The sequence below is a fragment of the Schistocerca nitens genome, chromosome 12 (genome assembly GCF_023898315.1).
Source record: "Schistocerca nitens isolate TAMUIC-IGC-003100 chromosome 12, iqSchNite1.1, whole genome shotgun sequence".
In the NCBI taxonomy this organism is placed as follows: domain Eukaryota; kingdom Metazoa; phylum Arthropoda; class Insecta; order Orthoptera; family Acrididae; genus Schistocerca; species Schistocerca nitens.
The window spans coordinates 175,883,931-176,393,254 of NC_064625.1; the positions used below are offsets into that span (position 1 = coordinate 175,883,931).

Sequence of the window (509,324 nt, forward strand, 5' to 3'; positions counted from 1 at the left end):
ATAATGGAGGTACTGTTGCTTGTTGGTGGGTTTGATGTGGACGGACGTGTGAAGCTGGCCATTGGACAGATGGAGGTCAACGTCAAGGAAAGTGGCATGGGATTTGGAGTAGGACCAGGTGAATCTGGTGGAACAAAAGGAGTTGTGGTTGGAGAGGAAATTCTGCAGTTCTTCTTCACTGTGAGTCCAGATCATGAAGATGTCATCAATAAATCTGTACCAAACTTTGGGTTGGCAGGCCTGGGTAACCAAGAAGGCTTCCTCTAAGCGACCCATGAATAGGTTGGCATACGAGGGGGCCATCCTGGTACCCATGGCTGTTCCCTTTAATTGTTGGTATGTCTGGCCTTCAAAAGTGAAGAAGTTGTGGGTCAGGATGAAACTGGCTAAGGTAATGAGGAAAGAGGTTTTAGGTAGGGTGGCAGGTGATCGGCGTGAAAGGAAGTGCTCCATCGCAGCGAGGCCCTGGACGTGCGGAATATTAGTGTATAAGGAAGTGGCACCATCAATGAAGGCCTGTGCTGTGATAGTGCCACGCAAAACAACAAGGGGTGCAAGTCCCCTCCACGAAAAACATGACCATACCATAACGCCATCGCCTCCGACTTTTACTGTTGGCACTACACACGCAGGCAGATGACGTTCAACGGGCACTCGCCATACCCACACCCTGCCATCGGATCGCCACAATGTGTACCGTGATTTGACACTCCACACAACATTTCTTCACTGTTCAATCATCCAATGTTTACGCTCCTTATACCGAGCGATGCATTACTGGCGTGATGAGCAGCCGCTCGACCGTGAAATCCAAGTTTTCTCACCTTCTGCCTAACTGTCGTAGTACTTGCAGAGGATCCTGATGCGGTTTGGAATTCCTGTGTGATGGCCTGGATAGATGTCACCTATTACACATTAGACTCTCTTCAACTGTTGGCGGTCTCAGTCAACAGACGAGGTTGGCCTTTTGTGCTGTACGTGTCCCTTCATGTTACCACTTCACTATTACATCAGAAACAATGGACCGAGGGATGTTGAGGATTGTGGAAATTTCGCGTACAGACGTATGAGACAAGTGACAACCTGTCACCCGACCACGTTCGAAGTCCGTGAGTTCTGCGGAGTGCCCCATTCTGCTCTCTCATGATGTCTAATTTTTATTGAGGTTGCTGATATGGAGTACCTGGGAGTACAGTACACCTAATATGAAAAACATATGTTTTTGCGGGTGTCTGGATACTTTTGGTCACACAGTGTATGTACTGTCTAACTGACTACACAGAATGAAATTCGCAAGGATTTTATAGCATGGTATCGATACGCCCCTTGCTAGCTGTGAGGTGAAACTGCACTGCAGTGTCCTAATTTCATCCACTGGTCACCAATGTATACATTTTTGCATTTTCCATTGATACTAGTGTGAATATCAACTTGTGACCAACTTGTGCAACTCCTTCATGGTGCTTTTATGTTGTTAAAAAAAAATGGTTCAAATGGCTCTGAGAACTATGGGACTTAACATCTATGGTCATCAGTCCCCTAGAACTTAGAACTACTTAAACCTAACTAACCTAAGGACATCACACAACACCCAGCCATCACGAGGCAGAGAAAATCCCTGACCCCGCCGGGAATCAAACCCGGGCGTGGGAAGCGAGAATGCTACCGCACGACCACGAGATTCGGGCTTATGTTGTTCCTCAGAGTGTATTCTGAAAATGAAACATGCAACGAGTATTGTCAAAAAAATTGTGAATTCAATTCGCTCACAAGCACAACACAGGACAAATTTAGAGAGTCCTATGGAGACATGCTACTGCATACCAAAGTTTGGTGGCTGAGTTGATGCGTGGTTCTAAACAGATTTAGAGAATTTCTGCTAGTGATAAAATCTTTTGTGGATGAAACAGAGGAACATTACGCACAACTGTATGATTTGAGGTTATTGCTGGATCTGGAATTTGTATCTGATATGACAGTTAAACACTGAATAAGTTAAACGAGGAACTCTAAGGAAAAAACTAAACAGTCATAACTCTTACGTCTTCTGTAAAGAATTTCATGTAAACCTGACTTTTGGATAGCACAGTTACAGAAATTAAATGCAAAACACTTTACTCTAATGCAGTCTGCACTCTTGTATCACCGAACACCATTGGATCCAGAAGCTGCAAATAAGTATGTGGCTAACCGCACAACATTAAAGACAGAGTTTGAAAACCGATTTTTAGATTGCAAGGCAAAGAAACCTGTTGTAACTTTCATGCCTCAACCTTTCCAAAAAGTGGACGTTGAAGATATTTCAAGTAAAATGGGTGCTTCCAGAATGAAGGTAGGAGACGAGGTACTGGCAGAAGTAAAGCTGTGAGGACGGGGCGTGAGCCTTGCTTGGGTAGTGTAGTGTTTCCTTTCCTCGGGGTTCTGCCGTGAAAATATAAAATAGAAAATCTGATTGGGTTTTGAATTTTGGTGGAATAAGTTACGGATAAGGCGGACTTCATATTACTGATTGAGATCGTGCTGTAATTTGACCGTGCATGGCAGACCGGGTCGGCAACACTACAAAAAGCGACTGTATGGAAATAGCATCAGAAACTGATTGAAATTTACCTTACAATCTTGTTAGAAACGCAGTACTAATTACAATATAGTCTTCATGGCTGTCCTCCTAATTTCTCTTGTAGGACAACCCATCTTTCACTTTTCTCCGTCTGTTGAAAACTTCTTCAAGTTGTCACTGTCATGATCAATTTACAAATTTGGCGATAATCACCTCGAATCACTATTGAAACAACCTCGCTTTGTAATATAATTTTAATTTCCACCCAAAAGCACATTCAACACAGCGCCGAAAAATACACGTCTTTCGTATGAAGATAAGAGAGAGAGTAATCAATTAGTTGTTAAAAAACAAACACCTACGCAAAAGTAAAAAAAAAGGAACAAAATTATTTATAAAAATCGGTCGCTGGCGCAGTGCTCTTCTGCATGCGCAATCGTGAATTATATCTTTGTATTGGCGGAGGCGCGGTAGTCAAAGTACCATTACAGTAGCTCAGATGGTAGAGCACTTGCCCGCGAAAGGCAAAGGCCCCGAGTTCGAGTCTCAGTCTGGCACACAGTTTTAATCTGCCAGGAAGTTTCTAAATGGGTGCTCTTTTCTCCTGTAGTGAGGTTGAACTAAAAGAGGAAATAATTCAGTTTCAAAATAGCATTTCCTTAAAGTCAGAATACAATGAAGATAACTTGTGGAATTTAGTATATGTAAAAACCTACCCTAACACTGTAAAGGTGTGCAGTGGCCCAGTGTAATGTTAAGCTCCCTCTATACAGCTTAAGCATTTTTGTGGACTTACTTGTTGAAGAATGCTGGTTCTGCTTTTTGCAGCGCCGATATCCTCTGCTAGCACCGGACACTCCTCCGAAGATTTCACTGCTAGGAAGGGGAAATTTTCACTCTCTCTTTCTTTTCTTATTTAAAAATACGCTACTCATGGAATATCATTCAATGTACCAGAACATATTTATTTCCACTTTGTACAACTAAACTTTATGACGTAAGCCCACACATTACCGGGCACCCAAGATCAATTAATTACACATTTTTGAACACAATTAATACATAAGCTTTTACCGTGGCTGACTATCCACGTCCAGTCCACGTACTCTCAACAGCAGTTCAACGTCTACTAAAACAGTCACTGTCTCGAGTCTCTCCATTTGTTTTTCAACAATACAAAGCAACATTACTCTTTGCAGTCGGCCACGGAGCTTCCGGGCCGTATCTGTTTCTCCCTTCCGGTTTCCCCTGCACAAACAATAAATGGGTGAAGTATCCCGTGCTCATCCTTAGGCCCTGCTTTAAAATAACACGTGTTCGAAACGGCTGGAACACAAGTGTCTCCAGACTTTTGTAAAATTCTGGGGGCACTACACGTGCCATCATATGTTTTATCATCTTTTGGATGAACGTATCTACGTGAGGTAGTGTTGTCAATAATGAGCTTGGTGAAATCTTAACTGTAAAAATAAATTGGCTGGTACTCATCTTCCAGACTGTGTAAGCAAACTATTCTGGGTATCCACATCTGTCAAAAGGCACAATATTAGGAAGAATTCCAGTAACAGCTGGTAAAATTGTTGTTTATTGAAATACATTCAGTTTTGTGGCCTAAAGCAGCATCGTCAGGTGCAACAGTGTTAAAATGTCTCTGGCGTACACATCGCTCCTAGTCAAAATTTACTGGCCAGTAAATATTGTCAAAACTATGGTAGATAAAAGGTAACAAAGACGTGCTCCATTCATTTAGGACAAACTGCTCCATCATTTGGGACAAATTGCTGTCTGAAATGAATGGAGTACGTCTTTGTTACTTTTCGTTTGCCACAGTATTAACGATATTTACTGAATAGCAAAATTGGACTTGGAGTGATGGGTATGCCAATGACCTTTTAACATTGTTGTATCTGATTTGGCCACAAAATTAGTTATGTTTCAATAAACAACAACTTTACCTGCTGTTAGTGGAATTCTCCCCAACGTAAAGATTGTGTAAGGTCAGATATGAGAAATTATTCACTAGATCGTAATTAACTTGCCAATGATATGTAAGTCAAGTATTTGAATAAACTTTTTTCAGCATTTTGATGGTGTATATTTCAATTTTTTGACATGGTTAATATATTGAAAATTAAGTTAAGCAACTTTTGATGAGAGAAAATTACCTTTTATGTATTTTGTGTGATTAAAATGATTAATTTTGGCTGCAGTGTTGTTTTGGGCTTAAACCTTCATGAATTTTTACTCAGTAGATTTCTGTCTAAACAGACTAAATTGCATGTAGAAGATCTTAAGCCCAGCAATGAAGAGCACCTCTGGTGTAGACTAACACCTGGTGCAGTGTGACTTTCTTCATTGGACATTATTAAGTAATCTTGAGAACATGATTTATCCTCCAGGTGTGGACTGGCCCAAGCAAGTTTCCAATTTTCCCTAACTACCAGAAAAGTAGATCTTGCCAAAATCTGTATATTTTATTTCTTGTTTCTCAGGAAGAAATTCGAGAAATTACGTCGGAACCAGTTTGATCCTACTCGACGGATTTTAGCCACTACGACTGCCAACGTGTTGGCATCGCCCAGTGAAATAAATATTATTCGGCCCAGTTTCAGTACTACTTTTCTTCTAGCACACTGTCAGAATCCAACACTGCAATTAAAAAAAAAAAAAAAAAAAAAAAAATGACAATCATCTTTCAATCTCGGAACATAGGCTCCTTCCCTCGCTCTGTGCAGTCCGATCAGTGTTTGCACGTCAGTGTGATTTCTGCTCGGCATCTGGAGCGTGAGGACACGTCTGTATCTCATTTGTGGCCACGACCGTGGAGGTCGAGCATAGCAAAATTACGAGGGCGATCAAAAAGATTCCGTTCAAAAGCCGTACAGTCCAGAACGGGTACGCCAATGGGGCAAAATCACTGCGAGCATCGAGGCAATCGTCCCACCGATGCACTAGGTCTGAGGCACTCTTTTGGTATAACACCGTGTCCTGCTGTGTTAAGAAGTCTGTAGCTGCCGCACACCCTCGTCGGACAGGAACAGTCGACACTTCGAGGCCTTTTTAAGGGACAGAAGATGTGACAACGGCACAGGGAGAGATCGGGACTATAAGGTGAGTGCTCGAGTGTCTCCCACTCGAGTCGGCATAACTTCTGCGTGACGACATTCCCGATACAGGGACGTACATTAGCGTGAAGCGGCAGCACCTGTCATCACACTTTTCCCAGAAGTTTTGCCTTAATTTCACACACATTCTCCATTCTATAACAGATGTCATCCGGTGTGTGTCCTTTGGCAGCCGAGAAAAGAACAACAGCACGTCAGTCCTGTTTGGACGCATTTGGTAATAATGACACCACAGTTCACGTTTCCGCATTTACCCGACGTGTGTCGAGAAAGACACAGTGCCGCACTAATCCCTTACCTGTGAGTCAGTGTTCGTATAACCACAATGGAGTCCCACTGTGTTGCAGCAACAGCCTCGAATGGAATATTTTAGATTGCCTCTTATATTAATTGAAATGTAGTTCTGGATCATTTCTGGTCACGTCGGCAATTGTACGAGCCAGTGAGAGCACTGCTTTTCCGTGTCCATTTCTTTCCTTGGCTGATAAGTGTATTTCCCCAGCTGAGATGAAACCTACAGAATTGGCTATCTTCCACACGTCTCTGTGTGGTGATTTCAACTGACCAGCCAGGTAACATAGTTTAAACTAATTTATCTGGAAATAAATAGTCTTTAATGCCTACATGGAGCTCTAATGGCCACGGTCGAGTGTGATACACTAATTGAAAACGAGTAATGAGGCACAAAACTAGTGCACGTCACAATCATTGCTTGTGACATCCATTACGAGACTTGTGTTTACTAGCGTGGATACCATTATAAAAACTTCCTGTTCAATCAAAAAGATTTACCTAACTTATCAAATTGCCAGGATCTCTGTTTTAGTGGAAATTTGTCACATTTTCACTCTTCGCAAAAAAAATGACCGAAGAAAAATTTTCATTTTCGATTATGATCTCGTCTTGCCCTCTCGTCTTCCACTGGGTCACTATACCGTGTAATAATCAGATAAATAATCTTCCACCATCACTCTACAGTTTCGCTAGGCGATTCAATACCCCGGCTGTAGTAGTCAGGAGTGAGAAAGGAAATCGTATGAAAAAAAGGCAATCTAGACACATTTTATGTCAGTTCAGTTTAATAATATCCTTCATGCTTAACAACAACAAAATGTGACCTCAATGTAGCAGCATATACATAAATATATATAAAACTTGAAATAACAATAAACTTTAAAAAAATGGAAAAAGAAATCTTATAGTTTTGATTCTCAAAAACTGTACCACATTTCATTATTAAGACGGCAAAAAATATATTGTTATAGTCTTTGGAAGAACAAAGTGTATTAAAGATACTAACAAAATTGCACTCCACATTGATATGTTTATAAGACTATCACAAAATGGCACTCCGAGCATACGGGAGAACTAGCTGCACAGTGACAGTCGTAGTGAGATTCACTTCATTCCTGGACTAATTAGAGGTTTCGGACTGTGGGCTCCAATGCAGTGCGCACCTGACAGCTCGGGACAGATCCGGCAACATTTCTACTTATGGTACTGTCGATCCTGTATAGAAACAGAAATCCTAAGAAATTGTCGCATTTTAATACCCTCTTCTCAGGCAAGACGTCCGCCACACAGGAGATATATTTTTTTAAAATCTTATCCAGTTTAGAAAAATATAAAATCCTTTTCAAACGAAAAAAAAATTAGGATCCGACACGGAGAGAATGTCGGCTGAATTATTTTCTGTGTTACTGTCCTGGCATACACATTAAATAATTTACAGGAACAGTAGAAACATATCTTTGGAAGACCTGACAGTGATTTAAACTGTCACTCTGTCAAGTGCGAGTCTGTCGTCTTACTGCTACACCAGTGTCTTCAACATCTCTCGCCTCAGAACAAAAAGTCACGTAACCAAACTATCAGTCTTAGAGATTCTCTACGCGGATGATGTATGCATGATGGCTAATTCTTGCGAAACTCTTCAGACTTACATAAATCTGCTAAATGCCTCCTGCAGAAGATTTGGCTTAGCCATTAGCATCACTAACATGCAAGTTCTCAAACAGCCACTTAGAGGTCTTAATGCAGATGACTCCAGTATTGAGATAAATAACAAACCCTTGCAAAATGTGTCAAATTTCAAATACCTGGGAAGCCAAATTAGAAGTGACAACAGCCTGACAACGGAAATCGCAGCGCGTATAGCCAGCGCAGCCTCAGCCTTCGGTAAGCTTAATGACCGAGTATGAAAATCACATGATCTCAAACTACAAACAAAAATTGCAGTCTACAAAGCAGTAGTATTATCCACCTTACTCTACGCCTCGGAAACCTGGTGCTGTTACAAAGCTGACATTAAGAAGCTAGATAAATTTCATCTTCGATGTCTGAGATCAATTCTGCGCATCAAATGGGAAGACTGTGTCCCAAACACGGAGATTTTGCGCCGCGTGAAACTGGCCGGTATTGAAGCTTTAATAATGAAACATCAACTGAGATGGAGTGGTCACATAGTACGCATGGATGACAGTAGGCTACCTAAAGCGGTGTTCTACTCGCAGCTCTCGTGCGGGAAGAGGAGGAAAGGTGGTCAACACCTGCGATATAAAGACACCATTAAACGCCACCTTGCAGCCTGTGGCATTCCAAGCAACCGTTGGGAGTAGCTAGCATTGCGCCGATCGGAGTGGCGATCAACTGTACATAAGAGCATCGAACAATTCGAGCAAAAGCGTCTAATGAACCTGGATGCTAAAAGAGAGCTCCGAAAATCTCAGCTCAAGCCTGTCTACACGTACACTTACAACTCTGCTGGTCAACTTCACTGTGCTTCATGCAACAGGATATTCAAAGCGAAATTCGGATTCGCGAGCCACATCCGAGCCTACCACAACAAGGACAGAGAAGACTGACGGAGTCGCTGTCGCCGGACACGGCGAGGAGGACATCTCTCTCTCACTTTGATCGGTAGTTTTGTTTTCGAGTGCTCCCACACAACGAGAAATGGAATTTACAGTTTTGTACAAAAATATGTTTACCCAACACCTGTATAACATAGATAGTCAATAAATTTACAGAACTTCCACCGCCACAAATTTATCATGGGACGACATCCTACGTTTCCAATAGAGGTGTCTCCATAGTCGATTTGCTACCGAACATTTGCTGTATTCCTTCGGCCACTGTAAATGTGTGTGAACAATTGCAGCATGACAATTTATGTTCGACAGATTGTGTCTCAATATGTGCTTGTGTAAACTTACATAGTACTCAGGAAATGAAATTATAAATCCCCAAACTTGTCATGCTCTAAGAAAAGAGTGAATGCAGTAGTTGTTATAGAGAAAGAGATTTTTCAGCAGTGAACCCAGAACCTGACCTTTGTCGAGGTGAAAAAAAATTTGAGTATTATTATTATTATTATTATTATTATTATTGGGTGGTTTTATGTTTCCTCTACTCGGTAGTGGTTGCATTGCAAGTTGCCATTAATCTTTTAACTCTGCCGTGGAATTCAGAAGTGGTCAATTCCTTCCTCACATTCCACACACAGAGGCTGCGGAAAATGTCCGACCCGTCCACAACAAAAATCAGTAGCAGTTAAGACAAGTGAAGCTGGCTCACACTTTCAGCTGCACCCACTTTTTGAACTATAGGCTTAATTTGAGGGAGAAATTTCTGAGAATGTACTTTTAGAGCTCAGCATTGTATGGCAGTGAGACATGGGCTGTGGGAAAACTGGAACAGAAGAGAACAGAAGTATTTGAGATGTGCTGTCACAGAAGAATGTTAAAATTAGGTGGAATGTAAGGTAAAAATAAGGAGGTTCTCCTCAGAATTGGCGAGGAAAGGTATATATGGAAAACACAGAGAAGAAGAAACAGAATGATAGGACATCTGTTAAGACGTCAAGGAATAACTTCCGTTGTACTAGAGGGAACTCTAGAGAGTGAAATCTGTAGAGGAAGACAGAGATTGGAATACATGCAGTAAATAAGTGAGGACATAGGTTGCCAGTGGTACTCTGATATGAAGAGGTTGGCACAGGAGAGGAATTTGTAGTGATAGAGAGAGAGAGAGAGAGAGAGAGAGAGAGAGAGAGAGAGAGAGAGAGAGGAAGGAGGAGAAGAAGAAGAAAAATTTGTGGTGAGGCTATTTAACTGTAACTGATGGTGACAAATGAAGATCAGACTGCTAAATTTGTGGAATGGAAACCAAAGAAGTGCTGGAGAGGATATTGTCCATGCATGCTGTCAGAAAGTCTCATGTACCTAAGAGTGGAAAAAGAAGATGAGTTTTAGCACACAATCTCACTGCATCTTGAAAGAAGAGGATTAAGTAGTGTGAGGATAGTGACTAGCACACTAAACTATTTACAATTACTTTAATGAATTTTAGTGGTGCACATTTTGCTTTAGCGTGTGAACACAAAGGGTAGGTAGACATATGTGCTATCTGGTGTGAAAAATGCTACAGCTACAGACAGCAGACTGCATAGCGATTAAAACCACAGGAGCCACGGTTAACTGTAGAAAAGATGCCACTGACCGACAACCCAAAATTCTGTTAAACAAATATGAAACCTGAATGAGAAGAAGAATTTGTAGTGTAGAATTGTATTAAATAAATACAGAAAACATTTCTCTCAAAATACTGGGTCAATATTCTCAAGGACACATGATAGAAAGTAAAGGTAAAATTTGTAAGCTCTACGTGTGTCAGTGAATAACTCCAGGTAAAAGTCAGGATCCACTATGGGTCTGCTTAAAAATGCTCAATCTGGTCGGGAACTGTGTTACAGACTCCACGGACACTTTTGTATGCTCACATAGTTCTAATAGCAGAATCTCTACCAAAAATTGGAGAAAATATTAATGCTCGGTGGACGGGTCTGTAACGTAGAGGACTTACGAGTGAGTACGGCCAAAATGGAGTACACGTACTGCAACTTCTCGAGAACTGTCACTGAGTCTCAACTGCAGCTACACCTATACAGTGCCCTCATAACAGCGACAGGTAACTTTGGGTACCTCGGGTCGGTAATAACACCCACAGCTTCCACAGATAGAGACATAAAAAATGGTATAAACACCAGGCAGTCAAAATGGAGGTCATTAAAAGGAGTGCTCTTCGACGCAAAAATGCCGATCCGAGTCGAGGGGAAATACGTAAAAATGATCGACAAGACCATCTCTGAGATGCGGTTCACATTGTCGGGCCATGCACAAATCGGACGAACAGAAGCTACGGGCTACAGGTAAGGGTGCTAGGACAGTATGGAGATATAGTATAAAACAGCATGTACGAAGTTCACTGAAGACAGCAAACATAGCAAAAATTATAATTGCATAGGGTTCTGCAGCCAGTGTCGGTTGTGACAAAAAAGTTTTCCGAGTACGGTACCACGTCACAGTGTAAGAAACTATACTGGGGAACCCGACATTTTGCCCACGGTTACAGTGGCCGTCTTTTCGACTGTAGTCCTAGACGGAGGCCACTGTAACCGTGGGCAAAATGTCGGGTTCCCCAGTATAGTTTCTTACACTGTGACGTGGTACCGTACTCGGAAAACTTTTACGTCAACGGTGGGAAAGCTTCGACAGGACTGCCTACACTAGAACGGTGTGTCGCGTACTATGACAAGACGGCACCTGTTAAAAAAGAAGAGAGTTCGCAGATACCTACAGAATAGAACGACCTGGTAATGACGAGAAATAGAACGACCTGGTATTGACGAGACTGCACCTCAAAATGACGCAAATACGTTCAGAGCGGTGTAACAGGACTGCAAAGGGAGTCGACCCCGAGAGACACGGAGAATAAGGCACAGAAAAACAGCACTTGAGAGCAAAGAGACACCAAAACTTTGTCGTAATGAATAAAACGTCATCTATAAGCAATGAAAGAAGCAGTAAAATAGATCACTGGAAGCAGGAACTTGCTCTTTCTAGAAATTTCACAAGTGTTATGCAAATGGCTGAACTTTACAGGATGCTGAGCCTCGTTACATCTATGAAACATTTAGTGACACGATGTAAGCATCTGCAGTGCAGCACTACCTAAACTGTTTAAGTTTATGGGTTTACTTGGTTAAAAGGAAAGTTTTGGAAAGTGATGTTTATATTCAGACACATGACATTGACAAGGGTTAAGTCATCTGGATAGGTGCAACACAATGGGACAGCCATAGTGTTATTTCTTCCTTTAGTACTCCTTGCCTGTTGCGGGGAGGGGGGGCAAAAAAATCTTAAATCCTCCTAATATAATAAGAGGGAACCAGGACAGGGTTGAATGTACTAAAGAGAAAGGCTCTCTGTGAAACTAGATGCAACTAAAATATGACAACCAAAGGTACCTACTGCAGCAGAACAGCTGCCCACTAAATGAGAAGAGGTTTTCAGCCAGAAGCCTTTTCAGTAATTTTATTCTACTCTCCCGTTCCTTTCATCTGTGGCACAGGTAGCGCACAACTGTCCCCGGAGCCCACAAGTCACCTTTTCGCTTGCACACTGGATGCGGAATGACACATTCCAGCCGTAATGATATATATTGAGGGTATAGAACATATAACAACATTGGACTTGGACCTGTTAAAAGTTGACACAGAACTTCCAAACAAAAGCTGCACCTATTCTGTGATTATCTCACTACTTTGTCTTAAAAAAACTCTCTCTCAAACACACACACACACACACACACACACACACACACACACACACACACACACACACACACACACACACACACACCCCCTCTGCACGTACTACACATTTAACAAAATGATACATGGAAGATCTGACAGAGACTGGCAGGCAGCACATGGAAGATTAGAGAGTATTGCTCATTGCTTACACACACACAGACACGTGAGCAGTCCTGTGGACATCGTCAGCTGTGTTATCTGGACTGTCCAGACAGAGAGACCTGGAGGGGCAGTGAGAACAGCTGTTCCCACGGCGGCCGCACCGCGTCCAGGAGGGCCGACACGACGGCCGCACTGCCCATCCGGAGCACCCAGCGGATTTCTCGTGCGGTGCCGGACGACTCGTCCAGGAAGACCGGTGTAACCGTCTCCCCGTCCACTTCCTGGTGTAACAGACGGCACAGATTTCGAACAGGTGTAGCTGCCAGTTAATAAATACACCCAGATATATGAACAGTATATCCGTCGTGCAGTTTTAAGGCTTTTCTGTTATGCTACACTTTGCTGAGACTCAGGTTTTCCGTCAGGTACAGCAGTGTAGTGGTTAATAAAAAAAGAAAAGAAAATGTGGGGAGAAATGGTGAATAAAAAGGGGTTTTTAAAATCGTTAATGACCGTGAAAAAGGGAAAGAATGAAATGCAAATCGGACTTCGAATTACAGAAAAGCTATCGGACTTCGTGATTCGGAAAAGCTATCGTTGGGGTGGTCCTTGTGGCGTTTCTGAGCAAAAGTCAAACCAATTTCCACCACAAAAATTATTTGAAAGAGAACAGAGAATAACAAAATGTGATTAACAGGGGAAATGGCGTAGATAAGAGTACATTCATTACCATGTTAATATGTCTTCTCTCGTGCTGCGTTCAGGTCTTGTTGTCCAACAGTCTCCTGCTTCATTTCTGCATGAAAAAGTCGTAGCTGCTCCAAAATCTTGCAGTAAATTTCATCGTCCAGGAATTACTAATGTCTACGAATGAATACCATCTTGATATTGAATGCAATGTATTTTACGGCTGCTTCCAGCCTCCAAATTTCATACAAACTTCCACAATACTATAAGTCTGCACATCAATAAGTTTTTACGTCTTAATCAGACCAAGACTAACGAATAAGTTTTTACGTCTGAATCGTACCAAGACTAGCGAATAAGTTAAATTAAAAGAAAACAAAAAGACTTACAATTTTTGTACCTTCATTTTCTTATAAATATTTTCTCTGCCGTCGAGCGTTCATACAGCTATGACGGTATAATTTATATCTGAGGGAAAGAGTGTAGCACGGCAAAATTCAAAGTCCCACTACAGCAGTGCTCAAAAGTATTCTGTAGTTGCAGTGTTATGTTGTCAGTACTGTTTGCATTCAGCTAGAACATAGCATTGCAAGTACCGTGTCACTCCGTTGAGAGCTCTGTGTCACTGTGATTACGTATCTAGTAAATAAGAGAGGTTGTACGATGACAACATAAGTACGTAGCCCTTTATCTCAAAACTATTTTGTAATTTGGTTCAGTGGAATGGTGTAGCCAAGTTACTGTCAGTTAGACATTCGGACAGTGTTTTTTCATTTGTAGAAACAACTAGATTCGTGGCAAAACAAAAAGAATACTCAGTTTGTGAGAGACGAGATGTTTTACATGTTTTCATGAAATGAGTCACAGTCTAGTGCTGCTAGATAGTTTGGCTTATCACGATGGCTAATAAATGTGTGTAGTTGGTGGCAAAACAGGAAGAACAGTAGCCAATAAGCAGAGGCCAATCTGTCCTCAAAAACGACAAGATGAGAAGCCAGAGTGATTTGTAAGCAGTCAGCTCCTGACCGAGGAAAATTGGTTTGACAAATCAGGCACAATACGGAGCAGCACCCTGGATTTAACCTGTGTCTGTCTACTGCAAAACATCACCTAGTAGATTGTACGCGAGCACCAAATCAACCACTCAAAAATTCAAAAAACCGGAAGGTGAGAACAGTGTTTGCAAAGAAACATCAAACTCTGAATGCTACAGATCAGTCTAACATGTTATGCAGTGAGTAAAATAAATTTAATGTATTTTCTTCTGATGGTGTGCAATATATATGTCTACAAAAAACCAAAGGCACAACAGCAGGTAGCAGGTACCGACCACAAAGCACGGTGGCAGTAGCATCACGGAGTGTGGAAGTTTTTCTACATGAGGGGTCGATCCTCTCATTGAAACAGAAGGTGAAATGGATTGTTTCCTGTACAGTGACATTTTAGAAACGAATACGGTTCTGGATGGGAGAAAGAATACGCCACGTAATTGGATATTACAGCACGATTAATGTTCAAAATACACCTCGAGGCTTTTAATCCTCGAGCAGGCACACCCGTGTGTAAAGTGCGCCGGACAAAAATAACGGTTACATTGTTGTTTCACAACTGCAAACTCGTACCTATTCCTTCATTATTGCTTCAGGTGAAACAGTGATAAATTATGTTCTCGTACATACAAGTGAGGAGCAGTAATATAAAATATATTACTGTAGGCGAGAAAAAATTTACAATCCGTGCAAAAAAATGACCCCGATTACAAACTAGCAACATAATCGTACATTGAGGCAGTTGTCTATGTGATAATTAGTGATCGAATAAGCGGCTGGTGGGGATCTGCTGCAACTGCACTGCTTAATGCTTCGAGTGGGTCATTCCTGTCTCTGTAACACATATCTTTGGCAACAGAGTGTTATAATAAAAATTTATTTCATTGTTGTTTAATAAAACAGTGGTTTAGCTCATATTATGTAAGTTTATTTTTTTGACGTTTGCATAAAGTAAGACTAAACTGTGATTTTGAGCATACACGTTTAGCTCAGAAACATAAAGACAGCTATTTTATACACGCGTGCAAAGTGCAACACGCGCCCACTCGTGTTACGATAAAAGGCGCGCCAGCTTGCGAGTAAATGCGCTTGTCTGCTACTACACACTGCCTATATAAGAAGTGAATAGCAATGTATATTAATTCATACTGAACTCTGAAAATGTGGTTATTGTTCAAAAATAAATGAAAAACAAACCAAAAGACATCCAATTCCAGCCAGAACCTAATTAATACGGGCTGGACAACATATAAAGTTGATCGTCGGTAAAGCAGATGCCAGACTGAGATTCATTGGAAGAATCCTAAGGAAATGCAATCCGAAAACAAAGGAAGTAGGTTACAGTAAGCTTGTTCGCCCACTGCTTGAATACTGCTCACCAGTGTGGGATCCGTACCAGATAGGATTGATAGAAGAGATAGAGAAGATCCAACGGAGAGCAGCGCGCTTCGTTACAGGACGATTTAGTAATCGCGAAAGCTTTATGGAGATCATAGATGGAAGACTCTGAAGGAGAGACGCTCAGAAGCTCGGTACGGGGTTTTGTCGAAGTTTTGAGAACATACCTTCACCGAGGAGTCAAGCAGTATATTGTTCCCTCCTACGTATATCTCGCGAAGAGACCGTGAGGATAAAATCAGAGAGATTAGAGCCCACACAGAGGCATACCGACAATCCTTCTTTCCACGAACAATACGAGACTGGAATGGAAGGAAGAACCGATAGAGGTACTCAAGGTACCCTCCGCCACACACCGTCAGGTGACTCGCGGAGTATGGATGTAGATGTGGAAGGAAGAACCGATAGAGGTACTCAAGGTACCCTCCGCCACACACCGTCAGGTGGCTTGCGGAGTATGGATGTACATGTAGAGCAAGGACAAGGGTGAAATAAACACGACACTGAAGGTAAGGGACAGGGGGGCACACAGGAAGGGGGGCGGGGAGGCGGGAGGGAGCACAGCCCAGAGAGAGACAGAGCGCCCAGCGCCAGCTGCCATCGTGCCGCACTCACCACTTCCACCAGGTTGCTGATGCTCTGTGCCGCCCAGAGCTCGGGCGGCTTCCCGGAGGACGGCAGCAACCAGAGCAGCGAGTCGGTCGACAGCGACAGCGCCGACTCGCCGATCGCCAGTGTCCCCGAGCCCAGGCTGACGGTCCCTGCGGACGGCACGAATGTGATAGTCTTACGATATACGGGCTAATTATAAAGTCTGTGAAACATTTTAAAAAATCGGTACGGTAAACGGGTAAATGTAACGTAACAAATGCTACGGTACTCTGAGATGAACTCAAAAGAACGAATTCGCAAATTGCCATTACGGTTCCGCGCCAGATGTAGAATACTTCGGAATGGATGAAAATTTACGCCGGACCGAGACTCGAACCCGGATTTTCGACTTGTCCCCGGGGGTCGCCTGGGCCGCTTAGGCTATCTGAGGGCTCGGTCTGTTCACGAAGAGTGGGAAACTCGAGTTCGAGTCCCGACCCGGCACGAACTTTCATTTGTTCTGAAATATTGCAAAAACGATGCAGAACCGTAATCACAAATTGTGCATTCGTTCTAAATCGGACAGGCTCGTCGACAGTCGGCACAGTTTCTCAAATACTGCACTGCGACAAACTCTCGAACATTTTTTCGAATGTGGTACTCGGCTAGGTAGTTTGTAGAAATACCGACGAGGGCACCGTCGGTCTTTTTCGGTGAAAACTGAGGTGAACAGGGCAGAGAATGCATTTGTGTGCTGCTATTGTGGCTCGTACAACAACTTGAACACTGACAGCAGAGATTTCATTTTCCAACAGGAGATTGTTCTCCAAGGTTTGCACAGCTGTGTGTGAGATAACAGGAACACTGTCAGACAGGCCGCATAGCCGTTGTCGACCCGTCACTTCTAGAATGACTGCTGTGGTTGACGGACTCGACGCCTCACAATTTTCCCTCGTCGGATATGTTCGGATACAGTGATTGCGTTCCACCTCTACCGTAGGATATATTACCTGTATTCGCAGTTGCAAATATGGATAACTTTCAGCTGTATAATGGAATGACAACAATGAAAATTTGTACAGGACAGGGACTCAAATGCAGATTTTCCGCTCGTTGTCACTTTACGATTTGGCTACCCAAACACAACTCACAGCCAGACCCACACTTCCGTATGTCGTCAACTGCGTGTCTACAACCTGCACTCGTAGATGCATTATGTATATTCCTATACAGGGGAGACATTTTACTTGAAAGTTGTTTGCCCGGTGTTGGCAGATGAATACGATACTACAGTGCCTGTGTGCAATTGCACTGTAGTGCAGTGACATGCAGGCATGCATCTCTGAAGAAACTTTGCATCATAATCTGGAATAACACGGGCACTGCAATATTGTATTGTATCTACCGCAGGATGACGATAACTCGTGACACTGTGCTCACGTAACATCACTCCCGATATGCCGGGTCGTTCACAGGCAGAACTGGACTACCGATTAGATGTGCACTGTGTGGCAGACAGTGGACAAGTGTGACATTTATATACCATACCGTTTGCTGCATTCTTCTTGGTCATCTACCTATACTGATTTTTTAAAGTGTTTTGTGGACTTTATAATTACACTGTATATTTTCTTACGTTATTAACACTAGCTTTCTGAGTAAATATTTCTCGTTCTGTCAAGAGAGAGAAAAAAGATAGAACTAAGCCAAAAATTATATATATATATATAAAAAGAAAGATGATGAGACTTACCAAACAAAAGCGCTGGCAGGTCGATAGACACACAAACAAACACAAATATACACACAAAATTCAAGCTTTCGCAACAAACTGTTGCCTCATCAGGAAAGAGGGGAAGGAGAGGGAAAGACGAAAGGATGTGGGTTTTAAGGGAGAGGGTAAGGAGTCATTCCAATCCCGGGAGCGGAAAGACTTACCTTAGGGGGAAAAAAGGACAGGTATACACTCGCACACACACACATATCCATCCACACATACAGACACAAGCAGACATGATGTCTGCTTGTGTCTGTATGTGTGGATGGATATGTGTGTGTGTGCGAGTGTATACCTGTCCTTTTTTCCCCCTAAGGTAAGTCTTTCCGCTCCCGGGATTGGAATGGCTCCTTACCCTCTCCCTTAAAACCCACATCCTTTCGTCTTTCCCTCTCCTTCCCCTCTTTCCTGATGAGGCAACAGTTTGTTGCGAAAGCTTGAATTTTGTGTGTATATTTGTGTTTGTTTGTGTGTCTATCGACCTGCCAGCGCTTTTGTTTGGTAAGTCTCATCATCTTTCTTTTTAGATATATTTTTTCCACGTGGAATGTTTCCCTCTGTTATATATATATATATATATATATATATATATATATATATATATATATATATATATATATATATATATTATTTAAACTGAAATTTATAATATCGAAAAAGATGGTGTAAAGCCACAGTACTCACCGGAGTCAGTGATGACACTGGCTGCCACGAAGAATGCCGCCACACGGACATCATCGTCTGGTCGGTCCGGAGTGGCCGCGAGACGCCTCACCGCATCCGTGTGCTGCTGCAGCGGCTCCCGCTCCACGCAGCACCCGTCCCCGAGACTGAGCCCTGTGACAGTCAGTACACCGACTTGACAAAAATATTACCACGGTGAAGGCGTAGCACTTTAAACACATTTAATAAATATTTTATTACTCCTGCTCCATTACAATGAAAGGCAAGCTATTTGTAATGGCCAGTTTTCCACCACTGAACCTGTGTCTATAATAGATACACTAGTCCAGAGCAAAGAAAACTAAGAAACCACTTGAGCTGCTTCCAGGTCTTCTTCAAATCCAAAGCATATCCAGTTTTCAGCCACAGCTAGCCATCTGAGGTCAGTGATAACAATATGCTGCACTCACTACGAGGCTCTCTTCTCCTGTGTGTTGTAACATAACTCCAACAGCATTCAGTATTCGTGAATAGAATACAAATGATAAATAATGCACAGAATACACAAATCCCACAGTGTAGTTTCGGTGGCCTGAGACTGCAGTCGTGTGCATGAGTTGCGTTCGCGTTTTTGTGTGTGTGTGTGTGTGTGTGTGTGTGTGTGTGTTGGCACCCTCTATTGTTGACAAAGGCGTTAATGGCCAAAAGCTTTATTTGTGACAGTCTTTTTGTTGTGCCTATCTGCGACTCAGCATCTCCGCTATATGGTGAGTAGCAGTTTTCCTTTTAATATTGTTAGAATACACAAACGTTTTATATTTGTAGTTAATCCTTTAATCCTTATTTTGATTTTTAGTTATACATTGTTATTTTCAATTTTGCTCTGTAATTTTTGCTTTTATTTATACTCTTTACTCATTAAATTCATAAACTAATAACGAAAACCAATAACAAGCATTCACATCACAGTGTATAATTAACGGTTACTTAATCCGTTTAATTTTCATAAAAGACATATGTCGTGTTAAAGTCTTGTTTATTCTAATTCTTGTGGGTAAATGTTAAAGCTCTTAATAAATAAGGAAAATGTTGATTCAAAAGAATTGTGAGATCAGAATGGGAGACACTGTAATTTGTGGGGGGAAAAGTCACGATCAAGACTTTTGATTTTAGACTATGAAATGTCACGTAATTTGTAATAAGAAGTCTGTCAGGAAAGTAATCAAACTGTAAGAATCTAAATATATCGTAATTTGAAAAAACCTAAAATGGAAGTCAACAGTCTAGGAAGTTGTATCAGCAAACGTGGATTTGATAGTTTTCCTCGTGTCAGTAACATGCTATATTTTGTACTGCATTGTAACAAAGAAGATCGGATTAAAATTAGCACGTTAACTGAAAACAACGATTACGGAAAACTGCAAACTTTGTTTATCGTACCTGGAATGAAAAAATTGCAGAAATACACAAATCCCAACTCGGTCATTGCATACGACTGAGGACCTCTGACACATTTCTTCAGTACAGACGATAAGTATCAATGTTACCACTTACGTAACAATATCCGTTTCATCACAGGAACATGTTAATACATACAATACTTACTAGAATGTTTTGCCAGTAAACTCAGTGGCCTAGTTAAAGTTTTTAGAATATTTAAAAATTCAGTTAAGTTTCTGATGAAACATTCGGCATTTATGTTCGAGTGTACACAGCGGACTCACAGCACTCCACTCGCCACCTAGATGTGGCACCCACAGTGCCCCCACTCTCGACACGCACTGGCGAACCGGGCACATGGATGACTCGATAAGCCGTCTACACGTATCCTGCTCACTGTTGTCAGAAGTAAAGTAAGTGGCAACTGTCGGGTTTCTGGTCGAGGGGAGGTGGGCAGTAATTTTGAAACGGTGACATTCCGTTCACGTGCCAACACAGTACGCACAAGTGAGTGATGTCAGAAACAAACTACAACAGTCGGCGAAACACTGCAGCCGAACAGCTCGCAGGCCGAGTGAGCAGGGGGGAGACGGACCGGACTCGCTCCTGCTGCGACGGCTCGGCAAACCCCGCCTCGCGCGGAGCTCCAGACCTCTAAAGTGGAGAGGTCCGCCTCCACCGATGCCCGCGATGCCGGTGCCGTACCGATGGACCAGACTTACACCTGTTCGGCAGTACCGAACCCGGAATGTCCCCGATCGGTAACGGGTGTCTTCCGATCCGGTCCGTTCCACGGGACAGGCACACGTCCGGTTGCACGACCTGCTACTAATGTCGGAGACCGAACACTGTGCCACGGCTGCCGAAAGCAGTGACCCGGTCTCGGAATCGTGACATTCTCTGAGGCAACCGGTAAACAATTTTTTTAAAGAATTGACCTTCAGTGCATAAAACAACTTTAAGTGTCTAATTACTTCATAAATGATTTAAAGTATTAAATATTTGCCTTTAAGCATCCAAGCAAGAAAAATTTTAGGAAAGGTTTGAAATTATGCTCGAAGTTTTTTGGGAGTCACTAAGTGCTCTCACTACCAAACTCTGGACGAATATAAACTGAGCAATTCTCAATCAGTTTTAAGCAAATGCAGGATTTCACACACCTCAATGTGTAAGACACCGTATCTCCCGAACAGCGTGTCATACGACGATAGAATTTTGCAGGTACGTAAAATCGCGCAGGGAAATACTGCCCCATCACCCGCAGACATTGCCGGGACCGAGTGGCTCGCGTGCCTCGACGGTACAGATAGCTGTACCGTAGCTACGACCGCAGTGGAGGCGTATCTGTGGAGAGGCCGGACGGACGTGCAGTTCCCAAAGAGCGGCAGCAGCCTTTTTGGTAGTGGCGAGGGAACAGCCTGGATGAGCCCCAGTGCGGGTCAGGGGTAAGAATAGGCCCGAGGTATTCCTACCTGTCGTAAGAGGCGACTAAAAGGAGTCCCTCCCCCTCGAGGGGGTAGTTTGCACCTGAGTCCGGAGACAGACGATTCGACGACTTACATTTGTGGTCATTTTGGTTTTTCGCTTATTCTGGTTACTTCCTTCCTTTGTTTGTTTCCTTTCTTTGTCCTTTTCCCCCTCTCAATGTCTTCCTTCCTTTTTACCTTGCCTTCTAGTCCACCCTACGGTCTCCGCTTCGGCATTTGAGACAGTCTGTCCTTTCTCTCCCCTTTTCTTTCCTCGCTGTGCATGCCGGAAGGCCGACCCACGCATTTGCACGCGTAGCCGGTGACGGGGTAAAGCTTAATTCCCCGCCCTGAGTAGACAAGTAGGGCCCGTCTGTACCCCCTGGTAAAGGCCAGGCCCGGGGAGGGGTGATTGCCCGAGCTGACACCTTCCGACCGTGCCGATTGGTCCCTCCGTCCGTTTGTCGGGAGGTGTGACCTGAGGTGTAAACATTCACCTAAGGCGGGAGTGCCCTCTGAGAGCATCCCCGTGAGGAAGGAGCGCACCATCAGAGACGCTGGAAATCGTGGGGGATTCATCCGCAATGGATCTCTCTTCTTCTCTCTCGACTTCTGCCCAAAAACGGAAACTTGACCAGCCACCAGTGACAAAAGTATTACTGTCTGCCCCAAAGTTCCTCGTAATTTCTAGATCTGAGGACGGAAAGGATTTTTCATCTGTCAACCCTTTCGTTATTCAGAAGGGCGTAGACGGCATAGCTGGACCTGTCAAGTCTTGTACCGGGACGCGTAACGGTACCTTGTTGTTGGAAACTGACTTCGTAATGTCAGCTGACGTGCCTCACTGTGCCGATATTGTGAATGGTTGAAAGTGAGGGAAAACTACAGCTGTTACTTTTCAAAATTTAACAATTTCAAATTTGTGGTGAGCTCCTACAGGAGCAAATATTACTTTTCCTGAGGACGCACAGCTCTACTGCCGAGTTATGACGGCATCTCTTGGGTAAAATATTCCAGAAGTAAAATGGTTTTCTATCTGATCTGTGGGCAGGGACTACTCGGGACAGTGTCGTCATCGGGAAAAACGAAATTGTGCCGATTTGAGTGTAGACTGTTAAATCTCCTTATAGGGCAGGTAGCTTACAGAGTTTGAAAAGGAGAAAGGACACACTAAAGTCAGATACGGTAGGGATTGGTGAAGCTTGGTGCCAGGAGAAATATAACTTATGTTCAGGTGAGTACAGAATTATAAACACAAAATCGAATAGAAGTAATGTAGAAATAAGCCTAACAATAGAGAACAAAACAACAATGCGGGTCAGCTACTATGAGCAGCACAATCAATGAAGTATTGCAGCCGAGATAGGAAGCTAACACCAACCACAGTAGTGCAAATTTATATGCCAAATAACCCCACAGATGACGAAGAGTAACGGTTGCCCAATACTGACACAAATTATTTACAAAAAAATGGAAGAACTGGTAGAAGCCGACCTTGGGGAAAATCATTTTGAATTCTGGAGAAATGTAGGTACATGTGAGGCAATACTAAGCCTATAACTTCTGTTAGAAGATAGGTTAAGAACAGGCAAACTTATGTCCACAGTAGATTTAGAGAAACCTTCTGACAATGTTGACTGGATTACACTCTTTAAATTTCTGAAGGAATCAGGGGTAAAAAATAAGTAGCGAAAGGCTATTTACAACTTGTAAAGAAAACAGATGGCAGTTATAAGGGTTGAAGGGTGTGAAAGGGAAGCAGTGCTCGAAAAGGAAGTGACACAGGATTGTAGCATATCCCTGATATTATCCGATCTGTAAGTTGAACAAGCTGTTAAGGAAACCAAAGAAAACTGGAGTAGGATTTAAACTTTAGGGAGAAGAAATAAAACTTTGAGGTTTGCTGATGACATTGTAATTCTGTCAGAGACAGAAAAGGATTTGGAAGTGCAGCTGAGCAGAATCATCAATCTTGAAAAGAGGGTATGAGAGAACAGCAAAAAAAGCAAAACAAGAGTAATGACATGTACCTGAATTAAATCAGGTAATGCAGAGGGAATTAGGCCAGGAATTGAAACACTATAGAGAAGATTTACTACACGGGCAGTAAAATAATGTACGACAGTCAAATTAGGGATGATATAAAGTGTAGAATGGCAATGGTAAGAAAAGAATTCCTGAGAAAGAAAAATTTGTTAACACCGAATATAAATTTTAAGTATTAAGAAGTTTTAGTGAATGCATTTGTCGGTACAGAAGTGATATGTGGACAATAAGCAGTTCAGACATGTAAACAATAGATGCTATCGAAATGTTTTCACACAAATAATAAGGATATGCTAAATAGAAGAAAAGAAATTTTGACACAAATTGAGAAATCGAAGTGACTGTCTAATAGGGCGCATTCTCAGACATCAGAAAGGGATCACCAATTTAGTACTGGAGGAAAGTGTGAGTGGAAGAGGGAGGGAGGGGGTGGGGGGAGGGGACAAAATGTCAGAGGAAGATCAAGAGATTAATGCAGGAAGCAGGTTTCGGCAGTTATTCAGAGATGAAAAAGCTTGCACACGAAAGAGTAGTGTGGAGAGCTGCCTCAAAACTGTCTTCAAGCAGAAGACCACGAGCACAAGAACAACAAAAACAACAACAAAAATACGTAGATATTGTATGCAAAGTGTATTGTGACTAGAACTAATAGTAAGGATAAAGAGGTAATAAATTAAAATATCATGCCCGATGCTGCCATCTTACTGTACAAACAGCAGAAATATAGTAAACCATGAAACATTCCCATCATTTCATGAGGGGTGTCAGCAAGAAAAAGTTTCCAAAAGGTTTGAAATTACGTATAAAGTTTGTCAGAAGTCGCTAAGTGCTTTCGACATCAAACACTGGGTGAATGAAGCTCCGTATTTGTGTGCTATCAGTTAGGAAGCCTCAATACAAACACACAGTTTGTAACTGTCATAACTAAGATTATTGTCTCTTAGTGAGTAGATTATGGCAACATTTTAAATTTGGTCAATACCTGTGGCAAATACAGAAAATCAATTTTTGCTGCCCCTATGCTGCAACTGGTGCCAGATTCTGGGACAGAACATTATTAATATAAATTAATCTACATACAAAGCAGTGTTCACTGATTTGGTTGCAAAACCTTCTCCCATTTTTTTCTGTTTACACGGGAACATTATACAGATCTTTGTCTGCTCATATGTTCGTTATACACAGTCCAGTCACATTAATGTGACCATTTGTCATGAAGCAAACTGGGATCTCTTTTCCTCCTCTCTTGTTCTACCTCCTTAAATTCATTTTATTTTCATTTTTGAGTAATTACTATTAATATACATGAGTATAATCTGCATTTTTATAAGACAGAAGGGTTGGCCCTCGGTCTTAAGAAATATACCACCAGATCTAATTTTGTGCTTAGTTTTGTGTATGTGATTAATTTCCTAATTAATTTTGACCATTCCTAGTTAATACTTTTGTTATAAGGTGAAATCAGTAATTGTTTTGTGATTTAAATTCTATTGTTGACATATGAACAAATATAAATTCTGTACTAATTATAAATATTTGTAAAAAGAACTGCCACGATTCTTAAAGTATTTATTTGGCTTTATTCAAAAACATAGCAAAGTCAGTCCTTAATTAATTCCACAATAATTACCAGGTTTGTTAGAAGTACTGCTTGCATAAGTATATCTGTTAATTTCATTATTTAAACAAATAATTCAGCATAGCCTTTGTGGTAGAAGAAACTGTTAAAAAGAGGGAATTTTTCTATATATTCAGTTAATTGACAAGTTATGTTTTAATTGTAATTTCTGTAAACTGAACATTGAACAACGTGTAGTTTCAGTGCCTAATACTGCGAGGATATATGAAGCCCTGATTTTGGTCCAAATACAGTCAGTCTACGGCCGATATTCAGCCGAGAAACCGGTATCGGTTAGATCGACAACAATTGCGTCAACTTAACCGTGAAATAAGTGTAACACAAATAGGCCGTGTGTTAAAACGACGACATTGTCCATTCGATAGGGTCACACGTACTGTATTATTCTGCAAGAGCTGTGTGGTTAGGTTTTTACTGCTCATAGATATTGAACAATAAACTATTTTAGCAGTATGCTGATGTTTGCCTGCAAACTAGTAATGAGGCTTATCAAAACTTAACCATCAGTGAACTGGCCATACCACTGTGGGGTTGTGAACAGTTAAAGTAAAGAACTGTGAAAAGCACCTGTGCAACTGTTGGCTACATCATTTACAATTGTCAGTGTCGAACTTACACCACCCATTCTTCAGCCAGTATAAAAATGCCATATGTTGACACCGAGGACATAAAACAGGCGAATTTTACACACTGTCTACACCCGATGTGAACTTGCAATAATCACTTACTGATGGCACGTGGCAGTACTAGCAGTGCAGGGTATACGAAGCGTGTCGGAGACTCGGGGGAAACTGCGCTCACTGTCGCAACGTGGCACGGAGCGATTTACCTGACAATCCGAATGAATGGTCCAATAAAAGTTAAGTTGGTTGTGTTGTGGGTTGGCAGGAGAGCCAACACCGGGTTACAAGAGGAAGCCGAAAGGCACGCGTTTTAGCTCACGCAGGCTGGCGTGAGGTCCGGAACAGGACAAGGAAATTAGAATTTAGAAAAAATGGACGTAGCTGGTGGAATACTTAACTTTAATCCATAAATGGTGAACGTCGCTCTTGACGGTACATGCATCACAAGATTAATAGCAAATGATAATGGCGCCTTGCTAGGTCGTAGCAAATGACGTAGCTGAAGGCTATGCTAACTATCATCTCGGCAAATGAGAGCGTATTTTGTCAGTGAACCATCGCTAGCAAAGTCGGCTGTACAACTGGGGCGAGTGCTAGGAAGTCTCTCTAGACCTGCCGTGTGGCGGCGCTCGGTCTGCAATCACTGATAGTGGCGACACGCGGGTCCGACGTATACTAACGGACCGCGGCCGATTTAAAGGCTACCACCTAGCAAGTGTGGTGTCTGGCGGTTACACCACAGGTTGCTTAAACATTTTTAAATATTTTAATTTTTTTTATTTGTGATTACCCTATAATTGAGAAGTTAAAACAGTTTTTTAAAAAAATTTCGTTTGTAAGCGCGCGACGATGTTTCAGTTTAGAGACGTTAACAAAAATATAAATATCTCTGCACAACACTGCAGTTGACATGACTGTTTTTAGAAAAGTGTCCACTAAAACATTATCTATTACAGAAAATAGCCTAAATTAAAATATAACCAGTCAAAATGACCTCCAAAGTTTGGTACCCAAATTTTCAAAAATCCACTTTTTAGGCCCAAAAATAACAAACAAGAAGTGAGTTATGAGAGTCTATTTTTTTTCTATAGTTACATATCATACACTACTAGCAACATATAGAGCAAGAACACTGACAAATGTCTCCTTATTTTTTTATGAATTTTTGAAATTTGAAAATTTTAATTTTTTGTAAAGTTTGGGGTTAGTTATCTCAGGTGGGACTGAATACAAAAATACGATTTTTGCACAGTTTTTACACCTATATGATAGCACCATACTGTGAAAATCTCAACATTGACGTTCGACAAGATATGAATTTTTGAAAATGAGGAGATAATTCACATTATTCTACAACTGATCTTACGGCTGTTGCCTATTATTCACGTGTGATATTGGCGGGATATAATCAATTGCCACTGAAGTAAGGTACTGAATTATATGTTTATATTATTTTGACATATTTAAAATAAATATTTTCAATTAACATCCTTCGAGATGCGACTGTTCGTAAACCTGGTGGTGAATGTTAAGAACACTTATTTCTTCAGACAGCTTATGTGACATAGAATAAGACATCCCAGTTGCTGTGGTAAGTTCGAGCACTGAAAGTTTCCTTAAAACATTTTTCATTGGTATCCAAACTTTGACACTAGTAGATATCTTTTTTTTTTTTTTTTTTTTTTTTTGTTATGGTTTTAGGGCGCAAAACTGTGACGGTCATTAGCGCCCGGTCCGTGACTTAGGAAAAGGTAAAAAAACCAAACTGGAAACCAGCAGCAGTGTTGGTATCTGTATTATTAAAGCATGATTCCAAGTCCTTTCTAATTTTGTCTGGAATTTGTTGTACCTTATTTTCAATAGCTGCTTTTCTTTTTCTGCTACTTAATTTTATTATATTCGAAGCAGGAGATACAAACAAGAACAAGCAAAATCCAATATGCTAACAGCTTCCTCATTAGGAATATAAATGTCATTAACAAGGTTACATGATTCTGGTTCTGGATTCATAACAAATATTTTTGAGTAACAATTTGGGCACAGGGAATTTCCAGGAATCACATTATGTTTCACTTGGGAAGCTGTTTCACATAACAAGGACGAATGTTCAAGTTTTATTTCCCTCAAACCTTTGTTAATAGGCTTTTTATCAACTTTAAGCGGATCACAGCACTTTCTTCCAAAAATTTGGGTGTAATTCAGGATATATTTCTTCTCATGATACTCACACACTGATGTTACAGAAAAACTTACTCGAAATTTAAACAAAGTTTGTCTCACTTCATCAAAGTTATTAACATTTTTCAAGTTTTTTGAAACTGAACCGTAAACTGTTTTGTGACACATTTCACTTGCTACATGTCCAACAGAGCACTGCTCATCCATGTTATTGCATTCCAGTTAATCTCTCAAAATTAATTACAAATTACACACAGACAAAGCACATAACAAATTCTACACTCTCGATGAAGTACGTACATCCACTCTAACAGAGGTTTCAGAACAGACTAACTACAACAATGCCACACCCAGCAATAATGTACTTCTTTACTGACAACAAACCTAAATGTAAATGGGCATTTTTATTACCACAGAACAATAGCGAAAGCTCCTATTGTTTAATAATATTGCATTATTAAAAATAATTAAACTAAATGAATATTGGGTGATAGTGTTGACTAAATAAATGTCACAATTAAATTTTATTACAATGAAACAATAAACCATTTAAATAGGCAACAGACATAAGATCAGTTGTAGAGTAATGTGAATTATTTCCCCATTTTCAAAAATTCATATCTTTGTTCATAGTCAGTTATCAATGTTGAAATTTTTACAGTACATTGCTATCATATAGGTGTACAAACTGCGCAAAAATCATATTTTTATATTCAGTCCCACCAGAGGTAACTAATACCAAACTATACAAAAAGTGAAAATTTTCAAATTTCAAAAATTCATTAGAAATTAAAGAAACATTTGTCAGTGTTTTTCCTCTATAAGAGGCTAGTGGTATATAATATCTAACTATAAGAAAAAATAGTTACTCATAAATCACTCATTTGGTATTTTTGGGCCTAAAACGTGGATTTTTGAAAATTTGGATACCAAACTTTGGAGGTCATTTTGACTGGTTATTTTTGAATTTGGGGTATTTTCTGTAATAGACAATGTTGTAGATGACACTTTTCTAAAAACAATCATGTCAACTGCAGTGTTGTTACTTAACCCAGTGCAGAGATATTCAAATTTTCGCTAATGTCCCCAGACCGATAAATCGTCGCGCGCCTACAAATAAAAATGGCCGTCATCCAGTAAAGGTGCAAGATAAATTATTTTAAAAAACTGTTTTAACTTCTCAAATATACGGCAGTCACAAATAAAAAATTTAAAATATTTAAAAATGGTCACTGGACCACTTCATACGGATCGACACAAAGGGCACCGCTCTCGGGCCGAGGCTCAAAGCATTTCCGAGACAACTAAGTACATAAACTGGCTGCACACCACTGTGGTCAAAATGCACCACACACGGTATAATGGTGCTATCCCAAACTGGTGCCGGGGCAACAGTGGTCCACCACGGACCACAGATGACAGAGGTAAACGCCGGCTGTGAAGATGTGCAACTGTCGAGCATCTGACTGCCCAGACCGACCGAGGGGCTACCGCCGTGTCTCCTCGATCATCTGTACAGATGTCTGCAGCAGGTGTGCAGTCCGTGCACCAGTGCCGTCTATCGTCCGTCGACGACAGAGGCCGGAATGCGCACACCTGTACCGCAGCTGGACGTCCACCGTGTGGTGACAGGTGGTCTTTTCAGACAAATCACATTTTATACTCGAGCAGACAGACGGCCACCATCTGAAGTCAAAGGGTCTAGGCCAGAGAGTGCAGCATCGAGCCCAGGTTACACGACGTGGGAGACTGCGCTACCGGCCGATGCGCACGCACCGTGCGTTTACGTTACTCGTCGGTGAAACTAAACACTTTCGGCGTGTTCCAAATTTGGCGACACGAGTTGCACAAGTTTTGAGGTTACAGACAAACTGAAATATGAAGTGGGGAACGGAAAATAATGTTCGCTTTTTGGATATCTGTGATTTTGTGGGAATTCAGTGATGCCGATTACAAAAATGAGCGACATATTGCTGCTCCTGAGACCGTCGAGTGCAATCGGAACACAGACAGTTTGACAATATCTGAGTTGCGGGGCAAAATTTATTGAATTAGGAGCACATATACAACTGAATTAAGAAAAATACGAGCAAATGTAATTCTAGCTGTGGAAACGCTGTCGTCTACGAGACGAAAATCCCGTCATTCGAGCTGGCCGACTCCTCGACCGACTGCCCAGGCACGGCTGACTGCGGCGCTGGAGTCGGTACCTTCCGGAACGGCACGGACTCTCTTCCCGATGTCTCGCCGAGGTCCGTGCTGCGAAAGGGGATTATTTGGGCTCTTGACAAGTGGTCGTATTAATTTAACAGGGCAGTGTATAATAATAACTGTATAAGTTTCTTCACATTCGAATCAACTCTTGACAGAATACGAGTTAACGATCGGAATCATTTCCTCCGTAGTCCTCGTTCGTCTGCAGCTTCGATGTCTCGGCAGTATATCTCGGGCCCGTCACCCGGTGTCCACCCGATCTTCTCACGGAGGATCCCTTCGTCTCCCGAGTTCATTTCCCAGCTTATGGCCCCAGTCATTTTTCTCCATTTGTCTAAATTCACTCCAATCCACGATTTTTGTCCTCCAATTTATTTAAGATCTTTATCACATTCTTGGAGTCGTCCTAATCTCTTTGCCTTCGGCCTTATAAAATTTCAGGTTTCCTCCGTTAGACAAACGTCGGTCATTCTGAAGATGCGGTCATTGAGCAGCTGTCTTTTCTTTTCAGTCAATGATATTACTGGTTCTGTCTTTCTGTACAGTTCCTCATCTGACCTCAAACGTAGTGCCAGTTAATTTGCCTGTTGCCTAAAATCTCCTTTAATATCCTGTGATCCTTTTTGACTAATATTTCAGTTAGTCCCCAGCTATTCAAATTCTTTGCAGCATATAACCCTTCTGGTTTGACAACCGTACTGTAGTTTATTAACTCGGCACCAATGTTTAGTGACTTCTATAACAAAAAGCTTTTCATCAAGTGGTATGCTCCATCCAATTTTCAGAGCCTGAGATTCATTGGTTCTGGTTCTAAAGCCATTCTGTTGGGTTATCTCACCTAGGTACCTAAATTGCTTCAGATGATGAATCATTCCTTTTATTACATTACAGTTCACTTCTACCGTAAACTTGTTTTTGAGTGTGCAGTATTTTAGTTTGATGTAAATTTTTGTAGTAACTTAACTAAATGTGATGAGTAAAATGGAAGTGCTATACCAGAGGGAGGGAGCAGATAATATATCAATAGTCGAAGAGCTGGAGAGAGAGAGAGAGAGAGAGAGAGAGAGAGAGAGAGAGAGACTGTGTGTGTGTGTGTGTGTGTGTGTGTGTGTGTGTGTGTGTGTGTGTGTGTTTGCAGAGAGAGTAGCAGGTGTGGTCTCCTGTCAGAAAGATGCTGAACACTAACACTCCAAATACTGTGTGGACTTAATATTGTCATGAACACTGATTCAAACAGTATGAGCCTTGTGCAATGGTACAGGCCACTCTGACAATTTGTACACGGGAAAGCCGTGACTGGTGCTTGACTAGACTGATTTCTCTGCTGTGATGCAAATTTCAGAAACTAATGTGTTTTATATTGTAAATAGTCTTCATGTGGAGACTATTTACAACACATCAGCCAGGAAAGGTTTTAATTGCAAGACAATAAATTTCATGTACATTACGACAAAAAATGATTATAAACCAAGTTAGATGGTTTTCTACACAAAAATGTTAACTGACAAACCGTGAGATCACGGTTGTGACACACGTGGCTCAAAAATGGACAAACGGTGTTTTCATATTTGGCCAGTTGATGTGATTCTGCACACTTTAAAAATGATCAACCTGACAGTAATAATTGTATCCTGTGGCGAAAGTGTTACTACAGTGCAAATGCAGACATAAAGAAATACACGAATGACATTAGATTTTTGTAATGCCAAAGAGCTCTCTGCCTGCATAGACTCTGAAGGCAGTTCAGGATCTTTGGTGTGACGTTATGTGTGCTGGACTGCTGTTGAAATTGCTCGTCAATATTTTATAAGGTTTTAGTCTTCAGTTACTTATTTTAAGTTTGTTTGTGTTAATATTTGCTGTAAAAGTAACTTTTTAGTGGATTTTCATTAGTCTCAGTCTTTCTTCCGGTGTTATTGGCTCGAGCGGTCTGTTATTCGTCAGTGTGCTTACATCGTTCGTCTCGACATAATGCCTCAGTAGTGTGCTTACATTTTGCGGCTAGCAGTGCGACTGTAGCAGTTATAAAGCTAAGTGACAAAGTTATTTGTGGGCTGTTATACAGTTATTAAATTTAATAGTTTTCAGCAGTGTTTTGTGCCGTTTATGGCGGAATAACGATTTAATAAACTTTTGGAAACGTTTGCTCGCTGTGTTTTTTAGAGTTTTCTGTGTGTTGAAGTCGTTTAGTAAATTAAGTGCTTTAGTTTTCAGCTCGTGATTCTTATTGTTTCTAGTGAAATATTTCAGTGAAATTTTCATTCAGTGTTTTAACTTCGTTGAGGGTTCCAGTGGCCATTTGGTTGGTTTTGGCTAGTAGTATTGTTGGTATTGGTATTAGCTGTGGTGTAGTAGACAGAGACTTTCGAGACTGTTATTGTTAATTCTCTAAATAGTTATACTGGTGTAACTGAACTTTGGTAATGTAGATGTATAGTTTTTTTTTTTCAGTAACTGTAAAATTTTACCACGAGTGAGAAGTGTGGGCTCTGTCGTAGGTTTGTGAGTAGTGTGTTACGGTGTGGGATTTGTTCAAAGCATTTTCATTGGGGGGAATGCAGTGGGGAAGCCAGTGGGCATTCTAGCATTCTACCTTCTAGGCATGGCCTGCACCTCTCCTGGGGAATGCAGAATCTGAAGTAGAAATAAGTTGATAGAGGAGCAGGAGTGTAAGATCTGTGCCCTTCAGGTGCAGTTACAACACGCAAAGGAGGAACTAGATGGGTTGAGGAGAGTGAGGAGTGGTAGGGAATGGGAACTGGCAGTTGGCAAGAAGGCAGTTAGGAAGAGGAGGTATTCAGACAGTTATACTTTGTGTATATGCAATAGATTTGACCAACTGTCAGAGTTGAGTGGAGAGGAACCTCGTGTAGCTGTAGATGCAGGGAACTCGCAGCAGCCCTCAGCAGTCGGACGGCCTAGGTCAGTTCAAAGTCTAACAGGAAGAAGAAGGTTCAGCTACTAAGTAGTTCGCGTGGTAGATGGACGATCAGGTAGTGATAGTGGGTGGAGCAGGGGACAGTCTTGACAGGGATGGGGAATATGATGTAGGTGGTGACCCGGTCAAGATAGCTATTCAAACTGGTGGCACTAATGTGGATTTCGTGCAACTGTGTCAGCATCTTGATCAGCCTCACTTTAATGCGGCTGTTAGGCGCGTTAACGTGGGGCTGGGGAGGGTGCTGATGGCAGAGGGAATGGGTCACATCTCAGTGGTGCCATTTGTGTCTATCAGTAGATCGGGATTGACTAAGAATGGCCTGCACCTCAATAGGTATGGGAAGGGGAGGCTGGCTAAGCTTATACGAGGGCCGTTCAGAAAGTAACCTCCGGTTGATTTAAAAAAATACACCAAGTTAAATAAAAATATTTTAATATACACATCTTACAACTACATCTTTGCACTATTTTTCTACATAGTCTCCATAGCGATTGAGGCACTTATTGTATCTCTTCACAAGCTTTGAAATTCCTTCTGCGTAAAAATCACCCGCTTGCGCCTGGAGCCAGCCTGTGACCGCATCTTTGAGCTCTTCGTCGTCATCAAACCGCTGTGACCCGAGCCATTTCTTCAAATGCATGAAGAGGTGATAATCACTTGGCGCCAGGTCTGGGCTGTAAGGTGGATGGTTGATAACGTCCCACTTGAAGGACTCAAGAAGGGCCGTTGTTCTGCGAGCAGAGTGAGGACGGGCGTTATCGTGGAGAAAAACGATACCGGAAGCATACCACGGCGTTTGTTCTGTACAGCCCGTCGTAACTTTTTTATTGTTTCACAGTACACGTCTTGATTAATGGTCGTACCACGTTCCATGAATTCAACCAACAACACCCCTTTGGCATCCCAAAACACCGTTGCCATCAGTTTTCTGGCAGAAAAATCTTGCGAGGCTTTTCTCGGTTTGGTAGGCGAATTTGAATGTGCCCACATCTTTGATTGTTCTTTTGTCTCAAGGTTCACGTACTTAATCCAGGTTTCGTCACCGGTCACGATTCTGTTTAACAATGGTTCTCCTTCGTCCTCATAACGTGACAGAAAGTCGAATGCAGAGGCCATTCTTTGAGTTTTGTGGTGGTCGGTAAGAATTTTGGGCACCCATCGTGCACAGAACTTACGGTAACCCAATCTTGCTGTCACTATCTCGTACAAGAGAGTCTTAGAAATCTGTGGAAAACCAGTAGACAACTCCGACATTGAGAAACGTCGATTTTCACGAACTTTTGCATCAACTGTCTGAACGAGTTCGTCAGTCACCAATGATGGTCTACCACTCCTCTCTTCATCACGAACGTTTTCTCGTCCACTTTTAAATAAACGTACCCATTCACAGACAACTCCTTCACTCATAACTCTCGGTCCGTACACGGCACAAAGCTCACGATGAATAGCTGCTGCAGAATATCCTTTGGCTGTAAAAAACCTTATGACAGCACGCACTTCACATTTGGCGGGGTTTTCTATTGCAGCACACATTTCAAACTGCAACAAAAACTAAACTAGCGCAGGTACGACGTTCACTCGACCACGGCTTGATGCCGACTGACCTGTCGAGTGCGTGAACGCACAGATGGCGTCGCTACTCCCCCCACAACCCGCACTGTGACCAATCGGAGGTTACTTTCTGAACCGCCCTTGTAGGTGACAGTGGGTGGTGGTGGGGGGGACACTCACGGAAAAATTCCTGTAGTAGTTGGTGTTAGAGCTGCACCTCTTTTAGATTGAAGTCAGTTGATAGGTATACCTGCTTAAAGGAAGTCCCTCTAACTAAGGGCTCACCTTCAGAGTATGTCTTGTTTCCAAGTAGAGAAGGAATTAGCATATTTCATCAAAATATAAGAGGTATTAGAGATAAAGTTAGTGAATTGCTTATAGATGTTGACTCTGAAAGTATTGGCATATCGGAGCACCACTTAAATAATTTGACAATTCAGAGGCTTCCTTTTGCCAGGATACAGATTAGCTGGCTGTTTTTCAAGGACTTCCTTGCGGGGTGGGGGAGTGGCTATGTATGTAAAAAACAGTATTCCATTCGAGTCCACAGACGTATCACGGCACTGCACTGAACAGATATTTGAATGTTGTGCAGGGGCAGTTGTACTTAGTGAAACTAAGCTTCTAATTGTTGTTTATAGGTCCCCTATCTCCGACTTCACAGTATTTATGCTCAAGCTAGAGAGGGTTCTTGATTCACTTCGTAGAAAGTGCCAGAAATTAGTTATATGTGATGACTTCAATATAAATTTTGTAAATGATGGTTCAAGAAAAAGGATAGTGGTAGATCTCATAAATTCATATAATCTGATGCAGACTGTGTTTGTTTGCAACAAGGGTGCATGGGAACAGTAGCACAGCCATAGACAATATTTTTATTCATTCTTCATTAATAGATGGGCATTCTGTTAGGAATAGGGTGAATGGCCTTTCAGACCATGATGCACAAATCTTAACACTAACAGGCTTTAGTACTCAAACAAATGTCACATTTAATTACAAACTATGGAGGAAAGTTAATGCAACAGCAACAGAGAGTTTTTTAAGCCTTGTCAAGGAACAAGAGTGGCACGATGTTTATAGTCCCGATAACATAGATGATAAATATAATGCCTTCCTTAACACATTTCTCGTGCTCTTTGAGATTTGCTTTCGATTAGAATGTTCTAAATGAGGTACTAGCAGTAATAGGAAGCCTGGGTGGCTGACTAGTGGGATAAGAATATCATGTAGAACTAAGTGGGAATTATATCCAAATGTTAGAAGTAGTTACAATTGAGCTACAGTAGCCCATTTCAAACAGTATTGTAATGTGCTTAAAAATGTTATTAGGAAGGCAAAGAGTGTGTGGTATGCAAATAGAGTAGCTAATTCACAGGATAAAATTAAAACCGTATGGTCAGTTGTGAAGGAAGTGTCTGGTCAGCAGCACAAGATCGATGACATAAAGTAAGTTCGCAGTAAAAATATTTCTGTTACTGATAAATCAGATATATGTACATTATTTAACAATCATTTTCTGAGCATTGTTGGTGAATTAAATAAAAAATTAGTTTCTACAGGGAATCATATAACTTTCTCGGCAAATGCCTTTCCGAGATTGACGTCTGAAATACTCCTCTTTGATACAGACAAGAGGCAGATTGAGTCAATAATTAAATCACTGAAGACTAAGGCTCTCATGGATATGATGGAATATCTAGCAGAGTATTAAAGTACTGTGCTGCACATGTTAGCCCTGTACTTAGCCATATTTGTAATTTTTCCTTTAGGGATGGCCAGTTTCTTGAATGATTGAAGTACTAAGTAGTAAAGCCACTTTATAAGAAGAGAGAAAGCAATAATGCAGACAATTTTAGACCTATTTCTATGCCATCAGTGTTTGCTAAAGTTATTGAAAAGGCTGTGTATGTAAGGATAATTGATCATTTTATAACACACGATTTGCTATCAAATGTACAGTTCGGCTTCAGAAGTTGTTCAACAACTGAAAATACTATATTCTCTTTCCTCTGTGAGGTACTAGGTGGGTTAAATAAAAGGTTTCGAATGCTAGGCATATTTTTTTTTAATTTAACTACGGCATTTCATTGTGTTGATCACAAAATATTGCTCCACAAGTTGGACCATTACGGAATATGGGGAGTAGGTCACAACTGGTTCACCTCTTACTTTAGCAACAGGCAGCAAAAGGTCACAATGTTGAGAAAGGCTGTGATGTGGGGTCTGAGTGGGGTACTGTCAAGTGCGTGGTGCCCCAGCGATCAGTGTTGGGGCCGCTCCGGTTCCTTATTTATATAAATGATATGCCCTCTAGTATTACAGGTAACTGTAAAATATTTCTGTTTGCTGATGACACTAACTTGGTAGTAAAGGATGTTGTGTGCAATATTGGCTCGGTTTCAAATCGTGCAGTTCATGACCTAAGTTCATGGCTTGTAGAAAATAAACCAACACTAAATCACAGTAAGACTCAGTTTTTACAGTTTCTAACACACAATTCAACAAAACCTGGCGTTTTAATTTCACAGAATGGGCATATGATTAGTGAAACTGAACTGTTCAAATTTCTAGGTGTTCAGATAGGTAATAAGCTGTCGTGGAAAGCCCACGTTCAGGATCTCGTTCAAAGACTTAATGCTGGCATTTTTACTATTCAAACGGTATCTGGAGTGAGTGATCGTTCAACACAAAAATTAGTCTACTTTGCTCATTTTCATTCGCTTATGTCATACGGTGCTGTATTTTGGGGTAACTCTTCCCATTCTAAAAGGATATTTTTGGCTCAGAAGTCCACGAAGCTCTTGTAGGCCCCTGTTCACGAGTCTGGGCATTTTGACATTGGCCTCTCAAGATATATATATATATATATATATATATTCCGTACTCTCATTTCTTGTTAACATTATTAGCTTATTCCCAAGAATAAGCAGCTTCCACTCAGTTAATACTGGCCAAGCAACTTCCATTAAGGATGCCTTTTGGAGGATGCTTGATGCAAAGACTGCTGAAGTGCCCCCAGAAGATTGCATCATCATTGCTGGTGATCTGAATGGGCACGTAGGGTGCAGAAAGGAAGAACACACTGCTCACGGTGGGCACGGATTCGGAGAAAAGAATGACGACGGTCAGCGTATCCTCGATTCCTCAGAAGCTCGTAACCTGGCAATTGTGAACACAAAAATGTGACACATATAATCACGTATTACAGCGGCACTAACACCACGCAGATCGACTACATCCTCGTGAGATGCCGTGATCTCAAAAGATGTGCTCGATGCAAAAGTCATCCCCCGTGAAACAGTTGCGACACAACACAATCTTTTGATCTGTAAACTACGAATCGGGTTGCCAACGAGCAACCACTTAAATCACGACCTGCGAGAATCAAATGGTGGAAATTCGAGGATAAGGAAACTGACATCATAGCCCGAATTACTTTGCCACCAATTACCACAGCTGAAGAAAGCTGGGAGAAAGTGAGAAAGTCTGCTCACGAAGCTGCACATGCAGTTCTTGGGACTACAAAATCAGGATGACAGAGGATCGATAGAGATGCACGGCTCTGGAATGACACCGTCAAAGACGCGGTACACAGAAAGAAACGATTGTATCACGAGTTTCTTGCCAATAAAACACCAGAATGACGGAATGCGTACAGAACAGCCCGAAGAGATGCAAAACAGTGTATAGCAGCAACCAAATCCTCACGTTATGCTGATCTGTACGCAAAACTTGACACACTTGAAGGAGAGCAGGACTTATGTCAACTGGGTAAAGCGAGACATCGCAATTCAGAAGATGTTCATTGGTTCTATAGAGTCAATGATGAGATGGGTAATCTGCTAGTTGACTGGATGGAGGCAGAGAATGATGGCACAGCTACTTCAAGGAGACCTCAACAGAAGAGTCTCCCCATCCGCCAATACCCACCAGCCATGCTGTTGAAGGGCTCGTAAGAGAAATTGCAGTCGAAGAGGTCAAGACTGCTTTGAGGAAAATGAAGCCCGGGAAAGCCAACCGCCCAGATGACCTTCCAGCATTGGAAGGCAGCCGAACGGTTAACGGAACTCTTCAACAAGATTGTGGACAAGGAACAAACACTAAATGATTGGCAGCAGAGCATCACCGTGCCTATCTTTAAGAAGAAGGGAAATCCCGCCAAGTGCACCAACTATCATCCAATTCGACTTCTCTGCCGTGACACGAAAATCTCTGAGCGTGAGCGTGTTCTGGACCAAAGGATCCGTGAGATCACACAGATTTCCAGAAACCGAGCTGGATGTGTGAAGAACTGTGGCACAGCTGATGCGATTTGTGCTGCAAGACTCTTAGTCGAGAAGCATCGTGAGAAAGCCATGCTGCTGCATCTAGCATTCCTGGATCTCAAAAAGGCCTCTGATCGGGTGCCACACAGTCTCACCCGGCTAGCACTTCAACAGCAATGATGTGCCGGAGCAACTTATTAACTGGGCGCAGTTACTTTGTGCACAGCCGAGAAGTTACATCCGTACAACCTCAGGACTATCTAAGGACTTCCCCACCACAGTCGGCATCCATCAAGGTTCCGAATACTCGGCAGAAATCAAACCTGCATTTGGATTGGACTTCCTTAAGTCTCGTGCAGAAAGGTGTGCAGTATACTGCTGCATCCATTTTCAATAAGCTACCACTCGAATTCAAGAATCTTAGCAGTGATCCGCGTGCTTTGAAATAAATGGACTTTTTTCAGGTTCATAACCATTTCTTTTTATCTGTTATTACTTTCATGTTGTAATTTCATGTGCTGACATGTTCCTTGGCCTTGGAGATTTGCTTCTAAATTTGGTCCTATGGAGCTTGACGTGTAAATAAAATAAAATAATTTATAATGTAATTTTACTTTCACTGGCTTTATCAGATACATGCTGAAATGCAACCGCTGTAGAACCTTTTTATTTCACAATTTGATTTATACTTTTAATGAGGAACCTGATACACTCATATATTTTGATCTCATTATCGGCAATAATATACACGGCGGTCATAAAATCTCAATACATTTCTAACAAACAATGAATGCTTTCCCATAATACACATTATGTTCATTGTTAAGTTAAGTAGGTATTTTCAATCCACTTCAACACGGCCTCCATCCATTTTGATGCATTACTTTCATTGCTCAAGAGCAGACCCCAATACCTTATCTCGTGAAACAGCTAACACTGCAGTCCGGTTATGAGCTTTTTGATCCTGTACATCTCTTACCTCAGTTTTGTACACCCTCAAATTTGTGTGTCCCCGAGTGAAGAAAACCAAGGGCATAAAATTGGGCTATGAGCAGTCTTGCTGAACCTCTGTCCATTCATCTGTCAGTGAATCTCTGATTTAGGTACCAGTTCTCTCTTCCTGTGACAGCAAAATATGGGGAAGCTGTGTGTTGGAACACAACAGAGTCAGCAATGCCTTCTTGCTGAAGTGTGGTACCAGGAACTGCTCCAGCATATTTAGGTAAATGTTTCCTATAGCTATCTTTTCCGCACTTCTCGTGAATCCACACCACAAGTTCACTTCTGGTGCAACTTTCTGCCTTTTAGTGGCAGTACAAGGTGGTTCGTAACCCCATATGTTGCAGTGAAGTCTGTTAACTTATATTCAGTGATTCGCGATGTGTTCGTCGTGTGCAGCTCCTATCGAATTGTTGCACTCAGCCTGGGAAACTGCATAATCTTTGTGGTCTACTCTGTGAAGCACTTGAATGTGGTATGCTTTTTTTCTTTAGTGTTAAGCGTAAAACTTTCAAAATTGTTGATCTTGGCATATCAACCTCGTTGCTTCAATTATGAATTGATACATTCGGACTTCTTTTATTTGCTTCTGTGATCCCCTGAACATTCTCTTGTGGTACAGGTGCCAGAGCAATATTCATTGACTATGTTTCCAGTTCTTTGGGGCTTTTTTAGAATTACGCGGATGTTTGCTCTTGGCGGTGCTGGCTTGTGAAATTTACTGAGTGAGCTCCTGCTGTACCTAAAGATAAGATAAACAACACAATCACCCACATAGTCTCTATTGTGGGCATTCTTGTACTTAAATGGGGGGTGGGGGGGAGGCGGGGGTGGGGGGAGGGTTGGGGGTTGTGGTGATAGTGGAAGAATATCTTCATGTTATCGGAGGAATAGATTATAATTATGTATTACGCAAATGTATCAGTTATTTCTTAGAAATGGATCAAGATTCTATGACCACCCTGGACAACTCCTGAGTAAACAATGAACTTTTTTGTTAATAATTTTGAATATTCTGTTTTGTTCTGAGTTAAAATATTGGTATTTATGTAACTTACAGTCAATAATAATAATAATAATAATGCTAAATAATACAAATTATGGATACAATATTACTGGAACATACCCACACAAAATCACACATTTGCTATACATGGATGATGTAAAACTACTGGCAGCAACAAATCAACAACTCAACCAATTACTAAAGATAACAGAAGTATTCAGCAATGATATAAATATGGCTTTTGGAACAGACAAATGTAAGAAAAATAGAATAGTCAAGGGAAAACACACTAAACAGGAAGATTACATATTGGATAACCACAGCGACTGCATAGAAGCGATGGAAAAAACAGATGCCTATAAATATCCAGGATACAGACAAAAAATAGGAATAGGTAATACAAATATTAAAGAAGAACTAAAAGAAGAATATAGACAAAGACCAACAAAAATACTGAAAACAGACAAAAACTATAAATACTTATGCTATACCAATATTGACCTACTCATTTGGAGTAGTGAAATGGAGTAACACAGACCTAGAAGCACTCAATACACTTACACGATTACAATGCCACAAATATAGAATACATCACATACATTCAGCAACAGAAAGATTCACATTAAGCAGAAAGGAAGGAGGAAGGGGATTTATCGACATAAAAAAACCTACATTATGGACAGGTAGACAATTTAAGAAAATTCTTTCTAGAACGAGCAGAAACTAGCAAAATACACAGATCAATCACTCATATAAATACATCGGCTACACCACTGCAATTTCATAACCACTTCTACAACCCTTCAGATCACATAACATCAACAGATACGAAGAAAGTAAATTGGAAAAAGAAAACACTACATCGCAAGCACCCGTACCATCTAACACAGCCACACATCGATCAAGACGCATCCAACACATGGCTAAGAAATGGCAATATATACAGTGAGACGGTAGGATTCATTTTTGCAATACAGGATCAAACAATAAACACCAGATATTACAGCAAGCATATTATTAAAGATACCAATACCACAACAGATAAATGCAGACTTTGCAAACAACAAATAGAAACAGTAGATCACATCACAAGCGGATGTACAATACTAGCAAATACAGAATATACCAGAAGATATGACAATGTAGCAAAAATAATACATCAACAGCTTGCCTTACAACACAAACTTATAAAACAACATGTTCCCACATACAAGTATGCACCACAAAATGTACAGGAGAATGATGAATACAAATTATACTGGAACAGAACCATTATAACAGATAAAACAATGCCACAGAACAAACCTGACATCATACTCACCAATAAAAAGAAGAAATTAACACAACTAAAAAATTGGAAAATACATCCAACTGGCTGAGAAAGTCAAGGACATGTGGCATCAGGATAAAGTTGACATTATACCAATTATACTATCAACTACAGGAGTCATACCACACAATATCCACCAGTACATCAATGCAATACAGCTACATCCAAACTTATATATACAACTACAGAAATCTGTAATTATTGATACATGTTCAATTACCCGAAAGTTCCTAAATGCAATATAACATATACTGTACAGTTAAAAGGAAGTCACGCTTGATCAAGGTCCGCGTCACTTTCCATTTTTGACCAGACATAACGTCTGAGAAAAGAAAGAAAGAATAATAATAATAATAATAATAATAATAATAATAACTGCCATATGGAAATGTGTGTCAGTCAGTATAAAACAGAGTTTCAATGATTGTAGGTAATTAATAATTACTGTATAGATGAAAGTATTACAGATGGTAAATTATATGAGAAACACCAAATGTTTATATTAGAAAACAAACTTAATAAGTTATGATCCACATCTGTTACTGAAGAAAGATGATCACGATCTGCACACTAAAATTTTGTTAAGTGGCTAATAAATGTGAATATGCATATTGTGCAAGAATTCGTTTATATTCACCATATAGCAGAGATGCTGAGTTGCGACAGGCACAACAAAAAGATTCACACAATTAAAGCTTTCGGCCATTAAGTCCTTTGTCAGCAGTAGACACACACACACACACACACACACACACACACACACACACACACACACACACACATTCACGTAAACGCAACTTGCACACTCATCTGCAATCTCAGAGAGCTGAAACGACACTGCGAACAGCAGCAGCAGTGCATGATGGGAGTGACAACTGCGTGGGGGAAGGAGGAGGCTGTGGTGTGGAGGGGGGGGGGATAGTATGGTGGGAGTGGCGGACAGTCAAGTGTTGCAGTTTAGATGGAGGGCAGGGGAGAAGGTGCAGAGGGGGGAGGGTGTAAGTAGCGGAAAGGAGAGAAATAAAAAGAAATTAAAAGACTGGGTGTGGCGGTGAAATGACGGCTGTGTAGTGCTGGAATGGGAACAGGGAGGGAGCTGGATGGGTGAGGACAGTGACTGACGAAGGTCGAGGCCAGGAGGGTTACGGGAATGTAGGATGTATTGCAGGGAAAGTTCCCACCGGCACAATTCAGAAAAACTGGTATTGGTGGGAAGGATCCGTATGGCACAGGCTGTGAACCGGTCGTTGAAATGAGGGGTATCACGTTTAGCAGCGTGTTCAGCTACAGGGTGGTCCACTCGTTTTTTGGCCAGTTTGTCGGTGGCCGTTCGTGCGGACAGACAGCTTGTCGGTTGTCGTGCCTAAATAGAATGCAGCACAGTGGTTGCAGCTTAGCTTGTATATCACATGACTGGTTTCACAGGTAGCCCTGCCTTTGATGGGATAGGTGATGTTAGTGACCAGACTGGAGTAGGTGGTGGTAGGAGGATGTATGGGTCAGGTCTTGCATCTAGGTCTATTACAGGGGTGTAAAGCTAGTTTGCGTCCGTAGTATAACACTACACGCGCACCCTGGGTAACGCTAAATGAACTAGCAAATACTGCCAGTCAGGTGGATGTATCTGACAGCTGACCGAGTCCTTCTGCCACGTAATCCTTGCAGTTCAAAACAACGGTGGTGGAGCCTTTGTCAACAAGTAGGATTATAAGATCGGGATGAGTTTTTAGATGGTGGACTGCGGTTCTGTCAGACACTTCCACCTACAAACCGTGCCACAGTGATCCCATTCCAGTAATCCAGCAGGATCACCAGTCACTACTCAACTCCTTAGGCCCATCCCAGAACCTCTCCCCAGAGTCCATCTCTCTACTTACCTCTACCACTCCCCACGCTCCCACCTTCTACGTGCTTCCTAAAGTCCATAAACCCAACCACCCGAGACGCCCCATTGTGGCCGGTTACTGTGCCCCCACTGACAGAATCTCTGCTCTCGAAGACCGACACCTTCAACCTATTACCCGGAACCTATATTCCTATATAAAAGATACCAACCATTTCCTCGACCGAATCTCCACAGTTCCTGTCCCTTTACCACACGGTGCCCTGCTTGTCACTATTGGTGCCACCTCCCTGTACACTAACATTCCTAATGCCCACGGTCTGCTATCGAACACTACCTTTCCAGACGCCCTACGGATTCCAAACTAATAACCTCCTTCCTAGTCTCCGTGACCAACTATATCCTCACCCACAATTACTTCTCCTTTGAAGGCATTACCTACAAACAAATCCGTGGTACGGCTATGGGCTCACATAGCACCATCCTATGCTAACCTATTCGTGGGCCATCTAGAGGAATCCTCCCTAAAAACCCAGAATCCTAAACCCCTTACCTGGTTCAATATTCATTTATGACATCTTTGCTATCTGGGTTGAAGGTGAGGACACCATATTCATATTCCTCCAGAACCTCAACAACTTTTCCCCCATTTGCTTCACTGGTCCTACTCAACCCTCAAGCCACCACCTTCCTAGATGTTGACCTCCACCTCAGAGATTGCTACATCAGTACCTCCAACCATATTAAACCTACAAACCACCAGCAATACCTCCACTTCGACAGCTGCCACCCATTCCATACCGAGAAGTCCCTTCCGTACAGTAGTGATGAGCAGTCCCTTACTAAATATACTGAGGGTCTCACTGAAGCCTTCACTGACCGTAATTATCCTCCCAAATACAAAACTCCCGTGCCTTATCTTCCCAGTCCCCCACCACCTCCCAAAGTCCCACAGTCCGGCCACAGAGGAGCATTCCCCTCATAACTCAGTACCATCCGGGACTGGAGCAACTGAATTACATTCTCTGCCAGGGTTTCGATTACCTCTCGTCGTGCCTTGAAATGAGAAATGTCCTGCCCACTATCCTTCCCACCCCTCCTACCGTGGTATTCTTCCATCCACCGAACCTACACAATATACTCGTCCATCCCCTTGCTCCCAATCCCTTACCTCATGGCTCGTACCCCTGTAATAGACCTAGATGCAAGACGTGCCCCATACATCCTCCTACCACCACCTACTCCAGTCTGGTCACTAACATTACCTATCACATCAAAGGCAGTGCTACCTGTGAAACCAGTCATGTGATTTACAAGCTAAGCTGCATTCTATGTTGGCACGACAACCGACAAGCTGTCTGTCCGCACGAACAGCCACCGACAAACTGTGGCCGAAAAATGAGTGGACCACCCTGTAGCTGAACACGCTGCCAAATATGATGTCCCTCATCCCAATGATTGCTTCAAAGCGTGTGCCATATTGATCCTTCTCACGGACACCAGCTTTTCTGAATTGCGCAGGTGGGAACTTTCCCTTTCCCGTAACCCTCCTGGCCTCAACCTTCGTTAATCACAGTCTTCACACATCCAACCCCCTCCCTGTTCCCATTCCAGCACTACACAGACACACCCAGTCTTTTAATTCCTTTTTATTTCTCTTTTTTCTGCTACTTACCCCCTCCCCCCTCCGCACCTTCTCTCCTGCCCCCCGTCTAAACTGCAACACTTCACTGTTCGCCACTCCCACCACACTATCCCCCCACCCCAGCCTCCCCCTTACCCACACCCAGTTGTCACTCCCATCATGCACTGCTGCTGCTGTTCGCAGTGTGATTTCAGCTCCATGAGACTGCAGACGTGTGTGCAAGTTGCGCTTGCATATGTGTGTGTGTGTGTGTGTGTGTGTGTGTCTACTGCTGACAAAGGCCTTAATGGCCGAAAGCTTGAATTGTGCGAATCTTTTTGCTGTGCCTATCGCGACTCAGCATCTCTGCTATATGGTGAGTAGCAACTTTCCTTCTCTGGTATTGTTACACTCCATCCTGGATTTTCCATTGTTTGATTTAATTCATTTATATTTGTATTTAAAGAAGACAAATATGTGATAACAGGGAAGAAATTAAGTACTTTTGTGCAGATAACTGAGAATAAATAAATGGGTAGTTCCTGACAATGGCATCAACAATTTGTATTGAGATGCAGCGCATAAACTAACTACGTGCACTGCCCACCCTCGAACCTCGAGAGAAGAATAATATGTTAGTCGAGAAACAGGTGTAACATATTTTTCGACAACATTTATTTTAAACAATGCAGATATAAATCCACCTGGGATGTCGGATAGAATTGTGCATCTAGTTCCAGCACCGACCACAACTGGCAACCACCTAACTACAACATCGCAGTTAACCTCACCCACTGAACTGGCTTCTTGCCGAGAACTCGATGTGACGAGAGCTGCATTTAAGCTTCGGTGAGCTGTGTGAGAACAAATTGAAAGTGATTTTATTGATTGAAGTTTCTTTTGTCGAGTTTATAGCACACTCTAAGTTACGTAGTGCCTGCAGCTGACTAAAAATTCAATACAGTTTAGTGCCGATAACACTGTATGCCAATATTAACATTTAAGATGGAGGAAGTGTTCGAGGCTACCGATGCTTTAAACACTGAAATTACACGTACGATAGATATTTCCTATGCTAGGCTAAGAACAGAACTAATTTCTAGTCTAAAAACAGAACAAAGTTCCACTCTGAGAATAGACCTGACTTCTAACCCACTAAAAAAAACTAACTTCTAGCCTAAAAACAGTACTAATTTCTAGCCTGCAAAACATCATAGCACCTTCAACTAGGGAGTTAGATATAGATGTAATACAACAGTGTGATTTGGTTTGGAACAAAGTTAAGGAGCAGTTCCAAGAAATAGATAATGATGTAAAATGAGTTAAAGATTTTGTGAAATATACAAATAAAATAATTGTAGATGGACTATTGTGAGCAAATATTTTAGAAAATGACACTGAAACAGAGGTACTGGCAACTGCTTTCAGAGATTTGAATTTGACAACTTTGGATTGATGAGTTACTGAAGGTTCATTAGCCAGTTAACACATCTCAATCCACAGAAGGGGATTTCTGCACACTGTGGCACGAGTAGTGAAAATGGAGGATCAACCGGCTAAGAGGAAGTTCTGTGAAAGTAACTGCCATCCGGCACAACATATTGAAGAACCAAATGTAGGAAATAGTATTAATTTGTCCAAAGTACAAACTTGAAGGGGATGTCCGTCCAACATATTTCTTAAGGTGCATTTATTCCCTGAGCCCAGGTGGTGGAGATGTTAATTCATACTGAGATGAACTGTTCCTCACGAACAACAGTAACAGAACTACCAAAGTACTTTTATAAATAAATAATGAAAGAAAGAAGAAAATACTATCATATTCGACTGGTAGATAAAAGTGAGAAATTACACTGCACGGTAGCTACTACACTGTGAAATACCAATAGATAAGCTTTAAGTGGGTAGTGACCATAAAATATGCTACGGCTAGACAAAGTATTACGGACAGCCAAACTACCAAAGAAAGGAAGTGAAGGAGTGAAAGCAATGATTAACACGTCAGTGGCAGACCGGGTTGCCTAAATACACCTAGAGAGCCAACCACGAGCACAGCTATGGAACAACATATGCGGGTACAATCTGAGTGCAGCATCAAACATTGTTACTGCAATTACAGTATAACATTGAGTTCGGAAATATAGCTAAGATAATGACAACTAAAAACCAATAAGAATATTGAACATAATACCTATTGTGCAAGTTCACACCACAAGTATGACAGAGAGGAGGAAAGAGAAAAATACTGTAGACACGAAAAGTACCGGTGTGCTAACAGCCAGAGCATTGGTACGTAGTACAAATAAGTATGAGGCATATGAACCGAATAAATGTGAGTATTAATTGTACAAGAGCTAACATAGAGGACTTTCTCGTTTTTTAGAAAAGGAAGGAGAAAATTTTTATCAAAGGTCAGTGCTCAGGTAACCCTCACCAAAGGGGAAATGGAGAGAAGTATTTCTGGGGGCACCATCATTGTAAAAAATTATATACTTGTCTGAAATTGTGTGCAACTTTCTGTCACGCCTATCGTGACTCAGCATCTTTGCTATAAGGTGAACAGCACCTTCCTTCTCTAATACTGATACTTGTCTAAAAGGCAGCCTTCGGTGGAAGGTGGTGTACCGGGTGGTTTTTACACTCGGGATACTGTCGTATTTTGGCGAGACTCGCTCAAAAGTTGCCAGGAAAAGGGACACGCCTGAGTGTTGTGGTTCAATTGTGTGTACCAAATACACAGTAAAGATGTAGTGGTCTGAGTTTTGTGAACTACTATTAGTCATAAGAGTAAGTAAGAAATACAGCACAAGAAGCGATGAAAGGCTGATGGCTACAATTGATCTGTAATGCCTTAAGTTAATAGCAGTAAAGAAAAGGAGCCAGACTGTCATCTTTAGACTCTATGGGGAAATTGGTGATAAGAGTACTACAATTAAATGGTACAGTTGGGATGGTTCGTAATTTTTAAAGTCAGTCAGTGTAACCTGGAATGGAGGATCAATAAAACAGATCACCACAACTTTCATAATTTAGAGTTATGATGCAAAAATAATAATATGTACAAGGTTTGTTCAGAAAGAAACTGAACTTTTGCTGTATAGGCTTTATTGCTTATTGTACAACGTTTTAAGTACTGTCCTCTTCAAAATGGTCCCCTCTACTGGGAATAGCCGGCCGAAGTGGCCGTGCGGTTAAAGGCACTGCAGTCTGGAACCGCAAGACCGCTACGGTCGCAGGTTCGAATCCTGCCTCGGGCATGGATGTTTGTGATATCCTTAGGTTAGTTAGGTTTAACTAGTTCTAAGTTCTAGGGGACTAATGACCTCAGCAGTTGAGTCCCATAGTGCTCAGAGCCATTTGAACCATTTTCTACTGGGAATACATTGTTCTCATTGGTTCTCCAAGCTTTGGAACGCCTCCTGGCACACGTTTTGTGGCATAACGTCTGGGTTTGTCCTCACATTGTCCTGTAGAGGAGATCTCTACCATTTGGAAGCGACGTCCTTTCAACATGTTTTTCAGTTTGGGAAACAGGAAAAAGTCTGGTGAGCCTAGGTCTGGAGAATACGTTGGGTGGGTCACAATGGGGATGTGGTGATTTGCTAGGAAGCTGCAGGTGCACTGTCACGATGCAACATCCACCTCTCATTTTCCTACAATTCGGGCCTTTTCCTGTATATCGCATCCCTCGTGCACACTACAATTCCCTGGTAGATTTCCTCGTTTACCGTCTGACCGTGTGGCACAAATTCTTGACGGATAATGCTTTTGCAGTCAAAAACACAACCGACATCACCTCGATTTTGATCGACTAGTGCGAGCTTTTATTGGACGAGCTGATCCTCTGCCTACCCACTGCGATGACTGCATCTTCGTTTCAGCACCGTAGCCATACACCTGAGTCTTGTTGCCTGTTACGACATTCTTAAGAAAGTTGTTACTCTCATTAAGAGCAGCAAGCAGTTCCTCGCACATTTCGACACGTGTCTGCTTCCGATCTTCGGCTGACAAATGCAGTACAAATTTTGCACTGAGATGATGCATCTCGACTCTTACACTCGATATCTGATGGCACGGTCTTATGCCGGTGTCCACCCCCTCGGCAACTTCCCAAACAGTTAAACGACGATTTCCGCGACTCACAGCGCGAACACTATCCACTGTCGATGTGGAAGGACGTCCAGATGTAGGGTCGTCACAGGCCGACATTCTGCGCTGTCGAAAATGTTTAAACGACATGTAGCACTGCGTGCGAGTCATACAGTCCTCCCCGTATGCTCGGCTACATACTCAAAATGTCTCTGTGAAAGTTTTGCTAAGTTTGTAGCAGAATTTCACACACACACACACACGTTGTTCTTCAAGCTCTTCCACTGCACTAATCCGACGTGCACGTTGTACACATACTTACTTCGACAGCTGCGGTTTGCTCGCTAATTGTCTGAGCGACATGAGAAAAATGGCAGTTTGTTGTGTAAACCTGTCACCAGGTGCGCTCATCACCCGATCTCTGCCAATTGACGCGCCATTTCAAAAGTTCGGTTTCTTTTTGAATGCACCTCGTACATGTATGCAGCCGCTGGAGTGAGTAGAGAAAGTGAACGAGTAAACCTCGAATGTACTATAGACTTAAAATGAGACAGAGACAAAATTTAAGTTTGCCGATTGCTTTATAAAACCATAAAGGCAAATCAGTTGATAGCGGGATTATTTTTAAGAAGACTATTATATCAAAATCTGAGCTCAATGATTATAAAAGTAGATAAAAGACTCCGAACAAGATAACAAGTGAATTTGTCCAGAATGTTGGGATATTATTTGTATTAACGGTGGTATTCAACCTTGAGACTAAAATGTTATGTAACTAACATTATGTAATTTATGCTATGCCTTGGTGGTTTCCATTTTACTTTTGAAGATAACAGAAAAGAAAATGTATTAGAGATAAGTTAGGGTTAAAGAAAGTAGATGTGGTGAAAGATGCCATTTGTGTCAATGTTGTTTACTTAGTTATTTTTTCTGAAGATAATGATGTCATTTGTCTAAAGTGGGGAATATGAGGTGTAATGTATCTTTTGATAAACGTGATAAGTTATGCCCCATATCTCTTAGTGACGAATGACCTTCAACATCTGCACGTGGAAATTTTGTTAAGCGACTAATAAGTAAGAATACGCATATTGTGCAAAAATTCATTTATATGTGCACGAAATTGTGAGGCCGAACATTGCATTTCGATAAGACAGACTGGCTATGACAGCTGTTTACCACCATTTGTCATCTTCTGGGTCCACAGTTGGTACACAGAGGTGCGCCCATTTGTGGAGACATGCGGTGCTCTGGAGAACCCTAAACTTGTGACAGTAAAAAAAAAAAAAAAAAAGAGTCACGAGGTCAGTGGAAGATTCATTCTGTCCCTATCCCATGAAATTGGAAGACTGCTCAATTAATGTAATGAACGTTAATGTTTATCAACAGAAATGTATTAAAAGAAGTGTATCCAGCTGTATTATTCAGTTAATATACAATGTCTTACGAAGAAGCTGTGGATTCGACAGGTTGTCCGGACTTACGTTTCGAGCCTCGAGATTTCAATCCGAGGAGATAAATATTGATGACAAGAATAAGCAAAAGGGATAGCAGCTGATCCTACTACTGTTCTTGTACTTTTCGTCTCTCACAGAACGTGGGTAACATTTCAGACTTTAAAAGAATTAGATGCCAATTATCACATATAATCTGCAGCTTAAGTATAATGAATTTATTTGTAAGATCAAAATTTAAAAAGCAGTTGTTAAAAGGTTACGAGTAAGATGGCAGCAGAGACTGTGTGGTTCAGTTTTGGCTCATTATTATCGTGGACCGGGTAATGGCTACGTTACGTCTCAGTTTTCACTCGTTAGTGTCACACTCTTAATGTGCTGTGATATGTGTTACTTAGTGTTCACTGCTCACGCAAGTTTTTTTTTGTAATAAATGTCAGAACTGAAGTGAACTAGAAATGTTTATATTTGCGCCTCCACTCGTGCACCGAGATCTCTGGACTGTATCTCATTCCCTACATCAGCTAAGTACATATTACTTTTTTATAATGTGCCAGTTGGCAAATTTTATTAATGTACTAAATTAGCAGTAAAGTTTGCTAAAAAGTGCTTGAGCTTAATATGAGAATACCTTTAGAGCAGAGTAGTTGCATTATATTACAGTATTTTTCCATAAATGTGGTTAGATAGAAACTAAATTCAAGTAGCTATCTTTGCATTTTAGCAGTAACACTTCCCCACCACCAACTGCAGAGTTAGCGCATCGCCACGTGTGTGTTCGGTGACATTATTAAGGAATATTACACAGTTCCGTGTCGTATTATGTAAAATGTGTGCAAGCTACGGTGTATGCCATTAGGTTTCTGGAATTAAGTTATTACTCAAACTCTAAATAAAGTGAGAATTTAATTCTGACAGTCATACAAAGACAGGAACTCACATTTACATTCTCGAACTCGTCATATTCGGATATTCTGATTCATTTGGCTCGCTTTACAAAGGCAATGTAGGATTTGTATTTACTGTTTTTCTCCTTACCAGTTGCTGAAGTCACTTTTCAGGGTGTATACGTGGACAAGGAAAAAAAAATTCCTGGATTTTTCCCGGATTTCCCAGTTAAAAATACACTTTCTCCCGGGTGAAAGTACACTTTTTCCGTGTTAAGTGACAGTATTCTCTTATTCGGCACTGTAAAACTCATCAATCCTTTGAATGTTAATGGTTTTATATGCCGGAGTAGAATTTCCTGGCACTTTAGAAAACGTAACTCGGGGGGGAGGGGGGACACATTTTGAAAGACCTTTGATGTGCAGCAACATGTATGCTGCATATTTTCGTATTACGAAGGTATAAATTAAAATTCGACCAAACACTGCATGTGAATTTCTGAAACATTGAAATCGAGATTGCGATGCGCTTTCGTAAGTCAGTCGTAGCTCATGTCACGTGATCTCGCCAGCTGATGACAGCATAGGACATGTCATGTAGTCAGCCAATAGCAAGATCACTCTTAAGTAGCGAGAACACACAAATAAGAAAAGTTAATGGTTTAAATTAATATACATACCATTCACCTATAATATTGGTCTCGCAGATTAATAAGCTGGAAGAGAAGCTAAGCTTCCACACATAATGTGGATCTTTTTTATCTTGTTACACTTTAAGATACGTCACACAAATGTGCCACGCTCATCAGAGGCAATTTGTTGTTACGAAGCATTGCATAGTCTTCCTAAAGCCTTTGACACACTTTGCTGTTGGCAGACGCTTGTATGAGCACTGTTTTGTTGTTGTATATGGCGCATTTCCTTTGAAACTTAAGTTTTATTTTCTATTTTTTTTTTTTCCTCCTGTTCATGTTTTGTTACTGCAGGATTATTCTACAGTAGCAGGACACAGTGATATCCTTTGTTAGAGTATTGGTTCTTACCAGTCAAAAACACAAAAATTTAACTAAAAACCAAAACAATGAAAAATTCCCAGAATTCTAAACAATTCCCGGAAAACAATGAAAAATTCCCAGAATTCTAAACAATTCCCGGGTTTTGTCCCGGATGAAAAAATTCCCGGGTTTTTCCCGGATCTCCCGGTTGTCCCGGGTCATATACACCCTGCTTTTACAGTGGCCTCAGAATCAAACAGGATTTTTCAGTACCAAATTGGTTAAATGTTACTTCTTCAGGGTCTCAAGTTAAATATTTAGGCACATTTATGACGAAAATGTAACGGTTTAGTTAGCATACAGTTTTATACTGACAGAATCCTACTAGGAGTATCGCTCCTCATAAAAAAGCTCAATTACATCCAAATCGATCCTGTAACACCTGTAACACGGCTCGCCGCACCGGAATGCGTCCGGAAGGGCACAGTCGAGACTACCGAGCTACCGGAGCGCCGAAATGGCTCGGCTCTCGACTCAACCGAATACATCTACATCTACATCCATACTCCAACTAGCCACCTGACGGTGTGTGGCGGAGGGTACCACGAGTACCTCTATCGGTTCTCCCTTCTATTCCAGTCTCCTATTGTTCGTGGAAAGAAGGATTGTCGGTATGCCTCTGTGTGGGCTCTAATCTCTCTGATTTTATCATCACGGTCTCTTCGCGAGATATACGTAGGAGGGAGCAATATACTGCTCGACTCCTCGGTTAAGGTATGTTCTGGAAACTTTAACAAAAGCCCGTACTGAGCTACTGAGCATCTCTCCTGCAGAGTCTTCCACTGTTTATCTATCATCTCCGTAACGCTTTTGCAATTACTAAATGATCCTGTAACGAAGCGCGCTGCTCTCCGTTGGATCTTCTCTATCTCTTCTATCAACCCTATCTGGTACGGATCCCACACTGCTGAGCAGTATTCAAGCAGTGGGCGAACAAGCGTACTGTAACCTACTTCCTTTGTTTTCGGATTGCATTTACTTAGGATTCTTCCAATGAATCTCAGTCTGGCATCTGCTTTGCCGACGATCAACATTATATGATCATTCCATTTTAAATCACTCCTAATGCGTACTCCCAGATAATTTATGGTATTAACTGCTTCCAGTTGCTGACCTGCTATTTTGTAGCTAAATGATAAGGGATCTATCTTTCTATGTATTCGCAGCACATTACACTTGTCTACATTGAGATTTAATTGTCATTCCCTGCACTATGCATCAATTCGCTGCAGATCCTCCTCCATTTCAGTACAATTTTCCATTGTTACAACCTCTCGATACACCACAGCATCATCTGCAAAAAGCCTCAGTGAACTTCCGATGTTATCCACAAGGTCATTTACGTATATTGTGAATAGCAACGATCCTACGACACTCCCCTGCGGCACACCTGAAATCACTCTTACTTCAGAAGGCTACTCTCTATTGAGAATGACATGCTGTGTTCTGTTATCTAGGAACTCTTCAATCCAATCAAACAATTGGTCTGATAGTCCATATGCTCTTACTTTGTTCATTAAACGACTGTGGGGAACTGTATCAAACGCCTTGCGGAAGTCAAGAAACACGGCATCTACCTGCGAACCTGTGTCTATGGCCCTCAGAGTCTCTTGGACGAATAGCGCGAGCTGGGTTTCACACGATTGTCCTTTTCGAAACCCGTGCTGATTCCTACAGATACGGTCACGAACCCTCCATCTGCTGCAGACGGCACAGCACACCGCAGTTGCAGAGAACCAGGCGACACCCCCCCCCCCCCCCAATACACACACCCCTCGGTGCAGATCGCAGTGGTGGGTACCTGCCAAGTGAGCGAGGAGGGCCGAGGTGTGGTCCGCGTCGTACAGGAGGAGCAGCAGCGCCGCCGCCGCCGCCGCCGCCGCCGCAGCCGGCGTCGAGCCGGTCGGGGAGAGCAGCAGCGACACGCCCTGCCCCCAGGGCAGCGCTCGCACCTCCCGCAGCTGCCGCAGCGGCCACGCGTCTGCCGGCACCAGCCACCGCCGCGGCTCGTCACTGCCGACACAAACCGAAAGCTGCAATGTAGCGCAGACCACTACAACTACAACTACGTAAGAGAGGGAAAGAGAGAGAGAGAGAGACTTCTCTGCTGAGGAAAGTGATACTGTGCATTATAACACAATAAGGTACAATACAATTCGTGTACAATGATGATTTTCACATCTATACTCGTATCTTAAATGATATTTACATTACATTCTCATACGTATAGTCAGGAGAAACAGAACACCTTGAAAAACTAGAGGTACTCTACCGTATCTTCCTTCTCCGTCGGCGTTGTCATTGTTGCCGTGAGGCGCTGTTATACCGAGTGGAAAGGTGCGTCGATCTTAGAGCTTGAGATATGGTAATCTTAAGTCATTGACAACACCCAACGGTCACGGTAGCACCTGATTCCAGAATAGATGCAGTAGTTAGGATCTACGAACTACCCCCTCTTGACCTGGTTGTAATGGTACTTTGACTACCACGCCTCCGCCAATACAAAGATATGATTTACGATTGTTGTGCCAGCACCGATTTTTATAAATAATTTTGATCTTTTTTTTTCTTTTGCGTATGTGTTTGTTTTTAACAACTAATGGATTACTCTCTTGTCTTCATACATTCAAGATGTGTATTTTTCGGCACCGTGTTAAATATGCTTTTAAGTGGAAATTAAAACTATATTATGAAACGAAGTTATTTCAGTAGTGATTCGAAATGGTTATCGCCAAATTTATAAATTAATCCTGACAGTGACAACTTAAAGAAATTTTCATCACATGGAGAACAAGAGGACCAGCAAACAATGATAAAAAGGACATCCAACAAGATAATTAAAAAGTATTCCAGACACAGCCACGAAGACTATATTATAATAAATACTATGTTTCTAACAGAATTATAAGGTAAATTTCAATTTATTTCTGATGCTATTTCCTTACAGTCGCTTTTTGTAGTGTTGCCGACCCGGTCTGCCATTCACGGTCAAATTACAGCACTATCTCAATCAGTAATACGAAGTCCGCCTTATCCGTAACTTATTCCATCAAAATTCACATTTTCTATTTTCTATTTTCACAGCAGAACCCCAAGGAAAGGAAACACTACAAGGTCCCCAAAACTTAACTCGTAACGAGATCCCTTCAAAGCAAATTGTCATAACGATCATCTATAAAGGCATCGTACAACGATAAGAAATGTTACAGTTTATGGAATAAAAACAGATACGACCAAACTGTCCTGTTTCTTCTGTTTTATTTAACATAACTTTGTTCACAGTTTTGTTTCGCATTCACCACTCATTTACACTCTGATGTGGAGTATATGAGAGTGCCTGAACCCTAACTCCCAAGTTCCATCGAAACCCTTTGATGAACAGTTTTGGTTGCTCAACACCAACAGTCAATGATAATGATACAGTATTTTGTAACTGACTCTTCTAGTTTAGCCACCGCCTCCACGAATGTATTAAGAGTTCACGTAAAAGTTTACGTTTTTCTCATTTTAATAAATTGGAGTCCGCTCTTCGCGATATTTAAAAAAAAAAAAAAAAAAAAAAAAAAAAAAAAAAAAAAAAAAAAAAAAAAAAAAAAAACGCGTCCATCGTGCGATGAGTATAGATTTATCCCAGAATTGACCGTAGGTGTACTCAAGTTAGTGCCCACACTTCGCTATCCGCGATTTCACGTAACTAAATGTTCTTTTGTTACTCTGATGGTATACCGTAGTTATTTAAAACTCGCCCCTATATTTTTTCACTACCCACAATTAGTACTTCTTTACATGTTTATTTCTAAGAGTAAACGGAAAAAATGATGCCGTATCATCGGCTTCGTCAATATAAAGCAAAACACCTCAATATGCCCAATTTTATCTCATCTTATAGGATCGGCTATCTTACTCATTAATTTACTACATATTATTTCCAATAACACTAAACAGGTATCGCCGTTATATTTTAATTGTATTCAAAAGCATGTTATTATTATTATGACCGAACAAATCGCGCGGCGTGCGTTTATAACGATAGCTTTACACTTGCCCAGCCTTTATTCATGCAATGTTATATATAAATATACAAAAGATCGATCTCTCTACCGTAACCAATAGAGGCAAATACGCTATTCAAGTTCCGTTACATCTATCTTGACTCGTATTGTTACAATACGACGTTTGTATTCACGGGACAATGATTTGCATTTCAGCTACGTCGGTTCGGCACGTGTCCTGTCGCTAGTAGGCACGATGTCTGCCGCGGGCCCCGGTAACTCGTTCCACACGTGACGGCACTGACGCGTATAAGCCGTGAATGGTGTCCCGTGGTATAGCTATCCGTGCTGCATTCACCCGGTTCCAAAGTTAAGCCCCGGTGATTGACCCCAGCACCACACGTGTCGTTCCGCCGTGGCCAACACAGTTTAGATCGGAACCGACTCTGGTGGTCTGGCAGGCCGGGGCAAAAGGCCGACATCCTGTGACACCGAGAAGGCACGTGTTCACGCGAGAGGTGGCTGCACACTGTCTCGCTGAAAAAAGGTGTCCGAGTATCGTGCAGGAAGGTCGTGGCTACGAGTCGCGGGATGCCATTCGCGTAGGTCGAACCGGTCACCGTGCGCTGGCCGTGCACCGACTGAGTTCGTACCCGACAGCACCCCACACTGTAGGGCCTCCAGTCGGTGCCGCACGGCTCGTGCAAATGCGGGCACTGCGGTGCCCCTCCCAGTCTGCGATGAACGTAAGTTGAAAAGAGAGGCTCGTGCCACGAAGGGAAGACGAGCAGAATTCACGTGACAGTTTTTCTTGCCACGAATGCAGATGCATCTGACAAACTCCCCCAGTTAGGACAGGAAAATTTAAGAAGCCAAGGTGTTCCAAAGGTGTAAAGACAAATCCTACAGAATACAAATCCTATAAAAATTCTTAGATGACTATGATTTCAATAGAACAGTGTTTCAAAAAAATGGGACATCAGAACAAACTGTACCAGCGTCTTAATGCCACTTGATTTGGGCATTATTGCAAATTTCCAAATGCTCTGGTTCAATATTTGATAGCACTGACTAATGTGGTACATGAAAATCTCTCCAACAACTGTTTCTGAAAAGCTGATGCCATGCTGCTGCTGCTGCTGCTGATGATGATGATGACGACAGTGGTGATGCTGAAGTCATGTCTGGTAATGAGCAACCTCTACTGGAGGGTGTGTCGTGTTACAGGATGAGGAGATTATTGCTGACACGGTTGACCAGCTTCGAGTGACAGTGACAGAGATGGAGATGACGACTTGCATCGTGAAACACCTAAAGTGAGTGAAGTGTTAAATGCAATCGACGTGTGCAGGAATTACACCAGTGCGAAACTTTATACTGAAAATGCTCTGAATTCATTAATAAGTTTGAGAAATGATGTGTGCCCACTTAAGGCACAAAAAGTGAAACAAGTGGAAGTATCAGACTTCGTTATGCAGGTTCAAGTTCAAAATGATTTCTCTTTTAATATTGTACTCTGTATTCATCATTTGTAAAGTTCACACATGTAGGCCCATTGTATGTGCCCCCCCCCCCCTCCCCCTTAAGTGAAACGTGAAAATATTATGTGTTGCTGCTCACCATATAGCAGAGATGCTGAATTGCAGATACGTGACTCAGTATCTCCGCTATATGGTGAGTAGCAGCTTTCCTTCTCATAATATTGTACATTTCATCCTGGATTTTCCATTGTTTGAAAATATGATATGTATTACTGTATTGATACCTGGCTTCTAAGTTACATGTAATCTTTTCTCTTCCTCTTGTTATACATGTAATTCAGGTTCAGCTGTACATTTAACTATCCACATGTCTTCTACTGTTCTGGCATAAGAATCAGTGCAGTTATGGAGTGGTCTAACAATCTCAAAACTATTAAAAATCTGAACTGAAATGTTTTGGGGGATTTGGAAGCAGAAAAAAAGATTTATTTACTGTTTGTAATAGGAAACCTCTTATACGTTAAACATTGGAATTTTTTTTTTTTATTTTTTCACTGAGTATTTATCTTATGCTGTTATGAATTAGTAAATTTCATTGATGTGGCTTACTTCAACAATGGTCTGTAATTTGTATTATTGCCATTTGGAATTAATTGGAGATAAACAGATTTGAAATTACTGTAATGTTGGGGAACTTACGTGCATTTTCAAAAATGCATTTAAATTTTTACGCAAATGAAATTCAGACTGAAAAAATGTTACTATAATCGGCTGGTGCAATGCCGAAACATCTAGTGTCTTAAAAAATGAAAAAAAGTTTAAGGACAATGAAAATGTAAGAATTTTGTAAGTCGTCTCAGTTCAATCATTACTGTAGTGTCATTGTGAGAAAAAGGTATAACAGAGCGGCACTTTCAAACCAATCCAAAGTAAATGGTTACATAAAATACATGAAAGATCAGTTATGGTGCAAAATTTATTTTTCTTGGTTTGAAACGCATGTTGCACTATTGTGGATAGAATAATTCAGACCAGTTTTTCTATTGACGGTATTTACACTGAGATGAAGTTTTACGAGTCACGACGATGAAGATTTACGATATTGTGAAGTATAACGATTCTGCGACGGCTGAGGTTTATGCTGTGATATATGTAAGGATTCCACAGCTATGGTGATGTTATTGTTATGGAAATGGAATGTTAGGGACTATCTGGTACTCTGTTTTGTAATGGAATGTACTTTTGTTTTGATGGCACGCTGTATAAGAGTCTAAGAAATGACTATAGGGAATTTTGGTAAATAGATGATGGTGAACATATTACTGAAATTATGAAGTATGATCTGGGTCTGGTCTGTTGGTAATATTTGAATCTTTATTAACAATGCTTTTGCCGACTATAAGGTATCTTACGAAAAGCAGATCTATCTGACTTTATAAAGGAATAGGATTGATTGCTACTAACCATAAAGATGACCCTTTCAGTTGCAGACAGGCACAACGAAAAGACTGATACAAGTGCAGCTATCGGCCAAAGCCTTCTTCGGCACAGAAAACATCACACGGTCACACGAGCAAGCGCACCTCACGCTTACTGGGCTGCCACCACCGAATGTGACTGCCCTACGAATAGCAATCGAGAGTGGGATGCCCCAAGTGTGTATCAGAAGAAAATATACCTCTAATTCCAATCTTTGATAAGAAAATTTTATTTTCAGTGAAGTTATTAAAACAGATATTAATGCTTCACCAATAGTCTCGAATGTCCAGCTCGTTAGGACGATATCAATAAGCAGTTCAGATTACGACTGTTGTTGTTGTTGTGGTCTTCAGTCCTGAGACTGGTTCGATGCAGCTCTCCATGATACTCTATCCTGTGCAAGCTTCTTCATCTCCCAGTACCTACTGCAGCCTACATCCTTCTGAATCTGTTTAGTGTATTCATCTCGTGGTCTCCCTCTACGATTTTTACCCTCCACGCTGCCCTCCAATACTAAATTTGTGATCCCTTGTTGCCTCAGAACATGTCCTACCAACCGGTCCCTTCTTCTTGTCAAGTTGTACCACAAACTCCTCTTCTCCCCAATTCTATTCAATAACTCCTCATTAGTTATGTGATCTACCCATCTAATCTTCAGCATTCTTCTGTAGCACCACATTTCAAAAGCTTCTATTCTCTTCTCGTCCAAACTATTTATCATCCATGTTTCACTTCCATACATGGCTACACTCCATACAAATACTTTCAGAAACGACTTCCTGACACTTAAATCTATACTCGATGTTAACAAATTTCTCTTCTTCAGAAATGCTTTCCTTGCCATTGCCAGTCTACATTTTATATCCTCTCTACTTCGACCACCGTCAGTTATTTTGCTCCCGAAATAGCAAAACTCCTTTACTTCTTTAAGTGTCTTATTTCCTAATCTAATTCCCTCAGAATCACCCGACTTAATTCGACTACATTCCATTATCCTCGTCTAGCTTTTGTTGATGTTCATCTCATACCCTCCTTTCAAGACACTGTCCATTCCGTTCAACTGCTCTTCCAAGTCCTTTGCTGTCTCTGACAGAATTACAATGTCATCAGCAAACCTCAAAGTTTTTTATTTCTTCTCCATGGATTTTAATACCTACTCCGAATTTTTCTTTTGTTTCCTTTACTGCTTGCTCAATAGAGAGATTGAATAACATCGGGGAGAGGCTACAACCCTGTCTCACTCCCTTCCCAACCACTGCTTCCCTTTCATGCCCCTTGACTCTTATAACTGCCATCTGGTTTCTGTACAAATTGTAAATAGCCTTTCACTGCCTGTATTTTACCCCTGCCACCTTTAGAATTTGAAAGAGAGTATTCCAGTCAACATTGTCAAAAGCTTTCTCAAAGTCTACAAATACTAGAAACGTAGGTTTGCCTTCCTTAATCTAGCTTCTAAGATAAGGCGTAAGGTCAGTATTGCCTCACGTATTCCAACATTTCTACGGAATCCAAACTGATCTTCCCCGAGATCGACTTCTACCAGTTTTTCCATTCGTCTGTAAAGAATTTGCATTAGTATTTTGCAGCTGTGACTTACTAAACTGATTGTTCGGTAATTTTCACATCTGTCAACACCTGCTTTCTTTGGGATTGGAATTATTAAATTCTTCTTGAAGTCTGATTACGACTGTTACTGAACGTTATGTTCCAAAGTTTCTCCCTTTCTACAAATTTATGTACGTTCGAATGAGCCAAACCTTTATAGTTACAAAAAGTTGAGAATGTACAATCAGAGATATCAAAAGCAACAGATACAAAGATTTGTACAATGTCTGACTGCTTTTTGCACTAAATCGACTCGTTAACTGAGTAAGTTACTTTTGGCCGCCTGTACGAAAAACACACTGTACCAAACGTATCGAGTATCGGACACATTTTATATTGTGCAAATTATTATATATTCGAGTTGCATTCGGTCAAAGTATCTTAAAAGTCCCCATATCACTACAAATGTCAAGTAATGCGAGGATAAAGATGCTGTGTATTGTATGTAAGAGAAAAATTACAAACACTAAAACCGCTCAGAATTTTACGGCAGGCTGAGCTTTAGTAGGAACTGAAATATCAAAGCGGCATTTGAACGTGTACCAGCTTTCGCGTGGGGCTACGAGTACCGACAGCAGCGCACTATAATGAGCTCACCGACGAATGCACTAAAAGAACCTGCTACAGGTGACCGAGCACACGTCGTGTGGTTATCAGTGATGTGAAAATACTTTACATAATGTCATTAATGTACAACCCTGTGGGGACGACTGCAAGCAATCTGTTTTGTTCCACATTTCGTATACTAAATTTTCTTTTTTCCTACTTGTGAGCCTGTAAGGATTGTTTCTGTGTGCCATACTGCGCATGCCACTAAAATGTCACATAGGTGAGAAATTTTTTTATATAATTTTTCTGAAGAAAGAGTCAAAAACAGTAGTTAGGTGTGATCTGTGTGTACAGAAATGAGGAATACGTGTCAGTTCCTAAATACCTCGACTGCCTTATTAGCACAATTACAGATTACGCTCCCGAGTCAGCTGCACTTTGCCGAAGATTTTGCGGCAGCTGGGCTGCATTAACTGAGTCGGGAGGAAGGTAAAGTATCGACAGTACTGAGGAAAATGGCCACCACTTTTAAGAATGCAGACTGGAATGTGCCAATCACCTGTCACGAGTCTCAATCCGACGGAGTTCGACATTTTATTCACAGACTGTCTGTGCCTGCAGTTACCACTGTAGCCAAAAATTATTAATGTCATATCAAAAACATTCTATTTCAGAAACAGTACATTCATTATCTTTGTCTAGCATTGCAGTGTTTTCACTCGTGTTCCATTTCTACGTGTTCTCGTACGATACACTTAATGCCGTGACTTCCAAAACCACAGATAGTATTGTGAAAGCATTACAACTTCGTCACGGCTGCCGACGTTTAGGACAGCCGATGATCACAGAGTGAGAAGCGACACCAACTTACCTCTCCTGTCTCGTAATGTAGAGGAGGTAGACCTTGTGCGTCGATAGGACCACGAGTGCAGGTTTCGGTTGTGTCAAGTTCTTGCAGAGCACGTGACCCTGAAACGTGAAGGGAATATCAAGTACGTGAAGTACATTGTGACAAGCAAACTGAGGTTGGCTCTGAAAGAGAAGAGTATTTGAGTGGCTCAGAGGTATCCACTCCTACAATGTAAGATTCTGATCCAGAATGAGCACGAAACGAGTCTTCACTCAAAAATCAGTGGAAAGTCTCAGTCGAATCAGTTTGTACATCTAAACGCAGCTCTCGCGTATCACCTCTTACACTTCGGAGTTGACTCTGCTTGCTTGTGGGTAATCTCATTTGCCCTCACTTAATACAGAGCTACCTTTGGATTTCTCTTTAACACTTTCACTATGTACTATAAAAGAATATTACTGATATAAATATAAATATAAAACAATATTAGCGATCCACGAGGAAGATTTCTGAATATAATTCATAAATATTTCATAGAAACTCTCTGACTTACGAAGAATTAAAGTGAAGTTGTGAAAAGGACCCTATCGCCACCTAGCAAACGGCCACAGTAACTCACAAAAGCTGCAGTTCCTTGAGAATTGAGGAAGTGAGGCCAGAGTCACACCCGATGAGGTGGTCCAGTAGCAGAGCTCGTGCTGGAGACCGAGAGGCTGCGAGATCAAATCCCAGCACAGTCACTTTCTCTCACTCTGGTTATCACTCTGGCATTCGCCTCTCAATTCAACAGTTTCCTGCTATTGTTTGAGCAAACTTGCGTAGCAAAAGAAAGCTGTGAACAATAAATATGGTGTTGCACATTTTATCCAACAGACACAATTCTTTGCGTGGTACAGTGAAGAAGTCTACCGTAAAGAGTCCACGACAAACAATTGCAGCCGTGAGTCTCGATACGGCATCACAGTGCGTACTAAGATTGACAAGGGGATTGTTGCGACACTAGCTAAGAATGTACATTGCACGCGTTTTTCTTGTGTGTTCTTTTACCGTGCCACCTCAGCCACTCTCCAACACTCTCTCTCTCTCTCTCTCTCTCTCTCTCTCTCTCTCTCTCTCTCCTAATTCAGAGCTGTTGAAAACATAGCACATAGCACTTATATCACAATGTGCTCCTGTTGTTGCTACAAGATGTCACTCCAAATGCCGATTCAATATGTAACACACAACATTTGTGCCTCTGGATAAATTTCCTGCCATTTGCTGCTTACACGGCATAGTTACGCGAAAGTGATGATACCGAGTTACTTAATGTTGTTATCTGAAATTTATTCGTAACTCTACGCAACAGTCCACAAACATAATAGACTGTTTCTGGATTGAAATTTTCATTCTACAGCAGAGTGTGCACTGATATGAAACTTACTGGCAGATTAAAACTGTGTGCCGGATAAAGACTCGAACTCGGGACCTTTGCCTTTCGTGGGCAAGTACTCTACCAACTGAGCTACCCAAGCACGACTCACGCCCCCGTGCTTCCAGGAGTGCCGGTTCTGCATGGTTCGCAGGAGAGCTTCTGCGAAGTTTGGAAGGTAGGAGACGAGGTACTGGCGGAATTAAAGCTTTGAAGACGGGGCGTGAGTCATGCTCGGGTAGCTCTGTCGGTAGAGCACTTGCCCGTGAAACGCAAAGGTCCCGAGTTCGAGTCTCGGTCCGGCACACAGTTTTAATCTGCCAGTAAGCTTCGTAATAGACTGTGCCGCACAATTCCTCTGGCCGTAGATACTCGACACTTCCCATCTGGAGCCGAGCCGGGTCGCTAGTCAGATTTTGTAATTGGCCGGCTCTGTCACAAGTTCTACACTAGTGTGTCAAAGATAAACTCTGCAGTATAAGTACATCCCCCTTAAAACAGTGAAAATTGTGGAGCACTGCAGGGCACACTTTCCGCACAAAGTAGCTAACGGCGATGTACGCCGTGCCGCATCGCGACCTCCACACTGTCGACCAGCTCTGTGACGTTCGATTACCGTTACTGTCGCGAGTGAGAGCACCCGACTTACTCCTCCGTACCTGGCTCGGCACCGGCTACGACCGGCCCGGCGGTACAGAACGGCGCCCTTTACGGACTCGGACACAGACACGCACCTTGACGATTGTGGTGAGCTCCTCGTCCCGCTGCTGGAAGACGCTGACGTAAAGGTGCAGCTTGATGCGGTGGTCTGCCCTGCTGAAGTCCACGTACGAGTACTGCGGCGCGTCCGACAGCGGGACGCCGGGCCGGGGCGTCGCGTCCGGCCGAGGCGCCGCTCGCCGTGGCGCACCTGCCAACGACAGAGCCGTGAGATCGGAGGAAAGTACTCGCTCTGTAAACTGAAAATAGCTCCACTATGTAAGAAGGGGGTGAAGTTATTTAGTTTAATCACACGAGATAGCTCGACAGGAAATGCTCGGGAGGTAAAATCTGTCTGTAACCTTGCAAGTGAGCTGCACTCGTGTTGTAGGAAGTTGCCTTTCCCAGAAGAACACTTTGACGGCTGTACGAGCTCGCTCAGAATCGATGTCCCCTATGTCGGTGTAGAACAGCGTGCAGAGATTTACGTGCATTCTGTTCTTATGTGATCCTTTAATTTGTATTACAAGCAACTCATATCTGTATACGACACACATTGTGTAAAATAAAGACCTCCTCCACTAGGAGTGTCTGTGTACTTCGTTGCCGGTAATTCGTAAGGCAAGTTTTGGAAGGGTCAGTATAACGTCGTAAAATAGCTCGTAGTTGCTCTCTGTGATGTAGAGTGTGTTGTCACAAGGCTTAGGCCTGTCCCACCCCTCATTAAATCAACCAAGACTTATACGAATAATTGTAAGAACAGTTATTATTATTATGTTCTTTAAGTTTGTTTTTGGGTTTTTAGAAATACTGTGGGAAGAAAGTTTATTTATGTTGCAGATAATGTGGAAGACGTCGCCCGACGATCACCACGAAAGTTCGACGTAGCAGCAAGTGGGCGAGGAATAAAACGAATGCTGCAAACTACCGCAAGCCATGGATGAGCCCAGGCCACGAGGGCGTCGAGTTTCCTAGGTCGTCGTCGGACGACGTCAAAAGAAGAGGTATTCTGCTTTCTCTATGTAAATACCAATAGTTTATCATTTATATACAGTTGCGGCGTCAGAACGAAAAGTGATACATCGCTCAGCAATGAAAAAGGACGTAAACAGCGGGCGTTGCGTGGTGAAAACAAATCAACTGATAAAATAGCAAGTCTGTAATTAAGCATAAAGCCACGTAACACTGCAAGTGGTAGAGAGATCGAGGAATAGCATGCTAGCTCTTCATTCCGGAGATATGTGAAGCCCAGAAGTGTACAACCACAATTATCTTGTCACTCTGTTACAACCTGAGAATACAATTTATCCCTTAATACAGTTCTACTGCTCTTAGATGTGGTACACCCATTTAATATTTGTTCTTAATCCACTTCCTTTAAGAATATACATCAATTTCATAACATTAAAACACTATTTTTAGCAATCTGAGATTTTTCTGTCCTTTCTAACACAGAAACTATTAGTTCTAGTGGAAAAATGAAGAGGGCCTTTTTTGTATGAAATTTAATGTAGCTTAATTTTGTACTGGAAATCATTTTCACTGGAAGTAACAGTTTTCGAGGTATTCAAGAAAAGCCTAAAAAACTGACCTTTACATGCCCCTCCCCCCTCACATACCCATCCCTACTGCCAAACCTGTTGTTGTGACACTACCCTCTACCACTCTATGAAAATTTGCAACTACACTAATTTGTTCCCCTAATACCCTTCATTGCCTAAACTACATTGGACAGGCAGAATGAGAGAGGAGAAATACGTTGACTGACATGGGCTGAAGAGACATTTGCATTCCTCGCACACTGTGGCTGCACATTTACTTCCTCAATGGCACAGAGCCACGGAGCTAAAAGCCTACAGCTATTGTTGTTGTAGTTGTGGTCTTCAGTCCTGAGACTGGTTTGATGCAGCTCTCCACGCTACTCTATCCTGTGCAAGCTCCTTCATCTCCCAGTACCTACTGCAGCCTACATCCTTCTGAATCTGCTTAGTGCATTCATCTCTTGTTCTCCCCCTACGATTTTTACCCTCCACGCTGCCCTCCAATGCTAATTTTGAGATCCCCTGATGCCTCAGAACATGTCCTACCAACTAGTCCCTTCTTCTTATCAAGTTGTGCCACAAACTCTTCTTCTCCCCAATTCTATTCAATACCTCGTCATTAGTTATGTGATCTACCCATCTAATCTTCAGCATTCTTCTGTAGCACCAAATTTCGAAAGCTTCTATTCTCTTCTTGTCTAAGCTATTTATCGTCCATTTTTCACTTCCATATATGGCTACACTCCATACAAATACTTTCAGAAATGACTTCCTGACATTTAAATCTATACTCGATGTTAACACATTTCTCTTCTTCAGAAACGCTTTCCTTGCCATTGGCAGTCTAAATTTTATATCCTCTCTACTTCGACCACCATCAGTTGTTTTGCTCCCCAAATAGCAAAACTCCTTTACTACTTCAAGTGTCTCATTTCCTAATCTATTTCCCTCAGCATCACCCGACTTCATTCGACTACATTCCATTATCCTCGTTTTGCTTTTGTTGATGTTCATCTTATACCCTCCTTTCAAGACACTGTCCATTCCATTCAAATGCTCTTCCAAGTCCTTTGCTGTCTCTGACAGTATAAACAATTAATGTACAAGTGCAGGTTGTAGAAGCGACATCTCGGTCGTAGTTCTCCGTATTGAGAATGTATTACCGGGCCCATTTTGAAAAGTAACCAACGTTCTAGTGCAGCGTCGGTATTTGTGCACACAGCACTGCTGCTGTTACACCTGCACATTCTCAGATTAAGTAAGCATCGAGCTGTGAAAGTACGTACCTCGTTCTTTTGCACATTCTCTCATTACGACCTTAAAACGTGCGTGCTGTAATAAAAAAATCCCACAAAATGTGTGCAGTGATAAAATTCATTTCCCTGTAAAAACATTTCGACAGAAGACGATTCTTATCAACTGTATAGATTCTATATATTATTAGTCAAGGTGTTGTGTGGCAATGGGTCCAATTTCTTAAAACTAATAGAACAAACATTCATGATAAAGAGAGGAATTGTAAACTTTCTGTTGTGGGTAACGATCTTGTTAGCAAAACCGATCAAACAGGTCGTGAATATCAAAGATTTGTCATCTCTGAACTGTGAAGAAACTTAAGCAAGCCATTTCAAACGAATGTGGTAGTATGCTGACAGCTGGTGTTGTGTTTTTGCACGCAACATTCATCCTCACTGTGCTTGAAAAACTCTAGAGAATTTAAAGCAGTTAAGGGGACATTTCTGTTGAAATATTGCAAAATGTCGTAGTTTTAAGGAGTATCTAACGACTTTTTTTTTTTCTATCCAAGTTGTTTGTTTACAACTCAACAGTGGTTACTTTCTGAACCACCGTTGCAAAGAGGATGAATGACAGATCTGGCATACAGAACTCTTACTGAGATACAATTTCAACAATATATGCACACTAACTGAGGAATTTATAGCAGGGAAGTTCAAGAAGCAGCTGAGATTTCTAAGAATGTATGTCATTTAAATACAGATGATGGCTACAGGCACCCAGCTGCACGGCTTCACACCATCAAGGAATAAATATGCAGTCAAAGTTTGTGAAGAATACAAACGATGGGGAAGCCGCCTCTGTGGCATGACAATAATATTTTGGTAAACATCGCTCTATCTCACCATGCCTGTTCTGCTGTCTATACAATGACGTCGTCCTACCAGTGTTGCTGTTGTTGTGGACTTCAGTCCAAGGACTGTTTTACGCAGCTCTTCATGCTATTCTGTCCCGTGCAAGCCTCTTCATCTCCGAGTAACTACTCCAACCATCTCTCTGAATCTGCTTACTGTAGTCATCTCTTGGTCTCCCTTTACGATTTTTACCCCCTTACTCTTTTCTCCAGTACTAAATTGGTGATCCCTTGATGCCTCAGAATGTGTCCTACCAACTGAACCCCTCTTTTAGTCAGGTTGTATCACAAATTTCTCTTCACCCCAAATCTATTCAGTACCTCCTCACTAGTCATGTAGTCTACCCATCTAATCTTCAGCATCCTTCTGTAGCACCACATTTCAAAACCTTCTATTCTCTTCCTGTCTAAAACATTTATCGCCCTTGTTTCACATCGATATATGGCTACACCACTCGAAACAAATACTTTCAGAAAGGACTTCCTGACACTTAAATCTATACTCGATGTTAACAAATTTCTCTTCTTCAGAAATGCTTTTCTTGCCATTGCCAGTCTACATTTTATATCCTCCCTACTCCAACCATCATGCTGCTCTTGCAAGTCCTTTGCTGCCTCTGACAGAATTACAATGTCACTGGCAAACCTCAAAGTTATTATTTCTTCTTCCTGGAATTTAACTCTTACTCCAAATTTTTCTTTTGTTTCCTTTACTACTTGCTCAATATACAGACTGAATAACGTTGGGGATAAGCTACAACCCTGTCTCACTTCCTTCTCAACCACTGTTTCCCTTTCGTGCACCTGATTTCTTATAACTACCATCTGGTTTCTGTACAAATGGTAAATAGCCTTTCGATCCCTGTATTTTACCCCTGTCACCTTTAGAATTTGAAAGAGAGTATCCCAGTCAACATTGTCAAAAGCTTTCTCTAAGTCTATAAATGCTATTACCTTAATTCGTCTTTCCTTAACCTGTCTCCTATGAGAAGTTGTACGGCCAGTATTGCCTCGCGTGTTCCTACATTTCTCCAGAATCCAAACTGATCATCCCCGAGGTTGGCCTCTACCAGTTTTTCCATTCTTCTGTAAAGGATTTGTGTTAGTGACTTATTAAACTGACAGTTCAGTAATTTTCACACCTGTCAGCACCTGTTTTCCCTGGAACTGGGATTATTATATGCTTCTTGAAGTCTGAGGGTATTTCGCTTGTCTTATACATCTTGCTCACCAAATGGAAGAATTTTGTCACGGCTGGCTCTCCCAAGGCTATCGGTAGTTCTAACAGAATGTTATCTACTCCTGGGGAGCTGTTTTGACTTTCAGTACTTAGTCAAATTCTTCACGCAATATCATATAGCCCCTTTCATCTTCCTCTACATCCTCTTCCCTTTCCATAATATTGCCCTCAAGTATATCTTCCTTGTACAGACCCTATATACACTCCTTCCAAGTTTCTAATTTCCCTTCTTTGCTTAGGACTGGTTTTCCATCTTTTCTCCACAGATGTCTTTCATTTTCATGTAGGCACTATGTATGTTACCCCTAGTGATACATGCTTCTACATCCTTACTTTTGTCTTCTACCCCTTCCTACTTAGCCATTTTGCATTTCCTGTCGATCTCATTTTTCGGATGTTTGTATTTCCTTTTGCCTGCTTCATTTATTGCATTTTTATATTTTCTCCTTTCATCAATTAAATTCAATACCTTTTGTGTTACCCAAGGACTTCTACTAGCCCTCGTCTTTTTACCTACTCGATCGTCTGCTGCCTTCACTATTTCATTTCTTAAAACTACCCATTCTTCTTCTACTGTATTTCTTTCTCCTGTTTTTGTCAATCGTTTCCTGATGCTCCCTCTGAAATCCTCTACAACCTCTGGTCCTTTCAGTTTATCCAGGTCCCATCTCTTTGAATTCCTACCTTTTTGCAGTTTCTTCAGTTTTAATCCTGAGTTCCTACGAATAGCAGCCAGAAAAATGTCACCCGATACTCTCAATTCCTTAAGACGAGCACAAGAAAGCTCTGTTTTATAAGTGAACGCGCCACCGGTTTTCGATGGCATCCAGCTACCCGAGAAGATCAGAAGATCACGGCAGAGATCCCAGAGAGAGGTCGAAACTCGGGTGGTGTGACAAGAAACTGAAGGAGGGCATCACGTGGCCACGAAAGTCTGTAGAGTTACACATAATTCCCATCACCGAGAGTGAAAATGGTCGGTCACAGTCTTCTTTGACTGGTAGAATGACAACGGGAGTGATTCCATTTTGTCACAGCAAAACCACATTATACGAGATTTGACAGGGTACATACTGTGTACACATCACACTAGTAGTGCGAGACACGCAAGCTCACTACGCGTGCGCACGAGACGAGTACTGGCGACAGACAGAGTTTCGAGAGGTGTCACTGTGGGCAGCCGGCGAAGGTGTGGGTATCCAGGAGTGTGGGGCATTCGGGTGTGGCAGTGGCCCAGTGTCAGATCGAAGGGAAACGTGAGGGAAATCAAATGTACCCTCGACATTTTATTCGGTAGAGTCTCACCGCACCTAGCGAGAAATGTGCTACCCGGTACTTGGCGTGTCGTAGCTCCCGGACACCTGCAGCTGCTGTCTGGGGGAGGCCGACTGTCTCTGACGACCTAGCCAGAGGCCAGGTTTCCAAATCACAATCCGGTGAGCGAACTGCTGTCGACACAACACGTATACCCATCTTTTCCAGAGTGGCGTCGCACCTGGGATGTGTGGACTGCTGACGAGGAGTGTCATGTCGTCACTTCTGACAGTGAATCTGATCTCTGTTCTGCACTACCTCAGGAATTGTTTAACATAATGTCATACTGTAAACTACGAAGAAAGATCCACGAGTGTACTGAATATCTTTTAACATATGCAAGTGGGTGGAATAATATTTTTTAAAATAACAGAACACAGTCGACTGTTCTGAGTGGCAAATGTTCATAAAGGATATGTACATTATCAGGACTGCATCAGACAAGTATGACAGGACTGCTCTCGTCCACTATATACGTAAATGATCTGGCAGATAGGGTGAGCAGGAATCTGTGGCTGTCTCCCGACGATGCCAGGGTGTCATCAAGTAACTGTAGCTAGACATGAGATGACATAAATAATACAGCAAAATTAAAGAGACCTTTGGAGAAAGGAGAACCACTTGTATGAATATGAAGAGCTCAGATGGAAACCCAGTTCTAAGCAAAGAAGGGAAAGCAGAAAGGTGGAAGGAGTATATAGAGGGTCTATACAAGGGCGATGTACTTGAGCACAATATTATGGAAATGGAAGACGATGTAGATGGAGATGAAATGGGAGATATGATACTGCATGAAGAGTTTGACAGAGCACTGAAAGACCTGAGTCGAAACAAGGCCACAGGAGTAGACAACATTCCATTACAACTACTGATGGCCTTGGGAGAGCCAGTCCTGACAAAACTCTACAATCTGGTAAGGAAGATGTACGAGAAAGGCGAAATACCCTCAGACTTCGAGAAGAATATAATAATTCCAATCCCGAAGAAAGCAGGTGTTGACAGATGTGAAAATTACCGAACTGTCAGTTTAATAAGTCACGGCTGCAAAATACTAACGCGAATTCTGTACAGACGAATGGAAAAACTGGTAGAAGCCGACCTCGGGGAAGATCAGTTTGGATTCCGTAGGAATATGGGAACACGTGAGGCAATACTGACCCTACAACTTATCTTAGAAGATAGATTAAGAAAAGGCAAACCTACATTTCTAGCATTTGTAGACTTGGAGAAAGCTTTTGACAATGTTGACTGGAATAATATCTTTCAAATTCTAAAGGTGGCAGGGGTAAAATACAGGGAGCGAAAGGCTATTTACAATTTGTACAGAAACCAGATGGCAGTTATAAGAGTCGAGGGGCATGAAAGGGAAGCAGTGGTTGGGAAAGGAGTGAGACAGGGTTGTAGCCTCTCCCCGATGTTATTCTATGTGTATATTGAGCAAGCAGTAAAGGAAACAAAAGAAAAATTCGGAGTAGGTATTAAAATTCATGGAGAAGAAGTAAAAACTTTGAGGATCGCCGATGACATTGTAATTCTGTCAGAGACAGCAAAGGACTTGGAAGAGCAGTTGAACGGAATGGACAGTGTCTTGAAAGGAGGATATAAGATTAACATCAACAAAAGCAAAATGAGGATAATGGAATGTAGTCAAATTAAATCGGGTGATGCTGAGGGGATTAGATTAGGAAATGAGACACTTAAAGTAGTAAAGGAGTTTTGCTTTCTAGGGAGTAAAATAACGGATGATGGCCGAAGTAGAGAGGATATAAAATGTAGACTGGCAATGGCAAGGAAATCGTTTCTGAAGAAGAGAAATTTGTTAACATCGAGTATAGATTTAAGTGTCAGGAAGTCGTTTCTGAAAGTATTTGTATGGAGTGTAGCCATGTATGGAAGTGAAACATGGACGATAACCAGTTTGGACAAGAAGAGAATAGAAGCTTTTGAAATGTGGTGCTACAGAAGACTGCTGAAGATTAGATGGGTAGATCACATAACTAATGAGGAGGTATTGAATAGAATTGGGGAGAAGAGGAGTTTGTGGCACAAGTTGACTAGAAGAACGGATCGGTTGGTAGGACATGTTCTGAGGCATCAAGGGATCACAAATTTAGCATTGGAGGGCAGCGTGGAGGGTAAAAATCGTAGACGGAGACCAAGAGATGAATACAGTAAGCAGATTCAGAAGGATGTAGGTTGCAGTAAGTACTGGGAGATGATGAAGCTTGCACAGGATAGAGTAGCATGGAGAGCTGCACCAAACCAGTCTCAGGAGTGAAGACCACAACAACAACAACAACAACAACAACAACAATTAAAATTTCTAGTTAGTGTAATGCGAGGTGGCTCGGTATAAATGCACAAAAATGTATGTTAATGTGGACGAGTAGGAAAAACAAAGCATAATATTTGACTGCAGTAACAGTGGTGTGCTGCGCGACACCGTATTCGTATCCATTAAACGTCTAGGCATAACGTGAAAGTGCACCACGAAATCGAATGAGCGAGTAACATCACTTGTCGGGAAGGTGAATGGTTGACTTTGCTTAACAGGGAAATTTTAAGGAAACTGTAGCTCACCTATAAGGCAGATCGCATACAGAATGCTAGACCAAATCTAGAGTCCCCGGGGAGTCATATTACAGGAAGATGTCGAAGCAATGTAGGGATGTGCTGCCAGATTTGTAACCGGTAGGTTCAGTCGACATGTGCGTGTTACACAAATGCTCTGTGAACTCACACGTGAATCACTGGAGGAAACGAGATATTCTTTTTGTGAAACACATACTAGAAATTTTCCAAAGACAGACAGCAGAACTATTCCAGTGCTACCGACATACACGTCACGTAAGAGCCTCAGAAACAGGATAAGGAATATCTGGACTCGTACAAATCATACAGACGAGTGGAACAGAAGTCACACGAGGTTTCCTCTGCTGTGCACAGTACAGGGACTTGTGGAGTACATACGACAGTATCGGAACACGTGTGCTCTCTACGTCCGTAGGTATACATAGTGCACACGTGTAATTTTTTTTACGCCACTGTGGAAACGGTCACCCGCCGACTAGCTGTCGATAAGTAAACACGTGTACACAGCAGAAGTTGGATTTTCTGTTGTCCACAGAATGACAGTAATAGTGAATAACGTTACTGCATCCGATTTGATTTGAAGCTCGGCGATTCTCAAGTTGAAACGACCCACAAGGTACGTCGAGTGTTTGGGGACGGAGCAATAAATACCACACAGATAAAGAAGTGGTACAACTGCTTCAAAAGTGGTCACTCGTCAGCAAAAGGTGAAGCACATTCAGGTAGGCTCTCGACATCCACAAATCAGGTTTTTATTCGTCTTGTACAGACTCTGGTGATGCAACATATATCAATCACAGAGAACTTGCACACGAGATTAAAATTAGCACCGGGTCCATTCGTTCCATTTTAACAGAACAGTTGAACCCCACAAAGATCTCAGCAAAATTTATGCCAAAGACGATAACAAATGAGGAGCAACTTCGTTCAGAGATCGCACAGGACGTGACGCGTACTGTGAAGAGTAATCTCAATTTTCCTAAAACGATGATTACTGGTGAAGAGTCCCAAGTTTACGAATACGATCCGGAAACAAAATTCCTGTCACTGCAGTGAAAGCACGCATTATCTCCGAGACCCGGGAAAACGGGGCAGGTCCCCGGCGACGTGACAGTCCCTCCGACGGCGTGGTCCGTCAGTACTACAGCCTGGACGGCATTAGTGTCAGTAAGGAATGCTACTGAGAAGTTCTGCGTAGCCCTCACGAAGTAGTGAGATGCAAACAGGTGGACTCGTGGGCAGTGGGCACCCTCACCACAGTAATGTACCATTCACTGTTATCAATTAATTCAGAGTTTTCTGGCCAAACACGACACGTTTGTGGTTTGTAGGCCTGCCCGTTCCCTGATCTACCACCGACTGACTTCTGGCTTTACCGTAAACCAAATGATACTCTGAAAAGGAACAAATTTTTGAACATAGAAGACACCGTGCAGAATTTCACGGAACAACAGTGAACCGCACCAAAATGGGCTTTCCGGAGACACTTCCGGCAGTGCCAGAAGCGTTGGGAAAGGTGTGTAGAAGCCGATGGTGACTACTTTGGAGGTGACTAGTGTCAAACAATTTTACCTGAATAAAGATTGATTTTATAAATAAAAGTTGGATGCTTTTTGAACAGCCCTCGTATATAGCTATGTGGACAACCTCTGACTGGAAGTGTCACATTACCGAGGGGAAAGGATACATTCTGCCAAAGTTTTAGAGGGACACGAGAGTTTTATCATCAGAGTTACTGTGTAGGGAGCCTTCACGTTGCCTCCAATACGTAACCGGAAACTTTGAGGACACAGCGGCACGTCACAGGCTACAAGTTGCCATATATTACACTGTTATCATCTTTGAATAGAGTACTAACTGACCTGACATTACACGTGTCTCTGTAAGCTGGCCATGTGGTTACGAGGTAATATATCAGATGGAAATACACGGTAACCTCTGCCTGACAGAGCTCGTGTGGAAGCAGCTCAGATATTGACTCCGGAACAGAGCCGATATACGTCGTACCGAGAGCCAGTTACGAGGATCGCCAGCTCACCTCAGTTTTAATCGCCGAAATTAAACGAGCCCCCACGGCTCGACGGGATCGGTGTCAGATTCTGTACACAATTTCCGGCCGAGTTAACTCCCATTTCGACTGTACTATACTGTAGATGCCTCGAACATAAAAATGTGCTCAGTGATAGATAAAAAGCAGAGGTCATACCTGTCTACAAAGAGAGGTACAGAAATGACCCACAAAACTACCATCCAATCCCGTCAATATCTGTCACGTGTAGAGTCCTAGAACGTATTCTGAGCTCCAACATCATGACAGATTTCGAACAAAAATACCTCCCCTGCGCTGACCTGCACATATTTCCGTCTCGTGAAACCCGACTCGCGTCATCGTCACACGACAATCGAAATACCTCAGACTGAGGCGATCGGGTAGGTACGTTATTACTCTGTAATATCTGGGGGAAGGAAAAGACTCGACTAATATTCAGAGTGAACTTGATAAAATTTAAAAGAATACAAAGATCTGCAACTTCCTTTTAATGCACAGAAATGTAAAACTGTGCACTCTGTAAAATTAAAAACAGTAGTGTCCTACAACTACAATGCGAACGAGTCGCAGTCGGAATCAGCGAGCTCGTACAAAAAGCCAGGTGTAGCATTTTGTAGGGATACGAAATGGGAACAATCACATCGGCCCAATTGCGGGTAGAGCAGATAGCAGACTCTGGTTCATCGGTAGAGTACCAGGGAAGTGCAACCACTATACAAAGGAGACCGGTTACAAACTATCGTAGAACACTTCTCAAGCGTGTGGGACCCACGCCACACAGGACTAACTCGAGATATCGCACAAATACGATGAAGAGTGCCGAGATACTCGTATAATTGTTCGACTAATGGGAGAGTGCCACCAAAATGTTGAAAAACTGCAATTGCAAACTCTGGAATGCAGCAGCGAGGAATACAACAGAGAAATGTACCACTCAAATATATATGAAAAATTTGATGAACCAGTATTTAATCTAGAGGTACTCTTCTTCTAGATGTACTCTTCAGTCCCACACTTATTACTCCTGCACTGCACACACGACTGGAATGCGAAGAAAGCGGTATCCTCGTACTGTCAATTTTATCGTTCACTGAACTCGATTTTGTAACGGCCAAAATAAAAGCACGCGAGCTCTCAATTCGAGAATTTTCATTTCACTTCCTCCTCTCCTTCTACGTGCCTAACTTTTTATCAGGAACTGTATTTTGAAATCAACCAAATAAAAGACTTTATAAAGCTGCAAAGACAGATGCCTCGCTTCACTATGCTGCTATTTGCACATTCATTCTCATTCTCTGCTCGAGTCATAAAAACTCACAATAGTCCCTAAGCAAAAGGAAGATGGCAAAATCTGCTCTTGTTGAGTAAAGTCAGTTCAGCACTGGACTGAACTGGTTGCTAAAGAGTTATGTGGAGTTCAAAATGTAGATGGGCAAGGAGTGAGAGAGAGATTGAGGGAAAAGGGGTAGGAGTAGGTGGGAGAGATTGGTGGATGGAAGAGGGGGGGGGAGGGGGATGACAGATGTGAGGTGGGAGGGAGGGAGGAGGAGGAAAGAGAGAGAGAGAGAGAGAGAGAGAGAGAGAGAGAGAGAGAGACCATGAGCTCCAGCTATGCATGGCAGGTGAGGATAATGGTGCATCGGGAAGGACAGTTTTTTACATATATCACTGAATCTACCTGCAAAATTATATCATTGTACGACACTAGGTTCAGGAGATATGATGTCACAAGGGTTGAAATGCATGAAAAACTGGCTTTTGTGTAAAATATTAATGAGACTATATTCATTCAGTGTTTCACAAAGAGAGTACTTAGCGGCTTCCGACAAACTGTAAGGATAATTTCAAACTGTTTGTAAACTTTTTCTCACTTACATACTTAATGTCAAATAGTTAACACATTAACTCACTTGTAAAGTAATCAGACATCTGAAGTTGTGTTGGACACGGGTGTTCTATTCTTTAAAGAATTAGGGGTTTACTCGTGTACACTAACACAACAATAAACACATAATGTTTTGATCTCTAGACAGACAGAAAGGTTTTGCCTGTTTGTGCACCAATTGTTTTGTTCATTTGTTTTGTTGCTACCGCACTCCCTCCCCACTCGCCTCATTATACGCTCGTCATTCCAAACAGAACATGCTCACATAATTAAAGTCGCAAGACAAACGTGCACTTCCGTGCATCGAGCTATGTAAAACACAAATGTGCAACATTAAAATGACACATCTGTTTCTTCGCTCTTGTTAATAATGCACTCCCTACTGCAGAAAACTAATGACATATGGTCTTAGAGATAAAGTTATTTGCTGACATTTTATTTTTATATTTTTTCGATACAGTCACACAAATATTTCTAATGCTCACACAATTGTGTCAAAATAATACAAAAACAAAAGTAGAAATAATATTTCATGCAATAACACTAACAAAAATCACAATACACAAGGCAGTGGGAGTGATTAGCAAAATGCTGTTTTTTAGAGTGTCATTTATGTGTAAATGCCACGATGGCTGAAATTGTCTTTTGACTGCAGCCTGAGCTACACATTTATACTTACTGCCTGTCTTTTATGTAACTTCAAGACAGCGGTGTAAGATATGATACGTAAAAAGTATAAATTATAATAATAATATTGGAGAAGTTGAAAAAATCAGCAAGCCAGCTGCAAGTGTTTGGCTCATTTTTTGAATCTCTTCAAGTTTACTGTCACACAGTTGCTGAACTTGCAGTCATGTTTAAAATTTTGTGTGTGTGTGGAGGCATCTTATGCCAGCTTTAATGTGATCTCATCTCAAAAAACAGAAAGTTTTGGCACGGCATTGGCAGATTGTGAGGAACAATAGATAACAAAGAGGATGTTTTATCAAATAGTACATCTTTTTTAAAGCACCATTTACAACATATAAACACAAAATGTCACACTGACAACCTGTAGTTTGTGTCCTGTGAAGCCGGAAGCCTCGAGTGTGCCTAAGAAGTTTGCACGTGCAGTTCTGGATGTGGCACAGACTACAGAGACTTTGTGACCACTGACACGGTAAATCTTACGAAGGAGGAGCAAAAGAAATGCGGACTGCTTTTAGGAGCGTCAGGGTTACCCACACCTCGGCACCCGTGCTGCACTCTTTCGACACCTACGAGAAGTGAAACTCTCCGCTCCGAGCATTCGAGATGTGAGACGAGGCCACCGCAGATCGATAACGTTACGGCGGAGAGGTTCAGTTATGCATCTTTGGCCCACAGAGATGCTGTGTACCGTGATACAGCAGCGGGCTGCGTGGCAGTCCCAGAGCTGGCATCTGCACACACACTGCTCTCACTCTCAGTACTACCCCCCCCCCCCCCAATTTTACGCACAGTACGGAATTTGCGCAATTTTCTAATGTTGCTGCCCCCCACCTACATAGTGACATCTGCATGCACATCTACATGACTACTCCACAGTGCACTCTTAGGCCAGTATTACACCATCATACTTCTTTGTTAAGTTGAAATGTCAAATATTTATGTCGAAAAAATTTGACGGTGTTGACAGGGAACCTTGTCAGATCTCGCCTGTCATTAAATAAAAATGGGTCAAATCTAGGCCCTTGCCGTAGTATTGATAGTAAGAGTCAATTGTCTTCTGTTCACTGCAATGTGAAATGTAACCACTTGGAGCACTGGCGTCGCTATAGCTATTTGATATCTCTGTAGTGTGTCTGTAAATATGGCTTCAAAGTTGGTGTGTTCAATTGACTCTTTTTTTTTATTTTTATCTTTTCAATAAACTTGCTTTGAGTTAGGTGGCGGGCACAGTGCATACTATTAATTGTGTGTTGACGGGCAGGTGGAATATGCTGGAGGTGACTTCACGTCCACAATCACAGCTACAGCCATACACCTATACATATGGAAACATCCTGGCAGCTTTTCAGCAAGCCAGAACAGAGGATGTGGTCACACTCTAAAATAAAAAATTCTTTCTCAGCTTTCCATTCTAGATTCTACATTGTCTATTTTTGAACTCTGGATGGCAAAAGTTAAGAAGCAGTTCTTTTGTTTTGTAGTTTTTATTAATTTTGCAGTTGTTGGAAAAATGTGAAAATTACCGAACTATCAGTTTAATAAGTCACAGCTGCAAAATACTAACACAAATTCTTTACAGACGAATGGAAAAACTAGTAGAAGCCAACCTCGGGGAAGATCAGTTTGGATTCCGTAGAAATATTGGAACACGTGAGGCAATACTGACCTTACGACTTATCTTAGAAGAAAGATTAAGGAAAGGCAAACCTACATTTCTAGCATTTGTAGACTTAGAGAAAGCTTTTGACAATGTTGACTGGAATACTCTCTTTCAAATTCTCAAGGTGGCAGGGGTAAAATACAGGGAGCGAAAGGCTATTTACAATTTGTACAGAAACCAGATGGCAGTTATTATTAGAGTCGAGGGACATGAAAGGGAAGCAGTGGTTGGGAAGGGAGTAAGACAGGGTTGTAGCCTCTCCCCGATGTTGTTCAATCTGTATACTGAGCAAGCAGTAAAGGAAACAAAAGAAAAATTCGGAGTAGGTATTAAAATTCATTGAGAAGAAATAAAAACTTTGAGGTTCGCCGATGACATTGTAATTCTGCCACAGACGGCAAAGAACTTGGAAGAGCAGTTGAATGGAATGGACAGTGTCTTGAAAGGAGGATATAAGATGAACATCAACAAAAGCAAAACAAGGATAATGGAATGTAGTCTAATGAAGTCGGGTGATGCTGAGGGAATTAGATTAGGTAATGAGACACTTAAAGAAGTAAAGGAGTTTTGCTATTTGGGGAGCAAAATAACTGATGATGGTCGAAGTAGAGAGGATATAAAATGCAGACTGGCAATGGCAAGGAAAGCATTTCTGAAGAAGAGAAATTTGTTAACATCGAGTATAGATTTAAGTGTCAGGAAGTCATTTCTGAAAGTATTTGTATAGAGTGTAGCCGTGTATGGAAGTGAAACATGGACGATAAATAGTTTGGACAAGAAGAGAATAGAAGCTTTTGAAATGTGGTGCTACAGAAGAATGCTGAAGATTAGATGGGTAGATCACATAACTAATGAGGAAGTATTGAATAGGATTGGGGAGAAGAGAAGTTTGTGGCACAACTTGACCAGAAGAAGGGATCGGTTGGTAGGACATGTTCTGAGGCATCAAGGGATCACCAATTTAGTACTGGAGGGCAGCGTGGAGGGTAAAAATCGTAGAGGGAGACCAAGAGATGAATACACTAAGCAGATTCAGAAGGATGTAGGCTGCAGTAGGTACTGGGAGATGATGAAGCTTACACAGGATAGAGTAGTATGGAGAGCCGCATCAAACCAGTCTCAGGACTGAAGACCACAACAACAACATTGCCCGTATAGTGTACTTATCATTTGTTTACCTTCACATATTCACCATTCGGTGCCTTATACATCGCTTCGCGCGTTTATGGAATTATTTTGGATAATGTGCTAATCATCATTAACAATAGGAAAGAATCTGTAACAGCAAATGCGAATGCGTTAGGCAAGGAAAGTTAAGATGTAGGTCTTAGGATAAGTGAAGACAAAACTAAATACCTGGTTACTACTAGAATGCCAGCAGCAGTAGATCAGGAAATGTTAAGAGTAGGAGACAAGCAGTTTGAAAAAGTGAACACATTTAAGTATCTAGGCGTGGACATCACTTCGAGAAATGAGATTGAATCCGAAGTGAAAAAGAGATTACGGGCGGGAAATGCGTGCTACTTCTCACTGAATAGATTACTTTCATCACAGATATTGTCTAGGAATTTAAAGATTAGAATATACAAAACTAATATTCTACCAGTTATGCTGTATGGGTGTGAGACTTGGTCTCTCACTGTGCAAAATGAAAAGCTGTTTCGAGTATTTGAAAATAAAATTTTGAGGAAAATTTTCGGAGCAAAAAGGGATGACATTAGCGGAGAGTGGCGAAAACTGCATAACGAAGAGATTCACGAACTCTATTCAAGCCCTGACATAATCAGTATTATTAAATCACGTAGGCTGCGATGGGCAGGTCACGTAGCTCGAATGGATGAGGGCAGGGCAGCGCGCAGAGTACTGGTAGGGCACCTACAGGGAAAACGTCCTGTGGGGAGATGAGGCGTAGATGGGAGGATAATGTGAAGGCTGATTTGAGGAGCCTAGGTATTGAAGGTGAATGGGAGGAAATAGCCCAAGACATGGACAGATGGCGAGAATATGTTGCTGCGGTAATGAACTCTCGAGTTTGGTATGACCAGTGAGTAAGTGAGTAAGTAAGTAAGTAAGTAAGTAATGTGCAAAGTGATGTTCGAGTGCTGTGTTGTAAACTACAGTAGCTTTCTCCTGTATCAAGAAACCACAGGGTCACAGTTTGCCTGTCTTCTGTGCATATAGCATTTCTCAAGAGAGTATTCTGTTTTGTAATACGAGAAGCCACTTTACTAAGGTAATACTGAAATACGCTTTCATCCATTCGTAAGTAATTTTGCCGAATGCTTTTACTATCTCGACGTAATACCTATAGCTTCATCTGAGTACGTTTCCTTTTTTCCCAAATACTAACACGATGCAACAAACTGTTGTCCACCATATTGAAATTTGACAAGAAATATGACGACAGTGTAATACCCATTTTAAGTGCTACGTCAAACAACTTCGTCAAAGAAATTTGATGAAAATTTGATTATATTTCTTTGTCAAAAAAATATGATAGTGTAGTACTGGCCTTAAGTCCTCATCAGACAGTTCACAGAACCACTTTCACACTACTTCTCTACGTTCCCACTTTCAAACACCTGAGCTCTGATTTCTCTTATTTTATTACGACAGTCGTTTCTCCCCAAGTAGCTTTGTGTCGACAAAATATTTTTGCATTCGTAATAGATAGTGGGTGAAGTCCTTGTTGCAAAGAGATTGCCTTTGTTTTAATTGCTGAGTCTCTAGCTCACTTATCATATCCGTGACACTGTCTCCCATATTTCCCAATAAAACAAATCGAGCTGCACTTCTATGAAGTTTTTCGATGTCCTAAGTCAGTCCCGTATGGTAAGGATCCTGCACTGCACAGCAGTCCTCCAGAAGAGGACATAAGAGCACAGTGTTGGCTTTCACCTCCTGAGTGTTCTGCCAATAAAACACAGTCTTTTGTTTATCTTCCCCACGCCATTTTATATACAGGGCTATTACAAATGATTGAAGCGATTTCATAAATTCACTGTAGCCCCATTCATTGACATATGGTGACGACACACTACAGATACGTAGAAAAACTCATAAAGTTTTCAGGTTTCTGCCGCCAGAGCGCTCGAGAGCGCAGTGAGACAAAATGGCGACAGGAGCCGAGAAAGCGTATGTCGTGCTTGAAATGCACTCACATCAGTCAGTCATAACAGTGCAATGACACTTCAGGACGAAGTTCAACAAAGATCCACCAACTGCTAACTCCATTCGGCGATGGTATGCGCAGTTTAAAGCTTCTGGATGCCTTTGTAAGGGGAAATCAATGGGTCGGCCTGCAGTGAGCGAAGAAACGGTTGAACGCGTGCGGGCAAGTTTCACATGTAGCCCACGGAAGTCGACGAATAAAGCAAGCAGGGAGCTAAACGTACCACAGCCGACAGTTTGGAAAATCTTACGGCAAGGGCTAAAGCAGAAGCCTTACCGTTTACAATTGCTACAAGCCCTGACACCCGATGACAAAGTCAAACGCTTTGAATTTTCGGCGCGGTTGCAACAGCTCACGGAAGAGGATGCGTTCAGTGCGAAACTTGTTTTCAGTGATGAAGCAACATTTTTTCTTAATGGTGAAGTGAACAGATACAATGTGCGAATCTGGGCAGTAGAGAATCCTCACGCATTCATACAGCAAATTCGCAATTCACCAAAAGTTAAAGTGTTTTGTGCAATCTCACGGTTTAAAGTTTACGGCCCCTTTTTCTTCTGCGAAAAAAACGTTACAGGACACGTGTATCTGGACATGCTGGAAAATTGGCTCATGCCACAACTGGAGACCGACAGCGCCGACTTCATCTTTCAACAGGATGGTGCTCCACCGCACTTCCATCACGATGTTCGGCATTTCTTAAACAGGAGATTGGAAAACCGATGCATCGGTCGTGGTGGAGATCACGATCAGCAATTCGTGTCACGGCCTCCACGCTCTCCCGACTTAACCCCATGCGATTTCTTTCTGTGGGGTTATGTGAAAGATTCAGTGTTTAAACCTCCTCTACCAAGAAACGTGCCAGAACTGCGAGCTCGCATCAACGATGCTTTCGAACTCATTGATGGGGACATGCTGCGCCGAGTGTGGGAGGAACTTGATTATCGGCTTGATGTCTGCTGAGTCACTAAAGGGGCACATATCGAACATTTGTGAATGCCTAAAAAAACCTTTTGAGGTTTTGTATGTGTGTGCAAAGCATTGTGAAAATATCTCAAATAATAAAGTTATTGTAGAGCTGTGAAATCGCTTCAATCATTTGTAATAACCCTGTATGTCAGTTTCAAATTAAGATGTTTGTAACTGTAGTCCCCACGTGTTTAGCTGAACTGACAACTTTCCAATTTGTGTGCTTCATTGGGTAACAGAAACAGATTGTTTTAGTAGTCGTGTAGATGACTTGACTCTTTTTATCACTTTGGGTCAACTGTCACTTTTTGCACCACGCAGATGTCTGGTCTAAACGATTTTGTAATTTGTTTCAATCTTCTGGCAATCTTATGAGACAGCAAACGAGAACATCGTCTGCAAATGATCTATGAGAGTTGCTCAGAACTGTCGTATAAACAGAGTGCCCGCAACCTTTCCTCGAGGAATGTCAGATATGCCTCCTGTTTCACTCGACGACATTCCATCAGTTACTATGAACTGCAACATTTCTGTCAAGAAATGACAAATCCAGTCACACAACTGGGATAGTACACTATAGATACTCACAGGTAAGGCTTACTTTATTTTAATTGTGAGAACTATGGATATGCCATTAGACCACACCACCTGAGAGCATCCGTAACAGTTGGTGATCACCTCACAGGATAGCTGCTCCTATCTTACCACCACATCCTACATTCAGCACTCACTGAACTGCTGCAAACAGCACCACCTGCCGCAAGTGGCAACCTCTTTTTGCAGCACAATTCAGTGTCCCTGTGCTAACACTGATTAACTTTCTGTTTTTGGGGAGAACAGGACACATCGAGCACGACAAGTTGCACGGTCAGCACATTTGCCCAATTTCGTGCTCTCGATTAAAAAAAAAAAAAAAAAAAAAAAAAAAAAAAATCCTCTTTCGGGATATGTCGAGGGCTTAGTACATTACACCCACTGAGACCACAGCACAGCCGATTGCCGAAAATTGATGCTACGTCTCGCTACACGAAATAGGGTTGTGGTGTGCTGATGGCAAGAGACGGTCACTGCTTTAGCAATATCGCGTACCTAATGTCAAACACGAGTGCGTCACAATATTACCTGATATAGCAGTTACTAATTTCAGAATCTAATGGGTGTCCCACCTGCAGAAGACATACATTGTGCACCGGAAAGAATAAATTCTTTAACAATAATGAAAGCCCGTGTGCGAACTACGGTTCGTCGGAGACAGAGACGACTGGCGAGATCTGGTAATGCCCTGTGCTGAAAAACAGCTGTCCCTCGGAAGTGACGTTTTGTGTTAACTGTAGTTATTCAATAAACTATCAACATATTTCTGACTTTCTAGTAGTCCTTTGACTTAAGGTGACAAATATGCCGTCGTATGACTCCCACAAACACTGTTTGGATTGTAGAGACTGAAGCTTGCTTCTTGTATTAAATTTACACAGACAAAAATTGCTACAGACAGTTCCACAAGCCTAGATTTTCACCAACGCTGAATGTAAGTACACAATGCTATTTAACAGAAGATTTCAAATTATAATGTCTGCTCGTAAACTGTTGGCAAGTGTGGCCTTAAGCCTGTCCTTGTAACAGGAAGCTGATAATTTATGATCTTCACATTTTATATCAAAATAGGCATTTATCTTGTACTGGTAAAAGAAGTATAATTAATTTAACCTCATATTGCAATGTATGTGTGAATTAAAGCTATGACATCTGAAAACTGATTGTTAAACAGCAAATACATAAATAAATGGTTAACAATTGCACTGTCAAAATCATAGCTATACTACTATTTTTATTGAAGGTAATCAATTTAAGTCCAACATTGGACCATATTTGAGTCTGCTGCACCGAAAGGAGAAAACCTGATAACAAGTATATACAATTCTAAGACATAACCATTATGTGTATACATATTATATGTACATCATTGTTCATTATTACAACAAGAGACTTAGAATAAGCAATAGTAACTGTAATAATGAATAATGGTCTATGCGTCACGTATATCCACGTGGTGATTTTGTATTAGAATTGTAGAAACTTGTTATCCGGTTTTCTCCTTTCGGTGCAACAGATCCAATGGTCGTCTGATGTTAGACTAAATGGCTCTAAGCACTATGGGACTTAACATCTGAGGTCATCAGCCCCTGGACTTAAAACTACTTAAACCTAACTAATCTAAGGACATTACACACATGCAAGCCCGAGGCAGGATTCGAACCTGCGACCGTAGCAGCAGCGCGGTTCCGGACCGAAGCGCCTAGAACTGCTCGGCCACAGTGGCCGGTGATGTTAGACCGAAATTGATTGTCTTTAATGAAAAGAGTAGTACAGCTGTGTATCTTACAGTGCAGCTCTTAACATTCTTATAAGCTGTTCTGCACCACCTAAACAAAATAAATAAATCAAAATAAATGTCAGCCCGAATGCAGACATCCGACAGTTGGCAAGCACTCTCGAGAGATTACGATGTGGTGCTGTTGGTGACTGTGGTAATTTGCCTTCTCACCTTGTGTAATATCCCCCCAGGTACAGAGGCGTAATATCTGTGCTCTGTGATATCACGCAGAAAGCAGTCGTGCACTGAGACATCCGGATGACCTAAAACTATTTCGATGTCCCAAAAAAATGTTAATTTTTGCCACCTAGGCCTACATACTGAGGCACACTACTACTCTTCTACCGTCAACTGAGGATCGACCGATGTTGTCCACGTACGAGTGTCTCACAATAGTTCGCCTGACAAATAAAAATGAGCCAAATGTACCATTCTGGAACAGTAGAAAAAATGTTTCTAGATTCAATCTCATTGGCAATTCCATGTTTCTCAGATCCCCTTATTCCGTTGTTATGACAATTAGGTTTAGAAGGTATATGGCATTAGTAATACTGATCTGTTCTGGCATATACTGTCTTTGTTGTTGTCCAAAAACAAGTTTGGTGCTACTCTATCCTGTGCAGCCTCTTCACCTCTGCAACAAACATACTTCTCAGTCTCTTTCTACAACTTTTACCTCCAACACTTGCCTCCGTAACTAGTGAATGATCCTCTCTTTTAGTCAATTTGTGCCACAAAAAATTTTTTTTCGCCCAGTTTGATACGTACTCACTCATTAGTCATGCAACCCACTCTTCTTATCTTCAGCATTCGTTTGTAGCATCACATTTCAAAATGCTTCTATTGTCTTTCGGTTCGGGCCGCTTTGGCGTGATGTTAAGCTCCGGATAAATACCTACGGGAAAGACTTCCCGACATTTAGACGTACATTCAATTTTGTTGACAGCCCTTTTAAAACTCCTTTCAATACTCTATCCATTCTGTTTGAGTCCTTTACCACCTCTGACAAAATTATAATGTCATTAGCCAAACAACACCTTTTTTTTGGAAATTTATCCTCGGTTTCCTTCAAAGATGCTGTCAAAGTGCAGACCGAATAAGATCGGGTATCAGCTACGACCCCCATACCACCGTATGACTCCCTTCTCGACCACTGCTCGCTTTACACATCCTTGTAACTGCCGTGTGGTTTCTATACGAATTCTGTGTAGCCTTTGACTCCCTGTATTTTATTCTTGCAACACCCAGAATTTCAAAGAATGCATTCGACTCAATATTGTCAAAATTCTTCTCTTGATCTACTGCCTTTCCATGTGATCTCTTAATATCCATACAAGCGCTTCTCTCTTCTTCAAAGGTGTCTTTTAAGTTTTTTCTAACAACAAATGCAACATTTACAGCTAAATGACACACATGCCATCAAATGAAAATATTCAATTTTCCCATTTGCACAGGGAGTAAGTTCACACATGTTTGTTCAGTCATAATGAAAATGTAGCCTCACGAAAACTGCAACAGTTTATAAGAAATCTTCATCAGTCACAAAATTATTTTAGCATATCAATAAACAGATGGAAATAGACAGACTCTCACGGAGAATTGCTCTGCCCTCTCCAATTTTATTTATACTTACATGAATCTGAAGGAAAGTGCTCATGCTTCAGCTTTCGGAGGGTATACGACACAATTTAAAAAAAAAAAAAAAAAAAAAAAAAAAAAAAAAAAAAAAAAAAAAAAAATCGTCTTTTCTGATTAGAAGGTTTAGGAGCACTAATAAGTGTAAAATGCTTATAACATATTAAGGCAGCTGTCGGTAGCTGAGTCTGCAGCACTGAAGTCTCGCAATCGTAAAGTCGTCAGTTTGATTCTCGCTAGTAGCGAGATTTTCTTTAATTTTATTTAAATTTTGTTTTTAATAACACCTGTAAATGTCAATTAATAAGTATTCAATTAATTTTTTTATTAAAAAGAGAAATTTTTATTTTTAATAGCTGGTTGTACAAAAATATAAGGGGAAATAAAAAAGTTTCCATTCAAAGACTGTGCTGTCCACAATCGGTACGCCAAACGGGAAAGTCACTGAGATCACTGAGGCAATGCATCTGGCTGAAGACACTCGTTTGGCAAATTACCGAAAGTGCCTGCTGTACATTCTCATCTGGCAGCAATCGCTGACCCTTCGAGTCCTTCTTTTTAAAGGAACCCGACGTGTGATAATCACACAGGGAGAGATCGGGACTACAGGGCAAGTGCTCGAGAGTCTCCCACTCGAGTCGGCATAACTTCTGGACGACAGCATTTGTGATACGGAGAAGTGCGTCATCGTGAAGCACCGCCACTCTCGTCACGCGCGATTCCACAGTGGTGGTTTTTGATGACGTTCAACCTCGTCCACATTCCTCATTCTCCGACGGATGTCACTGATGTCTGTTCTTCGGCAGCCGAGACGATAATAACAGCACATCGTTCTCTTCTGGATGCTTTCGGTAATAACGTCAACGTAGTTTGCACTTGCACATTTACTGTACTTATTTACTGTATTTACAGTGAAAAGACACGAACGTCCCACTAATCCCTCGCCCATGTCGGAGGTTTCATAATGGCACCGGCTTCGTGCTACGTTGCGTTCGTGCCGCGAAGTGCCCTCAAATGAAAATGCTTTGCTTGCCCCTTGTAACAAAAAATGTGACGGAAACAGCTAATTGCATATACGTACATCATTAATAGTGTTCAATTTCTGGGAAATACTTTTTGACATTTCGAATTTGAACACCAAATTTTAATTTACTGCCAATACTGGCAATTTCCTGCAATTAGTAATTAAAAATAAAAATGTGTTTTTTTATTATACATTATGACAACATTCTAGTTAACATTACTATTTGTTGATAAATACAGAATTTGGGAAAATTAAAGAACTGAACCGCAGGCTTTACATCACGACACTGCTACGCTAAACACTCAGGTACCGACAGTACATTAACAGGGCAGAGAACTGTCGACAAAGGTTTCTCGGGTCTCCAGCCGGGCGATAGCGTCGATATCTCGCAACATTTCGGGAAGTGTCATACTACCCATCTCCTGGTGAAGTCTTCACCACAAGACGGGTAGTACGACACTTCGCAAAATGTCGCGAGATATCAACACTGCCACCCACGTGGAGACCCGAAAAACCTCCGTCGACAGTTTACGCCGGGAAAGCCTACAGTCACAGGGCAGAGAACTGTTCTAACCTTCAAAGACAATTTTTTGAGAACTGCATCACATCACTTTAGAGAATTGATAGTTGGGCAATGACCTTCAAATCCAACAAGCATAAAAAAATTGGAGAGGGCAGAGAAGGGGAGGGAGGCAGAGAGAGAGAGAGAGAGAGAGAGAGAGAGAGAGAGAGAGAGAGAGCTGTATGTTAGGTGAAGTGAGAAGAAGCAGCCCCACAGTGGGACAGTAGTGCAGCACCTGTAGGGCTGGCCGCGGGCTCCGCCACCTGAGGACCGGGCCCGGTCTGTAGAGATGCAGTCAGGGCGGCAGCGGGGGCGGGCGCAGAGGCGGGGGTGCGGCCCTCGTAAGCAGTGCACACGCTGTCAGTCAGCGAATCTGCAGAACTCTGCCGTGTCTCTCAGCAGGCGAGCACGAGGTTTCACATTTACAACTGATTAGCATCACTACACTAATTAAAGCAACATGCATTTTATTTAACCTCATACGAGATCATCAGCCCAAAATGACTAATGATAGCTTGACTTATGTGTGTGGTGTGCAGTGGTGTGTGTGTATGTGTGTGTGTGTGTGTGTGTGTCTCTCTCTTCACCTGGTGAAGGACTTTGATACTTGAATAATATTTAACAGTGCACTTTCAAATGTGCCTTCTGCTACACAATACGTGGTCAATAGCACTCTGTCCTAATTGCATCCATTAAATTTCGGGCACACAGAAACGCAATTACTACTACCTCCACAGATATTTTGGCCCCCCACTGTCCAGCCGTCCTCAGAGTGAGTCGCGAAACTGACGATGAGCTGCCAAGAGTGGCCTCGTATAGCCTACTGCGGTATTAAACTTCCTGGCAGATTAAAACTGTGTGCCCGACCGAGACTCGAACTCGGGACATTTGCCTTTCGCGGGCAAGTGCTCTACCATCTGAGCTACCAAAGCACGACTCACGCCCGGTCCTCACAGCTTTACTTCTGTCAGTATCTCATCTCCTACCTTCCTTTCTTTCAGGAGTGCTGGTTCTGCAGGTTAGCAGGAGAGTTTCTGTAAAGTATGGAAGGTAGGAGACGAGATACTGGCAGAAGTAAAGCTGTGAGGACCGGGCGTGAGTCGTGCTTCGGTAGCTCAGTTGGTAGAGCACTTGCCCGCGAAAGGCAAATGTCCCGAGTTCGAGTCGCAGTCGGGCACACAGTTTTAATCTGCCAGGAAGTTTCATATCAGCGTACACTCCACTGCAGAGTGAAAATCTCATTCTACTGCGGTATTATTGCTTGTGCGGGTCACACGTGCCAGTCGGCGGTGAAGAGGTACACGTACACATGTGACACCTGTGGTGAAAATGTACAGACACACTATTCATTTATTGACATCCGTTCAGTGGCGATAGGACAATGACTTCCCTGCAATTTAATTAAATGACTTCTCTGCAATTTATTTAAATGACTTCTCTGCAATTTTATTACAATGAGAGTTGGATTCCTTATCCAAATCAAACCAGTTATCTCAATTTATTAAGTTATCGGTTAATTGAATCGGTACGGCTTCCTCGAATGTAGAACACCAAATGGAAGGGGAGGATGCTAAAATCTTCACGTCACTGTAGTTCAAAGAATGACCCGTACCTATACAATATTCAGCCAAAGCTGATTTGTCTGGTTGTACTAAGCATGTGTATCTTTGGTGTTCCACGCACCTCTCGTGAATGGTGCACAGTCTGACCTACAGGTGACGTATAACAATTTCTGCAAGGAATCTGATACACATTTGCCTTCACAGTACTCAATAAGGCTGTAAGCTCTGTAGGAGGCCGGAAGATCACCTCGACACGGCACCTGTCAACGGTACGGCTTTTCTGCACAGTAACAGAACCCACAAAAGGCAAAAATGCTCTCGATCTGAAGGTAACATTTTCTTCTTCCAGATCACGTCCTCGTCTCCTGGAATTCACATCGAATGCTCTGTGACTTTGGTGCTAGGAATATCCGTTCGCTCTAAAAATGCTTTCCAGATGTGTAATTAATTGTAGAGAAGTCACCGAGGTTCACCAAACGTACACCGATAGGCAAACTGAATGTGCGAACACTCTCAGGTGGCGCACTTGTAAGTGTACTCCTCTGCTGCCGACTAGCATCTGCGACCTGTACGTGCAGTAACACCACGGTAGACTATATAAGGCCGCGTTCGGCGCCTCACTGCCAGTCTCTCGACCCACTCCGAGGACGGCCAGACAGTACGCACCCAAAATATCAGTGGACGAAGTAGTATTTGCACGGCCGCATTCCCGAAATTTAATAGGTTACCGTAATTCAAATTCTTATTACATTGTCTCTCACATTACTTCCGAGTATACCACACATTTTACGTGAATGTGTACATTTGAAATAAAATGAAGGTACGTCATTTAAAATTCTGGAAATTTTGTTAAATTTATACAGAGATTGTCGTGCCAATGCAATTTAAATAAACACTCGAATTCGCTCGCCGTCAGTCGTGGGAATGACAACTGGACGCACGTGAGTGCGGGAGCTAGTGTGCTGACGCTACAACTGCTTGTGTCGTTTGCATTCTGTTAAGTGTGTGTTAGAGACATTAAACTCTTAGTGCAATGTTGTTTAAATTGTGCACACTAGGAAACAAACTATGCAAAACAGAAATTGTTATTCACATTAAAGTTACATTCAAATACTTTTAACACTCCACAGTATTAAAAATAGTATATAAGTGTTAGAACTCAAAACATTCCAAAATAACATGACACAGATGCATCCAGTCGTTACAGGAGAAACTGTTTCACGTTCAGGCAACTGCTACCACAGAGTGGGACCGGCCCCTACCGGAGCTGCTGCTCTCCGTCATCGGTGGCGGGAGGGTCGGCAGCAGTGGAGGCGCCGCCACCTGCGGGCCCGCCACCGCTGGGAACCCGTGGGCTGCCACCTGCCGCTCCTCCGAGGACCGCTTCCTGCCGGGCGTCCTGCGAGTGCACACAGTTGCCACGTTACAGCCCGTCCGGCAGTGTCACAGTTCTCAACTACTTAATGCTGCCAATCTTCTTACTGACTGACAATACCCATTGTAATGGTACTTGAATTACGTAACCATTACGGCACCTCAACTCAACCTCTCTATACCAGCAATATTCTACTGGGTTTCTGTAAAGTAGTTGACATATTTCTGAGACAACATTCAGATTTGATTTCATTAATGTAGAAGTACTTTGATACATCGATATGTTTATGTTGCAACGATATTATTCTTATGTGTATTCTTTCTTTTGTCACTATGATCTTTGTCGTACTTGAAACTCTGATTTTTGGGCGCGTAAGCGATTATTAGTCGGACCTTGAGAAGGTCAAGACTTGGACTTCATGTTGGAAAGACGCATATTGTCGTCAGCTTATAAAATGTGAACTTTAACAGTGAGGAAGATGCTTTCAAGTATGTTTTGTATTGTGAAGTGATGTTTTGTGTGTTACGTGATATTGCAGCAAAAGTAATAAAAAAGAAGTGTAACTTAAATTCAGAGCGCTGATTATTTTTTTACATCACCATTGTGCTAACTTTCAAAGGTTTAATCTTCAAGAATGGTTTGTGAAGCGCATCTACAAAACTTTTGAATATAGTGGAATAAAACCTAGACCTCTTTGCATCCGAGCTCGGAATCACCAACACCTAGATTTTCGACGACTGAGCCACGATTTTAGAACGAGACCAGCGTGGGAAACACGAAAAGATGAGTGCCTAGTTTATTCATTATTACATGAAATGACTTTATTAACTGTGCTCTGATGACACCTGCAACACAATAACTTTGTTGTTGCCCGAAAATGCAGTATTTAGCAGTGTGAGCAACACCAGACCTTTGTTGTGGTAGGGTTGTTAGACCGTGACAAAAAATTATTTGTGCGGTCAGAAAACAACAATATACATCTAGCATAAATATCCAGACACTGTGTGTCACGGCGTCAGTCGCGTCAACTGCCCGAAGGGAAGGAAGCGCCCGCTCGGTTGCGTCGGTGAGTACTCTGCGGGTCTCAGTCTTCTCCCGCAGATGTGCGGATGTCCTAAGAAAGTTGATGATGAGGATAGTGAAATAATGGTAGAAGCTGAAGAAATGAATTAAAATTTGTGCCTAGCAAGCAGGAGACCTGGACGCACATTCTACATCTACCTCTATATCCGTACTTCCGCAAGCCACCTGACAGTGTGTGGCGGAGGGTACCTCGAGTACCTCTATCAGTTCTCCCTTCTATTCCAGTCTCTTATTGTTTGTGGAAAGAAGGATTGTCGGTATGCCTCTGTGTGGGCTCTAATCTCTCTGATTTTATCCTCACGGTCTCTTCGCGAGATATACGTAGGAGGGAGCAATATACTGCTCGACTCCTCGGTGAAGGTATGTGCTCGAAACTTCAACAAAAGCCCGTACCGAGCTACTGAGCGTCTCTCTTGCAGAGTCTTCCACTGGAGTTTATCTATCATCTCCGTACTGCTTTCGCGATTACTAAATGATCCTGTAATGAAGCGCACTGCTCTCCGTTGGATCTTCTCTCTCTCTTCTATCAACCCTATCTGGTACGGATCCCACACTGCTGAGCAGTATTCGAGCAGTGGGCGAACAAGTGTACTGTAACCTACTTCCTTTGTTTTCGGATTGCATTTCCTTAGGATTCTTCCAATGAATCTCAGTCTGGCATCTGCTTTACCGACGATCAACTTTATATGATCATTCCATTTTAAATCACCCCTAATGCGTACTCCCAGATAATTAATGGAATTAACTGGTCCAGTTGCTGACCTGCTATACTGTAGCTAAATGATAAAGGATATTTCTTTCTATGTATTCGCAGCACATTACACTTGTCTACATTGAGATTCAATTGCCATTCCCGGCACCATGCGTCAATTCGCTGCAAATCCTCCTGCATTTCAGTACAATTTTCCATTGTTACAACATCTCGATATACCACAGCATCATCCGCAAAAAGCCTCAGTGAACTTCTGATGTCATCCACGAGGTCATTTATGTATATTGTGAATAGCATCGGTCCTACGACACTCCCCTGCGGCACACCTGAAATCACTCTTACTTCGGAAGACTTCTCTCCATTGAGAATGACATGCTGCGTTCTGTTATCTAGGAACTCTTCAATCCCATCACACAATTGGTCTGATAGTCCATATGCTCTTACTTTGTTCATTAAACGACTGTGGGGAACTGTATCGAACGCCTTGCGGAAGTCGAGAAACACAGCATCTACCTGGGAAGCCGTGTCTATGGCCCTCTGCGTCTCGTGGACGAATAGCGCGAGCTGGGTTTCACACTAACGTCTTTTTTGAAACCCGTGCTGATTCCTACAGAGTAGATTTCTAGTCTCCAGAAAAGTCATTATACTTGAACATAATATGTGTTCCAAAATTTCCGTCCATGGCACAAATTTTAATTCATTTCTTCAGCTTCTGTCATTTTCAAAGATAATGCCGAGACTCGTATGTGTCGGAGAAAATTTAATTCTGTCAGGATAATGAAATGCTGTAAAGAAACTTCTGAAAAGGAGTACAATCTCGTAATCTTAAGTATTAACGTGCCAGATTAGTTTGAGTTGTCGCACGTTTTAAGGATGGGAAAAGACGTCAAATGTCAACTTACAACTCGTAAGGAGATTTCACTCCTAAAATGCTGTGTAGAAGAGATCAGTTGGTTTCTTTAATTTAAAGTAATAATTACAACATGGGTGATGTAGACTGGAAGATGGATTTGGAAGGTATGTGGTCGACTATATTATTATTATGTTGGTGCCTAAGTTCTCAACCTTTTACGTAAGTCTGATGAATACATAACACAAACTTTATGTCATCAATAATATATTCTCTGGAGCAACTGAATTACATTCTCCACCAGGGTTTCGACTACCTCTCATCACGCCCTGAAATGAGAAATGTCCTGCCCACTATCCTTCCCACCCCTCCCACAGTGGTATTCCGCCATCCACCGAACCTACATAATATATCCAACCTCATCAACTCAACGACCATTTTAAAAATCTACAGCTAAAAACGGAAATGACCCAAAGACCAAGTACAAAGGTGTTCTTATTCATCCTGGGACGAATTCAATACAAAGCAGCAGTCAGCAAGAAATTGTAAGTGAGACGAGAAACATCATTTGTTCAGCCAAAGCATTGTACACAAACTCAAGACTGGTTATAAGTGGAATTCTGCACAGAAGGTCAGTAAGCAGTTCTTATACAAACAACATAAACAGTGCTATCAGGGAACAGTGCGACGAATTCGGCACAATATTCGTTGACCCCAACAAATTTTTAAGTGACAAATGCCCGGGAAAGGATGGCATGCATTTAAACAGACTAGGCTCACTGAATGTCAGTAAAATGATTACAGACATCTGTAAAATCATTAAGAACAAGGGAAACTGATACTGTGTGAAGGGGGTGAAAATTCAAACGTGAAAACTGAAAACAAAAAATGTCTTCAAGGCAGAATTTCCAATATAAATATAAGTACTACGGACAGTAAGTTCCAGAACTCGTGTTTAACTCCAAACCTGACGGTATTTCATCAGAATGTACAATCGCTGTCCAACAAAGTAAATGAATTTCATATTTTGTTAGAAAATGACATGAAAAATTCTTCTGTATTATGTTTTACTGAACACTGGCTTGACAAAGAGAAACTTCATATGGTAAGTAGTCCAAATTTTGTATTGGTTAGTTATTTTTGTCGAAAATTCTATAAAAATGGTGGTAGTTGCATTTATGTTAAAAATAGCATAAATTTTAACTATATGCCTTATGTAGAAAAATTATCCATAGAGAAAGATATTGAGGTAAATGGAATTGAAATCACGGATGAAGAAATTGCTATAATTTGTCTATATAGAATGCCAACTGGCGACATTAACATCATGTTAAAGAACCTTGAAACTAATACTAACAAAGAGATAGAGCAATTCGTATAATCACCAAGAGTGGCAGTAGGTCTCACTGCCTTGAACATTTACAAAAGCTGGAAATCCTAACTGTCCCCTGTGAATACATTTTTCGAAGTATTCTGTATGTAAAAAAAAAAAAAAAAAAAAAAAAAATTGACTGCTATGTTAAAAATTGTTTAGTACACAGCTATGAAACTAGAAACCAATAAAATCTGCACCTAGAGAGGAAAAATAAAGTTAAAACTCAGCAGAGCTTGTTGTACAATGCCGTTAAATTATATAATAAACTACCCCAAAATATAAAAGATATTGACACAATTGGAAAGTTCAAACAAAACTAAAAAAATTTTTATTAAATAAAAGTTATTACACAGTAATGGACTATCTGAATTAAAACACGTAGTGTAATTAAAGTAGCCTGCAATGTAACACACAAGGAAAAAATTATAATATGAAATCCAGAATTGATCAGTACTATAAAAAATTACATAAGGATATAAAACTAATGTAAGATACCTTAAAATGTGTGTAAATATCAATTTTATGTGTATAAATTGTAGTTATATTGTATTGCATTTGATTTTCTGACGAAAAAGTCCTGGAATTTCGAAAAATTCCTGAATTTTTACCAGATTTTGCTGTTGTCCTTGGCCGTATAACCCTGTACTAATGAGGAGGTATTGAACAGAATTGGGAGACATGAAACCTGTGGCAGAACATGACCAACAGACAGGTTCCGCTGACAGGACACACTTTGAGACATCAAGGGATTGTGTGTGTGTGTGGGGGGGGGGGGGGGGGGGATAGTAGAGAGATGCTAAGAGATGAATACAATGAGCAGATTCAGAAGGAGGTAGGTTGCAGTAGTTATTTGGGGATAAAGAGGCTCGGACAAAGTAGAGCATCATCGAGTGCTGCATCAGATAAGTCTTTGGACTGTAGACCACAACATCTTCATCATATGGTAATATAAAATGAAGTCATGATGTAATTTCTACTACGATAAGATGACAGTGTATTATTCATGGTTTTATACTCTGATGCTAACTATTTTATATTTTGCCTAAAACCAAATACTTATGAACCTGATGATTGTCAAACGACTGAAACTGATTGTATAAATAAACTATTTTAGCAGCAGCTTAAGGCGGTAATATGACATTTTTCAGAAAAATATTTTCACAGATACTGCCAAATATATTATCACTAAATGATCAGTAAGTAAGTAATTAGGATGTTTCGGTTCTTCAAGTGAAAGTAAGTAATCCTGTGCTCTACAGAGAATAGGCAACTAACACTCCAACAGAATTGTTAACTAACACCGCGTATTTGTGCGAAAAGCGCTCAAAAAGACTGTTAAGACAGATAAGACTTTTACCAAAAAATAGTCTCAGATAAGTAACGTTTCATCGAGTCTCCTAGAAATAAAGTGCCAACTTATGTACACTGCAAAAAGCACAGTCGCGGCCCCACCTGGCTCCGCTGCCATCCAGAACTTCGATGCTGCTCTGGCTGGGGTTGCTGATGATCTCGATGTCACTCTCGCAGCGCCGCGGACCCCCGCTGCCTGGACCCGAAGGCGTCGCACTTGCAGACGGCTCCCCCAGTGCGTCCAGTGAAGCCGCCGAACCTGCGAGGGTCGAGTGGTAAGCACTTAGTACTAAAGACTAGTGTAAAACTTATCTATCGGACACTGGAAAATCGGGACAGAATAATAGTGACTATATGTATTACAATAGTTCACCGGTATTTACTCGAATATAAGCTGCACTTCTTTTCCAGTTTTTGTAATCCAAAAAACTGCCTGCGGCTTAGAATCGACTGCAAAGTAAGTGGAAGTTCCGAAAAATGTTGGTAGGTGGCGCCACAACTAACGTCTGGCGTCGAATATATGTAGCGCTACAGAGGCATGCTTTGCAGGCCCAAAGTTAAATACTGGCACCATAACGTCAGCGTCAGTAAATAAATTTAAAAAAAAGGGGGGGGGGGGTGGAAGATAAGCTTTTTTCTCCGCCCCGAGTTTCGACCACTGCATTTTACCCAACGAAATCAATACAAATTCCGTATTGTTCATCTTCGAATGTAGCAGCCTTTCAATGTACTACGAAAATCCGACAGGCAAGACTGTTTGGGATGTTTGTCTGTCAATATGGCTAACTCTACGTTCTGAATTTTTTCCTATGTGTGACAAGAGGTGGTTGCTAATAGGAACTTTTATGAATTGTGAATCACACGCAGTATTCTCTTCACCATAACAATAATATGAATGTAAACATTTTGCCATGTATTCTTTCGTGTTTGCTGCTATCTCGTTGAAATGCTGTCTGCCTAATAAACTACAAAACTAAGAGTGAGACAACAGCAAACGCGGAAGAATATACATATCACATCATATTTATAATCGTATTATTCTTATCCTGAACAGTGATACAGTCAGAAATGAAGCACGGCAACTGACTAGATTTTTAAATCTAAGATGACTTTAATTTCTGTGCAGAATGTAATATACTAAAGAGGTGTCTGCAAATATTTTCAAATGGAGAAAGATTTTTGATAAACTCTCATTTAGAACATCTTTTATCATACGCAGTCTATTATTTGGTTCTTGTTTATCATTATCAAAGAAAGCAGCAATGTTAGTAACAACAAATTTTCAAACAGAGAAAATTTTTTGATTAACTCTCATTTAGAACATCTTCTATCATATGCAGTCTATTATTTGGTTCTTGTTTATCATTATCAAAGAAATCAGCAGTGTAAGTAACAACAAATAGCAGTCTCCTCCCATTGTTTCGCTAATGAGATGATTCCTCTCTTTTCTTTTAATTGTAAGCGGCGATAACGCGCACAAAAGCAAGCCGTGCCGCGAGCGGCGACATGTAGTAAACACTCATTATCAGAATGTGACAAACAATGCATGACAGTACAATAGTGGATTTTCAGCTTAGAGTGGCGTAAAAACCTATAACAAAGAAAACGGCGCTTATCAGATCAAAGAAAAATAAGCAATCAATTCAAACCAGATGAAGCACGTGAAAAAGGAAGGGTACCCATATAAATACGGATGGAGCGCCTGACGCATAGCAATGTCTGCCTGGTAAAGCTTAACTGCTAAGCTTACGACTCGAACCAAACTACTGTAGCTGTATCGTCATTCATTCGACCTAAATTGTGTCTCATATTACAATGGACCAACTTTGTTTTGATTTGGAGGTGTGGTCTAAAACTTTTCTCTCCCCTTGAATTTCGAGTCTCATTTTTCAGGTGCGGCTTAGATTCGAGTAAATACGGTACTTGCCAAGCAGAGGAGGTGTCGAGCAGGAGTCGCATTTCTACGTAGGCTCACACAAACGGCCACTGTCATCTCCGGACGTTGCGGTCCCGATACGCAGGTGGGCCAGTGGGATACGAGGCGTGTGCGAGGCCGGAGTGGGAGTCGGGTGCAGGGGATGGGGACTGGCAGAGGCGAGGGGACTACGACGCAGGGAGAGCTCCCACCTGTGCGATTCGGAGAAGCTGCACCAGCCGTCAAGTAGTCGTCTGAGACCTGCACGCGGTGTCACGTGACAATTGGGCAGTCTGACCATCTTTTGGCCACAGTTCGGTGTCAGCCCTCCAGTGACTGCAAACGTGCAGAATCGCAAGTGACAGATGTGGCCAAGTCGGTAGATCGTACGGCCGCTTTCACATATGGCCCTAACTTTGAAGGCTGTGACAGGAATGGACTAGTCTGTACTGGGAGGGTGCACAGGACAGGTCTACTGCAGGGGTACGTCACACTCACGAGCCCCACAATCTGGGCACCTTTCTCTGCTTGTGTGTGCATCTCCCACAATGGGATATTTTATATGACATCAAAATCAGTGAGTAAGAAGGAAAATGTAAACTCTAACAAACATTCAACTTAATGGAGAGGGGAAAAAGCAGCTACCAGAGCAAGACTACAAAAGTAAAAATCCGTGAGAAGTGCTAATTTTGGGACCGATAAAAGAAAAGAGAGAAATTGGGAAAAAGAGAAAAAAAAATTGTTGGGAAGATATTACAAAGCAGGACGTGAGTAGAAACATTTCAATCGAGATGCGACACAGAAATATAAGAGTGTGTAGGAAGAATGAATCCGAGCAAATAAAACAAAAAGTTATACAATGTTTTGAACAATTAAAATGGAAATCTGACCGATTCACAAAAGTGCGTGAAGATCTCCATGAAACTGGCACAAATAAGCCAGAAAATGGTGACGAAACTGGCAAAACAAAATTAAGTGGTGGGTAGGTCTCCAAGTCAAAATGGATCCAAGAAGAGAGGAAAGAAAAGTGACAGAGTTAAGTAGGAAACACAAACTCCAGGAGGAGGTGCACGGCTGAAGTTCTGGCCCGGTGACGGCGGCCGGTAAGAGAGAAACGGAAGAAGGGTGACAGAACTGACGTTAACAATTGTAGACAACTTTCCATTCTTCCTGTTGCGTACAGATTTCTAACTCGATGAGCTACGAACGAAACGTGACCTCGACTTACATTTGGCATTGGAGAATATCGGTCAGATTCTAGATCTGCAATACAAAACATTAACTTATTCACTATCTACTTTGTAGTTGAGAATCCTTTCTCTTTGCCCTATGTGATGTACAAACATTTCCAGTTCATCAATTAAATCCACTGTATGTGATTTTTGGAAGTTATGGAGAATCTTAAGATGTTCTTCTGTGTTTTTGAGTGGGTGTCCAATGCTTTTTATGTGTGTAGCTATTGCTGATTTTGTAAATTTGTTACACGTGCAACAGTTGATGCATTCATTGCATGTTGTTTGTAAGTTCCTGCCAGTTTGTCCTATGCAGCAGACATGTTAGTCTGTATAATACTGACAATATTTATCTTTTTTTATTATTTAAGGCGTAGACGAATTTCTGTTGTAGTTTGTTCACTTTATGTGACCTAAGTAGGTTTGCTAGTTTTTGGGAAAATGTTACCTACGTAAGTATGCTGCCCACACTGGTAGAGAACCAGGAATTTATTTTTTATTTCTGTCTGCAGTTTATTTGTCACTCAGCTGGGTAAGTCATTAGCCACATCTGATGTCTCATTTTTCTCGCTGATCTCTTTGTTCACTGGGATTTTGTTCGCTTTGTGCCCTGTCATTTTGTATGCAGCTTTCTTGTGTACATCTGAGTGATGTGATGTTCAGGGATTGTGTAGCTGGATGTTGTGTCTTTTCTGCATATCTTGAAATTGTGCCTGCTCTTTTGGCTTTCTATGCACAAATCTAGAAAATTAATGCTGTTTATTTGTACCCAGCTGTGAAATTTACTTTCATGTTTACATTATTAAATGATTTATGATGTTACTGGTGTCAATGGTATTTTCTATGACTAAAATTAAGGTATCATCTAGATATCTCTTGAAGTATACTGTGTAACAAATACTAACAAAAAGATAGAGGGGCTGGCCAGTACTTACCTCAGCTCAGAACAGCTGATAGATACACAAAACAGAACATAAAATTTACGTTCCTAGCTTTCAGAACTTTGTTCCTTCGTCAGGGAGGAGAGAGTGGGGAAAAAGGGAAGAAGGGAAAGTGGATTTAGTTACTCACAAACCAGGTTATGAAGCAACAGGGAAAGGTAAACAGGGGGGGGGGGGTAGCAAGGATGGAGGCACGGTTGTCAGAGGGAAGCCAAAGATATTCTACTGTTAAGTACTGTGCCAGCTTCAAACCAGAGAGGATGCAGACAGAAGTAAAGAGGTATATAGTATAAAGATAAACACAACTATGTAGGATGGAAAGACGCATGAATGGCTAAAGAGGAGAGGGGAAAAGAAGAAGTGTCCTGTCTGCTGAATATTTTCTGTTCTAGGTGGTATACGAAAAGTCCGCTATTGAGCCAGATGCATATGAGCCCACAGCTACGCCCTGTCATCACTGATAAACATTACCACTGAATGCAAAGTAATTGTAGCTGAGATTTAGTTCAATTAACTCTGTAAACTCAATAATTCAAACTGTGAACACTTTTGTTGCCAGGTTTGTGATATCTAGCAATATAAAATGGGCAGCATCTGAAGTGTTTATTTCTTTTATTTCAGTGACTAGTGAGTACTTGTTGTTTCATACATGAAGTACTTTTTAGGAACTGACTGAGTCTGTGAGATAAGTTTGTACGTGGGGCTGTTTGTACCGTTAACTAAACATCTCACTGTATATCCTTTCTCATGTACATTAGGTTCACATCTTAATATGGAGGCTTTAGGATTTGTACAGATGACATATTTCTTTTAACATTCTGTCAGTAAGAAATGTATTTGCTTTGACTACTTTGTTGGATCTCTGTTTGGCTGTATTATGTTGCTTTGCAAGAAGAATTTTAGAGGTATTTTTTTTAAAGACTTTGTGCACTATGTAACGTATGGCAGATTTTTCACTGTCATTTAGTTTTACAATGTCTGTCGTATTCTTCGTTGCCGTTACGAACTGTTTCCGTGTATCGTCTGACAGGTTTTCTTCTGCATTATATTTTAAACCTTTAACAGGTTTACCTCTCTGTCATTGAATGCAAATGTTGTTTACTACTCTGCTGTAGAATATAAGTGTGTTTTTAACACTGTTCACTTCTTTCTTATTCCGATATTGTTTGGATTTTACATTGTTTGGATTCTTAATGTGTGTATTAAAGTGAAATCAGTTCCTAAGAGTATTTCACATATGAAACATCATATATTGTAAAAAAACAATAAGATACTGGTCAGTGAAATAGCAGAAATTAACATTCCAGATTGTGCCCATTTTATATCAACAGATATCACAAACACACCAATGGCATTTTTTGGCATTGCTGCAAGGTTAGCACTGGTTCCCATCAGACCACCGGAGTTAAGTGCCATCGGGGTCAGATAGCATCTGGAAGGAATGCTGTCTGCTTCTGCCGAGTACTGTGCAGTGTGTACTCAGCCCTCTTGAAGCAAACAGAGAAACCACTTGATTGAGAAGTGGCAGCTCCGATCACAAAAGCTGCCAACGGCCGGGAGAGCAGTGTACTGATCACACACCGTTCCGTATCCACAGCCGGTGAAGACAACAGGAAAATGGAGGTTTATCAGTAGCATTGGGCCTTTGATGCCAGTTCAGATAGAGTTTAGTTCTCTACACCTACATCTACATGGATACTCTGCAAATCACATTTAAGTGTCTCGCAGAGGGTTCATCAAACCAACTTTACAATTCTCTATTATTCCAATCTCGTATAGTGCGCAGAAAAAAGGAACACCTACATCTTTCGGTACGAGCTCTGATTTCCCTTATTTTATTGTGGTGATCGTTTCTCCCTATGTAGGTCGCCGTCAACAAAATATTTTTGCATTCGGAGGAGAAAGTTCGTGAATGTCATGAGAATACTGCTGCGCAATGAAAAACACCTTTGTTTTAATGTCTGTCCCAAATCCTGTATCATTTCAGTGACAATTTCTTCCTTATTTTGAGATAATACAAAATGTGCTGCCCCTCTTTGAAGTTTTTCGATGTACTCTGTCAATTAAATCTGGTAAGGATCCCACACCGTGCAGCAGTATTCTAAGAGAAAACGGACAAGTGTAGTGTAGGCAGTCTCCTTAGCAGATCAGTTACATTTTCTAAGTGTCCTGCCAATAAAATTCAGTCTTTGGTTTCCCTTCCCCACAACATTTTCTGTGTGTTCCTTCCAATTTAAGTTGTTCGCAATTGTAATTCCTAGGTATTTAGTTGAATTTACAGACTTTAGATTTGACTGATTTATCGTGTAACTGAAGTTTAACGGATTCCTTTTAGCACACATGTGGATGACCTCACAATTTTCGTTACTTTGCCAATTTTCGCATCATACACATACCTTTTCTAAATCATTTTGCAATTTGTTTTGATCTTCTCATGACTTTTACTAGTCGATAAACAACAGCATCATCTGCAAACACCGAGCGAGGTGGCGCAGTGGTTAGCACACTGGACTCGCATTCGGGAGGACGACGGTTCAATCCCGTCTCCAGCCATCCTGATTTAGGTTTTCCGTGATTTCCCTAAATCGTTTCAGGCAAATGCCGGGATGGTTCCTTTGAAAGGGCACGGCCGATTTCCTTCCCAATCCTTCCCTAACCTGAGCTTGCACTCCGTTTCTAATGACCTCATTGTCGACGGGACGTTAAACACTAACCACCACCACCACCACCACCACCATCTGCAAACAACCTAACATGGCTGCTCACATTGTCTGCTACATCATTGATATTGATAAGGAACAGCAAAGGGCCTGTAATGCTGCCAGAAATCACTTCTGTTTTACTCGACGACTTTCTGTCAGTTACTATGAACTGTGACCTCTCTGACGAATCATGAATCCAGTCACACAAGTGAGATGATATTCCATAGGTATGCAATTTTACTACAACCCACTTGTGTGGTACAGTGTCAAAAGCCTTCCGGAAATAGAGAAACAGAATCAATTTGAAACCCCATGTCAATCGCACTCAACACTTCATGCAAGTAAAAAGCTAGTTGTGTTTCACAAGAACGAAGTTTTCTAAATCTGTGTTGACTGTGTGTTAATAGACTGTTCTCTTCTTCAAAGGAATACAATATATGTTCCAAATACACTATATTTTCCAAAATACTGCTCCTTCTCGATGTTAATGATACGGGCCTGTAATTTAGTGGATTACTCCTACTTCCTTCGTTGAATACTGGTTTGACCTGTGCAACTTTCCAGTCTTTGGGTAAGGATCTTTCGTAGAGCGAACGGTTGTAATATGACTGTTAAGTATGGAGCATATTCTGAAAGGATCCTAATTGGTATACAGTCTGGAGCAGAAGACTTGCTTTTATTTAGTGATTTAAGTTGTTTCACTACTCCGAGGATATGTACTTCTACATTACTCATGCTGGCAGCTATTCTTCATTCGAATTCTGGAATAGGCATTTCAGAAGGCTGTGTTTAGTAACTCGGCTTTGGCAGCTCTGTCTTCGATAGTATCTCCATTGCTATTAGTTTTAGACATAACAAACCTATATACCAATATTCTTCTAAAAAGCCATTTTAGTAATAAAGAACAACTTACTAGTGTTCACAAGCTGAAATTATTTAATTTACAGTTAGTTGACCTAATCCTCAACTACAATTACTCTGCTCAATGGTAATGTTTATCAACAACAACATGGACTAGTCATGAGCTCATTCACATCTGGCACGATAGCAGACATTTTCATATACCACCTAAAGCAGAAAATAAATTTCACAGCTGGAGAGAGAGAGAGAGAGAGAGAGAGAGAGAGAGAGAGAGAGAGAGAGAGAGAGAGAGAGAGAGGGAGGGAGGGAGGGAGGGAGGGAGGGAGGGAGGGAGGGAGGGAGAGGGAGAGAGAGGGGGGGGGGAAGCATTAATTTTATAGATTTGTTCACAAAACCAAAAGAGCAGGCACAATTTCAAGATATACACAAAAGAGACAACTTCCAGCTACACAGTCACTGCACATCACATCACCTAGATGCACACAAGAAAGCTGCCTGCAAAATGACGGTACACAGAGCGAACAAAATCCCAATGAACAAAGAGATCAGGGAGAAAAGTCAGACATCATTAAGCAAATTGCTGTGGCTAATGACTTCCCCAGCTCAGTGATAGATAAAATTCAGAAACAAATAAGAAATAAATTCCAGGTTCTTTACAAGGAACAAATAACACAATCAAATGTATGGCCACCATACTTTTAACATTTTCCGAAAGTACCAAATCCTCTTAGGTCACATATAGTGATGGCTCAAATGGCTCTGAGCACTATGCAACTTAACTTCTGACGTCATCAGTTGCCTAGAACTTAGAACTAATTAAAACTAACTAATCTAAGGACATCACACACATCCATGCCTGAGGCAGGATTCGAACGAGCAACCGTAGCGGTCGCTCGGTTCCAGACTGTAGCGCCAAGAACTGCACGGCCTCTCTGGCCAGCCACATATAGTGAACATACCTTTCTCCACAAACAACAAACTATAACAGAAATTAGTCCACACCTTTCTCAGACTCAGGAATAAACAAATTCTCATGTAAAACTTGCTCGATTTAGGACAAACTGGTCAAACTTTCAAATAAGATACAATGATCACATTAACTGTTACACACATAACAAATTTACAAAATCAGCAATAGCTACATGCATACAAAGCACTGGACACCCACTCAAAAACACAAAAGATTTTACGATTCTCCATTGCTTCCTAAAGTCACATATAGTGGATTTAAAGCAGGAACTGGGAATTTTTGTACAATATAAAAGCGAAATAGAAAAAATTCTCAACAACAAATTAGAAAGCGAATCACTTAATTTTTTTGAAATGTTTCGCGTGCATATGTCAACCGCAATAATTCACCATAAATATGTATATTACCCCGTAGACTCTACTCAACATCCACAATGAAATACAAACATAATTGATAATTCAACACTGAAACATGGTAAAATAAAATAAGTTTTATAATTGACAACTTTACATATACAATGTGATACTAATTGTTACATCTCTGACTATATGCAAACTCTTTGTGAAATGACACTGTTATATCACTCTTGCATGTTGTGATTACAAAAACAGACAGTGGAACTTGTGTGTGTGTGTGTGTGTGTGTGTGTGTGTGTGTGATATTCTGTGTAATGGATACTTCTAAGTAGACACATAAAAATACTATCTCTAACATTAGTGTCAACATACCAAGTTTCATCTGTCCAATTTTCCAACTACAGTATAACCTCAGAAAGAGAACTACAACCAAGGGAGGTGGAAAATGCAAACATCGCAAAAATATTTATGTATGAAAATATAGTTGAAACTGAGAATAAATTCTTGAAACATGTTGTGTTAAGCACGAAAAAAAGAAAGAAACAAACAAAAAGAACAAAATTAAGTACAACTAACATGAGGACACTGAAAGTAATGTATACAAGCTACTTTGCATCGGTTATTAGGTACGGTATAGTTTTTTGGGGTAACTCGACTAATGTAATGTGAACACTAAAGATACAGAAAAAAGTCATTCGAAATACATGCACTGTATATTGTACACAAACTTGTCACCCATAATGCAGAAAACTTTAAATATTCTCAGCCATCCTTATACATTTATGAAATTATCATCTTTTTGCATATCAAATGGAAATCGTTTCACGGGAACCATTTTGTTCACACACACGAGACAAGAAACAAAGGTGACTTTTTGCCTCCCATCCAGTGCCCCAAACTGGTGAAACTTTTCTATGTACATTTGTTCAGCTTCGTGCACGTTGTAATGGTACTTTGACTTCCGCGCCTCCGCCAATACAAAGTTATATTTTACGATCGCGCAAGCAGAAGAGCGCTGCGCCAGCGACCGATTTTATAAATAATTTTGTTCTTTTGCGTAGCTTTTTTTGTTTTTTAAGAACGAATGGATGTCTCTCTCTCTTGTCTTGATACGAAAGACGTGTATCTTCCCGCTGTGTTGAATGTGCTTTTGGTGAAAAATTAAAATTACATTACAAGGCGATGTTGTTTCAATAGATAATGAGAAGAAGATAATAAATATAAGGTAACACCACAATTGGCGACCGTGACAGGACTTGCAATCTTCGGATTTGATACAAGTGCAGTTCGGATTTGATACAAGTGCAGTTCGGATTTGATACAAGTGCAGTTTGGATTTGATACAGGTGCAGTTATTATAAATTTTGGTCATTTTATCTAATTTTAACCACTTAATAGCATCAGAAAATGAATTTGGACTAAGTCTCATTCATTTCAATTGTAATGTTACGTGCATGAAATTTACAACAATATTGTTTTCCCTGTTATTAATTTGTGTTAATTTTCATTTTCACGCTGAGGAAATTAATTTGGTAAAAAAAAAAAAAAAAAAAAAAAATAAAAAATGGGAAAAGGATAACGTTCCATAAAATAATTTGCACGGACGCGAAAGAAAAATTTTGGATTGAAAACTATATTTGATGCTACATTTGCAACATAAGACTGAAAAAAATTGGTGAGTACAGAAATTTACATTTTTCCAGTTTCAAGCAGCCATCTGTACTTCCTTTATTCCGATCCATTTATTTCGAAATTTTTTTTCAAATTGTAGTTACAATTGATTTAATACTATTATTGGAAATGGTGAGTGAAGAGCATATTCACAGTCATTTATTTGTGAGAGGGAAATTTCAGTACCAGTTTAATAATTCCATTTCTAATTAGAAATCATATACAAATATCCATTTCCATAAGAGAAATTTCAGATTTCAACATATCATATTTAAAAAAAATTTTTTTACCATTGGAAAATTTTATTTGCAATTAATTATGAAAATCGCAAGATGGACGCTAGACGCGTAGAAATTGTTTCCGCGGACGAGCTTAGTGAAAGTGACACATTGCAAAACATGTCCGACAGTCAAATGAATATTGAACTTAATAGGGAGGATGTTCAAGACATAATTTTACCGGATCGATTAAGACAACAACCCCTATATTTAAACAGATATACAGGCGAATGGAGAGTGAGTACTACGCGACAAAACGTGACATTGACAACATCAACTTCAGAACCAGACATCAATCAGGCACGAAAAAATGACGAAACTAAGACACAGGACTCTGACATGCTCAACCAGATCCTGAAGTTACTTGGTGACCAAAACAAAAAATTTGACACTTTAGACAAAAGCTTTGACACTAAATTCGATGAACTGACACGGGACATAAAACAAAATTTTGAAAAACAATCGAGACAAATTGCCGACTTGACAGAAACCACCAGTAGTCTTGGAAGGAAATTTACTGATTTATCAGACAAGGTTACGAGACAAGAAAAGGTATTTGTGGAATTCAGTGACGAGACAAAAACTGACTTACAACGATGTAATGAGAAATTGTTAACAGTAGTTTTTGAACAACAGAAAACCAGTACCCAAGTTGACGAATTACGACAGTCACACAATTCCGTAAAAACAAACCAAGAACACTTAGACCTGACGATTACAGACCTTTCAGACAGATTAAATGATGTAACATTGGAGCAGAAATCCTTACAGGAAAAGTTAGAAAAGCTTGAAGACAGAGCAGATGTAGCATCTTTAAAGAATGACACAACTCTAGCAGAAAAACTTGTACATGAATGCAAATTATGTGATGATTATTTAGATGAGAAGTTTGAGACAATGACACAGATCATTTTAGATAAGACAAAGGAACAAGTAAAGGGAGAAACAGATAATATTCAGAAAGAGGTACGTAAACTTAAAGAGAATGTAATACCAAGTTCGTCAGTGATACCAAAACCCATAACAGACAACCAAAACATAAATGAGAATCATAATAATCCTAGACCCAGCACACAGCCGAAAATAGAATTACCAATGAGTGACACAAATCCCAATGAACCATTTTCAATGCTACCACAAGATCAAAATTACTATCAGACATCACCACATACTATGCACAGTTTGACACAAAATACAGGACCCATAATACCATCGGGAGTAGTTGATGAAACATTAGTACGACATGGATACTTTCAGACATTTTCATGTGATGAGAAAGACAAAGTGCATCCGATTGTTTTCATCCGCTCTTTTGATGGTATTTTCCCGAGACATTGGTTGGAGGCCGACAAAATTCGATATGTTACAAATCTGTTACGTGGAAGAGCAGCTAAGTGGGGAGCAGCAATTAAAAGACAATGTTTAACATTTGAACAGTTTGAACAAGCATTTCTTGAGGAATTCTGGTCGATCACAGAACAGCAAAGTTTAAAACGAGAAGTATACAATCCAGAAATTTACAACCCGAAGAAAGAGACTTTACGACAATACTTTGAACGCTACCTAGACAAAACATTATATTGGACAAAACCAGCAGATTTACCAGACGTAATTAGAACACTTAAAAGCCACTTACCATTTCCTTACCGTGATAAATTAATAGGAGTGTCCGAGGACAACATAAAGAATTTTTTCAGTTATGTTGATGAGATAGATGTTGTTTACAGAGATGAGATCAGGAATTTCAATCAATTGTATCCAATCCATCCAAGCAATTCGCGTACGCACAACAGAAATGACAGAGGCTATTGGAATCCGCCTCCGACACCACAACAAAACACTCAAAGAAACAATTCGCACTACACTGGGACAAATCCATTCAATATTAGGAGAAACAACTCGCAGCATTGGCAAGGAAACAGTAATTATTACTATAATGGTTATCCGAACAGTAATTACAATCAGAACAATAACAGATATATTCAAAATAACAACAGAAGAACGAACCGAAATTATAGAGATCAAAGAAGAGACGATAACAGGTACCATCCAGGATATTTTCAGAGAAACAACATCCAACAACACCCAAACATGTATTGCAGGAATAACAGTAATGACAATACCAGTTACAGTCATGGGCGAAATAATGTATGGGGAAATCACAATGGACAACCGCCACGACACAGGCAATACAGCAACCCTCAATTTGTACCTAACGGAAGTCCCAATGCGACGCGGGGTAATGTCAACAACCAAACAGCTGATACTTGGGTGACGCGCGACAGAAATGTAAATATTATTGAGTTGGGCAATGAACCCAACCCGCAGCAACAACCGAATTTGCCGGAAAACGAACGACGACCGAGCTAAGCGCTCGAGTTACGGTCAATAGGGAGCAGAGCGCAACGGAACCGACGATTTGTTTTCTCCGATATGATGACAGTAAGAAAATAGAAAAAGAATTATATCAGGATGTAGATTTTAATAGTACCAGTAGAACAAAGAAGATTATTCAGGCTATAACACGAGTTATGATTGGTAGTTATGAAGTGGAAGTAATGTTAGATACAGGAGCAGCAGCAAGTGTCATTTCAATGTCCTTATATAATGAACTCAAACAAATAATGAACATACAAACATTGCCAGTACAGAATTGTCACATTATAAGTGCCACCGGTAACAAATCAAAGAATGTGAAATTTCAAGTGCTAATTAACTTCACATTTTCAAATATACCACTCAATTACAGTTTTCTGGTAGTAGACAAATTAGTTATGCATTGCATATTAGGAATTGACTTTTTGAATGAATATCAAGCAATCATAGATTTAGGGAAAGGGAAATGTCATTTAACCGTTAACCAACAACAACTGACAATAGAGTTAACACAGGGTAAAAACTTAAACAGTAAACAAGGTAAATTTGAACAGTTACATTTTCTGTATCCACCAGCAATAAACATATGTGATTTAACTTTTAATGAAGCTATATCTCAGGGAATTAAACCTAATAATTTATATGAGAAATGCACAGAATCTGAATATCTGACGAAGGAACAACTTGAATTACTTGAAGTTTTGCAGCAATTTGCTGAGGTATTTGTGGAGAAACCTGGAATTATTAGAGGCTATACTTATGAGATGGATGTTAAACCACACAAAACATACTGTAGAACATATTATAATATTCCTTGGTCAAAGAAAGCCGCAGTTTTGAAAGAGATTGAAAAAATGCAAGCTTGGGGTATCATTGAAAGGTCACATTCACCATATTGCAGTCCGATCCTAGCAGTTAATAAAGAGGATGGTAGTGTAAGGTTAGTGCTGGATGCACGAGAAATTAACAAAGTTATAATCCCAATCAACACACGACCTATTAATTTGGAAGAACAACTTTTAAAATTTCATAATGTACAGTATTTAACCAATATCGACCTCCGCTCATCATTTTGGCAGGTGAACCTCCATAAAAACAGTCGTAAATACACTGCATTTCTATGTGAGGGGCGTAGTTATCAATTTTGTGTTCTACCCTTTGGTCTACGAGTGAGTGCTGGAGTATTTATTGAAGCCTTAGATGCTGTTCTTGGACCACAATTGTTATCGCAAATCACAGTTTATGTTGACGACATTGTCATTGCCACCACTACTTGGGAAGAACATGTAAATCTTTTGAAGCAACTTCTGACTAAATTTTCTGACGCAGGTGTCACTATCAATTTATCAAAGACGAAATTAGGGTGGAGAGAAATCAAATTCCTTGGTCACATCATATCAACTGAAGGCATTTATCCAGACTCAAGAAAAATTGATGCAATAAAGAATTTTCCATCCCCACAGAATCGTAAACAACTCAAAGCCTTTCTTGGTCTATCTTCATTCTTCAGGAAATTTGTACCCTACCACCTTCTTAACAGTCCACATCTTCTATCTTTACTCAAAAGAAATAATATTTGGAAATGGACAGAGTTCTGTCAGACAGATTTTGAAGCGATTAAGAATGCTTTGGTTAATGCACCGTTGTTATGTCATCCTGACATGACGTCAGACTTTTGCCTAGTAACAGATGCAAGTTCCTATGGGCTCGGAGCATTTTTATTCCAAATTCATGTAGAAAATGAACAAACAGTCATCAAACCTATAAGTTTTGCTAGCCGCACGCTCACTGAATGCGAAAAGTCATATTCAGTGACCGAGCGCGAAACACTTGCCATAGTATGGGCGTTTCGCAAGTTTCGCTACTTTCTATGGGGAAAACGTACTAAGCTTTATACTGATCATCAAGCTCTTTCTTTCCTGCTATCATGTAAGTTATTACATCCACGTCTTGCACGCTGGTGTGCATCACTACAAGAATATGATTTTGATATTATATATATAAAAGGAGAATCCAACATTATAGCTGATGCTCTATCTTGTTTGCCACAAGGCCTACAAGAATTTTCAGATGTGACAGAACAAACATCAGATTTTAAAATTTTACTCATGTATGACGGTACATTTGCACCTTACTACAAAAACATGTGCAGGAAGTTAGCCATATTGCAGGACAATGATCCCAGGTGGATCCAGATAAAGAATAAATTACGTGCAGGAACAGACCCACATCTTGAAAAATATTACACGTTGCACAAAGAAGTATTATTCCACCGACGAAACCCTGAATCACAGCATTGGTGTGTTTGCTTACCTGAAGTTCATGTTGATGATTTTATTTTATTTACACACAGAACTTGGGGGCACTATGGTGTAACCAAATGTACAGATAAGATTATACAATATTGCTACTTTCCAAATTTAAGGCGAAGAGTATTGAATAATATTAGGAAATGCATCATATGTCAGAAAGCCAAATATTCTAATCGCACAAGCATGAATGAATTGCACCCAATCATACCTAAGAGGCCATTACAGCTAATTTCTTTAGATATTGCAGGACCCTATCCACAAGCACGTGGAGGAATGAAATACATCCTTGCTGTGTTAGATGTTTTCACAAAGTATTTAAAATTATATGCTTTACGTTCAGTTTCTACCACTGCTATTACCAGACGTCTATTAACAGATTATTTTGTAAGAATAGGAAAACCTGAAGTTATGATCACGGATAATGCAGCATATTTTACCAGTTTAAAATGGAAGACATTTATTGAAGAACAGAATGTTAAACATATTTTAATTTCAAGATTTCACGCAGCAGGAAACCCAGTAGAAAGAACATTTCGAGAATTTGGACAGTTTATGAGAACACACACACCAGAGAAGCACACAAAATGGGTAGAATACCTAGCACCATTTGAACAAATAGTGAACAATTTAACTCACATTTCTACTGGATACACACCAACTGAATTAATTATGGATAAAACAGAAAGAAATGAATGGACAGACCCTCTACCTAAACTTACAGCAACAACAAATCATGTTAGTTTAGAAGAAAAGGTAAGACAAGCTTACACAACATTATGTGACAAAGCTAAGGAAAGAAAGCAGAAATATGACAGAGGTGTCAGGAAAGCACAAACATTTCAAGTTGATGAGTTAGTTTTACTAAGAACACATCCTAAACCCACAAAACTGAAACATTTAAACAGGAAAAGGCAGATCTTATACTCTGGACCATACCGAATTGCAAATATTCCACACCCTGGCTGTTATTCATTAGAATATCCATTAACACATAAACCCAGAGGTCTACATCCACACAGACATTTGAAAAAATACATACAGTAAAATGTTAGCTAATGAGAAGAAGATAATTAATATGATATACAGTTATGATGAGCCTACATTTAAGTTATACAGATACTTACAATCTAATGAATGCAGGTAAGTCTAGAAAGCAATGTGAACCATCCAATAGCTAATAAGATATTTGGTTATAAGAGGAGTTGTTATTGAGGCATATACACATTAGAGGAGGCATATACACATTAGAGGAGGCATATACACATTAGAGGAGGCAGAGAACTGAACAGAATTATTTTCTTTAGGAGGCATGTGATAATAGTAATGTTGATATGAGTGATGTGAGTGACTGAATGAGATGAGTGAATGTAATTTTAGTTTAATAAGAGGATAAATAGTAATATGGAGAGAGGTAAAGTGGTGATGAATAAGAGGAAAATATATATATAATGCTGAGAAATAAGTATGTTATTTTGTGAAGAATGAATAACGGATAGGTGAGAATGTTATGAGTAATTGAGAATATGTTGAGAGGAGAGAAACTAGATTTGAACGCTATATCACATGTACTCTTGGAATACAGAATGAAAGTAGTGGAAAGAAAATTATTTACTGAAAGATTGGTATGCCTGAGATAATAACTTGTGATGTCTTATATATTCTTATAACTAAAGGTGAAAGTATAGATTTATGTGGAAAGAATTATTTACAGCAGCCACTGTTGGAAATATACCAGAAGATTTAAATCTATAACACTTTAACACTAATCTAATGGGAACTTGTAATGAAATTTTTGGAGTTATGTAGGCTTGACACTTCAGATTGGAAGAATTATTTAAGAGAACATATTTAGCAGTCATCTAGTGACATAATTAAAGCTCGTCTACTGAACTGAACTAATGCACCATTAAATAGAAAGGAGAATAAGGAGAAAACAAAACGTCAGTCCTCTGTTGCGGCTCAAACTCTCATCCCTCCCTTAGAAAAATTTATACATGTTGATAAAATATTTGACATTATATAATTCGTGATTATCTGACAGTATGGAGAGACATACACACACATTTATTTATGAATAGAATTTTACAGGTACCACAAGGTAAATACAGAATGGATATACAGCATGGAACGCAGCAGCAATTATCTAAGAAGATTTATTTATCTATTAAGTAAAACATTTATTTATATTACTTGATACTCATGAAAGGAAGGAGATGAACTACACAAACTTTATAGGAACATGATTGACTTGAAATATATATATATATATATATATATATATATATATATATATATATATATATATAGAAATGGTGATAGAGGGGTACCATTCTTAGAAACAGCAATAGTGGGGACACCACACTTAGAAACGGTATTAGGTATAGGAACTTTTACATTATATTAAGTTAACATGTATTTTATTTATCATATTTTATTTTGTGTAGTCCATTGTAGGGGATGACTTTACTAGTATTTATGAAGTAGTCAGCAACCATCCCATGAACCTATCCTCCTAGAGGGCTGTCTTGAAGCTTGAAATATGTGTAAATTTTATTCCAGGAGGCAAGATGAATTTTAAGTTGAATATTCTAGCGAGTTGCCACAATTATCTTCAAATGTTGCAAGTGTAATGGGGGGGGGGGGGGGGGGGGGAAGAAAAAAAAGAGCTAACAAATAAAATTAATATAATGTATATTGCAATCTGAATGTAATGTAATTCACATGCCAGCACAATGGTATTGAATGTAACGTAAAAAATTTACTATATTTTTCATTTAATTCTGTATATGTACTGTATGACAACAATGTATCTCATGTAATGATTAATTGTAAATATTTGTATATTTATGTACTTCCTATATCAAGAAATGTATTTTAAGGAGATGTTAATGAGCTGCAAAGGCCTTGTGCATGTAGCACATGATTCATATAAATGGAACTGCAAATGCAAAGAAGAAACCAACATGATGGAACCTTAGCCAGCTTCATCCTGACCCACAACTTCTTCACTTTTGAAGGCCAGACATACCAACAATTAAAGGGAACAGCCATGGGTACCAGGATGGCCCCCTCGTACGCCAACCTATTCATGGGTCGCTTAGAGGAAGCCTTCTTGGTTACCCAGGTCTGCCAACCCAAAGTTTGGTACAGATTTATTGATGACATCTTCATGATCTGGACTCACAGTGAAGAAGAACTCCAGAATTTCCTCTCCAACCTCAACTCCTTTGGTTCCATCAGATTCACCTGGTCCTACTCCAAATCCCATGCCACTTTCCTTGACGTTGACCTCCACCTGTCCAATGGCCAACTTCACACGTCCGTCCACATCAAACCCACCAACAAGCAACAGTACCTCCATTATGACAGCTGCCACCCATTCCACATCAAACGGTCCCTTCCCCACGGCCTAGGTCTTCGTGGCAAACGAATCTGCTCCAGTCCGGAATCCCTGAAACATTACACCAACAACCTGACAACAGCTTTCGCATCCCGCAACTACCCTCCCGGCCTGGTACAGAAGCAAATAACCAGAGCCACTTCATCCCCTCAAACGCAGAATCCCCCACAGAAGAACCACAAAAGTGCCCCACTTGTGACAGGATACTTTCCGGGACTGGACCAGACTCTGAATGTGGCTCTCCAGCAGGGATACGACTTCCTCAAATCCTGCCCTGAAATGAGATCCATCCTTCATGAAATCCTCCCCACTCCGCCAAGAGTGTCTTTCCGCCGTCCACCTAACCTTCGTAACCTGTTAGTTCATCCCTATGAAATCCCCAAACCACCTTCCCTACCCTCTGGCTCCTATCCTTGTAACCGCCCCCGGTGCAAAACCTGTCCCATGCACCCTCCCACCACCACCTACTCCAGTCCTGTAACCCGGAAGGTGTACACGATCAAAGGCAGAGCCACGTGTGAAAGCACCCACGTGATTTACCAACTGACCTGCGTACACTGTGATGCATTCTATGTGGGAATGACCAGCAACAAACTGTCCATTCGCATGAATGGACACAGGCAGACAGTGTTTGTTGGTAATGAGGATCACCCTGTGGCTAAACATGCCTTGGTGCACAGCCAGCACATCTTGGCACAGTGTTACACCGTCCGGGTTATCTGGATACTTCCCACCAACACCAACCTATCCGAACTCCGGAGATGGGAACTTGCCCTTTAGTATATCCTCTCTTCTCGTTATCCGCCAGGCCTCAATCTCCGCTAATTTCAAGTTGCCGCCACTCATACCTCACCTGTCTCTCAACAACTTCTTTGCCTCTACTCTTCCACCTCGACTGACATCTCTGCCCAAACTCTTTGTCTTTAAATATGTCTGCTTGTGTCTGTATGTGTGGATGGATATGTGTGTGTGTGCGAGTGTATACCTGTCCTTTTTTCCCCCTAAGGTAAGTCTTTCCGCTCCCGGGATTGGAATGACTCCTTACCCTCTCCCTTAAAACCCACATCCTTTCGTCTTTCCCTCTCCTTCCCTCTTTCCTGATGAGGCAACAGTTTGTTGCGAAAGCTTGAATTTTGTGTGTATATTTGTGTTTGTTTGTGTGTCTATCGACCTGCCAGCGCTTTTGTTTGGTAAGTCTCATCATCTTTCTTTTTAGATATATTTTTTCCATGTGGAATGTTTCCCTCTGTTATATTCATATCATTAATTTGAACCCAACAATGACGTTTGTTATTGTCACTGTTACATTTCGAAGTCTTTTCTGTCGTCTTATTTCCTCCTTCTGTTTTTGTCAGTAGTTTCCCTTTGTATTCACCTTCTCCTTTTTACCGTAATCCACTATACAATTTTATCCCGCCGATATATACTCAACAATACGTAATAATACGTAACCCACTTCCAAACCATAACCTAAAAATTCTTCCGCTACTGCTATAAAATCCACTGTTTCTAGTTCACAAACAGTTCCTTTCAGCTATTAAACAACCTTTTCGGCTAGTTTTAATAACTTTTGCTTTATTTCGATTTCCGTTTTTTCACATCACCGATCATTTTTAGCCGCTTCCCACAGGTTTTAACGTTATTATTTCTCCACCAGACAATTGTTAGCCTCATTTCCATAATCTGCCACCACCATACCACTACTTTTAATACATCCTCACGTAGTTTTTTCGAAATTTTCCCGAATTTCTCCACCCTTTAACGTGTTTTGGCGGCAACACAACCACCTAACCTTTATGCACATCGTTTTCTACCTACACTATTTCACCACAGGATCAACATAACCCAGCTCCAACCAACCCCTTTTCGCCTCTTTTCACACCAGATCTCCATTTGCTTTCTACTTCACCTTTATCTCTCCCCACATATTTTTATATTCATTTTCATTTCAGCCTCACGTTACACTTTCGACCTTCTAGTACCATGTCACCCGCACAACACCCCCACAACGACCCCATTAAGTTTTATTTACATTCCCTCCGCAGACATGCCTTCGCCCTAGCCAGATTACGCTCCCATATTCTATTTTCTCAGGCTTGTCTGACATTTGGCATTACCCCCAAAGGCCTCACACTTAAAGTTCCCATCTCTGGCTGCAACCCTTCCTTCCATCAGTCCCTATACCAGTTCCAAACTGAACAATCCATTGCCCTCACCCACCTAATCCTTCACCTACACATCAACTCAGCCAATGAACACACCCGTCAACTCCTATCCTTAATAAAAGTCCTTAATCTTTCCTCTCCCACATCCGCACCGGCTGTTCAGAGCATCCTCCTACAGGCCAACCGTAAATTAGAACAGCATGCCACCCTCCACCTCAAAAAACTATCCAATCTCCTGGTTTCCCACCTCCGGAAAGGCAACTCACTCACCCTTCACAACCTTTCCAGCAAACCTCAACCACCTCTCATTGCACACAAACCCAGTCTCTCACATCTACTCAATCTCCCACTTCCAGCTCCACTCCCTCCAAAACCTCAAAATTCCTTTCAACACAATCTGGAACCACAACACCCTAATTCAGTAGTTAACCTTTCCTCCAAACCTCTCTCCCAATCCGAAACCTCTGTCCTATCCAAAGGCCTCACCTTCAGCCCCACTCCCAGATTCAACCAAACAGCCCTCGTCAAAGATTTACTGTCCTACACCCGTACTCTCTGCTGGAAATATCACTTTGCCACGAAGAAAAATGATCCTAATCCTACTCCTAATGTTCCAACTCCCCAAGACACTATCCAAATTGAACCCTGCCTGGAACAGTTCCGTCCTCCGTCACAGCGGGACCCACCTCCTCTTCCTCAAAATCACCCTCTCCAAACCTTCCAGGAATTTCTGACTTCCAGCCTTGCATCTCAATCCTTCTTAAAAAACCTTAATCCTACACCCAACATCACCACTGCTGAAGCCCAGGCTATCCGTGATCTGAAGGCTGACCGATCCATCGTCATTCTTCCGGCGGCCAAGGGTTCCACGACCGTGGTACTTGATCGTCGGGAGTATGTGGCTGAGGGACTGCGTCAGCTTTCAGACAACACCACATACAAAGTTTGCCAAGGTAACCCCATTCCCGATGTACAGGCGGAGCTTTAAGGAATCCTCAGAACCTTAGGCCCCCTGCAAAACCTTTCACCTGACTCCATCAACCTCCTGACCCCACCGACACCCCGCACCCCAACCTTCTACCTTCTTCCTAAAATCCACAAACCCAATCATCCCGGCCGCCCCATTGTAGCTGGTTACCAAGCCCCCACAGAACGTATCTCTGCCTACGTAGATCAACACCTTCAACCCATTACATGCAGTCTCCATCCTTCATCAAAGACACCAACCACTTCCTTGAACGCCTGGAATCCTTACCCAATCTGTTACCCCCGGAAACCATCCTTGTAACCATTGATGCCACTTCCTTATACACAAATATTCCGCACGTCCAGGGCCTCGCTGCGATGGAGCATTTCCTTTCACGCCGATCACCTGCCACCCTACCTAAAACCTCTTTCCTCATTACCTTAGCCAGCTTCATCCTGACCCACAACTTCTTCACTTTTGAAGGCCAGACATACCAACAATTAAAGGGAACAGCCATGGGTACCAGGATGGCCCCCTCGTACGCCAACCTATTCATGGGTTGCTTAGAGGAAGCCTTCTTGGTTACCCAGGTCTGCCAACCCAAAGTTTGGTACAGATTTATTGATGACATCTTCATGATCTGGACTCACAGTGAAGAAGAACTCCAGAATTTCCTCTCCAACCTCAACTCCTTTGGTTCCATCAGATTCACCTGGTCCTACTCCAAATCCCATGCCACTTTCCTTGACGTTGACCTCCACCTGTCCAATGGCCAACTTCACACGTCCGTCCACATCAAACCCACCAACAAGCAACAGTACCTCCATTATGACAGCTGCCACCCATTCCACATCAAACGGTCCCTTCCCCACAGCCTAGGTCTTCGTGGCAAACGAATCTGCTCCAGTCCGGAATCCCTGAAACATTACACCAACAACCTGACAACAGCTTTCGCATCCCGCAACTACCCTCCCGGCCTGGTACAGAAGCAAATAACCAGAGCCACTTCCTCATCCCCTCAAACCCAGAATCCCCCACAGAAGAACCACAAAAGTGCCCCACTTGTGACAGGATACTTTCCGGGACTGGACCAGACTCTGAATGTGGCTCTCCAGCAGGGATACGACTTCCTCAAATCCTGCCCTGAAATGAGATCCATCCTTCATGAAATCCTCCCCACTCCGCCAAGAGTGTCTTTCCGCCGTCCACCTAACCTTCGTAACCTGTTAGTTCATCCCTATGAAATCCCCAAACCACCTTCCCTACCCTCTGGCTCCTATCCTTGTAACCGCCCCCGGTGCAAAACCTGTCCCATGCACCCTCCCACCACCACCTACTCCAGTCCTGTAACCCGGAAGGTGTACACGATCAAAGGCAGAGCCACGTGTGAAAGCACCCACGTGATTTACCAACTGACTTGCGTACACTGTGATGCATTCTATGTGGGAATGACCAGCAACAAACTGTCCATTCACATGAATGGACACAGGCAGACAGTGTTTGTTGGTAATGAGGATCACCCTGTGGCTAAACATGCCTTGGTGCACAGCCAGCACATCTTGGCACAGTGTTACACCGTCCGGGTTATCTGGATACTTCCCACCAACACCAACCTATCCGAACTCCGGAGATGGGAACTTGCCCTTTAGTATATCCTCTCTTCTCGTTATCCGCCAGGCCTCAATCTCCGCTAATTTCAAGTTGCCGCCACTCATACCTCACCTGTCTCTCAACAACTTCTTTGCCTCTACTCTTCCACCTCAACGGACATCTCTGCCCAAACTCTTTGTCTTTAAATATGTCTGCTTGTGTCTGTATGTGTGGATGGATATGTGTGTGTGCGCGCGAGTGTATACCCGTCCTTTTTTCCCCCTAAGGTAAGTCTTTCCGCTCCCGGGATTGGAATGACTCCTTACCTTCTCCCTTAAAACCCATATCCTTTCGTCTTTCCCTCTCCTTCCCTCTTTCCTGATGAGGCAACAGTTTGTTGCGAAAGCTTGAATTTTGTGTGTATGTTTGTGTGTCTGTCGACCTGCCAGCACTTTCATTTGGTAAGTCACATCATCTTTGTATATATATGGTTATAATAGAGGGAAACATTCCACGTAGGAAAAATATATCTAAAAACAAAGATGATGTGACTTACCAAATGAAAGTGCTGGCAGGTCTTTAAATATGTCTGCTTGTGTCTGTATATGTGTGGATGGATATGTGTGTGTGTGCGAGTGTATACCCGTCCTTTTTTCCCCCTAAGGTAAGTCCTTCTGCTCCCGGGATTGGAATGACTCCTTACCCTCTCCCTTAAAACCCACATCCTTTCGTCTTTCCCTCTCCTTCCCTCTTTCCTGATGAGGCAACAGTTTGTTGCGAAAGCTTGAATTTTGTGTGTATGTTTGTGTGTCTGTCGACCTGCCAGCACTTTCAGTTTTGGTAAGTCACATCATCTTTGTTTTTATATATATAGACACACACACTTACCACACTGATGTACATACTTGTAGGATCCTAAGATATTTAGAGGGGCACCACTCTCAGAAATGGTGATAGAGGGGTACCATTCTTAGAAACAGCAATAGTGGGGACACCACACTTAGAAACGGTATTAGGTATAGGAACTTTTACATTATATTAAGTTAACATGTATTTTATTTATCATATTTTATTTTGTGTAGTCCATTGTAGGGGATGACTTTACTAGTATTTATGAAGTAGTCAGCAACCATCCCATGAACCTATCCTCCTACAGAGGGCTGTCTTGAAGCTTGAAATATGTGTAAATTTTATTCCAGGAGGCAAGATGAATTTTAAGTTGAATATTCTAGCGAGTTGCCACAATTATCTTCAAATGTTGCAAGTGTAACGAAAAAAAAAAAAAATAAATAAATAAATAAATAAATAAATAAATAAAAAATAAAAAAAATGAGCTAACAAATAAAATAAATAAAATGTATATTGCAATCTGAATGTAATGTAATTCACATGTCAGCACAATGGTATTGAATGTAACGTAAAAATTTACTATATTTTTCATTTAATTCTGTATATGTACTGTATGACAACAATGTATCTCATGTAATGACTAATTGTAAATATTTGTATATTTATGTACTTCCTATATCAAGAAATGTATTTTAAGGAGATGTTAATGAGCTGCAAAGGACTTGTGCATGTAGCACATGATTCATATAAATGGAACTGCAAATGCAAAGAAGAAACCAACATGATGAAACACTGGTCAAGCAATATTTACGTAGTGTCAATATGCTTTGAAGTGTATGGTGTTGTGGAAGCCGGCAGGTCTTCAGGTTGGTGTAAAAGACAAGCTCATCACCTGTCGTAGGCAGTGAGGTGTTTCCTGTGCCCTCATTGACCATTTATACCCGGTAGACGCCACCAAAATTCGATTGCTGGAGATCACATTTTCGTGTTGACACATTGAACAAACTTTGGATTTTTTTTTTCAGTCACACGCAAGAGATCCAGGCAGTACACACACCCTCAGAATCCGATACTACGTTTAAAGACATTGGAGCAATATAATAGAAACATTTATTGTTCGAATTAATTCCATTGTAAACACGAATCATGTGAACTGAATTCAAACACTGTGCTAAGCAACGATAATACGCTGCAATTCAAAGACATTAATGTTACGACTCCTAAAGAAGGTACACACCAAAAAGACTGTATACAAAGACTGATATGCAAAGAACATTGTGCTCAGAAATATTTTTTTTGTAATATGTAAATTTCTTATTTTCTCATATATGTGTGTATCTATGTAAATTTTCTATACTGCCACGCTCGCTTGCGGAGCGTGTCAGTAGAGGAGGCATTGTAATGGTACTTTGACTTCCGCGCCTCCGCCAATACAAAGTTATATTTTACGATCGCGCAAGCAGAAGAGCGCTGCGCCAGCGACCGATTTTATAAATAATTTTGTTCTTTTGTGTAGCTTTTTTTGTTTTTTAAGAACGAATGGATGTCTCTCTCTCTTGTCTTGATACGAAAGACGTGTATTTTCCCGCTGTGTTGAATGTGCTTTTGGTGAAAAATTAAAATTACATTACAAGGCGATGTTGTTTCAATAGATAATGAGAAGAAGATAATAAATATAAGGTAACACCACAACGTATAGTTTACTAACTATTACAACAACTTCGATAAAAACAGACTCGTCTCCACAAATTACCAAACACCTCAAACGAGTAGAAATAGGACGTTCATATTCACAGGACAAGTGCATTAATATGTTTTGCAGAATTGATTAGCATTTGAATCACGTCAGCCCGCATGTTCAAGGTCAACATCAGTGTCGTGGTGCACTACCAGCTTCCGGTAAAATGTACCTGCAGCCCTTGTTGTCGCTATAAACCGAAGGTAACAGATCAGGGTAACTCGAGCAGATACGCAGGAAGCCTCGCAGACATATACGTGAACTGTAACGTCAAATCAGTGCGTTTGAAAGGGGGCGTATTATTGGCATGAGAGAATGTGATGCATCCACACTGGAAACTGCTGCTCGTGCGGAACAAAGTGTTGCGGCAGTGCAATGGGTGTGTGCAGAACGGTTCAAGTAAGACCGCAGAACACGACGAGATACGTCAGGTCACACCACCCGGACCACCCACTGATCGACACCTCGTGCAAATGGCAGGATAGATTACGACCTCCTCGGCTCTGGTGCAACAGCAGAACAGTGTAACACATCACAGTAGACTAGGGGTGACAGTCCGTCTTCGTTTATTACAGCAAGGGCTACGTGGGCGTCGTTCCGTTCTCCTAGATCTGACAAATGTGCAAAAAAATTTCAGACGATAGCGGTGTACGGAACGACGTCACTGGTGACAGGGATGGAATCAGATAGTGTTTTCACACGAATCCGTGTTCTGTCTGTCTGAAAATGACGGCTGCATTTTGGTGTGCCACAGATGGGGAGCAGCACCACAGTGACCGCATTCGCGCAAACACGTGCCTTCTCGGTGTCACAGGATGTCGGCCTTTTGCCCCGGCCCGCCAGACTTGTCGCCACTCGAAAATGTGTGGGATACGGTCAAATGACGGGTGCAGCGCCGTGAGCCAATGCCGACCACCACAGTCGAACTTTGGAATAGGGCGAATGCAGCACAGATTGCTATACCACAGGATGCCGTTCGTGCATTATAAGTGTCGAAGTCGTCACAAACAGAACAAGTTACGGGTGCCCGTGGCGGACCCTGCGCTCGCCGGGCAACAGGACACGTGCTAAAGTGAGTGACTGAAGTGCTAATCATTTCTGCAGAACATATTAATGTACACGTCCCGTGAATACGAACGTCTAATCTCTAGTCATTTGAGGTGTTCCGTTTTTTCTGAACACGAGTGTAGGTGCAGTCCGATCACAGCCATTAAAAAATTCTGATACTTGTAGCTGTGTGGTGAGTGTGTGTAATTTTTCATTTCGAGGGACGTAGAAAAATCGTCTGTACTAGCACTCTGGCTGCTTAGGAGATGTGACGTGAAGACGCATAATAAAGTCAACTAAAACACGTTTGGAAGACTGTTACAGCTTTCCAGTCAAACCCATTAATAACCCCACTCAAAGCAGAAAATGTCAATTCCCTTTGTACACAAGTCCAACTGCTAAATAGGACATCCCAATTATTTAATTGCCTAGTAAGAGAGACACCGTACACCGTTACTATCGTGCAATCCGAACAGTTGTACAGTCCCGTGTCTCGCCATCGAACCGCGAGTTTGGATTGACTACTCGACAGTGTGCTGCGACAGCAGCCTCACCTATGCTGGACTGCGAGGGAGAGTCGGCGAGGGGAGGGTCCTCCGGGGCCGGTGCGGTGGCAGCGATGGCAGCGCGGACGTCGGCCTGCTTGCGGGACGGCGGCGCCGCCACTGCAGCTCCGGTCGGCCGCGGCAGCGGCAGCGGCTGCGGCTGTGGGTCGGGCTGCGGCTCCTCCTCGGCCTGCACCACGACAGCGCTGCCGCAGTTCGGGCACCGGAGGGTCCCGTCCAGCCGGGGATCTGGTACATTTGCAAAATGCTTTTTGACCTGTTCTGGTGACACAGTTTCATAGAACTGCAGTGTAATTCCCTTTTCATACAGGAGAAGGATTCCAGCAATATACAGGGTTATTCTAAATAACGGACACATTTTCAAAACTTCGTATTTTTTCAAGTACAAATCCAAAATGAACAAGCTTTATATCAATGAAAATAGAAAGTTTCAAAGTTTTTTTCATAATGTTCAACACAAATTTAATAAATTTAATAATTTGTAATTAATTAGTTTTTAATAATTATTTAGGAATTAGAAATGTGATAAATGTTCAATGTGGCCACCATTGGCTGCACAGCAAACTTCGATGCGGTAGCCAAACGCGTCCGACACGCACGAAAGCGTATCTGCCGTTTCCCAGTGCATGGCAGCGGTGATCCGGTTCCGCAGATTGTTCGGATTGGTCGGTAGAGGCAGGACGTAAACTGCTTGCTTCACGAAAAACTTATAAGAAATAGTCGCAGGAGTGAGAGATCGGGAGATCTCGGTGGCTAGAAGTGGAGAGCCAGGTCCTCGGGTCCCCTGCGACTGATCTAGTGCTGAGGAAGGGAGTCATTCAAAAATCCTCGTACATCACGGTGCTGATGGGGGCGGAGCTCCATTCTGTTGGAAAATGAAGTCCTGGGAATCTTCCGTAAGTTGAGGGAACAGCACTGTTCCAACATGTCCAGGTATGTGATTCCCGTTGCAGTTCTTTCCGCAAAGAAAAGTGGTCCGTAAACCCTCGTGGTACAGAACACGTCGATATTTGGTGAGTCTCCTTCGTATTGAAAGGGATTTTCCAAACTCCATATGTGAACGCTGTGTCTGTCAACTTTTCCAGTGAGGTGGAACGTCGTTTCATCGCTAAAAATTACACACTGTAGAAATGTGTCACCTTCCACCTTTGCTAGCACATAACCACAAAGTGCGAGACGCTTCTCTTTGTCATCGGGGTTGAGAGCCTGCACAAGTTGTAATGGGTAGGGCTCGTAGAGCAAACGCCATCTCAAAACTTCCAGTACAGTCAGTCGGGGCATTCCAAGTTCTCGACTGGCCCTATCCGTAAACATACTGGGACTGCGCACAAAACGTTATCGAATCCGTCGGACACCATCCTCTGACGTGCGTGGTCAGCCTGTGCTTTTTACTTTGCACACTCCAAATCTGTTTAAACTGCTTAAACCTACATCTAATACTTTTGCGAGTTGGTGGTCAAATACTGAATTTGGTACAAAATGCTCACTGCACTCCAATTTGCGACTCACTTTTCACAAACTCAAAACGCAGAAAACCTCGTCCTCCACAGTCGCCATCTCACTCACAACTGACGGTGAAACGGAACGACGGCCCTATGGCCACACGAACTCTACCGGCCACTTCTGAAACCGTCACTGCCCACACACCGCCACCCGCCAAAAACTCTGAAACTTCCTCTTTTCATTGGTATAAAGCTTCTTTATTTTGGATTTGTACTCGAATACATATGAATTTTTTAAACTGCGTCCATCGTTTAGAATAACAACAACAACAACCTATTATTACTAGCATCTACTTTATGTCAGACAACTCTTCACCATTTACTATTACTACTGCTTCCACAGGAAGTCATTTTTTGGTGTTAACTGAATAAGGCAAGACCTGCTTATTGTGCACCACAGCAACAGTAGTCATTTACGAACTTCCTCTGAAGTGTTCACATTCAAACAAATAACATCTTCCCGTGTCACACCACAGTAATATGCCTGCTGTATTAATGGTAAGTTCAGGTAGACTTCCGTGCATAATAATTAAAACTACTAGGTAAAAGTACACTGCCTGGGAAGAAAGTGAAGCACCAAGAGACACGGTTGGATGTCAGTCTATCTTCGTGTGCCATACGTATCTCCAGAGTGCAAAGTTCCATATTTTGCAATATTATAAAAAGGAACTGTCTTTGGTCACCGAGGCCGGACTGCAAGCAACTGGGTACAGTGAGAGAAGCAGTCTGGTGGCAGGAATAATGAAGGTAGGGATAGCATGGCAGGGGGGGAGGACTTTTAAATGCTGTTTGTGGGAGCATATAGGACGAGGTGAAGAGGGGGTAGGGTGTAGTTGGGATGTTCTACATCTACATGATTACTCTGCAATTCACATTTAAGTGCTTGGCAGAGGGTTCATCGAACCACAATCATACTATCTACCATTCCACTCCCGAACAGCGCGCGGGAAAAACGAACACCTAAACCTTTCTGTTCGAGCTCTGATTTCTCTTATTTTATTTTGACGATCATTCCTACCTATGTAGGTTGGGCTCAACAAAATATTTTCGCATTCGGAAGAGAAAGTTGGTGACTGAAATTTCGTAAATAGATCTCGCCGCGACGAAAAACGTCTTTGCTTTAATGACTTCCATCCCAACTCGCGTATCATATCTGCCACACTCTCTCCCCTATTACGTGATAATACAAAACGAGCTGCCCTTTTTTGCACCCTTTCGATGTCCTCCGTCAATCCCACCTGGTAAGGATCCCACACCGCGCAGCAATATTCTAACAGAGGACGAACGAGTGTAGTGTAAGCTGTCTCTTTAGTGGACTTGTCGCATCTTCTAAGTGTCCTGCCAATGAAACGCAACCTTCGGCTCGCCTTTCCCACAATATTATCTATGTGGTCTTTCCAACTGAAGCTGTTCGTAATTTTAACACCCAGGTACTTAGTCGAATTGACAGCCTCGAGAATTGTACTATTTATCGAGTAATCGAAGTCCAACGGATTTCTTTTGGAACTCGTGTGGATCACCTCACACTTTTCGTTATTTAGCGTCAACTGCCAACTGCCACACCATACAGCAAACTTCTCTAAATTGCTTTGCGACTGATACCGGTCTTCGGATGACCTTACTAGACGGTAAATTACAGCATCATCTGCGAACAACCTAAGAGAACTGCTCAGATTGTCACCCAGGTCATTTATATAGACCAGGAACAGCAGAGGTCCCAGGACGCTTCCCTGGGGAACACCTGATATCACTTCAGTTTTACTTGATGATTTGCCGTCTATTACTACGAACTGCGACCTTCCTGACAGGAAATCACGAATCCAGTCGCACAACTGAGACGATACCCCATAGGCCCGCAGCTTGATTACAAGTCGCTTGTGAGGAACGGTGTCAAAAGCTTTCTGGAAATCTAGAAATACGGAATCAACTTGAGATCCCCTGTCGATAGCGGCCATTACTTCGTGCGAATAAAGAGCTAGCTATGTTGCACAAGAACGATGTTTTCTGAAACCATGCTGATTATGTATCAATAGATCGTTCCCTTCGAGGTGATTCATAATGTTTGAATACAATATATGCTCCAGAACCCTACCCTACTGCGAACTGACGTCAATGATATAGGTCTGTAGTTCGATGTTAGACAGAGGGTGGGGGGGAGGGGGAAGGGGGGGGGGGGGACAGAAAAGTTCATAAATCAATAAAAAAGGCTACGAGAGTGTTACTGCGAGATGGGACAGAAAAGCAGTTAGTAGCAACTCACTTATACAGTGTTTTGGCAGCACTTAGTACCAGTAAGATAGAAGTAGGGGAATTGTGGGCAACGTTTATGCAGATTGTAAAACGTGGTCTGGAGAATAGTGCGCCTAGTAAGTGTATCAGGGATGGAAAAGACTCATTACGGATTAATACCGAAATTTGGAGGATGCCGAGGAATCGGAGGCTGTTGCACCCGAAATGGAATGCACTAATGACGACAAGCAAGGATTAGTAGAGCCTCGTGTGTCTGTGAAAATATCTGTGCGTGAAGCGTACAACAACTACCACCATCATACCATAGCAAAACGTCTGGCAGAAAGCCCAAAAAAATTCTAGTCGTACGTGTCGCTAAGCAGGTCTAAGGCTTTAATTCAGTGAATTTGTTGACCGCTCTGGTGTGCCAGTTGAAGATAGCAAAACGAAAGCCGAAGTTTTAAATTTCATGTTCAGGAACTAATTCACGCAGGAGAATTGTATGAACGTACTGTCATTTGACCACTGGACCAGCTCCTGTACGGATAACACAGCAATATACATCCCTGTGGACGAGAAACAACTGAAAGATTTGAAAGCAAATAAATCACCAGGTTCGGATGGAATCCCAATTCGGTTTTACAAAAAGTACTCTATAGCATTGGCCCCTTACCTAGCTTGCACTTATTGTGGATCTCTCGCCCAGCAAAAAGCTCGAGTGACTGGAAAAAAGTGCAGGTGATTGCAGTATATAAAAGGGGTAAAAGAATGGACTCACAGAATTGTTGTTGTTGTTTTGGTCTTCAGTCCTGAGACTGGTTTGATGCAGCTCTCCATGCTACTCTATCCTGTGCAAGCTTCTTCATCTCCCAGTACCTACTGCAGGCTACATCCTTGTGAATCTGCTTAGTGTATTCATCTCTTGGTCTCCCTCTACAATTTTTACCCTCCACGCTGCCCTCCAATACTAAATAGGTTATCCCTTGATGCCTCAGAACATGTTCTACCAACCGATCCATTCTTCTAGTCAACTTCTGCCACAAACTTCTCTTCTCCCCAATCCTATTCAATACCTCCTCATTAGTTACGTGATCTACCCACCTTATCTTCAGCATTCTTCTGTAGCACCACATTTCGAAAGCTTCTATTCTCTTCTTGTCCAAACTAGTTATCGTCCATGTTTCACTTCCTTACATGGTTACACTCCATACAAATACTTTCAGAAACGACTTCCTGACATTAACTTATTAAACTGATAGTTGGCTAATTTTCACATCTGTCAACACCTGCTTTCTTTGGGATTGGAATTATTATATTCTTCTTCTACCAAGGCTGTCAGTAGTTCTAATGGAATGTTGTTTCGACTCAGGTCTTTCAGTGCTCTGTCAAACTCTTCGCGAAGTATCGCATCTCCCATTTCATCTTCATCTACATCCTCTTCCATTTCCATAATATTGTCCTCAAGAACATTGCCCCTATATAGGCCCTCTATATACTCCTTCCACCTTTCTGCTTTCCCTTCTTTGCTTAGAACTGGGTTTTCATCTGAGCTCTTGACATTCAGACAAGTGGTTCTCTTTTCTCCAAAGGTATCTTTAATTTTCCTGTGGGCAGTATCTTATCTTACCCCTAGTGAGACAAGCCTCTACATCATTACATTTGTCCTCTAGCGATCCCTGCTTAGCCATTTTGCACTTCCTGCCGACCTCACAGAATTACAGACCAATATCCCTAACTTTTGTTTGCTGCAGAATTGGTGAACATATTTTCAGTTCGAATATAATAAGCTTCGAGACTGAGAAGGTTATGTGCACGAATGAGCACAGTTTTAGAAAGGATCACTCGTGTAAAACTCCTAGCCCTTTTCTCACATAATATACTGTGAGCTATGGATGAAGGGCAATGGGCACGTTCCATATCTCTAGATTTGCGGAAAGCATTTGACACTGTGCCCCACTGTAGGCTGTTAATGAAGGTACGAGGATACAGAATAAGTTCAGAGATATCCGAGTGGCTCGAAGACTTCTTAAGTAATAGAACCCGGCACGTTGCCCTCGATGGTGAGTGTTTATTAGAGACGAGGGTATCGTCAGGAGTGCCCTAGGGATGTGTGACAAGACCGCTGTTTTTCTCTGTATACATAAATGATTTGGTGGATAGAGTGGCAGCAATCTGCCGTTGTAACAATACGAGTCGAGACAGATGTAACGGGACTTGAATAGCGGTTACGGTAGAGAGGTCGATCTTTCGGTCCTGTCTGTATATTTATATATAATATTGCGTGAATAAAGGCTGGGCGAGTGTAAAGCTGTCGTTAAAAACGCACGCCGGGCGATTTGTTACGATTAGGTTGGTCATAATAATAATAACGTGCTTTTGAATACAATTAAAATATAACAGCGATACCTGTTTAGTGTTATTGGAAATAATATGTAGTAAATTAATGAGTAAGGTAGCCGATCCTATAAGAAGAGGTAAAATTGGGCATATTGAGGTGTTTTGCTTTATATTGACGAAGCTGATGATATGGGGTCAATTTTTTCATTTACTCTTAGAAATAAACAAGTAAAGAAGTGCTAATTGCGGGTTGTAAAAAAATATAGGGGCAAGTTTTAAATAACTACCGTATACGATCAGAGTAACAAAAGGACATTTAGTTACACAAAATCGCAGATAGCGAAGTGTGGTCATTAAATTGAGTACACCTACAGGGCGGTCAATTCCGGGATAAATCTGTACGCATCTCATGAAGGACGCCGTATTGAGACCGTTCTTCTTCTTTTTTTTTTTTTTCCGCGGAGAGCGGGCTCCAATTTATGAAAAGGAGAAAAACGTTAACTTTTACGCGAACTCTTAATAACTGCAGATCAGAGAGAAAAGTGTGTAATTGTCTTCCGCCTAACAAACATTCGTGGAGGCGGTGGCTAAACTAGAAGAGTCAATTACAAAATACTGTATCATTATCAGTGACTGTTGGTGTTGAGCAACCAAAACTATTCATCGAAGGGTTTCGATGGAACTCGGGAATTGGGGTTCGGGCACTCCCATATACTCCACATCAGGTGTAAATGAGTGGTGAATGCGAAATAAAACTGTGAACAAAGTTACATTAAATAAAACAGAAGAAACAAGACACTTTGGTCGTACCTGTTATTATTCCATAAACTGTAACATTTCTTATCATTGTACGAAGCCTTTATAGACGATCGTTATGACAATTTGCTTCTAAGGGATCTCGTTACGAGTTAAGTTTTGGGGACCTGGTCAAGAGGGGGTAGTTTGTAGATCCTAACTACTGCAGCTATTCTGGAATCAGGTGCTACCGTGACCGTTGTGTGTTGTCAGAGACATAAGGTTACCATATCTCATGCTCTAAGATCGACACACCTTTCCACTTGGTATAACGGTGCCTCACGGCAACAAAGACAACACCGACAATGAAGGAAGATACGGTTGACCATGATGTGTGGTAAGGTGTTGAAGTTGAGTGACTGTAGAAAGATACAAAACGATTTAAATAAAATTTCCAGTTGGTGCAATGAATGGCAGCTAGCCCTAGATGTGGAAAAATGTCAGTTAACGCAGATGAGTAGGAAGATAAAACCTGTAATGTTTGGATAAGGTATTACCAGTATCCCACTTAAAAGGTCAAGTCGTTTAAATATGAGGGTGGAACATTGCAAAGCAGTAAGAGGTGGAACGATCGTGTCAGAACTGCGGTAGGGGACACAAATGGTCGATTCCAGTTTATTGGAAGAATTTTGCAAAAGTGTGGTTCACATTTGAAGGAGGCCGCAATAGGCCACCAGTGCAACCTATTCTCGAGTACTCCTCGAGTGCTCGGGATCCGCACCGGGTCAGATTAAGGGAAGACACAAAAGCAACCCGGAGGCGGGCTGCTAGATTTGTTACCGGTAGGTTCGAACAACACGTAAGTGTTACGAAGATGTTTCAGGAACTCAAATGGGAATTCCTGGAGGGCAGGCAACATTCGTTTAGAGAAACCCTATTAAAAGAATTTAGTGAACTGGCATTTGAAGCTGACTGCCAAACGATTCCACTGCGACCGACATACGTCGCTCGTGAGAACCACACAGATTAGATACGAGAAATTGGGGCTCGTGTGGAGGCATACAGACAGTCGTTTTTCTCTCACTCTATTTGCGAGTGGATCAGGAAACGAAATAACCGGTAGTGGTACAGGGTACCCTCCGCCACGCACCGTACCGTGGATCGCAGTGTATGTGTGTCGATGTAGATGTGGAATAGAAGGCTTGAGTGGGAACTGGGAAGGGGTAGGTGGGTGGAGGACAAAGACTAACGAAGGTCGAGGCCAGGGCGTATGGGAACATAGGTACCGGGTGATCAAAGAGTCAGTACAAATTTGAAAACTGAATCAATCACGGAATAATGTAGAAAGAGAGGTACAACTTGGCACACATGCTTGGAATGACATGGGGTTTTATTAGAACCAAAAAATACCAAAGTTCAAGAAATGTCCGACAGATGGCGCTTCACTGATCAGAATAGCAATAATTAGCATAACAAAGTAAGACAATGCAAAGATGATATTCTTTACAGGAAATGCTCAATATGTCCACTATCATTCCTCAACAATAGCTGTAGTCGAGGAATAATGTTGTGAACAGCACTGTAAAGCATGTCCGGAGTTACGGTGAGGCATTGGCGTCGGATGTTGTCTTTCAGCATCCGTAGAGATGTCGGTCGATCACGATACACTTGTGACTTCAGGTAACCCCAAAGCCAATAATCGCACGAACTGAGGTCTGGGGACCTGGGAGGCCAAGCGTCACGAAAGTGGCGGCTGAGCACACGATCATCACCAAATGACGCGCGCAAGAGATCTTTCACACCTCTAGCAAAAGTGTTTTTTTTCCCCCTAATAAAACCACATGTCATTCCAAGGATGTGTGTCAATTTTTACCTCTCTATCTACATTATTCCGTGGTTTATTAAGTTTTCAAATTTATACTGACTTTTTGATCACCCGGTATATTGAAGGGAGAATTCCTACCCGTGCAATTCAGAAAATCTCATGTCAGTAGGAAGGATCCAGGTGGCATAGGCTGTGACGTCGAGGAATGCGGTGAGCGACTGGGCGGTCCAGCTATCTGTCGGCCACAGTTTGTCGGTGGACACACAGCTCGTCGGTTGTGCCCACGTAGAATCCGGCACAGCGGTTGCAGCTCGGTTTGTAGGTCACACGACTGCTTTCACAGGTGGCTCTGTGTTTGACGGGATAGGTGATGCCTGTGACTGGACAGGAGCTGAGCTAAATGCCGTGTTCTACGCGGTCACAACAACCGAAGAGCATTATGTCCACACAAATGGCCGAGAGATAGACGGACCGTCGAGTTGCCGAGCGTGCTGCCCGACACGTCTTCGTCCATTTGTACGACTGCTTCAGAAACCGTGTCACCTGGATCCTCGTTTCCAACTCCACTTCTCCCTGCAATATATCCTACGTAACCATAACCCTCGTTAGTCACTGTCCTTCGTCCACCTATCCCTTCTTCCCTGTTGCCAGTCCAGCACTACACTGCCTTCTTTTCTACCCACGCACCCAAAGTCTTTTCCACCCCCTATAACCTCTCGTCTGCACCTACCGTATTTACTCGAATCTAAGCCGCACTCAAATGCAAGCCGCACCTGAAAAATGAGACTCGGAATCAAGGGAAAAAAACTTTCCCGAATCTAAGCCGCACCTGAAATTTGAGACTCGAAATTCAAGGGGAGAGAAAAGATTTAGACCACCCCACCAAATTGAAACAAAGTTGGTCCATTGTAACATGAGACATAATTGAGGTCGAATGAATGAAGATACACCTACAGTAGTTTGGTTCCAGTCGTAAGCTTAACAGTTAAGCTTTACCAGGTAGACATTGCTATGCGTCAGGCGCTCCGTCCATATTTATACGGGTACCCTTCCTTTTTCACGTCAGGTTTGAATCGAGTGCTTATTTTGGTTTGATCTGATAAGTGCCGTTCTCTTTGTTATAGGTGTTTACGTCACTCTAAGCTGAAAATGCACTATTGTACTGTCATGCATTGTTTGTCGCATTCTGATAATGAGTGTTTACGGCCTGTCGCCGCTCACAGCATGGCTTGCTTTTGTGCGCGCTACCGCCGCTTTTTAAAAAAAAAAAGGGATCGTCTCATTAGCGAAAGAATGGCAAGAGACTGGTATTTGGTGTTACTTACAATGCTGCTTTCTTTGATAATGATCAACAAGAACCAAATAATAGACTGTCTGTGATAGAAGATGTGAAGGAGAGTTTAGCGAAAATTTTTCTCCGTTTGAAAACTTTGCAGACGCCTCTTTAGTACATTACATTCTGCACAGAAATTATAGTCATCTTAGATTTAAAAATCTAGTCAGTTGTCGTGCGTCATTTCTGACTGTATCACTATTCGGCGTAAAAATAATACAAATATAAACATTGCATCATATGTATATTCTTCCGAATTTGCTGTGTTCTCAGTCAAGTTTCGTAGTTTATTAGGCAGACAGCATTTCAACGAGATAGCAGCAAACACGAAAGAATACATGTCAAAATGTTTATATTCGTATTATTCTTATTGTGAAGAGAATACTGCATGTGATTCACAATTCATAACAGTTCCTATTAGCAACCATTCTTGTCACAGGTAGGAAAAAATTCAGAACGTAGAGTTGGCCATATTGACAAACATCCCAAACAGTCTTGGCAGTCAGATTTTCGTAGTACATTGAAAGGCTGCTACATTCGAAGATGAACAATACGGAATTTGTATCTACTTCGTTGGATAATGTATGAAAATGCAGTGGTCAAAACTCGGGGCAGAGAAGAAAGCTCGTCTTCCACCTTTTTCGTGCCAGTATTTATCTTTGTGCATGCAAAGCACACCTGTCTAGCACTACATATATTCGATCGCAGAAGTTAGTTGTGGCGGCACCTACCAACATTTTTCGTAACTTCCACTTACTTTGCACTCGATTCTAAGCCGCAGGCAGGCAGTTTTTTGGATTACAAAAACCGGAAAAAAAGTGCAGCTTAGATTCGAGTAAATACCGTAGCTGCCATATCCACTCTTCACCTCATCTCTGCACGCTCCCACAGGCGGCAATTTTCTGTCCCTGACCCCTACTCTGCTATCCTCCCTCCCCACCCCACCATCATCTTTACCCCCACCACCCAGACTGCTTCTCTCGCCGCACGCAGTCGCTCGCAGTCCGGCCTCGGTGGTCAGGTGTGTGTGTGTGTGTGTGTGTGTGTGTGTGTGTGTGTGTGTGTGTGTGTGTGTGTGTGTCGTCTACTTTAGAAGAATGCCTTTAAGCCGAAAGCTTACACGTTTAGCAGTCTTTCTGTTGACTGAGCCTAACTATATATATACACTATGATGGTATCTGTTCTTTTGGACATGTCCGAAAGAACAGATACCATCGGTGACCATGCAGCTCGTTACACTTGACCATCTTCTTCTTCTGTGCGAATGCACAAACAGTGCCCGAACTCTTACGGGAATCGGCAACGCGCCGCGAGTAATGAGTATAATGGGCGGGGGCACTACGAATGTAGCGTGGGACAATACGTTGAGAATGTGGGTTTTGCGGGAGGCGTGCCAGAGATAAATCCCTGCAGCCGCGCTATCCTCTGTGTCCTCTGTGGCTCAGATGGATAGAGCGTCTGCCATGTAAGCAGGAGATCCCGGGTTCGAGTCCCGGTCAGGGCACACATTTTCATCTGTCCCCGTTGACATATGTCAATGACTGTAAGGAGCTAAGGGTGTTAATTTCATTGTAATTTCATTCTAAGGAGCTGCATGGTAACCGATGGTATCCGTTCTTTCGGACATGTCCGAAAGAACAGACACCATCTTAGTATATGTACTGTTGTTTGACCTTCGCACAGACTCCTGTAAGGACGATACAGTAATAAGCATCCCTGATGTAGAGAAACAACTGAAGGAGTTGAAAGCAAAAAGCTACCAAACGGAATCCCAATTTGGTCCCTTACTTTGCTCGCATTTATCGCAAATCTCTCGCTGGTCTCAAGCGATCGGAATAAAAGCACAGGTGACTCCCATGTATACGAAGTGTGAAAGAACAGACTCACAAAATTACAGACCGACATCCTAAACATTGGTTTACTGCTTAATTTGGGGAAATTTTCTCAGTTCAAACAGAGTAAATTTCCCCGAGACTAAATAAACCTACAAATCGGCACATTTTTAGAAATAATTACTTGCCCTTTTCTCATGTGATATATTGGGAACTAAAGATGAAGGGTACTAGACAGATTCCGTATTATTAGATTTCCGAATAACATTTAATGCGGTGCCCCACTGCAGACTGTCAAAAAAAGTATGAGCATACGGAATAAGTTCCCAGATACAGGAATGCCTCGAAGGCTTCTTAAGTAACAGAACCCGGTACGTGATGATCGACAGGAGTGCCCTAGGGAAGTGTGACACTATTACTTTCTCTTCACATTAATAATCCAGTGGACAGGGTGGGCAGCAATGTGCAGTCGTTTGGTGTCGGTGCTGTGGTGTACCGGAAGGGGTCGCCGTCGAGTGACTCTAGGACGACGAGAGACGAATGACAGCTAACTCTAAATGTAAAAAACGTAAGTTAATACAGACGAGTAAGAAGAACAAACCTGTTACGATCGAATATAGTACCGGTAGCGTTCTGCTCGACAGTCACGTCCGTCAAATGTCTGGGCGTAACATTACAAAGTGATGTAAAATTGAACGAGCACGTGAGGATTGTGGTAGAGAAGGTGAATGGTCGACTTAGGCTTATTGGAAGAATTTTGGGAAAGAACAGTCCGTACGTGAAGGAGGCTGCTTATAGAATGCTAGTGTGACCTACTCTCGAGTACTGCTCGAGTGTTTGGGATCTGATAAACAAAGTAAGAGCCTACGGAATATCAGACCAGCTGTGTGGCTGGATTGAAGAGTTTTTAGCAAACAGAACACAGCATGTTGTTCTCAATGGACAGACGTCTACAGACATTAAGGTAACCTCTGGCGTGCCACAGGGGAGCGTTATGGGACCATTGCTTTTCACAATATATATAAATGACCTAGTAGATAGTGTCGGAAGTTACGTGCGGCTTTTCGCAGATGATGCTGTAGTATACAGAGAAGTTGTAGCATTAGAAAATTGCAGCGAAATGCGGGAAGATCTGCAGCGGATAGGCACTTGGTGCAGGGAGTGGCAACTGACCCTTAACATAGACAAATGTAATGTATTGCGAATACATAGGAAGAAGGATCCTTTATTGTACGATTATATGATAGCGGAACAAACACTGGTAGCAGTTACTTCTGTAAAATATCTGGGAGTATGGGTGCGGAACGATTTGAAGAGGAATGATCGTATAAAATTAATTGTTGGTAAGGCGGGTACCAGGTTGAGATTCATTGGGAGAGTCCTTTGAAAATGTAGTCCATCAACAAAGGAGGTGGCTTACAAAACACTCGTTCGACCTATAATTGAGTATTGCTCGTCAGTGTGGGATCTGTACCAGGTCGGGTTGACGGAGGAGATAGAGAAGATCCAAAGAAGAGCGGCGTGTTTCGTCACAGGGTTATTTGGTAAGCGTGATAGCTTTATGGAGATGTTTAGCAAACTCGAGTGGCAGACTCTGTAAGGAAGGCGCTCTGCATCGTGGTGTAGCTTGCTGTCCAGGTTTCGAGAGGGTGCATTTCTGGATGAAGTATCGAATATATTGCTTCCCCCTACTTATACCTCCCGAGGAGATCACGAGTGTAAAATTAGAGAGATTCGAGTGCGCACGAAGGCTTTCTGGCAGTCGTTCTTACCGCGAACTGTACGCGACAGGAACAGGAAAGGGAGGTAATGACAGTGGCACGTAAAGCGCCCTCTGCCACACACCATTGGGTGGCTTGCGGAGTATAAATGTAGATGTAGATGTAGATCCAATTAAAAGAAGACGACGTAGCAATTCAGAGCTGGGTGCTAGATTTGTTACTGGCATATTTGAGCAACGAGCAAGCATTACAGAGATGCTTTGGGAACTCAAATGGAGACGCCTGGAGGGAAGGTGACACTCTTTCCGAGGAACACTACCGAGTAAATTTAGAGAACCGACATTTGATGCTGACCGCACAACAATTCTACTGCTGCCGACATACACATCGCGTACGGATCACGAAGCTTTTTCCCTCGCTCTATTTGTAGGTAGAACAGGGAAAGAAATGACTAGTAGGTGGTTGTAGGGGGTACCCTCTGTCATGTCCTCTAAGGTGGCTTGTGGAGCACGCATATAGCTGTACATGTGGATATACACGCTACTCATTGTGTTTCGAGTAAATTATTAGAGTTGCAGTTCTGTGACAGGCAGTATGGCCATCAATGAGCAATAGATTATTCATCTTTAGTGTTGTTATTTGGCCTGGAGGGGGGGGGGGGGGGGATATATAAGATGTGTCAACAGCACCAAAATGACACAAAAATGCCACATACTCGTGTGAGACTGTTTTATCGGCACCTCTCAGATTTGAAAGGACCCTCATTTTGAGTCTTCATTTGGCCAGCTGGTCAAACTGTGTAATATAAAAATTCGTGGTGCAGTCTTACGTGACAGTGGCCAATGTGGGACTGCACTGGAATGTGACGGCGGGCAGAATCGTCAACGACATTCCAAACGACTGTGTTTGACCACCACGAGGAAGGACCACTGTATTGTACACTGCACAGATCATAAGTTGTTCACATCTGCACCAGCCGTCTGAGAACAAGTAATGGTCTCCCTGCAAGATTCTGTCTCATTCGATACCGTCGGGAAGAGACGAGCAGCAGCCGAAATAGGAAATTACCGCCACACTAGTCGGCTCGTATTAACACCAGAACACAAACGATTGCTTTCGGAGAGCTACCGAGACCGGGAAGCACGGACGGCTGACAAATGTCACTGCACTGTGTTCGGAAACAAATCGCTGTTCTGCACTACCCTAGACGGCCGGTCAGCGAGTACGGCGGGGACCCGGGGATAGGTGCCATTCTTTGACGTTTCGGAGAGGCACGCTGCCGTTACTGCTCGCATCACTGTGTGGGGTCCGTCAAGTACGACTCGGGGTCACAGCTGCTAGTGATCGAGGGAACTCTGACGGCAGAGTGGAACGTCACAGGCGTCCCGCGTCCTCGAACGTTACCTCTCGTGTGACGGTACAGTGGTGCCATTTTTTGACGGGACCGTGCTCGTACGCACTGTCTGCACGACGTCGAGGTACGCCCGCAGCCGGTGAGATCCCAAGAAGTGTCTCCGACGGGGCGAACGCGAGACCAGCTCGGACATCTTCTCTGTCCAGGTGTCACTATTCGCAGTACTGGGGTTGTGTTACAGCAATTGTGGCCGGCTCGCCTCCGGAAAGTATACGACGGCTTTACGACACCCTTCCGACTGATATGGTGGAAATGTCAGGGTGAGAGGAGGTGTGACTGTATACTGGTAAGAAGACTATTTTGCCAATTTCTTCATAAATTTCACTCAGTTTCCTAATCACTGAAATAATATCACATACCCGCTCGATTTGTGAAGAATCGTTTAGTTTGCTGTCCTGTTCTGGGTGCTTCACAGTTTTTCTCAGGCAATGTAGATTTGTGCAGTTAAAGAAAAGGCTCATACTTACCAATGGAAAGACGGATTGTACACGTTCACGACTCTGCGATAGGTACTGTATAGGAAAGCTGTGTGACAAAACGCACAGAGTACCGGTTATCTTTGACGGAGAAATTAAAAAATAGCAGAAAACATTAAAATGATGCCTAAAAAGACTGTATTACGAGGAGTTAGGGGGGTGAGGGTGGAGCAGTAGAAGCGAGGTGTGGGCACGGCACGAGCCACAAGTACAGATCACGTGAACAGAGTGCTCTACCTACGGTCCAGCAGCATGTGGATATTACGAATCTGCATCTGCCTCTACCTCTCACCCTGTCCTCAGTCCTCACCACACCAGTGTACCGCCTTCCTCTGACCCCCCCCCCCCCCCTCCCCGCTCCCAGCCCTCTACAGGTGGCTCTTACTGGCTGGGTTTTCCAATATACCTTACTCTCCTCCCCCACAAGGAAGGAACGAGTAGTTCCATAAGCTTGGATAGTGTCACCATCGATCATCGATTAATAAAGTAAACGGCCAGTCAACTGCTGGAGGTTTATTTATTTACCATAGTATACCAGGTCAATTTTATTTATTTAAACTTCTGGCAACTGAATGACTGTTTACTATACGTGGTGTGTCTAAAAAGTTCGGTGAATGGTGTCAAATCTGAACGGCAACTTGGCACACGTTTGTGCGCACGTGCGCGGGTCTTCAGAGACTCGAGGAGAATCGATACGAGGCAAGCGCTGCACGTGTCTGGCTACGTAAACAGACTGTGACCAGTTGAATGTAGTCAGTATAAGAGAAAGTGTCACAGTGCAATGGAGCAACGTGTAAACATCAAGTTCTACTACAAATTGGGGAAGACTTCAACAGAGACACAGAATGTTGGTGCAGCTGCACGGGAGGGAAGCCGTGAGCAGAAAATGTGTTTACGAATGGTTTAAACGCTTCCGTGAAGGGAAGGAGAATCTGAGGACGAGCCGAGATCGATTGGGCCATCGAAAAGCAGTACCCCGGGAAAGACTGAGAAATTGTGACAAATGCCGGCACAAAATCGGTGAAGGACTCTCACACTGACTGCAGAGGAATAGGGTATTAGCAATGACACGGTGCACACCACTGCCAGCAACGATTTGGGTAAGCGGAAGACCTGCTCCTGATTTCTGCTGCACTACCTCACACTCGAGCAAAAAGCAAAGCAGGTGGAAACTTCTGGTGATTTCATTTCCACGTGTGACCAGGATCCGTTGCTTCCGAGCACCACCGTCACGAGAGATGAGACCAGGTGCTACCAGTTCGATTCGGAATCAAAACGGCGATCAGTGTCACGGTGTTCACCGCCCTCCCTGTGACCAAAAAAAAGCCGCCTGCAAAAATCTGAGGTGAAAACACTGTCGATTGCCTTCTTCGACAACAACGGCATCATCCACAAGAAATTTGTTCCAGCAGGTCAAACCATTAATGCTGCATTTTACCAGTCTCTCTTTAACTGAGTGCGACAGCATATCCGGTGCGCTCGGCCAGAGTTGCACAGGGCTGGAAAATGGATGCTCCTCTACAAAAATGCACCTGCACACTGCACGATCTGTGAGCACCAATTCCTGGAATGGAAGATGGCAACTGTTCTCGAATGCTCTCCGTACTCCCCTGATTTGCCTCCTCCGGACTTCTTCCCGTTTCCCCGCTTGAAGGCGATCACGAAAGGTGAATGTTGTGCAGACGTGAATGCCATCAAAGATCGTGTGACAGTCGTTCTGGGATCGATTCCACATGAGACCTTTGCTGATAGTTTCCAGAAGCTGTGCGAACACTGTCAAAAGTGAGTTGTAGCGGGTGGTGACTATCTCGCAGGGCAATAAAGAAGATTTGTTTCTATCTTTTGTTTTGTTTGTTGTCTGATAGCGTTCACTGAACTTTTTAGACACACCACATATTAATTTAAGCTTACTCACAGTTGCTGTTAACAGCCATGTCACTCTAACTACTACTTTTATTTGTGTGTATCACCAGCAGTAATGTTTTCCCTCCTGAAGGCAAGTATGTCTCATTCATTATTTTTTTCAACTGAATTTTCCTACAATCCTAAAAGCATTTAATTCACTTTCAAACAGTGTATTACCGCACAGGGACACGATATCATTCAAACTGGATGCAAGATTTTGGTGCTCCCGTATTTTACTCCATTCTGAGGATTGCGCTAGGAAGTTCTCGGAGGCACTCGGCACGTAATTCTGTGCGACACGTACTTTTTTTTGACATCGGTGAGTTGACCCAGACAACTATTCTGTCTCATAGGAATGAGTGGAAACGACCAAAATACAGAGACTGCGGGACACAGGTATGTCCAATATTGGAGGTCATCCTGACGGAAAATGCTGGCGAGTGCAGATCTTTAGAGATTTGATGGGTGTGTGGTGCCAATTGACCCAGTTAGCAATCAGGATGCCTGAGAATTTTGTAAAATGAACTCTTCGCATTGGCCAACCTCCGTGTGGAATAACGACATCTGGTGAGCTCCTGTTGTCGAGCAGATCCAAATGTAGTTTGTCTTGCCGAGTCTTAATGATGGTGGATTTATTGAGGACCAGTGCAGAGTATCTGGCAGTGACCAGTCAGCACGGGTCTCTACGATGACACGTATTTTTTTGTCGACTAAAGTGCTCGTATTGTGGGCAGATGTCGTGAAGTTGATAACACTGCTGGAGCAAGGAGATAGGTACATAACATAGACGAGAAACAGTAGAGGACCGGGTACATATTCTCGTCATCTTACGGCCCTGTACATCAAAAACTAGTCCACAAGAACGACCACAGCCACGTGTAAAACTTCTCACTCACACGTATAGCTGTCCAGCTTCTACACTACTCAATATCTCACAGTTCTAAGAAACTATATATTGGAGAAAGTACATATACAGAAGATGGAACTAACTTACAAGTAAGAATCCTTTGCCTTCCAATTCTGTAACAACAGCTGCATTTACAAAACATATTATAGGATTTATTTCCGTGTTTTTGCAAAAGACAACATTCTTCTTAAATTAGTTTCCTTATCCAAACACGTCTAAACACATCTGCACCACCATTTTACTGAGATCTACTAACTGAGGATATGTTATGATAATTTTCTTCCTTCTATTGTGATCTACATTACTTATTAGCCAGTTAAGCTCCACCACAAGTCCATTGTCGCATGTTTACACAGTCTGAAATCATGTTATTATCTAAAACTGATTTTGTTGAAACTTCAATTTGATGTACTCGAATTTACTGTCCAGCTCAGAGTTCGAAAGCCAACAGAGGAGTACCAAAATGCCCAGTCGTCATTCCCAGACAAGTCACGAAATAAGTTTGGTAATACCATATTTGAATTCCACAATATATTCCTCAATATAAAATTCTGCAATAGTCACTTTGATAATAATCTCCACAGTATAAAAATCTGCCAACAGTCCTACAAAACTCGCCTGACTCGTACTCGAGCCAAAATATCACAACAGACACAAATGCTTGAGCCCCATTTTCATTCGCAACACTGTCATATTCTACCGCATCTTCCTTCGTCGTCAGCATTGTCGTCGTTGCCGTGAGGCACTGTTATACCGAGTGGAAACGCGCGTCGATCTTAGAGCGTGAGATATGGTAACCTTAAGTCATTGACAACACACGACAGTCACGGTAGCACCTGATTCCAGAATAGCTGCAGTAGTTAGGATCTACGAACTACCCACTCTTGACCAGGTCCCCAAAACTGAACTCGTAACGAGATCCCTTAGAAGCAAATTGTCATAACGATCGTATATAAAGGCTTCGTACAACGGTAAGAAATGTTACATTTTATGGAATAATAACAGATACGACCAAACTGTCCTGTTTCTTCTGTTTCATTTAACGTAACTTTGTTCACAGTTTTATTTCGCATTCAGCACTCATTCACACTCTGATGTGGAGTATATGCGAGTGCCTGAACCCTAACTCCCGAGTTCCATCGAAACCCTCTGATGAACAGTTTTGGTTGCTCAACACCAACAGTCACTGATAATGATACAGTATTTTGTAATTGACTCTTCTAGTCTAGCCACCGCCTCCACGAATGTTTGTTAGGCGGAAGACAATTACACACTTTTCTCTCTGATCTGCAGTTATTAAGAGTTCGCGTAAAAGTTAACGTTTTTGTCCTTTTCATAAATTGGAGCCCGCTCTCCGCGGGGGGGGGGGGGGGGGGGGAAGGTCTCAATACCGCGGCCCTCGTGAGATGCGTACAGATTTATCCCGGAATTGACCGCCCTGTAGGTGTACTCAATTTAATGACCACACTTCGCTATCCGCGATTTCGTGTAACTAAATGTCCTTCTGTTACTCTGATTGTATACCATAGTTATTTAAAACTCGCCCCTATATTTAGGGGCTTTACACTCGCCCAGCCTTTATTCGTGCAATATTATATGTAAATATACAGACAGGACCGAAAGATCGATCTCTCTACCGTAACCGATAGAGGCAAATACGCTATTCAAGTTCCGTTACATCTATCTTGACTCGTATTGTTACAGTACGACATCTGGTACGCCAATAAAATCACAGTGCATCAGTGACAGTACAGAACGTGCAGTTACCTGCTCAGACAACAGAACTAATGTAAGAAGTATCTGTCTTTTGCAACAACGAGATGCAATCCAATCCTGTAAGATGTAAATCACATTTAACAACTCGGAGAGAGGAAACTAGCGTCCGGTGCGGAGCGGAAACTCACCGGGGACCAGGGGAGACTCTACTTCCTCAGAGAACTGCGACGAGCACTTCATGCAGCGGAAGACGCTCAGGTTGTTCGCCTGCAGCGGCCTCTTGTCCAGGATGGCCCTCAGGGTTTGTAGCAGGTGCTGAAAACAAAAAAAACAAATACTGAGTGGATGAGCTGTAACAGCACGTGAGAGCGAGGTGATATTTCTCTGCCTGGCTTAGAAGGGACACTGATATTGCCTCCTGACATTCTGTCAGTCCGGTCTCACAGGACAGCCTCCGGGGACACGGAACGAGTAGAGTTGTACACTGATGGCGAGGACAGCCGCTGCTGTAAAGCGTACTGACAAGAGCTACAGTGATACAAAGCTTGAAACCCAAAATGTCGGCTGGCATAGATGAGGTGCCTGTGTCAATCCTAACGAGGACAGCACCACAAATCGCAAAGCCCTTTGCACACGTAACCAATTTATCATTCACTGAAGAAGCTTTTCCAGAAAGGCTGAAAATTTCAAAAGTGAAGCCATTATTTAAAAACGGCGACAAGTATAAGGTAAAAAAACTATCGCCCAATATCTCTCCTCCCAGCATTTTTAAAAATATTAGAAAAACTGATGAAGCACTGAATCAACAAATATTTAAATGACCATAATTTACTAAACAGAAATCGGTACGGCTCCCAAGCACGTAAAAATACCGAAACAGCAGTAATGTGCTACACTGAACAAATAATCAAAAATCTAGAAAAAGATTATAGTGTAGTAGGAGTAAATTTAGACCTCTCCAAAGCTTTTGACACTGTGAAACAGGACATTCTTTTAGAAAAATTGGAAGCATTGGGTATACATGGGATAGGAATAAACAGAACACCTAAAAAACAGAACACAGGTTGTAGGACTGACATCAAATTACTCCAACCACAAAATAAATTCAGTATCAGAGGCAAAAAATGTAGAAATAGGAGTGCCACAAGGCAGCATCCTAGGGCCCATATTGTCTCTTGTCTATATATAAATGATTTTCACACCTCAGATGATGCAGCCAAAGCAATAATATTTGCAGATGATAGTAGTGTGATAATAAGTGCACCAAAGCAATTGCTACCAACAACTGCTGATAAAGTACTAAATTACATCCAGTCTTGGTTCAATGCAAACAGGTTGACATCGAATGTAAATAAAACAAATTATATGCAGTTTGGGAAAAGATGTCAAAATGTAAATCTCGATCTGGTGTGGGTTGACAAAGCCTTAGACAGAGTTAAATCCACAAAATTGCTGGGGATTCATGTGGATGAAAACTTAAATTTTAATGACCATGTAATAAAACTTGCACAGAAACTTAATTCAGCCTGTTTTGCCCTCAGAACTATTGCAAATGTTTGTACCTCACGTGGTGCCAGAATGGCATATTTCGGCTAATTTCAATCTCTTGCCACATATGGAATAATATTTTGGGGTTCCACATCAGGGCGCCTAATACAAATTTTTGTTGTTGCAGAAGAGGGCCATCCGAATAACAACTCACAGTCATCCACAGACACACTGCAAACCCATATTCAAAAAGCTTAGAATACTTACTATACCATCATTATACATATACAAATGTGTATTGTATGTCAGGACCCACATTGCAGATTTTCAGACAAATGCCGACTTTCGTAACTACAATACCCGTAATAGCGCAGCACTCTATACTCGGCGAACAAAAAGAACGAATACACAAAGGCATGTCAGCCATATCGGTGCAAAACTGTACAACACACTGCCAGCCAACATCAGGCAGTTAGAAGATGATAACAAATTTAAAACAGAATTTAAAAAATTTCTAGCAGAACAATGTTTTTATTCTGTAAATGATTATGTAGGTCAATAATTTTTTTCTGATGATATTTATAAAGGCAAAATGGAAAATATTCTATCTGTACCTAATCATTCATTACATTTACATACTTAAAGGACAGCTGTTGTGTGATGTAAATATATACTTAAGCAGTGTTGTGTATATAAGGACTTGCCGTTTAGGGAGGACAAAACTAAAGCCTTATGAAAAACAGACTATGCATTTAAAATAACAACCAGGGATGTATATAGGCTATATTAATTTCATTGCATTATTATTAACTTCATTGTATTATTTTGTTTTATACTTTTTTACGTATATATTGTTTGTCCCCCATTTCTTTGAAATGGATTTTATGTACCCTTGACAACATCCTTACAATATTTATTGTCAACAGATGGATAAATAAAATAAATAAATAACACACTCAAACTGGTAATTGTGCAAATGACTTCTAGATTATTTTTGTACGTTAGGAAATGATTGGCGTTTTGAAGGAGGGGAGACACTGTTCCTACTGTTGTTCTATTCAAATGTTGTTATCATCAAATTCTTAAAACAAAGCATTTTAACTTTACACAAAACAGTGTTAGCTGTCTACGTGGTGGCAGTCACATTCTATCTGACAGAAATATTAGAGTTAGACAGAATTTATATTCCAAAGCCCAAGTAAGCAGATATATTGTAGAAGATGTGGCTAATGAGTTATCTTTTTACTTTTTGTTTAAATATCTGGGAATCTTCAATTTCCTAACTCACCCTCACTGGCAACATGTTACAGATTTTTGCCCCAGAATATTGCACACTTCTGCAGAATAAACATTTTTTTTACCCTAGCTGAGCTGCCCTAGAAAATTATGCTGCACATCAGAATTTAGTAGTAGTAGCTTCATTCATCCGTAGATCTCTTTTTACAAGAATACACGACATGTCAAAGTATTTACAAGTTTAGATAAATTTAAAATAAGCTAATTCATATACAAATATATATACAGACTTCTAGTTAGAGACAATCATTAGATTTACTCCTTGTATACAATACTTTTGTTTACAAACAACTTATTAAATAATGTAATGCCACACTGTTCACTCACATCTCACTATCAGTCACTGAAAACAGTACACACACACACTGAGTGAAAATACACACAGTATACAATAGATTCACCTACAGGGGAATGCAATGACGCGGATGCCAATTGGTCTCTACTTCCAGTACATGTAAGCCATTTTTATTTCCTTGGAATTACAAAATATAGGTCTTTGCAAGGTTAAGGATTAACAGGGTTGCCACATTTTTCTCCAAGTTAAATTCCCTGATCTCCAGACAAATTTTAGCATTTGCTGGCTCTTTCCCAACAAAATGTTGTTAATACATTTCTTCCAATTGATAGGTCACATTTATACATTTCATTGCATATAACCTATACTGTGGCACACTCTACACGTTCCTACTTAGACACTTCAGATTCGACTCTTATTCCAGATATTAACAAATACTGTTACACATATTAACAATTTACCTGTACACATTTCTTGACACTATAAAATCTTACCGGGTTTCTCGCAGGATAAGGTCGCAGTGTGGGCATTTCTTGGAATGCCGGCTTTCTGTTTCCACCATCTGGCAAAGTACCGGCGTATCGCGTATCGCAGTCCGTCTCCTTTAACAAACGTAGGCAGCTGGCTTTTAAATCACGTGACAGTTGCTCGACAGCAGCCGGACTGCCCGTATACGTAGCTGGCGACTCACACCTCTCGTCCACCACTGCAGACCGCCGCTTCTCCCGTCTTATCGCTTCGGACACCGATTGCCGAGCTTCGCCGACAGCAAAAACCCTACGTCGATTAATGAGATTGGGGAACACTAGTATCTGGACTGCCTCCGTAATCAAATAGACGCCTGTCATCGGCTAAGCTAACAGTTTCCAGTACAGCACCACTAAGCAGACATCCGAGATACGACTGTCGACAAATCTCGTCAATACTGTTCTCAGTACGGCTCGGGCACCGGCCTCTCAAGCGATAAGACGGGACAAGAGGCAGTCTGCAGCGACGGACGGCAGAAGCGAGATGCCAGAGGCAGAGCCACTGTCGAACTGTCACCGAGTGGCCGTCACGAGATTCGAGAGCTCGCCAGCAATACTCGTACGAAGAGACCAACTGCGATACGCTGACACTTTGACACAAGATGGAAAGAGAAAGTGTTGTTGTTGTGGTCTTCAGTCCTGAGACTGGTTTGATGCAGCTCTCCATGGTACTCTATCCTGTGCAAGCTTCTTCATCTCCCAGTACTTACTGCAACCTACATCCTTACGAATCTGTTTAGTGTATTCATCTCTTGGTCTCCCTCTACGATTTTTACCCTCCACGCTGCCCTCCAATTCTAAATTGGTGATCCCTTCATGTCTCAGAACATGTCCTACCAACCGATCCCTGCTTCTAGTCAAGTTGTGCCACAAACCCCTCCCCAATACTATTCAGTACCTCCTCATTAGTTATGTGATCTACCCATCTAATCTTCAGCATTCTTCTCTAGCACCACATTTCAAAAGCTTCTATTCTCTTCTTGTCTAAACTATTTATCGTCCAGGTTTCACTTCCGTACATGGCTACACTCCATACAAATACTTTCAGAAACGACTTCCTGACACTTAAATCTATAATCGATGTTAGCAAATTTCTCTTCTTCACAAACGCTTTTCTTGCCATTGCCAGTCTACATTTTATATCCTCTCTACTTCGACCATCATCAGTTATTTTTCTCCCCAAATAGCAAAATTCCTTTACTACTTTATGCGTCTCATTTCCTAATCTAATTCCCTCAGCATCACCCGACTTAATTCGACTACATTCCATTATCCTCGTTTCGCTTTCGTTGATGTTCATCTTATACCCTCCTTTCAAGACACTGTCCATTCCGTTCAACTGCTCTTCTAAGTCCTTTGCTGTCTCTGACAGAATTACAATGTCATCGGCGAACCTAAAAGTTTTTATTTCTTCTCCGTGGATTTTAATACCTACACCGAATTTTTCTTTTGTTTCCTTCACTGCTTGCTCAATATACAGATTGAATAACATCGGGGAGAGGCTACAACCCTGTCTTACTCCCTTCCCAACCACTGCTTCCCTTTCATGTCCCTCGACTCTAATAATAACTGCCATCTGGTTTCTGTACAAATTGTAAATAGCCTTTCGCTCCCTGTATTTTACCCCTGCCACCTTCAGAATATGAAAGAGAGTATTCCAGTCAACATTGTCAAAAGCATTATCCAAGTCTACAAATGCTAGAAACGTAGATTTGCCTTTCCTTCATCTAGCTTCCAAGAGAAAGTATCCTTTCCAAAATGTCGCACACGCACCGCATTTTTGTGTGGCGAGATACCTGTGAAGATTATATTACAATTTACCTGTTAAGCTGCCATTATCTTTACTCACAGCAACATTTCTACATTTTCTACCGCAACTTAGGAACTACGATAGCTCACAAACCTACGTAATGCTCGTCAGTGGTGCCGGCAAAGCTCAAAATCATGCAAATAAAATACAGATTTTTTTATCGACCACCAATTTACCTGAGAGCTGGAGATGGAGAGAGTACTTTCGACAGCTGCTAAATTGTGATGAACCCGAAATGCAGTTTGATTTCCAGTACCCAATTACAGCCGATGCAGAGATGAGATAAAAACCAGGATCAGACACCTTAAACAGAATAAGAGTCCAGGTGAAGATGGAATACAGGCTGAAATGATCCTGGCAGGAGGAGAGAAACTTGCAGAAAAAATACACCGACTGACACAGGCAATATGGAGCAAAGAAGAACTACCAGGAGAATGGAAAACATCTCTGATTTGTCCAGTACATAAGAAGGGCGAGAAACTGAAATGTGACAACTATCGAGGAATCGCCCTGCTTAACGACTGCTACAAGATCCTGTCCAATTGCCTCATACATAGAATTCAGCCGGTGGCAGAATCGGTGGTTGGGGAGTACCAGGGAGGTTTCTGGCCAGGACGGTCAACAGTAGATCACATCTTCAGTCCGGCAGCTCACTGAGAAACTGGGTTAATATGGTAAAGATTTACTTATTTTATTCGTTGATTTTAAGAAGGTTTACGATTGCATACATCGCAAGATCCTGCTCAACTGTTTAAGGGAGTTTGGCATAGCAGAGAAACTCGTCAATCTGATGGAAATGGAAATGCTGTGTGGCTAGGGCCTCCCGTGGAGTAGACCGTTCGCCTGGTGCAAGTCTTTCGAGTTGACGCCAATCCGGCGACTTGCGTGTCGATGGGGATGAAATGATGATAAGGATCTGTCTGAACAAAACACATGCAAAGGTGAAGATGGGAAATCGCATAATTGAGGTGTTTGAAATTGTGACAGGGCTCAGGCAAGGAGATGGGTTGTCCCCTATCCTGTTCAACTTTGTCCTCGAGAAGATCGTACACGAGACCTTCCAAGAGAATGAAGGGATTGAAATCTAAGGAAAGAGACTGGCATACCTAGCCTATGCAGACGACATCTGTTTACTCTCTAGGTCAGAAGAGGAGTTGGAGCAAAGCACTAAAGGAGGCTGCCAGAAAATTTGGACTACACATAAACGAAGCCAAGGCAGAGTACCTCGTTATGACGCATGGTCAAAGCCAGACTGCTGCTCATCTACAATCACTGCAGGTTGGGGACCAGTCCTACAGGAGAGTGCAAGAATTCAAATACTTAGGGGCACTCTTCACTGAGAATTCGTCACGTGAAGCAGAGATCAATGCCAGAATACAAGCAGGAAACTGATCTTACCACAGCCTAGCACAACTGCTTATTAGGGAACCTCCCCATCACACCCCCCTCAGATTTAGTTATAAGTTGGCACAGTGGATAGGCCTTGAAAAACTGAACACAGATCAATCGAGAAAACAGGAAGAAGTTGTGTGGAACTATGAAAAAAATAATCAAAATATACAAACTAAGTAGTCCATGCGCAACATATGCAATATCAAGGATAGTGTGAGCTCAGGGGCGCCGTGGTCCCGTGGTTAGCGTGAGCAGCTGTCGAATGAGAGGTACTTGGTTCAAGTCTTCCCTTGAGTGAAAAGTTTATTTCTTTATTTTCGCGAAGTTATGATCTGTCCGTTTGTTCATTGACATCTCTGTTCACTGTAATAAATTTAGTGTCTGTGTTTCGCAACAGCACCGCAAAACCGTGCGATTAGTAGACGAAAGGACGTGCCTCTCCAATGGGAACCGAAAACATTTGTTCGCAAGGTCATAGGTCAATCGATTCCTCCACAGGGAAACACATCTGATATATTCTATACAACACTGGTGACAGCATGTGGGTCACATGAATGGAATATGTTGTTGACCCACCTAACTTGTACACTTGCTGAATGGGTAAAAAGATTCTTCTACCTTGCCCGATTTACCGTATTTACTCGAATCTAAGCCGCACTCGAATCTAAGCCGCACCTGAAAAATGAGACTCGAAATAAAGGGAAAAAAAATTTCACGAATCTAGGTCGCACCTGACATTGAGACTCAAAATTCAATGGGGGGGGAGAAAAGTTTTAGGCCGCACCTCCAAATCGAAACAAAGTTGGTCCATTGTCATATGAGACACAATTTACGTCGAATGAATGACGATACAGCTACAGTAGTTTGGTTCGAGTCGTAAGCTTAGCAGTTAAGCTTTATCAGGTAGCCATTGCTATGCGTCACGCGCTCCGTCCGTATTTATATGAGTACCCTTCCTTTTTCACTTGCTTCGTCTGGTCTGAATCGATTGCTGATTTTGCTTCGATCTGATAAGTGCCGTTTTCTTTGTTATAGGTGTATACGTCACTCTAAGCTGAAAATGCATTACTGTACTGTGTCATGCATTGTTCGTCCCATTCTGATAGTGCGTGTTTACGGCCTGTCGCCGCTAGCGGCATGGCTTGCTTTTGTATGCGCTACCACCGCTTAAAATAAAAAGAAAGAGAGGAATTGTCTCATTAGCGAAACAATGGCAAAAGACTGCTATTTGTTGTTACTTACACTGCTGCTTTCTTTGATAATGGTCAACAAGAACCAAATAATAGACTGCGTATGATAGAACATGTTCTGAACGAGAGTTAGGCGAAAATTTTTCTCCGTTTGAAAATCTTTGCGGCCGCTTCTTTAGTACATCAAATTCTGCACAGAAATTAGTCATCATCTTAAATTTATAAATCTAGCCAGTTGCCGTGCTTCATTTCTGACTGTATCACTACTAGGCATAAGAATAATACGAATATAAACATGACACAATACGTATATTCTTCCGCGTTTTCTGTTGTCTCACTCTAGTTTCGTAGTTTATTGGGCAGACAGGATTTAAATGAGATAGCAGCAAACACGAAAGAATACATGGCAAAATGTTTATATTCGTATTATTCTTATGGTGAAGAGAATACTGCATGTGATTCACATTTCATCAGGTTCCTACTAGGAACCACCTCTTCTCACAGGTAGGAAAAAATTCAGAACGTAGAGTTGGCCATATTGACAAACATCCCAAACAGTCTTGCCAGTCGGATTTTCGCAGTACATTGAAATTCTGCTACATTCAAAGATGAACAATACGGAATTTGTATTTACTTCGTTGGATAATGTATGAAAATGCAGTGGCCGAAACTCGGTGCGGAGAAAAAAAAGCTCGTCTTCCACCTTTTTTTTTTTTAATTTATTTACTGACGCAGAGGTTTTGGCGCCAGTATTTATCTTTGTGCCTACAAAGCATGCCTCTGTCGCGCTACATATATTCGACGGCAGAAGTTAGTTGTGGCGGCACCTACCAACATTTTTCAGAACTTCCACTTGCTTTGCACTCGATTCTAAGCCGCAGGCGGTTTTTCGGATTACAAAAAATGGAAAAAAAAGTGTGGCTTAGATTCGAGTAAATATGGTAGGTTTTCTTGTGGATGTGATAATCACTCCCAAAAAAGTGATGAAAACATAAGAGTTTTTCACATAAACTGCAACAAATGAATGCAACAGTTTCACAGTCGCACAGTTTTCCCTGTGCTCTGTCAAAACATATGTTTTTAACGTTTTCAAATTCTTCCGTGTGTAGACCGTCAAATCCTGCATATATCCAAGCAAATCTGAACATGTCCTGGAATTTTGGAGAGCGAAGTTGATTATATAAAAAATTAAAGTTTTCTCTCAAGGGAAGACTTGAACCAAGGATCTCTTGTTCCGCAGCAGCTCACGCTAACCACGGGACCAAGGCGCTCCTGAGCCCCCATTATCCTTGATGTTGCATGGACTACTCAGTTTGTATATTTTGCTTATTTTTTTCATAGTTCCACACAACGTCTTTCTGCTTTCTCGATCGATCTGTTTTCAGTTTTTCAAGGCCTATCCACTGTGCTGACTTATAATTAAATCTGAGGGGGGTGCGAAGGGGAGGTTCCCTTGTTGGGTCCAAATATCTCTCCAGACAGTTCAAGATTCGACTGTACAAAACCCTGATCCAGCCTGTTGTTCTATACGGCTGTGAGACATGGAGTATCCGGAAACAGGACTTCCATAAGCTCCTAGTTTTTGAGAGAAAAGTGCTTCGGAAGATCTTCGGTCCAGTTCTGGATGCAGATACAGCAGAATGGAGGATCAGATACAACCGAGAGCTCGAGGAACTATACCGGCAGCCCAACATAGCAGAAGCTGTCAAAGCCAAACGAATGCAGTGGGCCGGCCATGTGGCCCGGATGGAGGGTCACAGATGGCCTCGGAAGCTCCCGGATTTCACACCTACAGGAAAGAGACCGCCAGGGAGACCCGAGAAGCACTGGAGGGATGGACTCCGTGAAGATTTAAACCGAGTGTCAATAGATGTGGACGGATGGCGGATAGCAGCAATGGACAGAATACAGTGGAGGAGGGAACTTGTAGATGCGTGCGGTCCACTGGGCCTGATCACCTAGTAGTAGTAGTAGTACCAATTTACCTGAGCATCTTTGGCGTCTTCCACGAAGTAAGTCCTCTCGCGGCGGTCCGGCTTGACGGTGTCGAACGTGACACGGATGCGGGCCGGCTCCGCAGACAGCAGCTCGCAGCTCTGCAGGGCCTCGGCCTGCCAGCGGCAGAGCAGCCGGCCGGTCGCCGTGTCGCGCTCCTTCAGCTGCCTGTGGGCAGACGGACGAGTGGGCCACTCTAGGAACTCGCTTGCAACCTCTTGTCGACATCCTACAGTTTAACATTAGTAGTCTGAGACCGACTTTTCCTTCAACAGTTGTAGCCCACTAACATTCCTTCTTCTTTCCTTCTATTTTTTTCGAACATTTCTTCGGTTCTCGACTAGGAGGCATCTACAATTCCAGAAGTAAGAGAGTCAAAATCTAGCTTTCCAAATCTGCAGAACTGTCAGACCTGCTATTCCCAACTATATGCGAGGCTTTAAAGAAAGAGAGATCGAGAGAGCCATTCTTGTCATTGTATTTGCCAGTGAAAAACAGAGCTTTGCTGACGTTCGGGTGTCAATTGGAAGTACAGATAGGCAGGCTCCTAGCAGAAGTCAGAGGAAAAGCTACAATGTAGAGCTCCAAGAAAGGGAATATGTGGAAAAGTTTAGTATTGTATCAAAAGGAAAATTCATTTCAGAACACCATATAGAGGGTAATATGTTGTTGTTGTTGTGGACTTCAGTCCTGAAACTGGTTTGATGCAGCTCTCCATGCTACTCTATCCTGTGCAAGCTTCTTCATCTCCCAGTACCTACTGCAGCCTACATCCTTCTGAATTTGCTTAGTGTATTTATCTCTTGGTCTACCTCTACGATTTTTACCCTCCACACTGCCCTCCAATACTAAATTCATGATCCCTTGATGCCTCAGAACATGTCCTACCAACCGGTCCCTTCTTCTTGTCAAGTTGTGCCAAAAACCCCTCTTCTCCCCGATTCTATTCAATACCTCCTCATTAGTTATGTGATCTACCCACCTAATCTTCAGCATTCTTCTGTAGCACCACATTTCGAAAGCTTCTATTCTCTTCTTGTCCAAACTATTTATCACCTACGTTTCACTTTCATACACAGCTACACTCCATACAAATACTTTCAGAAACGACTTCCTGACACTTAAATCTATACTCGATTTTATCAAATTTCTCTTCTTCAGAAATGCTTCCCTTGCCATTGCCAGTCTACATTTTATATCCTCTCTACTTCGACCACCATCAGTTATTTTGCTCCCCAAATAGCAAAACTCCTTTACTACTTTAAATGTCTCATTTCCTAATCTAATTCCCTCAGCATCACCCGATTTAATTTGACTACATCCCATAACACCATATAGAAGATAATAAAGTTAACAAAATATTACAACAAAAAATCAATTTATGTAAATGACCGTTAAGAATGTAACAAACGATACAGTTTGTGAAAACTCTCAAAGCTTTTTTTCCACAGTTTATATTGTACGTTTTGTGTGTCCACACTTTGTCACACGACTGTACCCGGCCTGGCACACCACGAGTGACAGTATTGTGGCGACACTGAGTCGCCAGTCTTCGAGGTCCTACGGCAGAGGTGGAATGCGAACACTATCCTCGACGTAAGCCCGAGAAAAAACCTCGTGTCAAATCCAGCGACCCTGGCAGTCGCTAGAGTAGTGCAGGGTCGGTGGACGCGACTTTACCTACTGACGAGGAAGTGCCGTCTCGTTCGGGTAAACTGGAATGCGGTCGTAAGGACGTGACGGCATCACCTCGTCAAAAGGTGAAATCCCTACAGTCGGTTTCACGTCACAGAATGAGCCACTATTGGAGTTTGTCGAAACAGGAGATACAGGCAACAGTTGTTCCAGTGGAAAAGGAGGGACGTCCTATTTCACGTACCACTTTACTGTACTGTCGTAAAATGACGGCGTATTGCAAAATTCGTCAGAGAAAGCTCTTCACTCACTCTCCACCAATTGCCAACAGGAAAATTCTGGCACACAAAATGCTTTCTCTGACTCGCCCATTGCCGTTTGTGGCAAATATGGTCGGTGGCACCAGTGAAGGCAGTTTTCCAAACTGCCAGTACTGCATTTTTGAAAAGCTCAGAGAGTTTGTGTTTCTTATATTATATTATTTGTAAATATATATAAAAAACAAAGATGCTGTAACTTACCAAACGAAAGCATTGGTATGTTGATAGGAGACAATAAAAAACACACAAACACACACACAGATTTCAAGCTTGCAGAACCCAACGTTGCCTCATCAGGAAAGAGGAAGGAGCGGGAAAGATGAAAGGATGTGAGTTTTAAGGGAGAGGGCAAGGAGTCATTCCAATCCTGGGAGCGGAAAGACTTACCTTAGGGGGAAAAAAGGACAGGTATACACTCGCACACACACACATATCCATCCACACATACACAGACACAAGCAGACATATGTAAATGCAAAGAGGTTGGGCAGAGATGTCAGTCAAGGCAGAAGTGTCCAGTGTTACACCGTCCGGGTTATCTGGACACTTCCCACCAACACCAACCTATCAGAACTCCGGAGATGGGAACTTGCCCTTCAATATATTCTCTCTTCCCGTTACCCACCAGGCCTCAACGTCTGCTAATTTCAAGTTGCGGACCCTCGTACATCACCTGTCATTCAACAACATCTTTGCCTCTGTACTTCTGCCTCAACTGACATCTCTGCCCAACCTCTTTGCCTTTACATATGTCTGCTTGTGTCTGTATGTGTGCAGATAGATGTGTGTGTGTGTGTGTGCGAGACAGACACAAGCAGACATCTCACAAGCAGGTCATTAAATTGAGTACACCTACAGGGTGGTCAATAACGGGATAAATCTATACGCATCTCACGAGGGACGCGGTAATGAGACCGTCTTTTTTTTTTTAATTGTATCACGGAGAGTGGGCTCCAATTTACGAAAAGGAGAAAAACGTTAACTTTTACCTGAACTCTTAATAATTGCGGATTGGAGAGAAAAGTGTGTAATTGTCTTCCGCCTAACAAACATTCGTGGAGGCGATGGCTAAATTGGAAGAGTCAATTACAAAATACTGTATCATTTTCATTGACTGTTGGTGTCGAGCAACCAAAACTGTTCATCAAAGGGTTTCGATGGAACTCAGGAGTTAGGGTTCGGGCACTCGCATATACTCCACATCAAAGTGTGAATGAGTGGTGAATGCGAAATAAAACTGTGAACAAAGTTTGTTTTCTTGTTGTTGTCTTCAGTCCTGAGACTGGTTTGATGCAGCTCTCCATGCTACTCTATCCTGTGCAAGCCTCTTCATCTCCCAGTACCTACTGCAACCTACATCCTTCTGAATCTGCTTAGTGTATTCATCTCTTGGTCTCCCTCTACGATTTTTACCCTCCACGCTGCCCTCCAATTCTAAATTGGTGATCCCTTGATGCCTCAGAACATGTCCTACCAACCGATCCCTTCTTCTTGTCAAGTTGTGCCACAAACTCCTCTTCTCCCCAATCCTATTCAATACCTCCTCATTAGCTATGTGATCTACCAATCTAATCTTCAGCTTTCTTCTGCAGCATCACATTTCAAAAGCTTCTATTCTCTTCTTGTCCAAACTATTTATCGTCCATGTTTCACATCCATACCTCCATACAAATACTTTCAAAAACGGCTTCCTGACACTTAAATCTATACTCGATGTTAACAAATTTCTCTTCTTCAGAAACGCTTTTCTTGCCATTGCCAGTCTACATTTTCTATACTTTCTACTTCAACCACCATCAGTTATTTTGCTCCCCAAATAGCAAAACTCCTTTACTACTTTAAGTGTTTCATTTCCTAATCTAATTCCCTCAGCATCAACCGACTTAATCCGACTACATTCCATTATCCTTCTTTTGCTTTTGTTGATGTTCATCTTCTCCTTTCAAGACACTGTCCATTCTGTTCAACTGCTCTTCCAAGTCCTTTGCTGTCTCTGACAGAATTACAATGTCATTGGCGAACCTCAAAGTTTTTATTTCTTCTCCACGGATTTTAACACCTACTCCGAATTTTTCTTTTGTCACCTACTCCGAATTTTTCTTTTGTTTCCCTTACTGCTTGCTCAATACACACATTGAATACATCGGGGAGAGGGTACAACCCTGTCTCACTCCCTTCCCAACCACTGCTTCCCTTTCTTGTCCCTCAAATCTTATAACTGCCATCTGGTTTCTGTACAAATTGTAAATAGCCTTTCGCTCCCTGTATTTTACCCCTGCCACCTTTAGAATTTTAAAGAGAGTACTCCAGGCAACATTGTCAAAAGCTTTCTCTAAGTCTACAAATGCTATAAACGTAGGTTTGCCTTTCCTTCTTCTTTCTTTTAAGATAAGTCGTAAGGTCAGTATTGCCTCACACGTTCCAGTATTTCTACAGAATCCAAACTGATCTTCCCAGAGGTTGGCTTCTACTAGTTTTTCCATTCGTCTGTAAAGAATTCGTGTTAGTATTTTGCAGCTGTGACTTATTCTTCTTGAAGTCTGAGGGTATTTCGCCTGTCTCATACATCTTGCTCACCAGATGGTAGAGTTTTGTCAGGACTGGTTCTCCCAAGGCTGTCAGTAGTTCCAATGGAATGTTGTCTACTCCGGGGGCCTTGTTTCAACTCAGGTCTTTCAGTGCTCTGTCAAACTCTTCACGCAGTATCGTATCTCCCACTTCATCTTCATCTACATCCTCTTAAATTTCCATAATATTGTCCTCAAGTACATCGCCCTTGTATAGACCCTCTATATACTACTTCCACCTTTCTGCTTTCCCTTCTTTGCTTAGAACTGGGTTTCCATCTGAGCTCTTGATGTTCATACAAGTAGTTCTCTTTTCTCCAAAGGTCTCTTTAATTTTCATGTAGGCAGTATCTATCTTACCGCTCGTGAGATAAGCCTCTACATCCTTACATTTGTCCTCTAGCCATCCCTGCTTTGCCATTTTGCACTTCCTGTCGATCTCATTTTTGAGACGTTTGCATTCCTTTTTGCCTGCTTCATTTACTGCATTTTTATATTTTCTCCTTTCATCAATTACATTCAATATTTCTTCTGTTACCCAAGGATTTCTACTAGCCCTCGTCTTTTTACCTACTTGATCCTCTGCTGCCTTCACTACTTCATCCCTCAAAGCTACCCATTCTTCTTTTACTGTATTTCTTTCCCCCATTCCTGTCAATTGTTCCCTTATGCTCTCCCTGAAACTCTGTACAACCTCTGGTTCTTTCAGTTTATCCAGGTCCCATCTTCTTAAATTCCCACCTTTTTGCAGTTTCTTCAGTTTTAATCTACAGGTCATAACCAATAGATTGTGGTCAGAGTCCACATCTGCTCCTGGAAGTGTCTTACAATTTAAAACCTGGTTCCTAAATCTCTGTCTTACCATTATATAATCTATCTGATACCTTTTAGTATCTCCAGGTTTCTTCCATGTATACAACCTTCTTTCATGATTCTTAAACCAAGTGTTAGCTATGATTAAGTTGTGCTCTGCGCAAAATTCTACCAGGCGGCTTCCTCTTTCATTTCTTAGCTCCAATCCATATTCACCTACTATGTTTCCTTCTCTCCCTTTTCCTACTACCGAATTCCAGTCTCCCATGACTATTAAATTTTCGTCACCCTTCACTATCTGAATAATTTCTTTTATTTCATCATACATTTCTTCAACTTCTTCGTCATCTGCGGAGCTAGTGGCATATAAACTTGTACTACTGTAGTAGGTGTGGGCTTCGTGAACAAAGTTATGTGAAAGAAAACAGAAGAAACAAGACAGTTTGGTTGTATCTGTTATTTTTCCAGAAACTGTAACATTTCTTATCGTTTATACGAAACCTTTGGGGACCTGGTCAAGACGGGGTAGTTCGTAGATCCTAACTACTGCAGCTATTCTGGAATCAGGTGCTACCGTGACCGTTTTGTGTTGTCAATGACTTAAGGTTACCATATCTCAAGCTCTAAGCTCAACGCGCCTTTCCACTCGGTGTAACGGTGAACGGTGCCTCACAGCAACAACGACAACACCGACAACGAAGGAAGATACGGTAGAGAATGATGCGAAATTTGCTACTAGTTTTTCTTTAATGTAAAACTGCTACCCCCGCCCGTCTTCTTTGCAGTTTGCCATTTGTATGTTATTCCATTTACTTACGTTACTAAGTGTTGTCTGATGTGTAAAAGAAGTGAAAGAGTACTGAAGTGAGGAAGGGAGGGGTTTACATGGAAGTTTCCTCAAAAAGGGAGGAAGCATCTGCCTTTACTGTCTAGCAATACAGACAGCAAGTCAAATTGCAAACAGATATTACTGGCCATTGATGGTGTTTATATTTCAATATAATTAAACTCATTTGTCTACAAAAACTTGTGCTTTCTTGTAGTTGTAAAGACAGAATTGAAATAACCTCAGTTATTGTTTAGCAACAATAGGCGATACGATCACACAAATGAAGAATTCCACAATTCTGTCCAACCCCGTATGCCCACTGCGCACGGCACCTGGAGTTTATCAAATCCCTCACACGTGCAGATGAGTGCACACACGAACTACAAGAAAGTAGCAAAAGCACACTAGAGGAACACGACAGGAACCGTCATCTGCGAAACACAGGTAGATCGGTAGTAGCACGGCGTGCACTGGCAGCAGGGTAGTACAGTATTCGTCTCTCCGATACTAATCTTTTCTCGAGGTCCAATCACGACTGTACTAGGTCTCACAGAGAGGCCACAAAAAACTAAATGCACAAAAATCATTTTAACACAAGACAAAATGTACGGAAATTAGTCGGGTAGTGAGCCTCGGTGCAGAATACGGCGAGTGGCACCGACTACGAGCTCGCCGAGACAGACACAGTGTCGAGCGGGCTTCACGGTGTGACCGTCCTGCGGGTATGTACAAGCAGTTACACTCGCTGACCTCATTCGAGTTTCCGACTTTTATCAGAGACTTTACAGCTCGTGACGATGTCACTGGCATTGGGAGACAAATTGTCAGGCACAGGGACGACAGACATCACTGAGGATGCACTTGTGGTCCCTACAGTTAGTACTTGGCACTTCACTTCCTGGACGTGCATAATGGCCAGCCATTTTGTAGCTGGATCAGTACGTTTATTTGGGTGGTCATCTTGTGGAATAATACAGGGTGTCAAAAAAGTCTTTCCCTGATTACAGTAATTGATAACTCAGGCTAGAAGTAAGATACAAATATGAAACTGGTGTCTAATTGTTTAAAAACTATCAAAGTTTTTTTCACACATCAGTTAACTTCCACTTCCTTTGTTGCCCAATGACAGTACACATTGATATGATTTTGCAGTCGAAATGCTATCACGTATTGAGGACGATGACGGTTATCTCGGACGAATTGCCTTTTCCGACGACGCGACCTTTTTTGTGAGTGGAGTAGTGAATCGTCATAATGTACGCATTTGGAGTTCACAACCCCCTGGCGAGGTCACGGAGTGCACCAGAGGCAGTCCAAAGGTGAATGTATGGTGCGCACTATTGCACGATCGAATTATCAGGCCATTCTTCTTCGCTGAGGCTACCGTCACACCTGCAGTGTATCTGGACATGCTGAAACTGTATGCTGTTCCTCAGCTGCTTCAGTATCACCCCGATGTCTTGTTTCAGCAAGACGGTGCACCGCCTCATTGGGATTTGGACGTCTGTGCCTATCTCGATACGATCTTACCTGGGCGACGGATTGGTCGTGATCGGCCAACGGTTTGGCCTCCACGCACACCTGACATAACCCCATTAGACGTCTTTTTATGGGGTTATGTCGAGGACGAGGTCTACCAAACACGTGTACCAGATCTCGAAACCCTGCGGCAACGGATAACAACAGTCGTTGAATCGATCCCTGCAGTGATGTTGGCTAATGTGTGGACGGAAATTGAATATTGCCTAGATGTGCTACGTGCTACCGAGGGTGCTCATGTGGAAGTTTACTGATGTGCGAAAAAAACTTTGATAGTTTGTATACAATTACAGACCAGGTTCAAATTTGTATCTTACTTCTAGCCCGAGTTATCAATTTATGTAATCACAGAAAGACTTTTCGGACACCCTGTTGTAGTGCGTCTTTCAATTTCGTCGTGCTACACTCGTTCCCTCAGATATAAATTATACCGTCGCAGCTGTACGAGCGCTCGACGGCAGCGAAAATATATAAGAAAATGAAGGTACTAAAATTGTAACCCTTTTTGTTTTCTACCCGCTTTTGTCTTTGAGAGCGGAAGCTTAACTTACTTATTACCTAGTCTTGGTCAGATTAAGACGAAAAAACTCATTGATGTGCAGATGTATTGTGGAAGTTGGTATGAAATTCGGAGGATGGAAGTAGCAATGTAAAATAAATTGCATTCAATACCAAGATGGTTTTGATTTGTATACATCAGTATTTCCTGGACAACGAAATTTATTGGAAAATTTTGGAGTAGCTACGACTTTTCACGCAGAAATGAAGCAGGAGATTTTTGGAGAACAAGACCTGGACGGCGCACGAGAGAAGACAATGTTAACATGGTAAAGAATGAACTCTTATCTACACCATTTCCCCCTGTTAATCACATTTTGTTATTCTCTGTTCTCTTTCAAATAATTTTTGTAGTGAAAATTGTTTTGACTTTTGCTCAGAAACGCCACAAGGACCACCCCAACAATAGCTTTTCCGAATCACGAAGTTCGATAACTTTTCTGTAATACTAAGTCCGATTTGCATTTCATTCTTTCCCTTTTTCATAGTCATTAACGATTCTAAAACCCCCTTTTTACTCACCATTTCTTCCCACATTTTCAACCTTTTCTTTTTGTTTCTTCTCTTTTTTTTTTCTTTTTTATTAACCACTACACTGTATAATAAGTATTATTCTGCTTTTTCCGTGTGATGCGTATTGCACATTAAGAACATTTTTACCATTTTCACTTTATTGGTAAAGCAACTTCTGAACATTTTGAATACATAATTCTTATATGTATTTCAATTAACTATAATTTTGCAGGACCTCGGACGCTATTTCGCTACGGATCTGTGGAAGCAAAATTGGAACACTGAAATTCTACATCCAGTTCCGTCACAAAATCGATATTCTCGACAGTGTCCTCGTCGCACATGCACAAAACGTACTGCGTATCTTATCTAGTAGTTCTCTGCAGCATCGAGTCTGTAAATTAGCTACTCTTTACAAGAGACGGGCCCGACCGGGCGGAGAACGCGTACGGCGTCGACTCGACAGAAGGAGCGGACACGTGTCGGCGAGCACCGGAGTGCCCGTGCGGACATTTCCTACCTCTCTGTGACGGCCAGGAAGAGTTCCTGCTGCTGAATCTGCTGCTGCTGGTGCTGCTTCCCCACCACCGAGAGCAGCCGGCGCACTGCATACAGCTGCTGCTCACTCTCGTCTGCTTCCTCCTCTGAAACCAAAGCAGACAATCAACTGCTACACACGTCACATAACTGGTCAAACATAAAAATAAATTTCTCTCTTTCACACACACACACACACACACACACACACACACACACACACACACACACGGGTAAACACTGATTTCATACACCCTTCTTTTTGCCTATGGCCAGGTTATTTATAGCTACTCATTAAATGACCTGCAGTAACTAGCAACCAGCCCTAGCTTTACAGGGGTAGCACTAAGTATCTCTACAGCTGCACGACTTGTCTACATCTACATCTACATTGGTAGCTTCATCAGGAAAGAGGGAAGGAGAGGGAAAGACGAAAGGATGTGGTTTTTAAGGGAGAGGGTAAGGTGTCATTCCAATCCCGGGAGCGGAAAGACTTACCTTACGGGGAGAAAGGGACAGGTATACACTCGCGCACACACACACATATCCATCCGCATATATACAGACACAAGCAGTGTGTGTGTGTGTGTGTGTGTGTATATATATATATATATATAAACAAAGATGATGTGACTTACCAAATGAAAGTGCTGGCAGGTCGACAGAGACACAAACGAACACAAACATACACACAAAATTCAAGCTTTCGCAACAAACTGTTGCCTCATCAGGAAAGAGGGAAGGAGAGGGAAAGACGAAAGGATGTGGGTTTTAAGGGAGAGGGTAAGGACTCATTCCAATCCCGGGAGCGGAAAGACTTACCTTAGGGGGAAAAAAGGACAGGTATACACTCGCACATACACACACATATCCATCCACACATATACAGACCCAAGCAGACATATTTCTGTTTGCGAAAGCTTGAATTTTGTGTGTATGTTTGTGTTCGTTTGTGTCTCTGTCGACCTACAAAAGTGCCCCTCTTGTGACAGGATACTTTCCGGGACTGGATCAGATTCTGAATGTGGCTCTCCAGCAGGGATACGACTTCCTCAAATCCTGCCCCGAAATGAGATCCATCCTTCATGAAATCCTCCCCACTCCACCAAGAGTGTCTTTCCGCCGTCCACCTAACCTTCGTAACCTCTTAGTTCATCCCTATGAAATCCCCAAACCACCTTCCCTACCCTCTGGCTCCAACCCTTGTAACCACCCCCGGTGTAAAACCTGTCCCATGCACCCTCCCACCACCACCTACTCCAGTCCTGCAACCCGGAGGGTGTACATGATCAAAGGCAGAGCCACGTGTGAAAGCACCCACGTGATCTACCAACTGACCTGCCTACACTGTGATGCATTCTATGTGGGAATGACCAGCAACAAACTGTCCATTCGCATGAATGGACACAGGCAGACAGTGTTTGTTGGTAATGAGGATCACCCTGTGGCTAAACATGCCTTGGTGCACGGCCAGCACTTCTTGGCGCAGTGTTACACCGTCCGGGTTATCTGGATACTTCCCACTAACACCAACCTATCCGAGCTCCGGAGATGGGAACTTGCTCTTCAATATATCCTCTCTTCCCGTTATCCACCAGGCCTCAATCTCCGCTAATTTCAAGTTGCCGCCACTCATACCTCACCTGTCATTCAACAACATCTTTGCCTCTGCACTTCTGCCTCGACTGACATCTCTGCCCAAACTCATTGTCTTTAAATATGTCTGCTTGTGTCTATATATGTGTGGATGGATATGTGTGTGTGTGCGAGTGTATACCCGTCCTTTTTCCCCCTAAGGTAAGTCTTTCCGCTCCCGGGATTGGAATGACTCCTTACCCTCTCCCTTAAAACCCACATCCTTTCGTCTTTCCGTCTCCTTCCCTCTTTTCTGATGAGGCAACAGTTTGTTGCGAAAGCTTGAATTTTGTGTGCATGTTTGAGTTCGTTTGTGTGTCTGTCGACCTGCCAGCACTTTCATTTGGTAAGTCACATCATCTTTGTTTTTAGATACATCTTTGTTTTTAGATATATTTTTCCTATGTGGAATGTTTCCCTCTATTATAACCATATATATATATATATATATATCTGTGTGTGTGTGTGTGTACGCGAGTGTATACCTGTCCCTTTTTCCCCCTAAGGTAAGTCTTTCCGCTCCCAGGATTGGAATGACTCCTTACCCTCTCCCTTCAAAATCACGTCCTTTCGTCTTTCCCTCTCCTAATAATAATAATAATAATAATAATAATGTTGTGTGACGAGGGCCTCCCGTCGGGTAGACAACTCGCCTGGTGCAAGTCTTTCGATTTGACGCCACTTCGGCGACTTGCGCGTCGATGCAGATGAAATGATGATGATTGGGACAACACAACACCAAGTCCCTGAGCGGAGAAAATCTCCGACCCAGCCGGGAATCGAACCCGGGCGCTTGGGATTGGCAGCCTGTCGCGCTGACCACTCAGGTACCAGGGGCGGACTTCCCTCTCCTTCCCTCTTTCCTGATGAAGCAACCGTGGGTTGCAAAAACTTGAATTTTGTGTGTGTGTTTGCATTTGTCAGTGTCTCTATCAATATACCAACGCTTTCGTTTGGTAAGTTTCATCATCTTTGTTTTTAGATATATTTTTCCCACATGGAATGTTTCCCTCTATTATATCTACATCTATATCTACATTTATACTCCGCAAGGCACCCAACGGTGCGTGGTGGAGGGCACTTTACGTGCCACTGTCATTACCTCCCTTTTCTATTCCAGTTGCGTATGGTTCGCGGGAAGAACGACTGCCAGAAAGCCTCCGTGCGTGCTCGAATCTCTCTAATTTTACATTCGTGATCTCCTCGGGAGGTATAAGTAGAGGGAAACAATATATTCAATACCTCATCCAGAAATGCACCCTCTCGAAACCTGGACAGCAAGCTACACCGTGATGCAAAGCGCCTCTCTTGCAGAGTCTGCCACTTGAGCCTACTAAACATCTCCGTAACGCTATCACGCTATCTCAACCTGGTACCCGCCTTAACAACAATTAATTTTATACGATCATTCCACTTCAAATCGTTCCGCACGCATACTCCCAGATATTTTACAGAAGTAACTGCTACCAGTGTTTGTTCCGCTATCATATAATCATACAATAAAAGATCCTTCTTTCTATGTATTTGCAATACATTACATTTGTCTATGTTAAAGGTCAGTTGTCCAGTGTAGTGGTAACAGTTTGCAGGTGCTCTTGCCGACCCCAACTGTGGCACCAGTCTGGCGGGTCACAAGATTAGCCAAACATATACATAAAAGCCCTGATAGTGAGTTTTACTATTGTGGTGGTAACGTGTTGCTATTCCAGGTTGCAAAATTTCCCTTTTCCCTCCTATTGTGCCAACGAAAGATGGTCGTGTAGAAACTTCGATTTGCAGAAGTAGCGGTAGAAGACTGCATTCGGGGCGCAAATTTTTATTTTTATGGACAGATACGAAACACAAAATTTGTGTGGCTGTACAGTGCTTACTTTTAATGTACACACCAGACAGCTACAAGGTATGACTGAGGATGAGTGGTTTACCGGAGGGGAAGGAGCCAATGGTGTAACTCAGCAGTGCCGTGGACCTCAAAGCAGAAGAGGTCGGGACAACAGTGGCTGTTGTTCCGAAAAGAAAAACAAAAGAAAACTGTACAGAATTACATAATTAATTACTTACTTACTTCTCGGCTCTGCAATATCGACAATCTCTCTGTCGACGAGTTTGGTTATTGTCAGCTTAAATGTGAAAGTTTGATGTCTTGAAAGTGTTATGGGAACCATTAAATACAGAAGGATTTTGAAAAGAAGTGGTTACGTGATTTTGTACCTACTGGGTTGAAAAAACAGAATTTTCCACTATCGCAGTGCTTTCCTGCAGGTGGTGAAGTTCGATATATCTACGAGTGGTACTGCACTGCAGGACCACCACTTCGAGGAGCGACACGAGTGCAGAAAGAGAAGATATAAAGGTACAGGTAATTATGAACATACGACTGACCGATCACATTCGCAGAATTGGAACCCTGCTTAAGTATTCTCCAGCTGCGAATATCAGCATTTACATTCCAATATGTATGTATCGATACACTATGTGATCAAAAGTATCCGGACACCTGGCTGAAAATGACTTACAAGTTCGTGGCGCCCTCCATCGGTAATGCTGGAATTCAATATAGTGTCGGCCAACCCTTAGCCTCGATGGCAGCTTTAACTCTCAAAGGCATACTTTCGATCAGGTGCTGGAAGGTTTCTTGGAAAATGGCAGCCCATTTTTCACAGCGAGGTATTGATGTCAGTCTGTGAAGCCTGGCATGAAGTTGGTGTTCCAAAACACCCCGAAGGTGTTCTATAGGATTCAGGTTAGGACTCTGTGCAGGCCAGTCCAGTACATGGGCGTTATTGTCATGTAAACATTCTGCCACAGGCCGTGCATTATGAACAGGTGCTCAATCGTGTCGGAAGATGCAGTCGCCGTCATCAAATTGCTCTTCAACAGGGGGTATCAATAAGGTGTTTAAAATGTCAATGCAGACCTGTGCTGTGATACTGCCCCACAAAACAAGGGATCCAAGCCCCCTCCACGAAAAATACGATCACACCATAACACTACTGCCTCCGAATGTTACTGTCGGCACTAAACACACTTGCAGAGGACGTTCACCGGGCATTCGCCATACACACACCCTGCCATCGGATCGCCACATTGTGTACCGTGATTCGTCACACCACACAACATTTTTCCACTGTTCAATCGTCGAATGTTTACCCTCCTTACACTGAGCGAGGTGTCGTTCGGCATTTACCGGCCTGACGTGCGGCTTACGAGCAGTCGCTCGAGCGTGAAATCCAAGTTTTCTCACATCCCGATTAACTGTCACAGTACATGTAGTGGACCATGATGCAGTTTGCAATTCCTGTGTGACAGACTGTTTAGACGTCTACCTATTACATATTAGCACCCTCTTCAAGTGTCGGCGGTCTCTGTCAGTCAACAGATAAGGTCAGCCTGTTCACTTCCGTGCTGTACGTGTCCCTTCACGTTTCCACTTCACTATCACATCGGGAACAGTGGACCTAGGGATGTTTAGGAGTGTGAAAATATCACGCACAGGCATAGGACAAAAGTGACAACTAATCACCTGAACACGTTCGAAGTCCGCGAGTTCCACAGTGCACCCCATTCTGCTGTCTCACAATGTCTAATGACTACTTAGGTCACTGATATAGAGTACCTGTCAGTAGGTGGCAGCACAATGCACCTAATATGGAAAATGTATGTTTTTGGGGGTATCTGGATACTTTTAATCACATAGTGTAGATAAGATGGAAAATATAAGGGAAGATTTTAAGCTGATCATATCAGTAACAAGAACTGGAGGTGGTTGGCGTTCCAAGGAAACGACATTCGAAAACTGAAATAATTAAAATATATAGAACACATATGCAGTTTCAATGACTTAGGGTATAATTTATCTTACTATGAGAGAATGGACATGATCAATAGACAAGCAAATTTCAAGGAACATGTAGTACAATAGTACATTAAGATGGAAAAACATACGAGGGCAGTTCAATAAGTAATGCAACACATTTTTTTCTGAAACAGGGGTTGTTTTATTCAGCATTGAAATACACCAGGTTATTCCCCAATCTTTTAGCTACACAACACTATTTTTCAACGTAATCTCCATTCAATGCTACGGCCTTACGCCACCTTGAAATGAGGGCCTGTATGCCTGCACGGTACCATTCCACTGGTCGATGTCGGAGCCAACGTCGTACTGCATCAACAACTTCTTCATCATCCGCGTAGTGCCTCCCACGGATTGCGTCCTTCATTGGGCCAAACATATGGAAATCCGACGGTGCGAGATCGGGGCTGTAGGGTGCATGAGGAAGAACAGTCCACTGAAGTTTTGTGAGCTCCCCTCGGGTGCGAAGACTTGTGTGAGGTCTTGCGTTGTCATGAAGAAGGAGAAGTTCGTTCTGATTTTTGTGCCTACGAACACGCTGAAGTCGTTTCTTCAATTTCTGGAGAGTAGCACAATACACTTCAGAGTTGATCGTTTGACCACGGGGAAGGACATCGAACAGAATAACCCCTTCAGCGTCCCAGAAGACTGTAACCATGACTTTACCGGCTGAGGGTATGGCTTTAAACTTTTTCTTGGTAGGGGAGTGGGTGTGGCGCCACTCCATTGATTGCAGTTTTGTTTCAGGTTCGAAGTGATGAACCCATGTTTCATCGCCTGTAACAATCTTTGACAAGAAATTGTCACCCGCAGCCACATGACGAGCAAGCAATTCCGCACAGATGGTTCTCCTTTGCTCTTTATGGTGTTCGGTTAGACAACGAGGGACCCAGCAGGAACAAACCTTTGAATATCCCAACTGGTGAACAATTGTGACAGCACTACCAACAGAGATGTCAAGTTGAGCACTGAGTTGTTTGATGGTGATCCGTCGATCATCTCGAACGAGTGTGTTCGCACGCTCCGCCATTGCAGGAGTCACAGCTGTGCACGGCCGGCCTGCACGCGGGAGATCAGACAGTCTTGCTTGATCTTGCGGCGATGATGACACACGCTTTGCCCAACGACTCACCGTGCTTTTGTCCACTGCCAGATCACCGTAGACATTCTGCAAGCGCCTATGAATATCTGAGATGCCCTGGTTTTCCGCCAAAAGAAACTCGATCACTGCCCGTTGTTTGCAACGCACATCCGTTACAGACGCCATTTTAACAGCTCCGTACAGCGCTGCCACCTGTCGGAAGTCAATGAAACTATACGAGACGAAGCGGGAATGTTTGAAAATATTCCACAAGAAATTTCCGGTTTTTTCAACCAAAATTGGCCGAGAAAAAAAAATGTGTTGCATTACTTATTGAACTGCCCTCGTAGAAGTCACTTCGAAGTTCCACAAACCAATGGCGGCCTCCCGTATTGATGTACAGCGACAAGAAACGGACAACAAACCATATGGAGCAAAACAAAATTAGAAGCAGCCGAGAGGGCTCCCCTCACCCTGGGGCCTTACTCACTTGTCCTCCACCTAGTAAACTTCCCTGTCTCCTCCTAACAGTTACAAAAGCTACAACTGTCACACAGTTCTGTCGCAGTAAAAGTCTTTCTATTCAAGGTCGGCACCTGCCTGATGTTCTGTCTCACTGTTTTCTGAAAATGAGGTCAGTGGCAGGGTATTCGCTCCATGTCAAAAGAAAGAAGAGATGATACACAGAAGGTATCTTCAATATAAATGACAACACACAGGGCAGTAAACTAAAATGGAATGAGGGCATTGAACGAATGAACAACCACAGAATCCTAATCAGCATACAAGACAATTACTAAATGTGGAAGGAGAATATTGAAGAAATAGGAAACCACAGAATTGCAAACATTTTGTTGATGTATACTGCAATAGGATGAGAGAATGCAGGAAGATCTTTTGCCATATGGGACAATAATTTCATTTGAAGATTGAGCCTAAGCCTTACAAACATGAGCGCGTGCCCCCCCCCCCCCCCCCCCCCCCGCCTCCACACACACACACACACACACACACACACACACACACACACCCTGGTGGCGAAATAATTTGACATCTTGAGTGATGGTGTTTAACTGTTTGCTTCAATGGCTACTTACTGCTCGACACTTCCTTTATAACACACAACATGAGAGCAATACGTACACTGCTGGGACTACATAGGGCAAAACTGAACAATAACGGACAAATCACCACAGTACTTCCACGAAAGAAGATATGAAGTAAGTAAAATGTCACACATTGAGTACACGTAGAAGAAGTAACCCACAAGTGTACAATAAGTAGGCACGCAACAACATGCTTACCGATACGTTCTGAAATGCTGTGCATAGAAAAGATGTTTTCTGGTGCTCTTACTTCAGGTTCTGTTGGTGATAAGAAGGTGGGGTTGAGTGTTTTTGGATAGCCCTCGGGCCAGGGACCGTTTTCACAACTGACAGCAGGATCATCTTAGTGACACTATCCTACAGTAAGGTCAAAGTATGAATATTACACACTTCCTCCTGCTTAAGTAAATGTAGCAAATTGGTCAGTCCTCTTTGCATTCAGTGTGGTCTAAGGCTCGATGTGACTTACAGAGGCATCATTAGTTTGAGGGTGGTTTCTCGGAACCCCACCTCCCCATAAAAAAGTTCCCCCCCCCCACACACACACACTATACTTTTGCCGTCACCAGTGGACTGAAGCCCAGGACGGGATTCCGAGATGCCTATGCAGTGCAAATGGCTTAAATTTTTCATAAGATCCTGAGCTTGAACAACGTTGAATATTTTCTCGATTCGTTTATCCCTTTTGCTAGATACAGAACTTCAAAGTTACCTGCCTCATACAGGTTAAATATTCACATAAAAGTTAAATAGATAGATTGACAATGATTATGCCTGTGATTTAATGAAACCAATCGGTACCCCTGTGAATGAATGAATGAACGGAAAATGCATTTGCATAAATTCATGGGTGGATTCCTGAGGGGGGGGAGGGGGGGGGGGAGGGAGGGGGGGGGGGAGGGAGAGAGGGGGGGGAGGGAGAGAGGGGGGGGAGGGAGAGAGGGGGGGAGGGAGAGAGAGGGGGGAGGGAGGGGGGGGAGAGAGAGAGAGAGAGAGAGAGAGAGAGAGAGAGAGAGAGAGAGAGAGAGAGAGAGAGAGAGAGAGCATTTTTCACAGTCAGCAGCAGTCCAAACCCCAGCCACGGATTCCACTATGCCATAAATTCATCAAACTTTTATGACATATATATCTAAACCCCTACCTCAAACTAATTGACGATGATGGCTATATCTGTGTATACACAGCAGGACAAATATAAGGACGCAGAAGCATACGTCATTAGGGGAAAGATGGATAATGCCTACATGAAAATTAAAAAGAGACCTTTGGAGAAAAGAGAACTAGTTGTATAAATATCAAGAGATCAGACAGAAAACCAGTTCTAAACAAAGAAGGGAAAGCAGAAAGTGGAAGCAGTGTATGTTGTTGTGATCTTCACTCCTGAGACTGGTTTGATGCAGCTCTCCATGCTACTCTATCCCGTGCAAGCTTCTTCATCTCCCAGTACCTACCGCGGCCTACATCCTTCTGAATCTACTTAGTGTATTCATCTCTTGGTCTCATTCTACGATTTTTACCCTCCACACTGCCCTCCAATACTAAATCCCTTCTTCTTGTCAAGTTGTGCCACAAATTTCTCTTCTCTCCAATTCTATTCAATACCTCCTCATTAGTTACGTGATCTACTCACCTAATCTTCAGCATTCATTTGTAGCACCACATTTCGAAAGCTTCTACTCTCTTCTTGTCTAAACTATTTATTGTCAGTAGTATATAGAGGGTCTATACAAGGGCGATGTATTTGAGGACAATATTATGGAAATGGAAGAGGAAGTAGATGAAGATGAAATGGGAGATATGATACTGCGTGAAGAGTTCGACAGAGCACTGAAAGACCTAAGTGGAATCAAGGCCCCATGAGTAGACAACATTCCACCAGAACTGCTGATAAGCCAGCCCTGACAAAACTCTTCCATCTGGTGAGCAAGATGTATGAGAGAGGCAAAATACCCTCAGACTTTAAGAAGAATATAATAATTCCAATATGACAGAAACCAGGTGTTGACAGATGTGAAAATTACCGAACTATCAGTTTGATAAGTCATGGCTGCAAAATACTAACATAAATTCTTTAGACGAATGGAAAAACTGATAGAAGCTGACCTCAGGGAAGATCAGTTTGGATTCCGTAGAAATGTTGGAACACGTGAGGCAATACTGACTCTACCACTTATCTCAGCAGATAGATTAAGGAAAGGCAAACCTATGTTTCTATCATTTGTAGACTTAGAGAAAGCTTTTGACAATGTTGACTGGAATACTCTCTTTCTGATTCTGAAGGTGGCAGGGGTAAAATACAGGGAGCAAGAGGCTATTTACAATTTGTACAGAAACCAGATGGCAGTTATAAGAGTTGAGGGGCACGAAAGGGAAGCAGTGGTTGGGAAGGGAGTGAGACAGGGTTGTAGCCTCTCCCCGATGCTATTCAATCTGTATATTGAGCAAGCAATAAAGGAAACAAAAGAAAAATTCGGAGTAGGAATTAAAATCTGTGGAGAAAAATAAAAATTTTGAGGTTTGCCGATGACACTGTAATTCCGTCAGGGACAGCAAAGGACCTGGAAGAGCAGTTGAATGGAATGGACAGTGTCTTGAAAGGAGGATGTAAGATGATCATCAACAAAAGCAAAACAAGGATAATGGAATGTAGTCGAATTAAGCCTGGTGATGCTGAGGGAATTATATTAGGAAATGAGACACTTAAAGTAGTAAAGGAGTTTTGCTATTTGGGGAGCAAAATAACTGATGATGGTCGAAGTAAAGAAGATATAAAATGTAGACTGGCAATGGCAAGGAAAGCGTTTCTGAAGAAGAGAATTTTGTTAACATCGATTATAGATTTAAGTGTCAGGAAGTTGCTTCTGAAAGTATTTGTATGGAAGTGAAACATTGACGATAAATAGTTTGGAAAATAAGAGGATAGAAGCTTTCGAAATGTGGTGCTACAGAATAATGCTTAACTAATGAGGAGGTACTGAATAGAATTGGGGGGAAGAGAAATTTGTGGCACAACTTGACTAGAAGAAGGGGTCGGTTGGTAGGACATGTTCTGAGGCATCAAGCGATTACCAATTTAGTATTGGAGGGCAGGGTGAAGGGTAAAAATCGTAGACGGAGGCCAAGAGATGAATATACTATGCAGTTTCAGAAGGATGTAAGCTGCAGTAGGTAATGGGAGATGAAGAAGCTTTCACCACATAGAGTAGCATGGAGAGCTGCATCAAACCAGTCTCTGGACTGAAGACCGCAACAACAACAACAACAACAACAACACACGATGAACGAATGAATAACTGAATGATGCAGTGCGTAAGTTTTGTGGGTACAATTCGTCAAAATTTCAGGCTTAATAATTTTTTTTTTTTTTTTTTGTTAGCAGACCCCAGCCACAGATTTGAGACAACTATGCAAAATAAATGGCTGTAATTTTTAGAAAACATTCTTACAGTTCTAGTCTTGACCAATATTGAAAATTATCTTGATATCTTCATCCAGTTCCAAGATACATAGGTTCAAAGTTACCCTACTTATACTCGTAAAATGTAGCACGAGGCGAAAACGTATTTTATAAAGTGACATAACGTGGAGAAATACAGTGTCGAGTGTCTCCGGTGTCATCAGAAGGAGTACGTGAACACCACAATATAGTACTGAAACACGTGCGAAATTTTGTGCACGTAAAGTCTAGTCTGAGGTGTAAATTTAGTTCTGATCAAAATTTTACTGACCCATTAAGTTGTTTTCATACGAGTTGACATGCCCTGAAGTCTGTTGACATGCCCTGAAGTCTCAGGAAAAGGAATGGAAACAGCAGAAAAATGCTCCTATCACAGCAGAAAACAGGCAAATATGTTCCTCTTTATTCAAATCAAAGACTCTCACTATAAAGCTGCCTCATTTTACCTTCCTCAGCATGTTTTTATACACGTGCTGTTTTATGCTGAGAGAGAGAGAAAGAAGGAGAAGTAATATATACCGGAAGATAATAGACGGTTGTTGTGGTATAGAAAGAATGAAGGAGAAAATGGTAATGTGAGACAAAGGGAGAGACAGAGTGGAAGTGGAATACAGTAGACGGTGAGAGAACAGTGCTAGGAAACGAGTGAAGGAAACAGTGCCAGTGGGAAAGGAGTCCGGAGAAGGAGAAAGTCGAAGTGAGTAAGAACCAGTGATAACGAAAGACAGAGTGTGTGACAGTGACACTGAGGAAGAGACAGACAGTGACAGAGACAGCAGTATTGGAAGGAATGAATGAGATAGTGAGAGAGCAAGAGGAGATAGTAACAGGGAGAGAAGACAGCAGTTGAAACACAAGGCACAAAGTGGTAATGCCAATGAGTTGGGCTGAATGAATGGGTGAGTGGGAGTGGACAGGTACAAACAGCAGGAAAGTCAGATACCAGAGTTAGGTCCGTCGGAAGAATCTCGATGAAGTGTAATTCGACACTGCTTTATTGTTCTCTTCGAAAAACGGTGGGCCAATAATGTCAATTTTAGATAGTGCACACCAAACAGTCCCACATTCTGTATGCAGGGGCAGCTCACGAAGTTCTCAGAGGTTCGTGCCACTCCAATGCCGCTTTGTTTATTCACACAGCCAGACAAACGAAAATGTGCCTCAGTGCTGAAGGACAGTGAGGCATCACAAGAGAGCTCGTCGATCGAGGCTTCAGACACATTTTTTCGTGAAACAAAATCACGTGGACGAAGGTTGTGCACCTCTGACAGTTTATACAGATATTTCAACTATTGATGAAGAATTCACTGTGCATTCAGAAATTGCAAGGGCAGCTTCACATTTGCTTGTAGATCGCTCGGGGGAATTCAAAATCGACATCCTTACCCTCTCGATGTTTTCAGGTGTTTTGGTGGTTCTCAAAAGTCCCGGTTCCTTTTTCTGCACACTTTCAGTACCCATAAAGGTGTCTACTCACATAAGAATTGATTTCCCATCAGGAACACGACCTGCAGGGGCGACGTGGAACTGTCTCCCGAATGTCGGAACAGAAATTATCGTTTTGATCTGTTAGATAGTCTGAAATCTGCCTTCTATTACTCTTGCTGAACAGATAAACCTTCCTCCCTTTTTTTATATTCCTATTAACTTCCATATTCAGGGATGCTGTAGTGTCCGTCACTGGAGTTTGTAGAGCATCTCTGTAATACTCTTGGGCCGACGAAATGTGCAATCTTTGGAAGAGCTGTATCTCTTGTGTTAATCTGACCTGCTAAGGATCTCACACTGATGAGAAATATTCGAGTATCGATGAGAAATATTCGAGTATCGATCTTTCGTCGTCGCACGGTTCCAGTCTGTAGTGCCTAGAACCGCTCCGCCACTCCGGCCGGCAGCTGTGTGTCGTCAGTAGTGTAACCGGTGGAAAACTGCTCCTATCAGAGTACAAAAAAGGCAAGTATGCTCCTCTTTATTGAAAGATTCTGACTGAAAAGTGGCATACCGGGCTGCCCCGTTCTACAGGGTGCGGCGCAGAAAATTCCTTATTTGAAATGCGCTGCACACGGCAGCTGTTACTCGTAGTTGCACGGATTTCCGTGAAATCTAAATTGCCAGACTTCATGAGACCCAGAAAATATTAGATACAGGCTCCCATGTAGATGCCATTTTCCTCGACTTCCGGAAGGCGTTCGATACAGTTCCGCACTGGCACCTGATAAACAAAGTAAGAGCCTACGGAATATCAGACCAGCTGTGTGGCTGGATTGAAGAGTTTTTAGCCAACAGAACACAGCATGTTGTTCTCAATGGAGAGACGTCTACAGACGTTAAAGTAACCTCTGGCGTGCCACAGGGGAGTGTTATTGGACCATTACTTTTCACAATATATATATAAATGACCTAGTAGATAGTGTCAGAAGTTCCATGCGGCTTTTCGCGCATGATGCTGTAGTATACAGAGAAGTTGCAGCATTAGAAAATTGCAGCGAAATGCAGGAAGATCTGCAGCGGATAGGCACTTGGTGCAGGGAGTGGCAACTGACCCTTAACATAGACAAATGTAATGTATTGCGAATACATAGAAAGAAGGATCCTTTATTGTATGATTATATGATAGCGGAACAAACACTGGTTGCAGTTACTTCTGTAAAATATCTGGGAGTATGCGTGCGGAACGATTTGAAGTGGAATGATCATATAAAATTGTTGGTAAGGCGGGTACCAGGTTGAGATTCATTGGGAGAGTGCTTAGAAAATGTAGTCCATCAACAAAGGAGGTGGCTTACAAAACACTCGTTCGACCTATGCTGGAGTACTGCTCATCAGTGTGGGATCCCTACCAGGTCGGGTTGACAGAGGAGATAGAGAAGATCCAAAGAAGAGCGGTGCTTTATCGTCACAGGGTTATATGGTAAGCGTGATAGCGTTACGGAGACGTTTAGCAGACTCGAGTGGCAGACTCTGCAAGAGAGGCGCTCTGCATCGCGGTGTAGCTTGCTTGCGAAGTTTCGAGAGGGTGCGTTTCTGGATGAGGTATAAAATATATTGCTTCCCCCTACTTATACCTCCCGAGGAGATCACGAATGTAAAATTAGAGAGATTCGAGTGCGCACGGAGGCTTTCAGAGAGTCGTTCTTCCCGCGAACCGTACGCGACTGGAACAGGAAAGGGAGGTAATGACAGTGGCACGTAAAGTGCCCTCCACCACACACCGTTGGGTGGCTTGCGGAGTATAAATGTAGATGTAGATGTGTTCTGTTTCACGGAGAAGGTTTCTACCGAAATTTTCAGAGGGTACATTCTGAGAAGGGTAGGGCAACATATTACTCTCTCCCACATATGTTCTGAGAAATTGCCATAAAGAGAATATCTGAGAAATTAGGGCAAATGCACGGATTACCGACAATCGTTCTTCTCGCATAACAATGGCCAACACGACGGGGGAGAGGACGTCAGACAGTGGCACCGGAAGTACCCTCTGTGACACACTTTAAGGTTACTTGCAGAGTACTGATGTAGATGTAGATGAAACAGGTGAAGCGGTCACACGCAGAAGATAGATGACCGAATCCAAACAAAGTGGCGGAGTCCGACTGGTGTGTGCAAAACTGCGTCAGTTGCTAGCCGGTGTTAAGCGAGTGTCTTAAAATCGATTAATGTACTCAGATCCTATTGCCGCTTACAGTGCCGCCGACTTACGAGAGTGGAAGTTCGGGAATGTGAGACGTAACTTTTGCCTGCTGCCAGTGTTCCCAGACACCTAGAGTAGTCTGGGCTATAATAACTACCGCACAGCCTTTCTCTTATTACCGTCATCTGCCGGTGGAATTATTTCTTCCTCTTCTCGCTGTCCGTTCCCTTCTTCCGATGAGAGAGTGTGTTCACACGAGTCGTCAAATGTGTCGCTGTTTCCTTCCTTGAGCACTTCCACACTGTCTACCTGAAAAAGAAAATTTGACAATACTGAGAAAAAAAGAATAACTCACGAGTGAAATACAAATAATGGGAGGAGTGAAAGTCACCACTCAACACACAGTTTGTAGTGTTACAAATATGAACGGTAATACCGATGACATTGCGTAAATTTACATTTACGTGCAAAGTTTTTGCTCAGAATTTATTGCGACTGTTACCGATATTGAGCGAGAGAACAATTTTACTGTTACTGGTAACTGTCTGTTTATTTCCGTAACGTGTTTCGAAGGTTTAAATTTCCAAAAAACTGTGAGCCGTATACTGAAATAGTGTCAGTTTCCTCTTCCACGAAGTACCACGAGTTACTCCGAAGTTGTAACACGACACGTACGTGCCGTATTAATCCACTCAAATCCACCTGATGAACGATATTTAAAAGTATTAAACATATTTTGGAAATAAAGGAAAAGTGGCTGGTAATACTAAACTAAATGGAACAAACAGAAGTTGCCTTTACCAATATCCCAGATCACTCTAATGTAAGAATAAAAATAAGTCAACAGTTAAAGAATTTTTGTTCATATTTTAAATATAAAATGTACAGCCATACAAACAGCTTCAGCCCATTACAATCACTATAACTCTTATACATATACCTTTAGCTAAAATAAACAGAATCTGCTCTTGATAATACCCTGATCATGTTAACATAACAACAGAAATAAGTCAACAGTTCATCTGAAGATTTGTTATTTATTTAAATATAAAGGTCCTAGTCATACAGACAGCTGCATCTCACTACAGATACAATAACTCTGTATTATTGAGTCCTTGGTATTCATGTTAATGCCAAACATTAGGGTGACTGGTTGCAGTTCTGTAAAACTTATTTACATTCAATATACAGTCACGGTTCTGAAATATCCGTAATGGATAAGCATAATACTAAACTTGCTGTTTCATTTTACTTCAATGTATTTGCATTAGATTTATTTTCAAATATTTGCTCAGTTGTGTCCGTTTTCTGTTCGATGTGGAGTTCACGAGACCGTGGCAGCACAGCGTCACTCGTCCTCTACGTACGAGGCTACATTTCAACTGACAGCTGACACCCGCAAGAATATTAGATTCGTGCTGTCGAAAACCTTCTACTATTCATTACGATAATTAAAAAATAATAGAAATTTAAATCTTGGTAACTGACCTGGAAATTAATTTAATGAAATGTTTAGTATACATTCCGAGTCTGCTCTGGTACAGACATTCTCAGCTCGGCCTAAGACTCGATCCCCACAGCAAAGAGTGCACACAGACTTTGCAGGTCCGTTTTGGAACACTCGCTGGCTCACGGTGGTAGACTCTTTTAGCAACTTCCCATTTGTAGTGCCTACGAACTCGACCGTGTCACGTAGCACCTTTCGAGTGTTGTCCTTAATTTTTTGCATTGAAGGATTGCCTGAAATCACTGTTAAAGACAATGGACCTCAGTTAACATCACTCGACTCTGAAGAGCTTTGTGAACGAAATGGCATTTGTCGTCTAACAAGTGCTCCGTTCCACTCCCAGTCCAATAGAGAGGCAGAATGCTTCGTATGCACTTTGAAATGACAGACGATCAAGCTTCACTCCTCCCAGACACGGGAGCAGGTGCCGCACCTCTCACTCCGACTCACGCGACAGGGCGGAACTTCCGCACAGACACTGCCATTGGACACAGCTTCACTCACCGCTAATAAAAAAGAAAAACAGAAGAGAAGAAAAGAAAAGATTGAAAATGTGGGAAGAAATGGTGAATAAAAAGGGGTTTGAAAATCGTTAATGACCGTGAAAAAGGGAAAGAATGAAAAGCAAATCGGACTTTGTGATTCGGAAAAGCTACTGTTGGGGTGGTCCTTGTGGCGTTTCTGAGCAAAAGTCAAACCAATTTCCACTACAAAAATTATTTGAAAGAGAACAGAGAATAACAAAATGTGATAAACAGGGGGAAATCGCGTAGATAAGAGTTCGTCCTTTACCATGTTAACATGTCTTCTCTCGTGCGGCGTCCACGTCTTGTTCTCCAAAAATCTCCTGCTTCATTTCTGCGTGAAAAGCCGTAGCTGCTCCGAAATCTTGCAATAAAATTCATTGTCCAGCAATTACTAATGTATACAAATTAAAACCGTTTTGATATTGAATGCAATGTATTTTACGTTGCTGCTTCCATCCTCCAAATTTCATACAAACTTCCACAATACGTCTGCACATCAATAAGTTTCTTCGTCTTAATCTGACCGAGGCTAGCTAATAAGTAAGTTAAGCTCCCACTCTCAAGAGACAAAAGCGGATAGAAAACAAAAAGAGTTATAATTTTAGTACCTTCATTTTCTTATATATTTTCTGTGCTGTCGAGCGCTCGTACAGCTGCGACGGTATAATTTATATCTGAGGGAACGAGTGCAGCGCGGAGAAATTCAAAGTCCCACTACAGTAGTATCTGGCACCGCCGACAGTCCACGAGTATTGCTTTGCACCGAGTGCTTAACCGGGTTTTTGGCCGACGTCGGCACTGTTAGTGAGGCGAGATCCAGAAAGCATTGGCACATATATGTACCTAATTGCAGGACCCGACAGTTTGCAGCACCGTCACCAGAATCAAATTCGCATTTCTCGTCTGACCCGCGATTCTCCTGCTTTTTTTCCCTCAGATTCGTGGCCTCACGGGACAACGCAGCCTTCGCAGAAGCCCGCAGGTGCCGCCACGACACCCCGGGGCGAGCCGGCGGACGTCGAGTCCTCGCCTCTGCCGTCACCACTCTGCGACCCGACGGACCCGGACCCGGACCCGCCATCGCCATTACAGTCCTAGGAGACGGCTGGACGTTGTAACGTGCCGGGCTGTATCCTTAAATTAGTGCCACTTAAAGTTCACGTCACAACCGGATGTACTGGTATTGAAACATTTCCTCACCCAGTAGATAGTGCGCCGTGTTCCCAAGCTACCTCGCTTTGCTTATTCAATATTGTCTTCCCGGTAGCTGTGTCCGTCTCACCTAAATCACACTGAAATTAAGAAGCTAGGATCCTAGATGAAGTTTTCCAAAATCAAAAGTCAAGACCGTATTCATTGTTGAACATTTATGACAACCACAGTGTGATTTACTTCTTATCATTCACACGCACAATATTCTGTGACCAGGCCTCTTACACTTAATCGTCACATTAAGTAGGTCAAAAACTTCGTCTTTAACAATGTTTAAAATTACACTTTTTTGGTACCGATCGGAAAAATTAACCGACTTGCCACACTTTTGCTCTGTGAGAATCTGACCGAGAACTAACTGAGAACTGCACCAGCTCGTATCTTATACAGACGAGTGCTTGAATATTTGACTATTTCTGTTAATATATTATAGTTTATAATTTCCCAGGGTTAAAATGATCCTTTCTAATCAGTTTTGAAGTTAACTATTGGGTTTCATTACTGAAATAACACGAGTGAGCTGTATCAATTTAAATAGGCGGAACTAACTTATGCATCCACAGTGGGAATTCCCGACTTATAACTATGGCCGCCCTCTCGAACAATAATTTTTACTTATTCAGATTTACTTAATTCTTAATTAATGCACTTACAAAGTTGAGACCGGAGTCATTTTACGTAGAAAAATAAAGGTAGCAAAAGTATCGAAACAGATCTCGGAATTTTTTGGTAGTTTGGTCACAATTGGCACTGAAAGTCATACAGGCTACAGATTTTAAGTCTTAATATCTATTTAACTAATAGGCTTTAGGTTAATTTAAACACTTCGCTGGAATCAGTAAAATTTAGGCTTTCTTTTGGATGCAGTCTTATAGCTGAATTCGATCTATTAGCTCACTCGAATTTTACTTAATATGTATTGCACAATATACGTCATTGTTCATAACTTTTAATAGGATGCATTTCCAATAAAACTAACTAGCTCATTACTTTCAGAATAGACATTAGAATATACTGAAATAATAGATTTTACAACGGGAATTTTATTTAAACTTTTCTGAATTCTGTACTATGAGGCTGAAAGCCACAGAATCTGTAGTCTGAATCTGAGTAGTGAAAAAAAAAAAAAAAAAGTTGATTGCTTAACTACGTTACTGAAGGAGTGTAAAACCAAAACAGGATAGCAGTGGGCAACCCTGCTTCGTTACAGCGAGTATCCCGGGCTGTGTTTTTGGGAGGGCGATCCTCTGCTCTCACAAGCCAGAAGGCACGGTATGGCCGGGAGTACTGTGTCCCCCACAGCTACACCTCCCGGCTCATCTCTACGCACAGCTTTCTGCCTCTCCCACATTGTCATTCACATCCCCAGCACGAGATAATGGCGTGGCATTTTTCCGGGAAGGGAGGGGGAATGTGCTGGCGTGACCCTTCACCGGCACACGGGTCAGCACTAGGAAACATTGTATAGCAGGTACCGAACCAGGCACACCTACGACGATAGAAGACCGAGACGTGCCCCCAGGCTACGCGCCGATACGGTACGTCGCATCGGGAATCGGTTCACATTGCCCTCTCGTCACACTGTGTTGTGGTCTTCCACAGTGACGGTCGTCTCCTGGCACTTAAGATAGCTGTGAGGGAACATTAGTCATTGTATATACTTGTGATACGGCCACAGACAAGATTCAAGAATTAGTACACACATTTGATTGCTGTTAACTACAGTACTTCGGATTGGACATTACTCAAGTTAAATACTCAATTGGTTCCTGTAATAAAGTGTATCTTAACTGAGTGTGCATTTTGTGTTGTCGTGAGAGAGCCACAATAAAAGTGAATGCGGCTCGTTACAAGTCACTGTCAGCGGAAGTATCAGAACGTTTCCTATAAATCTTCGATATAAAATTTTTGTGGTATTCGTAGTAGTATGTCGAGCGTGTCGAAGTTCTGCACTGTAATACAGATATCGTGGCATTTAGATGAGATTTGCATACAAAATTATAAATATACTACAGAAAACTGAAACAAAAACCTGCGATATTTCATTAAGTCTGTATACAGATACACAATTAACCCTGGAATTATCCCTTTAGGGGGAAAAAAACTGTGCCAAGAAAAAGAGCAAAAACAAGAACATGTAGTAATGGCCAAACTCATTCTCAAGGTAAAAGAAAATATTGCGCGGACATAATGAAACAGAAGACACTTTTTAGATTTGCTATTTAAAAATATACTATAAAAAATGTGTAAGATTTTGAAACGGTAAACAAGAGAGAGATGTTGTACGGAAGTTCTTGTAGAGTGTAAATCCTTTTGGATTAAAGACGACCACCCACCAAAAAGCAGAGGCACTGAATTGCTGATAGGCACACACAAAAGAAAACACACACATTCACACACCTACGACCCTACTCTGTGCCGGCCGGACTAATAGTTCCAGTGCTGCAGTTTGGGACACGGATTCAGTGTCGTGGGGGTAGTATTCGGTGGGTCGGATTGAAGGAGGAGGAGGAGGAGGAGGAGGAGGAGATTAGTGTTTAACGTCCCGTCGACAATGAGGTCATTAGAGACGGAGCGCAAGCTCGGGGGAGGGAAGGATGGGGAAGCAAATCGGCCGTGCCCTTTCAAAGGAACCATCCCGGCATTTGCCTGAAGCGATTTAGGGAAATCACGGAAAACCTAAATCAGGATGGCCGGAGACGGGATTGAACCGTCGTCCTCCCGAATGCGAGTCCAGTGTGCTAACCACTGCGCCACCTCGCTCGGTCGGATTGAAGGAGGCAGAGGCAGGAAGTGGGGGGCGGGGATGGGGATCGGGAGTGGGGTGGGCAGCGTCCCGGAGGGAGACCTTTTTCCCATCTGGGAATGCGGGAGAGTCGGGCGATAGATATGCAGGCTAGGCACGTGACACACAACTGTAGTGGCCAGTGGAAAGTGGCACACCTTGAAAGTGACAGGTGGATGTCAATTGGCAGGAGCTGACAGAAAGGAGGAAAGGAAACTGTCGGGCGGAGGGTGCGAGGACAGTGAGTTACCGCTCATCGGTGCCGGGACAATTACGGGGAGCAGAGGATGTGTTGTAAGGTTAACTATCATCTACATGATTAATGGAAAATCTGATATAAAGATGTGAAACAAATACTAACAAAGAGATAGAGGGGCTGGCCAGTACTTACCTCAGCTCAGTACAGCCGATAGATACACAAAACAGAACAGAAAATTTACATTCCTAGCTTTCAGAACTTTGTACCTTCGTCAGGGAGGAGAGAGGGGAAAAAAGGGAAGAATGGAAAGTGGGTTCAGTTACTCACAACCCAGGTTATGAAGCAACAGGGAAAGGTAAACAGGGAGGGTAGTAAGGACGGAGGCACGGTCGTCAGAGGGAAGCCAAAGATATTCTACTGTAAGTACCGTGCCAGCTTCAAATCAAAGAGGATGCATACGGAAGTAGAGACGTATATAGTATAAAGATGAAGACAACTATGTAGGAAGAAAAGATGCCTGAATGGCTAAAGAGGAGAGGGAAAAAGGAGACGACTCAAGAGTAAATGGGAGTGAGGTCGGTTAACATAGTTGTGTTTCAAAGGAACAATAGTTGAGAGTCAGGTTATAGTCGGAAGGTCGGTAAACAGAAAAGTAACATCAACAGTGACGAGAAGGGACGCAGGGAAGGATCAAAATACCCCAAACTGTGAAGCGGCCATCGAAATTGAGCGTGTTTTGTTCAGTCGCATACCGTGCCACGGGTAGTCGACTCTGTTCTCGACAACAGTTTGGCGGTGGCCGTTCGTCCTAGTCGACAGCTGTTCGGTACCGATATTGACGTAAAAGGCCGTGTAATGTTTGCAGCAGAGCTGGTGTACGACACGGCAGCTCTCACAGGTAGCCCAGCCTCTCGTGGGGTAGGATAAACCTGAGACGGGACTGGTGTACTAGCTGCCGGGTGGGCGTATTGGGAAGATCTCGCACCTCAGGTGTGGGAGCGGCACAGAGCCGTACGGGTCCGGTGGGCGACAGAACGCCACTTCGGGACGGGTGGGTAGGATCTCTCGGGGCTCGAAGAGAAAGAATCGAAGCCGTGGTGGAGGGTGTGGCTCAGTTGTGCCAGTCCAGTGTGGTACTGAGTGATGAGGGGGGCACTCATTTGTACTCGAATCTTGGCTGTGGTGGGTGGATTCAGAGTGTATATGGGTACATTACGGAAAATCTGGTGGGTATTGCCTGTCTGTGAAGGCCTTCAGGGAGCCTTCGACATATCCGGCAAGAAAGTTCTCATCAGTACAGATACATCATCCACAGCTGCATAAAAAGGATTTTTTTTTTTTTTAAGGGAGGGATGACAGTTGTAAAAATGCAGGTACTGTTGCTGGTTAGTGGGTTTAATGTGAACATAAGTGTGGACAAAGCCATCAGAGACGAGGAAGTCAACATCCAGGAAGGTGGCGTGTTGGGCCTACAAGTACCGTGTGAAGCGGGTGGGAGAGAACGTTTTGAGATTGTGAAAGAATGCAGAAAGGGGATCTCGGTCCCGAGTCCACATCACGAATATATCGTCAATGAACCTCACAGTACCAGAGAAGCAACGTTGCTACTGACCGTATAGCGGCGATACTGAGTCGCGATAGGCACAACAAAAAGATTCACACAATTATAGCTTTCGGCCATTAAGGCCTTTCTCAGCACTAGACACACACAAACACACACACACACACACACACACACACACACACACACACACTCACGCAAATGCAACTTGCACACACGTCTGCAGTCTCAGAGAGCTGAAACCGCACTATCGAAACTCAGCATCTCCGCTATATGGTGAGTAGCAACTTTCCTTCTCTAGTATTTTTACATTCCATCCTGGATTTTCCATTGTTTGATCAATGAACCTGAACCAGACTAGGAGTTGGGAGTTTTGGGAGGCTAGGAATGTTTCCTCTAGACGACCCATAAACAGGTTGGGATAGGAGGGTGCTATTCAGGTGCTCCTGCTTGTGCCAGAAATTTGTTTGTATACCTTCCCTTCAAAGGAAAAATAGTCGAGAGTCAGGTTATAGTCGGAAGGTCGGTAAACAGGAAAGTAACGTCAACAGCGACGAGAAGGGATGCATCAGGTAAACGGGTCGCAGAGTCGGTGGAGGAAGCGGTTAGTGTCTTTGATGTGAGAGGATAGGCTTCAGGCAATTGGTTAAAGGTATTGTGATCAACACATCCAGGAGCAGGTATTTTTCAGTGGGAGCACTATAATTTGGCTCTGAGCACTATAGGACTTAACTTCTGAGGTCATCAGTCCCCTAGAACGTAGAACTACTTAAATCTAACTAACCCAAAGACGTCACACACATCCATCCCGAGGCAGGATTCGAACCTGCGACTGTAGCGGTAGTGCGGTTCCGGACTGTAGCGCCTAGAACTGCTCGGCCACTCTGGCCGGCGGGAGCACCATAACCAGCTACAATGGGGCATCTACGGTTGTTGGGTTTGTAGATTTTGGGGAGGATGTAGGAGGTGGGTATGTGGGGTGTTGTTAGGGTGAGGGAGGTAGACTTCAGGTAGAGGTTCTGGCCAGAGCTCACGAATTTCAGTTGTGACTGGAGGTTACATTGGACATCTGTGATGAGGTCACTCTGGCAGAGGTCGTAGGTGGAGCAGACAGCTGGTGGAGGCCTTCTATCAGGTATCCACTGCAACTCATTGCACCAGTGGTGGAACATTTGTTTGCAGGGAGGACGAATAGGTCAGAATGCGTTTTCACGATATGTCTAGCTGTCCTTTCTTCTGCTGAGAGGTTAGTGTTCTCAGGAAGGGACAGAACCTAGAGGAAAACTTCCTAGGTTACCACAACTCCTAATCCAGAGTTCGGTTCAAGTTTATCGACGATATTTTCACGATCTGGACTCGAGGGCGGGACACCCTATTTGCGTCCCTTCAGAACTTCGACACCTTCTCTTCCGGCCGCTTCACCCGGTCCTCCTGACCCCGGCGCGTCACCTTACCGGATGCCGACCTCCGTTCTCGGTCCGCACTTCTGTCCACATTAAACCCGTTAACTGCCCACAGTAACTGCATTTCGACAGCCGCCATCCCTTCCACGCTGTCCTGCTTACCCCGCCTAAAGTGGTGTTCCACTGCCCACCCGTCCTACACGATATCCCAGTCCACCACCGTGCCACTCCCATCACCGATCCCTTACGACGGGCACCGTATCCCTGCAGAAGACCCAGATGCGAGACTTGCCCGAACCTCACCCGTCACTTCCTACTCCAGTTCTGTCTCGGGCTTACCCTCCCCCGTCAGGGCTGGGCCACTAGTGAAAGAAGCCACGTCGTACACCACCTCTGTTGCAAATACTGCACAGCTTTTTACATCAGTACAAATACAAACCGGCTGTCCAATAGAATGAAACTGTTACCGAGAACAAAGCTGACCACCTAGTGGCACAACATTCAGCTGCGCATAACACCTTCAACCTCAATGGCGGCAGCCGGCCGAAGTGGCCGTGTGGTTCTAGGCGCTGCAGTCTGGAACCGCGAGACTGCTACAGTCGCAGGTTAGAATCCTGCCTCGGGCACGGATGTGTATGCTGTCCTTAGGTTAGTTAGGTTTAACTAGTTCTAAGTTCTAGGGGACCAATGACCTCAGAAGTTGAGTCCCATTGTACTCAGAGCCATTTCAATGCCGCATTCTTTCCTCCCATAAGTGTACTGGCCTAGTTTCTGGTAAACCACTGCCCCACACCCTCCACCAAACAGTTTTTCCTTCCTTTGCCCAGTCATCCAGAGCCAATTCACACCCCCATATCACCTTCAGCGTGTGGGACTCCCCACTGACCCCTACAATCATGCATTACATATCTAGCCTGCCTACCTGACATACCTTACCCCCCCCCCCCCCCCTGCCGAACATTTATAGCCTCCCTCTGAGCTGCTAGCCACCCACCCCTAATTTCTCTTTCTGCCTCCCCTTTTACCCACCCCATTCGACATTACCCACCTCAACCAGTTCACCTGAGGAGGGGAGGATATTAGCGTTCAACGTCCCGTCGACAACGAGGTCATTAGAGACGGAGTGCAAGCTCGGGTGAGGGAAGGAAATCGGCCGTGCCCTTTCAAAGGAACCATCCCGACATTTGCCTGAAGCGATTTAGGGAAATCATGGAAAACCTAAATCAGGATGGCCGGAGACGGGATAGACCATCGTCCTCCCGAATGCGAGTCCAGTTCACCTGACCTGCTGAAATGTGTGTGTGTGTGTGTGTGTGTGTGTGTGTGTGTGTGTGGGCGCGCTTGCGGGCAGCAAATTTTCTTTTCTGTGTGCCTGTCAAAACGAGTCAATGCTTCTGTGCTTCTGATTTTCAGTGAGCGGTCTCCATTAATTGAAAAAAAAGAGAGATAGGTTAGAAGAGCAGTGCAAGCCACACAATTTGTAAAGTTTCTGGTCAGCTAATTACCTCCGCAACAGCAGAGTCGACAACTGCAGGACTGGCCGGGGTGGCCGCGGGTGGGGTCCCACCGAGCAGGGCGGACGCAGTGGCGGCGGTGGGCGGCAGGCCGAGCACGTCCTGCAGGAACGTCCCACCCTGGCTGTGCAGCCAGTTGTCGTGGCCGAACATCTGCCGCAGGCTCTCCACCCTGCGCTTCGTCTCCAAGTGCTCCGCGTTCGAATCTGCGAGAAATGACAAATTGCGTTAGAGGTTCTGCAAACCGGCAGAACTGATCTGACACCTCCACCGGGTCATATTATTATTTATATACCGTATTTATTCGAATCTAAGCCGCACTTTTTTTCCGGTTTTTGTAATTCAAAAAACCGCCTGCGGCTCAGAATCGAGTGCAAAGTAAGCGAAATTTCTGAAAAATGTTGGTAGGTGCCACCACAAGTAACTTCTGCCGTCGAATATATGTAGTGCTACACAGGCATGCTTTCAGGCACAAAGATAAATACTGGTGCCAAAACCTCTGCATCAGTAAATAAATTTAAAAAAAGGTGGAAGACGAGCTTTTTTCTCCACCCCGAGTTTCGACCACTGCATTTTCGTACATTACCCGACGAAGTAAATACAAATTCCGTATTGTTCATCTTCAAATGTAGCAGCATTTCAATGTACCACGAAAATCCGACTGGCAAGACTGTTTGGGTTGTTTGTCAATATGGCCAGCTCTACATTCTGAATTTCTTCCTAGCTGTCAGAAGAGATGGTTGCTAGTAGGAAATTTTATGAATTGTGAATCACATGCAGTATTCTTGTCACCATAAGAATAATACGAATATAAACATTTTGCCATGTACTGTTTCATGTTTGCTGCTATCTCATTTAAATCCTGTCTGCCTAATAAACTACGAAACTACAGTGAGACAACAGCAAACGCGGAAGAATATACATATCCTGTCATGTTTATATTCATATTATTCTTATGCCTAATAGTGATACAGTCAGAAATGAAGCACGGCAATTGACTAGATTTATAAATTTAAGATGATGACTAATTTCTGTGCAGAATTTGATGTACTAAAGAAGCGGCCGCAAAGATTTTCAAACGGAGAAAAATTTTCGCCTAACTCTCGTTCAGAACATGTTCTATCATACGCAGTCTATTATTTGGTTCTTGTTGATCATTATCAAAGAAAGCAGCAGTGTAAGTAACAACAAATAGCAGTCTTTTGCCATTGTTTCGCTAATGAGACAATTCCTCTCTTTTTTGTATTGTAAGCGGCGGTAGCGCACACAAAAGCAAGCCATGCCGCGAGCAGTGACAGGCCATAAACACTCACTGTCAAAATGCGACAAACAATGCACGACACAGTACAGTAATGCATTTTCAGCTTAGAGTGACGTATACACCTATAACAAAGAAAACGGCACTTATCAGATCAAAGCAAAATCAGCAATCGATTCAAACCATACGAAGCAAGTGAAAAAGGAAGGGTAGCCGTATAAATATGGACGGAGTACCTGACGAATAGCAATGGCTACCTGGTAAACCTTAACTGCTAAGCTTACGACTCGAACCAAACTACTGTAGCTGTATTGTCATTGATTCGACCTAAATTGTGTCTCATATTACAATGGGCCAACTTTGTTTCGATTTGCAGGTGCGGCCTATAACCTTTGTCTCCCCTTGAATTTCGAGTCTCAAATTTCAGGTGCGGTTTAGATTCAGGAAATTTTTTTTTCCTCGATTTCGAGTCTCATTTTTCAGGTGCGGCTTAGATTCGAGTGTGGCTTAGATTCAAGTAAATACGGCTCCTTCTTGGTGTTGTAATTTTTTTTCTGGCAGTGTATAACATTTTAATATGCAAACTGCAGCAATTTTTTAGAACGTTGCCAATCTACAACACATCATACACTGCTCAGATAAGAGGGGAATAGTGTTCTCCTTAGTTTACGCTCTCGACACAAGAGCTGCTTCGGCCGCCCGTGAGGCTGCCTCTGACATTCTGTTAACTGGTACGCTCGTCTCTCAAACTGACCGGGTGGTGAGCTGCGGATCGACGTGACGCTGCCTGTCAGGGAGCCGTCATCTGTGGGGTCTGCAGCTTCCAGGTCCGATATGACGGCCTTCCGCACGTGACGCGACTTCCTCACGGGTGCAGTCTTGCTGCCGTCGCCGCCGCCTGCCGTCGACTGTCTCCTTCCTGTCACAACACACACACGTACACACATAGTATATAACAGCAGGTGATGTTGCTCATTAGGTAAAATGACAATGTATGTTTAATAGTGGCAACTACTTATTTACAGCCGATACAAGACAAATGCCCATTTAAAGGTTTTCCTGACCCTCAAAATAGTCCACACACTATGTATAAACCATTGATAACAATGAGGCGTTCTTTGGGTATCATTAGCCATGCCAGTTCAGTGTGCCTACAGATTTTCAGAGGATAAAATTCATAACATTTTCATTACCTCTTCAGTTACATTCATGACCTCTCAAAGACATGTGTGTCCCAATGATAAAAACACTTTCTTTAAGAACTTGATGGTGGTTGAAATGAAGTTCAGGATGCCTAAAGATGTACAGCAAATTCGTGACCTCTCAAAAATATGTGTGGCACCATGATAAAAACACTTTCTTTAAGAACCTGAACGGTGGTTGATATGACAGCTGAATGTAACAATTCTTATATCACTTAAGCTGTGTGTCAGGATGAATACTGTACCTATGTATGCCCTTCAGTATACCTCTCATAAAATGCTATGCTATGTTGTTGTTGTTGTTGTTGTTGTGGTCTTCAGTCCTGAAACTGGTTTGATGCAGCTCTCCATGCTACTCTATCCTGTGCAAGCTTCTTCATCTCCCAGTAACTACTGCAACCTACATCCTTCTGAATCTGCTTAGTGTATTTATCTCTTGGTCTCCCTCTACAATTTTCCTCCACACTTACCTCCAATACCAAATTCATGATCCCTTTATGCCTCAGAACGTACCCTACCAACTGATCCATTCTTCTAGTCAAGTTGTGCAACAAATTCCGTTCCTCCCCAGTTCTATTCAGTACCTCCTCATTAGTTACGCGATCTACCCATCTAATGTTCAGCATTCTTCTGTAGCACCACAATTTGAAAGCTTCTATTCCCTTTGAAATATTGTATCCCGGCTAAGACATAAGTTGAAAATATAGTCACTATTTTTTATTTACTTAAATTTGCCATATTTCGTGACAGTACCTTTTCCGTTAGACGTTTGCAAGGCGATATTAGTGTTGGCTTCAGTTGTCTAAGTATGATTCCACAATGCATCTTTGTCGGCTGCAGAAAAGACGTGGTTCAACGTGTTTGCCTCATTTTGGTGTTTCAAATACCTTTTCTTCAAATGTAGTTTATTTTTTTATGGTTAATACAAAAAAAAATAGTAACATAATTCAAAATTATTTATGACGGCGACCTTCACATTGTTCTTCCGTCAACACACACAAAGAGTTAGCTGCCGACTGACTATAGTCAAAGACGACTCCAGCGTCAAAGATATTTTACACAATACACAAGCTTCCACTTGTAATCAGTCTCTTTGCTATTCTTCGATACATTTACTAATAGTAATAAATATTCTTTCACTCTCAAAAATATAAGTAAATTAACATATAAGGCAAATTACAATAAATTCTGACAAAAAGTATAAAAAAAACATTTACAATTTGGTATCGACAAATACAGTAAAAAAAATAACATCTCCCAGATCCATTACACCTTCTCGTCTACACTGTGTATCGTCCACGTTTCACTTCCATACATGACTACACTCCATACAAATACTTTCAGAAAGAACTTCCTGACATTCTATACTTGATTTTAACAAATGCCTGTTCTTTAGAAATGCTTTCATTTTATATCCTCTCTACTTCCACCATTATCAGTTACTTTGCTCCCCAAATAGCAAAACTCATTTATTACACTAAATGCCTCATTTCCTACTTTAATTCCCTTGACATCACCTGATCTAATTCAACCACATTCCATTATCCTCGTTTTGCTTTTGCTGATGTTCGTCTTATATCCTCCTTTCAAGACACTGTCATCCCGTTCAACTGCTCTTCCAGCTCCTTTGCTGTCTCTAACATAATTACAATGTCATTGGCAAACCTCAAAGTTTTTATTTCTTCTCCGTGGATTTTAATTACTATTTCCAAATTTTTCTCTAGTTTCCTTTACTGCTGGCTCCATATACAGACTGAATAACATCAGGGATAGGCTACAATCCTGTCTCACTCCCTTCTCAATCACTGCTTTCCTTTCACGCCCCTTGACTCTTATAACTGCCATCCGGTTTCTGTACAAATTGTAAATAGCCTTTCGCTCCATGTATTTTACAACTGCCACCTTCAGAATTTGAAAGAGAGTGTTCCAGTCAACATTGTCAAAAGCTTTCTCTAAGTCTACAAATGCTAGAAATGTAGGTTTGCCTTACCTTAATCTATTTTCTAAGATAAGTCGTAGGGTCAGTATTGCCTCACGTGTTCCAACATTTCTACGGAATCCAAACTGATCTTCCCCGAGGTTGGTGTCTACCAGTTTTTCCATTCGTCTGTAAAGAATTCGCGTTAATATTTTGCAGCTGTGACTTATTAAACTGATAGTTCAGTAATTTTCACATTTGTCAACACCTGCTTTCTTTGGGATTGGAATTATTATATTCTTCTTGAAGTCTGAGGGTATTTCGCCTGTCTCGTACATCTTGATCACCAGATGGAAGAGTTTTGTCAGGACTGGCTCTCCCAAGGCTGTCAGTAGTTCTAATGGAATGTTGTCTACTCCCGGGGCCTTGTTTCGACTCAGGTCTTTCAGTGCTCTGTCAAACTCTTCACGCAGTATCGTATCTCCCATTTCATCTTCATCTACATCCTCTTCCATTTCCATAATATTGTCCTCAAGTACATCGCCCTTGTATACACCCTCTATATACTCCTTCCACCTTTCTGCTTTCCCTTCTTTGCTTAGAACTGGGTTTCCATCTGAGCTCTTGAAATTCATACAAGTGGTTCTCTTCTCTCCAAATGTCTCTCTACTTTTCCTGTAGGAAGTATCTATCTCACCCCTGGTGATATATGCCTCTACATCCTTACATTCGTCCTCTAGCCATCCCTGTTTAGCCATTTTGCACTTCCTGTCAATCTCATTTTTGAGATGTTTGTATTCCTTTTCGCCTGCTTCATTTACTGAATTTTTATATTTTCTTCTTTCACCAATTAAATTCAGTACCTATTCTGTCACCCAAGGATTTCTATGAACTCCCATCTTTTTACCTACTTGATCCTCTGCTGCCTTCACTATTTCATCTCTCAAAGCTACCCATTCTTCTTTTACTGTATTTCTTTCCCCTGTTCTTGACAATCGTCCCCTAATGCTCTCTCTGAAACACTCTACAACCTCTGATATTTTCAGTTTATCCAGGTCCCATCTTCTTAAATTCCCACCTTTTTGCAGTTTCTTCAGTTTTAGTCTACAGTTCGTAACCAATAGATTGTGGTCAGAGTCCACATCTGCCCCTGTAAATGTCTTACAATTTAAAACCTCGTTCTTAAATCTCTGTCTTACCATTATATAATCTATCTGAAACCTTGCAGTGTCTCCAGACCTCTTCTACATATACAATCTGTTATAACCGTGGCCGGAACGGTCGTGGGGTGGTCGAGAATGAAGCGAGGTGCGACCAAACGGAGGGCGACCCGCGAACAAACAAACAAACGGAAAGGACGGACACGAACAAGGACAGAAGACCGAGCGAGACCTTATGACAACAACATGCAAGAAGCAACGGGGCGACAGAGACAACCAAATTAATCCACAATGTCCACGCAGTAACGAAAACAAAGTACTGTAAATATGCTGTCTGTTGTCGGGAGTTCGATAGACTCCACGAAGTTCAGACTGCTTAGCTGAGCGAGATGCAGGCACTCATATACGGAATAAGGTACGCCGCTATTGGCTGCTGGGACCGTGTGCTCCTCACGTTATACACGAGCCAGGAATTTGCGCAGTTGCGGTTTATGGCGTGACGGCTGTAGAGAACTCTAGTGCCCTGATTGATAATATTCTATGAAAAAAGAAAATTAATAAAATTACACCACTTCTGCAAGCTGGCCAACAGCAATCACTCAATATTTTCAAAGCCTGTGCAAAATTCCAATGGCAACATTTCAGACAACCTTGCAAAAAAGTTAAAAATCTCACAACTATGACCGGCAGTTTATAATAACAATAATGTATCAAAGTTTTCATTCAATAGTAAAGACAAAATGACAGAGTGGTGCAAATAAATTCATTTGAAAAAATGTATACTGGTCAGTCAGGGAGAGAAGCTGGTGACTACGGAAGAAAGATTCGACCTTTGCTGGTCACCGTTTAGCAGAAAACTGTCCTAGGAAATCAAACACGTGACACAGAATACCAGGCCAGTATTAAAAGACTCAATATCCATTTTTTCCCCTGTTAAAATAAGTTTTTGTTTCAAATACTAAAGTCAAACTGTAAATTCATTTTATTTATCATCATTTGTTATATGTATCTCCACATAAAAAGCTTTGCTTACCACTAATTTAGTTACCATGATTATTATAATATTTTCCTATACAAACACTTTGTCAATTTTTTATCTTCTGTACGTACGACATCTGTGTAAGTTTCACATAACGTTTATCTCTGTTTGTGACATTCAGTTGTCACCTGAAGATGACCTGAGAAGCCAAAAGCTGGTTTGTGACCAAATAAATATAATTTTGCAGAACATTAGGAAGTGGTTCATTTTCAATATTAAAAGTTTTGAAATAAAAAAAGTCTAGGAATGATGTAAGTTGTTAAAATTTAATAATCGGGTGACCAGTTTCAATTGTGGTACGATCCCCATCAGACCGTTAAAACTCCGTGACGATGGCTCCAGAGGGTGGTGAGAAGCGACCTGCTACGTAGGGACAACTATCAGTGAGCAGTGTTTAGCGTTGCCACACAGCGGGCTGCTCCTCGACACTCTCTACAGCTGTCATCGAGCAGTTTTAATGGTCTGATGATGACTGTACTATGAGCAAAACCCTAGGTGTGACCCTAGACTGTTTTTAATTAAAAACTTTCTAATTTTTGATCACTATTTCATAGGAACAGTGTTGCAAAAGAAGTTCACGGATTAATACGGTTTATTTCCTATATAACCTTTCTCGAGAAATTTTCAGGTAAAACTATTTGTTGCAGGAAACAGTTAGTTCAGGCTCGTCCAAACTGTGCCCTCGGGGCGCTAGCGCCCGTGATCGCCCGTGATCGCCCGCGGCCAGCGCCCCGGGCGAATTCGTATGTTGCTGCAGTGGCCAAGACGTGCCGCTCAGCTGGCCGTGCGGACCACCCGAACGTCAGCCGATAGATGTATTTGTTCGCCCATTTTCCCTATGGGCATCGGACGTCTCACAAGTGCTTCGACAAGAACTGATTGACCTACAGTGCTGTATCCGCCTGAAGGACTGCTTTCTTATGTGTAAAACTTTTACAGCTATCTTCCACGAAAGAAATATTCTCTTTTGCACAAGCACGCGGCCAAAGTTCTCTCAATGTTTAGTTCCACGTATATTTGTGAGCGCTTTTTCTCTCTTTTAAAGCTTGCTAAAACTAAGAACCGTTCATTCCTCGGCAATAAAAATTTGACCAATTCTTTGAGGTTAGCAGTCTCACGGAATATTGTACCAAGCCTAGACAAAATCGTTTCCTCGAAAAAGAAAAACGTGTAAAATGTTAACTGACAAACTGCCTATTGGCTTCTGTCTCGGGTTCTTCGGCTGACGTTCATCTAATGATTTTTCTGACGTTTCGCCAGCACGAGTGGCTGGCATTGTCAAAGCTTCACCCTCCATTGCCGGTGGTGAACTAGAGCCGAGCTTGTGGCCGCAGACTATATGTACCTGGCGCGCCAACGTCCGAGGGCTTCTCCGCGGTCATTTCCGGTGCGGTTCTCCTCTTGCTACCTGCGACGGTCGTTCGCTGCAGTCGGCCGAAGAACCCGAGACAGAAGCCAATAGGCAGTTTGTCAACAAGTGGCCACGAAAGCCTCAACAATTTTGTAAAATGTTAATTGTCTTCTTTAACAATGTTGACTGTAAGAATTAAAGAGCTTTATAACCTTAATTCTATTTTAATAAGTTTTCAGACTTGGTCAGTTAAAATTATTATGTACAAAACAGCAAACTAAGGATCCGATTTCTAAACTACAAAAAATTGTAGCACTGAGTATAACAAAAAATACTTACTTGTAACTACTAACAGTAAGAATGAGACCCTATATCCCTTACATAAAATTAATTCTAAAATAGTATATTTTGTTTACGTTAGATCTGACCGTGCAGTCCAGTGCAGAACAATGCTGTGCGGTCTCACTCGCTCTGCAGCTCTCTCTCTCTCTCTCTCTCTCTCAATCCTATGCCGACACCAGCGACACACAGTCACGGACGGGGCACTGAACTACATTGTCTTGGACCCGCGGGGCGTGGGCGTGCCCTCCAGGCGCAATTCTTGGATGAGCCTAAGTTAGTTCTTTTGCTTATTATACTGCATTATATTATTTGTATAGAAAATAGACATATTACTTTTCTGTTGGAACAAATATTAAACAAACTGTTGAGAGTTTAACTTTCAAATTAAACAACTTCACCATTCTCATTATTACTTGTTTTCAAAATATTTCATCCTCTTATGTTTTCATAATTGTCATTAAAATTAACAGAACAGTACTTAATGTAATCTGACAGTCTTCAGCTAATACAAATATAATGAATGTGTCACACAACATTGCTTCTTCTTACTTACATCAATATTGTTTCTTCTTACTTACATCATTTGAGGCAATTTTTGTTTACGGTTAACAAGAAAAACAAATGGACAATGTTACCCAAACAGTTGTAGTAGACAATTGGAACAAAGGGAACATTTTGAGAGCGAGAGACAACTGTTCTCGTTCCAGTCTCGAGTGTTACCGACACGAGCCGGCGTACGACACAGGTCGGGGGGTCGCGTCTTCCGGCGTGGTACCCAAATACCCGACAGAGTTCTCCGGTACGGACCGGAACGACAACTCGTCAGTCCCCGACACTAACCTGGCGTCGCGCCGTCGGCGACGAGGGTCTTGTCCGAGGCGGTGGAGCTGCCGGTGGACAGGGAGTCCTCGGGCGGCGGCGGCAGCCTCTCTGCCGGCACGGGAGACGGTGGCTCCCGCTCGGCACTGGCCGAACTCGTCTGGCCGCCACGCGGCGCCTCCCGCCTCCCCGACAGACCCGCCGCGCGCTCCGACTGCGACAGGCGCTGCCCGTCCAGCACGAACTGCAAAACGTGATGTGCCCCGTTTAGAAATTGGCATCGAGTGCCGATCTCGTGCGAGGACACGTAACTCGAATGAAATAATTTTATTCCCGAAACTTGAAACTTCCTGGCGGATTAAAACTGTGTGCCGGACCGATACTCGAACTCAGGACCTTTGCCTTTCGCAGAAGTATGCTGTAAAAACACCGAACAACTGACACAGAATACAAAATGAACTCTTCGAGATCTAAAAAATTTGTTAAATAATAATGCTTACAAAAGTACAAACTGTACATTTCACAACCAAACAAACAGCTGAATACGTGTCACAGTTAAATTGTCGGGACAGGGAACTGATCAGTGTGGACAGTGTTACATTTCCCGGAGTTACTATAAACAGAAACTTGTCACAGACTGTTCGTGTGGATCGCTTAGTGAAGTGGTTAAACAGTGGTTATGCAATGTGCTTTCTAAATAAAGTAACTTACTTGTCTGTTAAGAAAATTGTTTATCACACGTATTTTATATCAGTTGTGAGACAAGACACATTTTTTTGGGGTGCTGAAAAAGCAAACTTCCTCAAATTTTTTAACCTACAGAAAAAAATTATGAGAGCTATCACAGGAACAAACAAAAGACAATCGTGCCAACCTCTGTTCGTAAGCCTCGACTTAATGATGATTTCTTCTATTTTTATAAACACTTTTTACATATATTGAAAGTAGAGGGTGTGGAAAGGAAAGGAAAGATGAGGAACTTACAATATTAGCCCCGTCGGGACTCTGTGCCGAATCGACGGTGACGGATCAAACTGCGTGCCGGACCGGGACTCCCGCTTACGAGGCAGTCGCATTAACCACCGTGCTATCCGGACACAGTGTCTATTGCAAATGTGCGGCCTATCTCGGCACGCTCCACGGCAGACTTCCGTTCCCACCTGGCGCCACCTGCCTGCAGTCCCCTGTACTCACTAATTTTAGATTCCCACCGGAGGTCGGACACAATCGTGCACCTGCGCCGAGGGTCGAAGATTCGTCGCCCGTCGCGGTGAATCGATTATACGAATGTGTGACGTCTGTTCTTTCGGTTCGGCACACATTTTCATCAGTCACTACCGATTCTGCATAAAGTTCTGATGCTCTCGATATTGTAAGTTCCTTCCCTTTCCTTTTCTTTCACCTTCCTCTATCTTCAATTTACATAATATGTACCACAGATGCGGATTATGCACGGTGTCTCTTCTTTCGGACATGTCCTAAAGAACAGACATTGTGAATTTGTATAATTTATTTACACTAATGAAAAATATTAGTTACAAAATTTTTTTAAAAAATGAAGAAATCGCAACACCAAGAAGAAGTTGTGCAACATTAATGAAAGTTAGTACGCATACTTCTACACATGAAGGATGATGACATTTAAAATTTCACATCAGTTGCATAAGAGCTTCTAGCAGCACCAAGTAGCATAAGAGGGTGCTAGCACCACTACGAAGATGCAAATCAGATCTGCTGTAGTGAGTCGATGTCAGTCGATAACACCTCTAAAGTGATATTGTTGTTGTGGTCTTCAGTCCTGAGACTGGTTTCATGCAGCTCTCCATGCTACTCTATCCTGTGCAAGCTTCTTCATCTCCCTGTACCTACTGCAACCTACATCCTTCTGAATCTGCTTAGTGTATTCATCTCTTGGTCTCCCTCTATGATTTTTACCCTCCACGCTGCTCTCCAATGCTAAATTTGTGATCCCTTCATGCCTCAGAACATGTCCTACCAACCGGTCCATTCTTCTTGTCAAGTTGTGCCACAAACTCCTCTTCTCCCCAATTCTATTCAATACCTCCTCATTAGTTATGTGATCTACCAATCTAATCTTCAGCATTCTTCTGTAGCACCACATTTCGAAACCTTCTATTCTCTTCTTGTCCAAACTATTTATCATCCATGTTTCACTTCCATACATGGCTACACTCCATACAAATACTTTCAGAAACGACTTCCTGACACTTAAATCTATACTCGATGTTAACAAATTTCTCTTCTTCAGAAACGATTTCCTTGCCATTGCCAGTCTACATTTTATATCCGCTCTACTTCGACCATCATCAGTTATTTTACTCCCTAAATAGCAAAACTCCTTTACTACTTTAAGTGTCTCATTTCCTAATCTAATTCCCTCAGCATCACCCGACTTAATTCGACTACATTCCATTATCCTGGTTTTCCTTTTGTTGATGTTCATGTTATACCCTCCTTTCAAGACACTGTCCATTCCGTTCAACTGTTCTTCCACGTCCTTTGCTCTCTCTGACAGAATTACAATGTCATCGGCGAACCTCAAAGTTTTTATTTCTTCCCCATGGATTTTAATACCTACTCCAAACTTTTCTTTTGTTTCCGTTACTGCTTGCTCAATATACAGATTGAATAGCATTGGGGACAGGCTACAATCCTGTCTCACTCCCTTCTCAATCACTGCTTTCCTTTCACGCCCCTTGACTCTTATAACTGCCATCTGGTTTCTGTACAAATTGTAAATAGCCTTTCGCTCCCTGTATTTTACAACTGCCACCTTCATAATTTGAAAGAGAGTATTCAAATCAATATTGTCAAAAGCTTTCTCTAAGTCTACAAATGCTAGAAACGTAGGTTTGCCTTTCCTTAATCTTTCTTCTAAAATAAGTCGTAGGGTCAGTATTGCCTCACGTGTTCCCATATTTCTACGGAATCCAAACTGATCTTCCCCAAGGTTGGTGTCTATCAGTTTTTCCATTCGTCTGTAAAGAATTCGCATTAGTATTTTGCAGCTGTGACTTATTAAACTGATAGTTCGGTAATTTTCACATCTGTCAACACCTGCTTTCTTTGGGATTGGAATTATTATATTTTTCTTGAAGCCTGAGGGTTTTTCACCTGTCTCATACATCTTGCTCACCAGATGGTAGAGTTTTGTCAGGACTGGCTCTCCCAAGGCTGTCAGTAGTTCCAATGGAATGTTGTCTACTCCGGGGACCTTGTTTCGACTCAGGTCTTTCAGTGCTCTGTCAAACTCTTCATGCAGTATCATATCTCCCATTTCATCTTGAGCCACTTGCATGAATATCAAGAGCTCAGATGGAAACCCAGTTCTAAGCAAAGAAGGGAAAGCAGAAAGGTGGAAGGAGTATATAGAGGGCCTATACAAGGGGCAATGTTCTTGAGGACAATATTATGGAAATGGAAGAGGATGTAGATGAAGATGAAATGGGAGATACGATACTGCGTGAAGAGTTTGATGGAGCACTAAGGTGATAAAGGTGCCATTATCGACACCTCACCGAGTTTGAACGGGATCACGTAATAGCGCTACGAGAAGCTGGCAGCGGTGGTCGCGAGAATGTAAGGTTGCGAGAAGATCGGGCTCCAGATTGTCGTGCAATTCTACCGAGAGGGAAGGCTATGGTGTTCGGTGTACGGCTCTGGTGCGTCGTACTGTCCTGCAGCAGCACTCTGAGCGGCGGTAGGCACCGCTGTCACACGATGAACTGTTAAAAATTGGTTACTTCGACAACAGCTCCAAGTCGGGCCATGTAGCGTGCATTCCACTGACCCCAAACCACCGGCATTTGTGACACCACTGGTGTCGAGCGAGAGCTCGGTGGAGGGCCAGGTGCACGTCTGTCGGTTCTGCCTCGGGGGCAGCGATGGCTGCGTGTCTGTTAGGAGTAGGCCATTTGAGGGGTCTGAAATTGACCTATCTGGCTGCTAGATACACTGGACGTACACCTGTAGTTACGGTCCGGGTTGCGATTTTGTACGACAGCAGGCGCCCTCTCGTAGTTATCCCACGTACCCTGACTGCAAATTTGTACGTCACTCTGTCGATTCGACCTGTCGTGCTACCGTTCGTGAACAGCATTCCGGGGAGTGTTTTCCGACAGAACGACATTCGCCCACGTACCGCTGTCGTAACCCGACACGCTGTACAGAGTGTCGACGTGTGGTGTCGACCTGCTCACTCACCAGATCTGTCTCCAGTCGAGCACATACAGGACATCGTCATCATTACCCGGCATTAACTGTGCGACTAAGTGCAAGATGCGTAGAACTCCGTCCCACTAACTGACATCGGCCAGCTGCATGACACAATGCGTGCATGTTTGGATGCTCGCATTCGACATTCTGGTTGCTACATCGGTTATTAATGTATGTGGTGTCACAAAACTTAAGCCTGTCCCACCCCTCATTAAATCGACCGAGACTTATACGAACAATTGTAAGAAAACTTATAATAATTATGTTCTTTAAGTTTGTTTTTGAGTTTCCACAGATACTGTGGGAATTAAGTTTAGTTATGTTGCAGATAACGTGGAAGACGTTGCCCGATGATCGCCACGAAAGTTCGACGTAGCGGCAAGTGGGCAAGGAATAAAATGAATGCTGCAAACTACCGCAAGCCACGGAAGAGCCCGGGCCGCGAAGGTGTCGAGCTTGCTAGGTCGTCGTCGGACGACGTCAAAGGAAGAGATATTCTGCTTTCTCTTTGTAAACAGATCGATCGAGTCTCGAAAGGTTCGTGTAAAACATATAGGCGGGTGACACATTAGGTGGGACCCGATGCCTGTAATACTTCCACAGTTATTAAAAAGTTGTTAAATGGCAAAACCAATAGTTCATCATTTATATAGATAGAAAGTAGTAAAGATATAGGAAAGGAAGATTTGCGGCGTCAGAATGAAAAGCGATACATCGCTCAGCAACGAAGAAGGACGTAAACAGCAGGCGTTACGTGGTGAAAACAAATCAACTGATAAAATAGTAAGTCTGTAATTGAGCATAAAGCCACGTAACACTGCATGTACCAGCTTTTCATATTTTCAATGGCTTTCCCGTGCTTACATTAACCTGTGATCTTGCAGCCTTAATCACTTACAAATATTACTCTACATTAATTACTTTTTGGTGTTGTGATTTTTTTTCCATCTTGAGCTAAATAACATGCATCATTTTCAAAGAAATTCTTTTACACATGTTTACGGTATGAAGCATAGATCGGACTAGATATTACCATAACACAGACTTAGCTTATTTGAAAATAACCCGTATTACAAGGCTTTGAAGCTTTGCAATAAAATATGGTCCAAAAACGAGGTCTGCAAGCTAGAAACCATAGAAGCCAACTTTGAAAAAAAATTTTTAAAGCAAATGTTATTACACTGTGGAAGATTTACAAATGAGGTACACAAGTAGCAGATATTAATTTCTGTTGTAAGAAATTTCTGGCAGAATGTAAATATCTTTGAGTCAAAATAGATTACTCACCAAAGAGCACGAGCACTGAGGAGGCGTACACAAAATAAAGAAACTTGCTAGCTTTCGGAGCTATCTTTTGATGAGCTAGAGTCAAAAACACACACACACTTTTGTGTGTGTGTGTGTGTGTGTGTGTGTGTGTGTGTGTGTGTGTTGTGTGTGTGGGGGGGTGGGGCGCGCGCGCGCGCGCGCTCTCTCTCTCTCTCTCTCTCTCTCTCTCTCTCTCTCCTGATGGATGTATATGTCCTATTATGTATGTCCATATTTATATACTACAGAAACAAAAAATGAAAAATATACGGTTATTATAAATGACTGAAGCGATTTCATAAATTCACTGTAGCTACATTAATTGACATACTGTTCCAAAACTCAAGTCTCATATACGAAAATTCAAAAACTTCAGATTTCTGACACGAGAGTGCAGCAGTAAGAAGTTAAGTAAGATGGTTACAAGTGCCAAGAAATCATACAATGTAACTGAAATGCATTTACATTAGTCTGCCGTAACAGTGCAAAGACTCTACAAAATGAAGTCTGACAGAGATCCACCGACTGCCAACTCCATTCCGCGACAGCATACACACTTTGAAGCTTCCGGATGCCTCTGCAGGGGGAAATGGATGAGTCGGCTTGCGACAAAATGAAAAATGGTTGACCGTGTGTGGACGAGTTTCGCAAGTCGCCCACAGAAGTTTGGCACTGTGATACCTCATTTCATTACTACCCCTGCAGTAGTCGCCCTCAAACCACAACAGAGACTGTGTATTCCGAAGATGTCCAAGAGTCAATTCTTCAAGACATACGAATATCCACCAAAAAGATAGCTGTGATGCCGGACATCTCTTTTGGGGGAGAGGCAGAGAGTAACAGTTCGATTACCACCACGATCGGTGACACACGCAAGCTTTCAGTGAAAAGGGTGCCGGAATGTTCGATCTGCAATCAGCAAAAGGTATGGTTTGAGATACCGAAAGCCATTTCAAAAGTTCAGAGCCCTTTTTGGTGAGGTTAATGACTGAGGTGGGAACTTTGCTTCACATTTGTGACCCCAAAACTGAGGAACAATCGAAACAGTGGAGCCACGTCGGGTCTGGACAGTGAAAGAAGTTCCCCACCCAGAAACTGGCCAAAAAAGTGATGATGTCTGTTTTCTGGGAAAAAGACTGCATTCTGTCAGTGGACATTTATCTCAAGGATCTACTATAACCAGACAACATTACGCTAATAAGCCGGAGCTGTCAAAGGAAGCAACTGAGAGCAAACGCCGATGAAAGATGTCCGACAGAATTCTTTTCTCGCACGATGACTCAACTGCGCACACGTCCGTCGCTGGGCGGCCAAATTGATGACCCCGGACTTCCGACTAGACGACCGTCCTCCCTACCCGCCAGACCTAGTCCCTTCGAACAGATTGCACAACTTTTATTCGTGCGGACTAGAAGTACTGACACGGTGATGTGCCGAGTGTCTCAGTCTCGGGGAAGAAGAAATTGAATAAATGAGTAATTTTAAACCTTCAGATTTATTCTTTCTAGGCAAAGGCATGAGCTCTTCAGCACCCACTCTTACCTTTGTTGACAACACTAGATTCATGACTAGTTACCAATGTTTGAAGCAAATGATTGTACATAACACGTCATGTGACAATAACGATGCACTTCCATTCTATGTACACCTTTGACAACTGCTCCACAGCCTGTGTCACCCGGATTCTTCCTACCAACAGCAGCTTTTCTGAACTGCACAGGTGGGAGCTCTCCTGCAAGCCAGACCCCCCACCCCCCACCTCAAGCTCGTCTAGTCCCCATCTCCACGCCTAGATCTCCCCTGTCCCCACACACCTTTTGCCTTCCCCAGCTCACTTACACAGTGCTTTGCCCTCCTTTCCCTTTCGCCCCCAGCACAGCCCGCCCCCAATGCGCACCAAGCTCCCCTACCCCGTCCTTCCTCACTCACGCACGTGTGCTGCAGCACCTCCCCCATCCCCACGCTGCTTTTCCTCCCCCTCCCCACCCCACACCTTCGACGTATTCCCAGTACCGGGGTGTATACATGGACAAGGAAAAAAAAAAATTCCCGGATTTTTCCTGTATTTCTCGGTTGAAAATACACTATCTCCCGGGTGAAAATACATTTTTCCCCGTGTTATGTGAGAGTATACTTTTCCTCGGCACTGTAAAACTTATCAGTCACTTGAATGTTTATGGTTTTATACGCCGACATAGAATTTCCCGGTACTTTAAGAAACGAAGCTCAGGGGTGGGGGGTTGGGGGTGGGCGAACACGTTTCGGGAAGATCTTTGATGCGCAGCAGCGACATGCATATTTTCGTGTTACGAAGATGTAAATTCGAATTCCACCAAACACCGCATTGATGTAGTCAGCCAATAGCAAGATCACTCTTAAGTAGCGCGAACACACAAATAAGAAAAGTTGATGGTTTAAATTAATATACATAGTGTTGCTACATCTACATGTACATCTAAATTTATACTCCGCAAGCCAACCAACGGTCTGTGGCGGAGGGCACTTTACGTGCCACTGTCATTACCTCCCTTTTCTGTTCCAGTCGTGTATTGTTCGCGGGAAGAACGACTGTCTGAAAGCATCCGTGCACGCTCGAATCTCTCTAATTTTACATTCGTGATCTCCTCGGGAGGTATAAGTGGGGGGAAGCAATATATTCGATACCTCATCCAGAAACGCACCCTCTCGAAACCTGGCGAGCAAGCTACACCGCGATGCAGAGCGCCTCTGTTGCAGAGTGTGCCACTTGAGTTTATTAAACATCTCCGTAACGCTATCACGGTTACCAAATAACTCTGTGACAAAACGCACCGCTCTTCTTTGGATCTTCTCTATCTCCTCCATCAACCCGATCTGGTACGGATCCCACATTGATGAGCAATACTAAAGTATAGGTCGAACGAGTGTTTTGTAAGCCACCTCCTTTGTTGATGGACTACATTTTCTAAGGACTCTCCCAATGAATCTCAACCTGGTACCGCCTTACCAACAATTAATTTTATATGATCATTCCACTTCAAATCGTCCCGCAAGCATACTCCCAGATATTTTACAGAAGTAACTGCTACCAGTGTTTGTTCCGCTATCATATAATCATACAATAAAGGATCCTTCTTTCTATGTATTTGCAATACAGTACATTTGTCTATGTTAAGGGTCAGTTGCCACTCCCTGCACCAAGTGCCTATCCGCTGCAGATCTTCCTGCATTTCGCTACAATTTTCTAATGCTACAACTTCTCTGCATACTACAGCATCATCCACGAAAAGCCGCATGGAACTTCCGACACTATCTACTAGGTCATTTATATATATTGTGAAAGAAAAACAGAGGTTTCACATATAATCGTAGTCTCAAAGATTAATAAGCTGCAAGAGAAGCTAAGCTTCCGCATATAATTTTGATCTTTTTTGGGCGTGTAACACTTTAAGATATATCACACAAATGTGCCAGTAAAATTTTTAATAACAACGTAAAGGCCGGATATGCTGGGCTCAAAATTCTTCTAGATGGTCGTTCTCAAAGAGTTGATTTTTAATTGAGAGTCAAACACTCTGTCATTTAAGAAATTTATCGTACATTCTCGAATATAGTTCATCTTGTGTAAAAGGATATTTACTTTGAAAGTAAAGCTTTTCAAACCACCATCCGCGATGTTCTCCCGTGACCTGTCAGAAGCTGATTCGTTTCAGCAGTTGCCAGAGAGCGCCAGATAACAGGCACCACCACTCTTGTGCAGCTACGATGACACAGGAAGCCCGTATGTTCGTACGTGTAAAACACAAAAGAAACAAGGCACGAGAGGACACTTCAAGGTCATCAGAATTTCATGAACCATACTAAACTGCATAATTCGGCTTAAAGTGCACATTTGTATGTCCAGATTCGGATGTAAATTTTCCTGTGTACCAGTACTGTATTATCTCATGTTTGGTTCTTTATTATGGCATAATGTCATGCGAGCTAGAAGATGGAAAACGTGAACTTGAAATGCAGCGAACAGTTGAAACTAGCCATCAGTGTGAAATTAAACACTTCCTTTCAAATAAATTGACTGCCTCAGCGCAAAAGATTATTAAAAGCCAAATCTCTTTAGCAAAGCGACAAAAATAACTTCACTGTTCTGCAATGTGATTAATGCTTGACTGTCAAAAGTAGAAATAAAATCTGAAAATAATAACATATTTTAGCCATCCGTAATTATGCGAACGATTTTAATTCATTTGATAGCTCTCGGCCACAGAAATCTGTTTTGTTTTAATTTGATGTGAGAGTAATAAATGAAGAGGAAACAGCAAAATCACAAAACGTAAACACAGGTCACGTGGAGACTAACTACCTCCCCACCACAACTCAGAATGCTCTGTGCATCGGCCTCGGATCTACGATATTTCCGGACCGGGGCAATACTAGATAGAGGCGCCCAGCCACACATCCGTAGCCAGAAGTGGGAGAAGGAACTACCCATACGCGACTCAACTGCACATGCACAAGAGCCTGCCCGCAACTGCTCCAACGAATCTAATGTCAACAGCTGTCACGTCACGCTCATCGGAGGCGATTTGTCGTTATTAATCACTGCATAGTCTTTCTAAAGCCTTTGACACACTTTGCTGTTGGCAGATGCTTGTATGAGCACTACGTTTTGTTGTTGTATATGGCGGATTTCCTTTGCGACTTAAGTTTTATTTTCGTTTTTTCTTCCTCTTGTTAATGTTTTTTGCTGCAGTATTATCCTGCAGATGCGGGATACACTAACATCCTTTGTTGGAGTATTGGTTCTTACCAGTCAAAATCACAAAAATTTAACTGAAAACTAAAACAATGAAACATTCCCGAAATTCTAATAAATTCTAGGGTTTTTCCCAGTTTTCTCCCGGATGAAAAAATTCCCGGGTTTTTCCCGGATCTCTCGGGTCATATACACCCCGCACTACGCACCCCGGCCAATATCATTGCTCGACAGTCTGGCCTCGGCGACGGGAGACGACGGTGACTGTGCATGTCCGAATCATACGTGTATCGACACTCGTGTGCTTTTCTAAACCCCAGCTTGTTCTACTTTTAAGTTGTCACCATTCTTCCAGTCTTCAGACCAATACCTCTCCGATACAGCTCTGTGAGCTATTCTGCCCCGTGCAACCCTCTCCATTTCCAAATAACTACCGTAACCTACGTCTGTTCGAATCTGCTTACCGAATTTGTGTCTCAGTCTCCCTCAACAAATTTCAACCCCCCAAACATCCTCTCTTTACCAAACTGATGATTCCTTGACGACTCGTGATGTGTCCTATCGACCGATTTCTTCTTTTAATCGAGTTGTCCTGTAAATTTATCTTTTCCCCATTTTGATTCAGTATCTGTTAGTTATTTCATCTATCCATATGTTTTCCAGCATTCTCCTGTAGGTCTCTAATTCAGAAACTTTATTCTCTTCATTCTGATATGCTTATTGTCCATATTTCACTTATATAAAGCTACACTCTGGTCAAATACCTTCAGAAAATATTTCCAAATATTTAAATTTATATTTCTTATTAGCAAGTTCTCATTTTTGACAAATGCTTTTCTCACTATTGCCAGTTTGTATTTTATATCTTCTCTACTTCAATTGTCAATGGTTATTTTAGTGCCCACATAGCCAAACTCCTCAACTATTTTTAGTATACAATTTCCTCATCTAATTCTATCAGCATCACTTATCTCAATTCTGTTCCTTTCCATTACCCTCATTTTACTTTTGTCAATGTTTGTCTGGTAACTTCTCTTCGACTCACTATCTGTTCTGTATGACTGCTCTTCCAAATCCCTTGCAGCCTGTAACAGATTTAGCTCGCTCAATGTACAGACTAGAGGTTACGGCACTGTCTCACTCCCTTCTCGACAACTGTTTCCCTTTCGATCCTTCGACTCTTACAGCTGCACTCTCATTTCTGTAGAAGTTAGATCAATTTTTGCTCCTAGCATTTTATCCCTATTATCTACAGGATTACACAGAGTGTATTTCAATAAACATTATCAAGAGCTTTATCTAAATCTACAAATATACTAGAATCATATGTTTGTAATTATTTAACCTGTCTTCTGAGATCAGTTGTAGGTACAGTATTGTGAACTAATCTACCCCGAGGTCAGCTTCTAACAATATTTCCATTCTTGTCAATAACTTATAGTGGTATTTTGCAATTGTGACTGATTATAAATGACAGTTCAGCAATATTCACTTGTGTAAATGTCTGCCTCCTTTGCAATAGCAATTATGACATTCTTGTTGAAGTTTGATGGTATTTCACATGTCTGAAACGTCACACATACCAGGTGGAATAATTTCGTCACAGCTGGATCTCCCAACGATCTCAGTAGTTCTGAAGGATTTCGTCTACTACAGGACCCTTGTTTTGATTTAGATCTTTCAGAGCTCTATATAAATCTTCTTGCAGTATCATATCTCTTATCTTGTCTTCACCTACTTCATTTCTCCTTGATATAATACTGTCCTCAAGTTTGCTTCCTTTATACAGATCCTTCCACTTACAGTTTTCCCTTCTTTGCTTAGAACTGCGTTGCCAACTGAGCTCTTGATACCAATACAGCAATTTGACTCTTCTCCAAAGGTCTCTCTTTAAATTTCCCATATGAAGAATCTTTTGCAGTCTATGACTCTCATTTTTTAGACATCTGGATTTCTTTTTTCCTCCTTCATTTATTGCTGTTTTCAGATGTCAATTAGGTTCAATATTTCATGTGTTATTCAAGGATATCTACTGGACCTTTTTTTGCCTAATTGATGCTCTGCTGCCTTCACTATTTCATCTTTCAAAGCTACCCACTCATCTTCATTTTATTCCTTTCCTCTGCCTCAGTCAATAGTTGGCTAATGTTCCCTCTAAAACACCCAGCAACCTCCAGTTCTTTTAACTTACCCATGCACCATTTCTTTTATTTCCAGGTTTCTGCAATTTCTTCCATTTTACTTACAGTTAATAATCGATAAATTACAGTCAGACCCCACAACTGCCTCTGGAAGTGTTTTGCAGTTCAATATCTGGTTTTGAAAGCTCCTTCTTACCACTACATAATCCATTTTTAACATTCTGTTGTTTCCAGGTCTCACCCACCTATAAAGCCTTCCTTCACGATCGTTAAACTAAGTACTAGCAATGTTTAAATTGTGCTCAGTGCCAAATTCTTCGAGGCAATTTCTTGCTTCATTCACGACTCCCAGCCCAGTTGGACACTAATTACCGCAGTTGTGAGAGCAAATGTTTCATGACAGACAGACACTATGTACTCAACTGAAACATAACAGCAGACATTCGCCCTGTACCCAGTTTTCCATGCATTATGCGGTGTACGACATTATAATTTCACAGATAGGTGATACATGTAACTACCGTATGGAAAATATGTTGTGAATACATTTCACAGTTAACAAGCAACAAATTGAAAGATCATGCACGATGCAGGAGTTTTACTGCACAAATAGTGAAAATTTAGTAAGCAATAAACTGTTTTCCTTTCATCATTTTGTGGGGGGTGTCAGGGAGAAAAATCTTCAAAAATGTTTGAAATAATGTGAACAGTTTGTCGGAAGTTGATACGTGCTTCCATTCTCAAATAATTGTGCGTTACACTGCCTGAGGGCAAACGTGCATTTGTAACTGTATTACTTGTCTTATTGTGTTGAACTTTCAACATAAGTTTATATCTCTTAATGAGTGGATTGTGACAGCAGTCTAAATATTTAAATTCAGTCAATAATTAAATAGGTTACATATTGAAAATTGAAGTTTTGTTGCCCCTACACTGCAACTGGTATTGGGTTTCCGGATTGTGTTTTAGTAATGTAGATTAGAAACATTTAATTTAAAAACTAACAGGTATATAAAAATATTATATTCAAAGAATGAATTCAAATGGACTGACAAGAAAAATTGTGTGGTTGTTTGAAAAATTGAAAGAGAAAAGGGAGGGGTGAGGAAAGTGAATTGAGAACTAAAACCAGTCAACATAAATTGAAGACGGAACAGATATCTCAGAAAGTTAATCTCTACACTGTTCGAACAACAAATTGTCAGTGTACTGCTTAATGCTATTCGTATTGTCAACACTTAATCTTAATCTGCATCTACATCTACATTTATACTCTGCAAGCCACCCAACGGTGTGTGGCGGAGGGCACTTTACGTGCCACTGTCATTACCTCCCTTTCCGGTTCCAGTCGCGTACGGTTCGCGGGAAGAACGACTGCCGGAAAGCCTCCGTGGACGCTCGAATCTCTCTAATTTTACATTCGTGATCTCCTCGGGCGGTATACGTAGGGGGAAGCAAGATATTCGATACCTCATCCAGAAACGCACCCTCTCGAAACCTGGCCAGCTAACTACACCGCGATGCAGAGCGCCTCTCTTGCAGAGTCTGCCACTCGAGTTTGCTAAACATCTCCGTAACGCTATCACGCTTACCAAATAACCCTGTGACGAAACGCGCCGCACTTCTTTGGATCTTCTCTATCTCCTCTGTCAACCCGACCTGGTACAGATCCCACACTGATGAGCAATACTCCAGTATAGGTCGAACAAATGTTTTGTAAGCCATCTCCTTTGTTGATGGACTACATTTTCTAAGGACTCTCCCAATGAATCTCAACCTGGTACCCGCCTTACCAACAATTAATTTTATATGATCATTCCACTTCAAATCGTTCCGTACGCATACTCCCAGATATTTTACAGAAGTAACTGCTTCCAGTGTTTGTTCCGCTATCATATAATCGTACAATAAAGGATCCTCCTTTCTATGTATTCGCAATATGTTACATTTGTCTACGTTAAGGGTCAGTTGCCACTCCCTGCACCAAGTGCCTATCCGCTGCAGATCTTCCTGCATTTCGCTACAATTTTCTAATGCTGCAACTTCTCTGTATACTACAGTTAGTTAGTACAAAAACTATTACTCTCGAAAAAAAAAGAAGAAAACTTCTAGCACCTCAGCTGGCCGGAGTGGCTGAGCGGTTCTAGGCGCTTCAGTCTGGAACCGCGCGACCGCTACGGTCGCAGGTTCAAATCCTGCCTCGGGTATGGATGTGTGTGATGCCCTTAGGTAGTTAGGTTTAAATAGTTCTAGGTTCTAGGGGACTGTTGACCTTAGCAGTTAAGTCCCATAATGCTCAGGACCATTTTTCTAGCACCTCAGTTTTACTACGTAGCTGATGTTCACCTTCTATTTGTCGCTTAACATTTACTCGATTACAACGGTATTCTTCAAATAAATTTATGTTCGCACCTATAAATACTGAATACTATTTACAGCACATCACTACTCGCAACGCAGCATTATAATGAACAAGGCTACTTGCCGCGTACCTAACAGTACTTTTCAATCCCAAATCTAGATATTTACATAATTTGTAGAAACAGTGGCTCGTGGCATACATTTTTAATTTTCTTTTGAGTCGGTAGAGAGTCCCAATTTCCTGTTCTACGTTAGGTGGGAGCCCGGTGAATATCCTACCACCGTAGCACATCACTCTGCTACGAACCACAGATGAGAAGATGAAGTCAACACAAATATTATTTCTCTCAACACGAATATTATTTTTGCGCCTATCTCACAGTTCAGTCGAAAATGATTTTTTATTACCAGAAGCAAAAATCATTAAGGTACGGATGTTTGGGAAGCAAGTGTCAGAATTCAAAGATCCTTAGAAAGTGTTCTGGAAACTGTGTGTTTATCTACTTTACACAATATCTCTACCACTCACTTCTGTCGAAGCGACACTTTACACAATTTATCTGCACATTCTGACAACATAATTCAGTAAAAGAGCAGGCAGTGAAAATATAGGGTGATCAAAAAGTCAGTATAAATCTGAAAAGTTAATAAACCACGGAATAATGTAGATAGAGAGGTATAAATTGACACACATACTTGGAATGACATGGGGTTTTAAAAGAAGGGAAAAATAAGAAGAAGAAGAAAAAAGTTCAGAAAATGTCTGACAGATGGCGCTGGACAGCAAAACATCAGTAACTGCTACCGTGACGGGTGAGAGGTACGTCGATATGTTACAGAATCACATCATCCCCAGCCTGCCTGATAAACACGTGCTGGAACGTACGATGTTTACGCAGGATGGCGCTCCACCCCATATTGCTAGACGCGTGAAAGATCTCTTGCGCGTGTCGTTTGGTGGTGATCGTGTGCTCAGCCACCTCTTTCGTCATGCTTGGCCTCTCAGGTCCCCAGACCTCAGTCCGTGCGATTATAGGCTTTGGGGTTACCTGAAGTCACAAGTGTATCGTGATCGACCGACATCTCTAGGGATGCTGAAAGACAACATCCGACGCCAATGCCTCACCATAACTCCGGACATGCTTTACAGTGCTGTTCACAACGTTATTCCTCGACTACAGCTATTGTTGAGGAATGATGGTGGACATATTGAGCATTTCCTGTAAGGAACATCATCTTTACTTTGTCTTACTTTGTTATGCTAATTATTGTTATTCTGATCAGATGAAGCGCCATCTGTCGGACATTTTTTGAACTTTTGTATCTTTTTGGTTCTAATAAAACCCCGTGTCACTCCAAGAATGTGTGTCAATTTGTACCTCTCTATCTACATTATTCCGTGATTTATTCAGTTTTCAAATTTATACTGACTTTTTGATCACCCGGTATATAAAATACGCTGATAATCTCAACTGGAGGAGCTCCCGAGGTCGCACCGTGCCGAACGGAGCACCTCGACTCTATTCCGACACTCCGTCGAGCCGGTCGCTCACCTCGCAGGTGAGGGCGGCGGAGTGCAGCTCGGCTGCAGCGAGGACGCGGTGGCGCGGGTGGAAGGCCAGTGGGTTGCCGCGCAGGTCGAGCCGGCGCAGCGCGGGCAGCCCAGACAGTGGTGCCAGGCAGCCGTGCGCCGCCAGGCAGTTGCCCGACAGGTCCAGCTCCACCAGGGACGCCAGCCGCAACACACCTGCGGTGGGAAACAGTCTGTCTGTACACATTACGTGTTTGGCGAGGTTAATAAATTTTGCTCAGATTTAGGAATCTCTGACCACTCCGCATTATTCATTGAACTACCAAAACTCTATAAACAAATTTCGCGTAACAAAAGCCACATGAATAGGAACTTCAATGAAAAAAACCTAACTGTATTTAGCAATAAGTTAAGTGAGGTCGAATGGCCTTATGACAGCTGGATCTCAAGTAGTACTAACTTTAACAAATTTCTTGGTAGCTTTCTTGAAATATTTAATTAAACTTTTCTACTTAAAACCAAATGTAACAAAACGGCTAGGAAGATTAAATGGATAACTCGGGGTATTAAAAATTTCTAGTGCCAGAAAGAGGCAACTACAAAATGAACTGAAATAAAACAAAAACAGGGATTTTGCTGTGTATGTAAACATTATAAAGCCATATTCAAAAAAGTTGTAAAGGCAGCATAACAAATGGCAAACAATAAGTTTATTTTACAACATAATAGTAAGTCAAAGGCAGTGTGGTCTGTTGTCAAATCAGAGTTAGGTGTTAAACTCAGTAGTAATGAAATAACTAAGATTAAAGTAGATGATAATGTTGTTGTAAACCCAGCTCAAATATCAGAATGTTTTAATGAATTCTTCATAAATGTAGCAAAGTCAGAAGTTGATGTAGCAGGATATCAGAGTAAAGTAAATCCCTTTGGACTCGACCAAGAAGCCGAGTATCTCACAGATTTGAAAAAAGTCACAATAAAGGATGTGAAAAATGTTATATTGTCATTAAAAAATAAAAATTCTGCTGGGTGGGATGGGACACCAAGTAAAGTGATTAAAGCAGTATACGACATAATAGCAACCCCTCTAGCTAAAATAATCAACCCATCTTTTGAACAGGGGTGCTTTCCTGATGTGTTAAAATATGCCGAAGAGAGACCTCTGTTCGAGAAAGGGTCGAGGGAAGATATGGGAAACTGAGAAACTGCCTACTGGCTTCTGTCTCGGGTTCTTCGGCCGACGTTCATCTAATGATTTTTCTGACGTTTCGCCAGCACGAGTGGCTGGCATTGTCAAAGCTTCACCCTCCATTGCCGGTGGAGGGTGGAGGGTGAAGCTTTGACAATGCCAGCCACTCGTGCTGGCGAAACGTCAGAAAAATCATTAGATGAACGTCGGCCGAAGAACCCGAGACAGAAGCCAGTAGGCAGTTTGTCAACAAGAGGCCACGAAAGCCTCAACAATTTTGTGTATGGGAAACTATCGCCCTATTTCTATTCTCCCAATCCTGTCAAAAGTGTTAGGGAAAGTAGCTGCAAATGAGATCAAAAATTTTATCGTAAAAAATGATATTATTGTAAGTAACCAATTTGGATTCTAACAAGGAAAAAACACACTGGATGCAGTAAGTAACTTTATTGAGAAGATATGCAAATCATTGGATCAGAGGAATAAAGTCGCAGGTATCTTCTGCTATCTTTCAAAAGCATTTGACTCGGTGAACCGACGTGCTTATCTACAAATTAAACAAATATGGTATTAAGGACAAAGCTCTGAAATGGCTCACATCATACTTGCACAACAGAAAGCAAAGGGTAAGTGTCACATCAAATGGAGTGAATTATTATTCTAAATGGAGTACAGTATCACAAAGTGTGCCTCAAGGCTCTATTTTGGGGCCAATCCTGTTCCTATTCTATGTAAATGACTTGCCCATAAATATAAATTCCCCGTCAGTTCTGTTTGCGGATGATACTTCTGTTTTAATTGAAGATGATGCAGAAAAAATTCAGAGCTCCATTGTGAGCACAATGGGTACTCTAGAAAACTGGTTCCAGTTAAATGGCTTGAAACTGAACATTGCAAAAACCAATATGGAACATTTCAAAACCAAACATTTGAAATGTGTGGATCTTAAAATACATCATCACAATCATTCTATGGAAGAAGTTAACACAGCCAAATTCCTAGGACTAAATGAGGACAACAACTTAAACTGGAGTACACATATTGAGTTCCTATCAAATAAACTAAGCAGCTTTGCATTTGCAATGCAAATATTAGCAAACTCTACTGACATGAGTACACGAAAAATAGCATATCATAGTTATTTTGAATCTGTCATTAGGTATGGTATTATTTTCTGAGGAAATTCAAGTAGTGTATCTCGAATACTGAAACTGCAAAAGAAAATTATACAATACATGTGTAGTGCACAACAAACAGAATCTTGTTGCCCATTATTTCGGAACTTGCAAATCCTAACAGTTCCCTCCGCATACATTTATGAAATTATAATCTTTGTACACAGCAGACAAAAATTATTCGAGGAAAATCATTTTAACCACACATACAAGACAAGAAATAAAAATAATTTTATGTTAGCCACACACCATTTGAAATTATATGCACGAACTCCACAGTATATGGAGATGACAATATATAACAAGCTAATGGGCAAAAATATATTTAATATGAAGCCAGAGAGTCTAAAAATAAGGCTACAGCAGATTCTGTGGAAGAAATGCTACTATTCATTAGAAGAATTCATAAAGGATGACAAGATAATTTGAGCAAGGGGTAATTAATTGTTAGTCTTTTATTGTATGTGTTACAAAATTGTATTATTATTATGATACCATTTGTTAAAATCATTTGTTGTAATTAATTGTTAGTTTTTTTATTGTATGTATATTTTTATATTGTATATCTAAAAACAAAGATGATGCGACTTACCAAACGAAAGCACTGGCACGTCGATAGACACACAAACAAACACAAACATACACACAAAATTCAAGCTTTCGCAACAAACTGTTGCCTCATCAGGAAAGAGGGAAGGAGAGGGAAAGACGAAAGGATGTGGGCTTTAAGGGAGAGGGTAAGGAGTCATTCCAATCCCGGGAGCGGAAAGACTTACCTTAGGGGGAAAAAAGGACGGGTATACACTCGCACACACACACATATCCATCCACACATATACAGACACAAGCAGACATATTTGGTCTTTAAATATGTCTGCTTGTGTCTGTATATGTGTGGATGGATATGTGTGTGTGTGTGCGAGTGTATACCCGTCCTTTTTTCCCCATAAGGTAAGTCTTTCCGCTCCCGGGATTGGAATGACTCCTTACCCTCTCCCTTAAAACCCACATCCTTTCGTCTTTCCCTCTCCTTCCCTCTTTCCTGATGAGGCAACAGTTTGTTGCGAAAGCTTGAATTTTGTGTGTATGTTTGTGTTTGTTTGTGTGTCTATCGACGTGCCAGCGCTTTCGTTTGGTAAGTCGCATCATCTTTGTTTTTAGATATATTTTTCCCACGTGGAATGTTTCCCTCTATTAATTTTTATATTGTATAATAGTTATTGTAACATTTGTTAAAATCAGGTATTGTACGTATACGGTAAAACTTTACCAAAATTTTGACATGTCTCCTTTAACTGAATCAAATGATTTAGATTATGTATGTTATGAGACTAATAAACCACAATTCACAAAAAATTCACAATTCACACTCCGTCTCCCGACGAGCGTGTCGCAAAAGGGAGTCGTCGAGACGTGGAAAGAGTTGAGAACAAACTGCACGCTGACAGCCGGGAATGGCCAGTGCTGCAAAGTGTCCTCACTCATTCACTTCTAGGTTACAACATATGCCAAAATCACCAATGTGCAAAAATGGAGATTTTCACTAACAAGCATTGGTGCTTTTCATTATTTAAGTTCTCTGTTACCGTATGATCACAGACAAGGTGAGTCGGTAGTGGAGGACAAAATTTGGGGTCCGTTACTGGGAAAGCAAAAACGAGCACAATTTATAACACCGAATCTGGCTCGTTCGTGATTTTGGTGCTCTGTTACTGATCTTCAGTGCACTGTTAAAACATGAATGTTCTAAGTACACAGTTTGATATCCTTAAAAAGTTGCTTGCGTCTGATTACAGAGACAAATTTCTGTGTAGCAATGTGACTGATTACACTTCAGCTCTTCATTCAAAGTTCAGATCAATATACAAAGGATTAGTGTACAACTAAACTATATTTCAAAAGTGTAACACGAAATAAGACTGCATAACAGGTGCACAAAACATTGCGAGGATACTGAGAAACAAAATAACCGTGGGAGAGACAAGGTAGATAATCAACTACCAGAGAGTGACAATAATCGTGTTGGGGAGCGAAAGGCTATTTACAATTTGTACAGAATCTACATGGCAGTTATAAGAGTCGAAGGGCGTGAAAGGAAAGCAGTGGTCGAGAAGGAAGTGAGACAGGGTTGTAGCCTATCCCCGATGTTATTCAACCTGTATATTGAGCAAGCAGTAAAGGAAACAAGAGAAAAATTTGGAGTAGTAATTAAAATCCATGGAGAGGAAATAAAAGCTTTGAGGTTTGCCGATTACACTGTAATTCTGTCAGAGACAGCAAAGCACCTGGAAAAGCAGCTGAATAGAATGTACAATGTCTTGAAAGGAGGACATAAGATGAACATCAACAAAGCAAAACGAGGATAATGGAATGTAGTCAAATTAAACCAGGCAATGTTCATCTACATCTACATTTATACTCCGCTAGCCACCCACCGTTGTGTGGCGGAGGGCACTTTACATGCCACTGTCATTACCTCCCTTTCCTGTTCCAGTTGCGTGTGGTTCGCTGGAAGAACGACTGCCGAAAAGCCTCCGTGCGTGCTCGAATCTCTCTAATTTTACATTCGTGATCTCCTCGGGAGGTATGAGTAGGGGGAAGCAATATATTTGATACCTCATCCAGAAACACACCCTCTCGAAACTTGGACAGCAAGCTACACCGTGACGCAGAGCGCCTCTCTTGCAGAGTCTGTCACTCGAGTTTGCTACACATCTCCGTAACGCTATCACGCTTACCAAATAACCCTGTGACGAAAAGCACCGCTCTTCTTTGGATCTTCTCTATCTCCTCTGTCAACCCGACCTGGTAGGGATCCCACACTGATGAGCAATACTCAAGCATAGGTCAAACGAGTGTTTTGTAAGCCACCTCCTTTGTTGACGGACTACATTTTCTAAGGACTCTCCCAATGAATCTCAACCTGGTACCCGCCTTACCAACAATTAATTTTATATGATCATTCCACTTCAAATCGTTCCGCACGCATACTCCCAGATATTTTACACAAGTAACTGCTACCAGTGTTTGTTCTGCTATTATATAATCATACAATAAAGGATCCTTCTTTCTATGTATTCGCAATACATTACTTTTGTCTATGTTAAGGGTAAGTTGCCACTCCCTGCACCAAGTGGCTATCTGCTGCAGATCTTCCTGCATTTCGCTGCAATTTTCTAATGCTGCAACTTCTCTGTATACTACAGCATCATCCGCCAAAAGCTGCATAGAACTTCCGACACCATCTACTAGGTCATTTATATACATTGTTAAAAGCAATGGTCCCATAACACTCCCCTATGGCATGCCAGAGGTTACTTTTACGTCTGTAGATGTCTCTCCACTGAGAACAACATGCGGAACCGTATCGAACGCCTTCCGGAAGTCAAGGAAAATGGCATCTACCTGGGAGCCTGTATCTAATATTTTCTGGGTCTCATGAACAAATAAAGCGAGTTGGGTTTCACATGATCGCTGTTTCCAGATATAAGATTACAAAATGAGACACTTAAAGTAGTAAATGAGTTTTTCTATTTGGGGAGCAAAATAACTGATGATGGTCAAATTAGAGAGGATATAGAATGTAGACTGGATATGGCATGGAAAGCGTTTCTGAGGAAGAGAAATTTTTTAACACTGAGTATGAATTCAAGTGCCAGGAAGTGAAATATGGATGATAAACAGTTTAGACAAGAAGAGAATATAAGTTTTCGAAATGCGGTGCTACGGAAGAATGCTGAAGACTAGATGGGTAGATCATGTAACTAATGAGGGGGTAATGAATAGAATTGGGGAGAAGAGAAATTTGTGGCACAACTTGACTAGAAGAAGGGATCGGTTAGTAGGACACGTTCTGCGGCGTCAAGGGATCACCAGTTTAGTACTGGAGGGGAAAAGTGTGGGGTAAAATCGTAGAGGGAGACCAAGAGATAAATATGATAAGCAGATTCAGAAGGATGTAGGCTGCAGTAGGTACTGGGAGATGAAGAAGCTTGCACAGGATAGAGTAGCATGGAGAGCTGCATCAAACCAGCCTCTGGACTGAGGACCACAATAATAACAATGTATCTGAAAATTCAAACACCTCACTTTCTCTAAGGTAGAAACAATGGTTACAAAGAAGTTGGCAGCCCTGCAGCCAGGCGACTAGCGCGAGTTTTGGTGTTCTCGTAAAGGTAAGTCATTTTAGATTATAAAACATATAGTTTCGTACTGATTACATGGTAAATAGGTGTATTAGTGTGCCTTTTAAGTGTACCATTAAAGGTTTCATTATTCTTTACGTAATACAGCAGAAAACGCGAAGAGATCGTACAGTCGTATTTTCTGTTTACGTTTTGAAGCAGCAAATCTGTAGAATTTTATTTAGTTGTTCTTTGCTCTCTCCAGCAATTTAACTTAGCGTACCTCTTCATTATTTAACTAGCATTTCCAGAAAGTAGCGTGAAGTTTAAGCTGTTGTTTCAGAAACTTTGCACTGTTGTTTTTGTTTACACACAGTTGCATATAGGCCAAATTTGTGGAACCATATTTTCATGTTTATCTGTAATGTGACTGACTTACGTTTGTAACAGTACTTTGACTACCGCGCCTCCACCAGTGCAAAGATATGATTTACGACCGCGCATGCAGAAGAGCGCTGTGCCAGTGACAGATTTTTATAAGTAATTTTGATTTTCTTTCTTTCTTTTTTTTTTTTTACTTTTGTGTAAGTGCTTGTTTTTAACAACTAGTTTATTACTCTCTTGTCTTCATACGTTCAAGACCTGTATTTTTTGGCACTGTGTTAAAGAATGATTTTAAAAGTGGAAATTAAAACTATATTACGAAACGAACACATGGCATCTTCAAGTTATTTCTGTAGTGATTCGCAATGGTTATCGCTAAATTTATAAATTAATCCTGATAGTGACAACAAGAGATCCAGTGAACAATGAAAAAAAGGACATCCTAGAATAAAATTAAGAAGTATTCCAGACGCAGCCACGAAGACTATATTATAATAAATACTACATTTCTGACAGAAATATAAGGTAAATTTCAACTTATTTCTGAGGCTATTTTCTTACTGTCAGTTTTTGTAGTGTTGCGACCCGGTCTGCCATTCACGGTCAAATTACAGCACTATCTCAATCAGTAATACAAAGTCTGCCTTATCCGTAACTTATTCCATCAAAATTCAAAACCCAATCAGATTTTCTATTTTGTATTTTCACGGCAGAACCCCGAGGAAACACTACACGTTTATCACGAGTGAAAAGTGCTTGACTTGCCGTAGAATTGTTAGGTTGGGGCTTTTCTGTGACAGGTGCTGTAGTTTTTTCCATGTGGGTGACTGTAGTGGCATGGGAATAGGGGAAGTAAATGAGATTCATCAGTGGTTTTGTAGGATTTGCAGTAGAGATAGGAAGATGCTAGAACAGGAGGGGAAAATTGCCGCCCTTCAGGCTGAGTTGGACAAGGCCAGGGGAGATCTTGACAGGTTAAGGATGGAGAAGGGCAAAGAGAGGTGGGAAGTGGCAACAGGAGGAACAGGCCTAGAACTTTGTCTGACAGCTTCGTGGTGAATGTGGAAAATAGACTTGAGCTGTTGCTTCAGTAAGAAGCTGGTGAGCCTCAAGCAGTTGCAGGTGTAGACAGGGCACAACAAACTTTCAGCAGCAAATTGAAAAGTAAGAATGTAGGGAAATCAGTAAAGAGAAAGAAAGTGTTGTTGTTAGGTAGTTCCCATGAAAGAGTTGTTGGCCAAATTTTGCAGGATGAACTAGGATCAGAATACCAGGCCACCAATTTTTTTTAAATCTAGTGCTCGTCTGGAGCAGGTGACACAGGACTTAGGATCACTTTGCAAAGATTTCACTAAGGAAGACACCGTGGTTATAGTGGGTGGGGCAGAGATCCAGGGTACAGTATAGAGTGTGACCTGGTAAAGATTGCATCAGCATCGAAGCATACTAGAGTTGGGTTTGTATCTGTTCTCGGGCGCCATGATCGACCTCATTTGAATTCTTCTGTCAAGAGAGTTAATTGGGAGCTGGAACGGCTGCTTATGTCAGGTGCAGGGTCACACACTGGTGTGGTTCCTGTTGATTCTCTCAGTAGGTGGGATTATACTAGGCATGGCCTTCACCTCAACAGGAAGGGGAAGGGTAAATTGGCTGGGGAAATAGCAGGAAAGTTAAAGGGGGGAGGCACTGTCACGAGTGGTAAAATACCAGTGGTTATAGGGTTCAGAAAAGACTCTTTTTTAGGGTATGGAGGAAAGAAAGAAACCAAATTGTAAGAGAGGTTAGAACTGAGACAAATCTTCAGTTTGAGAAAGAAATCAAAAAACATAATTCCAGCTTATTACATCAGCATAAACAGCCATTGGTTAAGAATTTTCAACTGTCAGCAGATATTTTAACTCCACCCAATTTTAACTCAGTCAATGAGAAATGTCAGCTATCTTTATTGCATCAAAATATTCGAGGACTGAGAAATAAAATTAATGAATTAACTATCTGCATAGATGAATCAGAGTCTTCAAACCCAGCTGACATAATCTGCCTCTCTGAACATCATGTGACCACTGGTATAGAACTTTTAAGTGTTACAGGGTTTAGGTTAGCATCTCACTTTTGTAGATCAGAAATGGAGAAAGGAGGAGTTGCCACATTCATCAGGAACTGTCATAAATTTAAGAACATAGACATTCATAAATTTTGCCTAGAACAGCATATGGAAGCATGTGCAACAGAAGTAGAATTTCACAAAAAATCCTTCATAATATTAAGTGTATATCGAGCACCTGCAGGTAACTTAAATCTGTTCGTAAACCACCTTGAAGCTGTACTGGCCCATTTAACAACCAAAAACAAAGAAATAGTGGTTGCTGGTGATTTCAATGTAGATTTCCTTAAAGACTCTCCCAATAAGAACTTATTTGAGTTAGTAACACTATCATTCAACTTAATTCCCACTGTAAAGTTCCCCACTAGGATAGCCACTTGCTCACAAACAGCCATTAATAATATCTTTAAAAGTCCAATGAACAAAATTACATTACAAAACCAATAGTCTGTGGCCTCTCAGACCATCACATGCAGTTCCTTCTGTTAAATGTTAATACTGAATAGGATATAAAATCTGTTGAATCTGAGCTCAAGAGGGTAATCAATAAGCCAAAAATTTATTATTTTAGGACACTCCTCAGAGACATTCACTGAACTGATGTTTACAGTGCTCATGGCATGAATGAAAAATATAACACTTTTGCTAATAAAGTGCTTCCCTTATTCGAACACTGTTTTCCCCCAAAACTTACCAAGGTTAGAGCAACAAAGAAGCCTACTGATTTCTCAGGATCTATGCACCCAAATTGCGTGAAAATTTCATCACATGTCAGTTCTAGTATATTTGTCCAAGGAATACCCATTTATCATCTGCATTTCTTTTTGGTGTAGCAATTTTAATGGCCAGTAGTGTATATATCTGTGTGTGTGTGTGTGTGTGTGTGTGTGTGTGTGTGTGTGTAAGTACAATCTATCTTCTGCACCATATCAGTGCAGTAATGTGTTCATTGTAAATAAGTATTATAGTAGTTGTTTTCATTTTAAATTCAGTGCATTAGTATTTGTAAAATGACTCTTTCATATAGTGTTAATTAAAAAATGATGATCATTCCACTTGGGACCTGTGGAATGAGACATTAGCTTATTTGTTTTAGTTGTAAATATTTGTCATGTATTGTTGTTTTTCTGACATGTTATATATCCTGGAGGGCCTCCTCACTACGGATCAATCGGACTGAAAGTAAAATAAATCAAGCAATCAATCAAATCTTATGTCTTAACATTTGTCAATGTGATAACAATTAATTGGATGCAAATCGGTTTCTTAAACTACCGTGAAACATTCCATCATCTGTATCTCAAAAGTAGTAGAGTGTAGATTCATTGTTTTGGCATAAAGAGGACGATAGGTACGTTCGATACGACACAGTACTCCTCCTTTTGCACCAGTCACCTACTAACATCATCCGATACTTCGAAGAATTTTAATTTTGCACAGACTACTGTCTACGCAGCGGCAAAGTCAGGGTCTACCTGATGTAAATATCAGAATAGGACAGAATTTGTAAGTTTTAAGCTGTATTGTAGGAGGTAATGGGGTAGACTTTTACTCTGTATTTTCAATTTCCTGACTGATATCCACTGGCCCAGGATATAAAACTCCACCCTGACGCTCAGAGGAGGATGCATTTCGGTACAGAAATAATTTATACTTCTGGTACTACTGTTGCGAATTGTCGAGTTCATCGTAAAATCATTCTCACTACTGACCAGAAATACAATTAGCAAAAATACATATCGTGAAGTAAGTGTGTCACCGGGACCTCGAAGACACTTCTACGAGTTACCGACTTTATACAACTGCACACATCTGTAGAATAAATATTGCAGGAAAGAGCTGCCACCCGTCCCCAAATGCCTCTCTCTGAGCCACTCGCCACCCACCCCCAATCCCTCTCCCAGCTCTCTCCGTGTCTCCCTCTACCCACCCCACCCGACACGGTCCCCACCACAACCAGTCCACCTGCTGCAGTACTCCATGGGCACTGTCAGTCCAGGCGGTGCTGTGTACAGGCACAGGTGTGTGTGTGTTTTTTCATATATTTTACTGTAGCTGTACTGCACTGTAACACGTGAGGCAATACTGACCCTACGACTTATCTTAGAAGAAAGATTAAGGAAAGGCAAACCTACGTTTCTAGCATTTGTAGACTTAGAGAAAGCTTTTGACAATATTGACTGGAATACTCTCTTTCAAATTCTGTAGGTGGCAGGGGTAAAACACAGGGAGCAAAAGGCTATTTAAAATTTGTACAGAAACCAGACGGTAGTTATAAGAGTCGAGGGGCATGAAAGGGAAGCAGTGGTTGGGAAGGGAGTGAGACAGGGTTGTAGCCTCTCCCCGATGCAATTAAATCTGTATATTGAGCAAGCAGTAAAGGAAACAAAAGAAAAGTTCGGAGTAGGTATTAAAATCCATGGAGAAGAAATAAAAACTTTCAGTTTCACCGATGACATTGTAATTCTGCCAGAGACAGCATAGGACTTGGAAGAGCAATTGAACGGAATGGACAGTGTCTTGAAAGGAGGATATAAGATGAACATCAACAAAAGCAAAATGAGGATAATGGGACTGTAGTTGAGTTAACTTGGGTGATGCTGAGGGAATTAGATTAGGAAATGACACAATTAAAGTAGTAAATGAGTTTTGGAAGCAAAATAACTCATGGTGGTCAAAGTAGAGAGGATATAAAATGTAGACTGGAAATGGCAAGGAAAGCGTTTCTGAAGAAGAGAAATTTGTTAACATCGAGTATAGGTTTAAATGTCAGGAAGTCGTTTCTGAAAGTATTCGTATGGAGTGTAGCCACATATGGAAGTGAAATGTGGATAATAAATAGTTTAGACAAGAAGAGAATAGAAGCTTTTGAAATGTGGTGCTACAGAAGAATGTTGATGATTAGATGGGTAGATCACATAACTAATGAGGAGGTATTGAATGGAATTGGAGAGAAAAGAAATTTGTGGCACAACTTGACTAGAAGAAGGGATCGGTTGGTAGGACACTTTCTGAGGCATCGAGGGATCACCAATTTAGTAACGGAGGGCAGCGTGGAGGGTAAAAATCTTAGAGGGAGACCAAGAGATGAATACACTAAACGGATTCAGAAGGAGATGAAGAACCTGGCACAGGATAGAGTAGCATGGAGAGCTGCATCAAACCAGTTGCATGACTGAAGACCACAACAAGAACAACAACAACAACAACAACAACAACAACTGTAGCTCGAAAAAGGAAATTTAATAAAATACAGCAGAAGGAATTACAGTTAAGACCGAAGAAATAAAAACTGTGAGGTTTGCCGATGACATTGTAATTGCGCCAGAGCCAGTAAAGAACTCGGGAGAGCAGACAGACGGAATGGAGAATGCCTCAAAAGGGGATATAACTAGAATGTCGACAAACGCGAGACGAGAGTAATGGAATGCAGTAGAATAAATCTGGCAGCGTTGGAGGAATCAGATTAGGAAATGAGACTCTACAAGGAATAGACAGGGTTTGCTATTTGCGCAATAAAATAACTGACAATCACTTACGTATGGAGGATATAAAAGGCATATTAAAAAAAAGGGGTCCAACAGCTGACCAGGTCCAATCATTCCACCAGGAAGGAGGTACATGGCTTGTGTTGCCTGTAGTTCAACCATGCCTAGGCACTCAGTACCACGGTTCAATCACATCTGCATTGTTACTTTATGCCAGGAAGGGCTCTCCACAAGGGAAGTGTCCAGTCGTCTCGGTGTGAACCAAAGTGGCGTTGTTTGGATATGGAGGAGATACAGAGGGACAGGAACTGTCGATGCCACTACCTATGGGTGACCGCTACCTACGGATTATGGCTCGGAGGAACCCTTAGAGCAATGCCACTATATTGAATAATGCTTTTCGTGCAGCCACAGGACGTCGCGTTACGACTGAAACTGTGCGCAATGACGTCCATGGTGAGGTCCATCTTTGCAACCACTACACTATGCAACGCAGTACAGAAGGGCCCAACAACACGCCAAATGGACCGCTCAGGATTGGCATCACGTTCTCTTCACCGATGAGTGTTGCATATACCTTGAACCACATAATCGTCAGAGATGAGTTTGGAGGCAACCTGGTCAGGCTGAATGCCTTAGACACACCGCCCAACTAGTGCAGCAAGGTGGAGGTTCCCTGCTGTTTTGGGGTGGCATTATATGGAGCCGACATATGCCGCCGGTGGTCACGGAAGGTGCCGTAACAACTGAACGATATGAGAATGCCATCCTCTGACCGATAGTGCAACCATATCGGCAGCGTATTGGCGAGGCATTCGTGTTCATAGACAACAATTCACGCCCCCATCGTGCACACCTTGTGAATGACTTCTTTCAGGATAACGACATCACTCAACTAGTGGTCAGCATGTTCTCCAGACATAAACCCTACCGGACATGCCTGGCATAGATTGAAAAGGGCTATTTATGGACGATGTGACCCACCAACCAATCTGCGGGATGTATGCCAAATTGCCATTGAGGAGTGGGACAATCTGGACCAACGGCATGTTGATGAACTTGTGGACAGTATGCCATGAAGAATACAGGCATGCATCAATGAAAGAGGACGTGCTACTGGGTATTAGAGGTACCAGTGTGTACAGCAGTCTGGACCATCACCTCTGTAGGTCTCGCTGTACGGTGGTACAACGTAGAATGTGTGGTTTTCATGAACAATAAAAAGGGCAGAAATGATGTTTATGTTGATCTCTATTCCAATTTTCTGTACAGGTTCTAGAACTCCCGGAACCGAGGTGATGCAAAACTTTTTTGTTTATTTGTGTATATGAAAGAGTTTACGTATCTTAGAGTAACGTGTCATGTTAATGTTCACTTACGTCCGAGATTTGTAAAGTGGACAAGCAAGATTTCCACTGCGTTAAAAACCACAAATATTAAAGTGGCTTATGCTCTTGTGGAAGATAGCTATCCGAGGATGGACTAATTGACAAGTAAAATTCTTCAGAATGGGACTGTAATGCTGTAGGGTGCTATGAAGTGGGGTACGTCACACAGGAATGTGTCCAGTCCAGTTATTTTCCATTCTCAGTACCAGAAATCGTGCGCCGTCAACTTGAATAGGAACAAACCTCTGGGCCCTGCATGTTCAGCACTGACGTGACGGTTCCCATTCGTGTCAATGACGGGTGATGGTGAGGGAAGCAGCCAAACATGGCCGATCATTTCCATCATCTACCATCACCACGTCAGAGTGAGAGGTTTGCGTCTATGCAGTGCGGCGTACGACTGCCTAGTTCATCATACGGGGAGGGGAAAAACAGGGTGAAATATGTGGGAGATACCCCGAATGATTCGAGGTAAAGAGACTGTCAAGATCTCGAGAGCTCATTTTGCACGATCGATTCACGTAGGGTCCGTAGCACGTCGAGAACTGAGGCCACGACTTTCAATCCCGTGACGGCACCGCAGGCGACACAGTTTACCACGTTCGACAACTTCTCGAGAATGGAATGACAAGCTTTTCTTACAGTCACCGAGATTTGGATGAGGTAGGGACGAGTTATGGCTAAGGTTTGCAATTATCAGGTATAGTTTAGGAAGTCCACGTGTCTGCTCTTACAACAACTGGTGAAAAACAGAACGGTCTGAAAGTGCACGAGCATCTCTCGGCTAAATTTCAGGAGGAGGGAGACACGTTTCTGACTCATTTTATCACCTGTGATGTGCTGTTGCATCACCGAGTCAAAAGAAGTGAGCAAGGAGTGGAGAAAGAAAGCAGAGCCAGTCCAGGGGAAGCCGAGGCAGCTGTAGAAGTCACGGCAACACGTTTCGCAACACCTCTGATGTGCAGCAATATGTATGCTGCATATTTTCGTATTACGAAGGTATAAATTTGAATTCCACCAAATACCGCATGTTACTTTTCGAAGCACTGAAATCGAGATTGCGACGCGCTTTGTAAGCCGCTCATAACTCATGTCACGTGATCTCGCCAGCTGATGACGGCATAGGACACGTGAAGTAGTCAGCCAATAGCAAGATCACTCTTAAGTAGCACGAAAACACAAATAAGAAAAGTTAATGGTTTAAATTAATATACATAGCATTCACATAAAATATTGGTCTCCAAGATTAATAAGCTGGAAGAGAAGCTAAGCTTCCACATATAATGTTGATCTTTTCTGCGCGTGATACACTTTAAGATACATCACACAAATGTGCCAGTAAAATTTTTAATAACGATGTAAATGTGTGAGCTTCTGAGCTCAAAATTCTTCTAAATGGCCGTCCTCCAAGAGTTGATTTTTAAATGAGAATTAAATGCTTTGTTATTTAAGAAATTAATCGTACATTCTCGCACATAGTTCATCTTGCATAAAAGGAAATTTGCTTTTAATGTATGTAACGCTTTTTCAATCCACCGTTCGCAATATTTTCCCGCTACCTGTTAGAAATAAGTTCGTTTCAGCAGTTGCAAGAGAGAGCCAGATAACAGTCGTCACCGCACGATGACGCAGGAAGGCCATATGTCCGTACGTGTAAAACATTAAAAGATCTTGCATTATGTCATAAAAGAAACAAGACATCAAAGGATACTTCAAGAGCATCGGAATTTCGTGAACCATACTAAAATGCGTAATTCGGCTTAAAGTGCACGTTTGTATGTCCAGATTCGGATGTACATTTTCTTGGAGTACCAGTATTGTATTATCACATGCTTGGTTCTTTATTATGGCATAATGTCATATGTGCACTTGAAATCAGCGAACAGTTGAAACCAGCCAACAGTGTGAAATTAAACAGTTCGTTTCAAACAAACTGACTGCCTCAGCAGAAAAGATTAATAAAAGCCAAATCATTTTAGCAAACCGACAAAGATAACTTCATTGTTCTGCAAGGCGATTAATGCTTGACTGTCAGAAAGGTGGAAATTAAATCTGAAACTAATGACATATTTCAGCCATCCGTAATTATGTAAACGTATTTTAATTCGTTTGATATCTCCCGGTCACAAAAATCCATTTTATCATTTAACGTGAGTGCAATAAACGAAGAGGAAACAAGCAAATCACTGAACGTAAACACAGGTCACGTGGAGAGGACCCACCTCCCCACAACTCAGACTGCTGTGTGCATCAGGCCCCGATTTACTATAATTCCGAAACGGGGCAATATTTGGTAGTGGCGTGAAGCCACACTTCTGTAACAAGAAGCAGGAGAAGGTACAACTCATACGCGACTCAACTACGCGTGCACAAGAGCCCGCCGGCAACTGCTCAAAGAAATCTAATTCAAACAGTTGTCACGTCACTCTCATCGGACGCAATCTGTTGTTATGAAGCATTGCATAGTCTTCCAAAAGCCTTTGACACGTTTTGCTGTTGGAAGACGCTTGTATGAACACTGTGTTTTGTTGCTGAAGTTTCGTTGCTGCAGTGTTATTCTGCAGTAGCGGGTGTGGTGTTACAAGGCTTAGGCCTGTCCCACCCCTCATTAAATCGACCAAGACTTATAGGAATAATTGTAAGAACAGTTACTATTATTATGTTCTTTAAGTTTGTTTTTGGGTTTTGAGAAATACTGTGGGAATTAAGTTTAGTTATGTTGCAGATAACGTGGAAGACGTTGCCCGACGATCACCACGAAAGTTCGACGTAGCGGCAAGTGGGCGAGGAATAAAACGAATGCTGCAAACTACCGCGAGCCACGGAAGAGCCCGGGCTGCGAGGGCGTTGAGCTTCCTAGGTCGTCGTCGGACGACGTCAAAGGAAGAGATATTCTGCTTTCTCTTTGTAAACAGATCGATCGAGTCTCGAAAGGTTCGTGTAAAATGTTTAGGCGGGTGACACATTAGATGGGACCCGATGCCTGTAATACTTCACAGTTATCAAAAAGTTGTTAAACGGCAAAACCAGTAGTTCATCATTTATATAGATAAAAAGTAGTAAAGATATAGGAAAGGAAGAGTTGCGGCATCAGAACGAAAAGTGATACATCGCTCAGCAACAAAGGAAGACGTAAACAGTGGGCGTAACGTGGTGAAAACAAATCGGCTGATAAAAAAGTGAGTCTGTAATTAAGCATAAACCCACGTAACACTGCACGGGGTACAATATCCTTTGTTAGAGTATTGGATCTTACCAAACAAAATCACAAAAAATTAAATCAAAATTAATATAACGAAAAATTCCAGGAATTGTAAAGAATTCCCGGGTTTTTCCCAGTTCTCTCCCGGATGAAAAAATTCCGGGGTTTTTCCCGGATCTCCCGGGTCGTATACACGGTTCATCGGTCATACGGGAAATTCAAATTTGTCCGGATTCGAGTGCCGCACCCCATACGATATGGCATATGATATATTACCTCCACCGGCACGAAGCGACGTACCGTCAATAGTATCGACGTAGTTGCAGGCCAGGCCGAGGGCGGTGAGGCCCGGCGGCAGTCCGCACGGGACGGCTTCAAACGCGTTGTACGCCAGGCCGAGGCGGCTCAGCGATCGGAAGGCGGAGAAATCTGCACCCGCAGTGTCGGACAGTCGGTTGTGGCCGAGGTCGAGGACGGCGAGCTCCGGGGCGGCCGCGGCCAGTGGCACGGGGAAGGCGGACACTCCGGCACGGCAGAACTTCGCCGTCCGCAGCTCCGGCCAGGTCCCCGCAGTGGCGAGCAGCTGCTGCGGGTCGCCGTCGCAGCACAGGGAAGTCAGCCGGGGCGCCAGTGTCGACAGGCCGCGCACGTCGCACAGCCGCACCTGCGGCACGGGCCGCCGCGTCAGCTCGCCCCACGGTACTGTCGCCACCTCCCACCGTACCACTACAGCACCCTTAGCTGCTTACAGGCATTGACATACGTCAACTGGGACAGATGAAAATGTGTGCCCCGACCGGGACTCGAACCCGGGGTCTCCCGCTTACGTGGCAGACGTTCTACCCATCTGAGACACAGAGGATAGTGCGACTGCAGGGATTTATCTCTGGCACGCCTCCCGCGAAACCCACATTCTCGACGTATTGTCCCGCACTACATTCGTAGTGCCCCCGCCCATTATACTCATTACTCGCGGCGCGTTGCCGATTCCCGTAAGAGTGCGGGCACTGTTTGTGCATTCGCACAGAAGAAGAAGATGGTCAAGTGGCCGGTGATATATATATATATATATATATATATATATATATATATATATATATATTTTCTAAGATGGTATCTGTTATTTAGGACATGTCCCGGTCGAGGCACACATTTCCATCTGTCCCCGCTGACATATGTCAATGCCTGTAAGCAGCTAAGGGTGTTCATTTCATTGCAATTTCATTCTAACGAGCTGCACGGTCACCGATGGTATCTGTTCTTTCGGGCATGTCCGAAAGAACAGATATCATCTTAGTATATATCTACTGCAATTTTGTCCGTGTGGCCACTATCAAGTGGAGTACTGCAAAAATTGGGCTTCAGGATGTTTGAAACCTTAAAAAATATGTGACGTGTACATACAGCGAGTGGAGCCTGGCAAAAATTGTGTTTCTGCACACGTCAAAATGTTAGAAAAAATCTTACTGTACGCAGTTGGCACTACATCTGTTACGAAGTATTTATGTCTGTCATCATCTCCGGCACAAATAACACTGAACCACTACACGTGTTCACTGTAATAGTGGCAATTGGTGCCGAGTGCCGTTAATTAGAGAAAGGTTTGTCGGAGAGATTTCTAATCCCTTTAAAATGAACAGAAGTGTGGGATAAGGTGGCAGCTTACATCTACTACTCTTCAAATACGTACTGAAGCACACTCTTTGGCATTTGCAGATGAGTTTGGTGTACTATTTGAAAGTCTAGCAGATGTAGAAATGTAAGCCAGTCTCTTTGAACAGGTAGGCAGTAGAGCAACTATAAGAATCTGAGGAGAGGAAACCAAATTTATCACTAACATCAAAATGCACCTATTCTTTTTTACTCACATATATTAATTAAATATAAAACATCAAGAAGATTAAAATGTCTAAACCTCTTATCGATAAATGCAAAAATAATTTTTTGCAACGTGGCAGTTAAACCAGAATGCCTGTATGCAAATGAATGCCTAGCACACAAATATAACACAACCCGGAAATGTTAGAGAGAAGAAGTATGGGGAAAATTTTAGATCCAAAAAATAGATATACAGAAACAATAGCCAAAACAATAAGCAAAAGAAGACTGTTATTTAATGGACATTTATAAAGGATCATTGAGAAAAGGCTAACAAAACAGGGCATTGCCTCTCTTTGGGAGAGGATATTAACAACAATCTGCATCTGAGAATTCAAAAAAGATGTAGAAATACACAACATAAAACCAGGAAAAAGAGAAGAAAAGTGTTAAATTTAGTAGGATTCCAGGACAGAAGCAGTGAGAAAGCACACAGTAGTTTGTGTGTGTGTGACAGAGAGAGAGAGAGAGAGAGAGAGAGAGAGAGAGAGAGAGAGAGAGCGAGAGAGAGAGATGGAGAGAGTGAGGGGGGGGGGGGGGGTGTAGCGGGACTTTGAATTTCGCCGCGCTACACTCGTTCCCTCAAATAAAAAATATCCCTTGGCAGCGGTATGAGCGCTCGACGGCAGAGAAAATACTAAAATAGTAACTCTTTTTTTTGTTTTTCTATCCGTTTCTTTATTATCTCTCGAGAGCGGACACTTAATGCAGACGTGATCTGATTAAGACGAAAAAAACATTTTAATGTGTAGACATTGTGGAAGTTGTTATGAAATTCGGAGGATTGAGAGAGGCAACTAAAATAAATTGCATTTAATATCAAGACGGTTTTGGATACATTAGAAATTCCTGGACAATGAAACTTATCGCAAGATTTCGGAGCAGACTTTTCACGCAGAAATGAAGGAGATTTTTGAAGACCTGTACGCCGCACGAAAGAAGACAAGTTAACCTGGTTAAGGATGAACTCTTATCTATGCCATTTCCCCCTGTCAGTTACATTTTGTTATTCTCTGTTTCTTTTCAATAATTTTTGTAGTGGAAATTGGTTTAACTTTTGCTCAAAAACGCCACAAGGACCAGCCCAACAATAGCTTTTCCGAATCACGAAGTCCGATAGCTTTTCTGTAATACGAAGTCCGATCTGCATTTATTTCTTTCTTTCTTTCCCTTTTTTCACGGTCATTAACGATTTTAAAAAACCCATTTTCACTTATGATTTCTTCCCACATTTCAATCTTTTTCTTTTTTTCTCTTCTACACTCCTGGAAATTGAAATAAGAACACCGTGAATTCATTGTCCCAGGAAGGGGAAACTTTATTGACACATTCCTGGGGTCAGATACATCACATGATCACACTGACAGAACCACAGGCACATAGACACAGGCAACAGAGCATGCACAATGTCGGCACTAGTACAGTGTATATCCACCTTTCGCAGCAATGCAGGCTGCTATTCTCCCATGGAGACGATCGTAGAGATGCTGGATGTAGTCCTGTGGAACGGCTTGCCATGCCATTTCCACCTGGCGCCTCAGTTGGACCAGCGTTCGTGCTTGACGTGCAGACCGCGTGAGACGACGCTTCATCCAGTCCCAAACATGCTCAATGGGGGACAGATCCGGAGATCTTGCTGGCCAGGGTAGTTGACTTACACCTTCTAGAGCACGTTGGGTGGCACGGGATACATGCGGACGTGCATTGTCCTGTTGGAACAGCAAGTTCCCTTGCCGGTCTAGGAATGGTAGAACGATGGGTTCGATGACGGTTTGGATGTACCGTGCACTATTCAGTGTCCCCTCGACGATCACCAGTGGTGTACGGCCAGTGTAGGAGATCGCTCCCCACACCATGATGCCGGGTGTTGGCCCTGTGTGCATCGGTCGTATGCAGTCCTGATTGTGGCACTCACCTGCACGGCGCCAAACACGCGTACGACCATCATTGGCACCAAGGCAGAAGCGACTCTCATCGCTGAAGACGACACGTCTCCATTCGTCCCTCCATTCACGCCTGTCGCGACACCACTGGAGGCGGGCTGCACGATGTTGGGGCGTGAGCGGAAGACGGCCTAACGGTGTGCGGACCGTAGCCCACCTTCATGGAGACGGTTGCGAATGGTCCTCGCCGATACCCCAGGAGCAACAGTGTCCCTAATTTGCTGGGAAGTGGCGGTGCGGTCCCCTACGGCACTGCGTAGGATCCTACGGTCTTGGCGTGCATCCGTGCGTCGCTGCGGTCCGGTCCCAGGTCGACGGGCACGTGCACCTTCCGCCGACCACTGGCGACAACATCGATGTACTGTGGAGACCTCACGCCCCACGTGTTGAGCAATTCGGCGGTACGTCCACCCGGCCTCCCGCATGCCCACTATACGCCCTCGCTCAAAGTCCGTCAACTGCACATACGGTTCACGTCCACGCTGTCGCGGCATGCTACCAGTGTTAAAGACTGCGATGGAGCTCCGTATGCCACGGCAAACTGGCTGCCACTGACGGCGGCGGTGCACAAATGCTGCGCAGCTAGCGCCATTCGACGGCCAACACCGCGGTTCCTGGTGTGTCCGCTGTGCCGTGCGTGTGATCATTGCTTGTACAGCCCTCTCGCAGTGTCCGGAGCAAGTATGGTGGGTCTGACACACCGGTGTCAATGTGTTCTTTTTTCCATTTCCAGGAGTGTATTTTTCTTTTTTATTAACCACTTCAACTGGAGACCGTGACAGGATGCAATTTTCGGATTTGAGCAAATTTGAAACTTTAATTTGTATTTTTTCCCAACAGAGAATAACCAAAAATCCTGAAGTTTAAAGGGTAACGAAAACACCAACTTTATTGTACCTAAGCAAATGATTATACAACAATACTGTAAAGAATTTTTGTAACTAATTCAATCTGTTTTCTTTTCATGGCATATATTGATGCAAAACTGTTATTTTGAGACCTTTTGGTGATTATCCGATGGTGGTGTATTAAGAAAATCCATATTTTGACGAATACGATTTACGCAGAAGTGTTTGACCAGCCGCTGCAGGACAGAAAATTTAATGGTGAGTCACACAATTATGTTTCAATAGCCAACTGCAGAATCCATTTTTCGCTTTCCACGCATCCTGTAGTTTTCTTCTAGATTTTTCCAAAATTATCTATCTCTATTGTAGTTTGTGGTAATTATAGTATTGTTGTAGCATATGAAGATCGTGGATTTGACCGCCAAACACTAATTTGTTACGAAAAATTTTGTCCGCGCTGCTGCATCTTTCTCAACCATTGTTTGCAATAGAGCAATCATTTACATTGCCGAGAAAAAATTTCATCCTAAATTTGAGTCAAATCTTTATTAATCAGACTTATATTATTCCCTTTTTGACTTACGATTATACATCCTATTACAATGGAACGCGGTAAGGTAGAGATAGTTTCGGCAGATGAGTTAAGTGAAGTAGATTCATCTTTCAACCAACAAGAAAGTCCGCGTTTCCCTCCATGGACGAGTTCACAGATCAATGCAATGATTTTGCCTCAAACTCGCAACATTTGTGATAATACACAGATGGCGACTTTAAATGACGAAATGTGGAATGGACGCGAGACTAGACCGTCAGCGCCATTGTTAACATCAATGTCAGAATCGAATATGAGACAAATTCAGCAACGTGACACATATCGCACACAGGAAACCGACAAGCTGGACCGACTATTAGAGTTATTTCCAGACATGAAACGAGACGTTAGTCAGAAAATTGACATATTAAACCATACTATGACCGAAAATTATGAACGAACGACAAAACAGATGACAGAATTAAATAACACCACTCAACAGCTCAGCCAGCGATTTGAGACATTGTCTGATCGAGTCACTAAACAGGAAGAAACTTTAGTTACATTCACACATGAAACAAAAAACAATATCACCCGATGTGAGAATCAGTTAACTCAAATAGTTAATGTGCAGCAGGAAGTGAACACCCGTGTGGAAGAGTTATCTCAGGCCCACACTTCAGCTAGCTCCACCCAAGAAAAGCTGACTGAAGAAGTGAGAAATATTACCCAACAACTCACAATGGTAGTTCTTGAACAAACCCACCTCAAAGAAAAGATAGAAAAATTAGAAGACCGAGCGGACCTCGCGTCACTAAACAACGACACCAACATGGCTGAAAGAATCGTATATGAATGTAAATTGTGTGACGACTATCTGGACAAAAAACTTGAAACAACTACACAGGACAAACTTTCAAAAACAAAGACACATGTTAAAGACGAGACAAAACACACAGAAGACGAAGTGACAAAATTACGAGACAATGTTGTGCCATGTTTGGCGATTGGTGCAAACGCGTCGTCGGAGAACGACAAAACAGCTAAAACCATGGCTAATGACACAGACAGAACACCTATTGTGGAATCACCTATTTCCAATCAAAATTGCAATGTGCCGCTTTCTTTTCCACCAAACGAGCAATATTACGGTACGACACCTAGAGTAGCAAGTGACACGAACTACGTCAATACAGTTATGCCAACTGACATGGCCGATGACACGTTTGTAAGGCATGGGTATTTCCAGACATTTTCCCATGAGGACAAGCACAAAGTCCACGCTATTGTGTTTATTAGATCATTTGACGATGTTTTTCCACGTAGTTGGTCAGAAGTCGATAAAACCAGATACGTCACCAATCTCATGAGAGGACGAGCAGCTAAGTGGGGTGCCGCTATGAAGCGGCGGTGCCTTACGTTTGAAAAGTTCGAACAAGCCATCTTGGACGAATTCTGGTCCGAGAATGAGCAACAGAGTCTAAGGAGAGAAGTGTGCAACCCCGAGACCTATGACCCTAAAAAAGAGACATGAAGACAATAGATTAAAACTGTGTGCCCGACCGAGACTCGAACTCGGGACCTTTGCCTTTCGCGGGCAAGTGCTCTGCCGGCAATGGAGGGTGAAGCTTCGACAATGCCAGCCACTCGTGCTGGCGAAACGTCAGAAAAATCATTAGATGAATGTCGGCCGAAGAACCTGAGACAGAAGCCAATAGGCAGTTTGTCAACAAATGGCCGCGAAAGCCTTAACAATTTTGTACCGGGCGTGAGTCGTGCTTCGGTAGCTCAGTTGGTAGAGCACTTGCCCGCGAAAGGCAAAGGTCCCGAGTTTGAGTCTCGGTCGGGCACACAGTTTTAATCTGCCAGGAAGTTTCATATCAGCGCACACTCCGCTGCAGAGTGAAAATCTCATTCTGGAATTAAGACAATACTTTGAGAGGTACCTAGACAAGACACTGTACTGGTCCAAACCAGCCGACTTGCCAGCGATAATTGACACTTTAAAGAGCCACTTACCCTTTCCATACCGAGACAGATTAATAGGAGTACCGGAGAATGACGTTAAGACTTTCTTAAACTTCTTAGATCAAACGGACGTAGTTTACAGAGGCGATTCACGCCATTCAAATTTTACTCATATTAGTAACCAAAATCAGCACCCACCCCAAAGGAAACATAGTGACGGTGGTTGGTGGAACCATCCCTCCGCGCCGCGACGCAGTACGATGCCTACGCGCGAAACATATTCAAATGGAAACGTGTGTGACGGTAGGAACAACCGCAGAAATTCGTTGAATAATAATAATAACAACAATAATTATCACCCATATCAAAATGGTAACTACAAGCAAAATGAAAATCACAGACAGTACAACAACAACAGCAATAGGAGACGTGAGAATAACCGATACAACCCGGGCTACTTTGACAGAAACATGCCATATAACAGACATAATTACCACCAAAACAATAACAGTCCCAACAATCACCGACCGAATATGTGGAACACACAACATTCACGCATGACAAATCATAACCCTCCACGGAATCCGCCGCCGTTCCCCAGTATAGTTATGCACTCCCCGCCACGAAGTAGCAATAACAATTGCGGCGCGCCATCAGCTGACGCGTGGGCACCAACTGGCCGGAATGTAAACATAGTGGAGCTGGTCAATGAACCCGGCCAAACACAGCAGACGACAGAAAACAGTCGACGACCGAGCTAAAGCGCTCGTGCTTCGGTCGGGAGGTGTTGTAAGAGCGCAACGGCTGAGACGGTTTGTTTCCTCAGGTACGACGACAAAATGACAGCAGAACAGGAATTAACAAACCTATCGGGTTGATGACCTTGTTCTTTTGCGTTCACATCCCAAGTCTACAAAATTAAAACAACTGAACAGAAAATGGCAGCTATTATATTGAGGTTCTTTCAGAATAGCAAGCATACTTCACCCAGGTTGTTACTCCCTAGAATACCCGTTATCTCACAAGCCGAAGGGGCTGCATCCCCACAGACATTTGAAACGCTTTGTTATATTGAATACACGAACATTAAGTTATACAGCCTAAGAACACAAACGTTAATTTATGGAAATTATATACTGCAGTTACACTTGTACAAATAATTATGAAGAGAATGTAAACCCAGGTGAGTACACTTACTGAATGAGAAAGATATTCATATAGGAATGAGACCTACGCAGGTTACTTTTGTTGTTAATTGTAAATTATAAGGTGAATCAACAATTAGTTATTTCAAGGCACTCTAATGTCAGGAGATAATAGCTGTTGAAATCAGTAATGACATAGGTATGTGGCAGAAAAAATGAGGAAGTAAGAATGAATGATCAGTATGAATGAGTTAATATTTAAGTTAATATAAGAAGGTAAGTTACTGTGAAGTAGTTGATGGAGACAAGAGATTATTTGAGGAAAATATTATTGGAGTTTAATGAGAATGGAAGTGCCAAATGGCCCCACGTACGTGATATATTAATGTTTGACGAGGAATATGTTTAATGTATATATATATATATATATATATATATATATATATATATATATATTATGATGAATATGTGAGTAAGGAATGAGTGAGAATGTTTGGTAATATTGTGCTACATAGAGAAGTGTGTAAACAGTCTACATCTTTAAGATTACATAAGAATTTCAGTTTGAAAGAAAACATTTGTGATGAGTTAGAACATGTGAGTACAAGGCGTTAAAGGTGAATCTATTTACAGTGCCCTTGAAAATGAACGAATGCAAGAAAAGCAGAGTGAACATAATGATGATTACAGCTGTTGAAAGAAGTGTAATAAGAATGTGACTCGTAAACACATAAGCTTTAATTTATTTCAGAAGTGTAACTTAGTAACCTTTCGTTAAGTTTTGTTAAGCCATTGTGTGGAAGAAAACATTTATAGTTCGTGTTCAGACAGGAGAATGATATTTTAAGGAACTTAAGTTGAAAGAAATATAGTTTTTATACAGCCCTTATGTGAATACATTTGTAATTTTTTTTTTTTTTTTTTTTTTTTTTTTTTTTTTAACGAAAGTGAAATTTAGTGCCATGTTAGCCTTTATTATACTTACACACAACAGAAAAACCTGAGAAAGCAAAAGATAGGATTGTTATTAAGGATGTTTTTGCGACTCGTACAACACCTCCACTTAAGCGAACAGATGACAAAATTAACTCTACTTTGAAGACAACATTTGACTTTTCAGGTAATGCAAGTTAAGTGCAAAGGAGCAGTGACCACCCATGCAACCAACGTCGAGCAACGGACTCTGAGAAAGAGACATTTTACTGTCAATTAAAATACTACGTTCTTTATTTATGTTTTATAGAAAGAAATGATATATATACACAACATACATGACGTTTAACCTTCATTAAAGTAGAAGAAAGTTCATGGTTGAACTCTTGAGAGGGAATTTGATATGTTATTATATGATACACATTATGAGAGAGAGAATCTCTGTGAGATATATTTTCCATTTCTATTGACGGTATCCACAAGAAGTGGAGATATTGAGGAAGTACTGAGCAGATATGCGATTTACTCATGCAAGGATTTGTTAAGGTATAATACACTAAGTCATATGAACAATCACAACACAAACAGAGAATCTGTCATGATGTTACACTACATAGACTTAACGTAAGGACACTTACATTTACCCATGATTTGGTAAATTGTAAGCACCTCCTTTCACACACACCTTGAAGGTGATGCAAATGTTATAATGTATTATGTTCTCTTTTTATGTAGTAGCTGTAGGATTTGGTAGTTTATAGGTAGTGAATAGTTTCTTCCAGTCTATCTTTCTTTTTTTCTCCATTATCCTACCACCTCCTGCAGCCGGATATTGTTTGTTTATGGAATGTAAGAATATATTGTGTGACAGTAAACTTTCAGGTATGAATAAAAAGACATGAATATTGATGGCATTACAAGCCTGGTCAACCACTAGCCAGCCAAGATATGGAATCAAAAGAAAGAAATAAATAAATGAAGGAAAGCCCGGGCTTTAAACATTAAGTCTTATATCCCTTGGCATGCCAAAACCTTAATAAAGAAAATCAAAATGACCATAAACCCCAACAAAGGAAAGTAGCCAATGGGACTTAGTATAATTTTTAGTGAAAATATTTCACATGCATATTCTTGTAAATTTATATGTATTTGTGTATGTGTTAAAACTTTGCATATTGTCAACATATTTTGAAATGTGACCACAAAATGTAAGCTTTCATAACTAACGATGTAAACATGCTGGGACACGGTGAACTTTGTTAAAATGTAAATATTGCAAAAAAGTGTTCCAAACTGTGAACGTTATAAACGATGACTTTTGTGTTGTTTGTGAAACTTATGGTGCATAAACCAAATAACTGTTTGTAAATCGATATAAGCTGCAATTTACTTCGACGATAATGAGGATTTTCACACTGCAAATGAACGTTTGTTGGCAAGTGTAAACAACGTGGTGAAACCCCTACCTTTGCGAACATCGACACCATTGTTCCTGGCCGGCCTTCAGATGCTTTGGAGACAATAAACTCAGCACCTGTCATGGGCGATGTGGAGGCTAAAAACTACATCGACCATATATGCCCCGGGAACAATAGTCATGAAAACGCACAAGGACCTGGAGTGTTGTTTTGTAACAGAAGACATGGACGTTGCTTCAGATCACGCACACGCTCAATCTTATGGTGTCACCGGACTTAACACGCCATTTATGCTGGAATAACAACTTGTAATGAACACTATGTGAAAGTGAATACTGTGCAAGATTGTCATAACACAGCGATTTTGAAACTGCCGCACGCGAAATTCAGTGATGCTATTGCGCATGCGCAAAGACTACGTGCTGCTAGAGATGCATTGGGAAACCAACGCTGGAAGCGCACAACATTAACTGCGCTGGCGAGCAGCTTGTTCAAACACACACTATGTAATTGCAAGCAATATTGGATGAAGAGGATACTTTGAGTCAGAACAAATGGAAGCAATGCTAAATGTTGCACAACAAACAATTCTGACCGTTTGAAAGCTATGGGAAAGATCCAGAAGTGTGGAGAATGGGTGCCACATGAATTGAATGAAAGACAGATGGAAAACCAAAAAACCATTTGTCAAATTTTGCTTCAAAGACATGAAAGAAAATCAATTATGCATCGAATTGTTACTGGCGATGAAAAATGGATGGGTTTTAAGAATCCTAAATGGAAAAATCATTGGTTAATCTGGGACATAGATCAACATCGACTGCAAAACCAGATCGATTCGGCGAGAAGACAATGCTCTGTGTTTCGTGGGATCAGAAGGTGTGGTGTATCTCGAGCTTCTAAAACCTGGTGAAACTGTGAATACTAATCGCTACAGACATCAAATGATCAATTTGAACTATGCATTGATCGAAAAGTGGTTCATGGTGTGGGTTCCTGTAGTCATGTCCTAGTTCATGAACCACGGGCAACGTATGAGTGGCCAAGTAAGTGGTCCCGACAGTCGGGATACCAGTTACTTTGGAATAAGTCTGGGCATCTCGGACATATTCTGAGTCGTGGTCACCTTTGTGCTCATACGGCAAAGACTACCAAATCCACCGGTTAGTCCCACAACCGTTAGAGGAAAAACTCAGTGGGACTCGGGGCAAGTAAGGCTAGCAACCTGCTTCCCCGATACTTTTAAATATGATGCTGGCAACAATCAGAGCAAAATGCCTCGGACTTTTGGAGGTGACGGAGTCCCACCTCTAACTGACAAACCAGGGACTCCTAAGATACGACTTGGCAAACAAATGGTAATGAGATGGGGAGCTATTAATATCAATGGGGGCTACTCTGGGAAGAAGGTAGAGCTGGCAGAGGCTGCAAGTAAGATGGGGCTGGACGTTTTAGCTGTTAGTGACATTCGGGTAAGGGGTGAGAAAGAAGAGGAAGTGGGAGAATACAAGGTCTACCTGTCAGGAGTCAAAGGAGGAATGGCACAATGGGGTGTAGGGCTTTACATCAGGAAAGAAATGGAACCCAGCATAGTTGCAATATGGTATGTAAACGAACGACTGATGTGGATAGATTTCACAGTGTCTAGCAAGAAAATTAGGATTGTGTCAGTATATTCTCATTATGAAGGGACAGATCAAGATAAGATGGATAGTTTTTATGAGGCACTCAGTGATGTAGTTGTTTGAGTAAAGGACAAAGACAGTGTTCTGCTCATGGGTGATTTTAATGCCAGGATTGGAAATCGAACAGAAGGGTATGAAAAGGTTATGGGTAAATTTGGAGAGGATATGGAGGCCAACAGGGACGGGAAACAACTCTTGGATTTCTGTGCCAGTATGAGCTTAGTAATCACAAACTCCTTTTTTAAACATAAGAACATTCACCGGTATACTTGGGAAGGCAGGGGGACCATATCTGTCACTGACTATATAATAACAGATCAGGAATTCAGGAAGGCTGTGAGGGGGACAAGTGTATTCAGGGGATTCTTTGATGACACTGATCATTATTTATTCTGCAGTGAAATTGGGATTGTGAGGCCGAAAGTGCAGGAGGTCAGGTCCATATGTAGGAGGATAAGAGTGGAGAAACTTCAGGATAAGGAAATCAGGCACAAGTACATAACAGTGATCTCAGAAAGGTGCCAGTTAGTTTAATGTAGTCAATTACAGTCATTGGAAAAGGAATGGACAAGGTACAGGGACACAGTACTAGAAGTGGCTAAAGAATGTCTTGGAACAGTAGTGTGTAAAGGTAGGATGAAGGAAACAGCTTGGTGGAATGAGACAGTCAAGGGAGCCTGTAAAAGGAAAAAGAAGGTGTATCAAAAATGGCTACATACTAGAACTCAGGTAGACAGAGAAAGTTATGTTGAAGAAAGAAACAAAGCCAAACAGATAATTGCAGCATCCAAGAAGAAATCTTGGGAAGACTTTGGAAACAGGTTGGAGACTATGGGTCAAGCTGCTGGAAAACCATTCTGGAGTGTAATTAGCAGTCTTCGAAAGGGAGGTAAGAAGGAAATGACAAGTATTTTGGACAGGTCAGGAAAACTGCTGGTTAATCCTGTGGATGCCTTTGGCAGATGGAGGGAATATTTTGAAGAGTTTCTCAATGTAGGTGAAAATACGATCAGCAATGTTTCAGATTTCGAAATAGAATGGGATAGGAATGATGATGGAAATAGGATCACACTTGAGGAAGTGGAGAAAATGGTCAATAGATTGCAGTGCAATCAAGCAGCTGGGGTGGATGAAATTAAGTCAGAACTCATCAAATACAGTGGAATGTCAGGTCTTAAATGGCTACACAGGATAATTGAAATGGCCTGGGAGTCGGGACAGGTTCCATCAGACTGGACAAAAGCTGTAATCACACCAATCTTTAAACATGGAAACAGAAAAGATTGTGACAACTACAGATGTATCTCTTTAATCAGCATTGTCAGTAAAATCTTCTCAGGTATTGTTGAAAGGAAAGTGCGAGTATTAGTTGAGGACCAATTGGATGAAAATCAGTGTGGGTTTAGGCCTCTTAGAGGTTGTCAGGACCAGATCTTTAGCTTACGGCAAATAATGGAGAAGTGTTATGAGTGGAACAGGGAACTGTATCTATGCTTTATAGATCTAGAAAAGGCATATGACCGGGTTCCTAGGAGGAAGTTATTGTCTGTTCTACGAGATTATGGAATAGGAGGCAAAGTTTTGCAAGCAATGAAAGGTCTTTACAAGGATAGTCAGGCAGCAGTTAGAGTTGACGGTAAATTGAGTTCATGGTTCAGAGTAGTTTCAGGGGTAAGACAAGGCTGCAACCTGTCTCCACTGTTGTTCATATTATTTATGGATCATATGTTGAAAACAATAGACTGGCTGGGTGAGATCAAGATATGTGAACACAAAATAAGCAGTCTTGCATATGCGGATGACTTAGTTGTGATGGCAGATTTGATTGAAAGTTTGCAAAGTAATATTTCAGAGCTAGATCAGAAATGTAAGGACTATGATATGAAGATTAGCATCTCTAAAACCAAAGTAATGTCAATGGGAAAGAGATATAAACGGATTGAGTGCCAAATAGGAGGAACAAAGTTAGAACAGGTAGACCATTTCAAGTACTCAGGATGCATATTCTCACAGGATGGCAACATAGTGAAAGAACTGGAAGCGAGGTGTAGCAAAGCTAATGCAGTGAGCGCTCAGCTACGATCTACTCTCTTCTGCAAGAAGGAAGTCAGTACCGAGACTAAGTTATTTGTGCACCGTTCAATCTTTCGACCGACTTTGTTGCATGGGAGCGAAAGCTGGGTGGATTCAAGTTACCTTATCAACAATGTTGAGGTTACGGATATGAAAGTAGCTAGGATGATTGCAGGTACTAGTAGATGGGAACAATGGCAGGAGGGTGTCCACAATGAGGAAATCAAAGAAAAACTGGGAATTAACTCTATAGATGTAGCAGTCAGGATGAACAGGCTTAGATGGTGGGGTCATGTTACACGCATGGGAGAAGCAAGGTTACCCAAGAGACTCATGGGTTCAGCAGTAGAGGGTAGGAGGAGTCAGGGCAGACCAAGGAGAAGGTACCTGGATTCAGTTAAGAATGATTTTGAAGTAATAGGTTTAACATCAGAAGAGGCATCAATGTTAGCACTGAATAGGGGATCATGGAGGAATTTTATAAGGGGGCTATGCTCCACACTGAATGCTGAAAGTCATAATCAGTCTTAAATGATGATGATGATGATGATGATGATGATGATGATGATTGATCGAAAAAAGACAAGAATGGGCCAGAAGACGTGGCAAATTAATTTTTTTTACACGACAATGCACCTGCACACAAAGCAGAACTGGTTCAGGACGCAATCAAAACACTTGGCTGGGAGCTGTTACCCCACCCGCCGTATTCACCAGACTTGGCCCCTTCCGACTACCATTTGTTTTCACCAACGGGACACGCATTGGCCGAGGAACACTTTGATTCCTACGAAGAAGTCGAAAATTGGGTCTCTGATTGGTTTGCTTCAAAAGACCAACATTTATATTGGCGTGGTGTCCACAAATTGCCAGAAAGGTGGTCAAAATGTATAGAAAGCAATGGGCAGTACTTTGAATAAAATGTTTTTACTTTTCAATTCAAAATTAGTGTTTCATTTTCACAAAAAAAAAAAAGACGCTCATTTCATACCGGTACACCTGGTAGAAGAATATTTCACTATGAGAAAAATAGATACCCCTTCACAGCGACATTAAAGGTACTTTTGGATGAAAGAGAAGGTGCTGTGTGAATATCAGGGGCTCAGGTAGCAAACTAGTACTAAGCAAATAATCTAAGGCTGAAACGCGGAAGGAGTACGAGTATATCGGTCGTCTGCACAAGGGAGATGAACTTGAAGACAATATTATGGAAATGGAAGCTGACATTGATGAAGATGAGACATGTGATATGATACTGTGAGGAGTATTTGACTGAGCACTGAAAGACCTGAGTCAAAACGAGGCCCCTGGAGTAGAACTACTGTTAGCCCCGGGCAAGCCAGCCGTGACAAAACTCTTTCATCTGGTGTACAAGATGTATGAGACAGGCTAAACATCTTTAATAATTCCAATTCCAAAGAAAGCAGTTGCAGCCAGGTGGAAAACTACCGAACTATCAGTTTAATAAGCCATGGCTGCAAAATACTAATATGAATTCTGTACAGGAGAATCAAAAGCTTGTGGAAGCTGAGCTCGGGGAAGATCAATTTGGATTTCGGAGAAATGTAGGAAAGTGCAAGACTATACCAACCCTATGACTTAGAAGATAGGTTAAGGAAATGCAAACCTGTGTTTATAGTGTTTGTAGAAAGCTTTTAACAATGTCGACTGGAATATTCTCACTGAAATTCTGAGCGATGCAGAGATAAAATACAGGGACAGAAAAGCTATTTACAAATTGTACAGAAACCAGGTGGCAGTTATGAGAGTCGAGGGGCATGAGAGGGAAGTAGTGGTTAAGAAGGGAGTGAGACAGGGTTGTAGTAGCCTATTCCCGATGTTTTTCAATCTGTACACTGAACGTGCAGTAAAGAAAACCGAAGAACACTTTGAAGTAGGAATTGAAGTTCAGGGAGAAGAAATAAAAACTTCGGGGTTTGCTGATGCCACTGTATTTCTGCCAGAGACAGCAAAAAAATTGGAGTAGTACTCGAATGGAATGGACTGTGTCTTGGAAGGGGATATAAGATAAACATCAGCAGAAGCAAGGCAAGTATAATGGAATGTAGACGAATTAAATCAGATGGTGCTAAGGGAATTAGGTAAGGAAACGACACACTTAAAGTAGGAGATAAGATTTTGATGTTTGGACAGCAAAATAACAGAAGATGGCCAAGGTAGAGAGGATGTAAAATGTTGACTGGAAATGACAAGAAAATGTTTCTGAAGAAGAGAAATTTGTTAACATCAAATAGAGATTTAAGTGTTTGGAAGTATTTACTGAAGGTGTTGTGTAGAGTGTATCCACGTTTGAAAATAAAGTGTGGATGATAAACAGTTTAGACAAGCAGAGACTATAAGCTTTAGCAATGTGATGCTACATAAGAATGCTGAAGATTAGATGCGTAGATCACATAACTAATGGAGAGGTACTGAATAAAATTGGGGAGAAGAGGAATTTGTGGCACAACCTGACTAAAAGAAGAGTTCAGTTGGTAGGGCATGTTCTGAGGCATCAAGGGATCACCAATTTAGTATTGGAGGGAAGTGTGGAGAGTAAAAATTGTAGAAGGAGACCAAGAGATGAAGACGCTAAGCAGATTCAGAAGGATGTAGTTGCAGTAGTCTTTTGGAGATGAAGAGGCTTGCACAGGATAGAGTAGCATGGAGAGCTGCATCAAACCAGTCTTTGGACTGCAGACCACGACAACAACAGAGAGTAAGAATGGGTCTTATCACACTACCCTGATGATACCCCTGCCTCTGATGAACACTCACCATCGAGAAAAATGTACCGAGTTTCTGTTACTTAAGAATTCTTCGAGCCACTTACATATCTGGGAACACGTTCTGTTTGCTCGTAGCTCTGTTAGCAGTTTGCAGTGGGCCACTGTGTCAAATACTTTTTGGAAATCTAGGAATGTGGAATCTGTCTGATGCGGTTCATCCACAATTTGCAGGATATCGTGTGAGGAAAGTGCGAGCCGAGTTTTGCGCGAGTGATGCTTTCTAAAAATATGCCGATTTGTGTACAGAGGCTTCTTTGTCTCGTGGAAGTTTATTGTCTTTGAACTGAAATATGTTCAAGAATTCTACAGCAAACCGATATAAGGATATCAGTCTCTAATTTTGTGGATCTGTTCGTTTACCCTTCTCGTATGCAGCAGTCACCTGTGCTTGTTCCCCGTTGCTCGGGACTTTACACTGAGTGAGAGATTCGTGATAAACACAAGATAAGTAAGGGGGCAGTGTTGTACTCTTTGTAAAATGAATTGGGACTCCATCTGGATCTAGCGACATATTTGTTTTCAACTCTTTCTGTTGCTTCTCCACACGTAGGATGCCCGTTACTGTGTCCTTCGTATGGTAATTTGTTTGACGGTCAGATCCTCCTATATAAACTGTTCCTGAAATGCAAAATTTTAAACTTTTGGTTTTCTTTTGCTGTCTTCTACTGCCACACTGGACTGGTCAACAAGTGGCTAGATGCAGTGGGGTAAGTCTGTTTAACTGTGGGTTGGATAACGGGAAGATTGACAAAATTATAGGATCTGTGTTGTGAAAACAGTTCTGTGGTGATTCCCATAGGCAGAAAAAAAATTGTTAAAAATTGGAAATTTGGAGATTGAATAATTAGTAAACTAGTAAGTTTTCCTTGTGAAAGTGGGCACTTTTGTAATCAGAAAAATAATGGCTGCAAAATTGTGGGACTGAACTGTGGAAAAAGAATCACCAATTGAGAATGAAACATCCTGAAACATGAGAACTTTTGTTGGAAGTAATTTCAGAAGTAGTATGTTTTTGGAAACATAAAAGGCTTTTCAGGAAAGAGGAGATTTGAGTGTTTAAAATTAGCTATACTAACTGAGCCAGAAACATCATTTTGCTCACTGCAAATTTCATATCCTCATGTTTTTGAAGAGTAATAAAATGCGAATTTTTCTGTATGAAGTTTATTTCCAAGTAAATTAATTACAGTATTATTGGTTAAGAATGGAAGGAATGGAAGATTTTTCCACAGGAAGAACGCAAGGAATGATACAAGTAACATAAATAAAACAAACCAGACTGAGAAAGATAAATTTTCATCTTTTAATATTGACAGCCTACAAGACGAAAGTATCAGACCACACTTTGCGGCCAGGGTGGAAAGGAAACTGGTTGAATCATTTGAAGGAAGCACAGAGGAAATACATGACTATATAAAAACTAATGTGAAAATCATAGCAACAGAGGTGTTGGGTAAAAAAGATAGCAACCACAACCGTGCAGCAGAGTGGTGGTCAGAGGAAATAGAGGCCCTCATTAGATAAAAACAAAATGCATTCCTTCAGTGGTTGAATGATAAATCAGAAGAAACAAGATCAATATACAGGGGAAAAAAAGAATGAAGTGATGAAAAAAATAAGGATGGCAAAAAATGAAGCATGGGAAAGATCATGTGGCAAGGGGAATAGCAAATTAGGATTTGGGAGAGCAAAAGAATCATGGTCAGTATTAAAAGGGCTTAGACAGGATACAAAAATCAAAACCAATCTCCAACTGATAACACAAAAGGAATGGGAAGAGTATTTCCAAAAATAATTAAATGAGGACAGAGAATAATATCTAGAAGAAGGAACAGTGGAAGAAAAAGGACATGAAGATGATGAGATCCAGATTTTAGAAAGTGAAGTACTTCAGGCGTTGAGAGCAGGAAAGAATGGTAAATCACCGGGACCAGGCAATATCAATTTGTCTGAAATATGGTGGTGACAAAATTGTGAAACTGATAACACAGCTCTTCAACAAAATGATACGTGGAGATTCAATACCCAACAAGATGTAGCTAGATTACATTAATACCATATTTAAGAAAGGGGATTGCAAAATTTGCTCAAACTATTGAGGAATTTGTGTTGCAAACACATTAATGAGAATTTTTGCAAAAGTAATTAAAAAACAAACTGGAAAAACATTTTAGAACCCAAGAAGAACAATGTGGATTCACGGCTGGGAGATCATGTGTAGACCACATTTTCACATTATGACAGATTTTGGAGAAACATAGGGAAAAATAAAAAAATATAGGATTAATTTTCGTAGATCTAGAAAAAGTGTATGATGCTGTCCCAAGAAAATTACTTTGGAGAGCACTACATATGGCAAACATAAAACCTTCCTTGATTAAAATAATACAACAGATGTATAAAGATAACATTTGCCAAGTGAAAGTTGGTAATAAACTTTCACAGAAATTCAGAACAAGCAAAGGCCTTTTACAGGGCTGTCCCATGTCACCATCATTATTTAAAACTTATATAGATAATAGCCTTAGAACATGGTCTTGTAAATGTAATAGTATGGGATTCTTCTTCTTCTTCTTGCGTTATGGCCTCTGTAGGACCACGGGTAGCCCCTTCGTGGACTGCATTTTCCTCTTCTTCTCCCAGAACCTCTTCATTCTTTCTCTTCTTCTCTTCCAGTCTTCTTCCGAGATCTTCAGTTTCCATTTCTCCTGGCAGCTCCACTGGTGACATTCTAATCTTCTCCTGTATTCTTCTCTGTCATCGATCTCCGGCATATTTGTCGGTGTATATTTGTTCCTCCAATTTTCCTTTCCTTCAACCTTGATCCCAATTCCAAACAGTCCTTCCGAAGTGCAACAATCAACTTGGTATGTATGGGATTAGGAATAAGAGATGGAGTTTACCTACATCATTTATTGTTTGCTGATGATCAAGTAGTCGTAGCACAAGATGGGGAGGATGCTAACTATATGTGCAATCAATTAGCAGTAGCATACAAAACGTAGGGTTTGAAGATTAATTACCAGAAAACAGAATAAATGTCTAATGATTCAGATGAGCTATACATTGAAGGAAAGAAAATCAAAATGATAAACACTTGCTGTTATTTGGGATCCATTTTAGAAATCGAGGGAAAATCAGAGCCAGAAATCAATAAAAGAATTAGTAGCGAATGGAAGGTCATTGGGAAGCTTAACTCAGTCTTATGGAGCAGGAATGTAATGAGCAGAACTACAAATTTAATATAAAAATCCATATTAGTTAGTGTGGTTGTGTATGGAACGGAGACCTGGACAATTAACTTGAAGCACATTAAAAAAATTCAAGCTCTAGAGATGGACTTCTGGAGAAGATCGGCAAGAATCTCTAGGAAAGAAAAGATAAGGAACACCAAAATAATAAGGAGAATGGAAATAAAAGAAAGAATATATGACGTAATGGATAGGAAGAAATTACAGTGGTACGGGTACATACGACGAATGGAGAAAACCAGAATACCAAACGTGATACTGGAGTGTGAACCGGAGGGGAGAAGAAGAAGACAACCTATGACCACCTGGCTCCAAAATGTACAGCACACAATGAGGAGAATGGGCGCAGAGGAAGAAGACACACAAGATCGAAACACCTGGAGAAATATTTTGAGAATATAGCTTAAGAACGTTTATTGTTTGTATTGTAATTTCCAAGTAAATTATTATGTTGGAGATAAGCCTCTGTAATGAGGAAAAGCTCAAAATAATAAATAATAAATTATTGTTTAAGATTTGAGAAACTGATTTTAAATAATTAATTTTGATAAAATGAGGCCTGTATATGAGATTAACTATTTTGGGTAACTGTCTCGTATGTATTTGGTTCAAAAGGTGATTAGTTAAAAAAAAGAAAAAAGAAAAAAACAAACACCTCACTCCATTACAACTGGTCGAAATAGCAACTGTACAGTCTCCGATACAGAAGAATTTAATGTGGCACGAATCTGACCCTGAAAATCCAGTGAAGCTACATGGGAGTGTAAGAAACTAGACTTCCATGTGTAGCAAAGTATTCAATGGCTCAGGGGCTTCATTGGCTCTCATTTTACATTAAAAAAACTAGGCACAATACTTTGAAAAGCACACAACATTCAACAAGAGTAACATACAGTGCTAGTGAACATAGTAATGTTTAATTGTACGTGTTAAAGTGACTCGAGACAGAACAGTAATGGCGAGTCTTTTGACTTCCCCGATTGCACCAAAGGAGCTCACGTACTCAGAAGAAGGACACGTGTCAGCTGACACAAAGGTGAACTTGGAGAAATTCAAGCAACTTATTGCACATACTGAAATTGCAGAAAAGAGTTATTAGAAACACGTGTGCTGTGCATCCGAGGATGTCACTTTGCCCGTTATTTAAAAAATCTTAAATTATTAATAGTAACCGTAACCTCCGTGTGTATCTATGACATTTTCATTTTTCTCGTAGCAATTTAGAATTGTACAAGGAGAACTGCCTCGATCACACTTCTAATATGAGAAATAAAGGAAATTTTATGCTCCCTGCTCATTGTTTAAATTTATGTGCTCAGACTCCCCAAAATATGGGAATGAAAATTTATAAAAAAACTAAAAGCCGAGAACATTTCGAGTACGAAACTAGATTCACTGAAAAGAAAGCTGCACGATACCCTGCATCGACAGTGCCACTACTCGGTTGAAGATTTGTTGAACAGTGAATTGAGTATCTGAGCAGGATATACTTTATCTTGTGATGTGAATATGTAAAGGGATGTTTTCACAAAAAGTTGTGTTAATGTTTAAATACAACTTACCCATATTAACAGTAGTTTGATATCAGTGAAATTGTATAACCATATTTTGAAACGTGTCTCGTGTATTCTAATCAAACGATTAGCGTATCTGTTCTACGAGACGAAGAAATCACACTTCACAATATTCGTGAAGAATGTAGTCTTTGAAATCTCAATTTAGGGTGTCTGTGCACCACTGGGAGCAGATACCGAGACGACTCCCATCTCTGAGGACCTCGGTATCGGTGGTATATTAAAACCTCTCGTCGTCTTTCTACCCTTGCACAGTGGAATTTATAGAACACGAAGTGGGTCAAACAAACGACACATTTGGGAATGTGAGGTAATTTGAAATGGAGTACATTACTGCTGTGGGCAGACAGTGGGTGGCTGCAGAAGTAGGATCAGCTGTACGGCCCAGTGGACGGGCAACCGACTCCGTCTGTGAGAGTGCCGTCCCCACCGGAGTTGTTTTCGGTGCCGAGAAACTTTTTTTGGAAACAGTAATTGGAATGCAGTGATGGGCTTCAAACGAATCAAAATCTTGGCATATTTTACGTACTTCCACTCACTAATGTAGTATGGCATATTTTCACACTGTAACGCATCACTCGTTAGAGAGAAAGTATTCGTCGCGCAAAAGTGAATACTGTACCGAGAATAATGTGTCGTGCTCCCCCCACAATTGTCGTGTAGACACCTCTCGAGGAATTAGGAACTTTAACTGTTCCTTCACAAGCATATATTCCTCGGTGAATGTTTTTGTAGTAAACCGCCACATTTTCAGAAAAACTGCCATGTCAACAGCTGCAACACTACAAGAAAACTTTATTACTCATTACTAAAACTGCCAGTGGCTCAGGAGAAAGTTAACTATGCAGCCACAAGAGTTTTTAATAATTTGCCCAAATAACGCAAAATGTTTGAAAGATAGCATAGTGAACAAATAAAATGTGTATTTAGCCCATAAATCGACCCATTCCACGTAATTTTGACAAAAGTCCTCTGCCAAACGTGTAACTAAATTCACTTGTAATTGATTGACATCTGACACACAGAGAAATGAACAGCTCAGAGATACGACTGGCTTTTATATGTCACTCTTTTTCTAGTGTAAGTACACCATCTCATACACAAACACATTCACATGTGGCGACGACAGTAGCGAGAGATCGGCAGATTCAAAGTGAGGAGTGTCTAATTGCTGCATCTTGTGTCAGTCAGCTACAGGTGTCTGTGTTGTGCTGTTCCTTGGTTTTATTTACCACTCGTCCCCTCCATTTTGGTCAATTGGTTCGACGTGGCACACATTTCTCTCTCTCTCTCCCTTGTAGTGGTTAATAAAAAAAGAAAAATAGAAGAGAAGAAAAGAAAAAGGTTGAAATGTGGGAAGAAATCATAAGTGAAAATGGGTTTTTTAAAATCGTTAATGACCGTGAAAAAAGGGAAAGAAAGAAAGAAATAAATGCAGATCGGACTTCATATTACAGAAAAGCTATCGGACTTCGTGATTCGGACAAGCTATTGTTGGGGTGGTCCTTGTGGCGTTTTTGAGCAAAAGTTAAACCAATTTCCACTACAAAAATTATTGAAAAGAAACAGAGAATAACAAAATGTAACTGACGGGGAAATGGCGTAGATAAGAGTTCATCCTTTACCAGGTTAACTTGTCTTCTTTCGTGCGGCGTACAGGTCTTCAAAAGTCTCCTTCATTTCTGCGTGAAAAGACTGCTCCGAAATCTTGCGATAAGTTTCATTGTCCAGGAATTTCTAATGTATCCAAAACCGTCTTGATATTAAATGCAATTTATTTTAGTTGCCTCTCTCAATCCTCCGAATTTCATAACAGCTTCCACAATGTCTCATCATTAAAAAGTTTTTTTCGTCTCAATCAGATCACGTCTGCATTAAGCGTCTGCTCTCGAGAGACAATAAAGAAACAGATAGAAAAACAAAAAAAAGAGTTACAATTTTAGTATTTTCTCTGCCGTCGAGCGCTCATACCGCTGCAACGGGATATTTTTTATCTGAGGGAACGAGTGTAGCGCGGCGAAATTCAAAGTCCCGCTACAGTCCCATTGATGAAAACAAATGGTAGTCAGAAGGGGCCAAGTCTGGTGAACATGGCGGGTGGGGTAGCAGCTCCCAGCCAAGTGTTTTGATTGTATCCTGAACCAGTTCTGCTTTGTGTGCAGGTGCATTGTCGTGTAAAAAAATTAATTTGCCACGTCTTCTGGCCCATTCTTGTCTTTTTTTGATCAATGCATAGTTCAAATTGATCATTTGTTGTCTGTCGCGATTAGTATTCACAGTTTCACTGGGTTTTAGAAGCTCGTGATACACCACACCTTCTGATCCCATGAAACACAGAGCATTGTCTTCTCGCCGAATTGATCTGGTTTTGCAGTCGATGTTGATCTATGTCCCAGATTAACCCATGATTTTTGCCGTTTAGGATTCTTAAAATACATCCATTTTTCATTGCCAGTAACAATTCGATGCAGAATTGATTTTCTTTCATGTCTTTCAAGCAAAATTTGAAAAATGGTTTTTCGGTTTTCCATCTGTCTTTCATTCAATTCATGTGGCACCCATTCTCCACACTTTTGGATCTTTCCCATAGCTTTCAAACGGTCAGAAATTGTTTGTTGCGCAACATTTAGCATTGCTTCCATTTGTTCTGACTCAAAGTATCCTCTTCATCCAATATTGCTTGCAATTCAGCGTCTTCGAACTTTTTTGACGGTCTTCCACGTTCTTCATTTTTTACATCAAAATTATTATTTCTGAACCGTTGAAACCATCTTTTTGCATGTTGCTTCTGATAGAGCACAATCACCATTTGCCTCAACAAGCATTCGATGCGACTCTGCAGCACTTTTTTTCAAATGAAAACAAAAAATTAATCTTCCTGGCAGATTAAAACTGTGTGCCCGAATGAGACTCGAACTCGGGACCTTTGCCTTTCGCGGGCAAGTGCTCTACCATCTAAGCTACCGAAGCACGACTCACGCCCGGTACTCACAGCTTTACTTCTGCCAGTATCTTGCCTCCTACCTTCCAAACTTTACAGAAGTTCTCCTGCGAACCTTGCAGAACTAGCACTCCTGAAAGAAAGGATATAGTGGAGACATAGCTTAGCCGCAGCCTGGGGGATGTTTCCAGAATGAGATTTTCACTCTGCAGCGGAGTGTACGCTGATATGAAACTTCCTGGCAGATTAAAACTGTGTGCCCGACCGAGACTCGAACTCAGGACCTTTGCGTTTCGCGGGCAAGTGCTCTACCATCTGAGCTAGGTCCCGAGTTCGAGTCTCGGTCGGGCACACAGTTTTAATCTGCCAGGAAGTTTCATATCAGCGTACACTTCGCTGCAGAGTGAAAATCTCATTCTGGAAACATCCCCCAGGCTGTGGAGAAGCCATGTCTCCGCTATATCCTTTCTTTCAGGAGTGCTATTTCTGCAAGGTTCGCAGGAGAACTTCTGTAAAGTTTGGAAGGTAGGAGGCGAGATACTGGCAGAAGTAAAGCTGTAAGTACCGGGCATGAGTCGTGCTTCGGTAGCTCAGATGGTAGAGCACTTGCCCGCGAAAGGCAAAGGTCCCGAGTTCGAGTCTCGGTCGGGCACACAGTTTTAGTGAGCCAGGAAGTTTCATACCACCGTCACTCCGCTGCAGAGTGAAAATCTCATTCTGAAAAAATTAATCCTTTCCGCAAATCATGACTTTCTGGTACAAAATTCGACATTGTTAAATGATGAAAGCATACGATGTTGTTTGTTCCATGACTTGATGTGTACTAAATATCTTTGACAGATGTCATACCAACCAAACCAAAAAAAAATTAAGGCTCGTTCACAACAAATGTTCCCTATCGACACATTTGTGTCTTAACACTCATTTCATACCGGTACACCTGGTAAATACTTACATTTGGCCTTACGTATAGCCATTTTATAGTTTCTGTCAATTTCATTTTTTTGACATCTATACTCCCTTTCGCCTGCTTCATTTTCTGTATTTTTTTTATATTTTCTGCTTTCATCAATAAAAATTCAATATCTTCTGTGTTAGCCAAGGCTTTGTCTTTTTACCTGTTTGATCCTCCACTGCATCCACTATTTTGTCACTGTTTCCCTCTCCCCTGTTCTAGTCAGTCGCTAACTAATGCTGTCTCTGAAACTCTCTACAGCCTCTGGTCCTTTCAACTTATCTGTGAACCATCTTCTTAACTCCCAACCTTTTTGCAATCTCCACAGTTTTAATCTAAAGCTCATAACCAACAAGTTGTGGTCAGAGTCCACATCTGCTCCTGGAAATGTATTACAATTTAAAATTTGGCTCCGAAATCTCTGTCTTACCATTATATATGCAATCTGAAACCTTCTGGTTCTCCATATCTCTTCCACATATAGAACCGTCTTTCAAGATTCTTAAACAGAGTGTTAGCGAAGATTAAATTATGTTGTGTGCAAAATTCTACCAGGTGGCTTTGTCATTCATTCCCTTCCCCCAGTACACGTACATCTACTACTTTTCCTCCTCTTCCTTATCCCACTAAGAAATTCCAGTCCCCCATCACAATCAAATTTTCGTCTCCCTTAAGTATCAATAATTTCTTTTATCTCACCATACATTTCTTCAATCTCTTCATCATCTGTGAAGCTAGTTGGCTTATAAACTTGTGCTATAGGTAAGGGATTCGAGCCCATCTCAGTCACGATAATACATTCACCATTCGACTCTGGTTTATTGGGAGAATTTTATGAAAGTGTAGTTCATCTGTAAAGGAGACTGCATACAGAACAGTAATGTGATCAACTCTTAAGTACTGTTCAAGTGTTTGAGATCTGCACCAGGTCGGATTAAAGGAAGACAGTGAAGCAATTCAAGGGTGGGCTGCTACTGTAGGTTCGATCATCGTGTAAATATTATGGAAATGTTTCCAGATCTCATATGGGAGACCCTGGAGGGAAGGTGACATTCTTTTTGAGGAACTTCATTGAGTAATTTTATAATTATATTTACCCCTGAGACATTTAAGTCTCTTCTTTATCTATGATAACGATTGAAGCAGAAGAAATGAATTAAAATTTGTGCTGCGGCCAGGACTTGAACCCCGTGTGGCGTCGCAACTAGTGCGCGATCGCCCATTTGTCTATTAAAAGCTTTACTTCAGAATGTATGTGGGCTGCAATGTAAGCCGGTAGAGTATTATACAGTCAGTAAAAGACGAGTTGGGTCCTGCAGACTGACGTCACGACCATCTATTGCAGCTGCGCGTGTGAAAGCAGTGGAGTAGTGCTGGCAGGCCACTTACGTTATACGAAACTAAAAATATTAATAACTAATGAGGGAATAACCTGAGGAACGTAATATTTTATGTACATCCTTCTGTTGTGAAAACAAACAATATGTCAAAGTCTGAGGTCAAAAATAGTTGTATTTCGGAAGTTAGTAAAATTCCATAAAAGAACGTAATTTTCCGACAGTCCAGAATTTAAATAAATACAGTGATGTAATAGTTCACCTTCAGTGACTATGTATGATGATCTGATAACACTTTCAGTGTTGATATATAAATATGGAAAGTTTTTACTTTCAGTAAACCTCTGTGACTTTTCTATAATAATGAGAATGCGTGTGTGAGAATATGTGGGACGTTCAGCATTATTAAAAATCATTCATGTAATTCTCTACAGGAACTGGCAAGTGTTCCAACTCGGTAACGTGGGAACAAATCCACTAGTGGTTCCCCTACTAGTGAATGTCGGATGTCCAAGTATGTATGCTTATGTATAAGACAACCAGAACATTCGCGACTACATAATAAATTTCCAGGTGTAGAGTAAAGCTTATGGTTCATTTTGCTTTGTTTATTTAATTAGAGAGTTTTGTGTTACTTAATTTGATGACGTCAATGAGCCTAGAGAAGTGGTTGGTGCTTGCTAGATTTTGGCGCGAGCCGCGCCCTAGAAGTGAGTTCTCATTGGTCATAAGTGCTGACAGCCAATGAGAACCGAGACGGTTGGTCGCCTAGCGAGGAGATATAGTTTTGAGTGTGGGAGAGTGAGAGGAGAGTCGTGAGCTAGCTTTGACTGGAGGTGGTTATGCTGGATGTGACTCTTCTCATTATGTGTAAGATGAAGTCTTGGGATGACTTCCACGTTATGAAAACTTTAGAGTGTTGTGATAATTCGTTCCGATGAAAATCATGAGTGAACTTTGAATTATATAGCATGGCGGTACTGAGTATACGGTATTCTTACTGAGTATTTTATGGCGAGCATAAACTTTAACTAAAGACAACCACTGAATATCGTGTACAGAAGTAATTGGCCGATCACTGACTGTGTTACAAGTAATTGGTTTCGGAATTTGGGAAGGTAAAAGTTCTGGCTGTTTTAGGTATGGTGATAACTGTGAACAGAAACTTTAGTAATTTTCGTAAATGTGGGCTGATGATCTTGCTTAACGGCAATAAAGATCTATTGAAGGTTTAAATTTGAACTTCATGTTTAAAGTACGAGTGACATACCCTTTCCGAATCATTTCTTTAAAGTACATAGACAATTTTCAGCAAATTTTACTTATAGCGGCCTACAGCGTGTAGCTATGAGGTTACAGTTTCCTCAACACTGCTTTTCTGTGATCTCGTAAGTAGCTGCAGTCAGGAGTTTACGTGCGAAGATCTACCGCTGTAAAGAGGTAGGTGAACAAAAATTATAAAAGAAATTGCACTGCAGCAGCAACGTATAATCCGTGGCAATTGGTGCATTGCACGTACGCACGAAAAAAAAAAATCCGGTGCACCGGGTCTTCTTGCTTGCCAGGCAGATATACTAACCATTACACTATGGTTAACAATGCTGCACAAAGTACCCAAGTTGAGTGCCCTCCCCAATACAAACTTCAATTCATATCTTCAGCTTATTTTCCTTTACATTGTCTCTACTGCCAAGGCTCTCCGGCATCAGACTAGCACCCCATCATTGGACATAATGGTAAAGTCCTGTACCATAGGTGATCTTATAATTATATTTATCCTCGAGACATTTAAGTCTCTTCTTATGCTTCAATCATTATTGTAGATAAATAAGACTTAAATGTCTCAAGGAAAAATATAATTATAAGATCTGTAAGATCTCCTATTATTGTAGACTACTGAGAAAATTTAGAAAACCGACATCTTAAGCCGGCTGCAGAACAATTCTACTACCGATGACATTCATTTTGTGTAAGGACCACAGACATAATATGAGAGATATTAGGACTGGTACGCAGGCATACAGACAGTCATTTTTCCCTCAATCTATTTGCAAGTGCAACAGGAAAAAAGGAAATGACTATGAGGTACCTTCTGCTGAGCACTATACGGTGGCTTTCGGGGTGTGTACGCAGACGTAGGTTCCTCATATGAATTTCGTGTCCACTAATTTTGCTCTCTTTCAGGTTGATATTAAAAGCATAATAACCAATTCTGAGTTTTATCCTTAGGCTCAGCTATAAATAGGCGTGCAAGACAACACTTCATTCAGCGAGACCCTGGCAAAGGTCTCTATCAATTATATCGAAATATCTTTGTGAGCTTCGAGTTAGTCACTCACTAGATTCATTCCACTGAGTGAACAACATGTAGTCCATAACAAATTAAAGTGAATATTACAACCAGTCCACAGGTCTCAAACACTATGTTAACATTGTTTATTTATGACTCATTTTGTGGGAGAGAAGTTTCTGTACGCACCATACGAGCGTATCTCCGATTTAATCTGCCACTGATGACATCCGAGATTGTTGAGGACTGTAGCTTACTGATCTGGTTTAAACATTATGAGTCCTGATTGTTAATAAGCGGATAATGCAGCGGTGTACCGTAGGTCTCTAGAAGAGCGTAGCGTTCCAAAAACTTGGAAAATGGCACAGGTCATCTCAGTTTTCAAGATGGGACATCGAACAGATGTGCAGAACTATAGACCTATATCTCTAACGTCGATCAGTTGTAGAATTATGGAACAAGTATTATGTTCGAGTATAATGACTTTTCTGGAGACTACAAATCTACTCTGTAGGAATCAGCACGGGTTTCGAAAAAGACGATCGTGTGAAACCCAGCTCGCGGTATTCGTCCACGAGACTCAGAGGACCATAGACACGCGTTCCTATGTAGATGCCGTGTTTCTTGACTTCCGCAAGGCATTCGATACAGTTCCCCACAGTCATTTAATGAACAAAGTAAGAGCATATGGACTATCAGACCAATTGTGTGATTGGACTGAAGAGTTCCTAGATAACAGAACACAGCATGTCATTCTCAATGGAGAGAAGTCTTCCGAAGTAAGAGTGATTTCAGGTGTGCCGCAGGGGAATGTCGTAGGACCGTTGCTATTCACAATATATATAAATGAACTTGAGGAAAACATTGGAAGTTCACTGAGACTTTTTGCGGCTGATGCTGTAGTGTATCGAGAAGTTGTAACAATGGAGAATTGTACTGAAATGCAGGAGGATCTGCAACGAATTGACGCATGGTGCAGGGAATGGCAATTGAATCTCAATGTAGACAAGTGTAATGTGCCGCGAATACATAGAAAGATAGATCCCTTATCATTTAGCTACAATATAGCAGGTCAGCAACTGGAAGCAGTTAATTCCATAAATTATCTGGCAGTACGCATTAGGAGTGATTTAAAATGGAATGATCATATGAAGTTGATCGTCGGTAAAGCAGATGCCAGACTGAGATTCATTGGAAGAATCCTAAGGAAATGCAGTCCGAAAACAAAGGAAGTAGGTTACAGTACGCTTGTTCGCCCACTTCTTGAATACTGCTCACCGGTGTGGGATCCGTACCAGATAGGGTTGATAGAAGAGATAGAGAAGATCCAACGGAGAGCAGCGCGCTTCGTTACAGGATCATTTAGTAATCGCGAAAGCGTTACAGAGATGATAGATAAACTCCAGTGGAAGACTCTGCAGGAGAGGCGCTCAGTAGCTCGGTACGGGCTTTTGTCGAAGTTTCGAGAACATACCTTCACCGAGGAGTCAAGCAGTTATATTGCTCCCTCCTACGTATATCTCGCGAAGAGACCATGAATATTAAATCAGAGAGATTAGAGCCCACACAGAGGCATACCAACAATCTTTCTTTCCACGAACAATACGAGACTGGAATAGAAGGGAGAACCGATAGAGGTACTCAAGGTACCCTCCGCCACACACCGTCAGGTGGCTCGCAGAGTACGGATGTAGATGTAGATGATGTAGATCATCATAATATCCGTTATTGTGTTTTAATAAACTTGAAGAAATTGTAAAGTAAATGCTGCAGCTCTTTAATGAATGTCAGTTCTACTGTCTAACAACACAAGTGTGATCAGTGACTTTAGAGAATGAGATAACCGGAGGCGCATTACCAGATCGGGTAATTCAGACACTATTGCGAGTGGTTTTCATCAGAGTATGAATTGAAATCTGCCATCTTTACTTTGAAATTGAATAAAATCTCCCGGCACTGATGACTTCAGTGCATGGCGGATAGACACATTTTTCTTGTCAACACTATAATGACAGCTCGAGCTGTCGAGTGATTGCACAACTGAGCTTTATATTCCCAGGCACCAGAGGAATGCTCGAGTGGTCGCACTGCTTCGGCCCGGTACGGAGCCGAACTACCCGAAAAGTTTTTACCGATGTCGCTGTCGTGGCACTGTCTCAATATCTTAGAACATTTTATTCTCGACCAAATTAATAACACAAACAAACAAAAGTGCACTCTCTGGCAAGCTCGTTTCGGAACGGGAAGATCGTGCTGTAGTGGATATCGAACCTCAATCTACACATCGAGGACGGTCTCGACTGTGCGTACGACAACTGGAGTCACTTTTGTAGACTAAAGTTGCTGGAGAAAATTTACCGGCAATTAGCAGCTAATGTCCCTAACAACCACTCTCCCACAGTACAGAAGATTCCGAGCATTTATTCAGATGCTGCACACAGGCCATGTGTTTGATGCTGTGCTCTTTAATATTTACGCTAACAATAAGAACATTACAGAACACTCCAGGCCATCCGTCTACGCTGACGAAACAGCAGTTGCTGCCCAAGGGAAGAGGTTCGAAGAGGTGGATACACTCGGCCTTTACTTCAAAGTCAATTACCTGAGGCCAAATCCCCACGAGACTCACATGTCCGCATGTCAGCTACTGAATAGAGGAGCCCGGTGCAAACTGAACATCAGTTGGCAAGGTAATCGACTCCGACATTGCCCGACACTCGATAAACGGCCGTACTCCCGACTGTACACCAACCTTTGAGAGACACTGCCCTAACACTGGACCGAAAGTCGCAGCGAGAACGATATTCCGAGGAAGCTCACAGCCACAACTTACGGAACAAGTCCTCAAGTTCAGAGAACTTCCGAACGAACTTCCGCTCTCGCTCTGTATGCGTCAGCTGCAGAGTGTGACATCTGTAATTTTGTGGGTCCTTTCTTTTACTTTCTTAGATATGCGAGTGACCTGCTCTTTTTTCCAGTCACTTGGGACTTTTTGCCGGGCGAGAGATTCACGATAAATTCGTGCTATGTAAGGGACTTGCTGTAGAGTACTCTTTGTAAAACCGAACTGGGATTGTATCTTGACCTGGCAATTTATTTGCTTTAAAATCTTTCAGTCGTTTCTCTATGCCAGCGACACTTATTACTATGTCGTCCATATGGGAATCTGTCCGATGGTCGAGTAACAGTACATTTGTACAGTTCTCCTGTGCAAATATTTTCTTGAACATGAAATTTAACACTTGCACTTTTGTTTTGCAATCTTCAAATGCCACACCACATTGGTCAAAAAAGGACTGACTGGAAGCTGTAGACTTGCTTAGAAATTTTACACAGGACCCTAACATATACTAGAGGAAGAGGTAACAGAGGTGCTAAGAAAGGCAAGAAATGGAAAGGTAAGTGGATGAGGAGTAGTTGTTATCGAACTGTGGAAATATGGGCCACCTCAAATGTTGAGTTTTTATATGTACATTGTTCAATCAGATTAAGGAGGGACACAAAATACCAAGAGAGTGGTGTGTATCATACGTATCTGCTATCTACAAAAAAGGAAACAAGAAGTACCCAAATAATTAAAGGAGAATTAATATTAGGGATTCTATCAGCAGAGCTTTTAGTGCTGCACTGAAAAAGAGGTTGGAGGACGAGATTGAGGGAAAGATGTTAGAGGAACAGGCAGATTTTCCCATTGGACACTCTTGTATGTATCGTATTTTTAGCCTTAGACACATAAGTGAGAAATTATGTTCTAAGGGTCAGGAAGTACACCTAATTTTTTGGATTTAGAAAAAAATGTATGAGTCTGCACCCGTTAATGGGCTATGGGAAACATTGGAGTATGTAGATGTAAAAGCACAACAGATATCTCTAATTCAAAAAATATGCCACAAATCATACGCAGGTGTTAAAGTAGGGAGAAAGTTGAGTGAGACAGTCCAAACACTGAAAGGACTTACACGAGGTTGCAGCATTCAGCAACCCTGTTTAAAATATATATGCAGTATACACTGGAACGGTGGAATCAGTCGTGGGAAGGTATGGGATTTCCTTTCCGGCACCTATCATCTACTAATTGTTATTTGTCAATGATCAGGTACGGATAGCATAAAGTAGAGAGTATGTTAAATATATGATACAGAATTTAATGGAAGCATTTGAACATGGCAGGCGTAGAATAAAAATGAGCAAAACAGGATATCTAGTAGTGGGAGGAGATGGAAGTGATACAATGCTGCCACAAGGAACTATTAAGGCAGTAAAGCAGTTTAAATACTTAGCATCGATTATCCATTTCTCGGGAAGCTGTGAGCAGATGTGGAATGCAGGATCCAGCAGGCAAGAGGAGCAATTAAAATGGTAAATGGAGTTCCGTAGAGCTGGGCTGTATCAAAAGAAACAAAGAGGATGATTCTGAAAATAGTATTGGAAAGAATACCGACATACGGTACAGAAGGATGGGCCTCAAGGGAGCGGCAGAGGAGAATAGTACAGAAAGTAGAGATTGATAGATGCCAGGATATTCAGAACAGAATAAAGGAGAAACGCAGAAATTAGGGAGATAATGGATACAGAACGACTAGTCGTGCAACGAGCTGAGAATAGAGCTCTTAAACGGTACGGCCACGTACGGCGAATGGAGCGAGGGCTACGGCCAAAAGTGATCCCGGAGCAGTCGCCACCAGGAAGGAGGAAGTGTGGACAGCCGAGATTAATGTGCAGAGCAGGAGTAATTGGAATGACGAGGAAGCGAGAGCTGAAAGCGGAAGACTGCCACGAGGTCAGCAACTGGAAGCAGTTAATTCCATAAATTATCTGGGAGTAGGCATTAGGAGTGATTTAAAATGGAATGATCATATAAAGTTCATTGTCGGTAAAGCAGATGTTAGAGTGAGATTCATTGGAAGAATCCTAAGGAAATTCAATCCGAAAAGGAAGTAGGATACAGTATGCTTGTTCGCCCGATAGGGTCGATAGAAGAGATAGAGAAGATCTAACGGAGAGCAGTGCGCTTCGTTACAGGATCATTTAGTAATCGTGAAAGTGTTACGGAGATGATAGATAAACTCCAGTGGAAGACTCTGCAGGAGAGACGCTCAGTAGCTCGGTACGGGCTTTCGTTGATGTTTCGAGAACATACCTTCACCGAGGAGTCGAGCAGTATATTGCTCCCTCCTATGTATATCTCACGAACAGACCGTGAGGATAAAATCAGAGAGATTAGAGCCCACACAGAGGCATACCGACAATCCTTCTTTCCACGAACAATACGAGAATGGAATAGAAGGGAGAACCAATAGAGGTACTCGAGGTACCCTCCATCACACACCGTCAGGTGGCTTGTGGAGTACGGATGTAGATGTAAATGTAGATCATGGAAGGTGGCGAATGGGAATATGGGGCAATGTCAAAAGAGTGGAGAAATTCACAGAAGTAACTATTGTGGTCGGACGATTTCGACGTCCGGGAGAGCTCGTCTGCCCCAGTTTCAGGGACACGAGAGGAATGCAAAGCTTGACAACTGAGAACCTGTGGCTTCTTCAGCCACTGTCCAGTATCCAGTTACACCTCAGCAGAATCCCAGGAGGGGAACGTCCCGAGGGACCCCTTCCCGATGAGAGACACCGGAGGAGGGTGTCGCTCCTCCGGCTGTGAATCGAAAATAGACACCGCCGACGGGTGGGACGTCGACATTCCCGAAAGTGAGTGGGGAAGCACTAGGAATTGGGGTCCCGACCACAAGCAGGGCAGGTGTAGTCGAGCAGCCCTGAAGGCCTGACGTAGAAGGCACGAAGGACAAAAGTGCCATCACTACAGAGGGTGACCTCGCCAATGGCAAAGCACCTCTGTCATACTTTGGAGATCATATTTCTTCTCGGCCTCCCAATAAGTGATTCGATCGAGAGTTCTGGATTTTCTTTTCTCTTTGGAAGACAGTGCTGTCTGGTGAACAGGGTGAATGGTGTAACTTTCCTGGCAGATGAAAACTGTGTGCCGAACCGAGACTCGAACTCGGGACTGAGTTCGAGTCTCAGTCCGGCACACAGTTTTAATCTGCCAGGAAAGTTTCATATCAGCGCACACTCCGCTGCAGAGTGAAAATCTCATTCTGGAAACATCCCCCAGGCTGTGGCTAAGCCATGTCTCCGCAATATCCTTTCTTTCAGGAGTGCTAGTCCAGCAAGGTTCGCAGGAGAGCTACTGTAAAGTTTGGAAGGATGGAGACAAGGTACTGGAGGAAGTAAAGCTGTGAGGACGGGGCGTGAGTCGTGCTTGGGTAACTCAGTCGGTAGAGCACTTGCCCGCGAAAGGCAAAGGTCCCGAGTTCGAGTCTCAGTCCAGCACACAGTTTTTATCTGCCAGGAAAGTTTCATATCAGCGCACACTCCGCTTCAGAGTGAAAATCTAATTCAGGGTGAATGGTGTTCCCCATCGTTGACACACAGGAAAGGGGGGGGGGGGGGGGGGGAGCGAGCGAGGGAAAAGGATAGTTCTAGTGGAACATACATAGACAATCCCTACATACAAGGCTGCATTACAGCATGAAGAAATGTGCCGAAATCTCATACATTTGAAGCTGACGTCTTCAGCCGAAGTGCCACCTTCATAGGCTGAGATGAAGGCCACAGTATAAACTCTACCGTTCTCTGGTCCCCAATGGGTGTGAAGGACAAAATGCAAGCCACCGCTCCAAATTAGCGTGAAACTTGTCATCAGTCGGTGAAAGGAGGTTGCAGTAGAAGATGACAGCCATACAACACTGACACTGTTGTGGGAGGTGGCGGTTACAGAAACATCACTTAGCTCATCACAGGCAGGCGGCACTCACGACTGAGCATCGGATGCCCTTTTAAACAGAACTGAAGCAGTTCTAGTTTTAGAGAGTACTGCTACTTTCTCAACCCTGTCCTCAAGATGGCAACAAAGAATAATAGCTCTGTAGTCCAAAAGGATTCCCTGTCAGTCCTAGTGCAAAGTAAATAGTGTGGAGAGTACTTCTCCCTCATCTCTCAGCCCTACATTTCTCCCACAGCATAACACAGGAAGGAAACACTGCGAGCTTGTATCTCTCCACACTGTAGTAATCCCCGCAGTCAGAAGAGATCCGGGACTGTGCATCCACCAGTGGCAAGATAAGAGAAATTACGGCTCGTACGGACGATCAATAGTTTGGACAAGAAGAGAATAGAAGCTTTCGAAATGTGGTGCTACAGAAGAATGCTGAATATTAGATGGGTAGATCACATAACTAATGAGGAGGTATTGAATAGGATTGGGGAGAAGAGGTGTTTGTGCCACAACTTGACTAGAAGAAGGGACCGGTTGGTAGGACATGTTCTGAGGCATCAAGGGATCACCAATTTAGTATTGGAGGGCATCGTGGAGGGTAAAAATCGTAGAGGGAGACCAAGAGATGAATACACTAAGCAGATTCAGAAGGATGTAGGCTGCAGTAGGTACTGGGAGATGAAGAAGCTTGCACAGGATAGAGTAGCATGGAGAGCTGCATCTAACCAGTCTCAGGACTGAAGACCACAACAAAACAACAACCACACAGAGGCATACAGACAGTCCTTTTTCCCTCGCTCTAATTGTGAGCAGAAAGGGACAGGAAATGGCTAGCAGTCGTACCATGTAACCACTGCCGTGCACCGTACGGTGGCTTGTGGAGTATGGACGCAGATGCAGATGTAGATGTACATTTCATTTCTTATGCAAATTTGCAGTTCTGCATGAACTGAAAATGTTTCTATTCAGTCAATATAACAGCTTCAAATCCAGGAAGACAGAAATACATTCACATAATGGTGTTTTCATATAAAATAAATCGAATTTCGATACAAGTTTCCGGAAACCAGATAATACTGTCATAGTCGATCATTCAAAATGTATATTACACTTTAACACAATTTTAAAGGCATCTAACAAGTAAACCCATTGTACAAAATTTTAAACATGGCTGAAGCAGCAACTGTTGAAAAGCTTCAAGGTAAATGATAACAGCCAAACAGTTGCAGGATAAAGATTTATTGAAATACTTGACCACGATTTCGGTATATCTAAATATACCTTCATCAGAAGCAAAAACGCATCTGAACAGAAAGGCACCTTCATTAGAAAAAAACTTAGCATCATAAATGACAGAAGAAAAAAACAAACACTTATAGCTTTAAGTGACCATGAAAATTACCAAACTATTACAAGCACAAAAACTAAGTCACTTACTAAAATCACATCCTGCAGTGGAGATAAATAAAACAATCGTGCCAACGGCATCGTCAGTAATTAAGATTAAAATATCACTTCCATCTGTACAATATAATTATGAAGAGATGGTCGATGCGAACACAGCGTATTAGCAGTACTTACAAGGGGAGGCTGCCAATTGTGAAATTCAGATTCGATTCATACTGCGCATAATAAAAGCTCGTGGCCAGAGGTGTAATGTGGCAAAGCACCAAGATGCACTTCTCAGGCGTTGTCGAGAAAATCGACAGTTAAAAGAAACCGTTGCGGTGAAATACTCTCTACGATTAATAATTTTCTACAGCGTCGTGGCGCAGTGCTCGGGTTCGTAATCCGAAGGTCACCGGATCGAATATACCAACTGAACTACCCAAGCATGACTCACGCCCCGTCTTCACCACTTTACTTCCACCAGTACCTCGCCTCCTACCTTCCAAACTTTACAGAAGCTCTCCTGCGAACCTTGCAGAACTAGCACTGCTGAAAGAAAGGATATTGCGGAGACAGCCTGGGGGATGTTTCCAGAATGAGATTTTCACTCTGCAGCGGAGTGTGCGCTGATATGAAACTTCCTGGCAGATTAAAGCTGTGGCTGAGCCGTGTCTCCGCAATATCCTTTCTTTCAGGAGTGCTAGTTCTGCAAGGTTCGCAGGAGAGCTTCTGTAAAGTTTGGAAGGTAGGAGGCGAGGTACTGGCGAAAGTAAAGCTGTGAGGACGGGGTGTGAGTCGTGCTCGGGTAGCTCAGTCGGTAGAGCACTTGCCCGCGAAAGGCAAAGGTCCCGAGTTCGAGTCTCGGTCCGGCACACAGTTTTAATCTGCCAGGAAGTTTCATATCAGCGTACACTCTACTGCAGAGTGAAAATCTCATTCTGGTGACTTCCACATCTGTTACCTGCGCTCATGTTCAGAAAGAAAAGAACACCTCAAATGACTAGAGATAGGATGTTCCTATTCACACGACTTGTACATTGTATGTTCTGCAGAAATGATTGGCATTTCAGTCACCTCGGTTCAGCACGTGTCCCGTTGCCTAGCAGGCACAGGATCTGCAAGGGCCCCGATAACTCATTCTGTGTGTGACAGCACTGACGCTTATAATGCGCCAATGGCGTCCTGTGGTACAGCCATTTGTGCTGCATTCCCCTGGTTCCAAAGTTAATCTGTGGCGGTTCGTATTGGCTCACCGTATCCCACAGGTTTTCTACTGGTGACAAGTCTGGTGATCTGGTGGACCAGAGCAAAGGGCGAACATCCTGTGACACCGAGGAGGTGCACATTTGGGCAGCAGCGTGTGGTCGTGCATTGTCTTACTGAAAAATAGCATCTGCAGTGTCGTGCAGAAAGGGTACGGTTACAGGTTGCAGGATGTCATTAATGTACCGTATTTACTCGAATCTAAGCCACACTTTTTTCCGGTTTTTGTAATCGAAAAAACCGCCTGCGGCTTAGAATCGAGTGCAAAGTAAGCGGAAGTTCTGAAAAATGTTGGTAGGTGCCGCCACAACTAACTTCTGCCGTCAAATGTATGTGGCGCCAAAACCTCTGTGTCAGTAAATAAATTAGAAAAGAAAGTACACATTATCCAACGAAGTAAACACAATTTCCGTATTGTTCATTTTTGAATGTAGCATCATTTCAATGTACCACGAAAATCCGACTGGCAAGACTGTTTGGGATGTTTGTCAATATGGCCAACTCTACGTTCTGAATTTTTTCCTACCTGTGAGAAGAGATGGTTGCTAATAGCAACTTTTATGAATTGTGAATCACATACAGTATTCTCTTCACCATAAGAATAATACAGATATAAACATTTTGCCATGTATTGTTTCGTGTTTGCTGCTATCTCATTTAAATCCTGTCTGCCTAATAAACTACGAAACTAGAGTGAGACAACAGCGAATGAGGAAGGATATACATATAATGTCATGTTGATATTCGTAATATTCTTATGCCTAATAGTGATACAGTCAGAAATTAAGCATGGCAATTGACTAGATTTTTAAATCTAAGATGACTCTAATTTCTGTGCAGAATGTAATGTACTAAAGAGGTGTCTGCAAAGATTTTCAAATGGAGAAAAATTTTCACTAAACTCTCATTCAGAACATCTTCTATCATACGGAGTCTATTATTTGGTTCATGTTGATCATTATCAAAGAAAGCAGCAGTGTAAGTAACAATAAATAGCAATCTCTTGTTTCGCTTATGAGATAATTCCTCTCTTTTTTTATTGTAAGTCACAGTAGCGAGTACAAGAGCAAGCCGTGCCACGAGCGGCGACAGGTCGTAAAGACTCATTATTAGAATGCGACAAACAATGCATGACACAGTACAATAATGCATTTTCAGCTTAGAGTGATGTAAAAACCTATAACAAAGAGAACGGCACTTATCAGATCAAAGAAAAATAAGCAATCAATTCAAACCAGATGAAGCACGTCAAAAAGAAAGGGTACCTGTATAAATACGGATGGAGCGTCTGACGCATAGCAGTGGCTACCTGGTAAAGCTTAACTGCTAAGCTTACGTCTCGAACCAAACTACTGTAGCTGTATTCTCATTTATTCGACCTAAATTGTCTCATATTACTATGGACCAACTTTGTTTCGATTTGGACATGCGGCCTAAAACTTTTCTCTCCCCTTGAATTTTGAGTCTCAAATTTCAGGTGTGGCTCAGATTCGAGTAAATATGGTAGATCAGACTGGTCACAGTGCCCCGGACACGCACCAACTGTGATTTGCGGTTATAACCAATAGCACCCCACACCGTACGGTGCCGAGTCGGTGCTGTACGTCTCGTGCAAATGCAGTAACTGCGATGCCCCTTTCCCCGTTTGTGGCGAAACAACATGCGGCTATCATTTTCAAACTGACAGGACCCGGATTCGTCCGAAAACACAATGTGAGGCCATTCCTGTCCCCAGTAACACCATTCCACACACCATTGCCATCCACCACGTATAGGCACGTTCGTCAAAGGTTGGCGGAGAAGAGGACGAGGTGCACGTAACCCGTGCTGTAATAAACAGGACGGGCTGTCACCCCTGATAATATACAGTGTGTTCCAGTGTTGCGCCAGATCTGAGGAGGCCGCGGATCTGGCCCGCAATGCCACTCGGACGAAGTGTCCATCTTCTCGGGGTGCAGTCTCGGCGGTGCGACCCGACCCAGACTGTCGCGTTCTACGGCCTTCTGTAAAACGTCCCGCAAACACCCGTCGCACTGCCGACACACTTCGTCCCACACGAGCAGTAATTTCCCGGATGGATGCATCATATTCTCTCGTGCCAATAATGCGGTCTCTTACAAACTCACTGATCCGACACTAAAATCCGTGCATATATCTGCAAGGCATCCTGCACGTCTGCACAAATCACAAAGGTCCATTACTGTCGGTTTATAGTGACAACGAGAGCTGTGAGCACAATTTACTGGTAGGTAATGTTGCGCCATGATATTGACATTGACCTCTAACCTTTGGGCTAACGTGGTTCAGATTTCTGTACAACATACTAATGTACGTGACCCGTGAATATGAATGTCCTAACTCTAGTCATTCAAGGTGTTCTGTTTTTTTTCCGAACGTGAATGTATTTGTAGTTTTTCATAAGACAATGTTCCACAAAGGCTGAACTAGGCCTCTTCAATCTCCAGTTTTTATGATGTTCTTTAACATTGGTGCAGATTGACCTCCCAGTCTTCCAGAGTACGAAGATTGACACTCCCGGCATATGATCGTAAGAAACCCCACTTTTTGTGGTAACTGGTTGCTTGTCTTTTGCATTGAACAAGCAACTACCTATTGTCTGAAGGGTGTAGAAAAGCACACAGAAACCTTGTATCTCCAAAATGTTACTTATCCTGTTTGAACTCTTCCATATAAAAAGTAATCTGCACCATTTCTTTTCCAGTTTGTCTGTGTTGTTCACTGGACACAATAGAAATCTGGTTTGCTTCTTCATCTCTTTAGTTAGAGTTCTGTCACTGATGTCGGGGTCAAATTCATTATTTGTGGCTATCGTTTTTATCGTATTAAGTTCACGGTCACAGTCGTCTCGAGACGTGGGGATAGAAAGGAGACGGTGGATCGTGTGACGGAATGCTGCACGTTTATAGGCTACAGGGTATGGGCTGCAGGGCGTTGCGGAGATACCGGGATGAATGTGTCAGTAAAAGAGTCTTTTTGATAAATTTTAAATTTGTGGTTGCTGCTTTTTAACTTTAAGCTAACGTTCAGGAAATTTATCCTAGATTACACTAAGCCCATGGTGTCCTTTATATTATTGTGCAACTGATTCATTTTTTCTACAAATTTGTGGAGTTGTCTATTAACACCTTTGCACGTCCAAAGCAGATCGTCAACATACCTATAGATGATACCACAGCCCCTAGATAGAAGTAAAACTTTGGTCCTCAGTCCATGAATAGATTAAAAAATTTTCTAGGCTGAGGAATAACTTAATTATGAGGTATGTTTAGACATCTTAGTGTAACTGCTGAATTGTATAATTCCATATGTAATTTGTCAAAAAATGGTCATTAAAGTAATTTTACATTAGGCCAAGGATTGATATACTAAGATATTGAGTTTGTTTATCTTTGCCTGATCATCATGTTTATCTCTGCTTTACGATATTTGGAATTAGTAATATACTTATAATGTGAAACTTAAGTTGTGCAATAACTGTAATAAAATCTGTGCAACAAGACAAAAAATCAGTGTTTAGTTAATTTACAATATTTCACCAAGAATCTACAGTTAATTCAATTAAAAAAATGATTAATTCATATTTTCACAATTTTACAAAATTCTTTGTAGGAAAGTTTTCTCTTTAACAAAAATCATTCACTGTCTGAGACACGGAGAATATGTTGTCATACTTAACACTTTGTCGGCATTCAAGTCTTCAGTGGAAGAGCCACTGTCACCAAAAGCGCACTTTGACCTCGAAACTCTGTGCAAGCTGTTTCAGTAACTTCCAGAAAGTGCAATTATGCATTTTATATCGAAAGGAAAATTCCATACAGAACAGTGTTAGTTTACAAAGAGATCAAATTTCGAGTACCGACTCAAGAGACATTTTGAAGCAGAAAAAAATTGTTTCTGGCATTTGGAACTTTAATGTTCCGCCCTGAGTGAGAGGAGAGGAGGGGGACAGCTCCCTTTCGGCCTCTACTCGTGCATCCCAATCTCCCCTGCCAGATGCAGCTTCCTTCCCGTGAAGAGAACTTCGAATTACCGAAAGCTAGAATTATATGTTTTTATTTTAATACTCAAAATCTCTCCCCCCAGAAGTAAGCACTTGCCAACTGTTCTGTTGTTGTTTTCAGTCCATAGACTGGTTTGATGCAGCTCTCCATGTTACTCTATCCTGTGCAAGCTTCTTCATCTCCCAGTACCTACTACAGCCTACATCCTTCTGAATCTGCTTAGTGTATTCATCTCTTGGTCTCCCTCTACAATTTTTACCTTCCACGCTGCCCTCCAATACTAAATTGGTGATCCCCTGATGCTTCAGAACATGTCCTACCAACCGATCCCTTCATCTAGTCAAGTTGTGCCACAAACTCCTCTTCTCCCCAATTCTATTCAATACCTCCTCATTAGTTATGTGATCTACCCATCTAATCTTCAGCATTCTTCTGTAGCACCACATTTCAAAAGCTTCTATTCTCTTCTTGTCCAAACTACTTATCGTCCATGTTTCACTTCCATACATGGCCACACTCCATACAAATACTTTCATAAACGACTTCCTGACTCGATGTTAACAAATTTCTCTTCTTCAGAAACGCTTTCCTTGCCATTGCCAGTCTACATTTTATATCCTCTCTACATCGACCATCATCAGTTATTTTGCTCCCCCAATACCAAAACTCCTTTACTACTTTAAGTGTCTCATTTCCTAATCTAATTCCCTCAGCATCACCTGATTTAATTCGACTACATTCCATTATCCTCGTTTTGCTTTTGTTGATGTTCATCTTATATCCTCCTTTCAAGACACTGTCCATTCCATTCAACTGCTCTTCCAAGTCCTTTGCTGTCTCTGTCATCGGCAAACCTCAAAGTTTTTATTTCTTTTCCATGGATTGTAATACCTACTCTGAACTCTTCTTTTGTTTCCTTTACTGCTTGCTCAATATACAGATTGAATAGCATTGGGGAGAGGCTACAACCCTGTCTCACTCCCTTCCCAACCATTGCTTCCCTTTCGGGCCCCTCGACTCTTATAACTGCCATCTGGTTTCTGTACAAATTGTAAATAGCCTTTCGCTCCCTGTATTTTACCCCTGCCCCCTTCAGAATTTGAAAGAGAGTATTCGAGTCAACACTGTCAAAAGCTTTCTCAAGGTCTACAAATGCTAGAAACGTAGGTTTGCCTTTCCTTAATCTTTCTTCTAAGATAAGTCGTAGGGTCAGTATTGCCTCACGTGTTCTACCCACTGTTCTACCTCCTCATAATTTGACATGTGTAGCGGTCGGGGGACGCACGGGGCTGTGCGCCACGGCTTTTTCACGAACCTTGTGCAAGACGAGGTGACGAAGGGAGTGGAAGTGTTCGACACTGACGGCCGGTGACCGCGGCTCCTCCCCCGGGTGGCAGGCGCCGCTGCTGACGAGACGCAGGCCCGGAGTCCTTCGCACGAGCCGCAGCAGGAAGGTGAGGTCATCCAGCAGCCTCTGCTCCACGATGGCGTCTGCCGGCACCTGCGAGAGAACTCCGTGTCAACCTTACTGTCTCCGGAAGTACGGACTCACTCGGAACGTATTCTCGCACGTGGCAAATGGGAAATAAAAATGACACCGGCTTGTCTAAATTGCACATGTGGGAACTTTCCCTGCAATACATCCTAGATTCCCATAACCCTCCCACCCTCGACCTTCGTCAGTCACTGTCCTCACCCACCCGGCCCCTCCTCTGTTCCTATTCTGGCACTACACAGCCTCCATTGCACCACCACACCCAGTCTTTTTATTTCTCTCTTTTCAGCGCTCACCCGACCTCCTCACGACCATTCACCTGCCTTCTGTCTCACCTGCAGCACTTCACTGTCCACCACCCCCACCATACTCCCCCCCCCCCCCCCTGCCCCCCCAGTTGCCACTCCCGTCGTGCACTGGTGTTGCTGCTCGCAGTGTGGTTTCAGTTGCCTGGGATTGCAGTCGTGTGTTTGTGTGAGTGTGTGTGTCTATTGTTGACAAAGGTCTTAATGGCTGAAAGCTCTAATTGTGAGAGTCTTTTTGTTGTGCCTATCTGCGACTCAGCATCTCCACTATATGGTGAGTAGCAACTTTCCTTCTCATAATATTGTTCCATTGTGTGGTGTTACAAGGCTTGGGCCTGTCCAACCCCTCATTAAATCGACAAAGACTTATACGAATAATTGTAAGAACAGTTATTATTATTATGTTCGTTAAGTTTGTTTTCGGATTTTCAGAAATACTGTGGGAAGAAAGTTTATTTATGTTGCAGATAATGTGGAAGACTTTGCCCAACGATCAAAACGACAGTTCGACGTAACGGCAAGTGGGGAAGGAATAAAACGAATGCTGCAAACTACTGCGAGCCACGGAAGAGACCGGGCCACGAGGGTGTCGAGCTTCCTAGGACATTGTTTGACGATGCCAAAGGAAGAGATATTCTGATTTCTCTCTGTAAACAGATCGATCGAGTCTGGAAATGTACGTGTAAAACGTATAGGCAGGTGACACATTAGGTGGGACCCGATGCCTGTAATACTTCCACAGTTATTAAAAAATTGTTAAACGGCAAAACCAATAGTTCACCATTTATATAGATAAAGAGTAGTAAAGATATAGGAAAGGAAGGGTTGTGGTGTCAGAACGATAAGTGATACATCGCTCAGCAACGAAGGACGTAAACAGCGGGTGTTATGTGGTGAAAACAAATCAACTGATAAAATAGTAAGTCTGTAATTAAGTATAAAGCCACGTAACACTGCAATATACACTCAGTCCAGCAGTCCTACACTTTTGTCATCCCACCGGAAAACTAGGTTCTGTCAGACTCTGCAAAATACTTGTTGATTCCAACTATCACTTCCCGACTTCATGAAAATGTCTTCGCTGCAAGCAAAAGTTTCAAGTTAGGGAGCAGGAATAAGTCACTGTGGATGAGGAACCAATTGAAAGCTCTGTTGAGGTACGATGTTCAACTTTAACCACACTATGAGCTCATCTGAAACTCCAACAACTTGTCAGCCGTACACCACCTCCTCCGATGAACTCACAAACTCGGGCAGCGAGTTTCCGCACTCGTCTCGGCACTGACCTCCGGTGCGGGGGTGCCGTTCTTCTGAGGGTGGAGGCTCGATCTTCGGGATCATCTCCCACAGCTCACTGTAGATCGCAGGGAGACCTCGCTAACGTCTGCACTTCTATACGTGTTACCGAATTTGGTGTGGCATCGCAATCTCTGGACGGTACTGCGGGATCCAGTTACGGTTCTGCCGTTTTCCAAATAATCTACGAGGATTATTCCTCGAGAAACCCAAAAAACATTGTCCGCCACCTTACTGGCTGACATGACGGTCTCTGCAGTCTTCGTTGCACTTTCGCCAGCCTCTGTTCACTGACATCTTCAACTTTTGTAGTCCTGTCTTCCTCAGTTGTGTGTAATATCACGGTATATTGATAATTTTTACTTATGGACCGTCTGACAGCAACTGAATAAAAGACAATTTTAGTGCCATACGCGTTTTGCCATTATTTTCTGCAAGGCATCATCAGTGGCCTGGAATATGTACACATGTTAGCTATTTAATTTACATTTTTGTCTCTGTGCCTTAGGTTATAAACAGTTCTGGTGGTTGGTATTTCCTATTTAGTAGTAATGTTTTGAACTCTACTTACAGGTTGTGTGGGCAATTTCTTACATATTACGCTCCTGTTGCATTTTTGGTGTTGTTCTTCTTCTTATGAACGCCAATTTGCAATTTTTTTCCCCACATTCCACATCACTATGAACTGAACGCTTGTTTTAGTGCAATGTTTTGGTTTCTGTTGCCGACTGTCAAATGTTTTTGCCAAAGATCGAATGTTATTGCCAAACTTATGAGTGTAATTATTGAAGTATCTGTGGTCTGTTTGTGTTTGTGTGTTTTGGTGTCATATTAATTTTTTTTTGGTGTGTGTGTGTGTGTGTGTTTGTGTGTCCAGATGGTGTGGGGAAGTGTTTTTTTTGTTTTTTTGTTTTATGTTATCATTTCCTTTATTAAGTGTAGTAGGGAGCATGTGGTGACGTGTGTTTGTTCATTTATCACATGTTTGTTTTCTGCTATGGCTTTCTGGATGTGGAAGTTTTCTTGCATTTGTATAAGATGTTTGTCATGGTTGCTTATTCTCATTATTTCCATTTCTTGTTCCATGTTTGTAGGATGATGGTTATAGTGTTTCAAATGCTCAGCAAATGTGGAATGGTTTGTTTCATACTTCCAACATCTGATGTTCTTTATATCTTGATTCAAAATTCCTGCATGGCAGGCCTATGTATTAATTGTGTTTTATCCAGTTGCTGTCAGACGGTCCATAAGTAAACATTATCAATATACCGTAACTCTGTTCACTGTTTTAACTGGAGTTTTGACTCCGGTGTGTCATGGTGGATCCAGGTTTCATCAGAGGTCACAAAACGGCACAAAAAGTCTTGAGAATCGCCATTAAACACTGCCACACATTCTGTCAAAATACTGCGGCGGACGTGCTTCCGGCAGACCGAGCAGTCGCAGCACCCACCTCGCACACAGCTTCTTCGTAGCCAGTTTTCTGTACGGTATATAGTGCACTCGCTTAGTCGAGATGCCTACAGTCTCGGCAATCTCCCGAATTTTTATCCGGCAATCTTTCTGGCATTACTGTATTGTAGATTTTTTCAGTGGTTTCGTCTGTAGTAACCTTCACCGGACGGCCGTAGCGTGCTTCGTCTTCAGTGCTTGTCCGACCACATTTAAATTCGTTAATCCAAAAGTAAACTGCTTTCAGAGACAGTGCAGAGTCTGTGGAAACTTCACTAACTCTGTTTTCATTTGTGCTGCAGTCTAACCCTTCAAATGAAAATGTTTAATAACAGCACGAAACTCCATTTTCGATAGCAGTCAACGTACTGACAATTTAGAAAAGCTGCTGACAATGAAGTGTACACAGTACATTGTTGAATTTCTTTATAGGATCTTGACCACCTCCTACATTGTGCAGAGTGCAGTAATACAAAATAGAATATTCTGTAAGTTTCTGTCTGACCACCACCTCAGAAACTGGGACATTCTGAAAACACTCCACAAAGTATTTAAAACGGTCATCAGGCTATGCTGTAGATCAGTCACCACAGCTGGTTTTTGACTTTGTCAAATAATAACCAGACTATAACATTGGAACACAAAACAATATCCCAAGAAAAGGAAGAAAGCACTCATCAATGCGAATATTGTTTCAACTCAATCAACCCAGCCAGCTATAGGGGCCTGCAGTGTGACGAGGTGCAACTTTGCGTTTTCCACGTCGACAAACAGTGCCAGAGGTCAAAGAAGTGAAAAGTGCCGGATAGAAGTCCTAGGATTCGCCAGCAATCGAACCTGAGATATTCGGATTTGTAGTTTGGCACTGTACCACTGAGCCGAAATACTATCGTACTGCGAGACACACGGTATGAGAAATAAAATTATAAAAACCAGTACCTAAACCTCACATTCCGTGACAGCTAGATCGACGATTACCAATCTCACACTCTCTGTGTCAAAAACGAAAGTTACTCCATTTGCATCTTCTGCCAAACGAGTCATCAGAATTAGCAATTCTCGTCAGCTACCGTATAGTACCACCTCATTGGCTTACAAACAACAATAATGAATTGCTGTCATCGACGAGCAATGGAGGAGTCACAGCCAATGTGCCCTTCAGCCGAAACTGATATTCGAAAGCAAATAAGTGGACGAAAGATGGAAGTAATGTGTACAAAAATCCTGCAAGAAGCCAGCGGAGATAAAGGATCTTGAAAACGAAAATAGCATAGTATAGCATAGCATCTGACCAGCTCAGGTTTCCCCTCTTAAAAGAAGAGTTCTTAAGGCTGTAAGAGAATTAAAGGATGTGACGAAGTGCGTGAAGACACGATAGCGTCTAAGGGATCAGGTGATGAAACACACGACTATATTTTTAAGCTGATAATTTAAATATCTGAAAACAGGGAAATTCTGGAAGATTTATGCTTCTTAATCTCAGTAAAGAAAAAACCTGGAGCTCTAATGTGAAGAAGATCACAGTCTGAGTCTATTGACGCACACCTAAAAAAATATGGATAAGAGTGATTTACAAGGTGAACATTAACAAAACTGCAGGAACGGATTCATGACTGAAAATGGAGGAAAAAACATCCTACGAACATTTTCTGGAAATGGCCGGTGTGTGTGCAACGACAACAGATCGGCCCAGAACACGGTACAGAGCTGCATCGCATCCACGTCACGACAGATGTTCAAAGTGGCCTCCACACGATGCGATGCACATATTCGCGTCACATCGCAGATTGCCATACTCTTTTGCACGTTCCGGCATCCCTCCGAATAGTGTCACAGGCGTCGCGAACGTGCTTTCGAAAAGTCCGCGCATCGGGAACTGGTTCAGCATATAGAATGCTTTTCAGATTCCCCAACAGGTAAAAATCCTGGGCATTTAAGTCCAACGATATAGTAGGCCACGCTACAGCACCTCTGTGTCCTACCCGCCGTCCAGGAAAGATGACGCCAAGGAGTAAATGAGCCATTCTCTCGTATTGCCAGAGGCACATTCCCGAGCAGGACAGGCAGAGTATTCCGCAGGAACTCCAGGTACGAGGCGTTGTGGAAGGATAACCGGTCCAAATACGTGGTCCCCGAAATCCCTGACATGTCAACGCCGACCTGTTGTCGACGAGACACATCGACCGTTCTCCGAGGATTGTCTCCGGTCCACAGATGACGATAACGTAGACTGACGATACCAGTTCCGATAGAGGTTGCTTCGTAGGTAAAGAAGCGAACGCAGTCAGCTCTGCAATGGAGAGGCTGCAAGTTGGCACCCCAGCACCATCCCTGCGAATGGCAGCTTAAAGTCTGCCAGACAAGATCACCCGGAGCGTGTAGGCTAGCAGCCCTCTCGCTCCTCGCAATGGTTCGGGCAGGCCTGCCACACCTACAGTGGCAATTTCGGGGTTGGGTTGTTTGGGGAAGGAGACCAGACAGCGAGGTCATCGGTCTCATCGGATTAGGGAAGGACGGAGAAGGAAGTCGACCGTGCCCTTTCAAAGGAACCATCCCGGCATTTGCCTGGAGCGATTTAGGGAAATCACGGAAACCTGAATCAGGATGGCTGGACGCGGGATTGAACCGTCGTCCTCCCGAATGCGAGTCCAGTGTGTTACCCACTGCGCCACCTCACTCAGTGGCAGTTTCAGTGAGCCAGTCGGCCGCCGATATCCGTCACCGGGAGGTCGTCGTGATTGGCCTGCAACTTAAACAATTGTCATTCTCTCTGGTTCTAGACAGGGACAGAATGGCAATACGGCTGCCCCTTTGAGCCTCCGGGCTCATTTATACGTCTCTTCCTTATGCCGCTGACCAAGATCCTCTGGAAGGGACGGGAGGGGTACTCTTTAACAATTACGACATCAGCTTTCCTCAGCCCTACACGCAGAATGTTGACTGGAATACTCTCTTTCAAATTCTGAAGGTGGCAGGGGTAAAATACTGGGAGCAAAAGGCTATTTATAATTTGTACAGAAAGCAGATGGCAGTTATAAGAGTCAAGCGACATGAAAGGGAAGCAGTCGTTGGGAAGGGAGTGAGACAGGGTTGTAGCCTCTCCCCGATGCTATTCAATCTGTATATTCAGCAAGCACTAAAGGAAACGAAAGAAAAGTTCGAAGTAGGTATTAAAATCCATGGAGAAGAAATAAAAACTGTGAGATTCACCGATGACATTGTAATTCTGTCAGAGACAGCAAAGGACTTGGAAAAGCAGTTGAACGGAATGGACAGTGTCTTGAAAGGAGGGTATAAGATGAACATCAACAAAAGCAAAACGAGGATAATGGAATGTAGTCGAATTAAGTCGGGTGATGCTGAGGGAATTAGATTAGGAAATGAGACACTTAAAATAGTAACGGAGTTTTGCTATGTGGGGAGCAAAATAACTGATGATGGTCGAAGTAGACAGGATATAAAATGTAGACTAGCAATGGCAATGAAAGCGTTTCTGAAGAAGAGAAATTTGTTAACATCGAGTATTGATTTAAGTGTCAGGAAGTCGTTTCTGAAAGTATTTGTATGGAGTGTAGCCATATATGGAAGTGAAACATGGACGATAAATAGTTTAGACAAGAAGAGAATAGAAGCTACCGAAATGTGGTGCTACAGAAGAATGCTGAAGATTAGATGGGGAGATCACATAACTAATGAGGAGGTATTGAATAGAATTGGGGAGGAGTTTGTGGTACAACTTGACTAGAAGAAGGGATCGGTTGGTAGGACACGTTCTGAGGCATCGAGGGATCACCAATTTAGTATTGGAGGGCAGTGTGGAGGGTAAAAATCGAGAGGGCGACCAAGAGATGAATACACTAAGCAGATTCAGAAGGATGTAGGGTGCAATAGGTACTGGGAGATACAGTATGCAAAAGCCTGCTACAAACACGCCACAACTCGTGGCCAATACGCTCACCACAACATTTTGTGCTCCAATTCTTCCCGGAAATGTTGTACAATGTTGCCACATTTGTTACGTCAAAATTCCCCCTTGCTGAGACTATTAACCTGTCCGAGGGCTACAAAAGCTAGGCACTGAGTGAGTTGTTTAAACAGATTAAATCCCGAACAGATAATACCGTGAGATCCTTCTGGCCAATACCACATATATCGTGACAGTGTCATTATATTTGAGTCCGAGAGCGTACGAAACTCTGTCACGACTGCCGCCTCACAAGTAGTGCCATTTTTGATTGTCCAACTTTCCTGAAGCTCGAGTTTTTTCTCAACCCTACAGGTCTGCCTCATTCGTAGCAATTCAGTTGTACAGTTTCCACTGTAAATACGGAATATGTCAGTATCGTATTTTTCATCTTTACTGTCTTATTAAGTGTATTTTATGTTTGAAATTTTAGCACTCGTGTACTATTTTGAGCCCTATCGCAGGTATGTACAAACTGTGACTTTTGTATTCTCGTGGGTGGGATTTCGAGAGACTGTAACACTCTAAGCCTTTCCTCTCTGCTGAGGCACGAACGCTGACACAAGTAGGAGTAGCATTTATTGCGGCTAGTTCACGGTCGATGTATAGTTTCTCTGCTCACAATTGACTGAAATAATATCTTGGGAATATCCTCACACTTCCGATGGCCTGTAAATGTCAGATAATGGCAGCGAGAGCAAGAGAGTGCACAGGAAGTTGGCTTGTTTCAATAGTAAAAATGTACTGAAGAGAGAAAGTAGAAAATAAAAGATTTTTCTATCAACAATGAGACTTAGGCAGTTTGCTGCTCAGCACACACAAGAAGTTACTGAGTGGCAGGCAGTTTACCTCCTGTGCCTGTCTCCGACTCAGCACCTCTTCCCAAGTGAATAGTTTCTTCTTTAATGTAGCCCTACCTGTCTCGTGACAGGTATCGTGTCCTCTTCCTTTATCTGCTTGTACACTTGTCCTCTTCCAATGTCATCCATCATTACAGTTCTCTTCCTACCACTTCTTCTCTTTCCTTCCACTTTTCCCTCTATAATTATACGTAGCAGGCAATTCTTACGCAGTATGTATCCCGGAAAAGATTTTTTTCCTCTTCCTGAGCACTTCCAAACAATCTTCTATCTTCCCCAGGTTTCTTCATTTTTTAGTCTGTCTGTCCACTTCAATTTAAGCCTTCTTCTCCACAGCCACATTTATAAACTTTCTAAATATTTTTCTTCTTCCTTTTTAACTGTCTGTGATTTACTGCTATATAACACTATACTCTACACATAACATGCAGAAAATCCTTTCCTCGGCTCATTGGAATTCTTCTAGATGTTAGTAACTGTTTCACCTTTACAAATGCTCTCTTTCTCATACAGTCCTGTGCCTTATTTCTTCTGTACAGGTTCCATTCTTGTCTTTAAACTTCCCAGGCACACAAATGAGTTTTTGTGTTTTATCCTTTTTCCATCTAGTAATTCTAGTAATATGTTTAATGGATCTTCCTTCTAGTTTTTTCTCTTCACTTCATACATGTGATAAATCGTAAAAATGTAGAATGAGTCATTTTACATTCACACTGCAAATTAATTTGTAAATATGGTTACACACTGAACATTTAAAATAAAAAAAAAAAGAAAATGCACTCAGCAATTCCTAGCCACCGTCTTTTACACATAACAATAATAATAATAATAATAATAATAATAATAATTCTATGGAAAAGAGAAAGTTATCGAGGACAAACTTTTTTTCAGTTTGTTTTCAAGTTTTACTGGACATCTGTCAGACATTTTATATTGCTAGATAAGTCATCAAAAATTTTAGTTGCAGCATTGTGCACCCCTTTTTCGTGCTAAAGACAACTTTGGAGTAATGAATGCCATTTTTCCTTCTGATATTGTAATTATGTACATCATTGTTCCTTTAGATTTGTAGAAAATTACTTGAAACAAACTTCGTGGGGGAATAAATGTACTGTGAAGCAGTTATCAGAATGCCTAACTCCTTAAACAGATGTCTATAAGTTGATCACAGGTGAGCACCACGTATTCTTACAGCACATTTTTGAGGAATGAAGACTTTCTTTATTAAAGATGAATGAATGCAAAATATGTAAACATCCTTATTTGTCTCTTCCCAAGCTCTGCAATGATTCTGAGTGCAAATATGATTGAACTAAGTTGTTTCAAGAGTTCCAAAATGTGCTTTTTCCAATTTAAATTCTTATCTGTATCAACACCTAAGAATTTTGAACTTCCCGCCCATTATTTTCTCACTATGTGTTACATTTATTATTGGTGCAGTACCCCTAAATGTGCATAAATGAATACATTGTGCCTATTTACAATTATGGGTGAGACCATTTGCAGAAAACCAGTCAATGATATTTTTAAGAACATTGTTTACTATTTGCTCTGTTGCTGTATGTGTGGTTGTACTGATTACAGTACTAGTGTTCTCAACAAAAAGAACTAATTCTGCTTGTTGTACATTAGATGGAAAATTGTTAACATATATGAGGAACAATAGTGGACTTAGACTGAGCCTTGGCGAACCCCGTACATGATTCCGCCCAAGTAAGAATAATGTCCCCAAAACTAGATTGGTTCAATTATTAAGTGCACCTTTTAGTTACATATGACATTATACACTGTTGCCTATACCATCAGCCCAATAAAACTTCAGTTTATCTAGGAGAATATTGTGATTTACACTGTCAAATGCCTTAGACAGGTCGCAGGATATACCAACCAGCACCACTTTGTTATTTAATGCTTGTAAAACTTAGTGAGTGAACACATACATGGCATTCTCACAAGAGTGACCCTTCTAAAAGGAAAAACTGTTAATTGCTGAGGATATTATCGTTGCTCTGGTGAGATACTGTCCTAGAAATCAACACATTCCCAAAAATTTTTGAGAATGATGACAGCAGCAAAACAAGTCAGTAGTTATTGACATCTCCCCTATCACCTTCCTTTAAGAGAGATTTTACAATGGCGTATTTCAATCTCTCTGGAAAAATGCCTTCAGCTAGTGACACATTACATATATTTCAAATAAGGCAGTGCTTATTGCATGGGATCAAATCTTTAGTACTCTGTTGGAGACACCACCAAAACCAGACCAGCTTTTGTTTTTGAGAGAATACATCATTTTCTTGATTTCAGAAGGAGAAGTCACTGATACATTTACATAATTGAGTTTTATGAGAGTTGCTTTCCTAATATACTGCTGTGATTTTTCTCTTGAACTGCTTGACCCTATATTTTTCACTATACTTAAGAATTAATTATTAAATGTATTTGCTACTTGTAGCCCTTCCATTCAGTTCAATTCTGTTGTCGGAAATATTAATTTTTTGACATTATGTTCATGTTCCTTGATTTTTTTATAACTTTTCTTAGTAATTTTGAGTAGTTTTTGTAGTGTGCAACATCTGCAAGGTCTCTACTTGTTCTTTCCAACAGATACATTTCCCTTTTCTCTTCACAAGAGGCTTGAATCCCTCTCATGATCCATGGCTGTTTAATATTCTTTCTGATTTAGCTTATGGAGAATGCGGCACTCGCCCTGAAATGCTCATCTCTTTTGTCTCGCCATACCCTACTCTGTCACTTTTAGCTATGTGTACCTCTCTTCTGATTCATATTGTTGTTATTGTGTCCCGGATTTGGCATTGTTAGAGTTTGCTGTGCAAGTGTCGTTATTAAGAAATATGTGAACTATATTCTAGTCTTGCGCCTATAGGCTACTGACAGTCAAGTTCACTAAAAAAAACAACAACCCCGTACATACATGTGCCAAATACGAAATTATAACATATAAACAAATCAGCCAACGCAAACAAGAAAGGTATTAGGCTATCACTTGCAAATAATTTTCTTTCATACGATAAGAATACTGCTTTCTTTATTATAAGTGGGTTGTCCGATTAAAATTCTTTGTCTAAATTTAGCACTTTTCGATATTATTAACTTTAGCTTTACAGCACATTTCCATCATATTAAACAAGCGACATTGCTGGTTAAAATTCTCCTTAGGAGCACTAAATTTTTCATCTACATAATATACTGTCGATTGTTGAGCAGTATTATACCAACAAAGTGATGAGTGCTGTCATTTTTGGCGTGAATCTCATGAAATATTTACCTCATCTGCATATACACTTGGTTATGTTAGTCTACCAATACCTCTCTTGAGCACAATGCTCATTTGCACAGTTCTTTACAGTTATCTATTAGCTGTCATCATTCCTACCTGGACCGCAGCATCCTTGGAATTTGGTGCCTGTTCGTTTATAAGAACAAACGACTCATTTAATTTTTGTAGCACTGGAACTGTGAGAACCAATAAACTATGTCCACTGCTGATAGCATCAACATTCTCGCGCAATAAATTCACCAATTTCTGTATATCGCACATCTCACATTTGTTCTATGTACAGGAGTACAACTGTCAATAACATATATACGCTTCGTAGACTGTTAAGATTCCTCACTAAGATCAACATGTCATCAAAGCAACACAACAGATACGATTTCCATTACTAATTAGGTTCTAAAAACTGTTTACAAAAATATGCGTCATCTTGCGTAGAAATTTGAATCACTTGCAAGCGATCAGCTGATGACAAACGATTATTTTCGTCGCCACCAACGTTGCGTAAGATCGCTGCCAATGACAATAGCTTCTTGATATAGTAACCTAATAGTATTAAAAAATTTGTTTGAGACATAAATCCAGTATTACAGTTACTGCTCTATAATTTTTGTTTTATAGCAAAAGTATTACAAACATATTTTTCAGACAATTTAATCGACATTCCGCAATGTGGACACGCAGTATCGCTGAATGTGGCTTATGGCGAATTGCAAACAAACACTGTGTTTAGGACGAATGTCTTTTGGATGTCGCGTCGTGGTGTTGTGAAGGAACAGTTTTACCGTCAACAATGAGTGGCTGTAAGTAATACAGAAGGAGTTCCTTATTTATGCTATTTAATATTGCGTCAGACATCCGTGTTATGAAGAATTGTATCGTTTACAGCTACTGACCACGCTTCATCAGTGTAGGCGTCACGGCTAAATATTTTTGTTGTAAACCCATTGATTTACACAAAGTTATAAGTAAAAGTGAAAAAAAGTTCCATGTTAGTATTTATCTGAAAATGAGACGAAGGCCGTTCGTCCCGTGATATAAATTAACGGCAACGTAAAAGTGCTTACAGTAATATCCACTTTAGCCGGGTAGCGTTTGCTCTGCCCCCTCTCGTTGTTTATGTTTCTTCTTTTTCTTTTAGTTGTGTTTAAAAGAATTCGGTTCTTTTCTGTAGAGACCATCAGTTTGACTTCATAATTTACTTCTTGTGTTAGCCTCCCCAAATTTGAACAGGTGTTTTTTAATACTGGGTTAGCAGTAAATATGATATTATATCCATCCCTAACGTACAGAATTTGACTGAGAACTGTTTTTTACTTACTAAAAAAACACGTAATAACTGTGCAAGCTGAAGAAATGACATTTTGGCACATTGACTGGTAACATTTTTTTAAGGAGATAAATATGTAACACCAGCGAAGAGAAAACAAAATAGAATGGTTATTGCAAAAAAAAACAGAGATAGAGAAATGATAGAGTGAGTTTACAGTAGCTATTATGTTCAATAGAGCAGATTACATCCTATTCGTTCCATAGCAGTGCTAGATTATTTCACTAAATGATTTGCAATGCATCTTACTTACGGAGTATTATTATATTTTTCCCGGGTCTGTCATTGCAATGCCATAACATCTAATCAAAGAACATTGTACAGTAGAGACCAAGAAAATGGTGTGGTGCAGTTGTTAAGACACTGACCTCATATTCAGGAGGATGGAATTTCTTCTGTCCAGCCATGCTGATTTAGAGTTGCTTTGGTTTGTCCTAAATCGTTGCAGGCAGATCGAAGTGTCGTTCCTTCAAGGCTGTGACTGATCATCTGTTGTAGAAAGCATACTTATATATTGTGTATTTATGTATATTTTGGGCTATTTATTTTCTTTGTGTTATCTTGACAAATCTTATAACATTGTGTGATTATCCCTGTATGAATAAATGAAAAAAAACCATAGTAAATACACCTTGAAGTAACAGCATGAAATCAGTTGGTCGACTGATGTTAGTAATCTTTGCTTACACTGTCATGCCAGTTTAGATACTGAATGTTACTGTTGGAAGCAGTTGTGGGCTTTTATAATTTTTTTATTAATTTCCCACTTCTTCCCATTCAACTCCTTTATAGTTTTCTGTAGATTTTCTCATGGCTGCTGTTCCTTTAAGGTACACAAGAATGTAGGTAAACTGCAAAACTTGTAAACTTTTGTCACACTCAGCTCATTTCCTGAAGGTTGCGCAGAATACTATGTAGACAAATTATTGCATTCTTTTCTGAACGTAGAATGCAATTATGGCAGGGCGTACTGAAGGAGACATGGCCCAAAGTGTTGGCCATGTATTATAGGACTGTACTCTGTCCTTAATCTTGTATGTGGAATAAAGAGGAATATTCCACACAGTCTCTGAGTTTGACCACTGACATAGTAAACGTGTGAAACATGCCATATACAACATGGTGATTATAATGTGACATCGGTGGCAATTTTTTCAAATGGTGTAAGTTACAGGTCAGTCTGACACCATAAACAAGCGTTTTTAGTTCACATTTGTTGGCTTCACCAACTGACAGCCAAATTGTCACCTTGCAATCTGAATATATACCTCGTGCTAAGGTACAGATCAATCTGTCACCACAACCAGTTTTTCTTCTTCTTTTTTTTCACTTCATATACATCAGCTTCATCAACTAACAACAAAACTCTGCATATATGCACCAAAAGGTAACGTGACAGCATCTATTATTTGTCACAGGTCAAAGCTGGCAGCTCACACTGAATATTTCCCTCGACTCTCGTCTGTGCAAGTTATTTCTATCGGAGCAGTTCGAATGACAGTGAGTCTTTGCTTGGCGTAGCTTGTTGTTTTGTGTCTCCAGTAAATCATTCTCCCATTCACATGTGAACTGATAACAGCATCCACTAAGATGTGAAATAATAGCATGTAGGCCTAGTGGAATAGCAGAATCCTTATTTGTGTATGGGTCTCCATCATCTGCCTGTAGGTCACATTCTCACGAGTTTCTTGTTGCCCTAGTATCCAGCAGACAATATCACTTTCCCTAGCCCCTGTAGCATAAAAAGGTTGTACTAGGATTGCAGAACCTTCCGCTTCAGTCACCTCATTCACGCCATTGCCTTCAGGGTCACGTAGAGCTGTGCCTCAAACACTAAATTTACTGAGTAAATACTCATCCCCCTGGTGTCGGAGTACTAGCGTCTTTGATTAGTAATCAAAATGTCATTGGTCCCAGGTTCAAACCCTACCACTGCTTAAATTTTGAATAAATATCATCAGCAATGATGGCTGAAGACTTTCGGCACAAGACGTCACCCTCATTCAGCCACTGGCCATGTCAAAGATGGCGGAGGAGTGGAAAGAGGTTCAGGGCACTCTCTTGCCCTTGCGGTGGGAAACTGCCACTAAAGGTCAAAGAATCAGCAATGATCAGCGCCATGAGGATGCAGAAGGCAATGTAAACCACCTCATTAAAGACACAATATGTACACAGGACATGTTGCTTGAAATTGAAAAAAGCATCATGATAATCTCTCCATTGGCAAAAGGTTCTGGACTATTCCCCCATTGGGGTCTCTGCGAGGGGACTACCAAGGTGGAGGCGACCACGGGAAAAAGATTGTTTGTTTGTTTGTGGGATTGAAGGGACCAGACTGCTAGGGGGAAAAGATTGAATAAGCAAGAGTCAGGGTGTGGACTGTCAGGAGTTAGAACGTGGTAGGGAAGCTAGAAAATGTGAAAATGGAAAGACTAAAGCTCAGTCGAGACATAGTCGGGGACAGTGAAGTGAAATGGAAAGGAGACAAGGATTTCTGATCATATAAATATAGGGTAAGATCAGCAGCAGCAGGAAATGGTAAAACCACGTTAGGATTTGTCGTGGATAGGAGGCTAGGGGGGAGAGTGAGATATTGTGAACAGTTCAATGATAGAATCGTTCTCATCTGAATCGACAACGAACAAACACCGAGAGCGATAGCTCAGATACACTTGCTGATGTTGCAAGCTGAAGACGAAGAGGCAGAGAAAGTATATGAGGATATTGAACACATAATTCGGTACATAAATTGAGATGAAAATTTAATAGTCATGGGGGACCGGAATGCAGTTGTAGGGGATGTAGTAGAAGAAAGGGCTATGGGAGAATGCGGGCTTGGTGCAAGGAATGAGAGAGGGGAAAGAGTAATCGAGTTCTGCAGTAAATATCAGTTAGTAGTAGTGAATACTTTGTTCAGGAATCACAAGAGGAGGAGATACGGAAAGATTTCAGGCAGTGTGTCCAAAATCAGATATTGTTTTGTAAGGCATACCCAGGAGCAGACATAAGCTCAGATCACAGTTTAGTAGTGAAGAATAGGCTGAAGTTTAAGAGAATAGAGAGGAAAAATCAGTTCACAAAGAAATGGGATACGGAAGTAGTAAGGAATTATGAGATACACTTAAAATTCTCTAAGGCTATAGATACAGCAATAAGGAATAGCTCAAAGGCAGTACAGTTGAAGAGGAATGGACACCTCTAAAAGTTGCAATTACAAAAGTTGGAAAGAGAAACATACGTACGAAGAAGGTAACTGTGAAGAAACTACGCGTAACGAGAAACACTTCAGTTTATCGACAAATGGAGGAAAGGCAGAAATGTTCAGGGAAATTCAGGAATAAACCAATACAAGTCACTTAGGAGTGAAATAAATAGGAATCGCAGGGAAGTTGAGGCAAAATGGCTACATGAAAAATGTGAAGAAATCGAAGAAGAAGAAAAAAAGATTGTTGGAAGGACTGACTCAGAATATAGAATAGTTAAAAGAACCCTCAGTGAAATCAAAAGAAATTGTAGTAACATTAAGAGTGCAATGGGAATTCCACTATTAAATGCAGAGGAGAGAATGGATAGGTGAAAAGAGTACATTGAACATCTCTATGAGGGGGAAGACTTGTCTGATGATGTGATAGAAGAAATAACATTAGTTGATATAGAAGAGAGATGGTATCCAGTATTATAATCAGAATTTAAAAGAGCTTTGGAAGACTTGAGATCGAATAAGGCAGAAACGATAGATAAAATTCCATCAGAATATCTAAAATCATTGGGGGAAGTGGCAACAATTTGACTGTTCACATTCACATATAGAATGTATAAGTTCGGTGATGTAACATCTGGCTTTAAGAGAAACATCGTCCACAGAATTCCAAAGATTGCAAGAGCCAAGAAGTGCAAGAATTATTGCACAATCAGCTTAACAGCTTGTGGATCCAAGTTGGTGACTAGAATATTATACAGAAGAATGGAAAGGAAAATTAAGTATATATATTACATGACGATCAGTTTGGCTTTAGGAAAGGTAGAGTCACCAGAGAGGCAATTCTGATCTCGCGGTTAATAACGGAAGCAAGAGTAAAGAAAAATCAAAGATACAATCGTAGGATTTGTCGACCCGGAAGGAGTGTTTGACAGTGTGAAATGGTGCAGGATGCTGGAAGTTTTGGGAAAAATTGGAGTAATCTATAGGGAAATATGGGTAATGTACAATATGTACAAGAGACAAGAGGAAACAGTAAGGCTGGAAGAAAACAAAACGCCTGCAGCCGTCTTCATGTTGTCACGTATTGTGTAGGACTGCGGTAGGTGTTCCATTTCCTCACAATAGTGAACGGCCGTAGTTCCGGGAAAGAAGTGCTCGTGTTAAGAATGGTGTAAGACAGGGATGTAGTCCTTTGCCTCCGACTGTTAAAACTGTACATCAAAGAAGCTGTGACAGAAATTAAAAGAAAGGTTCAAAAGTAAAATTAAAATTCCAGGTGAATATCAGTGATAAGAATCACTGATGACATCGATATTCTTAGTGGGAGTGAAGAAGACTTACACGATACTGAATGAAATGAACAGTCTAATGAGTACCACCGGCAAAAAGGGCATTCCTGGTCAAGAAAGTCCACTAGTATCAAGCATAGGCTTTAATCTGACGAAGAAATTTCTGATTATGTACGTTCGGAGCACAGCACTGTACGATAGTGAAACACGGACTGCGGGAAAACCGGAACGGAAGAAATTAAAGCATTTGAGTTGTGGTGCTACAGAGGAATGCTGAAAATTAGGCGGACCGATAAGGTACGGAACGAGGAGGTTCTCCGGAGAATTAGCGAGGAAAGGAATATGTGGAAAATACTGAGAAGAAGGAGGGACGGTACGAAGGACATCGGTTAGGACATCACGGGATAACCTCCGTAGTGCTAGAGGGAGCTGTAAAGGGCAAAAACTGTAGTGGAAGACAGAATTTGCAATACATCCGGCAAATAATTGAGGACGTATGTTGCGAGTGCTACTCGGAGACGGAGAGCTCGGCACGTGAGAGGAATTCGTGGCGGGCTCCATCGAAGCACTCCGAAGACTGACGACTCGAAGAAAGTGCACGTTCGTGCGTGTTCGCGTCTCCAACTGAGCAGCCTGTGTACTCAAATACTGAACACTGTACCTGTACAGCCAGGGACAGGTCTCGAGTGGAGCAAGCTGAGGAGCTGTGTACTGCAGTGAGAAGAAGCGGTTCTGTGGTTTGGTTGTTGACACTTCTGAGTAATGTAAGGCTGCCACATCCAGTCTGTTATTGGCAGAGGATAACACAGTGACAGGTCTGCAGCATGTCATCTAATCAGGGGGTGTGTAACCTACATATCTAATCTTATGAGACTGGCATTGTTGGTACGTAATGTACAGTGGTATCTCATAGGGCTTTTGGTGAATACTTCGTGATGCTCTCTTCCAAAATCTGGTTCACGTGCCACAGCACCTCGTAGTGACAGGATGGTCGCTCATTCTTTGCTTATCTGAATATTTAACTTGACAGATTCTGCGGGACAGTGTGAGGTGAAGCAACCTGGTCGTGGAATAATTTAAAGAAAGCTGAAAAATAAATTAAAGAAAAATGTTACATTAGAAATCTGCTGCTGTACAGTGCTCCAAACTTTTCTAAGAAATTCCTGTAAGGAACTAGAGTATTGTGCCACTTATATTTGATTATCTTGGATTTATCCCTAAAAGTTTTTAGTTCTACTAGAAATCTTCCAAAAATGAGACTTGCCAATTAGTGGGCACCTTCCCGTATGATGGTTTTAAAGGAGTGTTATCCACTTGCAAACCATTTTCCTTCTAGTCTTCACCAACTGAATGTGGCAGTTCCTTTTAAATGAATCAGAGTTTTTTGTTATGTATGTTACAAGTGTGTTTATGTACGGAGCCAGCCGAGCTAGATTTTCAAAATTGGAGAATGACACCCTGCACCAAGTTCACGAATGTAAGCCACCCAGCATTCTGACTGACCTATTCTGGGCTAAGAATGTTCTCCATTACTGCACAGTGTGTTCCCAAAATGTGAGAGCGTAAGGCGTAGAGGACTGGAAACGCGCAAAGCAGATAAGCGTCATGTCCTGCATGTTGTACTTACAAGAGTGATTATCATCTATCGTATCTAAGAGTTTTAAATGCTCAGTTTAGCTGATAAGTTTTTCGCCGTGTGACTGTAAAAGTTTGTTTCTACAAGGATTCAGTGGTGTGCATTTTGCTGTACTTAAGTGTCAGTCTGTTTGTTAATATTACCCAGTAGCCTATTAGCTAAATCATTTACACTACATTCCATGCATTTCATAATGACACTTGTGTTTGCAAAGAAAAAATTGTCGAATCATCTGCCATTATCAGTGGCCGATCTACATACACATCAAGAAAAACAACTTGATAGGACCCAAGTCACAATCAAATCTGCTCCCTGTTTGTGTACATTGCAGGACTACCTTTTGTTTATTACTTTCAGGATCATTATCCTCCTTTTCCCATATCATTATCCCCCTTTTCCCATAATTCCGCAATCTTCCGACTAATGCAAAGGTACCTGCTGGGGTAAACGTTTAGGCCTTCTGATTCAAGAAAGATAATTTACATATTCTGTTGATGCTCCTTTCCAGAATACAAACTGCAACTTGGACAGGAGATTATGTATATCATGATTTGTTACTACTCTACATTTGCAAAAATCTTCAAAAACACTAATGTCAAGCCATCTATTTTAATAATGAACAGGAAGTAGGGAAAAGGACAGTAACGGTCTGCTATCAGGAACTGCACCAATATTACCCAGAATTATGTAGAACAAGATGTGAAAAACCACAATCAGTTAGACTGGACCAGCAACTCTCCTAAACACTCCTTAAAAAAAGCAATATTTTCTGAAGTCTGTTTATTTCAATAAGCTGACAACAACAGTAATTAAAGTTAATATACTATTATTGGATAATAAATTCATAAGTTTAATTAATGGTATTTAATTCATATGATCAATTTTAAAATAATGCAGTTTCATTTTCAGGTGTGCTAGTGGCAGTCCCACTTAACTGATACATTGAAGCGCATATTGGTGCAAAATGTAATCACGTTGAAAACACTGGGCAACAAAAAAATAATTTTTGAATGTTTCAAGCACTTCATGAGGCAACTCCTACTAATTTTGGCTTGAGAAAAACGAATATGACAATGAAAAATTTTTATTAGCTTTAGTTGCTGTGATATACACAAGGTGGAAGTATTACATATTAACGGATTGAGAGAAAAGGATGCAATTTAATTACATACACGCTAACAACAATGAAAGTGCATTTGATTTTTCAAACTGGTAATTACACGCTAAGAGTTGATGGAAAAATACTTCGCAGATGGTCGTGTCTGAAGAGAATCACGTTGTGCCCTATTGACTTTGTCGTCTTTTAGCTTGCCTCTTGTAATGGAGTTCCACAGAATCCCTACACAAAGACCAACAGTAATCCACAAGCATTACTTCATTCCAATGGCCCAGATATCTTTGTTCCATAACAGAAATGTATTGACGGAATCTCTCACCATGTTCATCACTGACAGCTCCACAACTAGGAGGGAAAAAGTCTAGGTGGGAGCGGAGAAAATGGATCGCAAGAAACATGTCGTATCCGAGGTTACCGTATTTTTGCAGGAGCACTGTCACCAAATGCTCGTAGTTGTCATCTCTTTTTGCTGCCTAAAAACCCACGAACGACACCCTTGAAGGCTTCCCGAGCTTCCTTATCTTTCCCCTCCAAAACTTGGTCAAATCCAGGATCCTTTACAAGTTCTCTTATTTGTGCTCTGACAAAAATGCCTTCCTTAACTTTTGCATCACTTAATTTCAAAAATTTCTCTCTTATGTACTTAAAGGCCCGTCCTTCTCGGTTCATAGCTTCAACAAAATTTTTCATCGAACCCAGCGTGATATGCAAGGGTGGAAGAAGAACGTCTTTTGGGTCCACAAGAGGCTCGGCAACGACATTTTTCTCGCTAGGGTGAAGATTTCTTGCAGGCCAGTCTTCTGTAATAAAATGCAATTTCCTATCTCTACTGTCCCACATACATAAGAAGCAGCAGTGCTTCGTGTAACCCAGTTGCATTCCTAAGAGTATGGCAGTGACTTCTAGATCACCACAGATTTTCCATTTGTGTTCATGATATTTAATTGAGTCCAAGAGAGCTGTCATATTTGCTCATGTCTCCTTCATGTGAACAGCACGACCCACAGGAATAGATGAAAGAAGGTTCCCGTTGCGAAGTAACACAGCTTTCAAACTAAGCTCGGAGGAGTCTATGAATAGCCTCCGTTCAGTTGGATTGTGGTTCAGATTCAAAGATTCCATCAAGCCATTAATGTTGCAGCAAACAACAAAATTATTTTTCTTCTCAAAAAAGGGAACAGTTCCGTGTGATGTTTTCTGTACTGTGAGATTCTCACATCACTTCGGAGAAGATTCCATTGCTGTAGTCGAGACCCAAGAATTTCTGCGTTCTCCTTTGGCAGGCCAAGGTCTCTCATAAGATTACTCAATTCCACTTGACTCAGTCTGTACAGTTGATCATCTTTTCCCTCAAAATCAGGGTCATGGGATGTGGAAGGCTTGTTTGGTTCTTCTTGTTCCACACTGTCTTCATTTTCTACTTCAAACACACAATTTTCGGGTGGAGTAGGAACTGGTAAACTATCCGAATGTGGAATGGGTCGAATAGCAGATGGAAGATTTGGGTACTGAACTGTTCTTTTTTTCTTCACAGACAATCCTGCCTTTATAGGTGGAGTCAGGCAGAAATAGCAGTCACTGTATGGTTTGTAGGCTCCCGCCAAATCATAGGCACAGTCACACTTAGTGACTGGACACAGTTTTCCTTTCCAAACAAGTTCATGTTGTCATTAACAAGTATCGTCAGGGAGGCGATGTACATTGATGTTGTTGCTGCGGCATCATATTTCAGCTTTTGAACTTTCGTTTTGCTATGTTATTTTATTAGGTCTTGGAGCACACACTTGCAATTATACAATCTCGACACTGCAACCATCCGTCTCCCCCTCCTATCTTTATTAAAAATTGCTTCTGTGCACTATCTGGCAAATTTGAGTTACTTTATGTTACTGTAATATCATTACAGGACTAACTACTATCTTCAAAAGTTCTTTAAATGTTTTGTAAATTCGATACAGGATTTTTATAATAATAACGTGCAATTTTAGTTTATCTTGGACTGTTTTCCTGATGTAAAGACATTATTCCTCATATGCGAGGTTAGTTCGTTATTTATACATGAGTTAAAATACATTCATTGCCTGACAGGTGTGTGTGTGTGTGTGTGTGTGTGTGTGTGTGTGTGTGTTGAAGTGAACAGTGCTACTAATTTTGATACTATACTGCAAATGGTTGTCAGAAAGAGGCCAAAAGTTTTCCTTGAAAGTATCCACCATTTGAAGTTTGACTTTGTGACAGTAAGACCCGGTGCGCACTGCCGACCGTTTTTCTGCCCCGTACTCCGCGGGCCGACGGGAAGAGGGTGCAGACGCTTCTGTATTACCTCACAGAGCGGGGCCCTCCCCCCTCTGTGCCCCATAGCGGCGAGTCTTTGGAGACCGGCACTCGGTAGCTGCCGAGGTGACACCCCTTCGCTTTTTCCTCATTACGACTCTGCTCCGGTGGAACGTTTGCCGTCTTCGGTCCGACAGAGAGGATTTACGCCAGCTCTCAGAATCGCGCCGTCCACTCGTTCTCTGCCTTTGGGAAACAAAATTGCATCCTCACGACTGCTTTGAGCCCTTGCATTTCTTCCCAGTCCGTTTTGACCTTCCGCCCGAGGAACGCGTTCCACCTCGTGGGGGAGTTGTGCCGCTCGTATGGGATGACGGTCACAGTCGACCCGTTTCCTCGACTACCCCCCTTCGGTCAGTTACGGTTCACCTTTTCCTTCCTCACGTGACCTTTTCCCTTTTTACCGTTTACATCCCTCCGTCATTTGATTTCACCGGGGCAGACTTTCTCCGGCTTGTCGAACAGGTACCTCACACCTTTCTGCTGCTCAGTGACTTTAATGTGCACCGTCCCCTTTGGGGTTCTCCCGTAATCTGTCCGAGACGAAGTCTCTCGGCTGACCCTCTCGATCGACTTAACCTCGTCTGCCTTAATGCGGGAGCACCCACATTCTTTTCAGACTCGAGCGTAGCGATTCCCATTTGGACCTATACTTCTGCACTGCCCGGCTTGCCAGTAGTCCGAGTGGTCCGTCCTCTCTGACACGTACTCGAGTGACCGTTTCCCATGTGCTGTCTGTTTGCCGGCTCCTACCCCACCTCTGTGCCCACCCAAATGGCAGCTTACTGAGGCCGACTGGAGGCTCTGCTCCTTACCGGCGACATTTGACGCACATTTCCGCAGTTGTGACGACCTAGTAGAATACCTTACGAACGTTACCCTTACTGCCACACACTTCCTCTTTACCGCGCCACGTCCCGGTCACTCGGTGGACCGAGGCGTGCCGTGACGCAATTCGTGTGCGCAGACATTATCTCCGTGTTCTTAACTGTCATCCTGTGATGGCAAACTGCGTACATTATAAACAGGTGCGTGCACAGTGTCATCGTGTTCTACGGGATAGCAGAAAAGCTAGCCGGATTTCATTCGCTAGTTCTTTTAACAGTTCCACTCCCTCTTCCGTCATACGGGCCGACCTCCGACGACTCTCTGGGACCGAGATCCGTTCCCCTATTTCCGGCCTGACAGTAGCAGATGATGTCATTGTGGACCCTATTGCTATCTCCGACACCTCGGGCCGACAGTTTGCGGAGATTTTGAGGTCCCCCCACTATTACCGTGCCTCCCTCCGTGTAGAAAACGAGTGGAGTGGCTCGGGCAATATCCTTAGCTTATAGTTGTGAGTGCTACAATGCCGCCTTTGCTGTGGTGGAGCTAGATTGTGCTCTCACTGTATCCCGATCCTCCACGCCAGGGCCAGATGGTGGTCACATTTGGATGCAGCACCTTTCTCTTGTGGGCAAGCAATTTCTCCTTCATACGTACAACCACACCTCGGCAGAGGGCACTCGACCCAGGTGCTGGCGTGAAGCCTCTGTCATATCCGTACCTGAGCCCGGTAAGGACAAACACCTTCCTTCTATTTACTGCCACATTTCTCTCACGAGCTGTGTTTGCAAGGTGACGGAAAATACGATTCGTGCCCAGCTGGTACGGTAACTCGAGTGTCACAATTTACTAACCGCTGCGTAATGTGGATTTCGAGCGCGCCGTTCTGTTTATGACCGTCTCGTCATTTTGTCCACCCGTGTCACGAATGGTTTTCTGCAGAAATCCCAGACTGTGGTCGTGTTTATCGATTTGGAGAAATCCTACGACACATGGTGGAGGACTGGTATCCTCCGTCCTCTGTACGTGTGGGGCTTCCGTGGCTACCTGCCCTGTTTCCTTCAGGAATTTTTAATTAAAAGACCCAGTTTTTGAGGTACTTTTGGGTTCTGCCTTTATCCAGGAAAACAGTGTGCCTCCTGTTCCATCCTGAGCATCATCCTCTTTGCTGTCGCCATTAACCCTATAACGGCCTGTCTGTCGCCGGGCAGCGGTGTCTTTTTTTGTTGACGATTTTGCCATCTATTGCAGTTCTCCACGGACCTGTCTCATTGAGCGGCATCTTCAGCTGTGTCTCGATCGTCTCGTGGAGTGTCGACAGTGACTTTTGTTTTCCACTGAAAAAACCGTTCGTGTGAATTTCTGGCGGTGTAATTGGTTTCTTCCACTGTCTTTCCACCTTGGGCCTGTTGCTCTTCCATTCGTTGAGATTACGAAATCCCTGGAACTCTTGCTTGTGCAGTGTTACGTGGCTTTATGCTCAATTACAGACTTACTATTTTATCAGTTGATTTGTTTTCACCACGTAACGCCCACTGTTTACGTCCTCCTTCGTTGCTGAGCGATGTATCACTTTTCGTTGTGGTGACGCAACTCTTCCCTTCCTATATCTTTACTACTTTTTATCTATATAAATGATGAACTCTTGGTTTTGCCGTTTAACAACTTTTTAATAACTGTGGAAGTATTACAGGCATCATAACGTGGGTTATGTGTCACCCGCCTATACGTTTTACACGAACCTTTCGAGACTCGATCGATCTGTTTACAAAGAGAAGGCAGAATATCTCTTCCTTTGACATTGTCCAACGATGACCTAGGAAGCTCGACGCCCTCGTGGCCCGGGCTCTTCCGCGGCTCGCGGCAGTTTGCAGCATTCGTTTTATTCCTCGCCCACTTGCCGCTACGCTGAACTTTCGTGGCGATCGTCGGGCGACGTCTTCCACGTTATCTGCAACATAAATAAACTTTCTTCCCACAGTATTTCTGAAAACCCAAAAACAAACTTAAAGAACATAATAATAATAACTGTTCTTACAATTATTCGTATAAGTCTTTGTCGATTTAATGAGGGGTGGAACAGGCCTAAGCTTTGTGACGCCACATGTGGTAGGAAACGTTCTCAGTCCTACGACGTGTCTTACCTGGCAGCCTGCTGTGCACGGTCCTTCATTGTCCTACGTGTCCTCAGTGGTACTTCCTGGGAATTAGGTTGAACAACCCTCGTCCGTTTCTATTGGTCCCTTGTCCATTCAAACCCAGTCTGTGGGTGTTTGAGTTATGCATCAGCACATCTGTCCCTCTTACGCCATCTCAATAGTCGACCATTGTGGCATCCGTTTGGCCACTGACACCTTTTACTGTAGCCCGGTTGAGACCAGAACTTGCTGAACTACTGGTCTGACTTTCTCCTCAGCATGCCATTTATTTGCCATGCTCGATGACTCGTCTTATGCCTCCGTCTTCGATGACTCCTTTGATTGCCAGTATGGGGCCTGTCCCTCTTCTTTCTTACCTCCTGGAGTTCGCTTTCAGCTCTTGCTTCTGCAGCTTAACGTCACTTTCCCGACAGGTGTGAACCCTTCACCACCTCGGCTTCGTGCGGCAGCCTGCGTTCACCTCGGTATTCGTTCACTTCCTGAGGACACTGCTCCAGCCTCGCTCTATTACCTTCAGTTTCACAACCTTCGCACAAACTTTGTGGTACTACCTTTGTATACACTGACGGCTCTGGGACTGAGTGTGGTGTCGGGTGTGGCTTTGTCACTGGCACCGACATTTTTCAGTACTGGCTTCCAGAACACAGCTCAATATTTAAAGCAGAGCTCTTCGACCCGTGTCAGGCCACGCGGTACGTCCAATTACGCAGGCTTTTCAATTGTGTCATCTGCTAAGGCTCTCTCAGTAACTTCCAAAGCCTCTCTGTGCTGTACACCGTCCGTCCCTTAGTGCGACGGGTCCAGGAAAGCTGTTATTTGCTCACTCTCGATGGAGCCACTGTGATGTTCGTGCGGGTTCCTGGTCACGTCGGTGTGACAGGAAATGGTGCCGCCGATGCTGCAATCCTTATATCTCGGCCCGCTAGTTCTCGCATTCCCTCCGACGATCTCTGTGTTGCCGTCTGTCGGCAGGTGGTGTCACTTTGGCATCACCACCGGTTCTCCCTTCATTTGAAGAAGCTCTGGGTTATTGAGCCTCTCCCGGCGCGGACAACCTCCTCTCGGCTGTCTCGCTGCGAGGAAATCGTTTTAACTAGGTTGTAGCCATCGCCATTTCTCGAGTGGTGCTTCCCCACCAGTTTGTGCACCTTGTGCCCGACATTTGACAGTCTGTCATTTCCTGACAGAATGCCCTTATTTTAACGTATTACATTGTCGTTTGTGTATGCCGTCTGAGTATTCAGCCATTTTAACTAATGGTGCACGGGCTGTTGGCCATTTAAGGCCATTTAATTTTTAGTTCTGGGCCTTCATTTTTCTACGGTGTATTTTATAGACCTTTCTCCGTGTCCCTCTTTTTAGCTGTCTTCTCTTCTGTCGATTGTGATTGATGTGTTGTTGTTGTGGTCTTCAGTCCTGAGACTGGTTTGATGCAGCTCTCCATGCTACTCTATCCTGTGCAAGCTTCTTCATCTCCCAGTACCTACTGCAACCTACATCCTTCTGAATCTGCTTAGTGTATTGATCTCTTGGTCTCCCTCTACGATTTTTACCCTCCACGCTGCCCTCCAATGCTAAATTTGTGATCCCTTGATGCCTCAAAACATGTCCTACCAACCGATCCCTTCTTCTAGTCAAGTTGTGCCACAAACTTCTCTTCTCCCCAATCCTATTCAATACCTCCTCATTAGTTACGTGATCTACCCATCTTATCTTCAGCATTCTTCTGTAGCACCACATTTCGAAAGCTTCTATTCTCTTCTTGTCCAAACTAGTTATCGTCCATGTCTCACTTCCATACATGGCTACACTCCATACAAATACTTTCAGAAACGACTTCCTGACACCTAAATCTATACTCGATGTTAACAAATTTCTCTTCTTGAGAAACGCTTTCCTTGCCATTGCCAGTCTACATTTTATATCCTCTCTACTTCGACCATCATCGGTTATTTTACTCCCTAGATAGCAAAACTCCTTTACTACTTTAAGTGTCTCATTTCCTAATCTAATTCCCTCAGCATCACCCGACTTAATTCGACCACATTCCATTATCCTTGTTTTGCTTTTGTTGATGTTCATCTTATATCCTCCTTTCAAGACACTGTCCATTCCATTCAACTGCTCTTCCAAGTCCTTTGCTGTCTCTGACAGAATTACAATGTCATCGGCGAACCTCAAAGTTTTTACTTCTTCTCCATGAATTTTAATACCTACTCCGAATTTTTCTTTTGTTTCCTTTACTGCTTGCTCAATATACAGATTGAATAACATCGGGGAGAGGCTACAACCCTGTCTCACTCCTTTCCCAACCACTGCTTCCCTTTCATGCCCCTCGACTCTTATAACTGCCATCTGGTTTCTGTACAAATTGTAAATAGCCTTTCGCTCCCTGTATTTTACCCCTGCCACCTTCAGAATTTGAAAGAGGGTATTCCAGTCAACATTGTCAAAAGCTTTCTCTAAGTCTACAAATGCTAGAAACGTAGGTTTGCCTTTTCTTAATCTTTCTTCCAAGATAAGTCGTAAGGTCAGTATTGCCTCACGTGTTCCAACATTTCTACGGAATCCAAACTGATCTTCCCCGAGGTCCGCTTCTACCAGTTTTTCCATTCGTCTGTAAAGAATTCGCGTTAGTATTTTGCAGCTGTGACTTATTAAACTGATAGTTCGGTAATTTTCACATCTGTCAACACCTGCTTTCTTTGGGATTGGAATTATTATATTCTTCTTGAAGTCTGAGGGTATTTCGCCTGTCTCATACATCTTGCTCACCAGATGGTAGAGTTTTGTCATGACTGGCTCTCCCGTGGCTATCAGTAGTTCTAATGGAATGTTGTCTACTCCCGGGGCCTTGTTTCGACTCAGGTCTTTCAGTGCTCTGTCAAACTCTTCACGCAGTATCTTATCTCCCATTTCGTCTTCATCTACATCCTCTTCCATTTCCATAATATTGTCCTCAAGTACATCGCCCTTGTATAAACCCTCTATATACTCCTTCCACCTTTCTGCCTTCCCTTCGTTGCTTAGAACTGGGTTGCCATCTGAGCTCTTGATATTCATACAAGTGGTTCTCTTCTCTCCAAAGGTCTCTTTAATTTTCCTGTAGGCAGTATCTATCTTACCCCTAGTGAGACAAGCCTCTACATCCTTACATTTGTCCTCTAGCCATCCCTGCTTAGCCATTTTGCACTTCCTGTCGATTTCATTTTTGAGACGTTTGTATTCCTTTTTGCCTGCTTCATTTACTGCATTTTTATATTTTCTCCTTTCATCAATTAAATTCAATATTTCTTCTGTTACCCAAGGATTTCTATTAGCCCTCGTCTTTTTACCTACTTGATCATCTGCTGCCTTCACCACTTCATCCCTCAGAGCTACCCATTCTTCTTCTACTGTATTTCTTTCCCCCATTCCTATCAATTGTTCCCTTATGCTCTCCCTGAAACTCTCTACAACCTCTGGTTCTTTCAGTTTATCCAGGTCCCATCTCCTTAAATTCCCACCTTTTTGCAGTTTCTTCAGTTTCAATCTGCAGTTCATAACCAATAGATTGTGGTCAGAATCCACATCTGCCCCAGGAAATGTCTTACAATTTAAAACCTGGTTCCTAAATCTCTGTCTTACCATTATATAATCTATCTGAAACCTGTCAGTATCTCCAGGCTTCTTCCATGTATACAGCCTCCTTTCATGATTCTTGAACCAAGTGTTAGCTATGATTAAGCTATGCTCTGTGCAAAATTCTACAAGGCGGCTTCCTCTTTCATTTCTTCCCCCCAATCCATATTCACCTACTATGTTTCCTTCTCTCCCTTTTCCTACTGATGAATTCCAGTCACCCATGACTATTAGATTTTCGTCTCCCTTCACTACCTGAATAATTTCTTTTATCTCGTCATACATTTCATCTATTTCTTCATCATCTGCAGAGCTAGTTGGCATATAAACTTGTACTACTGTAGTAGGCATGGGCTTTGTGTCTATCTTGGCCACAATAATGCGTTCACTATGCTGTTTGTAGTAGCTAACCCGCACTCCTATTTTTTTATTCATTATTAAACCTACTCCTGCATTACCCCTATTTGATTTTGTATTTATAACCCTGTAATCACCAGACCAAAAGTCTTGTTCCTCCTGCCACCGAACTTCACTAATTCCCACTATATCTAACTTTAACCTATCCATTTCCCTTTTCAAATTTTCTAACCTACCTGCCCGATTAAGTGATCTGACGGAGGGATTGTGAGGACAAAATTAGAACAATTACAGCACGCACCTAGGCATACAAACAGTCATTCTTCCCACACGCCATACACGAATGGAACGGGAAGAAACCCTGATAACTGGTGCAGTGGGGCGTAACCTCTGCCGTGGACTTTTTCTGTGGTTTGCAGAGTACAGGTGTAGATGTAAAGTGTGGGGCTGTAAGAGTCTGTTATCCACAATTCCTGCCAACACATCAGTGGTAAAACATACCTGGTGCCTTACATCCGTGATTGCTGTAGAACTGGCATCTCTATAAATGTGGTTCTTGTGTTAATTTGTAATCCCACTCTGTGTGAATTCTGTCACGTGCGTAAAGATCTAAGAGTGCTCAGTGCTAAAATCCATTCGCACAACTGTCATGTGACACATTGGTATTGTGCCGTGAGAGCCGTATGTGACGTAAATAAAGTAATTCTTCACACAGGAGCCCAGTTTATGACTCCAGCAGCTGAATTCTTCCTCTTGTCGTGGCACTCACCCCGCCCTATCTGTCGTGGGAACTGAACGAGCCTTACTGCAAATATAACGTCCCATTGACGGTGTTGCCTGTAGCTGAATATCTCGACGTTTGCGTTGTGCTCGTCCTGCAGAATTGACGACCGTGTCGTGATACGAGGTCTCTTTTTCTCAAACACCCTTTATTGTTGAGCCCAAGTTTGTGGCAGATTTCTCGCCCTTTGGAAAAATGTTGATAGTTTGGTAACTGACTGTCTGTATTAGATCTGTCTATATTCTGTGCTCCCTGTGCTGTTCATTCCATTAAACACGTCCCGTAGAAGCTCTTCCTCGCTTTGGCGGAGGGGAAGCAGTATTGTTAACAAATCGATTTATCGATAGCCTTTCGCTCTTCATGTAATACACATTTCATTTATTGCTGCTTCAATATACAGGGTGAGCATCAGAGGAGAAAAATTGCCTCTTCACCTTACGCCCTTTTTAATCGGATCGCTTCTCTCTCGGTATTCATTTCTTATTGTACCCTCTCAGTTGTTGGACATGTTGTGTACTCACCTGTCCTTATTCGGCCTGCAGAATAAATTTGTTGGAAAGAGTGAGGTGCTCACATTCTACTCCACCCGGGGCGCATTTTCAGTTATTTCTGCCGACGCTCGGCTCGCTACATTGTTACTGCTTTCTTACTGGCTCTACAGTCGGCAAAGGCTTTACTGAGCTCTGCTGTCACGTTTCGGCAGCTTCAGCCATTTTGTGCAGTACGAACAGCGTGTGATTTGTGCCTATTTATTATCTGCAGATGTACAGATGGCAGAAGGAAGTTAACAAGCCCTTCCACATTCAGTACTATAGTCAATATGTTAAAATACGGTCCATTCACATTAATGGGGCGTGTGCAGTTGTAGTCGTATGAGACCTCTGATACATCTGGATACGAATTTTGAGAGATGATATGTACGTAAGCATCCTGTCTGATCATCTGCATCCATTTGTGTCCATTGTGCATTCCAGTGGACTTGGGCAATTCCAGCAGGACAATGTGACACCCTACACGTCCAGAATTGCCACATAATGGCTCCAGGATCACTCTTCTGAATTTAAACACTTCTGCTGGCCACCAAACTCGCCAGACATGAACACTATTGGGCAGATGTGCTGTTCAGAAGAGATCTCCACCTCTTTTTACACTTAAGGATTTATGGTCAGCCCAGCAGGATTCATGGTGTCAATTCCCTCCAGCACTACTTCAGACATTAGTCGAATCCATGCCACATTGTGTTGCAGCACTTCTGCATGCTTGGGTGGGGGTGGGGGGAGCGGGGGGGGGGGGGGGCGCTTTCTTTGACTTGACTCTTTAGTCTATTATTCTGTGACATATGTTTTACAGTTATCACAATGATTGGTTTGCATTACTGAAAACGTTTTTAAAAAGTCAGTTAATTAGTTAATTTGGTATAACATGAACAGCTTGCAGTATGTACAAAATTACGTAAAATAAAAAAGTGTAGATTTATGAAAGAGTTAAAAGTCGAACTAGTAAACTGTTGAATAGATGAATGTGGAGGTACACGGAAGAATTGTGTCAAAAGAATGTCAGATACACTGTTACTGCTTCCAAGCCATGAACATGTACTACGCAGGAAATGAAGTCTCGGAAGTGACGACGACGATGACAGTAACATATAGATCATTATGTACACAGAAATCAAGTTATAGCAAACACTTTGCAAATGTTGAAAACAACAGTTTTCAGAGTGATTTTTGGTTATTGGAACCCGCTGTAAAATGACTGCCGAGGCAGGGCAGTGGCGCCTCGGAACTGCAGGTGGCGAGGGTCGACGCTCGACCCATCTTGCACTGTTCTCGATACTCGCAGTAGGCAACAGTGGCACAAAAATTACAGACCACTCGTGAAATGTGCCGATTTAACAATGGCTCCAGGGTACCATTCGTATCAGTTCATCACCCCATAAACCTTAACATTTTGGACACTACTGTTTTGCCTTTTTTCTTGCGGGTCAGTATTATCATGTCACTGACATGGCAGCCCACGAGCTCAAATAATATAAATATATCAATCCTGCCTGCAGGTCACCGAAGGCTGCCCGTGCGTGCAATAAATAATTAACACTGGATTTCATTTTCGCTGTGTGTGGCATCTGGCATTTCTGTTATGTACGAAGATACAGTATCTCCCCATGTAGGATCACACACTGGGTTGTGTGTCTAAAGATGGTCGCAAAAAAGTCACATATCAGGTCCAGTATTTCATAATCACATATTTGATTTACTAGCCAACAATTTAGAAACATATTCAGTGCTTGATGTTGTGTTGTTGTGGTTTTCAGTCCTGAGACTTGATTTGATGCAGCTCTCCATGCTACTCTATCCTGTGCAAGCTTCTTCATCTCCCAGTACCTGCTGCAACCTACATCCTTCTGAATCTGTTTAGTGTATTCGTCTCTTGGTCTATCTCTACGATTTTTACCATCCACGCTGCCCTCCAATACTGAATTGGTGATCCCTTTTTGCCTCAACGCATGTCCTACCAACCGATCCCTTCTTCTAGTCAAATTGTGCCACAAGCTCCTCTTCTCTCCAATTCTATTCAATACCTCCTCATTAGTTATGTGATCTACCCACCTAATCTTCAACATTCTTGTGTAGCACCACATTTTGAAAGCTTCTATTCTCTTCTTGTCCAAACTATTTACTGTCCACGTTTCACTGCCATACATGGCTACGCTCCATACAAATACTTTCAGAAACGACTTCCTGACACTTAAATCTATACTCGATGTTAACAAATTTCTCTTCTTCAGAAACGCTTTCCTTGCCATTGCCAGTCTACATTTCATATCCTCTCTACTTCGACCATCATCAGTTATTTTTCTCCCCAAATAGCAAAATTCCTTTACGACTTCAAGCGTCTCATTTCCTTATCTAATTCCCTCAGCATCACCCGACTTAATTCGACTACATTACATTATCCTCGTTTTGCTTTTGTTGATGTTCATCTTGTACCCTCCTTTCAAGACACTATCCATTCCGTGCAACTGCTCTTCCAAGTCCTTTGCTGTCTCTGACAGAATTACAATGTCATCGGCAAACCTCAAAGTTTTTATTTCTTCTCCATGGATTTTAATACCTACTCCAAATTTTTCTTTTGTTTCCTTTACTGCTTGCTCAATATACAGATTGAATAACATCGGGGAGAGGCCACAACCCTGTCTCACTCCCTTCCCAACCACTGCTTCCCTTTGATGTCCCTCGATTCTTATAACTGCCATCTGGTTTCTGTACAAACGGTAAATAGCCTTTCGCTCCCTGTATTTTACCCCTGTATTTTACCAGTGTTTGATAGCAGTCCTGAAATATGGGCAAAATTTAAATGCTGCTACAGCCTGTGCAACTATGAGGAGCTGAATACTGAATGTTCGCAGCTTACAGGCCCATGTTGTTAGCTCTTCAAGAAAGGAATCGTATATGAGCACAAGTGTGTTCAGTTTTTATTAAAAAAAGCAATTTTATTAATGTAGATGTGTAGTTATTCTTGTTTGTTTGTAATTGTTGTAAAGCTTGTAATTACCTGTGGCTTCTTCCACATTCGTAGCACATTCATTTGCTGCTTTCACTGTAGATCAGTAGGCCACACCTATCATTGCAGCCCAGAAGGGCTGTAATGAGTATGTTTGAGAAGGCTACACTCAGAATTGCAGTATTGAGGGGTCTTGGAGTTTGGCTCCCATTTGAGCTCTGAACATGGGATAAAAAGTTTTTGGTTTACCTCGAACAAGCAGCCATTTTATAGCCATTTGGACATCTGCCTTACTGTAGCTATGTTACAGTACATTAAGCAAGATTTGAACAATGAATCAGAGCTGGTGCCCGGGCAAATTGTGCGAATTGATAAATTCCTTTTGCAAAAGATCTTAACTGTGCTGAAATTAATACTCAGCTAATGGCATCATTTGTATGTGCACTGTTTGAATTTTATGTGTTTATTTATTAGCCTTTCAGCACGTTTACCATGCATTTGGCTTCATTAGTTGGAGTTATACTGTACATGTACTTTTTAGTTAAACACGTACAGTTTTTAACAAATTTACTAATGGACGATTCTCATTACCTGATTTACATTCTGGTATATTTCATTACGTATCTGCACAATCATATGTAAAGAAATGCATCATTTTTTCCATTACGTATCTGCATACTAATTACAGAAGTACAGATACATTGTTCCAGTTTCGCAGTATGAATATGGTATACCTGCATTTTCATGAATGAAGAAATATATTACAATTATTCTTTATTTATTAGTAATTAGATTTTTCCCTCACTATACATGTTCTTCAGGTTACTTTGAAGGCATTCTTCGACTGAATAATTTTCACATTTTTAAACGATATCTCTAATGCTGCCTTAAATTTTCTTTGAGTGAGTATTTTTGATGATTGCAGCAGTTTATTATGCATCTTCAGTGTTTGTGGCTGTTATGTGTCAGTGACAGCCTTAAATATTGTTTGTCTGGCATGCAGATGTTTCTATTTATGTGCATACGTGCCTTCATTCTCGAAGTAAATTTTTGCATTTTAAGCAGTTATTCGTATAAAGACTTGGGAATGTCATTATACTGAGTTGAATGAAGTGTTTCTTGAGGATTCTCTAGTAGGCCTACCCAATCCGTGAATACATCTGACTACTTTTTTCTGCCATTTAAAAATGCAGTTTGTACCTAGTGAATTTCTCCATAACAGTACCCCATACTGCATAGTAACAGAACCAGTAATTGTTATAGGAGATTCGACTGCTGTTCTTGCCACATATAAATGACTTTCTGTGTTGCACTGATGATCAAGCCTGACAGGGCTGCAACGATAGAAGAGGCAATAAACAAAATATTTGAAAGTATTATTGTTTTGTTTTCTGAACTAGAAAGAAAAACAACATTCATATTCTGGTGTTTATAAAATTAATTGCGGAGAATGCAAACATTTTTATATTGGATATACAGGTGCAAGTTTTGCCATTAGATTTATGGAACACGTGAACACCAGTGACAGCTGTAGATCTTCCTTTGGGAACACTCTTTGGATGACCAATCCTTAATTGAATGACATTTAAAATTCCTTAGACATTCTTCATAAAAGTGAGAAGTGAAGGCTTGTAAAAGAGATCAAAATTTACAGCGCATTTGGAGGCCGGCCTAAGTAGGAGATTCTCGTATTGTTTCCAGAAAATCTTATAGGATGTTTATGCTGATTCTAGATGCGTGTGAAATTTTGAGCGCAGGAAGGTCTTGGCGTGTATTCTTGGGCATGCTTTACATGTAGCAGAATAATACCTCTTTTAAAATCTCTCAAGGCTTATCCACATTAGTACTTTGTTGTTGTCGCTGTTGTTGTTGTGGTCTTCAGTCCTGAGACTGGTTTGATGCAGCCTTCCATGCTACTCTATCCTGTGCAAGCTTCTTCATCTCCCAGTACTTACTGCAGCCTACATCCTTCTGAATCTGCTTAGTGTACTCATCTCTTGGTCTCTCTCTACGGTTTTTACCCTCCACGCTGCCCTCCAATACTAAATTGGTGATCCCTTGATGCCTCAGAACATGTCCTACCAACCGATCCCTTCTTCTAGTCAAGTTGTGCCACAAACTCCTCTTCTCCCCAATCCTATTCAATACCTCCTCATTAGTTATGTGATCTACCCATCTAATCTTCAGCATTCTTCTGTAGCATGACATTTCAAAAGCTTCTATTCTCTTCTTGTCTAAACTAGTCATCGTCCATATTTCATTTCCATACATGGCTGCACTCTATACAAATACTTTCAGAAATGACTTTCTGACATGTAAATATATACTCAATGTTAACAAATTTCTCTTCTTGAGAAACGTTTTCCTTGCCATTGCCAGTCTACATTTTATATCCTCTCTACTTCGACCATCATCAGTTATTTTGCTCCCCAAATAGCAAAATTCCTTTACTACTTTAAGCGTCTCATTTCCTAAACTAATTCCAGCAGCATCAGCTGATTTAATTCGACTACACTCCATTATCCTCAATTTGCTTTTGTTGATGTTCATCTGATATCCTTCTTTCACGGCACTGTCCATCCCGTCCAACTGCTCTTCCAGGTCCCCATATTAGTACATCACGTGCATAATATGGACACATCGTGCGTGATTGAAACTTACCATTGAAAGAGCCAGTTGCGGCCAGATGTATGTAGGTGTTACGTACTTTTAATCTGCATTTGTGACATTACTACCTTTTTTTAACATTACTATACATACTACAATCCACTGTGGATACATGTCTTGTGATCCTTAGCTCACACTGTCTGCACGGTTATGCCCTTGTCATTGTAGCACAGTTGTGATCTGGCTATATGAGTGATTCATTTGTGTGTAATGTGGATCAGTTATTTTATTTTTATGCAAGTGCAATGCTGTTCGTATGCTTGCCACATGGCTTGTGGAAACATGGGTATATTTATGCTACCATCGTATCTGATTCGTTACAGCATTTTGTGACTTTATGTTGTAGAATGGGCTGTAACATTACTTATGTTTTCAGTTACTTTATTTTTGCTACCAGTGTGTTTTATACAGTGATGATGTTTGCTTTCACTATGCTTGAAAATGACAAAATGACCAAGTTGCAAACGCAGTAACTACTTTCGACAACTGTAAGTAAAATGACTACTTTTAGTGATTCAATCAATTGTGTACAAGGCAAAATATCATATAATCAATAACAATACAGCATGGGGGAAAGGAAATATGTAAAACGGTTCAATGTTCCAGGGTGTGCGTTTTGATCAGAAGTCAAATTGGAAATCGAGTATTACAGATATTCTCAAATGCTCGAGTTCAGCAATATCTATTGTACATTTCGTTACTGATTTTGGTTACGAAAATATTAGAATGGCTTACTGTGCCTCATTCCATTCATTGGTATTGTGTGGAATAATTTGCTTTGGTGATTACTCGCTTATACACAAAGTATTCACTGTACAGAAAAATGCCCGACAAGTAATATCGTGTGTCCATCCTCGAATGTCTTATAGATGGTTGTTTAACAAAATTAAGCATACTAACAGCAGCTTCACAATTAAGCGTATTGTGAAGAATCGGACACAGTTTTAAAATAATTGTAGCATTTGTAAACTTAACACTAGTAACTAAAATAGCCTCCGCTGGCCACAGTTTAACCTTACTCCTCCACAAAAAGGAGAAATATGTGCAACCGTAAAATTGTGTGTCCACCCTTTTAAATCAAAGGTGCTGGCAGGTAATGGAAATATTAAAACAAAATTCAGATCATTTCTGCTTGGCATTCCCTTCTACTCTGTAGATGAATTTCTGTATAGACAGCATGTATGCGGTTGAGATACAGTTATCAAATTTTGTTGAGTACAGTTATCAAATTTTGTTGTAGAGAAGCTCTTTATTTTCTTTCGTTCTCTCGCACCTAAGATTAAATATGTTTTTTAGTAATGCTTTACGCTTGTTACAGTTGAACGAGATCCGAATAAGCGGCGTGTGAAACCTGTCGACACAACTCAGCAGTCACTGTTGGATTTTGATCTCGGCGAGAGCTCCGACGACAGTGATTTTCGAATAGAAGATCACTGTGAAGAAAGTGACGACGATTCTATCGACTCAGATGACGACGGAGGAGGGAAAGGTGATTCTCTGTGAAACTGTCATGCTTGTTACGACTGTATATGTTGTATTCTCCTGACACTATTCTTTTGAACATAATTTATACATCTTATCCCTTACGGCTGAAAAGTTTACGGTATTATCCAGGTACAGTGTCTTCTTCTCTCCAGGAAGTGGCCTCAAACCCCCTCCCCACTTTAAGACTTTATCACTTGACATAATAAAGTAAATAAATACCTTGAGACATATGTAGGTGAATTGAAATGAAATGGATGCTGGTCAGGTATCAGGAATCAAGAGTGTGTTGGCTGGTGTTAAGGGTGTCCACAGATATCATATGGCGCAGTGGCTGTTGCTTTGTCTCTGTCTGATATGAGCAGCAAAGAAATATAAAACTCACAGGTGTACCATCACACACTGTACATTATTTTGCCCACTATCACTGTTTTATGGAAGTTGGCAGCTGTTTACAATATAAGACAGATTACTTATAAAACATTTATCTGGACCCGTCACATTTTCATTAACATCTGTGGCGTATTTTGAGGATTTTCATTGTGACCCTCTGCAAGGTGCAGTGGTTTTCACACGTATTTTCGCTCACTTCAGCCAGTCATCTGCTTTGCATTTATTTTGAAATTGTGCAGAGACCATCTACGGACATAAGATGATGAGGGTGAAAATTCTCACATATTGTGGATGTCAATAAAAACACACCTGGCAGAAATTACTGTTTTAATTTGTCTCTTACTAAATAATGCTCTTTGAGTTCACCGGCAGTGACAGACACCTCAGACTACAGAGACTCGTGTCAGAATTGTGGACGAAAGACGACGGTGAAAAGTGGGAGTACTGGCGTACGTACCGGCTCCTGGCTGAGATCGCTTCACTGCGAGGCAGGAATTGCTGCAGTACTGAACTGTTCCCAAGAGGAATGGAATTGTATTGAAGCAGAATCACACACAAAGTATCTTGTGTTCTAACTGCTCACAAAACTGTGCCCTTACAGTGGAGTAAGAGACACCCGAGTCACACCCACTATTCTTTAGTTTAGAAGTAGAATGGGTCGGCAGAAGAAAGTGCTGAACTCACGAGAACGTATTTTGTGTAATTGTGTGTAATATGTTTCGACAAGTTTAAAGATGAGAATTTATGTACAGCAAGGGAAAGCAATTTGTGCAGCATTCGCCTTTCTCTAGTGATGTCTACGGAATTAATTGTTGGTAGCATGTGGCTCATTCGGGAGTACAACGGACAGTGCGAGTAGACTAGCCTTCTCTAAATTGAGAGTTGGCACTTTCTCTTGCTGACCCTTCAGTTCCGAGACTGAGGGAGGAAGGAAGCGCAGTGGCGAGGTGGGCGAGAACAGTGGTACCCGTCCTCGTCCACCCGTCCGGGTTTATATGTTTTGTAGTTTTCATAAAACGCTCGAGACAAGTGCTTACCTGTCCTTCTCGTCTATTTTCGAAACGTACGCTGTTCGCTCTCCGACATTCTTTTATTGGTGAGACATTGAGCTCTTATCCTCCCTCCCTCAGATGCAGTTGCATTTTGTTGTGAGATCTAACACTTTTGTGACCTTCTGCCTGTGTATGCCCTGCCTGCTAAATGGAAGTACTTTTTACCTTTACTTAATAGTTATGAAAGGTACAATTTAGAATCAGCTTAGAAAAGTTTCATTAAGCAGCTATTCCCAATCGTGAACTGTAAATAGTGGTAAAACAATTGGTACAGATTCTTCAGTTCCAAAATTTCTTCTACAGATGACGACGACGATGATGACGAAGATAACGGAGAGGATTCTGACGATTCGGAAGGAGGGCAGAAGAATGATACTGTGTCAGAGGGAGTCACCATCGGTGACGTCATAGAGAGGGCGAAGCAGAGGCAGGCTGATGGAAAACAGGTAAGTAGTTAACTCTTTTCGATTAATTAGAGTTTCTGCCAGGATTTTGTGTCATCCCTTACCTTCAGCTACGAATTTATTGTACACGTTGTGCTCGACAGAAACTCGCACTAGACCCATTTTAAAATCCCGAACCACTTGATAACAGTGTACAGATCCTTTACCTTTTCTGAGAAGTGGCTAGGTGTCAGTTGTTATCTGAAAATTAGCTGAAACCGAAAATTTTCTAACAGGAAGTAATGTAATGGATTCGAATAAAACCTGAGGCGATTTATTGTTTTGCCCCAGATTCGGCATTATTCAAATCATTTATATGTACCAAATACAGAACTGACCTATTTCCCTGTACTGTATTCGCATCTTCCATTTTTACATATATCCAGTTTCTCAGTCAGAACTCCGAGTGCCACTACATTTGTCACTGCCTTATGTATATCTCTGAAGCACGTCTTCATACCTCACCGAGTAGCAACTAAACATTTTTAGTTGCTATGTGGTGGTTGTTTCAGTCTCCATTAGAGCAGAAGAAAATCCCTGTGATTTTTGTAAAAGAGTTGAAGTATATGCTGGGATGGCTCCTCAAACAAGCCAGAGTCATTTACTTTCATCAAAAGTGTTCATCTGAGCTTCTGCTTCTCGTAATGTTGGGCCTTTTGAACTTGTCAACATTCCTTCCTTCCTACGAAAAGGACACTGTGTGCATAAACATTGCTAAAAGTTCTGAAAAGTGGTCCGAAAGAGTGTGCTCTCTTCGGGGAAATGTGTGGAACATATATGATCTGTTTGTTGTTCCTGGCAGCAGCAACTCCTATAATTGTGACAATAACAAATTTATATCTGTGAAAATACAATAAACTTTGTCTCCCCACTGCAAAGATTTGACAGTGTTAAATGAAGAGCCTTCTGTGAGGCAAAACAAAAGCTTGTGCAACCAACATGAAACTTCCAGCAAAGATTTGTACGAACTATGCAGACGGGAATTATCTCAGCATACCTAGTGCTCTCACATTCCCTCGGGGCTAAACATTCCCTAACTTATTTCCCATTGGAAGGAAAATTAGCATTGGCTGTATTTTGTTGTTTTATTGTCAGCAAAATCGATTTTTGGTCACTTAGTGACCATTCTCAGTGCTGTAATATACAATTAAAATTGGTAGGCACTGGTATCAAGCTATAACCACAAGCTTAGAGCGATCACATAAACTCAAGAAAGTTGAGTTCACGTGATCGCTCTAAGCTTGTGGTTATAGCTTGATACCAGTGCCTACCGATTTTAATTGTATATTACAGCTCTGAGGATGGTCACTAAGTGACCAAAAATTGATTTTGCTGACAATAAACAACAAAATATGGCCAATGATGATTTTCCTTCCAATTCTATCCACTATTTGATCGTGGTGCACGCAACACGCCATGGAGTCGCCAATCAATATTATTTCCCATTGCTTCACTTTACCTTTTGCTTATCTACCTTGTTTGCTGCGTTCTCTCACCTCTCTTCCATGCTCCCCCCCACTTGTGGATTCTCCCTCCCTCCCGCCCCTCCCTCCCTCCCTACCTCCTGTCCCTCCCTCCCTCCCGCCCCTTCCTCCCTCCCTCCCCCCCCGTCCCTCTCTCCCTCCTGTTCCTCTCTCCCTCCCGCCCCTCCCTTCCTTCCTTCCCTTCCTCCCTCAACCCCTCCCCCACTTTGTCACTCCCTCCACCACTTTGTCGCTCCATCCCCCTCCCTCCCCCACTTTGTCGCTCCATCCCCCTCCCTCCCCCACTTTGTCGCTCCCTCCCCCTCCCCTTCCTCTCCCCTCCCTCTCCCTCCCCCACTTTGTCGCTCGCATCCTCTCCCCTCCCCCACTTCCTTGCTCCCTCCCCTCCCTCTCCCCTTCTCCACCATCCCTCACCCCCTGCCCTCTTCTCTCCTTCTCCCCTTCCCCCTCCTGCCACCCCTCGCCCCCCCCCCCCTCTCTCTCTCTCTCTCTCTCTCTCTCTCTCTCTCTCTCTCTCTCTCTCTCTCTCCCTCTCTCTCTCTCTCTCCCTCCCTCCATCCCTCCCTCCCTCCCTCCCTCCCTCCCTCCCTCCCTCCCTCCCTCCCTCCACCTTTTGTTATAATGTTGCCGAGTTAGTGAAAGACCTGTCTCACAGTACCCTACAACGCCTCCATGCCTCCTCTAGCCCCTCACAATCTCCACGTATGTGGGCTGTTGCCTGCAATCATCGACGTGCGATAATCAGTCTCATTACTATGGGGGGCATGTGCTTTTGTATGTCCGTGTAGTTGGGAATATGTATACGCTTACTAGAAAAAAAAGCAAGAGCTTAAAAGCTAGTATTAGTCGTTTTCTATTACATGTTTCTGTGTATCGTGCAGCTGTCCTGAATAGTTAAATGTTTGCATTTCCTGTATTTTATGTACTTTGACGTCGTAACATTTGTGCACCTGCATTAGAAGCACGATACGGAGCCACCCGAATATCCGAGCACGTTAACATTCCATTTCATAGTTTGGGAAGGCAGACACGCTACAGATCGAAGACACGCGACAGCTTGACGACGAGGGCCGGTGAGTCGGACCACGCGGATGTAGTTTTTAGACAATTTTTCCACATCTGACTAGGTAAACACTGGGCCAGTCCGACCTCAAATGCTTTGCAAATGTTTAGAAAACATTCTCTCTCCCAAACGTGAGATTTACTGTAGAAGAAGACATACGGGGTACAAAGATCCCATTCCGGGGGGAGTGGTGGCAGCAGGATGTGCATCCAGCTACGTACGGACTGTCTCTAGTGTTGCCACGACCCACGTCACAGTGACGGCTCTGTAGGGAGTTGGAAAAAGTCAGGCGAGAAGAAGGAGAGGAAGGAGGTTAGAAGTGTGATGTACTGTGCTGTATCATCAGCTGGAATGACACTGATATTGGTGGGCGATTTTAAATCAAAGTATTTTGTGATAAAATTGGTGAGGAGTGCCACAATCTTCTCATGTTAAATAGTTTATTCTACCGATAATATTGTAACTCAGAATGCAGATGTCAACTTCACAGCTGTAGCTCCTATTAATATTACAGTACAATCTTCACACGTCTTCCAAAGTCAACCCCACCACCGTTCGGTTTCGGCTCTTATTGCCGAGCCGAAGTGCTACTCCGACCCGTGTCGACGATACGCGGACAGTACGCGACCACCCGTGCAGTCGCTTTCTCTCGCGACGTTAGTGCTGTCGTCATCCCGATATACCGTATCTTCCTTCGTCGTCGGCGTTGTCGTTGTTACCGTGAGACACCGTTATACCGAGTGGAAAGGCGCGTCGATCTTAGAGCGTGAGATATTATAACCTTAAGTCATTGACAACACACGACAGTCACGGTAGCACCTGATTCCAGAATAGCTGCAGTAGTTAGGATCTACGAACTACCCCCTCTTGACAAGGTCTCCAAAACTTAACTCGTAACGAGATCCCTTAGAAGCAAATTGTCATAACGATCGTATATAAAGGCTTTGTACAACGGTAAGAAATGTTACAGTTAATAGAATTATAACAGATACGACCAAACAGCCTTGTTTCTTCTGTTTTATTTAACGTAACTTTGTTCACAGTTTTATTTCGCATTCACCACTCATTCACACTCTGATGTGGAGTATATGCGAGTGCCTGAACCCTAACTCCCAAGTTCCATCGAAACCCTTCGATGAACAGTTTTGGTTGCGCGACACCAACAGTCAATGATAATGATACAGTATTTTCTAACTGACTCTTCTAGTTTAGCTGCCGTCCTCCACGAATGTTTGTTAGGCGTAAGACAATTATTAAGAGTTCGCGTAAAAGTTAACATTTTTCTCCTTTTCATAAATTGGAGCCCGCTCTCCGCGATATAATTAAATAATCAGTCTCAATAATGTGTCCCTCATGAGATGCGTATAGATTTATCCCGGAATTGACCGTCCTGTAGGTGTACTCAATGTAATGACCACACTTCGCTATCCGTGATTTCCTGTAACTAAATGTCCTTTTGTTACTCTGATTGTATACCGTAATTGTTTAAAACTCGCCCCTATATTTTTTCACAACGCACAATTAGCACTTCTTTACTTGTTTATTTCTAAGAGTAAATGAAAAAATTGACCCCGTATCATCGGCTTCATCAATATAAAGCAAAACACCCCAATATGCCCAATTTTACCTCTTCTTATAGGATCGGCTACCTTACTCATTAATTTGTTGTTGTTGTTTCGGTCTTCAGTCCTGAGACTGGTTTGATGCAGCTCTCCATGCTACTCTTATCATGTGCGAGCTTCTTCATCTCCCAGTACCTACTGCAACCTACATCCTTCTGGATCTGCTTAGTGTATTCATCTCTTGGTCTCCCTCTACGATTTTTACCCTCCACGCTGCCCTCCAATGCTAAATTTGTGATCTCTTGATGCCTCAGGACATGTCCTACCAACCGATCCCTTCTTCTAGTCAAGTTGTGCCACAAACTTCTCTTCTCCCCAATCCTATTCAGTACCTCCTCATTAGTTACGTGATCTACCCACCTTATCTTCAGCATTCTTCTGTAGCACCACATTTCGAAAGCTTCTATTCTCTTCTTGTCCAAACTAGTTATCGTCCATGTTTCACTTCCATACATGGCTACACTCCATACAAATACTTTCAGAAACGACTTCCTGACATTTAAATCTATACTCGATGTTAACAAATTTCTCTTCTTCAGAAACGATTTCCTTGCCATTGCCCGTCTACATTTTATATCCTCTCTACTTCGACCATCATAAGTTATTTTGCTCCCTAAATAGCAAAACTCCTTTACTACTTTAAGTGTCTCATTTCCTAATCTAATTCCCTCAGCATCACTAGATTTAATTTAACTACATTCCATTATCCTCGTTTTGCTTTTGTTGATGTTCATCTTATATCCTCCTTTCAAGACACTGTCCATTCCGTTCAACTCCTCTTCCAAGTCCATTGCTGTCTCTGATAGAATTACAATGTCATCGGCAAACCTCAAAGTTTTTACATCTTCTCCATGAATTTTAATACCTACTCCGAATTTTTATTTTGTTTCCTTTACTGCTTGCTCAATATACAGATTGAATAACATCGGGGAGAGGCTACAACCCTGTCTCGCTCCTTTCCCAACCACTGCTTCCCTTTCATGCCCCTCGACTCTTATAACTGCCATCTGGTTTCTGTACAAATTGTAAATAGCCTTTCGCTCCCTGTATTTTACCGCTGCCACCTTCAGAATTTGAAAGAGAGTATTCCAGTTAGCATTGTCAAAAGCTTTCTCTAAGTCTACAAATGCTAGAAACGTAGGTTTGCCTTTTCTTAATCTTTCTTCTAAGATAAGTCGTAAGGTTAGTATTGCCTCACGTGTTCCAACATTTCTACGGAATCCAAACTGATCTTCCCCGAGGTCCGCTTCTACCAGTTTTTCCATTCGTCTGTAAAGAATTCGCGTTAGTATTTTGCAGCTGTGACTTATTAAACTGATAGTTCGGTAATTTTCACATCTGTCAACACCTGCTTTCTTCGGGATCGGAATTATTATATTCTTCTTGAAGTCTGTGGGTATTTCGCCTGTCTCGTACATCTTGCTCACCAGATGGTAGAGTTTTGTCATGACTGGCTTTCCCAAGGCCATCAGTAGTTCTAATGGAATGTTGTCTACTCCCGGGGCCTTGTTTCGACTCAGGTCTTTCAGTGCTCTGTCAAACTCTTCACGCAGTATCTTATCTCCCATTTCGTCTTCATCTACATCCTCTTCCATTTCCATAATATTGTCCTCAAGTACATCGCCCTTGTATAAACCCTCTATATACTCCTTCCACCTTTCTGCCTTCCCTTCTTTGCTTAGAACTGGGTTGCCATCTGAGCTCTTGATATTCATACAAGTGGTTCTCTTCTCTCCAAAGGTCTCTTTAATTTTCCTGTAGGCAGTATCTATCTTGCCCCTAGTGAGACAGGCCTCTACATCCTTACATTTGTCTCTAGCCATCCCTGCTTAGCCATTTTGCACTTCCTGTCGATCTCATTTTTGAGACATTTGTATTCCTTTTTGCCTGCTTCATTTACTGCATTTTTATATTTTCTCCTACTCATTATGTGATGTGTTACGATTTGGTTGGTCATAATAATGCTTTTGAATACAATTAAAATATAATGGCGATATGTGTTTAGTGTTATTGGAAATAATATGTACTCATTAATTTACTACATATTATTTCCAATAACACTAAACACATATCGCCGTTATATTTTAATTGTATTTAAAAGCATGTTGTTATTATTATGACCGACCCAATCGTAACACATCACGCGGCGTGCATTTTTAACGATAGCTTTACACTCGCCCAGGCTTTATTCGTGCATTACTATATATAAATATGCAGAGAGGACCGAAAGATCGATCTCTCTACCGTAACCAATAGAGGCAAACACGCTTTTCAAGTTCCGTTACATCTATCTCGACTCGTATTGTTACACCGTCTCAGAGACGAGTGTCGTTCCCGGACGTGACTTACTGCGTGAAAATAAGTAATAAATTTGCACGGTAGTTGTACTCTCCTATAAAATAAATTGTACCATTTTATAATTTGCAAGTACCATTCATCATAAAAGTGAACTCGGGATACGTAAGAGCACACTGCTCACCGTCCTGCCCCCGCCAGGACTCTGCAGTGCACAGCAGAGCGGCACCCTCCACCAGCCCGCTCCTCCTCCCTGTCTCAGTTACCCACCACAGCCGAGTTGAGCCACTGTGCCCGGAGATGACAGTGGCCAACTACGCGTGTGTTTTTCTAGATCTGGAGGACAGCTCTGTCTAGCTGCCGGTAAAATGTGCTCGCTATAAACTGAGGGTAACGGATCAGTGTTACACGAGCAGATGTGCGCGGTGCCTCGTAGACGTATGTGCGAACCGTGATGTCAAATCGGGGAGTTCGAAATGGGGCGCAATATTGGCACGAGAGAACGTGGATGTGTCACTGCGGGAAATTGCCGCTCGTGCGGAACGGAGTGTTTCGGCAGTGCGACGGGTGAGTGCCGGACGGGTCACGGGAGGCTGTAGAATGCGACGAGACGGGTCACGTCGCACCACCCGGGCCACCCCCGGAGAAGATAGACACCTCGTCCGATTGGTGTCGCAGGGCGGATCTGCGTCCTCCCCGGCTCCGGTGCGACAGTGGAACAGTGTAATACACCGTACACTGTCGGGGATGACAGTCTGCTATCGTTCGTTACGGCACAGGTTATGTGCGCGTCGTCCACTTCTCCGTCTAACTTTCACAAATGTGTGGAAACGTGCTAGACGGCAGTGGTGTACGGAATGACATAACTGGTCGGGAATGGCATCGGGTAGTGTTTTCAGACAAATGTAGGTTCTGTTTGCTCGGCAGACAGGTGGAGTGGCATCACAGTGACTGCATTCACACAACATAATGCACCGACTCGAGACCTTACGGGGTGGGGTGCTATTAGGTACGACTACAAATCGTGTGGGTCGCTATTAGGTACAACTACTAATAGCAGTCGGTGCGTGCTCAGGGCACTGTGACCGGTGCGACGTACGCGAGTGTCTCCTCCGACCCGTAGCCGTACCCTTTCTGCACGACACTGCAGGTGCCATTTTTCGGCAAGACAATGCACTACAACGTGTTGCTGCACAGACACGTGCCTTTCTGGTGTCACAGGTTGTCAGTCTCGTGCCCTGGCCCGTCAGATCACCAGACTTGTCACCGATCGAAAATGGGTGGGATACGGTGAAACTACAGGTGCGACACTGTGACCCAGTGCCGATCACCGCAGATGAACTTTGGAGCCGGATCAATGCGGCGTAGATGGCTACACCGCAGGTCATCGTTCGTGCCTTATTTGTTTTGACCGGAGCAACTTATTTACATTCTCCGCCAGGGTTTCGATTACCTCTCGTCGTGCCCCGAAATGAGAAATATCCTGCCCACTATCCTTCCCACCCCTCCTACCGTGGTGTTCCGTCGTCCACCGAACCTACACAATATACTCGTCCGTCCTTACACGACCCCTGCTCCCGATCCCTTACCTCGTGGCTTCGTACCCCTTTAATAGACCTAGATGCGAGACCTGTCCCATACATCCTCCTACCACCACCTACTCCAGTCCGGTCATTAACATTACCTATCACATCATAGGCAGGGCCTCCTGAGAAACCAGTCATGTGATTTACAAGCTAAGCTGCAACCACTGTGCTGCATTCTACGTAGGCAAGACGACAACCGACAAGCTGTCTGTCCGCACGAACGGCCACCGACAAACTGTGGCCGAAAAACGAGTGGACCACCCTGTAGCTGAACACGCTGCCAAACGTGATATCGCTCATCTCGATGACCGCTTCACAGCCTGTGCCGTACGGATCTTTCCCACCGACACCAGCTTTTCTGAATTGCGCAGGTGGGAACTTTCCCTGCAATACTTCCTACGTTCCCGTAACCCTCCTGGCCTCGACCTTCGTCAGTCACTGTCCTCACTCATCCGGCCCCCTCCCTGTTCCCATTCCAGCACTACACAGCCGTCATTTCACCACCACACCCAGTCTTTTAATTTCTTTTATTTTTATTTTTATTTGTCTCCTTTCCACTACTCATCCCCTCCCCCCTCCGCACCTTCTCTCCTACCCTCTGTCTAAACTGCAACACTTCACTGTCCGCCACTCCCACCATATTATCCCTCCCCCTCCCCGCCCCAGCCACCTCTATACCCCCATGAAAATTGGGTGTCTGATTGGTTTGCTTCAAAAGACGAACATTTCTATTGGCGTGGTGTCCACAAATTGCCAGAAACGAGGTCAAAATGTATAGAAAGCAATGGTCAGTACTTTTAATAAAATGTTTTTACTTTTCAATTCAAAATTAGTGTTTCATTTTCATAAAAAAACGTTCATTTCAAACCGGTACACCTGGTACTCAAATATAAATAAAACCCCCAGTAGTGTACCGATCTCACCCCAGTCTTGGCCTAAATACGTATTAACGATTAGAGAGTGTCTGAAATGTAGAAGAAATAACTGAGTACTGCAACTGTTCTGTGTACAGATTCCCATGCTGCACTACAAATACTCCCAATTATCGACACCTCGTACTCGTTTTACAGTTTGATGCCAAAGATGCTCTGAAAATACTCATCTGCTGTGGCTGCCTCGGTGACCGGAGTGACGACGCCAATGAAATTGTGGAGTGTGACGGTTGCGGCGTGACTGTTCACGAAGGTAATTTTTAATCAGTTCTTACGCATTCCACATTATGACTGTAGCTTACAAAATTTTATCTATGTTTAAGTGCGACAAATGGCTGCAGATAGATTGTATTCCCAGATTGGTGAAGGGCTGAGGTAGAAAAACGAAAATTTAAAATTTCTGTAGCTTTGTCACATATACTTTGATAACACTTCTACACCTTAGAAGTTGAAATCGGATGTGAGTGTATTATGTGTCTGACCGTGTGTAATACAAAACAGTAGTAATGCCATGCGTATTGAGAATGACAAGAATCAGACAGATGCTAATATGGTAGAACAAATGTAAATATTAATTGTCTTTTCCACATCTGTCGTAATTAGTAAGTCGTCGTGACTGGTTTTTCGACGTCAGATTGTTTTTCAGATTTTAATTCCTAGCTTATTACATTGTAACCTATGTGAGGTCTGTAAATTCAAAATAAAAATTCCGTGATTATTATTCACGCTATTTGTATTATTGTTGTAGTGGTTAATAAAAAAGAAAAAGAGAAGAAAAGAAAAGATTGAAAATGTGGGAAGAAATGGTGAATAAAAAAGGGTGTTTTAAAATCGTTAATGATCGTGAAAAGTGGAAAGAATGAAATGCAAATCGGACTTCGTATTACAGAAAAGTTATCGAACTTCGTGATTCGGAAAAGCTATTGTTGGGGTGGTCCTTGTGGTGTTTCTGAGCAAAAGTCAAACCAATTTCCACTACAAATATTATTTGAAAGAGAACAGAGAATAACAAATTGTGATTAACAGGGGGAAATGGCATAGATAAGAGTTCATCCTTTACGATGTTAACACGTCTTCTCTCGTGCGGTGTCCAGGTCTTGTTCTCCAAAAATCTCCTGCTTCATTTCCGCGTGACAAGTCTTAGCTGCTCTGAAATTTTGCAATAAATTTCATTGTCCAGGAATTACTAATGTATACAAATCAAAACCATCTTGATATTGAATGCAATGTATTTTACATTGCTGCTTCCATCCTCCGAATTTCATACAAACTTCCACAATACGTCTGCATATCAGTAAGTTTCTTCGTCTTCATCCGACCAAGACTAGCTAATAAGTAAGTTAAGCTTCCGCTCTCCAGAGACAAGAACTGGTAGAAAACAAAAAGGGTTACAATTTTCATACCTTCATTTTCTTATATATTTTCTCTGCCGTCAAGCACTCGTACAGCTGCGACGGTATAATTTATATCTGAGGAAACGAGTGTAGTGCGGCAAAATTCAAAGTCCCGCTAAATTGTCACTCTTCCAGTGTCTCTGGCAGATCACTCGTGTCTGCCACCATACCGCATCTCGTACATCTACATCAACATTTATACTCTGCAAGCCACCCAGAGGTGTGTGGCGGAGGGCACTTTATGTACCACTGTCATGACCACCCTTTCCTGTTCCAGTCATGTACAGTTCGCGGGAAGCAGTGTCTCTGGCAGATCACTCGTGTCTGCCACCGTACCGCATCTCGTACATCTACATCAACATTTATACTCTGCAAGCCACCCAGAGGTGTGTGGCGGAGGGCACTTTATGTACCACTGTCATGACCTCCCTTTCCTGTTCCAGTCATGTACGGTTTGCGGGAAGAACAACTGCCGGAAAGCCTCCGTGTGCGCTCGAATCTCTCTAATTTTACATTCATGATCTCCTCGGGAGGTATAAGTAGGGGGAAGCAATATATTCGATACCTCATCCAGAAACGCACCCTCTCGAAACCTGGGCAGCAAGCTACACCGCGATGCAGAGCGCCTCTCTTGCAGAGTCTGCCACTCGAGTTTGCTAAACATCTCCGTAACGCTATCACGCTTACCAAATAACCCTGTGACGAAACGCACCGCTCTTCTTTGGATCTTCTCTATCTCCTCCGTCAACCCGATCCGGTACGGATCCCACACTGATGAACAATACTCAAGTATAGGTCGAACGAGTGTTTTGTAAGCCACCTCCTTTGTTGAGGGACTACATTCCACAGTATTGTCCCGAGCCAGCTGCTTGACACGTAGGGACCGCAGCGGCTGGGAACTGCGCCGTGGAGGTGTCGTAGTGCGTTCGGGAATCGATCCGTAATCCTCCGTGCGTGTTCCGGATACCCAGTTTCACTGTCGGACACCGATGTGACTGGCATCCGAAACGGAGTAGGTAGCTGTGCGAGTCTTCCACTGTCCTACGGTGGGGCCGTCACCGGATGGCCCCGTTTCCGTCGCCGCAATCTGACGGTGGCGAGTGCAGGACTCAGGGCTGTGGTCGTCTGGTATCTCGAGTTACCTGCCGTCCTAATTGCCTAAATGACCAAACTGAGATGACTATCTGTGTCTTCTCGTACATCGTCCAGTGTCCTGAGCCGAGGCATTGCTCTGTTACTGGAGATTTATCTGTTTCATATGGACCTCCATTCCAAAGGTTGAGATCTTCAGCAGTATATACACCATTACTCTGCAACTCACACTGAAGTGTTTGGCAGAAGGTTTGTGGAACTTCCTCCAGACTATTTCTCAACTCTTCCACTCTCAATTAGCACTCAGAGAAAATGGACATTTAAATATTTGTCTGCAGGTTCTGATTTCTCTCATTTTATCACTATGTAACAATATTATGAAAAGGATAGTTGCTACTCGCCCAATTGTAGAGATGCTGAGTGGCAGATAGGCACATCAAAAAGACTGTCCGAAAATCAGCTTTCGGCCAATGAGGCTTTCGTTGGAGGTAGAAAGTACGTGCAAACACTCGTGGAAACGCAACTCACACATACGCGTGACTGCAGTCTCTTCCTGATGACGCCTCAGCAGCCAGAGATTGCAGTCATGTGTAAGTTGCCTCTGTGTGTGTGTGTGTGTGTGTGTGTGTGTGTGTGTGTGTGTGTGTGTGTGTGCACTCTGCCTCTGACAAACACCTTGTTGGCTGAAAGTTCATCTCCTGACAGTTTTTTTGTCATTCCTGCCTGTGACGCTGCATCTCCGCTAAATGGTGAGTAGCAACTATCCTTTTCATAATATTGTTATATTACATCCTGGATTTTCCATTGCCGAATTTTATCACATTAGTCATTTCCCTCCCTTTAGGTGGGGCTCAACAAAATATTTTGGTATTTGGAGGAGCAAGTTCGTGATTGAAATATTGTGAAGAGATCTCAAAGTGAAAAATCTCATAATGTTTTCCATTCTGACTCTGTCTTCTATTTTGCAGTAATACAAAACAAGCTGCCTAACTTTTATCTGGAAAGAATCCGATACTGTGCAGCAGTACCGTATTTACTCGAATCTAAGCTGCACTTTTTTTCCGGTTTTTGTAATAAAAAAAACCGCCTGCGGCTTAGAATCGAGTGCAAAGCAAGCGGAAGTTCTGAAAAATGTTGATAGGTGCCGCCACAACTAACTTCTGCCGTCGAATATATGTAGCGCTACACAAGTATGCTTTGTGGGCACAAAGATAAATACTAGCGCCAAAACCTCTGCATCAGTAAATAAATTAAAAAAAAAAGTAGAAGACGAGCTTTTTTTTTTTCTCCGCCCCGAGTTTCGACCACTGCATTTTCATACATTATCCAATGAAGTAAATACAAATTCCGTATTGTTCATCTTCGAATGTAGCAGAATTTCAATGTACTACGAAAATCCGACTGGCAAGACTGTTAGGGATGTTTGTCAATATGGCCAACTCTACGTTGCGAGTTTTATTCCTACCTGTGACAAGAGATGGTTAGATGGTTGCTAATAGGAACCTGATGAAATGTGAATCACATGCAGTATTCTCTTCACCATAAGAATAATACGAATATAAACATTTTGCCATGTATTCTTTCGTGTTTGCTGCTATCTCATTTAAATCCTGTCTGCCTAATAAACTACGAAACTAGAGTGAGACAACAGCAAACGCGAAAGAATATACGTATCGTGTCATGTTTATATTCGTATTATTCTTATGCCTAATAGTGATACAGTCAGAAATGAAGCACGGCAACTGACTAGATTTTAAGTGTCAGATGACTAATTTCTGTGCAGAATTTGATGTACTAAAGAAGCGGCCGCAAAGATTTTCAAACGGAGAAAAATTTTCGCTAAACACTCGTTCAGAACATGTTCTATCATACGCAGTCTATTATTTGGTTCTTGTTGATCATTATAAAAGAAAGCAGCAGTGTAAGTAACAACAAATAGCAGTCTCTTGCCATTGTTTCGCTAATGAGACGATTCCTCTTTTTTTTTAAGCGGCGGTAGCGGGCACAAAAGCAAGTCATGCCGCGAGCGGCGACAGGCCGTAAACACGCACTATCAAAATACGACAAACAATGCATGACACAGTACAGTAATGCATTTTCAGCTTAGAGTGACGTGAACACCTATAACAAAGAAAACGGCACTTATCAGATCAAAGCAAAATAAGCAATCAATTCAAACCAGACGAAGCACATGAAAAAGGAAGGGTACCCGTATAAATACAGATGGAGCGCCTGACGCATAGCAATGGCTACCTGGTAAAGCTTAACTGCTAAGCTTACGACTCGAACCAAACTACTGTAGCTGTATCGTCTTTCATTCGACCTAAATTGTGTCTCATATTACAATGGACCAACTTTGTTTCGATTTGGAGGTGCGGCCTAAAACTTTTCTCTCCCCTTGAATTTCGAGTCTCAAATTTCAGGTGCGGCTTAGATTCGGGATTCCCCCCCCCCGAGTCTCATTTGTCAGGTGCGGCTTAGATTCGAGTAAATACGGTAGGTCGACGAGCGTAATACAGGCAGTCTTTGTACTAGGATTGTTGCACCTTCCAAGTATTCTGCCAGGTGGTTCTAGTTTAAAGAATAGATTAGATTAGATTAGTACTTCTTCCATAGATCATGAATACGACACTTCGTAATGATGTGGAACGTGTCAGGTTAATAAAAGGTTTCTATACAAGATACTACATTACACAAAATATTACATGAAACTTTTTTTTTTTTTTGGTGGGGGGGGGGGGGGGGGTTGGAGAAATAATCCACTTACTATATCCAAAAATTCATCTAATGAGTAGAAGGAGTTGCCATTAAGAAATTCTTTTGAATGCTATAGGGCTATCTGTCACTTATGAAGCTATTAGGTAAGTGACCAAAGACTTCTGTGGCAGCATAATTTACCCCCTTCTGAGCCAAAGTTAGATTTAACCTTGAGTAGTGAAGATCGTCCTTTCTCCTAGTGTTGTAGCCATGTACACTGCTATTACTTTTGAATTCGTTCTGATCGTTAATAACAAATTTCATAACTGAATATATATATTTTGTGTAGCTACAGTGTCTGCAGGATCTTAGATGAGCTCCAGCAATTATTCTGATTACACAATTTTGTGCAATGAATACTCTTTTACTCAATGATGAGTTACCCCAGAATATGATGCCATACGAAAGCAGAGAATGAAAATAAGCACGGTATGCTAATTTACTGAGATGTATATGGCCAAAATTTGCAATGACCCTAATAGCATAAGTAGCTGAACTCAAACGTTTCAGCAGATCTTCAGTGTGTTTTTTTCCAGTTCAACCCCTCATCAATGCATACACCTAGAAATTTTGAATATTCTACCTTAGCTACCGATTTCTGATCGAAGTCTATATTTATTAATGGTGTCATTCCATTTACTGTGTGGAACTGTATGTACTGTGTTTTGTCAAAGTTTAATGAGAGCCCATTTGCAGAGAACCACGTAATGATTTTTTGAAAAACATCGTTTACAATTTCACCAGTTAATTCTTGTCTGTTGGGTGTGATAGCTATACTTGTATCATCGGCAAAAAGTACCAGCCTTGCATCTTTGTGAATATAGAATGGCAGGTCATTAATATATTTTAAGATCAGCAGAGGACCCAAGACCAAACCTTGTGGCACCACATTCTTGATTGGTCCTCAGTTTGAGAAATCACCAGTTTTTTGCATACTATGTGAACTGCTTATTTCAGGTTTCTACACTCTTCCAGTTAGGTATGATTTAAACCATTTAAGCACTGTCCCATTCATGTCACAGTACTTGAGCTTATCTAGAAGTATTCCATGATTTACACAATCAAAAGCCTTTGAGAGATCACAAAAAATCCCAACAGGTGACTTACAGTTACTCAGAGCATTTAATATTTAATTAGTGAAAGTATATATAGCATTTTCCATTGAGGAACCTTTCTGGAAACCAAACTGACATTTTGTTAAATCTTTATTTTTACAAAGGTGTGAAGCTACTCAACAATACATTACTGTTTCAAGAATTTTGGATAAGGCAGTCAGAAGAGAGATAGGGTGATAGTTGTTGACATCAGACGTATCCCCCTTTTTATGCAGTGGCTTAACAATGCCTTACTTCATTCTATCTGGGAAAATATCATGCTTCAGGGAGCTATTACATATGTGGCTAAAAATCCTACTTACCTCTTGGGAACAAGCTTTTATTATCCTGCTGGAAATGCCATCAATTCCATGTGAGCTTTTATTCTTGAGAGAGTTATCATCTTCCTAATTTCAGAAGGAGAGGTGGGTGGAATTTCAGTTTTATCAAATGGTCTGTGTAAGGCCTCTTCCATTAATTGCCTTGCTTCTTCTAATGAACATGTAGATCCTATTTTCTCCACAGCATTTAAAAAATGATTATTCAAAGTGTTTTTGACTTCCAGACTGTTGTTTGTCAAGTTTCCATTCGCTTTGATGGTAGTGCCGTCATCCTGTACTCTTGGTTGCGCTGTCTTCCTTGTAATAATATTCCAAATTGTTTTGATTTTATCAGAGGTATTAATCTCAGACATGATGGACATGCTTCTGGACTTTTTAATAACCTTTCTTAATGTAGCACAGTAGTTTTTATAATATTTGGCTGTTTTTGGGTCATTACTCTTTCTTGTCGTTAGATACAGTTCCCTTTTGTGGTTACAAGATATTTTTATTCCTCTAGTAATCCAAGGGTTTTTGAATGATTTCTTATAATTAGATTTAACTACTTTCTTTGGGAAACAGTTTTCAAATTCTCTTAAAAGTGTATCATGAAATAAGTTATATTTTAAATTAGCATCAGGTTCCTTGTACACCTCGTCCCAGTCTAACTGCTCAAGATTTTCTCTGAAATTTCTAGTTCTGGAGTCATTAACCGAACACACAACTTTGGAGGGTAGTTTTGAATTATTGAATGGAGCTATGTCATATACTGTAACTAGCTGAGCACCATTATCAGAAAGGCCATTCTCAACAGGACTAGAATTTATGTTTTTAAACTTATCTTGGTCTATAAAAGTGTTATCTATCAATGTGCTGCTGTCCTTAACTACCCGAGTAGGAAAATTAATGACAGATGTCAAACTGAAAGAACCAAGCACGACTTCCAGGTCATTCTTCCTATTACCCACTTTCAGTGAGTCAACATTGAAGTCCCCACAAATAATAATTTGCTTTCCCCTATCTGACAGATAGCACAATATGGCATCCAAGTTTTCCAGGAATCAATGAAAGTTTCCCAAAGGGGACCTGTATACTGTTACAATTATAAAAGAGCCCTCCTTCAGTTTAAGTTGACAGGCACATGCTTCTATATGTTGCTCTAAACAAAACTTTTTTGTATCTAAGCTTTTTACCCAGTCATAACTTTTGACATATATGGCAACTCCTCCTCCCACCTTATTCTCTCTACTCATTTGTGCAGTTAGTTTATAACCACTGATATTTACCTTTTCCATATCGGACACAATGTTATGCTCCGACAGGCATAGTATATCTATTACATTATGAGATTCAGTGTCATCTAAACAAATCAGGAGCTCATCTACTTTATTCTTCAATCCCGGAATATTTTGGTGAAAAATAGTAACATTATTTTTTACTTTTCTCACAAAAGTATCTACTTTTTTCTTTAATCCACCAATATTTTGGTTAAATATGTTAACATTATTATTTACTTTCCTGTTGTGAGAATCTTGTGAGTTTTGGAGCTCTTTAGCAGCTGCCTGCCTGTACTTCTCATTGGACACTGATATTAGCCTAAAAAAGAGGTACATCCAGGAGTACTAGTGTCCCCCCTTAATGGATTTCGCTAACAACCCTGTCAGTTTACCCTTCCCTTTCCTATTGAGGTGTAGGCCGTGCCTTGTGAAATCCCCCCTATCAATAACCTCGACAGGAACCAATCCGGTGTCTGACAGAGTGGCCTCCCTACGCAACTGATCCAACTCCATATTTACCCTCCTGAGAGAGCGGTTCAACTGGGGCCGATCGTGCCGCACGAAAGCAGGCACCAGCCCAACATTGGTATGGGTCGTTGCAGAGGCTTTTTTCACCAAGTCACACTCAATATTGTTGCTCTGATCCCTATCGATACTGTTTCCCACTCGACCCACTATCATCACATGATCCTGCTTTGAGAAACCCTTGCACAAGGAACCCGTATCCTCTAACACCTGGCTAAGACGTGCACTTGGCTTGAAAAAGTTTGTGACCTGGTACCTGTCACCTAATTTTTCCTGCAAAATCTGGCCCACACCTCTTCCAGGGCTGCTACCTACCAACAGAACTTTCCTCTTATTTTCTACTTTTTTTGAAACAGTTGGTTTCCTAGTGATATTCTGTTACATCTTAACTACATCTACTTCTACTGGGGCCTCTTCCTTACTTAACTGTGGTAGCAAGGCAAATCTATTGGTTGTGCTAATTGGTAAACTGTCAGACACAGTCCTCTTTCTGTGGCCCCTGTTCCCAGCTACCACTTCCCACCGCTGTTTACCCTCCTCCCCCCTTAACCTCCTCAGTTCCTCCCTCGCTCTGTCCTAATCGGCCAGAAGGGCTCTAATTTTCTCCTCCTGTTCAGCTATAATCCTATCTCTTGAGCAAACCCTGCAAAAGAATGGAAGAGTCTCGTTTGCTTCCTCAATTCCCACGCCGCTACAATTTCCCCAATGAAACCACATGTCACAACAACTGCGCAAAACCCCTGAACTAACTTTCCTACTGCAGCTCACACACTTAGTATCCGTGGTAGTTTAGAAATTAGTTAAGAGATTTATTACGTGATAACGATAATATATTAAATACAGATGCAAAAGGACACTAAATATGTTTAGGAAACTAATATGTAAGTAAACTATTACCAAATGCACTTAAATTTGTGGTATAATGCTAAATGTGCACGATCAAAAATTAGGCCTAAACAGCCGAATGTAACCAAAACGAACTTTTTGCAATTACTGGAAGAATACTCAAATAAAAGAAAAACCTTTAATGGCGAGCTTGAAGAGCACACTAATGAAAGTATTTAATTAGTTAATCTATACCTAATGCACTTAAGATTGCGGTAAAACGCTAAGTATGCACACTCGGAAAGTAAGGCAAAGCCACGCAATGTAAACAAAACGAACTTTTCACGATTACTGGAACACTACGCAAAGAAAAGAAAAGCCTTTAATGGTGAGCTCGAAAAGCATTCTAATGAATGTATTTAATCAGTTAAACTACAGCAAATGCACTTACATTGCGGTGTAACGCTAAATATGCACACTCGAAAAATTAGGCCTGCAGCAGTAAGTAAACAAACGAACTTTTCGCGATTACTAGAACACTATGCAAATAAAAGAAAAACTGTTAATTGTGAGCTTGAAGAGTACACTAAAGAACTTATACAACTAGTTAAAAGTGTTCAACTACAATAAATTACAACCTAAATTACTTATCTTTCACAAGAGCTCTGTCTCCATATGTGCGGCCTTGTGCAGGGCTACCAACCTGTTTTAAGTTGGTTGTAATCACATAACTTAATCCCCTAGTATTCTTCTGAACCAAAAACCTTCAAATGCCTATAATTTATTGTGTAATTGAAAAGTGTTTTTTTAATAGTCATGTCAAGGATCTCTCAGTTTTTGTTGCTTACTGTCAAGTGTCACTTTTCACCCTGCGTGAATGTCTTATATAGCTAATTTTACAATTGATTTTGATCTCCTGATGACTTTACTAGACCTTAAATGGCAGTCACGTGTGCAGACAATCTAAGAGGGGTGTTGGATTGTCTCTAAAATCATTTATACAGATTAAGAAAAGCAGAGGTTCTATAACATTTGACGCAGTACTGAAGGTATTACTCCCATTCCTCTAGATGACTTCCCGTTGATTACTACAAACTGTTATCTTTGACAGGAGATCACAAATCCATTCGCACAGCCGAGATTGGCATCGAAAGATGCAGCAGTTCACGGCCATTCAAGATTTTGCTGATTTTTGGAGAACTGTCACCAAAAACAGCAAGAACACTGCAATAGTGGGTGCCTCAGTCTTTTTTATTTTGTTCCCTCATCCGGACTCCCTTTAGCTGGAAATAGCGACGCATTTGTTTTTGCGATTGACGGTTCTGCCAGAAAGCTGTCCCCGGATATTGTAGCTCACCCGCTACGCTGTCGGGTTCGGAAATGTCACATACTCGCTAGTGACGGGCGGTCGTCTGAGGGGAAATACTGCGGAATTTACACGACACAATTCGACGAGCTGTAGATGCACACACCGTCCTCGCGACTGCGGTAACTCTCCTCACGTTGCAGGCTGCTACGGAGTGTCGGATGCGGCGAGCGTCTCCAGTACAGTGTCCTCCTGCTCGACGGAGCCCTGGTTCTGCGAGGCGTGCCGCGCCGGCGTCGTCGACCCCATCTGCGAGCTGTGCCCCAACTCAGGTCAGTGGCTAAGTACTGTGAATCTCTTTAAGCTCTGTTTCTACAAACAACACTGACATATTTTACAATCATCTTATGATGTACTAAATTCTGAAAAGTAGGTGAGTGTGTGTGCTGCATACGATTGTGATGTGAAGCACAATGTGTAAAATTCTGCAGGGGTCAGCCAGATAGCGCATTAAAATGGAGGTGATGCGCAGATGAGCTGATCGTGAAGCACGGTTCGGTGCATTCTGCCTTCAGAAATTTCGCCCACTGTGCCAACCCGAAGATAAGAGTGTCGGTTTCTCTCTCCCTGTCGTCTTGTGGCATTATCTTCTAGACAGAGCACCTAAAGTAAATAAAGTGTCTATTTTGCGGAAGCGAGGAGCAGGAATACTGTGTAAAGTAGATAATCACATACTTCGTGGAAGCAGTTTTAAGGATCTCAAAATTCTTTCACTTATTTCCCAGTACATTTACCCCTTAATGTTTTTGTCCCCCCCTCCCCGATGATAAAGAAGTGCGATATACTCGGTCGTGACACGAGACACAGAAATAATTTTGTTGTCGGCTTTGCCACGTTGTCCAGAGTTTAGAATGGTCTTATGTACTGTGGTAGTAAGATAATCAATACGCTCCCATCTAACACAGAGAAAGAAATTGGGAATCACTACGAAGTACAGGCATACCTCTTTCACCACTCTTTCTACAAATTACCCAAATATCTGTTAGCTACGTTGCAGATAGCAGTGTTTATTGTAAAGTTGTATAATGCCTATGAATTGGACTATATTTATAGATTATACTTAAAAATAGGTTTGTAATAAAGTAAATATTAAGCTACTAATAACAGATAAACAGTAACTATGTAGAAGAACGGAGGAGGCAGCAGTTTATCTACATCTACATCATACTCCACAAGCTACCCAATAATGTGTGCTAGAGGTACTTTTGGCACCACTAACAAATCCCCTCCCCCACATATCCACCCCCCACCCCATTCATTTTCCACTCACGAATGGCATGCCACAAGAACGATTGTTGATAAACCTCTGTATTGGCTCTAAATTCTCAAATTTTCTCATTGTCATTTCGGAAAGCACTCTCACAAAATTGCAATAGTAAACTTGTGTGTGATGCACAAAGCCTGTCGTGTATCATTTTTACCATCTGACACTGGAGTTTGTCGAGCAGTCGTGCGACACTCTCGTGCCAACTAAAGGATCGTGTGACGAGAAGCACTGCTCTTTGTTGGATCTTCTCTATCTCTTTTATCAGTCCTACTTGGTAAGGGTCTCAGATTATAAACAAGAGTCTGTCAGGATAGGGTTTTGTAAGTCACTTCCTTGATGTATTGTATTTCCTTAAGATGCTTCCTATGAATCTCAGTTTGGCATCTGCTTTTCCTGCTGGTCGTTTCATGTGGACAGTCCAGTTAAAGCCTCTCTCGATAGTTACTCGGAGATGTTTTACAGTACACACTCTCTCCGGCAATTTTTCATCAATAGTGTAGTTGTACAGTAGTGGATTTATTTGTCTATGATTGCTCAGTATGTTACATTTAGCTTTGTTTTTGGAGACAATACACCTTGACCAAAATACAATCTTCTTCTTTTTCTTCCATTTCTACCCCTGCCTCCCACCCCACACCCTACCCCCCCACCCCCTCCGCCCTCTGACATGTTTCACTGAAATATCAGTACTGTCAGTGAGTTTTTTGCTGTCTTCTATACAACACAAAAAAATGCCTTTTATTACTGGTACACACACAAATTCGAGTTTTTAAAGACAGTTTTTACATACTTGAAAAACAGATAATTTTTTTGTGTATATACCTTGTCGCCACATGCTGTGGATTTCCTGGCGTTTATGCAATTTAATACAGTTGTTTTGTTTCACAGTTTGTCGTCTGCAACCATATAGAACTTAATGCAGAACAGTTATTTACTTTGAAAATTTACAACGGTGCATGTTATGGTTATCCCTACCATTAGATTAGATTAGATTAGATTTACTTTCATTCCAATTGATCCATAGTGAGGAGGTCCTCCAGTATGTAGAACATGTCAGAAAAGCACTTGACAAATATTTACAACTCAAACAAATTTCATGTGGAGGATTGTGTGTGTGTGTGACATGGACAAAGAGTTTCAACCTGAAGATGATTATGTTACATTTATTGACATTCAGGGTCAACTGTTAAAGCATTAATTCTGCAGATTGGTACTATCCTCTGGTGTTGCCACTTTCTCATAGAAAACCACATAGTCTGCAAACAGTGTTAAAGAGTTTCCAACACTTTCTGCTATATGAGTTACACACATTGTAAATAGTAACCAGAGAGGCAAGTCTTCTGAAGTATCTGGAATTATAAGGCAATTACATTTTTTCTGGAAAAATCAGGAAAATCTGAGGGAAATCAGGAATTTCATAAAAACTCAGGGAATTTTGCATTTTTTACCTAGCAGTGAGCCAGCAAAACTGTTAAGTGCTAATTTAAGTAGAAAACTTACAACCTTCACTTGTATTTGTCTTTATAATATCAACATACTGCTTTGGACCTTCTACATAAGTTGAGCATGTCCACTAGATAGGTGGAGTTGTTGTTCTGCAATAACAAATTCTCTTATTGCTGTGCGCTGTAGTTTGGTAGAGAGCAGTACAGTTAACAACCACCAAAAAGGCCTTCTGTCCATGGTAAGAGTAAAGAACTTAAGGAAACTGTCTGTATACTGCCATGAGATACCTTCCTTCATCCGACAGCAGGGTGTGTGTGTGTGTGTGTGTGTGTGTGTGTGTGTGTGTGTGTATCCGACAGCAGTGTGTGTGTGTGTGTGTGTGTGTGTGTGTGTGTGTTGGGGGGTGGAAGGGGGACGGATAGAGAGAGAGAGAGAGAGAGAGACATGTCCTTAAGATGTTGACTGCATGTGCTAGTTTACAGCTCCTCTCTCCACAAAAGTTTCTGCCCTTATGAATTAAGAACCTCAGGGTGAAAATCCTTAAATCATTTTATGTGGACTTGTAGCGCTAACATGAAGAAACTGTGGATATTTTTATGTGGCAAGTGTGCTTTTCACTTTACTGATACAATGAAGCAGCTCAGTGTTTTTATAAGAGTAACTAAAAACCTGAGATGGGTAGCAGAGCTCATGGGGATTACTGAAGTCAATGAGTTTTCACTACATCACTAAAAAGTTTCAAGTGTTACTTTAGAGGGAAAAAAAAGGGTACAGTAGTATACCGTAATATGTTAGATGAATAGCTGATGCCAGATGTCTCGACTATACACAGGGCCGGGGTACTTCAGATTCTGAAAATACGTGCAAAGTGTTATTGGGTATTCTACCGTTCACAACATAAATATTACGTGTCGGTCACTGGGAACTCCTCGATTGGCCCGTGAGGAAAATTTTTCTCACCTCTTCTCACAAACGAGTCAGCTCAGGATATCCGAGCTGCAGAAACCTGTCGAGGTGCAGATACCGGTAGGAGCTGACGCAGTCTCCTCTGTGGTGACCGCATCGCTTCACCGTTTAGCGCCTCGTGGAAGTTTCCGACTGTCCACAGGGTGTATACGACCCGGGACAACCGGAGATTTGGGAAAAACCCGGGAATTTTTTCATCCAGGAGAAAACCGGGAAAAACCCGGGAATTTTTCATTGTTTTAGTTTTCAGTTAAATTTTTGTGACTTTGACTGGTAAGTACCAATACTCTAACAAAGGATATTACTGTATCCCGCTATTGCGAATAATACTGCAGCAATAAAACGTGAACGAGAGAGAAAAAAAAATGAAAATAAAAGTTAAGTTGCAAAGGAAATGCGTCGTATACAACAGCAAAACGCAGTGCTCATACAAGCGTCTGCCAACAGCAAAGTGCGTCAAAGGCTGTAGGAAGACTATGCGATACTTCGGAACGACAAATTACCTCCGATGAGCGTGACGTGACAACTGTTTAAATTAGATTCGTTTGAGCAGTTGTGGGCGGGCTCTTGCGCATCCGCAGTTGAGTCGCGTAAACCTTCTTTTGCTTCTGGTTACAGAGGTATGGCTGGACGCCACTACTTAATATTGCCCCAGTTCAGAAACATAGTAAATCTGGTGCTGATGCCCAGAACAGTCTGATCTGTTGTGAGGAGATGGATCGTCTCCACGTGTCCTGTGTTTACGTTCAATGATTTGGTTGCTTCCTCTTCGTTTATTGCTCTCACATTAAATGACAACAAACGGATTTTTGCGGCTGGGAGTTATCAAATGAATTAAAATATGTTCGCATAATTACAGAAGGCTAAAATATGGTACTAGTTTTAGATTTTATTTGCGCCTTCCTCACAGTCGAGCATTAATCGCCTTGCGGAACAATGAAGTTATTTTTGTTGGTTTGCTAAAGAGATTTGGCTTTCATTAATCTTTTCTGCTTTATTTGAAACGAAGTGTTTAATTTCACACTATTTGCTAGTTTCAACTGTTCGCTGCATTTCAAGTGCACGTATGGCATTATGCTGTAATAAAGAACCAAACATGAAATAATACAGTACTGGTACTCCAAGAAAATTTACATACGAATCTGGATGTGTGAATGTGTATTTTAAGCCGAATTATGCATTTTAGTATGGTTCATGAAATTTCGATGCCCTTGAAATATTCTCTGATGTCTTGTTTGTTTTATGACATATGTTTTACACGTGTGAACATATGGGCTTCCTGCATCATTGTAGCTGCGCAAGTGCGGTGATACCTATTATCTGGCGCTCTCTTCCAACTGTTGAAATGAACCTATTTCTAACAGGTCGCAGGAAAATATTGTGGACAGTGGCTTGAAAATTTCCTTTTACGCAAAATGAACTATGTGCGAGAATGTACGATGAATTTCTTAAATCACAAAGCGTTTGACTCTCATTTAAAAATCAACTCTTTGAGGACGACCGTTTAGAAGAATTTGGAGCCCAGATCAGTCATTTACGTCGTTGTTAAAAATTTTACTAGCATATTTGTGTGATGTATCTTAAAGTGTAACATGCGCAAAAAAGATCAACATTATATGTGGAAGCTTAGCTTCTCTTCCAGCTTATTAATCTTCGAGACCAATATTATATGTGAATGCTATGTATATTAATTTAAACCATTAACTTTTCTTATTTGTGTGTTTGCGCTACTTGATCTTGCTATCAGCTGACTTCATCACGTGTCTATGCTGTCATCAGCTGGCGAGATCACGTGACATGAGCTGTGACTGGCTTACAAAAGCAGATCGCAATCTCGATTTCAGTGCTTCGGAAAGTGACATGTGGTAATTGGTGGAATTCAAATTTATACCTGCATACATGTTGCTGCACATAAAAGGTCTTTCAAAACGTGTTTTTCCCCCTGAGTTTCGTTTTCTTAAGTGCCGGGAAATTCTACGTCGGATATCAAACCATAAACATTCAAAGTGCGACGGATTTTTTACGTGCGTGTGTGCGATGCACCAATTGCGACAGATTATATGTTGCTGCTGCAATGCAATCTTTTTTTACAATTTTTGTTCACCTACCTCTTTACAGCAGTAGATCTTCGCACGTAAACTCCTGATTGCAACTACTTACTAGATCACAGAAAAGCAGTGTTGAGGAAACTGTAACCTCATAGCTACACGCCGGAGGCCGCTATAAGTAAAATTTGCTGAAAATTGTCTATGTACTTTAAAGAAATGATTCGGAAAGGGTATGTCACTCGTACTTTAAACATGAACTTCAAATCTAAACCTTCAATAGATCTTTATTGCTGTTAAGCAAGATCATCAGCCCACATTTACAAAAATTATGAAAGTTTCTGCTCACAGTTATCACCATACCTAAAACAGCCAGAACTTTTACCTTCCCAAATTCCGAAACCAATTACTTGTAACACAGTCCATGATCGGCCAATTAGTTCTGCACACGATATTCAGTGGTTGTCTTTAGTTAAAGTTTATGCTCGCCATAAAATACTCAATAAGAATATACTCAGTACCGTCACGCTATATAATTCAAAGTTCACTCGCGATTTTCGTTGGAACGAATTATCACAACACTCTAAAGTTTTCATAAAGAGTTTCTGGTCACGACCAGATACCATTAACACTGGACCATAATGCGGAAGTCATCCCAAGACTTCATCTTACACATAATGCAAAAAGTCACATCCAGCATAACCGCCTCCAATCAAAGCTAGCTCGCGACTCCCTTCTCACTCTCCCACTACTCAAAACTATATCGCCTCGCAAGGCGGCCAACCGTCTCACTTCTCATTGGCTGTCAGCACTTACGACCAATGAGAACTCACTTCTAGGGCGCGGCTCACGCCAAAATCTAGCAAGCACCAACCACTTCTCTAGGCTCATTGATGTCATCAAATTAAGTAAAACAAAACTCTCTAATTAAATAAACAAAACAAAATGAACTATAAGCTTTACTCTACGTCTGGAAATTTATTATGTAGTCGCGAATGTTCTGGCTGTCTTATACATAAGCATACATACTTGGACATCCGACATTCACTAGTAGGGGAACCACTAGTGGATTCGTTCCCACGTTACAGAGTTGGAACACTACCCAGTTCCTGTAGAGAATTACATGAATGATTTTTAATAATGCCGAACGTCCCACATACTCTCACGCACGCATTCTCATTCACACGTATCCTAACACACAATACAAATATTTACTTAGAATTCTTGACATTATTATTGTAGAAAAGTCACAGAGGTTTTCTGAAACTAAAAATTTTCCAAATTTATATATCAACACTGAAAGTGTTATCAGATCATCATACATAGTCACTGAAGGTGAACTATTACATCACTGTATTTATTTAAATTCTGGACTGTCGGAAAATTACGTTTTTTTATGGAATTTTACTAACTTCCGAAATACAACTGTTTTTGATCTCAGACTTTGACATATTGTTTGTTTTCACAACAGAAGGATGTACATGAAATATGACATTCCTCAGGTTATTTCTTTATTAGTTATTAATATTTTTAGTTTCGTATAATATAAGTGGCTTGCCTGCGCTACTCCACTGCTTTCACACGCGCAGCTGCAATAGATGGTCGTGACATCAGTCTGCAGGACACAACTCGTCTGTTACAGACCGTATTATACTCTACCGGCTTACATAGCAGCCCACATACATTCTGAAGTAAAGCTTTTAATAGACAAATGGGCGGTCGACCACTAGTTGCGATGCCACAAAAGGATTGACGTGTTTTACAGTGCCGAGGAAGAGTATACTGTCACTTAACACGGAAAAAGTGTATTTTTAACTGGGAAATCCGGGAATTCTTTTTTCCTCGTCCACGTATACACCGCGGTCCGGTCGTCGCTTACGCGCCCGTTTTGCAGGTGGCATCTTCAAAGAGACGGACGTCGGGAAGTGGGTGCACCTGGTGTGCGCCCTGTACGTGCCCGGGGTCGCGTTCGGCGAGGTGGACCGGCTGTCGAGTGTGACGCTGTTCGAGATGCCGTACAGCAAGTGGGGCGCTCGGGCCTGCTGCCTGTGCGAGGACGACCGCTTCGCCCGCACCGGCGTCTGCATCGGTTGCGATGCCGGCATGTGCCGCCAGTATTTCCACGTCACCTGGTGAGCCCTGCCCGTCAGTGGCATCTCGATAAACCTTATAAATTTGTTTGAAAGAGTAGGCAATTTTGTCAAACTAGCATACGGGTTGTGTGAAAATTGCAGCCAGTCACTAAATGTCTTTTCTTTAAAAACAGATTTTTATTGTCCCACGGAATAGCTTTCACTGTTTTATTTTATATAGCACTGTTGTGCCTGGAAAGCTGGCCAGTGGACAATTCATGGTTAAAAAAAAAAAATAAAGTTTACCCACAGTGACTGCCTGCAACATCTGGACTAGATGAGATAATGGCTACAGAAGTGAAAAAAATTAAGAAGGTACTGAGCACACAGATGCGACAATAACTTCAAAGGAGAGAAAAAATGAAACTGAAGACAGGACTGGATTCTTGCCGTACATCTGAGCAATTTCTGCGAGAATCGGCTGAGCTCTTTCTCTGAAAGTTATCGAACCAGTATTTCGACCACCTGCAAAAATAAGGAACCTTACAAGCAGTGTGAAAGATAATCTCGGACATCGTAAATATGGGGTCTCCCGTATTCGTCGTGAATGTGGGAAATCTTACATCGGACAAACGGAGTAAAATAGAGGCACTCGAGTAAAAGGTGTCTCACTGTCCACAGCTGAGAGCAGTGGGGACAGAGTGGGGGAGGATCGCCGCTTAAAAGATGTCGATGGCTGAAAAGACAGCGCCCTATCCGGAGTCTAGTTAAAATTACCTCCTCCTGACGACGCGTTCGGGAGGAAGAGGTCTAAGCACAGGGAAGAGCTTTCACGTCCCGCAATTTATTATTGGGAAGTGTCTACCAATGTGCGTACCATAAAAGAGCAACACAATGACATAAAACACTCTGTAGATCGGCGAAGGGAATTATGCGAATAGCTGGCCAAAGAAGAGAGACTGCAGTGCCTTGTCTTCCCGGGGTACACTGAGCGTATATGCAGTGTGAGACTCTGGCTGAAAAATAAATCTGTACTGGCTGAGCATCGCTTAATGAGAAGCAAACGTTACGGTCAGTTAATGACATCTCGTACAGAATCATTAACGAGGTAATTTAAATGAAGAGTTCTGGTGAATCTCGTTAATCGAGGTAAGGGGTTTGTTGTCGGCAGAGCTCGGCAGCTGACCACTGAAGCAGTAAGACGGGAGAGGCAGCGTGCTGCATCACACAGGACAGCGGTGGACAGCAGAAGTGAGTCGCCGGCTACGTAAATAGATATCTGGGCCGCTGTTAACCCTTTCATGAGCCGTGGGAAACATGCTTCCCACTACAATGAACTCGCTCCTAGTCCCGTGGGATTCACAGTTCCCACCTCTGCACGGTGTTACCACCTAGTAAACAGTATAGGGTACTACTTCCAATCTGAAGTTCCCGCCGTTTTTGCTGTACCTTCGCGCAGAGGCATTGTATAGCTGAGTGTTGCTCTGTAGAGGAGCCTTTCAGAGCTGTTTGCGTGACATGTTGTGATTTTTTCCTCAAAGCTATAGTATAAGGTAAATACTTCTGATTTACCCAAATTTATGAAGGAAAACGTAAAATTGGAACTAGAAGAATTCCAGTTTGAAACAAAAGGAGCCATTTCTGCAGTAAAATGGATGGATAACCGTCCAGCAGCTTTCCTGTCCTCAATTCATGACGCATGAGAAACAGCCACAGTGAAAAGGAAAAACAAGGACGGTACTAGTAAAGAGATTTCTTGTCCTGAAGTTGTGGCAGAATACAACAAAAGTTTGATCAATTACGAGAAAGGTATGCAGGCGTTCTGTAAAATGGTGGCACAGAATATTTTATTTCCTGGTGGACGTTGCTGCAGTGAACAGTTTTATCCTGTGCAAAATAAGTAAAAGAGAAAGTGGACAGCACGATCAGCTCACATACAGGATCCATCCAGCCAGACAATTGATCGCTGGCTTCTTATCCCAAAAAAGGCGTGGACAAAAAGCTGTCTTTCTGGCAAAAAGGGATAAAGTACCTGAAGATTTTCGTCATGTGACTGTAGGGGAGCATCGACCCATTTTAGGAGAAACCGACCGGACGTGCCGCCATTGTAGTACCAAAGCTGCGGAAAAGAGCACTCGCTGTGTTTGTACATACTGTCAGATACCACTTTGCATAGACCCATGTTTCAGAAAATTTCGTGGTAAGTAACTGTGAACAATCATTGTAACAAGAGAAGTAAATTTATCAAATAAATACGACATATATTGAAAAAGTCGTTTTTGTCATTTAACTCCAAGGAAGGGCAGTGGAAGAATACTTCTCACATTGTTGTGTGACCTCACTTTCACAGTTGGAGCAAATTTGATATTCTGTATGATAAATATACCTATCTGTTAACTACTATCTGCTCTCCATTCATTAAAAAAAAAAAAACTGCTCAATAATTTTGCCAACGAAAGTGTTAAAGTGTTACGGAACAGCCGTTGTGAGATTTAAATGTCCACTGCTGATACATGTATGAGGAGACATATTGTAATCTAATAGCTCTTCACGGTAAGATGGAAAGGAAGAGTGGCTTTTCTGAAACGTGCTCACACTGTTACTTTATGCCGAGAGAAACCTGTGAAGATTTTATTGCGAGATAAGTCCACTGTTCTCCCGTCGAAACCCGGAATAAATGCCGTGTGCCACTTACCGACACCTTCCAGAGTCTTTGAAGACACGTGTGGCATAAAAGGTAGAAAGAATATAGTTTTGTGACGTAGTCGATCATTTGTATTTGCGGGATCCGATAGCTGCACAGATCGAAAACTGTGTTTACGAAGTTCAGTTCCTCCACGTTCTGCATTGCCGTCAAGGACTATTTATTTCATATTTACTGTTTACACGTGTTTGCAGAAGCAAAGACGTTGAAACTTGCTCCTACTAGACATTTGAAGCAAACAGTCGGGGAACTATACAGAGACGGTACGGTAGTGGCAGACCGAGATAGCCGATACCGTAGACATCTCGGCCGTACGAGTACTCCGCACCCTACAGGAAGCTAGACGTGGAAAAACTGGATGCTCTGGTCTGTAGCTTTCAACTAAAAATTTGACAGAAAAGACATTTAAAATCAGATTTCGGTAATGTCGGCAACACTGTGCGGGGGCCGTCGAACTGCAGAGGACACTGACTCTCTCCAGAATCGTAAAAACAGTCGAGAAACAAAAGAGCACAAAAGGGTTTAGCAGACAGCGGGATTCAGTCTCGGCTACAAATAGCAGCACGTGACTGACAGGAGTTCACAGATGCAGAAAAGCAGTCTGAGGTGAGCTGGACTGAATCTTGTTAAGAAAACGTAGTACCTGTACCTCAGTGAACCCACATGAAGACAGGCTTGTCAGGTCTGAGAGAAGCCGCAGCATAAAGTTAGTGTGTAGATGATATAAATTACGAGGACGAGAAGAACTGTACCGGGAAAAATGGAAGGTCGATTGAGTCACTCAGAGAAACGAGACTGGACTTCTGTGATGGTCTGTTTAGGGTGGATAAACAGACTCGGCAAAACGCTCCACAACGATCGCAAAATAAATGGTGGACAACGGAAAAAGGAAGATACGCGAGAATGGAAAGTGTTTGGGCTCCAAAGTAATGTGTAATCATTACGTTAATGTGGCCTTTAACCCTTTCACCGCTACCCCCGTATATATAGTGGTGGCAACTGCTACATATTGGATGCTTTGCCTGTATATATTGAGGTGCACTATTCAATTTCGTCTACTATGCTTTCTGGTGTCAGACATGGGTTTTGCGTCAGCTTTCCTGACATTGCAGTGAAAGGGTTAATGGCTGTTGTTGAATATATACAAATTGAACAACAGTTACCACACGTTCAGTGGTTATATATCTAAGTAACAACAATTTTGGTGATAGCGTGACAGTCGTACTGTTACCTGTGACATAAAGAATTAAATAAAACATTAAAATTTCATACTTCTAATGTGTTTTGACTCTTTCAGTATCAAGTGGAGTAGTACAACATTCCTCATACGATTTTGTGTTATTGGATCTCGGCGATGTCTTTCCGCAGCGCCCAGAGAGAAGGTCTGTTGTCAGAAGCACATTCCGAAGAGGTCGACCAGGCAGACCCGTTCTATGCACACTGCAAGATGCACACTGACAAAATGTTGATGAGGTGAGTGAGGTAGCCGGGCTAGGTCCTGCCGAATTTTAGCTGTTCGCTTCGCTGTCTTCGTTTGTTCTGTCCTCGTTGTTCCCGATTTTGAAGCGCGTGTCGGACATTTAGGTTTCGGCCAAAGCCTCGGCGTTCCGCTCCGAGCTGTTGGAGATATTAGTTGTGTGTGCTCAAGGTATGCTTGCTTGTATGTATGAATGTCTGTGTGTTTGCCTTTCAGTAGAAGGCTTTGGCTGAAAGCTAAGTGTGTAACATCTTCGTACATCGATAGTAGAAATGGAGGACAGTGAGACGTCAGCTGGTATAAATTTATATTAAAAATGAAGCAATTCCTCCAGCTGCATTTAAGGTGTCGGTTTTATTTTGGCAACTAGTTTCAACTTTGTTAAAACGTCATCTTCAGGCCCATACACTTGTTGACATCAACTGTGTGCGGCTGATATAGAAGTCAGTGATGAGATACATACATGCTCCGTGTGGAACTGTTGAACGACCAGTCTAAACTTCATACTAGTTACTAACCACCTTCCACACGGAGCAAGTCCATATCTCACCACTGGCTTCTAGTATCATCCGCATGCAGTTGACGTCAACAAGTGTATGGGCCTGAAGATGACATTGTTGCAATGTTGAAACTAGTTGCCAAAATAAAATCGACACCTTAAATGCAGCTGGAGGAATTTCTCCATTTTTAATGTAAAAGTGTGTAACAGTCTTTGTGTGTGCCCATCTACAACTCGATGTGTCATTTTTATGGCGATTAGCAGTCTGTTCCTTTCCTTACATTCCCACCTGGAGTTTTCGTTATTTGATTGTACCCGATTTCTTATTTTTTCTGCCTCAAAAGCCCTCTGAATTTCATATTTTATTCTCAGGAAGGTTTGTTTCTGTTCTTTCCAAATCTTCACTGTTGTTTCTTCTAGTTATTTTCTTATTTTTTTATCTATGCTATTACTTATTTCTTTTTCCAGAAATGCAGGAATATTTATTTCATTGATCAGTCCCTATTCATTTGGTAATGGTGTTGAAAGAAGATTAAACTTCACTTGGCCATTACTTCCTTTATTTTCTCCATATTTTTGTAAGTCTCCTCGTTACGTCTCATTTTCAACCCATCTGCAGTTTGTATTGTATTGATTATTTCTCTAATAATCCATCTTCTGAGTACCTCTGATCTCTCCAGCTTATAGTTCAGCTTTAAGCATTCACTTATGTGTAAAGGTTTTGCTCTTACCACTGTGGTATAGCATTTTAGGTTTGTTTTTGTAGATATACATTTGTCTAACTGTATGCTCTTTCCATTTTGTTAAGTCTTATGTACGAGGGCTATCCACAAAGTACGTTACGTTTTGGAATTAAAAATAAATAAAGTATTGGAAATTTTTTTTATTATATACAGATGAAAGCCACACTTAAATACTACTTTTCTACATAGTTGCCATTTAAATTAAGGCACTCATCGTAGCGATGGACGAGCTCGGAAATTCCTTCGTCGTAAAATTCGGCCGCCTTCGCCTTCAACCACGTGGTTACCTGTCTTGGGACAGAAAAGGTGTGATTTTTGTGGATTTCCTGGAAAGAGGCACTACAATAAACCCTCAAAGGTATTGCCAAACTCTGCACAACCTCACAAGAGCAATACAAAACAAGCACAGGGGAAAGTTGGGCTCAAAGAACTTGCCGATTCACGACAACGCCCGGGCCCACACGGCAAATGCCACTCGTGAAGTTCTCGAATCTTTTAAGTGGGAGTTGTTTCCTCATCCGCCGTACAGTCCCGACCTGGCACCGAGCGACTTCCACTTATTCCCAGCAATGAAGAAGTGGTCGGCTATGCAGCATTTTGGTGACGACGCACAGCTTCAAGAAGAGGTAACCACGTGGTTGAAGGCGCAGGCGGCCGAATTTTACGACGAAGGAATTTCCGAGCTCGTCCATCGCTACGATAAGTGCCTTAATTGAAATGGCAACTGTGTAGAAAAGTAGTATTTAAGTGTGGCTTTCGTCTGTATATAATAAAAAAAATTCCAATACTTTATTTATTTTTAATTCCAAAACATAATGTACATTGTGGATAGCCCTCGTATATTGCAAAAATTTCTGTTCCAGTCCCCTGTACAGTTTCTCTAAGATATTTAAATTTAGTGACTTGCTCTATACTGACCAATTGCCGCATCATCCTCAGCTGATAGGCATCACTAGATGTGGAAATGGAGAACGTGTGGTCAGCACACTGCTCTCCCGGCCATATCTCAGTTTTTGTGACTGGAGCCACTACTTCTCAATCGAGCAGGTCTTTAGCCAGCCTCGCACGGGGGCGAGTGCACCTCGCTGCCCGACGTTGCTCGGCAAACTCGTACTGTAGCCCGTGCGAGTGCTAGCTGAGCCCGACACCGCGGAACTTTGGTAATCCGGTGGGGACCGATGTTACCACTGCGGAAAGGCTTTGGCTTATTTGTATCCGACTACTCGTTAACTCTTACCACTGTTGTTTCCGCAGTGTATAGCTGGAATGATGTGGGTGGGGACACTAAGCTTCATGCAAATGACAGCAGAAATATATAAACAACTCACAGTTGTTTCTGTAGCTACGAATTGACACGTGCTTCAACTCAGCATACAGTATAGGGATTAAAATAACACTCAACTCATTTCACTCATTAGTGAGCCATGGTTCTTTGATTAGAAATCTCAGGGCAAAGTTAGTTTTGTCATCACTGCCCCCTGCGGCTTTACTGCCCTCGTATGCAAATGAGGACCCACAATTTACTTCGTAAGTTGTCCACACTGGGCACAAGGTTCCATTTGGTTTCTACTTCTCCTACCTATAGTGCTATGGGTGCTAACTTGAGATTTGTTATAAATTAGTGGTTGGAATCCTGCCTTACCAGCTCGTATCTGCATTCTGTCGATCTGTACTCTAGCTGTGTCTAGCAAATCGGTAAAGACAACTGCAAAACTTAGGCAGTCCACTGTCAATTTTGTATTTCTGTAGCCGAACCCGATTCCATTCTCGATTCCTTTTCTACTCATTTCTTTTTGACACTCGTGAAAGAATTTCCAGAGTACAGAGTCGAAAAGTAGAGGTGAGAGTCTGTCTCGTTACGTGTCTGCCTTGTTAGAAGATTTCTTCAGAAAGCTAGTAAAGTTTTAAATTTGTGTGTGTGTGTGTGTGTGTGCATGCATGCAGGTAGGCACACACCCGTGCACACCCACACACCTGTCAATGACTGAACACTTCTTCTATTCGGCGAGTGGCCTCCTGTACTCCTAAATTATTTTCTATTTTCTAAGTATTGTCTCACGTGCTCCTACATTTCTCCAGAACCCAAACTGATCTTCCACATGGTCAGCTTCTAACAAATTTTTCCATTCTTCAGTAAATAACTTGGGTGGGTGTTTTGCAATCACAACTTATTAGACTTATGTTTTGGTAGTGTTCACTCCCATCATCACCTTACTTGCTTGGAATTGGAACATTATATTATATTATTGTGTTATTTCAATGTTATTGTTATTATTATCAATGTAATATAATATTAACATTATTGTTGATAATCATATAGTTTACGTGCAAGACCATTCTTTTTGTTTAGCTGTTTTTAATTCATATAACATTTATCTAGAGCATTATACAAAGGCTTCATTGTATCAGTAAATGAGTTATAAGATAACAGTTTGTTTTAATTCACTTCAGAATAAGATATTGTGAACATAATGGTGATTTAACCCATGTACTGGGGAGGGCTAATCTCATCTTGAGTTTTACTGCAGACCATTACAGTCATTATGTCATTAGACTACTCTTTTAAATATCTTTAAAATACAGTTCAAAAGTAACATAACCTCTTTTACTCTCTCCCTCTCTCCCTGCAGCAAGTAGTTTGACGAGAGAAGTGGCGGTTACAGTGTATGACTGTTCAATGGATTGCTTGAAAATGAATAATGTTCAAAATTGAAGTATAATATTGCAATAAGTAAAAAAAAAATAAAGAGGTAAATAATGTTAATCATCGTGGTCAATGTTAACAAAATATTACGGGTGTCCATATTCAGTTGAACAATTGTTATTTAAAGTTAATAGTGACTGGTGATGTACCTGGAAGTATTCAGACAACTTTGGGAAATGCAGCCACATAATATATTTGACAACAGCCAGTATTTTGACAAGTGAACACCTTGCCATTGCTGTGGCACAGTGTGAAGAAATTTAAACCCGTCTGTAGGTGGGGATACGTCCGAGTGTGCAGAAGGACGAAACACACAGTAAATAACTCGCACTGCCACACAGTAAGATAACAGACACCGAACATTACCAATAGTTAAATAATAATTAACAAAGAGATAGAGGGGCTGGCCAGTACTTACCTCAGCTCAGTACAGCCGATAGATACACAAAACAGAACAGAAAATTTACATTCCTAGCTTTCGGAACTTTGTTCCTTCGTCAGGGAGGAGAGAGGGGGAAAAAAGGGAAGAAGAGAAAGTGTGTTCAGTTACTCACAACCCAGGTTAGACACTGGACTCGCATCCGGGAGAACTACGGTTCAATCCCGCGTCCGGCCGTCCTGATTTAGGTTTTCCGTGATTTCCGTAAATCGCTCCAGGCAAATGTCGGGATGGTTCCTTTCAAAGGGCATGGCCGATGTCCTTCCCCGTTCTTCCCTAATCCGATGAGACCGATGACCTCGCTGTCTGGTCTCCTTCCCCAAAACAAATCAACCCCAACCCGTCTATCCGCGTATGCCGCGTCGTCGTTCTCGGTCGGTACAGCCCCGCCCCGAGGTTTAAATTGTCTCGCACCGCGTGCTCTCGTCGCACCTGTGCCTCGAAAACGGTGCGGTGTTCACGTGGCAAAATATCGGCAGTTGTCAAAGGTGCCACCTGGCCGGATTCGTCTAAAAGATTCGATACGCCGAGTGTGACTGGAGTTTGGGGTGTGGCAGGCGGCGGCGCAGGAACTGGCTGGCCCTGCAGCTGCGCACGCAGCAGCGCCATCTGGAGCAGGAGAAGCAGACGCAGGCGACGGCCGAGCAGCAGCGCACGCAGCGCAAGCTCGCCAAGTACCGCTCCAAGTACCTGCAGCACAAGAGCACGCGCATCCCACCCTGGGGTAAGTGTCTACACCTGCCGTAACCTCCTCTTCAGGGTGACAGATTGTCTCAGTGCGGGAATGGAGTGAAGCAGAAAGTGACAAATGTGAATGTTCCGGCAATTCGTATTCTGAATCCTTTAGGTGTCCCATTTTGAAACCGGTGATGTGGGCATGTGCTTTCATTGTGCCGAAGCACTTGTCAAAGTAATATCGAATCTGCCGATACCGCCAGTCCGCACTGGGCTGTGTCACCCCTAAAATACCACACGCAAATCACTCGTGGTAATCTGATATGCGTAAAATGTGTGCTGTGAAAAAAATTGTAGCTATTTAGAATGAAATTTTCACTGTACAGCGGAGTGTGCGCTTATATGAAACTTCCTGGCAGATTAAAACTGTGTGCCGGGCCGAGACTCGAATTCGGGACCTTTGCCTTTCGCAGGCAAGCCAATGAATGTGATGTCAAAGAAATAGCTACAAAACTTCCTGGCAGATTAAAACTGTGTGCCCGACCGAGACTCGAACTCGGGACCTTTGCCTTTCGCGGGCAAGTGCTCTACCCACTGAGCTACCCGAGCACGACTCACGCTCCGTCCTCACAGCTTTACTTCTGCCGGTATCTCGTCTCCTACCTTCCAAACTTTACAGAAGCTCTCCTGCGAACCTTGCAGAACTAGCACTCATGAAAGAAAGGATACTGCGGAGACATGGCTTAGCCACAGCCTGGGGGATGTTTCCAGAATGAGATTTTCACTCTGCAGCTGAGTGTGTGCTGATATGAAATTTCCTGGCAGGAGAGTTTCTGTAAAGTTTGGAAGGTAGGAGATGAGGTACTGGTGGAAGTAAAGCTGTGAGGACAGAGCGTGAGTCGTACTTGGGTAGCTCTGTCAGTAGAGCGCTTGCCTGCGAAAGGCAAAGGTCCCGAGTTCGAGTCTCGGCCCGGCACACAGTTTTAAACTGCCACGAAGTTTTGTAGCTATTTCTTTGACATCACGTTCGTTGGCTTTCACAACTCTTTACTTGTGTTCCCGATTAACCCGAGCACTAGACTACTGTGTGGATCTACATCTACATCTACACTCGGCAAACCACTGTGAGGTGCACGGCAGAGGCTACATCCCACTGTATCAGTTATTAGAGTTTCTTCCCATTCCACTCACATACGGACTGTGGGAAGAACGATTGTTCAAATGCCTCTGTGTGTGCGGTAGTTATTCTAATCTTATCCTCACAATTCCTGTGTGAGCGGTATGTAGGTTATTGTAGTATAACCCTTTGTCTTCATTTAAAGCTCGTTCTTGAAATTTTGTTAATAGACTTCCTCAGAATAGTTTGCTTCTACCTTAGGGAATCTGATAGCTCAGTTCCTTCAATATTACTGTGACACTCTCCACTTGCGACCATTAACGGTTCCCTTCTCTGTATACGTTCAATATCCTCCTCGATGCCAACCGGCACGTATTCTGAAAATGGAGCTCGTGTGTTAACCGACTCTCACTTTTCTCGTAATGTACTGAAAGCTTCGGATCGGGGCAGTCAGGTAGATGCGGTGTTTTTCGATTTCTGAAAAACGTTTGACTTGGTATTACACCTCTACTTAATGTCAAAGGTACGATCGTAAGGGATATCGAGTGAAATTTTTGACTGGATTGAGGAGTTTTCCGTAGGGAGGACAAAGCGTGTTATTTCGGATGGAGGGTCGTCGTCAGATAACGTCAGGTGTGCACAGGAGAAGATTTTGGATCCTTTATTGTTCACATTGTGTATTAATGACCTTGCAGACAATATTAATAGTAACCTCAGACTTTTTGCATATTTACAGTACCATCTTAAAGAGGCTGCATAACTGTTCAATCCGATCTTGATAAGATTTCAAAGTGGTGCAAAGATTGGCAACTTACTTTAAACGCTCAGAATTGTAAAATTGTGCACTTCACAAAACGAAAAAACATAATATCCTACGACTATAATAGCAGTGAGCCATTGTTTGAATCAGCCAACTCATACAAATGCGTGGGTGTAATGCTTTGTGGGGATATGAAGCGAAATGATTAATAGACTTAGTCATAGGTAACGCAGGTGCACAAGAATTCCTAAATCCACTGACCTGGTACAGTTGATGATAGTCCACCCCCCTCCCCCCGCCTGCCTTGAAGCTGATACGAAGCATTATTGTCAGCACTACCGCCCCCCCCCCCCCTCCCCCCTTTCAAATCGAACAGTTGCCCACGGGCTGACACGCATGTGCAGTTGAGTTACGTATGGACAGTACCTTCTCCCACTTCCGGCTACTTGAAGTGTGGCTGTGCAGTAGCAGCAAGCAGCCTGATGCTACCCAGAAAAGTTTTTGTGGCGTGCCCAAGCTGCCAGGTTTGCACATGCGCATAGCAGTCTCGATTGTAGTCGGGAAGAGGTTAGTGGATTTCTTTAGTTGGGAGCTATCGAGTGAATTAAAATACATTTATTTAATTACAGAAGGGTAACATATGTTACTAGTTTCAGTTCTCGGATTTTATTGTATTTCTACGTTTTCGGCCGTCAGTTACCTTGCAGAACAATGAAGTTATTTTTGTCGGTTTGCTAAATAAATGTGACTTTTATTAATCTTTTCCCCAGAAGCAATCAATTTATTAGAAACGAAGTGTTTCATTCCGCACTGCTGGCTAGTTTCAACTGTTCACTGACTTTCGAGTGTACATTTTCATCTTCTGGCACGTATGGCATATAATAAGGAACCAAACATGAGAATACAGTACTGGTATTACAAGAAAATTGGCATTCCAAAAACCACGCTGAAAAGTTTAATATCAGGTTGGGGCATACTTCATTGTGAATCAGGACATACAAATGTGCACTTTAAGCCGGCTAATGCATTTTAGTACGGTTTACGAAATTCTGATCATCTTGGAGTATCCTATTTCTTTTATGATGTCATGTAAGATCTGTTAATACTAGATACATACAAACATGGGCTTTCTTCATCACCGTAGCTGCCCCCACGCAGAAATGCATGTTTTCTGGTGCAACTGCTGAAAAGAGGCGGGTCACGGGAAAATATTGTGAATGGTGCTTGGAAAAGTGTTAGTTTCAAAGTAATTTTCCTTTTACGCAAGATGACTAATGTTACGTGTGCGAATGTGCAATGAATTTCTCAAATCACTGTGTTCGACTCTCATTTAAAACTTAACACACTGAAGACTAGCCACTTCGAAGAATGTCGAGCACAGAAGACCAGTCATTAATGTCATTATTTAAAATTTTACTGGCACATTCGTGTGCTGTGTCGTAAAGTGTAACACGAGCAAAAAAGACCAATATTATGTGTGAAGGCTTAGCCTTTCTTGAGCTACACTGTTTACATTAATTTAAACCATTAAATATTCCTATTTGTGTGTTCACACTACTTACCAGTGATGTTGCTATTGGCAGACATCACGTGTCCTATGGTCTCAGTTCGTTGGCTGGCGAAATCACGTGACACGAGCTTATCATTGGCTTACAAAAGCACACTTCAATCTCGATTTCAGTGCTTTAGAAAGTAATGTGCTGTTTCGAATCAATACTTTCACAGTATGAATACAAAAAAAAATGCAGCATATCGGGTGTTTTTTTTTTTTTTTTTGTGAAGTTCCTTGTTGGTATATAAAACTTTTACCATTCAAAAGACTGATATTTTTACAACAAAAGTGTATTTTTCATCTTGGAAGAAGTGTATCTTCATGTGTCTTTTTAACTGGAAAGTCCGGAATAAATCCAGGAATTTTTTTTTTCTTGTCTGCGTTTACCACTTGGCATATTTCTCTCAGTAACAAGAAACTCAATTAGACCGAGACAGAAATTAAAACCGAATGAGAGAGCGTCTGGGAAAGACTCAGTACTGGGGCTGAGTACAAACTGATAAGCAGATCCTTTCGCTGCACACCAGACTCACACTCAGATGGAACCCTAAATTTTAGAAAAACCTCAATTCCCCTGTATGTGAGTTCTGGGTATTGTTATCACCAGGGGAGATTTCAACCATCCAACAATCAGTTGGGACAGTTACAACTTCGTATGCGGTGGGCAAGATAGGATATTATGGAAAACATTACTAAATGTCTCATCTGGAAACTACCCCGAAGAGATACGTATCTCAGTGAGGAACTTGAAACATTTAACTCTGGACACAAGAGTGTAGAAGAACTTTGGCTCAAGTTTAAAAGACACTTGACAGATGTGCATCCAGCAGAACAGATCATAATGAGCGGGAGTGTCTGTGGTGTCCGGTCTCTGTAAAGGAATAGGCTGATTGGGTTGCAATATACCATTGCAACACAGTCATTTATTATAATGATGGTTGCCTGCTTTCTACAAGACTTGTAAGTCACATTTATATTACTGTAGACAAACGTATATACAAAAAACCCAAATAAATTCTGGTCGCATGTATAGCCTGTTGATGGCACCGAACTTAAGTGACCTAGACACTTACAGACTAGACAGTAACTGAAATTGATAGCAAAGCAAAAGCATAAATGCTGAATTCCATTTTCAAATGTTCCTTTACAAAGGAAAATCCAGGATTATTGCCCCCATTTAGTTCAAACACTGCAGCAAAAATGAGTGTAATATAACATCAGTTGCATTGAGAAACTGATGTAATTACTAAAACTGAAAGAAGCTTGGTCCCGATGGAGTCTCTGTCAGATTATAAAGTGAATTCGTGGCTGAGCTACCACCTCTCTGAACTTAGTATACGAAAAACTGTGCGCAGTGGGTAGAAGAAGGCACATGCCGCATGCGTCTAGAAGAATGGTTGTAGGAATGATACACAAAACTCCGCAACCACCTGTATTCTGAGTCAAACATAATGAGGTACCATCATTTTATTGTTTTCCGTCGTCCCTTAGTTGCTTCAAAATTCATGGAGGTATATTCTCCCTGTGTAACCGAATGAAAGGCAGTTTGTTTATTGTCATATGCGCTTTGCTTCTTTTATTTGTGAAGCATCTTCAGTGGTCTGTAATACATGTTTCTTTTATAAATATAATAAACATATTATGCAGTAGTTACAGTAGGTTACATTTTGTTATGTTTTCTGCTTCTTTTTCAGATTAGAATGGACTTTTTAACACAAATTTTATGACGTGAAATTATTTGGGGGGGGGGGGGGGGCAAAAATACAGGACGTAGTTAACGACCAAATCCATATAAGCTATAACTCTCCAATCATGTTAGCCACTAAAACGATGACAAACAGAAATCTGAAACATACCCAGAATAAATAATTAATGAATCTTCCTCTTCCCTTCTCTCTCTCTCTCTCTCTCTCTCTCTCTCTCTCTCTCTCTCTCTCTCTCTCTCCCCCCCCCCCTCCTCTCTCTCTCTCTCTCACACACACACACACACACACACACACACACACAAAACAAATTAAAAATATCTAACCACATGCATAGCACAAACAAAAGACAGAAGATAAACACACAGCGACAGTTTGCAACACTACACACTGTAAATACACACATGTTGATCACAAAATGAAAAGTACAAGTGATGTAAGTGATGTGTTGTAATAAATATGGGAAGAAAAGCTCCTGAAATCGGCCATCTGGAGCATGGGGTCTAATGAGCACACATGGGCACAGGAAATTGTATGTAACATCAAAACATAATTTCACCTCATGAAATTTGTACTACAAAATTCTAATCTGAAAACAAGAGAAAAATGTGACAAAATCTAACATAGTAACATATTGTAACTACTACAAAACACATCTATTATATGAATAAAAAGAAACTCATATTACAGGACACTGAAGATGCTTCACAAATAAAAGAAGCAAAATGCAAATAGCAACATACAAACTGCCTTTCATTTAGTTGCGTAGATGGAACATACGTCTGTGAATAATGAGGTATCTCGAACAAAATGACCTCCTCCATGCCCGCCAGCACATACTCCAGAAAGCCAGGGATCGTTGCAGTCAGGAAGATGTAGCGTGTCTCGACTTCCGGAAAGCGCTCTAGCCGGTGCCAGACGTACTCTTATTATCGAAACTACGGTCGTACGAGGTATCGAGCGAAATTTGTAATCGGATTGACAATTTCTTAATAGGGAGGACAGGTCACGTTATTTCGGACAGTGTGTGTCTAACAGATATAGAAGTTAGTGTACAAAGAAGACTGGTTACATCATAACTCCCCCCAGGGGGCCCACAGTCCTTTTGGGGGTACGTGTGTGGCGTACACGGGGCTCTGAGCTATTGCAGTCTCCTTTCCTTTCCTTTCCTTTCCAGGCTGCGTTACCACCCCTGTGCCTCTTCCTCTCTCTCCTTGCTCCTTTGTCCCTGACCCCTCTTTTCCCTCTTAGTGGGCTTCTTTATGTCGGCCTGGTTATCCTCCTGGCTTTGTTTTGGCCTGTGCTACTGTTCAGTTTGCGGTTTCCATCTCATTTTCGGCGTTTTTTGTCGCCTCGGTGTTTGACCTCCATTTCCAAAATTTTACGTTCAGTGTGAGCCATTTGGGGATGAACTCCCTACCTAGCTTCTGTAGTGCAGGTTCTTCTCCCCTCCCCTCCCCTTTCCCTCTGCACCCAGGCCCCCCCCCCCCCCCTCCTGTTAGGTCACCGGCACAGTAGCCAGTCCGCGTGGTGGGGCTGTTAAGTACCCACTCGGCTGAGCCCCCAGAAACCACACGGATCACTGCTAGTACCTGAGCTGTCAATGCCTCGTTTATTCCCGAGAGCCGATGCTCGTCACTTTGGGCACCAGAACTCCCGACAGTGGCCGCCGTGCCAGACTGCCCTTTCTGTGGCCGGGTGGTGCCCACGGAGCGAGCCCCTGATCAGAGTCGGTGGTACTAGGGCGGATGCCCTGCACATGAAGCGACAGAAGCTTCACCCTCCCGGACATTCGGTGGCCGTCTCTAAGAGCGGTAGCAGACGTGACACTCCTCCTTCTGATCCATTGGCCTTCCCCTCCCTGGCCCCCCCTCGGGAGGAGGGTGAAGCTCGCCAGCTCGGGTTGACATTTTTGCCATGACCGAGCCTTTGCTTTTTGCGGAGACGATTGAAGATAAGTATGGCGAAGTTGAATTGATGAGTAATATGCGGTCCGGTGCTTTGCTCATCTGACGCTCTGTGTGCTTGTGGCCGTCTCGGTGACGTCCCAGTCTCCGTCACGCCCCACCGATCTTTGAACTCGGTACAGGGCATTATTTTCCACCGAGATCTTCTTCTGCAAACTGACGAGGAGCTGCGTGCTAACCTCGAGCGGCGAGGGATTCGTTTTATCCGCCTTTTGCAGTGAGGCCCTCCAAACAGTCGCATTGCTGTGGGCGCCTTTATCCCGGCCTTTGAGGGAAATGTCCTCCCAGAGATGGTCAAGGTAATGGTGTATCAGTGTGATGTAAAACCTTATATTCCACCACCGACGAGGTGTTTTAAATGCTTACAGTTTGGACACACGTCTTCCCGCTGCACCACTGATCCCCTCTGTGGTGACTGTGGGCACCCCGTCCGTGGGAGAGTGCCTGTGCTCCCCCGCCAATGTGTGTTAATTGTAATGGACAGCATTCTCCATGCTCGCCTATGTGCCCGGTGTTTGTGAAAGAAAGAAGGATTCGAGAGTACAGAACCTTAGATCAGCTCACCTACACTGAGGCTCATCAAAAATATGACCGGCTCCATCCCGTGTCTATGACTTTTACTTTTGCTTCAGTTACGTCCATTCCCCCTCCTACCCCTCCTTTTTCCAATCACACCACATTCGCCCCATGCCTTCAGCCTCCTCCTCCCACCCCCCCCCTCCCCCTCCTCGTCAGTACCCGTACCACCCCTTCGGGTGCGGCTCCCCCTCCCCCGCCGGAAAAGTGCTCCCCTCCTTCGGCGGTCCCTCCCGGGACTCCTCTTCCCGGCACCCCCATGAAAGGCAATCTTCTGCTCCACATCGGCAGCGTGATCCGTGGCCGGTGGGTGCCAAGATTGCCCGATGTAATTCCGTGCCTGCCCTCGCTGAAGTCTGCCCTTCTCTTCTTTCCCGAGAGAAGAAACAGAAACGCAGGACAAGGGCAAAGCCCCTCTGGTACCCCCCGAGGTGCAGCCTTCCCCTCCTACAGTCAATGAATCGACAGAGTCTGACCCCACCTATACGGATATTAGCCCATCCTTATCGGTGACGGATAGCGACTCGGTGGCGTGATCGACTCCGGTCCGTTCACTTCCACTTTGGACTCCCACTTGAGAATCCTCCAGTGGAATTGTAATGGATATTTGCGTCAGAGTTGGCGCCCCTTCTTTTCTTCTACTCTGCCGCTTGTATTACGCTCCGGGAGACCCATTTTGTCAATTCTTACTCGCCCGCCCTTTGGGGGTTCCGTGCTTTTTGGCCCCTTGCGGGCTTCTGGTGGTGTTTGCACCTCGGTCCGCAAGGACATTGTTAGTAAATGGGTTCCCCTCCGTACCACTCTGGAAGCCATTGCTGTCAGCGTCCATCTGGCCACTCCAATCACAATCTGTAAGCTCTACCTCCCACCTGACAGGCCGCCCACATCCCGTGCCCTCACCACTCTTCTTCAACAACTCCCTTCTCTCTTCCTGTTATTATGGGACTTTAATGCCCACAACCCTCTTTGGGGTAGTCATACGGCTACTGCCCTGGGCAGGACAGTTGAAGCTGTTCTGGCAGGGCTTGACCTCTGTTTACTAAACACAGGCGCCCCCACGCACTTAAGTGACAGCGACCATTACCCGATTGTTTCGACCTTCCTTCAGTGTGTCTCACTCCGTCACCCTCCCAGGTGGGCCAAGTCTAAGGCTGATTGGGGTGCCTTCTCCTCTGCTCCCATCCCCTGTGTATTGCCACACGACAGTGTTGATGAATCTACTCAGACTTTGACTGCCACCATCCTTTCAGTAGCCGTTTCAGCAATCCCTTCTTCAGGTTCCCCCCGCCGGAAGATGGTCCCTCGGTGGACTCCGGAAATTACTGCGGCCATAAAAGATCGCCGCTGTGCTCTTCACCACTTCGAGCAGTACCCTTCTACTGCTCTTCTTCTGGTTTTTAAATTACTCTGCACCCGGGCCCGCTACCTAATCAAATTTCAGAAACTGGTTTGCTGGGAACGATCTGTAGCTGCCGTAGGACCACACACACCCCTCTTCACAAGTCTGTGCAAAACTCAGGCGTAATTTTGGCCACCTTCCTCCCACCAGGGATGCAGGCATTTCTGTGCACGGTGTTACTAATCCGGACTTTGTAGCAGAAAATTTCACTCAACACTTTGCTCGAGCTTCGGCGTTGGCTCAGTATCCGCCCACATTCCTTCTTCTGAAAGAGCACTCAGAACGACTACCTGTGTCTTTTGTTTCTCGCTGCTCAGAGCCATATAATGCCCCTTTCAGCGAGTGGGAATTCGCCAGCGCCCTCTCTCTTTGTCGCGACACAGCTCCTGGACCGGATGGGATACGTAACCAAATGCTCCAACACTTATAAGTGGCTGGGCACCATCGTATACTGACCCTCTTCAACCGTCTGTGGAGTGATGGGAGTCTTTCCTACCCAGTGACAGGAAAGTATTGTTGTTCCGGTGTTGAAGCCAGGGAAGCCACCTCTTCAGTTGGATAGCTACCGTCCAATTAGCCTTACTAACACCTTCTGCAAGCTCCTCGAACACACGGTGAGTCGGCGGCTGTTTTGGAATCTCGAATCCCGTGACCTTTTGTCATCGACTCGAGGTGGTTTTCGCTGTGGCTGCTCTACGGTGGATAACTTGGTCCAACTGGAGTCGGCTTTTGCCGGCAACACCTGCTTGCAGTCTTCTTTGATCTGCATAAAGCCTATAACACCACCTGTCACCACCATATCCTCACCACCCTTCACTAATGGGGCCTTCATGGCACTCTTCCCATTTTTATCTGTAACTTCCTTTCTTATCGCTCTTTTCGGGTCCAATTTGGCTCCTCGTACAGCTCTCCCCATCGGCAAGGAAATGGATTTCCACAGGGTTCCGTGCTGAGTGTCCCTCTCTTTCTCGTAGCCATTAATGGACTGGTGACCGCTGTTGGGCCGGCAGTATCCCCCTCTCTGTATGCTGACAGTTTTTGTATCTACCTCGCCTCCTCCGTAATGGGCACTGCAGTACGCCGTGTACAGGGGGCAATCTGTCGGGCACACTCGTAGTCTCTGTCCCGTTGCTTTCAGTTTTCGGTGGCCGAGACGTGTGTCGTGCATTTCTGCGATCGCCGTACAGTCCGTCCCAATCCGGAACTCTGCCTCGATGGCCGTCCCCTCGAGGTGGTGGACACCCATCGCTTCTCGGGTCTCGTCTTCAATGCGCGGTTGACACGGCTCCCTCATCTTTTCCAGCTGAAGAGACGTGCTGGTCCCATCTCAGTGTTCTTAGGTGTCTGTGCAACACCACCTGGGGTGCAGACCTCTCTGTTCTGTGATTGTATCAAGCGTTGATCCAGTCTCGTTTAGACTACGGAAGTCCTGTCTGTGGTTCTGCGTCGCCTTTGACACTGCTGATACTACACCCCATCCACCACTCAGGGGTCAGACTTCCGACTGGTGCCTTCTGGACTAGCTCCGTAGGTAGCCTTCTCGCAGAGGTGGGGATTCCACCACTGCGAGTTTTGTGCCAGCAACAGCTGATATCTTATGTGCTCCGCATTCGCTGCACCCCGAAGCACCCTAATTATGGTCTCCTTTATTCAGACACGGAGATCATCCTGCCACAGCGACGGCCACGATGTGGGCTTACCGTGGCTGCTCACATTCAGTTGCTCTTTCCTGAGCTCCAGCAATTCTCTTTACCGCCTCTTTTCTCTGCTCATGCACGTACCCCTCTGTGGTGCATCTCTCGGCCGCAGCTCTGTCTCGATCTCTCAATCGATTCAAAGGATTCTGTCCCTCCGACGGCTCTTCACCACCAGTTGTCCTGTCTCCTCAGTTCAGAAGTGATCTATACTGATGGCTCCACGGTTGCCGGCCGCACTGGTTTTGCTTACACCTATGCACGACACACGGAACTTCGTTAGTTGCCAGATTGCTGTAGTGTTTTTACTGCAGAATTGGCAGCCATCTTGCGTGCACTGGACCATATCTGCCCCTTCTTAGTACTATCATTCACTATCTGTAGTGACTCATTGAGCGGCCAGTGCTTCCCTCGCCACCCATTCGTCATCGCTATGCGGGACTTCCTTTCTCTCCTCTGTCATCGTGGTTGCTCGGTGGTTTTCATTTGGACCCCAGGCCTTGTCGGGATTCCTGGCAACGAACTTGCCGATCGACTGGCTAAATTAGCTACTACCGGGCCACCTCTCGCTATTGGCATTCCGGAAATAGGCCTTCGCTCGGTGTTACGTCGTCAAGTTTTGGGCCTTTGGGATGCAGACTGGATCACTCTTCACTGAACGAGCTCGGGGCAAGTAATGATTCTACAACTCCACGGCAGTCCTCCTCTCGTAAGGTCTCTGACGTCCTAAGCCGGCTCCGCATCGGCCGTACGTTTCTGACTCACAGTTATCTCTTCCGTGGTGAGGAACCCGCTCTCTGCCGTTGTGGATCGATGTTGACTGTGGCTCACATCTTATTGGACTGCCCAAACTTAGCCACCCTACGGCGGACTCTTAGCTTTCCAGACTCTCTACCCCTGGTGTCGGCTGACGGTGCCTCGGCAGCGGATCTCGTTTTACGTTTTATTCGTGATGGGGGTTTTTATTGCTTTATTTAAGAGAGGGACCTTCCACCTTATCGGTGAGTGGAGGGGATGGCGGGCCCTCTTGCACCCCCTTTGCCCCGACTGGATTGGCTTCAACTGGGTTTGGTGGTTCACCCCGGTCCTCTGTCTTCCCACTCCTTTCCTTGTGGGGTCTGTTATGTCTCGAGCGTCACTCTTTGTCTCCTGTGCTTCTTCCTTCGCGCCCCTGTCATTAGTCACTTTCGTTCCCTCACCACTTCTTCCGCCCTTTTCCTTCCTTCCTTGTCCTTAGTTTATCATTTTATGTACATTGCAGTTCCCTCTTATAATGTGTGATTTTATCGGTTTTAGTTAATCTGTGGTCGGAGGAACTGATGACCGTGTAGTTTGGTCCCTTCTCCACCCGACCACCCAGTCGACCGACCGACGTCATAACTGTGCAGATTACTGCTGAAAGTGTGTCGGGCCCATAGCAAACAGAACTAATAGAGGATACTGAATGTACACGGAGAACAACACAAACGGTCACAGGTTTGTTTGACCCGTGGGAGTGTCACAGAGATGCTCAAAATACTGAACTGGCAGGCAGTCGTTTGACAAAAGTGACGAAACATAGTCGTATTAAATTGGGCAATACTGAGGTAACGAGATTAGGAAAAGAGAGACTAAAAGGAGTTCGTGAGATCAGCTGCTTGTGCAGCAAAGAATCTGACATTGGCAGAAGCAAAGTGGGCCGGTAATAGTAAAAAAAGCTTTCCCGAAAAAGAATAATTTGTCGACATCGAATATAAATTTGTGTTTAGGGAATATTTTACGAAAGGATTTTCCTCGTGTGTAGACTTGTACGTAAATGAAACATCGGCAAGGAGAGTCCTGTGGGTTTCGAAATGTAGCTCTGCAGAAGAATTTCAAGTATCGGACGAGTACTTCGAATATCTGACGAAGACACACTTAATCGAGTTGGGGAGAAAAGAATTTCGTCGCACAGCTTCGCTAATTTGTCAATAGGTCGACAGGACACTTACCCGATTAGTCTAAGAATTGCCAGTTTAGTATGGCAGGGATGGGTGAGAGGTAAAAATTGAAGAGGAGGACTGAAGCGTGACACTGGTGAGCAGACTGAGATTGCAGAGGGTGCAGGCTGCCACGGGGAGCAGACTGAACGGTGCAGCAGTGTCAGGTGAAAGTGACTGCCTGCCTGCACGCTCTGCATGTAAACATTGCTCGGCACCGTCGTCAGACACTGTTTCTCACATAAGTGTCGGAATTTATTAAAACGGGAATCTTTTGAGAATCCACGTTTTGTCTCGATAAACTGTCGGTCAGTAGAATGCGGGTTATTTTTATTGTGCATATCTAATTTAGTTTTATATTTTTTGGACTGTGATCTGTTACTTCCAAATAACAGTTCTTTTTTAATGAACTTGTTGAACTGCAGTACACACTACTTTTGACCTGGAATGTGATTGTACCAAATGTCAATAACGAGTCAGTTATCATTTAGCATAAATTGAAGGTGGAGAGGGGAAAGGAAAGGAAAGGGAAGGAAATATTGCTGTCAGCTGCATCGGGACTTTATTGCAGAATCGACAGTAACGAGTGAAAATGTGTGTGGACGTGGATTCAAACCCAGGATCTCCAGCTTACTAGGCACTACTTATTGAAATTGCGCGTACTGTCCCGGTACGCTTGCCGGTTTACTCACATTCCCACCTAGTGCCACGTATCTGCAGTCCCCGTCTGTATCCTCCGTGGTCACTACTTTGAGATTCCCGCAGGAGGCAGAATGTAATTGTGCGTCCGCATTGAAGGTGGCAGATTCGTAGCAAGTCGAGTCGAATCGGTTGTACGAATGTGTGGTGTCTGTTCTTTTGCATGTGTGCTAAAGAACAGACACCACACATTCGTATAATCGGTTATCGTCACTACTGGACCCACAGTTAGTTTTGTCGAATAATATCTTTGGTCTCGAGTCCGATATCTCTGTCACTGCTTGTCGTAGGTATGCGTGGGAAATGTGAGAGTTTGCATAGAAAAATTATGAAATTTGTCTAAAAAATTTGCTAAAGGAAGCTACCACATATCTGTCATCCTTCTGAACAAACTTAGATTCTATATTTGGAGAAGTTTTAATTATTTGTTTCTATACTTCATTTAGTTTTAGAACATTTTAGAAATTTGATAGTTTGGGTAAAGAAGTTTTTTTTGAGGCGTTTGCTTAATTTTGGTCAGAATACAGAAATGACAGCCAAAATATTCTGTTCCAATTACAGGCGGCCCACAATCGTGGACTCAAACTTTGTGCCACACGGGCATTTAAAAACGGTGCCGTCTTTCTGACTGGAATGTTGTGAACGGCAGTTGAGGTTTGTCGGTACTGTACGAGGTGGTGCAGCAGTCGAGTAACAGAACTTGAGTGTTCGTGGCATACGAGAACAGACAATGAATGTAGAAATCTCCAGAACTCTGATGTAGTGACTCAGCCTGGAGTAGTTAAGCTGGTGCCCAGAAGCTGTAGTGTTTAATAAAAAAAGATAAATGTGAGAAGAGAGACCGTGAAAAAGGGAAAGAATGAAAAGCAATGCAGATCGGACTTTGTATTACAGAAAAGCTATCGGACTTCGTTATTCGGAAAAGCTATTGTTGGGGTGGTCCTTGTGGCGTTTTTGAGCAAAAGTTAAACCAATTTTCACTACAAAAGTTATTGAAAAGAAACAGAGAATAACAGAATGTAACTGACAGGGGGAAGTGGCGTAGACGAGAGATCATCCTTTACCAGATTAACTTATCTTCTTTAGGGCGGCGTCCACGTCTTCAAAAATCTCCTTCATTTCAGCGTGAAAAAATCTGCCCCGAAATCTTGCAATAGTCCAGGAATCACTAATTTATATCAATTAAAATCATCTTGATACTGTATGCAATTTAATTCACTTTGCTACTTCCATCCACCGAATTTCTTAATAACTTCCACAATGTCTACACATTACAATCAGATCAAGATTAGCCATTAAGTTTTTACGTCAGCATCCGATCACGTCTGCCTTAAGCTACGGCTATCAAGAGACAATTGAAACGGAATAAAAAACAAAAAAGAGTTAACAATTTTAGTATTTTCTCTCTGCCGTCGAGCGCTCATACCGCTGCGACGGGATATTTTTATCTGAGGGAACGAATGTAGTGCGGCGAAATTCAAAGTCCCGCTACATCGCCCCCTCGACTGTCACGCTAAGACATTTAGCGTGGCAGGCTAGCAAACAATAGAATAGATATACCTAAATGTCTGTTATACATATTTTCCCAGGAAACGCCACGTGCATACTTAGAGGATTATCTTTGTCAATACTTGGTTTCTAAATCTATATACTACATTCAATTGTTACAGTTTTGATCCTTTTTACACAATTAATATATATTTACATACAGTTTGTTTGAACAAGCTGCTCGCCAGCGCAGTTAATGTCATGCCCTTCCAGCGTTGGTTTCCCAATGCATCTCTGGCAGCACATAGTCTTTGCGCATGCGCAGTAGCATCACTGAATTTCACATGCGGCAGTTTCAAAGTGTTGCGACAGTCTTGAACAATATTCACTCTCACATAGTGTTCATTACAAGTTGTTATTCCAGCATAATTGGCGTGTTAAGTCCGGTGACACCATAAGATTGAGCGTGTGCGTGATCTGAAGCAACATCCATGTCTTCTGTTACGACACAACACTCCAGGTCCTTGTGCGTTTTCATGACGATTGTTCCCGGGGCATATATGGTCGATGTAGTTTTCAGTCTCCACATCGCCTACGACAGGTGCTGAGTTTATTGTCTCTAAAGCATCTGAAGGCCGGCCAGGAACAACGGCGTCGATGTTCGCAAAGGTAGGTGTTTCACCATGTTGTTTACACTTGCCAACAAACGTTCATTTGCAGTGTGAAAATCCTCATTATCGTCGAAGTAAATTGCAGTTTATATTGATTTACAAACAGTTATTTGGTTCATGCACCATAAGTTTCACAAACAACACAAAATTCGTCGTTTATAACGGTCACAGTTTGCACCACTTTTTTGCAATATTTAAATTTTAACAGTTCACTTTGTCCAAGCATGTTTATATCGTTAATTATGAAAGCTTACACTTCGTGGTCACATTTCAAAATATGTTGACAATATGCAAAGTTTTAACACATATACAAATACGTATAAATTTACAAGAATCTGCATGTGAAACATTTACACTAAAAAATTATACTAAGTCCCATTGGCTTTCTTTTATTGGGGTTTATGGTCATTTTGATTTTCTTTATTAAGGTTTTGACGTGCCAAGGGATATAAGACTTAATGTTTAAAGCCCGGGCTTTCCTTCATTTATTATTTCTTTCTTTCTTTCTTTTGATTCCATATCTTGGCTGGCTAGTGGTTAACCAGGCTTGTAATGCCATTAATATTCATGTCTTTTTATTCATACCTGAAAGTTTACTGTCACACATTATATTCTTACATTCCATAAACAAACAATACCCAGCTGCAGGAGGTGATAGGATAATGGAGAAAGAAAGAAAGATAGACTGGAAGGAACTATTCACTACCTATAAACTACCAAATCCTACAGCTACTACATACAAAGAATACATAATACATTATAACATTTGCATCACCTTCAAGCGGTGTATGAAAGGAGGTGATTACAATTTACCAAATCATGGGTAAATGTAAGTGTCCGTACGTCAAGTCTGTGTAGTGCAACATCATGACAGATTCTCTGTTTGTGTTGTGATTGTTCATATGACTTAACGTATTATACCTTAACAAATTCTTGCATGAGTGAATCGCATATCTGCTCAGTACACCCTCAATATCTCCACTTCTTGTGGATACCGTCTATACAAATGGAAAATGTATCTCAGAGATTGTCTCTCTCATAATGTGTATTATATGATAACATATCAAATTTCGTGAAATCTTCTCGGGTGATCAGCCGAGTAAAGGCGTCATCTTCTCGCAACGTTTCGAAGGGTTTCGTACCCATCATCTTCGCTTGAAGATGATGGGTACAAAACCCTTCGAAACGTTGCGAGAAGACGACGCCTTTACTCGGCTGATCACCCGAGAAGATTTCACGAATGGATATATATATATATATATATATATATATATATATATATATATATATATATATATATATATATATGACAGAGGGAAACATTCCACGTGGAAAAAATATATCTAAAAAGAAAGATGATGAGACTTACCAAACAAAAGCGCTGGCAGGTCGATAGACACACAAACAAACACAAATATACACACAAAATTCTAGCTTTCGCAACAAACGGTTGCTTCGTCAGGAAAGAGGGAAGGAGAGGGAAAGATGAAAGGAGGTGGGTTTTAAGGGAGAGGGTAAGGAGTCATTCCAATCCCAGGAGCGGAAAGACTTACCTTAGGGGGAAAAAAGGACGGGTATACACTCGCACACACACACATATCCATCCGCATATACACAGACACAAGCAGACATTTTATATATATAATCACTTCTTTCTATAAATAATAAATAAAGAACATATTATTATAATTGACAGTAAAATGTCTCCTTCTCACTGTCCGTTGCCCGACGTCGGCTGCACAGGTGGTCACTGCTCCTTTGCACTTACCCGGCATAGCCTGAAAAGTCAAATGTCTTCAACGTAGATGTAATTTTGTCATCTGTTCGTTAAAGTGGAGGTGTTGTACGAATCGCAAAACGGCCTTAATAACTCTATCTTTTGCTTCCTCAGGGTTTTCTGTCTTGTGTAAAAAAATTTTTTTTCTATACAAATGTATTCACATGAGGGCTGTGTAAAAACTATATTTCAACTTAAGTTCCTTAAAATATCATTCTCCTGTCTGAACACAAACTATAAATGTTTTCTTCCACACAGTGGCTTAACAAAACTTAACAAAAGGTTACCAAGTTACACTTCTGCCATAAATTAAAGCTAATGTGTTTCCAAGCTACGTTCTTATCACACTTATCTCCACAGCTGTAATCATCATTATGTTCACTCTGCTTTTCTTGCATTCATTCATTTTCAAGGGCACTGTAAATAGATTCACATTTAACGTCTTGTACTCACGTGTTCTAACTCATCACAAATTTTTTCTTTCGAACTGAAATCCTTATGTAATCAGAAGATGTAGACTATTTACTCACTTCTCTAGGCAGCACAATATTACCAAAACATTCTCACTCATTCCTTACTCACATATTCATCATAAAATATATATATATATATATATATATATATATATATATATATATATATATATATATATATATATATATATATATATATATATATATATATATATATATATCCTTATACATTAAACATATTCCTCATCAAACATTAATATATCACATACGTGTGGCCATCTGGAACTTCCATTCTCATAAAACTCCAATATCATCTTCCTCAAATAATCTCTTGTCTCCATCAACTACTTCACAGTAACTTACCTTCTTATATTAACTTAAATATTAACTCATTCATACTGATCATTCATTCTTACATCCTCATTCATTCTGCTACATACCTATGTCATTACTGAGTTCAACAGCTATTATCTCCTGTCATTAGAGTGCCTTGAAATAACTAATTGTTGATTCACCTTATAATTTACAATTAACAACCAATGTAACCTGCGTAGGTCTCATTCCTATATGAATATCTTTTCTCATTCAGTAAGTGTACTCATCTGGGTTTACATTCTCTTCATAATTATGTGTACAAGTGTAACTGCAGTATATACGAGGGCCGTTCAGAAAGTAACCTCCGGTTGATTTAAAAAAATACACCAAGTTAAATAAAAATATTTTAATATATACATCTTACAACTACATCTTTGCACTATTTTTCTACATAGTCTCCATAGCGATTGAGGCACTTATCGTATCTCTTCACAAGCTTTGAAATTCCTTCTGCATAAAAATCACCCGCTTGTGCCTGGAGCCAGCCTGTGACCGCATCTTGCTGTCACTATCTCGTACAAGAGAGTCTTAGAAATCTGTGGAAAACCAGTAGACAACTCCGACATTGAGAATCGTCGATTTTCACGAACTTTTGCTTCAACTGTCTGAACGAGTTCGTCAGTCACCAATGATGGTCTACCACTCCTCTCTTCATCATGAACGTTTTCTTGTCCACTTTTAAATAAACGTACCCATTCACGGACAACTCCTTCACTCATAACTCTTGGTCCGTACACGGCACAAAGCTCACGATGAATAGCTGCTGCAGAATATCCTTTGGCTGTAAAAAACCTTATGACAGCACGCACTTCACATTTGGCGGGGTTTTCTATTGCAGCACACATTTCAAACTGCCACAAAAACTAAACTAGCGCAGGTACGACGTTCACTCGACCACGGCTTGATGCCGACTGACCTGTTGAGTGCATGAACGCACAGATGGCGTCGCTACTCCCCCCACAACCCGCACTGTGATCAATCGGAGGTTACTTTCTGAACCGCCCTCGTAATTTCCATAAATGAATGTTTGTGTTCTTAGGCTGTATAACTTAATGTTCGTGTATTCAATACAAATGTTTACGATCTCGTTTTCACAGCAGCTTGCTCATGTTCAAATTAGTTGTCATTATATTATGTTGTTTTAGTGCACAAAGGATTTCAAATGTCTGTGGGGATGCAGCCCCCTCGGCTTGTGAGATAACGGGTATTCTAGGGAGTAACAACCTGCGTGAGGTATGCTTGCTATTCTGAAAGGACCTGAATATAATAGCTGCCATTTTCTGTTCAGTTGTTTTAGTTTTGTAGCCTTGGGATGTGAACGCAAAAGAACAAGGTCATCAACCTGATAGGTTTGTTAATTCCTTTCCGCTGTCATTTTGTCGTCGTACCTGAGGAAACAAACCGTCTCAGCCGTTGCGCTCTTACAACACCTCCCGACCGAAGCACGAGCGCTTTAGCTCGGTCGTCGACTGTTTTCTGTCGTCTGCTGTGTTTGGCCGGGTTCATTGACCAGCTCCACTATGTTTACATTCCGGCCGGTTGGCGCCCACGCGTCAGCTGATGGCGCGCCGTAATTGTTATTGCTACTTCGTGGCGGGGAGTGCATAACTGTACTGGGGAACGGGGGCAGATTCCGTGGAGGGTTTTGATTTGTCATGCGTGAATTTTGTGTGTTCCACATATTCTGTCGGTGATTGTTACGATTGTTATTGTTTTGGTGGTAATTATGTCTGTTATAGGTCATGTTCCTGTCAAAATATCCCGGGTTGTACCAGTTATTCTCATGTCTCCTATTGTTGTTGCTGTTGTTGTACTGTCTGTAATTTTCATTTTGATTGTAGTTACCATTTTGATATGGATGATAATTATTGTTGTTATTATTATTCCACGAATTTCTGCGGTTGTTCCTACTGTCATACACGTTTCCATTTGAATATGTTTCGCGCGCAGGCATCGTATTGTGTCGCAGCGCGGACGGATGGTTCCACCAACCACCGTCACTACGATTCCTTTGGAGTGGGTACTGATTTTGTTTACTAATATGCGTAAAATTTGAATGGCGTGAATCGCCTCTGTAAACTACGTCCATTTGATCTAAGAAGTTTAAGAAAGTCTTAATGTCATTCTCCGGTACTCCTATTAATCTGTCTCGGTATGAAAAGGGTAAGTGGCTCTTTAAAGTGTCAATTATCGCTGGCAAGTCGGCTGGTTTGGTCGAGTACAGTGTCTTGTCTAGGTACCTCTCAAAGTATTGTCTTAATGTGTCTTTTTTAGGGTCATAGGTCTCGGGGTTGCACACTTCTCTCCTTAGACTCTGTTGCTCATTCTCGGACCAGAATTCGTCCAAGAAGGCTTGTTCGAACTGATCAAACATAAGGCACCGCCGTTTCATAGCGGCACCCCACTTAGCTGCTCGTCCTCTCATGAGATTGGTGACGTATCTGATTTTATCGACTTCTGACCAACTACGTGGAAAAGCACCGTCAAATGATCTAATAAACACAATAGGGTGGACTTTGTGCTTGTCCTCACTCGAAAATGTCTGGAAATACCCATGTCTTACAAACGTGTCATCGGCCATGCCGGTTGGCATAACTGTATTGACGTAGTTTGTGTCACTTGCTACTCTAGGTGTCGTACCGTAATATTGCTCGTTTGGTGGAAAAGAAAGCTCCACATTGTAATTTTGATTGGAAATAGGTGATTTCACAATAGGTGTTCTGTCTGTGTCATTAGCCATGGTTTTAGCTGTTTTGTCGTTTCCTGACGATGCGTTTGCACCAATCCCCAAACACGGCACAACATTGTCTCGTAATTTTGTCACTTCGTCTTCTATGTATTTTGTCTCATCTTTAACATGTGTCTTTGTTTTTGAAAGTATGTCCTGTGTAATTGTTTCAAGTTTTTTGTCCAGATAGTCGTCACACAATTTACATTCATGTACAGTTCTTTCGGCCATGTTGGTGTCGTTGTTTAATGACGCGAGGTCCGCTCGGTCTTCTAATTTTTCTATCTTTTCTTTGAGGTGGGTTTGTTCAAGAACTACCATTTTGAGTTGTTGGGTAATATTTCCCACTTCTTCAGTCAACTTTTCTTGGGTGGAGCTAGCTGAAGTGTGGGCCTGAGCTAACTCTTCCACACGGGTGTTCACTTCCTGCTGCACATTAACTCTTTGCGTTATCTGATTCTCACATCGGGCGATATTGTTTTTTGTTTCATGTGTGAATGTAACCAAAGTTTCTTCCTGTTTAGTTACTCGATCGGACAATGTCTCAAATCGCTGGCTGAGCTGTTGAGTGGTGTTATTTAATTCTGTCATCTGTTTTGTCGTTCGTTCAAAATTTTCGGTCATAGTACGGTTTAATACGTCAAATTTTTCGTCGCTTTTATCTAGCCTTTGTTTAAAGTCCTGACCAAGTGTGTCCAGTTTTGCGTCAATTTTCTGACTAACGTCTCGTTTCATGTCTGCAAATAACTCTAATAGTCGGTCCAGTTTGTCAGTTTCTTGTGTCCGATTTGTGTCACATTGCTGAATCTGTCTCGTATTCGGTTCGGACATCGATGTTAACAATGGCGCTGACGGTCTAGTCTCGCGTCCATTCCACATTTCGTCATTTAAAGTCGCCGTCTGTGTATTATCACAAACGTTGCGAGTTTGGGGCAAAATCATTGCATTGATCTGTGAACTCGCCCATGGAGGGAAACGCGGACTTTCTTGTTCGTTGAAAGATGAATCTACTTCACTTAACTCATCTGCCGAAACTATCTCTACCTTACTGCGTTCCATTGTAATAGAATGTATAATCGTAAGTCAAAAAGGGAATAATATGAGTCTGATTAATAAAGATTTGACTCAAATTTAGGTTGAAATATTTTCTCGTCAGTGTAAATGATTGCTCTGTTGCAAACAATGGTTGAGAAAGATGCAGCAGGGCGGACAAAATTTAACAAATGACTGTTTGGCGGTCAAATTCACGATCTTCACATGCTACAACAATACTATAATTATCACAAACTACAATAGAGATAGATAAATTTGGAAAAATCTAGAAGAAAACTACAGGATTCGTGGAAAGGGAAAAATGGATTCTGCAGTTGGCTATTGAATGTTTGAATGAAACATAATTGTGTGACTCACCATTAAATTTTCTGTCCTGCAGCGGCTGGTCAATCACTTCTGCGTAAATGGTATTCGTCAAAATATGGATTTTCTTAATACATCTCCATCGGATAATCACCAAAAGGTCTCACAATAACAGTTTTGCATCAATATATGCCATGAAAAGAAAACCGATTGAATTAGTTACAAAAATTCTTTACAATATTGTGGTATCATTTGCTTAGGTACAATTACAATCAGATCAAGATTAGCCATTAAGTTTTTACGTCAGCATCCGATCACGTCTGCCTTAAGCTACGGCTATCAAGAGACAATTGAAACGGAATAAAAAACAAAAAAGAGTTAACAATTTTAGTATTTTCTCTCTGCCGTCGAGCGCTCATACCGCTGCGACGGGATATTTTTATCTGAGGGAACGAATGTAGTGCGGCGAAATTCAAAGTCCCGCTACAAAGCTAACAATAATGTCACGCTTGTGCTTAAAATGTTGGACCCACCGATTGTACGAGCATGCTCTGATAATTTATTAGTCATGTGTCAGAAACTGTACATAGTTCAATTCCGTATTATTGTTCACCATTTACATTGGTTCACATTTGGACATGAGATATGCAAATAATTAAAAAAAAAATTTACAGAAAAATTCTTCCAATTTAATACAACTTTTTAAGTAGCTGAAAAACAAATGTCGATAATGTTTAAGTCTCTGTCTCAGTACACCGAAGCTGAGTTCGCCTCCAGTCTTGCGATGGCATATATTCTCTCTGGTGTCGAACTCACTCGTGTTGTTATCTACATAAAGCAGTGCCTTGTATATGTGTAGGTTTCTACTGTCAGTTTCTCAAGCTTGATAAAGAGGAGTTGGCAGTGTTCTTTAGGATTTGCTTTGCTCATTATTGTAGTTACTTTTTTTTTTTTTTTTTTTTTTTTTTTTTTTTTTTTTTTGTATTTTCTGAATTTCACTTACATAGCAGGAATAACTGCATATCAGTATGCTGCACGAGACGTGAGACTGAAAGAGGTCAGAATATGCCATCTTCGGAGCACACTCCTTAGAAGTTCAGAATTATTTTCTTAATTCTTTTGGATACTGTCTCGCATCCTGACTCAGTAACTCATCGTACACTAAGTCCAATTTGTGTAACTGTGCACATCTTTCGAATAATCGGTTACAGTTTTGGTGCGAGTTTACGAGTCAAACTGATTAATGTACTTTACCTTCCCTACATCTGATGAATTTACAGAAAACCTGAATTTCAACAACTCTAAGGAAAAGACGAATCCACAATACAACTTTGACATTCAACTTTTGGGAGTCTCTGTATGGTGGCATACAATTCTCTCAAATATTTCTAGGAAGTGTAACAATGTTATGATAAGGGAAGTTGCTACTCACCATATAGCGGAGATGCCGAGTCGCAGATAGGCACAACAAAAGGACTGTCATGATTAAAGTTTGTGGCCAATGAGGCCTTACTGGCCAAAAGATATATTTGTGACAGTCCTTTCATTGTGCCTATCTGTGAGTCAACATCTCTGCTATATGGTGAGTAGCAACTTTCCTTTTCATAATATAGTTACGTTCTATTCTGGATTTTCCATTGTTTGATTTCTTGGAGGTGATTGTATTATATGGTGTAATTTAAAAACTTCAGTATACACAGAGAATTAAGTAAACCTAGAGCATTGCTGTATCACTGCTTGTCTTTCGGTCCCACAAATTACATAGGAACCGCTCGAAACTGTCACTCGACTTGGTGTCATTCTCACTTGTGACATGAAAAGGTCGAGAGTGAGGTCCATACTGAGCCTCTGTGAGGCAGTGGTATCCGGAAGACGCCGACGGGACACGGAGATCGTGAAGCTTTCGATGCCTAGTGGTGCCCACGACCTCGGAAGTTGAGAACGACTGTCGTGGGCCCACAGAAGTAAGACACGGGAGGTGACAGATCAGAACCTCTACAGTTTCCGTTAACCGGGGTCAGGTGAATGCCGGGGCAGTTCCTCCGAAGAGTGCATGGGCGACAATTTGAGCTCTTTTTCCGCCTCTAAAGATCTCGTCGTCAGTGTGACATTAAACCCTTATCTTTGTTCCCACTTTCACCAATTATACCTATGGGCTGTCGGTCGTCAAAAGTCGGCAGTGCAGCTCACCGCAAGGTGTTCGACTCGCTCTGTAGATTCGGAGTCCCGTTCCTGACCCTCACTCGAATTTCGATAGAATTTTGAGAATAGTAAATGGGGAAAGGAAAGAATACGTGTGCTAGGCTAACTAGTTTTCGGTACACTCGGTCCGCAGTACCCACGCAGAAGATGCCTCGCCTGCTGACGACGAGTGCGTCGGCGGTCCGCCGGTTGCTGCACAAGGCGGAACTGATGGGAGTGGACACGCGAGCGCTCGAGCTGCAAGAGGCGCAGGTGGCGGCACTTGTCGACGTCCGCAAGAAGTGGCACATCCCTCCAGCTTTCAGGTACGTTTTCCACATATATGTTTGCAGCTGGTAAGTACACCTGACTAGAATGTCGAACGGAGGCTCCTATTACGACACTGAAACTCTCGGAGAGGGCTGGCCGACTTAGTGACGGGTCGCGTTCTTGCAGAAATCCGGAAGAAATGGAAAAGGCGTTCTGGAACACTCCCTCTGGGATGCCATCTGTACAGAGATAAGGTTAGTGCTGGGAAACGGTAGGCAACCGAGCACAGGGCACCGGTCGGCAGAAATTAGACGGTGTGGCTAACTGAGTGTGTGTGTGCTACACTTCTAATGCAAACAGTCAGAAGGAGCATCTCCCACTGTGGACGATAGTAATAAACAAACTGTTACGATGAAGGGATTCACAGAACAGGAATGAAAAGGCACACGAAAGGCGAGAGCCAGCAAGCGCTGACGTTCGGATAAATGCCGGGTGCTGTGCACGATCACTCTGATAGAAAATTTAACCTGTGACAGCAAAGGAAAGAAAGGAAAAAATTTGAATGTTGGAGAAAAGGAGGAGAGGGCAGATCATCAATTTCTACTTTCCTCCCCATTCTTCTACAAAAGTAAAAACTTTCACAAACGTTGTTTTGTGTGTTTCTGTCGTCTGTACTCAGGAGCCACACCTCCTGTGTGTCGGTCCTGGCCAAACTATCTCTGATGGCCTAGACACGACACCAGAACACGGATAAACGAGGGACCGCTGCACAATACGAGGTCTCGTTACAACTGTGGTCCTCTAAATTGGTAAGATATGGGGGTACATATGTAGATATAGACGCTATTATAATTACTTACACACACACACAGTTTGGGACTCTTTCTTTGTTAACAAAATTTAATACTCGTGACTGCAGTTGACAGATCAGCCCGGAAGTGTATACCGAGTGCGGAACGGTACTCGTAATTGTTAACTGCTGTGGAATTGCATCTATCGTACGTGTCACAGAGGGCACCGTACCGATTGACGACAGGCGTGTCACGGTGCGAGACGAGCCTCAGATAGTGGGGCTCACAAACGAAGAAGAGTTCTGCGAGTGTGGTGACCTGCAGGACCCACAGTATCTCCTGGTCTGCAGTAACCTGGCTGATCCTTGTACTACAGAAGACCTGTAAGCAGCAAGTGACGAGGCCATCGAGACAGTGGAATTCTTGATGTCCACCTATTTGAAAATCAGTAGCGTCTTGCAGAAATTTGTTATTTTTATTATTTACTGTATTGTATATTTATTTGTTGTGTTCTTTTACTATTTTGTGTTACCTAAGTCCTGTACACGTCAAATAAATGCTGCCCGTCCCACACAGGAGCACAGACAGCTTGTTGCACTAACATCCTCCCCCCACCCCCTCTCTGGGCTCGACTGATTTTACCGTGGTATCTCTACTGGCTGAAGCTGTTTATATACATAGATTGCTGTGTGATACAATCTTCATTTGTGCTCAGTGTCCATTCACAAGTTGCTTATCGCGTGCACTGAAGCCGACGTAAAAAATTGCGGTGCAGATAGTTGCGTCACAAAGCGCCCTTCAGTATTGCGTACACAGATATCTCGACTGCTGACACGAAATTCGCAGCTCTTGCTTTCTCTCTGTCTGGTGTATTACATAGCTGGACAGTGAAGAATACAAAAAAATGAAAAAGTCCTCACGGGTGTACAGGACACGGACAGGTAGACGAGAGGACAGGAAAGTGTGAAATTTCTACAAAAATTAGATATTTTACAGAGCAATTACTCCTTTTGAAATTGAAGACGGGTGAGAATAATTATCGATTCCTACTAGACCTCGTGCAACAGAAATAAAGAAAGCAGGACACTGTGATTTAAAAAAGAAAATACTTCCTCCAAGAAGTTATCGGCTGCTCTTAAGATTCCGTGCCAACGGTAAAACGAAATGTGTCAAAAAAACTGTACTTTCGGTACGTAAACATCCTCTCTGTCATCACCGCTTTTATTCGATGTCTCGACATTGGGGATTTCTCAGCAGTACTGCAAGGGCAGAGTTTTTACTTTCTTTTTAATTTTCTCTACTGTCAGCTGTGACCTACGGTCTTTCCCTGGGCGACAAGTTTCGTTCGTGCCGTATCACATTTGTTCTCGTTGTAGTAATTTTCACTTCCACTGTCAAAGCGACACTGCTCCAGTTCGTACTGTACAGTTAGAACACTCGACCGTCCGTTTCATTCCGAGTAGTTGCCACGTTCCGCTCCTTTCCTCCGGGAACCACTGTCGGTGTGCCGCAGGAGCAGTCGAGTACACGCGGGCAGACTCCCCGTCCACTCGAGTAAAGCTCCCGTCGGCACGATCCGTGTAGCACCGTACGCACCTCCGTGTGCGGGCGTAGACTTGCGTCCGGTCCCGTGCAAAACCTGTCGATCGGGCTGGGTAGTGCGTTAGGGCAGTGCACGCGAATTGGCAGGGTCCGGTAGTGCGCTAAAAGGAACGTGCAGTCGGTGCAGCGTTACGTGGCTTTATGCTTATTACAGACTTACTATTTTATCAGTTGATTTGTTTTCACCACGTAACGCCCGCTGTTTATGTCCTCCTTCGTTGCTGAGCGACATGTCACTTTGCGTTCTGACGCCGCAACTCTTCCTTTCCTTTATCTTTACTACTTTTTACCTATATAAATGATGAACTATTGGTTTTGCCATTTAACAACTTTTTAATAACTGTGGAAGTATTCCAGGCATTGGGTCCCTCCTAATGCGTCACCTGCCTATACTTTTTACACAAACCTTTTGAGACTCGATCGATCTGTTTACAATGAGAAAGCAGAATATCTCTTCCTCTGACGTCGTCCGACATCGACCTAGGAAGCTCGACGCCCTCGCGGCCCGGGCTCTTCCGTGGCTCGCGGTAGTTTGCAGCATTCGTTTTATTCCTTGCCCACTTGACGCTACGTCGAACTTTCGTGGTGATCGTCGGGCGACGTCTTCCACGTTATCTGCAACATAAATAAACTTTCTTCCCACAGTATTTCTGAAAACCCAAAAACAAACTTAAAGAACATAATAATAGTAACTGTTCTTACAATTATTCGTATAAGTCTCGATCGATTTGATGAGGGGTTGGACAGGCCTAAGCCTTGTGACACCACACAATGTAGTGTTCCATACGTTGACTGTAGGCAGTTTGCTCGCTCTCGGAGAAGACGGCTTGGGTCATTTACTATTGAATATCGACACAATACCCATGTTAAATAATCAATGTAATGTTGTGAGGGTTACAGGGAGCAAGCAATGGTGCATTAGAAAGAAGCCACAAATCACCGAGGTAGTGTTCTATACGTTGTCTGTAGGCGCGTTACTCGCCTTTGGTGATGTCAGCATAGGTCCTGTACTAGTGAATAGCGACGCAGTTTATGTGTTAAACGATCAGTGTAACGGTGTGAGAGTTACAGTAAACTGGCACTGGTGCATCAAAGAGAAGCTACAGGATACACAGGTAGTGTTGAATTCGTTGACTGTAGACGCGTTTTTGGCATTGGAGATGTCTACATGGGTGTTTTACTATTGAATAGCGACGAAATTTCAGTTTTAAGTTGTGCGTGTAATGTTGTGAGGGTTACAGTAAAGTGGCAGTGGTGCATCCAAAAGAATCTACAGGTCTCGCAGGTAGTGTACCATATTTTCACTGTAAGTGAGTTACTCGCCCTTTGAGAAGTCGGAATGGTCCATTACTATTGAATAGCGATGCACTTTCTGTGTTAAATCGTCAATGCAAGGGAGTGGGGGTTATAGTAAATTGCCAGTGTTGCATTGGAAAGAAGCTACAGGGCTCCCAATTAGTAATAGGGTACGGCAAGGCACGACCTCGTATCGCATTCTGCTTTCTCCGTGTTCCAGTGTGGAGTTCATCGGCTACTACCTGGACCGCAACGTGAGGCTGACATCGATGAAGCACCGCCTGGAGGAGCTGCTCGACCTGAACAAGGAGCTGCAGGCGGAGCAGCAGGACTGGCGCCACAAGTACGACAAGGTGCGTGCCGCTTCTGTATGTCGTCCTCTTTTAACCGACTCTGTTCGTCCCCAGAATTAACTGGATGAGTTCTGTGCGGCACGACTGGGCGACGTGGCACGGTGGTGAGCAACATTCGAGAGGGTGACAGTTTGAATCTCTGTCCGGCCATCCATATTTAGGTTTTAGTGATTTACCCAAATCACTCCAAGAGTGCACGGATGACTATTTTGGAAAGGACAAAGCTAATTTATTTCCCCTTCCATATTCCCAGTTGTGCTTCATCTGTGGGTAATTAGACTCTAACGTCCTTCCTTATCGACAACACGAATACTATCAAACTCGGAGAAAAGTAATAAATACGAGGCGGGATCGCTGCCTAGTGTCTCCCTTCTGGAGGCAAAATATTTACGACAGCAGACAGACGAAATATTAAAGCTTTGACATTTTCCTAGCTTTCAGAGCCGTTAGTTTCAGGATGTAGAGGCTTATCTCAGTAGAGGTAAGATAGATACTGCCTACAGGAAAACTAAAGACACCTTTGGAGAAAAGAGAACGACTTGTTTGAATATCAAGAGCTCGGATGGAAACCCAGTTCTAAGCAAAGAAGGGAAAGCAGAAAGGTGGAAGGAGTATACAGAGGGTCTATACAGGGGCGATGTACTTGAGGACAATATTATGGAAATGGAAGAGGATGTAGATGAAGGTGAAATGGGAGATATGATACTGCGTGAAGAGTTTGACAGAGCACTGAAAGACCTGAGTCGAAACAAGGCCCCGGGAGTAGACAACACCCCATTAGAACTACTGACAGCCTTGGGAGAGCCAGTCCTGACAAAACTCTACCATCTGGTGAGCAAGATGTATGAGACAGGCGAAATACCCTCAGACTTCAAGAAGAATATAATAATTCCAATCCCAAAGAAAGCAGGTGTTGACAGATGTGAAAATTACCAAACTATCAGTATTAAGTCATGACTGCAAAATACTAACGTCGATTCTTTACAGACGAATGGAAAAACTGGTAAAAGCCGACTGGATGGAAGATCAGTTTGGATTCTGTAGGAATGTTGGAACACGTGAGGAAATACTGACCCTACGACTTATCTTAAAAAATAGATTAAGGAAAGGCAAACCTACGTTTCAGGCATTTGTAGACTTAGAGAAAGCTTTTGACGATGTTGACTGGAATACTCTCTTTCAAATTCTGAAGGTGGCAGGGGTAAAATACAGGGAGCGAAAGGCTATTTACAATTTGTACAGAAACCAGATGGCAGTTATAAGAGTCGAGGGATATGAAAGGGAAGCAGTGGTTTGGAAGGGAGTGAGACAGGGTTGTAACCTCTCCCCGATGTTATTCAATCTGTATATTGAGCAAGCAGTAAAAGAAACAAAAGAAAAGTTCGGAGTAGGTATTAAAACCCATGGAGAAGAAATAAAAACTTTGAGATTCGCTGATGACATTGTAATTCTGTCAGAGACAGCAAAGGAGTTGGACGAGGAGTTGAACGGAATGGACAGTGTCTTGAAAGGAGGATATAAGATGAACATCAACAAAAGCAAAACGAGGATAATGGAATGTAGTCGAATTAAATCGGGTGATGCTGAGGGAATTAGATTAGGGAATGACACACTTAAAGTAGTAAAGGAGTTTTGCTATTTGGGGAGCAAAATAACTGATGATGGTCGAAGTAGACAGGATATAAAATGTAGACTGGCAATGGCAAGGAAATCGTTTCTGAAGAAGAGAAATTTGTTATCATCGAGTATAGATTTAAGTGTCAGGAAGTCGTTTCTGAAAGTATTTGTATGGAGTGTAGCTGTGTATGGAAGTGAAACGTGGACGATAAATAGTTTGAACAAGAAGAGAATAGAAGCTTTCGAAATGTGGTGCTACAGAATAATGCTGAAGATTAGAAGGGTAGATCACATAACTAATGAGGAGGTATTGAATAGGATTGGGGAGAAGAGGAGTTTGTGGCACAACTTGACTAGAACAAGGGATCGATTGGTAGGACATGTTCTGAGGCAACAAGGGATCACAAGTTTAGCATTGGAGGGCAGTGTGGAGGGTAAAAATCGAACAGGGAGACAAAGAGATGAATATACTAAGCAGATTCAGAAGGATGTAGGCTGTAGTAGGTACTGGGAGATGAAGAAGCTTGCACAGGATAGAGTAGCATGGAGAGCTGCATCAAACCAGTCTCAGGACTGAAGACAACAACAACAAAACATTGCTTTTTTTTTATTAGTACTCACATGGATTACCTAACACTAACACACAGTGTTGTTCACCGTCAGTTGGCACCACATCACTACCTTGTGTATGTGTGTTTCCAGTGAGTTGAGTGGCCACGGTGAGTGGCAGGATGTTGTGCTGCTCACACGTACCAGCTGTCACTGACTTACCTGTGCAGCTCGTGAAGGAGAATGCGGAGCTGAGCCGCATCAACGTGGGGCTGAAGCAGGCGATCCACAAGTACCACTCGTTCCTGCTGCTGGTGTGCCCCGACAAGGGCCTGCCCTCGGTGGACGAGATGGAGAAGCGGGCGCTGCCTCCGCCGGTGCCGGCCCCGGGCAAGGGCGGGCGCGGCCCCGCCCCCCCGGATGCCGCCGCCCGTGCCGTACAGCCGCACCGCCCCCAGCACCACTCGCGCGGTAAGTGCTCGGCGTGGGCCGGTAAGTGTAATATCGGGACGGTATTCTCCACGAGTGGAAAATTAGAGGAGTGCCGTGTCCGTAAAAGATCTGCACCGGACAGAGTGTACGCAGTGTGAGGTGTGCTGTTCGAATGTGGCACGAACTGTGCAGTGTGCGAGCATATCTACTGGACCGGATTCCTCGGTGCCGAGACGCGTGTCCTAGGGTCGACAGTGTGGGTTTTTCAGTCAGGCGTTTGCATACGTATGTAATTGGTGTGTCGTTTGTGTCAGTTGGAGTTAGTTTTGAGTTGGTCAGAGTTATACTGGTAGAGTTGAATGGAACGTAAGTCCACTTCCGTAACTGAGTGGTTGGCCCGTCCGACTGAAGTGTGCGGGACCCGGGTTCAATTCTCGGTACTGTTGAGGACTCGTCCTTGTCGAAAGAACCGGAAGAGACTACATTCGAGCGCCTGAGGCCGTTGAGGAGCTACTCGAGTGGGAAATAATGGCATTTTTACACGAGGTGTCAAAGTAGGTCGAGTATTAGCCGTACGTAAATTGCTTGTCGAGATATTATCTTTAGTAATAATTACTGTTTTCAGAAATCTGTTTTTACTTTATTAATCTGTTGGAATATAGACTGAAAACCGTAAAATTGTGTAAGTTATAAATATCGAGGGCAGTACTGTGATGTGTATTCCCTCGCCAGTTTTAGTGTGCAAACATCTACTATAGTAGTACCCCTTACAAGACCCAGTTCAGTATTGTAGTATCTGTTACACGGCCTAAAACATTGTAAGCTCAGTTGGCGAATGACAGACTACAAATCCAAAAGTCTCCGTTTTGATCGTCAGTCAGTCCTAGACTTTTTCTTTTCTCTCGGTTCTCACCTCTTTTCTCTCTGACAGTGAATCGTAAAATAATGTGAAAAATGCCAAACTGCACCACACTTTGGAGTTGCACGGTAACTGGCTCGGTAAGCGAGTTCAGATGTCTGGGGAAGGCGACAGGTTACATCCGGTAGGATCGAGCCTAGAGAAGCACTACGATCTTCGGCTGACCTCTGGGTTGAGTCCAGCTTGACCTATTTTTAAAGTGTGAGTGGCATCTCATGTTTCATACACCTTTAATTTTATCAGATGTATAACAGACTGGATTGAAATTGGAAGAAGAGTATGACGGGGTCATTGTCTTTTACCGACTTTCTTTACCGTATATATCGACGACTCGGTAATGGAGACTCTAGAAATAGAGAAGGAAGTGTTGAGTCCAGAAGGAAGGACTGAGCCTGAAAGATCGAGTGCATCATGCGCTGGTAAGTCGATAGACACACAAACATACACACAAAATTCAAGCTTTCGCAACCAACGGTTGCTTCATCAGGAAAGGGGGAAGGAGAGGGAAAGATGAAAGGATGTGGGTTTTAAGGGAGAGGGTAGGGAGTCATTCCAATCCCGGGAGCAGAAAGACTTACCTTAGGGGGAAAAAAGGACAGGTATACACTTGTACACACACACACATATCCATTCGCATATATATATGTATATCATTCTGTCCAATTTGCTAGTAATACTTGATATTCATTATAAAAGCAAATAGAAGATTCTGGAAAAACATATATTGTCATCATTATCAAGAGATTGTTGTCATCAACAAAATTACGTACAGATGGTAAATTAAATGATTAATCACCAAATTGAAGGAATAAATAAAAATAATAAATTGCTGTGGAAGTGTTGGCATAGGTGGCCAGCACCTCTAATTACCATGATTAGAATTGAGTAACCAGTTGACACAAAGAATCCCATTATATTGAAAATCAGCTTAAAAGTTATTACCAAGCGATGTATTTTCATTTATTATTTAGTTTCATGTCTTCCTCTGTAATTAATATCCTTTCTAATTACATTTCTTTGCATATTGTAAATTTTAATTGTAACATTGAAATTATACAAAATTAATAATGGAATATTTTGTGAACAGTTGTTAAAATTCTATATAAGGGAAAGCAGTGACGTTGTGAGTTAGTTGTTGTCTGTTGTTGTTGAGCCTGTTAGACTCTCTGTTTGGAAATCAAAGAGATTTGTGAAGTCTGTTTTTTGTTTACATGACGAGTGTGCAGTTCGGATGTCAATTAATGTGAATAAAATTTCTTTAAACGTCAAAATTCCACATTCATTCATCAATGGACCAGGCAGAAGAAACTTAAGTTAAGTAACATTCAACAAGAATCGTTGCAACGAGTACAGATGAAAATTGACACACCCGAAACTTAAGATGACGATAATAAATGCAGGAATGTGAAAGAATACAACAGGTCAAATTCGACCTGTTGCACAGTACAGATATTTGTGGAGCATGTGAATTGGCAACTGGATGAGAGATAAAGAAATAAAATGCAAATTGCCGTGGCAAACTTAGCTTACCAGAAAAAGAAAGACTTATTATGTAGTAAAACTGTCGGTTAAATGCATCTTGTGGAGTGTTCTTGTGTACAGCCGTGAAAGCTGTACATCAAAGAAGAGAGAAAGAAACAAATTTGAATCGTGTCAGATGTGCATTGCTGTGGATGGAGACAATAAAGTGAAGCACTGAAAACCTGATTAAGAAAAGAATGTAGAGTGACTGTGACACATATTGTAAGGAAAAGGAATTCTGATAGGTACCATTGAAGGCACAGTGCAAGGACACAAGGGAAAAAAAAGCCCGACGAGGTGAAAAGACGGACTAAAGGATTAGATGGAGCCAGCAGTGATGTCAGGAAGCTGACAAAATGTATAACACCGTGTGTTGATGATGATGACTGTTAATTGTTCAGCCCAGTTGTTTCTATTCTGTAGTCGTAGTTTCGTGACGTCTTCAGCTCGGGTCATCTCCCACAGAAGTATTGCGCATTTGAATTCAACTGGCTATGTCGTAGCTGTTGTAAATACAGGGGCTGGCTTCTTACCAAACTTCAATGACTTTGTATGAATTTCCACAGGCAATAAACTACAGATAATATAGAACTTTGCAACACCATTCTGTTCCATTTCTTGCAATTGGATGAAACTCAGACAACATGAATACTTTGAAAGTGAATAAATAGACTTATTCCTCAGTTATGCAGATATAATTGACTTTTGGCTTACTTAATTGCCCAACATTTACGAATGCAATAAAATCAAAATTTAATGTCTATGTGCTTATCCTCCTCTGTGTCCCTTCCTGTTCTCTCTCTCTCTCTCTCTCTCTCTCTCTCTCTCTCTCTCTCTCTCTCTCTCTCTCTCCATGTACTTCAACAACAATAACTAAACTGATGCCTCGCACTATAACTATTCAAAACAAGCAGGAGAAGCTCGTGTTGTAAATTTTTCCTGAACACAGTGTGAGGCAATCGAGGGGATGAGGATTTTGTAGAGCAGTTTCTGTCAAACAGAACGAAATAGTAAACCTGTGAGGTGCAAGCAGTCTGTGTGCTCCCCCTCCCTCTCCTGAAATACTAGAAATTAATATGTGGCAGACTAGTGTAATCTCTTCCACCGCACCATCCACATGTACCTTCTACTGTCCACGCAGTTTCAAAAGACCGAGGGAGTAGACGAATTGGTGGAAATCAAACGTCGTCGGTAAGTATAACAGTTTACGCTCGCTAACCGTGTTGTCTGACAGATTGTACTCTGCTTAATGCATCTGACGTGTCTACGAATGAGACAATTTCAAACTTGGCTACTTGTAACTCTTCAGCATTCGATAACTCGTCGTGTCAGTTTTGTGGGAATGGAGTGTTTCATTTGTGGCAGTGTGGTGCATCTCTGAGGTGTACCAGCTCGTGCCTATCACACTTTTCTGGGGCACCGGACGGGATGAACAGACACATTCTCCACTTCTAGCACTACTCGATTTCTTCCTGTTGGGAATCCTAAAAGATGTATCTTATTTGTACAGTGTTTTTCTTTTTGTAATGTATGTACATTTTTGTGCGCTCTGTACCTGTAGTGCAACATTACTCACCTTAGTTTCCATAATAAAATAATAGACATGCAAACCTAGTTTTTCTATTAATAATAACAAATGAGAAGTTCCGGTGCACGACGCCGTAGGTGTGTGTAGGCTCGTGCATTACCGGCAGTGGTCGCATCCCGACAGGACCCTCTGTGAGTCTTTTAGTGTATTGTCGGAACTTTCTCATCTCGTCTTGAAATATGTTAGCAGCTAGTTTTCTGTTACCACAGGGCTGGCTATCTCATCGTAGTAGTGCTTTAAGAGCTACAAAGGTACTCGTCTGCAGTTCATTCTCAGGTTTGTAAAAAAGGTCAAACGGTGTATAGTGTGATGACGAATTAGGTGACCTCAGATATTTTGTACAGACCGGGACTGAAAATGGAAGATACAGACAGAAAATCTTTGTATTCACCGTACTTCACAAGACTTTAAAGCGAGTAGCTTATTCCCTCTTTTTGCATTGCAAACAGTGTTCACGACTTTGTTTCCATTTTAGGAGCGCCGATTCCAGCATACTCGAGCTATTTGTACAGTGGGATAAATATGCAGTCACCAATTGTAGTGCTAAGTTTAGCACATAATTCTGACAAATTTGGCCGACGTCGGTCATAATGAGGCAATCTGCCAAAAATGCAGATGTCCTCTGAAGAATTGGGGACAGATTCAAATTTAATTATTATTTAATTTTTTTTACGAGTGAAGAGTTTGATTATTTTACTTGTTTCCTCGACTACATACAGTTTGAGAAGTGAATTGATATGTGATAATGAAATGTAAAGACAATGTACCAAAGAAGTCGGACGTAAGTTGCACACAGAGATGATCTGCTATATGAAATTTACGGTTTTGTCAGTATTTTGTTGCATATGTGTGATCTACTGCAAGTGAGCTCAATCTGACTCGCTGCTCCAAAGACTGCTCAGGAAGGGAGAGGGGATTAGAGAGAGAGGCCCAAGGGGTGTGGGAGGGAGGAAAAGAGGCGAGCTACAGGAATGAGAGTAGACGGACAGTGACATCGTGCCCCCGAGGTTTCCACTCCGAAACCGGTTGTGCGTAATCTGTAGAAAAGATTCACCCTTCAGATATCCAGTTTTCAACATCCCTGTACTCTCGTAAATCAGACAACATAATAACTATACTGCTCAACAGAGAGTTCCCATAGAAGTCTAGTATTTTTCTTCTCGATTCTCTCGTGTTTTATTGAATTGTGTGTACTAAAATAAAATACTATTCCTGTAACACACATTTTCTTATCTTTTAAGTGGACAATAATCGTGTTCCTATCACATTCTTGTATTTTTAATGCCATTTAAAATGACCCCGAATTTGCCAGTTTATGGCCAGGTACCGAACGGTAGGAGGGCAGTGCAGACAGTGTCGAGTGTCGTGCAGTCGCTCGATGTCCCCCCACCCCCAAAAAAAACTTACGGCACCGTTATTCCGAGCACGGTGTCGACATCCGAAAGCGAGCGGCACTTCCTCGACAGTACCGCGCAGCCGAACGTCGGACGGGAAGTGGGGTGGCGAGCGAGGAGAGAACGGAGGCACCGGTCCCGAGGCCAAATCGCACGTCGACAGATCGTACCCGAGAAAAGCTTTCCACGTACCGTACAGTACCTCACCGATACAAAACGACGTACGAGGCTCTCTCTCAATCTCTCGTTCGAAAATATACAGTGTATCTTAGTTGTGATACTTGTAACATAAATAAAAATGACTCGTATTGCCTATAGTCTGATGTAACTGTCGTTGTCGGTCCAGAGGGCGGCGGCAGCCTGCCGCTGAACGAGTGTGGGACGTGCCGGCAGACGACGGACCAGCACCTGCTGGCCAAGTGTGACACGTGCCATCTGTTCTACCACCTGGGCTGCCTCAACCCGCCCCTCACCCGCATGCCCAAGAAGACCAAACTCATGGGCTGGTAAGTACTCGTGAAAGTGAACGTACTGCGAGCGCGAGGTCAGTGCGGCACTCCGGTAAGGGTTTCACTGGGCACTCGAGACCGGAGTCGGAAAAATATGTATAACGGTAAGGCGGCCACTTCCGAACCGTATTTTGTTCCGGGGGCAGATGTGGACTCTGACCACAATTTATTGGTTGTGAACTGGAGATTAAAACTGAACCAGTTGCTGAAAGGTACAAAATCGAACGAACTAGTGTTTGTGTGAGTTTCGGAGGAAGCATTGATAATTTTTGACTGAAGCAGGGGAGAGGAATATATTATAAGACAAACAGATACACTATGTGATAAAAAGTATCCAGACACTCCAAAAGACATAAGCTTTTCATATTAGCTGCATTGTGCTGCCACCTGCTGCCAGGTACTCCATATTAGTGACCTCTGTAGTCATTAGACACCCTGAGAGAGCAGAATGGGGCACTCCACAGAACTTGTGGACTTTAAATGTGGTCAGGTGATTGGGTGTCACTTGTGTCATACGTCTGTATGTGACATTTCCACACTCCTAAACATCCCTAAGTCCACTGTTTCCGATGTGATAGTCGAGTGGAAATGTGAAGGGACACGTACGGCACGAAAGCGCACGTGCTGACCTCGTCTGTTGACTGACAGAGACCGCCGACAGTTGAAAAGGGCCATAGTGTGTTAAACGCAAACATCTATCCAGACCATCACAAAGGAATTCCAAACGGCATCAGGATCCACTGCAAGTACTATGACAGTTAGATGGGAGGTGAGAAAACTTGGATTTCATGGTCGAAAGGCTGCTATAAGCCACACATCACGCCGGTAAATGCCTAATGATGCCTCACTTGGTTTAATGGCTGTAAACATTGGACAATTGAACAGTGGGAAAACGTTGTGTGGAGTGACAAATCACGGTACACAGTGTGGCAATTCGATGGCAGGGTGTGGGTATGGCGAATGCTCGGTGAACGTCATGTGCCAGCGTGTGTACTGCCAGCAGTAAAATTCGGAGGCTGTGGTGTTACGGTGTGGTCGTGTTTTTCATGGAGGGGGCTTGCACCCCTTGTTGTTCTGCGTGGCACTATCAGAGCTCAGGCCTACATTGATGTTTTAAGCACATTCTTACTTCCCACTGTTGAAGATCGATTAGGGGGTGGCGATTGCATCTTTAGACACGATCGAGCACGTGTTCATAATGCACAGCCTGCGATAGAGTGGTTACGCGACAATAACGTCCCTGTAATGGACTGCCCTGCACAGAGTCCTGACCTGAATCCTATAGAACATGTTTGGGATGTTTTGGAACGCTGACTTTCTGTCAGGTCTCACCGACTGACATCGATACCTCTCCTCAGTGCAGTACTCCGTGAAGAATGGGCTGCCATTCCCGAAGAAACCTTCCAGCATGTGATTGAACGTATGCCTGTGAGAGTGAAAGCTGTCATCGAGGCTAAGGGTGGGCCAACACCGTACTGAATTCCGGCATTACTGATGGAGGGCGCCACAAACTTGTAAGTCATTTTCAGCCAGGTGTCCAGATACTTTTGACGATATAGTGTAGCTTCGAGAGATGAAATAGCGAATAGGTAAAAAGACGAGGACCAATAGACATCTTTAGATGAAATGGGGAAAATATAGTAATGCTGCAAAATAGGCAAAAGGGTACACAAGTGTCTAAAATAAGATATTGACAGAAAACACAAAACGGCTAGTCGGGAATTGCTCGAGGACAAACGTAATGCTGTAAAAGTATGAGACACTAGGGGAAAGATAGATGCCACCAGTAGGAAAATTACAGAGAAAAAAAGCAGCTGTATGGATATGAAGAGGTCAGATGGCAAGCCAGTATTCAGCAAAGAAGAGAAATCCAAAAGATGGAACGAGTACATAAGAAGAGTTGTACAAAGAAAAGAAGTTCGAGGCAGTATTATAGAAAACGAAGTAGGAGTACACAGAGGTGAGATGCGAGGTACAGTACTGCGAGACAGATTTGACAGAGCACTGAAAAAGCTTAGTCACTCTTAGTTCTGTCAAAATTACTGAGAACCTGGGGAGAGCCAGCTACAACAGAAGTATTCCACCGGTGTGTGTGATACGAGACTGGTGAAATGCCCCCAGACCTCGAGAAGAATGTAATAATTCCAGTTCTGAAGAAGAAAAGTGCTGTCAGGTGTGAATATTACTGAGCTATCAATTGAACAAGTCACAGTTGCAAAGTACTTTTGTAAATTATTGACAGAAAATGGAAAGTGTGGTGAAAGCCGACCAGCTGGAACATCGGGTCCGGTTCCCGAGAAACGTGGGAACACATGAAGCGATACTGACTCACTATTTATCTCGAAAGATAAGTTGAAAAAAGCCAAACAAAAATATATGATTTGTAGATTAGGGAAAGGTTTTGACAATTTTGATTGCAATACACTGTTTGGAATTCTGAAATTATCAGAGAGAAAATACAGGGAGTGAAAGTCTGAGTAGGAAGAAACAGTCTAGGTTGCAAAGACAGCTGTCATTGTAACCTAGACTGTTTCTTCATTCCGAAAATACGTTACAGTCACCTCACCGTGGCTGTAGAGTGGGAGGATTCGTACAGGAAGTGAAAGATTATCCACAATTTGTGCAGAAACGATACTGTACATACAGGGTGTTACAAAAAGGTATGGCCAAACTTTCAGGAAGCATTCCTCACACACAAAGAAAGAAAATATGTTATGTGGACATGTGTCCGGAAATGCTTACTTTCCATGTTAGAGCTCATTTTATTACTTCTCTTCAAATCACATTAATCAGGGAATGGAAACACACAGCAACAGAACGTACCAGCGTTACTTCAAACACTTTGTTACAGGAAATGTTCAAAATGTCCTCCGTTAGCGAGGATACGTGCATCCACCCTCCGTCGCACGGAATCCCTGATGCGCTGATGCACTGATGCAGCCCTGGAGAATGGCGTATTGTATCACAGCCGTCCACAATACAAGCACGAAGAGTCTCTACATTTGGTAACGGGGTTGCGTAGACAAGAGCTTTCAAATGTCCCCATAAATGAAAGTCGAGAGGGTTGAGGTCAGGAGAGCGTGGAGGCCAAGGAATTGGTCCGCCTCTACCAATCCGTCGGTCACCGAATCTGTTGTTCAGAAGCGTACGAACACTTCGACTGAAATGTGCAGAGCTCCATCGTGCATGAATCACATGTTGTGTCGTACTTGTAAAGGACATGTTCTAGCAGCACAGGTAGAGTATCCCGTATGAAATCATGATAATGTGCTCCATTGAGCGTAGGTGGAAGAACAAACTAAAATGAGCTCTAACATGGAAAGCAAGCATTTCCGGACACATGTCCACATAACATCTTTTCTTTATTTGTGTGTGAGGAATGTTTCCTGAAAGTTTGGTCGTACCTTTTTGTAACACCCTGTATAAGAGTAGAAGAGCTTGGGAGGAAGTTGTAAAATGTGTCTGTTTTTCGGATTGAAGGATAGTTCTAGTAGGAGTATAATAACTTCTTTATTGTCCTTCTGGAAACCTAAAAACAGTTCGTCACGATTTACAATTACAAATTAACACCGCTTTGTCTGTGGTTCCGACCAAAATACAGTTCTATGGATTTGGCTCCAAATAACTCGTTGGAGCCACAACTAAACACTGAACTGACCAACACTCAAAGAACTGTTTTGCTATGCAAAAGTCTACTTCAAGGCATTACACTGTCGTCACCGACGGTCCGTCGTCGAGAGTGCAACTGAGGGACTGCGATCGGTCGGCGCACAAATCGGCCAGCTCTGGACGTCGGGAACTGTCTACAGTGGTTCCTAGGTTCCTTAACTAGCTATTCTCCAGGAAGAGATGTGCTGCCCTGTAGTAACTCGTGACCGGATGTCACCTGGAAAAGTATCCGGTGGTCCCTCGGTGTACCTCGTCGTGGTCTGGGGACATACTCAAAAAGCCCACGTGTCTGCTACGGACTGTGCAAGCATCGCTTTTCCCGATTTGCGTGTTACGGCCGTCTCGTGTGCTGTGGCCGGTTTCCTAGGACACTGTAGCAGAAGTTACTGTTTGACGAGTGACTGAGACGGTGTTGTAGCCTATCACTCACATTTTCCAATCTGCACATTGATCGAATGATAAGTGTAACAGAATTAGAATCCCACGGAGAAGAAGTGGAAACTTTAAGGTTTGCCGGTAACATTTATACTGCACAGACAGCAAAGAGCACAGAACATCAGTTGAAAGGAATGGGTACTGTCTCAAAAAGTAGTTATGAGGGGAATATGAGTAAAAGTAAGTAAAGATTAATGGGATACAACAAGTTCTGTGATGCCGAGAAATTAGATTGTAACTTACATGCTGAAAGTAGTAAAGGAGATGTAAAATGTGGATTGGCAACAGAAAGAAGAGAAGTCCCTATGCATCTGATATAAAAGTAAGCATTATAAAATCTCTTTCCAAAAGTACTTTTTTGGTGCGTATCTTAGTACGGAAGTGAAATGTGGATGATAAACAGTATGGAGAAGAAAATAGGTGCTTATGAAATGAGGAGACACGGAAGAGTGGCAAACATCAGGCAGGTATATCGAGTAACTAATGAGGAGTTATCAAACAGAATTGGGGAGAAAAGAGCTATATGCTTCAAGTTGGCTATATGAAGCCATTAGTCGAGAGGACACATTTTAGGCACAGAGAAATATTTCGTTCGTGACGGAGGGAAGTGTGGGAAACGAGAATTGTAGGGCGAGACGAAGGCACAAATACGGGAAGCGGGACGAAATGGACATCGGTCGCAGCAGTCGTTCGGAAGTGAAGAAGCCTGTGGAGTGTAGAGTAGTGTTAAGAACTGTCTGTATTGTCTGTCCTTTAGTTATTTCTTTACTTCTGTACATGTTATTAAGGTGTTTTCTTTTTATGTCAACTATTGCTCCTCCATCGGAGAAGAATCTGCGAGTCGACTTACCTAGCGAGGGCATCACAGATCATTTCCTGAGTGGCAGTACGGAGGCACTACAGGGACAAGTTGAGTGTTGTGGCAGTTATGGAAGCCTACAGTCTCCTCGGTGGCAAAATAAGAAAAAAATGTCGTTCAATCAAAGAATACAATTAGCCTTTACTTCCCAAGCAACATCCAAAAACAAAATAGAAAGACGAGAAAATTATACTGCTGGGCCAGGTATCCTGCTGGACCAGCTATCCTGTGCTCCACAAATTATAATATATTGTAGATAGGCATTTCTTGTGTTCTATAGATTATACTTACAGTCATTGCAAGATTAAAATGATAATAATAACAAAAAGTTTTCAATTTGCTTGAGGTCAGACGGGGAGTTGTACGTATTGTTCGGAAAAAAATCAATAATAATAGAGTGTGTGAATAAACCGTAGGAGATTACAGGTAAGGTACTGACCAGGAGAACAGAAGGCACAAGTCTCATTTGGGAAGCGACACCAGTATAGAAGTCGTACGAACAGGTGGAGGTGAAGGGCAAAAATAGCAAGTGTGTCCGGAACTATCTTGTGAGGAAAGAAGGAGAATAAGAAGAGCATTCTGTGAAGAAGTAGAAGAATTGGGAGTGATTCAGAGAATGAAGAATACTGCTGAAAGAGGAAAGAACGTAAGAAGTGAAGGCAGTAGTATAATCATTTCCCATAGACAGCTGGGATAGTCACATAAAGTATAATGTTATATTTATAACAATAACACCAGAAAACAGTGATGACGTCAGTGATGATGTGCAGATGTGAAACAATGTTTACTTCTTTTTCATAGCAAAAATAAAAAAAAATAAAAAAATAAAAAAGTCTGAAATGTAACACCACTGCAATGTATTTCATCATTTTCTTTTTCATGCAGTTATGTGCCTCAGCCAAGTGAAGTATGAGCTTCACAATGAGGACACTTCTGTTTTGTGATGCCTTCTGTCTGTGTGTGTGTGTGTGTGTGTGTGTGTGTGTGTGTGTCTGTACTGTATTACTTCCTTTTGTATCGTCTCTTGTGTTGGCTTCTCCTTCAGCATTTCTCTCACCGTGTCATTCCTTATTCTGTCCTTTCTAATAAGTACTGTTCCGCTTCTTTGAAATTTTGTCTCACAAGCCTGTATCCTGTATACCTGCTTCTTCTTTGTTACCTACATTTCCAATCCCTACACAAGTACTGGAGTGTAATGTGCTCAGTATAACATTGTTAGCTTTTTGATGGTGCATCCTTGCTTCCTTCGCTCTACCTTTCCGTTTCACTAATCTTGTAATCGTTTCTTTAGAATTTCCGCTCTAGTACTTGTATCTGTCACTACTCTAACTTTATTCCTCATTCCCTCAGTCATTTTGCACTGGTTTGCATCGAGTTTCAATCTGTACTGTCCCCCGACCTCCTCGTTTACATTTAGTCTTCGTTGTGCCTCACTTTCTACATCTCGACACACTTTCGAATCATCTGCAAACATTTTGCTTTCACTCACTCGTCTCCCATTTGCGCTGCTGCTCCTGCCTTTATCTCATCCATAATGGTGTTCTGACTGATCTGTGTCACGTTGTCCTATTTTTACACAACTCACACTTCCTCAACACATTTCCTTTATTCTTCTTGTAATGAGCCTCCGTGTTCCCCTTTTCTGAAGTGTTTCCCTTAACACACCATTGCTTGTCTTCTTGTTACTAAATCCTTTCTGTTATTTTGTGTGTGTGTGTGTGTGTGTGTGTGTGTGTGTGTGTGTGTGAGTGTGAGAGAGAGAGAGACACAGAGAGAGAGAGAGAGAGAGAGAGAGAGAGCTGCCTTACATAAAAAAATTAGATCCACTGTCAACCTCCCCAGTCTAAACCTCTATCGTTCCTCTCTTGATACTCCCATTACTGTCTTTTGTACTGTCTTTCCCAGGATATTCACAAATACCACATCAGTGTGATGCTTCGAAGTAATATCCCTATAATTTGAGATCTGTAACCGTTCTTAAAAATTGGCACCGCGATTTGCTTTTTCCAATATTCAGATGTCCTTATTTCTTTCGTATCACTCTCATAATCCAATAGAGCCACCTCCACACTTCTTTCATTCAGTCCAGGCACTTTTCCTCCTTTTGTGGACTTTATCGCTCCTCTACGTTTGTCCAGGTCAGATTCCTCTCGACTTCTTCCACACCCCCGGTCCCGTCATTTTTCTCTTCCATATTTCTGTTGTGTTGTTGTTGTTGTTGTGGTCTACAGTCCTGAGATTGGTTTGATGCAGCTCTCCATGCTACTCTATCCTGTGCAAGCTTCTTCATCTCCCAGTACCTACTGCAGCCTACATTCTTTTGAATCTGCTTAGTGTATTCATCTCTTGGTCTCCCTCTATGATTTTTACCCTCCACGCTGCCCTCCAGTACTAAATTGGTGATCTCTTGATGCCTCAGAACATGTCCTACCAACCGAGCCCTTCTTCTAGTCAAGTTATGCCACAAACTCCTGTTCTCCCCAATTCTGTTCAATACCTCATCATTAGTTATGTGATCTACCCATCTAATCTTCAGCATTCTTCTGTAGCACCACATTTCGAAAGCTTCTATTCTCTTCTTGCCCAAACTATTTATCGTCCATGTTTCACTTCCTTACATGGCTACACTCCATACAAATACTTTCAGAATCGACTTCCTGACATTTACATCTATACTCGACGTTAACAAATTTCTCTTGTTCAGAAACGCTTTCCTTGCCATTGCCAGTCTACATTTTATATCCTCTCTACTTCGACCATCATCAGTTCTTTTGCTCCCCAAATAGCAAAACTCCTTTACTACTTTAAGTGTCTCATTTCCTAATCTAATTCCCTCAGAATCACCCGACGTAACTCGACTACATTCCATTATCCCCGTTTTGCTTTTGTTTATATTCACCTTATATCCTCCTTTCAAGACACTATCCATTCCGTTCAACTGCTCTGCCAAATCCTTTGCTGTCTCTGAGAGAATTACAATGTCTTCGGCGAACCTCAAAGTTTTTATTTCTTCTCCACGGATTTTAATACCTACTCCAAATTTTTCTTTTGTTTCCTTCACTGCTTGCTCAATATACAGATTGAATAACATCTGGGAGAGGCTACAACCCTGTCTCACTCCCTTCCCAACCACTGCTTCCCTTTCGTGTCCCTCGACTCTTATAACTGCCACCTGGTTTCTGTACAAATTGTAAATAGCTTTTCACTCCCTGTATTAGGGTTAAGGGTTTAGTATTCCATCCAATCCACATCTCCCCGAGTCCCTGTACGTTCTCAGCTTCCTTTCCCCATTTATTTGTGTTCTGGACATTTTCCACTGTGCTTCTCTTCGTAACCTTGACCGCTCCGTAAATGATCTTCTTACTCCCGTCGGTGCCCTCGTCCGTCGCTTTTGTCCGTTCGTCCATTCATTTCCTCCGACAGTGCACAGTTAAACGAGTCACCGGTATCACTTTACGCATTTGCTTTACTCTACCAATTTGTACTGTCAGTCGTAACCTGTGTTGCAGGCAGTGCTCAGAGTGTGACAAGGAGTCTTCCGGTTCGGATGTGGAGTGTGTGGACACGGACGCTCCTCGCAAGCTGCGCCACAAGGACGCGTCGGGTGGCAGCTCCGGCGGCCGTCAGTCGTCCGCAGAGCCCGGCGCCGGCTCTTCTGACCCGCAGGTCACTCCCAAGGTGAGTGGCCGGCCACGAATCGTCTCGACCCGACCGATCTGTCACGTGTTGTCGGTACCATTTATGCACATTATTTTGGCAATTTCCTCGGCTGTCGTCTACAGATAGTCGACGTCGACCCCGAGGTATAAATAGCAGTGCGACTGTGACACTGTCAGTACTGCACGGTGCGGTCGGTGTCCCAGCAGCGAGTACACGAAACGGCACGGCGCTGCTCACAGAATCTGAATGAAGCAGATGGCTGTGCCAGTTTTCAAACTATTGTACATAAAATGCAATCGACAACTAAACTGAATATCTGAAAACACACTAATGATTAGAATGAGATTTTCACTCTGCAGTGGAGTGTGCGCTGATATGAAACTTCCTGGATGATTAAAACTGTGTGCGGACCGAGACTCGAACTCGGGACCTTTGCCTTTTGCGGGCAAGTGTTCTACCAACTGAGCTACCCAAGCACGACTCACGCCCCGTCCTCACAGCTTTACTTCTGCCAGTACCTCGCCTCCTACCTTTGAAACTTTACAGAAGCTCTCCTGCGAAACTTGCAGAACTAGCCATCCTGCAGGAGAGCTTCTGTAAAGTTTGGAAGGTAGGAGGTGAGGTACTGGCAGAAGTAAAGCTGTGAGGACGGGGCGGGAGTTGGTAGAGCACTTGCCCGCGAAAGGCAAAGGTCCCGAATTCGAGTCTTGGTCCGGCACACAGTTTTAATCTGCCAGGAAGTTTCACACTACTGATTACTTTGACTGTTTGTTGCAGAAATGTGTTAGTGGAATGTAAAAATATCAGGCGTTGCTGGCATGTGTGCATATGTACTCATACGTTAAGAGGCACACGGAAATGAACGAACATTTTCTAGCTTTTGGAAAAATCCTTTAACAAGCTTGAGGAACACACACACACACACACACTTGTCTAGCAACTATTGCAGGATGTATATACAGCTAATTTGGTTGCATAAAAGTTTTGTCAATTGATCATGGTTTTGATTGCACTAGGGCAGTCTTTATCAGAATAAAAAGTTGCATGGAATACATGTAATCTCAATGTGGTTAGTAACGTCTGAGCATAAGTGCTCATATCAACCAGAAATGTCACAGGAATAAAAATTAAAATGTAAAAGTATAACACGATTATCAAATAGATAAAATACTACACAGAATATAATGAGAGCCACGAGGTCACTTAGAGCCGAGAGTGGCATAAAACAGCTGCTAGCATCCGACTCTAGCAACACTTCTGCTGTTTGGTGGACAGTTTCCTTTACTCTTAGATTATTTACATTCTTCCAGAACTTTACTTACCATATTTGTTATTAGTGTGATATTTAACAAATTCTACAGGATCAGTGTTGTAAGACTTATTTGATACGTCACGATCATTATTAAGTGTTTGCCTACTAACACAAAACAGACGAATGTGAATCAAACGTGTCACTTTAAATGAAAAAATATAAATCCTAGTTTCAAAGTCCCAGCATTAAAAACCTTTACCTCACATGTATGTGTCTGTGTTTGTAGACCATAGACGAAATCAAAAAATAGAATTTTGAAGTGTGCCAGCTGACACTGTCGAACTCATTTATAACGTAGTCACGATCAGTGTTACAAGAAGCATCAACTCTACCCGTTAAATTGTTGCGCTTAATTGTGTCATTATAATACGAATAACATATTGTGGGGCTGTTATTCAACATTTGTACAATTTGGCGGAAGTGGCCCAGTAACGGCACGTCGCAGTTAATTTCTGTTGCGAGAACTGACTGGAGCACTGTTCGTGTTCTGAACGTGCCCCGGGCATATCGATATATCGAGATGCGCCGGCAGAGACGTCTGTTGCACAGTCGGCGAGTGTTTCGGGACAGAACTCGTTTGTAAAAGGGACCAGATTGCGTGCAGATAATCGGACTGAATATTTTGTGATGTGTACAGTGTCGTACGCAATTGTAATATGCATTATGTGTTGACCACACTTACAACGTCTTTCACAGAAACTTATCGCAGAAGGCAGTGATCGGACACAGCTCGTGCCAATCCGTACGAGCACTGTCGTGCACACAGATTAGCTGCATCTCTGCAGCACGTCTAATGCAAATATTCAGCTAAAGTACCTGCACCCGACTCGGTGATTTTTATGAACGAGCTCTGCCCTGCAATTGAAATGCACGACTGTTCGATAATAGCTATATATGATTTTTGTTATAATGACAAGATTCAGAGTGCTCCAGTGTAACGTCAGGTAGTTGGTAACACGTCGTAACATCGGTCAGAACAGCGTAATGAAGAAGTTAGACAATGTGGGCTGGAACATTGTTTTTTGACCACATGTGTAGTCTAAAAACAGTATGCATTATGTACACTTACACACGAGTAACATATTTTTAATGTTATTGTCAATTAATTAACTGAGACTTTCTATCTACAGTTTATATCTTTGTATTTAAAGGCATGTTTGTCTGTTTTGTATTAATAGTAATATTCTGGATAATGACAGTGACATTGAAACTGGTCAGTGTAATATATAAAAATGAATACTTGTTTGTTCATTTTATATTCCTCCCTGTGTCTGTCCTCTGATTACGATGAAATTTCAATTGTTTTCTGTGCGTACAATTGCAGAAGTTTGTGTGTAGATGAGTACAACCTATCACCTGTAGGGGTGGAGGTGACGTAGAAGCTTAACACAATTTCAGTCAAATTTGGTATTTATGTGGTTCGTTATTTGTTTGTAGTGTAAATCGATAGATTAAAAAGTCTATTCACCTAGCAGCAGCAGCAGCAGCAGGACAAAACATGTATAGAGGTTAAGTAAATGTGTGTGCTTTTGGAGTCAGTGACTCCTTCCTCTCGCAGAAGGGTTGAAGGGGAAGGGAGGGCGAAGAAAAAGGACTGGAGAGGTCTAGGAAAAGGGGTAGATTTTGGAAAAGTCAGCCAGAACCGCAGGTCGGGAGAGATGTACCATACAAGATGAGAAGGAAAGACTGATTGTTGGGAACTGCATCGGATGAGATTTGAAAACCAGAGAGCATAAAGGTGGGAGGTAGGGTAACACATGAGACAGAGATTAGTGCCAAACATCTCCACCTGTTAATTAGAGAGGAAAGCTAAGTGCACTATACATGATAAAAGTGGGAGGAGGCGACGGGAAAAGACGGACAGATCAGAAAATGAAAGATATAGAAAACTAAAAGGGAGTGAAGAAAGGGATAGTTACTGTGAAGAAGGGTCGACAAAAGTGTCCGATCCCACGCGTCGGCTTTGACCCGTGATGTAAGGGTGTTGTGTGTGACGTCATGACGGCGCGAAGTTTGGTTTGTGAGTGTGGCATGTTTGTAGATGTCGTCATGTTGTGGTTTGTTGTGCTCTCTGGTGGTAAGTTCAGGGTTTTCATTTGTGTGGTGTAATGGGTTCAGTTTGCTTTTGCTCATTATCCAGAAATGTTCGCGTGTCGGCTGTGTTTGTAGTGGAATTCGTTTCAGTGAGTTAACGATTTTGTGTGAAGGTTAATTTAGTGTTGTTCCCTGTAAATCGTGTGGTAATTTTAGTAAAATTAATCGGTTGTTGTTTTTGTTCAGGAATGGATATGACGGACAAAATTAACAGTGAGCAGGTCAAGGGAAGTGTTCGATCCCAATGTGTGGTTGTGTTTGTTGGTATTGGTATCAGGAGATATTTTTGAGCTATATAGGCCAAGGGAAGTGTTTCCTAATTTATAGGATCGGGAGCTGCTGTTGAGATATATAGGTCAAGGGAAGTGTCCGATTCCAGATGATATTGTGTTTAGTGGTATTTGGGGAGTTTTGTGATGTCGGTTTTTTTCGTCGTTTTGTGTGAGGGTGGGTGTCTAAATTTGTTTATATTTAGTTTGCCACCACCCAAAAACACCTAATTTCCCGCGCTTGTCCCGTTAGTGTCATTAGGCTTTTTGTGGAAAGTGTGTGTGTTTGTTTTTCGATGTATTTTCGTCCTCATAATTTGTATGTAACGACTTTATATGCGCCATATTGGAATCATGGTTTATGGTCGTTTCCGCCATATTTGTGACGTCATGGGTCAAAGCAGACGGGCGGGATCGGACGCTTCTGTATTTCCGCAAAGAATTGTCGAAACCGGAGGAATTGACGTTAATCGAGGCCAGGTGGGTTGGAGAACCGAAGATGTGCTGTAATGCCAGCTCCCACCTGTGGGGTTCAGAGAAACTGGTGTGCGGGGTAAAAATCCGTATGGCACGTGCAGCGCTATTGGCTGGCTACATCACATCTCCTAGTGTTACGAATATCTCTGTCATCGGCCGGCGACATAATGTGACGTGAGCTACGATTGGCAATCTCAATTTCAGTGCTGTATTTGGTGGAATTCATGTTTATACTTTGTAATACGATATGTGCAGTGTAAGTGTTGCCACCAGTCAAAGATATTTCTAAAATTCGTTGTTTTTTGCTGGGTTTTGTTTCCTAAAGTGCTGAGAAGTTCTATGCCAGTGTATAAATCCACCACCATTTGAGAGACAAGTTTTGCAACTCCGAGGGAGTCACTTAATATGGAAACAATGTCCTTGCACCAGGAATATAGTGTACTTTCATCTGGGAAAAAGAATATTTTCACTTGAGGAAAAGCGTGATTTAACTGGGAAGTCCAGGAATTTTTGTTCACGACCACGTACAGACAATGCAACGGCGCCATTAGTGAAAGATCGTATAGTGCTGCTGATCCTGTATGACAAATGGTCTGTGCATGTTAGGAACATTGGAGGCCTACTACACACGCATGAGAAATAGCTGCTGCTGCTACTTTCTTTTCTGTGGAAGAATTGCCATCCACTATAACGTGCTGAGTTCTGTCTGTTAAATATTCATTGAGCCGATCAGATAACTTCGTACATCGGGAGTACTGAATTTACATTTACTATTTCGAGTACAAATAAAGGGAGCTTTGTTTCGTATGAGTGGTTTTTTCACTAATCGGTAACAGTCGTATGAGAGAAACTTGTTTTTCACCAGCAGTGTCACAGTATCCTACAGTATCCTGCAACAGGCAGGCATTGCTGATTCTGTGCATCTGTTATTTTACCCTTTATGTGAATAGCAATAATCTGTGCCCTTTTTCCAGTCGCGCAGGACATTCGCTGCCCATGTATCGTAACTTATTGTGTAATAGTATTATAAGAAGAAAAGTTGCTACTAGTCACATGGCGGATATGCTGAGTCGCTGATAGGCATAACAAAAAGACTCTCACAATTAAAGCTTTCAGCCACGGGCCTTCATCAACAACACACACACACACACACACACACACACACACACACACACACACACACACACGGCTACAGTCTCAGGCAACTGAAACCACACTGTTGTTACCTGAGACTGCAGTTGTGTGTGTGAGTTGCTTTTGTTTGATTTGTAACTTATTGTGTATAATCCTGGCTGGAAAACTTTGTAGTGGTTAATAAAGAAGAAAAAGAAAAAGAGAAGAAAATAAAAGAAAAGGTGGGGAGGAATGGTGAATAAAAAGGCGTTTTAAAATCGTAAATGACCGTGAAACAAGGAAAGAATGAAATGCAAATCGGACTTCGTATTACAGAACAGTTATCGGACTTCGTGATTCGGAAAGCCTATTGCTGGGGTGGTCCTTGTGGCGTTTCTGAGCAAAAGTCAAACCAATTTCCACTACAAAAATTATTTGAAAAAAGACAGAGAATAACAAATGTAACTAACAGGGGGAAATGGTGTAGACAAGAGTTCATACTTTACCAGGTTAACATGTCTTCTTTCGTGCGGTGTCCAGGTCTTCAAAAATCTCCTACTTCATTTCTGCGTGAAAAGTCTGCTCCGAAATCTTGCAATAAGTTTCATTGTCCAGGAATGTCTAATGTATACAAAACCGTCTTGATATTAAATGCAATTTATTTTAGTTGCTTCTCTCCATCCTCCGAATTTCATAACAACTTCCACAACGTCTACACATTAATAAGTTCTTTCGTCTTAATCAGATCACGTATAGAGTTACAATTTTAGTATTTTCTCTGCCGCCGAGCGCTCATACAGCTGCGACGGTATAATTTATGTCTGAGGGAACGAGTGTAGCGCGGCGAAATTCAAAGTCCCGCTACAACTTGTATGTTCACTTGTCAAAATTTTGTTAAAAGATAACCCTGTTCTTTGTACACTGTTTCGTGGCTGTCCTGTCAGAGTGGCATCTCTGTGAAAGCGGGTTGCCGTAACTTTCGTCTGCACACCCAGGTGACGATCAAGCCGCTGGATCCCCAGCTGTACGAGGCGGCCGAGGTGGCGGCGGCAGACGGGGAGGGGGCGGACGGCGGCAGCACCGTGGTGCCGACGGGACGGACGGGGAAGAAGCGCCGCCGCGAGAAGCACCACCGCTACTCGCCCGACGGGGAGCCGCGCGAGCACAAGCGGAAACGCAAGCGCAAGAGCTTCGAGATGGACAACCCGGACCAGCCGTCGCCGCCGCTCGCCCAGGGGGAGGCGCCCCGCATCAAAATAAAGGTGTGTTTCGTCCCCACTCTTCATCTGAAATACTGACTGTCCCTTTCTTCATCTATCGTGTATTGGTTGTAGCTTTCTTATTTCTGCAGTTTTCGTCTTCCACCTCGAGCAACTCTCACCTGTGAACACGCTTTTGCGCCAGTCTTTCCTCGTGTCCTGCAACAGTACCTGTCGTACTTTTCTGTCATACTATCTGAGTCCCTAAGTCTGTAAAATACAGGGAGCGAAAGGCTATTTACAATTTTTACAGAAACCAGATAGTAGTTATAAGAGTCGAGGTACATGAAAGGGAAGCAGTGGTTGGGAAGGGAGTGAGACAGGGTTGTAGCCTCTCCCCAATGTTATTCAATTTGTATATTGAGCAAGCAGTGAAGGAAACAAAAGAAAAATTCGGAGTAGGTATTAAAATCCTTGGAGAAGAAATAAAAACTTTGAGGTTCGCTGATGACATTGTAATTCTGTCAGAGACAGCAAAGGACTTGGAAGGGCAGTTGAACGGGATGGACAGTGTCTTGAAAGGAGGATATAAGATGAACATCAACAAAAGAAAAATGATGATAATGGAATGTAGTCAAATTAAGTTGGGTGATGCAGAGGGAATTAGATTAGGAAATGAGACACTTAAAGTAGTAAAGGAGTTTTGCTATTTGGTGAGCAAAATAACTGATGATTGTCGAAGTAGAGAGGATATAAAATGTAGTGTGGCAATGGCAAGGAAAGTGTTTCTGAAGAAGAGAAATTTGTTAACATGGAGTATAGATTTAAGTGGCAGGAAGTCGTTTCTGAAAGTATTTGTATGGAGTGTAACCATGTAAGGAAGTGAAACATGGACGATAAATAGTTTGGACAAGAAGAGAATAGAAGCTTTCGAAATGTGGTGCTACAGAAGAATGTTGAAGATTAGATGGGTAGATCACATAACTAATGAGGAGGTATTGAATAGAATTGGGGAGAAGAGGAATTTGTGGCACAACTTGACTAGAAGAAGGGATCGGTTGGTAGGACATGTTCTGAGGCATCAAGTGATCACCAGTTTAGCATTGGAGGGCAGCGTGGAGGGTAAAAATCGTAGAGGGAGACCAAGAGATGAATACACAAAGCAGATTCAGAAGGATGTAGGGTGCAGTAGGTACTGGGAGATGAAGAAGCTTGCACAGGATAGAGTAGCATGGAGAGCTGCATCAAACCAGACTCTGGACTGAAGAACACAACAACAACAACAACAACAAGTCTGTGATCACTTCTCATTTCGTCTTCTTAAAATCGTACAGTCATTTCTTTTGATCTTCCTCTCCCGATGTCACCGTTTTGACCACTTATAATATTACATTATTTACTGTTGCCTCGAAGCATCTGATCTTTGCTTCTGTCGATATCACCTTTCTGCTGCCTTCAATAATGCAACATGTTCTCCTTATCTCCAGTGCATTGTCTTCCATCCTTTCACTTCTCTCATTTCTTCTGGTCGTATAGTAGATTCTCTCAGATATGCAAATTAGTCCACATTTTCACGGCAATTTTTAGCGTCTTTAGATTTCCAGTGCTGTCAATTACCCCAGTCCTGCCCATATCTCTATCTCGCTTTCCACCCTCCCTCCCTGCCCTCCTTCAACTACTGCATTGTCTTCTGCCTCACTCTGGTACATTGTCTGAGAAGAGAACGTAATCCATCCGTGCTCCGATATCCTCCTTATCCCTTATGTGCACCCCCTGTGTCTGATCAATTTATCTGATGAAGTGCTGTACAAAATTGATACCTCCTAGACAACTGTACACAGCGGAACGCCTCCTTCCTCCAACCTAAGATAGGAAAACTAAATTACATTTTCTGCCAGGGAATTGACAAACTTATATTGTACCCTGTAATAAGGAATACCCACATGCACCACTCCTGAAAACTGTTGGTGTGTGTTGAGAATGTAATGGAAATTGTTGTTGTTGAAATTATGAAATACAAAACTACAATAATTTGAACTATCTTTCATATACCCTGCTGACTTGCCACACTAAGTTGAGGTGTTTACTCATCAACACAGGGATGGAAGTGTAAAGTCAGAATTCTTTTATGGCGAGTTCATAGTTCGTTACATCCGGCCCCATTAGATAATTAAAGAGACCCGTGCATAACGAGTTTACCAAATTATCACTGAGACATCCTGTGAGAGCTCACGATAAGAAAAGCGATACCTTACATAAAAATAAATTGTGTCCTCTTATCAAAATTAATAATTTATGAGAGGATGACCTATACTTGAGTATTGCTCATCAGTGTGGGATCCGTACCAGATCGGGTTGACGGAGGAGATAGAGAAGATCCAAAGAAGAGCGGCGCGTTTCGTCACAGGGTTATTTGGTAAGCGTGACAGCGTTACGGAGATGTTTAATAAACTCAAGTGGCAGACTCTGCAAGAGAGGCGCTCTGCATCGCGGTGTAGCTTGCTCGCCAGGTTTCGAGAGGGTGCGTTTCTGGATGAGGTATCGAGTATATTGCTTCCCCCTACTTATACCTCCCGAGGAGATCACGAATGTAAAATTAGAGAGATTAGAGCGCGCACGGAGGCTTTCAGACAGTCATTCTTCCCGCGAACCATACGCGACTGGAACAGGAAAGGGAGGTAATGACAGTGGCACGTAAAGTGCCCTCCGCCACACACCGTTGGGTGGCTTGCGGAGTATGAATGTAGATGTAGACCGTGAAAATTTTGGCAAAAAATTTTTTGACACAGAGGAGAATATTTCGTCCGAAGAAACTGATACAGATATTGCCAAGATGAGCTCGCTTAGCAGAGGAGATTGTATTTGTCCATGCAGGAGGAACAGTGCATCTCACTTTACCTGCAATGTCAAAGCAACTAACGAGACTAGGTTTGGTGAGATAAAGACTGAAGTGCCGGCACCACTTAGTGTTTCCAAATGCAGTAGTGTTATACTATTGTGGAGAGTAGCTCTGGTGGGTCCAGTTCAGTTGCAGTGGGAAAACCAAAGAAAATCTTTAATCAGAATATTGTTATAAATTTATTCTAATAGTGAACCATAAGTTTTAATGAAAGTGCAGGCTCTGTTGAAGAAAGAAACCAAAACAGTAGTAAATTTTCGTCTTTCATCTGACCAACAGTCTGTGGAGTTTTCAAACAGTAGGCCACATATATACCGTATTTACTCGAATCTAAGCCGCACCTGAAAAATGGGACTCGAAATCAAGGAAAAAAAATTTTCCCGAATCTAAGCCGTACCTGAAATTTGAGACTCGAAATTCAAGGGGAGAGAAAAGTTTTAGGCCGCACCTCCAAATTGAAACAAAGTTGGTCCATTGTAGTATGAGAGACAATTTAGGTCGAATGAATGACGATACACCTATAGTAGTTCGGTTCGAGTCGTAAGCTTAGCAGTTAAGATTTACCAGGTAGCCACTGCTATGTGTCAGGCGCTCCGTCCGTATTTATACGGGTACCCTTCCTTTTTCACGTGCTTCGTCTGGTTTGAATTGATTGCTTATTTTTCTTTGATCAGATAAGTGCCGTTCTCCTTCTTATAGGTGTTTACATTAATCTAAGCTGAAAATGCATTACCTTACTGTGTCATGCATTGTTCGTCGCATTCTGATAATGAGTGTTTACGGCCTGTTGCCACTCGCGGCATGGCTTACTTTTGTGCGCGCTAGCGTGGCTCACAATAAAAAAAGGGGGGGGGGAATTGTCTCATTATAGAAACAATGGCAAGAGACTGCTATTTGTTGTTACTTACACTGCTACTTTCTTTGATAATGATCAACAACAACCAAATAATAAACTGTGTATGATAAAAGATGTTCTGAACGAGAGTTTAGCGAAAATTTTTCTCCATTTAATTTCTGTGCAGAATGTAATGTACTAAAGAGGCGTCTGCAAAGATTTTCAGAGTCCTCTCAGATTTAAAAATCTAGTCAATTGCCGTGCTTCATTTCTGACTGTATCACTATTAGGCATAAGAATAATACATATAAACAAGACATGATATTTATATTCTTCCGCATTTGTTGTTGTCTCACCCTTAGTTTCGTAGTTTATTAGGCTGACAGGATTTAAATGAGATAGCAGCAAACATGAGAGAATACATGGCAAAATGTTTATATTCGTATTATTCTTATGGTGAAGAGAATACTGCATGTGATTCACAATTCGTAAAAGTACCTATTAGCAACCATCCCAAACAGTCTTGCGAGTCGGATTTTCGCACTGCATTGAAATGCTGCTACATTCGAAGATGAACAATATGGAATTTGTATTTACTTCGTTGGATAATGTATGAAAATGCAGTGGTAGAAACTCGGGGCGGAGAAAAAAAGCTCATCTTCCACCTTTTTTTAAAATTTATTTACTGACGCAGAGGTTTTGGCGCCAGTATTTATCTTTGTGCCTGCAAAGCATGCCTGTGTAGCGCTACATATATTAAACGGCAGAAGTTAGTTGTGGTGGCACCTACCAACATTTTTCAGAACTTCCACTTACTTTGCACTCGATTCTAAGCCGCAGGCGGGTTTCTGGATTACAAAAGCCGGAAAAAAAGTGCGACTTAGATTTGAGTAAATACGGTACTATTTGAGGTCAAAGGTTTCTCCTTTGTTTATCTGACTGCAGTAACCACGTTATTACATCCACATCCGCAAATAATTAAATAATTATATTTTTCTCTTTCCTTTTCCGTGTTAAATTTAGTAATTAGTTTTTTGCAGAAATACTGTTATTTACTGCAGACAAATACATAACGCTTTACAATATACCGTTCTACCACATGCTGGAGTTAGACTCTTATTAACTGTTCTAACGTTCTCTGGATGATATTAAGAGACAGTGTGGTACTGGGTTGCAAGGCACATACATCTCTCAATTCAGTTAACTTTCACGTTGTGTGCAGCCGATCCTCTCCTCTGGGTAATCAGCTACGTCAATCTTCCACGAGCTCCTCCGAAGACTGTACCTGGTTAAGGGAATTTGTTAAAATACTTCTCTATTCTTGAAGTAATTTGTGTACTCGTAGAATATTTTTCAGTTCTGTCACTTTATATTATCCACTTTCACAGATAGTAACTTCTGCAAGCTAACTTATTCTTCGAACATTAGAATCGTTTACACTTCTTCAAAATAGCTTACACGTGTCTCGCTTCGATCGTAACCGAGACGTGAAAAAATTTAAAAGCCTCTATTCTCAAGTGAGTCCAAAACCTTTCGATCCGTGTTGCGAATTAGCTCTTTTCAGCTCCCAAAAAAAAAAAAAAAAAGTCTTTGTTTTCTGTTTCCCTTCCAATCATAAATTGCAGATGCACATAACCCGTGAATACTATACTGCTTTGTTCTTACTTCCCGTACTATTTTTCATAAGTATGTACTTATTCATTACTTATTGTAATCCGGAGGAACTCTGGGTAGAATGAAGTGTTCCCATCTTCTGACACTTGTAAATCTAAAACGTACAAATGCTAGTGCTGCATAGAATTCAAACTTACTGGGCTCATCTCTTTAAAAGTGTGAATTCTGTCACGATACTGCCCTTTTTCCCTTTACGAACAGTACCTATATCTTACATGATTTGATTGTAGGAGTAACCTTTCTCCTTCCGTTTTGGTAGGTACGCCCCTTTCTTATTCCTATCTTCCTATGGTACAGGCCAATCCCCTTCTTGGCGCCCCTGTCTGCGCAGTATAGGTCGGGCTTTCATAGGTCTGCCTATCCACCCTTTTCCTCACCCAATAAATGTTGAGTGCGCCCTCTGTATTCTTCTGGAGTAGGCCTCCTGGTTCATTGCCCTACCATACATTTTTATGAATACTATTCTTAAATATTCTCTGGTAAAATTACAAATCTACTTTACACTTTTATTCCACTTTTTAATACTTCATCTAATACCCTAGACTCCTCTATCACTCCTCACTTTTACCATATAAACAGATATCATGTCCACACACAGTAGATGCTACATCTACGTGTATTTACCAACTCCCAGTAGATACTATCCCTTTTCTCAAAGGACTAGCACGGCACATATAAATATATATTTGAGAGCGACAGAAATAATGATGCAGAACCATCACATATCAACAATGTAATATGTGTATCGACTCAGATGTACATACATCTTTATTCGCCAAATCCCTTGGCAGTTCTGACATCTGTTCAGGTTTCTAATTCGTAATTCTCCTGTTTGTGTTTCAGTGTATCTTTGTGTGTATGTAGATGTGTTTTTTGTGTATCCTGATTCTTTGGCCTACTTATAGGAAATAAGTTGAAAGTTATTGGGAACCACGGAAAATAAGAAGGACTTCAGCAATAGAAGTATATGCATATGGAAATAGGGAAAGATAGACCGATACTCAGATGAGAAGTAAGAAAGAAAAAAGTAGAACTATTTGCTAAGATCAAAGAAGAGAAAAAAGATAGCCCCAAAGACAGGAAAACCCTTCCCACCCCCCTTCCTCAAGATCCCTACTTTGCCGGTACTTGATTGAGAAGCCGAAGGAGGTATGATATTAAACGTCTCCTACAGAGTGGACACTCTCACCTTCACCTTTGAAGCTCCTGAAGAAAAATCTGAGCAACCCCTATGAAACGGCAGAGGGTGAAGAATCAGTCACACTTGTCTGCGAGGGTTGTCTGAAAGGTGCGGTGTGTGTGTGTGTGTGTGTGTGTGTGTGTGTGTGTGTAGTGTTAGTCATGCTTTTACCTACACTACCCACCCCCTTTCAAAATTGATACAAACCCTCCCCATTTTCACCACATTACATAAAAGGCATAAAATATTCTATAAAAATAGAAAATTATACACTACAATCAGTTGTCTTGTTATTCGGTTTATATTATACTTTTATACACATATAACATCTTCTAATTCAGTTCATGTCGCCTTGACATCACTATGTCTCAATAGTACCATCATATTATACTGTCCACTCTTCTTTTGTTACTTATTATCCGTCGGCGTTCATCAATACCTCTTCACACAGGTTTGTATGGAAAAACTGGTGAAGAGATTACATACAAAGACTAATTTAGGTAAAAATAAAAACCTAAATATACGAGAATGGCAGAAGAGACCGGCTGGTGAATTGCATTTATATTATATCTTACAAAGGGTAAAAAAATTGTGTTATGTAATGTTTCATACAAATTTCCATCTTCTATTAATCTAATATTTCTGGGTAACTCTCAAAGAAGAGTTTAGGCAAAACTAAGACCTTACTATACTCTGATACTGGGATTCGAGATCCTCACTGACTAGAGCAGAGCGCATGGGTGACTTAAATACTCAAGAACCTCTTCTAATTCTATGTTGATGGTGGGATTTAAGACCAGAGCGGAGCATGTGGTCGACTTACATCTACATCGGGCACTAATTGTTATGGATGTAACTGCAGATATATCAAATCGGAATCCAACTGCTTTTAGAGAGCATATTACGAAACCACTAATAGATTCTTCAGTTCTGACTCGATATAACAACATAATTTATTCAATTTATTATGTAACGTGGACCATAAGCATACATAACACCTTTGAGACCACGAATACCGTATTTACTCGAATCTAAGCCGCCCTCAAATCTAAGCCGCACCTTAAAAATGAGACTCGAAATAAAGGAAAAAAAAATTTCACAAATCTAAGCCGCACCTGAAATTTGAGACTCGAAATTCAAGGGGAGAGAAAAGTTTTAGACCGCACCTCCAAATCGAAACAAAGTTAGTCCATTGTAATATGAGAGACAATTTAGGTCGAATGAATGACGATACAGCTACAGTAGTTTGGTTCGAGGCATAAGCTTAGCAGTTAAGCTTTACCAGGTAGTCATTGCTATGCGTCAGGCGCTCCGTCCGTATTTATACGGGTACCCTTCCTTTTTCACGTGCTTCGTCTGGTTTGAATCGATAGCTTATTTTGCTTTGATCTGATAAGTGCCGTTTTCTTTGTTATAGGTGTTTACGTCACTCTAAGCTGAAAATGCATTACTGTACTGTGTCATGCATTGTTTGTCGTATTCTGATAGTGCATGTTTACGGCCTGTCGCCACTCGCGGAATGGCTTGCTTTTGTGCGCGCTACCACCGCTTAAAATTAAAAAAAAAAAAAGAGAGAGAGGAATCGTCTCATTAGCGAAACAATGGCAAGAGACTGCTATTTGTTGTTACTTACACTGCTGCTTTCTTTGATAATGATCAACAAGAACCAAATAATAGACTGCGTACGATAGATGTTCTGAACGAGAGTATAGCTAAAATTTTTCTCCGTTCCAAATCTTTGCAGACACCTCCTTTGTACATTACATTCTACACAGAATTTAGAGTCATCTTAGATTTAAAAATCTAGTCAGTTGCCATGCTTCATTTCTGACTGTATCACTATTAGGCATAAGAATAATACGAATATAAACATGACACGATACGTATATTCTTCCGCGTTTGCTGTTGTCTCACTCTAGTTTCGTACTTCATTAGGCAGACAGGATTTAAATGAGATAGCAGCAAACACGAAAGAATACATTGCAAAATGTTTATATTCATATTAATCTTATGGTGAAGAGAATACTGCATGTGATTCACATTTCATCAGGTTCCTATTAGCAACCATTTCTTCTCACAGGTAGGAAAAAATTCAGAACGTAGAGATGGCCATATTGACAAACATCCCAAACAGTCTTGCCAGTCGGATTTTCATAGCACATTGAAATTCTGCTACATTCAAAGATGAACAATACAGAATTTGTATTTACTTCGTTGGATAATGTATGAAAATACAGTGGTCGAAACTCGGGGCGGAGAAAAAGAGCTCGTCTTCCACCTCCTTCCCCCCCCCCCCCCCCCCCCCCCCCCCCTGACGCAGAGGTTTTGGCGCCAATATTTATCTTTGTGCCTACAAAGCATGCCTGTGTAGCGCTACATATATTCAACGACAGAACGACAGAAGTTAGTTGTGGCGGCACCTACCAACATTTTTCAGAACTTCCGCTTGCTTTGCACTCGATTCGAAGCCGCAGGCGGTTTTTTGGATTACAAAAACCAGAAAAAAAGTGCAGCTTAGATTCGAGTAAATACGGTAGTGATACGATCACTTATTGCTATTACCACAAGAAGCAGTATTGCCTTGATATTAGTGATTTGCAGCAGCCATTGCTTGTCAGTCAAGTAAAGACAAGGACGGAGAAGCAATAGGACCAGAGGATAGTATAAGAATCCTAGTATTGTTTGAGATTTGAAGGGAATTCGGTGCACGAAAAGTAATCTCTGGAGAAACACCGAAAACAACTCGGGAGCCGGCGGTCGTCACTCCGGCCGTTAACACAGAACGTTAAAGTCCCTAGGGGACAGATGAAAGTCTGTCCTGATCCCACGAATCGGATATTAACCTCACTTGAGCAAATGCAAAATGGTACTTTTCGTTAAATTTTCTGTGAAAGTCTACCCACAAGAAAACAATCACCACTTTATTACGTAACACAACATCAGGTAAAGTTATTCTGTTTTCTACCTTGTCATGGACAAGTTTGAACTCCTCGCCCAAGTCGTCTATGAAGATGAAATGGGAGATATGATACTGCATGAGGAGTTTGACAGAGCACTGAAAGACCTGAGTCGAAACAAGGCCCCGGGAGTAGACAACATTCCATTAGAACTACTGATGGCCTTGGGAGAGCCAGTCATGACAAAACTCTACCATCTGGTGAGCAAGATGTATGAGACAGGCGAAATACCCTCAGACTTCAAGAAGAATATAATAATTCTAATCCTAAAGAAAGCAGGTGTTGACAGACGTGAAAATTACCGAACTATCAGTTTAATAAGCCACAGCTGCAAAATACTAACAGAAATTCGTTACAGACGAATGGAAAAATTGGTAGAAGCCGACCTTGGGGAAGATCAATTTGGATTCCGTAGAAATGTTGGAACACATGAGGCAATACTGATCCTACGACTCACCTTAGAAAATAGATTAAGGAAAGGCAAACCTACATTTCTAGCATTTGTAGACTTAGAGAAAGCTTTTGACAATGTTGACTGGAATACTCTCTTACAAATTCTGAAGGTGGCAGGGGTAAAATACAGGGAGCGAAAGGCTATTTACAATTTGTACAGAAACCAGATGGCAGTTATAAGAGTCGAGGGGCCTGAAAGGCAATCAGTGGTTTGGAAGGGAATGAGACAGGGTTGTAGCCTAACCCTGATGTTATTCAATCTGTATATTGAGCAAGCAGTAAAGGAAACAAAAGAAAAATCTGGAATAGGAATTAAAATCTGTGGAGAAGAAATAAAAATTTTGAGGTTTGCCGATGACACTCTAATATCGTCAGAGACAGCAAAGGACCTGCAAGAGCAGTTGAACGGAATGGACAGTGTCTTGAAAGGAGGATATAAGATGAACATCAACAAAAGCAAAACAAACATAATGGAATGTAGTCAAATTAAATCAGATGATGCTGAGGGAATTAGATTAGGAAATGAGACACTTAAAGTAGTAAATGAGTTTTGCTATTTGGGGAGCAAAATAACTTATGATGGTCGAAGTAGAGAGGATATAAAATGTAAACTGGCAATGGCAAGGAAAGCGTTCCTGAAGAAGAGAAATTTGTTAACATGGAGTATAGATTTAAGTGTCAGGAAGTCCTTTCTGAAAGTATTTGTATGGAGAGTAGTCATGTATGGAAGTGAAACGTGGCGATAAATAGTTCGGACAAGAAGAGAAAGAAGCTTTCGAAATGCGGTGCCACAGAAGAATGCTGAATATTAGATGGGTAGATCACATAACTAATGAGGAGGTATTGGATAGAATTGGGAGAAGAGGCATTTGTGGCACAACTTGACTAGAAGAAGGGATCATTTCGTAGGAAATATTCTGAGGCATCAAGGGATGACCAATTTATTATTGAAGGGCAGCGTAGAGGGTGAAAATTGTAGAGGGAGACCAAGAGATGAATACACTAAGCAGATTCAGAAGGATGTAGGTTGCAGTAGGTACTGGGAGATGAAGAAGCTTGCACAGGATAGAGTAGCATGGAGAGCTGCATCAGACCAGTCTCTGGACTGAAGACCACAACAACAACAATCGATATTACTTCCTTAGGTCTACCTGCGTTTCTTTCAAGAAGTTGCTTCTCCTGTCTCTGGTTAAATTCAGTAAATAGTTGATTAACGTGAGTATTCAAAGAGCTAGTGAGTTCACTCTTTAAATCTAAGTTCAGATTTTCTACCTTATTATTAAGAGAGTCACATTCAGTCTTTAACAAAACTATATTTGCCACTTGACTGTTCAAGGTTTCTCTCTGGGCATTTAAACTAGAATGTACTAAACCTATTACTTTTCTTAGAGCTTCATTCTGAGCATTTGAATCTGTTCTTTGATCATCTGATTTAGCACCTTGGTCATCTAATCTAGCATTTAGTTCTTGTCTTAAAGTGGTTGAAATTGCAATCTGTGCATCTAATTTTTCACTCAAAGTCGCAATTTGTACATTTGCAGCTGCTCTTTGTGTTTCTAATTTTTGACTTAAAGTGGCACTTATTAACTTTACTAACTCCGTCCAGTCTGGCACTCCCCTCTCGACATCCCCAGCCGTGGCTGGCTCTGAAGTTGTTCCACGTTGTTGTTCCTGATCCATAGTTTTATTGATCTTAGACCTAGTAATCATTTAAAGCAAATTCACCACAGAGTGGAATACCTATAATAACAGTTTATCATGCAATCGTCCCCACAACTTTACCAAAAAATTATTGTTTTACGCTCACCCGGCTTAGAGTTCTAGCTGTATCGGTGAGCAGATTTGTAATCAGTGCCGGTGGTCAGCGCCGGTGCCGGCGGCGTCAGACGTCGGTTTCAGCATTGTCGACGGCGAGCGGACGCGGAGTTAGCACCGGTGAGCAGCAGCTGGTGCAGTCGGTGTCGGTGGCTGGTTAATGTGTCGGCATTGGCGCAATTTACGTGTGTGGAGACTGCTTACTCTCCGCACTCGATCTTCTTATTTGAAATGTTGAGGTCTTCTGTCCAGTTTTCTCCGCTATTACGTTCTCACATCTTTTACAGCGTTGCACACGGAACTTTCGTCCATTTGTTCATTGGACTCGATACGATTTCTGGAAGCAGTTTTCGTATCTTGTTAGGCCTGGTTGCTATGGCAATGCCTAATATCTTCTTTCCTTTTCAGTTTTCAAATCCCCATTTTCTTCGTGTGCTGTCACTTAGGTCACCACGTTCTAACAGTTTTCAGGCAGCAGGAGACAGCGTGGTACTGGGGTGCGAGACACACGTCTCTCGCAGTTGGCTCACGTATTGTGTGCAGCCGATCTTCTTCTCGGGTCAGACGGCTGCGTCAGTGTTCACAAACTCTTCTTCTCCGAAGACTGTAGCTGGTTAAAGGAATTTCAAAATAGACTCTTCTACTCTTGAAATGAGTCTGTCCTCTCAGGATACTTTTGTTGTATTTTCATCTCCTCAGTAAAACAACTTCACAAGAGCGTCCAGCTCTCGCGAGTCAGCCCTGTCTCGGACCATTAGATACTAACAGACACAATTACAATATGTGTGGTTTAATAACCACTATAAAACCAGTTCCTGCTTCTCATAAGTCCAGCACCAGAAAATCCAATTTAAATGTCTTTAGTCAATACGTAATTCATTTGTTCACAACAATACAGTTGTTACACCATCAAAGAATAGAGCGTGCTTGTTCCTCGTACTGGACATACAGCTTCTATGGCGCGTGCTGCAAACACTCGTTTGCGTCGATTGACCGTGACTGTTGCACTTTTTTCCCGATACACGTCCATCCCGCACACACAAAAACTGGCAGCGCGGTAGACAATCTCCACTCTCCCACCCTATTACTTAAAATATCGTGTGTTCGAGGTGGTGGAAAGCTGAGTGTCTCTAGAACTTACACTGAAATTCTGGAGGCACTACACTATTAACGGCTGTCAGTCTCGACACTAATATTTTCGTAATTGTCATCTTCAGCGTACGTGGATGTTCACGGGAACGAAATACTGTAACCTCGGGATTTGTGCTGCACGTAACCTGTGGAGTACCTTAAAAATCTTTAAAGTGTACGGAAAGATTTAATCTTGCCGAATTCTGTACCCTCTCACTCGAAGTAGAATTCTGCTGCCGGCTCGGCCTACACGTTATTCTCGCTCGTCCTCGCGACTTTCCTGCTCCTCACCCCCTGCTCCCCGGGTCGTGTTCCCGTGAAAAAAAGACACAGGTACGAGGCCCGTAGCAAAAATCTGTCTGCGTCTCGTATTCTGGCCGTATCAGTGACGTTTCTTACTCCTTCACTGGTTGAGCCACTCGTGAGAGCAGCCGCAATGTACACTAACCTCGCCGGGACTGCCACACGGCTTCCCACTCGAGTGACTGCCTAACTTTAGGCTGTGGCCAGGAGACCGGATCACACGGAGACAGAGCACACGTCTCGATATAAGGTGGTCGACTGTGTGACCCTCCTCGTCCAGATTCTCGCCCTGTGCCCGAATGCGAACTTATTTGAATTGTACCGATGGTAACTGATCCCTACGGTCTCTGCTGTCCCTCTCCTTCTCCCATTCCTGCCTGCCTCTTACCCCACGCCACCTACTCATTCCATCTGTTATTTTCTCTTTCTATCTCCTCTCTCTCAGTAGTTGCCTTCCGTACCTATGTCCCTTATTCTCAGTCATCACTGTCACCCCTGTACTGTCTTTTCTTCTTTCCGTCCTCTCCCCCACCCCTCGCCGCTGCAAAAAACCGTAAGTAAATTCCCCATGCATACCACAGCCTATTCACAAGTTTTCCGGGTTGGTACTACCATTGATAAAGCGAGCTATTGGTCCCAAACTGTTGTTTGGGTCTGTTCAAAAGTAATCTCAATAGCAGGATATAGCTAACTTCCAGTAGCATTTTTGCACCGTATTTGTCTGTACCCCTTTACAAGGAGGAAGCTAATGTCAGAGAGGTGAGTTCAAGATATGTACTAAAATTGGAATGAGGATAAGAAGTGGTGTAGCTGTGACATATCGGATACCTATACGTGTCAGCTCACATCGGGGATCTCCACTGGGGACCTACGTCTTCGATCTCGTTACGAGCGTCCTGTCGGAAGTATTCGGGATCGGACATCTCGCTGCGTGTGGTAGCGGACAAAATTGTTTTGTGTAGCACTGGCAGATTGGTGCGGAGTGCAAACTGGAAGACTGGAGGGGAGCACTGGCAAGACAGAGGCCTCGATCAGAAGGAGAAAAAAGAGGAAACGAGGAAGGTGACGTGGGCACTATGGACGGGCAGAGCCTAAAGGGGATAGACCGCTTCAAACATATCGGATCAAATGTGGCAAGTAATGGAAATCTGGATTCTGAGCTAGATCACAGAGTGCTAGGGAGATGGAGGAATTGGTAAAGGAAGTCTGGAATCGTCTGTGACAAAAATAAGAATGTCAGAGTCAAGGGAAGGCATGTAAGGCCAGCATTATTGTATGTAGGAAACACGCGGGCAACAACCAAAAGATGGATGTACTCGAGATGAAGATGTTGAGATGGATGTGTGGAGTCTCGATTCCAAATGAGGAAATCTGCGGAACTCTAAAAGTGTCCGAGAAAGTGCTGGAGATAAGACTCCGACGGTCCAGACGTACCCCGAGAGGAGATCGTATTTTTGTCCCGAGGAGAATGACGGAGATGGCTGTGGAAGGCTCTGGGCAAACAGGAACACTCGAAAAGAGAACGGCGAGCTGCATTCGAGAGGATCGGAAGGAAAAGAACTGACGGATGACACGTCGGACTGAGAAGATTGGGAGAAAGTTACCAGAAGTGTCCACTTAGTGTTAAGTGTGAATAGATGCAGAAGAAGAAAAAAGTTATTTGTATCTCTGTTGTGAATGATTTATTTTCCCCCGCCACCTTACCAGCTCTTTATTTCACTGTTCTGGTTTGCTACTTTTACGTCTGCTTGTGGCTTACACCACCCCTTCTCAGGTCTTCCTCCTAGCATTGTCGTCATGAGTCCAGTTAAAGTGCAAGTGGCGCACATCTCACTAGCACTCTGCCAATATTCTACTGTTTCTCTCTGCAATTATGTCCGAGCTTCCTTTTTCTTCCCACATATACAGTTCTGCCGAACTCTATTTGAGTTTTCCGAAATAATTTCTCCTCCTCATTTTATAAATTTGAACGGCTCGGCGACACTGTAAACTCGTTTCTGCTCTCGTCGTGTCTAAAGTTATGCTCTGAGCACACTACCGCTTCAGAGCACTCGATCCACAGTTCCCGTTCTGTCCCGTCCCCGCTGTTCTGACCGCCACTTCCTGCTTATTCCGCTCTTCTCGCTAATTCGGACAGCTCTTCACGCACTCTCGACCACCGACTCTAGCATCTTGGACCTGAATGCCTTCCCCTCCCCCTTCCCCTACTGACAAAGGCTGTGGCCGAGAGCTACATGCGAGTGTCTTTTAATTGTCCCTGTCTGCAACCTGAAGTGTCTTCTTTATGGTAAGTAGCAATCTATCTTTTGGTACATTGTTGATGTCCCTACCTGGAGTTGCTCAATTATTTGAAACCGAAACATTCAAAATGTGTGGAAATTAAAATACAAAATAACAATCAACTTATGGCAAAAGTGGACATGATCAAATACCTAGGACTAAATGTAGAAAAGAACTTAAGCTGGAATACACGTATTGGCTTCCTATTATCAAACAAATTAAGCAGTTTTGCATTTTCAATGCAAATACTAGCAAATTCTACTGACTTAAGTCAACAAAATTGTGCGTGCCAATCGAAGACTGATTGTCCGAGAGATTGCAGAAGAATGTAATATTTCAGTAGGATCTTGTCATGAAATCCTGACACAGCATTCTAAAACGCATCATGTTGCCGCCAAGTTTGTCCCACGGCTCGTGAGTCAGAAAAACCTGTATCTCGTAATCTGCAAAGAGCTTTTGGATTGTGCAAATGAGAAAGAGATGCTCCTTAGGGGAATTGTAACTGGTGATGAGATGTGGGTCTACGGTTATGATGATGATGAGGCCAAAGTTCAATCTTCCCAACGAGTCGAGAAAGATTCTCCGAGACCAAAAAAGCTTGTCAGCTCAGATCAAATGTCTGAGCTGTGCTAATCATTTTCTTTGACTTTGAAGCATTAGTTGACCACAAATTCGTGCCACAGGGACAAACTGTTAATCAGTGCTACAATCAGGATGTGTCGTGACATCTATGAGATAATGTGGCGAGACAGTTTGTGGGTCGTGCATCACAATAATGCATCCACATATTTATCCCCATTGGTGCATGACTGTTGCACAAAAAACAAAATCAATGTGCTGTCTCCTCCTCCATACTCTCCAGACTTGACCCCTGCAGACTTTTTTTAATTCCAAAGTTGTAAACTCCATCGAAAGGATGAAGATTTTCAACAATAGACGAGATAAAAGAACATTCACAGACGGAGAACGTGCGCAACAAATAAAAAATTTTGTGGACAGATTTCCAGAATTCTCTGAACAGACCTCGTGTAACATGAGAAATAAAAATAATGTTATGTAACCTAAGCACCAGTTGAAATTACATACATGGACTCCACAGTTTATGGGGATGACAATATATGACAAGTTAATGGGCAAAACATATTTAATACCAAGCTAGAGATTGTAGAAACTAGACTACAGCAGATTCTGTGCGAGAAGTGCTGCTATTCAGTAGAAGAATTCGTAAAATAGGACAAGAAGTAATTAAATGTTAGATTTTTTAATTGTATGTATTTATAACAAAATTTTATTATTGTTATTGTGCTATTTGTTAATGTCAGCTGTTGTACGGTTTATGGTGAAATTTTACCACAATTTTGACCTGTCTCCTGTACCTGAATGAAATGATTTAGATTACGTATGTTATGAAACTAATAAACCACAGGTCACCTTCCTTTTAAAATGCCACCAGCCTGTCTGTCTCTCTGTTCAGAGAAAGGGACCATTAGTTCTGAAACGACAATTTTACTACGACACGCATTTATCGGCTACAAAAATGGTAAATACTTGTCCGGAATTATGTACTTAATTTAATAGTGCCCCCCATGAACCATGAACCATGGACCTTGCCGTCGGTGGGGAGGCTTGCGTGCCTCAACGGTACAGATAGCTGTACCGTAGGTGCAACCAAAACGGAGGGATATCTGTTGAGAGGCCAGACAAAGGTGTGGTTCCTGAAGAGGGGCAGCAGCCTTTTCAGTAGTTGCTGGGGCAACAGTCTGGATGATTGACTGACCTGGCCTTGTAACACTAACCAAAACGGCCTTGCTGTGCTGGTACTGCGAACGGCTGAAAGCAAGGGGAAACCACAGCTGTAATTTTTCCAGAGGGCATTCAGCTTTACTGTATCATTATTCTGTCAGAGACAGCGAAGGACTTGCAAGAGCAGTTGGATGGAATGGACAGTGTCTTGAAAGGAGGATGTAAGATGAACATCAACAAAAGCAAAACGAGGGTAATGGGATGTAGTTGAATTAACTCAGGTGATGCTGAGGGAATTAGATTAGGAAATGAGACACTTAAAGTAGTAAAGGAGTTTTGCTATTTGGGGAGCAAAATAGCTGATGATGGTCGAAGTAGAGAGGATATAAAATGTAGACTGGCAATGGCAAGGAAAGTGTTTCTCAAGAAGAGAAATTTGTTAACATCGAGTATAGATGTAAGTGTCAGGAAGTCGTTTCTGAAAGTATTTGTATGGAGTGCAGCCATGTAAGGAAGTGAAACATGGATGATAAATAGTTTAGACAAGAAGAGAATAGAAGCTTTCGAAATGTGGTGCTACAGAAGAATGCTGAAGATTAGATGGGTAGATCATATAACTAATGAGGAGGTATTGAATAGAATTGGGGAGAAGAGGAGTTTGTGGTACAACTTGACAAGAAGAAGGGATCGGTTGGTAGGACATGTTCTGAGACATCGAGGAATCACCAATTTAGTATTGGAGGGCAGCGTGAAGGGTAAAAATCATAGAGGGAGACCAAGAGATGAATACACTAAGCAGATTCAGAAGGATGTAGGCTGCAGTATGTACTGGGAGATGATGAAACTTGCACAGGATAGAGTAGCATGGTGAGCTGCATCAAACCAGTCTCAGGACTGAAGACAACAACAACAATTTAATAGTTTCCTCAGTAGAGTTTTTCAGTGTATTTCAGTTTCACAGTGAAGTGTTATAACATCCTTACGGCGTGTCGGCAGATCAAACCGATTCCGCTGCCGCCGGGAGAGGTGGCCTCTCCGACAGGTGCACAGCAGATGTTCGTGGCGACGTCGAGCACGGAGACGTTCGCAGTGACGTCTCCCCCGCAGCCGACGGTCGCCGCCATCGTGGCTCACCAGCAGGCCGAGGTGCAGCGGCGCTCCAGCGGGGCGAGCAGCGTCACCGGCGGGGCCGGCCCCGGCTCTGCAAACAGGAGGGGCCGCGGCGATGCCGACGTCATGACGCGCTGTGACGTGTGCGGCGGGCCGGGCAGCAACCAGAACCTCGTCAGGTGAGGCGTGCGGCCCAGTGGACGTAGTGGTCGCACAGAGATACAACATTTGTCCTCCAGTTACTTTTTCTCGAGCAGAGGTAGTAGTCTAGTGCGACATTTTCGGCTGCTGTTCGTCACAGTTACTTTTTCGACATTACGGTCATTGTCGAGTATGAGATTTCGTGCCTACACGTGTGTCATAAAATTTAAAAATCTTCAAGTATGTGTAAAGTTCAAGCACTGAAATCCACTATCATTTTTGTACCTTCGTCACTATATTCCACGAGACAGTATACTGTTGAAACTTCCTGGTAGATAAAAACTGTGTGCCAGACCGAGACTCGAACTCGGGACCTTTGCCTTTCGCGGGCAAGTGCTCTACCGACTGAGCTACCCAAGCACGACTCACTGCCAGGAAGTTTCATATCAGCGCACACTCCGCTGCAAGAGTGAAAATCTCATTTTGGAAACATCCCCCAGGCTGTGGCTAAGCCATGTCTCCGCAATATCCTTTCTTTCAGGAGTGCTAGTTCTGCAAGGTTCACAGGAGAGCTTCGGCAAAGTTTGGAAGGTAGGAGACGAGGTACTGGGAGAAGTAAAGCTGTGAGGACGGGGCGTGAGTCGTGCTTGGGTAGCTCAGTCGGTAGAGCACTTCCCCGCGGAAGGCAAAGGTCCCGAGTTCGAGTCTCGGTCCGGCACACAGTTTTAATCTGCCAGGAAGTTTCATATCAGCGCACACTCTGCTGCAGAGTGAAAATCTCATTCTGGCAGTATACTGTTGTGTACACATTTGTATCAAAGTATTGGCTAATAATATTGAGTCAAGCACATAAAAATACATACAAAAAGTTTACCTGTGTGTTGTAGTATTGAAAAACATTCTGTCTTATGAATACACTACTTTTAAACATTTGGTAAAAGTTTCATAGTTGGCTCTGCATTTTTCGTAGCTGGTGTAAAATATACGCGTGTAATGCACGTCAAAATACTCACCGCAGTCTTGCCCGTTGTCTTACTTTTATTTTCTTAATTTACCTTGCGTTCTACTTTTTATGCTGATACGTATAAATATGGTGGTGATGTAAACATTAGGTAACACTGCAGATTACAGTCTTGTACCACAACCAAAATTTTGCAAGAAGGAGGGGTTCTAATACCATGTGCTAGCTGAACACATCAGTGCTGCTGCCAGCTAAAAAATTGTTAATTTTTGTGGTAGCAAATTAGGTTCTCAGTTCATTTCTTCAACATAGGTAACTTATACATCCGTAGTGTGAGACACAGGGTTCCACAAGTTTCGTAGACTGGAGTGCAAATGTCGATAAACAGATGGCATGCGATGTTCATTGTTACAGTGCTTAAATGCTAGTTTTAGTTCCTACTTGTGTCTCTTGAGAACAGTTTATATTCTATGAGATGGCACAAAGTTCATAGAAAGAAGTAAAGAGTGTTGCCAACAGATGACGGACGCTCTTGAATGTTACATTGCTAGTTTTACTTGCTACTTCTGATTTCTAATTGTGTCTGAAATCACAGGCAGATACCGAAAAGAATACTGAAAAGATGTTATTGTGAAAAACTGTGACTTCGCAGGAAGAATTGTAGCAGATGTGTGATTTCTTGCCCACCTCTGCACTCCAAGGCTCGAGTGGAGTCGTGTACTCTGGTGGTATGACATTCGACAAGGTCCAGTCTAACATGTGGCAAGAAATTAGGAATCCCTACTAATTCAAAGGAAAATTAAAAACGTACTACATTAGCCATTCTTTCTATAAATTATCTGAATAACAAGATTCGGATATTGAAAGATTGTTAGTTACAAGGCAGGTAGCAACAATGTTTGTTACAAAATTATATGATGAGTGGCAATGCACTGTTTTTTATGAATTTCTGAAGGTGGTATGGAATGTCAGAGATTCTAATGCCAGATATTTAAACATTTTCGCATGTGTTTAAGCATGAAATCTTACACTTTAAAATGACCTAAAGTTCTCACCTGAAATGCTGATGACTAGAATTAAAAAGACAATCGAAGACTAAACTGTTGTATTTAAAAAACTTGTTCTCTAATTCCAAACTGTTTCTGTGCTGATAGGAGTGTGAATTTGCTAGTACCTGCAGTAACCATAATTTTCAGGACACACAATATCTACATCTACATAGACAGTCTGCAAGCCACCGTATGGTGGCTTCTATCTCTTCTATCACTACTAGTCAGTTTCTTCCTTGTTCCACTGGCAAATAGAGCAAGGAAAAAAAAAAAAAAAAACGACTGTATATATGCCTCCATTTGAGCCCTCATCGCCTTCTCTCCAGGGATTCCCATTTGAGTTCATAAAGCATCTCTGCAACACTGATGTGTTGCTGGAACCCACGGGTAACAAACCCTAGCAGCCCACCTCTGAATTGCTCCGATGCCTTCCTTCAATCTGACCTGGTAAGGATCCCAAACACTCGAGCAGTACTCGAGAATAGGTCACACCGGCATCCTATATACGGTCTCCTTTAAAGATGAACCACTCTTTCCTAAAATTCTCCGAATAAACTGAAGCTGAGCATTCGTCTTCCCTACCACAGTGCTTACATGTTCGCTCCATCTCGTGTTGCTTTGCAATGTTACGCCCATATATTTAAATGACTCGGCTGTGTCAAGCAGGACGCTAGTAATACTTTACAGGTTTAATCTTCCTACTCATCCGCATTACCTTACACTTTTTGACATTTAGAGCTAGCTGCCATTCGTCACACAGAATGGAAATTTTACCTTAAGTCATCTTGCCTCTCCCTACAATCACTCAACTTCGACACCTTACCGTGCACCGAGACATCGTCAGCAAACGACCACAGATTGCTGCCCACCCTGTCCGCCAAATCATTTATGTATATAAGGAACGACAGTGGTCCTATCACACTCCCCTGGGGCGATCCTAACGATATAACGATATCCTTGTCTCTGATGATCACTCACCGTCGAGGACAACGTACCAGATTCTATTATTTAAGAGCTCTTCGTGCCACTCACTTATCTGTGAACTTAGTCCGTGTGCTCTTACCTTCTTCAACAGCCTTCAGTGGAGCTCCGTGTCAAGTGCTTTCCGCAAGTCCAGAAATACGGAATCTGCCTGTTGCCCTTCGCCTACATCTACATCTACATCCGTACTCCACAAGCCACCTGACGGTGTGTGGTGGAGGGTAGCTTGAGTACCTCTATCGGTTCTCCCTTCTATTCCAGTCTCGTATTGTTCGTGGAAAGAAGGGTTGTCGGTATGCCTCTGTGTGGGCTCTAATCTCTCTGATTTTATCCTCACGGTCTCTTTGCGAGATATACGTAGGAAGGAGCAATATACTGCTTGACTCCTCGGTGAAGGTATGTTCTCGAAACTTCAACAAAAGCCCGCACCGAGCTACTGAGCGTGTCTCCTGCAGAGTCTTTCACTGCAGTTTATCTATCATCTCCGTAACGCTTTCGTGATTACTAAATGATCCTGTAACGAAGCGCGCTGCTCTCCGTTGGATCTTCTCTATCTCTTCTATCAACCCTATCTGGTACGGATCCCACACTACTGAGCAGTATTCGAGCAGCGGGCGAACAAGCGTACTGTAATCTACTTCCTTTGTTTTCGGATTGCATTTCCTTAGGATTCTTCCAATGAATCTCAGTCTGGCATCTGCTTTACCTACGATCAACTTTATATGATCATTCCATTTTAAATCACTCCTAATGCCTACTCCCAGATAATTTATGGAATTAACTGCTTCCGGTTGCTGACCTGCTATATTGTAGCTAAATGATAAGGGATCTTTCTTTCTGTGTATTCGCAGCACATTACACTTGTCTACATTGAGATTCAATTGCCATTTCCTGCACCGTGCGTCAATTCTCTGCAGATCCTCCTGCATTTCAGTACAATTTTCCATTGTTACAACCTTTCAATGTACCACAGCATCATCCGCAAAAAGCCTCAGTGAACTTCCGATGTCATCCACAAGGTCATTTATGTATATTGTGAATAGCAACGGTCTTACGACACTCCCCTGCGTCACACCTGAAATCACTCTTACTTCGGAAGACTTCTCTCCATTGAGAATGACATGCTGCGTTCTGTTATCTAGGAACTCTTCAATCCAATCACACAATTGGTCTGATAGTCCGTATCCTCTTACTTTGTTCATTAAACGACTGTGGGGGACTGTATCGAACGCCTTGCTGAAGTCAAGAAACACGACATCTACCTGTGAACCTGTGTCTATGGCCCTCTGAGTCTCGTGGACGAATAGCGCGAGCTGGGTTTCACACGACCATCTTTTTCGAAACCTGTGCTGATTCCTACAGAGTAGATTTGTAGTCTCCAGAAAAGTCATTATACTCGAACATAATACGTTTTCCAAAATTCTACAACTGATTGACGTTAGAGATATAAGTCTATAGTTCTGCACATCTGTTCGACATCCCTTCTTGAAACTGGGGATGACGTGTGCCCTTTTCCAATCCTTTGGAATGCTACACTCTTCTAGAGACCTACGGTACACCGCTGCAAGAAGGGGGGGGGGGGGGGCAAGTTCCTTCACGTACTCTGTGTAAAATCGAACTGGTATCCCATCAGGTCCAGCGGCCTTTCCTCTTTTGAGCAATTTTAATTGTTGCTCTATCCCTCTGTCGTCTATTTCGATATCTACCATTTTGTCATCTATGCGACAATCTAGAGAAGAAACTACAGTGCAGTCTTCCTCTGTGAAACAGCTTTGGAAAAAGACATTTAGTATTTCGGTCTTTAGTCTGTCATCCTCTGTTTCAGTACCATTTTAGTCACAGAGTGTCTGGACATATTGTTTTGATCCACCTACCGCTTTGACATAAGACCAAAATTTCTTAGGATTTTCTGCCAAGTCAGTACATAAAACTTTACTTTCGAATTCATTGAACGCCTCTCGCATAGCCCTCCTCGCACTACATTTCGCTTCACGTAATTTTTGTTTGTCTGCAAGGCTTTGGCTATGTTTATGTTTGCTGTGAAGTTCCCTTTGCTTCCGCAGCAGTTTTCTAACTTGGTTGTTGTACCACGGTGGCTCTTTTCCATCTATTACGATTTTGCTTGGCACATACTCATCTAACGCATATTGTACGATGGTTTTGAACTTTGTCCACTGATCCTCAACACTATCTGTACTTGAGACAAACTTTCATCCATAGTTCTCAGTGTATCATGCGAGAAAAGGACAAGCTGCGTCTTGTACGAGAGATGCTTTCTAAAGCTGTGCTGATTCCTGAACATAAGCTTCTCAGTCTCAAGAAAGTTTATTACATTCAAACTGAGAATAAGTTCAAGGATTCTGCAGCAAACAGAAGTTAGGGATATTGATCTGTAATTTTGCGGGTCCATTCTTTTACCCTTCCTATGCACTGGAGTCACCTGCACTGCGGTGTTATTGATAGTCCTATAATCACACGATATTTCCCAGGTGCATTCACAATTGGAAATGTTACTTCACTGTATTAAAAAAAGAAGACAAATGACGGTAACGAGTAATGACCAATCTTGATTTTTCCTGCTGTCTCAAAAATATTGGTAAAGGAGATGTACAACTGTGTAACAGTATTACTTGGATAAAAATACCTTGCTTATATAGAATCAGCTCGTGTTTCACAAATAAATCAGTGAACCTTTATTTATTTATTTATTTATTTATTTTTATATTCACTGGCCAAGTCCGTAGTGCTTTTCATAATATACATCTTGTTTCTGGTCTGTTCACATATCTGACTAGGGCATTTGACTTAGTGAATCACTTGTTGCTGCTACAAAATCTGGAGTCATTTGGGATTAGAATATCAAAGTACTGCGCTGCACGTGTTAGCCCTGTACTTAGCCATATTTGTAAGTCTTCCTTTAGGAATGGTCAGTTTCCTGAACGATTAAAGTACTCAGTAGTAAAGCCACTTTATGAAAAGGAGAAGGGAATAATGTAGACAATTTTAGACCTATTTCTATACCATCAGTGTTTGCTTAAGTTATGAAAAGGCTTGGCTTTAGAAGTTTCTTTTCTCTGTAAGGTACTGGATGGGTTAAACAACAGGTTTCGAATGCTAGGTATATTTTTTGATTTAATTAAGACATTTGATTGTGTGGATCACAAAATATTGTTCCAGGAATGGGACCATTACGGAATACAGGGAGTAGCTCACAATTGGTTCTCCCCTTACTTTAACAACAGAGAGACCCCCCCACACCGCCGCCGCAGGGGCCTCACCACTCTTTGGCGGGTTAGTCCTCGGCTACCACAGGGCATTTTTTCCCTTTTGTGCTGCATGTCTATCCTCTCGCTCTTCATTTTCCCCTCCTTTGGGGAACACATCTGGGGTATCATTGGGAATGTTCTGCATTCTGTCACTGACGTACGAACAGTCTCCCTTTTATTTTTCACCCACTTTTCATTTGTTCGTTTCCCTTTTACTCTCATTCCTCCCCTTCGTCATTTGAGGGTCCTCTTGTTTCTTTCTTCCTCCCTGTGTACTCCTGAAGGCCAGCCCATGCATCTACCGCGTAACAGGCGACCGGGTAACGCGCGATTCCCGGCCCCAGGTCGACAGGTAGGGTTCACACGTAACCCCCGCCCCCCCCCCCCCCCCCTCTCCCCCAGTACAGGCCGTGCCCAGGGAGGGTGATTGCCTGAGCTGTAACCTCCCCAAATTGCCGATCGGTCTCTCTGTCAGGTGTTCGGGAGGTGCGACCTGAGGTGTGAACAGTCACCTAAGGCAGGTGCGCCCCCTCGTGAAGGGGGCCCCCAGTCAGAAGGAGCGTGCCATCAGAGACTCTGGCAGTTGTGGGGGATTTCCTCGTGACGAGTCAATCACATTCCCATACATTGTCTACAAAACGCAAACGTAATGAGGCTAACGATTCCAGTACGGTTCTTCGTGGTCTCGCGTACTGGAGACAGTCAGTCCTTCACCACGTCAAATCCGTTTATTATTCAGAAATATGTTGATACAATTGCTGGCCCTGTGAAATCCTGCTCTCGTTTATGGAATGACACTTTGTTTTTGGAGACCACTTCTGATTCTCGAGCACGACAACTGCTTGCTGCCTCGCTTCTCCACGGCTACCCTGTCTGTGTCGAGGCACACAGAACTTCGAATTCTTCCCTCGGTGTAACTTACACGAGGCTGCTCGACAGTTTAACCGAGCCCGAAAGCCAATCTAACCTCTCTGATCGAGGTGTCACTGCCATCGGTCACGTAATGATAAAGGTTGATTGCTCCTCAGTGCACACCCACACTCCCTTTCTCACCTTTGGTGCTTCCATCCGAGCTCAGAGCAGGCTATGAGATTATCACAGTCCAGCCGAACATTCTGGACCTGGTACAATGCTACCAGTGTCATCATTTCAACCACATTAGAACATCGTGTCTACACCCAGCCAAATGTGTCACCTATGGTAGGGATGCACACGGGGCGATTGTCCGCCTCCTTCTCCCTGCTGTGTAAACTGCGACGGCACCCGTGCCGCCGTCTCTCGGGATTGTCCCGTGTATCTCGATGAGTGGGCTGTTCTAGAGATCCGGGTAAGGGAAAAGGTGTCTCAGCCAGTCGCTCGCAAGTTACTGGCTAGTTGCAAACCGTGCATTCTCCCGTCTGGTACCTATAGTTCTGTTCTTGTTATTCATCGCTCCACGGAGGACACGGACACGCAGACGTGCGACCTAAAATTCGGCCCTGAGGTTGTGCCCTGTAGCAGCGAGTCTTCACGGGCTGGCTCTCGGCAGCTGCCGAGGTGACAGTCCTCCGTCGTTTTCTCATTGTGACTCTCAGATGGAACGTTCGCAACCTTTGGTCCTACAGAGAGGATTTACGGCTGCTTTTAGCTTTGCAGCATCCCCTTGTACTCTGCCTTCGAGAAACGTTATTGTGCGCCCTCACGACCGCTTTGAGCTTTCACATTACTTCCCGATTCGTTTTGACCTTCCCCCTGAGGTCAGCATTCCATCTCGTGGGGGCGTCGTGCTGCTCGTATGGGAGGGTATCCAAAGTCGACCCGTCTCCCTGCCTACCCGTCTTCGAGCTCTTGCAGTTTGCTTTTTCCTACCTCGCCTGACTTTTTCCTTCTGTACCATTTATGCCCCTCCGTCATTCCGTGTCACTGGGGAGACTTCCTTCAGCTTATTGGACAGCTACTTGCCCCATTTCTGCTACTCGGTGACTTTAATGCGGATCATCTCCTTTGTGGTTCTCCCAGGATCTGCCAGAGAGGTACCCTCTTGGCTGACCTTCTTAACCAACTCAATCTCTTCTACCTTAACACTGGAGCACCCACTTTTCTTTCTGACTTCTCGCTCACGTATTCGCATTTGGACCTCTCCTTTTGCACAGCCCAGCTTGCCCACCATCTTGTGTGGTCCGTTCTTTCTGACACCTACTCGAACGACCATTTGCTGTGTGCTCTGTGTCTGCTGACTCCTACCCCATCCGCATACGTGCACAAGTGGCAGTTTACTAAGGCCGGTTGGCAGCTTTGCTCCTCCCTGGCAAAAGAACGAGATTTCCCCAGTTGTGATGACCAGTTGGACAATCACACCAGCGTTATACTTACTGCTGCAGAACATTCCATTCCTCGCACTTCCTCTTTACCACGTCTTGTCCTCGTCCATTACGGGACTGAGGCATGCCGTGATGCAATTTGCACACGGAAACGTGCTCTCCGTATTTTTAACTGTCATCATATGGCGACAAAGTGCATTCGTTATGAATAGATGCGTGCAAAGTGTTATAGCATTCTTCGGGATAGCAAACGAGGTAGCTAGATTTCATTCACAAGTTCCAGCCCTTCCTCTGTCGTATGGTCCAACCTCCGACGGCTCTTTTGGGGCCGAGAGCCGTTCTCCCATTTCTGGCCTCATAGTAGCAGATAATGTTATTGTAGACCCTATTGCTATCTCTAACACCTAGGGCCACCATTTTGCGGAAGTTTCGAGCTCTTCTCGCTATCACCCTGCCTTCCTCCATCGGAAACGAGCAGAGGAGGCTCGGGCGATACCCTTCTCTTCTCTGAATCGTGAGTGCTACAATGCCACCTTCACTATGAGGGAGCTAGATCGTGCTCAGTTCATCCCGATCGTCCGTCCTGTGCCAAAAGCCATTCACATTCGGATGGTGCACCACCTCTCTCTGCGGGCAAACACTTTTTGCTTAACACGTACAACCGCATCTGGGCAGAGGGCACATGTCCTGGACTCTGGCGTGAAACCACCGTCATACCTGTACCTAAGCCCGGTAAGGTCGAAAACGGTAAGGTTCTAGCTGCCACCCACCTCTCTTTCCAGATGCATTTGCTAGGTGACGGAACGCGTGATTTGTGCCCTGCTGGTATGGTGGCTCGAGCCTCATAATTTACCGACGAATGCACAGTGTGGATTTCGAGCACGGTGTTCTGCAGTTGACCATCTCCTTACTTTGTCCACCCGTGTCACAAATGGTTTTCTGCGGAAATCCCAGACTGTGGCCACGTTTTTCTATTTGAACGTGGGGCTTCCGTGGCCACCTGCCCTGTTTCCTTCAGGCTTTTTTAAAAGATCTACTTTTGATGGTGCGTGTGGGTTCTGCCTTGTCGGATACTTTTATCCAGGAAAACGGTGTGCCTCAGGGTTCCATCCTGAGTGTCAACCTCTTTGCTATCGCCATTAATCCCATCGCGACCTGTCTCCCACCAGACATCTCCGGCTCCCTTTTTGTTGGCGATTTTGCCATCTATTGCAGTTCTCCGTGAACCTGTCTTACTGAGCGGCATCTAGAGTGGTGTCTCGATCGTCTTCACTCCTGGAGCGTTGACATTGGCTTTCGCTTTTCCACTGACTTGTCCGTATGAATTTATGCCGACAGAAGTGGTTTCTCCCACCGTGTCTACATCTTGGGCCCGTTGCCCTTCTGTTACTTGAAACTATGAAATTCCTGGGGCTCATGCTCGATAGGAAACTCTTGGGGTCCTCCCGTGTCTCGTACCTGGCAGCCCTCTGTACACGGTTCCTCAATGTCCTACGTGTCCTCAGTGGTAGTTCCTGGGGTGCCGATTGAATCACCTTCCTCCATTTGACCGCTCCCTTGTCTGTTCAAAACTCGACTACGGGTGCTTTGTTTATGCGTCTGCACGCCCATCCGTGTAACACTGTCTGAACACTATCTGTCATCATGGCATCTGTTTGGCCACAGGTGCTGTTTACACCAGTCCGGTTGAGAGTCTGTATGCTGAAGCTGCCGAACTACCACTGTCCTACTCCCCCGACTTTCTTCTCGGCAGGTACGCGTGCCATTTGTCTGCCGTGCGAGGCCACCACTCCTGTGCCTCCTCCTTTGATGATCCCTTTGATTGTCAGTACGGGGCTCGTCCCTCTTCCCTGTTACCTCCCGGAGTCCGCTTTCGGCACTTACTACGGCAGCTTAACTTCACACTACCTGCAACTTCCCCGACGGGTGTGAACCCTTCACCACCTCGGCTTCGTGAAGTGCCCCGTGTTAACCTCGGCCGTCATTCACTTCCTGAGGACACTACTTCAGCCTCGGTCTATCACCTTCAGTTTTACGACCTTCGAATGCAACTTCGCGATAGTACCTTTTTATACACTGACGGCTCTCGGACTGACTGTGGGGTCGGGTGTGCCTTCATCATTGGCACCCTCATCTTTCGCTATCGGCTTCTGGCATGCTGCTCAGTATTTACAGCCGAGCTCTTCGCCTCGTATCAGGTCACGGAGTACACCTGGCGACACAGCCTTTTGAATTGCGTCCTCTGCTCAGACTCACTCAGTGCCCTTCAAAGTCTATGTGCGCTGTACACTGCCCATCTCTTAGTGCAGTGGGTCCAGGAAAACTGTCACTTGCTCACTTTTGGTGGAGCCAGTGTGATGCTTCTGTCGGTTCCAGGACACGTTGGTCTGCCAGGAAACGAGGCTGCTGATGCTGCTGCCGAGGCTGTAGTCCTCGTACCTCAGCCCACGAGTACCTCTATTCCCTCCAATGATATCTTTGTTGCCGTCCGTCAGGAGTTGGTGTCCCTGTGGCATTGCCAATGGTCCTCTCTTCACGGGAATAAGCTCCAGCTTATTAAGCCTCTCCCAGCAATGTGGACGACCTCCTCTCGGCCTTCCCGCCGAGGGGAAATTATTTTAACTCGGATGCCTATTGGGCACTGCATTTTTAGCCATCGTCATTTGCTAAATGGCACTCCCCTACCACTTTCTACACATTGCGCCCAAGTTTTAACTGTCCGCCACTTCCTGATGACTTCCTCTTTTTTTTAACCATTTACATTCCCACTCGGGTTTGCCATCTGATTTATCAGCTGTTTTACCAAATGACACGCGGGCTGTCGACCGCGTTTTACTTTTTATCCTCTGAAGCAGTATGGCGAAGGCCATTTAATTTTTAGTTTAGGACCTCCGTTTCTGTGTGGTGTCTTTTTTTAGCACTTTTTCCGCATTCCTGTTTCTATCAGTCTTCTATTATGTCAATTGGGACTGACGTATAGTCATTTAACTCCTCTCTGTGTTCGTGTTCTATAGTTTTTGACTTGGGAGCATATGACACCAGTTGTTTTTTCCACCCTAAAGCAAAACAAACAACAACAGACAGCAAAAGATCATTATTCACAGTGTTGAGAATGGTTGTGAAGTGAGGTCTGAGTGGGCTACGGTCAAATGGGCGATGCCTCAGGGATCAGTGTTGGGGCCACTCCTGTTCCCTATTTATATAAATGATATGCCCTCTAGTGTTATGGGCAACTGTAAAACATTTCTGTTTGCTGATGACATTAGCTTGGTAGTAAAGGATGTTGTGTACAGCATTGGCTCGGTTCAAATAGTGCAGTTCATGACCTAAGTTCATGGCTTGTAGATAATAAACTAACACTAAATAGTGTAAGACTCAGTTTTTGTAGTTTCTAACACACAATTCAACACAACCAAACATTTTAGTTTCACAGAATGGGCATATTGTTAGTGAAACTGAACAGTTCAAATTTCTAGGTGTTCAGTTAGATAGTAAACTGCTGTGGAAAGCCCACGTTCAAGATCTTGTTCAAATACTTAATGCTGCCATTTTTACTATTAGAACGGTATCTGAAGTAAGTGATCGTTTGACACGAAAATTAGTCTACTTTGCTTATTTCCATTCGCTTGTGTCATATGGTATTATATTTTGGTGTAACTCTTCCCATTCTAAAAGGATATTTTTGGCTCAGAAATGGACGGTTTGTGCAATAAGAGGTGTAAATTCGTGAACCTCTTGTCGACCCTGTTCACTAGTCTGAATATTTTGAGTTTCTTTATTGTCATTTCTTGTTAACAATATCAGCTTATTCCCAAGAATAAGCGGCTCTCACTCAGTTAATACTCGGTAGAAATCCAGTCTGCATTTGGATCACACTTCCTCAACTCTTGTGCAGAAAGGTGTTTAGTGCTGCATCCATTTTCAATAAGCAATCAAAAAAATTCGAAAATCTTAGCAGTAATCCATGCACTTTCAAATTGAAACTGAAGAGTTTCATCATGGGTCACTCCTCATGTTCTGTTGAGGAGTTCCTTGAAAAATTAAGCTGATTTTTATTTTATATTGTTAACTGCATTTACTTCAACTTATGGTTTGACTTTCTTTGGGTTCATAAACATTATATTTTTATCTGTTATTACTTTTATGTTGTAATTTCATGTAGGGACACATTCCATGACCTTGAAGATTTGCTCCTCAATTTGATCCTACAGAACTTGACGTGTAAAGAAAATAAAATAAAGGCACGCACAGTCAGTGGTTTCGGCCTTATCTCACAAGTAGGAGGCAGATGGTTGAAATTTCTAGTAAAGATACTAATAAAGTGAGATATGTCTTTGTTAACTGCTCATGTTTCTTAAAATAAAAAAAATAACTGCTCTCGGTAAATGAGCTAAAACTTCTCTCAGTTAATGAGCCCTCATCGTATGGGACTGACTTAATATGACTTAACAGGCTGTATAAAAGGGTAAATTCACAATGAGTTAGAAAAGAATTCACTTGTTACGATGTGTTGCAGTTTGTATCTTCAAATCTATGTTAGTTAATTCATATATCTAAAAACAAAGATGATGTGACTTACCGAACGAAAGTGCTGGCAGGTCGATAGACACACAAACAAACACAAACACACACACACAAAATTCAAGCTTTCGCAACAAACTGTTGCCTCATCAGAAAAGAGGGAAGGAGAGGGAAAGACGAAAGGATGTGGGTTTCAAGGGAGAGGGTAAGGACTCATTCCAATCCCGGGAGCGGAAAGACTTACCTTAGGGGGAAAAAAGGACAGGTATACACTCGCGCACACACACACATATCCATCCACAGGTATACAGACACAAGCAGACATATTTAATATGTTATTATTATGTTAAAATTGCTTAATTTCTGTGAACATTCATATTACTGGTTTCAGCATATTATTGCCATCTTCACATACGGTGATAATCCATAAACAGTTTCGTTGTGCTGTTTAAACTCTGGTTATGTGGGCACTAAACATCATGAAACAATGGAAAATCGGGAATGGAATAACAATAATACGACCCAAAGATTACATTTAACTGCCGTGCTCATTACACTCTGTCAATTCAGATGGTCGTTACAGTTTGTCAAGTCAGATAGTCGCAGTACCTTTGCTCTCTAAAAACACTAAATTGGCATATCATCCGTTTCTTTGGAAACATTGACCCATCAGTGTTAAATTTTCTTCTCTTGTTACTCAGTATGAGGGATGCTGAGGGACAGAAAGATACACACATTGAGAGAAGACTTAGATAGTTTATAATATCAGACAAAATTCTCCTTCAGATATAAGAAACCAGACACTGTACTGGAACGACCTTTTTAACATGGGATAACCTCATAATTTATCCAGACATTCATATCCAAGGTGACATACTTACTCTTCATCAGGTTGCAAGTTACATGCATAAAGATTCTGTATCACATACATCCAAGGCTAGTTTAATACTGACCATTTCTTGTACAGCCATGCTTTCCGAAGTTTGGTGTTAATCTATTGATGTACCAGGTAATTACTGATAATTTATCCAAACAAATTCTGAAACCATTCACATACGGATCCCTTGATTTTTCCCGACCCAAAGATTACATTTAACTGCCGTGCTCGTTACACTCTGTCAATTCAGATGGTCGTTACAGTCTGTCAAGTCAGATAGTCACAGTACCTTTGCTCTCTAAAAACACTAAATTGGCATATCATCTGTTTCTTTGGAAACATTGACCCATCAGTGTTAAATTTTCTTCTCTTATCAGAGAGATATTGGCCTATTACTCCACGATATTTCATATACTAGCACTTTTTTGTTGTAATTCATTTAATTTGTTTTTACCAGAGATCGTCGTCACTTCTGCACAGTTGAATGAATAGTCTCTGGTACAAAATATCGTATTTTCAAACAGAATGGAAATTGTATTTGAATTACAACATTCGCTTCACTGAAGTTTAAAAATGTTCTAACTCAAGATTGATTTTTTGTCACCAAAAAAATTAAGACTCCATTTGCTCGCTCTCTTGTGTCAACTTTTTGAATCCAAAGATAATGTTTATCTCCTCATCAGCATCAATTTCAATCTCATAATTAATTGTGAACCTTTGTAAACTGGCAACATTTTTTCCAGTGCCACTTTTTCAAAAAATTCTCTAGAATTTTTGAAATACATCAGAACATTGATATCTTCAAATCAACTTCAACAACTTCTCAAAAGTTTTATTTGGTCACAATGTGTGCAGTGTCATATAACATTATAACAAGATGAGGTTACAACTCTTGATCTTTCAAGACCTCAAGATCAACTGACTGTTTTTTCCATACAAATTTCACACACACACACACACACACACACACACTCGGACTGTCATCCCCAGGCACTAACGATTTTATGCGACCACATGATAAAAGAGACACTGTAATGATGTGATGTATATTTTATTGATATATTGTACAGAATTTTCGTGATGTACAGTACATATATGACTGGAGTTTACATGTCACGGCAAAACTGTTTGTGGACTGTCGTCACATCTGAAGGTGGCAATACTTTGCTGGAACTGGTAATGGCAGCAGTAATTAGCCAATCCCAATAGAAGTGTCAGGTATTTAAACTCACTTCATCACACAGATAATTTTTTTCACACCCGAATTCGTTGAACAGAAGTTTTATCCTTGAAAATAGTATCTGCAAGACACAAACATTCGGCCGATGCACCGACGTGTTTCTGTATGCAGTAATCAAATGAAAATAAACCGAGCACTTCAATTTACCGGGTGACAATTTGAAAGCAAAAATGGCTAAACTAAATTATGCTTGTGCTTCAAACGTTACACATATTTTTCCTCTCCAATCAGCTCTCAGCTGCATACTAAATTGATTTTTTTAAGAACACCTTATGTATTTTATACAACACTAGCAAACCTGGCAATGCTTTGCAGTTGCTAAATATATATGGGAGTTTTGATATATGCCCTAATGTCCTTCTCCCTCCTCTATCTGTCCACATCCCCCCCCCCCCTCCCCGCCCCACTGTTTAAACATCTCCTCCTCCTCCACATTTCCCATTAACATATACTGAATGGTCATTAGAGCATCGAATAAAAATTTGAAATAAGTGGTCAAAGAGCTTATCGAGACTATTGGTAATAGCGTATCCCCATTACATATTACATACATATTTATATATTAACAATGTTGTGAAAGTAGTTGCTGCAACCCATATAGCAGAGATGCTGAGTTGCAGGTAGGCACAAAGAGACTGTTTGCAAGTAAGCTTTCGGCCAAAGAGGCCTTCACCAAAAATAGACGAAATTTGCGTACTACACTCACACGAACGTGACTCGCAGTCACGTGACCAGATTCTCCATTTGCCGAGACCAGACTGTGAGCAGCAGTGCGTGATGGGAGAAGCGAGCAGGTGGTCGAGGTAAGGATGTGGTCGGTGTGGGGACAAGGGGGGGGGGGGGGGGGGGGGCGGAGCAGAGTAAGTGTGGGGGACAGTGAGTGCTACTCTTAGAGCATACAGGACCGAGGGTGGGATAACCCGGTGCAGCTTTTAGGGCGGGGGAAGGGATTCACGTAAGAGGAGGGAAGTAAAAAAAATTGTGGGTGCATTGGTGCAATAGAGGGCCGTGTAGTGCCGGAGTAGGAACACTGGAGGGGATAGGTGTGTAAGGACAGGTCGAGGCCAGGAGGGTTACAAAAACGTAGGATATACTGCAGGTATAGTTCCCACCTGCGCAGTTCAGAAAAGCTGGTGTCAGTAGGAAGAATCCAGATATCACAGGCTCCGAAGCAGTCATCGAAATGAAGAACGTCGTGTTGGGCAGCGTGCTGTGCGACCGGGCAGTCCGGCTGCCTCTCGGCCACAGTTTGTCGGCAGACGTAGGTTTTGTGTTAGCAGAAGAGCCAACACCGTGTTACGGGTGGAGGCCGAAATGCACGTGTTTTAGCTCAGGCAGGCTGGTGTGAGGAGGGAAGAACTATAGTGACGTGAGGTGTGGAACATGACAAGGAATGAGAATTCAGAAAGCAGACGTAATTAGTTTGATACTTAACTTTAATCCATTAATGATGAACGTCGCTCTTGACGGTACGTGATCCACAATATTATCTGTTCAGAATTCATTCTAATTACTGAATATGGCGCCTTGCTAGGTCGTAGCAAATGACGTAGCTGAAGGCTATGCTAAACTGTCGTCCCTGCAAATGAGAGCGTATGTAGTCAGTGAACCATCGCTAGCAAAGTCGGCTGTACAACTGGGGCGAGTGCTAGGGAGTCTCTCTAGACCTGCCGTGTAGCGGCGCTCGGTCTGCAATCACTGATAGTGGCGACACGCGGGTCCGACGTATACTAACGGACCGTGGCCGATTTAAAGGCTACCACCTAGCAAGTGCGGTGTCTGGTGGTGACACCACAGTACGTCGTGACAGACAGCTCGTCGGCTGTCGTCCTCACGTAGAATGCGGAACAGTGATTGCAACTTGGCTGGTAGATCGTGTGATCGGATTCACAGCTAGCCCCGACTTTGACGCAATAGGTGATGCTCGTGACTGGACCGGAATAGGTGGTGGTGGGAGGATGTGCGGGGTTTGGTGGGTGGCGGAATACCAGTGTGGGAGGGGTGGGAAGTATTTTGGCAGCACATTCCTCATTTTAGGGCTCCTTTCCTCAACTTTCATTAGTCATTTTCCTTACACACCAACCCCCTTCCTGTTCCCATTCCAGCATTATACAGTCTTCTATTCCATTAATGCGCACACAGTTTTTTTATTTCTCTCATTCCCCCCCCCCCTTTCCCCCTCCCCACTGCCCCTAGCTGCCCTGCCCTCTCCCCACCTCATCCATGTATGCTTCCGCAAGCAGCACTTACCATCTACAACCCCTACCCTGGTATCCCCCCGTCACACATTGCCACGTGCAGTCGGGCCTCAACAGCCGACGACTAGTCGTGCGTGTGCGAGTTGCATTTGCGTGAGTGTGTCTATTTCCGAAGAAGATCTTTTTTGCCAAAAGCTTACTTGGCTGACAGTCTTTTTGTTGTGCTTATCAGCAACTCTCAGCATCTCCACTATATGTTGAGTAGCAACTATCCTTTTCATAATATTATCATTATTCCATCCCGGATTTTCTTTTGTTTGATATGTATATATTACATATATTTTAAAAAAAGTAGTCTATGTCCATCTGAATGTTCATTAGAGTATTGTGTAACCATTTGTAGTAATTTGATAAGAACTTTTTGAAATTTTTGCTAAGAAGAACTTGGTAACTTGTCTCGGTACACAAGTATAGATATTTTTTTTTTTTTTTTTTTAAGAACACTGTTTACACTTTAATTGTAATATTTGTATCGACAGTGGAACACCTAATTCTGCTTTTTGTTTGTTACTGTGTATAACAGGTCTTTAACATATAATGACATTCCGGAAAGAATATTCGACCTGATGTTTGTATTTTCGTGAATGATGTCTCCCGGACATAAATTTGTGAATATAGGACATTTCAGTGAGATATAATTGAATAATCGCTAAAAACATTAAATATATATGTCGGTTTGATTGCATCTCGGCTAAATTGTGTATCTCATTTACATTTTTCCCACAGATGTGACGAGTGCCTCAAGTGTTTCCATTTCACGTGCCTGGACCCGCCGGTGAAGAAGTCACCGAAGAGGCGTGGGTACTCTTGGCACTGTGCCGATTGTGACCCAACGGTAAGCTCGTAGTTTGCTAACAAGCCGATATTGCTGTGAAATTTTGTAATCTAGTTTTATTATTGCAACGGCAGCAGTTTCCCGTGGATGCAAAATGGCAGCACGGGCCTTTGGATCGCAGTTGTGACAATTTATAGTTCCTCAGTATATTTTTGATAGAATTTTGGTGAAGGAAGACTGGATGCAATTGACAGTTTGCAAATTTGTCGCCGATTACCCTTCACGAAATGGCACAAAAAGTGGTAGAGGAGACACTCTTCGATTGCCACTTCTCGCTACACCGTTCGCTATGTACGAAACCTGTTTCCATTTCTATTCGAGGCCTTAATTCTATTTTGTTTTTATTTGCAAATAATACTTGTGGAGAGCTGAGCAGAGTGATTCATTGGGAAATGGCAGATGTATTGTCTGTAGGTGGATTTGGAGGATATGGGAGCAGTCTTATTTAGGTTCTCCACTAAATAAACTGTGTTACACATTCCTAAAGAAGGTAGTACTGGTCAGAATTAAATGGAAAGTTCCTATAATGATATGCCTGGAAACCAATGCCTGCTGAAATATTGGCCAATCTGTCCTCTTGCTCTCATCTGTCTGTTATATAGGAGCAGACATTGTAGGCAGTGCCACCTGTGGTTACCAAACATCCTGATGCATCCTTCCACCGTTCTTCACAGTGACTCGTGTACTCGGCCAGTTCTGTTTAGATCGAGCCGTGCGCATAGGTCATACGCTCCTGTAACGTCTGCCAGTTGTCTGTGGGTTGGGCATACACAGATGCCTGTAAATGTCCCGCAATCAGAAAAGTAACTGATGTACGGTCAGTGAACGGTGAGCTGTGTGACGGGATCTGCTCGACCACTAAATATCGGGATGAGATGCTGTCACACAGTCTGTAGAAAATGGGGTCATATCTTACCGTTTACTGACTGTGGTCGTTGTCTTTATGTGCAGGTAACATTCTCCAGTAGTGCCGGTAACTCACTGCGCAGAAGTTGTCGGTGTGTGTCATCTGTCAAATCTGTTTGATAAAGTATTCGGCCCTAAGATTCTGTCATTGACCATTCCCGTCCGTACGTCAATACTGGAGTGATCCCGATGCCTCACCTTCGCGATCTCGTGAGCATTTCTCTTTGTCCACACGCAAGTGTTGTGGTAATTTATTATTTCGTCTCTTGTGAATCTTCCCTTGACTATAAATGAAATGCAGGCTGTGAACTGTGGATCTTAAACGACCCATGTCCAAGTATTGGTTTCCAGGCATATCATTATAGGAACTTTTCTTGTAGTTTTGACCAATACTAGCTCCTGACACATTGTTTAAAAAACAGTTTGTGTATTGCCAGTTTCACTAAACAACTATTGCCGAGTTCCTTCCAAAGACGCAGACCAGGTAGCCGGTATTCTCACCTCTCCCTCTGCAGCTGATTGAGGTGGCACAGTGGTAACACACACACTGGACTGCATTCGGGAGGGCAGTAGTTCGAATCTGTGTCTGGCTGATCCTCCAGATTTCAGTTTTCCGCAGTTCCCCAAATCCTTCGAGGCAGATGCTGGAGTAACCTACCCGAGTTGAAACGGCCAATTTTGTTTACTGTCTTTACGCATTCTCGTTGTCAATGGGACATTAAACCCTAATCTTCTGTACTGCCTTCTCCTTCCACTGCAACAGCTTTGGGATCGACTTTTTAAAACCGTCTGTAACGTAGTGTAGGTTCTGCATCTACATCTACATCCATACTCCGCAAGCCACCTGACGGTGTGTGACGGAGGGTCGGTATGCCTCTGTGTGGGCTGTAATCTCTCTGATTTTATCCTCACGGTCTCTTCGCGAGATATACGTAGGAGGGAGCAATATACTGCTCGACTCCTCGGTGAAGGTATGTTCTCGAAACTTAAACAAAAGCCCCTACCGAACTACTGATCGTCTCTCCTGCAGAGTCTTCCACAGGAGTTTATCTATCATTTCTACATCTACATCTACATTTATACTCCGCAAGCCACCCAACGGTGCGTGGCGGAGGGCACTTTACGTGCCACTGTCATTACCTCCCTTTGCTGTTCCAGTTGCGTATGGTTCGCGGGAAGAACGACTGTCTGAAAGCCTCCGTGCGCCCTCTAATCTCTCATTCATGATCTCCTCGGGAGGTATAAGTAGGGGGAAGCAATATATTCGATACCTCATCCAGAAACGCACTCTCTCAAAACCTGGACAGCAAGATACACCGCGATGCCGAGCGCCTCTCTTGCAGACTCCGCCACTCGAGTTTGCTAAAACATCTCCGTAACGCTATCACGGTTACCAAATAACACTGTGACGAAATGCGCCGCTCTTCTTTGGATCTTCTCTATCTCCTCCGTCAACCCGATCTGGTACGGATCCCACACTGATGAGCAATACTCGAGTATAGGTCGAACGAGTGTTTTGTTAGCCACCTCCTTTGTTGATGGACTACATTTTCGAAGGACTCTCCCAATGAATCTCAACCTGGTACCCGCCTTACCAACAATTAATTTTATATGATCATTCCACTTCAAATCTTTCCGCACGCATACTCCCATATATTTTACAGAAGTAACTGCTACCAGTGTTTGTTCCCCTATCATATAATCATACAATAAAGGATCCTTCTTTCCGTAATGCTTTCGCGATTACTAAATGATCCTGTAACGAAGCACGCTGCTCTCTGTTGGATCTTCTGTATCTCTTCTGTCAGCCCTATCTGGTACAGATCCCACACCACTGAGCAGTATACAAGCAGTGGGCGAGCAACTGTACTGTAACCTACTTCCTTTTTTTTCGGACTGCATTTCCTTAGGATTCTTCCAATGAATCTCATTCTGGCATCTGCTTTATCGACGATCAACTTTATATGATCATTCCATTTTAAATCACTCCTAATGCCTACTCTCAGATAATTAATGGAATTAACTGCTTCCAGTTGCTGACCTGCTATTTTGTAGCTAAATGATAAGGGATCTATCTTGCAATGTATTCGCGGCACATTACACTTGTCTACATTGAGATTCAATTGCCATTCCCTGCACCAGGTTAGGGACCCAGATGTCGTCACAACCTACATCCATTCACTATGATGGGCCCCCATTTGTGAATTTCAAAATTGATGCATAGCGTAGTGATTAAGTTGCTCGGCTCCTGTGATAAAGATCCCGGGTTTGTGTCCTGTCGGCTGCTATCTACCTTTTTTTAAATATATTTATCGAAATAACTGTCATTGCGATTTTTATAAACTAATTGTTTTGAATATAAGGTTTTTACTTCTAATCCTTTGCCGTGTCATTTTAATTGTATTAATTTTTTATTTACCCTCTGTATTCCTTCCTTTTAACCTTTTTCATTTGGAATCTTTGTACGATTTCAGTTATTTTTATTTATCTCTCGTAATATTTAAAAACATAAATTCTTCTCACATCATGAATAAAATAATTCAGACAAAGGTGTAGGGCAATGAGGATTTTATAAGTAAAACAAAATTTGAGCAAAGTGGGTAGAACAACTGCAATAATGTGACTGTTCTTGTTGTTGCTGTCTTCAGTCCTGAGACTGGTTTAATGCAGCTCTCCATGCTACTCTATCCTGTGCAAGCTTCTTCATCTCCCAGTACCTACTGCAGCCTACATCCTTCTGAATCTGCTTAGTGTATTCATCTCTTTGTCTCCCTGTTCGATTTTTACCCTCCACGCTGCCCTCCAATACTAAATTGGTGATCCCTTGATGCCTCAGAACATGTCCTACCAACCGGTCCCTTCTTCTAGTCAAGTTATGCCACAAACTCCTCTCCTCCCCAATCCTATTCAATACCTCCTCATTAGTTATGTGATCTACCCTTCTAATCTTCAGCATTCTTCTGTAGCACCACATTTCGAAAGCTTCTATTCTCTTCTTGTCTGAACTATTTATCGTCCACGTTTCACTTCCATACATGGCTACACTCCATACAAATACTTTCAGAAACGACTTCCTGACACTTAAATCTATACTCCATGTTAACAAATTTCTCTTCTTCAGAAACGATTTCCTTGCCATTGCCAGTCTACATTTTATATCCTCTCTACTTTGACCATCATCAGTTATTTTGCTTCCCAAATAGCAAAACTCCTTTACTACTTTAAGTGTCTCATTTCCTAATCTAATTCCCTCAGCATCACCCGATTTAATTCGACTACATTCCATTAACCTTGTTTTGCTTTTGTTGATGTTCATCTTATATCCTCCTTTCAAGACACTGTCCATTCCATTCAACTGCTCTTCCAAGTCCTTTGCTGTCTCTGACAGAATGTGACTAGAAATATAAAATAGTGAAATGAAAGAAACTGAAGTAAATTCACACAGCCAAAGACTCCAAATGAAGGCAAAATGGGAGCGAATAACAAGTTTTGCGATGATTAAAGTGATGCAGCAAAGGCTTACAAATGAAAAAGTAATTACATTCAACCCAATTAATTGAATAAAGATAGTGATTACTTTTTTGTCAGTTAGTCACAAATGAGAGCCAGCTAGGGTGAAAGAATGCAGGGTACGGTATCTGGGACGGGCGGCCTAAGCTGCACCAGTGTACAGGCGGTGTCAAAAAAGTGAGTGCTACCTCTGGGGAGCTCTCCTAGTAAGTTCTCGACACACTCATATTGCGGTTCTTGCTGAGTGTGGTGAACATCAGCCAGGTTTGTGGGCGTATCGATCAGGCGTGTATCTGACCCCACATTTCACCCCAAAGACGGTTGACAAGGTTCAGGTGAGACACTACCTGACTTAACTAGGCCAAATGTCGAAAAGGATTATGAAATTGCAGCTATAAAAATTACTCCGTTCGACCTGGTTATTGCTACAGTTTACCGATCACCGTCCGGGAATTTTGAACTTTTCTTAAACAAAATGGAGTCATTGCTAAATAAAGTAAATAAAATGGATTGTGAATTGATAATCTGTGGTGACTTCAATATTGACTTCCTCACGAATAGTGGAAATAGGGAGACCATTTTGAACCTTGCAACGTCCTACAATTTAAAGGCTGAAGTAGAAGCAGCTACCCGAGTATCAGATACTTGTCAAACAGCTCTTGATCAGTTTCTAGTAAAGAAGGGTTTACACAACACGTCACAAAAAATTTTCAGTGCAGGTTTTAGTGATCATCTTGCTCAAATATTAAGCATAAAAGTACAAGGTAGTATTATTAACAACACGTCTTTTAGAACAGCATATCGAAGCTATAATCGGCATAATGCGAACTACTTCAACAACTTATTACAAAAAGAAAAATGGCTAGGAGTGTACAAAATGAACGATATAAATGAAAAATTCAACACTTTCATTGATACATTAACCCATTTCTTTGAACTTGCATTCCCACTGAAAACATTACCGTATTTACTCGAATCTAAGCCGCACTTTTTTTCCGGTTTTTGTAATCCAAAAAACCGCCTGCGACTTAGAATTGAGTGCAAAGTAAGCGGAAGTTCTGAAAAATGTTGGTAGGTGCCGCCACAATTAACTTCTGCCGTCGAATGTATGTAGCGCTACACAGTCACAAAGATAAATACTGGCGGGGGGGGGGAAAAAAAAAAAAAAGTGGAAGACGAGCTTTTCTTCTCTGCCTCGAGATTTGACCACTGCATTTTCGTACATTATCCAACGAAGTAAATACAAATTCCGTATTCTCCATCTTTGAATGTAGCAGCATTTCAATGTACTTCGAAAATCCGACTGGCAAGACTGTTCGGGATGGCCAACTCTACGTTCTGAATTTTTTCCTACCTGTGAGAAGAAATGGTTCCTTACAGGAACTTTTATGAATTGTGAATCACATGCAGTATTCTCTTCACCATAAGAGTAATACGAATATAAACATTTTGCCGTGTATTCTTTCGTGTCTGCTGCTAACTCATTTAAATCCTGTCTGCCTAATAAACTACAAAACTAGAGTGAGACAACAGCAAACGCGGAAGAATATACATATCGTGTCATGTTTATATTCGTATTATTCTTATGCCTAATAGTGATACAGTCAGAAATGAAGCACGGCAATTGACTAGATTTTTAAATCTAAGATGACTCTAATTTCAGTGCAGAGTCTAATGTACTAAAGAGGTGTCTGCAAAGATTTTCAAATGGAGAAAAATTTTCACTAAACTCTCGTTCAGAACATCTTCTATCATACACTGTATATTATTTGGTTCTTGTTGATCATTATCAAAGAAATCAGCAGTGTAAGTAACAACAAATAGCAGTCTCTTACCATTGTTTCACTAATGAGGCGATTCCTCTCTCTCTCCCTCTTTTTTTTTTTTTTAAATTGGCGGTAGCGTGCACAAAAGCAAGCCATGCCCCATGCCGCGAGTTGCGACAGGTCGTAAACACTCATTATCAGAATGCGACAAACAATGCATGACACAGTACAACAACACATTTTCAGCTTAGAGTGATGTAAACACCTGTAACAAAGAGAACGACACTTATCAGATCAAAGAAAAATAAGCAATCAATTCAAACCAGACGAAGTATGCGAAAAAGGAAGGGTACCCGTATAAATACGGACGGAGCACTTGACGCATAGCAATGGCTGCCTGGTAAAGCTTAACTGCTAAGCTTATGACTCGAACCAAACTACTGTAGCTGGATCATCATTCATTCGACCTAAATTGTGTCTCATATTACAATGGACCAAATTTGTTTCGATTTGGAGGTGCGACCTAAAACTTTTGTCTCCCCCTGAATTTCGAGTCTCAAATTTCAGGTGCGGCTTAGACTCGGGAAAAATTTTTTTCCTTCATTTCAAGTCTCATTTTTCAGATGCGGCTTAGATTCGAGTGCGGCTTAGATTTGAGTAAATACGGTAACCGTACGGGGAAACTCTAGAACAAACAGCTGGATCACAAAGGGAATAAGGGTCTCATGCCAGAAGAAAAGACTACTTCATGAAATATGTAACTCAAAAAATTCCTCACCTGTAGTACGCGCATACTATAAAAAATACTCCAAAATATTAAAAAAAGTAATAAAAGCAGCAAAAATAATGCATAATGATGAAATCATTTATAATTCAGCTAATAAATCAAAGGCTATGTGGAGTGTTATAAAAAAAGAATGTGGAGAATACAGGCAACCTTGGAAAAATATAACACTATCACACAAAAATAAGAAAGTAACAAACCCCTTAGAAGTAGCCAACACATTTAACAACTTTTTCACAGGTGTTGCTGAAAATATGTTACAATCAAACTTTAAGAGCATCCAGGCAAATGAATATAAAATAAGTGCATGTAGAGGATCAATGTACATCAGTTCTGTTTCACACGATGAAGTAGCTAAAGCAATAAAAGGACTAAATTCCAAATCGGCAGGTATTGATGGTATACCTGCAACAATGTTAAAGAAGAGCGCATCAAACCTAATTGAAGTACTCACACATTTATGCGACTGCTCACTTCAGGCAGACACTTTCCCAGATGTGTTGAAAACATCAAAAGTTATCCCTGTGTATAAAAAAAGGGGATAAAGACACTGTAAATAACTACAGACCCATCACAATTTCCTCCTGCATCTCTAAAGTACTGGAAAAAGTTATGTATGAGAAACTTATGAAATTTATAAATAAAAACAGCATCCTATGTAATGAACAACATGGATTCAGAAATAAGAGGTCAACGACAACTGCTGTCTATGAGTGCATCAGTTCCATCCTAAACCTGATGGACAAAAAACAGGAAACAATAGGAGTCTTTATTGACTTGTCAAAAGCTTTTGACATGGTGGGCCATAAAATTCTGCTATCAAAGCTAGAAAGATATGGTATTCGAGGTCTGTCCAACAAGTGGATCAGTTCCTTCCTGACTAACCGTAAGCAGGCAGTCTGCATCAAGCACACAAATATTGAACTAAAAACTGTATCTAATCACTTATCTGACTATAAACAAATAAAATGTGGTGTACCCCAAGGATCCGTATTGGGACCCCTTCTGTTTCTTCTGTACATAAATGATCTAAGCTTAAATATTGATGCACACAAATCAATCATATTTGCAGATGACACCACGATTCTATTAAAAGGAGACGACGATGAACAGTTACAGCAGACAGTAAACACGGTCACGAAACAACTTAGCAGCTGGGCACAGAGTAATCAGCTTGTAATAAACAGTAAGAAAACTGTTGCTCTAAAATTCCACAGTGTTCCTAACAAGGACATGTTTATCCCATCAGTCTCTATCAATGACGAACCAGTTGGTAACAGTACTGAAACCAAATTCTTAGGCCTTTGGCTGCAGAGTAACATCAGATGGAATAAGCATATTGAATATCTCAATGCAGAACTGAGCAAAACATGTTATCTTCTTTGTTCATTAAAATCATGCTGTAGTGAGAAAACAGTATTGAATGCATATCGTGCGTACTTTCATTCTCGTCTTAGATATGGGGTCACCTTCTGGGGAAACTCTAAAATAGCTAATAGCACTGTTAAACTACAAAAAAGGGCCATTAGAATCTTGTTTGGGTGCAAGCCTAGAGACTCTTGTAAACCCCTGTTTACAAAACAGAAACTTACGTATGACTCAAATCAGCACAGCACTGTGCCAAAAAGGTACTTTTCACATGGGAGTTAAGCTTTATAACAAACTTCCTGAAAACATAAAAGCTATCACTGAAGTCAATACATTTGGAAAATCTCTAAAGTCATATTTACAGCATCACTGCGTTTACTCCATTGAAGAATATTTAAATTTATGAAATGTGTTATATAAATACTTATGTGTAAAGTGTATTACTGTAAGCTTAAATATGTATGCCTTGAAATTACTTTCAGCCTGTATATTTCTAACTTGACTGGTCCAATGTCTTATGCATAAGCTGCTATGTAGACAACAGGACCAATAAAAAAAAAAATACAATCAGTACAGCGATTTTCTTAGAACACAGATGCCGTAGCCTTACTTTTGTGGACTGGAGCATTGTTGTGATAACAAAGAAAAAGTTAAATTTGAAACTGTTAGAATAGTATGAGAAGCACACTATGTAAGTACTTGTGACTTTCTTCCTCTGAACCTAAGGTAATAGTCAGAGTGTAAACTAGGAGAAACAACTAGAAATGACTGTAGAAAATCTGGATGTATATTTATTCTTTTTAGCGGTGGTAGTGGTGGCAATCTTCGGACCGAAACTTTTGATGCAGCTCTCCGTGCTAGTTTATGCTGTACAAGCCTCTTCAGCTGCAAACAACTATCGCACATCACATCCGTTTGAACTTGCTTACTGTAGTCGAGTCTTGGTCTGGCTCTCCAATTTTTTACCCCCTCCAATGCCAGATTAACCATTCCTTGATGTGTCAACCCTCTGCAAAGCACTGTAAACTGTGTGACAGAGAGTACCTTTCATCGTACTATATTCTGAGGTTACTTCTCAATCTGTTCAGTGAAGGACTGTGGGAAGAATTGACTGTTCCTATAGTTCTTGTCTGATTGTATCTGCACAATCCCTGCAAGACTGAAGGATATTAACAGTTTCACCCAAAGAACAGTTCTCAAAGTTTTCTGAATAGTAGTCACAAGACGTGTGGCATCTTTTTTCAGGTGTCTGCCCCCTTGAAATTTCCATTACACTCTCCCACTATTTGAATGAACTCGTGTATTTCAACCGCCTTTCTCTGTAGGGACAAGACGTGTTCTGTCGGCCCTACCCGATAGGGATCCCACAATTCCCCGTATCTGACTGCCAAATTGTAGCCTGCCGTTAAGTGAACCTGTGTTGTCATTAAACTGAAAATGCTCACACATTGTAATGCTGTCATTTACTGTAGAGTTGAGGCATTACAACGATCAGTATGCGTACTGCTCGTCCCCTCTCTTAATGTTGCCACCATTCTGGAGATCTGAGAACTTTTCATTGAGGGGATAGTTTTCTCTGTGCATAATTTTTTGGATAGAGTGCTACAGGTAAACACAGCATCTGCACGTAAACCGTGTTGCAGCATCTCTACATCTACATCTACACCTACATCCGTGCTCTGCAAGCCACCAGAAAGTACGTGACAGAGGGTACGTTCCACTGTACCAGTTATTGGGTTTTTTTCCCATACTGTTGACGTTTGGAGCAGAGGAAGTGTGATCGAATGCCTCTGTGTGCTGTAGTTAATCTCGTCCTCACACTCACCGAGTGAGCAACACGTAGGGGGCTGTAGGATATTCCCAGAGACACCATCCAAAGCCAGTTCTCAAAACTTTGTTAGTAGACTTTCTCGGGATAGTTTACGTCTGTCTTTGATAGTCTGCAAGTTCAGTTTCTTCGGTTCACTGTAACACTCTCTCGTGGGTCCAATGAACCTGTGACCATTCGTACAGTCCAGTATTCAACCGATAAACCGATGTCTACCACCTGCTCTATCCACAACTGAGCTCGTGTGATATTACATTTGATATCCCTAGAAAGTTTTACACACAGGTATTTGTACGAGTTGGCTATTATAGTCACAGGACAGTGCATTTTTCCGTTTTGTGAAGTGCACAATTCTACATGTCTGAACATTTGCCAATCTTTGCACCACTTTGAAATCTAGTCAACTCTGACCGAATATTTATGGAGCTTCTTTCAGACGGTACTTCATTATAGATCACTGGATCATCTGCAAAAAGCCTGGCATTACTATCAATCGTGTCTGTAAGATTGTTAATATACAACACGAAGAACAAGGGTCCCAACACATTTGTACTTTTGACAAGAAGTGTAAGTGTGACACCGAGCCAAATACTTTTTGGAAATGGAGAAATACTGCATCTACACGACTCCCTCGATCCAAACCTTTCAGTACGTCACACGGGAAAAGTGCGAGTCGGATTTCACGCGATCGATGTTTTACGAATCCTCGCTATATGCGTGGAGGAGGTCATTCTGTTTGAGATACCTCATTATGTTTAAACTCGTAATTATTTTGATTAAGAATTAGTTTGTATCATATTTTATTTCAATTCCACAACAAATCAGTGTCAAAGACATTGGACAGTAGTTTTGTGGATACTCCTCCAGCACCTATCACCTTTGTCCCACCTACACTTGTAGAGAGATATTTTATTGTCTTTATTGACCCCTAGCTTAAACCATACAGCAAGCTCATACTTGCAAAATATGAGATATTGATAGAAAAATTGGTGTTCGAATATTTGTTTCTTTGCACAAACATACACATTTAAATTCAATTGTTATAGAGCACTTCTCTGCAATCCACTGTCAGTGATATGTCAGTCTTGTGTGTGGATACCTGTAGTTATACTCTATCCTCTCTGGAATTCTCACTTCTCAGTTGCCACTTGTAACATCTCCATTTTCCACACCTCATTGACTGCTTGCGACTATTTTCAATTTTCTCTTGTGCCCCAATTTTCTCTTGTGTCCTATTGTCTCTTATTTTATCTCAAGTGTGTACAGGTCATTTGGCCAGTTTCGCATTTTGTCCCATTTTGTTTCTCAATGCTCCAATTCTGAGGGCTCCACCGTTCCGTGCCGAGGTCACCGAGTAACACGCGGTCATTCTCCGGCCTCAGCTGTGCGCTCGGACAGCGTCGGGCCACATTGAGTGTGGTCGATAGGAAAGTTGCTTTACCAGTCAGTGTGCATATTCTGAGAGGCAGCCAGAATGGGCAGCTAGTCCTTTCCCGACAACAGGCCCGTATATTTGATTTTTTAACATTATAGTGCAGTAATTTGCCATCTTGTCAATTTTCCCATTTCTGTTTACTACTGGCAGTGGACGTTTCTGTAGAATCTAACAAGAAGTTGACAAGAGGACCCTCTGAATCCATTGGGCAACCCCCCCCCCCCCCCCCCTTACAAGTTTTCCAAATAAATGTCAGGAGCAAAGTTGCGGTGGCATAATTCCTGCCGTGCCTGAGCCTGTGCGGATGTTTGCCCTCTAAATCTGTAAATCTCACTACCTTTCCCTTTTCCTCTCTCACAGTGTCAAAGGTTTAATAAAATTTCCTCGGGCTTCTGCCTGCACCGAGCGATCGAAATTCGACACTCTTTCAGCCGAATACTCCTCGACCGTAGTCGAGTCGCTACTTCCGCCTCGGACGTAGCAGACGGCACCGTCCTCGCACCGCCACACTGTCGGACACGGCAACTACTCTGGCACCGAGCCCGACTCGGGTCTCGTGACAGCCAGATCCCGTGCACTACCGTGTGGGACCCCGTCCTTTATGACCGCGTCTGCTATTATTTTTTAGCTCGAGGCTGTGTACTGTGCAGTAGTCGCGGCAAGAGCTCGAGGTGTATTCCTCTTCAGAGATAGTACAGTAAAAGAAACTGTAGAAATTAAAATTTCCGGAAACATTCGACATCCCCAGTAATGTGCAGCCGAGTACGGTGTGGGGTGCTGTCGTCACAAAGTCGGAGAAGGTGCATCGACAGCGCGGTTCCTGTAGCTGTAGACTGGCGACGGGCCCAGTAATGTGACCCCCACGGCACCGATAATTACCACTCGGAAATGATCGGAGGATCTCAGTCCCCTGCCAGATAAAGGCGCACTTTAGGCTGGAGCTGTACACACCCGCACTGCCACTGCTGCTGCAAGTTTTCTAGTGTCGCGTACCCAGATTTCATTAGATTGCAGTCGTAGAAGTCTTTTCGCCGACTCGGTCGTCTCCTATCTCTCGGAATCTGGCAGAGAATTTCCTCGGTCCAAATATTGCAAATATGTGAGCAAAGACTCTGAGAGTTTAAACTACTGCTGACGAACTGAAAAGAGGTTGTTAAACCGTTAACCCGTTTCTTTCACCTGCCGTGCAGTTCGGTACCCGAGTATCGGACTGTAAATGCGGAGGTCCGGTACGGGGTTTCGATTCTCGGTCGGCTCTGGTGGTTGTCCCTCCTTTCACATCTGGCAACGATCGGTGTGACGAGTTACACTACTGTTCAGTTTTCACACTAAAGTGTCGTTCGCCCCACGAGTAGCTTAGCAGTTCACTTCAAAGTTTGGAGGGAAGGCGGGGGCATACCACCTGCAGTATCACTGAGCCTGCCGGAGCACTGCAAGTGGAGGACCGCTTTACATTTGTTATTACGTAGGAGCTTCTTCTGTCTTTGTCAGAAGTTCAGAGTTTATATACTTCTTCGTAAAGAAGCGAGGTAGGTATCACAGTGAGCAAGAAAATTTCATCATAAATAAATATGGACTACCTGTGTGAAACGGACATTGTGGCATGTAGCAGTTTGATGTCTTACATATAAAAATAAGTAACTCTTAATAGAAGGATTAAATATGTCTACTCTAGTACTTCAGTCCACACCTTCCTGGCAAATTAAAGATTTTGATGGAATTGTGTTATATTGATTGACAGTAAAATGGAAGAATTGCAAATAACTCTGTTTCTGTGAAATTCGTGAAAGAAGTCATTTTTCTGCATAAGGCCATTTTATACTTTAAATGAGCTCTTTATTTCCTGTAGAATTGGCTGGTGTAAACGAATTGATTTTAAGAGGCTGACCGAGCCGTATGCTAGTAATATGACCGTACCCACAGTCTGGTTATACTTTTTTTCGTTCTAGGTATTTCATATAGTTGAGTGTAAGTCATTACACCATTGTACAATAATGTGGGGCTCCATTGCATAATGTCGTTGCTGTTGTGCTGTGTGGATCACGAGATGCTGGCAGATGGAAGAGCACAACTTAAACTCTCGATAATGCCCGAGGTGCCGAAATTAGCTAATTGTCAGTGAAATAAAGTGTTTTATTTCAAATAAAAAATGGCCTCATACGGGAAAATTACTTTTGTTGAGGAATGTAATGTGCTGCAGACCTGAGCGTAAAAAACTGTGCAAATTAGTTGACTGGGGCTGTTTCCAAATAGAGTAACAATGTTTTTCTTTGGGCTTATTACATTTTTAAAAAATGTTATAAAATACTTCTTATTGGTAACTAACCTATAATAATTGACAAAGACTGAAAGAGATTATGAAATTGTTTTTCTTTGTAAACAAGTAGCATCAGCCAGTGTATTTGTGTATTGTGATTGTAATATTTAAGTAATATGGAAACAGCGCATTGATTTTCTTATGCAGGAAGCCAGTTGTGATGCCTGACACAAAAACTGCACAATCGGCCTCTCTCGGAATATACTGGAAACCTATATTCCACAGTATTTGATGTGTTCCACAATATGTTTAGCTTAGTACACAGTGTTACTCTGCAAGATATGCCCTTTTATTTTTTTTATATCCTCATGTGAATGTCATCAGCCTGTATTTGCAGAAAGGTTACCCGTGCTGTAAAACAAAATCAATCGTGTGAAGAATTAAAACCAGAAGGATTTTTGTTAACACGAGGAAGAAAATGTTTGTGGTTAGAATAAACTGTTTTGTTTATAATTTTAAAATATTGTTCCATTACATGAGTTCATGGTAGCTTTGAACATTTATTTTTACTTTGTGTGTATTCATCCTGTTGGACAAGATGCTATATGATACAAATATACTGATCTTGCCTTCTAAAGTCTCTTGTATAACAAGAATAAACAAATCTAAAACAAATTAAATTTCTTCTTACATACTGTAAGTACACCTCATTCTCCACTGCACTTTTTTCCATCAGAAACATAGTAATGATATAAAAACATTATGTTCTTACTGTAGACATTGGGCAGAGAGTGTGCTGAGAAACTATTGCTCATCTGTTATTGATTTTTCAACAGTGGTTCAACAAAACGGAACAAAAAATTAGAAATGTAGACTATTTTTATGATTTGTGTTGTGTTCCTGGTGCCTGTCTTATAATATGACAAAGAAGAACATTTCCATTTCACTGAGTCTGTGAGAGAGATTTTTGAACAGGAGTTTCATCACATTAATGGTCTGTGTTCACAAAAAACTCCAGTGTAGTAATCATGATATTGTACAATTTCTTGTTACTCTTGTCTGAGTATTTTTATTCAACATAAATTTTGTTCTTGGTACTTCACTTTCTACAATTTAACAGTCTCTCACATGTTGAATGAATGGTTGTTTTGCCGACTCAACCAATGATGGGGAAGAACATTCCATACACAAAAAAACTGGACATTATTTTATGTGAGTGTTTCTTTCTCATGTGCTGCAATGTATTTTAACTTTTGCCAAAAATTACATATATATGTAATCAAAGTCTCTCTCTCTCTCTCTCTCACACACACACACACACACACACACACACACACACACACACACACACACACAAAACCTCTGCCATTGTGTGGCATGTGTTATCTTTGTTTCTTGTTTCGAATAACTATATCAAGATCATTGGTGAAGAGAAGTGGATGGAGTGATATGCAATTGGCCAAAGAGATGTTAATATTTATTTGCCTCTTCGATTATTTTACAAAGTATTTGACATGCCAAAATGCACAGAAGAATACATAAGTCTCTTACAAATGTAATTACACTAAAGCCATATCTTAGAATTTTATATTGTATTTCACTGTCAACACACACAGTTTTTATACATGTAAGATGACAAACAGAAAAGGATGTAAAGGAATGTTGTGTGTGACAAAGAGAGTGAACTGCTGGGGATGGGAGTAATGAAACATCAGAAGTAGAGGAAAGTGGGAAGCTCGTTACCATTACAGCAGTGGTGCTGACTGCAGAAGTTGGTTCGTACGGCAGAACACTCGGACCGTTCTTTATAGTGTATCCAAAAACAGAACACGAGGCGGCAGGTTTTTCAGGTAAAAAATGCGCTTAGTTTTTCCACATAGTCACCTTTTACCTCAATACACTTCAATCGACACACGTCCTGCGAATAGGTTCTACCCTCGAATTGTGACTGTTGACAGTCTGAAAATTATCAGACTACAGCTACAATAATTTTCTCACTGGAATCAAAGTGTTACCCAGCTACAATTTTCTAAAAATGAGTCAACAGTTGGGACTCTTTATGTGAGCCGTATTTGGTCAATACGGTGGATGTTCCTAAAATTTGTTCTTTTTATCTCTCGGGTCAAAGCCCCTTCTGTGGGTTTTGGAAAGGTAACTACAGATGCTGTTGCAGTCACATAGGAAATATTACTTTATTTTCCCAAACCATTTCAGTCCCACAAAAACTAGTTCGAGAAAGCTGAGTAATATTTTGTGAGGGATTGGCGACTGCTGTCTGCAGCGGTGTAACTGTCCACACGACATCCTGTAGCTGCGTGCCAGCAGTGGCTTCCACACACAACTTCTGGATTACCCGTTGTTGTAAGTTCCACAGATGTCCACTGGGCCCTACGAATCCATTTAATCTTCACTCTTACCGGCATTCCTCATCCTAGGTTTTTCTTCCACAATCTTTTTTCAACTTTCCATTTACAATCTACATTTTCACTCTGTTTCTGGTTACATACAATGTGTGTGTGAGAGAGAGAGAGAGAAAGGGGGGGGGGGGGGGGGGTTGCTAGTCATTCGTTCATTGTGTAAACACATAGGGATTATGCTGGGTGCTTATAATTAAAATTAAACTTTCCCCAATTTAACACATTACAACACAAAAACTAATTACTGTACAAGCTGAGGACATGGGAAGAGAAATAATGTAAGATCAATTCAACTGAAACACTTTTAATGTTGTGTTACAGTACATCGTGCCGTTACTGATGACGCCCATCAGCATCCAGAAGATTCTGAAACCGCAGAATTGCATTCTGCACAGCAGAACAAATCGTGTCTGTAGCTATGCTGGCTACCCCTCTTGATCTGCTGTGCTTCAGATCAGCATATGTGTGAATGGCCCCCTTCAGGTAGACAACCAAACCCCTCCCCCCCAACCGGAACGGAAACGACTAGTAGTGGTGCGGAGTACCCTCTGCCACAAACCGTACGGTGGATTGTGGAGTGTCTGTGTAGATGTGGATGCAGTTTTCCAGTCCTTGCACTGAGTGTCAACCATCTGTGAGTCTTTTACATTTCACTACAATTTTCTGGTGCAGCACCTTTCCTGTAGCGTGGCAGTGTCGTTCACACACGGCTACGTGAAGCTTGTGATGTTATCCACTCGATCATTTATATACACTGTGACCGTTAATTTCCCTGTAACACATCCTTAGGATACGGCCGAAGCAAGTTGCACGTCTGGTTTTTTTCTTCCCATTAAGAATGACAGGCTACGTTCTGTTAACCACTAAGTCACGAATCCTGTCACCGAGCTGTTCTGTGAGCTTCTGCTGCTGCCGTTTTCTTTTTCCACTGGCTGACAGTGAATAAATGTGTCAGATGCATTGCAGAAGATAAGGAACACATTGTTCGCCAGGGAGCAGCTGTCTGCTGCCTTGTGGACAGACAGAGGAATCTAAATTTCAAAAGACTGCTGCTCGTAGAATACTTTCCGATTTCTAAAGAGGTGGTACTCATTTCCTGTGGAGCTCGTCATATGCCGTCAAAAATGATGTTTCGTAACACTACAACATAAAATCTTAAGTGACGTAGGTCTATAATTACCTGCATCAGTCTGATGTGCCTTCTTAGAAGCTGATACGTCCCACACCTTTTCCCAAGGTGCTCTAGTGACCTACGATAAAACTGCTGCTACGAAGAGAGCAATTTTTTATTGTGTTTAAATCGTAGAGGTTTCAATCCACTTTCCTGTGTTAAGCAATTTTATTTGTTTTCTGTATCTCTCAGTTCAGCATTTGGGTTACAATTGAAAGGAAGGACAGTAGTGTGATCTTCCATAGCATAAGATTACATTGTTCTCCTTTCACTAACTCGGGTTTGTTTGTCGTTGAAGCTTTAACTTTGTTTAAACTTGTGATGAAGCACTTTTTGCTTCTGTAGTGCAGTAACTAATTTTTCCATCACTTCTATATCAGTTTATTTTGTTAACCGACGTAACGAGGTAATCATCAGACTTTAACTCACTGTTGTCACCGAGGAGGATACATTATTCGTGAATGACACTGAGTAAGATTCTCCTTATTGAGAGTTAAGAACGAACACAGAGTAAATGTCATCTCTGATAGTGCAGAGGTAACATATTTAAAAAATGTTAAACTGTAAATAAAATACAGAGGGAATAAATCATAAAAACATTAACATTAATCCTAAAAACAATTTAAATTAAATTAACAAGCCCAATAAAATAAAATTAATACAAGCTAAGAGCACTGAAGAATAGCCTGAAAATTTATTACATACTTCTGGTATGAAGATTTCTTTTGCTGTAGAGGTGGTGTACATATTATAAAACTACAGACTATATGGAGTACATAGGCAGTCATAATAAATAAGTAAATAAATAAAAACAGTGGAAAAGGAGGAATAGAACTGAACAGTGTGGAAAGAATTGGAGAAATGTGAGAACTAAGTGAAGTTTAGAAGAGGGGAGGTATTGAGCTGTGTTTCATCACTTTGTCTCTTGTCGATTGCTGGGTCTTTCACTACAGGCCAAGCTTCTGTCCCGTGGAAAACCTGTCACAATCAGGAGAAGTAATTTTGTACCTACCATTGTCGGCTGTCAATTTGGTCGTATTTTCACTACTGAAAATACACTGCACTGTGTTGTAGGAATCCTGTACTTGCAGGCTACACTACGTGACACCTCTCCTAGGTACAGGATCGTACACAGTCTTCTGCACAAACACTGGAAGGACAATAGAGGTATTCAATTTGTAGTTTTTACTTCATACACGAGATGCAGCAACTTTCTACCTCAGCTATCAAATGGCAGCAGATCTAGGCATCCCGCACGACCTTGCTAGATACGTGTTTAAAGCATCCAGAATGAATTGTCACTGTGCTTTACAGTGTGTGCCATTCTGAAACTTCCTGGCAGATTAAAACTGTACGCCAGATTGGGACTCGAACCCAGAACCCCGTTTTGAGAGCTACGCTATTACCGACTCGGCTGTCTGGCACGACTCGTGGCTTGCCCTCACAGCTTTACCTCTGCCAGTACCTCTTTTCTGAATGGCCAGCTGGACAGCTAAATTGGTAAGAACAGTTCTGGGTCTGAGTTCAGTACACAGCCTTAATATACCAGGAAGTTTCACATTTAAAGTTTATCGGACAGTACTCGAGGATTAGTACACCATTTTTTTTTTTTTTTTTTTTTTTTTTTTTTTTTTTTTTTTTTTCAGCTTGAGAGTTGAATGTTATGTATTGACTGCTCAGATAGTCTGCAATCTGCTTTTTACCACACACAGTAATCAGAAGCATTTTTTATCTTTCTTAACATTTCTCTTAACACACAGAACCACTGATTCCAAAATATTCTTACGGTTGCCTATTCCTTCCTGTACATGAATCGAATTGATGTTTTTCACTGAGCCTTCAGCCTAATTGCTCGAGGCAAATTTCAGATATGGTGTTTAGTACAACCAAGTGAGTCCCCTAAGCATAATTTTTTTTTTTTTTTTTTTTTTTTTTTTTTGTCTCAACCTGTGCATCATACTGGACCACACTGGGAATATCCCAAATTCCTTTTCTTCTTTAAGAAAATGTTAATGTGGTTATTCACACAAGATGTACACAGAAATAGAAGTAGTCGTACATTTACAGATATGGCTCTGTAGAATTGTCCAGTCTTCAGCTGGTCGCTAGACCCCCTATATAAACTGACAGTTATTCTAATAAAACAGTGTGTATTTTTCATAAACAACTTGCTGTTAACTTCACCAGTTGCAGTTACATTGTCTCTGTGGGAATGTTTGAATAGCTGCAGCTGCCACCTGGCAACCTAAAATATATATCTGTTATGGCACGTGTTATAGAGGGTTTATACAAGGGCGATGTACTTGAGGACAATATTATGGAAATGGAAGAGGATGTAAATGAAGATGAAATGGGAGATAAGATACTGCGTGAAGAGTTTGACAGAGTCGAAACAAGGCCCCGGGAGTAGACAACATTCCATTAGAACTACTGATGACCTTGGGAGAGCCAGTCATGACAAAACTCTACCATCTGGTGAGCGAGATGTATGAGACAGGCGAAATACCCTCAGACTTCAAGAAGAATATAATAATTCCAATCCCAAAGAAAGCAGGTGTTGACAGATGTGAAAATTACCGAACTATCAGTTTAATAAGTCACAGCTGCAAAATACTAACGCGAATTTTTTACAGACGAATGGAAAAACTGGTAGAAGCGGACCTCGGGGAAGATCAGTTTGGATTCCGTAGAAATGTTGGAACACGTGAGGCAATACTAACCTTACGACTTATCTTAGAAGAAAGATTAAGAAAACGCAAACCTACGTTTCTAGCATTTGTAGACTTAGAGAAAGCTTTTGACAACGTTAACTGGAATACTCTCTTTCAAATTCTGAAGGTGGCAGGGGTAAAATACATGGAGCGAACGACTATTTACAATTTGTACAGAAACCAGATGGCAGTTATAAGAGTCGAGGGGCATGAAAGGGAAGCAGTGGTTGGGAAAGGAGTGAGACAGGGTTGTAGCCTCTCCCCGATGTTATTCAATCTGTATATTGAGCAAGCAGTAAAGGAAACAAAAGAAAAATTCGGAGTAGGTATTAAAATTCATGGAGAAGAAGTAAAAACTTTGAGGTTCGCCGATGACATTGTAATTCTGTCAGAGACAGCAAAAGACTTGGAAGAGCAGTTGAACGGAATGGACAGTGTCTTGAAAGGAGGATATAAGATTAATATCAACAAAAGCAAAACGAGGATAATGGAATGTAGTCAAATTAAATCGGGTGATGCTGAGGGGATTAGATTAGGAAATGAGGCACTTAAAGTAGTAAAGGAGTTTTGCTATTTAGGGAGCAAAATAACTGATGATGGTCGAAGTAGAGAGGATATAAAATGTAGACTGGCAATGGCAAGGAAATCGTTTCTGAAGAAGAGAAATTTGTTAACATCGAGTATAGATTTAAGTGTCAGGAAGTTGTTTCTGAAAGTATTTGTATGGAGTGTAGCCATGTATGGATGTGAAACATGGACGATAACCAGTTTGGACAAGAAGAGAATAGAAGCTTTCGAAATGTGGTGCTACAGAAGAATGCTGAAGATAAGGTGGGTAGATCACGTAACTAATGAGGAGGTATTGAATAGGACTGGGGAGAAGAGAAGTTTGTGGCACAACTTGACTAGAAGAAGGGATCGGTTGGTAGGACATGTTTTGAGGCATCAAGGGATCACAAATTTAGCATTGGAGGGCAGCGTGGAGGGAGACCAAGAGATGAATACACTAAGCAGATTCAGAAGGATGTAGGTACCAGTAGGTACTGGGAGATGAAGAAGCTTGCACAGGATAGAGTAGCATCGAGAGCTGCATCAAACCAGTCTCAGGACTGAAGACCACAACAACAACAACAACAACATGGCACGTGGGAATGTTTGAATAGCTGCAGCTGCCACCTGGCAACCTAAAATATATATCTGTTATAGCACTGACACCCCCAGTAACTTGGTTTGTCTTTGGAGGGGCTTTTGGTAAAGGTTTACATCTCCAATAATTTGTACACACATTTATTCAGCTCATAGTTTTGCATCCCAACACAACAACAACAGTTGATAATGTTGAAATGATAATGTCCAAACTGTGAAGAAAATTGTTTTGGAAAATCTTCAAATTACCGTAAGAGAAGATGCTGAGGATGTTGACATATCGGTCAGATCATGTTTTGGGCATGAGACGTGTGTCAACGAAGTTTGTTCCAAAACTTCCCAATTTTGATCAGAAGAACTGCTATGACATCAAAACCAAAGCCCGATCATCCTAGTGGAAGTGTCCCAGGAGAACCAAGACCGAGAAAAGTACACAAAAGTTGATCAAATGTTAAAGTTTTGGTCACTCTTTTTTTCAATTACAGTGGCACAGTGCGTAATGAATTTTTGCCTCAAAGTCATACGGTCAGTAAGGAGTATTACCTTGACATTATGCACCGTCTGCGAGAAGAAATATGCAAAAAAGTCTGGAATTGTGGAAAAACAATTCATGGCTTTTGCACGATGACAATGCACCTGTTCATTCATCGTTGCTTGTGAGAGATTTTGTGGCCAAAAACAACACGTCAATCGTGCCTCGGCCACCGTGTTCACCAGATTTGGCCCCCTGCAACTTTTTCCTGCTCGCAAAAGTAAAGAGATCTACGAAAAGACGAAGATTTTCAATGACAGGAAATGAAAACTGCATTGCTGGAAGTACTCGAGGCTGTACCAAAAAGAGCTTACGAGAAGTGCTTCGACAATTGGAAGAAGGGTCGGCAGAAGTGTATTGTATCTAAGGGGGATTACTTTGAAGGGACAACATGAATATTGATGAATAAATAAATATTTTTTCATAAAAATGTAAAATCGCCTTACTTTTTTTTACACACCTCATACTAATAAACCAAAGCCTAGTACCTGCTTCACCCATGACAGCCTATGTGACCATTCTATTTCATATCCGTACAAAGTGTTTTACCCAGGTACTTGTATGAGTTGGTCAATTCCCACTGTGATTCATTGATATTATAGTGACAGGATACTACATTTTTGTTTTTTTAAGTGCACAGTTTTACATTTTTTATCATTTAGAACAAGTTGCCAATCACTACACCACTTTGAAATCTTATCCGTGCCTCACAATATTTGTACAGCTTCGTTCGTAGATAACTGCATCCTCTGGGTATATATTAATGCTCTTCCAAACAATATTAATAGTAAAGTGAACAGCAAGGGTACCTACGTCTGACATGCTGTGTCCTCCCTACCAAGATATTCTCAGTCCAGTCACATCTTTATGTGCGAGTTTTCGTCTTTTGCATAACTACTGCAAACTACATCAGTTTCACCCTATGTACTGTATTCAGGCCCACATGTCACTCTACTGTTATGAAGCACACACTTGCGTCCAATACCAAACTTATCTGTGATGGATCAGTTTGCACTATCAAACCACTCCTTCCATCAGTCAAAGTGTGCAATAAAGCTCATTTCTCTACAGTTTTATTCAGTAGACTTTCATTGATCTATCCATTTACCCTTCAAGCAGTCTTGTATTGCACCAAATTTCAAAAGCTTCCATTCTCTCTTTCTATGCGTGCTGTTTATCATCCGCATATCACTTCCACTGCATCACAAACAAATACTTCCAGGAAACACTCAAATTTATTTTCATTATTAATTTAGTTCTCTTTTTGGGGAAGTGGTTTCTTCTTATTGCCAGTCTAAGTCGAATGTCACCTTCACTTCTGCCATCGACAGTTATTTTGCTGCTCAAATGACAAAACTTTGCCTCTACTTTGAGCATCTTACTTCCTAATCTGAACCCCCCTACTTATAACATGAACTGAGCAATAAAAGCCCTGTTCACTGTAACATATAATAAAAATGTATTTTTCCTTGTTGTGAACACACTAGTGCGATATCTCGAGCATTTTAAGTACCCAGAGAGTGTGTCCTCAGTGAGGAGTAACTCGCATCAGTCTTTCACTGCACCTCTCTCATAAGTCCTTGTCATTAAAATACCTCTATGAATTATCACCAAAAAAATTATCCAGTGCTAGTTAAGTTCAATCGTCTTGCAATTGACAAAGAAAAATTATATTTGACCACCGAGGAAAAATACTACAGAGTCAAAAGACAAAATATTTTATTTTGTAATAATTTGTAAACCAAAACATTATTTCAAATTTAAAAATAATATTTTTTTCCTTGAAAAAGACAATTAAAAGTAGAGGAAATATAAGATTTCTCTCTCCTCTCTAGAACATTTGTTTCTTTACTAGCAATATTATGAAAAGGAAAATCTGCTGATTAGCATATAGTGGAGATGTTGAGTCGCAGACAGGCACAACAAAATGATTGCTAGACAAGTTAGCTTACAGCCAAAAAGGCCTTCATCTAAATTAGGCAACATGCATGTGCACACACACACACACACACACACACACACACACACACATATTTTCTCTGCCTGCCAAGGCCAGACTACGAGCGACATTGTATGATGGGAGAAGCAATTTGGGCATGGGGATAGGGAGGAGGCTGTGGGGTGGGGGGGGGGGGGACACCAGTGTAGGGGTGGGGGACAGAAGTGCTGATTGTGGGAGTATACAGGGACGGGATGGAGAGAGGGTAGGGCAGCTAGGTGGCCAGACTGGAGTAGTTGGTGAGAGGATTGATGGGTCAGGTCTTGCATCTAGGTCTGTTACAGGTATACGAGCCACAAGGGAAGGGGTCGTGTAGGTAGGGATGAGAATATTGCTCAGATTCTGTAGGTGGTGAAAAATCGCTGTGGAAGGAGCGAGAAGTAAAGTGGGTAGGACCTTCCTCATTTCAGGGCACGACGGGAGGTAGTTGAAAGCCCGGTGGAGAATGTGGTTCAGTTGCTCCAGTTCCTGGTGGTACTGAGTCACAAGGGGACTGTTCCTTTGTGGCTGGATGGTGGGTCTTTGGGAGACGGTGTGTGACTGGAGAGACCGGCACGGGAGAACTGTTTATATTTCGAGAGGGACCGTTCACCGGTACAGATGTGACGACCACGGGTGGTCGGGCTGAACGGAAGAGACGTCTCGGTATAGAAAGGGTGACAACTGTCAGAGGGGAAGTATTGCTGGTGCTCAGTAGCTTTGACACACACAGAGGTACTGGTGTAGCTATCTTCGAGGTGCAGATCAGCATTGAGGAAGGTGGCTTCTTGGGTTGAGGAGGACCAGGTGAAGAAAATTGGAGAGAAGGTTTGAAATTATGGAGGAATGTGAATAAGGTGTCCTCACCCTCTATCCGAGTCGCGAAGATCAACTTGTATCAGGTGAGGGGTCTGAGATTCGGGTGGTTAGAAAGGATTCCAGAAGATGCCCTACGAATATGTTGGCACGGGATGGTACCGTGCTGGCCCATTACCATATTCTGGATTTGTTTATAGGTGATGCCTTCAAACGACAGTAACTGCGGTCGAGGATACAGTCAGTCGTGGCGACCGGGAAGGAGGTTCTGGTTCGGAATCGGCCTCGTCCTTCCCTACTCGACCCCTGCTCCCGTGGCCCGTACCCCTGTAATAGACCTAAATGCAAGACCTGTCCCATACATCCTCCCACCATCACCACCACCACCTAGCTCATCAAAGGCAGGGCTACCTGTGAAAGCAGTCACACGATCTACAAGCTAAGCCGCAACCACTGTGCCACGTTCTACACGGGCACAACAACCGAGTTGTCTGTTCGCGCATACGTCCAACTGTGGCCGAGAGACAGCCGGATCGTGTAATTGCCGAACGTGCCGCTCGACTCTGCGCGCTTCACTTCTGTGACCGCTTCACAGCCTGTGCCGTCTGCATCCTTCCTACCGTCACCAGCTTTTCCGAATTGCACAAGTGGATACTATTTCTGCAATATAGCCTACATTTCCGTAACCCTCCTGGCCTCGACCTTCAATAGCAACTGTCCTTCACGCACCTTTCCTGTTCCCACTCCGGCATTACACAGCCTTCTGTTCCACCGACGCACCCACACTCTTTATACTTCTCACCTTTTCCACTCCCTTCCGTCTAACCTTCCGACTTCACCTAGCTGCCCTACCCTCTCCCCTCCTCGTCCCCGTACGCTCCCACGTGGAGCACTTCGTCGTGCCCCACCCGTACCGTACTCTCTCTTCCCCTCTCCATCCCGGCATCCTCCTTACCCCCACCACGGTGCACTGTCGCTCGCAGTCTGGTCTCGGTAGCTACAGCCGGAAGTCGTGTGTGCACGAGTTGTGCTTGCGTGAATGAATGCGTGTTGTCCAATTTAGAAGCAGGTCTTTTGGCCGAAAGCTCACATTTAGTTTTCTTTTGCTTGTACCTGTCTGTGACTCGTCTCCTCTGTATGGGGAGTAGCAATCTATCATTTTCCTAATATTGTCATTATTCCAGTGTTTGAATTTGTTTCTTTTGTAAAATAATTTTCAGATTAACAGTGCAAAGGGTATCTTCTGACAGTTTTATGAGTGGAATAAACTAAAAACTTTGGTTTTGAAGCCACTATTTCATAATACTAACTTTTTAGCATTTTAAAATTACAGAATTTTAAAGTTGGCTTTCTTTCCTGCGGATTCGAGGCAGCGTGTCAAGTATTGGTAAAGAGGTTGGTGAACTATTAAACTTGCTGAAATGTGTTCACATTTATGCCTGCAAAAGATTGAGGAGGAGCGCTAATTTTCCAGTAACAGCATTTACCATTTGATATCCCATACTCATGTCAAATATCACCGAGAACACTCATTATGTAAAATACAGGAAAGGTAATTACTTAACCTGTAGAGGAATGGTGCATAGTGCACAGAAACACTAATATAAAACAGTTAACCCTAGGTTTTGAGCTCTTCACCTGTTGCTAGTTAGAGTACACACATTCACAACCACAGTCATCTCATCAATCCTTTTCCTTCATCCCTCTTCCTTCCCTTTCGACCCTTCTGCTAGAAGAGTCACCGGCTCTGAAACCTAGTTTTTTTTACACATTTTCACATTACACGTTTTCTCCTGCCGCTGCTTGGTGAGTAGATTATTTTCTCTATCCAATTATATCATCTAATTTTCAACCTTTTTCTGTTACACCACATTTCAAAAGTCATCTCGTCTGAACACCTTATCATCTGTGTTTCACTTATGTACAAGTCTACTTCTCTGTTTCTCTTCAGTAATAAATAAATAAACACAATGTATATCATTTTCACAGGAATTTTTTTTTTTTTTTTTTTTTGGGGGGGGGGGGGGGGTTGAAAAGAGATCAATACACCAGCAACATCAATGCAATATTTACATCTACATGCATGCATGAATAATCTGATGTGGCGGAGGGTACTTTGTACCACTAGTAGTCATTTCCTTTTCTTTTCCACTCACAAATGAAGTGAAGGAAAAATGAACGTCGGTATGCCTCCATACAATCCCTGATTTCCCTTATCTTGTCTTCACGATCCTTATACAAAATGTGTGCCTGAGCCAGCAGAATCATTCTGCAGTGAGCTGCAAATGGCAATTCTCTAATATTTTTTCGATAGTGTTTCGTAAAAAGAATATTGTCTTCCATCCTACAATTCCCCTTTGAGTTCACGAAAAATTTCCATAATATTAACATGCAATTTCAACCTGCCTGTAACAAGTCTAACAACATGCTTGAGAATTTATTCGATGTCTTCCTTTAATCTGTCCTGCTGGGGATCCCAAATACTCGGGCAGTACTCACGAATGGATCACACCACCAGTAGCGTTCTATACACAGTGTCCTTCGTAGACGAGCTGTACTTTCCCGGAATTCTCCCAATAAATTGAAGTCGACCATTCGTCTCCCCTAATACTGTCCTTACACATGTATCATTTCACGTCGCTTTGCAATCTGGTATTGGGGAGGAAAAAAAAAAGGCAGCTCAGTCCTACTGAAGAGGAAAAGATGAATAAAGTAAATATGGCACACCAGAGAATAGTAAATTAAATGGTTTATGAAATATCCCATTCCAGAAATAAGATGAGGAAAGAAAGGTAGTGTTTTATTTCTGGTCATTAGGAATGGAGCGCAAGCACACATTGTAGAAGAACGTAACTGAAATTGATTGTAATCGTGTGAGAGGTACCCACCTGAAACTTTCATAATTGTTTGTGAAATTACAGAAAACACAAATCCAAGTTGTCCGATAGGTATCGGAAACTAGGTCCTCCCGAATACGAGTCCAGTTCACAACTGTTAGAGCACCTAGCTTAGCAGAGGTAAAGGGCAGGGCTAGGAGAGCAGTCGGGAAGTTAAAGTCGGAGGTGGGTGTGCCGAGTCGGTACTGCAGTGGTTATGACATTGCCACCCTGGACAGTGTGAGTCTTAAGTTTCCTCCTCTCTTAGTCCTGAACACTGTATCATTTATATTCTGTACTATTCCCTTCTTCCATTTTTGTTCGAGAGAAATTATGTTACTTTTCTTTCTTTCATTTTCTCTCTCTCTCCAGTTTATTAGCATTAATATTGAAAATGTTGTTACGGTTACTTGACTAGATGCTGTGAGGTTTTTCTAATAATATCAGTTATTTGGACATACATAGAAGACCATTCCCAATTCTATCACAGAGCTATAAGTGATTACAGATTCACTTATTGCGAATTGGGGCTTTTTTATGAGGGTCTTACGTGCTAGGCCCAAAAGGAGGAGACTGTGGCACTTCTGCATCCGGGAAATAAGATAGAATTGTCCCACACCTTAAAAATATCCCAGTATTTGTCGTGAGTTATATCGGAAGAGGAAATGTAGTGGAACATTTAAATCTCGACAACCGGAAGAAAATTCGGAGCCCGGTCCTCACAGTTGTAGTGCAGAGTCTCGGCCACTGCACCACCTGTCGCCGTTCCCGCACAGCCGAGTGCGCGTCTCCGGATCGGTCCGCCGTGTCACCTGGCACAGTGGAAGCTCACGTCCTGACCCTGCTCACCGTGTTCTTACTTGCCCACAATTAATACGCATTCAACCTCTCTAACACTTCCCCGTCCCCTCCCCGAACTGCAAGGAACCACTCACACTCTAGTTTTGAAGTAGAGTGCACACTGTCTTTTTAAACGTGGAAGGCTCCTAGTACATACACTCTCCACATATCTCTGTACTTTGCACATCACAAATTTTACTATATATTTAGGTCCATCAGTTGGCACTAGAATTCCTTTCTGTCACTTCTCTCACCTTTCACCTCGCACACCAGTTTACAGACGCGAAAAATGCCGAAATGCACTACGGTCGGGCGTCTGTGTTAAACTGTAGACCCCCGTATAACTGTTTGGGTCACGTCTAGGTGGGTGTACGATCTGTGTTATAAACTTTGGAGATTTCGAAACCGAGGCTGCTGTCGAACGGGCACAACGTCTCGTCCGTCTTCTCGGGCACCCGGAAAACAGGTCTTGCACCACAACATTATTGCATTTTCGTTTCTCGGAGACTACTAACTTTGGTTTCTGAATGAGAACAACTCGTAGAAAGGTGAGTTATTTGCTTAATGTCTTCCATTTATTGGAGGACTTCGATTGACCTCAGAATCCGGTTGGTTCTTATCACAAGTAGTCATACCTCTATATATAAGGGAAGTTCAAAAAGAAACTAGCTGGAGGCATAATTAAAGAATCCGGTACCTGTATGTTAGAAGTACTGACCCCGGCTGTCGAGACACTCGTTCCACTGTGACGCGAGGCGGTGAATGGCTGTCTTGTAAAATTCCCAGGGCTGCAACGTTAACCGGAATCTCAGGGAGAGAGGTCTGGACTGTGTGGAGGGTGGCCGAGAACCTCCCATTTGAATTTCTGTAGGAGTGCCGTGACCGTGTCGGCCGTACGAGGCTTTGCACTGTGAAGGGTGGTCGAGGTTTGCGAGTAATGCTGGGCATTCACTGTTGTCCCTTGCTGGGGGAAGTGAATCAGAAGGGGGCCATCTCGGTCAAAGAAGAATGTCAGCACAGGGGCACCTCGGACGACGACGACGTCTAGCTGTACGTGCGGAACTGGTTAACATCGCAGCCCCGGGAATTTTATGAGACAGCCATTCACCGCCTCGTGTCACAGTGGGACAAGCGTCTCAACAGCCAGGGTCAATACTTCTAACGTACAGGTACTGATTTCTGTAATTATGCCTCCGGCTCGTTGCTTTTTTAATGTCCCTTATACAAATGTGTAGATCAGTGATAACTCCGTGCGCTCGGACTCTGAGAAAAAATAAATGTACTGTATTATGTGCAAATAGGTGGGGAAAACTCTCAATTGTTCAGCTACACAACTGAAATTGAAACGCCAGAAGTGACGGTGACAACTGTAAAATATCTAGGAGTATTAATGTCAAGTGACTTACAGTGGAGTGACCACATAAACCTGTGTGTAGAAATGGCAGATACTAAAGTGAGATTCGCTGGTAGAATACTGGCGAAAAATAGTTCGCCTACAAAAAAAAAAAAGCAGCTTACAAAAACCTTATTCGACTGATTGGGTACTGCTGGGACTCTTCCCAGATAGAGAACATATAGAAAACAATCAAAGAGGACCATTGTGTTTCATCACAGGGTAAGATGTCACTGTGGTGTTCACTGCTATTTAAGTATGTATCCCAAAAGAATCAACTCACATACATGTGAAGTAATGATCAGAACAGTCCAACCAGAGAATTCACCCCACTTACCAGCTGTCGAGCACGAATAGTGGGTGGGGGCAATATATTATCTATAACGTACCTTAAAGTTAATATTAAAAATTAGTCTTAAAGCCCGTATTTAACACGACAGCGACCCGGAGCTTGTCCTTTCGGATACTCGATAACCAGTCGAGTCATTCTTTTCGAACTGTAGCAGTCTCCCACGTACCTCCTCACCCTCTTACGCGTCTGCTCAGTTGTAGATGCGGCAGATACTTCCCCACTCCCACTGGAACGCATGCCGTCTCTCGCAGATACGGAGACCTTTCCGGGTAGGACTGTAGGACGTGGGTGACGTCAAAACTGGGGACGGGTAACACACTGTACATTAAAAAGTAGTTGCACGGGAGGCACCACGTAAGGCTCGAGAACCGTCTGTCGGCAAAGAAACTTTCCGAGTTCCCCGAAAGTCGTATTAATGCAAGCAGACAAAAAATATTGGCACTTTTCCTAAGTTTTTAATGTAGCACAAAAATTCTTGAAAAAAAAAAAAACACATTTTGCATACTTAAATAAAAGAATCGGATGTTTGAGACCTGATTATTTTTCACAGTGCAGGAACAAACACACCAGGTACAGACTGTACAAAATTAACACTACAGGCTTAGTACGAATAGCTTTAAGAGACACTAGCAGTTTCCAGTGTCATTTCGTAGACAGGAGAGAGCTAAAAATACATAATGATACAAATTTAAATTTTGATACGTTACTGATGTGACTTACTCCAGACTGTTTTAAGAAATACCAGGAGCAAAACACAATAGAGTGCAGCAGGTAAAATGAGTGAAAAACTGAAATTTAAATTAAGCTTTGTACATTAATGTAGTTAAATATTCTGAATGGTCCCCTAATAAAGAACTGGGGCTCAAAACGTGTAGGCATGTTGAACCCAGTATTTTAAAAAAGGCCTATAATGTAAAGTTATTCCTGCTGTGTATCTGTTTCCTGGCATTGTAAAATCTCAAACTGAAAACAGTTTCGTTTGAAAGGTTCAATATAATTTTTGTCAAAAAATAATTGGCTGCCCCCTCTTTACAACCTTACATCCAGTGTGGATTTACATTAATGAAGGTGTGTTTTGTTTTTGTTGCAGGAAACTGATTCAGACAACTAGTACTGAGAGGGTACTTTTTTTTTTCCAAGCTCAATGGCATTTATCTTATTCTTTTCCTTAATTCGTAAATTGTATGTGAACAAACTGAGTGTGATAGAGTATTTATATCTTAATATTTTCCTTAATTCATAATTTGTATGTGAACAAATTGAGTGTGAGAGAGCAATTATATCTTATTCTTTTCCTTAATTCATAATTGGTATGTGAACAAATTGAGTGTGAGAGAGGAAATCTATGCAGAAGCTTTCTTCCAGTTGAGGAAATCTATGCAGAAGCTTTCTTCCAGTTGTGTATTTTCACAGGTGCAGGCAGCTGCCTGCTCCTTTTCTTCCCTTTGAATGTAATTGTTTGACACACAATCAGCTGATACAGCTGCTATAAACTTCCTAGACCATAGTGGTTCTTTTATATTACTTTCTTTTTAAACCAGTATTGTAATGGTATAATAAACTACTTTTACTGCAAACTGTGTTTATTTGCTGCTTTTCCATTCTCCTATCCCAAAGATCCATGAGGTAAGGTGTAAACAATGTTTTTCTTGTAGATACATGTGGGGGAGGGGGCGAGGGGGGTGGGGGGGGGGGCGCGTGCATGCAGTGCCGGATGCGTACCCTTGTCTGCAGTTGCGTGGGGCGTGGTCGTTTTGGAAAGGAGGAGGAGGAGTTGCTTACTGTAAAAATGTTGACTATTCAAAGATGTAAGTAAATGTATTATGTACTTGGTATCGCTCAAAGAAGACACTTTCCAAAACCTTAACAACATTCTTGTTCCTTCAGTTATTTATATTATACTAAAGATTTTATTCTGGCATATCTTTCATCTTTTCTTTTTATTAAAATTTCCTAAATTGTTTGTTTCACTGTGGTATTCATCTAATTTTGAAATATTTTGCTTCCATGCACTTAGATGCTACTTTTACATGTTCGATACATTTTTGTATAGTTTTCCTCAGCTTTTGCCTAATGTTATTTCGATTGACAGGGAATTATTGTGTTATTTCCAAACCTATATGTGCAGTATACATGACCACAACAGCATTTCCTTATTAAACTGCAGTGTTGTTGTAGTTTTGTCAGTAAAGACATTTTCAAACAACAACAATGCACCATGCACTCTACGTAGCTGATGACGAGGCAATTTGCTGGTTTGAGTTTTGCAACATCAAAGTTTAATAATGAAATGCTTCTGTGCTTGTGTATACCACACATATAGGTTTGTAAATATTTCAGTAATTCACTATCAGTCGATATGTCCTTAGTCTCCGAAAAAAACTAATTGTCAAGAATAAGACAGATGTTGACAACACCAGGAAAACAGAATGAAACATGAAATGAGAAACTCTGGAACCCAGATCTGTAGGTAACTAGTACAGACAGAGATCAAATGGTTGCCAGCAAGTCACTAGTACATTGGAGACTGTGGATTAAAATACTATGGCCGTACCAGGAGAATGAAACCTAAGGATAATGCATGGACTGTGAAATCAGTTGGGAAAGTAAAAAAGTTATCTTAACTTGGAAGGTATCACACAAGACGATTTACAGAAAACAGAATTTTTCCTATCCAAAACTGAAAAAGAATCATATACATTATTTTGGATTTTTTTTTTTTTTTTTTTTTTTTTTTTTTTTTTTTTTTTTTGTCAATACACCATATCTCCCAAATTACTTAATCAAAATTAATGACTGAGACATAATGTTCAAGACCTTGTTCACCACTAATGATGAAAAATGCACAAATAGTTTAAAGTTATTGTTTTCATTAAAAACCTTTATTTTGAAAACATTTTTATAAAAACAACGCAGAACGTTCCAATTGTTGACAATTTGTTTAACAGACATGCACGACAGCTGTTACTGTTGTTTCGATTCATTGCAAGCGTGGTCTATCACACAATTTTGGTCATACACATAAATGTAAAGAATTTAGAAGTCACCATCTACAGACAAACCTAATTTTACCATAATGCACAATAGTAGTTGGATCTGTTTACTTTCTTTAAGCACGCGATATGTACTGCACGAATAAACTGAATTATGTCAACTTTCATTGTCACAAGTAAGTACCGTATACTTTTATAAGTTAAGGTGACTAGATCACCACTGCTAAATTTACTGACTCCAATAAAACTGTGCTTATACCCACTCTGATTCAACCGTGCCTTTCCAAATGATAAGAAAACAATTCCCAATAAAATTGTCCTTCACTATGACTGTTAATAAAATGCAAACACTTAAAAATGCTGGATTGTATTTACCAGAACCTTTCTCTCGCACAGACAGTTATAAGTGGCTTTTTCACGAATTCGCACAACGGTGATATTTATGTTTGTGCTAAAGACATGTCAGGTGAAAAGTAAATGATGGTCACATTTTAAGTGGTTACATTGCTTTCAAAGAAGTTTTGTAAAATAAAGAATTTTTAAGAAATGAAATAAATCGGACAAAAACAATATCTGCTTTTTATATGTTTTACAGTTAACCATATTGTGTATATAATGATATCGATTTTTTCCTGTGAGACTGATTTTTGTTATTACTATACAAAAATATTTTATTAATAAATACTTGCATTTACTTATTTCTCCTTTACTATATTATTTCTGTTAGAGTGCAAATTATTTGTACAGGTTGACTAGTAACAATCATAGAAAAAGAAAGGAACAATGTTGTTTGAAATAAGGAAAAAAATACTTTGCAAAGGAACGAATGAACTATAGGCACTGAGAAAGGCCAACAAAATTTTCAAACACAAAGAGTGTTCATTATGCAGCAGAGTGTGCACCAATTTGAAAATTTCTAGCCAATTAAAACTGTTTGCCCGACCAGGGACGCGAACTTGAAAAATTTGTGTTTGGTGGGCGAGTGCTCTTCTGACAGCTATATGGGCACTGCCCTCGTAGCTCCACTTCCCCACTACCTCACCTCCTACAGGAATTCTGCATACCTCGCAGGACGAGCACATCCAGGACAAAGAGTACCCCAGGGAAATGGCTTAGTGACAGCCCTGGCGATCACGAATTTTCTCTCCGCAATGGAGTGCACCGATTTGAAACTTCCCGGTAGATCAAAAGGCAAAAGTTCTGTGTCGGGTGCCAGTCCAATGTCCAGTTTTAATCTGCCAGGAAATTAAAAAAAAAAAATTAATATGGCTGCGGTTGGATATCAAGGACCAGTTATTTTAAAATGAAAAAAGGCCAATTCATTAATAATTTCAAAATTTACTTCTGACTGCAAAACAAATTTCTTTCCGACCTTCTGTGTAAGTGTATGCCACCATAGATTTTAGCCAGTTTTGCACTAAGAATATCACTTTGTCACTGTCCTCCAATTATTCAAATTCACATTAGTTTTGTGGGTGTGAAAAGATCAAAAGAGAACATGGGTGTGAGATTAAGATTGTAAGGAAGGTTATTAAAAATCTGAACTTTTCTTTTTCTTCTTAGTTTGTGTGCATCTGCAGCATCGTGAAGGAGAACAAGAGCGACAGATTTTCGTAAGTAATTTTGATCTTTTTTTTTACTTTTGCATAGGTGCTTGTTTTAACAACTAGTCATTACTCTCTTCTTATCTTGTCTTCATACGTTTAAGACGAGTATTTTTGGCGCTGATGTTAAAGAATGATTTTAAGTGGAAATAAAAACTATATTATGAAACGAACACACGGCGTCTTCAAGTTATTTCAGTAGTGATTCGCAATGGTTATTGCCAAACTTATAAATTAATCCAGACAGTGAGAACTTCAAGAGATTTTCATCAGACGGAGAACAAGAGGACCAGTGAACAATAAAAAAAAAGGACATCCTACAAGAAAATCAAGAAGTATTCCAGATGCAGCCACGAAGACTATATTATAATAGATACTACGTTTCTGACAGAATTATAAGGTAAATTTCAACTTATGTCTGATGCTATTTCCTTACAGTCGCTTTTTGTAGTGTTGCCGACCCGGTCTGCCATTCACGGTCAAATTACAGCACTATCTCAATCAGTAATACAAAGTCCGCCTTATCCGTAACTTATTCCATCAAAATTCAAAAACCAATCAGATTTTTCTATTTTGTACTTTCACGGCAGAACCCCGAGAAAAGAAAACACTACAGTGGCACAATTTAGGAGTGTTTCTCAGAGGTGCTCTGACGTACCGGTGGCTCGAGGTCCCACAAAATTGATCAGAACCGCACCCTTGTAGTCACAGAAACAGTTGACCTGACTTTCCTTTGAAAATAATTTTTTTTCCAGTTTAGGTGTAGTGTAATGATATCACTCAGAGAATGCCATTTAATACAAGCACCAATTTCTGAACACCACATTTTATCTCAAGTGGTGATAAGAAAATGAAATTCGTCTGCTCCTCAGGTACAGCGGTCAAGAAAAGCTTTGAGAGCATTTTCAGCTGACAGCATTGTGTCTCATTTGTGATTATTTGCAAGTGTTGTACAATAGACATTCGAGCACCTGTCAGTAAGTGACAATTCATTCTAATTCTTACGTCTGCAGCTGGGCGAGGTCATCAGTCCAGACAACATATCTACCACTTCTGCGACCACTGTCAGCACTGTGATGGCCTTCCGTAAACTTGTGACACTATTGCACCACTTTCTCTTTGCCCATTTCATTGAACCTATATTTTTCACACAGTCGACAGTGAATTTCAATATCATTTTGACCTCGCACATTTGGCAATGAAAACACTGATCGACAGACATCTCTCAAAGGCAGTCGACAGTGGACCGACTGCAGCACGAAGGTTATATTGCCGACAAAGCAGTTAACACTACTGTGCCTGTGCCAAATTGCGTATATTCTGATCGGCCCACGCTTTCTGCTTCACAGCTCGGCGAAGCAGAGAACGGAAAGCGGTAGCCTGCCGCGCTCTACGTATCACGTGTCATACTGTCGACTGCGTCGAACAGAAAGTGGCAACCCTTGCCGGACCGCCCTCACTGGCAAAAGGCGACCCGTGATTTTCTACAGAGACTGCACCAGTCAGTTTCACAAGAGACTGAAAGACTATTTGATTTGCTGCTTTCAAATGTACTTTTGTACAATATACACTGTACCGAATACAAAAATGTGCCGAAATAGTTAGCAATGTGTAAGGAAATACGCTCATGTCTGACTCGTTTGAAAATTAGTGCACACATGCACACTACGTGTATAATACCACATAAATATTGTCTGTAACATATAGTGCAGCTGATACAATAATGTGCTTGCACAAATTTGGAGCCACCACAAGTACTGCAGAGGTACGGTGGCTCACGCGCCTCAACAATACAGGTAGCCACACCGTAGGTGCCACACGAGGAGGGATATCTGCAGAGAGGCCAGGCAAACATAATTATGGTTCCTGAAGAGGGAAAGCAGCCTTTTCAGTAGTTGCAGGGCCAACAGTCTAGATGATTTATTGGCCCGGCTCTGTAACATCAGTCGACATGCCCTCGCTGTGCCGGTACTGCGAACAGTGGAAAGCGATGGGAAATTACAGCCGTTAATTCCCCTGAGAGATCTACCGTACCGTTAAATGGTGAGGGAATCGTAATTTGCAAAAAATTCTGGAGGTAAAATAGTCCCCCATTCAGATCTCCAGACGGGGACTGCTCGGGAGGATGTCACAATCGGGAAAAACGAAATTGGCATTCTACGGATTGGAGTGTGAAATGTTAGATTTCTTAGTCGGCCAGGTACGAAAATTTACAAAGGGAAATTGTGCGGTTAAAATTAGATATAGTGGGAATTAGTGAAGTTTGGTGGCAAGAGGAACAGGACTTCTGGTCAGGTGAATACAGGATTATAAATACAAAATCAAATAGGGATAATGCAGGAGTAGGTTTAATAACGAATGATATAAAATGTAGACTGGCAACTGCAAGAAAAGAGTTTCTGACGAAGACAAATTTGTTGACACCGAACACAGATTTAAGTGTTAGGAGATCTTTTCTTATGTCTGGAGTGTTGCAGTGTGTGTAAATAAAACATGCATGATATACGGTTTAGACAAGAAGAGAAGCTTTTGAACTGTGCTGCTACAGTAGAATGCAGAAGATTTGATGGATAGATAATGAGGAAGTAAATAGAACTGAGAAGACTAGAAATTTGTGGCCAACTTTACCAAATTTGTTAACACTGAATATAGATTTAAGTGTCACAAAGTCTTTTCTGAAGGCACTTGTCTGGAGTGTAGCCTAGTACGGAAGTGATATGTGGACAAAAAAGAGAATACAAACTTTTGAAATGTTGTGCTGCAACGAGTGTCAAAGATTAGATGAGCAGACTGTGCAACTAACGAGTGACGACTGAGCAACACCCTAACAACTTATCACTCTCGATTTGCGTGAAGTCTCACGACCCCTCCGAAAACTACGTACTCGCCGTTTCAGTTGCCGTGTTCTTGTCGACAACTGATTGCCCAAGTTCCACAGAATGCTCCGTGTCACAAATTTGAATTTGATTTTTCCAAAGGTTCAATTTTTAAGTGAAATCATCACTGTCACATTTTGAACTACACACAAAATGCATATTTTTAAGAGCAGAAGATAACAGGGTCGCTTTCATTGGCAAGGTTGCACTCAAAACTATCAGCAACTGATAAAAAGTTCATCTTTTAGATTAGATTAGATTAGATATACTTTTTCTGACACAGGACTACACCAAGAAACCCCTCAATAATGTACGTCATAAAACAAGAATACATAATACAGTTGAAAAAGAGATAGGATTATTACAGATTCTAAGTGAAATGGTGCTCACACATGTGGATAAGTCAAAAAATATGAAATACATTTTCATTTAAGAGCTAACACAAATCTTCCATAAACGTGTACATGTACACTAATCAGCCAGAACATCGACTGTCGAGTCTCGTACCGTGGGAGTCGAGGGAGAGGATGTTGTTCGGTGGGTGGTATCCTCTTTCTACTCCACAACTGCACACGTGTATTAACACGGTTCTTTATTTACATTAACAGGAACTAGTTATCTTTAAGAGAGTCCACGTGTTGTGGTACAAGCTCTTCAAATAATAGTGCACATTAGCTTCACTACTGTCGAAGTACAAGTCCCACTACAAACACTACTCCGGTCGCTATACACTCTCGTGTGACGTGAACTGACAGACGCCAACTAGGATAGTGTCCGAGCTAGTGCAACAGTAACTGAGACTGAGACTCTCCGGTCAGCGACAGCAATCTAAATACTCGCGGTCGAGAGGGCGTCGGCAGCGTGTCGCTCGCGAGTTCGTCTCCGGACTCTCTCGTGACAGGCGTGCTCGATCCGGCACCTACTGTCGATCTTCTCTCCGTACCTCTGCCGACCGGCGTGCCGGCGACAACACAGTTACCGCAAACTTACTGTCGATATAAACCCGTCCGGGCAATCGCGGCGTGACCTGACGGAGAAGGACTGCCAGTCGGACACACACGTGGTACACGTAGTACCGTCGAGTGTGGTGTCTGTGCGTAGAATGGGGAAGTTGCGCGATCCGTCTCGGGTCGACCGAGACGGACTGTGACGGCCGGGGACTCGGAGTGGGGATTTCGGAAGCTGCACAACTTGTGGGGTGTTCGAGGAGTGCCGCGGTGAGTATCTGTGACATGTGGCAAAACCGAGGTGAAACCACTTACGGGCATTGTGGGGTCGGGCAATTACCCCCCGTTACTGACGTCTTACATCTCAGTTCGGTCAGACTGGTAAAATGGGGCAGGCGGTGAACTGTAGAACTGACGTCAGACTTTAATGCCGAGCAGAGTACGAGTGTGTACGTGACCGTCGCCACTGGACGTTGGCACAGTGGCAGAGCATTTCACAGTATCCCCGGCCCTCCTTCACTGTGGCGCCGCGACAGACGAGGAATATCGCACACCGGTTGCAGACCGCGTACATCCCTTCGTGACGGTCGTACTTACCAGTGGCAGTGATATTTTTCGCGAAGATAATGTACCACGTCACGAGGCCAGAAGTGCGAGGGAGTGGTTCGAGGAACACGGTGGCGAATTCCGTTCGGTGGGATGCCCTCCGATCTTCCAGATCTGAACCTAATCGGACACATCTGGGATGTGACTGAACGTGGCATCAGAGTTCGTCATCCTCCTCCCCAGAACTTGCAGGAATTAGGTGACTCGTGTGTGCAGATGTGGTGCCTACCGAGGCCTCACCAATTCAGTGCCGTGATGCGTTGCAGCTGTTATCTGTGGCAGAGGTAGACGTACCGGCTATTAGGTAGGTAGCCATAATGTTCTGGCTCATCAGCTGAAGTGCGTACGATAATTCTTATGTTATCAAACAATGGAAACTCCAGGGTCGAGTGCAACAATATTAGAGAAGAAAAGTTGCTACTCACCATATAGTAGAGATGCTGAGTCACAGACAGGCACAACAAAAGATTCTCACAATTATAGCTTTCAGCCATTAATGTCTTTGTCAACAACACACACACACGACTGCAACCTCAGGCAACTGAAACCGCACTTACGTTATTTTAGCTGAGCATCATCAAACAGAAAATTAGTTTCCAAGACTTAATTACAGGGTTACCAATATAATGTACATCATATTCATCAATGAAGTAGGAATAGTTCCCACATCAATAAATTCTTTACTCTCCTCTTAAACAGCCTTATTAGAAGCTAAACTTCTCACAGCTGTTGGTGCATCCTTGATTAATATACATCTTTTTGCATCAAAGTAACTAACTTACAGGAGCACCACACAGGAAAATATCAGAACACCAGGAAAAGTATTTGGTAGCAACCAGTGGATGTAACAGATTCAAAACTGTCAGTGAACTGACTGCTGAACAAAACACAACTAGGAAGATAACAGTGAGCAAGTCAATAGTGAGACAGCGTCTGGCAGAAAACAAAACTCCACAGTTACTCAGCAACAAGAAAACCACTGTTGCGCCCTTTTAACATGAAGAAAATGCTTTGACGGGCTACGACACACCAATGCTGGACAGCAGGGGATTAGGAAAGAGTCTTATTCACTGATATATCCTACTTCACCCCCCCCCCCCCCTCCCCATGAACCATGGACCTTGCCGTTGGTGGGAAGGCTTGCGTGCCTCAGCGATACAGATAGCCGTACCGTAGGTACAACCACAACGGGGGGGGGGGGGGGGGGGGGTGTATCTGTTGAGAGGCCAGACAAACGTGTGGTTCCTGAAGAGGGGCAGCAGCCTTTTCAGTAGTTGCAGGGGCAACAGTCTGGATGATTGACTGATCTGGCCTTGTAACATTAACCAAAACGGCCTTGCTGTGCTGGTACTGCGATCGGCTGAAAGCAAGGGGAAACTACAGCCGTAATTTTTCCCGAGGACATGCAGCTTTACTGTATGATTAAATGATGATGGCATCCTCTTGGGTAAAATATTCAGAAGGTAAAATAGTCCCCCATTCGGATCTCCGGGCGGGGACTACTCAAGAGGAAATCGTTATCAGGAGAAAGAAAACTGGCGTTCTACGGATCGGAGCGTGGAATGTCAGGTCCCTTAATCGGGCAGGTAGTTAGAAAATTTGAAAAGGGAAATGGATAGGTTAAAGTTAGATATGGTGGGAATTAGTGAAGTTCGGTGGCAGGAGGAACAAGACTTCTGGTCAGGTGACTACAGGGTTATAAACACAAAATCAAATAGGGGTAATGCAGGAGTAGGTTTAATAATGAATAGGAAAATAGGAATGCGAGTAAGCTACTACAAACAGCATAGTAAACGCATTATTGTGGCCAAGATAGATACAAAGCCCACACCTACTACAGTAGTACAAGTTTATATGCCAACTAGCTCTGCAGATGATGAAGAAATTGAAAAAAATGTATGATGAAATAAAAGAAATTATTCAGATAGTGAAGGGAGATGAAAATTTAATAGTCATGGGTGACTGGAATTCGAGTGTAGGAAAAGGGAGAGAAGGAAACGTAATAGGTAGGAGGCTAGTAGAAATCCTTGGGTAACAGAAGAAATATTGAATTTAATTGACGAAAGGAGAAAATATAAAAATGCAGTAAATGAAGCAGGCAAAAAGGAATACAAACATCTCAAAAATGAGATTGACAGGAAGTGCAAAATTGCTAAGCAGGGATGGCTTGAGGACAAATGTAAGGATGTAGAGGCTTATCTCACTAGGGGTAAGATAGATACTGCCTACAGGAAAATTAAAGAGACATTTGGAGAAAAGAGAGCCACTTGTATGTATATCAAGAGCTCAGATGGAAACCCAGTTCTAAGCAAAGAAGGGAAAGCAGAAAGGTGGAAGGAGTATATAGAGGGTCTATACAGGGGCAATGTACTTGAAGACGATATTATGGAAATGGAAGAGGATGTAGATGAAGATGAAATGGGAGATATGATATTGGGTGAAGAGTTTGACAGAGCACTGAAAGACCTGAGTTGAAACAAGGCCCAGGGAGTAGACAACATTCCATTAGAACTACTGATGGCCTTGGGAGAGCCAGTCATGACAAAACTCTACCATCTGGTGAGCAAGATGTATGAGACAGGTGAAAAATCCTCAGACTTCAAGAAAAATATAATAATTCCAATCCCAAAGAAAGCAGGTGTTGACAGATGTGAAAATTACCAAACTATCAGTTTAATAAGTCACACCTGCAAAATACTAATACAAATTCTTTACAGACGAATGGAAAAACTGGTAGAAGCCGACCTCGGGGAAGATCAGTTTGGATTCCATAGAAATGTTGGAACACGTGAGGCAATACTGACCCTACGACTTACCTTAGAAGAAAGATTAAGGAAAGGCAAACCTATGTTTCTACCATTTGTAGACTTAGAGAAAGCTTTTGACAATGTTGATTGGAATACTCTCTTTCAAATTCTGAAGGTGGCAGGGATAAAATACACTCCTGGAAATGGAAAAAAGAACACATTGACACCGGTGTGTCAGACCCACCATACTTGCTCCGGACACTGCGAGAGGGCTGTACAAGCAATGATCACACGCACGGCACAGCGGACACACCAGGAACCGTGGTGTTGGCCGTCGAATGGCGCTAGCTGCGCAGCATTTGTGCACCGCCGCCGTCAGTGTCAGCCAGTTTGCCGTGGCATACGGAGCTCCATCGCAGTCTTTAACACTGGTAGCATGCCGCGACAGCGTTGACATGAACCGTATGTGCAGTTGACGGACTTTGAGCGAGGGCGTATAGTGGGCATGCGGGAGGCCGGGTGGACGTACCGCCGAATTGCTCAACACGTGGGGCATGAGGTCTCCACAGTACATCGATGTTGTCGCCAGTGGTCGGCGGAAGGTGCACGTGCCCGTCGACCTGGGACCGGACCGCAGCGACGCACGGATGCACGCCAAGACCGTAGGATCCTACGCAGTGCCGTAGGGGACCGCACCGCCATTTCCCAGCAAATTAGGGACACTGTTGCTCCTGGGGTATCGGCGAGGACCATTCGCAACCGTCTCTATGAAGCTGGGCTACGGTCCTGCACACCGTTAGGCCGTCTTCCGCTCACGCCCCAACATCGTGCAGCCCGCCTCCAGTGGTGTCGCGACAGGCGTGAATGGAGGGACGAATGGAGACGTGTCGTCTTCAGCGATGAGAGTCGCTTCTGCCTTGGTGCCAATGATGGTCGTATGCGTGTTTGGCGCCGTGCAGGTGAGCGCCACAATCAGGACTGCATACGACCGAGGCACACAGGGCCAACACCCGCCATCATGGTGTGGGGAGCGATCTCCTACACTGGCCGTACACCACTGGTGATCGTCGAGGGGACACGGAATAGTGCACGGTACATCCAAACCGTCATCGAACCCATCGTCCTACCATTCCTAGACCGGCAAGGGAACTTGCTGTTCCAACAGGACAATGCACGTCCGCATGTATCCCGTGCCACCCAACGTGCTCTAGAAGGTGTAAGTCAACTACCCTGGCCAGCAAGATCTCCGGATCTGTCCCCCATTGAGCATGTTTGGGACTGGATGAAGCGTCGTCTCACGCGGTCTGCACGTCCAGCACGAACGCTGGTCCAACTGAGGCGCCAGGTGGAAATGGCATGGCAAGCCGTTCCACAGGACTACATCCAGCATCTCTACGATCGTCTCCATGGGAGAATAGCAGCCTGCATTGCTGCGAAAGGTGGATATACACTGTACTAGTGCCGACATTGTGCATGCTCTGTTGCCTGTGTCTATGTGCCTGTGGTTCTGTCAGTGTGATCATGTGATGTATCTGACCCCAGGAATGTGTCAATAAAGTTTCCCCTTCCTGGGACAATGAATTCACGGTGTTCTTATTTCAATTTCCAGGAGTGTACAAGGAGTGAAAGGCTATTTACAATTTGTACAGAAACCAGATGGCAGTTATAAGGGTTGAGGGGTATGAAAGGGAAGCAGTGGTTGTGAAGGGAGTGAGACAGGGTTGTAGCCTATCCCTGATGTTATTCAATCTGTATATTGAGCAAGCAGTAATGGAAACAAAAGAAAAGTTCGGAGTAGGTATTAAAATCCACGGAGAAGAAATAAAAACTTTGAGGTTCGCCGATGACATTGTAATTCTGTCAGAGACAGCAAAGGACTTGGAAGAGCAGTTGAACGGAATGGACAGTGTCTTGAAAGGAGGGTATAAGATGAACATCAACAAAAGCAAAACAAGGTTAATGGAATGTAGTCGAATTAAGTCAGGCGATGTTGAGGGAATTAGATTAGGAAATGAGATACTTAAAGTAGTAAAGGAGTTTTGCTATTTGGGGAGCAAAATAACTGATGATGGTTGAAGTAGAGAGGATATAAAATGTAGACTGGCAATGGCAAGGAAAGCGTTTCTGAAGAAGAGAAATTTGTTAACATCGAGTATTGGTTTAAGTGTCAGGAAGACGTTTCTGGAAGTATTTGTATGGAGTGTAGTCATGTATGGAAGTGAAACGTGGAAGATAAATAGTTTAGACAAGAAGAGAATAGAAGCTTTTGAAATGTGGTGCTACAGAAGAATGCTGAAGATTAGATGGGTAGATCATACAACTAATGAGGAGGTATTGAATAGAATTGGGGAGGAGAGGAGTTTGTGGTACAACTTGACAAGAAGAAGGGATCGGTTGGTAGGACATGTTCTGAGGCATCAAGCGATCACCAATTTAGTATTGGAGGGCAGCGTGGAGGGTAAAAATCGAAGAGGGAGACCAAGAGATGAATACACTAAGCAGATACAGAAGGATGTAGGTTGCATTAGGTACTTGGAGATGAAGCAGCTTGCACAGGATAGAGTAGCATGGAGAGCTGCATCAAACCAGTCTCAGGACTGAAGACCACAACAACAACAACAACAACAACAACAACAACAATTTGACAAAAACTTCAGAAGTTTTCTTTCATACAGGAAATGCACAAAGATCGAAACTGCTTTTCAGTTCTCTGCCGTGAGTCTGTATTGCATAATATCCAGTGATTGACCTAATTGGTCTCAAATAACTATAACTCGAAGTCTCGTGGACAGTTTTACTGTGTTACTATTTCAGCTGAATTGTGTCCTACGGGGATGTGGGGATATCACAACTTCCGAGCACCTGAAAGTGTTTCCTGTAGATGTACGTGTATAATTTTATCAGCTCAGTGTGTAGGTCTTCTAAATTCCTTTCTCTTTATGTTAAATATTCAGTTTTCTGTACGTTAATTGTCAGTCTCCATTCTCAGTGAAGAAAAGGGTGCACAATTTTTTCTGTGAGTATACCCATTCCATTCCAGACACGTCACTAATGAGCCAATTAATAAAGCCACTAAGGCAATACAGCACACAACCTGAATGCTACACGAGGAGGAAAACAGTTGGCCGATGCAAATAATTATACACGAAGCAGTCTTAGTGGATGTGTCAGTATTACAACTTATTGACTTTACAATCAATTTGACTGTAGTTTTCATCTGAGACACAAACTTTTCCTCAGTAACATAAATAAAAACTAACAAGTCATGTTGCACTCCTACAGACTTAATATATGTTGCTCTATAATGGAATAATCCTCCAATTCATTCATTGACACATCATGTTCCTGCAGACCCAGCACAGACAAGAGCGTTTAGTGAAGTGGGATGAGTCAAGTTATACATGAGAGGTGGAAGCTACCACTGCTATAATGTGTACCGGCAACAAATTGTGACTGATCTGCTCAAACTGATAATTATGCTAAGTATGTCTTGATTATTTGTTATCAACATACATTGACAAAAACAGCTTCTTCTACCAGTCATCTTTATTGTTCAGAATGTCCTTCCATTGTAGTGCCCTACGATTCACATCATCCTACAATTGGCCTATCCGTCACGTTTGTGGTCCTCTCGCAGGCTCCGTCAGTAGTTTTTCCTTCCCATTCTTTTAATGTGGTCAAACTATTTCAGCCTGTTTCTCTCCACAATTTGATATGAAATGTGTTTCACATTGTTTCATTTCTTATCCCGGTTTTCTCAGCTTACCCGGAATCCCTCGTAGAAAGCACACCTCTGTCGCTCACGTACTGCTCGGATGTTTCTCTGTCCAGTCAAACATTCTGCTCCGTACATCCAAACTGGTAGATAATACGATTCGTATATCGTGACATTTGCTTTGTCACGTATTTTCCAGTTCCTGATCGTGTCTGATACACAATAATAAAGTTCTGATCAATTTTCTAACCTCTCCGAAATTTCTTTCTTGACGTTTCATTTCCCGATTAGCTTACTTCCTACCCATTTGAAAGCATCTACTACTTGAACAACTTTTGCATTACAGCTCACATTCTTTATTTTTTAATTCTCATTTTCCCCAATGATTTTCGTTGCCTCAATTTTTGTTAAGGTTATTTCAATGCTCATTTCTTTAATTACCTTCTCCAGGTATTTAATTGTTCTTACATATTCTGCTCACTGTTTCTTCATATGTCAGATTGTCTGCATATGCTACAATTTTCATACCGTCTATTGTTGACCCTCTGTGAATTCTGCTTACGATGTTGTCCGTAAGTGTGTTGAAAGAGCACTGGTGAGATCACACTTCCTTGCTAAACCTCTTTCTCTCTTTTAAACTGTTCTGATTTTTTGAAATCTATTATAAAACAATTCAGGCAGTTGTTATACTCATTTATGATTCTTGGTTGCATTCCTTTTGACAGTTCCAGTCTATTCTGACCTTGCCATATCTCTTCCCTTCTAACAATGCTGTAAGCCTTTTTTTATATCCACGAATCCAACTATGATGTGCTTTCTGAGTTCCCATTTCTTTTCTACCCCCTTTTTAGCTGTAAATATGCCATCTATAGTTGATTTTCTTACACTGCTCAGATGATGTAACACATTAAACAAAGAATTTTTGTAACTTTCCACAGACAACTATCTGTTAATTGTATATTGTATCTATATAATACAAAAATTAGTGGTATGTGAAATTTATATTGTCAAGGTAAAGTATCCTTATAACTGTAAATGAAGGCACTAATGAGGTATTTTTTCTTTTGTTCTTAAATATTTAAGGTTCTTCAGTTTCCTGTCTGATGTTCTCTGGCAACCTTTTACAGACTTTTGCCCCAGAATATGAAACTTCATTCTAACCCCAGAGATGGATGCACAGCCTATATGGAAATTATTTCTACTTCTCACATTGTGGTTGTCAACTGCCAATTTCATCCTACAACTATTCTCACTATTAACCATAAGCGAGTATATGTATTGGCACACGAGTGCAAAGTCAATTTAAAAATAAATGGAAAAATGCAACTGAGAAAACTGTTAAATTACAAGGAGTCTGAGTGGCTGGCTATACTTAGCTTGACAACCTTTTCAGCGTTTTCCCGAGCAGTGTTATCGATGTTGTCTCCAGACGTGAAACCTCTCTCTCTGCTTGTAATAGAAAATGTAAACATAAATTTTCAACAATAGCACTTACATTGTCATTTAAAAATAAGGCCGGCAATCTTTTTACTGTAGTAATAAAAAAGTTATAATCCTTGTTTTCAGATCACAATGTAACGAATTTGTTGCTTAAAAAGCAATGCAAGCACTACAGCAGTAATAAAAATATTTTTCAAAGTTTATGTTTCAAACATCAGTCACTGAATTCAGCACACAATTTACAATTTATACAGATGACACACTTGTAAGTTCTACACCAGATTGCAGTTGAAGTGTCGGCAGAAGTGCCAACACCGTGTTGTTTGAGGAAGCCGAAATGCACGCTATAAGCTCATGCCGGATGGCGTGAGATCTGAAACAGGATACTTAATGAATGCTATAAAGAAAAGTACGTAGCTGCTGGAATACTTAACTTTAATCAACAATTATTGAACATTGGTCTTGTTACTGTACATGCTTCATTAGATACATAGCAAAGGATAAATGGCGCCTTGCTAGGTCGTAGCAATTGACTAAGCTGAAGGCTATGCTAACTATCATCTCGGCTAATGAGAGCGTAATTCTCAGTGAACTTTTCCTAGCAATGTTGGCTGTACAACTGGGGCGAGTGCTAGTAAGTCTCTCTAGACCTGCCGTGTGGTGGCGCTCGGTGTGCGATCACTGACAGTGGCGACACGCGGGTCCGACATGTACTAATGGACCGCGGCCGATTTAAAGCTACCACCTAGCAAGTGTGGTGTCTGGCGGTGACACCACATTCCTCCCCCGCAAATCGGCAAACGGTTGTATTATAAGGCTTCCGCCCACCGTGGGGAGGACCCCATGTTGACGTATGCGACGAGGTGGGGAGGCTAACAACAGGTGAGGCTGTGCCACCCGCACCCGGCCATTCGGTCCGAGGGGAGCTAGGAAACGCCTGAAAACCTAGTCCAGGGTGCACGCCAACATGCGGGGTAGGTGCCCTAAGATAGTCAGGAGGGGCGGAAGGGTCGACCTCCATCGAGTCGGCGCCCGACTGGCGAAGACGACAGATGGTCCGGAGCGGGCAAGAGTTCCATGTCGGAGGACAGCTGGTCACGGGAAGCGATTGGCGGCGCGTGACCCAGGGAGGCGCTTGGCGGCTGCAGCGAAGCGTCCACTGTGGGCGGCGCCGGCGGGAGGACCGGCGGCGGTGGCGGCGCGTCGCCATGGGGCAAAATGGAAGGCAGCGTCGGTAACAACTGGGGATGAGGCGAGCCAGTAGATGGGTCCCCAGGGCGCTGACCGGACGGCACCGTCGCTGAAAGCAGACGGGGAGCGGCAGAACCCGTGCGACGACATAGGCGCAGCTGATTGAGATGCCGACGCACCCCACCAGTGGCCCCCAAAACCAGATACATAGCGCGGCCGAGGCAGCGAAGAATGCGCCCTGCGAGCCAACGCCGTGAACCTCGATAGTTGCGATAGTATACAACGTCGCCTGGAGCAAAAGCAGGTGGCTGCCACTGCACAGGAACCTGATGCGGCGGATGCAGCAAAGACATCAAGGTTCGATGAGGACGACCGTGGAGCAACTCAGCCAGCGAGCGACCATCTCGGGGCTGAGAGTGATACGAAGACAAAAAGAGCAACAACGCGTCCTCCCGAGAATGCGACTCTTTCAACTTCAACATCTGTGACTTGAAAGTCCGGACCAATCGTTCAGTGGCACCGTTTGACTGAGGCGAAAACGGCGTGGATGTCAGATGTTGAATACCATTGGCCTTGCAGAATGACTGAAATTCTGCGGACATGAATTGTGGGCCATTGTCGGAAACAATAGTCTGTGGAAGACCTTCAATGCAAAAGATAGCCGATAACGCCTGGATGGTGGCATATGACGTCATGGAAGACATCCGTACAACAAAAGGAAAATGACTGAAGGAATCGACCACAACCAACCATCGAGCATTCCAGAATGGACCAGCAAAATCGATGTGCAAGCGTTGCCAAGGGGAAGTGGCTTTCGGCCATGCAAAGAATTTCCGCGGTGGTGTGGAATGTTGTTCGGCACACGCCATGCAAGAAGAGCACATATTCGTAATCGCAGCATCGATTCCGAACCAAGTACAGTGCTGACGAGCAAGTTGTTTCATTCGCACGATACCCCAATGTCCTTGGTGAAGAAGCCGTAAGACAGAGGACTGTAACGAACGTGGGACCACGACTCTGGACTGATCATTATCAGAACGCAACAGCAAAACACCACGTCGTACAAAAAGTCTCTTCTTGTGAGCAAAAAATCGGCGAACCAACGGATCCTCGATCCGTGACTTTGACAAGGGCCATTGCGCAGCAACAAAACGCAAAACTGTAGCAAGGACAGGGTCAGCAGCTGTGGCTGTAGCTACACAACGAAAATCAATCAGAAACGATTCGACCACGTCATCGGTTTCCGCATCAATGAACATGCAAGCAAGTTCGGAAGAATCGAATGCTCTATCCTCAGCAACAGGCAAACGGGACAACGCATCGGCGTTTCCGTGCTTAGTGGACCGATACAAGATATCGTAGCGGTACTGCGAGAGGAAAATAGACCAGCGAATGAATTTCTGCGCTGTACGTGGAGGTACAGGCGTGTTCGGATGAAAAAGTGACGTCAAAGGTTTGTGGTCTGTGATGATGGTAAAGTGACGACGATACAAGAAATCGTGAAACTTTGTAACACCAAACACGAGAGCCAAAGCTTCTTTCTCGATTTGTGAATAATTTCTTTGGTGCAGTAGGGACCGACGCACAAACAGTTTGTAGATATTTCTGGAACAATGCAGGGGCGGATGCACACCCGAATGGCAGTCTTTTGATTCGATACAAACCAAAATGCGTGTTAACCACCAATACGCGCTGGGATTCTTCGTCCACCGGTATTTGCAAGTACGCATCTGCTAGGTCCAACTTCGAAAAATATTTACCCAGGCACAGTTTGTCAAAAAGATCTTCCGGGCGGGGCAAAGGAAAAGTAGCAGTCACTAGTTGTGGATTCACCGTGGCCTTGAAGTCCACGCAAAGTCTCAATTTTCCGGAAGGTTTTGGCAAAATTACTAAGGGTGATGCCCATAGAGAAGCCTGCACACGTTCAATCACACCTTGTGATTCTAAATCGTGTAATGTTCTTGCGACCGCATCACGCAATGCTTGGGGAACATTGCGCGCTCTGAAAAATTTCGGTTGCGCGTTTACTTTCAGTTCCAAATGTGCTTCATAGTTCCTAGCGCAACCAAGGCCCAGTGCAAAAATGTCTGCAAATTCTGCACATAGACGAGAAACACTGTCTGAAGGCACAGTCTGGTTCACTGATAGGACCTGATTTACGATAGACAAGTTAAACAACTGAAATAAATCTAAACCAAACAAGTTCACTGCAGAAGAAGAACGAAGAACGTAAAATGACACAAGTTTTGCTTGTCCCTTGTATGTTCCAAGAAGGCTGCACTGTCCTAACACAGGGAGATGCTGTCCTGAATAACTAGTGAGCTTAACATTTGCGGCACGCAACGGAGGGTTGCCCAGTTGTTTGTACGTGTCTTTATTGATTAGGGAAACTGCAGCTCCGGTATCGAGCTGGAATGGGATCACGTTGCCATTAATGTCTAAGACTACAAAAAGTTTACTGTCCTGCTGACGACAAGAGCGACTGTCTCGTGCAACGTGAACAGACACAGGTCAGAATATCCCATCCTCGTCACCAATATGAAGTGTCGGCAGAAGTGCCAACACCCTGTTGTTTGAGGAAGCCGAAATGCACGCTATAATCTCACGCCGGATGGCGTGAGGTCTGAAACAGGATACTTAATGAATGCTATAAAGAAAAGTACGTAGCTGCTGGAATACTTAACTTTAATCAACAATTGGTGAACATTGGTCTTGTTACTGTACATGCTTCATTAGATACATAGCAAAGGATAAATGGCGCCTTGCTAGGTCGTAGCAATTGACTAAGCTGAAGGCTATGCTAACTATCGTCTCGGCTAATGAGAGCATAATTCTCAGTGAACTTTTCCTAGCAATGTCGGCTGTACAACTGGGGCGAGTGCTAGTAAGTCTCTCTAGACCTGCCGTGTGGTGGCGCTCGGTGTGCGATCACTGACAGTGGCGACACGCGGGTCCGACATGTACTAATGGACCGCGGCCGATTTAAAGCTACCACCTAGCAAGTGTGGTGTCTGGCGGTGACACCACAGCAGTGTTAAGAGAGATTACAAAAAAAGGCAGTAAGAATGGTAGCCAAGGTAAAGAAGAGAGAGTCTTGTAAAGACATCTTTAGAAAATATAAAATTCTTACGGTGTACTCCATGTATATACTGCAGGCGTCATGTTCGTGAAACAAAATCTTGAATTTAATATGAGAAACAGTAATGTACACAACTATGAGACACGGGGAAGTGAAAATTTTCATAGAATTGTGTGACCAATAAAAAGGCAACAGACCACAGCCCACACAGAATGGGAGCAATTTTCTACAATGCACTACCCTGTGAACTCAAGAATGTAAATCTAAATATGCTAAAGAGTAGACTGAAGCAATTATTAATAGAGAAATGTTGTTACTGTATAGAGGACTTTAAGTTGTAGTGCCATCTTGGAAAACAGTGTATATAGACAATGTCTCCGATCTATCAGTGGTATGAAACAATGTAATTATACACTGTATTATGTGTACTGTACTATTATAAATATAAGCTAAATTGTATTACACTATACAGGAATCTACTTGTAGTGCCCTTTTGAAAAATAGTATGTACAGACACGTGTCTGATCCATATGTTATTATGAAAGAATGTGTAACGTAATTTAAATTTTCCTGACAATGGTTGAAATCTTTTTGTTATATGGACAGAAAATAAATAAATAAACTAAGTTACAAAAGCTGCACGGCTCTAGTACCAAATACTGTCGTCGTCATACCTTCAACTGCAAAATCCGAAATGTGACTGACTGCATCTACATCTGCATCCGAGTCTACATCCACACTCTGCAAACTACTGAGGAGTGTCGAAGGGTACTTCCCGACTCTTCCAGATTACACTATTACGTGTGTGAGTGGATCAGTTTTCAGACTCTGGCCACTCTGATAGATTGTACACAATGCTTATGCTTGAAAACATCATCACTGCTGAAACTGTACAGAAACAGAAATAAAGTAAACACAAGTTTTACTTCATCCATTGGCAGCCTACTCATACGTTCATTTGTGCACACACTGTGTTCTGTAAATGCCATAACGAAAGGGTGCATTCAGGAATGTGGAGTGACCCAATTTACACGTTAATAGACAGCAGGCACTGCCGGTGGCATCTGTAAAGTATACAGACAATGAATTATAACTGGCGATATTCTACTCAAACTGCTAATTACAGTAATTACCACTAGATTACTAAATGTGTGCACATTGAGGAAAACGGTCACTGTACTTTGAAAAGCCACTGCTTCGTGAAACTTCCTGGCAGATTAAAACTGTGTGCCGGACCGATACTCGAACTCGGGACCTTTGCCTTTAGCGGCGAGTGCTCTACCATCTGAGCTACCCGAGCACGACCGTCCTCACAGCTTTAATTCCGCCAGTTCGAGTCTCGGTCCGGCACACAGTTTTAATCTGCCAGGAAGTTTGATATGAGCGCACACTCCGCTGTAGAGTGAAAATTTCATTCTAGAAACATCCACGGCTTCATCTTCTACACTACTCAGCTGCTGATATCATCTGATACTGCAAACATAGCCTTTTAACTTTGCCCAGCTGTCTGTGTACTGGCAAAGGCTGGGATACGGCTAATACACACATTACAGTTAAGCAGAAGTTATGTTCTTCAGTCAAAGTACTGTGATAAACTGTAAAAGGAGTAATTTGTGAGGTATTCATTTTCCTGCCTGATATACACTGGTCAGGAATATAAATCTCCATTCTAACCCTAGAGAGGGCTGCAAAGTCCATATTGAAGTTATTTCTGCTTCTACTACTGTTTTCTTTTGTTTTGTTTTAGAGTGCAAAAACAACTAGAGTCATACACGCCCATGTCAAAACTATAGAACACGAAGACAGAGGGGAGTTGAAAAATGACTACACATCGATCCCAATCGACGAAAGAGAAGACAGCTAAAAACAGGGACGAGGAGAAAGGTCTATAAAATACACCGTAGAGAAACAGAGATCCCGAACTAAAAATTAAACGGCCTTCGCCATACTGCTACGACAGGTAAGAAGTAAAACACAGTCGAAAGTCCCACGTCATTCTCTAAAACGGCCGATAACTCAGACGGTACACCCGAGAAGGGAATGTAAATACTTAAAAAATCAACCGACAGTTAAAACTTGGGTGCAATGTGCACAAACTGGGGGGGGAGCGCCACTTAACAAATGGCGGCGGCTAAAAAGGCTGTGCCCGATACGAACCCTAGCTAAAAGGGCCGGAGGAGGTCACCGAAGCCTCTGGGAGAGGCTTAACAATTTGGACCGTATTTCCGCGAAGGGACGACCAATGGCGGTGCCAAAGTGACACCACCTCCTGACAGACGGCAACACAGAGATCACCGGAGGGAATATAGGAACTAGTGAGCCGAGGTCCGAGGACTGCGGCCGTGGCAGGAGTGTCGGCAGCCTCATTTCCTGGCAGACCGACACGACCAGGAACCCACGTGAACATCACAGTGGCTCCATCGAGAGTGAGCAAGTGACAGGATTCCCGGACCCGTCACACTGAGGTACGCGTGGTGTACAGCGCACAGAGGCTTCGAAGGGTGCTGAGAGAGTCTGAGTAGAGGACACAATTGAAAAGCCCGTGTCACCAGATGTACTCCGTGGCCTCGTTCGGGACAAAGACCTCTGCTGTAAATACTGAGCGGTGTGCAGGAAGCCGATACCGAAAAATGTCGGTGCCGATGACACCCGACCCCACGGTCATTCCGAGAGTCTTCAGCGTACAGACGGGTACTATCGTGAAGTTCCACGTGAAGGTCGTGAAACTGAAGGCGATAGAGTGAGGCTGGAATAGTGACCTTAGGATGTAAGGTGGCATCATTTTGAGCCACATTACAACTACCACTCCGGAAAGAAGACCCTTTAATAGTATAAATGCCGAGACAGCAAACCATTAACGATACTGACATCGGCTAGGTATCTTAATTTGTATCAGAATATCTGCACGGCGGGCGATAGTGAAGCGGACGGAGACGGGAGGCTGGCAGGAGAACGGGAAAGACACGAGCGAGGCAGGCACGCCAGAGAGCTGAAGACAATAGTGCACGTAAACTCCTGGAAACCCCAGGCGGGTGGACCGTGGCTTAGTGCGAGCCACGTGGCCGAGGACAAGGAAAAAGACACGGGGGCTCGCTCACAAAACGCGTGGTGGTGTGTAGGTGGTTTTCCCAACGGCCGGAGCGAAAGCTTCCGGAACAGTCTGTAAGCTTCTAGAAGCTTCGGTCAGTTTCAAACCTGAGATTGGTCGGCACTCGGAAACGGACGCCTTCCAGCAACACGATTGGCCACGCACATTAATGGGGGAGGGAGGGGGGAAAGAACAGGAGCTACAAAAAAGCGTAGTGACTAGGAAACACTCGTTCCTGGGGCGTCGAGGAGAGAGGTCGGTCCTGGCGAGGTGTGCGACCTCGTTACCGGGACAGACGACTTGTAGCGAGAGCCTGAGGATCGTTCGGTGTTCCACTGCAGCTGTGGAGGAGACTACGGAAGCTTCGGTGAGGTAGAATTTACGTTATCTAGCTGAGCCGAGAACCTTTGCAGCAATAAGCGTCAGATCACTGTAGTGGTCGTGCATTTGCAACGGAGGTTAGGGAAGTAAAGTAAATTGCCGATCACGTGTCTTTTTCGTTCTATGCTGAGGCTTCACATTGCTAGTCACGAGTGTAATTCTAAATATAATTGCAATTGCCATAGCTGATGTCAGTATTCCACGCTCGAATTTACGACCGCGAATATATCACAGGACAGTGCCAGACAGAGTGATTACCAAATGTGAATAGGCAGAACTATAATGTTGCTCGTACTGTGCAATCTTGAATAGAGTGAATTGCAGAAGAGTAAAGAATTTAACACCACTGAGTGTATCATTTCATAGCTAGTACTTTCCTTTGACATTTTATTATCTACTTATTTGTGTATTTCATGTGTGCAGCCACCTGGTGGAGGCGGTGTTTGTAGGTCAGCACATCTGAACATTCTAGCATATACTGAGGATACGGTTAGAAACCGACCAGATTTGCATACGACTAGTTGACGTCACATATAGAGCACAGGATAAGCTTACCCTTCTGGAGAGCGTATTAGTGTCAGGGCGACAAATTAGTGTTATAAAATCCGTTGTGCAAAATTTTTCACTTATACGTTCGGCTCGCAGGCTTAACCGTCAGCAGAAGAGAGCAAAACAGAAGTGGTAGCTTACGAGGAAGCAAACAAAGGCCGAGGTGAGCACGTGCCACCGCACGAAGCCGAGGTGGTGAAGAGTTCAGACCCACTGGGACAGTTGCAGGTAGTGTGAAGTTAAGCTGCCGGAGCAAGAGCCGAAAGTGAACTTCGGGAGGTAACAGAAGAGAGGGATGCACCCCATACTGGCAATCGAGGAGTCGTCGAAGGAGGAGGCGCGGGGTGTGCGACCACGCACGGCAGACAAACGGTGTGCGTATCTGCCGAGGAGAAAGTCACAGTGGTAGGACAGTGGTAGTCCAGCAGCTTCAGCGTACAGACTCTCAACCAGACTAGCGTGAAAGGTGCCAGTGGCCAAACAGATACCAGAATGGTGGATAGTATTGAGACGGCATAAGAGGGGTGGACATGCAGACGCATAAACAAAGCACCCGTAGTTTAGTTTCGAACGGACAAGAGACTGGTACAAATGGAGGAGGGTTGTTCAATCTGGACCCCAGAAAGAGACATTGAAGACATGTAGGACATTGAGGAGCCACGTACAGCAGGCAGCCAGGTAAGACACGTGGGGGGACCGAAAAGTTTCCTATTGAGCACGAGCCCCAGGAATTTTGTAGTTTCAATGAACAGAACTGCAACAGGTTGTAACGGTTCTTTGACTACCGCACCTCCGCCAGAGCAAAGATGTGATTTACGATCACGCATGCAGAAGAGCGCTGCGCTAGATTTCCATAAGTAATTTTGATTTTTTTTTTACTTTTGCGTAGGTGCTTGTTTTAAAAACTAGTTCATTACTCTCTTGTTATCTTGTCTTCATACGCTTAAGACGTGTATTTTTTGGCGCTGATGTTAAAGAATGATTTTAAGTGGAAATTAAAACCATATTACGAAACAACTTGATGCATCATCAAGTTATTTCAGTAGTGATTCGCAATGGTTATTGCCAAACTTATAAATTAATCCAGACAGTGAGAACTTCAAGAAATTTTCATCAGGTGGAGAACAAGAGGACCAGCGAACAATGAAAAAAGGACATCCTACAAGAAAATCAAGAAGTATTCCAGATGCAGCCACAAAGACTATATTATAATAGATACTACGTTTCTGACAGAATTATAAGGTAAATTTCAACTTATTTCTGATGCTATTTCCTTACAGTCGCTTTTTGTAGTGTTGCCGACCCGGTCTGCCATCCACGGTCAAATTACAGCACTATCTCAATCAGTAATACGAAGTCCGCCTTATCCGTAACTTATTCCATCAAAATTCAAAACCCAATCAGATTATCTATTTTGTATTTTCACAGCAGAACCCTGAGGAAAGGAAACACTACAAGGTCCACGGAGTAAACACGGTGGGAGAAACCAATAGCACCACCAGAAATTCATAGAAATGGTTTCGTCAGTAGAAAACTGAAAGCCACTGGCGATGCTCCGTCAGTAAAGATGATCGAGACATTGTCGAAGACAGACTCAATGAGACAGGGCCGTGGAGAACTGCAATAGATGGCAAAGTCATCAACAAAAAGGAATCTGAAGATGCCTGGCAGGAGACAGGCCATTATAGGGTTAACGGTGATATTAAAGATGACACTCAGGACGGAACCCGGAAGCACACAGCTTTCCTGGACACGGACTTTGAAAACACGGTCTTTCAAAAATTAAGCTTTCTCCAAATTGAAAAACGTGGCCACAGTCCGGGATTTCTGCAAAAAACCATTCACGGCGATGACACGGTCAACTGCAGAATGGCGCACTTAAAATCCACACCGTGCAGTGGTTAAAAACTGCGAGACTCGAGCCACCGTACTGGCCGGACACGAATCGTACTTTCCACCACCTTGCAAACACAGCCGGTGAGAGAGATAGGGTGGTAGTTAAAAGGGAGGTGCTTGTCCTTACCGGGCTTAGGTATGGCGACGACACTGGCTTCACGGCAATGTCTGGGAAACGTGCCGTCTGCGCAGATGTAATTGTACGTATTAAGCAGAAAGTGCTTGCCCACAAAAGAAAGGTGCTGCAACATCTGAATGTTAACAGCATCTGGCCCCGGGGCGGAAGATCGGGATAAAGTGAGAGCACAGTCTAGCTCCCTCGTAGTAAAGGCAGCATTGTAGCACTAATGATTCGGAGACGAGAAGGGTATTGCCCGAGCCTCCTCCACTCGTTTCCAACGGAGGAAGGCTGGATGATGGTAGGAAGAGCTCTGAATTTCCACAAAATGGTGGCCCGAGGTGTCGGAGATACCAATAGGGTCCACGGTGACATTGTCTGCTACTGCAGGCCGGAAATTGGTGAATGCATTTTGGTCCCAGAGAGCTGTTGGAGGTTGGCCCACACGACAGACATGGGGGTGGAACTGTTAAAAGAACTACCGAATAAAATCCATCTAGTTTTTAGCTATCCTGAACAATATGACGACACTGTACATGCATCCGTTTATAACGAATGCAGTTTGCCACCGTAGGATGACGGGTAAAAATGCGGAGAGCACGTCTCCGTGCGTGAATCGCGTCGCAGTACGCCTCGCTCCACCGAGGGACCGGGAAACGGCGTGGTAAAGATAAAGTGCGAGGAATGGAAATTCTGCAGTGGTAAGGATAATTTTTGTAATATATTCCACCTGGTCTTCACAACCTGGGAAATCTTGTTCATTGAAGGTCACATTAAAGGAGATGGTGCACATTAAAGTCACTGAGCAGCAGAAATGGGTGAGGTAGCTGCCCAGTAAGCTGGAGGAAAATCGGCCCCGGTGACATCGAACAATGGAGGGACGTATACGGTACAGAAGGAAAAAGTCAAGTGCGGAAGGAAAAAGTGAACTGCGACAGCTTCAAGACGGGTAGTCAGGGAGATGGGCCGACTACGAACATCATCCTGTACGAACAGCTCGACTCCCCCACGAGATGGAATGCAGACCTCGGGCGGAAGGTCAAAACGGACTGGAAAGAAATGTGAAAGCTCAAAGTGGTAGTCAGGATGAAATTTTGTTTCCTGAAGACAGAGTACAAGTGGACGCTGTGATTCTAAAACCAATCGTAAATCTTCTTTGTGGGACCAAATACCGCAAATGTTCCATTGGAGGACAGTCACGAGGAGGAAGAGATGGAGGGGTGCCGACGGACAGTCAGGGTGGAGTCACTACTACAGGGGTACAGAAGCAGGAGGATCCTGCTCCGCGGGATCCACAGAAGCACCGGCTCGCTCGTGCAGTCGGTCCGTGGAGTCCGACGCTGAAAAATGGTCGGTGGTGCGCACCGGCAAGACAGAGGCCGGCCGGGCGAAGTTACCACGTGGTGACACCGTCGAAGAGGATCTGCGAGTCGGCGACGGAGGAAACCGTTTGCCTTTAGCAGACTTCTTTGAGCCTTTCCGGTTAGCAGAGGAAGACTCAGCTGGTGGTCGGCTGGAGGGACATAGGAAGTCTTCACACGAGTATTCCTTCTGTCCTTTGCAGCCTGCCGGTCGTGTAGCTCGTGACTTTGACCCTCGAGGCGAGAGTTTGACGGCTCGTTGCACAGTCGGACGGGGGGGACGGCAATGCTACCGTGACACTGGGCAATTTCGCAACCTCAGACTGAATTTGAGGTCACACGTGTATGTGGCCGTGTCCTTCGTGGAGCAAGATGTAGCAAGAACGGCAGAACGTAGAGTTTGCTACTAGCCAATAACTTGTGAGTGACGGGGTAAGGAACTTTTTCCTTTACCCAGATCTTCTGGACAGCCCACTCGTCAAAATACACCGGACAGTCTCAAGAGGAGGTAGCACGGTCACCATTGCAGTTGATACAGTGGGGAGAAGGCGGCAGACAATTGCCCTCGTGTGCATCCCCACCACAGGTGACACATTTGGCCATATGTTGACAAGAATTCGAGTGTGGTTGAAACGATGACACTGCATCAAGTTATGAATGTACAGTCAGAATGTGAAAACTTCATAGGATGATGAAAAGAGTGCATCAAGCCACTAAGGAGGTATCTACCTTTTTCATCACCCGACGGACAGCAATGACTCCCTAGAGAGGTACGCTTAGATTTCAGCCTCGGTCGGACCGTCGAATAGCCTAGTGTAAATAACACCACAGGAAGGGTTCAGAGTTCTACGGGCCTCAACACGACCGGGATAGTTGTGGAGAAGCAAAGTGGCAAGCAGTTGTTGTGCTTCAGAATCGTAAGTAGTCTCCAAAAGCAAAAAGCCATTCCGTAAATGACAGCAGGATTTCACAGGGTTGGCTGTTGCATCAACATCTTTCTGAATAATAAACAGATTTATCGTCACGAAGGACTGACCACCTTCAGTACGTGAAACCATACGGAACACTGGTGCAGCTGTAAGGGTCTTTGAATCGTTAGCCTCATTCCATTTACGTTTCATAGACATTTATTGTGAAGACGATTGACTCACTGTGAGAAAATCCCCAACGATTACCGGCGTCTCCGACGATGTGCTCCTTCCAACTGGGGGCTCCCTTCACGAGAGGGCGCACTCGCCTTAGGTGATTGTTCACACCTCAGGTCACACTTCCCGAACACCTGGCAGAGGGTCCAGGCAATCACCCCTCCCAGGGCCCGGACTGTACCGGGGGGTACGTGTGAACCCTACCTGTCGACCCGGAGCTGGGAACTACGCATTACCCAGTCACTGGTTACTCATTAGATGCACGGGCCGGCCTTCAGGAGTGCACAGGGAGGAAGAAGAAAAAGAGGAGCCTCCAACATTGAAGAGGAGGAAAGATAGGAGAAGGTGAATGAAGAAAGGAAAAGGGAACGAAAAACATTGATGAGACTGTTCTTATGTCACCTACAGACAATGCAGAACATTTCCAAAAACACCCCAGATATGTTCCCCAACAGTGGGGAAAAAGAATAGTAAGAGAATAGACATGCAGCACAGAAGGGAAAACACAAGCACACTTTTGTAGAATACACACTTTTTCGCTGAAGCTCGGAGTCTGGGTTGTAGGGTAGAACCGAGTTAAACATATACACAGCATGCTGTCGACCTTGACTGGAGGTGAGCACAGTGAGAGAGACATTTGAGAGCACAGCAGGCAGAACAGAGCCTTTTTGCTAACGTATCCACGTGATGTTGCTACATCAGTTTGTTACTCATCTGGATACCCAGGGACATCACGCGTAAAGCCTCGTCTAATGTACGGCCACCGATGTACATTTCCCGTGCCTGCAAGTCATTTTTATTTGTTCAGAATTGCGTAATATGAGTTTTTGAGAGACTGAGGGTTAAGCTGTCAGCTGGGAAACAGTTGTAACCTTTTACACTATCCTTCTGGCCGAGTCTGCTATTGTCGTGTTCAGACCTTTTATCAGTACACTCGTGTCAACAACAAATATTACTATACATACGTATTGTTAAAAGAAACACGGAAAAAAAGAGCTTCAACCCCAAGATGACAAACATTACTGTTTCTGAAGGATCCTCCAGCGTCCCCAGTAAATTTTTTAGTTGCACAAAGAACAGCAGAGGGCCGAGCACCTGACCTTGTGACAACCTGCTGCACCATTTGCTAATGTGGCTCATTTTCTATTGCTAGAATATGCCCATCCGTGCAAGATGTCAGATCTTTAGCACTATACTATTCTAGTTTCCCTAGCAGAATTTTATGATCTACATAGTCAAAGAAACAGTGAGATCACAGAAAAAGCGGAGGGCTTAATTTTTCTAGTTAAATTCTACTACAATTGAGCTTGAGAGATCATAAACTGCATTCTCAGTATAGAAACCTTTACAGAAACCAAACTGAGCTGTTGTTAATAGGCTATTCTCGGTTCAGCATTCTGTCACAAGCTACCTTCTAAAAACATTTTGAGAACATTGGCAGGAGTGAGATTGGTCTACAAGCAGAGGTCAGTTTCTTATTTCCACTTTCACGTATTGGTATCGCTACTGTATACTAGTCTTTCAGGAGACACCCATTGACTCATCAACTGTAACTGAAGGGTAGCACAATGAAATCAGCACAAAATTTTAGTACTTTGCACGAGGTACCATCACAACCAGATAAGTTACTACTTTTTAGTGATTTAATTATTTTTGTGATGTATGTAACAGATGAGTTGTTGAAAGTTATCACTAAGACATGTAAATGCTTCAACAGCCATTTCTATTTTGTATTGTTCATAAAATAGTGCACTATTCCTAATATTAATAATAGCAGGTACGGATTTACGAACAGGATCAAAAGCTACAGATTTCGCAAGCACAGAGTTCCAAATCTCCCGCTGACTCTTTTATGTGTCTTTCTATAATTCTGTCACACCTTTACAAAACTCGTGTTTCATTCTACATTTCTGTTACACCTTTACAAAACTAGATTTTGCAGAAATGAGAAATTGTTTAATTTGCACACACATAGCAGTTTCTTCCCATTCTGCTCGTGTAGTAGCTCTAGCTATTACCATTGCTCGAGACATGTTATCTGTTAATTGTTTTTCTTTAGAAAGTCCTTTAGAAAGTAAATATAGTGAAAGTCTCAGGCAGTGGATGGAAAACCACTTTAACTTAAATTCTCTGAAGAATCCTATCACACACTAGAAATTGCCAACACTCCACAGAAGAATTCTGCAGATTTTTCCGGTGTACTATACTCCTCGTCCAAGTTCCAGTTATCTGCTTTAGCCAATTACATCCTGTCGATCTGCTGCAGAGTTCCACTCGGAAATCCGTGAGCTCCTCGGAGAAACTCTCGGAAGCGGAAATTGCTCGTGTCGGGAGCACAGTCGCGGCTCGTGACGGGTGGCGACAGCTCGAAGACTGTAAATATCGATCTGTGCGAGAAGGCCTCTGGCGAACAGAATGAGTCCGAGAGGCACCGTATTCTGTCCCACAAGAACATCCGAGGACAGCAGAAAACCACCTTTTTCTGTTTCCAGGGGAAACACGACACCGTGACGAATACGGTACGCCGGTAAACTGTGTCAGATTCGGACAGCCGTGTGCCGAGTGCTCGCACAAAATACTGTGTCCGGCAGAAAGTGGCGGCTCACCCACTCCCGAAGTTATGCAGATCCCGTAAAGGAGGAGAACCTTCAGGGACTTGGGGAGAGGGGGGAAGAAAATACTATTGTCTCATCTGTTTTAACACAGCTTCTGTTTACCTCTGTCAGTAGCTCAATTTCTAGCTTAATCTGTAAATAATGAATTGTATTTACAGTACACCACTACTTGTCAGGTAGCTTTATAACAAACACTGCTACTTGCGGTGTGGGTAGTTTAACCTTTCAGTACCTCAATATAAGGGCCCCCGGGCATAAGTACATCTACAGTAGATATTATTACAGGTTTTGAAGTCACAATATGTGGAATGTCTTAAGCACTCAATGTCTGAGGTGCTCGTACTGCTAACTTTCAACATTTACACATTCCTGTTGCGGGGTTTGTACACTAAAGCACATTTTCACACAGAGTTATTTACAATTAAGAATGTCTCCGTAGTAACCAAAACCAACTGCGGGAACGCCTCGGGCTGCGGATCGGAGCCGCCAGGCGGGGAAGCCGCCGGCGGTGGAGCCGCCGGCGGTGGAGCACGCACCGCAGGGTAAACACTAGGACGAGTCGGACGACAGACCGACGACAACTGACAACCACCGACCACGACCGAATATGACCGACACGACACGATAAACGACGGAGGCTCGTGGAAACCACAACACCGAACACCGACAGTAAATCCACTCGGAACCAGAGCCAGGCAATTGTCAACAATGAGAAACGACCAGAACGCAGTACCGCCGAGATAGAAATGAAATCCAGAGCGAGTACCAGACTGACTGGACTAGGGCAGAGCAGGTCCCTATATACGAAACCGGAGGGAGAGGCTATTGGCCGCTTTCTGCACGTGGCGTAGTGGTGGCGCCCTCGCTGCGCGGAATAGCCCCGTGGAGGCGGAGCCCTCTACGGGCTGACCACGTCCATTTGTTCTGGCGCGTGTTCGACTTTCGCGGCGGAAGGTACTAGAGTCTCGACACAATTTTGTTACAAACTGACACTTGTCGTCAACAGTGTGCAGTTTGCTTGCGAAGACTTTACCTCTGATAGCGCCGCAAAAGAAAAAGTCGATCGGAGTAAGATCTGGCAATCACGGTGGCCACGTGATTGGCCACCATTTGGCTATCCACCTATCAGGTAATCTGTTGTCGAGAAACCCACACGCTGTTGAAGAATAGTGGTGAGACACTCCATCTCGCCGGTAGTAGAACTTCTCATTATCTCGATGTAGACGTCATTGTGGGATACCGGTATACTGCAACATGTTAAGATAAGGTACCGTAGGTAACAGTTATACGGAAAAATAAACGCAAATGACGATCCCTCGATATGAAAGGCACGCCTGGATTGTAACCCCAGGTCGACGCAGTTGCTTTTCAATTACAGCATGGGGATTTAGTACACACAGGTGTGCCTATTAGAAGCACCTGACAGCTTAAAATCCAGTTCATCGAACTCATAATTTTTTAAAATTGTGCCATCAATTCACATTTCTACATTCGAAAGAATCTCGCGAAATTCTAAATGGTGACCTAGATCGTCCTCTAGTAACCCGTGAAGTAATCTTGGCTGATGCACTTGCAAACTTAAATACTGCATTAAAAGACTCGAGGATCTACGGCAATTGGGCAACTCGCCACAGACTCTCCGTTCGAGTTTCTTTGGGCTTTGGCCTGTGCAACTAACATTTTATTTTCACTACTAGTACTACTCATAGGTCGACCAATCTTCAGCACATTACACGTAGACCCAGTGCTACCAAATCCGATGGCAACTATTCCACGGAGGTGTACTAGATACTCCCGTCTGTTTCTGTCGAGCCTTTTCGGCACATTCTGTCCTCCAGTACTGTTTCGTTATCCACTTCTGTTGGTCGTTGCTTAAATTACCGGCCACAATTATCAGAAAATCTGGAAAAAATAGAAAAAAATGGTCTTAGAACAGTTAAAAATACTGTATTATACCTGCTGCACAATTGCTTATGCATTCCCCTATATATATCCAGGTAACCTGAAGGTGGGTAATGAGATACATTTTTAATTTTTTTTTAGGGGTTTTCAGTTCCTTGCTTTATGTTCAATGGCACCAGAGTAGATTACTCCATCTTGAACCATGCACAAGGAGACAAAGTCTATACGAAAATTATTTTAGTGTCTCGTATTGTGACTCCTTACATCACAGCTCAGTTGAAACTGATTTTTATCATCAGCAACTAAGACAATTAAGGAGAAAATGTGTTGGGAAGCGAGGGTAAAACTTCCAAGATATTAAAAAGGCTTCTCAACAAGTTACATTCATCTAGTTAGTACAATATTCTTACTGTTCATTTCTTCTTTATAAACATGTTACTTAATTTAGGTGCATGCCTAAGAAGGTAATTCCATATGCAAACAGGCAATAAAAATGAGTCAACACTCTTGTCTTCAGGTCACTATAATGAGAGTTGCTTCTGAGTGTGTAAAACACTGAACTGAGCTTCTCAATTAGTTTATCGGTGTGTCGACTCCTTTTCAGCTCGAAAATTCCCGGCAGATTAAAACTGTGTGCAGTACTGAGAATCGAACTAAGAACCTTCAGTAACATCCCTGTGAGTGAGCCACATCTCGGCAATATCCTTTCTTCCAGGAGTGCCAGTATAACAATTTTTGTAGGAGAGCTTCTGTGAAAATTGGAAGGTAGGAGACGAGGTACTGACTGAAGTACAGCTGTGAGAATGAGTCTTGAGTTGAGCTGGGGTAACTCAGATGGTAGAGCACTCCCCGAGCTGATGGCAGAAGTCCCGAGTTTGTCCCAGTCCGGCCCAAAGTTTTAATCTGTCTGCAAGTTTCGTGTTGGTGCACAATCTGCTGCAGAGGGAAAATTTCATCCCTTTTAACTTGTTATCTAATCAGGTGCTCCATTCAGTGTAAGACCATTAACATCTACTTCTGCTGCTAATATTTCATTATCATTGGCCTGAAATTGCAGAATACGAGTGTTTGTAACATTAAGACTTAAATTGATTGCTGTGAAACAACTGTAACCTCTTTGAGTATTCAGCACTGTGGGATCGATGTGAGACTCACAAGTTTACCTTCTTTTACTCACACAATGCCACTGTGAAGAGTGTCTCGAGGGGCACAGAATGAGTCAGATTATACGTTAACTGACAGATGCAGCAACTGGGGTGGCATTGGTGATTGTAATTTCATTGTTTATTCTAAATTTACTATTATTATTTTAAATGATCCAGATGTGGGTTCTTGGTAAAACACTGTACAGAGACAGAAAATAGCAAACATAAATTTAAAATTTACCAGAAAAAGAGTCCATTACCAACACATTCATCCTAGCTTTCTGTCAACATTCTATAGCCTACAAACATGCAGCATTCCATCACATCGATCCACCAACTTCTTTGTATCCCTATGCTCCAATAACGCTATGACCAGGAACTCAATACAATAAAAACAATAGCCACACATAATAAATTTGATTCCAACATTACACACAAAATTCTCAATAAAAAAATTTAAGAAGCAAGCCAGGTCCCTACTGTACCAATG

At 42.3% G+C, this 509,324-nt stretch overlaps 3 protein-coding genes across 4 annotated transcripts; 1 reads left to right on the forward strand and 2 right to left on the reverse strand.

The window, feature by feature from the left end:
• Window positions 1-11,868: 11,868 nt before the first annotated feature.
• On the reverse strand, window positions 11,869-216,778 carry LOC126214992 (serine/threonine-protein kinase 11-interacting protein). Its single transcript, XM_049941622.1, has 22 exons — window positions 216,554-216,778; window positions 200,244-200,466; window positions 193,146-193,310; window positions 191,125-191,339; window positions 180,605-180,734; window positions 165,643-165,766; window positions 156,339-156,516; window positions 146,544-146,670; window positions 126,383-126,651; window positions 121,683-121,715; window positions 120,129-120,152; window positions 98,590-98,657; window positions 93,005-93,141; window positions 90,444-90,574; window positions 87,894-87,965; window positions 70,789-70,797; window positions 65,362-65,463; window positions 63,238-63,335; window positions 55,062-55,273; window positions 18,629-18,781; window positions 16,192-16,337; window positions 11,869-12,723 (listed from the first exon to the last, which is right to left on the reverse strand). Exons 1-22 carry the CDS (start codon window positions 216,776-216,778, stop codon window positions 12,535-12,537), a joined length of 3,030 nt encoding a protein of 1,009 aa, XP_049797579.1. The 3' UTR covers window positions 11,869-12,534.
• A 17,012-nt stretch (window positions 216,779-233,790) lies between these two features.
• On the reverse strand, window positions 233,791-289,747 carry LOC126214993 (uncharacterized). Its single transcript, XM_049941623.1, has 3 exons — window positions 289,378-289,747; window positions 277,924-278,109; window positions 233,791-234,249 (listed from the first exon to the last, which is right to left on the reverse strand). Exons 1-3 carry the CDS (start codon window positions 289,540-289,542, stop codon window positions 233,791-233,793), a joined length of 810 nt encoding a protein of 269 aa, XP_049797580.1. The 5' UTR covers window positions 289,543-289,747.
• Window positions 289,748-289,923: 176 nt separating this feature from the next.
• On the forward strand, window positions 289,924-475,013 carry LOC126215033 (PHD finger protein 14). 2 transcript variants are annotated; one of them, XM_049941664.1, is made up of 17 exons: window positions 289,924-290,081; window positions 315,419-315,589; window positions 317,331-317,473; window positions 326,591-326,705; window positions 337,246-337,374; window positions 344,721-344,958; window positions 348,971-349,075; window positions 354,022-354,188; window positions 378,768-378,939; window positions 382,793-382,925; window positions 385,322-385,562; window positions 391,292-391,451; window positions 399,927-400,095; window positions 406,338-406,604; window positions 424,808-425,100; window positions 443,242-443,350; window positions 474,527-475,013. In XM_049941664.1, exons 1-17 carry the CDS (start codon window positions 290,072-290,074, stop codon window positions 474,545-474,547), a joined length of 2,643 nt encoding a protein of 880 aa, XP_049797621.1. In that variant the 5' UTR covers window positions 289,924-290,071; the 3' UTR covers window positions 474,548-475,013. The 2 variants fall into 2 exon arrangements, with proteins under 2 accessions (XP_049797621.1, XP_049797622.1); XM_049941665.1 differs by lacking the exon at window positions 474,527-475,013 and adding an exon at window positions 457,412-457,805.
• Window positions 475,014-509,324: the final 34,311 nt, after the last annotated feature.

Bases quoted from the DNA above. Each gene is read 5' to 3' on its own strand.
- LOC126214993 (XM_049941623.1), bottom strand. From the start codon at position 289,542: ATGTGCGATATACAGAAATTGGTGAATTTATTGCGCGAGAATGTTGAT. The intron at 278,110-289,377 runs GTAGGAATGATG...GTTCTCTCGCAG, and splicing joins CCAAGGATGCTGCGGTCCAG to GTGCCGGCAGACGCCATCGT. The intron at 234,250-277,923 runs GTTCGTGAAAAA...CCCGTGCCGCAG, and splicing joins GTCACCTCGTCTTGCACAAG to GTGCGGCTGTGCGACGTGCG.
- LOC126215033 (XM_049941664.1), top strand. The intron at 391,452-399,926 runs GTAAGTACTCGT...CCTGTGTTGCAG, and splicing joins AAGACCAAACTCATGGGCTG to GCAGTGCTCAGAGTGTGACA. The intron at 443,351-474,526 runs GTAAGCTCGTAG...TTTTTGTTGCAG, and splicing joins GTGCCGATTGTGACCCAACG to GAAACTGATTCAGACAACTA.
- LOC126214992 (XM_049941622.1), bottom strand. From the start codon at position 216,778: ATGTGTACAGACAGACTGTTTCCCACCGCAGGTGTGTTGCGGCTGGCG. The intron at 93,142-98,589 runs GTGGGGCCGCGA...GTGCACTCGCAG, and splicing joins CTGGATGGCAGCGGAGCCAG to GACGCCCGGCAGGAAGCGGT. The intron at 90,575-93,004 runs GTAGGGGCCGGT...TCGCCTGCTGAG, and splicing joins GACGGAGAGCAGCAGCTCCG to AGACACGGCAGAGTTCTGCA.